Below are 543,818 nucleotides of genomic sequence, written 5' to 3'. Positions count from 1 at the left end.
TTCTTGAGGCTGCAGCGCGAACGAGGACGGCCACAGCCACTCGACCAGTTTGTCGCAGCTCCCGCTTGCGAGGCACAGTTTCCGGCAAAATGCGCCACGGGAGGCGCGCGTTCGTCCAACGGGACGCCATGTCGTGCTCGTCTGACACATACCGTAACGTAGATTTGGCGGGTTCCCCGAGCTGCCCTAGCTCCTCGTACTCGCAAAGTCCACATTGTTCATCGTCTACGGAGACCCCTCACAGATACTGCGCTACGGGGGGCAAACCCTGGGAACGTCGGGGGGATGGCTGCCCCTTCTACTTCCTTACTTGCGGCTTGCTGTTTCTAGCGGCACTGCCATCATGTGCAGGCCTCACCCAGCAACGGGCGCCCTTTCGCCGCGGTGAGCCTCTGCGGGGTGCTCAGGAGACGCCGTACCCGTCGCCGCGAAGCTGATGGAGATCTCGTTCACTTGGTTCTTCAGTTGTGTCTGCCATTGGGAGGCTGCACCACAAACACCATGGGGAGGGGGGGGATGGGGGAGGGGGAGGGCATTGAGCTTTAAGCGCGGCCTTATCGTTGCGGCATCTGCGGACCTTTCACTTGGTGACCTTCCGTTGTGGTGCGGCTGCAGCGCGAGCCTGCGTCGCTGGGCGATCAATATATCACGAACGAGGGACTCAGCCGTGGCCTCCCGGCCTAGTTTTTCTCGCTACACACCAGCGCCTGTACCTGGAGGGCACGCGCTGTATATCGAATGCACTGCGAGGGGGGGGAGGGGAGACGGGGGGGAGCAACAGACGGAGATGAAGCACTTTGCCTGGCGTTCCATCCGGGTTTTTCTCAAGCACTGTCCAGTAAGCTCTAGTGTTGTGTGCCCAATGACACAGAATGATTGTACTTTTCCGATATTTTCCTCCTTGCAGCCGCCACTTTTTGCTGTGCTGGTGCCCCTTTATTCAGTGGAGGCGTCGGCCGCTTCTTTCGGCGACCTTTTCCTTTCTCCTGAGCCGGCATTTAATATTCTTCTGAGCACACGATGGAACGACCAGGCGACGGCGCTGGTGCAAGCAGAGCTTGTCGGGTACAAGTATAGCCTCACAGCTCCTCGGCCTCTCCGCGTAAGTCTAGCACTTCCATTTCGGGGAAGATGCTGAGCGCTCGAGGAACCTGCTTTCATCGACCATGCCTAGCATTCAGTGCACTCGCCGTTGCACGCAACCAATGCCCGAAAGGATGCCTATACGTGCAAGGAAGGCAGTCTTGTTAGAAAGACATGCAGCTGTTGCCTGTCTCCTTTTTCTTGACCGGTGGCAGAGACAGCGTCTGATGCCTGCTTGCTGTGTTCCCTGACTGTGCTGACAGACCCCGAACGCAATATTTGCAGGTATGTGTAGTTCCAACGAGCGAGTCCTTTGCCCCATCGACCGCTAGCCCCTCGGAACGATTGCTTGCTGAGACTGACTCGGTGCACCGTTTCCCACGGCTGTCGCATCTCTCTTTCCATTGTGTGACGCATTTGAACTGCCCCTTTGCTGTGAGATAACGCGTGTTCCACTTTAGGGCGCGGTGACCGCACGTGACATGTGACGAGACACCGCGGCCGACCGTCGGGAACTCCGCGAGCGGGAAGGCCGTGCTGAAAGCTTTTCCTGCACACTGGGATGTGTGTGGGGGTCTTGCACATCTATTGATTGTTTCAGGCGCCGTCGTCGAGGAATTTCCGAAGCAGGCGTGCCAAACCCTGGTTGGGGAGCTGCGGTCCGCCTACGCTCTGGCGCCGCGGGCGAGGGAGAATTTCGCAGCAGTGCGCGGGACAGAAGGTGCCAAAGCGTTGCAGCGGTTGTTTGAAGTCGTGGCTTGCACCAGAGAAGCAGTGCCTTTGATGGATCAGCCGCGTATCAACGACCTTCGTGTCCTTTTGGCCAAAGAGCTGAGGTACCTAGTGAAACACGCCAGCCAAGCGTGGTCGGACAAGCTGACGGGTTACTATGAGGCCGAGGCGGCAGCCCGCCAGGCACTGGCTGGGAAGTTCATGGAGACTATGAAGACCATGAAAGAAGACTATGAACTCAGGGTCCTCGTTCGCGCCGCAGAGACGTCGGACGTTGGCATTCAGAAGATCTTTCTAGTCGACGTGCTGAGAGATTTTCCAACGGTCCTCCTTGAGGAAGACTTCTTCTCGCCGAAGCTGCAGAATTTCTTTTCCAGTATCCTCCAGTACCCGCGCTCTCATGTGACCATGGACCGGCCGGCCATCGAGGCGGTACTTCAGACGCACATGCAGACACGGTCGGCGAGCGGCGAGTCGCTGACGAATGACCTGTTCAAGCACATCAACGATCCAGACCACTACTTCCATCCCGGCGCCAAAGCGCTCTTCGTCGACGTCCTCGCCCTTGTCTGGAACTACTACTACGAGCACAGTCAGGGCATGCTTCAGCTTCTCTGCGATAGGAAAGATGATGCCTTCGCCTTCCTTGCGGGACAAATTCTTCGCCTGCCGGAGGTGGCTCAGTCGGAACCAGTGGGTGTTCGGGTGGACATATCCGGCAGGACTGAGGTTACAGACAACCGGAAGTCGTTTTCGCTGGATGCCTTCGGCTTCGGCACCCTGATGCACTTGGCTAGTTGGCAGAAGGTAAAGAAGTATGGTAACCTGGCAGTCATTCAGGGCACATGCCGCTTTGCCTTCGTCGCAAAGCCGAGAGCTGAATCGGCAGAGCCGGTCGACGCTGAGGACTCAGCGATCCTTTGCACCAAATACGACGCTACGTTTCAGCCGCCCGCCTCAGGGATTTTCTCCGGACAGTTTTATCGAACTACGAGGTCGTTCTCGCCTGCGTTGTACCGCCACCTAAAGACCTGGGAAAAGCTTGGAACACCAGGAGAAGGTACGTGCAGGTACCACGCGGTGACGCGGGCGCCTTCCTGAATGCAGAGACGCTTCGGGCGAAGTGCCATATCCAGCGCGATCGCAGCCCGGCAGCGGGCGGCCGCGACTCCCAACAGCAACGTTTGCATCCCTCCACGCTCATGCTGAAAAGTCGTCGTGCATTTGGCTGTCCCGTGTCTCTCATTGTGCGTCTGTCACTCGCAGCCATAGAAATCCGCCACCTAACAGCGGCTATGGCAAGGAAGCTTCGTCAAATGGTGGAGGGTCCAGGAAGCGAACTGCAGGCAACCTGGGATTTCGATTTGCTTTTCGGTAGGCAGGGACGATCCACCCTGGCGTTGGGGGGCGTCAGCTCTGCTGCAGCTCTGGCGGCCTCGCACGTGACCCTCTGGAGTGGGCAGGAGCACGAACTTCCACTAAATTCTGGGCTCTCACCTCTAGTCAGGAAGGTGTACACGCGATTCACTACTCTCTAGCCTGCAACACTCTGTAGGTGGGGGGAAATCTATGTGTCTTCCAGATCATGTGGCGTAACTTTTGTTTCGGGTTTATGTGCAGGTCTGCAACCGGGAGAGGCGCTAAGCACCGTGAGGGCTTCAGTGGAACGTAAGTCCGTGGTGCTCGATCGTGCGAGGACACGGTAAAGCGCGCAATCAGAAGCAGGCGCCTGAGGATAGGGTCCGGAGGCCGTTCTTAGTTATTTGCGTTTCTGGGCTCAATGGTTTCCAGTTGTGTTTGCCGCCGGCCTGCCGCTAGTCCCAGGAAGTTCAAGACTCCATGCGCGTCATCTTTGTGCGTGTGCCTGTTCTTGGTTCGCCCCTTGTGCATCTTCAGAGAGCTTCGACAACATGTTCTACAGTGCGACATCGTCGTTGAGGCCACTCCTGAATATGGAGCTCGCCCGTCTTGTCGCAAGACAAAGCGCCGGCAGACAGGAAGACCAAACTCTCACTCCGGACGTGAAGAGTATTAGAGACTCCCTGCGGGTTAAACTGGCTCTCGAACGTGTAGAGGCCGCCAAACAGTTTTCTGAAAAGCTGAAGGCGATCGAAGAAGATCCAAATAAAGACGTCTTGTCTTTCCGGATTCAGCACAGGCTCATCGATACAATCCTCTCCAGCCCCTTCTTCTACTCGCACGACGTGCTAAACGCGATTGAACTCATCAGCAGCATACCGGAACTGAGCGACGTGCACCTTGCTTTGCAAATCAGTGTTCGCGGACTTGTCGCTTTGCACCGCCTGCTTCAGCGGTCGCCGCTGTTGGCTCTCAATAACTCGGTTGCGAAGGGCCTGAAGCTCTACAAACCCGCGGGAAGCCAGGATTCCCTTCGTCACTCGTTCATTTCTCGTCTGAACATCGTGATGCGGCTCGCGTGGCAGTTCCACTCCCGCAGCTTTGACAACCAAGTCGACCTGCTTTCTCGAAATGGATTGCGGATGCTCCGGCAGGAACTGTCGAAAGCGGCCTTGGTTCGGACAGAGCGCTTGACTCCGACGCGAGGGCTGTATGCACTTGCAGACCTCCCGCGAACGTTTGATTCTTGCGGGTTTACCACAGCTTTGATCCTCGTCGCCATCGCAGAGGCCCGCTCCGTGCCGGTCGAGTACCTGGACGAAGCCGGGCGATATTTCTCCGTGACTTGCACGGCCTGTGTGAATGCGCGGGAGAGCTACGTCGCCACCAGCACGGGCCTCGTGCGCGTCCCGTCCGGGATTCCTTTGGCGAGCCTAGCCCTGCCCTCGATTCGTGCCAATCACCACTTCGCCGGCTTGAAAATTTGGGAAGCTCCGAGAGCCAGTCTAGTGGGTGAGTCACCCGGATGACGACCGGCCGTTCGTATCTCCGCCAGCGCTGGGCGCGTGTCTCCGTGAGCGCGTCCAGTGTTCCAGGAGGTGCTACCACAATGTGCCGTGCACACGACTCTGCGACTGTTGCGCCTCGATCGCCGCTCGATTACCTAGCCGTGTGAGGGGTGCCCCTTGCAGACACTGCAGGCGAAATGTGTGCTTTTTCCTCGATTCTTCCCCAGCGCCCCGCGTGCCACGCGCTCACCAGGTCCGCCGAATTCTCGGGCGTCTCCAGTCTTTCTTCGGTAAGCTCCTAGGAGTCGCGAACGCTTGTCGTTCCACAATACCCTAGCATTGGCATCGGGACAGCCTTTGAAGGCCACCGTCAGAGTCGCAGGGGTCTGGTTCTCGTGTTCGGGGTTCCAAGTTCACGTTCGTTCTACCTCTCCAGCGGCGAGTGGTCAGAACAAACACAAAACACACACGCTCGTCTTTGTACTGTATCATGTTGCTTGCGTTTCGGCCTTACCGAGGGATGGAGAAGCCCGCGCACCGGAGGCTTTCAGTGTGCTAGCCATGTTCACACTCGCGACTTCCCCTTCACACACATGCTTTCTAGTGTCTTACGTCCATCCACTCGACGGGCGCCCAGCCCCAACCGGCTTTGTTAGCATGCTGATGGTTAGTGATGAAAATATAATACCTCATGCTTCTCGCGCCCCTGCGCTACGGGGGTCGACGAGCTCGTTCGATGTTGCACAGCCTTTCGGCTGACACGTAGATGCACGCTGTGTCTGTCTATACTACACAGGTATCGGACGGCCTTGCTCATGATCTCAACCCACTCCCAGTGTACGTGCCTTTCATGCTGCTTGCTGTGCTCAGGGAAAAAGCAGAAGCGTAGGTGGAATACCAGTTGGACCATCTGTCACTTGCGGACTCCAGTCTAACGGCAGTTTAGGGTTTAGGGTTGCTAGCGCTCGAGCCTGCGTCATACCTAGTGACGGGCTGCGGTGGCAGGAGTCGCCGGAAACTGCCTGTCATATGACTATGTCAGATCGTACACGCCACTCTGATGATCCTCCTAAACTGCTGGCGTTCTCCATCTACGCCTTCCTTAGAGGGCTAGGCGGTCAACCTTGTCTGCTCGCGCGAGCTCGGCGGCTCCTGGACACTACGTGAATGCAAAACACTTTTGTGCGGGCGTGTTTTGCACAGACACCGAGCGGCGTGTTTCTCATCTCAACGCGGCGGTAACGGAGGCGGTTATCACACACGCAAAGTTGCCAGTCGAGATGAGCATATGCACGCCGATGTCGCGGGCTTTCCCCGGGTGCCTCGTCCAGCCCGTTTTATCCTGTGATCCAGGAAACCAAGTGTGCATAGAGAAAGCCAACGCGATTACCGCCGATTTCGATGACTTGTTCGACAGACTATGGCTTGAAGTCAGCAGTGCGCGCTTCGAGGCCGACAGTCTTCGCGCTGAGACACACTGGCGCATGCTGAGACCGGTCGTCCTCAATCTCCTTCGTGCAAACAGTGAGTTCGAACCCTGCTTCCATTAACCGGGCGACAGCCAGGTCTCTCGTGCCAGAGCAGCGATTATAGGTCCTTCGATCAGAGGCTGCGCATCGACCTTGGCACGCTGCGGATACACGCTGACTCACTTGTACGGGTCCAACCATGCGTGTTATACAGTTTTGATACGCTGGACTAGTCCGGGGGCGCGTCACAGGATGCGGCGCCCAGGAGGCATGAGCTGAGATGGCTTGGCGCAAGACGCCAAGCCAGTCTACTTTCTTGGCAGACAAACACGTGATTTCTGGTGTAGCACGACGTGTAGACCCGTAGCTTACATCCAGCCGTCGCCTCCAGGCGGTGGCTGCGTGGTAAAAGGACATCGACAAAAACTCACCTTTTTCTACTCATCTCAGGCCCTAAGCTCACACGTGAGGAGTACGAGCTGATGACTACATCGAATCTCCATTTCGCCCAATCGGTGGCGGGTCGCGATGCCGCGCGAATGCTCTGGCTACGTCTGATTCTAAGGCGGCCAGAAAAGCTGAATCAGGAGGACTTTTCCCGCCTGATCCTGGCTTTCGAGGAATTTGGCAACGGGGCACCGGTTCCCACCCAAGCGATCCAAGAGATTGCCACCTTCTACAAAAACGAAATCGCTGCAGCCGGAGACAGCACGCAACTGGGTAAGCACATCAGCTCTCTCAGGAGTGGATTCTTCGGTAGCAGAAACCTACTTCTCTGCGGGATGACTTGCTGGTGCGCGATCTGGCAATCAAGGACCTGAGCCTGACGTGATTGAGCCTTCGTTTGCTGGTCTCGATTCAGGCGTAGGATCCCTGCACCATCTGCTCTTGTGCAACGAGAGCCTAGCATGCAGCTGATGGCGACTTGCAGGATAGCGGACGTGCGACGCGACTTGCGTGGTGAAGTGCGCACTACTCTTAAGCCAGAACCCGTCATGTGTATGTGATCTACCTCAGGCGATCACGCAGAGGCAGCACTTGAAGCAGCTGCAGCCAAAGCCTGCAAAGAGTTCGCTTCGCTGGGGATCTGTAAGCCATCTATCGGAAACTCTGCGCACCACAAACGTTCGTAGGATTCCGATTGTCGAACGCAGCCTGCATCAGGGATTCCTGGTTGACTTAGACGAATCGCTCGTGCTAACCTGCATTCTAGGGTGTTCAAGCTATCACTACCGAGAATGTGGTTGGGGAGGCAGCACCACTTGTGGAACACTCAGAAAAGGCACGGGCTTCCAAAACATGTAGACAAACCCATGTTGATCGACGGGCGGCCAGCCGTGGGACCATGCCTCGTGGCTTCAACACGGGCCGTTTGAATCATATGAAACTGGCGCTCTCGACGAGACGGTGTTGCTCACCTGGCTTCTCTGAAGTACCGCGTCGGCAGCTGGTCATGTGCAAGCACTAGCTCCTCCCCCTGTTTTTTTTTCGCAGACGACGCGACGGACAAGCGCACAGTTAAGAAGGTGCTCCTGGATCTTTACTACCTCCGCAAAGAGTCGCTGTTTGAATTTTTGCTTGGCTCTTTGCCCGGCGTGGAGGAATTTCCTCAGTCGCTCCGCGCGAGCACGACGTCCTGCTTGCTGGAGGCTTGGAGAAATGAGCTCGAGTTTAACCGGATGATCAACGAGCTCGAGCAGCTTAGCGGCGTCTCTGCCTTTACTCCGCAATCCGTGCGAGAATGTTTCACAGCCGGCGCCTTGGCGGTTGAGGCTGAATTCCGCGAACAGCCGGCAGCCGCTGCTCCCTCTCTCCCTGCACAAGTGACAGGAGTGATGAGCAGCTCGTTTTTTCTGTTTTTAGTGTTCCACCGCTTCAAAACTGTCCTCGAGGCCCTCGAGGTGTTCCGCGCACTCCAGCGCCCGCGAGAAAAAGATCTCCTCGAGTTGCCCAACCTTCAGGCGCTCACAGAGAACATGCGGTCTCTTTCTAGCTCCCGATTCCGCGGCCTGATTCGCAGGACGCCCGGATTCTGCGAGTTCGCCTATGCCTTGGTCGCCGCGCGCACCAGGCGAGATCTTTACATTTTGGAGGCCCCTAGCCGACGGGGGTTCGGTGGAAGGCTACTCCGCATTGGCGCTCCTTCGACAGAGTTTTTCAAGACGCGCGCAAGCAGAAGCGTCAGCGTCATCTGTGCGCCGGCCTGTTTCGTCGTGTCGCGAGACAGCGGCGCCTCTGATGTTGTCAAAAGCGTAGCTGCAGGTCAGTCTCGCCGTCGAGCTCTACTTCCTCTGCGGTCGCGCTGTTCTCTTCTGGGCCCTGGGCGCCGCGTAGCGCTGTCTGTTTCCCCGTCTGCCATGCGTAGGGAGCGTCTGCTCTCTAATGTCCTTCATGAGTTTCTGCGCCAGCGAGTCTCGAGCGTACTGGGGTGGCGTGCGATAACTCTGAAATCGGCGCTGCGTCGCATGCTGGTGGGAGAGGGTTCCAGTATCCGAGGGGCTATCACATTTTGAACTTTCAACGAGTAGCAAGTTAGGCGCATCAACACTGTCATTCGTGGCTTTTTCTGTACGAGCTAAGCTCGCGTCCGCACTTTGTGTGATTTTATGCAGAGTCTCAGACAGTCATACGCGACCGCGCGGCCCTGCTCCGAGTGATTCTGAGTGGCGTCTTCCCGAAGCTCGACTTCTTTTCTCGAGTCTCCCGCAAGGAGCTCGATTCAGCAGGCAAGTTGTTGCCAGTCCAAAACACCGTTTTCATCCCAGCAGAGGACGCGCGCATCTGCAAGGAGGAAGCGAATCCGCTTCACACGATTTTCGTGGTAAACGAATTGTGCAAGCTCACCAAGATGACAAAGTCTTATTTCCTGGAAGCTCTGACGGTGACCCTAGGAATAGGAAAACTCAACCCGCTCACGTGGCTACGCTTTTGGCTCGCGGGCAACGACGTCGTGTTCGCCTTGGCGAAGGAGGCACTGCGGGAGAAGATAGACGACGGAGGCGCAAAGAGCCTGGAGACTTTCATCAAGGATCCAGAGTGGCGCCGCGGGGTGCCAGCGCTCTACGAAGAGGTCCTCCTGAAGCTCAACAACTCGCTGTCGAGCTTCAGAGAAGTCGCCATGCTTCTTCGGCGAATCAGGCCCGCAAGTAAGCATGTTGCACCTACCTCTCCCCTCTCAGTCGTGAAGGGTTGTAATCACCTGCAAAACACGCGCCGCTTGAGCTTCCACACGTATCCGCGTCGCTTGGCAGCCACACGCCGTGTCTGACTGTGGTTATTCTAGTTGTCCACAGAGGCACCTACGAAGTACCGCGGCAGCGAGGGCACCGTGAAAGACCTCCGTAGTGTGGCTGAATGAAACAGTTCTGACTGGCGACGCCGCACGCACGCGTGACTCTGGAAGAGTTGGAAGGCTCTTTTGCTTGGCGAGCTACGGGTGAAATCTCAGTTATTTGTCTTGTCTGCAGCGCGAGCTATGCGACGGATTGTCGAGTCCATTATGGGTTTTTTCCGGTCTTCACGAACGGAAAAAACGCCAGACGAAGGCGTCACGATTGTCAGGCGTAAGCGCGGGGAGGGGGCTTTCGATAGCGGGCGCTCTGCCAGAGATACTGTGCCCGCGGGGCCTCCCGGAAGAAAGGGATGTTGCGGGCGACCGGGGGGGCCTGTAGAAAGCCGGTGGGTTCAGGAATAGATGCAGAAGACCAGATGCTCAAATATGGAGAAGCACCGGTATTTACATGGAATAGATTTACAGTATCTCCGAACATCCTCCGTACAAAGCAGGCATTAAGAACATAAAGGTCATAGCTAGGCCATGTATCGTTATTATCACGCAAGTAGCCACGACTGTCATAGGGCATGTATGGCGGGACTAGCTCTTTTTCCCGTGAAAACGCGTGAGTCTTTCTCTTTAGCACCTTGCGTCCTCGACGTGCTCTCACTGTGCCGGCAGAGGCGAGGCCTTTCAAGATGGAGAAAGTGATCGACCGAGAAGCGGTTGAGAGCCTTCCAGACCTGTTTTTCTTGAAGAACTGGCTTTCCTTCTCCATCTGCATGGACAACGGCGAGGACGGCTTGGAGTTTTCCGGCACATATCGCCTTGCGACCGCCATCGGAACGAGCTTGAAGGCTGCTCAGCGATTTTCGACAGAAAGTTACCTGATGCACGGCCCTATTCGGGGCGAGCGAACTGTGACGGCCGCCTTTAACCGCATGGCTGTGGAGTACTTCATTGGCGTTGGAGGCGTTCACGACTCGGCCAAGACGTTGGTTGAGCACATGGTGACGGCAGTTCTTCACACCTGCGCGCGCGTGCAAAACACTGAAGAACTCGGTAGCTTTTGCGACTCTGCCCGGGCCTGCCGCGCGAGCCAGACCAAGAAAGGCCCAGGCCCTGCTGACGGTAAGCACCCGGAGCGCCTTACACTCAGAGTCGAGAGTCCCCGTACGGCGAGAGAGGGAGGCAGCGGGGGTGGGGAGGACGGTTAGAGGTGCAGACGCTGAGGTCGTTGCGGATCTCAACACATTCTCCAACGGAGATAGCTTCTAGCGGTTTCCCCCGTTTTTAAAACAACGCCGCGACAGTCGGCGCCCGCAGCGTCTCGGCGGCGCGCCTCGTGGCGCGGCCATAGGAGATGCAGTCCCGCTGCGGGCTCTTACCCGCTACCTGAGCAGGTCTCAAGTCGCCGCATCGCGCCGCGACTGGCGGTTTCATTCGCGGAGGCTTTGTGCGCGGATGCCTTGTCCCGCAGTCGAGTGTATCATGAAAGTGCTCCAAGACAGTTTCTCCTCGGACCGCGAGCCAGGCCGCCTCCAAGCTGTGCTGAATATCTTCAACAGCCTGTTCGAGGAGCTCGGTCACCGCGTGGTGATTTGGAGCCAGCCGCTGAACCACCTGTTTACGTACGAGACCAGAGTGAAGAGCGTCGCGGACTCGTTTCCCATTCAGCTGATTGTAGGCCGGGGCGGGCCCCCTGTGGCAGAGGGCGACCTACCGGGATGCGGCCTCTACGTCGTTTCGCCCGCGTTCTCGCTACAGAACCAGCTAACGATGGCCTCTCGACGAGAGCAAGGTACGCGTCTCGCCTGTCCCCGTGTCGGAGTACAGCCCGTTAGGCGGAACAAACGCGTGCTTGGCAGCGCAAGCTGGTCAGCTGAACCCCAGCTGGTGTGCTGTGGCAAATAGCAATGTCTGACCGGTCTGTCTGTTCCGGCAGGAGCCGCACCGGACCGCTCTGGTTCGCCTGTAATGAGTGAAACGCACTGCTTCGTACCGCGTGAGATGAGCTCTCCCAGTGCCGCAGTGAGATATGCGTCCACTGTAGCCACATGTCGGCGTGCGGAGCGTGCTTGTCCTTGTGTATTGCTCCACAGGAGCCAGCGCGCCGATCGAGAGCTACTCCGCCGGTAAGACCGACGGCCTTTCCAGTATGGTGGTGCGGTGCTGAGGGAGAGGCCATCGCGCGTCTATGTTGAAGGGACAGAGCCTTTGACTCTTCGGCTGCTCCGGCCTGCCCTCTCTACCAGGTCTGGTGAGAACGTGTCTGAGTGCTCGCGAAGCTCTCTCAGCCCATTTCGTAGCAGAGGAACCAGCTGCACCCTGGCGTTCTGGGGCAACAAATAGCGGACTCGGCGGATGTGTTTGCTCTCCGGAACACCTGCCAGTGCAGTATCTTTGTCCGTCTGCGCTGCGCTGCTCTCAGAGGCTATTGAGATCCTCGACCGCTTCCTGCGAAACCAGGAGGCTGCCGTTGAGGCGACGCGCTACGTGAACCAAGATTCCTTCGAGCCCCTGGGTTTCATCATCGACCGGATTGCCAACCACCCTGAACTCGACTCAGCTACTGTACTGCTGCCGGCGCAATTGCCAAAAGTGCTGGGGCCCAATCCAGAGAACGAAGAACTCATCATGCAGCAAAAAGAATTCATTGGTAAGGAATGTGTCGAACATGGGCAGTGTCTGCGGCGGACGACAAGAGGCTTGACTGGGAGCGGTGTCTGTGGAGCTACAGGGGCGTCTCGTTGCAGTGCGGCGTTCCGCCTGGGGTCTCATACTGTCCGCTGCTTCGGAGCAGGGGAGGATTTTAGGATTTATGTCCTGGCAACTGTTGTAGGGGGCCTCGGGGCCCTTCAACAGGTGACGACGCGCAATCGCGATAAGTGTTGACGGCATCTCACGAACGACATAAGACACCAACGCCGAACTCAAGCGTTGACTTGAACCTATCATCGCCAGGGGATGCCGCGACTTTTCAGCTTCAGCTGCGCCTCTGATTTGCTGGATGGCGCTACGCAGATGAGGTTCTCGGCGCACGGGCGGTCGACACGGAGATTCTCAAGAACTTGACCATGCGCCAAGCCATGCAAGCGTGCATGGACACAAGGAACAAATGCAAAGATGTGCACGACGAGCTCGAGAAGCGCGTGACCGCAGCACTGGACAGATGCCAGGAAAAAGGTGAGAGATGCCGAGGGAGATACCGTACAGTGTCCTTGTGTTCGTGGTGTGCGAATCTCTGCCTAGTACTCACCGCGCTCCGACGGTATTAAGCAGTGGCTTGTCTCTGCTTGAACTTGGTCGAAGTAACTTTGCCGTCGGAACCCGCGCCCGTACCCAGAGCTCTGATTCCTCGCCCCGCTACCAGGCATGAATGCGAAGACATCGAAACTCGAGTTACGACGAGGCCGAGCCTAGCCGGCGTAGGCCGGAGGTTTCACATCTTTCCAAGAACCTGTTCACCGCAGACTGCATGCACTTGACGGGACTTGGCATGCCAATTTGTTTGCTTGTTCCAGCCGACAAAAACTTGGCGGCAGGGCTGAAGCCAGGCCAACGTCGGAAGCTCTTGTCTACAATGGAAGAGATCAAGCGCGCCCTGCACAGTCACGAGTGCGGCGCCGCGTCGTGTTCGCTGACAAGCAAAGTTGAGGCCTCTTTTCGCGCCGTATCGAAGTTCTTCTCGCCCTCCGAATTCCGCGAGATGCACTCCCGCATTTTTGAGACGGTGACCCCGGTCGACAGAGACGCCCTCAGTGGCGAGGTCGCGCGCGCTCTCAAAAGTGAGTTCCACCGTTCGGCGGAGTCGTCCTGAACCCTGAGTCTTATCCAGCCGGCTGTGCCTTGCCAACGGGGTTGCAGCGCCGCTGGACTGCCGTCCCCGGCTCCAGTGGCGCTGCAACACAGACGAGCCGAACCGTTAGCACCGTTTCAGTTCCCAAGCTTTCTGTAGTTAGACTGTTCCGTTGTTGGCACTACGGGGGGATCTTCTGTCTAAAGGAAACCACTCACGTGGCTGTCCTGCACTGTGCCGGCTTCTTCGCGCCTGTCTTGCAGGCGTCACACCTACGCTGACGCTCCCGCAGTGGGCGACGGTTCTCGACAAGCTCAGCGAAGCCAACCGCATGCAAGCGACGGCGAAACAAATCAACCCCGAACTCGTTGGACACCTGATGCTCTTCAAACGCACATGCTTTGAGGTGGCTCAGCGACGCCTCAGGGACTCGCTCGCCGTTATCCAGATGACTGTGAAGAAGAACGGTGAGGCGAGGGGAGCTGGCTGAATCGCGCCTCCCTGGCGGGGTGTACCGTGCGAGCTTCAGGGGGCTTCACCGGCGGTCTTGTTGCAGTCACCGAGTTGCGCCTCAGGCCCTTGGCTCTCGGTGTGTACTGCTGGACTCTCAACGGCAAAAACGCGGGACGATGTCACGCTGCGGACAGTACCACGCGCCTCGACAGTTCACTGACTGCGAGGCACCTGCGGCAACGGAAGCTCGCGCATGAAATCAACTCATTCCGCTGTGCCTCTTCTTTTGTTCGAATTGCAGCGCCCTCGTGGGCATCCGAGATAGAGATTGAGTTTGAGCAGCGCGAGCGCTCTCGGAAACTGAGTAAGCAGCTCACCAGAGAGAGTTTAAGTGCCAAACACCCCTGACCTCGTAGGGCACCCTGTTTATTACTCCAGGCATATTTCAGGCGTCATAGGCTCTCTCCGGAGCCACAGCAACTGCATCAGGTCTGCGGGCGATTCCCGCCCAGCGAGCCTGCCGCGTTCCACTTTGCGACTTTGCATCGTCCGTTCCGCGACTGTAGCAGACGGAGACGACGTGTTGAGCATGTGCGGGTCGACAAGCTCGTCGCGCCTAGTTCTGCAGACTCGAGGTGGATTAAATCCCCCAGTGGCTTCCACTCGTGCGTTCCATGTGCCTTCCAGTTGTAGAATCCGTCCTCAATGAGTGCTGCTCAAAGGAAAAGTTTCTCCACAATGGCGCGACCGGATCTGCACGTAAGGCAACAATTCCTTGACACGGGTGTCCGTTCAGGTATCTGTATCGTCCTGCCTCCCTCTCTGTCGGCGTCTTGCTCAGCCTGCACCTTTGCAAGGGACACCAGACCACACGGATATTCTCGAAGAGGGGCAAATGAGGGTGGAGGCTATTCCCAGCGCAGTCTAGAGTCTTTCGTCTTCCGTGAACACGCACTGTTTCGCTTTTAGTGCACACTACGTCCGTAATCTTGTCATTTGTAGCATCACGGGGCAGATGCGGCACACGGCTCTGCTCGGAGTCACGTGGTGTATCTAGGGTGTGCTAGAGTTTGGATGTTTTTTTCCTGCAGACGCGTTTATGAAGGGCCTTCGGTCTCGTGGCCTCTCGGCAGAGTGGAACGAGTTGCTCTCACACCTCACGGACAACCACCTCAGCCACCTGACCTGGATGCAGCGCGCATGGAACATCGACATCAGGAAAATGGGAGGTAGGGCTGAGCTTCTCGCTGCCACACGTCGCAGGCTGATCCTTGGTTGTTTGCCGCTGCTGCTTACACTCTAGAAAGTCAGACTGACGAGATTCCTCGTCTTCCAACGGTGCATTCGGTCCACACAACGTTGGTCACCCCGCTGTGTAGGCTGCATGATCGCGTAGGACTGCGTAACCGTGGGAAGCCGCGCCCCAGCGGCAGGAGGTATCGCGTGCCAGGCCCGTGCTGGGGACCACATTTCATTCATTTCACTTCCGTTCGCGTGCTTGGTCTGCAGAAAACGAGCTTGGGATGACGCAGAGTTGCCAGGAACAGCGCTTCTGGAAAATCGGCGCCGCAGCATGCACAGGTGATGACGTGGATTCCACCGCAGCGGTTGCTTCCGCGGGGCTTCTGCGGGCACCCGCCCCTCTCCAAGTCGCACTAGCGAGCAGGTGCTGCGACCCCCGTCTCAGTCTGCGGCGAGCACCCTGCTAGACACCCCGCAGACTGACGAATGGACCGGATGTGGGACTCAGCGGCGGCGACTGACGCCTTTCGCCGCGCCTGTCTCCTGTCTGCGTTGCAGCTCTTTTCCTCAAGCGCATGGGAACGCGCGGCCTCAAGCTCGCCAGGTTCACTCCTGTCACCAAGAGCGCGCTCGAAGACAATAAGCAGACGTACGAGGAGTGGATGGACAGAGGCCGAAACGTGCTGCTTGCCGCGAGTAAGTCGGATGCGCATGCTGCTGGAGGCTGGCAGAACACGTTTACGAGTTTGTTGCTGTGCTAGCGAGCTGCCGAATCTTTGGCGCCGCCCCGGCCGGTGCACGGACTCCGCGCCTTAAGTGTGCGGTGGCATTTGTGATACAGAAAAGACCAGCAAAGAAACGATAAAGATCGACCAGTACGCAAACGCCGAAGCCAAGGTCTGGGTGCGCATTGCGGAGGCGCTGTATGTGCGGCCGAACGCGAGCTGGGCTTCAGTTCGCCAGTCGATCATCGCCAGCAGCGATCGCATCTACCTCAGCGTTCTGGGAAGAAAGAAGGCTCGCCGACTCTTCGGAGCAGTTCAAGGTAAGTGTTCGCTAGGCAGCATCCGGCCTCTGGTTGACGTGGGACGACATAAACGTCTGACCAGGCCCGCTCTGCCTCGAGAGCGTCACAGTGAGACAGCCCATCTCGCGTTATGCGCGTGTCTCCTGTAGGAGCCGCACCTTCGTGGCGAAGCACCATGCGGTACTGTGATTGTCCCTGCGTGAGTTCAGGGCTCCACCGAGCGGTCTCGTACGTTGAGGAGAAGCACTTCAACCAGTTCGGCGCATTTTTTGTCACGGGTATGCAAAAGATGCCTGGATAGCCGTCAGAGACGCATTGATTCTTGTCTGGTGTTCGTCTCACGATGCGGTGGAAGTTGTGCAAACTGGCAGACCCGCCAATCCTAAGGAAAGCGGCTGCGTGGGTCCAGGGCGTTATTGACGTTCCTTTTCCTGCCACGGGTGTGCGGCTCTGTGTACAGATGCCTTGATGCGTCACCTACGAGAACAGAACATCTTCGATGCCGGAAACAGCGCGATGACCATTGGCAACATCAAGCGAATCAGGACGTTTGTCGAGTGGAAGAAGAAGGTGCTGCTTCTCAAAGTGTCAACAGGTTCGTCAGGCAGCGCGTAGTCCTACCGAAATCAATCTGATCGCGCATATTGCGCGGCCGCGCCTCGACAGCCTGGAGCAGAGGATGTGCACTCCGCTGCCTGCGCGTCTGGCTGGTCAGGGTTGCTGAGGCGCAACCAGCTGCCACCATTATTCGCGGCTCCACACGTCGTGTGCGCTGTAGTGCGCTCTGAAGCTGACGCCAGCGCCGTTTGCAGCGTGCGATACAGGGGGGGGCGAAGCAGTTCACCAGGCACACGCAGAGGTGCTCACACGAGGAACTTAGATGCGCTTTTTTTTCAGAGATGATTCGGACGCCCATTCCCGTAACGCTGATCCAGGCGATGGCGCAGCACAAGCATCTCGTTCGGCAAGTCAAGTGGCTAGCAAAGAGCAAAATTGTGGCAAACGTGGTTCGGACTTCCTTGCTGTCGATGGTGCGTCTGGCGCTGGGCCCCGCACTCGCGCGGGTCATCAACGCGACGAATCCAGACCGGGCGATGACAACCTCCACCGAAGGCAAGAGTGAAGGGACGCCCGCGGTTCTCGCTGGCTTGCTGTCGATGAGCGTCCTGATGAACAATTACCTGGGAATGAATCTGCCTGCCCTCGTCCTTTTGCTCCCGCCGATTATCTCTTTTGTCAAGTCTTACTCGACCAAGAACTTGCTGGAGAGCATCATCGACAAAGTCGACCTGCCAGAGCTCGTCGCACACATCCTGGAGCCCTTCTTCCCACAGGTGGAGCAGGTCGTCGTGAAGTGCATCCGCGAGTATGTGACGGTTGAGTTCCTCGACGGCGTGATTCGGGAGCAGCTCAGCAGCCGATTCAAGCTGGAATCTTTGGCGTTGTCCTCGAAAATCAAGGATATCGCAGAGTACCTGGTCAACATCGTCAGGAGGCGAGTCCCCATCGTGCTGACCAAGCTCAAGCACTACTTCATCAGTCCGACGCTCCACTACGTGGCGCGCATCCTCAAAGAACTCGTGGTCTCGGTCGTGACCACAGGCGCAGACAACGTCGCGAATCTTCTGCTGCAGCGCCCTCACAAGCTGCACCCAGCGCATTTCCAGTATATCATTCGCTTGCCGTCGTTGACAGACTCCGTGGGGCTAAGGGACGTCTACGAGACGGTTCTCGCCGTCTTCCGCGACCGCACTCTCAGGGCCATCAATCCGACGATTCACATTCCCCCAGAGTTGACGGCTGGCCTTGCGCCTCTCGAAAAGATCATTGCGTTCGGTCTGTTCCCTCCGCTGCATCCGCTGAACCCCCTCGGCTTCCCCTCGCTGACCGAGAGAGCCTGGCAAACGCAGACGACCAACCACAGGCTGATATTCTATCCGACGCTGCAGACCGGCGTCACGGGTTTCCTCGGAGAACTTCGTCTCACCCTCACGCACAACCAGCGGGAGATTGCGCACGTGTTCCAAATCAAAGACGTGAAGGGCTTGAGCGCGGCCGAGCTGAAAAAGTCGATGGGGATGTTCACCAACCGGATGCTGACCTTTGAGTTCACCCGGCACAGCCGCGTGCCGCACGCCGCGGACGTGGTGGTTCGCAGCCCGAGCCGCGAAGTTCTCTGCACGCTGTCCGTCCGATTCGGGTCGCTCTTCGTCGACGCCATTCAGCAGGCGTCGCTGATCACACACTTGAACCAGAGCATCCCCGGGATCATCAAGCACCTGCAGAGCATAAGCTCTGAAGGCCTAGAGGACGTCTTGACTGAGCTGGCGCGACAGCTGCCAGGCATCGATCAACCGGATGTGTTACTCGCCGAGGCTGCGGGAATGGTGGAGCGGAAGCTGTACTCGAACTTACTGCAGTATGAATACCTTTCCGCCTCGGACTGGTTCTCGCTCGACTTCGGCATCTCGGTCTCGGTGCCCCGCGTGGACGACCCAGCAGCTGCCACTGGCCCTGCGTCTGTCGAACTGACTGTCTTGGTTGGAGAAACGGAGGTCGCGAAGAGCTTCTTGGTCTCCGTTTTTGATCACCAAGATCAGCTCGCGCAGCTCGACGACATTGTCAAAAGACGCTGTGGCGTGAAACAGTCGCTCACGCAGCGTCTCCTCAGTCGTCTTCGAGGCTCGGGCGCGGTGGAGAACACACCCAAGTGCATGAAGATTGCAAAGTTCAGCACAGACCATTCAGGTACGGCGCAGTGGAGCGTATCGCTCCGTACCTTACAGGGACCTCACGCCCGTGAGCGCCATTCCCTGTGGTACGGCCTCCGCTCGTGCGCGCCTGGCTCGTTCAGCGGGGTCAGCCCGACCTAGTCTGGTTTCCTCAAATACAGCCTTTCTCACGCGGGCACAGTCTGTACGTGGGATCCCTGACCCCTGGCGGATGCGACGCGCCTTTCGCGGTTTATGCGCACTCTCTGCACTCACTCACTTTGCGTCTGCACGATGGTTTCAGGTCGGTCGTGGCTGACGCTGAGGTGGAAGAACGGCAACGGCTACGCCAGCGAGCGTTTCGCCGTCACGCCCACGAACAATCCGGACATGAGTAAAACCGTCGAACAGCCGGCAGAGGTCAGTCAACTCTTTCGTGCACTGCACTGTCTCCTGCCAGTCACCTGTCAAAGAGACGAGAAACTCAAAGCGTCAGTGGCGTATGGCACGAGTGGAGTCACGCCGCAGGAAACGATCTTGGGCATGGTTGCCTGTTCGGCTAGGTAGCTCTCGCGCCGGCTTCCTCTACAGCCTGTCTCCACGCTGCAACCCGCGGCGAGAATGCTGATGTCTTGTGATGGAAATTTGCGCCTGTGCGTCTATTCCTCAGCGTCCGTTGTCAGACGAGAACCTGGAGGACCTCAGATCGCGGATCGCCTCGGCGAGCGCTCAGCGCGGGAAGAGCTACGAGCTCATTCACTGGGCGGTGTTCACCGTGCTGTTCAAGACAGCCGTCGTCAACGCCTCGTATCGGCGGCAGCGACGCGCTTTCCGTCGCGCGATGTCGGAGACAAACGACTCGGGCAAGCGGGTCTTTAGAGAGCGCGATTATCTGGATAGCGAAATCTTCCGGAAGCCCCAGGCGACGCTCGATCCCTCGTGGATGCTGCGCCTCGACGCACTGATCCACCAGCCAAAGTATCGCGAGCTCGTGACGATGTTTGGCGACAAGTTGCACGCGTACAAGGAAGCACTCGCTTTTGCCCTCTCCAGCATTCCCGTCACGGAGAGCGACTCAGTGCAGTCGGCGAGCGCCATGATTACAGCCGAGCGGCTTGGGCAACTCTGTCCGCTGGACAGGCCCGAGTCGGAGGAGAAAAAGTCGGCCTGCGAAAAGAACAACGGGATGTGGGGCTCTCTGTGGGTCACCGACCGTGGATCGTCTCTCCTGAACTTCATCGGGCAGAAGAAAATGAAGACGCCGGCGCTGTTCAAGTACTGGCCCGCGGGCGCGACGGACACGGTCGCCAAGTATGCGGTGGGCGACTTGGATGAGATCGAGATGTACTTGCACAGTCGCGCGGACGCGGTCACCGTCAAGCTCGTGTCCCCGACGGTTGTCAGTCAGCAGGTCTTCGTGCAGCTCTACGACAACTATCTCGCCGGAGAGGCCAGCGGCCGCGTCAAGGACGTGGGCGAGAAGTACCAGGTGCTCAAGTACGCCCACATCAACCAAATACGCCTCCTGCGCTGGTACATGTCGCTCGCGCGCGGTCAGCAGGAAGCCTCCGTGTCCGCGGTGCTGCGAAACGCCGGTCAGGCAATCATCAACGCCGTGGAGCCCACCTCGGTGATGACGGCGGAGGAGAAGTACACGTGGTCTAGCAAGCTCGAGGCTTACGCCGAGCAGGTCTACAGAGATTTGGAGATCTCCTTCGGGATGCGCGAGCTCTCAGTCACGCTGGGCACACCCACCTCGGGCGTCACCGAAGCCTCGCAGCCCCACTACATGGTTTACCTCACGACGCTTTTGCACAGGAACCCGTACGCCGACGGGGTGGGTTTCCAGTCTTCGCTGCAGGAGCCGACGATTCACCGCGGCTGCTCGGCCTCGCCGATAGACTGCCCAAGCCACGAGGTGCTCTGGAACCACGTCTACACGACGCTCTTGGTCATGGTTCAGCTCGCGCCTCACCCCGAAATACTGGAGTCTCTCCTTGCCGCCGGAGATCTGGATTTCTCGGGAAAGGATGACCCCACAGTAAGTGAGCTGGCGCCTGGTGGAAGCCTGAACCACCTCGGGAGTGTGCCGACCAGCAGGCGGGCAGACGCAGTTTGCCTCAACAGGTGATGCTGAAGGCTGACGCGCCCGAGCATTTCCGACGTGCTGACTCTGTACGTCTTTTCAGCAGCCGCTCACATTCAATCAAGCCATGAAGCTGCTCCAGTATGGCATGAGCATCATTGCAAGGTGGAAAGTCAGCCCCGAGGTCGAGCACTACTTTGAGGGAAAGGTGGACCTGCCTTGGATCAAACGCATGCTTTCGCTTTTCCAGGACGACGAGACTCTTCAGGCACTTGTAGTGTACACGCCACCCCTCTTCTTGAAATCAACTGTGCTCCAGAATCCTCGGGCAATTCTGCAAAAGGCCGCCTGGAACGCTCTGATTGCTCTTTGGGGCTTCAGCGGGGCCTTCGGTCGCTTCGCGGTACGCCCCATAGCCAGCTTGAAAACTGTGTTGTCTGCGTCCTTACCAGCCTCTCTTCTGCGCTTTGCTGCACCTCAAGGGTGGGACGTGTTTTTCGTTTTGGTTCAAATGTTCCTTCACCCAGCCTCTACAGGCGTCGCACGCGTTTCGAGCGGACTGCGCTGGGCTGACAGACCTTGTTTTCCCGAAAGAGCGCTGTCTGTGTTCGCCGCGTTGAGCGTCGAGCCCGTCAGTGCATCCGCAGCAGCGCTGTGTTTGATGTCAAGAGGAGTTCCACATTTTCACGTCCGCGCCTGGCGTTGGTCCTCGGCCACTGTGTTCCAGTGTCGCTGCGCCTGCGCAGACACGTGTAGTTTAGGGTCCGAGGCTCTTTCTCAGTTTTTCGCGTCCTGGCTCCTTTCCCCCGTATGCCCCCCTAGCGGTGAGCAAGCTCTCAGACTGACGCGAGTTCTTTCCTGCCTTGTGCGGCTTCGTTTGCAGCTGGAGGTTCGCAGTGGGTGGCAAAAACAGATCCAGGGCGGCGTATCGTACGGCTTGGCCATGTCTGATATGGATTCGCTTCAAATGCCTTTCCCCGTCCGCGAGTACCTCGAGACAGAGCTTCACGCGTTGTTTTTCGATCCAGAGAGACCGACGACCCCACTGTTGGTTCTGGAGGCTCCGGGCATGAAGGTGATCGACACAGCGCTGCTGGGCCTCGTTCCGGTGGCGCGCCGCACCGGCCGTCTGCCGATTTCGCATCCCCTGCTTCTAGACCTTTTGGTGCAAGTGCGGAGCTATCTGCATGCCATGCGCAACACGAACGGGGCGCTGTACGCGACAGAGAAGTTGGCGGACGCGACGGCTCGCACCCGCTTCCTCTCCATCATTCGCGAGGCGGCCCTGAAGGCGGCGTTCATGGAGCAGCTCCGACTGGCGCTGCCGCAGCGCTTCCTCTGGAAACGCAACCAGTTTTTCCACATTGACAACATGGCCAAGATCAACGAGGACTACGCAGCGAGTGGGGTGTTGCCTCCCGACTACAAATCGCGGCTCCTGGATCTCTTGCCAACTGTGTGCGACTCGATTGCGGCGTCTTCGTACGACGCGGCCCTCGACATCCTGGGCATCGACGTCGCGCCGATTGCGAACTTTCGGGAGGTCGTCGTGCATCTGCGCCAGGTGCTTCGAAACGCAGGGGTGGAGGTTCCGCAGCAGCTGCGTCACCACCCGATCGAGAACTTCATCACGACGGCCAACTGCGGACCCGTTCGGCAACTGCTCAAGTCCGAGAAAGTGGAGAAGGCCTGCGCGGAGTTGGACCAGGCCCGCGCGCAGGTGCTTGGCAAGGTCAGCTTCACCGCCGAGTTCAAGCAAAAAGTCGCGGAGGTTGAAGCCCGACTGGCTGAGCGCGTCACCTGCGGGGCTGATTCCGAGGACGGCGGGATGCTGCGGAAGTTCTGGGTGCGCCTGATGGAGGACGCCATGAAGAACGCCGGCGTTATCAACTACTGGGACTCGTTCCTCAGCGCCCCGGAGACCGCCTTCGATCACCCTGGAGTCGAAGCGCTGGGTGAGGGCGTCGTCGCCGCTACGCTGCACAGGCTTGCGCTGCATGAGCGTGCGGGGACTTTGACACCCAAGAAGGAGGCGGCAGTGTTCCCCACGATCTGCCAATTCATCTCCTACGTGCGTCGGACGACGCAAGCGAAGCCCACTGCGGACTTTTGCCGGCTGTTTCCAGACGGGCGCCCAGTGCTCACCCGGTTTTTCAAGCAAAGCCGACAGAACCAGGTCATGCGCATGGAGCTCACGAGCTTCTCCTTCACGCGAGGGCCCACTGTGCTGTGGATCGAGGACATTGGCGAGGTTGCAAAAGTCAGCAACACGCTCCATCCGCCTCGAAACGCGGCCGTGATCACAGCCTTCCGGATGCTTGGCGAAGCGATCTCCACATCGCGAACTCCACAGGTCGCGGACAACCCGTCGCTGCGCAAGCCGTCGGAGCTCGTGAAGAACCTGTCCGAAGTCACGGATCTCTTGCTGGACAAGTTCCGGAAGAAACACAGTACTATGAACAAGTGGAGCAAGCAAGTGGTGAATGCGATTTTGCGGGTCGTTGACGCCGCCATTGTGCACGCTCTCACTTCCGTCCGGCGCTTCGCGTCGTACTCCTCCAGACAGATCAAGTCTGCCCGCGAAGAGATCAAAGTGCAGCGCGACCTGGAGCGCCGTGTCAGCGCTGTGTCTCGCTACGGAGCGAACCGCAGACGCGAAGCAGTCGCAGACCCGCCACCGCCGGCGTCTGCCGTCGGCTTGTCGAATCCCGAGCCAGGACCCAGTCCGCCCGCGCTCATCCAGAGGGCCTTTGCCTCATCCGTTGCCTCGATTGCCTACCAAGTCGTCTCCAGCACGCTTCTGAAACTGCACCGAAATACCCCGCGGTTGATCTCTTCTGTGTTGGGGACGAGCATGAAAGACATTGCTGTGCTCCTGCGCGCCAAGCCGACAGTCTCTGGCTCAGTCAAGAGCATCGCAATGTCGACGTGCGTGAACATCTTTGACAACGTCGTACTGCCGATCCTCACCAAGCCCAACGTCTTGGCTCCCGAGACGCTGATTCGGAACTTGATTGCGCAGCTGACTCGGGGCATTCACTACGCCATCATGCCAAACATTGGAGCGGTTGAAGAGGAGTTCAGGCGAGCCAGGTCTCAGGACGGCATGCTGCCCCTGTCCACGTTCGTCCACGGCATCGTGCTCGCAGCTGTCACACAGCTTGAGACACTCATGCAAAACAATAAGTGGCAGACGGAAATGGTTCGCCTTGTCCAGGAGAACATTCGGACTCTGAACAGTTACTTCATCGACCTTGTCAAGCGATTTCGCCTGGCTGACGCCCTGTGCGGCATCACGGACCCCCTTCTCGACGCGATTGCAGACGTCGTCGAGAAAAACGCCGAAACGCTCGCCCATGTGCTATCCGATTTGATGCAGGTTGACGCGTTCGGCCTCTTAATCAAATTCGCTCAGGCTGAGCTGCTGAGAGAAATCCGTCTGATAGTGGACACCGGCGAAATATATGGTCTTTTCGAGCTTCTGTTCTCCACGGGCGTTGTGAACGTGTTAACTGACGCCGCTAAGGGAGGATACTACTTTTACAAAAGGGAACATTTGTAAGATTTGACACAACATTCTTGCTTTTTCACACAGACCGAGGCTGAGGTCCTTCGAGGTATGGTGTAATCGAACTCGTTGCATGACCCATTCAGGTTGCGTTTCCCGTCGGCGCGCACGCGTGTGAGATTAAGTACCTGTTTTCGGGCACTCCAGCAGGCCGGTCGGTGAAGCTTCTCACCCAGAGCCTGCTGCATTTTTTCCGTTGAAGAACTCTGTTACAACGCACGGTGATGAGTGACTCGTCGCTTAGCCTACGTGCCGCACATGTGGGCATTTCGTGCGTGTGCTGAGCGCGCTGTAAATAATCTCTTTCGTTGTGTGTTGGTCGCTTCCAGTGCTAGCTTCAACGTCAACAGTCCCGCTGGACCCCTGCATGAAATTCTGTGTCGCGGATCGTGGGACTTGCCTCTAAATGTGAATCATTTTTTTGGCTCGCTGCTGCCAGAAACGGAACGTAGTCTGCGCCGCAGTGCGCGAATCCAGACTTGCGACTGGAGAGTAGGATTCCGCGCAGTACTTCTCAAGGCTGTGCTTACCGCAGCGTCCTGCTCTGCAAGGCGCCTCGGATGGTCGTTACGCTACCGCACGCAGAAAGCTGTACAAGCACGAGCAAACCGGGTGGCTCCACGAAACGCACCCGGCGGAATGCCGTTATTCCACCTGATGAAACTGTCACCGGAGAGTTTAGGGTATACATAGCACTGAGCGTCGGGCTCCTTGAAACCGCCTCAGCCACTACACCACGCGCCATGAAAACATACACGTGACGTTCCCCTTTGCGAGACAACCACATCTATCAACACCTATGTTCATCTGAAGGAGCAGATAACGAACTATGCAGAAAACAAAAAGCTCGCTTTTCACTAAAGGCGACGACCCACCGATTCCCAGGACTGCTGGCTCCTTCCTTGTCTAGATAAAGCCACCACGTCGGCAACATCCGTCAGCAGAATAGCCTCTCCGCAGAGAGGCGTAGAACACCGCCGAGGGGTTCTGATCCATTTCTCAAGATCTACTCCTGCGCTCAATCAAGATCGCGCAGAGGCCAGAGCTACTGAGTGTCACGTTTGTATCGAACTGTATGCAGGCTCTGGGAACGCCGTTTCGGTATGCAGTGAGTGCTTTATGCACCGAGGCCTCACTGTCGCCTGTCAGGCGCTGGACCGCTCCGTTGGCGCATGATGCTTCAGGCTTCCACCGATGCCCCTGCCGCCAGTTCTGCCTTCGTTGGCGTCCGTGTGCCTTGCGTTCGGCGCATGCGCTGCCGCCATTTCTTTGAATTCGGTTCTGACTCGTGCGTTCCACCTTCCCATTGCGCCTGAGCGCCTCCTCTCTTCCACTTTTTGCCCGCCCCAGAGTCTAGTCAGCACGAGAACTCGGTAGACGATGCGCCTGAGACATTTCCTGCACGAAGAGCAAGCCTCTGGGATTTTGGCGAGTTGCGACTTGGAGCATGCTCCTCCTGTGCAAGTACGGAGCTGGGACGGACGAGTGCTAAGCCGTCATTGACTCCTCGCGGATCTGTTTTCCGGATTCGCTGTCGCATTTTCTCGGTGTCCCCACTTGCCAGGAGACCTCGGACTTTGTCTAGCTGAGTGTGAGCTTTCGCAATTCGCTCTTCGACCATCTGCAAAGCGTTGCCAGCCGTGAGCTGCTGGGTCCTGGCAGTTTCTATGTCAGTCATGAGATCTCGCAGGTCTCTCCACTGTTCCTTCAGCGAGGCCTCGAGCATCACGTGTTCGTCTCGCACCCTAGATTTCCGGTGGTCGTTCATCTTGCCTTGCGCCTCGACATCAAGATTCGCTTCTTCTATTGCGGACGCCCAGTACTGAGCGTCGCACAGCGGGTTCGCGTCTTATGCCTTTCGCTGCGAAGTCTCGCAGGGGGACGGTTGCGCGGCTTTGGGCTCCTCGTCTTCTGGCGCGTCGTGCACGCCCTCCATCACATACGAGAACGGGTCTGGCAACGCGTGGGCAGCGGCGTCGATCTCTCCTTCGAGGCGCTGCTCAGCGCGGGTGAGTTTGGCGTGCTTCATTTCGGCTTTCTCGATCCCCCGGCGTTCCCGCCGCAGCGCAGGATCCGATAGGTGTGCGTCGTTCGTCCTGCCTGCGAACGTGGGCGTGTACCCCGTCGCGTGGCGTGCAGACCCCACCAGAGGCCCGTCCAGCTGGTAATCCAGGCCGTCGATCTGGTTCTGCAGGTCCACAACTTTAGCAACTTCTGCGTCGACAGCGCGTTCGCAGGCGAGCGACTCCCCCACGAGTGCGTGCGCTCGGTGCTCCGCCGCGTCGGTCATCAGCCCAATCCGCCTCAGAGCGCGACCCGCGAGAAGCCGGAGAGCCACGGAAGCGACCGCCACCACCACGGACATGGAGAGCGTGGCGACCGCCTGCTCGCCGAGAGCGGCCTGTATTTCATCCAGAAAACGCGACACGGTCTCCAACGCCCGACTTTCGTGCCCCTGGGCCTCTAGCGGCGCTCTAGCGCCCGGCGGGGGGGACTCCCACGCAGCCGTAGGCCCGCCGCCTGCGACGTCAGTCCCGCCGTCGGCCGTGGGGAGCCGGCGGCAAGGACCAGCGGGAGGGACTGGCGGCTGTGGAGGAGTCGGCGGAGCTGCGGGGGCACTGGGCTTGGACAGAGCCTTGTCGCCACCGGCGGGAAGCGTCGAACTCAGGTCAGAGCTCCACAGGAGCGCGACTAGCGCCGTCGCGGTGGCGAGTGCGATGACGATGAGTTGGCGCCGCAGCAGGCGCGCGGCCTTTTCTTCCTCTCGAGGCATGGCGGGGCCGCGGACGCCCGCCTCCCGCCCCCCTCCTCCCGTGCCGTCGTAGCTGTGCGCCGCGTTCGGCCTCTGCTGCTTCGCGACCGGATGCGCCTCGCCTGCGGGCAGGTCGTTGTCGTCGGGAGGACCCCCGAGGTGGAAAAACTCCTGCCACACGGAAGACTCCTCTGACAGTGCGTCCGCGAGTGCCTTGAGCTGCGCAGCCTCGCTGCGCGTGGCGGGCAGCCGACTCGCCAGCAGACCCCGGCCTCGCGCGACGTACGCGCCGGCGCAGATAAGCAAGAGCACCACGATCGACCCGGAGACGAGGCCGCCGTAGGAGGCGCCGGCGACGGAGCGCCTTCCGCCGCGGTTCTCGCCGTTTCGCCTGGCTCTGCGCTCGCGGGTCTCCACCACCCCGTGCAGCCGGCTGTGGGCGCCGGCGTCCTCCTCGTCTTCCTCCTCGCCCTCGTGGAGCCACGAAAAGCGGGGGCCCGTCCCCTCCGCAGACCGCTTGTCGAGCTGCTGCACTCTCGACGCAGATCGCGCCGTCGGCCTTGCCACGGCGGCGAGGCTGCGCATGTCTGCCGAGTCGAGCGTCAGGTCGGTCTTCTCGCCGACCTCCGAGATCTCCACGCCACGCGACAGCAGGTCTTCCGGCGTCCGCCAGGGCAAGTCGCCCAACGAGCGTGACTGCAGTCCCGCGGCAGCAGCCAGCAGCAGGGACGGCGAAGGCGACGCAGTCCGCGACGGCGGAAACCCGTGCGCGGGCGCGGCAGCCCGCTCAGGAGGCGGAGAGACGGGAGGAGGCGCTGGCGACGGGCCGCCTGGAAGAGCAGGTGGAGCCGCCATCTTCTGCCTCGTGCGTCTCCGCTGACTGGGCGCGGCTCTCTCTGCGGCGCGGGCAGCTCGGGACGCGGGAAAGACGCTCACGACACACTAGCAAACATCTGAATGCCGGAAACCAGCGAGTTCAAGGTTCAAGGTTGAAGAGGACATGCACCACCCGCCACTCGACCTGCGACGACCTCGAGGCCGGAAGGTAGCGAGGAGAGGCGCAACGGTGTAGCAACGAAGACACCGGACGAGACAATCGCCACACGTGAACAGATGGGAACCCTCGAAGACAGGCCCGCTCGGCGTGTCGGCCTGTTCGCCGGGGAACGTGGCGGAGGCGGAAAGCTCGGGAGGGACGGACGGAGGGGTTGCGCCGGGTAGGCCCTTGGTGCGGAAAGGTCGAAAGAAACTGGAACGGAGGAGGCGCGCAGACGGCGAAAGATGTCCGCGGAAGCGGCTGTTGGCGGAGGACCCGCCGCGTCCTGTGTCAGCGTAACGGTTGCTTGATAAACGCAGAAGAAGAGGGACGCGCCGGAGACGGGCGCTGGACTTGGCGGTATTCCAGGAAATGTGTGAAGCAGTAGTGGATGCGCGCAAGCCCCGGCACAGCCACAACGCACGCGGGAGAAGACATAAAAACCGCCTGCAGACAGAGGAGAACCTCGATCCCGCGGCGCTTGGGGACCCTGGGGGGTGCCGGGGTCTCCTCGCAAGCCCTGAGGACGCACGCACACGTGGCCTTGCCTGGTTCTGCGCGACACTCCCGCGCCTTCACGTAGCTGCAAGACGTTGATCTCCTGCGAAAACGGAGTTTCTACGCCTGTACGGGCCTCGATTTCCGCAGGCGACCTACGCTAGGTGCGCGTGCGAGGGAGAGACCTTCCGGCGCTCTCAGCCGAGGGCGACAGAAAGCGCGCAGGTCACACAGATGTCGAGAGGTGTGTGCGAGTTAGTAAAACAGGCGCCTGGAACGTGCCGCTCCCAAGGGACAGTTTTCTCGTTCCTCTCCGTGCAAAAGCCCGAGAAGGTCTATTCCGCGGCCGCCACCTCGAAGGCGACTAGGCCGCGCGGCGCGTCTCTCGCCCCAGAGACAGGGATGCTCCGCAGAGAGGGGCTCCAGTCGCTTCCGCGACTACGAGAAGCGACAGCGAGTCGAAACTGGCTAAACGAAGACGCATCGGGGGGAACTACAGGCTTCTGGCGGATTCAGGAACGCGCTGCCACCCACAAACGGCGAAAACACCCAGAGCATCTCGCCACTCGCGCCTCCTCGCAGGCTGCTCGCCGCTGTGCCAGTCGTCGACGCAGGTTGCGTGGAACCCCAGGGGACAGGGCGCGGCCTCCAGTGCCGCAGTCTCTCCAGTCGCGCGGTTCGCATGCGCGAGCAGGCCTCGTTCCATCCTCAGAAATCGTTCGGCCGCTGCATGGGCGTTCACGTCCGCAGCTTGCCTCGAGTGCCGCAGGGACCGACGACCCTCGACTCCCTCTCGGCGACGATGCGCGAAAATACGCTTCGTTCCCTGCGTAGAATCCGCCGGTTGACGCGCGTCGTAACGTCTGCTGCGCCGGCACTTTCCCGGGCTACGGCGCGCTGGCACTGCCTGGTCGCGCGCGAGTGCATGCGCTGTGTGGACGAAATTCCATCGGCTACTTGGAAACCGAAAGTCATCGGCCGAGGGCGGATATCTGGCCGCCAGATCTCCAGAGGCCGAGCGTAGTCGCGCGTCGGCGTGTCTTTTCCCCGTTTTCGTCGACGTTTCTTCGCTCGCCCCTTCCGTTTCGTTCTCTGAGCCAGCTTCGCTGCGCGAAAAGAAGCGCTTCAGCGTCCTGTGCTTCACGTTCGACTCGAGATCGACGTCTCTCTCTACGGGTTGGCTACCTTTCTCCTCGGCGCCTGCGTGTCCTTGCTTCGCCTCTCAGTTTCCCTCCGCTCTTGGCGCTCGCCGCCACCGCGCGCCTGTCCCTTGGTGGGCGGGCGCCTTCTACCGCGCTCTCCTGTTTGTCTGCGGACTGCCCTTCCTCTCTTTTTCTCTCGCCGCGCGTTGCGTCTCCCGGGAGGCGTTTGCTGCCGCTGCTTCGCCTCGCCCGTCTGCGCGCCAGCCTCTCCGCGCGGCACTTGTCCTCTCCGCCCGGCACTTGTCCTCTCCGCCCGGCACTTGTCCTCTCCGCGCGGCACTTGTCCTCTCCGCGTGGCACTTGTCCTCTCCGCGCGGCACTTGTCCTCTCCGCGCGGCTCTTGTCCTCTCCTCCGCGTTCTTCTCGCGGGGTCTCCGGCCTTTCAGTCCCGTCTGCTCAGGGTTTAGGGTTCGACGGAGCTGTCTCTCCCGCTCTCGCGCCTCGCAAGCATGGCGAAGAACAAGCGAAGGGGCGGTCGCAGGCACAAGAAGAAGGACGAGGAGGGGCTTCTCGCGGCCGAGGGCGACGCCGAGCCGCAAGACGCTCAGGAGCTGGGCGAGGTCGACGGCGAGGCGGAAGAAGAAGAACCTGCTGAAGAGGAGGCGCGCGCGGGTGAGCCTCAGGCTGCACCCGAAGGTGGAGAGCGTCCCGGCGGTGAGGACGCCTTTTCCGCCTCCCGCGGCCGCCCTGCGCCGCGACTCTTCCAAGAGAGAAGACGCGAAGGCGAGGGCCTCCGCCGAGGCGGAAAAGGCGCGGTGGACGGATACCTCGAGTACCTCAGCCACGTCAAGGAAGTCATCGACTCCAAGGCCTTCAAGTCCCCAGAGGAGTGGGAGGCCTTCGTGGCGGCCACGGCGGAGGAAGTCGCGAGCAAGGTAAGCGGCGAGAAGGCGAGGAGAGACTCCCCGGGTTTCGAGGTCCTGCGGCAAAGGCGTCCGCGGGTTCGCCAGAGAAGCGGCTGGCCTCGCCTCCGCGCGGAGACGCGCAGGGTGCGGCCCACATCGAGCAACGAAGCGCGCCCGCTGTCGCTCTAGCGGACGGCGGGTCGGCAGCTCTTCTCCGCGCTGCGGGCGGCTTCTCTGGGGTGTGCTGCTCACGCAGGCCTCTCTGCGAGTTCGCCTTCGTGTTCGGTTCTCCTCGGCCGGGCTGCGGCGACTCGCTGCAAGACTTGCCGCCTCGCAACCGCGCGTCGGCCTGAGCACTGAAACGTCGTTTCTGGCCGAGTCCTTGGGGACTTCGTCGTCTGGGCTTCGTCGTCTGGGCTTGCGGCTGCGCTGTCGTTTCAGCTTCGGCGGCTCTGCGTGTGCTGGCTGCAGACTCCGCTGGTGCTGACCGACCAGCGCTGCAGCAAAATTATTGAGAAGATTCTCGGTCTCCTCGCGAGCTTTCTGCTGCCTGCGGCGGCGACGGGCGAAGAGAAGCGCCACCGCGAGCTTCGGGTCGTCGAGGCCTTTCTGCTTCTCCTGCGGAAAATCTCCGGAATGGCAGGTACGCGGGGGCGGAGGCGAGACGCGGGGCTAAAGAGGCAGTTGCTGCATGCAACACCTTGAACGTCCTTCCTGCTCCTGCGTCTTCCACTAGATTTTGAAGACAAGCAAATGCACGAGGTGCGTGGGGCGGCCAGGAGGAGCGCCTGCCAATTGCCTCTTGGAGCCCATGCTCTCGGATTTGCGTCTTCCGCGAGTTTGCGTTGTTTTTCTCGTGCTTCTGTTAGGTCAACTGGCAGTCCACGCGAACGGCTCGCACGTGCTGCAGACGCTCCTGGGCGGTCTTCCCTGCGTCATCGACGCCGAGCGCCGCCTCAAGCAAGAAGGTAAACTCTGCAGCATCTGCGTCGAGCTCGCGCGGCTTGCGTGCGGTGCGAAGCCCCGAGACTCGCGCTGGTCACTGGAGAGACAGGCAGAAGGTTGACGCACAGGCGCCGCATGCTACGAGAGAGAAGGAGAGAGAGAAATCGATGGGAACCACAGCGGAGCGCGCGCCTCGGACACTCACCTAGGGACGCTTCCTTGCCATTCTGATATAGCAAGAGGACTTCAGAGAGTTCCCAGCCAGCAATGTTCTCTCCGAAGATCCACATACTTCAAAGAAAATATATATGTGAGAAAGCGAAGCTAGGGTGGTGCACTGTGAAGACGCTCGTGCCCGCGCGGGTGGGTTTAGGCGCGGCTTTCAGTGTTTGTGTGCGTTCTCAGGCGACGAGGAGAAAGCTGCGCAATCTGTTGAGGATCTCAGTCTTTACTGTCTGCATTCTGTCGAGTAGGTGAATTCGAGAGCCTCGTGTTTCTCGCCGTTTCATCTACAGTTTTCTCAAGCAGTGACGAAGATGCAGCGGAGGCATGGCGGATTTCGTTGCATCAATGACCGGTTTTGCTCTTTGTGCCAATAAGGAGATTTCCCAAAGTCATCCGTACACAAGAGGCTCTGAAGTGACATAATGCGTGCATCACGCTGTCGGATCTTCGTAAAAACTTGTTATATTTACTCGCTGCCCTGCACGGCCTCCGTGGTTCGCCGGCGACTCCCGCTGCACTATTTGCATCTTTCGCTTCTTTTCCAAGTTGGAACGACGGCGCGCCTTTCGCTCAGGGCCTGCCCTTCGTGCCGCGCCCGTATGTAGTGCTTGCTCTCATCGCGGACTTCCCTCCTGTCGAATCTTGCGGTTTTCTTTCTGCTCGCTTCTTCTCTCTCTCCAACTGTGAGACGGCGGCGGGTTCGCCTGCGCGGCGTGCCTAGGGTCTAGGGTTTCGGTGTGAGTTTCTTGCTTTCAGGTCGGAGAACGGAGGCTGGGTGTCTCTGATGAGCCACAGCAGCGGCTCGCACGTCTTCCGCGCTGTCGTACGCGCGGCTGCGGGAATCTACTCCCTGCCCTCTGTCGAGGAGCTCGGTATGCACAGCGGGCCTTCAAAATCGGGAAATTCGAAACACAAGCGTCCTCATGGTGTTTCTAACGCACGGCGCAGCGGCTTGAGTGTGCGTAAGAAGCATCCCTCGTCGGTGTGTGAGCCTCAGGCGTGGGATCTGTGCACAGGCCGTTCAGCCTCTGCATTCCGCCGCCCCCGCGTCTCGAAAACTTTCTTTCTTCCACGCTTCCACTCCCCTCCCTGCGGGTGTCCAGTTTTGCGCTGGCGTCGCCCTTCCCGCGCTCGTCTCTCGCGTTTGCGGCTCCAGCGCGAGCCATGCTGCATTGTCGGTCTGATTTTCTGCCCTTTCTGCTTTTTTTCTCGGATTTGCAGGCCGTCGCAAGCCGCGGAAGACGCGCCACGAGTCCGTAGAGTCGCTGCCGGTTCTCGCGCTGGCCTCTGCGGAAGTCAAAGACACAAACTCTGCGCTCCTCTTCCCTGCCTCTCCGTCGCTGCAGGCGCTGCTGAAAATCATTTCCAAGGAAGTCTGCGCCGCTCTCTCCGCCGATCCCTATTCGCTCCTCTTCGATGCCTACGCGTCGCCCGCGCTGCAGCTCCTCCTGCAAGTCACAACCCAAGCACCGCAGCTGCAGAGTGTGTCTCTTCCGCGCACACACCAAACCCACACACAGATAAAATGGGTATCTATACTTGTATATAGATATACTGATGTATAAATACATATATATATATATATATATATATGTCCATATTGGTATCTATTCGACCCGCACGTAGCTACCTTCATATAGGAAGATGTGTCTGGCGGCCCCTTGACGTATCCACCTTTCGTCGGAGCCTGGGCGCTTCTCATTGTCTTCTGCTTCGCTCGCTGCCACGTTTTCCTGCTTCCCTGACGCCGTTTTTCTCCCTACCTCTATCTGCGCCGTATCCATTCACATCTCGAAGTACACGTGTGCGTATACTTATATATATATATATATATATATATATCTGTACGCCTATGCGCGTGGACACGCTAGCTGCATGAATGTACGCGTCGACTCGAATGTAGATGCAGAAGAAGTGAAGGGCGGAGTGCCGTGCTCACTGGCCCCGCACTGCACGACGTCCAGCGGCGTCTGCGTACTCGTGCTGGCTTCTGCGCGTTTTTTTTGTGTGTTTTATTACCAGAAGCGCGAAGGCGACTGCTCACTGCTATTTTCCGACTTGATGCGACAGAGGTAGGTGCTTCTGACTGCTTTAAATTTTTGTCTGCCGCTATGTCCAGTCCTCCTGACCGTCGTTCATGGACCGTTCTCCCCTCAACATTCTCAATTTCGTATTCGCTGCCGCATACCGCACGGTTCTAGTTTTGTTGTTTGCGGCGCTCCAACTCCCGCATACCTACCTGCTTGCGTAGAAGACGAATGTCCGTAGACACAAGACATGCTTCTGTTTTTCTTTTGTTCGAGCGCGTCGTATTCGCACAGCTACCGCCTCTACAGTCGCTGCACAGCCACTCGGCTATAAATAGGAATATCCACACATATATATACTTGTATTTGGACGGAATGTGCACGCGAACAAGTGTATGCTCGGCGAACCTGTGAGCTCACATAAAATATAAGTTTTTGGACTCTCAACGGTTTAGGGGTTTAAATCGTGCTGGAGCTGTCGTCGGCTGTGTTATGGTTTGTCCCATAGGAAGGAGCGCGTTCTCAGGAGAGTCGGCGCGCCGAGATGATTCAACTCGCAGGTAGGTGACGCGAGCCCTTGAGGAGCTGCGATAGGGCCTCGCGTTGTCCCCGCGACTTTATTCTGCGTTTTTCCCGCACAGAGCGTCTCTGTATCGGGCTCGAGCTCGCGTCGAAGTCACTCGCCTGACCTGCGCTCTGCGGTTTCTTCGGTTCATCCCTCTTTCAGACGGCCTCTCGCCCCGCTCTGTGGCTGCTCGTTTGCCATAGTTCCCCGATTCTTTTGGTGTTTTCCAGCCGCTCCAAGGCAGCAGTCGGTGCGCAGCGACACAACTGTAAATATGAGTATCTTCATATACACACATACGTCTGCGCTTGCCGCGCTGCGTCGCTGTATGCGAAGTTCGCCTCGCGTTTTTTATTTTTTGCAGATGCGCTGGTGGAGAGTCCGACCGGGAGCCGCGTGCTGGAGGTCGCTGCGCCGCTTCTCAGCCCAGAAGAGTTTCAGGTTTTCTTCTCAACCTGGGTGCTCAAGCGCGCTGACAGCCTCGCGCAAGGTGCGTCATACCGACGAGGCAAAGCTTAAAAAGAGGCGCAGCAAAGCGCGTCGTCGTCTGCTTTTCCGTACCGCGTCACAACTCGAATCTCAGATCGTACGGCTGGGTTAGTAGGAGAGGTCATGCGTATTGATAAGTCACCGGTTTTGGTTAGAAATACAGTTCAGCTCTGCATAATATGCTGAAGAGTCCTACTCAGGGCCCGCCGACCACGTCAGAGGCGTAGTCATCGAGGCGCTTCTGAGTGCCCTCGCTCCCCGCGCGCCCCAGGACGCGCCTCGCAAGCAGCGAGTCCCGCGTCTGTCATCTTCATCGAGTGGAACAGCAGACGCCTGCTCCTGATCGCGTTGCCTTTTCCACGTCGTGCCTGCGTTCGCGCGGAGTTCCTGTGTTTTTCGGGGCGCACTTCGCGTGCTGTTGGCCGCCATGTCTGTCTTTCTCTTGCCTCTCGTTTGGTGTGCCTCTCTGCCGGTTGCGGGTCTTTCTGCCTTCTGCTTCCTTTTTTCTCAACCGCCGCTGGGGCTCGACCCGACGGCTGCAGGGAGCGGCGTCCGCGTTTGCTCCTGACGCCGTCTTTCCCCCTTTTGTCCGCAATTCCGCAGGCCGCTTTGGCAACTTCGTGCTGCAGAAGCTCCTCGCGTCGCCCCTTCTGCAGGCGGTCCACGTGCGCCAGCTCGTCAGCGGTACGTCCAGTCGCCGCTTGACAGAAGAAAAACTACAACGCAAGTCGCATCTCGAGGCCGTGCGTTTTTCTGGGGTCCGCTTCGTGGAACTCAGCCTCACACACTTCCACCCACTCGGGCAGAGGAAGAAGTTCTGTAGGGCCCTAAAAAAACCACCGTGGAGAGCCGCGCGAAGAGCGGCTTCGTTCCAACCGGGGGCTCTGCCGTTGACCACAACGCTGTGCGCGTTGCGGGCGTCTTTTCCCTGTTCTTCGTTTCCTCCCTGCTGGGCGTCGCGTCCCCATCCGCGGGGCGCCTCGTGAAGCGCCTGGGGTCTCCTCTCTGATCGCCAAATGCCAAGCCTCGCGCGCCTCAGCCTGCCTCAGCTTGCCTTTCTTTAGACGCTAGCTGCTGTCTCTGCCCTGTCTGTGTGTGCATCTGCGTCTCGCCGGCGGTGTGGTGTGTCTGCGCAGCGCTAGACTTCCAAGGTTGCCTGGGCGCCGGAACGCCCGCAGTCCTTTGGCGCCTCTCAGAGGCCTGTCGCCGCGTGCGAGACTGCCAGAGCGCGTTCACGAAGCGGCTGTTCGCGGCGCTGCGCCTCGCGCAGAATCCGCAGCATATTTCGTTCGCCTGGTTCGCGCTTCTGGCGCTCAGGCCCCCCGAGGACCTCCCGGCTTCGTTCTGTCCATTCGCGAAGGCCGCCGCAGATGCCGGACAGCACACCGGCGCCGAAGGGCGCGCAGACATCTCCCACGAGGACGACGCCGACGAGGGCGAGGCGGCGGAGAAGAAGCAGCCGTCGCTGCGGCACTTGACCGAGATGCTAACCCCCACCGGCGTGTCCATTCTCCTCAATCTGCTGCGCTTCGAGCCGGCCGCCATTCAGCCGCTCGTCGCGGGATTCAAGAAATTTCTCAAAATCCTGAAAAAGACCACCGTCGCCGTCAGACAGTGGCGCGGCAAGGACCTGCCGCCGCTCTGGGAGCAACGGTGAGAGGCTTTCCAGCGGGCACTTGCTTGCCTCTACAGCGCGAGGAGACCGCCAGTGAACTGGGGCCTGCTGCGGAGCGTTTGGCCTTTCCTGCAGGTGTGTGGGGTCTTTGCTGAGCGCCGGCGACCCCAGAGGTGCTTTACGCCGTTCCACGGCCTCGGCACATCTGCTTGCTGCGCTAAAATCGCCACATGCACCGCCGTGTGTCTCTGTCGCCCCGTCAGGCCGGTGCTGCTGCGTCTGGCGTGCGACGCGCAAGGCTCGCGGCTGCTGGAGGGCGTGGCGCGGACGGTGACACGTCGCGCTGCTGCGAAGGAGACAGGCGCTTCGAAGCGCAGTGCCGAGGAGACTGGCGACGCCGAGAAATCCGATCTCTTCCCGCCGCAAGCAATCCAGCAGCTCCTGCGGGCGTTCAGCGGCAGCTACGCGCCTGCCGCGCTCCACGCGACTGGCGGCTTCGTCGTGACGACTTTCTACGATATCGCAACCGTGAGGAGGGAAAACTGGGAGATTGCAGCACGCGAAAGCGGAAGAAAGACAGCCAATCCCGCGCCGGGATGATGCACTGAGACGCGTCGCTGGCTGCGCGCTGTGCTTCTGGGATCGCGCAGCGCAGAGAAAATCGCGGCAGACGACACAGCGAACGGGCTGCGCAAGCTCCGACATGGGCAGAGCGAACTAGCGCAGACCGGAGAAGGGCGCGGCTTCCTCGCGAAGAGAGGGAAGACGGCGAGAGAGGACCTGAAGCAAGAGAACAGGTGTGTGGTGTCTGCGAGGCCTGCTCTGCGCATGCGCAGGTTGACATGAAGCGACGCATCGTGAAGGAGCTCCTGGAGGTTGAGGACGAACTGCGAGAGAAGAACTACACGGCCTACGTCAAGTGTGAAATTTACAAATTCAAACGGGATGAAGACAGCTGGGCAATGCGGCAGGAAAAGAAGAGCAAGACACGAGTAGGGGTCGTCCTGAGGCGCGTGACGCAGTCAACGGTTCGCGTCCGTCGCGGCGGAGCCTCGAAGTGCCTCGGCATCTGCGTCCCGCTGTCGGCACTGTCGTTTGCCTGTTTGGCCTTCCAGATCTGAGAAGCAAACACTCGCCGCTGCCTCTGTTTTGAGGCAGGGAAACAGAACGCCGCGTTGGCCGCGCGCGAGCCTTGGGAAGAGAAGACTTTTCCTTCTTTTTTCGTCATGTGTTTCCCCGTGCTTTCGCTGGTCGATGCAAAGTGGAAGGCGGCCTGTGTGTGATTTTCAGCGCCTGCGTCTGGAGCGCCTTTCTCGCTTTTTGCAGGAAATCTTCAAGGATCTCTTGGCAGAAGACGAAGAGGCCGCAGCCGCGCAGACGAACCTGACTGCGGAGGAAGAGGAGGAAAAGCAGAAGGAAAAAAAAAGACAGGAAAAACTCGCCGCTGCAGACCACGCTGCATGGGCGTTCATCGAAGTACGCAAAGCGAAAATAAAATCACGCAACCCGCATTGCTATCATCTATCTCTCTCTATTTATCGGTATCTATCTATATCTATCAATCTATCTGTGTATCTATATCTGGATTTACCCCGGTCTCTGTGTAGCGCGTGCGGGGACCCCAGCATGTGAGAAGGGACTTACGCATGAGACACGACTGCAGCTGGGGAAAGCGAACAACGCAGAGTCGGGGATCGTGATGAACGTGCGACAGTAGTACACGAGTATATATATATATATATATATATATATATATATATATATATATATATATATATATATATATATATATATATATATGCTGGACAGAAGCCGCCGGTACACTGGCGGGCTCGTGCGTTTCGCGACGATATATCTCGGTGAAGGATTCTGCGGTCATTTTTTTTCATTTCACAGGGCGACTCGGTCGCGAAGCAGCTCCTGGGCACAGGCAACGGCAAGAAGGAGAAGCGCGAGAAGAAGAAGGGGAAGCGGGCTTCTGGAGCGGGCAGCGACGATGAATCCGGCCTCCTCGCGGAAGGAGGCGTCGCAGACGAGTAGGGATTCTTTTTTTATTTCAGCGGCCTCAGTATTCGAGGGAGCGCAGCTGCTGCGCGCAATGCCTATACACATGTATCTGCATGCTTATGGTCACGTGCGTGCCATGCAAAACTGCATGCGTATCCGCTGCCGAGTCACATATATCTGCACAGCCTGCCGGGATATGCGGCGAAGCGCCTGCGGGCTCTACAAGGGCGCATGCAGTTGCCGCGGCGTTTTCTGTGTTCGTTCAGGGCAACGCAAGCGATCGATGAGCTCTTCGGCGGAAGCGGTGAGCGCGTTTCGCATGTAGACGGCTAGCTCTGACTGTGTCCTGACGGCCGCTACTCGACGGCCGCCTCTCTGCGTTGGTCACGGGGCGCAGTGCCTCTCCTCTACTACATTTTTTTAACGAATAAATACATACCTAAAATGCACATATATATACACATATATCTGCGTTTTTTAAGGAAATATGTACCTATGTGTACACATACGTGCATGTATACACTCGATTCCGCGTCCGCACAACCTGTGTGAGGTATTCCAAGCTAGTGCAGACCTGTATATTTCTTTATATAATTAGTGATACATACATAGATGGAGAGAGGTAAGCATATGGATAGATATGCCGCGCGTCTCTGGAGATCCACGTCGGCATGAAATTGCCCTGAACGTTAGCTTTATGTACGTAGCGCGCTGCGTTGTACCAGGTGGATTTTTGCGCTCGCTTTTCTGCACTTCTTCGAGACTGTCCCTTCTTTCTGCACGTCTGCCCAAATTTTGCTCGTGTTGCACAGAGCGTAGCACGAAGAAGAGACACCAGAGCGCGCGGAAGAAAGCAGACAGCGCCGTCGAGGAAAGCAGCGAGGCTGCGCCAGACGCCGCGGAGGGTGCCCCGCGGAGAGAGAAGAAGCGAGACGAAAAGGGAGACGCAGAAGAGAGCGGAGAAGCCGCGCAAGCCGACAAGGCGCTTGAAGCGGCTTTGTTCTTCATCGAGGGCACCCGCAAGGACCTCAGCAAGAGGCAGCTGGCGAAGCGGAGAAAATTGGAGGTAAGTAGGAATGTCCTCATCCAACTGTGAAGTGATATGTTTCCTCCTTTCTCCTCTCGACTCGTCACTGTCATCTCGTGATTTTTGTCGCTTTTCTTTTCTTTTCAGGCCTCAAAGCTCGCTACTGCCTGCGCCTCTCTGCCTGTCCACTAACGGCCCTCTTGCGACAGGGTCCTGTGCTTCTCTCGTTTGCCTTTGCTACCCTTCTCTCTTCTCTGCACATCGCCGCGTGCCGGCAGACTTTATGTTCCATCACACGCGTCGCTTTCCGTTTTCTCGTGGCTTCGCGTTTCTTTTCTCAGTCGAGGCGTCGCTGTGCGTTGCACTCCCGCGCCTTTGTCCCTGTATGTTTTCTAGTTTTTTCTGCATCTCGCCTCCGGCTGGAGTGCTGTCCGCCGGGTGCTCGTTTTTGTTTCGCTCGAACTCATGAACTGCTGCCTAGCTCTGGGATCAAAATGCAACTTTCACCGGTGTCTGGACACCTGGCGGTCTCGGGCGGCTTCCGCCACGGTGAAGGCGTTCGCTCTCCGTGCGGCAGTTAGCACTGTGTGAGCACGCGCCAAGGCAGCAAAAGAATACGACAGTCAGTGCAGCAGAAAGCCGAAAAAGCGCCTAGCCTGAATTCCTTGCATACGCCTACGCTGCTCCCTCCCGGGGTAGCCTCTGCAGAGGGATCTCGTGTAGGAAGCATATCGCAGAGCAAGAAGAACGACAGAGAAGAACCCGACACAGACGCACCAGAGCGCGAAACGAGGATGCGGCGACCGACCAGCCAGATAGCGAAAGGGGACAGACATGCAGAGTCAGCAGAGAAGAGTGAACGCCGACAGAGAGAACGAAGAAAAGGGGAGGAAACAGGAACACGACATTGGAGAAAAGGAAAGGACGCGCGGAGAGGGAAGAAAAGCGAGGGGGAGGTGGAAAGGAAACGCAGTCAGGCAATCCGAGACGAAAGAGAAAGAGGAGCGGCGGGTTTTCGCACGAAGCTGGGCGCGGAAAGCAGCGAGGCAGCGAATGGAGGCAAGGAAATGCAAGTTTGAAAAAGCAGTTGAAGGCGAATAGCGGTCAGGCTTTCATAAGAATGGACCTCCAACTCAAAATACATTCGCAGCTCTCTCTCTCTCTAACGCCGCCAAAATGAAGCCAGATGTCCGTCATTCCGCAGAGGGCGCGAGGAAAACGAAGACGCAGGTTCCTCTCTTTTAGCTCCGCTTTCCGCTCTGCCCTCAGCTCTCCGCACCTTTCAGCCGTTTCGGCGGCACCGGGCTTCCGCAGTCTTCTCTTCACGCTCGGTTTTCTTCTGTCTGCCTCGTTATTACTGAATCCGCGACGGGAAGCAGTGCCTGGTGTCTGCAAGCGCGCCGGCGGGGAAGTGCGGGCGCGCTTTGCGAGGCAAAGGACAGACAGAAGCCTCGACGCGCGCCTGAAACCTCCTCTCCCCGACGAAACGCTAAGGCGTCTGACGCGCCTCGCGCGCTGGCTTCAGCAGCGCTCAAAGACACGATACAGCGCCGGCAGCGAGGCGACCACGCGCACCGTTCCGTCTTCAAAAAACCTGCAGGCAACAATAAAAACATCAGACAAGAACACAGCCGCTAGGAAGGTGTGAAGAAGCGGCGCGATCCGGAGCCGCGCCTCACACAGTTGTGAACAGGCGGAGGACAGAATAGAAAGAACGGCACCTGGAGAGACGCGCCACTGGCGACAGCAGGCTACGCGGAAAGACGCTGCGAAGGAGCAAAAGTCTGGCGAGCCCGCGGGTCGAGATGCACTCGCGCAGCGTTACGCTCTCTACGCTTCTTCGCTTTCCCGCGCACAAGCATGGCGCGCAGATTCCGGCTTGAGGGGAAAGCAACAAAATCCGAGAGCGCACGGGGAGCTAGGGTTCAGTGTGAAGTTTGTCAGACTCGCGCTCGGCGCCCTCTTGCCGAGCTCAGACTGCAGCTTTAAAAACGAGACAACTTACTTCCGCGGCACCGCGCACTTCCAGTAGCCGCGGAGCGCAGGCACGAAGTGACTTGCGAAGGCGTCGCGGACTTCCGCGCGGACGGCCAGCGCCGAAGAAGAGGAGGAAGAGGAGGCAGAAGAGGAGGGAGGAGGCACAGAGGAGAAGAATCGCGCGAGCGCTCGGGCGGCGTCGCGCAGGCACGAGGCCTCTTCGCTCCAGTCGACCTGAGCGCGCCACCCAGCCGCGCAGCCGGAAAGCGAAACGTTTGCAGGGAGCACCGAAATGCGAACCCGACAGAGAAGCGAGCCACAACAAACACACGTATTCCTCCAAACACGCAGGCGAGTGTCTAGGTAGAAAGATAAATCTGTAATTTTTTTCCAATTTTTTGCAAATATTACCCGGTCTCCGTACGCGAGGAGATGGATGCACTCGTGATCACCTGTATATGTTTTTAGATCAAAACATACGAATTTCTAGATCCTGATTACCACACCGTAGAAAAACGACCCCTGTGTGCACGGACAAAGGCGCCAAGCAGTAATCCACTACATTCGTTCTCCTCTACCGAGGAGAGAGGCAGGCCGCAGATGAGCTCACGTCAAGCGCCAGCTGCAGCAGCAGCTCGGGCAGGTGCTGGAAGGGGAAGTAGGATCCACAGGCGAGCGGCATAGTTTTTAGATACCAACGCGTCTTCGCGTCGGGTTCGAGCTCTGACGCGCTCTGCGGCGCGTCGCCCGTCTTTCGCCTCTTTGTCTTTTCTTCTCGGTCGTCATCGGGCGGCTCCGCCACGATGCCCACGCTGAAGTAGTCGCACAGCAGCAGGCGATGCCTGTGGAGGCGCGCGAAGGCCCGATCGACGGTCTCTTTCTCCGACTCAGAGGGCGAGCGAGCCGCGGAGGCAGAGGCAGAGGAGGCCGCGGCAGCTTGGTCTTCCCCCGCGCGCGCGCCCTCGATTGCACTTCTCATTTTCTCTCTTCGGCGCAGCGCCGCACGCAGCACCTTCTCCACGTCGAGAGCAGGACTCAGAAGGAGCGGCGGCAGGCGTCCGAGCCGCAGGAGAATCGACTGGAAGAGAAATTCTGAAAAGGCAACGCAATCAGCGCTACCGCTGCACCGTGTTGGACAGAATCGAGGAAGATTTGATCCTGCAGATGTTTTAAGAGACGTAGCGCAGCTCGGAGTCTAACCGTCGGATTCTCGTATTCGAAGATAATCTATCTCAAAAAGTGTGTCAAATTGCGCAGTCTCGTTTTCTGCGAGTCTCTCAAAGGCCCGACAGCCCGAGACAGGCGAGCGCGGCTCAGATGAAACGACGCGAAGCTGCCTGCCCTGCCTCTATCGCGCTCGCTCGTCTCTGCGTTGTAGCGTGGCTTGCATTTTAAAACTCCTTGACTTAAACTGAGGCGTTGAGTAGGTACAAAGTATACAAGAATTCATTACGCATTTGCGCATCGAAGTTGAGGCTATCAGTTATATACTTTAGGCGCCTACTTCCCGGACAAACTCTGACTAGGTAAACCAACCTGAGACCACAAAAGTATACGTGTGGTAAGATTGAGCGTGGACTACGAATCCCTTCGCAGAGTTTCCCGTTCCGTGGAGGCGGCTGCGTCTCTCTTCACCTGAGTGTCTGCTCGCCCCGCGGCTTCTTCCCCCGCCGCCGTTTCGCGTCGCTGGGCTGCCCACCGCCCAGACTGCACTTACCGCTCATCACGCGCTGGAGGTCAACCAAGAGGAGAAGTTCCTTGTGCTGAAGGAGGGCGTGTGTGTCGCTGACAGGTCCGACAAGAGAGGTCTGCGGCATCCAGGCGCCGCAGCCTGTGCGCGCGTGTCTCGCGTTTTCAGAGCGCCCCGAATTCGCTCTCTGCCGCGCGTCCGCCGGCGGCCCAGGCGCCTCGCCGCGGCGCTGACTCGCGCGAAGCAGCGCCTGAACAGAAGAGAGCATGAAGGCGTCGCTGGGGAACGCGCGCAGAACAACCTGATCCAGGGCGGGACGCGATTGAAAAAACGAAGTGCCTGACCTCGTCAAACGGCTGCACAAAGAAGCGGAAGACGCAGAAGAAGACGAAGAAGAGGAAGACGAAGAAGAGGAAGACGAAGGCGTGGCCTCGTCGCGGACCTCGCCCTCCGTCGCGGCAGCAGCGGCGCTCTCCTCAACGCCGCCCTCAGCCAGCGCCTCACGCGCTGTCGCAGACGAAGAGAGCGACGAAGAAGACAGAGAGGCCGCAGACGCAGCGGAAGAAGAGAGGGCCTTTGGCTGAATGGACGTGGAGCGTCCCGTGGCGATGAACGACTCCAGGCTCGTCTGGCGGAAGTCGGTGCGCACGCGCGTCGGCTTCAGTGCAGGTTTCTTCGCGGCCGCAGACGAGCTCTGTGACGGCAGGGGAGGACGCGAAGAGGAAGGGCTGACGCCGACTTCAGGCTTGGCTAGCACCTGCGCACTCCGCGTCTCCGCGCCCCCGTCAGCAGTCGCTGCGGGCGCCTCGCCTTCGCCCTCGCCCTGCGCCGGAGCGCCTCCGTACTTCGGAAGCGAACAGCCAGACGACGCACAGCAAGAAGAGAAAGAAGAAGACGAGTGAGAAGAATAATGAGAACAACAAGAGGACGAAGAGGACGTCGAGAGACAAGAGGAGGAGGAGGAGGAGGAGGAAAGCGCATCGCTGTCTGGCGACGTCCATGGCAAAACGAGCAGCCGCTGCGAAAGTCCCGAAATGGAGAGAGAGGACGCCGACGAGGACGAGGAAGAAGACGACGAGGCCGCAGAGAGGAGAGATTGCTCCTTAATCGACAAGCACCGCTGCGTCACGTCGAAGGTCTGCAGAGACGTCTGAGATCCCAGCATGTCCTGAAGGCACGCAGAAAAACCGTCAACATGCGAAGAGAGAGAAACCATCTGTTAGGTCGTTACAGAATGCAACTCAGCCTCACACACAGGCGAGAGCCGCAATCGGCTCAGAAGCACGACTCCTTCAGCGTGCCACGGGGATATGAATTTACCAAAAGAGGCGTGAGTCTCCGCAGCAGGGCGCGCACATGAGAAGGAAGTACCGAAGGCCTTGCGTCGCCACGCATGCGCGTCGCGCAGCTGAACTCTCCCGGCAGGCAGGAGGATATAAGACGACGGAGCAACACGCGGTTCCATACCGTATCTAGATATACATATGAGAATATATATATAGTTAGAAAGAAATGGAGCGCCGCTAAGGGTGCCAAGCGATGCGAGCAAACGACTGAGCGCGGCATGAGTGAGGGAAAGGCTTACGCGAAAATGGGTGCAGATGCGGGCAACGATGAAGTCCTCGTAGAGCAGCTGCACGCGCTGCTTCGTGGGGTGAACGTTTACGTCGACTAGCCACGCAGGGAGAGAGAGAGACAGGTAGATCCACGCCTTCAGACCGCGCGGCAGGAGCTCCTGATAGACGCTTTCCACGCCCTTTCTGCAGCGCGAAGCAGACACAGAGGCGCGGACACCAGTCCACACACGACAAGACATGCAAGGAATGCATCACAAACTCTTCATGACGCTCACGAAGCCGCCAAGGGTATTAAACGGCAGCAGCCGGTGAAGCGGAGCGCCCGCCGAGCTAACCAGTGACCCTTCGACGCCCGCGTGACGGCGGCAGATCTCACGAAGAAGAGCGGTAAAAGGGAAGGAGACACGTGTGCAGAGAAGCGACGCAGGGGAAGACACAGAGACACAGGCGGAGAAGGGCACACGCGCAGAGAAAAAAACCAACGCTCAACAGACGACAGAAACAAACAGCGACAAGCGTGAGCCCGTCAGCAGCGTTGGGAGACCCCATGGAGAGTAGGAGGGCGCACACAGTCGCGGCGAGAAGGAGCACACAGGTGTGGAGAAGCGGCAGAAAGAAGAGACAGCATACTTGAGAGATGGCGAGTCGACCAGCCGGTCGTTGATGAAGAGAATGAAGGTCCCTGGAGGCCTCACGCCTGCGGAAATTCGGATGGCGTACCCCCAGACCTTAACGATGCATGCCTTTCTGCCTTTTCTCTCGACATTGCGCTTTTCAGGCTCGGCCTCTCTTGCGGCGTCTTCTTCTGCCTCGCTGCTGCTTGCGGCGTCCCCCGGCGCGCCATCCGCCGCTTCGGATTCGATGCCTCCCTCATGCTTCGCCGCGCCCTCGCGCCGGCTGTTCGCTGCGTCGGCTGCGCCTGCAGCTTGCGGCGGCGCGAAGCGCCAGGCGGCTTGCGGCAGCGCGAAGGAGAAGTCTACCTTGACAACGTGCTTGCTCACCGAGGATCCGAAGGCGCGCTCAATCACCGCCAGCGCCCGCCCAGCCGCGCGGCTTTCGCGCTTCATATGCGCGAGCTCGCCTTCGTCCAGCGCACGCTCTTCTTCCTCCTCTCCTCCCTCCGCTTGACTTTCCCCCTTCTTCTCGTTCTTCCCGCCTTCGCCTGCAGAGGCGCCCTTAGCCTGGCGCAAAGCCTCGACCGGGGGCCGAGGCCATCCGGCGGTCGCGAGGTCAGCCTGCGTCTTGTCTTGTCGCTTGCAGGTGAACTTCACATGCGGGTTATCCAGCGCGTAGCGCGTGCAGAGTTCGAGGCACTTGGCATATTCCTCCTGAGGCCCGCCAAGCATCTTCCGCCGCTCAGGCAACGCGTGGAAAAGCTGCGACACCCGCAGCGTCGTGCCGCGACTGCGCGCCGCGACCGCCACCCCCGCCGGAAGCGCCTGCGCCGCAGCCGCCCGACAGCCCAACGAGCCGGTCTGCGAAGCAGCCTGCGGAGCGGCCTGCGAGAGGGGCAGGGCGGGGGTTACGCACTCTCCTTTGTCGTAGGCGCAGCGGTAGCCGTGCGGCAGCGAGGCGACGCGGGTGAGCACGTCGACGTGCCCAACGACGGAGAGGCTCGCGAGCGCCTCGCCGCGGAATCCAAAGGTCTGCATGGAACGTAGGTCCGCGAGGGAACGCAGTTTGCTGGTGGTGAAGCGCCGGCAGAGAATCGGCAGGTCTTCGGGGAAGATCCCAGAGCCGTCGTCGCTGACGGCGAGCGTCTTGAAGCCGCCTTGGTGCACCGTGACGGAGATGGAGGAGCTGCGCGCGTCGAGGCAGTTCTCCAGGAGCTCCTTCAGCGCCGACGACGGCCGCAGAACCACCTCGCCCGCCGCGATTCGCTGCACGACTGCGGGATCCAAGCGCCGGATGCGACGAGGAGCCCCCGACGCAGCAGCAGCAGCAGCAGGCGAAGGCGCCACGAGGGGCGCGCAGGCAGAGGCGACCGGCGAGTCAACCGCAGGCGCGGCCTGCAGCAGGGGGGGCGGCGCCTCCATGGCGCTCACGGGCGCCGGAGGAACGGACTTTGAGGCGGAGGAGAACGCTGGGAAGGAATGAAGAGGAAAGAAGAGAAAAGACGACGCAGAGGCGACGAAGAACACTCTGGTGGGCGCGGAAGGGACAGAGGGAAGGAAGGGCGGAGGGGCGAGGGACACGCGAAAGTGCGCAGCGGAAAGGCAAAGGGAGACGTTTGACAGGACAGACGCGAGCGCTAAAAGGAGCGGTGAGTGACTGCCGCGGCGTCGAAGTTGAGATCAACTGGACGCGACTGACGCCGCTGCAGAACAGAGGAGAGACAGCGGACGGCAGCAGATCAGAACGCGGATTCCAAGCGAGCAGATCCTTGCATTTTCAAGAGGGGACCTGACGGAGATGAGACATACGACATGTCGGGGCAAGACATGGCCGGAATCGAAGCAACTAGCCTACGTTTCTGTTCGGGCTGGCGCAGCGCGTGTGCATCTGACTCGTCAAGCGATTGTATAGCGACACAAATCCTACCAGGCTCCTTCTCACCGTGGTCTCCGCCATTCACACTTTTTTGCTTCGGCGATCCGGGGCCTTTTTGCTGTTCTTTAGCGCGGAAAGCATGTCTCGGCGGTCCTTGTCGCGGGCGCGGCAAAGCAGGCCTGCATGCGCGGGCATGGTTCATCGTGTTGGGTCCAGGAGTGCTGTTCTCCGGCCGGCGTCGTTCTTGACCGGTTTCCCACGGAAGGAAGGAACGCCATCGCCTTTGGGCTTGGAAAACGCGAAAGGGAGGGACCAGAAACGAGTTTTTTCGCTAAGCTTTGTTCTTGCGCGTGCATGCAAAGGTTGCGTTCGGGTGTAGCTACAGCGTGGAGCGACCGATCTTCACGCGAGCGGCCTTCAACTTGTTTGGCTCGCCCGCTGGCGGTGTCTCAATCCGTCTTCAATTGCTTAGCGGATAGCGCCCAGAGACTTTCCCGTGCTTCCGAGCATTGCGGATCCTTCGCACGATGCTGCCATCGGCATGCGTATTCCTTCGATGTGCGTGTGCACGCAGCAATCGACACATTCGTAGGGCTATCGGTAGCTAAGGATGATAGGTACGATACATAAGTAGATCACAAAGGTGTTTAAACTGCGTCGGAGTCGCACAGGCTCGCCTCTGCGTTCTAACTTGTATGCATGAATACGGGGGACTGTAGCTTTGCCAGCCCGGCCTACAGGGGGAAGACGCTTCACGCACATACGCGCAGTTATGTATGCTTACATATATATATCAATATATCGAACACTTCATATGTATATGAATATATCGAGCCATCAGGTTAATATGCTTTGGAGGCGAGAGACGAGAAAGGCAGGTGGAATGCGCAGGGGCGGGAGATGTGTCGGGCGGTGCCCTTCACGCGTGCTGGTGGTGGTGAAAAGCGCTAACTACCCACCTTAGACTCATGCATCCCGCGGGGCAAAAAGGAGGTTCTCTCTGCGTTTTCTATGTCCTATTCTTCTCGTTGGAAGCAAGTGTCATGTCTCGCGTTTTCTGCATCGTCAGAAAACAAAGCTGAAGCTGCAGCCTTGCTCGCCCTCCGAGCCGCTGACAGACAACACGCTAGTCGCAAGTGCGAGCTCCGTCGTCTTTTTAGAATACATTCATGTTTATGCATATTTTACAATGACAGATGCAGCCACGAAGAGGCATTCGTACACCAGCCCGCATTTGCAGAGTCGCGTAGATCTCGGATTTTCAGCGTTTGTGTGCAGAGGACAGCTTTGGCTGTATAAGCGCGACTACGAGGATAAACACATGTGCGCAAATATCATGTGTGCGCACAAATATGGAACTCCTGATATATGTGTGCATATATTCTCATGCATGTCCACACGGATATTTAGACATGTAAACACACACGTGCTACTCTCAATACATATGCACTTTTATATTTATACATGCAAGTTTCTGTGGACATACAGTAGAATGCATATGCATACCCCTGAACCGGGGAATGGACAGGCCGAGAACCAAATTTCCCCGCGCCTCCTTGCTTCAGCCTTCAGAGACAGCTTTACCTCCCGACTGACGCGAAATCCCCTGCGTGAGCCGATGCAGACAACGGAGAGCGGCAATGGGGCTGGAACAGAGAGGCCGCCACCGCAGCAGAATAAAACGCATCCGACAGATGCCAAAAACCACAGAAGGACGTCGACGAGACGACAAGCAGGCGACAAGAAGACAACCGAACACCGGCGCGGAGCGCGGACAAGCGAGAGAAGGGCGGCGGACCAAAGAAGCAGCAGCCCGCGAGTGGCTAGAAGAAGCAGTCTGCCGCTCGACACGCGGCCGGGGAGAGAAAGGAAGCGACACACCGGCAGCACCGAGGTTGGCTGACTCCGCTTGGAGATTCGCCTCAGTGCGTCGCCTGTCACTGCTGGCGACAGCCTTCTTCGAGTTCTTTGGAGTCGCTCGCGACCGGTGAGCGTTGTGTGCGTGTATCTGCACGCTGCGTCTCGCGTTTCTGCGGCGCGGCTGCCGCGGCTGCTGCCGCAGCTGCGGAGTCCGCCGCTTCGCCCTCAACGCTTTCGAGGAAGGCGAGAAGCTCCTGAGTGTTCAAAGCTCCCGCCAACAACTTTGTCAGCGGCTGCTCCAGAAGTTGCTTCAAGTCCCCCCCGCCCTCGTCCCCGCCGGCGCGGGTGTCGAGGGCCTCCACGAAGGCCAGAAACTCCTCCATCATTTTGCTGTCTTCTTCACCTTCGCCGCCCGCAGCTGCGTCGACTCCCTTGTCTCCATTCTTCGCTTTTCTGTCCACGTCATCCTCGCGTCTTCGCTGTCCTTCTGTCCCTTCCCCTCTCGCGCCTCGACGGACCTCGCCTTCCGGCGATGTGCCGTCGGCTTCTGCGGCCGCGCGGCTCGCCTCTCCGCAGCTCAGTCGCTCGCGCGCCTGTGGCGGGAAGGAAAAGACCCCGGCTCCTGAAGCGGAGGCCGAAGGGGGTGCACACGCTGACGCCAGAGACGAAGAGGAAGAAGAAGAAGAAGCTCGGCACGACGACGACGCTGAGGAGGCAGACGCGGCCGAGGAGGCGGACGAGTCGGAGGGAGGGTTGCCCTGCTTGCTCTCCGCCTCGTGAGCGAGTTTCTGCTCTGTCCTCTCTCGGCGCTCAGGTTCGGTCTCCTTTCTCGCGTTTTTTTCATCCTTGACGGCCTCGCCCTCGTCTCTGCAGCGGCTTTGTGAAACCAACTCTCGCGGCGCACCTTCCACATCGCTCGCTGAGCCCTGGCCGTTTGTCGCCAGCTTCTCCCTCTCCTCAGAAGGTTTTCGAAAGCTATCCTTCTGTGTGTTCCGCGGCGTTTCGCGCTTGAGCGAGGCCGCATCCAGCGGCGCCTCTCCGTCTGCGCGTCCAAGCTTCGCGGCGCCGCGAGGGCCGTTTGCAGGCGGCTCTTCTGGAGCCGCTTTCGCTGAGGCCTCGCTCTTTGGCTCCGGTTCGGGTCCGAGGCTCAGCCTCGCCATCACCTCCTCCGGCGGCTCGCCGTAGGCGTCGAGCTCGCTGAGCAGCACTTGCACGTGACCCAGCTTCCCCAGCAGCGGCAGAGACTGCGCGACAGACGCGAGCGAAAACGCAGACGCCGACGGAGTGTCCCGCGAGGCGGAAGGGACTGGCGAGCTCGAAGCGGCCGCGACAGGAACCACAGAGGACGAGGAGGCCGCGGGGAACGGGAGCATGCCCTGACCAGTCGAGGCGTGTGGGGGTCGATGGCAACCGGCGCCATTTGCTTCCTTTGCCTCTCCATCTGGCACGTGAGAGCCCGCCTCTCCGCTGTCTTCTGCCTCTCTCCCCTGCGACGCTCGTTCTTCCTTCGGCTCAGCGCCTAACTGCCGCGAATCTTTCTCGCGGCTCTCCTGTGGTGCACACAGCGCCACGAGCTGTCGATACACCTGAATCTGTCGCACGTAGCGCATGCGATCTTCTTCCTCGAGTCTGCTTCCCTCGCGCTCGAGCCAAGGCTCGAACACTTGAAGCAAGAGCCAGAAGGGCTCGCCGATGGCGAGAAACAGGAGATCTGCGCTGCCGCCTTCTTCGCCTCGTCCGCCCAGGAGTCCTGCCAGCCAGTCGTCTTCACCGGGCTCTGTCTGGTCTCCTTTCTCCGCGTCCTTGCCTGCTGCATGCGCCGCGCTGTCCTCTCTGCGCCTCTCTCCGGCGGGCCTCTCTGGTTTTTGCTCCCAAGGGAAAAGGAACTTCCTCCAGCCTGTGTTCTTCGCGTCCGTTCCTTCCGCTCCGCCCCTTCCAGGCTCCTCTTCGCGTACGTCCTTCGCGTGCGCGTCTCCCTCGCCTTTCTGCTTACCTTCGAGGAGGCGCAAAGCAGCTTCGAGAAGCGCGGACATCTCCGCGAATTCGTCCTTTCCGTCTGGCGGCCGCTCAGAAGACGCTGTCCGCGCGGCCGCCGAGCGCGTCTGCGGCGCTGCGCAAGGCTCCTCTCCCCGTCCTCCTCCGGTCCCGCCGCCTCTTGCCCCCCGCTGGCTCGCAGGAAGACGAGGAGTCTTCGCGCCCTCGGGCGCCGAAGCCGGAAGGGACAGCGAGGCCGCGTGGGCGGCGAGCCCAGCGAGGCAGGACAACAGCGAATCGACAGACGCTTCTGAAGAGCCAAGGGCGCGCAATGCGCTCTTCGCCGCCGCCGCGGCCGCCGGCGAAGTGCAGGCAGACGCGGAGGACGTGAGCGGACACCCGTGCGGCGCCGGGAGAGAAGAGGCGTCTGTGCAAGAGGAGAAAACTGCCGGCGAAGAGGAAGAAGAGGAGAGGGCAGAAGCAAGAGCAGAAGAAAGCGCAGATGACGAAAGCGGCGGCAGAGGGAGAGGAGGGGGCGCGGAGCCGAGAGGACTGCAGGGCGAGTTCGGCGGCGTCGTCGGGTAGCACCCAGCTTCAGGGAAGGCGACCTTTTCGGCGCCTTCAGACGCGTTTTCGTCCTCCCCCTGGTGCGCGTCCGCTGACAAGAGCGACGCCCACGCGGGGCCGCGAAGGCGCTCCAAGGAAGGCCTCTCTGCACACGAACTTGACTGGCACGAACGTGCGTCGGTCTCCGGTGTACTTCCAGAGAGCGCACTCGACACAGAAGCCGAGGAGAAGGGGGGCGAGACGCGCGCGGCAGGTAACAGCACCGCCGCAGACGCAGCAGAAAGGCTGGAAGAAGCGAGAATGGTAGACGGGGACGCGGCGGAGGCCGTGGAGCGTGAAGGGCCTGAGAAAGCGCTCGACTGAGAGTCTTCGAAGAACCCCGCTTCCGCGACAAGCGCCTCAATCGAAGCTGCGAGGGCGGACGAAAGCGGAAGGAAAGACGGCGTCGCAGGCGTGTTCGCGTCTTCGAAGTCACAGGGGTGCTTTGCTGCGCGGCTTGAGGCCTCTGCAAGCGCCGCAGCCCCGTTCCCGCGTCCTTCTGCACCTCTTCCGCCCTCGACTGCGTCTGCCGCAGGCGCCACGCCTGTGTCCCTCCGTAGCCTCGCGTTCGTCTCCTCCCGGTCGCGCAGCACCTGCGACACTTTCGCCGTGGAGGATGCGGCGGAGACGGCAGAAAATGAGAGCGCCCCTGCCCGCGGCGCGTGACGCTCTTCGGAGTCCTGCGCCGCGCTGGGTGTCTGTCTGGTGCGGGTCGACGGAGGCACAGGAGGAGGCGGAGGCGCGCGCTGCGGCGGCTCAGGCTTCGAGTCGAGGCTCCCTGGGTCGCTCGTGGCGGGCGGCCTGCGGAGTGAAGCGGACACGACGGAGGAGAAGGAGAAGGCCTGATCAAAATCTGCAAGCGTGTCCGCGATGAGGTCGTCTAGCGAACACCAGCCCTCGAAGGCGTTTTCCTTCTCGCCCACGAGGCCCTGTGCGCTGCGCGCCGGCTGCGCAAACGACGAGGGAGCAAACGCTGCAGAGGAGCTCATCGTGGACGCGCGGACGGCAGTAAGTCGAAACGGCGAAGCCCGGAGGACAGGGCCGCTGGTTTAGATTCAGAGAGATCGACGCGCGGCGAAAGGCTCGCAGCAGGAAGCGATCCAGAGAGAGGTCTCCCGGCGCTTGAGAGAATATCGGGGAAGATAGAGTCAGCGCAGGGGAGAGCGGCGAACATAGAGTTGGAGATGAGCAGATACGGAAGAGCATGTGACGGCAAACCCGCAGGTGTCAAGGAGGCCAGCACAAGAGGCACCGCGGAAACGGAGTAAAGACAACGCGAGTCGAGAGGCACAGACTTGACTGTGGGAAAGGGCCGCTGAGGGGTCCAGTCGCGGCAGACTGAGCACACCTGCCTCGACACAAAGTCTGACAGGGCGCGGCTGCAGAGAAGAGCGTCACAAGAGTGAGTCAAGGCGTAATGGCGTATTCTGTCGCACACCGTGAACAGGAAGCGCACATAATTTTCACAAATGGGTGGTGCATCGACACGCCTGTCGCCAGCCGACGGCAAGGCGACCGCCGCTGCAGCAGAGAGGTGGAGGCCGCAGAAGGGTGGAAACGAAGAGAGGAAAAGACCAAAGCAAAGAGTGGAGGCGCAGGGGTGGCGGAGGCTGCAGAGCGCCGCACAAAACCCGCGGGCGAGGTGCGAGCGCCGAGCCAGTCGCAACGCTGAGCCGCCTCCTGAAGGCGAGATCCAGAATTGGAAAGCAAGAAAGCAGAGAGCGAATTCCCAGACGAGGTGCCGTTAAACCCCGCACAGCGCAGAGACAGCCTGGAAAAAACGCCAGAGAACCACCAGACTTCCGCGGTTGATTCGGCGCGACGAGCGAAGCGCCCTCAAAGTCTCGCTTCGAGTTCGGCTAGAACGCGTTCGCCGCGAGGAAAGGAACAAAACAAAACTGAAGGCTCTGAGACGCACACTGCGTGCGGCCATCGACCTCGACGCCGCGGTCGTGCAGGAGAAGCGTGTGGGAAATCGGTTTTCCCGCGGAAGCTTCGAGGCTCGACGCACGAGACGAGAGCCAAAAAACGCGAGTGACCTTTCCCTCCTCTCCGCGCAGCGCGCAAAGGGAGCGGTGTCTCGCGACCCCCCCCCTCCCCGCAAGAGCGAAAAAAAGACGCTCCCCACCCACCGGGTCAATGGGCGCTTCTCGAGTGTTTGAGGAAGAAAGGCGAGGGGAAAACGGCGGCAAAATGTGGCAAAAGCGAAGCAAAACACGCGCGACGGGCGGCGCGCGACATCGCTCGACTGCGACACCTGTGGGATTGGCGCGAAGTGACCTCAGAGAAAATGTCTCCTGACTTCCCACCCAACGCAGCTGCGACGCACACAACTGAGAAATACGAAAAATGTCGATGGGTTCCGAACAGATTCGCGCCTCGCCTTCCTCCCGCCAACTCTTAGAAGGAGCCGCGAGAGAGCTCGGCTTTCTCGCGGCGTCTTCAAAACGCTGCACGCGGAGTAACGCCGAGGGAAGTCGCGGCGAAGCTGACTGACTCTGGGTTTAGGGTAAAGGCTGCGCTTTGTAAAAACCTACCAAAGAATAGAAGTCACAGCAGACTGTCCGTTCGCGCGGAGCTGTGGACGCGCTTTCAGGGCGAAACGGCATTTGCTTCACTCGTCTTTTCCGCACACGGAGGCTGCGACAGAGGCCGTCCTAGACCCTAAACCGTAAAATCAGCGAGCGTAGATTGTGTCCTTTGCAGTCGGCGCTCGCCTGTTTGTGTGGTCTGTTTGTCAGCACCATTTTTTCTTGTTCTGTTCATGTCAGTCATGTTAAGTGCGTTACACAGTCAAGATGATAGCTGTTGTGGGCACACAACCAACTGAACACGATGTAGTAATATAACAAAGCTAATCAGGGTCACGTTGTACCATTCTTGGCATGAAAATGTGTGGTTATATGGAGCGCGGATCCTTTCTATCTGAAAACATAGACTTTGCGTGAAAGCAGAGTCTTCCCGTGGCGCGCCTCAAACGATACGGAGAGTCTATATCTCGGAGTTTGCCCTGTTGCCGTTCTGGCTCGCGGATAAAAAGGCAAACGCTTTTTTTCGGTGCGCGTCGTCCGGTCATCCAACGGCAGACACTTTTTGAATCTTCTTGAAGGCTCAGCAACTGACACGCAGCTTCAATCCAGTCGAGGCACGCCTTTCGCGGGAGAGGAAGGCTTCCGCACGCGCCGGGGACTCGGTAGTCCGCGAATATGCAACCTACCTACTCGGTGTGTATCTGTTTGACAACGCATCTACAGCGCCAACGAGAAGCTGATATGCCTCGTATGCATGCATAGGCCGTTTTTCCTCACGACGCGCGTCTACGGTTATATCTCGATAGTCGACGAAGTTCGCAGCGTGCCCTACGGCGCCGCCGGCTGCACTGCATGTGGGAAAGGCGGGGAGGGGGGACTCCGCTTCAGGGTTTCTCAGTGCACGGACGACATAGCTCCTGATGCATGCATGCGTCCGCATACGCATATCTATTACGCGCTTGCAGGCCTCGCTTGCTGAGGGGACGAGGGCGAGGTGGAAAAAAGCCTGCCACGCAGATCTGTCTCGTTCGCCTCGTTGATGCAGAAGTCATCTGATCACAACAGAAGCCAAGCTTCGATTATCCTTACGAAAAGGGGAGCCCTCTCAAATGCAGAAGGTATGGCTCAATCGGTGCTGCACCTCTCCACAATCGATTAGCTCGCAAACTCATACCAAGCGGCTGGCGCAGACATGCGCCTTCCGGCGGACATTGAAGACTTTCTGATGAAGCAGGCCAGCAGTTGTCCCAACATGGAGGCGGCAGGTCCTTCCCGAAGCCAACCGAGCAAATTCGACGCATGCAGACAGATGACCTGCAGAGCTCGTAGAACGTGACAGGATTTAATCCAACCTACCCACTTCCGGAAGTGCAAGTAAATGATGCCGAGAGAACTGCGCATATTCAGATGCATTCTCAGTCGTCACAGTTGGACGAGGTTAGCGATGTGGCTGTCCCGCTCCTTAGGCAAGTACAGACAGGTCCTCATGCACATGCACTAATGTGACATATTTTATGAATCTATGGAGAGAAAAAGTGGACGATAGAGACAGCTGCTACCTAGCGATTTCAGCGCCAGCGTCCCGTGATTGGCGGGATCTGCGCATCGACTCCATCGAGCGAAGATGGTAAGAAAACAGGTCTAGAGGGAGTCTGCTGAGAGCGGCAAGCTGCGAGACTCGCAGTGGCGCGCGGAAAATGAAGTGAGGCCGAAAAATCGGGGCTTCTCGTGTCCGTAGACGGATGTCGACTTTGCGGGCGCCAAGTGTGCAGGATCGCATACAGATACAAACACATACACGCATACATACAGAAATACAAAGATACCTACCTATACATCCGTATACACAGACATATATATATATATATATATATATATGCTCACACATGCGTCCACGAATACCGGATAGCTGTAAGCCTCGGCATGCCTGGGGCAGCCCCTGCTTTGGTCTGCGTGTCTTGGGTTGACGAAAACTACTTGCTGAAATCCTGTGCAGTGTGGTGTCGTTAGTGTCTCCGCGAAGTGATGCACATCGTGCCGTCCGAGAGGGTTCCTTACACGGGATTCTGTAGGTCGATGCAGAGAAGCATTTGAAGGCAAGCGGCAAGATAAATGTGCTTCAGACACGCAAGAGAGACATACTTCTCCAGAGACACCACCGTGTCCTACGCGGCCTCGCAAGGTAGCCGTTGTGCCTGCATATCGACAACTAAGGAGCAGTTAAGGCGATGATAACTGGTTTGGGGATCTTCACCTTGCGCGCGGACAGAGTCCATGCAGGGAAGTCCTGGATTCACAGGCAGAAAGGCCAGAAGTGCTCTTGTTCGTCCACGGCGCCTTCCGTGCTGTGTCGCGTCTTCGCGCATGCAGCCCTCCAGGCCGCTCGGTGTCGCTGGTGTGCGGCGCAGATTGAAAACCCTGGGCCTGCGGCGAGCGCTCGATTTCCTCAAGCCTCCGTTTGCGAGGCGAAGGTTTCTCCGCCGCCACATTTGCGCATCGCCGGAGGGCAGTCGTGGCGACTTTTTTGCACGCGAGCTCCCCTTTACATCGACGCGGTCACGCTGCGCAAGCCCGAGCCGCAGGGCATGTCGGCCGCCCAGAGTCATTGGCAGGCAGCATGCGCGAGGAAATACGCGCATCTGTGCATGTCTTGCCTGTGTAGTGGGTTCTTTAGGCATCGCCAGCCTAAACAAGTGGAGTCGGTTTCGTCTCCTCCGAGCCGCGCTCCTGGCAGCTGCTCCCTCTCCTTTCGCCGGCCGAAGTCGTTTGGCGTCTGTGCGCATGCGCCGGCAGCAGGCCTCAAGGAGACGGCGCACTGCGTTGCGTGCGCTCTCTAACGAGTTTCGGGAGGCGCTGCGTCCGGTGCGTCGTCTTTCCATTGCAGAAGCGCGGCACCTTCGCCGAGCATCGCTTTCCTCCGCTTTTACTCTGCATGCGACTCTCCCGACGGTGGCCCGTTTTGCCGCGCGCGCGCCGGGCGGAGCGGCGTAGATGAGGCGCGCGCAGAGGAACAGAGAGCGGTTTTCCATCGAGGCAAGAAAACCGCGCAGGAGAGAATGGGAGCGCCGATAGCCTTCACGAGGATAATGCAGAAAGGACATGCAAAGGCGGCTTTCTGCTAGTCCGGAACTCCGCCGGCGGCCTCGACAGTCTCGCCTGCGCGCTCCTCCCCTCTTCTTCGCTCTTCCTCTCTTTCCTCGCAGTTCGTGAAGAGGACGCTTCTTCGTCGTCTTTTGCGGATCTTCAGGCCGATGAGGCGTCTCTCTCGGGTTCGCGTGTGTGCGCGCCTCGTGAGAAAACCCAATATTCAACTCTGGCGGGGAGAGTCTGAATGATCTCTCGACCGCGGTCTTTGACTCGTCGCCACGCTGAGACTTCCCCGTATCCTCCAGCCGCGCGTCTGAGGCCACGCCGGTAGTCTCGTTTCTCTCTTTTGTTGTATGCTTCCCCTTCGCCTGCCTCGATGGCATTCTCTCCTTCCGCGTCGTGCTCGCTTCGTTCGTCATCTGGTTCCCTCGCTCTCCGCGCGCCTCGCGGAGGAGGCAGAGCCGTTCTTTCGCTTTTGCCTGCCTCTGCATGCGGAGGCGTCCCCTCGGCCGGTGTCTCTGCATTTCGCGGCGGCACGTCGTCTTCCCTGACTTTTCGCCCTCTCTCACAGTCGACTGTCGACTCACTGCTGCTCTCCCCCTCTTTTCTGCGGAAAACGTGCAAATGTCGTCTCTCTTCACTTCGCCCGTCGCCTCGCTGCAGTCTATTACCTACACACACGCTCAAGGGGCCTCCGCTGAAGCTGCTCGCGCGTAGGGTTTGCGAGTGTCTCTGGGGCAGTCCTTGGTCTTCGTCTTTCGGTCTCCTGTGTCTGCTGCTTCTTCTCCAGTCCGTCCTGCACACTTCTCCTTCTCTGCGCCGTCCAGGGCACTTTCTCGCTTCTTCTGTGGCGTCGACTACTCAGTTTGCTCCGTCAGCGTCGCCACCCCTGTCGACTCTATCTCCGCGGCCTTTCTTCTCTGCTGTCTCCTTCCTCCTTCCGCCTCTCTGCCTCGGAGTGTCGCGGCTCTCTTCGCCTCTCTTCTTCGCTTCTTCTGCCGGTCCTGCGCTCTCTCTGCTCGCCACCCTCGCGCCGGCCGCCGCAGCCGGTGTCTCGCTTTCTCCCGTATCGGGATCCCCTTCGACCTTGCGGCGACCTCGCTCAGATCTGTCTTCTCTGGCGTCGCCATCCGCCGCGCCTTCTTGTCCTGAGGCGGTGCCCTTCTCATCCTCGCGCCCTCCTCACGCGGCGGCCGTCGCCTCCTCTCTTCCGCGCCTCTCTGCTGGGTTATCTTCGCGCGTCGGGGAGTCATCTGGTGCGTCCTGGCGTCGCTGGCGAGCTCCCGTCGCGTCTGCAGGCGCCCGCCACCTTCTGGGCGGTCTCCGTTGCCTCACCTTCGCAGCGCCGCTTGCTTTTCAGCAGCCTCCGCAGCCAGGCAGGCGACTCTGGGACTCCGCAGGGCACACGTGGGAGTCTCTCTCCGCCTCTCGAGAGGGACCAATCCGCTCGCAGGGGCAGGGCGCAGAGGCCTGGCAACGCGCGCTGATTCCCAGGCATCTGCCGCCGCTACTCTTCTTGCAGACGACATGGCCGCAATTAGCGTCTCTGGCGACTTCGCGCGTTGTTTCTGCGCCGTCTGTCTTCCTTTCTTCCTCCTCTCCCTGCGAGGACCTGCGGCGCGCGCCTGCGTCTCTCTTTTCTTCTTGTCGCCAGCGCGCCTCTCCCCGAGTCTCTCCGCCCCCGAGCGCCGGAGAGATCGCTGGCGCCTGCGGCGAGGACCCGCGCGGGCGGTCGGCAGCGCCGCTCTTCGCGTCCTTCTTCAGCGCCTTCTTCTCCTCGGTCAAGGAAAAGGCAGCGCAGCGCGCGGCGGAGGGCGACGAGGCGCGTGAAGCAGCGAAGCCAGGAGCCGCGGAGCGCGAGGCGGGGAGGGCGAACTCAGCAGCAGAGAGTGAAAGAGGCGCGCGCGCGATAGACGCGGAAGACAGCTGGAGCTTCACGCAGGCGCAGAGGAAAGGAGAGCGACCTGAGGGCTCCCCTGGCGCGAGCGCGAACGGCGAAGCGAGCCGCGAGCCTCCTGCACAAACAGCAGCAGAGCGAAAAGGCGAAGAAAGCGAAGAGTCGCCTCAGCACCCCGCAGGGGATGAGCGCAAGACGCGAAGGAGACCGTGGAACTACGGGCGTCCCTGGTCCGACGAAATTCGCAAAAAAATTGCAGAGAGGTAAAGTTTCTGGCGCCTCGCCTCTGTCTCCTTCACTCAGCCTGTGGAACACGCCTTCCTTTCACACAGCGACCCCACGCTCAGGAGACAGCTCTCCTCGCCCGCAGGCGTCTCACAACTTCTGGTTTGTTCTGCGGTGAAGCTGGGCTGAGAGATGGCCACGGGTGACGCCTTCGCTGCAGACGAAGCTGCGTCTGCTTTTCTTCTTTCGCGTTGCTGAATTGGCTGTCTCTTTGCCTGCTCTGCTGCTGCTGTCTCTGCAGGACGCGGGACGCCATGCAGCGCCTCAAGGCGGAGAAGGACGCGCAGAAGAAACCGGGCGAAGAAAGCCAGGCTCCCAGCTCAGCCTCTTCGGGCGTCCGCGTAAGACAAAAAATGTAAAAACACCCGAAAAAACCGAAAAACCCTCTCGCGGGGAAACGCGAAGCTGCCGGTCGTCCGCGCGTCTGTCTTCTGGTTGAGGGAAGCGGTAGAGAGGAAGGAGAAGCGCCGTGAGGGAAGCGAAGGGCAACGGGGTTCTCCAGCGCGGCCCACTGCGGCAGGAAGACTTCTTGAACGCACTGAAAAGATGCAGCGACGCGCACAGAGGATGCTCGCCCTCGATAGAGAAAAGAGAGTGAAGGCCGGGATGTGACAAAGGGGGAGGACGCAGAGACGGGAGCGGCGTTAAGATGATCCCTTCTGTGCGGAAGAGGCATCTCATACAGGCGGACTTGTGACGGCGGCAATCTCTGAGCGACTCGGACTGCGAAACGGCGCACATCGAGCTAACATTTTTGCCGTGAAACTGAAGTCCACTTCTGCTGGGGTTGTATATTTTGTACTTCTTGCGGCAGAAGTTTATCTCAGGCAGGTTTGATAAGCCAAAGTTTAACCTGATTCACCATTTTGTACCTGCGCTGTGTGGGCCTGGTGACTTGAACGAATATTCTTGTTCATGGGGCCTCTTCGTCCAAGTAGATGCCATAGAGAACGTGCGACAACTCAGTCAAACCCGGAAGTTGTTTGTAGCAACGTGACAGCCCTCTCGTAACTGGAGTAATTTCATGGTTTTAGTGAGTTGTTTTCTCTTTTCAGGCGTCGCTGTCTCCTACGGCCAGGCAGAAGCTCTCCGAGCGCCTGCGAGCCCGCTGGAGAGATCCCGAGGCGCGCCTGAAGCTCCTTCAGCTGGGAAGACAAGTGAGTAACATGGAGCTCGTCTGCGCGTTGCGCGTGTGTGCAGAATCGCGCGTGTCTGTCGGGGAGGGGCTTTCCCGCCTGTATCAACATATGCGCAGGCCGTGCCGCCTTCGAAGATCTCCGGATGGAAGGGTCCAACCGGTCACGCGCACAGAGTCTTCGGGCGTGGGCCCGCAACTACTTATTTATTCAGTGACGCACGCGGTCGAAAGTGCATGCCGTTGCGCACATGTGTAGTCGCGCATGCATGCACGATGTCTGGACAGCGGGCTAGCAGTGGCACGCGTCTCTCCACTTCTGCCGCAGCGCGCGCAAAAGGAGGAGGACGCGAGAAAGGAAGGGATGCGCCAAGAGAGCCCAAGGTGCCGCAGCGTGGGTTGCTGGCTGGGACAGCCTCTGGACGCTGCGTAGGCGACGCTGCGAGAGCCGAAGGAGGGAGTGCCCTAGCCTCAAAAAGCAATCCAGTGAACACTGAGACAACTACGTAGACTTGTGTGCACGTCTGCAGACACATCTCCGCTTTACCACACCGTGAAAAGAGCGTGCGGAGGCCGGTATGCATGTATATAGTTCTTTGCAGATATATATGTATATATATATATATATATATATATATATGTATGTACTTATGTATGTATGTACGTATGTATGTATGCACGTATGTATGTATGCACGTATGAATGTATTTACACGTACGTGCATGTATCTATGAGGCTGTGCAGCGTTCAGAACTGGGGAATGAGGGCGAAGCGCGGCTATCGAGACGTCCTCTGTTTTCCGCGTTTTTGTCATTCAGAGACGGCAGTCTGCGGCCACGCGCGCGGCTATCGCGCAGAGCGTGCGGAGACGATGGAGGGAGGACTCTGCGTACGCAGAGAGAGTCCGCCAGGCGCAGGCGAAGGTACTCAGAAGCACACGCTTATCTCTTGCCTCCGGCTCCCACGATTCTCTGAATGCAGCGAAGAGAGACCTGAGCGCACAGCCTCTTGAAACACGCGCGCGCACGCTGCCAACGCGTGCTTTGTTATCTTCTGGCGAGGCACTGCCTTCTATGTTGTCATGTTAACCAAATGCGTTCATCGGCATTCGTATTTCGTTGACACACTGGTAACATACATACTGACAAACGACCGGTGTTGGTGGCGACCGTGTCTGCAGCGCCGCTCTGCGGCGCGCAGGCGAGGCGGAGTCGCGCGCCCCCGCCCTGGTTCCGCGCATGCCGCACACGGGCAGAACGCAGCAAACGTTACACAGACCTAGAAAGGTTCCATCGACGCGTGTGAGGGGACTCAAAGCCTACGCGCACCTGCACTAAACCCTCAAGGGTGAGGGGAGGCGCGGAAGCTGAGGGGCGCGCCTGCCTCGCGTTTGCGTCGTGGCGTTTCTGAGACGGGAGAGAAGCCTGAAGCTCGCTTTGGTGTGCGTGTGCGCAGGTGAACGCCAGCGGAGAAAAGCGGAAGAAGATTTCTGACACGCTGAAGCGCCTCGTGAGTGACCTTGACGCCTGCCGCGCCCGCTTGCGCAGTCCACGTCTTCCGACGCAGTGGCGTACTCAGCGGCGTCCGCCAAGCGATGCCGGCGTCTGTCCCGCGCGGCTGCGTGTGCGACTGTTGTCCATGCTGCTTTCTCCCTCGCACCTCAGCTGAGTTCGTGAGGGCGCAGGCGCCCGCCAGAGCCTGCAGCGTGTGCCCGCAGTCGTCTGTCGCGTTCTTGCGGGAAGCCCCGGGCTTCTGCAGGCGACGGAGAGGCGCTGAGGCTGCGGAGACGCGAGTTGATTATCCGCAGCGAACTGCGACGACGCAGTCCAGCGGGCACCATCGTTGCCGTGTGCAACATGAAGCGCGCGGTAGCAAGCGTATCCGTCCGCTGCTGCCACGTCGAGGCGTGCATCTGCAGAGTCAAGATTAGCATGTTTGTCTTTCCCTAACCCTGCCTGCGATTGGCACAAATACACACACTCCGGCATATGCGTATCATCTGTGGCAGATTCGCCTTTTTGCTATGCATCAAGTGTGGGGACAGAGGATGTTACGTGTGCGTGGTCTGTGGGAATCTCCACTCTTTTGCACACGAAGTAGGCCCGGTGCTCGGTGCGCTGTTCAGAGGATTTCTGTCTTGGCATGTTTGTTGAATTTTTTGTTTTTGCGCTTTAGTGGAAGGACGAAGCTTTCCGCCAGCGCATGAAAACTACTCGGCGACCCTACACCGAGGAGCGCCGCCGGGCTCTGAGCGCCAAGATCACGTAAGCGCAGACTTCTGCTCTCCACTCTGTCTTCTCGCGCCCGCGTTCTCTCTCCTGTTGCTCCCTTGTGTCTCTGCCGCCTTTCCATCGTCGCATCCTGCTTTCCTCATGCATCCATTTTTGCTCGTATTTTTCTGTTCTCGTTTCCTTTTTCCAATTCGCCCTGCGCGCGTAGATTCGATTCGAGCTCGTGATGCGGTCTTGCTTCGTTCCTACCTGCGTCTGCGACTGTCCTTTCGTCTGTGCCATTGCTTCTCGCAAGTAAGGTCTTCTCTGTCTCTCTCTGTGGCGTTATTGTGTCCCACAGTGTAAGCGACTCTCCGAAGAGACCTGGTGCGCTCGCTTGGTTCGTGCCCGTTCAGTTTCGTTTATTTTCCTTTTCCTGTTTATTCCGTTTTTTTAGCGCCATGTGGGCAGACCACGGCGAGTACCGCAGTCGCACGATAGACGCCATTCGCTCGCGGTTCGATCGCCTGAGAGAGGAAGAAGGCCTTGCCTCTTCACGAAAGGCGCGAGGCAGCCGGAGCCCGACGCAGGGAGCCTTTTCGCGTCTCGCGTCTCGCCACGCGTCGGTAAGCAGCGTCATGCGCCGGCGATTTCTCAATGCTCGCGCGCCCCCCGCCCTTCACGTCTCTCCTTTCCATGCGCGAGCCTCGCATTCCCCATTGCGTCGCCTCGCTTTCGTCGATGTGTCGTTTGTATGCCCCTGCTTGCCTCAGCTGAATTCGCCCTCTTCTCTGCTCAGGCGCGGTAGCCCTTTCTATGTGCTTTACCCGCCTGATGTATCGCCCTTGACTTCTGCACCCGCCGCTCGGTTCTCGCTCGCTGTCCGCCCTCGCTGTCACTGCTGCGCCCTCTTCCCTGTTGCATGTTTCCGTCAGTTTCTCATCGTCGTTGTGGGCACTGGCGCCGGTGCTTCTTTTTTTGTGTGGGACCCTGTGGCTCGTTTTTCTTCGTGCTTTCCTCATTCTTTCCGCTGCTTTCTTGGGGGATGCGTGCAGAGCGGGTCGCGGGCGCCAGATCTGCTCAGCCTCTTGGGTGTTAAACAGGTGAGTTGCAGCCGCTAGCCAGCGCGAGCCGTATTTCCGCACCCCCTGGCGAGCGTCCACCAAGAGCTCTTTGGAGATAAAGATATAGGAATAGATATTAGCTTAGATAGATTAGATATAGAAGAGTAGCCAGATGATACAGATAGATAAATATACACATACATCGCTAGATAGATACAGAGAGAGGAAGACGACAGAAAGGTAAATTAATGTAGGGGTAGATAGTTAGAGAGACACGAATAATGCAAAAGGCGTACCTTTTGTAAAGCAGTGGACAGGGAAATAGAACTAAATAGGACAAAGGGGTGACGTTTCGACACCAGGCCGCTTGCGTCACCTCTCGCTGTGTTTTTATCTATCGTTGCCGAGGGAGGCGAAGCTCGTGTCGCTTTGGCATTTGCGGCGTAGATCGGTCGTCAAAAAAAATCTTTTATTTTTTTTGCTATTTCCTCACTGAACCATGCTTCGAGCAGTGTTGCGTGTCTCCGCCTGAACACTGCACCCAGAGGAAACTTTTTCCCTTGCAGCCCCCTCACTCTCAGCGCCAAGAGTTCTGGCAACGCATGTACCAAAAATTGTTGAGTGAAGAGACCGAAGGTGAAAGAGACGCGGCTGTGGACGAAGAAAACGGAGCAAGGCGAGGAAGCGAAATGCGGGAGGCCCATCTTTTAGAGATGTCGTGTTAGTTTCGTTTTGCCTCAAGGCACCTTCAGACGGTTCTCTCGGGAAACTAGACTCCCGTTGACGTAAGAATTTGAGATCATGTGCGGAAGCTATGATCCTGCGCCGCGCCAATCAACGTGTCGGAACCTGGTTTGGCTTTTGTCGTATGTTCATGTGATTTTGCGACTCGCACTACATTCACAGATGACGTTAGAGCGTCGTTAGAAATCCGTGAGTTGGGAGTCACTGCCGGCGGGTGAAACGCCTCCGCTTTGGGCATGCTCGCATATGAAGGGCAGTGCCACTTGCAATAGTAATCTGTCTTCATGGGTATATAATAGGACTTTTCTTGCGCATCATGCGGGATGTGGGAAACCCTGGTGTTAAAATGATCAGTAGATTTCATCCCGCTGCGCCCCGATCACACATGCGACCCCACTGCCAAAGCATTTCACCTGAGCAGGATCACCGACGCATCTCCTCTTGCTGTGCGCGATGTCTTACGAGGTTTTGTAGTGCAAATGCACGAAAGTTTGTTGTTTTTCCCTCCTAATTTTTGTCGCTATAAGAAGCAGCGCGCCGAGGGGGCTGCTGCCCTCTGGAAGTGTCTTACCCAATCTCTCTCCACACTGCTTTCATTAACACAGGCGGGGATCGCAGTATATATGTAGGTGGGCATGCGGAGTAGAGTACGTGTCTCGTTGTAATTGCGTGAACGGCAATCCGACGAGAGCGACGTTGCCCTGCGTGGGAACCACTCACCTGTCAGCCGAGCAGGGTACCACAATTGCCAGCCGCGTAAGGTGCCTTCGCCTTCTGTGCGATGCTAGGAGGTCTCTTTGAAAAAAATTGACTAATTCCCCAGTGATATTCTTGAAAGTCCCGTCAAAAACCGCTGGAACACGGGTAAACGAGCCTCTTCCTTAGCCCATGGTGTGCGCGACGCACATCTGGCATGTTCTCAACGGGCCCCGCCAGAATCCGCGGCCTTGCCATGTGAAGCGGCTAGCACGTCGCGACACGGTGGGAAAAACAAACCAACAAGCTAAAGGGAAACAGAATGCTGCATCAATATACATAGTGTCATCCATCGCGTTGGAGAATCTCTGCGATGCTAGTGTGACAGGACTCAGCGTTTTTCGCCTTCAGTTTAGACGTAGTGAGCATTTCCTGTCCACGCTAGGCGGCATGGAAAGCAGAGGCTCAACGGCGCTTTGTGCCTTAAAAACGCTATCATTTTCGCAGCTGCGCTGAGATACTTCACTGACAGCACACCCAGCGGTAACCTTACGTGTTCGCAGATATAGCTTTTTAGGACGCGTGAGCTGCCCATGTGAAGTGTAGGAAGAGGCATACCTGCACTCCCCGATTGAAGGCCATCCTCTGCAGTCGAAGATGCTGGTCCTGAGTTCTCCACTTGCATACGAGGAGTCTCGCTCTGCCACCAATACTCTGCGCACCCTCGCCAACGGAAACGTCTGCCGTAGTACGCTAAGACGTCTCTGCGCGGTTGGAGCAACGCTCCATCCCGGTTTCGTCCGTGCTGACAGTTCAGGATGACCAACAAGACAAAGCGAAACGTCCTAAGCAGAATGGAAAACGGAGAGAAGAACGGCATCCCATCACTTCCCAGTTTCCCAGGCAAACACAGGCCCCAGAACCGCCGCAAGACTATGTGCGCGGTGCTGTCTTCCCGCAGCGCAGCGGGGCCCTTGCCGCTCTCGGGCTCTTGGGGTGTTTCCATTTGGTGAAACGGCATCAGAGTGGCTGTCTTCGGCTAAGACGACCTCTTTCTCGAATCCAGACTCATTTTTGCTCTGTCTGGAGAGCACCCACATCCGGACGGCACATACCAGGCCGTGTGAGTAGGCAGAGTGGATAAATCCGCGCTGGGTCTCCCACGACGAAGACGGGAGTGCACCTCAAAAGCGACATCTGTCCAACAGTCACTCCAAGCTGGAATTTTGCCAAAGAAGTGTGTGTCACTGCAGAAAGACGCTGCAGTTGGCAGTTTCAGGGGCTGCTTCGTGGTACGCCGGTAGAAAGACTCTCACTGGAGAGGCGACGACAGCTTGGGAAGCGCACCCCTGACACGCGCCGTCGTGTTTTCGCTCCGTTTTCGTGCTGTTGGGGGGGGTTCCTGCTGACTCAGCCGCCAATGCGTGCCTCTGCTTGGCGAAGCAGCTGAACGGCCACTTGGAGGCGACAAACGGCCGTTTTTCTAGATACGACTCCGCTTCGTTCCTTCCCCGAGTCCGCGGCACATTTAGGCGTGCAGCCAGCAAGGATGGCCGTTTTGTGTGCCTCACGACGAGGCGCTGCGAGCGGCGCAAACTGCGTCCGGCGTGGGAGAGCGGAGGTCAGTGGGGGTACGAGTGTGCGGGGCGTGACCGTCTTTTTTTGGCGGCTTGGATTTCTCGGGGTTGTTGGAGGCTGCAGTGGGAATGGACACGTGGGCATGGCCTAGGGCGTACATGCGTAGCGTTCCTTCCTTGTTTTTCCTGCTTTTTCTGTCTCTCCTCGTAGAGGAGGCAGCGACGTTGCGTCGCTTGCTTCTTCCTGTTTTTTTCCCCGCGCGTTCGGCTTCTTCATTGCTTTTGCGTCTTCCTTTTCGACGAAGTTCTCGCCGGCCCCCTTCCCTCTGTGTCGTAGTTGCGGTGGCGGTGCCTGCTTCCCTTCACAGGAAACAACGTGTGGCTGCCACGCACCTGTCGTGCTCGGTCGAGCGGGAATTTCGGCTCTAGTAGTTATGGAGACAAGTCTCTGGTACGTTTTCGACCGTCTTCTTGCCGACGACTGGTTCCCAATGGCAAGGAAGTCGTCCTTCACCTTGCGGATCGTGGAGCGGGCGGCTTGAGCACCTCCTCTTCTCGCGTGCCCTTCTCTCAGTCCACTCCCCAGCTTCAGGCGCGACCACGTCTGACGAACAAATTTTTTCGGGGTGAAAGAATGTAAACTTTTGCCCACCTCGGCTCTAGTTCCGCATCTTTTATGTTGTGTTTCTCCCACTTCGTTTTTCTGTCGACACCACTCAACCGTCGTTCGCTTTTTCTTCTGTCGGTCTTTGCCGTGAGACTCGTCGCGTATTGCTCGATTGACGTCTTAAGGTGGAGCCCCCCCCCTCAAACTTTTCGAGTTTGCATTTGTCCGTTTTGTCCCATCGGGGTCTTGTATAAAGAAAATGCTGGACGTTGGACATCGACGTTAGCGCTGTTTCGAAGGGATTTCCCTCGTTTTCTAGGTTGCCTTGCCTCGGTAGTTTTGAAGGCTCGCCGACTGGCGCCGCGGACAAGGGTTGCCCTTTTCCAGCTGTCGCCCCCGCACACTTTACAACGCGTTCATTTCCGTGTAATTTATCTTTTTGGCCGCGCGCGTGTTTTCGTCCGTGTCGAGAACGCCAAGTCTGGAATGAAAGGTTGCACATCCAACTGTCCATACGGGCGGATGTATTCCTGTGGATCTGCGTTCGCGTCCTCTCCTCCACTTTCCCGAATTTGTGCTTTAATCGGGATGGCGGTTCTGGGAACTCTCTCCGCAGAAGCGGCGGACGCAGCGCGTCATCCCGCATCCAATTCCGAACACCGTCTTCGTCGTTTGTAGGTTTCTGCGTAGAACGCGACTAGTCTTGTGCGTGCTGTGTGAAAACGCTGGTTCGCAGTTGTCGAGCGTGACATTCGTGAACCAGCCAGTCCTCTGTTTGAGTTGCGTTGTGTTTGTGTCTGTGTGGTCGCTCGACGTGTGCTGTGCGTGTGTGTATCTTTCGGATGTTTTCTCTACGAAAACGAAGCGTAGGCCCCCTCGGTCTCTTTCGGTTCAATTTTCGGCGCTGGACAGTTTTTCTTCCATTTGTTTCAACACGAGTGGAGGTCTGTGTTCGTTCCCACTGCAGGCACGCGTTATCCAAGATGTGCAGGTGAAGGTCGCTGTTCCTCCGCGGAAGTCTTCCGAGAGGCACAAGGGTGTTTGTGCTCAGTAGAAAATTCAAGTCATAGTCTGCACATTTGAGGGTCTTCTCACTTCGTGGATTTTCTTCTAGGTTGTGGTTACCGCGCGACGACGCAGTCTGCCTAGTTGAGGTTTCTGGTGGCGCGTCTGTGCTGCGGCTGCAGCCTTTTGTGGCTCTCAGTCGTCTGTGTATATTCTCTCGTCTAGTGTGTTGTGTCGTCTGTTTCGTGTGGGTGCTGTGTGCGTTTCTGACACCACCCGTTCCGGTTCTTCGGGGAGTCTTTCTCTTTGTCCCCTTTTGACAGTTGTGTTTTCGATTCGCCAAAATGGTGTCTTTCTCGTGCTGTCTGGCGGCCAACCCGGTCGCCGCGATGGTCGCGTCGGGTTGCTGGGGACGATGTGTAGGCAAGGAGAAGGCGACCTCGCGCGAGCGATCGCGTCACCAGGGGAGGGCGCTGCACCACTGCACATGCTCCCGGCGGTCTGGTAGTGCAGGCGTCGCGCTGCAGAGTGCCTCCTCGTCGGTGGGTGTCGAAAGCTGCGGCGCGGACGCGGAAGCCAGGGAGAAGGGGGGGCTGGCGCTGGGCGCCGGACGCTCGGGCGCGTCGTCGCCGCTGTCCGACTGCGGGCGCAGATCTACGTTCGTTGAGATCGTGCCGCTGTGTGACCCCGAAGAGGGCGGCGAGCAGCTCGACGCGTCCTCTCTCGCGCGCGGAAGCGACGGAGACTCGCAAGTGGGGCGGACAGCGGGAGGCGTCGACGAGCGCGACGCGGAGAAAAAGCGACGCAGACGCAAGAAGGGCCTTCACCACATCGCCGGGGCCCGCAGCTTGTGCCCGACTTGCGGAGGACTCATGCCGCTGGAAGGTGAAACGATGGTCCTGGTGCCGCCTGAGGCTGAGGAGGGCAGCGACATCAGCAGTGAAAGTTCGGCGATGGATCCGCGGCCCAAGACCTGCCGGGAGCGCACCAGGGATCAGCTCGAGTACATCAACCCGGTGAACATTTTCCGCTTCGCCGGTCGCGTGCGTCGCCACGTGGGCACGCCGTTCTTTCTTCTGCTTCTCTCGGTCTTTGGAGGCATCCGCGGAATCTTGTACGGACTCACGCATCGCTCGCTGCTGCCCTATCTGAAGAGCGTAGGACAGGACGCAGGGACTTACCAGGGCATCGACGCGCTCGGGACGGTCATCTGGGGCATGATGGGTGTCGTGGGCACGATTAGCGACTCCGTTCCACTGGGCGGCTACCACAAGCGGTACTACATGTTAATCGCGAACGTCGTTGGAGTCTGTGGCGTGAGTTTGCTCGCGTTTGTCCCCGCCAATGTCGTGTCGACGAACGTCTGGATCGTTGGTTTAGGCGTGTTCCTGGTGTGTTCGCAAATGAGTACGCTCGTGCTCATGTGTTCGGGCAAGTACAGCGAACTGATGGAGCAGAATCGTGAAGTGAAGGGAGACATTGTGACTTTTGTGTTTATGTGCTGGATGATTGGCAACCTCATTGGCACGTCGATCGTGGGACCTATCTCCGACGCAGTCGGGACGCAGTCGCTCTACTACCTCGCTTTGCCTGTCGCCGCCCAGTCGTTCATTCCCATCTTCTTGGGTTTCCTGCCCGAAGCGAAGGTGCCTTTCCAGATTCTGACGACGAAGCTGTGGAACCACAAGTGGTTCCTCTTCCTGGCGATTGCGATTGGCGTCAGCGCGACGGGTGTCGTCATCATCACCATCGCGTTCCCTGGAGAGAGTTTAGTCATGATTCCGTACTGTTGCCTTGTTTCCGTATTGTTGATTGTCCTCTGCTTGGTCTGTCTCCCTCCGGAACTGGCCAAGTGTAACTTGTATCTCTTCCTGTGGGGTCTTGTCAACGTGTCGATTTCGGGCGCACTCGATTTCTTCTACACAGCCAGTCCGACGTGTATCCCCGACGGGCCGCACTTTGACTACACCTACTACGCGACATACATCTCAGTTGTTGGGACACTAGCGAACTGGGCTGGCATTTGGGTGTTTCACTCGTTCCTTGCGGACTGGACATTCCGCCACGTGTTTTGGTTGTCGATCGCGGTGCGAGCGGCCGCGTCGCTCTTTGATTACATCCTCGTCCTCCGCCTCAACGTCTACGTCGGCATCCCGGACAAATTCATGTACCTCTTTGGAGACGCCATCATCCTGAACCTCGTCAACACACTAAACCACATGCCCGGCTACATCCTCACCTCTCGACTCTGCCCCAAGGGCATGGAGAGCACGGCCTACGCCGTGATGGATGGAATGTCGCACATGGGTTGGAACTTTTCGAAGCAGTTTGGTATCTTCGCCACCAGCGTTGCCAACATCTCCACCGGCGAGCACATGCCCGGCGGCTGCGACTTCCGGAACCTCGGCAACTTGACTCTCATCACCCAGGTCGCACTGCCGCTCTTCGCGATTCCGCTATCCTTCCTCCTCCTCCCGAACTCGCCAATGTCTTCTCGCATCCAGCACGACTTTGGGCTCTTCGATGAAAAGGAAGAAAAGGAACTCGAGCTCGAAGACATCAGCGAGGGCAGCACCAAATGCGGCGTGATCAAAAGGTGGAACAGCACCAACACCAGCGTCGGCGAGACTGTGAACTCGCTGCCGGGTTTATGTACACCAGGTGCGACGAGCGCATGTGCAAGTGAGAACGGCGACGGGGATTGCCAGGACCTCGACGGCGAAGTGTTTGTCAACTTGCCCAGTGAACGCTGGGCGGAGGCAGACGACGTCGAAATGCCTCGCACGCGGCGCGGCTCTGCCCACGACAGGCGAGTGCGCGTGGCGCCCATGGAAAGCGAAGATGTCGATCTCAGTGGCGAGTCAGATGTCGAGTCCGTCGGCTGGGGCGCCGCGGCGGATGCCGCCGCGCCTCCGACAAATGCGACGCCGGGACTTCTTTCGCCCCTCCCTACTGCGCGTCCGGCTGGGAGTCCCTCTGCAAGCTGCGACGACGCGAAGTCGCTGTCTGAGAGCGAAAAGTATGGGCCTGCTTCCAGTTCCCAGGAGAGTGTCCTCGAAGTCTTCCACCCTGAGACAACGACAGAGCGCGATTCGCCGCGAACAAACCTCAGCACGCCGGAGCACTGCGCGCAGCTGTCCTTCGATGCTGGTGAAGAACGAGCGGTGGGGGTAGTGCCTGCGGCTCCAGGGCGCGGTGCCGGCTGCGTCCTGGTCAAGGAGGAGATTCTGGATTTCGCCTGCGATCCGGAGTTGCAGCGCCTTCAAAAATAGAGCACCGAGTGCCAGGAATCGATCCAGATGCATATGATCTAACGCGGGAGGAGGGCGCGTGGGCGCACGGACAGAAGAAGAGGGAGCGGGGGGGATTCAGCAGTGAAGGGGGGACGGGCACACACTCATAGCTTGAGTTGCCAGGTGAGCATATTAGGCAGGAGTAGATTCGTCACCGAGTGGAGGGGTAAATCAGTGCGGGAGTTGCATGGTAACGTGCAGGTCGCCACTCGAAGTCTTGGGCGGCTGCCAGAAAGATTTTTCGCCTCTTCTGGGGTGTGTCTGGCCTGTAGGGATAGGGAATGGAGGGGACGGGTCACTAGGCATATGCGTCAAGCACGCAGCGACGCTGTCGCATGCGCACCAACAAGTTCGGTCAAATGCACACGCGAAACGTGCGCTGGAGGACATCTGGCACTTTAGAGTGGAGCGACGAGATCTGAAAAGAGAAAATCTAGTGCTTGTGTTTGTTTCTCGGCAGAAGGCCGGAGTCGCGGTGTAGTAGCATCCGTCGCAGCTTCGTCCGTTGCCAGTGTATGGTGCTCTGTATTTTTACTTGTTAGAGGTTGGGTAAAGCGTTCACCCATCTAGAGATTCTTTGAAACTGTCACCGGGCGTTGTGCCGACGCAAAAGAGAAGGGTAGGGGTCACCACTGCAGTCGAAAGCTCCGAGGGTGGACTATCGGGGACCATGTGTGAAGGAGCACGGTGCAAAATTTTCAGCAATGAAGATATGCCAAGAGAAAGCTTCATCGTTTCATCTTTTGGAGAGGTGCGCCCGGATAGAGTGTGTGTGTGTGTGGGGGGGGGGGGGGGGGGGGGGGGAACAGGAATAGAAGAAGGCGTGACATCCTTTTCCTTGTACGGTAAGTCCGGGCTGAGGGCGAGGGAGGATGGGCGAACGACACAACCGTTTCGACGCGAGATCATTGTACCATATTCAATAAATACATTTTCCTGTTTCCCGTGTTTTTAGCCTTGTTTCGGGACGACGGTCTGCAGTGCGTGCGGTGTTGTGGTCTGTGTATCACTTCCGGGGCTTTTTTTATGAATTCTCCTGGGTACGACGAGCACTGCTCTGGCATTCGCATGTACGAATCTGTATCAGCTCATTCCCCCAACTCGTCATCCTTTATCGCGAGGTAGTTTGCAAACGACCATCCTGCGCCTCCACATTTACAAACTTGCAGTGGCTCACAATTGTCGGTTTCACCCTCCAGAGGGTTTTTTTTTAATCGAATGCCGCTTGCCGCGCACGTCGTCATCAGGCGGCCACCACGAAGTCTAGTCAGCGATGACAAATCGACAAGACTCCTCTGTAGCTTTCAGAGTGTGGGGCCATGGGACAAGGTTGCTGAGTCCGCGCAGGCGATGTCACAGTCTTACGCGCAACTCTCTGCTCTAGGTGCTCTTGTGAGTTTCGTGATGGCGCTTCCCACACGGAGCTGGATGCTGCTACAGCAACAGCGCAGCTGTCGTGGGTCAGCGTTCGAAAGCGCCTTCAGGGGAGCAGTTAAACCTGTAGAGATTTCTGTCCCGGTACTCTTTCCGTCCCCACGGTACAACGGCGAGTAGGTCATTTCTTGATTGCGGTGGAAACACAACACGCACGCCATACACAGTACATACTGTAGAGTAGCCCGTTTCGATGTACGGTTATTCGTGTAGTATGAGCTCGAATCGGGTACACAAAGATGTGGGTGGTCTGAGAATACGGCAGATGAGTCCAGGTATGAGATAAAGATAAGTACTGTATCAGCATGCACAAGAAACCGGCAAACAAAGGCGACAGAACCGCGGGAGCGCTGTCACCTACGTGCCAATAGGCGTACAGCCGCGTCTCACGCTCGCGATCTGCGAGCACTTCAAGTCCGCTCAGCGTCCGTCTCGCGTGTACTTTGAAGGAGGACCCGCGGGGTCCTCTGTTGCACGCGGAAGCGAGAGCAGACACAGGCGCTTCCGTATAGGCGGCGCCGTGTCCCTCCCGTTTGCAACTCACTCAGAGCTCCGAGATTTGCCAGCGATGGGATCTCGCTCTTCCATGACAATAGCCGAAATGTATAGATTATCTGAAAAGCTACATCCGAACCCGACGGACATGCTGCACCCTCCACCCCGGATGACATCGCAGTTCGACGAGTGTGCACGGCGACGGCGGCCTGGGCTATACACCGCACAGGTGTTCACACACAGTTTTTGATAAGGTGCAACCTTCATGGAAGCTGCAGATGAACGGTTCGCACCACTTCAGCGAACAGGAAGCTGCCCAGTCCGCAGCAACGTGCTTCCGACCAAGTGGCTCAAGCCACGTCGGGGCAAGCAGTTGCGAGAAAGCTGCGCGGTTCTAGCGGTATTTGCTGCAGCCGCAACGGTGTACCCTCCTGCGGGAGCTGTCCGCTGGGGCGTGCAGCAGCAGGGCCGGCGTAGACGGACTGCAGGTTCCCGAGTGTCTGCGACCGAATCCTCTATTTTCCCCTCACCAGGAACTTTTTCGGGTCAACTTTGGCTGCCGCGGGCTTGCTTTTGCGCTGAAGAAGAATATTTCTCCCTGCAGACCCACGCGCCCGTAACACCGCCGGGCTCCCCCTGGCAACTTGACGCCTGCGTCATCGAGCAGGACACTACCGGCAAACTTCTCAAGAGCTAAGGCCGATTTTGATCCATCCTAGTGGATAAAAGCCTTGCTCACCGCGTCGCTCGTAGCCGCGTCTACTTTTACGCGCTCCCTTTTGAAAACTCCAGCCCACCGCCACCCCGTCCAGGGTTTCCAGACGCTCCACTGCGGGGCAGGGACTAGAGCCGTAAATCTCAACCCTGCACTAAGTCGCCTTGGAAAGAGACGGATCGTTTGTCTCCTGAGACGAGAAGTAAACAAGCAAATCTCAGAACTGCGGTTCCAGTTTCTATCAAGGAGTCGCCTGTTCTTGAGCGACTCCTCGTGAGGGGTCCGCGCCTCGACATCGTCGAATCTGCACAGAGTTTGACCCGTGAACTTGCCCTGAATTTTTTTTTCAGATAGTCACACTCCAAGCAAAATGGGACAGAGAATGCTCCAACGCATGTGGTTCATCTTCTTGGTTGGCGGCGCACTGTCAGGCGCCGAGTCGGTAGCAGGCAAGACGACAACCAGGGCAACTCCCGACTACACTGTTAGCATTCCGAAGGAGGGTCTGAAGGCCGATGTTGAAAGAGTCTTCTGGCTCGCGCCGTCGAAGGTGCTCCGCGTGGACGACTTTTCCACCTCCAACGTGTTCATGCCTCAGGCCGGCGGAGCGACAAGCCCGACGCCTTCAGAGGATGCGATCAACGATGTCGCCTATCCGTTTCACAGCGGTGCATGTGACTTCACAAAAACCATTTCATACACACAAATATTCCCCAAATATACCGGGAAACTATGGACTATCTTGCGGGACGCTGGCGCCACATCGGGACAGGGGACGAGCTACGTGTTCACGAATCCTCCTGCCGGCAAACTCCGCGGGTTGGCTGGTTTTTGCGTGAGGATCATAGGGCCCAGATCTGTCCTCGAGCAGGTGAATACCAGTAGCGTTGCACCAGAGCTACAGTCTGGTGCTTCCGGCACTGTTCACGATTCTCAGGACAGCAAGGCCGCTTCCCTGGTGACGGTCGCTGAGTTCCCTTCTACGGAGCAGGAAGGGGTCCGCCATCGCGAGGAGCCCCGAAACCCGAAAGGCCCGGTCGTGGCCGAAGAGCACACTGTGTCTACGGCGGCCGCCATCGCCCCTGCGAAATCCTCCGTCGAACCCGCATCGACGGAGGCTGCACAGGAAGAAGCACCGCAGGATGCACAAGACAGGGCTGCGGGGGGCGTCGTCAGCAACGCGCAGGCATCTGAACCTGGGGTTTCACAGGACGAGGACAGCAAGGAGCTAAGGGGGCCGGCTGGTCTTGGCCCCGCGGCACCGCTGGAGCAGCCTGACAGAAACCTCGAGCTTCCCGCTGCGTCGCCGGGTGCTGCTCCGCAACTTGATGCAGGTCTTCGTGCCTCTTCCGAAGCAGGCAAGGCGACTGCAGTCAGTCTCACACCAACGAAGTTTACAGTATCATCAGGAGAACACGACGCTCATAGTGCGGCGGACCGCGACGGCCAGTCCGACCGACAGGGTACAGTCAGTGAAGCTGATGAAGCACCGCGCGAGCCCGCCGCCGCAGGAAGGCTCTCACGGCGCAGAACCAGGAAGGATGTGTATATGACTATCGTTGTGGTCTCCGCTGCCCGGGTGCTCTCCACCGGAGCGGCTGCAGTCGGTGCTTCTCTAGTAGCCATTGCCGCTGTGCTCACGCCGGCCTGCTGAACAGATGCGACGGCTGCAGCGCGTATTGCCGCACGCTCGCCTGCCAGGAGGGCCGTGCAGAAAAAGAGCTGCTTGAGAGCGACCACGCAGTGGATCGCCACCGAATGGAGGGGTGCCAAAGTGATAGGTACTTGCTGAGACCGATTTTTCCACTCGTGCATTTGTCCGTGGCGGGGTCCACCATTGTACGACCTACTCTCGGAAGGCTTGTATTTGCGATGACTTGCGCCTGACGTGACGGCATCTGAAAGGAGTGAACAGCTGTAAGCGATGAACCGAAACACCGAGGCTGTGTAACGACTTTGAGAAGCCACGCGGCTAACTGAGCCGCCCGCATCAGGCTCTAGCACCGCAGTTCTCACGTAAAAGCGCGCCGCTCAAGCATGTCTGATACACGCGCACAGCAGCTCAGGCACATCACCGGTTGCACACTTTTCACGTTTCAGAGCAGGCGCCGCCCGGGAAAGACGAGGACCGACGCGTCCTTTTGCGCCCTCGCGTGGTACCGCGAAGACTTACGGGGCTCTTCCACAACGCGGGTCAGGCACCGAAAATCCATACCCCGGCGCTCGGCGTCTAGGAGGTTGAGCGTATACAGGTGTAACTATATTAGCTGCACCGGGAAGCACGCCCCTCACTTCGTGCCCACGGGCCTGGCAAGCGTAGGACCTTCACTCCGTACGCTACCAGCACTGCACGCACATAGCCTGTATCAGAATTACGGTCGCACCCGACCGCACATCCTCATGCATTTCCCTGAAGCATTGTCGAGGCTACTCAATGCTCACCAAGTTCTCAACTAACGGAGCTCCAGCAATCACGTCATGGGCGACTCAGGGCATGCCGGCCCCGAATTGAATCCTTCCCTACTACACAACGCCAACCGCTAGAGAGTGTCTGCGGAAAACATGTAACTCCGTCCTTGAACGCAGACGAGAGTTCATCGTATCTACGGTGTCTGCTAAGCTGTTTAGGAAAGACAGGGTATTGTGTATGGGTTGCAGAGGTGCTCAGAGTCGAAGTACGAGAGCACCACCGTTTTATCGCTCAGACCCAGGCATCAAAACATGCAGACGCAACCAGTCCGGCAGTACCATCAGCGTCCTCCCACCATCGTGCCGTCCGAAACAAACCACAACTGAATCTCGTAGGAAACCTGCAACAAACAAGGAAGCCTGTGAGCTGTACAGATCGCGAAAGCGATAACTCTAACATTCTGGCCAACGTGTTACCCCGGGATACCTCGAATGAGCGTGGGAAAAGACCCAACCAAAGGACAGGACAAGCCGGCAGTCACAGCAAGTAGCTGCAGTATACAACGTAGTGCGTTCTTCGCTCGGCTACATAAACAGATACAGCTCGGGGTTTAGCGCATGCACATTCGCACCGCACCTCCGGTCGGACCAGCGGGGCATGACCCTGGAAGCAGTGCTCTTTCTTTCCAGCAGAGGCCATCGCTGAATTGTCCGATATAACTATTGAGTCCACTGAAGATCAGAAGAACGCCTGGAAAGGCTTTCCGTGCGTCACTGCATGTGAGACTCATCATCCTCCTCTCATGGCTGCTGCCGCATGCAGATGACTCAGGTACAGAGACTGCCTCAGGACTGATTGTAATCGTAACGGTCCCGCGCCCGTCTCCATCCTGATTTCCGTCTCTACTCTAGTGGTGGGTGATTGCTCGTATTGCGGCTGAGGAACCGGAGATTTCTCCTTCTGTCTGCTGTCGGCCCGAACCGGCAGGTGCTCTGCCCCGAGGTATCCTCCCGGCACTGTAGCCTCGTGTTTTTTCGGTTCTTACCGGGTCGACATACTCGCAACTCGTTCATCTTTAGTCTGTTTCTGGGCTCAACATCCTCCTCCTTCTCTCTTAGGCATGGCCTTTGCCCTCCAAGAGAGTCATCACTTCTGTCCTGCATGACTGAGAAAAACCGTTTCCGTGGTCAGAGGAGCGGGTGAGGGGGGATGTTGCCTTTGACTGATTTCCCATCCACCTGAAAATGAACAGGCGTGCAGCCGCTCTTGCGCTTCGAGGATGCAGCGCCACAGCGTGCACGCTCACCAGTCGAAAGTTGTCGGGTCCTGCAGTAGCCCAGACTGCCACACGCGGTCGCGGCCCTGCGTTGCTTCCGCCAGTTCACCTGCGAGGCGGCATTTCTTCTGAGGAGGAAAACCCGCGAAGAAAAAGATGGGTATTTTGCATGGAGCCGTCTACCTCTCCCGCATGCGTCTCAGGCCGGCCGCATGTTTTCACGGACCCGGCGGAGGGCCGAACTCGACACCTCGGAACCCTTCCACCATCACCGAGCGTGAAGGAACGAAGAAAATGGGACCTCACTCATCCCCGATATGCTTCGCGGGCCTGTAGTACAAGTCGCCGTGTTGCGTCTACAGCAGGTCTACGCCACGTTTCGTTGCTTCAGTCTTCGCCGCGGCCTGTATCCCTGACTCCGTGGCTGGCGGCTCCTGAGAGCTTTTCATCCTGGAGTATCCCGCAAGTCTCTTTCTGCAGAGGGTGTGCTACCTTCTACGGATGCAGCTGGCTTGCGGTGCCTCGTGGAGAGCGCCCGTGCGTCTCGCGCGCAAGACAAGAGCGAACAGAGAGGCCACCTGCTGAGAGGCCGACAGCGTCGAGACCGCCTCCGTGCTCACCGGCGGCTCTGTCGGGAATTCACTCTTCGCTGATCGGTCGAACCGGCCCTTTCGCAGAGCGTCTGTTCCTCAGCAGGGCTGCAGTCGCGACAGAACAAGGCAGGCGCGCGTTCGCGCATCGCTCTTGGCAAACAAACAAAAGGCTACGCTCGTACAAAGCAAAGAGAAAAAAGCGATACCTGCGACGCGGCGAAACGCTCCTTCGAATCAGCTAGGACTGCGCGTCCGGTGGTGTTCGTCCGTGTCGGTGTCGATTCCAATACAGTGACGCACATCGACAGGGCTGCCCCTGATAGCCTTTGTTTCCCCTCGGGTCAAGCAGACAGGCCCTCTCGGTCGACTTTGACCTGCCCAGCAGACTCGCGCAGGTGCATCTGCGTTTTCCACTCTCGAGAAGACTGCCTTTCTACGTGTTGTTTTCTTTTTTTAACCTTCATTGTAACTCCGTGATCCAGGCTACGGCACGCGTTAGAGCCTGGGCCATCCGTTCCTCGAGCATTCCCGCGGTTTCAGTGTTATGAGAAGGCGGGTACGAAAGCCGGCATCGTTGGCACGCAGCCTCCCATTAACTGAGGATGATCTCCTTCTTGCACACTCACCTGCATGCTTAAACGCAGAGGCACACCCGTTGCAGGGGGCACGGCTGCACTGTTGATTCGTGCGACTGCAGAATGCTATAGCGATATCGCGAGCAGCTGTAGGAGGAAGCACTGCCGCGCCCGTCGGCTTACGCCGGATTGCAGGTGGTCGAAGCAGCGGTGGTTCCCACTGATACGAAAATCTGAATTGCAGCCGATTTCCGGCGAACTCGACGAGTTCCCGACCTGACACTTCAGCTCGTTACCCACATGCAGATCAACATCGCGCAGGCACGCCATTGGGACTGACACGCTGCCATGCACTACACCTTGTGAACCGCCGAGAATCTGACCCTTTATATTTAACACAGTTCGCCGGAGGGGCATGACGTGAGGCAGAACGGTGGCTCCTCAAACGAATGCAACATAGAGTACGTCGACGATCAACGCTTGTCACAGATGCTTCACAGTCAAGCGCGAAGGCACACCGTGGCAACGCAACGCTCCACTCCACAGGCTCTAGACCAAAGCGCGCGGAGGACCTCGTCAGAAACTAGTCAATCACAAAATATATCACAGTTTTTCCTTCGGGCGACAGAAACGCTGAGCGGCCTACAATGGAGCCGTGACTGGGTGCAAACAGCCCGTAGGCTATTCGCGCTTGACTCAGACCGCTCCCGCAGGAGAGCCTTTCCTACAAATAATCCGTTAGCCACCGCTCACAAGAACGTGAGGAGGAACGAATGCACGACTCAAGCAGATGGTTAATCAAGACGGCTTTTAATGTGTGATACTGTCTTGCGCCCACTGTACGGTGAGCATCCGATTTGCGTTACCTGTGTGGTGTTGCACGAGGGAGTACAGTGAATGCCACACCACGCTGGCAGCTGGTGTACCCCTTTTGCCGACTTCATCGATGCAATTGTACCTATTGTATCTACTAGAAAACCACAATGACGTGTGTTCGCCCGATGCACGCTTGCGGAATCTTTGACGGACGAGCAACGCGCCAGCAAGGTTCCGATCCAAGAGGGATCCTGCCTCGTGCGCCAACCTCACATCATGTGCAGGCCTCTCACCACAGCCACTGAATAGCACCAATACTGACCAGAATTCCTCGGTGGAGGCACGAAGACTTACTCTACTTTACCATGTGCGTCGACGACAGAATTGACCAGTATGTGCCGTCCTGAGCACCCCAATGAGTCCACTGAGTGCTATCTTGCGATTTCTCAGTCTCTGGAGCGGAGGGGGTCGACAAGTCAAGCCACTCAGTGCCATCCATCCAACGGCGAAGGAAAGCGCGTAAACGCTCACGGAAACCACATGTGGTGAAGATACATCACCCTACGAGCGTGCCAAAATATCATGGGGCTTCTGAACCCACCCCTCTGGTCACCGAATCACTAGCAACTATCAGAGAGCCAAAGGAACCGGAGACGTAGGAGAGGCACACTAACTACACCTGTTGTGCGGTGGGCGACAGCTAGGACCCTCGCACTTTTTGTGGAAACGTTCCCCCCGCTGCGGTTGAACAACCTCAAATCTACGTGCGGACGCCCAGAACCCCCACCTCTCCCAGTGCCTCGGAGACCCGTGCGGGGTATTTGTGAAAAAATAGAGAAGATCGCCTGTCCACTCGCTGAGGCCAAAGAGGAGACAAATGACAGAAGAAACATGGGTAAACAAGTGCTTGAGTGAGCTATGGAACTATTATAGACACACCTCTCTCCTGTCTGACAAGGCGAGACTGGGTACACATGTATAATCTTCACGCTTGCCTCCGAAAAAAACAGTCCGTGAGGTCAGTGACCTGTATGCGGAACCGAGACCTACCCCGCTAAATTGTCTTCAGACGGCTCCGCGGGCCTTCCGGTTTTGTCGGCAGGAGAACCAATGCGCATAACTGACGGACTGCTCACACTGATTCGGATCGAATACCACTTTCGGAGGTGGACAGCACCAGGTGCAAAGTTAACGTGCCGACGAAGAAGTTCAGACCTAGTTTACTATGAGATCAGTGAAAGGCTGACGAACGGCATGGAATCGGAACTACACACTGTAGATCGAGCTCTGCGGGCGCCAAGCGGTATGCCAAACGAGGAAGGCAAGAAGCCGCTTCTCCTGGATAGTGGAAGACTTCGCATTTGATTTGGCATGCTCATTTATTGAGGCCATCAAAGATTTCTGCTACTCCGTATTTTCTAGACTGCGACGAGATTTTTCTCTGACGCCTCTACGCAAGAATTCCTTTTCTTCACAGAACGCCGCAAACGACTTGCAACAGCAGGTAAGCCACCCGGACCATCATGCACCACCGACTGGGCGGATGAGCAGACTGAAAGATGTGACAGCCCAACGAAGGAGATAACTGGCCGCAACAAAGGAGAAGTTAGTAACATGCAGGCGACAAGTCACCTCCATAAACCAGGTTGAAAGTTTGTCAGTTTCTGCTTTGCAAATATTCGCGGCGTACATGCCACCTCATCCACACCGCATTACAGACACTGACCATCGATTGCCAACGCCGAGACTCTGCCAGTTTCACACTCCGTCCTTTCATCCTTGTGGCCTTCCTCGCCCGTGAAAACTGGCGACGGCGTGGCGGTCAAGAGCCGCACACCGCCTGCGGACTGACCGCGCTGTCTGGCGAACCCCCCATCCGCGGGGCGGTGAGCTGCTGGCAACGTCCTCCTCGACGCGCCCGACTGCTAGCGGCTCCCTCCTTCACTGCGCACCAGACTAGCCGGAAACCGTTCTCTCATTGTGAGGAGATTCACGACTGATGTTTTCTGGCGTCAACTCTTGAGCGACACCTCCAAATTGCCTGCTTGCGGCCACTAGACACTCCAGCGGCGAATCGTATACAAAATGAGGCCGACGACGCGCGTCCCACTCGCCCTGTTCGTCAACGCGGCGCTGCAGTGGTGCATGGCGTCCGCCGCAGAGGAACCCCATGCCAAGCCCGATTTCACCATCACAATCGCGAAGGAAGGGTTGGAGACCGACATCGAGCGAGTGGTCTGGCTCGGACCGGGGAAGGTGCTTCGCGTTGAGGACGGGACCAACGCCGCGATTTTCTTGCCACAGGCGAAGGAGGGTACCTCTCCATCTCCCGAGCCGCAGGCTCTTAACAGTGTGGCTTACGTATTTGAGGACGGGAAGTGCAATTTCGAGAAAACCGTAGAGTACAAGAAGCTTTTCTCGGGTTACGAGTTACCGTTATGGCTTCGGAGTCCCGCCGCACCGCAGCCGGCAGAAGGGGTCGCTGCAGGTGTTGCCGCTTACACGTTTACGAACCCTCCTGCAGAGAAGTTGGTCGAGCCGGTGAGTTTTTGCGTGAGATTCAAGACGTCGTCACCCGATTCGGCCTCCACAAAGCAATCAAGGAGCAATTTGCCACCAGAGACTAGGAAGCCTGGAAACGACAGCTCGCAACGAGCCGATGATAGTCTCGATCAAGATGCTGCTAAAGGGACAGACGACGAGGTTGAAGCGCAAGATGGCGTGAACAACACGGAACTGAGCAACAGGTTGACTACACCGATGCCTTCGGCACATGGCATGCCTCAGGGTACCCCAGTCATCGAAGTTCAAGGCCCAAGTGGGGTACAGGGCGAGGAGGCGTCCCCAGAAAACGAGACTCATCGTCCGGCAGCGCCTGCCCTGGGGGGTCTGAAGGACCCCGCTGCCGCCGACGATGACAAAGAGGGACCAACTGGTGATGTGGGTATCCACGGCGGTGCTGGCAAAGTGGAGATAAGCGACAAGAACTCAGGCAACCTGCCTGTAGACCCGCCCATCGAGAGAGACACTTCCAAGATCCCCTCAGACAAGGAATCTAACGCAGTCGCCGGTGGTGTTGTTGGACAGGAGGGTCCGCCTCAGCCTCCATCAGCCGATGAAACCGACGAGAAGGCAAAGGCCGAGAAGGAGGAAGAAAGCCCACCCGAGAGTAAGAAACAAGACCAACTTTCTACTCCCACGCAGTCTGGCGAGCGCGAGCCTTCAAGCGCAGAACCCACGAGTGGCGTCGCCAGCGGAGATCCCGCTAGCGCTTCGGTGTCCCAGGGCATAAAAGGAGAAAGTGGCGAGAAGGCCGGTCCACAAGAGGTCGGTAGAGAAGGCGATCTGAAGGGGCGCTTGAGGCGACTCGCAACGCCGGCGGAAACGAAAGAGAAGTACCTGACCATCGTGGTGCACTCGGGAGCTCGGCACGTCGCAGCCGGAACAGTTGCACTGGTTGTCTCTGTTTTTGCTATGCTTGGCGCGTTTTTGTAAAGCGTCTGATGCAATTCAGAAGGATCAAACCGAGGGAAGGTCACAGAGCTCTTCGGATACCACTGATATTATTTCTTTAGCCGGCATTTTGTATATGAATGGATTGCTTGTTCGTGGCGTTGCGGCGCGATGCCACCTCTTTTCCCGGCAAGCCGAGAAGACCTGATGGCGCAGATATAGTGCTGCCTGAAGGTCAGTCGCCTGTCTGAGAGTTGAGTAACTTGCTACGTTGCTCTGGTATGCTGCTGCCAGCGTATTCGTGCATTTTAAAAGTGTCGGAGGTTGTCAGAGCCAGTCCAGCAGAAACTGTGATGCCTGCAGGGCGCGCCTAAGAGTTGTGTGTGCCGTCTCGATGCGTGATTCGCTTCTGCGAATTCATCTCTTCTACGAACTAGCGCTCGACTTGGTTTGTCGGGCACCCTGGATTATCGGGGGAGTGAATCTTTTGCGCCCTGACCATCTGAATAGATCCGAACACGCTTTGCCTCTGATGGGACAGATCTCCAGCCACCCTTCGAAGGGCAGCTACAGAATGCTAGCTAGTGCGTTGCTCACATGGAGACTGTGACCAAGGAGACATGGTAGTGCGACTCGTCAGTCAGCCGTCCGGGAGTGTCGATGACTACATGTTTTGTGCGTTGCTGCAAATATGTGAACTCTATGGTAGGCACAATCTGGGAGACGGTAGTTTGCACACGGAGAGAGTGGGTCGGTTCACACAACTGGGCTACCCCCGGGGTTCGCGGTCCTAGAGGCGACCCTTGTGCACGGCCTCCTCTCGCCGGCGCGCCCCGTCCGATGCAGTACACGAGAGATTGCAGAATCGATGCGACAGCTCTAGTTCTTCAGTCAGGAAAAAAAGACTGCGACCCTTGTCTGCCCCCTCTATTCTTGCCGCTCTCCAAACTCACATCGCAGAGAGAAGCTGTCCCATGCGTTCTGATGCTCCCTCACATGCGCTGGAGGATTCGCTCGCGCAGAGCGCCTGCGGGCTACGCAACCCCGGGAACCCGTCCGCCCGCAGAGGAGCGTGGCGCGACGCAAATTGAGGGCGGACAGGAAGCCGGGCACGAAGACAGGCAGGAACACTTGCAGTGGAAAACCTGCTCGCAGCGGGAGACGGATGACCTTTACATGAGTCTCTCTTTTGTAGGCGCAAACCTGTCACTTGTGTTGCGCAGAAGTTGTTAGGACTGCTCCGTATTCACTCGTCGCAATGGCACAGGCGGCGCTGCGGGCGCTGTCGATTGCTCTTCTTGCGGGGTCGTCATGGCAGTGCGACGCAACCCGCACCAATGAAGCAGCTGAAAGCCCGGATTATTCGGTCGCCATCGCAAAGGAGGGTTTGGAGGTGGACGTCGAGAAGGCGTTTTGGCTTGGACCCGAGAAGGTTCTTCGCGTGGACGATGGGACCGGTGCAGCCATCTTCATGCCGCAGCTGGACGAGGGCGCCGCCGATGTTCCGACGGAGCAGGCTATGAACAGCGTGGCGTATGTGTTTGAGGACGGGAAGTGTAATTTCAAGAAGACTGTTGAGTACAAGAAACTTTTTTCGGGTTACGAGCTCCCGTTGTGGGTTCGCAACCCCGCTGCACCGCTGGCCGAATGGGGAGCTGCAGACGTTGCGACCTACACGTTTACGAACCCTCCTTCCGAGAAGTTGACTGAGCCAGTCAGTTTCTGTGTGCGGTTTAAGGTGAAAGCGACTTCTGGGGACGCATCCACACCGTCGACACCGGGGAAGGAATCATTGCCTAAGGAAGAGCAGGCTAATGACGGAGCACTACAAGAAAATCGCGGACGCCCCGATGCTGCTGGTGACCCTGTGGGCGCGCAGCTTTCGGGTCCAGGCGCGCCTGAGCAGGATAGTGGTGCGACCGACGGGAATGAGGAAGACTTGGGTAACGCAACTAAGGATGACCATAGAGTGACGCCCCCGCGTGATGACATAGTGTCTTCGAGATCACCTGCGCCGGCGCCTCGCCAGGAAGGGCCCGGAGTTCCTTCATTACCTGTCCAGATTCCCCCTACAAGGGACGAGGACGCCAGCCTGGAAGAAAACCAGGCAACAGTTGTCAAGCCCCAGGACGTGGAGCAGGACTCGCTGAAGTCGGAGACTCAAGGTCCGTCGCAGCTCGAAGACCAGAAGATCGGGGAGCACAATGAGATTCGAGATCCCACAAACATCAATGGGGTCGAAACAGAAACGCCTCTCGGTGCCAAGGACACTCTGAATACTCCTCAAAGGGAGGAACCTGAACAAGAGAGTTCCAAAAGGCAAAAGGACACTTTACCCCAAACGGAAGGGGGCGGCGTCAGCGCGCTACCACAGGCGCACGACCTCGGAAACGCAGTAGTTGGAGGCAAAGATCTACTGGCCTTGAAGGGCGAACAAGCGAACCAAGCTGATGGTGAGTCACCAGCAGTCATCAGCAATGCCGACGGACCACAGAAGGTCGTTGGCGTGCATATGAGGACACGCCTGAGGCGGCTCTCAGCAAAGCCTGAGACTACTGAGAGATACCTGACAGTTGTGGTGCACGCCGGTGCGTGGAGCCTCGCAGGACGCGGCGTCGTGCTCGCAGCTTCTCTCCTTACTCTCGCGACCGCATTACTGTCGATGTTATAGTATCCGAAAAACGCAGTGGGGGAGTCTCTCGTGTGACGCAAGGCAAAATCTCTTGATGCGGGTGGCGTCTCACGGAGATTCGACGAAGGAAGGGTCGAGGCGTTTGCCGGGGGGCAGGGCAGCTTCTGCTGCTGTGCGGCGCGCGCGCACTCCCAAGGCTCCAGCGCCATATGTGATGCACTCGGCGTAACTAGCGGATGCCTGGGCGAGTCGAGTTTGCGAGGGACAGGGGATTGAGTCACACGTTCGTGCTGGCTACCTCGCGGGCTCAGAGTGTTCTGGGGACAACCGAAAACAGGTGAGAGAGCGGCGGTAGCAGCGGACGAGACGCGAGCCTCATGCGTGCCGGGGGCCCTCTCGATGAGAGGATTTGGGCAATGGTCCGTCGCTGCCACGTTGCCACTGCCCTCAAACGCGCCCGCTGACGGTCCAGTGTGCGGCTTGAGCGCCCAGAGGGGCAGGGTAGCACGCGTGAAACCGTGCTGATTACCAGATGCATGCGTTGTGCCCTGTGTCACAACGCATGCATCTCCCCAGATGCTAAACTGTATCCGCATCGTCCTAAAATACAGTGGCCCCGCGTCAGGACGACCCGCGAAGAGGCGCAGTGCATCAATCGCTGCTTTGCGCACTGACCACGCCGTGCTGTGGCTAGCTTCTGTCGCACGGCATCTGCATCAGCGATGGTCCAAATCGTTGAGAAAACACGTAGCGAGACTGCAGGACAGAAGAGCATGCCAGGTCTTTCGTGAGTCGACCTCCGGACATCGAATGCCTACTGCTCTTGCGCTCAAGCCTTGGCGTTCTTTGGGCTCTTTTCTGGCAGTGGAGGCTGACCCAGACGGTTGACTGCCTTAGGCACAAGTGACGTGGAACGGAGTTATTGTCTCATGCTAACATCTTGAGGGCGCTGCAACATCCACCTGGAATTTGGTAGGTACGAGGTGCACCACACCTTTGTTAGCGACCTGGCCGCGCACCATGAAGTGTCCATCGAGGTTGCTGTGAATATCTGACACTGGCATATTACCCCAGCTGTTGTTTGGTGAATAGTGGCCTAGTGTCCAAGGCCGACTGGCTAGGGGTCTGACCTCGATGTGCTCCAGAGGTCCTAGCTTTTGACGAGACATTTCGGGCGTGCACCCTGCCCCATTTGCTTGCCCCTCTGAGTATCGCAGCTGGAAAAGCGGGTTTTCTGCAGAAGCGCAAACGAGCCGCCACCAAAGGCTTCGCCCCCGAGAGACCAGCGGGAATCAATGCCTGGCAGACTGAAAAGTGCCGTGGTGTTCAAGGTGTCAGCTCCGAGCACGGCGAAGCTGGAAGGTCGGAAGAGGTCTTGCATCTCTCGTGTTTCTAGTTTCAAAGCGTTGGTGGAGCAGTTCGCCGTTTGAAGTTACACCCAAAGGAGATACCACGAAAGTCGTGCTCCGCTGAACCTGTGTCGGGGTGAGAGAAAATGCTTTGCCTTGTGATGCTCGTTGAATAAGCGACCTCGGATTCAGTCGCCTCTACAGCTGCAGCACTCATCTCTCGTGTAGTCCTGCTGCGGTTGGTAAATATTCACGCACAGTGCATCTGAGTGCGGGCGTAAATTGAAGCCCAGTAGCGCGGCGGCCAAGTCGCAACTTCCGCTCCGTTTGCCGCATTACACAGGGAGCGCGGGTTTCTCACTCCGGGGGGTTTTCGATTGGCTCCCTGTTCCCCGGCTATTACTTTGGTGCTTTTTAACGCCAGCGGAATGTCCTCAGCAAAAACAGCCAACAACTGGAACCAGACCGCAGCTCAGCTCGCAGTATTACACCAGCTCACCTAAGGGGTACATCACTGTTAGCAATAGCTCACCATTGACTGGCGTACTTTGTGTGGGGTTGATGGCGTCTCGCTGGCTGGATGTGCCTTGTCAGACGTAATCTAGTGGCTGGCGATAGATCCGTAACACAGTGATCTCCACACAGTTGGACCCCGTAGTATGGTTCAGCTGGGGATACAACGTATCCGGCTTAAAGCGATTTTCGTATTGCACTTACCTCACCTTTTCCAAGATGCCTTCTAGTTATATTGCACATCCAAACAGACTTGCCTGTGGGGGTACTCAGGCCATCCCACGCGGGGACGACATTTTGTTCGAGTCCCAGAGGGTCGAGACGCGCACGGTACACAGCCTCCGGCGCATACAGGGGACAGCCGGGCGGGGGGAGCCGCCGGGGGACGGCGCTCGCTGAGTCACTGGCATACACGGATTCGTTGTGTGGCGCGCCCCCGATCTAGCGATCGTGCGCTTGCACGACGGATCGTGCTCCCAGTCCACGTGCACGCCCCCAAGCGGTGAACCTCGACGTGTCGCCAAGTGTTTAACTGCCCGACTGCGCCTCCTCTTTGCACACGTAACCGGACAAGGCAGTCTTTTTCTCTCTGCGATAACGTCTCCTCGATGGAGCCGTTGATCCTCCACGCGCTTTCGGCTGTCTGCGCGGCGGGCGCCGCCCTGCAGAGCACTTGTACGCTGGCAGCGGAACTAAAACCCGATTTTACAGGCACAATTCCCAGAGAAGGCGTGAACACAGAAGCCCAGAAAGTTGTCTGGCTTGGAGCGTCGAGGACCCTTCTCGTTGAGGACTGGGCTGGCCCAATTTTCTTGCCGCAGCTGGACGGGGGTTCCCCACCGGACCCTTCACTCGAGCAGATGAACAGCGTGGCGTACGTAATCGAAAACGGCGCCTGCGATTTCAGCAAGACTGTGGAGTACAAGAAGTTATTGCCTGACTACCAGGCACCGCTTTGGGTTCGCACCTCATACGGGCAGTCCGGAGAGGTCGTGGAGTCGCATGCGTCAGCAATTGCGAACTAGACGTTTACAAACCCTCCGGCTGGAACGTTGAGCGGCGCGGTTAGTTTCTGTGTGAGGTTTATGCTAAGCCGCGAAGATCCCGAATTGCCACAAAAGCCGCCTGGCGCACCAAACGGACCGCTGCCGGGCAGCAACGGGGAGAAACGGAGTACCGACCAGGGAGAAGACGGTCCGGTGATACTGGAAGCCGGCGTCGGAACGCCGACCCCCCCACCAGTATCGCCGCCGTCCGCCTCAAGCGAAAATCTGCAATCGTCGGGCGGCGGGAGCGGCAGTGGAGGTGGAAGCGGTTCTTCCAATGAAGGCGAGCCGCCACGCGATCAAGCAAGCCAAGAAGGAGGACAGAAGAAGGACAACGAAGACGCTGACCTTGAAGTGCAAAGCCACAATAACCACGATGCAACACCGCCACAACTTGAAACAGCGGAACCCGGGCTCGGCAAGGAAACCGACGTCACCCAAGAGAAAGATTCTAGCGGAAAACACCCCGAGCTACAGCAACCGACTCTCTCACCAGCCAGCGACCCTGAAGAGACCGAAAAGGTTCATGCAGCTGCGCAGCCTTCTGTAAGCATTGCCGAGTCGCAGCGCACACGCCTCAGGAGGCTGTCCGCACCTGAGAAATCCCTAGCCAATATCTAACAATCGTCGTGCATTCCGCTGGATGGCATGTTTTCGTGGGTGCAGCCACTGTTTGGGCTTCTCTTCTCGCCGTCGTCACCGCTACTCTGTCGACACTCTAGGTTCGAAACCCCGCATCGAACCGCCACTTAGACGTGAAGTTCGTGCATGGGAGGCGCAGGAATGATGTCGTTTACATGGGAAGACACAGTCCAGGACGAGTGTGGCGATACTTGTGTGCGTTATGTTGTGCTCGCCATTTATGCTGAACAGAAGGATCTGCGTTTTCAAAGGCAAGTTTCAAACATCAAATCCGTAGTTTGCGACTCAGTCCGCGTGAATCCGGCGAATTCAGCTTCTTGCCACGATGCAAGCTTCAGTTAGCGATGCGAGCCTCAATGCGGCGCAGAGTGGACCTTGGCGCCCTCTACCGCATGGCCTTATGAAGGTCGCCAGCAGGAGTGAGGACATCAAAGGGCACATGAGCGAATAACGGAGCTCAGCAATGCGTAACGAGCAAGGCCCCATAAAGATGGTTGAGAGAACCCAGAGTGACTCTCTGGCACTGCCTTGTCGCAAGGCAAGGAGGCCGACCGTTCTCGCATTTCCCAGGCTGCGAAAACAGCGTCTGAAGGCTCCTCAAATGCTTGCGTCGCGTTAGACTCGCTGGAGAACCAGATGATTTCCAGCGCACTATCGGAACACCGAGCACTCGCAGCTGTTGTGTGGAGTCCCGTTTTAACCCGCAGCTTTCTGCTGCATCGGAGGAAGCGAGGCCTGCTCGAACAGACAGCGTCCAAAGCGAAGAGATAGACAGCACAACCGTGTCGAGCACCAGAACATGCTGCAGGACTCCTAGCCATGCAAAAGCAGCTGCCTAAAAGAATTGATGGCCGCATACACGTTTTTGACGCGCGTAAAAGTGCAGGAAGGTGCATTGTTTGGCGGATCTGCGCGAGCGCGAGACTCTCCCGCCATTTTCGGTGTCCGTGTGTTCGCTTGAAGGTTCTACTGTCAGGAGTAGGGCTCCAGTTGACGTGTGAGCATTGCAGTTACTCGTTGAGGTATACCAGGGGAATAAATACTATCGCACCGAGGCTGCTTGATTGGTGAAAGCCGCACCGCCCAACCTGCCGAGTGTCGTCGTGCGACGGCGCTTCGAGACCCTGGATGCTCGATTCATAGCCAGCGAATGCTGGTCTCCAGTGACCGCTTCTCTTCTTTGTCACTCAGAGGGCATGCCGTATGCTCCCCCAGCATCCGGTTGTGCGGGGGGCGGCGATCGACGCCGGCAACACTTGCCACGGCAATTGCGAAGGCGGGCGACCATGCCTAGCAGCAGAGGCACGGGGGCGCTCTGAGTCCATCTACGTGTCAACCAGAATGACTGGTAGGGTTTCCTCCACTCGTGTACAAAAACGCTAAACTCCGTCTGGCGCGCGTCTGAGCTGGCTGTGCCGCCCAGTGTCGAGGCGGCGGCGGCGACCGCGCGGGTCATTTAGCCCGTCCGTCCCGCGCGTACCCAGCCCAGCGGCGGGCTTCCACAGCCGGCGACGCCCTCGCGTCAGCTGAATGGCTGGCAGCACTGAAAGAAAGGCTGGATTGACATTTCATTGTTGACGGAAAACTGGGTCAGGGATTGTTTCGCACGGCTGCGTGCTGAGATCGCTCAGCGATCCACGAGAAAGCAGTTCCACAATTCCATGTAGGTCACACCATGGCGTCCGCGTTGCTGCGAGCGTTAACGTCCACGCTCCTGGTGGGCGCGGTTTTGTTTGAGTGCGTCGCGTCCGATCGCGGAGAGACGACGTCTGCGCCAGAGTCGATCATCACCATTCCCAAAGACGGCATTTACGCCGACGAGCAGAAAATCGTTTGGCTCGGTCCGTCCGCTGCCTTGCGTATCGTCGACTCGACTAATGCGGCCGTTTTCAAGCCTCAAGCGAACGGGGAGTCCTCAACAGCGCCGTCATCCGAGTCGATGAATCGTGTGGCGTATGTGTTTGAGAACGATGCGTGCGACTTTACGAAAACAGTGGAATACAAGCAATTGTTTTCTGGATATCAGGGACCATTCTGGGTTCGGAGCCCGCAGGCGACTGTCACGGATGGCGACGGGTCGTCGCCTCTACTTGCCAACTACACGTTTACCAGCCCCGCTGTGGATGTTGTGGGGGAGTAGCTAGTTTCTGCATCAGATTTATGTTCAAGAGCCCTGGTTCAACAAACGCGGAACCGCCAGGACAGGGAAGCGGTGCGCCCGGTGTGCCGCCCGACCACGGCGATGAGAGCGAGGGCGGGACCGGCGGAGGAAAAGAAGATGACAGCGAACTGCACCCGCCCAGTCCAGAGCTTCAGGCAGACCCAACACAACAGCCGCCCCCCAGTATACAAGACAGTCAGAGCTCCGTTGGCAGTACGAACAGGGATGGTAGTAACGGTGCAGGCAGCAGTGCTGGTGGGAGAGGATCTTCCGGTAGTACGGACCAGGAAGTTCCGAAGAAGGAGGAGGAAGACAGTGGACCTGTCTCACAGGAGAGCAGTCATGAAAATGATGTGCTCAAGCCTCTACCAGAGCCTAATCCGGTACCCTTGCCGGGCGTCGCGAAACCCGAACGGGGTCTCGACAACGGACACGCAGGCGAGCACACAGCAGCTGAGAATACTAACAGCAAGCTCCCCACCGCTGAAGGCTCTAATCTCGAATCCCCACAGGGCGCGGGGGGCTTGGGCGAGAGCCAACAGGCTGAAGAAGCGAAGGGACTTGCGCAATCACCTGATGGCAGTCTGCCCGGCGCGCCGCATGCAAGGCTGAGAAGGCTCTCTGAACCGAAGGAAACACCCGCCCATTACTTGACTGTCATAGTGCACTTTGATGGGCGGAGCGTCTCGCGAGGGATGGCCGCGCTCTCATCTGTTTTCTTTGTCGGTGCCACCGTGCTGCTCTCAGCATTCTAGAGGCTGCTGATGCGGCACACTGCGTCGTCGTCAAGAAATTCCCGCACCCCTGAATTCCCTCGGTACTCCAATCGGTGGCTCATCTCTGGTCTGTGTGCTTGGCGGGCTGCCTCGGTCTGTTGTTTTGTATCCAGTGTCTGTGCCGAATATGAGCGAGCTCGTAGTCCAGAATAAATTGCCCGCTCAAACGAACGCCGTGTTTCTTGAGTCAGTAAAGCAGCGGCCCGTTCAGTCGCCTCTTCCGGCCGAAAGATGGTCACTTCGGTTATAGCTGCTGCCGCGCCTTTTTCCAACTCTCGCTGGTCCGGATCTGGTGGAGACGGAGAACGCAATGGCAGACTAGCATCAAAGCACCGCGTCCATGATTAACGCCGACAGGACCTACTTATGCAGCAGTTCGGCTGCGGCGCTACCGAGCTAGAGGATTGACGCCCCTTGTCCTTCCCGGACCGTGAACACACGTCATTGCCGCGGAAGGTACACTAACATCAGCTCAGCCAAACGTTTTGCGGCAAGAGGTCTTCCAGGATAGATCTATGGAAAAAACTTGCGACGCGCCGAAAAATACGCGCACTAGACTCTTTAAGGCCGGTGACTGACCTGTGCGTGCGTGGAGCTGGCGTGCGTATGACAGCTCTACTGTAACTATCACTGCTGCTACCACAGAATAGCAACTGTGTCGGCAACCTAGAACGCAGTCGTCAAAAATGATGTATCCGGAGGCGCCGCGGGCCGCACCAGAACGTGCGGTTCCACAAAGCATGTGTTTGCAGATACCACTTGACTGTGTTGATAGCTGTGACGGCAGACCACAATCGCCCAGACGTTCCACAGGCGCTCGCGTCCACGTCCACTGGCGATGTGGAAACCCTTTCGAAACCTAAACGTTCGCTACCTCTGCAGTAGCATGGAGCGGCGGTTTCGGCTGATAGGTGTTGAACAGAGCTGTGCTCAATAAAAAAATTGCAGCAAGTGTCTATAATATGTTCCCCTGGTATGGTACGCTTAACCTATACGCCTGCAGGAGCTGGTAGATCAACTGTATGATGAACACCAGCAGTGCAGTTATGGACGGTTGGAGCGGGATTCTGCACGCGTCCAGTGAAAATAGCAAGAGTCCGGTCCCGCAAGTGTCACTGGTTGCGTTTTTGTCTGAAACGAGGGGCAGGACCAGACTAAGTACCTGAGTTATGACGCGGGTGACCGATGCCGCCCCCTTCACTCCTTAACACAGAGGAAAAGAGCGCATTACGTTCCACTGGGTGAGGATTTCGGAAAAGTGTTCAAAGACGGCGGTGAAGCTAGGTTTCGGCCGCGCTGTCTTGTTACCCCGCCCCCGAGCACTGCGGCCGCAGCACGGAGCTTCATTTTGATGACAAGCAGTGGTCGCTCGCTTGTCTCGTCTGCATGCCTTGGCTGAACGAATTTAGTTCACCGTCGAAGTCGGAAGATGCGAGTAGAGAAACATCAGCCGTGTTATACAAATACAAGAGTGCTTCCACGGACTACCACCATGGTGGCGGCCCTGATTCGGGCGTTTTCCTGGGCGCTCGCGGTCAGCGTCGTTCTTTACTGCACCGCGGCAGAGGCGGGAGAGCCGGCAGCCGAGCCAGACTTCATCTTCACCATTCCCAAAGGAGGAATGGAGGCGGAAGAGCAGAAAGTCGTTTGGCTGGGGCCCTCGAAGGCCTTGCGCGTCGTCGACTCCACCGATGCCGCCGTTTTTTTGCCACAGCCTGGGAACAGCCCCTCGGCAGCGCCTTCGTCCGAGCAGATGAATGCCGTCGCATATGTGTTTGCGAACGGTGCGTGTGACTTCACCAAGCAGGTGGAGTACAAAGAGTTATTTCCTGAGTATAATAAGCCCGTGTGGGATCGCTCCCCACCTGCGGAGGCCACGGTTGAGGGTGATTCGTCGCCTTCATTGGGCGCCAATTACACCTTCACAAGTCCACCTGCAGAAGCTTTGGGCAAAGTTGCCAGTTTTTGTGTGAGATTCATGGTGGAGAAACCTGTAAAGTCTGAAGCGGGGACGCAAGAAGGGCAAGAAGGACCGAACCGAAACTCTGGTGGACCGCCCCCTGGAACCAGCGAAGAGGGGGGGACCTAGACATCGGAGGCAACCATCCTCGCTCGCAAAAGCCGGATTTGAGGTCTCCTGAAAACCCTCCGAGTCAGCAACTGGCCTCCTCGGCCAGCGATCAAACGTCTAACAGCACAATGAACGGGAGTGAGCAAGACGGTGGGGGGGCTGTGAATGGTGGGACGGGATCGAGGGGACTACAGGGTCAGGACCCGTATCACCCGAAGGAAGAGGAAGAGGAAGAGCGTGGATCACCCGAAACTAACCGACCAGAAGCCCAGCCTCCAGTTCACGCCGTTCCTCCTGCTCCAACGCCCCTCCTGGTGAACGTCGGATCCGACGGACGCAATCCCAACGAGACAAGCTCCCACAAAGAGGCGACGAGTGCTACATCGAAGGTGCCTGGCGAAGACAAAACAAGTACCGCTCCAAGCAGAGCCCCGGAAAACCTGCGGGATCCCTCTGGTGCAGACGAAAAGAACCAAACCGCCCCACCTCTTGATGGTTCTCCAGTCAATGGGCAACACACACGATTGAGGAGGCTCTCTGAGGCCAACGAAACAGTACATCAATACCTGACACTTGTCGTGCACTCTGGTGGATGGAGCGTTTCGAAAGGAATGGCGACAGTCTCAGCTTCTCTCCTTGCCGTTGCCGCCGCTGTAGTGTTGGCATTCTAGCTGCCGATGCCATAATGAACCCGCGCGTCAGCGCGTCCCACCTGCGCGATGGGAGCCGTAGTGATGGCAGCAGATACACTGAGCGCGTTGGCGCCTGCGCGGCTTACCCCCTTTGTGAAAAATGTGTTTGCTTTTCGTAGTTTGAGCTGTGAATGACTGGACAAGCTTAAGGTTAGTCGGCACTGCCTTTTTTTCTCTTCATCGAATATATGTACACGCAGCACGCATGCAAGTACGTTAGACGTTTCTCCTACCAGTGGAACCGCCGGCGCCTGCTTCCACACGTCCTAACAGTTTCCGGCCTGCACAAGAGTCTGAGTGGCGCCGACAGGATAGTATTCAAGAATGATCATCTTTTATGTGCCAGTAGACGATACCGCAGTGTGGAAATCGCGAGCAGCCCGAGGGGCACTGCAGCGGTCCATGTACGCGACTCGAGCCCCTGACCTACAGCATCCGAGTAAAGACGGCAGCTTGTCCGCGCATCAGCATCGACCGACAAGGGTTCCCTAGCTGAGTAACCGAGAAGCTTGCTGAATTCAGGAGTATGTTTTTCTTTCTTCCTTCTCGCTCGAGCAGCCACACAGTTGGCATGCAGGAATGACGAAAAAAAGGCTCTTGACGGCTTTTGAACATGAATTTTTCCAAGAACTGACCGGAAGACCCATGCTGTCGTGGGTGCCGGATATTGAGTGCAACACAGCAGAGTGTGATTTGGCGCCTGTTTGGGGGAATTTAGGTTACCGACGCGTGGAATCTGCGTTCACACCCGGCTCAGTCAGTGACGCGGACTGCCGAGCTTGCCCAGCCGATGCTGCCGAGGCCGACGCAGCTGAAGCCAATGAATACGCCCACGCTATCTCTGCAACGCGTCCAGGAGGTGTAGCAATTCCGGAGAATTGGTCGCCACGCGAGTCTGAATGTACTTTCAAGCGCCAGTTGCTGTAGCATGTGAAACAGCAAGCAGCAGCTATCTTGCGTCTACTTCAAAGGTTGTGACACAATCAACAAGGCAGAATGCAACGAGCAAATTATAACACAGGGAGCTCCGCCCGTTCCACAGATCGGCGCCGCCACCATCCCCCGCCACGTGTGGGCTGGCTAGAGGTGCGCGACCGGGTAGGCCTCTCAAATTGACTCGGCGGGTAACGACCCGCATCTCTCCCCCGTGCTGTCCCTCGAGCAATGCCAGAGTAGCGGCGGTCTCTTACGTCCAGGGCTCGCGGACTTTCCATTCTAAAAAGGCCCAAGAATTTTTGTGTGGTTTACGCGGTCCATCGGAAAACATGGCCTCAGCGCGCATCTTCATCTTGACGTTGTGCTTGCTAGACCTGGCGGCACGGTGCGTGCCAGGGCTGTGCCAAGGAGAATCTGCAGAGTATCAGGATGCGTTAGACTATCCCCATGTTGATGCGGATCAGGCGAGTCAGCACTTGGCCCCTGAAGAGGATGTGGACGAGGAAAATGACAACCCTGGTGTTGTGGAAAAGGGTGGTTTGGTTAGGACGCATTCAGTGGGGTCCCGGTCGACAGAGAACGGTGGCCTGCTGTCGAAGATTTCCAAGTCTCTCTACGGTGCTACCGGTTCTTTCGCTGTGTCAGCTGCGGTTTTGCCGGAGTTGACAGAAGGGCAAATTAATGGCGTGGAGCCTGTGTCGTTATATGACAATGTTAGAACCGTTGTGGGTCTCGGTGCGCTAGCGGCAATGCTTTCTTTTCTCGCTGTCAGTGCGTATAAGACGGGGAAACACTTTTTGAGGAGACGGCATCGGAAGAGCGCCGCTGCCGCGGGCGTCTCTATTCTGGGGGAAGAGGAGACAAACGGTCCTACTCGAGACGATCACTGATTGCAGGACGCGATGCCGAGCAGTAGGTGCTCACCCCCGTTTGGCCGAATACAGCATCGGTAATTGCGAGTAGCCGATGTACGGGAATCTGTATGTTTGGCACAGAGGCGATTTTAGGCGGGAACAGCGAAAATGGGGCCAACTCGAGCATGCGTGGTTGTGCGTGGAAACATCAGTCTTCGTTACATGAGCAGTGTCGGGAGTGCCGGGGAACAAAGATCACGCGGCAGCCTCGTGAACGTATCCTTCATTGCCTTCCCGTAGGTTGGTATCCGACTCATGACGTGTGCGAAGAATACATGCGTCTGAACGCTGCTTCCATATTTTCAAATCATGCCAGGGAGCAAGGTCATTTTTACCGAACTGACAAGCAGAGCATACGAATTACTTCGAGTGTGAAGAGACTCGATTTCAGTCGAACACTTGAATTCTCGACAGCAAAACCTCACCTCACAGAGCGGCCTCGTCTTTGTATCTGAATGCTGAACATACTTGTGAAAGTGAAAAGCTGCCTGACATCTGGAGGAATTGCTTTGGTTGTTCGCCCACCATGCAGGTGTCCGTTAGGATACTGCAAAAAAGCGAACATGACACTCTGGCCACTGGGAGCTGCGCAGCTGGGAAGCCAGACTATTGACTTGTAGCTGGTGGAGGGTGCTGAGCGTGGAATCGTGTTCTGCTGGTCGCAGTCAACTGAGATGTGTTTCTCAACTGAACTTCTGAGCTGATGTCTCACTCTCAGAACTCGGTCGCGCCCTGCAGTTACCGGATGCACCAACAATGTGTCATATATCTCGCCCTACGTTCCATTATCGCCACGATCAAATGCGAGCTCCCTCACTTCGTTGCACGCAAATAAAGGACTACAGTCAACGGTTGCTGCGAAAAAACTATCGCGGTATGAATATCTATACAGTGTTCATATTCGTCTCTACACAGTCCTGAATGCGTTGAACCGCGGCCTGTCCGGTTACGAGCCTTGCCGTCCACACTCCTGGTGGGTGCGGTTCTTCGCTCGTCAGTGTCCGATGCAGGAAAGTCGATGATTGAGCCAGAGAACATCATCACCATTCCGGACAAGTGACGAGCAGGAAGTCGTTTAGCTCGGCTCATCCAAACTCCTGCGTGTTGTCGACTCGACCAATGCAGCCATTTTCATGCCGCAAATTGAATCCCGAGCCCTCAGCAGAGCCTTCGCTGGACCAGGTTAACAGTGTGGCGTAGGTGTTTGAAAACAAGACTTGCGACGTCGGCAAGACTGTGGAATACAAGCAATTATTCCCGGAGAATGGGCAATATGTCCGACTTGATGAACGCCGTGGCGTATATGATTGAGAACAGACCATGCGACTCCATAGAGACCGTGGAGTACAAAGAGTTATTTCCTAATCATAATAAGCCGCTGTATATCCAGGAGGATATTACTATCAATATCATGGTGGCATGGTCCGGGACACCTGTACATTCCTCTGAAGTCAGTCGGCACCTCATTTCCCCATCGCTGTCGGGGCCGCCGGCGGTTGGTCATGCCCCAGAGGCCTCTAGTAGGCTAGTGATAGCCCTAAAATGTTGTGGATACACGGTACTCGCCAACAGGAAGATGAAGCCGATTCAAATGGACCTCTTCGCCTGTTGGTGTGAGTCCAGAGTGTGACGTGATACTTGACTTTTATGCTTTAGGTGATGGACCTTGTGGCGCTGGGAGCGCATTTCCCACCCCACGCAAGCCCAAAGATTTACATGCCACCAGAGAGTCAAGAGACACGCCTAAGCAAGCCCTTTGCGAGAGCGAGCATTCGCTCATACACCTGGACGGTGCGGTGGTACAATGCTTAGACACAATTGGACGCAGGGTTCTCAGAAACGTGGTTCTGCAGATGTCTGGCAACCGTACAGAAATTGCCAGACAGGTTTCAGGTCATGGATTCCTTGCTCAGCCTGTCACGGCCTTTTTAGATTGGATGTTTTCAGCGGTCAACTCATTTCGCTACCACATTGCGGGCAAGCGGCGCGTAGGGGGGTAAGACTCATGCGCGAAGGTGCGACGCCCGTTAAACATACGCTGAGAGCCTGCGAGGCCGTACACATATAGAGATTGCACGTGATCCCAAAAGCGTCAGATCGGTTGGCAAAGTGGTAGCTCACCCATTGGTGTGTTTTATTGACGCCTGTGTGACGTGAGTCGGTGTGCGACAGCTATACCAGTGTGCAACCGTGGATAAGCCTCGCATCGACCGCAGAATTGCGGCTTGCCTGGCCTCTCCCTGACCAAGTAGCGGAAGTTTCCGACCTCAAGGCTCGCAGCGCACCCTCATCGTACTGCATGCGGATACGGCACCCGAGATGCGGCGTCACCGCGGAAAACGAAATGACGGCGAGCCTCTACAGTTACTCCTCGACTGCTGTCTGTACGAGTGCTCTTGTACAAAACAATGGCGCCCGCCCTTGTGCAAGTGTTATCGTCCATCATCTTGGTGGGCGCAGTTCTTCTCTGCTCCGCGACTGAACCAGGAGAGCCGACAACTGAGCCAGAGTCAATCCTCACTATCCCGGAAAAAGGTCTGGAAGCTGACGAACAGAAAACTGTTTGGCTCGGCCCCTCCAAATCTCTCCGCGTTGTTGACTCGACCAATGCAGCCGTTTTCATGCCACACCTGGAGGAGGCCCACCTGCCCCTTCCTTATGCGGACCAGATGAACAGCGTTGCGTATGTGTTTGAGAACGGTGCCTGCGACTTTAACACGGTTGTAGAGTACAAGAAGCTGTTTCCTGAGTATGCGAAGCCGTTGTGGGTTCGCAATCCGCCTGTGATGGCGGCTGCTGCCGAGGAGGCGTCACCCTTACCGGTAACGAATTACACATTTACCAATCCACCCGCGGAGTTGCTGCGTGGACTTGTTAGTTTCTGCGTAAGGTTCGTCATCAGGCGCCCATCGCAGTCGCAGGGAGGCTCTTCAAGCGAGTCACACACGACAGCAGGCAACGAGCCTTCAGGCGGTGATGAGGGACGCGGAGCCGATGGTGGCGTACAAGATGGTGCCACAGACCCTCAGGGACTTACTGATGAGCCTTCAAAGTATCAAAAGCCAGAGATTGGGTCGACTGGTAGCGAGACGCAGAACCCACAAGCAGGGGTGGGTGCTGGCGGAATTGGTTCAGGCGAAGGCGGTGCGCCGGGCGGACCCGGTCTAGCCATCGGAAAAGCCGAAGATACTGACGAACTGAGTGAGCAGAAGGTTCCAAACACCCCTGCGCTGCAGACGCCTAACCATTCAACAATTCCATCTCAACCTTCGGCTAGCCCCGTCATCCTTGCTGGGCCTTCACCTACAATGGAGGAACAGGGGAACGTAGGTGAAAGCAAGCAAGAGGCTGACGACGGTGCCAGTCCATCTGGCGTCGTACCTTCGAATATCAAGTACGAGGTCCCAACAGGTCATCAAAGTGAGGAAAAGAACCATCCGGGAAATGCCAGTGTATCTGAGGGGTCGACCGTATCCGGGCCTGAAGCAATTGAAGCACGTCCAGAGAGGGCATCTGCCCAACGACTCGAGAGAGGCGAGGCCGGTGCACCACAAGCGCGCCTGAGGCGGCTTTCGGCGCCGACTGAAGCGCCTGAAAGATACTTTACCATCATTATTCATTCCGATGCGTTGAGCACTTCAGGCAGACAGGCAGCTGCGTCTGCGTTCCTCATAGCAGCTGCTGCTGCGTGGCTTCTTGCGATGCTCTAACTGTGCGGAGCATGTCTCTCTAGCAAAGCTTCCCTGATGCCCCCTCAATTAGCCTCAGAGTACTGGTTGCTTGTGTGTGTCGACTTGCTGAGGCTATCGACGCGATAAGTGGTAGGGTGTATTGGTCGATGGGTCGCGAAGTGCTGTCGCTTTGTCGTATCAACAGCACGCAGTCAGTAGCTTCGACCCGTAAGCGTGACTTGCTATCACACCTTGTGACAGCTCATCTACAGGCATTCATTTGATGTTCATTGCTGTTCGAGTTCAGCGCAAAGACGCGTTCCCCCGTCTCACGCTGTCTCGGCACCGACGGTTACAAACAATACAGTTCAATGAATGTGGGCGTTGATAATTACAAGCCGAGCGTCTGCGATAAACTACAGGTGTTGCCACTTCCTCTGGCTGGATCTACGGCGTTGCTCGGATAGTCGGGGTACTGGGGCCGCATTGGCGAAATTTGGCATGGTAGCCTTCTGATAGACGTCCGGGCGGTCGCACAGCCTCCACAGAGATTGAACTGTACTTTAGTTAGAGGGCTGTCCTCTTCGGACAATGGGGAACAGGGGATCCGTTTAACCGCTTTGGCCAGCAAGTGGTAAACCTGAGGTTATTTGCAAGATGCACTGAGTTTCGAGCGACAGACGTGAAGACCTACCGCTGGTTGAGAGAAAACTGGGTTTCGGATATTAGGGATTCACCCGTGCTGAGTTACCAAACTGTATATACAGATAATATATATATATATATATACCTGACCTACAATCAACGCCGAAACAGATGCCAGCGCCTTTCCGTCACTGCGGCGCCGCGTACAACAGCGGCGAAGTGGTTGCAGCCGAATGTGCGCTTCTCGAATACACCATCTGTTACATGAATTAATAGTCTTTTTGCAGTAGGGGGGAGCCACGACAGGGCCGATGTGTGCCTGTGGCCCTTGGCTCTGTGGCATGAGACCACAGCAACAGTCGTCCACCGTAGGTTCACGTCTGTCACGCATCCGCGGCTCCCTTTGCCGAAGTCAGGAAGTTCATGCCAACCAGCGACGCCGTTCGTCGATTCTGGGAGTGCTGACACATCAGGTGTCGTCGCCGCCGCCCTTTGAGAACGCTAAGCTGAGAACGCTCTCGCTACGAATCTACGGGGGCCGACGCACCGAAAGAGTGTCGAAAGATCGCGGAACATGGCAAACACGCAGTGCCGACTGGCGAGTATCAGACGGACGCATGCTACGTAAACGAGCAATGCAGTATTGATCGAAAGTAACCGTTAGGCGAGCCCGCTCGCCCCTCCTCGGTGCTGCTGATAGTGGCGTGCATCTCGGCGTTCACTGGCACCGTTGCTGCCATACGTGAAAAATGAACACTCAGCACATCTGTACCCCTCTGAAAGGCCTTAACTCGTACAGCGCACGAAAGATAGAATTGCCCCCTCTACCTGCGGGCTCTCCGCCTCTTCCACTGCTTCGGTCAGAGACTGTGCCTTTCTAACTTCCTGTGTCCCATAATGGACGATCGTCAACATACCGTCAACATACCCGGCGTCGCCACGCAGCTCGTCCGCCCCGACCTCCGGGCAGGGGCTAGCTCAGAGAGTTCCCTCACCTCAACGACTCGCACCGCACCCTCCGTCCACTGCAAGGGGGCACAACACTCGAGCCGCGGATTCAACGCCAAAAAGATATTGATGGCGAGTCACTCTGTGTATATTCGATGTGTGCTCCGCCCAGTCTCGAAAGCACTGAACAATGGCGCCGCTGCGAGCCTTGTCGTCCGCGCTCTTGTTTGGCGCGGTTCTCCATTGCTCCGCGACCGACACCGGAGAGCCGACGGTGGAGCCAGAGTCGATCATCACCATCCCGGAAAAAGGACTCCAAGTGGACGAGCATAAAATTGTCTGGCTCGGACCGTCAAAGTCCCTGCGAGTCGTTGATTCCACCAATGCAGCAGTGTTTATGCCGCAGTCCACTGTATCGCCCTCGGTGGAGCCTTCGTCCGAACATATGAACGCCGTGGCGTATATGTTTGAGAACGGTGCATGTGATTTTACCAAGACCGTGGAGTACAAAAAGTTATTTTCTGACTATGGGAAGGCGTTATGGGATCGCAGCCCGCCTTCAAAGGAGGCGACCGCGGAGGAGGTCTCGCACTCACCGGTTGCGAACTACACCTTCACAAATCCTCCCGCGGAGGTGTTGCGCGAACTTGTTAGTTTCTGTGTGAGGTTCGTAGTTACGCCTGGCTCGAGCTCGAGCTCGGGTTCGTCCGAAAAGCCTGATGAGGAGCTTAGGCCGCCATCAAGCGGAGTTCCTGGCGATAGTGTCGAACAGGGGAACGGTGTACCCGGAGAACCAGCATCTCCTGGCGGCCCCAATGATGAATCTCCGGAGAACAAGGAGGAATCGGAGAACCCGCATAAGCCACCGAATCCTGGAGTGTCTGGTGAAGTAGGGGAAAACAACACGGAAGATGGGGAGCATCATGCAACTGCCCCAGCGGCGACAACAGCCGCGCCGCCAGGCGACAGAGCCGAAGTTTCACCACCGAAGCTGCCACCCCAACTCCCTCCGAAAGAACCTCTCCCCCAGCACATGGATAATGGAGCAAAGGGAGATGGTGCCGTCGGCGTCGCTGGACCAGGCGCCCTTGGAGGCCAGCCGATCGTTGGCGAACAGGACTCGCAGGTATCCAGCCCAGTCGGCCGTCCTCGTGAGGGCGGCGCAGTCGATCAAGCAGCGGCCGAGAGGGTGCCTGTGAGAAATCCTCTCGACGACGAAGGCAAAAACGGCGCGCGCTTGAGGGCTCTCTCAGAGACTGCTGAGAAAGCGGAAAAATACCTGACCGTCGTTGTACACTCTGCGTCCTTAAGCGTTTCAAGTTGGAGTGCCGGCGGCCTGCTGTTGATTGCTGCTGTGCTTTTCCTGACATACTAGTCGCAAGCGATGTGCAGGAGGACCGAGTCGGGTGAGCGCGTGCACCGCCCACAGGAAGGGCCTCTCGTGCTACCCGCCGATTTTTTTGTTCGAGAAATAGGGTCCTTTGCAGTTCCTACTGGGGCTGCGTGAGTACATGCGTGGCCGTACCACCCCAGCCGACCCTTTTGCGCGTGTGAAGTATCGCTGTTTTGCATCATCGACGATAAGCTGACGAAGCGCGGCACGGATGTCACTCCGCACTCAGGTGCAAGCCATGGGAGACAAATGAGTTACTACGTCGAAGTGAATATTGATGGATGGGAGCTCTCGCAGTGACCGAATTATGCCTGTACTCACGCTGCTTCCGCCACATTTCTGACGGTCCGACGTAAGAGTGTCACGCTTCAGTGATGGGCATGAAGTGTCAGGCGCGTGATGCTGTTCTAGGTGCTTGGCCGCTTCTATCCTGAGAGATAAGCTCCCTCTACCGGAGCCCTAATGTGTCTCTGCGTTCTACGACACACCTGTCGCAGCTCTCGATCGCCGCGAAAAAGCACTAACTCTCACCCCCTCACGTTAGCACTGTCGCGCATCCAAGACTGGAGCGCGACCGCACGCATCCAGGATCCAATAGTAATATTGATCTGTTGATGCAGTCAACGCGATCTTGCTGAAAGCATGAATCTCGGGACAGGTGCGCACCTGAAGATAACTGACTGTATGGTTCTTCTGCGTGAGAGACTGCTCCTTTTCGTCACTGGTAGTGTCTCCCCGCTTCGAAGGTTCCCACTCCTGACCTTCATGATTACAGAAAAAATCCTCAAACAGGAAGTACATGCCTCATTGCTCGAATCGGAGACCATGCTCCCGTGTCTCACGTACCAGGAGGCGTAGCTGCGTAGGAACGGGCCGAGCTGGCGAACAGCCGCGCTGCCCACAGATGGTCTCTTGTGCTATCTGCGTTTTTTTAGATCACAAGATAGAATCTTTCGTAAGCCTTGCTGGGGCTACGTGGGAGCCTCAGTGGTTTGATTAGCGCTACCCACCATTCTGCAGAAAAAGATCCGCGATAGTGTCTCTGCCTCATGTCGGTGTCATTTGAATCGTAGACTAGACTTGTGTCATCAACGGTAAGCTGAAGAAGCGCAGCTGGGAAGGAGTGCCGCACTGAGATGCAGGCCATCGGTGACTGTGTTGAGTTGCAACGTCAAACTGAAGAATCGTAGGATTAGCACTGTGGCAGTGGTTCCATAAGGCCACCTGTCACACCTCTTCAGCCACATTTCCCGCGGTCGGGACAGACGTGTAGTGTCAGGTTGCAGTGGCGGGAGGCAAGTGTTCTAGATGCTTGGCAGCTCCTATCCTAAGACATATGCCCTTCCAATCGCACGTTGCTCAGACTTTACAATTTACCTGTCACCCTTCTTTGTTGTCGGGAACAAGCGGTAGGCCGGATCTCCTCACTGTGCCGCTGTCGAGGAAAGGCGCGCATGCAGCACCTCGACCGAGACTGCAGGCATCCATAATCAAATACCAAAATGGACGCAGTAGATGCATTCGCGCGCAAATCCAGAGTTAGCGTGTAAGCGTTTACCGTGAGGTAGCTGATCCTGTGGTTCTTCTGTGTCAGCCACAGCTCCTTCTCATCACTGGTCGAGTTTACCCGGGTAAAGCCTTCCTGTTCCACAACTTTCATGCTTTCAGCCACTGTTCTTGAATAGGAATGACCCGGATCATCGCTCCGAGAAAGATTCATGCTCCCTTATTTCATGTCCGAGAGAGCAGCTACGCTATGAACGAATCGACAGCGGCCGGCGGCGGTGACCCGGCACGCCGGTCGATGCAGCACCGGGCGGGACTTCACGGTACGCGTGCAGGCAGTGGAGAATTAACGGCAAGGCAGAGAGGAGCGAGTCATGTCGTCTTTTCGGGCGGATACTTGCTGTGAGGTTTCTCTCATGTCTGGGCCTGAAACCGCACGCTAAGGTTATACGCTCCACCGCCAGCCGTACTACAGCATGTGTGAGACCATACACGAACCAGACTCCGCCTCCACTGAGGCGGAGGCAACACAGACAAACACAGTATTGTCGACAGTATTATCGCACCCTCTCACAGCAAGTGCTTCCATCTCCTCTCCGGACTCAGACGAAGCACATCCTGCATGATGAGCGGCTCAAGTGTGCGTGCGCTTCAATTCTTGCGTCTCCGCGGCGTCGCCGGCGCGACCCCGTGCCCTCTCCCACAAGCCAGGACGATATCGCGGAGGCCTCACCTCAAGGCCCGGCAACGCTCCCTTCTTCCAATGCATGCAAAGAACGACAGGCAAGTGACTGTCGCGGCGAAAAACTTCTCCGAGCTCCACATTTCTATCTTCTGCGCATGTGCTGCCCCGTCCTATCCCGAGCTCATTGAGCAATGGCGCCCGTCCTCTTGCGCGCTTTGTCGTCCACTCTCTTGGCAGGTGCAGTCCTGCATTGTGCCGCGGCCGATGCAGGAGAACCGAAGGTCGAGCCGGAGACAATCATCACCATTCCGGGAAAAGGCCTGGACGCTGACGAACAGAAAATTGTTTGGCTCGGGCCTTCTAAATCTCTGCGAGTGGTTGACGCCACCAATGCAGCCGTTTTCTTGCCGCAGGTGAAGGGGGAGGCCCAGGAGGAGGATTCTTCCTCGAACGCGGGCGAGATGAACAAAGTGGCGTATCTCTTTCAGAACGGTGCATGCGACTTCAGCAAGACCGTGGAGTACAAGTCGTTATTCCCTCAGTCTCAGGAGCCGTTGTGGGTTCGGACCGCGCAGGAGCAGCCTACCGATGCCGGCGATCCGCTACCTTCATCTGTGGCGAATTACACATTTATCAATCCTCCCGCAAAAGAGTTGAACGGGGTTTCCAGTTTTTGTGTGAGGTTCATGGTGAAGCGCCCTCTGCAGTCGCATTCGGCTCCGTCAGCAGCACCTGACACCACACTTGGCGACATGGATCATAGCAGCAGCGAAAGCCACAGTGATCGTGGTGTGGGCGCCGGGCACGTTCCGTCCGAGCCTCCAAAAGAGCAGGAGCCAGAGCTCGAGCTGACTGGCGATGAGAGTCCGCAGGGTCAAGCAGAAGAGTCTGGAAATAGCGGCGGCTCCTCTCCAATTCTACCGGCTGATTCAAGGGCTGCCGCCCGACCGCAGACCGACAAGGCCGAGCAGGAAAATGAGGAGATACCCCAAGTTCCGCAGGTGGAGAATTCTGGACCATCCGGCTCTAAAATTGAGAACTCAACCCCCAGCAAGACTCACCCTGAGAACTCTGCTCAAAAAGGAGACAAGGAGGAGCCAAGTAGTAACAATAAAGGGGACGTCCCTAGGCACGTCCTTCCAGGCTCCGATCCTGCGAACATTCAGAAGTCCGAAGGCGATGCACACCACGACAGTGCTGCCGAGCTTGAAGTGAGTGCACCGAAGGATCCAGAAGAGAAGGACAAAATCCATGAGCCAGATGTGCAGGACCCCAGTAGGGGAGCGAGCGCAGGAAAGCAAGCACGCCTGCGAAGACTTTCAGAGCCCACAGTGTCACAGAACAAGTACCTGACCATCATCGTGCACTCCGCTGCAGGGAGCGCTGTCGGACGAGTAGGAGCTGCATCCGCTGCCCTGCTAGCTGCAACCGCGTGGCTGCTGCCGATGTTCTAGCCGCGTGAAATTTTCGAGTGCAGAGGGTGTTTCTCCGGCAGGCACGGGCGAGGCCTCCGTGCGGAAGTAGTTTTGTGACGGTCTGCTTGACTGTTCGGCCTCCTGTCTGCCTCCTGGCAATCGCCAAGTTGTTGCATGATGCCCAAGTATTCCGCATTGCAAACATGTCTCCGTATGCTGTTGCTTTGGAATCGTTGCTCTCCGATCGCATCTTGCGGCTGGCTCATGGCGTCGGCATGATCCTGGTATGCGCCTTGCATTCCGTCGATGACGACTTATCCCACCGCGAACCAGACCTTCTCTTAAGCGAGCTCCATTATTCCATGCAAGACATCTTCTGCTGCTCAGTAACGCCGTCGCCGATGAGAACCCCTCAGCATGCAAGAACTTGCTTCTGCTTGCGGCCGAACAAATACATGTGTGCAGTACGCGGGTGCCAAAGGTATCTGAAATGCATGGCAACAGAATGGGGCTATGTGCAAAAGGTGCCAGAGCTACGCATTGATATCTTGGTTCGGTTGCCTAAATGTCAGATTGACTGTGTCACGATGTGTACCCGACAGATGCCACATCATGCTAATATCTGCATAGCATGAGGGTTGTATCCAGCGACACAGTCACTTCGCCGAGCTGATGCGCTTGGGCGCCTCCGATTCGCACGTGGTGGAAGACAGGTGTTAGGTTTGAGTCGTCTTCGATGGTCGCGGGGCTCGAATTGTCAGGGAACTTACTTGCACTGAGTCACTGTTTTATTCTTGTTGCTGCCGCAACCATCGTGCCACAGATGCTGACGTCTTCCCCCCTTTGTTACGCTGCCACGACAGACTGGTTGTCGTGGTGCCGCGTCGAGCAAGGGAGCGTCAGAAGATGCAAGAGCCACTGTGGTATTCATTTAGTGTTGGTTATGTGTTGCTGACCGTACAGAAAACTACATGAGCCACAACGCCGCAGATGTGTGCACTCTTCCTGTAGCCAGTGCGACGCTAATATTCAGGAATAGCAGGTTTCAGTCGCTAGACTCTCCTCAATCGAAGCGCATCGTCCTGAATTGATTGCTCGCACTCTCAGTTTTCTATCAGGAGCAATAAAGGACATCGCTTGTAGAAGACCGGACTCACCCGGAGTCACGGTCGCCGGACAACAAGATAATAGGAATATGCAGGAAGTACGTGTGCATGCAAATGGCTTGCTGCGTGGCAGGTCGCGTGTCTCGCTTCACTCGCTGAAGTCATGCTATCCTGGCACATCTATCTGCGACTGTTGTTGGAGCACGTAACACATGAACTCTCCTCCCGCATACGATCTCGTCGGGATTCCATGACACAAACGGGAGGTCAACAGGGGCGACGTCCTGTTGAACCGTTGTAGCACCAGTTCTTTCTCAGAATTGGCGCTTGAAGCCCCCGCCACACACGCTGTCGTTGTCCAGTCGTGCAAAACCGAATGACTCTCATGCGGCAGGCATTCACCCGCGTGCCTCGCCCGCCCCATCCGTCGAGCAAGCCGAAACTAGCGGCGCCATTGCGCCGCAAGACCGCGCAACGTCCCTTATTCCACTGCACGCATACATGACGCCTCCAGATGCTGAGATACGGTAAACAAGGATTCCGTCCGCATATACTTTTCCTGCCTAAACTGTGCTCCTCAGGACCCCAAGGAACAATGGCGCCCGGATTGCAGCGAGCATTGTCCTCCACACTCCTTTTGGGTGCAATCCTGCAATGCGCCGCGACCGACGCGGGCGAACCGGCGGTTCAGCTGGAGGCCACAATGACAATTCCGAAGGACGGACTAGAGGCTCATGAGCAGAAAGTCGTTTGGCTCGGACCGTTAAAAGCCCTGCGTGTGGTCGATTCGAGCAATGCCGCCGTGTTTATGCCGCAGTCGATTGACGAACCTTTGATTGAGCCTTCGTCCGAGCATATGAATGCCATCGCATACGCGTTTGAGAACGGTGCGTGCGATTTCGGTAAAACCGTAAAGTACCAGGAGTTGTTTCCTGCGTACGAGAAGCCGCTGTGGGTTCGCACCACGCCTGCGAAGTCTGGAGCCATCGAAGGGGAGTCGCCTGCACCGGTCGCCAACTACACGTTCACAAGCCCTCCTGCTGAGGTACTGAGCGGGGTTTCTAGTTTTTGTGTGAGGTTTAGGGTGAAATCTGGTGACCAAGGAGAGACCGAGTCTGATAAGGGAACGCCTCCCGCAGAATCTGTGGAGGAAAACGCGCAAGGGGTTGACCAGGGTGGCGTCGGCGGCCTTGCTGGTGCGCCGGCTCGGAAAGATGAACCAGAGAAGCAGCAGGAGGACGCCTTTAAAAACCCTGTGCTGAATGGTCCCGAATCTAAGAGGCCTAAGAAGGTGGACGCAGTCAATCCCAAGCCTCAGCTCCTGCCATCTCCTGCTCCTCCTCAGCAAGCAGGTGAGGAACCCGACCACACTGTTGAAGGCGGCGCCGTTGGTAACGGCCTGGTCGACGCACAGGCTTCAAGCGCCCTGGCAACTAAAGACAACGAACAAGCGCAAGCCGTTGCGGGATCTCATGAGACAGTCCAGAGCGGGCAAGAAACTCCCAAGCAAAACCCGCAAGAAGACGCAGACCAATTGAGCAGCGGAAAGGACGGCGGGAAGCAAGCGCGCCTTCGAAGACTTTCAGCGCCCGCGGTGTCACAGGATAAATATCTCACTATCATCGTGCACTCCGCTGCATGGGGCACAGTATCAAGAGTGGCCGCCACATCAGCGGCTGTTATGGCTGCTGCCGCGTCCCTGCTTCCGGTGTTCTAGCTGCGCGGGTCTTTAAGTCTATGTGTTTTCTCCGCTACCTCTACGGGAGCCTCAGGGTAGCGCGAGTTGTGTGTCCGTCTGCTGAGCTGTTTGCCACTCTGCATGCCTCCTGACATTGGACGAGGAGTTGCTGTGGCTCGCGTTTTGCATCTCCGCTGACTGCTTGCGCGACCTGCTCGTCGATACCGTGGCTTGCCAACCGCATCCTGCGACTGGCACATGGCCTCGGCAGGAACTCGAGGGGGTGCCTTTTCCTTTCGGTTAGACACAGTACAACTCGAACACGAGCGAGCCGCTCTGTTGCGCGATTTTGATCGCGGTTGAGGATTAGCTGGTGAATACCATCTTCGTCATTACTCAGCGAGAGCCCCGGAGTATGCAACCGCTTGCCTATGCGCTTGGTCGGGCAACATGTTTTTCTCGTGTATACCAGCGCCGAACGCATCTGAATTAGGCTACCACGGCGCGACTGCTTCGCACTAGTGTGTTCGTATGCTTATATTATGGTGGAGTTTGGAAGGTTGTATCTTTGGCAGAGTTCAAGTCAGCGTCGTACATATGCACACACTAAAAGCTTCGTAAGAGGCTCGAACCGCCGCACAGATGAGTGTCGGGATTTCATATCAGCTTCCGCTGATGTTCGAGTTCTAGCTTGGCTGGCCTTCGGCACACGCCAAGCTTGTGTAGCGGTGCTGGAGGACGATGACCCGTCGTCTGTGATGTCGGGTTCCGCCATCAGAGGATCAGCTCTCGTTCGTGCATCCAGGTCACTCCGCACGTGCGGGCGAAAATTGAACTCACAGCTGACATGTTGGTTGCGTCGAATGCCTTGATCCGAGCTGTGCGTCTGCGTCAAAGTTGCCGTCCTGCGTTGTGGACTCTCCTACGCTTCCGCAACTTCGGCCTAAGAAGGCGCCCTCTCAAATTCCGGTTTGCACTCATGCACGACTGTCAAAATCGCCCGGCGTCGCCCGCGCGCCGCCAGGCGATTTTGACACTCGCCTCGAGGCCTCGCAGCGCTACCTCTGTCCACACCTGCGAGTCGAGACCTGAGATGTTTCAACGCGAAGAAAGATTTGAGGGCGATTGTATCTAACTCCTGCAGGATTTCTCCTATTCGCAATCTTTCATGAACAATGGCGCCGCACTTGTTGCGAGCCTTGTCGTCGACTCTCTTGGTCGGTGCGGCTCTTCACTGCGCCGCGACTGATGCAGGAGAGCCGACGGTTGACCCACAGAACATTTTCACGATCCCCGAGAAAGGGCTAGAAGCTGACGAACAGAAAGAAGTCTGGCTCGGGCCTTCAAAGGCATTGCGCGTCGTCGACAACACCCGTGCGGCGGTGCTTTTCCCACAGCAGGGGGACAACCCCTTGCCAGCGCCCTCGCCGGAGCAGATGAGCGCCGTCGCGTATGTGTTTGAGAACGGTGTGTGCGACTTCGAGAAGACTGTAGAGTACAAAAAGTTGTTTCCTGGGCATGAGAAGCCGCTGTGGGTCCGCACCGCGCCTGCCGCGGCTGCAGGTGCTGAGGAGGCATCTCCTGCGCCGGCTGCGAATTACACGTTTACGAATCCCTCTGCGGAGGTGTTGGGGGGCGAAGGGGCTAGTTTCTGCGTGAGGTTTAGGGTGCAGCGACCACTGCAGCCTCAGCCGCCCACACAGGCCCCAGGCGACACGTCGCTCGGTGGTGATAACGGCAAAGGCGGTAAGGACCGTTCTGGTCCGAAGGACCTAGTCGAGTCGTCTCCGCAGGAACAGGCGCCGCTGCCTTCGCAGAATGGCACGCCGCTACCGGGTGCCGGTGCGGGCATTAGTGTTGGAGGTGCTGCTCCCCAGGGCGACCAGTCGATTGAGACAGGCGTCCCTGACGCGCCGCTGCGTCTGAGCGGTGACCTGGAGAATGGGGATGAGGAGGATCCCGTGAAGAGTCTTCTGGTGAAAGATCCCGCACTGGAGAATGCGCATTTGGGGGAATACCAGCCTCAGCCGCAACCTCCTCCTCATCCTTTGGCAAAGGGTAACAACGATCACGGCGAAGCCCTTGGAGACGGCGTGTCCGCCGCTCCTGACCCTTCGAGAGTTCAGCAGACCGACGGCAATGAGCGGGTGGAGAATGCTGACGGACCTCAGGCCGATGCCCAGAACCGCCCAGCATCCGCGGAGCCAGACCTGCAAGCAGGCGCAGACCAGTTGAATAGCGGAGGGACCGAAGAAAAGCAAGCACGCCTGCGAATACTTTCAGCGCCCACAGAGTCACAGGACAAGTACCTGACCATCGTCGTGCACTCGGCTGCACGGCGCGCGGCAGGAGGAAGCGTAGCGGCCGCGGCCCTTCTCGCTGCTGCCGCCTGTCTGCTGTGGATGTCTTAGCCGTGAAACTTGCGATGTAGTCTGTGTTTACTCCGACACTTTCGGCGGAGGCTCATTTTGGTAGTTGCTTTGTGCCAGCCCGCTGGGCTGATTGCCTTTCTGCATGCCTCCTCTCATTGGTCTGGGCGTTGCACGAAGCTCGTGTGTTAAGCTCTTCGGGTATTCTCTCAGGAGCCGTTGCTCGAAATGGTTGCTCGCCAGTCAAAACGTCTTGCGACCGGCGTATGGCATCGGCGTGAACCTGACCTTCACCTTCCGGTCTGTCAAACATAATGAATATATGGACGGGTTGTCGTATGAGAGCTCCATGGCTCATGCAACACCGATTTTGCGGGGAAATAACAGCGCCACTGAGAACCAACACGGGCCCCACAGCCTGTCTGTGGCGGTAGCAAAAATATGTGTCTGGGATACGTCAGTGACGCAGAGATCTGAAATGCCTTGCGAGATGCAATATCCGACAGACGTCATGTCAGCTGCACAGCTGCGTAGCATAATCGCTGTGTTCAGTGATACACTCACTCCTCGCCGCGACGATGCGTTTCGGAGCAAGTGACGAACCCCCTTTGGCAGCCGGTTATGGGCTTTACCTTCTGCGACACGAGCCAAGCTCGTGTCCGGTCTCAAAGAATAAATGTTTGCGGTCTGTGAGGTTGGTTTCCGCCACCGCGGAGCAGCTGTCTCTCGAGGTTTCAGGTCACTCTGCAAGCGAGGGCGGCCGCTGCTGAAATGGGGAATAAACAAGCACTGGGAAGCTCTACCCACAGCAACATGGGTCCACCGATTCTGCAGAGTCCGACACAGCCAGTCTCAGTGTCGCTGGAGAACAGCGGCTCAGCAACGCACCTGATGGTAAACCCTTCCTGCAGCTGGGGGGGGAGGCGACACGCACCGAAAGACGCTGGAAGATTCGCGAACATGGCGTAAACCAGTGTACTTCCGACAGACGAGTTTACAGCGGACTCAAGTGATACATGACAGAATGCGTGGTAAGTTGGCAACGGAACTGCAGCGAAGCCGTCCGTGACCCTCATATCGGCGCTTCTGAGAGGAGCCTGGATGTTTGTGGTCATCCGCCATCGCTGATGCCGCGTCTGAAAATGAACTCTCAGTGCGCCGGTTTCCGCTTTCGAAGGCCTTGACTCGAACTGTGAACAGAAACGAACTTGCCTTGGTGAACTGTGGGCTGTCGAACTCTTCTGCAGCTAGGCTCCGAGACGGCGCCGCCCTAGGTTCCGTGTGCAGTCATGCACGACTGTCGAAATCGCCAGCCGTCGCCCGCGCGCCGCCTCGCCCCGTCCCTCGGGCATGGACTAACTAGCAAGGTCCCTCGACTCAGGGACTCTCAGCGCTCCCTCAGTCCACTGCATCAAAGTGCTGCTCCTAAAGTGCGCTAAAAGAGGCAAACGAATTGAAAAAAGCGTCTCTATATTGCTGTTCGAGTTCTGTTTCTCACAATCCCAACAGCACTGAACAATGGCACCCCTTTTGCAGCCAGCCATGTCGTCCGCGCTCCTGCTGGGAGCGTTCCTTCAGTGCGCCGCCACAGATGCAGGGGGTGGACTGTCGGTCGATCCGGAGACAATCATCACCATTCCGGAAAAGGGACTGGAAGCGGACGATCAGAAAATTGTCTGGCTGGGGCCGTCCCAGGCACTGCGCATCGTCGACTCCTCGAACGCAGCCATATTTCTACCCCAGCACTCTACTGAGAATCCTTCGCCGACGCCTTCATCTGAGCAAATGAACGCCGTCGCGTATCCGTTTGAGAACGGAGCGTGCGACTTCAAAACGGTTGTGGAGTACAAAAAGTTATTTCCTGCGTATGAGGAGCCGTTGTGGGTCCGCAACCCGGCTTCGGCGCAGATGGCTGCTGGGGAAGGCTCTCCTGCGCCGGCGGCGAATTACACGTTTACGAATCCTCCCGCCGATGCATTGAACGGGGCAACGAGTTTTTGCGTGATGTTCAAGTCGCCTGTAAAGGCGGAGACAAGCCAGCCTGGAGAAACTGGGCCGTCGGGCGAGTCAGCGCACGACAATAGAGGGCCAGAGGCTCCCAAGAAGCAGAATGAAGTCGAGGACGGTCTCGCCCTCGAGCAGAGCGACGGCGGAAGTCCGCAGATTACGCCCCTGGTGGGCGCGTCTCCCAGCGGGCGTGGCGCTCCGGGTCCTCAGCCGGGGAGAAGCGGTGCGGGTGTGAACTCCGAGGACATTTCGTCGAATGTGACACATCCCTCTTTTGATCTCGAAGTAAAGGAAGAAGAAAAGGGCAAAGCGCGCATCCTCGACACATCGGAGCAGAGATTACCCGTCAGGGTGCCGCTTTCACCTCAGAATCCGCCCGTTCTCGTGACCCCGGCCGAGTCTCCTCTCAAAGGACAAGAAGAGCAAACAGACGTACAGAACCTCGACCAAATGATCGCTTCAGGCGCCGAACTACCCGGCTCTGCCTCCCCGATTTTCAACAATGCGGCCTCAGGAAGCCAGAATAAAGAACTAACCGCCGGCGTCACAACGCATCACGTCTCTGCCATCGGTGCTTCCAGCGACCTTGGAGTCTCGAAGGCAGAGTCGACGAACGAGGGGACAGCGGCAAAGGCTCTCGAAACGACCCAGACGCCAAAGCCAGCCGCGCGCCTGAGTAGGCTCTCAGGTACGACTGAAGCAACAGAGAGAGTCTTGGTGCTTATCGTGCACTCTTCTGACTGGAGCACTGCAGGCGGACTGGCAGCCCCGTCAGTGTCCTTCCTTGCTGCTGCCGCGTGGCTACTCCCGATCCTCTACCCTGGTACTGAGGGTAGTTCCTCAATTGCTGACTAGAGAAGACTATTTCACAAATCGTCAGGGTGACGGCGACTATGCGCTGACCGGGTGACGCAGGATATGATATCCCATGTTGTCTGTGTTAACGGAGGAGCTTCGTCGCCTTCCCGTATTTCGTGGACATTCTGTCTCAGAGATGATCACTCCAAGTACGATGGTACTGATCAGACTAGCGTCTGATTAGCAGTTTTCTCACGCTGCCAAGATGAGTGGGAACAGGAATCCATGTTTGTTACCACGCAAACCCCAACTCCATTCTGGATGCCTGGCTTCCTAACGCACCCTCTGGCTGACTCATAAAGTCTGCCTCCGCGTGAGTACCATGCTTGTGGTGAAGCGCCACGTCCTACGTGAGGCGTGATCCAGTTTTTTGTGTGAGAGGCAGCTGATTAGATACAAACACAATTTATAGTGAGGTCAAGGCTCACGGCTCAGCAGGTAAGAGACCCCGAGCATGCAAGCGGAGGTGCTTGCCTCCGGCGGGCGCAGCCTATTTCTGGCATAGGGTAATACCGGAGGGTCTGCAAGCGCTGTGCAGCTTGAAGTTTCGTTGGAAGGAGTAAGGAAGCGAGAGCAGACTAGCTGATTGTTCGATTATCGGGGAATACCTTGATAGGAGTTGTCGAGCTACTTGGGCACCTGAACTGGCTGAGTCGTGACTGCACGAGAAACCGGGGTCTTACTGCTGCCAACACGGCAATGGTAGGGATCCTGTCGCTGAGCCAGCGGCATGGGTTGCATTTTCTCGCGTTCGCGAGTGGCTCGCAGCAGGCATTGAATGAGACTACAGGGTACTGGAGCGTCAAATTAAAGCACCATATGCTCCACAGCTGACTGTGCACGGAGAGGGAGCTGCGCTACCCCAATCGTGTGCGGACAGATGCGCTTTACCTGCCTTCCAGGCTGGCGAGGGCTGCGCGCTTTTACTATCGGCGTTTTGCGCTATAGCTTCCCAAAAATAGACTACCATCTGACACGTGCTCACAATACAAAGCCTTCAAACAAACAAAATCCAACTGGCCAGGAAGCAACTGTGGATGCTCACACACTGGTGAGTAGTCCGCCCGAAAAAACTCGTCTCTGAGCTCGAGTTCATTGGGTGTGCAAAGGCGGGGGCGGCGTGGATCGATTCCCGTCGCCTCGCGCGCCGCCTCGCCCGTCCTTGTGGCGAGGGCTGACGACTCGCGACAGTCCCTCGCCTCCGGCGGCGCAGCGCTCCCTCAGACCACAGCATGCGGCGCAGGACCCGCGATGCGGTTACATCGCGAAGAAGAAATTGACAGCGGTTGTCTCAGTTCCTATTCGAGTCAGTTTTCACAGTCCCGACTGCACTGAGCAATGGCGCCGATCACCTTACGAGTCTTGTCGTCCACGCTTTTGGTCGGCGCAGTTCTTCACTGTTCCGCTTCCGAGCCAGGGGAGCCGACTGTCGAGCCAGAGTCGATCATCAACATCCCGGAAAAAGGACTCGCAGCGGACGAACAGAAAAGTGTTTGGCTCAAACCGTCCAACTCGCTGCGAGTTGTCGACTCGAGCAATGCAGCCGTGTTCTTGCCGCAGCCAGGTCAAGAGCCTTCTGCAGAGCCTTCGCCGGAGCAGATGAGCGCCGTCGCGTATGTGTTTGAGAACGGTGTGTGCGACTTCGAGAAGACTGTAGAGTACAAAAAGTTGTTTCCTGGGCATGAGAAGCCGCTGTGGGTCCGCACCGCGCCTGCCGCGGCTGCAGGTGCTGAGGAGGCATCTCCTGCGCCGGCTGCGAATTACACGTTTACGAATCCCTCTGCGGAGGTGTTGGGGGGCGAAGGGGCTAGTTTCTGCGTGAGGTTTAGGGTGCAGCGACCATTGCAGCCTCAGCCGCCCATACCGGAAAACGACGACGGCCCGACCGGCGATAAGGGGGAACCTGGAGAGGGCGACCCTCTCCCAGAAGCGCTTCCCGAGAGACCTCCGGCGCTACCGCCGCCTGTGCCGGGTGACGCGGTGGTGCCCGGTATTGGAGTAGGAGCACGTGATATGAAAGTTGACCCAGCGCAGGAGCAGAAGGAGCCTCTCAAGCAGGCTGCTGGACTCAGTCCCGAATCTGCAAAGCATGAGGTTGTGAAACCGGTTGAAGACAATTCTCCGAACGAGCCTCTGCCTCGTATGGAGACAAGTGGGAATTTCGATAACACCGTTCAAGTCGGCAGGCTTGCCGCTGCCCCGTCCCTTCCTGATTCTTCAACACTCCAGCCTACTGAAGACCACGAAGTTGTGGAAAGTGTTGCTGGGTCGCAAGCGAGCGTCCAGAGTGGGCATGATTCCAAGAAACCAGACCTCCAAGTAAAGTTAGATAAACTGAACAGCGGACTGACTGGCGGGAAACAAGCGCGCCTGCGAAGACTCTCAGAGCCGACCGAATCACAAGACAAATACCTGACCATCGTCGTGCACTCCACTGCATGGCGCGCTGCAGGAAGTGTGGCGGCTGCGTCCGCGGCTCTTCTCACTGTTGCCGCCTGGCTGCTGCTGATGTTTTAGGCGAAGCGGTAGTTAGGTGACGACTCGCTTGGCTGCTTGCTCCTGCGCATGTCTCCTGACATTTTCGGGGCTGCTGCATGGAGCTTTATGTCTTGAGCTCCTCAAACATGTCCTCAAGACGGGCTGGTGTTCGAAATCGTGTGGTCGCCAATCGCATCTTGCGGCTGGTTCATGCCATCGACATGAACTCGAGGTGACCTTCCAGTCCGTAATCACAGAGAACTCTACGACAAGTGAGCCCTTTTGCAGTGGAATGAGGAACGAGACAAAAACACAGAGCTGGCCGTCGTGGTTTCATGTCACTCCGCAAGCATGGGCGCCGGATACTGATACACAGCCTCGCAGAGCTCTAGCGGGAGCAAAACCGAGCAGCAATTTTGAAGGATCCGACGCAGCCGGTCTCCGCGTCGCCTGAGAACATCCACCCAACAACACACTTGACCGTAAACCCTTCCTGCAGCTGGTGGGGGTGGCGAGCCGCACCGAGGGAGGCTGGAAGCTTCACGCAAATGGAATAAAGGCAGTGTTCCTGACAGAGATATATCAAAATAAAGCCAGAGATAGAACCAACAAATGCATGATATTGGAAAAACAACCGCTATGCCGGACCGCTCGTCGGTACCACGATACTGGTGAGAGTCATTACATGGCGGCATTTGTCCGCCGCCGTTGCTGACGCATCTCACAAATAAACCACTCAGCACACCTTTATTCCCTTGGGAAGGCATTATTTAGACTAGCGCATGAAAGCCGAAATTGCGTTCTTGAGATGCGGCATGTTCAACGCTTCTGCCGCTTGGGTCTGAAACGGCGCTTTCTCATTTTCCTGTGCAATAATGGACGACCGTCAAAATCGCCAGGCGTCGCCCGCGCAGCTTCCTCGTGCCTCCAAGAGGAACTAGCAAAGTCTCTCTCCTCAGGTCTGGCAACGCTGCCTCAGTCCACTGCATGAGCGTTTGAAATAGGATACCGCACACTGTGAACAAGAAATTCACGGCAGTCATCCCGTATTTCTCATCGATTTCTGCACCGCCCCAATCCCGAATACAATGAACAATGGCGCCGGTCCTGCTGCGAGCCTTGTCGTCCTCTCTCTTGGTCGGCGCGGTTCTAAACTGCCACGCGACCGATGCAGGGGGTGGACTGTCGGTCGATCCGGAGACAATCATCACCATTCCGGAAAAGGGACTGGAAGCGGACGATCAGAAAATTGTCTGGCTGGGGCCGTCCCAGGCACTACGCATCGTCGACTCCTCGAACGCAGCCATATTTCTACCCCAGCACTCTACTGAGAATCCTTCGCCGACGCCTTCATCTGAGCAAATGAACGCCGTCGCGTATCCGTTTGAGAACGGAGCGTGCGACTTCAAAACGGTTGTGGAGTACAAAAAGTTATTTCCTGCGTATGAGGAGCCACTGTGGGTCCGCAACCCGGCTTCGGCGCAGATGGCTGCTGGGGAAGGCTCTCCTGCGCCGGCGGCGAATTACACGTTTACGAATCCTCCCGCCGATGCATTGAACGGGGCAACGAGTTTTTGCGTGAGGTTCGTGTTTAAGCCGCCCAAACATCACGAAGCGGGTCGACCTGCAGGAACTGGTCCTGCATCAGATGAATCAACTGCAGGCCACGGCAACCGAAGCGTTCGCAAGGGGGAGGGCGACAAAGATGTCGATACTGGTCCGAGACACCCCGGCAGCGCAAGTCAGCAGAATCAGTCCCGGGCAGTTTTGCCTGGTAAGGCAAGAAGAGCGGTTTCTCACGGGGAAGGCGTAGGTGCGAGTGTGGAGTCGGGAATCGGTTCGTCGGGTGTGCCGAAACCCCTCCCTGAGCCCGCAGAGAAGGAAGAAGACCCCGGGAAGGCAGACGGCGAGCACAACACAGTTGCGCAGACAGCACCAGCTCCTCCAGCACCTCCGTCCCTCATTCCGTCCGTCGTGGGGAACGCTGAAGAGTCCCTACGCAGGGACCAAGGTGAGAAAAACCAGGCAGAGAGTCTCGATCCTGCGGGCGTGCCAGACGGCAAACTGCCCGGTCCGCCCTCCCCGACCCTCAGCAATCCGGTATCAGGAAAGCAGGATAGCGAACATGCCAACGGGCTGGCAGCTGCCCACGGCTCTGGCGGCCTGGCCTCCAACGATCCCGTTGGCTCCAGGGCAGAGCAGGACGCGCAGGACGAAGAGGAAAGGGCGAAAAAGGTCGAGGCCCCCGATACCCGAAAGCGAGCCGCGCGCCTGAGGAGGCTCTCGGAAGCGACTACCGCAAACGAGAAATACCTGACCATTATAGTGCACTCTTCTGCGTGGAGTGTTGCAGGCAGACTGGCAGCCGCTTCGATTTTTGCCACTGCCGCTTGGCTACTGACAACGCTGTAGCCTCGCTGCAATGGCGCTTCAGTGACTTCTAACTGGTGATGGCGGTTGCTCCAAAATTCGAGTGTGGTAGCGATCATGCGCCGGGCGGGTGATGCAGGTTAGGAGCTTCGGCGCTGCCGGAGCTGCTCGATCATGTGTAAGGTGTCAAGCATGGGCTGTTGATTGCGCAGGTGCAAGGTGATGAGAGCACTGAGGCTGCTAGCCCCAGCTGGCTAAGACTCGCATGGCTGCCAAAACCGTGCGGCAGTTGCGGAGTTCTCACGTCTTGGGTCAACACGCACTCCGCATCGTTGCTGCGCCCGCGTAGCCTGCTGTCCACACTCTGCGAGTGGTTCGTGGAACAGGCTTTCGCCTTTGATTCATCCTTTGCGTCGAGGTCAAAGAACTATGGGAGGTGAATACCAGGGTGTGGCGCGAATTTTTGTAGCGTCGTGCAAGAATTGTATGTGCGTTTCGCGGATACAAGCCCCATTGCATGCAGGAGCTTTTCGCTCTCACTGAATGGAGTACCAATAAACTGCACGCACGCATGAGTCGCGGAAAGCCGGCAAAAGCTTGGAATCATGAGGTGCGACCGGCGAAAACCCGATTGATGTGTTGATTGTCCGCCGACTTTATCCTGATGGACTGTGGCGTGCCGGACGGTCGACAGGGGTTTGACCTCACAGGCACACAGTTTACACACCGATTCCAGCCAGTGAGTCGTCTCGCCGAGCGCAAGGTTTCCGAGGGTGACAGAGGAAATGGAGCGCTTGGCTGGAGTTATTAGCAGGCTGCATGCGACATGCGCAATTGATCTAGGAGCTTGGGATCGCGTATACGGACTACTGACCGATACGTAGGAACCAGGGAGGGCACTCGTTCGGAGTCGCCCACATATAGCTACCGCTGCCACGCTGGTCACGAACAAAAGTGGGGTGTGTGTTGTCGCGCTCCGGCCCCCGCAGAGAAGCAGCCGCCACGAATACGTTTCGATCTTTCGGTGCAATGCTTTTTATGCATGCACTCTTAGCTGTTCGCGACACGAGCTAACAACTTGCCGCCGCGGGCCTGTATAAGACAAAGCTGGGTGTCAGGTTGCTGGAGGGAACCGCACGCTGAGATGCCTTCGCGGTTGCCTCATGCATGTCACCGTGCTGCACCCGGCGCCGCTGTGAAGCCACCGACGCAGAGACAATCAGCTCACAGGCGCGCATACCGAGAAGTCGCCTGCCGAAAAAAAAAACGAGCTCGCATATTCAGAAATTGAATGGTGGAATCTCGAGCTCTGCGGGACGGTTATTTCGGGAAAAGTCGCCCTTACGCGCAAGGGCAGTTCAAGTTTACCCCTGGTTGGAGGCTGGGATTGAGCCGCCCCGTCCCCTCGGGTGAAGACTGACTCGCAACGGTGCCTCGCCTCAAGGCGTCACAGTGCTCCCTCAGACCACCGCATGCGAGCGCGAGATTCCAGACGCCACCGAATCACGGCGAAGCAATGGGCGGTCATCATATCTGCATCATGCCCACATTCAGCTCCGCTCAATCGCGAATCAACAATGGCGCCCGTCCTGTTGCAAGCCTTGTCGTCCTCTCTCTTGGTCGGCGCGGCGCTTCACTGCTCCGCGACCGGAGCAGGAGAGACGACAGCCGAGCCAGAGTCTATCATCACCATCCCGGAAGACGGAGTGGATGTTGACGAACAGACAGTCGTTTGGCTGGGGCCCTCGAAAGCCTTTCGCGTCGTCGACTCCACAAATGCAGCTATTTTTATGCCGCAGTTGACTGAAGCGCCTTCCGCAGAGCCTTCGTCTGAGCAGATGAACAGCGTGGCGTATGTGTTTGAGAACGGTGGGTGCGATTTCACAAAAACCGTAGAGTACAAAAAGTTATTTCCTGATTATCAGAAGCCGTTGTGGGTTCGTGACCCGGCTGTGAAGCCTTTGGACGGCGAGGAAGAGTCGCCGGCACCGGCTGCGAATTACACGTTTACGAATCCTCCTGCAGACGTGGTTGGCGATGGGGCCAGTTTCTGTGTGAGGTTCATGATGAAGCGCACTCCGCAGTCTCCGCCTGTGCAGCCAGAAGGCTCACATGTGGGAACTGAGCACGACGACAAGCAAGATGCCAACTTCAATGACACTTCCAAGGTCCCCGTCGAGGCTGCTCCTACGCTGAAGGCTGGCGCTGAGAGCCCGAGTCGCCCTGGAGGAACGAACAGTTTTCAAGAGTCAGACAATCATGCGCATGAGATAAGACAAAGCCCGTCTGTTCAAGACGAAGATCAAGTCGTCAATAGAGGCCCTGACGGTGGCTCAACGCCAGGTTCCAAAGGGGATTTGGAAGAAGACCGAAAAGAGCATTCTCCCTCAGCCCTGCCGCAGGCAGGACCGGCACCGCTCAAAGAACTTGCGCCAGAATCAGAAGTGAAAGGTCCTCCAATTCTGCCAAGTCCTGACCATCAAAAAATCAACAGTGCAAGCGAAAGCGTCTCGAGCTCGATAAGTCCTAAGGGTCAGGGCGCAGGCGCGGCGGGCCCCGGAAAACTGCAGCCCGGTGTTCAAGAGACGGCCGCTGAAGTGCCCAATGGAGGAGTCAAGAAGGACGAAGAAGGTGCGGCAGCATCCTCATCAAGTGTAGCGCTTGCTGGCAATCAGCTACACCAGCCGCAGGCACGCTTAAGACGGCTTTCAGGGGCGGCTCAGACGGCAGACAAATACCTCACCATCGTCGTGCATTCTGCTGCCTGGAGTGTTGCTGGCGGACTTGTAGCTTCTCTCCTAGCTTTGACTGCCTCGCTGCTCACTGTTTTCTAAACGGCGGAGCTCATCGATGCCGAGCGCACTCTGTGATCCCGCCTTCCTGCCGACTTCCTGTCGACCGCCCATGACGGAGCTGCACTTTGTACTGGTAGAGCTTGCCCCTGCTCAGACTGTCTTGCCAAGTCGGGTCGCTGTGGAAGCGGTGTGCTAATCAAACCTAAAGCGGTGCAGCAGATGCGTACCGACAACGTGAACTGGGTGAGGTAGTGTTCTGGTCAGCTGCCCAGTTTCCGGGGGAACAATCTAGTCTACGACGCGATTTACGGGGCCGGTATTGGTTCAGAGGAAACAGAATTTTTTCAGCATGTTGCTGTAGGAGCTACAGCTGGAGGCACGACCTCAGTAGCCTCCGCAGCCTGCACGGAATATAGCTTTCAGCGTCGCCGTATGTATGTTGATACGGAACGTGACTCTACGTACCGTAGGAAGCTCTGCTCCGGATAGCATGTTACGTTGGCTTGCCCGGGGCAGTACAAAAGGTTTACGGAATGGAGGCAGCGTGTATGCAGAAGCCAGGCATGTCAATGTGTCTGTGACAGTCGCTACGCGGAACGCTGGCTTTCGGGGGATCTTGCCCAACGTCGACGGAGAATTGCGCAGTGACGCTCCCTGGAATGGCGACTCAGAAGTCCTCCTTAGGAGGAACCTGCCCCTAAACTGCTTTTGCGGATTGATGATGCTCCACCACCACCATGGAATGCAGGGAAAGCACTGCTAGCCGCATGGAATGCACGACAGGATTGCATTTTCATTCAAGAGGTGAGAAGCGTTCAACGCACAGCCCGACTGTCGCGTTGAACGCTTATCAGCTCTTGGCGGTGCAGATGAGCCCGTACGTCACCAAATGGAAAGTAGTGTCGCAGTAAGTAACCGATCAATGCCGACGTTGTTGAGAATTATCGCGAGTACGCTGCATCTTGGGCCGCTCCGCAGTCGGCCGCAAGGGACGGGCGAGAACTTCCGTGTGAAAGATGAGGGCGTATGCCATCTCACGTGCACTACAAAACAGGGCGCCTGTTTCACAGCCCGTATATCACGTGAATAAGTGGAAGTCGTGAACCGTTCTGCTTCGATGCATGAAAGCAGCTGCGGATGCGCCTGCAGCGGCAACGAAAGGTGCATTGCAGCAGAGAGTTGGTAGCTCGGAACGGATCGCCACCTAGGATGGTGGGTTACGCCCCCGTGCAGTTTCCAGCGGGACCGGAGCAGACTGCCACAGAAAGCCAGCTGCAGCGGAGGCAGGCTCTTGTGCACCCTTTCTTTCCGCGAACCCGCAGCACTTGGAAGCTCGCTGCATGTGGCGGGCATCTTTCCGGAAAGCTACCCGAAGGTTTGCATGGACAGTGTAGCCACACATCCTTGACTACACCCCAGCAGCTTGTCGTCTGGTGGCTCAGGTGTGCGCTGGAGCACAATGACGGAGGTATCGGATCCTCTTTCTGCAGCCACACACTGGGCGCGTCAGAGTCACCAAAGTCTTGGGCGTCTTTGATGAGACGGGAAGAGTGTGATTCTCTTCTGCCATACTCATCAACGGTGGCAATCCGGTAGGGGTGAACCGCTGGTCATGCTGATTGGGTTGCAGGAGGAGCCCGACCCTCGGTCGATCCGCCGCTGGCCACGCTCCGGCGGCGTCCCTCCTGACTATTCTCAGCTAGCGAGCCGCGCGCTTTCTGAGTTCGGGGGGGCTCGCCCTCCTGGCCCCATACCTGGTCTGCACAAGTTTCTCTGTATCAGTGTGGAACGAGAGCGACGGAGGACGTGTGTACGGACGGAGTCTTTTGCAGGGATTGCCGAGTGCGGAAATAGCCTCCAACACGTCTCCTGCTACGCTGTGAGGATGACGTTAACCTCTCGCGCGCCTGTGGCGCTTGCGCTGTTGCTCAATGGTGTCGTAAGCGGCACGGTGTTCTGCGCCGTGTCGGCCGCGGAAGAACCCGCCGCGAAGCCCTCTGTCGACATCACCATTCCTGAAGGAGGACTGGATGCTGATGAACACAGAGATGTCTGGCTCAGCCCATCCCAAGCCCTTGTGGTGCACGATTTGAGTCGCCATGCCGTATTTTCGCCTCAGTCGAACGGGGGATCCTCTGTTTATCCATCCGCCGACGCCATGAATGCCGTGGCGTATATTTTCAAACACGGCGTGTGCGACACATCCAAAACTGTTGAATACAAAACTCTTTTTCCAGGTGCCACGAGCCACCTTTGGGTTCGGACTGCAGAGGATGCGTATGCTGACGCGTCCTCATCTCGAGCGGGGGTCACGTATACCTTCACGAATCCTGCTCCGCACAAGCTGAGCGGACCCGTGTCGTTTTGTGTGAGGTTTGCAGTGAGGTCGCTGTCCCCGGTGAATCCCGAGGCAACCGGAGGAACAGGTGGTGCATCCCAGCAAAGTGGCAGTAGATACGACGAAAACTCTCATGCGAAAAGCCGCGAGCCCTCACCCGGGTCCAATGGAACTTTAGACGGGTCCGATAACCGCTCCGTGTTGCCTGGTGCCTCGAGCTCCCAAGTACCTGAACAAACAGTGGGCCCTGCTGGAAAGCAGAACGAACAGCTCGACAGCTATCCCCCACAAGGAGAAGAACATGCCCTGTCCCTAGAGGAAGCCCGCTCGAAAGGCATGCAAGCCACTGAGGCGCAAGAGGAGGCAAGCCAGACGTCTGACTCAGGACCCACGAGTGTGGCAACAGAGGTACCAGCACCTTCCACGACGGCGCAAACACCAGCACCTTCCACGACGGCGAAGACACCAGCACCTTCCACGACGGCGCAAACACCAGCACCTTCCACGACGGCGCAAACACCAGCACCTTCCACGACGGCGAAGACACCAGCGCCTTCCACGACGGCGAAGACACCAGCACCGTCCACGACGGCGAAGACACCAGCACCTTCCACGACGGCGCAGACACCAGCACCTTCCACGACGGCGAAGACACCAGCACCTTCCACGACGGCGAAGACACCAGCACCTTCCACGACGGCGAAGACACCAGCACCTTCCACGACGGCGAAGACACCAGCACCTTCCACGACGGCGCAGACACCAGCACCTTCCACGACGGCGAAGACACCAGCACCTTCCACGACGGCGAAGACACCAGCACCTTCCACGACGGCGAAGACACCAGCACCTTCCACGACGGCGAAGACACCAGCACCTTCCACGACGGCGAAGACACCAGCACCTTCCACGACGGCGAAGACACCAGCACCTTCCACGACGGCGAAGACACCAGCACCTTCCACGACGGCGAAGACACCAGCACCTTCCACGACGGCGCAAACACCAGCACCTTCCACGACGGCGCAAACACCAGCACCTTCCACGACGGCGAAGACACCAGCACCTTCCACGACGGCGAAGACACCAGCACCTTCCACGACGGCGCAGACACCAGCACCTTCCACGACGGCGCAGACACCAGCACCTTCCACGACAGCGCAGACACCAGCACCTTCCACGACGGCGCAGACACCAGCTCCCGTCTTACCAAGGAGGTTAGGATCCGAACAAGGGCAACACGGGGAGAGTGCTGGGGACGGCGAAGTGAATGGGCGTCTTAAAAGACTGGAAGACGACCAGAAGTCTCGTAGCCGCACAAGTCAGCCTTCACCAGGAGACGACAGCCCTGCTTCCTTCCTCCAAGCACACCTGAGAAGGCTTTCTGTGCCCCCCGATCCGAGAGTGAAGTACTTGACAGTCGTCGTGCACGCAGGTACCTGGAGAATTGCCGGCGGGATCGTCGTTCCTTTTCTGGCTGGGGCAGCTGCGCTGCTCTCGCCATTCTAACCTCCGAGAAAGGCTCTCCCCCTCCGGACTGATGTAGAACCATCGAGAGCGCAGGCATATCACTCGCAGGATGTTTACTGGCGAACGCAAAAAACGCTTAGCTTTCTGTGGGATATCTGAATCATCGCAGTCTCCACTGCACGATTGTGTCCTCATATAACCAGTCTCCCCGCCGATGACGAAGTCTCTCTCGCAACCGTGTCGCGGCCGTGAGTGCGGTATTGCAGGTTTGTGACTGGCGTCGCCGAGGAAGGCGAATTTGCACGTAGATGCCTTGAGCAGACCGACGTTGTCGCCTACAGAAAGCCGAGTGTCCGTGGGACTGATACGAGTGTCTTTTGCGGATACGGATAGATGTATGACTGGGGCGTGACCATTTCGGCGGGCGGACCCTCGCTTCGGTTTCCCTCGTTTCTGGCACATGCCTTCTGCCTGGGAGGCGGCACGTAGAAGGGGGGCACCTGGTAATCAAGCAACTCGCGAAAGCGTTGCCGACAGGAGATGAACTCTCCGTTCGAGTTATGTGGTGTAGTGCGGCTGTAACTGTCGGAAGCTGATAATTGTGATTTTTTCACGTGATTCGGCTAGAACTCAGTAAATATTTCCACAGAGTCGTACAGGTCAACCAGACTTGAACCCCTGGTCTACGATCACTCTCACGTAGCTCTCAGGCTCCGCCTGGTCCAGCGTTTCTGACTTGTTATGGATCGGCTGAACGGTAGCTAGCGTCACACTCTACAACCAACGAAGTAAATCCTTCACGAAAGTTGCCTTTTCTGTTAGCGTCTGTACGCTTCGGTGCATGCTGGCCCAAACCAGCAGGCAAGTCTTCAAGTCTTGCAGGATGCATACTGTGCCGGACCATGTTGAGTAGTCCTGTATCTCATAACCGGAGTCATCTTCAATATTCTGCTCCAACGCTAGTCTAAGTCTTTATATACCTTGAACCTACGATTGTGCGGAACGGTAATGACGGATGGTAAACATTTATCTTGCATAATTGGTTTAATTTCCTTAGAAACGCTTGTGCTTGAGCGCTGCTGTGGATGACGTGGCGTAGGCAAGCGCGCTGAGTGCTTGTAATCGCACACACGGTTGCGAGGAGATGCTCTGAGCCGCTCAAAATGAGACATCGCCGGAATTTCGCATTCATGTGGAAATCCAGCTGGGAACAAACTGCGCACTGAGAGGCTTCTGTCGGAGCTTTGTGAGCTTGTAGTCGTTAGTTGTCTTCCCTAGAGATACTCAAGCCGCTGTGCGACTGGATGGATCGTGACAGTTGTAACTCCTTCTTTCACAAAACGCTCACACGAGAGCAACATCAGAGGTACGGAGACCGTGTCTAATCCACCTCTGCGGCCGGTTGCGCACCCAGCGCACTCTGGCGGCAGGCTGCCTGTTAACCCTCAGCGTGGAGTGTTTGTTAAAGGCGTTTTGCCTGCGTTGACAGCCCATCTCCTATTGTCCGTCTGGTATTCTATTCGCTACACACCTCGTGAGTCAGCATAAGTCTGACCATCGGCGTGACAGTCTGACCGCCACCACCTTCTAGACTGTCTTTTCATCGAATCCGTCTGAACATAATTCCGGCTCAATTCTGGCTTTCGGCGCCCGGCTGCGTGTGTTTAACGTGATGTTCGGCTATTCTGAAGTCTATTCTCTAGGTGTCACCGCCGACGGGTTGGCTTCCTCTCAACCACAGAACGAACGTCACCAGCTTTGACAATAATCCTTCCAAAACCCCCTGCTGTATCGCCTTTCCAGCGAACAAATGCAGCATTTCGGGGCCGCAGTAGAGACGGCAGTACGTAGCCTGCATCATGCCCATGAATGAATGGGGGTTTTCCCTCAAGAGATCGCCCAAGTCTCCGCGCGTCTCTGCGATGGCCTTGGTGTGGGTTACCCACGCCATGACGTTGCTGTCTCGAACGACTTGGTTGAAGAGTGCAGCTCCCTCGTCAAGTTTCTCATTTACCCAAAAAGCGGCATCGTGTGCACTCGGCGACACTCCCGCTCGCCCGCCCGACAAGGGCGCAAACGACGACGGGCCGTAGACCCAAATGCGCTCTTCACTCGTGGTGCATTGGCTCGGTTCGCGATCTGGAGTGTCATTCCTTCCTGCGCTCGTTTTGTCGTCTGCAGGCTCCTCATGAGTTGCCAGGCCGCCGCTTGGAGGGCGTTCGCTGTCCTCGGGTGACCGTCCGTCCTCTTCTCCAGTCCGTTCTTCCCTAGGGCGCCGCCGAGATGCACAACGAGGCCAAAACGAAGGCGGCGGCGCAAACTGAGAAAATCGCACCTTCTCCCGCACGCCCTCTCTAGCGTCGCCGTAGAATTCCTCTCTGAACACTCTGCTGAAGACGCGCGGCCCGAGACCGCCGAACGCAAGTCTCAACGCCTCGTCTGTCCCCCAGCGGTCCAACAGCTCACTCTGTCGCTCCAGTACTCTCTTCAAAAACGAGCTTCTTGGGTTCACAGATTTGACAAACGCGTCGCTAACGCTGCAGAACGGGAGGTCTGCGTGACCCTCCTCCGCTGTGCCTTGCGGCGCCGCCTGCGCCTCGGTGCCCGCCGCCGCTGCCGCTGTCTGCTGCGCTGGCGAATTCTCACAGAAAAACACCTGCGAGGGAAGATGCGACGCTTGCTGTAGGGAAACTACATCCAGATCAATCAGCGTGCCGCCTTCTTTGAAGAGCGCGGCAGTTTTGAGCAGATCAATCAGCGCAGAGGCTCTCGCGCGACGGAAAAAACCGAAATACTCGCTCACCGTCGCCCACATGTTCAGCTCCAGCTTTTCAAGGTCGTGGCGAGCCAGAGGCGTGTCTGCAAATGACGCGGGGAAAAGAGGCAGAAACAGAGAGATGAAAGCAGCGCGAAAGCTGCGGCAGAGGCGGCGCAGCGGTATCATTCGCGCCCGATCCACAACACGAAGGAACCCCTGATGAGATATCCATGGATCTACCTAGCTGCCAGTGCGCGTGCGTGCGCACGGAATGGAGAGAACACCTGCAACAGGTAAAAAGCACCTCGCTTTTCGCGCTAATTAATCAAGCACTGAGAGATCAGTGATCTAGCGAGTGCTGCGAAGAGGCCAACGCAGAACTTGCGGGCAGCGAAAAGGAAACAGTTGCATGCCACAAGGCGAGACGAAATTCTTCGCTCACATGACAAAGTACAAAGTACAACCACGTCTACATGGAGAAATAAGAATACTATAAACTCTTACATATATAAATATAAGCGCGGGTGCTCACGCAGCTGCCTCGCGTCCCGAACTCAAAAGGGCAGCGGAGCAAAGAAAGACAGAGAGGCGGCGGCGCGTGACAAGAGGCGAGAAAGGGGAATCCCATTTTGCGAGGAAACGCGAATGAACGGGTTGAACATGCAAGGGACCAGACCTCTGAAACCAAGGCCTAGAGTCCTCATTGTCGCCGCGGCAGTGATTCGCGCCGGCTGCGTATGTTCGCTTCCCTACCTTGGAAGTAGGCGCGGAGGTCGATGTGTTGAATGTACTGAAGATCGAAGCCCTGTCGCCAGAAGAGCTGCAGCTGCGAGAGGTGGAGTGCGCGCGCTCGCCGGGATTCTTGTTCTTTGCTTTCTTCTCGCTTTCGCCGCAGCCAGTGCCGCACCAACCCAATCCACTCCCGTTTCCGAGGCGCCTCATCTGCAGGCCCGGAGCCCTCCTCTGCGCCCTCCCGGTGGCTGGCCGCCGCGGCCTGCGTCTCCGCCTCCGCCTCGCCCGCGGCTCCCTGAAAGCTTTTGAGCGCCACCCTCAGCGCCTTTATCTCTTTCGCGGGCGCCGGCAAGAGAACGTGGAGGCGAACCGTCACTCGAGGCATGGCGGCGAACAAGCTATCCAGCGTCCACAACGCGCGACCAGGCAGCGCGTTCGAGCTTCCCCAGAACGCGTGGTACACCAGGCCCCGCCCCGCCTCTCGCGTCTGCGTCTCCGCCGCCGCGTCTGGGCGCCTCGTCTCCTCCGCCTCCTCCGTCTGCGAAGCCGAATCGGACGGAGTCCCGTCAGGTTCGGAGGCGAGCGCCGGCGGATCGAAGGGGGAAGACGGCGACGCAAGCCGCCCGCCGTCCTCCGCAGCGCCGGGGGGCCCGTGGAGATGCGCGAGCGAGAACGGGTAGACCTTCAGCCGGGAACAACCACTGTAAAGCGAAAGCGACGGCGAGCAAGGCGTCGCGGCATTCTCCCCCCAGGCACTGCGGAGCTTCGCCTGCAGAGGCGACGCCTCTCCGCCGGAGCGGTCTGGGGGTTTCTCGGCGATCTCCCTGGCTGACTCTGCAGGCGCAGATTCGGTCGCTTCGAGCGCCACAGGGTCGGCGAAGGCGGACAGGAGGCCGAGAACCCTCACGCCGTAATGCGGGTCATACGTCGAGCAGAGCTGCTCCTTTAAGAGGGCTCGGGGTAAGGCGTCCCCATTCCACTCTTCTGCGCCAGGATCCGCCGAGGCCTTTGTCTCTCTGGCCTCCTTTTTGCCATCGAGCTCCTCGGCAGCTCCTGCATTCGGGGCTCTGCTTGGGTCCCCGGGGAGAGCGGGTCTCTCCGGGGTCGGGGGCTTCGGGCTCGCGGGGTGTATATACACCCCAGCCAGGGGAATGACGGCGCCTGTCTGCAGCGACCTGCGCCAGCTGGACAGCCGCACAGACACGAATCCCATGGGGTCGCCGGTCGCGCGCTCGAGCAGCCAGGGCGCTTTAATCTTCTCAAGAGCTGCGAGACGTGCATCGCGCAGCTGCTGCATGTAGAGGCGCAGCGAGCGGCCCCGGACGTCACCATTCTCGCGCTCGTCGCGCGTGGCTTTCCTTTGAAGAAAGGTATTTGCAAAGAAGGGCGACGCCAGCAGATGCGAAGAGACGGCTTCAGCCCCAGGCGCCCTCGTCAGGTCCTCCGGCAAGTACTGCGGATGCCTGTACGGCCAACGCGGGTCCCGTTTCATCATTGGAGCCGCGGCAGCGGAGGGAGAAAGCGACGGCGGCGCCACAGGCGCAGAGAGCGAAACCTCAGGGGAGGTCTGCGAGACCGGCAGCAGGGAAATGCATCGGAATGGCGAGTCAGCGGCATCGCCCTCTGCTTGGGTTCGCATCCCTGTGCCGCCGCTGGCAGGCCCGACGGCCTCTTCCGCCCCGCCTTCAGCTTCTCCCTCAGTCTCTCTCTGGGCGGCCTCGAAGGCGCTTGTCATTTCGCGCTCGGAGGAAGTAAGCAGAAAGAGGAGGCGCGGCGAGGAAAGAAACGCGAACGTCTGCGTGGAGAGCGGCGGAAACAGCATCTCGGCTACCTCGCGGAGGGACGGAATGCGCGCGGGCAGCACGCCCGCCATGTCCCCGACCGCTTCTTCGCCCTCGACGTCGTCGCCCTCCTTCCCCTGTCGGGACCTCCAACTCCCCGCGGATGCCGAGTGAGCGAAGAGAGAATGGAGCGAGGAGGCCGGCGCCAGCCCCAGTGCCTCGTCGAGCTCGTGCGCCGCGTGGAAGACGGATATCTCTGGAAGCGGCGAAGTTCCCAACACGCGGTTCACCAGCGCAGATAGCACCATCACGTGAAGCGTCAGCGCAACGACAATGCACACAGCGAGAAAAGCCAGAAAACGCCGCGGCGACAATCGCTCCACGCCCGCGACCCCCCCTGCTTCCTCCTCAGCGCTCGCCTCCAGGTCGCCGGCAGCAGCACGCGCCGGGCGATGCGCCACCGAGGCAGGAACGATGCGCGCAGCCATGCTGAAGGAGGCGCGCGATCAAGGCGGAGGGGGGGAGACGCAAGAAGAGGCAAGATGACGCAAGTGAGTGCGAATATGGAGAAGGAAGAAAGCGAAGCTTCCAGAGAGGGCGGCACGCCGCGCAACGGGCAGCGCGTCCACGGTAGATCACCGTCCGGTGTAACACGTGAGCCGACTTAGGAACACCTGGAGACTTGCAAAAAGATTTCTTGAAAACCTAAAATTCACCGACAGCGAGCGAGGCGGAGACGAGACGGAAAGGAGGGAAAGAGCCTCAGACCAAGGGCGGCAAAGGCACAGTCGACGAGCCAACGCTCACGAAAAAGGAAAAGAGAGTCTTGGGTCCAACAGGGGAAGAAACTAGCGAAGCGAATGAGGCGACGGAGGCCATGGATCTTCTCAGAAGCGGGAGTGAAAAAAAAGCCAAACTTGCAGTCCCGCGAGTCACGCAGCATGCCGAAAAACGAGCCTCGAGGCAATTCAGCCGTGCAGCAAAGCCCCGATTAGCGAGCCTGCGCAGACGGGATGAGACTGAATCATGACAAACCTCCCCTCGCGCAGCCCGGAAGTCGACAGCGTAGACGGGAAGGAAACTTCAAAAAGAAGAGACCAGTGGGAAGCAGAGAAGGCGATGCGCAGGCGAAGGCTGCGCACGCTGTCATGAAAGGATACAAGAAGCCTACCGTGTCCTCAGCGGCTAGTCAAAGTCCCGCGCAGAGACGGAAGGGTTTACCAGATCGCGAGACTGGAGACAGGCAGATCCTGTCGCAGAGCATGGAAATAAATCTTCAGCAATCCGATTCAAGTCTTCTAACAGCAGCCTGGAGCTCCACAAGCGAAGTAGCGCCTCTACGCATGCAGCTGTTCGATGACTCTAGCCTCTCTACAGGCATCAGGTGCTCCCTCGACGCATATGTCTCTGTGCATCGAGCCCGCCTATCAGCAAGCCTCGTCTGCACATCTAGCTCTTCGATGTCTGTTCCCGCACTCATACACCCTTGCAAATTTACCCATATGCGCTTGCCTCGAGATTTCTTCAGATATCGGCTGAGAGACTTCGCATCTCGCAGCCTATCTGGCGTGCGTTGACGGTGAGTCTGCCAACTGAACGATTGAGGAATAAATGGCGACGCCCCAGAGAACGCCCGCTCGCTGAAAGATGGAGACGGCGAGGAGGAATGAGAGGATAGACACTGTCAGATACGTGGAGTAAAGAAGCCAGACACTACGACGGGCGGCCTTGAGCGAGCACACGGTGCAAGCGAGGAAGGCGCGCAGCGCGAGAGAGGACTCCCGATCTTCAAACGGAGACTCGAAGACGCATTTCCACTCTGTGTGGCCGCCAGAGAAAAGATTTCATCTTCTCCAAATCCCCTCGGGGAGAAAACCTCCAGAAAAAAGGCACGAATTCGGAGAAAGGAGTCCGCGCGGCGCTAGGCGGCGTTGACCTTCCAGCGCCAGTTTGAGTCGCGGGAGCATGTCTTCACCGCACAGAGGTTTTTGAGAGCGGGAAAAGGAGGAGTCACCCTGAAGCCTCGAGCCCCTCTGTCAGGCAAGGATTCCAGCAGTGTATCACCCGGTTTTCTCCCTCTCTCTCTCGTGTGAAAAAAAGTTTTTTTCTCGGCTTCGGGCTGGCTAGCGTCACCGCGCTGCGCGGGGCCCGCGAGGCAAAGCAGGCGCGCGCGGACGAGCCTTGCACTTCTTTCAAAAAAAGACTCCTCTCCGATCTGAATGGGATCTGCGCCCATGAGGCATCGCCAGAGGAGGCTTGAATGGCTACAGCGGACAGAAGACAGAGCCCGTCGAACGAGGAGAGAGAAGCAAGCGACGAGACAGGAAACGACTTTGCACGGTATGTAGAAAAGAGAAACTGGAGGGGTGGAAAGACAGCTAGTGCACCGCGCTTCCTTCTGGCATGTGCTAGAAAATGGCAGCCTTGCCACGAAGCAAAGCATTTCTTCTTGAGCCTTTTTTCTTCTGTTCCTCTCATTTTCTCGCAGGGGCTGCGTTGCCGTTCGTGCATGGGCTTCTTTCGTTTCCTCCCTCATCCGCGTGCGCGACTCAGTTCTTGCGCCGTCTCCCACCCCCCTCTTCTCTCCCTTTTCTCCCCCTTCAGTGCGTGTGCATCATCATGTGGCAGCCACTTAACTGAACGAAGAATGAATTTGCCGCCAGGCGGTGAGTCTCTTCCTCGCAGTGGAGAGGCGCAGCCTGTACGGCTAGCGGAGAGCGGCTGGTTTCATTTATTCATATATATATACATACGTATACCTACATGTATACATATATATACATCTATACAGGCATATATGCCTAACTGAGAATGAGTGGGATTGCTAAGCGCGTCGCAAGGCGGAGCGACACAAGCCGCTCGGCGTATGCTGCCAGCCAGCTGATTACGTACACACTCGCATACGCACGCAGGCAGGCTTGGCGACGAATCCTTCGCAGAGGCGGCGCCCGCGACGCTGATTTTCTGCTTCAGCGTAGCTTCGCCGAGACTGACGCGCACGCAGACCTGACACGTAAGTCAAGGGGCTTGGCGCGGCGCTCGATCGCGAACCCGAAGCGCACACTAAGTAAAACGCACAGGCAGCGTCGCAACGAAAGGGACGTGCTTGCTGCGCGATTCTGCGGACTCTGGAAACCGAAAGGACCACCAACGTCGCAACAGAAGCGGGGGGCGCACAGCGGTCCGCCGCGTCGCTCTACGGGAAGTCCGCGAGCGAGCAACTTCCGCGCAGGCTGACGGCAGCCCTCTGCGTCGGCTGCATAGAAATCCTAGATAACTTGGTTGTCAGCGTCTCATGACCGGAGCTTTCTTCAGGATTCTAGGAACTACAGTGCTTCGTTTTTCTGAGTTGAGTCTGGTACATGTCTAGGGTTAGACTCACGCGTGTCTCGCTTCTCGCCAACACCGGAGCTACTCAGTCAATGGGTTGAAAACAATGTCTTTTCCTGCCGCAACGCAGGAGCCAGTGACCAACTCGTCCACACGTTCCTGGCTTCAGGACTTGGATGCACACGCCGGCGAACCTCGGCGCGGGGCTTTTGTTTCGCTCTCTCTTAGATCGACTATAATTTCTGGAAATTGCAGGCCTCTCTGGGACCGAACCAGAAACTACGCCGTTCTCAGAAGCGCGCTCTATCATTCCCAATTTTAGAATAATTTTATAAGAGGCAGTGCTTGTGTAACAAAAAGAACTAGACACGAACGGAGACCTCCCTGTGCATTTCCGCGCTCGGACTTTCCGTCCTAGCCGCGCACTCAGGGAGCTGGAAGAAAGTGTGCCTGCAGCGCACCGCGAGCAGATTGTGAGGTTTCTAGGTATCGCCGCGCGTCTGTGTGTTTGGAGGAAGATCTGCATGCCTGGAAAACCCCCTAGTGCGGAAACCGGAGTCAGAGAATGCCTTAAGCGACGCAGCGAAGCTGAAAGGGCAGCTTTCCTTCCAAGCTGCGCCACAACCCCAGCCAATCGCGCATAGCACCCGCGCCGCCTAGCTCCGCCGGTCGCGGCAGCTCGCGGAGGCTTTCCTAGAACTCCAAGTCGCGCGAAAAATGAAGCACACATTGACAAACGGATTAACGCACAGCGCACACGTTTGACGGGCAAGTGCTCCATGCAGGACGATACCCTTTAGTCAGACACACCGTGTACAAATGGTGAAAAGAACGCGCGTCTCGTTAAAAAGCTCAAAACCCGCTTTGCTTCTCGCAGGATCGTGCGGACATACAGAGGGCGGCCTGATAATTGCTCACGCGCACATTCAGACGCCTCCTGTAACGTGACTGAGAAACCGTCTGCGAACTCTACAGTTGTAGAGATACCCGTCGCGCCGGGTAAAGAAGTCACACTTTACGGCGACTGCATGCACCACTCAGGCGATTCGCTAGCACCCACGGAAACCCTAGCTGCCTGCGCGTAGCGCTGCGCCAGGCAGGTGTCGCGCTCACTCATCCTCTGCATCGCTGCGCTCTCCGCAGGCGAAGTCCGAAGCTGCCTGGCGCTTCAGAGCCACGAGAGGACAGCTTTGATTTTGTCCAAGACCACATCGGAGATCCACTGCTTCTGCTCATCGCCGACAAAGATCCTCAGCATCTCCTCTCCGCAGTAGACCGCACAGAAGGTGGACTGGAGGACGCTCATGACCGAGTTCGGCTCAGCGGCGAGCGAGGCGATGAAGCCCGCCGGCCGGCGCGCGAGAAGCGTCTTGGCGAACAAATGAAGTCCGTAGAAGTGCCCGCTCTGCGCGACCTTCTTCAGCTCCGCGAACCCCTCCTCACGCCCCTGGTCCGTCCAGAAGAGGTCGCTCTCCAGCGCCGGAAACCGCCCCCCGGCCCCCGGCGCCGGCAGCAGCGGCTCGAAGGAGAGAGGCCCGTAGAGCCACAGCGGGCGCACTAGAGGCCCTAGGTCTTCCTCGCGCGCGTCCTCGCCCTCGTCGTCGCCGCTGGCATTTTCGCCTATTTTTCCCGATTCCCCCCCCCCTTCCGCCGTGCGCCGACCTCGCGGGGGTGGCGGCGGCGCCGAGTTGGCGAAGCGCAAGACGTACCAGTGACTCTCGTGAGGCGCGGCAGGCTGCTGCTGCGCGCCGCCGCCGAGGTCTCGGGAGGCGTTCGCGGCCGCCGCGGCAGACGCGTCGCGCGCCTCCTCCACCTCGCGCTCCCAGGCGACCCCTGCGGCGCCCGCAGCCACCCAACGGCTGTAGAGGACGGAGCGGAAGGCGAGAGGGCCCAGCAAGCCCCAGGCGCGCATGGCGAGTTGACCCACTGACGCGTGTGCGAGCTTCTTCGCGATGAAGTGCAAGATGTCGCGGATGAACAGGTGGCGCTTCTCGCCCGTCTTGACCACGGAGTTATTCGGCGCACAGGATCGGAAGACCGTAAAGCCCCGCCGGTCGCGGAACTGCCGCCCCGCCCGCTGCGCCGCCGCCGACGCCCCCCGGATCTCCGCATCGCCCTCCTTGTTCCCTTTGTCCTCTGTGTCCCCCCGTCGCCTTCGGCGCGCCTCCTCCCTCTCCCGTTCCTCCGTTCGCTCGAAGCTCGGATTTTCGCAGACGAGGAATGCTGGCAGCTCGGAGAAGCCGCGCAGCGTCACGAAGTCCATGTCCAGGTAGAGCCCGCCCTCCTTGAAGAGAAAGAGTGCGCGCATAATGTCCGCCGTCGTCGCCTGCCGCGCATGCCGCAGGATTCCAAACAACGCGCTGTGGTTCGCCAGCGAAGCGACGCGCAGCGACGCCCCATACGGCGCCAACGGCGTGTCTGCAAAAGGCCAACGCACACAGAGGGGAGACACGAAAATGTCTCGCAGGCGAGAGCGGACGCACAGACGCACACGCATGCACGCGGAGGGCGGAGGGGTGCTCGTTCCAAGACCGGACGCCTTCCAACTGAGTACATCCGTAAGAGACGAGACGCACGAAAAAAGAGAAAAAATGGTGTGCAGTCAGTGAGTTTGACGGAGGAAGAATCCGATGATCGCGTGACGTCGAAGTCTCGCGTAGGACTCCGGGCGCGGCGAACAGCCAGGCAACTGACGCCCCAGGCAGAAGGGTGCCCTACGCAGGGTGGGGATCCCTCACACATGTCTCGTTCAGCCTAAGAGAGAATTTGAAGCCGGATGTGCGTCTCGAGGTTGGAGCGCTGCTGGCGAGAGGGACGCCGTCGCGTGTGCAAGTCATCTTACCTCGAATGTAACTCTTGAGCGACACGTGTTGCACGTACTGCAGGTCGAATCCGCGTCGCCAAAAGAGCTGCAGCTGCGCGAGATGAAGTGCGCGCGCATCCTCCACTCGCCGGCGCATGCGATCTCTCCGTCGTCGGCTCCAGGCCGCGAAGAAAGCGAACCAGCCGTCCGGCTCCCGGTCGCGTTGCGGGGTCCTGTCCGCGCCGGGCGCGTCATCAACGAGGAGACTCTCTTCGTCCTCTGGCGCGGTGGGCAGCAGAACGTGCACGCGGAGGGTGCTCGCGGGAGACGCCGCAAAGAAGCTGTCGATCGCCCACAGCTCCTTTGCCGTCAGCGGCTCGGCGCCGCCCCAATACATGTGCGCCAGCTCGCGCGTCCCCTGGGCCCGTCTGGCCTCCTCCTCAGCCTGCGGAGATCCCGCCGGAAGCGAGGCGAAGGCGTCCGCGACGCGCAGCGATGAGCAGCCGTCATACAGCGAGGGGTGCTTCTGGCAAGCCTCGCGCCTCGCCTCCGCTGCCGTCATGCCTCCAAAAAACGCGGGGGGGTCGTGAGCAGGCCCCGGAAGCGCGGCGGTCGCTTCTGGCTGCCCCGCAGGCTCCGCGACCGCGCGCAAAAGCGAGACGAAGCGCACGCCGTAGCCGCGATCGTAGCTGACGCACAGATGCCGCGACAAGTCTGCCGCGGTTGAGGGCGACGTCGCGCCGCGACGCAGAGACAACTCGCGTTTCTCGGCGACGGCCGCTCTCCAGCTTGGAAGAAACAACGAGAGGCTGGGATAGACTCCACGCGCGCGAGGCGGCATGTCGGTCTCCGCCGTGTGCTCGCCGCCCTTTCCGCCGGAGGGCCTCTCCGCCCGAAGCGCCGCGCGCTCCTGCAGCCACGGCGCCGTCGCCTGCAGCAGCTGCGCGACCCGCTCGCGCGCCTTCCCACTTATGCGTCGCCACGGGTCGTCAGCTTCCTTCTGAAGAGAGCCTGGGGCGTCCGCCGCCGCGCCCTCCTCCAGGGCGGACAGGAGCGCCTCAGGCAGCGCAAAGGCGTCCGCCGACGGGGCGGCGGCCGCGGAGGGCGCTGGAAAGGGCAACAGCTCGACGCACGCCAGCGGCGAGGAGACTCCGCTGTCTCCCTCGGTCGCCTCTCGCGCCGCCTCCGGCGCGTCTCCGCCGGCATCCTCGGTGAGGAACGACGACGCGGCCGCCGCAGTGTCCGCGTCCAGCGAGAGAGACGATCGCAGAGGAGAAGGCTCCGCCACGGCGGGGGAGAAAGCGGCTGCGTCGCGGGCGAGAAGAAACAGCAAAGGCGAGCTGATGTGGCGGAAGTCCTCGACCGAGACGCGCGGCAGGGAAGCGGAGAGCGCGGAAATGGCGCTGAGCGGCGTCTCCGCGTCCGCCGCGTTCCATGCACCTTCCTCCGCGGCGGGGAAGAAGAGCGAGACAGGGGAGAAGAAAAAGGAGAGGCCGCCGTCGGCTGCAGGCCCCGGGAGCCGCAAGGAGAGAAGAGAAGACAAGAAGAGGGACGCAAAGGTGTACGCGACGACGAAAAAGACGACAAGCAGAACGAGGAAGCGAGTGGCGCTCGCGCGTCTCCGCTTTCGCAGGTCTGCGCGGAGGTAGTCGCTGCGGCCGCGGCGGGGGTCGCCGTCTCGCCTCTCAGAGAGCCGCGCTGCGCGCGCGCGCCAGGCGCCCAGCACCCGCCGCGGCGCGAAGGAGAAAAGAGAGAAGGGCATCGCAAACAGGCCCCCGAAAAGGCCTCTGCGCCGCTCCGCCTCCGCGCCCGCCTGCAAATCGCTGGAAAGCCTGCGAACGCCGCCAAGAGGCGACACCAGCCCGCGGCGCTCTTCGTCTTCAGTGCGCCAACCTCGGCGAAGAGAGGAGATCCCTGCGGTCGGCGCGCGGGGAGGCGACAGCCAGTCTCCTGAGCCGTCGAGGGACTCCCCCCCAGAAGGCAACTTCCGCCGAGAGGCAGTCGAGGCGGAAGCGCGACCTTCTTCCATCATCGTTCCGCGAGCCTTTGAGACACGGCGCGGGGCTTCGAGGAGTCAACTCTCAAAATTCTGAGAGGCATTCGCGCCGCAGCAGATCGAATCCGCGGCGGGAAGAATTCCTTTCGAAAATCCAGTGCGCAGCGTGCGAGGAGACGCGCAGAGAATCGAAGAGGAACCAGAGAGAGACACACAGAACACAACGGATACAGAGACACCGAAGAAGCGAGCAAAGGGGCCAAAGAGACGGCAGCTTGGAAGAAGAGGCAGGAAAGAAAAAGGTCACGAATCACAGAGGACGAAAGACGAAGGCGAATTTTTTCGCGTAGAGCGCGTCTTCTGTCCTGCGAGCTCGCCTTGTTCTCTCACCAGCCTCCCTGCAGAGCGCTCGCTCTCTCCATCTCTCTGCGCTCCTCAGGACCTCCCTCCGTCCTTCTCTCCTTCTTCCGCTGTCTTCCTTGCATCGCATTTTCCCTCGCTCCTCTCCCTCGACTGCCTCGAAGCGCTGCGGAGTGGCGGAGGGGGGTTGGGCACGCCCCCCTGAGACTTTTGGGGACTATGAGGCTGGAGTTCAGGCACCGACCTCCGCCGTCTCTTTCTGTCCTTCGCTTCGTAGTTGCCTTCCTCGGCATGCGCGCCGTCGCTCGTCTCTCCCTCTCCTCTGCCGAGCGGCTCTCGCGCCGCCGCGGCGGGCTCAGCTGCTTCTTTCTCCGTCGAGTGTCTCCGCCCCAGCGCGTGAGGCACTCCCCAGAGGGCTGCCGGCGAATCCTCTTCGCGTGCTCACGAGTGAGAAGGCGCGCGGCCGAGGCAGGGCGCCGCGCGGAGAACAAGCTGCTGCAGAGGGCGACGCGAGAAGCGCCGCAGAGAGAGAAAGGCGCACGCAGGAGAGAGAGAGAAAGAGAAGGATGCGGCGGACAGCGGATGCTGAAAGAAGCGCGAAGGAAGAACATAAGGCTGAAACAGGCGACGCCAGGGACACAGCCTCTGGATGGCGGAAGAGACGGCGCGGCAGAAGAGGCAAACGAGAGAGACGCTCCGCGCTTCACAGGGAGAGAGAAAACGAGTGGAGGGCTGGAAATGCAGAAGGGCGCGTAGGTGTGGGCGCAGCAGACACCCTGCCGGCGCTCTGCGCGATCTAAAAACGAATCTTTGCAGGCGCCTTCGCTGCGAAATTGGGATGAAGCTAAAGATTCGTTTTCGAATAATTGAAGAGATCGCGGCGCCACGAGAGCGCACAAGTGGTCTGTGGCAGTGCACTTCAGCCTTGCCTTTTCATCTCGCCTGCGAAAATCTCAGAAGCAAGCGGCGAAACGAAGGAAACGCAACACGAGATGACAGAAAAGAGCAGTGAACTTCGAGCGGTGAGCGGCTGCGCTCCTTGCAATTTCGTCGAGTCGCAGAGAGACAGACAAGTGACCTGCAGCCTCTCAAAGCTCTTTTTTCGGTTTTTCCGCGGTCGGGACATTCAGTTCGCTTCGCGAAGCGGGACGGGATGATCGCTTGTCTCGTTGGAGGGTGAGAAGAAGCTGGGCAGCCTCGCCGACAGCGGGTTTTTCCGCAACAAAGATGTGCGCCGCTTTGCGGAGGAAAGCTGCGATTTGCAGGCCGTCGCAGTTCAGATATGAGAACAGAGAAGATTTCGTCGATGGCAACGCCTTGAGAGGGAAGAAGCACGGCGCAGCAGCAGACGCGACAAGAAGGAAAGAGGCTCGCTTTTCGCGTGTCTTCTTCCCGCCTCGCCTCTCGAAACTTTCGCGCAGGGGGGTACAGGCGAACGAGGAGAAAAAGAGAAAAACGCGCAGACCTGAAGGCTGCGTGGAGACACATCTTTGAGAAGCGGCGCCGACTTGCCTCTCGAGGCTGCGTTTTTGTTTTTCTCGCTTTTTCTGTCTCTGAAGCCGCTCTCGAGCTCAATGTTGCTGAAGAGAACAGCGGCCTATTCATGGAGAAAAGCCTCTCCCTCCTCTCTCGCCTTGGGTTTCGACCTTTCGCGCCCATTTTTTCCTAAAAACAACAGTTTTTTCTCGTGTTCGCCCCCCCCTCCCCCCCGAGGAGCAGGCGATCTAACTCCCAGAACCGCCTGCCTGCGGAGCCTCGTCCTTCCTCTATTCTTCGCTGGTGACGTCGTCGCTTGGTTACTGTCGTTCTGAGCGAAGGCCGCAGTTTCCATAGAAGCTCGCCTCAGGGCGGCTTCTCTGAGCATTTTTCTGGAACTTCCTTTGTTTGGTTGCGCGTTTTTGCTCCTGCGTTTCTCTTTCTCTGTCGTCTTGTTCCTATGCGTTTTGCGGGGTTCTTCACCTCGCCGCCGTCTCGCATCACTGTAGCGGAGCCGATCTAGTCTCGCAATCAACCCTTCTTTTTCGTCTCCTCTGTCTTTCTCTCGCTTATCTGCGGAGAGCTTTGCGTGTTGGGTTGAAAGGCTGTCTCCAGAAGGGAGTCCGCAGGCCCAGCGGCCGCGGCGACGCTCCACGGAGACATTTCGCCACGAGAGCGAGGAAGAAAAAGGCGTTTTATGCAGGCGGCGCTGTCTCTCAGGCGCCGCGCATCCTCTGAAAAAGAAAAACAGATCTTCTCGATGACGGTGAAATGATGGAGAGACATCCTCCGTGGCGTGGCAACTCCCCTCTTTGATGCAAGCTTAATCGTCTATGCGTCTTCAGCCGACTCGTCTTCCCTCTACTTTCGCTGTCTGTCCTTACTCGATCCGGTTCGTTTGGTTCTCCCTTTGTCTGCCCGTAGTCGATTTGTCTTCTGTCTACCTCTATCTATATGTGTGTTTCCAACCGATTCGTCTTCCCCTACTGTGTCTGTGTATCTGGTTGCAACTGATCCGCGTTCTCCGTAGTATTTTCTGTTCGTTTTCAGTCTGACTCTCTTCTCTCCTCTGCGCGCTTCGTTTTTCCCCGGTCTCGGGATCTTTCGCGCGCATCGACCTCGTCGGGTGCGCCCTGCTCCCCGTTGCCTCCCGATTTTTTCTCTTGTTTCCTCTCTCTCGACTGTTCAAGATGCACGTGAATCCGCGAGTGTTCCGCGGCTTCTCCACGCTGCGGAACAGGCTGCACCAGGGGCAGTCTCTGCACAAGCGCTCGCTGTGCTTCGCGCTCTTCGCGAAGCTGTCGACTCTCGTCTTCGGCCACGGCGCGCAGTCCCGTCGGCGCTGCGGGCTGCTTCTTCTCCTGGTCGGCGCGCTCGGCGCCGCATGCATCACCTTCCTGCTGCACTCGTACTACCTCGCTCGCATTCACGAGTTGGAGCAGGCGCTCGCCGCGGCGGCGCCCAAGTTCGACGCAGGCCTGCCGCCGCAGCCGGCTGCCGGCGACGCGACCGAGACGAAGGACGCGCCGCGCGAGAGACACGCCGCGCTGCCCTCCTGGGCTCGCAGAGGCAAAATAAACGCGGGTCAGACGCACTCGCTTTTCAGGGTGGCTTCATATGTTTCTATTTCAGTTTACTAGTCTCGTGACGCGTTGCGTGTCGCGGCCAGTTCAAGCCGAGGTTACGTGAGGGAGAGAGGCGAACGGGCAGAGGGAGTGAGGGGACTGCACAGAGAAGTAGCGGCCCGGAGACGCGGCAGACGCAAAGAGGAAGCCTTGTGGCTAGGTTGCGAGTGGAGGGTATTTGGAGTATTCATCGAGGACTGAGTAGCCTGGCGGCGGCGTCCGCTGCAGCGCTCGGGTTCGCGGGTGTTGACTGGAACACGCGCGCTTTTCTGGCCGCGTCTTCGCCTGTCGCTCAGTCGCTCGACTCGCTTTCTGTTTCTTGCGCCTGCCTCCCCTGCTGCGTTCGCGTGTTCTGCTCGCTCAGTCTCTGGCGGCGTGTGGGATGCGACGGCGGCGCTGTCGCTCTTCGATCTGAAGGAACTGCTCCGCGAGAGCCGAGAGGCTGCGAGCGAAACCAGTCGAGCGCCCGTCGAGAAGAAGAGTCACGCGAAGGACGCGGAGAAGCACCTCCACACCCACGGGGTCGGTGTCGTCCTGCTGCTCCACAGTACCCAGGTCATCGCTCCAGGCGCGGCACGTACCCTCCAGGTACCCTGCTCCTCGCTGGAAGGAACTTACAAGCGTGAATAGATGTATATAAATGAGAAGTACAGCTGGCTGGATAGGTTGAAGTTTAGTTCGGGAGTCGGCGACTAAACTCTATCATTCAGTTCGCGTTATAGAGCTCTGGATCGCGGAGAATCGATGCAGAGCCGCGAAACTGGCTGTTTGGCTGTGCAAATCCGCTTCGGGGAAACGAAGAGAAAACGGTCTTCGAGGGATGGATGAAGCCTGTGCGAAGCGAGCACTTATAGAGATTTGAAAGAACAGAATGACCTGCCTGTTGTGTTTGTGTCGTCGCAGAGTCTCCTCTCGCTTCGGAACGCTTTCTCTGGGAAGAAACTGTTTCCCGTCATCATCTCTCAGGTATGTTTTCTTGTTTGTCGTCTTTTCACACGTGCCCTCGCATTCGTCGTTTTTCTTCATGTTCTTCCTCTTCTCACGGTCGTATTCTTCGTCGATCTGAGTCTTTTTCGTCTCGTCTTTTTTATTCTCTGGCGTGGCTCTCATTTCCCCTTAGACTCCTATGCGATTTTGCTGCCGGTGTCTGCGTGTCGCGCTGCCCATTTTTTTTAACGCACACCCTTCTTCTTTTCTTCCTTTAGTCGTCCAACCGCCGGCGGTGTCCCCGCCTCTTCTCTTCGGTCTTTTCCCTTCGCGGATCTTCTCCTCTCTCGCGTCGCTTGACTGGCGTGCCCGCTTGGCGCTTCGCGCTGCGTCCTCTGCTGAAGAGTTCTCTCCTACTCCCCTCTGTGTGGTTTGTCCTCCTGTTTGTATAATTCGCCTTCCATCTCCCCCTTTTTTTCTTCAGGCAGGCTCCAGCGTCTGGCAGGCAAGTGCCGTCGCGCCTTTCCGCGTGGGCTCCTCCGGCGCGTACCACATGCAGCACAACGTGAAGAAGCTGCCGCTCTCTCTGAGCCCGCCGAAGCATCTTTCGGATGGAAACAAAGAGGAAAGCGGCGCGGCTGCCTCGCCTTCGTCGTCTCAAAGGTGCGTTTTGCGTGCGGCGATGCGAGCCGGTTTTCGCTGTCCTGCGAGAGACGAGTTTTGCGCTCTCAGCGGGGAGACTGCGCTGGGGCTCAGCCTGAACGACGCGGACCGAGACTGAGCTGCGCTACGAGACGAAACTGTCGCACGTAAACGTGTAGAGATACTGTTTCACGTATACTGATACATACATATATATATGTATATATATGTATGTTTGTGTATGTAACCCCTGTAGAGATACCCTTCCGCACGTACATGCACTTAGATTCGTATACATATATATGCAGCTATAGTTCCATGCGGGTTGTTGCTTCACAGCCTGAGCAAAAATGGCAGACAGCACATGCAGGCGTATCTCCGCGTAAGCCTTTTTCTTTTGTGAAGTTCTCTCTCCTTAAGTGCTTGATGGAGAGTATGCTGCAAGGCAGAGCTGAATTTTTTGTTTTTAGGCAAGAAATGGAAAGCGAACATCTGCTCTGGTCTGCGAAGCAAGTCTTCGAGAAGCTCGGGTTGCCCTTCGCGTTGTTCCTCGAAGCCGATCTCGAGGTGAGTTCTCAACGAGAACTGCGTGTCGTCTTGTCGTCTAGCGTGCGCGGGTCCTTTTTCTTGATCTGTCTTTATGTTGTCTTTTTTTTTTAGTTTTCGCCTGACCTTTTCGGCTTTCTCGAGAAAGCGGTGGAGCGCCTGGTGGACGATCCCGCGACGGGCTGCGCGTCGCCCTTTTCTTTCTTCAGGTGGGCAGAGAGAGAAATCGAATCAGTGAATACTTTGATAGCTCGAAGGAAAATGGTCAAACAAATGAATCAGATTCACAGGTGCCCTCTCTTCACTTGGTCGTTTCATGGCGCGGACTCGAGCCTTCCAGGCTCCCTCTCAGGAGCCTTTGCACTCCCCCTGAGCTTTGCAGGCGGTGCTGTGCGTTTCTTAACTCTTTTTTCTCTTTTTCTCTGTCTGCAGCGCGCCCTCCCCTGGCGCTCTCCTTTCGGCGGAGCTGCGGACGCGACTCTGGCGCTCGACTTCGCTGCCTGCCTTCGGTCTTCTTCTCTCGCGGCAAGCCTGGAGTGCTGCTTTTTCCGTGCTGAGTCGGCAGGCGGACGCAGAGGGCGACGGCGAGGCTCCGGCAGAGAGAAAGCCGGAGGAAACAGCTGCTGCAGCGGTGAGCATTCGATTCTGTCGCGCCCTCTTAACTTGGTCTGTGGCTCTGCGAAAGAGGAATTCACGCGTATGTGAAGGTCTCTGCCTTCACGTGGGTGCGGTACGACGGCGGAGGCGACTGTTTAGCCTCGTGGTGGCACCGATCATCTCCGCCCTATCTTCTGCATGGTTGTGGAAGTTTTCCGATGTGTTTCATCGTTCTGCTGCCTCCTTCTGGCTGACAGACACGCCTCGCAGCAACCGCATTCCTCCCACATATGTATATATCCTATATATATATTTATTTGTGTATGCACTTACACAGGAAATAGGCCAGAGAGGGGGGAGGATATGGTTTGGTCGACACAGGTTGCGTTACGTACGCGAGTTCTCTCCCTTTTATCGCTTTTTCGTAAGCGAGTTCTCTCTCGTTTTATCGCTTTTCCCTTGCAGAAGCGCGCAGGTGTGTGTCGGCGGTTGCGAGTGCGTACAAGATTTCTTTTTCTTTCCATTTGCGCCTCGGATGTCTTTTTTTTCTTCTCAGCCGCTGTCCTGTCTCGTGCCTGTCCTCTCTCGCTGCCGCAAGAGCTCCGACGCCATGGGGCTGCCAGCTGACTGGAAGTAAGAAGGCATTTCGAACACGAAAAATTAGCCAAAATGATCTTTTGGCTGGAGCGCGTAGAGTTGAGGCTGCTTCAGTATGAGACTCAGAAGGCGAATGCCTGGCAGCTGTTCTATTCCCTCGCCGTCCGCTAAGAGATGCGACGCACGATTCGACACCCGTTCGTCGCGGGCTCAGGCCGCGACCTGGATGTTGCGACATGCGTTTTTGTGCAAGTCTTGTGTCTGCTTCATGGGCATGTGCGGACTCCGCGCAGCGCGAAAAGGCGTTATTCGCCTGCCTCTCTGTCTCTTCAGGCCGTTTTTGGCGGGTCAGCAAATCAACGAGGAGTTCGTCGAGTGGGTCGACGCCGCGGGAGAGAAAGCAGCAGCGCCCGAGGGCCTTTCTGCGGCCTTGATCTCTGCGCTGAATCTCGCGGCGTTTGAGAAGGAGCTTGAGGTAGGTGTCTGCGTCAAACACTCTTCCTGAAGCCAGCCGCGGCTTCCTGCTGTCCGCGGCGTTGCGTCGTGTGTGTCTGAACTTGGTCTTGTCGAATTCGGCCTCGCACACACCGGTGTGTCTCGTTTATCTGTGTCTCGCGGGTCTTCTGCGCTTCCGTGTGTCACCAGTCTCTCCTTTTTGTCTCAAGCTTTTCGCTCTTACCTGCCTCGCTCCTGCTGTGTCGGTGGCATGTGTGTCTCTTCCTTGCTGGAACCTTCTTCTTTCGTTATTTTTCACTCGCTCGTTTTCGCGTGTTTTCTTCTCGGTGCAGGCTACGCTGGACAAGGCAAAGCCCATCACTGCCCGCGAGGCGAAGGCTCTGCAGCTCGTCTCTTCTTCCTCGTCCCCTTCTCTATATCGCATGTTTTATTCCTCCGCAGCTGAGCTTCAAGAGGCGCTCGTGACGCTCTCAGGCGTCAAGTTGCCGTCTTTGGCTGAATTCCCGCGGCACCCGCTGGCCGCGAAGGCAGCAGATGCACAGGAGCAAATGCCGGATGCTTACAAGTACGTGTTTTCTGTTTTTCGGTTTTTCCCCTCCGCCGCGCCTCTTTTTTGTTTCCCTTTCTGCTGTTCGGTATCTCACCTCGCTGTGTGGCTGGCCTTCTGGCGTTCATTCGTCTCAACTTGCGAGGGTCTGTCCCTTCTGTGAGTCCTCCATCTTGAGTGAGTTCGATGCATCGTAGTTCCTTGCCGTGATCCTCACTAGTGGGTCCCGGATGCCTTCCTTTCCGTCGTTCCTCTGGTCGCTGCGCCCTCGGGGATTGCCTGCCTTCGAGCCCACAGTGGTTTTCCTCATGTGCACGTACAGGAGACCTTAAGGTTCGCCGTACAGGTATAAATGCATATTCATATACAGGCCGGCATGTATTTTTGAGCTACTTCTTTTTTCGTTTTCAGGGGCGTTCTGTACGTGGAGCTCCCCGGCGCGCAGGTGTATCTCCACGGGACGTGGCCTGAGCGGCTTGCAGGTCGCGTGTAGAAAACTAGAAAGTCTTTCGCTGCGCCGAGCTAGCACGGATAGGAGATCTCAAAAAGTCTGGCAGAGAGGACTCCGCTCGCCTGCTAGAAAAGAAGATAGACTCAGCGTTCCGCGCTTTGTCAGCGCAGCTGCCCTTGTCGTATCCCACTCAGTCTATGTCGTTTTTTGAAGTCTCTTGCTTGTCCGCGAAGTCCGTGTTCGCCGTCCGGGCTGTCGCGTTTGCTCCCTTTCTCTCTGCAACTTTGTGTCGGCGTTGTCTCATATACTCTGAAACCTGCTTGTCTTCCTCATCCGGCACGTTGCAAGCTTCTGATCGGCACCTCTCCACTGTGCGGTCAGTTCGCGTGCCGTCGCAGTCGTGTCTTAGGGCTAGACCTCTATTTTTCCGGCTCCTGCCTCGAAGCAGAGCAGCCCGAGGCCCTAGCGCAGGTAGTCGAACGCTGAATTTAGACCCGAACGGGAGGCAACTGCGTGCTGCGCCACTTCCAAGAGGGGAGAAGCTTAAGGAGCGATCTACATGCACTCACCAGACACTGGCAGCAACCCTTCACCTGACTATCGGAATAATGGCGTATCAAGGCATGCGGCAACTGAGGGGAACTGTGTAGTGATCATCCCTAGTTCTCGCTTTCAGGCGTCATGTAGTAGTTTGCCGCTGCTGCGCGTGATGAAATAGGCTTGCGTCAGGCGCTGCTGCAACGGCCGGCATTCGTCAAAGAGCAGCTTGTCTATTTCCGAAGCTCGTGCTCATCGGAAGGGGCGAATACTTGCAAATCCCCCCCCCCCCCTTGCGGCTAAAACGTAACTCTCCACCCTGACTTCGCCTAGTCTCCGGCAGCTGAAGGAGTGCTTGAGTCGTCCGTCGGAGTTGTGAAGCAAAAGACCCTCGGGACAACTTTAGAAATATCGACTAGCTGATATCTGGCGGGCTCCTCTGAGGCGCTTCCCCTCTGCGACGAGCTCTGCAGCGCGCGTTTCCGCTTGACAAGTTCGCCCGAAACAGGCAGACAGCCACATCGGGAACGTCTGGAATGTGAAGATTGCTATGGAAAAGGAATGTTCATGTGTCAAATTGTGGTAAAGTCTTAGAACTAAAAAACGTGGAAGCACTGCGAGGGAGCGCGTCGGAAGCATGCGCCATGCAAAGCCACGTGACACTCGCATCGCTGGTGCTCGCCAGAAAAAAATGTTTTCACAAAATGGACAGCCCCCAGAAGGGATTCACCTCTCGAGTCTTCTGGCCGCATCACGCGAACAGATCCTCGATAGTTGCTCCGCGGAAACACCGCGAATCCGCAAGAGGGCTATAGGCCCGCCTTCAGTATCTAGGTAGTGTGCGCCGCGACTGGCTTGCGGCATTCCGCCCCCCTGGCTTCTTTCGGGGATGTTTTGGAGCGCCGCTGGCGATGGGCGCGCGGCGCAGAATCCATTAGTTTACATAGGCTTGTCCGGAGGCGAGTCTGAACTTGGAGGTGATGAGCGGCTTCAGGGCCTGTTCCTGCTCCTTCTTGGCGTCCTTCTCGGCGTCAGCTTCCGCCTTCGCGGGTTCCTCGGCGGTCGGGGGTCTGTCGACTTTGGCCACGTATTCGCTGGCCTCGTAGTAGTTGTAGTGGACGTTAATGCCCGGCGCGTAGTTGTATCCAGGGTGGAAGTCGCCCATCGGCACCGGCTTGGTCATGTGTCCGTACATGGCAGGCTGCGGCAGATACATGCTTTGCGATACCACTGAAGCCTGTGGCTGCGCGCCTGCAGACGCCTGTCGGCTGCACTCCTCCTCGTACGCCTGCTGCATATGCTCGTACTGCTGGCGCAGCTGTTCCTGCGTCGGCGCCCCCGCCGCGCCTTGGGTGGCCTGCTGCGCGTAGGCCTGCGCGTCCTGTCCGTAGTAGCCGTGCGGACATGCGGGCTGCCCAGCGTACTGCTGGGAAACGCCCTGCGCGGCGGACTGAGCCCAGGCAGCCTGCTGGTCGGCTGCTGCGTACTGGGAAGGCGGGCAGACGGGAGCCGACATCGTGGACGCAGAGGGAAGACTCGATTTTGAAAGAAACCGGCGCCAGCGCTGGCAGAAACAGGAGGTCGCGCAACAGAGAATCGAAGCAGACAGGCGCGTCTTTCCAAGCGAGAAAGAGGCCCGTCACCGGTTCGTTCAGAACAGAAGACGTGCGGAGGAAACCCGTGACTCCGTGAGACGGCTCATTCACTGTCGTCACCCGAGAAGAAATTCGCGCTTGGGACGGCGCGCGGTCATGACAAGACACCAAAACAACCAGGATTGGACAGAGTAGCGCGGACGCGCAGATGTGAGGACGGAAACAAGTTCACGACACTAGAAACGTCAGGACTTTCAAAGTTGCGTGTTTCAGCTGTGTTTGTCCCCGTTTTATCGTCAATGGCAACAAATTGCTGGTTCGTTTGGAATGCGCATTATGCACCGGATACGCTAGACGTCTTGGTCGTTGGAGTCGGTACAGTTTCTTCGGACAGATTGAAACGGTGCTAAGGAACGAGCTGCTAGTAGCAAGTGTCCTCAGAAGAAAAACTCTTGTGAAAAATCGTAGGAACGAACTCAAGGAATCCTCAGCCAGCGCGCCCCCTCTCCTCTTAGGCAGCGGCTGGCTCGACAAGCGGCGCGGCGGCTGGCTCCACCTCCGCTGGTCACTCGATGAGGAAGCATTGAGAAATGTGAGCAGGAGTCGGCGAAAATTGCTGTCGCCTGTACCCCCAGCGAATGCAGAGCTTTACAAGAAAGATGTGAGTGGTCGACGCGAAAACGCCTCGTTCTGTATAGCAGAGCAGGCGTCTGGTCCTGTTTGTGTTTCGTAAGTTTGGATCCCGTCCACCTGTGCCCAGTCTTCGGGTACAGCCGCGCGGCAACCAGACGGGGCGTCTGGGGGACGGGATCGTGACCAGCTGAAGGAAAGAACGACGGTATAGCCGTCAAGCGACGGTTTGCACTGTGAGCAGTGGCCTGAACTAGTCAGTGAATGGTTTTTAAAGAACCACGGAATAGTCCTTGACACACCGCCGCAGCGTCCTTGTCGCTGCGCGACTCGCTTAACCGCCATGGGAGTTTGAGGCGTGAGGACAGTACGGGCATGTCAGGCATTCCATGCGTCGGGACGATGTTGAAACTTTGGCTTGCGGTCACGTTTAAGTCGGAATGCGCTTGCCAGAGCTCCGGGACTGACGAGTTGGCGTCCTCAAGAAACAGCGCGACAGCTCCCACCTTTCCACTTTCAACCTCCGTTCGACAGGGAGGCAGCGAAGGCAGTGTGGGTTGTCCTGTCCAAATTGGTCTCGCTGTCCAGCAGGCTTGGTTTTAATCTCTGTAGTTTTGTTCGTGAGGCCGGTTGCGGTCAGGGATCTATAATGTAACGGTGAAGCCGGTACGCCAGCAGGTCCTCGCGGTCGCCCGGCGATGAGAGATCTTTTCTGCTGTATTTGGCCATGGTACGGTTGTGAGCACAGGCTGCTGTCGGATTGACAGGGGCTTCAAATGTTTGTGTGAAGGTCTGTAGGTAGTATGGCAAGCTGCATCCAACACTGCCAAATACCCGCGATTTCGCGGCGCTTGCAGTCGCCTCTAGACCGCAAGTGAAACGACACAACTACTCATTTCACGTTCGTCAGAAAACCAAACCTCCACAGAATTGGGCCGCACGGCTGCTAGATGAGGCTGGCGCTACCGTAAGAAGGCTGAGTCTAGCGGCACCCAGCTAAACCGCTCTTGCTATGTAACAAAACCTAACCACTGGTCAAACGTTGGTCAAAGAAATCCACTGCCAAAGAGGGTGGATCTGGAACTGCTGGACGAGGCTGGCTTTGCTCACAGTAGGATGGCGAAGCCGAACGGCATCCCTGTATGTGCCCAGGAAGGAAGAGATGTAATCGAAAAACGTCGACCATGACGTCTGCCACTGCCATCGTGCAGAGCGATTCGAGAAATCCGGTATTCTTATAATTCGCTTGATCGCCTCCTTGGAGATTCTCCATACTTGTGCCTAACAGGCAATGAAGTATTGTGTTCCCTATCATATGCGACACCGTTCCCTAACTTCTGCCACCCATCATATGTGGTGAGCCATCCACGGGGGAAGGAATCTCAACCGCATCCCTACCAGCGATGAGGCGTGTTTCGGCGACGGCACGCCCCCCTTCTGCCAACTGGAAACCGCCCCTGCTGCGGACAATTACTGGCTGATGTAGATTTTTCCGCGTCCCATAGAAACAGCATGCTGCTTAGTGCTGGTTGTATGGATTGTCCATCATTATGAGAAACAATTCTTGACATCCGGTAGCCCCGTTGTGGAGGCACGCTTTTCGTTTAGTGGCGAACCTGAGAAAGTGCCCGGATGATATGATTGTGATGTTCTTCTCGCTCTTTTTCGAGCCCCCACCCTGATACAGACACATGAGGACTTCCCAGAAAGGTCATCGATGCGGCTAAGAACCATCCGTTCGCAGCGGAACTGTTTTTCATTGAATCCTCCTACCCAATCGACTCAGATGCTGCACCTTGATGACATTAGGAGGGTGACGGCATGGGTGGCTACCTGTGCGCAGAGAACCTAGGAAATTCGCTCTCTAAAAAACGAATGGGGGGGATAGTGCGGCCACAAAACGGACCACAGAATGACTTTCTGTCGATTTCTGAAGATCAAACTGTTTCGAAAGTCCACGGATTCCTTCCAGCAGCGTGGGTTCAATTTTGCCAGCTTCCGAACTTGGTGGGAATGCGCCCGAAACGCGCCAGCGCCGACACGAGGGCAGAGAAATGGTTGCTGCTGGTTGCGATGAGACGAAAAATAATACTCTAATCCGTCAGAAATATCCATAGAGATGCGCGTACGGAGACTGCCCTTTCGCCCTGGTGCCGTTGCCATAGCTATGATGTACGGCGCAGTACCAAATGAACCCTCCTACAGGAAGTTCGAAGACGACCATATTCAAATTCATTTTCGCGTACCGGCCTTGTCAGTCCAGCAACAGTGATCGGAAACGTTGAGTCCACCCACAGCAACTGGCTGCCCTCAGGACGATAAAGATTACAGCGCGGCTGTCTTCGCATCATCTCGGCTATCCTCAGCATAAAACTCTGGTACGACAAACTCCTCTGGCAGTACGCACCCTTAGATCATTGAACGGATGCATACGGCGCGACATAAACGATCTGTGCGAAGCGTCCCCCGTGGGAAAGCAATCCGAATCGTGATGCTGTCTAGTAGTAGCTAGAAAACATGCTTACAAATATGGATTCCTGTCTCCCTATCAGCCTAAACTGACCTGTTTCATGTAAAGTACGCCACGAAGCAGCATCGGCGAAACAGAGACGCTCGACGGCGTCCTGCACTGCGCTGTATGGACTTTCGTCGACAAATCGCTCAACAGGGACCAGCTTCAGTCGATTCTAGCGCCATACAGATATTTCGACGAAATGGATATCTGGTTCCCTGATGTGAGTAGCACTGGACTCGCCGTCTCACGCAGTTCATACGTACGCAGCCCCTGCCCGCTAGGCGTGATCCCCCAAAATCAATACATGCACAGTGGCGGCTACTTTCAGGCAGAAACCGATATAATACACACAATACCAGAAACCCACTGACTCGAGGATGGTTGCCTCGTCACACTATTTGGTGTCTGCTGGCGCTGGTGAATGAAATATAACTCCCATGTCGGCGTTCCGACGTCCGTGTCTTGCGCATCAAACGGACGCATGCCGCAACACCTGTTTGGTAACGAGCTTCGCTCGCAGGGTGCGCCGTCTCGTGTTTTTTCCCTCTGTAAAGCCCGATTCTTCACATATGGAAGACAGAGAAGCATTGAAAAACGAAATACTTGCCTTGAGACTCCGGGACCTTGTCTTTTCCGCGTGACTTGCTCCTCGCGGTGCTGCGCCCGCCTGAGGTTCTTCTGTCTCGTCAGCGCGATCCGATGCATGCAGTGGACGAGCCCGACACGGTTATCCATTAACTTCCTCTTCACGTTGTTTCTCACTACCTTGTCCATTCCTTGACAGATCACTTGCTTGGTACAACAACGCCTGCTTCTTCCTGTTCTGCTTCCACTGAGCGCATTGGTAACTTCTCTGTTTTTTGTCTCTACCCTGCGCCTTGCGCCGCCGCCTCGACCTCCACGAAACGCTTTGCGCGGCACATCCGTCTCGTTCCTTGTCCACCGGCACTATTTTTCCGCGTCGTTTTCGTTGTACGCTGCAAAGTCCGTGCGTTTCACTCACGCAAGAGCGGCTTCTTGTCCGACTGCTTCCCTTTACTGTCCAAGCCTGCCACGAACCGCTGGCTTCGCTCAAGACTTGCGCATGCACAGACATGCTCTGTGGCGCCGTCAACCAATCGGTCTCCGCACTCCTTTCCGTTCTTTTTTTACTCACCCGCGTCACACCCCCTACAGATCCGCATGTCTGCGTATCCGTTTAAAACTGTAGCGGCGACCTTGATGTTTCAGCCGGTGTATGTACACGGCGTCCGAGCTACGCACAGGGAACCAGGCGTCGCCCTTTGGCGTTCTTTCTCGTCGTCGGTCTCTCTATGCGTTTCCGTCCCTGCTTCTTGTCTTCGTCGTCCTGCAGATGTCTGCCCCGGGGTCGCTGCATCACGCGTAGCCAGCCGCGCTCCTTTCTGTCTTCGGTTTGTGGCGCCTCGCAGGCGACGAGGCGACCACAGAGTCGCCGTCTTTTCGTTTGGGCAGCTGCTGGAGCGTTAAAACTTGTCACCCTCGCTACCCTCTCGCCTTGTCTTCCAGCTCACGATTAAGGTGCTAAACTCTTTTCTAACTCCAGTTTTTTCCATATCCTGCTCTGTGCGCGTCTATCCAGGGCTCCTGTCTCTCCTCCTTTTCTCTTACTATTGTCTGCCTCCTGCATGCGGGCTTGCTCGTCTTCCCGTTGCTGTGGCCCCACCGTCCGCTCCTGCGACGTGCCTAATCTCCGAACGATCTCGCCTCGCCCTCGCAGCCTGTTCTTCTGCGCCAGCCTCACGAGGCGGCCGCGCTAAGGGCGATCCGTGTAGCGGGACGGCTGGATTTGCGAGACGCTTTTTCTCTTTTTGTTTGAAAAGAAAATGGCTTCCATTCCGCCTCCTCCTGCGCCACCGCCGCCGCACCACGCGGTCGTGCCGCGCTCGCCAGCCGGTCCGCAATTCTTTGTGGATCAGAAACGAGTAATAAACAAGAAAAAAGCAAGAACGAACCTGCAAACTTGCGTTCTGCGGCCCTAGGCCGGCCTTGCAGCATTCGCCACTGGTGCAGACTTCGCGGCCGCTGCGCGTCTCCTCTGTTGCGATAGGACTTCAGGCAGCGCGTGAAGAAGTCTGAGTCGGTAGTCTTTCTTCCCCGCGTTCTCTGCGTATCTCTCTCCGTATATATGTATGTATATCTCCCTATGGCTGTGCGCGTATGTATACAGTTATATATACCCGTAAATATATGTATATAAATGTATGTATATATATTGCGTGGTGCTTCTGCCTGCGAGCCATTTTGCGTTTAGGGAGAGCTCTACGAGCTGCGGCAGGTGCTGCGGGCGTTGCCGACAGAGCGGGACGTGGTGAAGCAGCGCGAAGCTTTGAAGAAGCTCATCGCGTACATGACAGTCGGTCTCGACGTGAGCCGGCTCTTCGCAGACGTCGTGATGCTCGCCTCCACGCCGGACCTCGTTCAAAAGAAAATGATCTACCAGTACCTCACCAACTACGCAGGTAGCTGCCCGCATCACGCGGAACTGGCATCAGCACAGAGGGGCGCCTGCTTATATTCAATCGAAAACATGTATATTTCTATGCATTTTAAAAATTCCTGTCTCGGAGAGGCGGGGCAATTCGCATGCAGCGGCAAGCAGGACGCCTTGGAAGGCCACGGCGCTCGCGCTCTCACCGGCGTCTTTCCCAGCGGGCGCAAACGCCTGCTTTCTTCGAAGGGTTATTGGATTCTTGTATATATATATATACGTGTACGCGCATGCGTGTGCGACAGGCAAAGTGTGAAGAAGATGTGCGTGACTCTTCTCCGCGGTTCCGTCTGCACTTCATCTCGCCCGCAGCCTCGTGTGGTGCCTGCTGGTCGCAGATCCACGCTCCTGTGAATATAGCCACATATACATATAGACGTATGTATATATATATATATTTATGTACATGCATGCATATATCTATTTATATGTATAGTCTGTATGAAGATTGGTGCGTCTCGCGCGTGTTCCTGGCGGCTCACTCGCGTGGCGCGTTGTCTTTTGTTCTCTTTTTTCGCAGACACGAATCCGTCGCTTTCGCTGCTGGCCATTAACACCTTCCAGAAGGACTGCAACGACGAGGATCCTCGCCTACGCGGACTGGCGATCCGCAGCCTCTGCTCGCTGAGGTAAGCGAAGCAGCTCAGCACACTTGGCGGCAGGGCTCGCGCGGTAGCGCGTAGGAGGGCGACACTGCGGAGTCTTCGGCGTTGTTAGCTCCGTCAAAGTGCTTCGTTCAAATCTGGTAGAAAGAGGAAGCGTGGCTCTGAGGGGAGGCGGTTGCATGCGAGCATGCGTTATACGCCGCGCACGATGAAAGGGAAGGGACAGAGAAGACGAGAAGATGCCGGTGGAGCCGTCAAAGCGGACACCTGGCGAATCGACGAGAGGCACGCAGCAGGACAACCTGCCTTGAATGCAGAAAACTTTCTGGAGCGCTGGCAGCACGCTTTGGGGGATGCCTGCGAGAACTAGCGACTGCATCGCGACGGTTATGTGACGAAAGTGAGTCTCTGCTGTTTTTTTTTCAGGTTGAGTTGCATGCTCGAGTACATTGAGCCGGCGGCGAGAAAGGGCATGAGTGATCGCAGCCCTTACGTGCGACGAGCGGCTGTTATGGGTAAGTTGCCCAAACAGTGGACGTTCGCGTGTTTCCCAGTCCCTTTTTTGCATCTTCTCTCTCTGTCTTTTCTCGTCTTTTCTCCTCGCCCACCTGCCCTCCTGGGGTGCGTTTCTGTCCTGCTTGGGTTCTGTGGCAGGCATCTGCCCAGACGTGAATCCTTGTCCTTTTTCTGCAGTCCGCGTTATCTCTCCTCGTTCCACTTGCGTCGCGCGCTCGCGTCTTCGTTTTTTTCTCAGCACTCCTTAAGGCCTGCAAGCTGCTGCAGGAGATTATGCCGACAGACGAGGAGGGCGCGCGCCAGCGCATCGAAGACATTCGCCAACGACTCTACGATGCGCTACTCGACGAGGACTCTCAGGTACGCGAGGAGTTTTTCGTTGGCTGAGACGCGATTTCGAGGCCTCGCACTTTTTTCTTTGTCACTATATATACACACATGCGAGCATAGACGGATTCGAGGCGAAAGGCCGGCGGGTCGCGGGCGCGAGTGCCCACCTGGCTCGATACGCAGGTCTATTTCAAATCAACCGCGTGAGACGTCGTCTTCGCTCTTGCGCCGGTCTAGTGACTCTCGGTTGGGGGGAGCCTTTTTTTGTTCAGGTCGCCATCAACGCGATATGCGCGCTGAACGAAATCGAGGCGGAAACAGGCGGGATGTGCGTGACGAAGAAAATTGCGACGCACTTTTTGAACAGGTTCGTTGAAAGACCGGAGGAACACGCGCAAGGCCATCGCTGCAAACCTATACAACGGGCGCAGACTCGAAATCCACATCTGGTGCACACATATATATACAAATGTGGTATACACATAAATACTCATATATATCTACCTACGTATCTATATCCATCTGTCTATCTATATCTATCTATATATGTCTATATCTATCTATCTATATATGTCTATATATCTATATATACATTTAGATTATGTATTTGGTGTGGGGATATCGGTTTTATCGCATTCCTAGCAACTTTTCTCAGGCATGTGCGTACGTAAAAAACGTCCGCGTCCGTAGAGGACTGAGGCGACCCGCGCCTCTTCGGAGGCTGCACGCGCGCTCTCGGTACAGGGGGAAGAGATTTCGAAGCGAGCAGCAGCCGGCCGCATCATCCGTCCCCTGTGGAGAGTTTCGCGTTATTTTTTCAGGATCAAGCGCTTCTCGGAGTGGGGCGTCTGCACCATTCTGAACTTGGTGGCGACATACCAGCCTGAGAGCGAGGAGGAGGCCTTCGACATCATGAACATCCTCGATGACAAGCTGAAGAGCTCCTCGGCTGCAGTCGTACTGGTGAGTCAGAACTTTGAAGGGGGAGAAGAAGAAGCCGCACAGTCGCTCTGTGTCGCCCACGTCGAGGGAAGCAGGGACACTGCGGTCTAGGAGGCTGAGGGCGGGCGCCGCGGGGCCAGCCGGTTCAAAAAATAAATCCGAGAAAGGGGAAAAACAGCGGGAAGATGGAAATGCCGAGCGGGCTCGGTTGTCGTTGAGAGAGCGCCTTCGCGAAGTTGAAAGCGAGCGCAGACTTTTGCGCGCCGTGCACTCTTTGGAGGACGATCCTGCGCGAGACACATACCCGCTGAAGACGTTTTTTCTTTTTGAAAGCGAACGATTTGATTCTGACGCCTCGCTTGCGGTGTTCGCCGCTGTCTGCAGGCGTGCTCCAACTGCTTTCTCGAGCTGACGCGCGGAAACGAAGATCTTCGGCGGCAGGTCTACTGCAGACTGAAACCTCCGCTGCTGACGCTTGTGACGACGGGCTACCCAGAGATCGCGTACACAATCCTCAGGCACATCCTGCTTATCGTGCAAACTGGTGAGTATCGCGCGAAACACAAAGAAACACACGTCTGCTTGGATCAGTGGGCGGCGAGCTGCATCTCTCAGGCCGTCGCCTTCCGCCTCGAGAGACTCGAACCGGGAAGGAAACTTCTTCTTGGGGCGAAGCGCCTCATGCCGGATGAGCCGCGCAGCGTGTGAGCCGGCGTTCCTCTCTTTCGTCTGATGCGCTTCCTCGCGGTCTCGAGGTCTCAGCGCTTCTGCTGTCCTGTTTGAGCTGTCTCCTCCGCTTTTCCTCTCTTGATATCTCTGTGGACATTTGTATATATAGGTGCAGCATCAAAGCACCGCGGATTAGCCGCTCCACTCGCGCAGGCGCCTTTCTCTCCGTCTATCTCTCCATCCGTCTATCCATCCACCAACCCATATTCATAACTGTCAATATATGTAGACAGATATCTGCAGACGGTACAATTACGAAGAGTTGCATATAAATATATATATATTCACTCCAGAACTTTCTCCCCGTCTTCGGCCTCGCTGGCCTGAGTCCTGTGTGAGATGTAAAATCAGTGTAACTTGCGAACTCTTCGTCTTTTGAGCATCTCTGTCTTTGCGCAAAGGGCTTTAAAAAGCCTTTTGCGTGCAGCGTCGTCGCACCTTGCCTCTGTTTTTCTTCTTTTTAGGCGGTCCAGGTGCAGTGGAGGCCTTCGAGGGCGAGCTGCGGCAGTTTTTCTGTCGGTACAGTGACCCTTCCTACTTGAAGAGCACGAAGCTGCAGACGCTCGTTGCAATCGTCACAGAGGTGAGCTCTCGAAAAACACTTGGGACATGCATCCGCGGCTGTTTCTGGTGAGTGTTCGAGCAGCAAAGAGCTTGGGGTTCGAACCCGCGCCCCGGTTTTTCACCGCGTGTATTCTTGATCTTTAATTTCTTCTGGGAATTGCCGCGGCTCTTTTTCAGAAAGCCTCTTCAAGAAGCAGTTGCATGGAGCGTCCTCCATGTGCGGCACATGCATGCGAGAACATGGCACAACCGGCCTCTACACAGCAAGTCTATGTATATATATATATATATATATGTATTCAGCATATATGTATGTCTTATCATATATATCTATATCTATATTTTCGTCTACGTATATGTGGCGATTCGTGTGTCTCGTGTGCGGCTTTCGTGCGTATCCGTGAGGTTATTCTTTAACGAAGAAAAGGCTTAGCAGCAGGCTCGAGCGGCGTCTCCCTGCACACGGGTGGGAGGACTTCAGGTTTTCAGAGTTCTTTTTATTTTTAGCGCAACTGCATGGACGCCATAGCGGAGCTGCGGGAGTACGTCTGCGACGCCGACGCGGAGATCGCTCGGCAAAGCATCGCGGCCCTGGGACTGATTGCTTGCAAGATCCCGAGCGCAGCTGAAGACGTGGTAACTCTAGTGAGTGTTTGTCGGGTTTTCATCATCAGCTGCAGCTCCGAGACGCGCGCTTTGCCAGAAAACACTGCGTTGTGATGCTGTTTTTCAGGAGGGGAGGGGGGGGGGGGGGCGGGATGGGCAAGCACGCGAGCCGGCCTCTCTCTCTCTTTGTCTCTCTCTTTGTCTGTTGTCTCTTCTTTTTTCCCCTGTGTGGGCGATTCAACGAAGTTACACGTGTGTCTTTTGCGACCTCTGCACTCTGGTGCCTACTCCGTTTTGAGATGTGTCTCTTCTTTTTCACTGTCTACTCATTTTTCGCGCTTCTGTTTCGCTTGCAGCTTTTTACCTTTCTCTCTGCGAGTTCATTTTCTTCTCGGGCGCTGTAGTCCCTATGCCTCCTGCGTCTGGGTTTTTCTGCGTTGTTTCCAGCTGCTCTCCTTCGTGGACATGGAAGTTGCAGACTTCCTCATGTCCGCGACGTTCGTCGTGCTTCGCGATATCCTCCGCAAGTACCCCATGGTGAGATAAAATCGCATCTCATCTTTCTTCTCTTTTTTTCCTCGGCTCTCTCCACGCGGGTCGGCTCTCCTGCTGAGCTTCGCAACCAACTCGCACGAGAGGAATGACCTCTGGCTCTTTTTTTTCACTCGCTGTGAAAACGGCGCCTTTTTCGCGTTAGCCTCATCGTGCAAGAGATGGTTTTTGTGTTTTCAGATGATTTGTCGCGTGGTCGAGGCGATCCGAATGCATGCGCTGAGGCTGGCGGACGGAGAAGGCGTCGCCGCAGTGGTATGGATGATCGGTGAGTCTCTGTCTCAGTTTTTTAGCGGAATTCCTCTTCTCTCGTTGTTTTTTCCCGAGATCCAATATAGATTATCTGATGCCAATAGACTCAAAGAGTAAATATACGTCTTGAAAATATACCCTAATGAATTCAAAACGTATTCCCTTTAAACTAGACAATAATCGCATTCCATTCGTTAGCTGTTGACCCAACTTCGAAAGCACTGTTCGCGCTTCCAGTCATGCCCTGGGAGAAAGAAGAAAAAACTGATTCTATCGAGAGGGAGGGGCTGAGCGCGTTCGGATGGAGGACTCGATTCGGCGCCTTTGTGGGAGTTCAGGGTTCGGTTTCTCGATTCTGCTCGCGAACCCGTGCGCTACCTATTGGCACGCCGTTTTGGAATAAAAGGGCCTTCTCCACGCGCGCAAAGAGTGCCGGTCTGATTGTCTGGAAGGACTCTGATGTTCCGTCTGAGGCTCGACGCTTTCGACTTTTCTTTTTTGCAGGCGAGTTTGGCAAGGAGATCGAAGACGCTCCGTACATCCTCGAAGACATCGTCACCCGCTTTGGAGAGGAGCCACCTGTTGTTCGGTGAGGAAAAAAAAATCCGTTTCCCGCATTTGCCGTGCACTCGCAGTCATTTCTCCTTGCTCCGCGTTCTGCGCCTCCCGCTTCCGTTGCATCGCAGTCGCTGTCCTTCGCACGCGTTTGACTGCTTTTTGCGGGCTTATTCATGCGTGGCGCCTGCGCCTGGGTTCCGCATCGCGCCTCGTTCTTCTCGTTCTCTGCATGCCTCTGCTGGTTCTGTGTCCTCGGCTCTGCGCTTTTTTCTTCTTCAGTCTCGAGCTTTTGACGGCCGCAACTAAATGCTTCTTTCAATACCCTGGAGAGATGCAACCCGTCCTCGGCAAACTCCTCGAACAGGTGAATTTCTTCTCACTCCTTGTTTCTCTGCTTTGCTTTTCTCTCTCTCTTACGTTATCTCTGCCCTGGCTGTCGCCGAGCCGTGCCTCTACTCTCTCAGTTTCTTTCCGTAAAATACGCCTTCGCGCGACGCTGCAGTTCGGTATTCATGTTTCTTCTGGTGTCGCCGACGGAGTGGCGGCAGTCGATGCTGCGTCTGTGCATGGAAATAGACCGCCGGAACGTTTTTGCTTTCCGCTCTGTCACTGCGTAGGCGTCGTCAGGCGCGCTGAGCGCCGATACATCTTCTTCCGGCTTTTTTCTTTTGTCTCTTATCTGATACGTGCAGTGCGTCTTCTTGCATTTTTTCGTGAAACGTCGCACACATAATATGCATATATATATGCATATTTTTGTATATGCTCGTATGTATTTGTATATACGTATCTTTATATACGTATATTCATGAATACAGGTATACGCAGATGCATAGGAAAAAAAGCGAACAGACACGAGCCCTGCATGCGTGCGGCCACATGTGAGGATTTTGGCTCGTTTCTTCCATTTTTGAGGATGTTTAAGGTGCTCGAATTCGTGTTTCCAGGCGATCAACGACGCATCTCACCCCGACGTTCATGACAGGGCTCTTTTCTACTACCGTTTCCTCCAGGCGAGCCTGCCGGTGAGTAGTTTCCGCGTCTTTCTTCTCTTCTAGAGAGTCTGCCTTTCTGCTTTGCGCGTACTAAACATGATGCGTTAAACCTCGTATTCTGTCAGTTTCGTTCCGTTTTCGATGTTTTTTTCACTTTTTTTGAGGTAGTTTGTGGTATGTATTTGGCTGGGAAGAAATATCTGGCGCCTCTCTTCTTCCTCCGGCAGTCTTTGCCCCTGCGCTTCATCACCATCCTCTTTTCTTCAGCTGCTTCTCCTTCACTGCCCCGCCGGAGTCTCTCTGTGGTTGTGCCACGTGGGCGCAGGACGCCAAGCGCATCATCTCCACGCCGCTGCCTCCGCTGGAGGAAATCGAAGTGAGTGAACGCACAGTCCAGTTTTTTCGGCGCCGTCGCGCCTCTCTCCAGGGCAGTCGCTGCGTTCTGCGTTTGGGTGATGCCGGGTTTGACGTGGCGTCACGCTCGGTGCCCATGCGCGCGCTCCGTCCGCCCTTCGTTTACTGCATTTCCCACGGGGCGTTAGAACAACCTACCAAGTTCTTTCTCTCGAGCTTTTTCGCCGAACGCTTACGCAACCGCATGCAGTCGCACTTAGCTTTTAGGCAGTTGCGGCGGGAGGGCGACATCCGACCTTCGCAGGCGCATTTAGTTAGACGCACACGTCGATCGAGCTTTGAAAAGAGGGTTACAGACTGCGTCAGGCGCTCGGCGAGGACGTGCCTGTGCGTCTTCACGAATGCGCCACAAGACGTGAAAGAAGACAGCTGTCACGCGAGAGCCCTGCGTTGCTCGCTACGCGCGGCGCTGTTGTCCCCTTGCATTCGGCCTCGCCTTCGATGCGTTTGTTCCTGTGTTTTTCGCCTTCGCTGCATCCAGTCGTCCGCAGAGCGCGATCTCGCCGAGCGACTGATGGAGGAGTTCAACTCGCTGTCGGTAATGTATCGGCTTCCGAGCGCGTCGTTCCTCTGCGTGGCGCCGATTCCCTTCGGCGGACGCTTCTCGCCTGGCCGCGCCTCGCCGTCACCGCCTGCTGCCGGCGGCGCTGCGTCACTCGAAAACAGAGACTTCCTCCCCCCAGCCGCGGACGAGAGAGAGGCAAGCGAGAGCGACTCGCTGTTTGAGATCCGCGACGACGAGGCGCGAGCAGAGAGGCGCACGGCGCCCGCGAAAAGGGAGTACGCCGGGGTGACCCTCGTGAAATCTAGCCGCGCAGATCTTCTGCTTCTCGAAACCGAAGAAGCCACGGAGGCGCGCGCCAGGGAAGACAGCCCAGAAGAAGGTACGCTGAAGGGAGAAGACGCGCTTAAGTGGCACAAGGGAAACAAAAAAGATTTTGAAACCGTGATGTGACAGGGAGAGAAGAAACTTTCTTTCGGGGGGGGGTCGCGGCCTGGAAATGAAGGCAGCTGTGTGATCGGGTTTGTGACGTACGTTTCGTTTTTGCCAAGTCGCGTTCGCCACCGGGCTTCTCGGCCCGGCTGTTGCGTTATTTTATGTTGTCTTTCGGTGTTTGCTTCTTTTTCTCGCCCTCACGCGATTTCGCGTCCCTCTCTGTCTCTGAATTTTTTTCAGAATTCAACGGCAGACCCGCCCTGCTGCCCGCCGCCTCCTCTTCCTCCTCCTCGGCTGTGCCTGTGGTCGCGGATGGGCTCACGTGAGCGGCGTGCAGAGCAAAAATAGCGGAAACAGGAGATTCCGTCTTCCCGTGGAGAAAGCTGTCTGAAAGAGTCTAGGCAGAGGAGGGCGCAGCGTCTGAGCAAGTTGGGAGGCTGTTTGGGATCAAGCGTTTTGGACGTCAGGATGCGGCCGTAGCTGAACACGAAGAGGTGTCGGAAAGACGAAAACTCCATCCTTCGTCGCACCTAGCGCGTGCCTCATTCTTTCTGTCGCGTGAGCTTCCTGCTCATCTTCTCTCGAGTGTCGTGAGCGTGAGCGGCGCGCTTTTTGAGGGTTGGTACCATAGGCCGCGCATGGTTTTCGCGGGAGGGGCGAGAGAGTGTTTTCGAGATTTCGGATTTCTTCTTTTTTTTCACAGACTCCTTCCGTCGGTCTCAGTCGAGTCGGCGACCTTTCAGCACCTCTGGGAGAGCTCTGGCGAGGACCAAACGCTGAGCGAAGTGCATGCAGTTCAGCACCTTGCCGCGTTTCTCGCGTCCTTCGGAGAAGACTTTGAGGCACTGGGCGAGGCCTTCGAAGCTTCTGCGGCGCGATCCTGCATCTTCACAATGGTAGGACGCGAGTGAACTGCTCAGTCGATCTTTTGGACTCACTGCACATCGGGCAACACGCGTGCCCACTCGCCTGCATCTCTGCTTCGCGCAAAGAGAAAGAGGGAGTGAGAGAGAGGAGCAGAGACGACGGAGGCAACGAGAGTAGGGCGCCCAAGCCATTGCAGCGAGGGAGAGGAAGAGCGGCGCAGCAGCGGCTCGGCTGTGTCTGCAGCGGACGGCTACAAAAACCGCGGCGAGTTCGCGGTCCCATGCCATCACGTGTATACGGACATTTGTATATATATATATATATATTTGTATGGAGTATTCCTACGATGTGTACGTATTCCTCTCGAGAGAGCTAAATTAAGGATGCTGGATTTTCGATTTTCCGGGGAAGCTTTCTCTGCAGCGTGCCTGCGTGGAGGCGGCGATGGAAATGTGGAAATGTGCAATTATCATCGTGCGTGAAAGTCGGTCCGATTCTTTTCGATTTCTTTCTGCTTCTCCTGCAGGCCTCTGGCGTCTTGGGTGATGTCCTTAAAATGTTCTTCTACGGCAAGGATGAGGACAGGTGCGATTTCTTCCAGAGAGTGCAGACGGAGATTTCCACATCCAGCTTTGTGATTTTTTCTTCTATCCTCGGGTCCGTGTCCCTTTTGGTTCTCGCGTTTCGCCTTCTTTCGCCGGCGTGCGGTTTCTCGTTTTCTGCGGAGTCTCTGCCTCCCCGCTGCGTTTTTCGCGGCGCTGCGACATCCTCCGCGTTTCGGTTTCTTCTCTCCGCCTGCATGCAGCGTTCTGTACCTCTGCGAGATGCAGCTGACGCTCGCGGCGCACCTCGAGCTCAGCCTCACAGTCAAGGCGGTGTCCCAGGAGACCTCCCGCGCGCCGCTTCCGGCGTCGCTCGGGGAGTCGCGCCGCGCGGCGTTCGCGCGGCTGCTGCGAGAGGCCCTCGCGCCGCAAGAGACTGCGCCGCCGGGGAGCCTCAGCCTGATGTAGAGGCGAGGTGAAGCGAGTCCGCGTGGCGGGGGAGGGAGGGAGGGAAAAGGCAGACGGAGAGACAGAGGGTGGCGTGGACGCGAGCAAAGAAGGCAGAACACAGGCCCAAGGCGAGGCGCATCGGGAGGGAGAGGAGCGGAACGAGAAGGAGAGAGAGAAAGACGGAAAGGGAGACGCCTGTTTTTGCGCGCGTGGGGACTGGAGAGAATAACGGGGGACATCGAGAGCTTGCTGTCGAGAGGAGAGGCGTCCGCGGGGTTTTCCGCGTTTGCTTTTCTTTTCTTGTGCTCTCCCTTCGATCTGGGCGCGCGTTTGCGGTTTCGTTGCGTCTTTTGCCGTCTCACTGGGAAATCGTCATCTTTCCGGCGTCTTCTCTGCTCGCCAATTGCCGGCGCCAGATTTGAGGAAGCGTTTTCTTCTGAAACGATCCTTGGAAAGCAAACCCCTTTGAAAAGTTGCCAAGGCCCCAGACGCGTAGCAGGCTGCACATGGGCACAATTTGAGAACGAAACTCTGTTCACATGCGAATATATTTCGGTAGAATTCTAAAGATGCCCTTCTAGGCGCGCAGCGGGGTGACGCAGAGCTCTCCTGCACTCTCCAGATCGCAGCTTCAAACGACTGCGCAACTGCACGGCGCCAACGAATCCGTCGCGACTGCGAAGAAAATTCGAACCCTACTCGCACGGCTCACGTGGCTCAGAAGCATCTTCAGGGCGACCGCGCGCTTTATATTTGGGCAAAACTGTACACGCTGTCTGTATGTATACAGGATTTTGTGCAGAACTGAACGCACATTCATATATACGTGAACAGAGCTCTATTTCGGTACGCAGAGATGCGCTGAAGTGTGGGTGAGTCATTGCAAGGATAAACGCGCGCATTTGAACTCTTTACAGCCACGACATAGGGACCTCCCTCAGCTACCTCGAGCGAACAAAGGTTTTTTCAGTGTTTTAGTTTAGCAAGCACATATATGTTTATATATTTATATGCGGCTGCACATACACACTCATGAATATATATATTTACATATATATATATATATATATATATATATATATATATATATATATATATATATATGTGCTGTAATACTTGCTTTGGGCGGGGCATGCGCAGGCCCTCTCCAGTCTGATGGTTCAAGGCCTCGGAACGTTTTTTCAAAGCGCGGAGGCCGCAGGCGACCGCTGCGCCGCGCGAGATAGTGCCTGCTTGGAAGAACTCTTTCATCCAGAAATCGAGCGCTGAGTGGCTCAGCGCCTGTGAGAGTGGACTCGTGCATTGGGAACGCGCTAGAGCCCTCCTAAGGAAGAAAGCGTCTGCGCGTCTGTGCGACATGTTTGCCGCAGATTCGTCATCGAAGAAAGCTTGGGAGTTTGCCAATTCTGCGTCTGGCAACGCTACACATCCTGAGATGTTTTAACGTCGTGTTAAGTTTTTCTAGAGAGGCGGGAGATGAACAGTAGCGTTTCGAGACAAGCGTTAGCCTTGAGGAGCCAGTTTGCTTTCTGCGCGAGATCACGCGTCCAGCCCAGGCTGCGTTTTCGCAGCTGGATTTCTCCGGATTTTTCGCGATTTTCGTGCATTCAATGTCGCTCTCGAGGCCTCGACGCAGCGGGCGCAGCGTTCCGACTGGCGACCTGACGACTGTCCCTCGCTGACCCTCGCGCACGTCGAGAGGCATTTCGCGTGCTTTGATGGCTCGGGCGCCGCGGCGGGAGTGCATGAGGTTGTTTACTTCATGTTTTCGTAGTTCTTCTGCATCATTTTCGCAATGGTGTGGAGCTGCATGTTGGTTGTTCCTTCGTAGATCGTTCCTATCTTGCTGTCGCGATAGAGCTTCTCCACGCCGAAATCCTTCGTGAAGCCGTTTCCGCCCAGAAAATCGACTGCGGCGCTCGCGACCTGCTGCGCGACCTGCGAGGTCTTCAGCTTTGCCATCGCCGCCTCCTTCGCAAACGGAACGCCAGCCTCCCGCAGAAGCGCCGCGTTGTAAGTTAGCAGATGCGCGGCCTCGATCTCCGTCGCGAGCTGAAGCAAAAAACACAAAGCAGGCGCCAGGAAGCGCGAGAAGGCAACGATGCGGGGGAAGAAACGACGCGCAGCCTCAACCGCAGAGAACGCACACGCAACTACGAGACGCCCTGCCCTGGCTTCAGCCGCCAGCTCGGTGTGTTTGAATTGACAGGTAGAGTTGCCTCTGCGTGCAGCGAAAAGAACATAGTTTTGATGCCCCAAGAATCCTTCAAAGGGACGCGTTTTGCTGAGAGAGTTAAAAAGGCGTTTGAACGGAGCCCAACACGTACGTCGACGTCCCAGAGGATGAACCACTCCGCAGTTCGCAGCGAAAAAGCGACAAAAACAACGAAGCTGGAGACGAGCAAACATGGGGAGAGTGAGGCAGTGAAGCAAACTGTTGCGGCTCGAGGCAGTACACACCTGAGCGAATTGAAAGCGAACGCCTTGGAAATCGGCGACCCGCTGACCGAACTGCCGGCGGTCGTTGATGTACTGCATCGCTCTGTCAAGGGCTCCTTTGGCAAGCCCAAGCATCTGCGCCGCGATGCCTAAAAATTATGTAAAAATAAGAAAAAGCTTCAGAATGTTTAAAAAGAAAGACAGAGCGGGGCTTCACGTCTCCCAGAACGACCAGGGAGGGTTTCGGAATCGTTGTTCAGCTGAGGACTCCAACGGCGCCACGGCATGAGCACGACGAGGCGAGGGATGCGGAGTTGACCGATGTCCCGGCGCGCGTTAGCTTCATAAGTGGTCTATTTGAAATTTGAAGGCGAGCGCCAGTATCCCGCCGACAGATGCCAGAGTAAGTCCGTTCTCTAGATTTTTATTTTTGGCTTTTTTAGGAAGATTCAAGTTCTCACCGATGCGGCCTTCATTCAGAAGCCTCATCGCGACTTTGTAGCCTTCGCCGACCTCGCCCAAGACGCAGCTGTCGGGTACCTAAGCGCAAGAAAAAACGAGGAAAAATTAAATAAATACTCGTGTGCAAATGCTCAAAAGGTATGTACGCATATTGCCATATATGCGTCTGCAATCCGCCCCTACGTACATACTAGCACATATATATATATATATATATATATATATACATATATATATATATATATATATATATATATATATATAGTGTATAAGCGTACATGTGTGAGTCTTTGCCTTCGCATCTACAGATGCCCGCACAGGTAGAAGAGTTAGATCACTTAGACAGACGCAGATAAGGATGCACAAATGTAAGGTCGCCAGCAGACTGACGATGTTGCAGAGCAGAAGGCGCACACAGGTCTTCAGTCAGTCAGCGAGGCACAAAACTTGCCAGAAAAGACATCGAACCGCGCCTCACCTGGACGTCGTTGAGCACGACTTCGCAGGTGGAGGACGCCTTGATGCCGAGTTTGTCCAGAGGTCTACCAACCTTCAGCCCCGGCGTGCCGGCGTCCACGAGAAAGGCCGTGATGCCTCTGTACCCCTGAAATCAGACACCGCCCACTCTCCCATTCTGACTTAAACTGAAGCATACAATATGAATATTTATATCCTTTTCTGTTTGTATTTTTATGCATGTACGTGGGTGTGTGGTAGGCGGGTACATCAAGCGCGCAGCTAGGCGCATCTACAAATCGACAATGTGGGCGCTGTGGAGTGGCTTGACTAGCGTTCCTTCTGCAGACCTAAATTGGAGTGGAGCGGCTCAAACTTTTTGTGCGGGAAACTTTGACTGAGCTGCTCATCCGCGCCCAGGAGGAGAATACCTCGAACAGACATTCGCACGCGCAGGCGACTATCTATCAATCTGTTTATCTATCTATTTATCTATATCTATATATATGCATACATGCATATGCATGCATATACAGGCGGGTGCACGCACAGAGAGAGAGGAGAAGCCTCAGAAAGATGGTAAATATCTGACGAATCCAGCGAGGCGTCGTGGACGCTCCGCCACTCTGCCCTTTAACAGGATCTCGGGGGTCACCCTCTCGCTCGCCTTCCAACTCAGCCAGGTGCTACGTGCGCTCTGCTGATACCTCCACGTTGGCAACTCTATCCTAAACCCTAGGCCCTAAACAGACCTATCGATCTGCCTATTTCTATTGCTATTTGTCTGTCTGCCCGTCTATCGACATACGTATCCATTCAACTACGTATCTAACTCTCTCTCTCTCTCTCTCTCTCTCTATATATATATATATATATATATGTATTTAAGGATCTATTTCAGGGTGTGCACGCGTAGAGAGAGTGGAGGACTAGGCGAATCGGGAGGTCTACAGGCGGGGACTTGACGGACTTCATTGAGGTCGTAGCTGGCGAAGATGAGGAAGAGACCGGCCTCTCGCGCGGTGGAAATCCACTGCTTCGTCCCCTGCAGCACCCAGGCGTCTCCATTCTCCGACCGACGTGCCGTAGCCTTCAAGGCGAAGGCGTCGCTGCCGCTCTCGCTCTCACTCAAACAAAACGACCCGAGCGTGTCTGCAGCAGGCACACCAAGTGAGGAGTTCTCACATAGATGCTGGCAGACTGCGAGCGAAAAAAGAGAGGAAGCGCGAGACGGCATGCATATATACATATATATCGGAAAGCGTGAATGCAGTCTGAGAGCGGAAAAACTCGCAAGACATCGAATTAACGCGCTGCAACGGTTTTTGCGCAGCGCCAAGCGAAACAGAGAAGTCGACCGGTAGATGAGGATGCATATACCCCCATATATGTGGATCTATATTCATATATATATATATATATATTTTATATGTGTGTATAGTTACGTGCGTGTGTTTATCGATTGTGCGGTTGAAGCCACACCCCTTGCAACCTGACAGGGAGACTCGCAGAGGCGCAGACAGGAGGAGCTGTGTTTCAGCATGCGTGATGATGGAATTTTGTGTTTCGTATGAAGCCTCACTCGACGCGAGCTGCGGCAGATACTTGGCTTTCTGTTCATCCGTGCCGTAGAGCATGAGCGCGCGGTTGATCAACGTGTTCTGAGAAGAAGTCAAAAGCAAAACGGCGGAGATGGACTCTCCAGCTGAACGCGGAACGCAAGGCTCCGCCTCTCCTCACTCCGAATTGATATCGCTTTTGTCGCCCGCAGAGAAGCGCCCTATCCACACTTGCGCGCACGCGTATCCATAAGCATAGAGGCGCAAATGACGGTTAAGCATGCAAGTCAAACTCGCTATGGAATGTATCATCAAAGCGAAGCAGACTGTTTGAGTTCACCTATGGCTATATGGCCTAGTACGTACGCGTTTCCTCTCTACATATATAGATATATAGAGTGATATAGATATATGGAGTGATATATAGATGTATGGGTGCTTGTGTGCAGAAGCCTGCTGTGACAGTTAAAAAGAGGGAAAGGGAAACTCGTAGCAAGTACGCATCTGTCGGAGCGAGACGGGCGCGGCTCGCCTGCAGGCGTCTCGTTTTGAGTAACCGAGACAGAGAGAGAAGTCCAGTTGAAGAAAACGGGCCTACGTGGATGTCCACTAGAGTTCCCACGGCGGGGTCGACTCTCGAAATCTCCTCCATGACGACGAGCGAGTTGAAGAACGGCATGCCGCTGCCGCCGTATTTCTGGTCCACTTCGAGAGACAAGTAACCTGCAGCGACGCACCACGCCTTCCGGCCCCGCGCAACCCCTGAACCCTAGACCTAAAGGGCGCAAGCGCATGCGCTTGCGAAGCTAGGCGGAGGTGCGTCTGCCAGGAGGTCCCTGGCACACCGATGCACGCGGGGTGCCTTAATGAATCTCAGTGTCAGTATATCTATCTATTGATGCATATATCTATCAATATCTATCCGTATATAGCGTGTAGGCGGCGTTCCGACGTGTAGAGAGGCCGCCAGCGCTGCTTGCCTCCTGCCACCGCGAATAGCCAGTCTTCTTGTTTTCGTACCCCGCATTCGAGACATGCACATCTAGATACACGCATCTATATACACGTGCACCTAATATACATGTGCGGGAAACTGCCTTCTTGCAAGGGGCTCTGCAGATCTCGACATCGCGGCAGTTTGCCTGTAAACTGTAGAGTACCTTTCATCCGTTAAGCGCGAGGCGCGTGGCAGCCACCCCTGCGAGAGCGAGCCGCGCACCGCAGAAGCCGCGAGTCACGGAAAGAGAACCCACCTTGTTTAAAGAGGCTCTTGATAATATCGGGATCGATTGTGCCTGCTTCGTCCATGGCCTGAACTTTTGGTCGGATCTCCTGGGGAGAGGAAATACTTTGGCAGCGAACCGTAGTCGCTAAACCAGAAAGAGAACTAAGGCCCTTTCCTCCACGCAGCGATACTTCCCGCACATGAACAAGCCTCCAAAACTCCCCACGTACACCGAGATAGATACACATATATATATATATATATAGACATACGCAGTTGTATACATATTAACATATATATATGCGCACTCGTTGTTTGAAAGGCTAAGGCGTGTTGATGATTAGGCGGAAGACTGCGGCGCAGAGAGAGCGAGAGAGAGTGGAGTCACGGAGGCACTGCGGTGCTGTAGGCCATTTCGAAACTCAGGCACTTCTGCAGATATATTACGAAAACAAAGCATATATAGACATATTCTTGCGTCTATGCGCAAGTGAGAGGCATCCGCGCGTTTGGCGTTTTGTTTTTCTCCGGCTGCAGGTAGAACCCATCTCTTTTTCGCGTACTTCTTCGGCGAAGCGCCTGACAGCTTCTCGCAGGGTCGCAACGTCTGCGCAGGAGACAAAAAGGCGAAACGCAAGCGTCGAAACGAGGCGCGCGTGCATGCGTCGGCAACGCGTTTCTCTTGGGGATGTCGCCTACCTTCGGCGGGGAGCGTGAGCGGCTTCAAATTGGTTCTGACTTCCGCCTCAACGTCCTCATCTTCGGACATGTCTTCTTCGGCGTCGTTGAGAACCTCCATGTCTTTCGCGGCAGCCCACATCTGCGCGCCGAGCGACTTGTCGTCGGCATTTTCACTCATTTCCTCCGAAGCGACAGCGGACGAAAACCAGCGCGAGAGATCCACGGAGAGCAGTCCCCCCGTGCGCTCCTCTCGCTTCACCAGCTCACGGGCACCGAGCCTGCAGGAGTCTGCGCCGAGAAGCAGGGGTCTGATGCGAGGAAAGGGCCAGAAGATACCAGCCATAAGTGAAAAGACGGGAAGAAAAAGAGCTCAGGACCTATACACCACCAGGCGGAAATCGAAAACCCAGTCAAAGGCAAGAGCGGCAGCCATACTGACAGGCGTCTGTCGGTGCATACATATATATATATATATATATATATATATATATATATATATATATATATATATATATATGAATATAGGGCAGCGTATGTAAAACTCCGCTCGGATATACATGTATATACATATATATGCATGTTTCGACACGGTGAGTATCCTGTGGCGAGATTTTCTGTGCACTCAATCTGTCAAGCGCGGTTGTTTCGCGATGAAGAGGAAACATCGTCCTCTCTCCTTCCACAGCGTTCCCCTCTCGCAATCTCTTTTTCTGCAGCCCTTCCGTACCGCTGCCCGCGCATGGGGCCTACCGACTTTCCGCAGTCTGCGCAGCTCCCTGCGAAGCCCGAGTGAGCAGTGACGAAGAGCGAATGAGCTCTTCCCGGCGAAGCGGGATAGAGCTGAAAGAGCGGGAGAGCCGCTTGGATATGTGGAGACTCGCGGGCCGCATTTCGGGAGAATTCAGAAAGTGTCCCTCCAAAAAAGGCTTCTTGTCTGCGTAGGTCTCTGCTCCTTCCCTCTGGATTTCCACCGTGAATCAGGGGCACACACGCGCACACGAAAAGCACCGCGTGAAGGCGCCGGTGCTTCAGATACGATGGAAGGAGGCTCTCGTTTAGAGGCGCATCAGGCACAGTCGTCGTCTCCTCTAGTGAAGAAAAACAACAGAAAATTGAGGAGGGAGGAGAGCGAGAAATACCAAGAAACTCGAAGAAGAACTAAACTGTTTTGCCGGGGCAGCCAACAGGGCCTCCTGGGAAGGAGGTCGCACAGGTACACTGGAGGCGGAAACTGACGCCTTTTCCTCAGACGAGACCGAAAACAACACAAAGCCGTCCCTGACACACACCCTGTCAGGTGATCGTACACTCGGACTGACACGCGAGAGGTGTACATACACCCCGGCGGCTTGACTTCGCGCAGCCCCTTCCATCGCCGTTACGTGGTCTCAACATCGATACATATCGATACAGATCGACACAAAACACACGACAGAGACTGCCGCTCTGATGCAAACAGAACGAACGAAACAGAAGCAGACGCATGAACGAAGCCGAGTCTTTTGTAGCCATATCTCTCGGTGCCCTCAGTTGTTTCCTGGTCGTTTCGAGATGGCAGCTTACGGATCAATTTGGCTCACTTTTTCGGCTTACCAGACCAGGCCGATCTCGATCACGATCCTCGCTGATCTGATCTGCTGGCCGGGCGAGCGCATGCAGAGCGAGCGCGAAAAGAGGGCGAGCTGCGCATCTAGCATTTTTAAAGGGAAAAAGAGCAGCGGAGAGACTGCTGTCTCCATCCTTGTCTTTTTTTTCTCCTCCTTTTCCTCTTTCACTAACACGCGCAGAAAGGGAAGACACAGGAGGAGGGAACAAAGAAGGCGGCGGTTTCCCCTCTCTCCTCGTCGAGTTCTTCTCTTCACTTCCTGTCTGGTAGGCGAGAGGTTGGAGGAGCGACGAGATAAGGACGACCGCCTTGTCGCTTTTCTTTGAAATTTTCTCTTGTCGCACTTTGTTCGCTCGATTGACTTTGGGCAGCTGTGGCTGCGTCACGGAAAACCACGGTCTGCCAGGGAGGCAGCGAAACCTTGAGTCTCCTGTCTGCACAACAAAGCGCTTCTCGCCTCGTTGAAGCCCTTTTGCTGCTTTTCTCTTTTTCCCGCGGTCTCATAGCAGAAGGGGCGACAGTGTTTGCACCGCCACCTTCGAACATCTTCCGCATGTTTCTTCCGGTTTTCTTTCGGTTCAGTCCCGTTTGACTCGATTTGACGTTCGCCGCAGATTCCTGACATCACAGATGTGATGCTGCAGAGATCGCATTGAATCCGCCCCAGCGGCCTCTTCTCTTCTCTCCAACTCAAACAGAAACGATTGCAATCGGAGGATTTCCATTCTCCTCGTTTTCTCCTCCTCTCCGGCCCCCCTTTTTCTCGCCTTCTTCGCTTCACGGTCATCTTCTGCCTGCTTGCCTCACTCTTTCAGCTTTACTGTCTCCGTTGTTTGTCGCCCACGCTCCCTTTCGCGCCCTGTGAGCACCTGTCTGTTTCGTTATTTTTAGAACTTTTTCTTTTCTTCCGCTACAGGCGTGCGATCGTTCCCACGTTTTCAACCCTTTGTCGCGCGTTGGAGTCGCCCGTCCGTCTGTGTTTGAAGCTTTTTGCAGTTCCGAGGGCCCGTCTCCCTTGATCTTTTCTTCAAGAGTTTGGCATCATTTTCTCTCTGGTGTTTTCTTCTCACCCATGTCGCTGTTGAGGCGCGCCGCCTGTGCGGCGTTCGAGTTGCCTCAGAGGGCTCAGCCGCTGAAGGCGAAGAAGCCGGCCATCAAGAAGAGTGTGAAGAAGTGAGCTTTCTTAACACTCTGGTGATATCTTCAGAGGATTGGTCTGAGCCACCCTCTTTTGGCCGAGGCTGCACACAAGATACACACACTCACACACACGCGGAACTTCTCTCTCTGCTTGTCCTTGTCTCCAGTCTTCAGTTGGACTTCTGTCTCGAAGCGCTCGTCTCTGGCCTCGCCACTGGTTGTTCTTCTCTCTTCTGAGTTCGTCCGGACTCTCTCTTCTCGTATTCGTGAGGCTTCGCGTTCTCTGCGTCTTATTGCTTCTCCTCTGTCGCTGTCGCCCTCGCTCGCTGTTTTCCACAGGGACGGCGGCGGCCTGCCGAAGCACCTGACGCGGTATCTGCCCTTCGTGCCTTCCACTCTGGTTCACGAAACGACGAGTTTCCTCCACGATGCCAGCAAGCTGCGCTCTCTTCTCTCGCTCATTTTCTCTCCCTGCAAACCCGAGGCGACTGCCGCCGACGTGCTTGCCCCCCCGCGGACCGCTTGGCTTTCCAACGAGAGAAAGAAAGATATCACGCCGTTCGCGATGTACGCGAAATTCTGCAAAACTCACGAAGGCGAGGCGGAAATTACGCATATAGGGTGTTGTACCTTCACTTTGTGTATCTTACGATATGCGCTTCCCAGCGCGTGTCTGAGTTTAGCGAAGGCTCAATGAGGAAAGGCAAAGATGAAGACGCGTCAGTTTGTTAGTGTCTCGCGGCTTGCTGCAGTTCACTCCCTACATTTCCAGATTATTTGAGGTCCCTTTGACCTGCGTGTATGCGAAGGCTTCGCGAGGCGCCTTCTGTATCGTTCCGCCGAGTCTTCTCGCACGGTCTTCTCCTCCGCGGCTGTCGGTTTTCTGGCTTTTCGTTTTTCGTTATCTGCGTTGGGCTTCGCTTTCTTGCTCGTTTTTTTTGCCCCGCACTCTCTCGCTGTACTCTCTGTGTGGACGCGTTCTTCTTATGTGTCGCCGGTGTGTATGTGTCTGGATTTCGGGTTTTCAGCACCACACAGATTTTTACCGTCGGCACGAGAGCGCCGCCGCGGCGTCGATGTGGCAGGCGATCGAAGCGCTTCCTGCGGATCTGTACGAGGAGGCGATTCAGTCGGTCACCTTTGCGCCGCCGTACGTGAACGAGCCGCCTCCACCAGACCCTCAAGATATTCGCACGTTTCCTGGAAAAGACGACGCAGGAAACGGAGGTGGCACGCGGGGAGCGTCAACAGGCCGCAGTGGAGCGACAGCCGCCGCACGAGCCGCCAATGCCGCCGGCGCGAGTGAGGGAGAGGACGGGAGTGCGCAGGCGGCGGAAAAGGACTTCTTCGTGGAGCGTTTCGCCTTCCCCAGGGCGCTCATGTTCCATGAAATGTACGGACAACAGATCTTCCAGTCCCTGACGCAGCTCGAACGGAGGAAACTGCAGGTAAGCAAGAACCTGTTTTATGCGTTCACGGCCAAAGGGGCGACGGAAAAGTCTCGAACACAGACGCGCACATCCTTGCTGTACCAGCGAACGTGCGCTTTCTCAGCCACAGCGTTGCTTCGCCGTCGAGTTGCAATCGCCGATGGGCGGGCTGGAGCTGCCCTGTTTTTTCTCCGAGTGGTTTCGTATCTTGGGGCCGTTCTGAACTCAGGAAACGTGTGAATTAGTTGGTGTTGGTCTCTGTGCGACTCTGCCTGCAGGTCTTCATGAATTTAATGCACGTAAGGTATCCGCACGCGGAGCTGAAACGTGACAAACCGGCGCTCTTCTGGCTTCCAGAGAGACAGGTGCTCAGCCGACAGCGCGAGGGGGCGTACAAGAGGAAAGCCGCCAAGTAGCGATGACTTTCAGACTAGCAAACTTAGACCGGAAGCAAGTCCCGCGCCGAAAACCCCGGTGTACATCCACCTAGTGGACTGGACCAGGAGAGGGGAAACAGCAACTGAGGGGGAGTGGTTTGTTCGTCTCATGTTTCAGAGGCAACAGAGAGTCGGTTCCTTATTATTTTGTATCGGTCCTCTTTAGCTGTTCCTCCTTCGGTCAGGCGGGGTACATACTCCCCGCGACGCGCATGTGGAGAGATTGCAACCTTCATTTGAATTCTGAGAAGGCGGTAACTCAGCTCGTCGGTATCGCCACGCAGGCGGTCGCGCGAGTAGCCTGTAGCGATCACGCTTCCGGTTGCAGACAGTGAGCGATACGAGATGAACTCCGACTACTGAATGCAGCGGCGCCAAGTCTTTTGCACCAACTCTTAGTATGCGAGGGGGATGACGGGCTTGCGATGATGAGAATCGCTGCAGTTGTGGAGCTTCCATTTGAAAATCCACGAGAAGCGGGGCTCATGCGATGCATGCCGCAGTGTCTAGCGATCAAAGTAAAACTCCGGCCCCTGCAGATACGCGCAGTGTTTTCTGCGACTGTCATGCGGCGTGCGTTGCCGCCAACACACAACGCTGCTCCCAGCACAGTGCGGCTGAGGACAGCGCGTTCTACTGAGTTTCAGCAATAGTTCTTTAGAATCGAGGACGACGTCCGTGGAGAGGCCCGTCTATTCGAGCTTCCCTAGACGGCGTTTGCCGGTTGCTTGGTGGTGAACGTGCGTATCTACCGCAACAGGCGATCAACCCTAAACCCGAAGATTCGGCAGACGTTCGTGTATTCGTAGCCCACGCCCGCGTGACGTAACCTAGTTGTTCCCGCTCTCAAGCTTGTCCATTTCCCACAAAAGATGTTGAACGCTACCAAATACATAAAATGTTCCAGAAGCATATCAGAGCGCCAAAGTGTTGCCTGTAATTATTTGGGAACGAAACCGACCCTGCCACGGCAGATACGAAACGGCCGGGAGTCGCGCTTCTCTGACTTTTCCTCTATGGTGAAGTTTCTGCTCTCCAGACGAACTCCCTTTGTCACGGAAGGGCTCGCCCTACGCGAATGCACAACCAAGCAAACAACGAGTGTGCTAGTCTATTTTCGCGGTAGTACGACGGGGTAGAAGTCCGGAAACTTGTGTGCGAGTCCAAGCTCGCCCCCGCGAGCATAAAACTCAACTGCGCGCTGACGCTTGCCGCCCCGATATCATTTAGGAACTTGGGCGCTGAGGCGGAGAGCCAGCAACGGTGTCTAAGCAGGGGACGGGGGGGCTTCTCCGTTATCCAGACTGACAATCTCTGCAGTTCGAAAAGCAGAGATCTGACCAATCGCTCGACACAGTGACGTCACCCACCATTCTAGATGCATCGCCGAGTCGCTCCCTTCCCTCTAAAGTTTTCTGCTCCCTGCAGCTGAGTTTTGTCATCCCGTCAAGCACTAGAGTCCGACTACAGTCTCTCAGGCGGAAACCCTGTCAGTGTGGTGTTGGTGGTGAGAGCAACGCCAGCCTGTCCTGCGTAGTTGTGTCTGTCGCCCAGCGGCGGCATTCCCCGAGGAGGGATGGCGGCGGGCGCTTCGCGCGCGCTTCCCCAGCGCGACGGAAAGCCTCCCCCTTTCACCCCTTGAGTAACCGTGACGATAAAATATTTGAAACTGTAGAGATGACCGAGGTGTCTTTCGGCGTGAGACTTTGCACACGACCTCTGCGTGTCGCCCAGCGGCGCGCGTTTTATTTCGTTCCCCGGAGGTCGCAAACTCGCCGCCTCGCCTTCGTAGCCGGGTATTTCCCCCCCTCCCGAGCCGGCAGCTTCGGGTCAGTTGAGCAGAAACCCCTCCAAAACGTCGGGAACGGCCGCCGCGGCGACGGCGAGGTCAGTAGGCACCGGGATCCGATGCATGTGCCGCCACTCGCTGTACGGCATCGAAAAATACCGCACCGCCAACGGCGTCAAGTCTGCGGGCGCTCGGAAGACCGTGACAGCTACCACGTTCACCGCGTCGCCGAAATAAGGGACCTGATCGCCGAAAACGAGACACGCAGATGCCTCAAATGCGCACACGTCACAGTTCAACGCGAACACACAACCAGCTAATTCACAACCGCAGAAAGACTTCCCCCCGGCGACACGGCAACGCACCTTTAGAGAGAGCAATTATGAGGGCGTCACACACACGCACCCACCGTCCCAGTGCATGCCGATTTGCCCACGGAGGCAGAGCCACGCACACAGACTAGGCTAACCGTATTCGGTAGAGAGAAAGAAAAGAAAAAAGAATGGCGCGCAAAGCGGAAGGAAACGGCTAGTCGGCCCCTTCCTGCTCCCCAGTGCATGCCGCGGAGAACTCTCCGCTCGGCTCAGGCCAAAAGAGCAAAGCCACTGAGAGAAAACCGAGAAGACCGCAGGGACTTACTCTGGCGAAGAGCGGAAGAAGCGCCGCGAGCACTAGCAGCGGGACGACGAGCCTCCACGCAGGGTCGTTCATCGCCTTCTTGAGGAAGCACGACTCAGGCAACCAAGGCTCGATCGCCGCCCAGCCGCTGCGCGCGGAAACAGCAAAACACGGAGGCATTCGCTTCTCCATCACGCGCGAGAAACCGACCAGAGTTGCTGGTCTCCTAGAACCCAGCAGCTCTCAGCACGGATAGGCATTCGCTTCTTCATCGCGCGCGAGAAACCGACCAGAGCTGCTGGTCTCCTAGAACCCAGGAGCTCTCAGCACATAAAATCAGCTGAGCTTCCATACTTGCGCAGATCTCATCTCCGGCTGCGCACTCAGAGCGACGCAAACGGAGGTCAACCTCAGAGTCAGAGCGCTCCGTGGCAGTCTAGGAAGGACACCATCTCGCACTCGACTTGCGTACTACAGATCTGCATTGCGGAGGAGTCAAACGCACTCAGAACGAACCCCGCGCGCTTTCTGCCTCACGCGGCCCGCGTGGCTGATTCGCAGCTGCCGCATGCGTTGTGGCGCCAACAAGCAAGGGTGCTCGCTCCTCAGCGTTAGCCGCGGGACTTCGAGACTCAATCGCGCGCCCACGAAGGGGCGACTGCGCCTCTTAAACAGGCACGTCATCGGCAGACGCAAAAAACCTGAGCCTAGCTCGCCATAGACCCTTCGCGTGCTGAAGGCCTACTGCCGCCCACGACCCATGCATGCCGGAAGAAAACGTGGGAAAACTCATCGGCGCAAGAACGCCAACGAACACTGGAGTACCTGAAGAGGCAAGATCTACACTCGCGGGCGCGCGACGCTCCAACGGACTTGCAGAGATTGAGAGAAAAAAAGACACAGGTACGTCGCCGCTGCTACGCAGAGCTGCTGCGATAACGCCGCAAATCTGATGCTTACTCGAGCGGAGGAAGAGGAATAATGTTGATGATGAAGCTCATGGCCTGAAAGTAGACCAAGCTGCAGACCAAGCAGAAAAACGCAAACGCGCGCCGCGTGCGTTTGCACTTCGGAAGGACAGTTTCCAACTCTGCTGCCGTAGCTTGCCATTCACCCCTGCGCGTCCCTCGCCACGTGCGCCTCCCTTTTCTATCAAACTCGGCATTCTGAGTGCAAACTCAGTGATGGACTGGCTTTTTGAGAAGCCGCATGAGACTCGGGAGACAGGCCTTTGAGTCTCAAACAATTTTCTGAAAGTCTTGAATCCACGCACCAAGCAAGGCCCATGTGAAGTACCGTGTAGTAGTGCGTCGCAGCCAAGAGCGTCAGCTGCAGCAAGGCGGAGAAGAAGAAGCCGCAGAGGAAGTTCGCGAGCGGGCCGGCTGCGAGACAGCACCCGCACACCGCAAGCACACGAGAGCTGAGCCTGGTGAAAAAACCTTCCAAGTCGACTTCCATCACCGCCGCGGCGAGACAGAGGAAATACGCAGGTCCGGACTGCGACTGGCGCACGCCGCTGAGGGACTTGCACTCTTTACCGCGACAGGCCCCACGTCGCACACGAGGAGACCTTGACAGAAATGGCAGAGCAGGCACGCAAAAACAAACGAGGCCCGATAGACGCGCCCATCACACACGGCTACGAGAGGCAAGAGCTCCAGCCTCGCATGCACGCGTATATTCACGTGACAGAGATATGGATCCTGCGCGAGCGGAGATGCAAACGCAGCGCCCGGTCGACTACGCAGAGAAGTCGCCTCGGCATAACTCTGGCGACGCGGAGACTCCCACGCGCGAGAAGACCTCGTGAACTGTCTCGAAGAAAAGACCTGGGGCGTCCCGGTCGCCGCCGGGTCCCACTACCGCGACGCTTTCAGAAAAGAATCGGCTCTCCCCGCCCCAGGCCCTCAGGAGTTTTAGTTTTCTACTGTCTCTCTGCTTACCCAGCGCCGTCAGGGACTTCCATGACGGTCCGCGCAGACTTCCGTCCTGAGAAAACCGCAGTGAAACCCAGCTGAGCAAGAATAAAAATCACACCTCCTGATACTGGCTGACTCGCTTGAACCCTCTGAAGGCAACGCCGCACTCCCTCCCGCCCCCCTCCCCCCCCTAGCGCGTGACTCAGCGAGAGACTGGGAGCTCCTCCGGGACACCGTTTCGCCCATGCAACGGAGAGTTCGCGTCGCTCACCTGAATCGTGACAGCAGCCCCAGGCAGCGCCACGCTCCCAACGAGAAGAAAGAGCAGGGGGAGGCCCAGAGAGAAGAGTGGTGAGGAGTACCTCAGGTAGTCCAGCGTGAGGTAGCCCTGCGAAAAGGTCACACAGACAGAGCGGCAAGCGAAACAAAAGAAATACAAATATACGTATCGGTGTATAAATATCCATAACTGTATGACCGTGACGCGAGTCCCGTCCTCTGTAGATGTGTGCGTGTTAGAAATCAACTCCAAACGCACCACGTGGCGGGTATACCAAGCGATCGGCGTGTCGCCTGCAAGGCTCCCGACGGAATGAGGAGCCTGTCCCAGCTCGCTGGAGAGCAAAGAGCCACACAGGCGCCAGCGTCGCGTCTATCCCTTCCCGATTCGTGGAGTATACCGGCTGCGACACCACACCGGACTGCTGCGGCAGCCACTTCTTCCGCACGCAGCATCTGCCGCTCGCTTCCTCTCGCCCTACCGAGTAAACAACTGAAGTGTCGCCTCCCTTGAACGCGGCCGCCGCATGCGCGAACTCGTGGAGCGCCACGGAGAGAATGTAACCCGTGATGACGAAGAATGTGAGGAGAAGCTGAAGGCATGCGGACAAAGCGGGAAACGCCGCCGAAGCGCGCGGGATGCGGCTCTTGTGTTGCCGTCAGCAAGCAAACCTGTGGCGGATCGCCAGAGGGGGCTACAAGCCCCCCGACGCTCGGAGAAAACTGTCTCATTTAAGTATTCTGGCGTATGTCTCCTGCACCCTCATGGCAACAGAAGCTCCCTCCCATGAAAAGTAAAAAAAACGAGGTGCTCCAGTCCGGAAGGGCATTCAAACGCAGGGCACAGACAAGCGTGCAGCGGTTCGAAGGTGCAGAGGGCAGCGCGACGGGATCGCTCCCGCGCCGGCAAAAAAAGGTGCCGCTCGAGGGCTCGGTGCAGAGCCCCGATACCGTTCTAGATGCAATATATGGATTCCTGTTCCCACTCATCTCTTAGCGAGAGAAAACTACAACTCAGGCGCTAGCCTCATCAGCAATATCGTCCTCGGTTGATAATCTCTCAGACAGCGCCAAGAACATAACCGATTTGGAATGACCTAAATGTAGCGGGATATTGAAATCACGCACTTTTCGCTGGCTTAAGCAGTCCAGCGGTGTGATGGTGTGCTGCAGCCGTCGAGAACTTGGGTTCCTGCTCAGACTCCTCGCGATGTCGTTGGGAGAGGTTTCCCCGACGTAGACGGGCAGCGAGTCACCATTGGACTTACAGGCTGCCAGTAGAAGTGTGATGCGACGCCCAAGCCTATGGTCGCGAAGATCGTCAGCCAGAAGACTGGAGCGAGGCCCAGAATCGGCGGCACCCACCAGCCCGTGTAGGCGCCCTCGGGGCGAGACGCCGCCGCGTCAGGGAAGCAGCAACACGGCCGGATGAAGGCTCTCCGGAGACAGCGGAGGACGCCGCCTTCCCGTGGAGACGCGGAGTAACTGCCCTCGTGGAGACTGCGGCCAGACGCCTGCAAGCGGCTGGCGTCGGCAAGCGCGGCAGACGCTCGCAGGGGGCGACCCAGCTCGGGATCGGCGCCTTCGCGGATGATCCTGCAGATGTGAGACAGTGAGCACACAAAACACACCGCGGAAGATGGCCTGGTACGCACGCGGGCATCCGTGGACAGACGCGTTTTCAGGAGGGCGGGGGAGGGGGGGCACGGGCTCGCCCGGAGACACGCGGCGGTGACCCTCTGGCGAAACCGAGGGCATGCGTCAATCGAGGACTCTGACCTGCGTCGCGGCACTAGCGCAGAAGCCCCTTGGCGTCCACAAGTTAGCGTCCGCGAGACAAGTCAGCTCCCTCTCCGAAACACTGAAAAACTGATTCTCACACTCGCGCCCGCCCTCTCGGCGCTGCCTGGCTCCGCGGCTGCGTGGAGGTCACCTCGAACCCAAAAAGGCATCGCCCTCCATGCTAGACCGCACCGTCGCTCCAGTCAGCCTCCCAGTGATAAGAGGCAAAAAAAGCGGCAAACTGAACTGCTCAGCGGGAGGGGCTGAGGGGCGAAGCCAGACGACCATATGCGGTTGCCGGCTGCGACGCAGCTCACTCAAGAACGTTTTGATCGCGACCATGGCGGCAACACGCGAATGAGACGCCCGCCAATGCGATGAAACGCCACTCACATTCCGCTCGCGTCGATGCGCACAGCGCCCGACATGCTCGACAACCGGATATTCTCGAAGTAGGGCAGAAACGAAGGTCCTCTGCCAGAAGCCCTCCAGTGGTCTGAGTCCCGCGGACGAAAAACTGGGGGCCGCCGCTGCGTTGACTGTCGCAAACGAAATCATCAGGCAGTGAAGTGTCGCTTCATTTTGTTTGCCACATCCTTCGGCGCAGACCGAGCGAGGCGCCCTGTGCTCGAGCGTGATTTTGGTTACTGGAAGCGGTGTCTGCTGGAGGATTCCCCTAAGGCTGCTTTGCTGTAGAGCTGAATAGGCTGCCGCTAGCAGCGAGAATTCACGGCCAAGAAAGATTGCCTAGTGCCCGCCAAAAGACATATATGTAACCGCCCACAGGGGCAGAAACTCTCCCTCACACCGCGCGGTGAATGCGCAGGACGCGCGGCGTTCTGTCAGTCAGGATGAGCAACGCCTCAGGAAGGAAAACCCGCAGCCATCGATGTTGAAAGACCTCTAAACTGTCGGCTGCAAATGGCTCTGTTCGTTACACTCGTGGTCATCACAGGCGGCGTCGCTCAGGCGACAGTCACAAAGCCAAGATGTGACGTCTCGTAAACTGGCGGTCGACCGCCTGAAGAGGCACCGCACGTGGCGACCTTGCTCGTCCGCACTCTCGCACAGTGAAAGCTGGACGAACTGCAGAAACGCAACCGAGTTTTTTGCGCGAGCTCTGTAGTAGAGTAGAAATACGGCAAGAACATCAGCGACTGAATGCCCGGGTGGCACGGTTTCAAAGCATGCCGAATGCGAATGCATGTCACTCAGCTAACGAGGGTGCTACGTGAGGATACGCATTTGCTCATAGGCACTGGCAGCTCCGCCCGCAGAAAAATACGATGATATGGGTTTCCATAGGTCTTTCGAAGTGGAAAAGGGTTTTGTACAGCCACATCGAAGTGTCTCTTTTCATGTTACCTGAGTTTGCCACCGCTTATGAACCACTGGGACAAGCCGGCAGCCTGCAGGATTATCGCCACGCGCAGCCATGCCTTCGCTGGCTTTCGAGAATCAAGACACACCTCTCGACGGCTTCGAGAAATCACCACGTGAAAGAAATATTAAGTTGGGGAGACGCCCTCTTACTTCTTAAGCATGCGCGCGTAGGCATATTGACGACCGTACTTACTCCTTGACGCCGACTCGCCTCCAGGCTGGGAGCCGTACTTCATCGGCAAGGTTCTAGCGGTCACGGTAGGCTTCGAACTCGCCAGTTCCTCCCGACGGTGTGCCCAGGCGAATTTCACATACCATATTATGCCCACTGAGTCTCACCAAATTAGCTCTCCCGCGAGTTCACCGCAATTGAGGTTCTGTACGTATGGTAGTGCTAGCATTCTGCGCTTCATCGCCGTCATACGCCTTCGTAGATTGGAGCGCGCTCGCGTTGCTGCGAAAAACCTGATTAAAAACTATGACAGCTTTCTCAATGATGGAACGGGATGGATGCCGCCAAAGTGTCGCCGTCCTCTATCCCGCTCCATAAATGCGCTGCTACTCCTCGATGACAACAGCTGTGGGCAACCGTTTGCCACTATGCCTCCTGTGGCCTCAACAACTAAGGACGCAGGAACACACGCGAATGTGTGGTTGTTCGGTGCCCTGAGTGCTGCACGCTCTACAGGTGGATACAATAGAGCGGTATTTGCAGGGGTGCCTGCTCTATTCTTACCATTGCCGCCAGCTCGAAGTCATGATTCTATAGACACGGACGAGCTGAATATAGCTCTCATCTAGTAGCCGACACAGTCTTCGTCCAGGTACGAGAGTACCCTCCCTTGCTAGCACCTGAAAGTGGGGGATCGAAAAGGCCTCAGTGTACCGCCCTGGAAGAATGCCGGCTGATGACACATCAACATATGTGGATTGCCCTGGCACTCACGCAGATTGTTTTACTTGACGGCAAAAAGAGAGGGTACGACGCGCGATTATCCAAGCGGCGTTTGGGACTCTGACGCTTTGTCTGCGTCCGGGGGCGAGACAAAAACCTTTTTGTTGAGCATCCCATCGTGGTGTGTGAAGGCGCGTGTTTCAGTCCACATTACTGACAAATAGTTTCCCTTTTTGGGCAAGTGCGGTCTCTGCCAGTCTCCCAGTGCGAAGCCAAACCGCTGGCCCTTGACCATATTGAGGTACTGCCGAACTCGTCAGCACCCCCCGAGAGAAGAACAACATGGTTGACACTCTCTATATGCTGCTGAATAGTTAATGTTTCCAGGATGAACGACCATTATATGCACGCCAGTAGCGCGTCGCATGGCTCTCCTCATGCAACAGATCCTGGCAGCGAGAACCACGACGAGTCCGCATGAGCAGGAGTTGTTATTCTTGACTCGAATTGTACGTGGCATTTTTCATCTGCTAAAGCTTCCATGCGTTTGCTCGATAATGCTACATTTGTGTCTAAAAAGCTGGTGGCATCTCGTACGGTTATTTTGACTCCTCCAGCAACGTGCCTGTGGCGGTGCCCACGGCCGCCCGTCCTGCCGGCTAGAGGCGAGTCGGGTCTATCACCATAGTTCCCTCCACAGTGCGAAGGACGTGTGCTTCAGAAATTCTAGTAATCGTCCGCATCAGCGTGAAACTCGCTATGGGTTCCTCACTCGGGATGGCGGCTTTGGCTGCCATCTTTGTGACTGCTTTGCTATCCCTGCATGGTAAGACCAGACGCTGACCGGTAGTAATTCAGTTTTTCTGACTACCCTTCCCGAACACTGTTGCGGGCACAGACAGCTTTTGTGTGTGCGTGTTGCTGGCCAGGTCCGCTCCACTGGATAGCCTCGAAGGCCACAGAGGGTGGATTCAACGCAGAGGACATTCCGCAGGCCTTCTCTGACATTCAAGTCAGAGATCTTGACGGTGTTCTACACACGATGGGCGAATACAAAGGAAAGGTGAAACAGTGGAAATTCCAGTAAAAGGTTGTTTTCAGCCGCTGGTTCCATGAAAGTCATGATCAATGTGTCCGCACACGAGCGAAGTTTCGCTACGTATGGCCACAGGCTCTGCTGATCAGCAGGATGGGCAGCGTCCGCCCACGGGGATTGACTGCTCGTGGGGCAGGCGCCTCCTAGCCTTGTGTGTATGCGGAGAGGTTCTGGAAGCTACAAGAGGGATATTCGCGTAAACCTGCCCAGTCAGGCTTAGCGCTAGAGGCCGAGTGTTCGTCCACGCGACAGTGTGTCTGTCTGGCGGGGATTCGCGAGGACGTCGCGTGTACGCGGTTGTGACTGGAAGCAAGAGCCGTGCATGTGTGTCATAACACAGGTAAAACTCGTCACCAATGTCGCGTCCTTATGAGGATTAACTAACCGGCACTATCTAGACTTCGTGGAGCTCTACACGAAGTACAAGGACCAAGGATTCGAGGTATGCTGAGGGGGGGCAGCGTGAGTCGGCCCCGACTATTGACATGGCTGCTTATTTTAATTGCCGTGAGTGACCTATTTCAAAAATATGTGTGGTCTATCCTGACGTGGTCTCCGCTCTATCACCGGGACTCCCAACAGCGGGAATTTGGAAGCTTTGCCATTCCCACACTGGCGGCCTCCAGTTGCCACAGGCACGGCTGCTTCGGCATTGCGCTTTCTGTTGGGTTCTTCTAGATTTTGGCTTTTCCCTGTCGGCAATTCCGTCGCCAAGAGTTCGAAACAAATGAGGAAATAAAGCAGTTTGTGGCCAAGTACGGGGTGACCTTTCCAATGTTCGAGGTTATCGAGGTGAACGGCCCCCGGACCCACCCTGTTTTTCTGTACAGCAAATGGCACAGCACAGAGGTACGGCCGAAACGGATGGAGGAAGAGCAAACAGAAAGCAGCGACTCTCACCTCAGTTGCCTCGTCCGTCTAAAATTGTCGTCGCCACCATTTGGGGGTCGTTCTGGATTATGCATCCGTGTGTTTACTTCGGTGTTGAGGGCTCGCCCGCACGTACCTTGGAACTTCTACACGTATCGCCTTGAACGCAACCTTGAATCGATGTGAGGCGAGGTGCGTGTGGTATATGGGGGAAATTTTGTGTGTTGCGCGTTCAGCTGTGGAAGGACGGCGTGCTGCAGGATATAGCGTGGAATTTCGGGAAATTCCTGCTAGACAAAGAAGATCGGGTGTTTAAATACTATGACCCATGGACTCGACCGATGAGCCTTGAAGAAGACATCAAGAAGCTCCTGGCCGATGCAGTAACGGGAAAAAGACGTGGAAGCGACGGAGTGCTGATAGTCTCTTAAACGACGGGCATATCGGGCACTGCTATTATCACGTGCCACCTTTCACTGGTGCGGCTGTTGTCGCACTTTAGAAGCGGTGTTATATACCTGCTCAGAAATAGTGCGACATCGGAGTTTGATGTGTGCATGTACACTGGGATGGGGATGTGAGTGGAAGTAAGTCTGTAAGCAGATCACGGCCTATATGTGTATGCCTACCCTTCCGCGGTTTAAAACCCAGCGAGCATCATTATGGGCAAGGCCACAGAGTTGGGTACGATGGCTGGCGTTCGACACCAACAGAAGCGGTGAGTAAGGACGGGTGACAAGCTGCAGCCAGTTCCGAGACACTTTGCAGTATTCCGGCAACTGTGGCGGGTGGGTGTTAGCGAGTGACGCAGAGAACGGAAATTCGATAATATCGAAGGCATCTCTGTTGATAGAATGCTATGCCGCTCTCTACTTTTGTCGATGACAACAAATGAACTCTCAGCCTCCAGTGCGTGTGATTCGGCATGAACTTAAGAGGGAAAGGAAATGCCTCGCGCCATAAGCGTCTCGCTTGCCTTCCTATGGAGGCTCCTCAGAACACAGCACACCTGTCCTTAAATCGGCCCCTCAGCAACGACGAGCCACCCCGACGTCGAATGAGTCACGCACGTGCTCTTGCTCGAGAACACACACAGTGGATAAACAGAAAGCCGAACTATGGACGAATACATTCGTTTATATCATCACGCATACTATCCTCCTTGAAAGCACGCCAGCGAAAGTTCACCAGGTCACAGGCAGATAGCTGAACAATACCCGTAATCAGGCTATAGGCGACAATGGAAGCTGTTTCATCCTCTTCACCGCTTTCCGGATACAACTCCGATCACATTCGCGATGCCGCCGATGTTTTGCGGAGCAGTGTCGTGCAGCGTCGTCTTCTTGCATAGGGCCAGACGGGTGGTACTGTCTTACGACCAGTGCGTCTGATCTTCCTGATTCACAGCTGGAGGCTCCTTGTGGATCTTCCCATCTGGGCCACGTATGTTTCCTTTGAGCTCACCTCTCAACAATTTCTTGATGTCTTCGACCATCTGAAGAGGGTTGACCTCGGGTGCATAATATTTGTACACTCTGTTATCTCGGTCGAGCAAAAATTTTCCGAAGTTCCACGATATATCGCCCAGATCGCCGTCCCGGTAGAGCTGTAGGGGCAAAAGCAACAGAGATGAACAAGCAGCAGAATACAACATGAGCAATGCCACCGCATTTGTGGAACGACCCGCCAGCCGATGAGCGTGACACCGCGCTAGTGCTTCAGCACGAAGCAATCTGAATAAATTTTTGCCGTACCTCTTCGCTGTTCCATTTGCAATAGCGGAATACTGGATGAGTCTCTGGCCCATTCACTATGGTCTTTTCGAAAACGGGGAAGGCGACGTTGTAGTTAGCGAGAAATGCCTTGATATCTTCATGACGATCGTACTCTTGACCTTTGAATTGCTGGCACGGAAATCCCAGTATCTGCAAGGAGGTGTGCACACGAAAAGATGTTTTACTCCTATTGCGCGCAGCCATCTAGGCTGGATGTGTGTGCTTCACAGTATCTGCATCGCTGAACTGCGTGGTAAGCGTGGTCAGGAACTGTCCAACTACTGGATAACATATCAATGCTGTCCCGATGTGGAGGCACATTTCGTTAGGCGTTGGTGCGCAACACCACTGCACGCGAGGGAGGGCTCAAAGTTCCAACTGCGGCACACACTTTCACCCTCTTGAGCATCCTCAGATAATGCGAAGCGGAGTGAGTACGAGAATGCTTAATCTGGAATATTCATGCATATGCCCAGTATGGAAGTGTTAATATCCATAATTGACCTGGATGGTGACTTCGGTGACTATTTGCAACCGCCGAAGTATTAGTAAGGCCACGCAGAAATACGACCGCTGACCTCTCGACACAATAGTGCCGCCCGCGTTGACCTTGAGGACTTACCTCGAACCCCTGCGGCAAGAATCTATCATAGAGCTGTCGCATCTCATCGTAGTTCGTCCTTGTAGTGGTGCACAACGAAGCAACATTCGTAACGAGCTTGACCTGATGGTAGCCGCAGCAATCACCCGACAGAGGTAGGCCAACGAACCATCAGCGTCTATATCATTGACGGGGTCACGAGTTTGGCTAGTGCCGAAAAGTATGCTTTCGTCCCCCTCTCTTCGAAATGTAAAAAAACGCGCTCCGGTCCACAGAATTAGGCAGAGCGCGTGTGTGTGACGACGGTCATAACAAATTAAACTCGACCCCTCACACGATTTACCCCATAAACAGTCATTCGGGAGCTCTCGCGCCGGATGAAACCGTGCTGGAGGCTCAAGGGGTGTGCAACCGCTGCACACCGGATTCGAGCAACGTGTTCCGTCCCAAAAATGCGATATTGAACACCGGCCCCGTGGGATGAACAGAGACTAAAAATACAACCTCCCTCTGGATATAGGGGGAGTACATCACCCACAGCTCCGCCTCCTACGGGTACTAAAGTCGCGTATGGAGACCAGTAATTACAGCCCGTCGCGCATCAAGGAACTGTACGGGATTTAGCGACTCTTACTCTAGAAAAACATGAAAGGCGTCTCCATAGAGTCACCACGTGAACGGTAGACTATAACGCTTACAAGCACTTTAATTCTGATGCATCGCACGCCGTCGACGAACAGTGGAAAGTACCTTGCCGTCGAATTCGTCCATCATATGGTCAACCCCGTCCAGATCCCAAGCTCGTATGTGATTGAAGCTAGGAGGAATATAGTCTGGGCCGAAGTTAGGGATAAGTTCCGGGGTGCTGCCAATAGTTCCTCGATCTTGGCCTTGGAAATCCCTGACAACGACCTTGACAACTCGCTCGTTTGTGTCTCCCAGAGCCTTTTCTTCTACAACGTCAACTTGGCGGACGACGGGGTTGAGGTCGGTGATCTCGTCCGAACGCTCCAAGGCAGCAACCTCGCTGCCTGCTGGAACAGGAGCTCGGGGTTCGGCAAGAGTATTAGAGGTTTCCATCGCTGCGGTTGACCTACACAAAATCCAGCCAAGAGATGTGAGTTAAAATGCGGTGTCTGTCACAAAAGTAAGTGAAGCATGCGAGCGCCCAGTTTGCAGCGGGACTGACATACACTGGCCGCCAAGATGGTATAAGCACTGCAACACTAGCGAGTTGTATATTAACACAAGAGTTCTGACACACGGTCAAAAGCAAGTCTGACTAGCGCTGCGCGCGGTGATCATCGATTCTAGATTGGCGAATGTGCGGGGAAATGCAGCTTTCTTACCAATTCAAACAGTGTTGGTTTTTCAGAAGAATGACTGAGAATGCTGGTGAAGTAACAGAAATGCATTAAATAAGGGTTGTGGCGTTGCAGGACTGAACAGAGAGAAAAAATGCTTGTGTCCGTGTTCGCGATATGGTGATTCCTTTACAGGCAGCCGGAGTCTGCGCGAGTTGGCTCGACTCGACTGTTCCGGTGTGGCGGGGCTAGTCGCCTACCCAGAAACTCCGCGGGGCTGGGGAAGCCGTTCTTTGACAGCCAGAGAGATTCACAGAGGATGCAGTTATTCTCCGGGGCCGAAGCACTAGCATGTTCTCGTGAAACACCAACCGGCAATGCGTGCAGGAGAGAGGGTCATGCGTTAGGTCACCAGCCTCGCACATGTCGATCTAGGCTATGAGCGTGGGCGACAATGCGTGCGTATCGGCGTGGTTCAACGCCAGGCTGAAGAAGAGTCTTTTCTGGGTCTCCGTCATCCCGTGAGAGCGGAGATGCGGCTGGGCGCGGCAGATACGGGACAATCTACCATACTCGCGTCTTCGGAACCTGAGATTTTGCAGCGCCCTTGCATTGCTTCCTGCGGTTTTTTAACTGCTTGCGACTTGGAAGCATCCACAGTTGCAACATCACAGCCACATCTGAGCATTTTTCATCATGCGTCTCGAACGTATCATTGGGCAGGACGACTACCAGCTCATTGCCGTCGAGGCGTCCGGGACGGCGGGGTTCACGTTCACGCATTGCGGGCAGCAGCCGTGGAAGGAGGGTAGCTATACGTGTCTTTCTGCAAAGGCACGAGGATAAATGTACTGGCGTTTTAGTGCGGCGTGGCTGATATGCATCCTGGTTCGGAAACCGGACCACGTTTTTTGTCAAGACTGTCAAGTTGCGTTGCCGCGCCGCCAGAGCATTCACGATGATCCCGACATCGGCAGCCGACGCGGATACGCCGCCAGCACGGCTCCAGGGTAGGTACAGTCCTCTGCTTGCTCCAAGCCGGGGCGGAAGCACTGTGGACCTCCCACCCACGCCTCAGCTCGATTTACGCATCGAGAGTGGAGTCCTCCATGAGCTGCCACCGCCTCCGGGCTTCACGCTGACCGCGCGGACACCACCGGTCGAAGTGGAGGATGATACTACGCCATTACGTGGACCGGATTTCACTCCGAGCCACGGAGAAACCACAGGTGCACCCACTCCCAAGCTTGGGCCCGCTTCAGCTTTTGAGGTCTCCATGGAGAGCGACAGACAACCTGTATCACTCGCGGAGCATCCAGTCGAAAAGCAAAAACCCCTCGCAATTTGGCTCGTGCTGCTTTCAGTTCTCTTTTATCTTACCCTTGGAGTAGTTATAATCTTTTGTATTTCCTTCACGCACCTCATTTTTGGAGGAATTTTCATTTCAGCCGGACTTCTTATAGGGACCTTTGGCATTACAGGTCTGGTAACGCGGTCGAGGACGGCCCTGGGGATGTACGTCTTTCTGGGTCTATGCTTATTCGTGTTCATGGCTGTCTCCTGGGTTCTTCACGTCACGTTGCTGAGCGACTACATTCGGGTTCATAGGTCAATTGATGTTTGGTTGGCGCGGGAAAGAGAGTGGAAACACACGGGAAGGAAGGAGGATGCTCCGTTTTTCATCGTGGATCCCTACGAACTCACCAATAACCAACCGCCTGTGCCAGATTCTGCTCTTGCGGCGGAGGCAGCCACCGCAGCGGGGCAGCGAACCGCTACAGCGGAAACACCAAAGATCGCGCTCCTGGAGAGGGTAACTAACCTTGAAGGCGATCACCGGTCCGAGCGAGCGCGGCAGCTGGTTACACAACCTGGAGACCTCAAAGGAGAAGAAGCGCATGAGAAGCCCTCGAAAAACATCTTGCCGGTAGTCGCCCGGCTTGAGGCGAAGCGGCCGCAGCAGGCAGCAAGTGACGACCTGGCGCTCTCCAGGCACCTGCGACGGCTCGAGAGGCAGTTATTGTTGGAACGCATCTGGCAAACGAAAAACGAGGAGGCCGACGCGCTGAACGCGCTGCTCAACGACGGTTTCTCTAGAAAGGCATACCGTTTGCCGCCTCCACTGCACGGGTACGGTGGTCGACGGAAACCTTCGACTTCCCCAGGAAACCCAGAGTTACACAGCGATCTTGTCTTCGATGTGCAAGAGTCCCCGGATCTCCTGCGGCTTCGTCTGCCCGGGACTGAAAACGGCCTTCCACAAGTCGGCCCGGCTCACAGCGTCATCATGAAAGGAAGCGAGGCCCCCTACATCGGGTTTCCCGCGCTGGAGGATATCTCTGCAAACGCCACTGCTCTGCGGTCGGGAAGTCACACGCAGTTTTCTGGGATATCTGCCCCTTTGCTCAAGAGTCTCGCCATTGGTGAGTTCGGCCGAAAGCCCGTTCCCCAGGAGTGCGTCGAAGGGTTCAGCAGAGATCCTCAGTTCCTGGACAAGGTCGGTCACGCCATTACGGCCCTTGCGTTTCAGGGGCTGTTGTGCGCCTTCGCCTCGCAAGATTTCTTGAATTTCCGCAGGTGGCCCTACGACTGCGAGAGGAAGTGCGGGTTTATCCTGCTGGGAACAGGCAGACCGTACAAGAGGGGCGACGCTGTGACTGCCAACGCAGTGCATCTCTACATGCTGCGCTTGGCTGGCATGGACAGCAACGTCCATGCCGCGTGCGAGGCGTCTGCCCTGCGGACGGGATGTGCAGTTGTCGCAGATAATTACATCGTTATTGCAATGATCTTGCTCGCCATTTGGCTCGCGGTGGGGGTGTGCGGCTGCTGCGTCATGATTCCGGTCGCTTTGTCCAGGAACTACCAGATCTACCGCGTCTATAAGGCGCGGACGCTGATGCTGCTACACAGCCGCCGCAGTGCAGTCTGACACCGCCGTTTGGGTTGTTTTTTGTTGGCCCACCGCATGGATCGCAGTCCAGCATGCATGTTGCGAGGAACGCATCTGTCGGGATTGCGAAACTCGCGACTTCCGTGTGAACGCCATCTACAAAGCAGCTGTCTTCATTGAAGAGTGCCTACAACAAGCTCTGAGTGTCCTCCAGATTTCCCCAGGCGATCGCGAGAGACGATAGTCGACGAGTGAACGACTGCGCTGTGTGGAAAACACCGCGCGAGACCTAGCCGTTAGCAGAGACTTTTCGTAGATCGACATCACGAGGCTTGCGGCGCCTCGGAGATTCGTGTGCGCATCATCTGACGAGAAAGGCGAGAGAGAAACGTAGACAGCGCGAACCGCGAAGTTCCGCCCACTCACTGAGAGCCGAGGTTTCCACACGAGACCGCGATGTGCGCTGTGAAATTCCGGCCTGCCTCTTCACAGTTCCCGCACGAGGACGGAGAAACAACGAACCCAGAAAAAGACAGTTTCATTCGCTCGTCGGTGCTCACACAGTCCAGATGCAGTCACCAACACAAACGTGGATGTCTGCCAGGACGCGCATCTGCCCCCGACGTTTATACACGCTGAACTCCTGTCCAGTCACCTGACCGAAGCTCTCAAAGTTGTGATTCGAGTCGACTGTCATCTTTCTGGAGATATTGAGACTGTGGCGAAAAAAGAAAAATCGAAACGGCGGGGCCCCGTGACCGCTGAGACTGCCCCCTTTGTCGCGAAACCCATAGAGTGAAACACGAGGCCGTTTCGCAAGGTACCCGAGCCTGCGCTCCTTACAGCGACTTGAGCTGGCCGTCTTCGTCGCGCTTCATCCCCTTCACTTCGCCGGCGATTAGTTTGCGGATATCCTCCTCGAGCTGGAGAGGCTTGGTGCGCGGGCCGTAGTACTGGTACACGCCGTTCTCGCGATCCAACAGGAACTTGCCGTAATTCCAGCCGATGTCACTGAGTTTCGCCTCCTTGCTGCACTTCATGGGCGTGTAAAACTGGACACAGGAAACGCCACACGCAGCGACACTCACCCCTCAAACTCCGGGGCCAAGAAACTGAGCGAAGGCCCACGGTATGGCAAGACACACCGCACATATATATACATATACACATTTTTATAGAACCATAGAGTCAAGTATGCATGGACGCATTTGCGTGGTTCCTCTACCGATCTGTCGAACCATGGCGGGCTGCGAACTATTTCTTCCGGTAGACAGACGCAGGAGCAGTACCGCAGGTGTCTCCCCCCAGTGGAAAACCTCATTTGGGGCCTGGAGGCCAGGAGCTTGTGCCGCGTCTGCCTCGCGGAGATGAAGGCTCGCTGAGAGGCCCGCGAAGACAGGTGCGAACTACGGCCTTCTTTTCTGTCCTCAAATGCTCACTCCAGCGGGGACCAGCGTGTGGTGTTTGCGTCACGGACTCGCAACTAGCGTCGCAAGTTGTCCCATCGAGAAAAGGAGGCGCCCGACTCGCTGCGGAAGTCCGGTGTCCCATCAAAGCTAAAGTGGCAGACGGCGCGTGCGGTAGACTCGCGTCGCCTTCTCTCAAAGACGCAGAGTGTCTATATTTCAGCAGGAGACGTCTCAGGCAGACACGCAAGGCACGCGACCGCCCCCTAGAGCGGCAGGATCTGAGTGCAGCGCGAAGGACGCGCGAGAGGCTTACCGCATCGCAGTTCCATTTGCAGTAAAGGACCGCTGGGTTGGTTCCAGGCCCGTTGACGTCTGAGGTGGCGAAGACCGGAAACGGAATCTTCACGCGCTCGCAGAATGCCTTCGTGTCGTCCAGCGACTCGAACTCCTGACCAGCAAACTGCCGGCAGGGGAAGGCGAGAATCTGCGCAGGCAACAGACGGGGGAAGGGCACGAAACGATCGACAGCGCCTTCGTGAGCAGGTGTCTCAGGAGGGCAGAACGTAGAGTCGCAGAGGGAACAGACGCGAAAGGCAGAGGGGGAGGGTGGGGCAGGACGGAAAGAGGTTCAGGTCGCCTCTCCGGTCTCACCTCAAAGTTTTCAGAGCCGAATTTCTCGCGCAGCGCGAAGAGCTCTTTGTTGTGGCCCTTTGTTAGGCCGCAGTTGGACGCGACGTTGATGACGAGCTTCACCTGAGAGTCGAAACAAGTCGCGCGGCTCATTTACACGTGCCCGCCACGCAAAGGGACAAAACTTCTACAGATACTTGAGCAGAGGCACCGATGCGATCCAGACACACAGGTGCGCGCGCCGCCGCCACGGCGCTCCCAATAAGGGTCGCTCGACAGACAGGAACGGCGACGGCGTGTAGGAAGAGAGAAACAAAAAAGGGCGAGGGATGCCTCCGGGGACAGACAGAGATCTGATCCACTCACGACCACGACCTGCGCAGAAGGCCACGGGCAACGACGGCAGACGACTCTAAAAACCCTAACCCACTGTAGGTCTCACCTTGCCATCCCACTCCCCAAGCGTGCGCTCGGCTCCATAAATATCTGTGACCTTGACGGCGCTGAAGGACGACGGGATCGCGCTCGGCGCGAAGACCGGCTTGCTGCCTCCGATGCCCATCCTGCAAAGAAAAACAGGCATCTCTGTCCATGAATCCGGAGGCTGTCGTCCAGCGACCAATCTTCCACATAGTTTTTTGAGGCACATCTTCCCCGCCGGCGCCACCAGGCTCGACGCGCGAGACTGAGAAGCGCCGACGTGAGCAGTTTTTCAAAGATGCAGTTGCGAGATGGAGAGGCAAAAGGCCTCCACACGCACGATGCGCCGCCTCTCGAGACTCTAGGTCGTCGCGTTCGAGAGACCTACACAGACGCGGAGACAGAGCCGCCGCGGGCTCACAGAGAACGGCCTCGACTTGCACTTCTGCTGGCATGAACCTCGATTCAAGCGTGCGAGCATGAGATCGGGAGTATTCTCCGAATGCACGCTTCCTCAACACAGGAAACCAACCGCACGCAGATACACATACTTATATATTAAGACGCCTTTGTATACTACATATTCTTGAGGGGGGGAGCGGTGAAGACTTCGAGTGCAATAAAGCGAGAGAGCCGAATCCGAGTCTACACGCGCTATGACGCGCCCAGCAAAATAAAAAGGACGCGCGCAACTTTGAGGTTGCGTCTCCGAGGAAAACAGAACGATTCTCTCCTTTCTCGCACTGCAAGCTCGTACATGAGAAGCCGGCTGATTGACATAGTGCCTCTTGAAGAAGAATCCGCACATAGACTTCGGTTTTTGGCGAGAAATTTGACTACGCCGTCCTGAAGGACATGCGGAAGACGAAGCCCTAGCCGCGCAAGTTCGCTCTCGACAATCTCGTACACCCGCGGATGCGACAGATCACTCTCCAGTCTTCGGGCACGCATGTATCCATACATATACGCAAACGCTGATGGAGGACGAACTGAGGAGCCGAGGCAGGGCAGAGACATCGCGGCAGAGAGAGAGAGAAATGTGGGCAGATACACAGTACATCGTGCGTTACCGAGAAAGACCGCTGTGTCGTTCCGGAGAGCGCAAAGGAGAAATGGACGCGCACCGGCAGGGGCGCTGAGGTCGGCGAAGTAACAAAATAAACAACTAGAGCGAGAATCCAGGAGTCCTGACCTACTGGTGTCGCGCCGATCAAATGGGGCCATATCTCGCTGAAAAGCGCCACCTGGCTTTACCTGAAGAGTGAAGCGAAGCTGCGGGGGATTGCAAGTGCGCCGTGCGAAGTGGCTATGCCGTGATTGAGGCTCGGCTGGAGAGCCAAGAAACGAGACGGAGAGGAAGATGGGAAAGACAGGGCCAGCGCTCGGAGAGTCGTAGCGAGAAGGATCGAAAACAGAGGAGCCATCACCACATTCACGAATTTAGGCGAAGAAAACGTCCGGCTGCAAACAGGACCGCGTGGCTTCTTGGCTCGGTGCTGCTAGCCGTTTCCGCCCAAAAAGGGAGGTGTATGTACACCCAAAACGGCGGAGAGGTATCGGGGCCCGAAGTTCGGATTCGCGAGTTTTGCTCGTAGAACACGCCACCGAGCAAGTCACCTCCGACCTCCAGTGTGCAGAATTCACTGCGCTTCTCACAGCGAGACCACAGGCGCGAAAAAGAAAGCAAGGTTTCCTGAGAACTCTGTCCGCCCTCGCGAATGTATCCGTGCCAGATCACGGAGAACAGTTGAAACAGGGTATGCAATGGGCAAGAAAAGAAGGCATGCGGCACGCTGCAGCCGGGTCAACGGATCTGTTCGAATCCGCGGTCTCTCCACTTTTCTCCAAAAACAGCTCTCTGTAAATCGAATCGAAAGACTGTGAGTGAGGCTTCCTAAAAAGTACTCAAGCTTGCGCGAGAACGCAGCAATCCCCTTCCCGAGCAGCTCTACGCGTGCGTGTGCAGCAGCTCCGCTCTGCTGCATGCGGCAAGTTGCGTTTTGTCTCCTCAGTCGTTTTCCTTGTCTCTCACTTTCTTTGTGTTTCCTTCCCCTCCTCTCCTTCACTTTCCTTGGTTCGTCAGCCTTTTTGCCGTCTTCTTCTTGCTGGCACCACGTTTTTCTCGCCTCGCCTGTCCTTCGGGACTCACGGCCCCGCCGCTCTCTCGTCTCGTCTCCAAGCGGCACTACCTTCCACAGTTTCGTTCTTCTTTGGCGCCTCAGCTATTCTCTTCTTTTCAGTGTCACTCTGACGAGTGTCTCTTTCCTCACTTCGACGTCGTCTTCCTTCTCCAATTTTGTCTGTACAGGCGCTTCGCCCTTTGAGCGATTCTCTGAGGCGGCATGATGGTTTTTCCGCGCAGCGACCGCCGTCTCCTCTTTGCTTTGTTCTAGAATCTGACCTTCTTCTTCTTTCCAAGCCCGTCTCCCGGCGCGATGGCGTCGGCGCTCTCCTCGCTCGTTGCCTCAGGCGGGCGCGCGAGGCTGCGGGTGGGCATTCTCTCTGCGCAGGGCGCGCTGCCCACTGCGACTTGTTTTCCCGCTGGAACTCTGCATCGAGGATCTCTCGAGCATGACGCGCGCCTCGCAGACGCTGTGCGGGCGCCGCAGCTGACGTTTGCTGACGCAAAGCTTGATTGTGGCGCGTCGTGCTGTGGCGTCTTTGCACAACCTCCTCTCCCTACTGCCCCCGCCTCGTCGGCAGCAGCCTCTTCAGATCGCGTCTTCAGAGACCACACAAGGGACAGTCCCACGGCCTGGACCGCCTGCATGCGCCTGGAGCGCCGCGGAGTCCGCTTGCTTCGGCGCGCGCGGCTGCGGGAGGGAAACAGGCGAGGCGCCGAGAGCCGCGCAGCTCCTCCTGAAGAGCTGAGAGCCCGGGCGCGGCGTGCGCTGCAGGACTCGCAGGCGTCTGCAACCGCTGCTGCGTCTCCGTCTGGCGAGATCGAGGGAGCTTCGCCCGCCGGGCTGCGCCAGTGGGAGGAGCCTTTTTTTGACTCAGCTTCGCCGCGAAGTGTCTCTCTTCGGTCGGGAGAGGACGTTGGGGAAGAGGAGGGGGGGGGCGTGGCCGGCGAGCTGAGGGTCGCAAAGGAGGGCTTCCCGCCGGCGCCTTTGCCTCCAGAGCTGCCGTTTGAGGGGCGGATTCCCTTTTCCTGCCTGGAGGACGCGCCGAAGGAGGCGCGTCAGGCGGCTTCGCGCGGCGCCGGGGGGCCGGGCTCGGCTGCCCAGGCGGCGGCCGCGTCTGCTGAGGCGCTGGACGCGTGCGTGCTTTCTCAGTTCTCGGCATTGCATCGGGCGCTTCTGGTGCCGCTGCTGAAGGGTGGAGGGATCGTCACGCCGACAGACATTCAGGAGCGCTGCATCCCCACGCTGCTGGCAGGTCGGTCCTCGCTCCTCGTCGCGCCGACGGGCAGCGGCAAGACGCTCGCGTGGGCCCTCCCGCTGCTGCACCGCCTCCTGGCGACCGACTCAGAGCGCCTCGCGCCCCATCCGCAGCAGCCACGGCTAGTCGTTTTAGTCCCCTCGCGCGAGCTCGCGCTGCAAGTCTTGACGCAGCTGCGTCAGTTCTCCGCGGCCGTGACCTCCGGCGCCTGCACGGCTGGGCAGTCCTACGTGAAGGAGGTCCGCATGCTGCGCTCCGGGGTCGACGTCGTCGTCGCGACCCCCGCGCGCCTCCTGCTGCATCTGCACAAGAAAAACGTCAACATGCGCCGCGTGCAGGCCCTCGTCGTCGAGGAAGCCGACACGCTCTGCGACGCCTTCTACGAACAGGAGCTCTGTGCCCTCCTCGGCAACCACTTCCCACGACTCCGCGCGCCCGCGCTCGACCCGGGGGGCGCGGGCCTCCAGACCCCCGGGGTCGCAGGGGGCACGGGTCTCAAGACCCCCGGGAGCCCCGCGAGCCGCGCGCGTCAGAATCTGCTTGAAATGCGCGACGCACCGCGTGGCGGCCTCGCCGGCGAGCCGGCGACGCCCGAGGCCGCGTCGCGGGCGAACGAGCTGCAGATGGTTTTCGTCGCAGCGACGAAAACCGGCGCGCTCGGCAGGTTCCTCAAACACCAGCTCGGCCGCGTCCACATCTCGAGTGTATGTACACCCGACGCACACCTTGCGGCCGCCGGCGTGCAGCAAGTTTTCGTCTCGCTCCACGGCCAAGACCGCATGTCGCGGCTCCTCGAGGTGTTGGAGGAAAACGTGGGCGGGACGCAGGACGCGAAAACCATGATCTTTTGCAATACTGTCAACACCTGCAGGTGAGGCGCGGGCGGCGCCAGACCCGAGCTCGTGAAAGTTCGAGTCAAGCGCCTTCAGAAAGCTGCGTCTGCACGAGTTGCTGCAGCGACCGGTTGGCTCTGCGATTTGCGCTTGAGAGCCACAAGGCGCGCAGCGTAGAACCGGACTTCTGTGTAGCTTTGTTTCTGGAGTTACAGCTCGATTGCGGCCTCGCTAACTTCTCTGAGAGATGCCTCTGTGGGCTGAGCTTGGTGGGGGCCCGCGTGTAAGGCTGCGCGACGGCACGCTCTTCGGTCGGAGCGCCTTGCCCGCGAATCTGAGGAGTGAGCAAGGGTTTTTTCACTTCGGCTCCTGCTTTGTTGATCTCGCGACCCGGTCTCGCGCGCGGGTGCTTGGTTTCCACTTCATCGCTTGGCCCTTATCTCGTGGCGGCGTCTGTCTTTCGCTTCTCAGGGCGGTCGACCTCACGCTTTTGGAGAAGGGCTACCGCGTCTCTTGCCTGCACGGACTTATGCCTTTCAAGCTTCGCAAGGCGAGGTGAGGAAGCGCGACAGAGCAGCCGAGTCCAGAACACAACTGTGGAGTCTGTCGGTTTGCTTGCTGCGGAGTTCCAATGGAAACACGTCTTCTTTTTCCAGTGTGGGGTGGGTCGTGTGGCACAGGCTTCATGCTCACGAGCCAGCCCGTCTGCCTGTTGGGGTGCTCTGTCTCAATTTTGTAAGAGACCTTGTCTGCGTCTGCGTTAAGCAAATCTAAGGGCATGTCATGCGGAGTCTTCACCGAATCATTCGCCAGTTAGCTCTGCACTGTGTAGAAAGCTTGCGGGTATTCATCTGCCCGCGCCACCCGACGCAGTGGGCCGAGGAGACGTCTCTTCTCCGCTACCGTCCTTCATCCAGAAGGCGTTGGGCGCGTGGGACTGAATGCGCCGTTTTGTCCGTGTTCCCCGGTGTGGGCGCACGCTGTTTTGTGAGTCGAAATCTGATCTGGTTCACTGCTCCGGCACCGCGAGCCGGCGTGGTGTTGCGCTGCGCAGTCAGTCGACTTGCCTGTTTGCGGGTTGACCCTGCGCGTCGCAGCTTTCAGAAGCTGAAGAAGGGCGAGACCAACATCCTAGTCTGCACAAACGTCGCCTCGCGCGGCCTCGATGTCGAGGGCGTCCAACACGTGATTCACTTTGACTTTCCGCAGACGCTCGCGGACTACTTGCACCGCAGTGGTCGCACGGCGCGAGGTGGGGAGACTGGCCGCGTGACGCTTCTCTTCTCGAAACGCAATCTGCCGCTCATCCAACAAATTCAAAACGCAAGTCGAGCCGCCACATCGCCCGCAGAGCTGCGGTAAGAGACGCCTCAGCTGCTGTCCCTGTGGAGTCTGTGTCCCTGTGGAGTCTCAAACCCCTTCCCCCCCCTCCCGAGGCAGCGTGCGGTGCGGAACCCACCGCTGTCTGCGTCGGCCGAAGGAGCTCTCCAAGCCCACAGCCAGTGTTTCTTCTCCGTATAGACATCTCTTCGTGCAGGAAGGCTGTGCAGTCTCTGTCTCGCGTGCAGCGTTGTGAATAGAGTCCGTGTGTTTATCGTCTGTGTGCGATGTGCGTAAGGTCCCAGTGCCTCTGGAGGTCGCGTCAGCGGCTCCTGGTGATGCGTCTCTGCATCTGTGCCGGCGAGGGAGGTGTGGAGTCTCTCGAGGCTTTAGCCGGAGTCCGTCGAGGGGCTGTGCCGGACACTCAGCCCTCTTTGCATGTGACGCGTAGTGGCCTGCATGTGGACTATGTTTATCATATATATATTTATTGCTTCTCCGGCTCGCCCTGTCACGTGTTCTTTACAGACATGCCACACCCCGCATCCGCCGCATTCTGCGGCTCGAAGAGCGCTGGAAGGAGCTCCTTGACATGCGGTAAGAGTGAGAAACGCGACGCGGCTCCGAGGGCCTCCAGGAGGAGGCGCTTGTGTGTCTCACGCAGGAGCAGAGGATCGGTCTCTCTCGCAGGCGCTGCAGACCGAGCTTTTCCCGCCTCCTCCGGCTGGGCAAGCCTGCATGCGTTTGAAGAGAGGCTAGGCTCCTCTTGAGAGACGCAGGGACTCTTCAAGGGACTTGCGAGGGCCGATTGCGTGTGCGGCGTTGGGATGCAGCACGCGATGCCGAGTTGCAGTTCGCGTCCTTTTTGTGGGACTGTTTCCCTGAAGAAGGGTCTTTAGAGCGGACATTTTTTCATGTTTGCGTCTCCTCTCTGCCGGCTGTCTCGCCTGCGGTGGTGTCTGTGCGTCAGTAATCCGAAGCGGAAGATCGGCGGCCGCAAGAAACTCGGTCTGCCGCCGAATCGAAACACCGTCGGCCCGAAGGCGAAGTGGGCGATCAAGAAGTTGTACTTCAGGTCAGCATCCGCGCGAGACAAGCGACGACAGGCGCGGTAGTTCCCTTCCGACGCGCTCAAAACTCTGGCAGAGCTCCCCCTGACGGCCTGAGCGACTGCCTTGCAATCCTTGCTCTCCAGGGCGGAGGCGGCCGCGCGCAGAGTATCAGCGGCAGTTCAACTCTCGCTGAGCTGTGAGGCACTGAGCCGCCACCGCGTGTGAGGGCCTCCAAGCGACTGTGGGGAGTAGTATCTGTGGCATGCGCGCTTGCCTGAGTTTCGTGTTGGGGGAGAGACTCGAGGCCGGCGGCGCCGAAGCGCGGGTTGCCTCGATGGCGTTTCTATAGCGCGCTCTGGGGTCGTCTGCCACACACAACGTTGTTTCCTCAAGAGCTGCTCACGCATATCTATCTTGTTTTCTTCGTGTATTCCTCTGCTTTGCCCTCTCGCCTGCCTGATGAAGGGCAGACGCCGCGCTGAACGTGGAAGCCTCGTCGTCAACCTCTTCACCAGATGAGAGATCCAACGGGGCTGTGCAGCTCTGAAGGTTAATTCCCTGTTTAGCGTTTAGGGTTGGGCGCTCGCGTGTGTTTTGCATGCTGTGCGGATGTGCAGGATGAAGGCTAGGGGCCATCTGCAGTTCCTGCGCTCGCGTGGCGTTCTTGGCAAGAAAGAGCTGCTTCCGAGGTGGGAATTTGTCTCTTTTTTTCGCGGCAGACCCGCGTCGCCGGCCGCGTGGACTTCCGCAGCCACTGCCGCGCAGAGGCGCGCAGATTAGTGTTGGAAGGCCTCTCAAAGGCGCATCAGTTGCAGCCGCTTGGGGCCGCTCGCAACTGGCGCCGCGGGAGAGTGAGGGCGGGGTTCTGTCAAGCTGTGGGGGTCAGGGCAAGCCCGGTTGAGAGCTCTGCGTGCGGCGTGTGTCTTCAGGCATCCGCGAGCGTCTGTGGAGCGCTCTGACGCACAGCAGGCGATGAAGATGATTCGAGGAGACGACGGGCTCCTGCAGGTGCTCCCCGTGCGGAGATCCAAGTCCTTCATGCTCCGCGAAGCCCAGAAGAGAGAGGTGAGAAGAGCGGGCGCGGACCCCCGCAGCAACCGGCACAGTGCGAAACCTGTTTTCCACAATTCCACTCGATACTTTTCGGCAGACGCGTGTCCCTGTCATGGCGATGAAGCTAGTCACGCGTGGCGCAGCCATGGATTCAGTGTGTTTTGTGCATACTTCGGGTCAACCAAGGTGCTCACGCGGCAGGACGCAAACGTCCTCTCCTCTGTCGGCGCCCGCCGCATCGGGACCAGGCCTGTTTCCGCGGCTGTGCGCTGGACTTCATCTGAGGCGGCAGCCGCTATTTGCGTGGAGGTCTTCCAGGGGTTGAGTTGAGCGGCAATCTAGCGCACGGAGCAGTTATCAAGTCAGTCACTGCTGTCTCGGCGACCGAGTTCTAGCTATGGTCACGCGGGTTTTCATCGAGGCCAGCGGTGCGCTGGCAGAATCTATCGCCGCCTTTGGCTACCGCTTCTGATGTGACATTCGTCTTCAGGAAGGGCACTACGAGAGTCCGGAGACAACATCGACGATAGAAGGCGGGAAAACGTTCGAGTCCCAACGAGCAGCCAAGCCCGCGAAACACAGTCGCAGAACGTATTTCTAGGGAGAATGTCTTCTCCGCTTCGGCACAGCGTGCGGCTGGATACAAGTGAGTAGTCCACCGTCGTGTAATTTTGTCTGACGCCACGCGAGCCAACACTGTGCTGTACCGACACGTCGTGCCGCGTATGCATCAGACTCGCATCTGAGGCGGTTCGCCCAACGTGTTCACTCCCCTGTCAAAAGCCAAGCGAAATGCAACGTGAGTCCTGCCGTCTTTTTCAGCGACAGCGAGTCCACCACGGCTCGAAGCAGCGGCCAGAGCTCGACGTGGACGGGCATGCCACGCCGAGAGGCCTTCACAGGTCTCCGCTCTCCACACGATTGCAGCGCACGCTGAAGCACTGGAATACCGCAAAGTTTTCCATTCTTTTTCGCCGCAGCGGCGTAATTTGACTGCCCGCACAGACAGAGGCTACGACAGTCGTGTGTGAATTCGAAGTACGTGCCTGAGTGAGACTGCTTCCAGGCAGATCGGCCCTGGGCGGTTCGCATGCATCGAGAGGCTAGTTTGTTTCGCGAGGCCGGGCTGAAACAGGGGTCTCTTCGTGGACAGAAAAAGAGTGCAGTCTCCATTATCGCGTCGCAAAAGGGTGTGTTTCAACATCCTCAGGGGCAGCCAGAGTCGCTCCGAAGGCTGCAGGTCAGTTCACGCGAGTGTCAAGGAGGTCGTTAATCAGCTGGGTCAAAACAACTAACAGACACGCTAGCCCGCGTGCCCATATACACATTTCACCCAGCCAGCTCCGCTGCGTTGCTCCTGCTCCAGCAAGACTTCAGCGAACTCGCGGCGTCTGCGGAATCTTATCACTCGAAAAGGGCGGAAGAGTTTCGAGTTCTGTCCCGTGCCTCACGGCTAGTCACTGAAGGGGTCCCGCGACCCGCCGTCCTCGGTCACTGTGAGAATCATCCAGTTGTTCTCTGCTTCTGGGGGGCGGCAACAGCACAGGGCAATTTTGAGTTCGAAGCCGATTGGGATAAAACTAGTAGCGACGAGGCTCCGAGGACCCCCACACGTGCCTTACGGCGCACACATACCTTGCTGTTTCGAGTCAATGTCTGATGTCGTTCTTCCGAGTGACTCGGCAATCAGATTCTGAGTTTTGTTCGTCCTCAGGTAGGACTTGCAGTAGACCTGAAAAAAAGCGCGAAAGCCGTCGACGCCATCGCCTGACGGGCTTCCCGCGGCGCTGAACCTCCTCTGCGGAGCGCCGCAAAAGAAACCTAAACCGAAAAGGACTGCCGACAAGCACGCTGTCGGCTATCGCGAATCGGTTTACTGCGCGGCGACCCCGTTACTCCAGGGATGCCTGCAGAGTTCTTTACCTCGTACTCGACTCCGAAATCATTAATATATTTCATCCTGGGCGAGGAGGCGAGCATCTGACCCGTTCGCGCGTGTTTGATGACAACTGGCGCGTTTGCTGGGACGGGGCTGCCTTCGGTTTCAAATCGAATGCGCGGGTCGACGTGGAAAATCTGGTGGGAGGCAACAAGATGAAAAGCGTCGCAAACTCGTGCTGCTAACAAAACATCCAACAGGAAGCCGTCGCGGAGCTGTCGAAGGCAGTCGGGGTTGGAGACACATTTCGCAGAGCGAAAGAGGGCAGCCAGTCGCGCCGTGTGGGCGTGCCTTCCCGCGGCTGGTTGTCTTGCGGAGCTCAATCGTGATTCGACTCGAACCATATCCCATGTAAGTTGCTCTCCGTCTGGAGCCAAGTCCGCGCAACGCTTTCTAGATTCCACTGAGACCATCTGGCGACTTGCGTGGAATGGTGAAAGCCATCCTCAGAGCGCGGCCATCTGCTCGCAGACCCAGTGGCGCCTCTGCCCCGCGCGGGGTGACTGACCTTCCATTCTGCGTTTGCTGACGGGGCCGGACAGAACAGAACTTGCTGGAAGTTCGAGATCTTGGCAGAAGCAGTAGGCGATATGAGTTCACTGTGCAGGAATCTCTGCATGGGACATCAAGACGCCAAACCCCACAGGCCGAGACGGGGAGGCTCTACCAGGCAAAAAAGCGACTGTTCAATCGACCGAGGCACGCATTTGTGCAACGTGAGTGACAAGGGGAGCACAATGCGGTGTGCCTGTCCTCGCGGGAGTGCCTTGCCGCAAGCAGTCGTCTGAGCTCACGTCGCTGCCTTCGCCATTGACAGGGCAGGTTTCGGAGAGCTGAGGATCCATTTTGATAGAGACAGGTTGCCCGAAATGTACGATCGTCTGGGATCCGAAATTATCATCCTGTCTCGGTCTGAGGAAAGAAACGAAATACCGCAGAGGGGTCGCGAATTGCCACGTCTCAGAGCCTCTCGACAACGAGACCCCCGGGTATGCAGGCAGTGCGCGGTGCGGTCTAGTGAATGAAGTCATTTCAATACCCGCACCGGACGTGGCTTCCTCGAGACGGCAGCCCCTGGCGTGCCGCCGACAAACTCAATATTTTCTGCGCGGGCGACGCCCCACGAGACAGGTGTATCGCCGAGGCGGTGCTGCCTGCTGCCTTTTGCTGGTAGCGGGGCCACACCCCTCCCTGCAATGATATTCATGAAAAAAGCCCAGTATCATGCTGGAGGTAAAGCTCTGACAGTCTTGTCTGCGTACGCGTAAAGTACGGCGAGGTTTCGTGGGCGGAGGAGCTTATCCTGCCAGCTCTGCAGGCTTGAGTGGCATGGAGTGTTTCGGATGTCGTACCTACATAGCTGAAACACGTTCCTGACGCAGGATTGGGGGCAGGGCCCAGTTGCACATGCGAAAGATAGTCCAGCAACCTTCTCCGTTGTATCTCCGGCATCGGTACACAAGAAGCATCCAGTTTTTTCGTTGATGATCATCGCCCGTTGTCCGAAGTGGAGATAACCGTCTTTGGGCTTTCCAAGGCTTGCTGGCTGAAGACTGGTGCTAAGTTTCTTGGACTTTTTGATTGCTAGTAGTTCGCCTGAACCTCCGTATTCACCAGCAGATAATAAAATATAAGAGCAGGAAAAAATTCGGCCCATGAAGCACGCTTGTATTCTTGTGTCTCACATTCGGCGTGTCTGGCAGCCCGAAAGATATTCCTACTAAATGGTTCTATGAAAGCTGATAACGAAACTGCCACATACGGAAGATTCCTTCCGACAGCAGAAGTAGTGTTTGCTCCTGGCTGTTCTAGCGCGAGACGGGAGGATGTTTTCAACGGCTCACGTTTGATCCGGAGTGACACCTTTATGCGTATTGATTTAATATCAAACAAGCAGGAACCTAGCAGTTTTAAGGCTCCTCATCGATTGCTACGTGTGCCTAATCACAGAAAGCTACATTTTTCGTGTCATCAGTGCTCCGTGTTATGTAGCATTGAGCTCTTCTCGAATCGAAGCTGCTTAAATTCGTGATTCGCCTGCCTTTTACTCAACTCTATTAGTCAGACTTCACGGGCGTCTATTCGTGTCCTTCGGGGTATGTCCCTCCGTCTGTGACCTGCGTACCAAAAGTGTACAGCGAAACTGAACCTGATTCCTACCAGCTTTCTTTTTCTCTTGGAAGTGTTTGCGGGCTTCGTCAAAGGCAGAAGCTTCTTCACTCCAGTTTCCAAGTCTGAGAGCAGAAATAATGTCAAAACATTCAGGGTCCGCAATGTTTCTATACCCGAATTGAGGTGATACTGCAGCTGCGTGCATTTTAACGGGCACCTCGTCTTTTCGCATCAGCGGAAAATAGCGGGTCGTAGAAATGTAAAAGATCGCACTTGCCCATGTCTCAATGAATGTGACGTGGCCTCCAAGCCCACGGGACAACGAGCCCCGCTTTGGAGGGTCAGCAGTCAAGTAAAGAGGAGTGATTGTACGGCATTGCGTATGGTACTGACCGAAAGATTCGCTAGGTTCAGGCGCCGCACAAGCATGCATGGGGGGGTTGATCTGGAACTATCCACACAACGCATAACGAAGGAGGGAGGCTGAGAGCTCAACATCTTCTCCGTTTCTTCGCAGTTGTGACTGGTGTAGAAATTTACCGGCACTTGAAGCCCAAAGGAAGTCGGATGGCTGGAAGCCGCTGATCCATTTTAACGAGAGGGGCCGCTTTGTAGAACCAGTCGCGGTGCCAAACAATGGAGCTCACGCTGATGCCATTTGTAAAGTAACGCTGGCACTCGAGTTTATCTAGTATCCCCTGTCCGCGTCACCTGTCATATCGATAATCGCTACCCGGCGAGCGGACATATGCCGACAGCTTCAGACGCGGCGGCCTGTATACAGTGGATAGCGCGGAGGTTTTCCGGTGGTGCGGTCCGCGACGAAACCCCCGGTCACTAATCCCATCGACTGGTGACGACTCAGTCTCGCACAAGAAAGCGGCAAACTAAAAGCCTGGTGACGGGGCAGCAGGCTCCGCCCTCGCTGGCGCCCTGCTGGGCTGGGCTGCGAGTTTGCACTGCAACTTCGCGAGAAGTACTCTACGCGTACCGAAGCCTGAACTGGATCAGAATCTGATGCATTCAAGACTCTGTGTTTTCGCTGGACTGGGCGCAGGCGCAATTCCCTTTGCTGTAGCACAGCATCCGTCCCGTATGGCTCTGATAGGCCATGAACCAGGTACGGCCGCGAGGGTCGGCGAACATCCCAGTAACACATCACAGTGCAGTTATATCGAGAAAGGCCTGTTTCCCGAAAGCGTCCCATTAGGACGTGTACAGTCATACGGAGCACCAACACTTTGTCACTACTTCTTCGGACGGCGCATGTGCGATATAGAAGCTGTAGAGGCAAAACGAGTTTTTACAAAGAACCCCACATCTCTACAGAACCCACCTGGGAATGGCGGAGAGACCAAGCCGGCTACCAACGCACGCATGCGTTGCATTTTTTCTGTCTCCGGTTCGAAATATACGCTGCCCCTGCGGAACAGGATAGTTGCGACCAGATATTCCATCGATATTCAAGCAAACAGGGGCGACGTGTTTATAATATCGCTTAAGCGTAGTCTCTCGCGACGGTCGAAGCGTAGTAGGCCCTGAATAATCCTCTGCACTTCGGGGAGAATGGGTCGGCCCCAGACATCTTGGCCTCGGCGCAGGAAGCTGGAGGTGCTGGTATCCTCGCTAAGCTGTTGGATGTAGTTCGTGATATCCTTAGACTTGCTGAAGTGCTTGGATGAAAGCCCGAAAGGATACACACCTGTCCACAACTTGTACAAGGTCATGCCCAAAGCCCATAAGTCTGCCTCCTGCTTAACTTGGGCAAAAACCGGCCGCCGGCCATCCCAAGCCTTCAGCAAAGTCCTGGCGTCCGCCGGATCTGTCAGCTTAGGTGTGTAAACAATAGCTTCCTTGCTATTGTTCAGAACACTGAGGCCAAAATCGCCCAGGTACACGTTGCCTTGCCCATCGAGCAAAAAGTTCGAATCTTTGAGATCTCTATGGACGAGACCCTTGGCATGCAAATTGTAGACAACTTCTATCATTTGCCTTGACAGCAGCAACCTGCATGGGTTGGACAAATAGGAGCAGGCCGACATAAGGTCAGCGAGACTGCAATACAGCTTCTTATAAAGAACCACAAAGCTGCATGCAGCACCCCAACTGCCCACATAAAATAGATCAGGAAGCCCCCGTATTCGCCCGCAGTGAAGAGGCACAGCAAACCCATCCTGAAGATACAGTTCTTCCGCCGTAGACGTTCGAAGAAGCGTGCAAATCCGCATCTCCATGTGCCTCGTTACAGCGAGTGCGTTCATAATGTTCCTATAAGTATCATGCATGAAATTGCTGTCCAGGAAAAGCAATTTGACGGCGTACACCTCGTGCCGCCCACGCCGAGAAGCCGACGCCTCAAAAACGATTCCATTTCCGCCTAATCCCAAATATCCTCCCCGGATCATGTGCAGCGGTTGGCAGTCCTTGTCAAGAAGGTCTACTGTGAAAAGATTGCCTTTCGGGAGCAGACTATCAACGATACCGGCCGCAGCAGCAGCCTCTCTGTCTCTGTGGTACACGTTTGTCTCCACGTCAACGGAGCGGAGCGCCTCGATTATATCACAACGAGCGCGGTGCTCGTCTAAATAAACGTGATGTAAACTGCTGTCCCTCAAGACGCATGTATGCCGGCTACAAAACGGCGTTCGTCGTAGATACCTGCGAAGCCTAGAAAAGACTTCGGCGTTCATGCATCGCAGCCTGGTACGGGCAGGGGCTCTTCCGTGTGCACCCGAGTTTATTTGTGAGGCGGTATCCGGGTGCGGGTCATTCTGCATCTCACGGAGAGTCGATGATGACGCCTCCGTGTCCATAGTGAGTACATTCGCTGGCTGAGGTGGCAGTGTAGAGGTAGTGTAGAGTCCCTCTGTCGACGGCTCCGGGAAGCCTAAAATGAACTGGTTACCAACCAGTTCGCCCGTGCCCCAACGCTGGGCAAAGAAACTATACTACTGAAGATGAACAGGAGGCGTGTAGCCCCCAGCCGAACGATGTAACCCAACAAACAACATCGCATCCTATTTATCACGATGCAGCTAGCGGAACACCAGGGACCAGATCGTGACACGAAGGTTGTTGTCGGTTTTCTGACGCACGAACGGTTCATTTCCGCTCCGTGCGCAGGCATCCACCAATCAAAGAAGCTACGAATGCGTCCCGTGACAAGAGCGGGAACGAGTTCATTCATCAACAGACAGCACACCTCTAGGCGCTCGAAGGGCTGCAGGGTTGACAATGCACAACAGTTGATGAACTCAACACACAACGAAAAAGCCGACAAGCGATTCCTTTTGTTGTCGCAATTTGAAGTCGCACCAGCTGCGAGATAATTCTACTTACAGTTATGCGACGCGGCAATGGTTTTCGCTATCGAGCACTTATCCGGGGGTCTTCAAGCACCATGAACCGTACTGCTGTAAAATGATACGTTTTTGGCATTTGATACCGCTGAATGGCTTCAGGATGCGTCACTGGCGTTGATGAGAGTGTTTTCATTCACGAGGCGCTGGAACTTACAAATATGTTCTACTCCACAGAAGACCAGGCGCGATTCCTAGTCGCTAACTGACCAACCTACGCGTCGGATGCAGGCACATGCCCGATGTATGGGCGCATTCCTGCTTTCTTCCTTGGCACCAGAAGGAATGGATCCGGAGTGCTCTCCTCAGAGCGCTTGGTTTTACATGGCACGCGCTGATTTTGGCCGTCGGTGTCACGGGCATCGAAGTGCGTGGAGTTTACAAGCCCTCGCAGCACGGCTCAGGCGGCAGAAAGTGCTTGCATTCTGAGTCAGCGGCAAACCGTAAGCTTTCTGGAGCAGGTAATTCTTGCGAGAACAGAGATAAAACTGTCCGCCATGTCGGGCGTTGTACGGCCGCATGGTGATCTGGGAACAGCGCGCGGCTTGCTACAGGTTTTGCATGACTTCGTTGTCTTCTTCGTATTCAGCACATCTGTTTGAGGCAGTACCTGGATTTAGTGGGCAGTGTCAATCAACACTGAGGAATTCGGGATTCGGCAACGCCGATGCCTCTGCATCGAAAATGTTGCAGCGCACCAATGGCAGCGTAAAAGCTCACCGATGTACACCATTGCGCGCTTTCTAGGAAAATAGTGTTGGGGGCCAGCCTGCATCATCAAAGAAGGGCAGCCTGTTGCATGGGCTCTGGAGTTAAATGTAATGGTTGTGTCTGCCACAAGTCTGTCTCTTGAGCCCACACTTGCCCCGAATTTTGGCGGCAGCCAGGCATCCGCACACCGACCGCAGCATTCATAGGGATGACCTGTCTCTCTCCCATACCTCTGTCACTAGAAGTTTGCTCATGCGATTTTGTCGAACCATTTCAGCGTAACAGTTCCAGATCGGTGTTATTCTCAAGCACCTGAGTCGCCGTCTGGCAGCGTACTCACGTAAGAGTGCCCGTACCCCAGTAACTGAGGCATACGGGGGTTCATCCCTTGCCCGTTTGGGTGCTTCTTAGTCTATGAAGAAAATAGATGTACTGGTCGGTACCGGTTGGATTCACACCTGTGGCTTACGATGAGGGCGTGTTCCTCGCTATAAATGTGGTGCCGCGTTTTGTAAGCGTGGATGAAATTCCCATCGGGAGCAAAAACGTATATTCCGAGTGCGATAGATGCAACTCTCATCCGCTTCGCTGTTGTGGTCCCTCCACTCCAAGTACGATGCTGCTGATTAGACTACTTTGAATCGATTCTCACGCCAGGGGATGGACATAGCTTCTCCACTGGCACCGCATACAGGTCCCCCGGCATCGCAGGCAGAGCACCGTGGGGGGATGACAGTCTGTTACTCTGCAGATCGCGTTGAACAACATTCAAGTTTGAGCGAGCAGATTCATTCCTCGTCACGCATGTAAAAAGGTCCCTACACCAGAAGAAGGGCAGTCTCTGGGAAGACACCGTGCATGTTCCCCGGTCGGGCCACCCGATTGCTGCGACGGAATACCCGGCTATCCATCCTCGTGGTTCGATATGACGCAGAGCAGCACCCTTAGCGGCCCTTGCACTTATTGACACAGCGCCCTGAGGAGAGGCGATACAGTCAACTAAAAACGCCCTGTGCCGTCTAGTGTTGCTGCGGGACAGGGATCTCAAACGACACACACGGCTGAAGACAAAGAGACTGTGTGACGACTTGATGCAAGAGGAATGAGTTGCTCTGCTAGATATATGTATATCTAAACACAAAGAGCCACCAGGTTTCGGGAGTAGCACTGGGTTGCAATCGAGCACACAATGGAAAAGGTTTCGGACAGGCCGCAGAGCGCTGGCGAAGGGTGTGGCACCAGATCTAGAAAAACAAATTAAGCACTCACATATATACCGAGTCCTTCTGAACTACACTACAGCTGGAAGGAGGCAGCATTGCTGAGCGGCTGGTTCTCCTGCAGGGGCCCATTGGGCGTTCCCACAGTGCTGTTGCTGTTGCCGTTCTTCTGGATCAGAGATCTGTCCAGCGAGCCCCTCGCCGCCGGTTCAGTCGTCCACCTCACCATGCCTCGATACGCATTCGTGAAGGGAGGAGGGCGGCCGTAGGGACTTCCCTCGCCCCCGGTGCGCACACAGTCATTGGCGCATTTGTTGGAGTCCCAGACCCTGCAGGACATACACCGCAAGCTGGAAGAAAAGCAGTGCCTAACGCTGCGTCGGTCTGCGAGGACCTGGTGGGGTGTTGAGAAAGAATGCAAAGCGCTTCGCAGCCTTGTCTTGACGAGAGGCTGGAACGCTTTGCGTTCTGCAGAGAAGGCAACTGTAGCGCGAGTTATTCGCACCTGACACCGGCAGGGGCATTCGCACACGCCTAGATACAGCTAATTGTGCAGCTGGTTGATTGTCCTCTGCGCGTCGGGACGGAATTCACACACAGAAGGGCATTCTCTCCCAGGTCTCGACGCCTCCGCTCCTCCCTCAGACCGCTCCAGTGACGGGGGCGCTGAGATGTGTCTCGGGAAATCGCAAAATTTAGTCTTTTTCGAACGGATCCGACGCGAGACTTACCACGTGATGAGCGCCAGGACCACTGAGCCGCTGGCGAGGACCCAGAGCGAGATTGCCACGACAGTGTCGAACTGCCACCAGACCAAACCCGCGAGTCCGGAAGTAATGCTCAGCGCGAAGAGGCCGCAGTTTACGAATATCGTGAAGCACGTCTGTAGGCAGGACAAGGCATCCAGATTCAGTTGCATGGGCACAGACAATGCTCATTGGAGTCCCTTCCTACATACATCGGGCTGCTGGCAGCGTCGCACAGAGCGTTTTCAGAGAGACGGTGGCACCCTCACTGCAGTGAAGGTTGCCGGAAAGAAAGCTGGCGCCTTGAATGCCACACATTTCGCAGGCAGGTCCGAAGTCTCACCTGAGTGGTGCTGCATGTGACCACGGTGACGAAGAGCCAGAACCACAACAGGAGAACAGCGGCACATCGCAGGATCCACGTCACCCGATTCGAGGCATGTGTCTGCGACACGTGCTCTGCGACTAGCGCTTCTGGGTTGTAGTCTCCTTCGGCGAAGATGGCGGCCGTGCGATTCTGTACACAACACAAGATCCGCCATCCGTGCCAGACTTGAATCAGCAAAAAGCTGCTTTCCCGCCCCCTCCGCCCCCCCATCCGGGCCCGGTTGCGGTCGCAACCCTGTCGACGGCCCTCCTGTTCGCCTGGCGATGGAGACGCACCTGTAGCGCGGGAGAGGGAAACTCTTGAATGTATCGTTCGGAGCCAAGGAAGCCCACCGTCTGGAGTCCGATGAGGCTGACGTGCGTCGCAGTGCTGCCCCAGAAGGTGACGCGGATATCGCCGATTTGCGGGTGATCTGGGTCGCCCGTGTAGAGTGCATTGTTTCTGACTTGGGTGTTCTTGTAGTCGACGTGAGTGGGAGGGCGAGAATCCGACGGCTGGTAGTAGCCGTCATCCACCAGAGGAAGAAGTTGCTTCTTCGTGAATCTCGTGAGCAGGTGGGCTGGGAGTCCGAACCCGCCAGCTTTCAAAGTCGTGGAAAACTGGTGACACAGACGCAGCAGCACGGAGAGCCACATGCCTTCAGCCATCGGCAGCAAGGATACCCTCGCGGTGATCTACCCCGAGACAGAGCATGCGACGTTTCCGTAGTTATATCTAGACATTCTCACTGAACAAAATTCAGTAGACCCGGAAGGCTGGCGGCGGTCCTGCCTGCCTCAAACAGAGGCGATTAACTACTCTGCGCGGGAGCTCTCGGCATGCGTCACAGACTAGTTCTACTACTCAGGCCGCAGCTGGAGGAGCCTGCAACGTGCGCCACATTCACAGTGTCGCGACTACGGAAAGATTTAACCAGTCCTAAACCGAGACCGTTTGAACGCGAACTCAGACTTGCAAGCCCCCTCCGAAAGCAGATTCTATCTTCCTCCCGCAGGGGAGTGCACTTACCACGCGGCCTCTCCCTGGCACCACGGGGAAGAAATCGGGGTTGCGGCCGCCCTGGATGACCATGCTCGGGATCTGAGAAAAGTCAATCTGGGCGCAAGAGAACACAGCTCCGACACGCGAATGCATCTCAGATGACACTTCAGAGGAAAGCAGAATGAACAGTGAGTGCTTCCGATGTGGATACCGGCGAACGCAGACCAGGGTGCAGGTCTCCAGAAAAGGAGGCGCCTTCAGGAGATCGGTGTCCAAGTTGCTCGCCCGCGGAGGCGGCTGTCGCAGTGAAACCCGGGCGTCAGCGTCCGCAAAACGCGAACAGAAGATGAGTTTAGGGACTGCAGATGCGTCTTTCCCGAGTAGTTTGACAGGATTCGAACCGCCTCCGTTTGCCATGTGAAAGTCTGTTACGTGAATCCGGTATGGCGCACCTTTCAAAACAAAGTGTAGAGCCACCGTGTGGAATGCTGACGCGCACTCGTGCAGGGGTCGCACCCACCCGCCCCCACCAGTCCCTCGCTCGCGTCGGAGAAGAGAAGCGCCGCTTACCCAGTGGTCTACCCATGCGCCTTCGATGGAGGGCCCGAGCGTCCCAACCTTCTGGACGTTTTGGTACATTTCCGCCCTGGTCTCGAAGAAGACGCCTGTGAATTTGGCGATGTTGGGGGAGAAGGCCGAGGGCGGCAAGAAGGAGTCCAATTCAGTCAGCGGACAGTCAATGTGCACCAACTTCCGGTCGTTCACGGGGAGCGGCGAGCAGGGCGAAGGGACGTAGCCATGCAGCAACGGCTGCAGCGCCAGCATCTCTCCCGCGTAATGGTGCTCGCCGTAGAGCGTCAAGCCCAGCGCCCCGGCCGCGAAAATGAACAAGCACCACCAAATGACCCCGTACAGCCGCCACCAGCGACAGCCGCACTCATCGCGGTCCGACTCGCAGCAGCAGAGATTCGCCATCTCCCTTAATTGGACGGAAAAACGAGGCAGCTCGAAGACAACAAACCAGAAAAACAAGCGCGGGAGCCTCTGGTGTTATAAATGGCGAAGCGAGGGGGGGAGTTGCTTTGGTCTTGCGCGTTGGTAGAAGCTCGAAGGATAAGCCTTGAAAGTTTTCAGCTCGAGCGGCGGACGCGCGTTGTTTACAGATGCCGTAGAAACGTCCGAAAAAAGTCAGAGTTGTGCGTCAGACCAAACCAGCGAGAGGACAGCAGCATTGGTAATCAGCACAAGACGAACGCATGCAATTCTGCTGAGGCTAAGCCGCGTAAGTGCAGGACAGCAAAGGCAAACTGAGAGAGCACGGCTACGCGATTTACGTCGAGGAACCGAATGGAGACAGGAGTGGGCAGATATCCGCCAGTGCACGCCCTTGGAGGGCCCAGCCGTGACAGCCTTGTAAGGGTTGAGGGAGTTGCGCAGATGTCGAGAACGTTGCCTCTCAGATCGTGGGCAGATGTTTTACTGTTCAAAAGGGAAACCAGTGCAAAAGCGAAAAAGTCGTATGAGCTGCCGTGGAAGCCTAGCGAGCAGTCAGCCGCAACAACGGACGCAGTGTGTCTTGTGACAGCAGCCCCATAACAGCGGAGCCTTCGAGTCGCGGACGGCGCTCGGAAACAGGTCTCTTGACAAAAATGCCGGAGTTGTTTTTTGTTTTTCTAGCAGGACAGTAACCCAACACTCTTCTGGTCCTGGGCGGCGACGCGAGCCGACCACACAGCATCAACAAATGACCCGGTTGGCAGAGTGCAGTCAAGGTTACATCCAACGAAAGTCGGCATCCCTCTCGCGCAAACCGGCGGAATTTCCTGGTAGGCAGTGTTCGCGAGGAGGATCAGCAAACACAGAAAATGGTGCAACATCCCAGGGAGCGAAAAAAACACCTCTGATGGAAAAATTTAAAGCGCGCAACGGCAGGACACGCGAAGCGACGGTGAATGTCTGCGGCTGCCTACAGCCGCTCGCATCACAGACAGAGGCATAACGGAGGGTCGTTCAGCCCTCAGTGACCCTCACACACGCCGTGCCAGAAGAAAAGCACCAAAACAACGTACACAGTAATTTCAAGGGCAGCAGCCTAACGTGGTGATGGGAACCGCAGCATGGCAACGCGAACAGTCGCCTTAGCTGCCCGTTGAGTCGTGTCCTGGTCCTGTGTAGCGGTCGAAACGCCACTTCCGCGCAGCTAGCGGTGCCACCTTTTATCGATACTCTGCACAGATACGGTTGCGTGCCTCTGTTCCTCATATCACTTAATTGCATCACTGTTGCAACTTGACTTTTGCGTAGAGTTCTAAGTCTGCTTGTGAAAGACGCTTCCGTTGGGTTTCTGGATCCCCTTTTTTCCTTCACTAAGAAGACACTTGCCGATACGAATCCGTCTTTGCATGCCGATTAGGGCCGAGTTGGGTGAGGTAGAATTGGTCTCGCACACTGGAAAGACCACCCATGAGACCGTTTACTGTTCTTCCTCAGCCTTTCGGGGCAACAGTCCAAAGGTGAAACGCTGCTAACTATGTCGTGGGTTCATGCAACCAGGAGGGGTTAGCACCTCATTTCCAACCACGTACGGGCACGCGCTCCACGGTGCCAACACAGGGTCGACAGGGAGCAACTCTTCACCGCGCACTATCCAGAAGAGATCCGAGGCAGACACCTTCTTCAGTTTGCGGATGACGACGGTTTTATTTTATTCGTCAATGTAGTAACTAGCGGCAGGCTATGTGTGCTGACACCCCAAAGCAACAGCGTCCAATGGGCAACGCAGCAGCAACAGCATGACACGCGGATCGGTTCCGCTCCGTGCGGAACATATCGTTGCACGGACAGGACTAACAGCGTTCTCCCTTTGTAGTTGTGTCTTGGCTGGAATGGCTTGCTGGCTATCCCGCCTGGCTGATTCCGCCTCCCCGCGTTGTACTGCCTCGGTACAGCCGTCGACTGGTTCGCTAGTCTATTCTTCGCGCACTGATGGTTGAGGGCAGTTTCTCAAGTGAAAGAATAGACTGCTTTGCCAGGATAGCCGCCATGCTTTTTCCCTTACCCATTGTTGCCGCGCGCTTTTCGCAGCCGTAGCTTGATGTTGCCGAAGGGTTCCCGTGGAGAGGGCGTCGCTCACTTCCGGTGATTCATCGGGGGACGTTTACTCGCTAGCACTACGGCTGCTTGGATGCCCTAGGAACTCTGTTTGTACAGCTCTTTGCCGGAACAGTAGTAAGCCCTAGCCGAAGACGCTGATTCGTCTATTCACTCGCACAGCATGATATTGGACCTCACCAAGGGTTAACTTCACGAGCACGTAGTTGAAGGGGAAGTCTGTGTGAACTTCACAACAGCAGTCGGTCTAAGTCGTGTTGATCTTCTGTATTCTAGGAACTATAATGTGTTTGTTATTCGATTTGAGTTATACAGTTCTGGGTTACCAAATTTAACGGTTTGCTCCTGAGAGTAACCGTACAAGCTGTAAACAGAGGACTCCTTAACTTAAACTGAGGAGCCGGTAGGTACAAACCAACCGTACAAGGAATTATTATGTCCATCTGTGCATCTAAGGTGAGACTATCGGCTAAATATTTTTGACGCTAGCTTCCCGGCTGAACGCGCGACTGAAGTAGTTGACACTCCATGGAGCCGAGACGCCTGGCTATTCCAGCATGGCCACTGTATCAAAGCATATGATAGAGAGGGCTGAATGAGAGGAGGCAGGAGGGTTGGGGTGCCAGGGATTCGCGGCCTAGTTGCCGGTGAACAAGCGCTGAACGCTCTCTTGCATTCCGGAAAAAGTAAAATGCATCATCAGGCTCCTCTGCAGAAGGTAGACAATGAGAAAATGAGCATGACCGGGACTTATTTGCCACCAGAAAAAACCGAAGATCCAGAACTGATTTCGGAGCAATTGACTACGGCTTGGAAACTTACCACCGCTGTAGCAAGTATCGGCTCGCCTTCCTAAGCTCTAAAGATCTTATTGAGACTCACTCGAGGTCCGCCTCGGAATACAGATGACGGTCCCTGCTGCGTGGCTGTTCCTGCAGTGTGTGAGATAAAATTAACTACTGCCGCCAAATGGCGAGAGTCACGTGGTATGAGAAAGACACTAGGGAGGTCTGCCCAATTTTTTCAACGCTCTATTTCCTCCAACAGGCGAATCATCTACGGAATGGTCATTGCATTGTGCGCATGCCCCTCTCCGACTGTAGCCGTGCCTTCATGCGGTATCGCTGAGACATTTTATCTGTACATATATATATATATATATATATATATATATATGGAGGGGGGCCGGAGGGGGGTCGTATTGTTCTTTAGTCGATAGCCGACTCGGAAACTCGTACCGCTGTCTGACATAGAGAAGCATGCAAACCTGGGAAATATTGCGTGGCTGACCAGTCATATTACTAGCACTACACATCCGACTCAAATCGTATGCCCTTTCCCCTTACGGGTTGCGGATCCACCACATGATGTACCAGATTACCCACTTTTCCAACAGGTACAGCTAGCGGCCCCGGCAAGGGCTGTCCCAAGGGGTCATATACGAGACCATAAATGCCAGCCACTTTACACGAGCTCCCGTGTTGGCTGAAATGCATGAATTAAGTCTCCGTTTAGTGGCTGTGGCAATTGCGCACACCTTTGGGAACAGCACAAACTTCAGTGTGCAGCAGCTGCGGAAAGCCTGGAGTCTTCCGAACATCCCCTGTGCCAAGCCGTCGTCCCACTCCTGTCACGCTCCTCCTGGTTGAGAAATCTTTTCCACCTTAGACATATTGTATGAGCCACGGGAGGTCGCTCACACTGAATTCGGGACTGGCCATTCCACTGCAGTCACACGTGAAGAACTAACACGTCTGCGCAAGGCCGCCGGTTCATGCCGCCCACCCCCCCCCCGTCCGCCACCCAACCCCCCCAAGCCGCAGGTGTGCTGGTCGGCGGAAGGTCCACCGCCACTTCACAGCCTGTTGATATGGTATACAACAGTTTATTGTAGTTTGTGACTCGCCGTCTCACAGCTTGCCATTGTGCGGAGTGGTCGGCGCAGCTGCTGAACGTCCAGAATCTCGAGGAAACACTCCAGAAACTCTGAGAGTCAGTCCGGTTTTCGCAGACTGTGGGCCAGCTCTGCAGAGCCATCCGCGCCCACCGTGCCCCCGTGTGGCTGCCACACGTCTCCCAAAGCGACGATCGTGCCTGCGCGCTCGTGGCTCGTCCGGCGGCGGTCCCACAATCGGGAAGAACAACTTCAGCAGCGACGGCCGCACAGAAATTAATCCTGTGCCAGTTTTTCCTATGTTGCTCCAAAGCGGGCTTCGGTCAAGCAGTCACATCTGTTGACACCAGCCCTGGTGAGTCGGTCGCCAGTTGTCGATCATCCGGTTGGCTGGCAGCATGGCCGTCGAATGCCAACTTCCTCCGCTTTATGCAACGATGCTAACAGCTGAAGGACGGTAACACCAGCGTTCTGTAAGGGCGACCGTGGAGATTTTTTTCCGCAGGCGTACATTTCGGTAGGAGGGCGGCCGTCTTCCAGCCTCGTTTCCTTCACGGCTTTAACGCCCCCACTCTGCGTTCCAGTCGCATCAGAACGATCCGTCACATCAGCGCTCCTGCCTTCGTGCGCTGCTTCACGCAACGTGCCAGGCCCAGTCGCACGTCCTGTGTCTAGAGGCCTCGCGGAAGGATCAACTTCTCAAGCGGAGTTCCGTTGTTGGTCGCGAGAGCCTGCTAGAAGCGGGGAGATCGCGAACTACAGCTGTGGCCGCCGGAATTGAATCGCAGTTTCTGAAATGGCGTGTCTTTCCTTGCAGAGCCCGCGGTTTTGTGTACCCAGCGTGCGGTAGTCCGCGTGACGGGTTGTGTGGCTCCTGTGTCGAAGGTGGGTATGTCGAGTGTCTGGCGGTTTCGCTTCATCGTGTTCACTGTGCGCGTGGATACGTCGGCATGTTTGCTGCCGTGCATGGAAAATTACAGCACAACTGTTTCAGCAGGTGCCATAGTTGACGACCTTGGCGCTTTGCAGCTGCCGAGCGCTACTCACATGCTCGCGGCGCACAGACAGCCTTTTTTTTGTCGTGTTACCTTGTTCGGCGCATAGTCGGTGCAGTACTGTGGTTTCGTCAATCCCGACTTGGAGAAACAGTGGTTAGCTGAATGTCTATCTACTCTGCGGCTGTGGAGGTGGACGAGTGCATTTTGCTCTAGATTCGCTTCGCCGTCCATTCCACATATGCATGCACGCCGGCACTCGCCGCTGGAACAGGCACTGGTGACAGCGAGGTGATTCCCTTGTCGGAATCCCCCTGTATTCTTGGCCACGAGACGTCTCGTTGCTAACCAACTCAGAAGAGGTCTGGTGCGTTAGATCCACACAGAACGGCAGCAGAAGAACCGATCGCAGGGACAGGCGCTTCACGCCGAGTCCCGGGCCAACCTGGCGTACCTGAAGAGTTTCTTCGCAAGCAAGGTCACCAGAAGTGAAGGAGATGTTGCCAGCTGTGGGTATGGCGTCGCGGCCCTCTGTGAGTGCGTCTAGTGACGCAGCGTGTCCGTCTCGTTCCGAGCCGCTTTTGTTTACCACTTCGAAGGTAGTTGGAGCGCCCCGCTCTGTCCGTGAGGGAGCAGGTGGCAGCCGCCGCGCCTCTGCTGAGGACAAGCGTCAGAGTTCACGGCAGCCATGGGGAGAAAAGCCGCATAGGGATCGAGGGCGAAGCTCAGCAAGGGAAGATTACGAACCAGGTCACCAGCCTGTGTCAGAAGCGGGGTCGCTTCACATTCCCGAGGGGTTTTCGAGGTCCACTCAGCTAATGAAACTGAGGAACGGTCATTACCGCCGTATTTGTCGTACAGATCGCAACGGCAATGACAGTGCTCCGTGCGCGAGTGAAAAGACGGCTCGCGCCATGGCGCCACTCGGAGATTGTACCTGCTGTGGGGTAGAAGATCCTTCGCAGCCAAGTCACCGCGAAAGAATCTGCGTGAACTGTGTGAGACTAGAGGCCAAGCTGAGGGATATGGGGGATCGCAGAGAAGCATCCTCTTGCAAGAAACGCGCCGAAGAGGACCTAGACATGATCAGTCGCTTGAGGACAAAGGTCGAGGAGCTGCAGGATGCTCTTCGGACGGCAGATAATCGGATCACAACACAGCGCCAGGTTGAGCAGGAACAACTGCATACCATCTGGGAGCTGAAACGGAAACTGAGTGAGACTGCCAAACACCAGTGCGAGAACACGGAGGTTAGCAAGCGTGAGCACGCGAACCATGAGGTTGACAATCGTCAGCACGTGAATAGTGAAATTGCGCTGCAGGCCCCCACAATGGAAGACGTGGGTATACAGACCAAAAAGGTGGGAGTCGCCATCTTGAGGTGCCCTCAACTCAGAGACGGCATCTTTGTTCAAGTTTTGATCGGCGAGGAACGCAAAGTCATGGCTCTCAGGGTTGACTATCAAGTGCGTCTGCTCGTACTAGCTAGGCGAGCTCTCTTGAAGTTCATTCCTGTGCTTGCGCTCGTTCGCATTGTGACAGCCCCTAAAGACGTGCGCCGGTTGCTGGCTGACGAGGGAGTGCACAGAAAAAACGTGACAGACGAAGAACTCACTCGCGTTGCCGCTTTGTTTGTCACGACAGCCAAAACGGCTCTGCCTCTGATGATTTTGCTGTCAACGGGGAAGCTCAGGGACCGCCTTGTTTTGCATTTAACTCAGTTGCGGTTCTCAGCGGAGCTGGAACGTGGTCACGTCTCAGGCAAGACTTTCCAGGGCGATCATCTGAAGGATGGCTGGCTGGACTTATCCAGACAAAAGAAACATCAAGCAGACGAAGATATCAATAAACGGAACTAGGCGGCAATGAAGAGTGATTCCTCTCCTCCACACCCGTTCGGGAGATCCCCGTCTTTGTGAGGCGGTGACGTGACGTGCGCGCAAGTTGTCCTTGTTGCTTTCCATGAGGGGAGATAGTCACTGTCGTTCGGACACCGGTGCGTCCGGGAATAGAAATTGGTCGTCGAATAAAGAACAACGAGGGACTTCTTTGTATGAGGGCTGCCTGTGTGCAAGTGGCGAATGCTGCCCTGCTCCATTCGCTTGGTGGTGGATTTGCAGATGTCGCTGAACATTGTCCTGCGTTACGCGCAACGGGCGACGAACGTTGCTCTTCAAACAGTGGCTGGTTTCATGACAGCAAACTCTTTGGGAAGCCGATTCATGATCGCACATTAGCATCATGAACATGGATAGATAAAGCTGCAAAGCTCGTAGTAAGGCTCACTGAGCTGCCGATGCACCAAACCTTCAGTTTTCCCGCTACAGAACTGGACAGAGTAGTGTGGTGGATAAGCGACGGTGTCTATTACTCGTCAGTCGATAGATCTGTAAACTGTCTTGTCAATTCATGACCTCTTCGATGAAGCAGGCTCCCGAGGTAGACTGTTGAGGCGTCGTGTAAGAGGGAAGTAATAGGCAATAAGGACCAGAGGCGCTTTTGTTTCATGTCGGTAGCACTTGGCGAATGTGCTGTGCAACGGCGGAGACCAGAAGCAGAAATATCAAGCAATATGCACGTAAGTGCAGGGTCAATGGCACCGAATTTGGCCGTTTCCGTTTTAAGGCAAGTAAACATGTCTGTCTCATCATACCATCATATAGTGTACCATTCTCGCATCGTACGCCGGGCTCCGGTTTGGTTCGTTCCGGTTCTCCTTCACCCTACGCCGTAGCACGGTTAGCGTCTGTTTGTAAGCCTACAGTATCGACAGTCATCGCTGTTTTTTCAAGTACAGTAATTGTGCACCACGCCGGTGACGGGTGGTGATGAAGGACCTTGACTAATGATGTGCCGACCTAGAGAGACGGGAGTTGGCGGAAAGGGGTGAATAAAGGAGCCAAAGGAAGCCACTGCAAGAGCAGAGACATTGTCAGTACGGTGGCGTGTGGGGTCAGACCCACGGTAGGTCCTGTCCTACAGCAAACGGAAATTTGTGTCTGCGAGGCGAATTGATATTCAGCCGCACCACCACATTAGCCGCCGTCTAGCGTGAGGCATTCCTGGAATCCTTCAGAATTAGACATGTGGATCAGACTGCGGCAACCTATTGCAGTGGGAAGACGTCCTCGGCAGTGACCCGCATCTGCCCTTTCTCGTAGGGTCAAGAGAGCGTCACCCCTTTCCGCCCACTCCCGTCTCTCTAGGTCGGCACATCATTAGTCAAGGTCCTTCATCACCACCCGTCACCGGCGTGGTGCACAATTACTCTGTGTTCGAAGTGCAGTTGTCTGTCGTCGATCTCTTGCAACACATCTACCCGACCTTACAGCTCTGCTGTCTCAGTTGGAGCGTAAAACGGTCGATGCTGTGTTTCGCCAACGGGAGATATGTGCCATTATTTTAGGAACAAGGTGCAGTCACGCATCAGGGCCGAGAGTTATCACTGTGATTGCGCGACTGGATTGTCGAGGTTATTTTTGTCGATTAGGCTGGAAGTGGGTGCATCAGGATCCAGTGATGCCGTTCTTGGTTGCCCCGAGAGAGAAATAAGGTGCGTCAACGAGCGACCTAGAAGACGTCCGCGTCAGAAACTTTCAAGTTGGTGGACTGCTCCTTTTTCACATCTTGAGTCTACCCTTCGTAGTAAATGCCCGTTTGAACTCCCGGTCAGAACCTTCTCCACATAGTGAGCTGCTGAGATTTGCATCTGTCAATCAGTTAGTTCTCCTCGAAAGCGATCTTGCCGTCTGGACGGGAGACTGGTTGCCACAGCCAGAAAACACCGACGCTTACAAGACCGCCCGCCTCCCGCCTTCTCCGCACTAGAAAGTAATTCCGCTTCCCGCAGGACCTCCGGTACCGACGTCGATGCAGTGCAAAATTTTTGAGGGAAGCCCCGTCCTCCCAGTTGCTCGCATGCCAGCTCAATTTCCCGGTCGCTAACCGCAGGTGTCTTCTTTTTGAATTCAGGAAGTCGTCGCGATTTCTGAGTGCTCTTCTGCCGAATACAGTCAGCCGTGGCACGAACGCGCCTAGCATCTACATGTTCCCCACACAGTACGACGCGCCCGCCGTTTATAAGCCGCCGTTTGCGGTGAGATTTGTGTGGTCGCCGGCTGCAGTGGACATGGGGCGCTGCTGTTTGCTCCCGTAGACGACTTCCGGATGAACTCCCTCGATTCTTGTCCTGCGTAAAAAACACGACCTGTCGTCGGTTCATCTCAAAATTGGAAGGTTTTCTTCGTGGCGAACCACGGCGCTTCTTTTCCTTCCATAGCCGGGAAACCGCCTTCCGCGAGAGGTCTGAATCACTGTCTGCCCGTGACACCATGAAGGGTAAGCATCGCGTCGGGGCGCTTGGGGTATAGGAGGGAAATTTCTTGGTCGTGAATCAGCGGAAACCAATTATTCTGTTTGTTGCTTTGTTTGCATCTATGTGTTTTCGCCTCCTGTTTTGCTGGCGTGGCGTTGCCGTCTCGCCTTCGCGCCCGCCGTTCTGGCATCGCGAGGGAGGTAGCAGAGGGGCAACATGCATGCCCAACCGAAGTTATTTTGCGGGCGATGGATGACGTGGGATTTTTTTACTGAGCTTCCCTACGATGAGCCAACTCCGCAGGCATTTACAAGTAACATATTGAGGCAAGATATCAATTCCAAGTATAAGAGAGAATCCGTCCCCGGCGAACTGTGTGCCTCCATTCCGACTTCTGTGGGCAGCGGCGCGGCCGTTTGTCCGCACTGGGTACTACAAGCTGTTTACCTTGTCTCCCGGCGAATAGGTGCCCTCGAGGCCATTCTCTCCTAGAAGCGAGCTGTATTGGCGGGCGGCTTCTAGAGAATCTCGGAAGAGTCGCCAAGGACGCCGCGCCGACCCTGTGCTGTCGATGCTGTCTGCAGGAACTACCCGTAAGGCACAGAACAAATCCCTGCAGCCTGTCTGCCGGGATTACACCATCCACCTTCACAAGCTGATTCATGGCATCCAGTTCAAGAAGAGGGCACCCCGAGCGCTCCGCGAAATCCGTCGCTTCGCTCAGAAGACCATGCACACCAAGGTAGGCTCAAACGCGATTTCCCAAGCATATTTTGTTTTGACAGCCGGGGTCAGTTCATGCAAGAAATATGGCTGAAAGCGGTTGTTGGCTGTGCTACTGAGAAATATAACTGATTTCGTCGTACAATTAGTGAACTCTCGGACAGATCATAGTACGCAGCGAGCGAACTACATGCATGCAACTGGCTCTACTTTGTGGGCGAGTTCGTGCGTGTTATACATGCACTTTTCGTCACGGACCCGATCTGTAGAGGGACGACACTGTGTTCGTGAGGTGTGTACTTTCCTGTACTTGAACGTCTTGCATATGACGGAGTAGTGAATTTTCATGCCGAAACTATTGTCGGAGCGGCAGGCCATGAAGTAAGCCGATGTCCCTCGCGGGTCTGATTTCACCTGAAGTGGCATAGAATGTCTCTGTTTGCTTTTCAGGATGTCCGTATCGACACCAAATTGAACAAGTTCATCTGGTCGGGCGGCATCAGGAACGTGCCTCGCCGTGTGCGCGTCAGAATCGCCCGCCGACGCAACGAGGACGAGGACAGCAAGGAGAAATTCTACACGCTGGTTCAACACGTCCCTGTTGCATCCTTCAGCAACCTGAAGACGGAGTATGTTAACGAGGAGTAGAGGTCACGGGGAAGTGATGTTGTATGTCATTGATGTGGTAGACTCTCAAGTTCTTCATCTGCTGCTAGGGTCCGCGCTCTTGTTTCTACCTTCAGCGTGTGGAACTTAACTCCTTCTCGACGGTTGCACCTGGTTAAACCTATTTTCTTAGAGGCACAAGGCGACGAATAGTCGTGCGACTGGTCGCTTAGAGCGGACCAGGTGCTGCTGACAGCCCCGCTGTTTTTGGCCGCTCAGGCCGTTTACTCGACCGGGCAGACTGGATACTTCAGTTTTTTCAGCGGGGCGGAGTTCTAGAAGACCGCGCTAGCGTCAGCTTCGCAGTAACCTGTGCTCAGCAACGCAGCTTTCCGCCTCCGCACTGTGGGATTGCCCGTATTTCGAGTGCGGCTTTTCGAGTCCACGCGATGGTGCACCTGCAGACACGGATATCAGAGACGGCAGTTTTAGATTATCCGGTCGAAAGCAAACGCAGCTGGACTTTTGTGGTTGGCCGCGAGCTTTATTTCGAGGAGTGCCAGGGAAGTGGGTCTGACTGTAGAACTAGTGAACGGCACGGATGAGGAATTGAGAATTACTCAAATTCGTGCAACCAGCAGACATGGCAGCACCCTCGTCGTGGTACGAACTGCATTTGATTCTCTTTATTCATGTTTCCCTTCCTCACTTACGGGGCGGTATAAGCCTCACTCTAGTTAGTGCTGCACAATCAACAAGCATGCACTTCAAGCACGGAATTTGTTAGTGGAGGATAAATTGGTTTATAAAGCAGCATTCGACTACATTTCGTGTCGACATCCTAGGGTTTTGCACTTTGACGCAAACAAGAATATAACGCCAGGCTTTTTTTTGATTCCACAGCACCATTGTGGGCTCATACCTTGGAGGAGTCCCGTGTAGTTGCTGTGAATACGGGTATCATCACCACACCACGCTGTATTGTCAGCACATGTGCGGAAAAACGAAGCCACGGCTGTCGGTTAGCCATCCTTTAAGAATACGTTTGGTTTACATAATTCACTAGGTGTTTGCCAGGGAATGCCCTCTTAAGAAATGGGATAAGCATCTTTATTGCGAGGCGTGCGATCAAGATGGATGGTTAGTGAGCTGTGTCGAGGGCGGACTGTAGGGACCAATATTGCCCCGTGCGGAAGTCGTCACACGTCAATGTCAAAGTGGAGGCGGCTCGGCTTCTCTTTTAAGAACCACGCAATTTTGCCATCTAAAGAAGCAGTTATGTGTTAGATTCAAGACATCAGATCCATGAATTCTGGACCAGCTTCTCGCCCTGCCACCTGACTCAAGAAACCCCGCAGCTGGCTGGCATTTCCGCTGACATATTTATCAGTTGAACTGACACAAATCTCCCATGCGAGCCAAGAGATATGTACGACAGAGGACCAGAGACATCAGCTCTCTACCAAGTCGGAGAGAGACGAGCTCGTGTGTGCAGATGTGGGTCGAGCGTCGTCTTGTTTCAGTGCGCGCAGCTTCTCTAATCTGAACAACAAGATTTCTCTCCACGTCTCTTGGGGTAGTCCGGGGGCATCTTCGAGGAACAGTTGAAGCAATTCTCGCCGTCCATGGACAGGCGCCAATGTCAACTCCGAGATTGCGGCTTGAGCGGCGGCTCCGCTGCGTTGAGGAAGTTTCGAGAAGTTCGAAAAGGCGGAAGAGACCTCGTAACTGCGTCTGTCTTCGTCCTTTCGTGTGTTTTTTGCGTCGATCACCGCCTCAACGGCTTCCGCGAGGGCATAGTCGTATGCATCCCAGTGCCCCGCGTCAGCGGGTTCCCTCGTGTGCGCTGTCACAGGTGGCCTCACAGCTTCGTTGGAGTGGTTGTGCAATTTGATGGCAGCTGCCTCCGCCAACACGGTGGGAGACGGTCTACTTGAATAATCGAGGCTTCGCTGCAGTCGAAGGGGGCGCTCTGACAAAGCAGGTAAGAGCGTTCCTGCTCCCGACTTCGCCCTTCCTCTTGGCGGGGGTCGCGAACCATATCCAGATGGCACCGAGGCGAGGATTCCCGCTGCCAATCTTTTGTCCAAAAGCGACGTTGAGGTGGCATCGGCTGAGACCGAGCAATGACACAGACACCTACGTAACATTCTCTAGCGCAAAAACCGGTTTCCTCATCAAATGCGATCAAGTGAGCTCCCCTCTATGCAATGCTGTGTGGAGGAGAGGTCTCAGGGAAGGGAATGATGGCACATGTAGGAAACCTGGCCCTCGACGAACGTGTGTTTGCGCTCTTCTGCTCTCACCTTCTAAGCTGTGCTGTGCGACAGTCACCACCAATGCAATGGTGACCGCAGACGAAGTCATTTGACCAGAGATTCTCATCGCTTTCTGGTCTCTGCCACGTTCAAAAAACACTCAAGCAGTGGATATCTCGAGGCAGCCTTCGTCAAATGGTTTGTCTGAATCGAAACTCCGGGGACCACCTTGTCTTCTGCGTTATGTCCGCCTCGAAATACGCGACGATTCACAATGCCTTAGAGTTCTTGAAGCATGCCAAGCGAGAGGCACATGATATGAGAGCGGTTCGAGACAACGGTAAAACGATCAGCCCTGATTTCGACCAAGACTGGACGTTAACAAAGTATGAGGTGATAAAATACAAATGGAAATGCGCCAAAATCAGTCAAAAGTGTCTACCGTGATTATTCGGCATTTAAGCCAATCAATATAGGCACTCCAGCGATGTGCGTGGTACTGCGCCGGATTTAACAATACACATAACGTATTAATGTTACGATAATATCAATAAGGGGCGCGAAAGGGTTGTATGAATTATTGTTACCTGAGGTTCATCGCCAAAAAACTACATTTAAATGTTGTTTCGAGAACTCGCAGACACCTCTCGTGCTTAACCGGTTTTCACACGTTGCAACCTCACACAGTAAAGACCGAGGACTAGACTACGGATGTCCGTTGCTCGAGCGCATTTTTGGCATTAGCTTCAAAAGGCTTCGTCACGCTGGAGAGGCCCGACTCTTCAGCTCGTTTCATGTCAGTGGATACATGCGCCAGAGGCTCTGGTAATGCATGGCTCTAGGCCGGCCGTGACAGAGTGACGACGTTGACGAAGACCCTTCTTGTGTCCGTCTACCTGGCGCGACAAAGAGTGGGTATCGCATTTTGCCTCCTCTGGCAGCGGACTGGTATGCCACGCTAACGCAAGGGCACTGAGTTTGAATACGATAATTGGTTCAGCACGTTCGACGCTGTTCCCCTGTCATATATGTAGTTTCATGCTGTCGCGGCCCACTTACTTATCGACAAGCGGACGGGTTTCGACTACAAAAATGACAGCAAGTGCCAACCCTGCTCATGCGTCCATGCCTGCGTTGCGCTCCGGGTGACTCGGAATTCGGCAGTTACACTGCCTCCCGATCTGAGTCCGCGTGCAGTGGACCCAACACGAGCCGGCGGATATATCCTGTGTCTTTGCGAAAACAAAGTAAAAACTTGGGTGGTCCAAGTGCTTCTTAGTGAAACGCGGCCTGGTAAAGGTGAACTGCCACCGCCACAGAAGACCTGAGGCGTGCAGTCCTGATTGCGCGCAAAAAAAGTCTGCTGCTGTACTCTATTATAGGACCGGGTGAAGACTCTCACAACTGCGCCGTGTCCGCTGCCAGCCATTTTGTGTGCTGTGTGTGCCCAACTAGGGAAGACGAGCACACACTGTGCTACGCTCTTCTCCGGGAGACACTAGCTGCGATGACCGATGCAGACGCCCTAGGACCGGTGGTGTCCGCTCTCGCCGTCTCAAACGATCCTTTCCTCGATTCGTCTGACGGGCTGCAACTTTTCTCGCTTCACACATTAGAGTTATAGCGCGGTCAGTCCAGTTTTTCGCGCGACAAGAGCCAGCCATGGGATGTCGACAGCCTCTTCTCTGCGGACTAGATTTCTCTACTCCACGCGACAAGACACCCGCAAGACGAAACAAACGCTCGCAACAGAATGAAGTTTGTCTCATTCTTCCTCACATACTATCCTCGACAAAACAGCGGCGAGGGAACCAGCCACGTAGATGGCAGTAGTGGTGCCGCACACGACTGCCTCCGCCTTGACTGGTTACATCCTCCCCTCTCGATAGCTCTCTCGGCGCTTTCGTTTCTTCCTTCCTTCCGATGGCGAGGAAGAGAACACAGTGACAGAAAACTCTCGGTCGGCACATGACGGAAAGGACCGCGTTTACCAGGGTTCGCCCACAGCAACACCAGCGCGGCCGCCACCCCACTCGCCCTCGGCGGCGCCAGCGGGCTGCTCCCACTCGCCGGCAGCGCCAGCCGCGGGGCCCGTCCAGTCGGCACCAGCCTGCTTCCACTCGGCAGCAGCGGCGTCCGCACCCCACTGAGTGGTGTCCTGGAAAAAGCACACAAAAAACACCACGGTGAACTAAATCGCTCGGATAGCCTCACAAGCGCCCACGATGAGACCCACTGCGCGAGGATTCGCGAGGAGCTTGTACATCAGACACTCGCGACACGAGGCGAATGCAGGCTCAACACAACTAAGTTGATGACTCCATTAGTACTGCCTCGAGTTTTCTGCGAGTTATACATGCACGTTACGCGCGACAAAAAGGGCTCCTCTCATGAAAACGCCACACCGTGCGCAGGCGATACACAGACACACAGTCATGCGTAGACTTACTGCCTGAGCCGCATGGGGAGCGAGCTCCTCGTCCTCGAGTCTCTCCTTCCGCTCGAACTCCTCCGGGTCTCTCCAGAAGAACATGTCGACCATGACATCCCACGGCACGTTTCTCGACGGCAGCTCGCCACGCAGATAGAGGACCTCACGCGCGAGGAGCCAGTACATGAGCGCAATGGACTCCTTGCCCTGAAGCACATGTGCAAAGACACTCAAACGTCGGCTTGCCCCTGAGTCGACGCCGCCCCAAAAAGACGTGGGAAAAACCGGATTTGGGTCCCCCAACCACAGCCAACTTCACCGGACCGACGATGGGCGGCTTCGCCCCCCGCGCCCGACGCGCTTGTCAGGGATGCGAACGGTTCAGAGACCGAGGTCACGCGATCGAAACTTGGATTTCTCTCTGGGGCATCACGCCTCCTCAAAGCCTGGAGGTGCGAAAACGCGCGCGCAGACGGATTGTCACGCAGTCCCGCAAACTTTTTTTGCACACTCACGCAGGAAACTGCAGCACAGTTCGCCGAAGTCCAGCACCAGGCGTCGCACACTTTTTAACGGCCGCTTCGGGCTCGAGAGGCACACTGGGGCGTACCTTGTTGTTGCAGGGGATGCAGATGTCGACGTGGTCCAGGGGCGAGTCCGTGTCGCAGAGAGCGATGACGGGAACGTTGGCGTACGCACTCTCGCGGACGGCCTGGGCGTCAGTGCGAGGGTCGGTGACGATGAGAAGTCTCGGCTCCATGAACTTCTGGGTGATCTGGTTAGTCAGCATACCGGGAGTCCAGCGACCAGCGATGGCCTGTGCGCCGACGTACTGCGAGAACTTAAGGACCGCGCGGCTACCGTAGGGGCGGGCGCTGATAACGAGGACGTCCGCGGGGTTTTCGATCGCGACAATCACCCGGGCGGCCATGAGGATCTTCTCCCACGTCTTCGCCAAGTTGATCAGGTGGATGCCCTCGCTGGTCGACTTGAAGACGTACGGGCGCATCTTGTGCTCGACGTTCTTCGTGCCGATGTGGGCCTGAGACAACTCATAGCCAGCAGACAACGTGACATGCAACCAGACCAACCCCCCAGATCTGAAAAGCCGGCAGTCCATGCGGACCTCTCCTCTGACCAGACACTGCTCTGCGCCTGCCTTCAAGAGGCACTGGAAAGACAAACCCGGCGCCGCGAAATCTACCGCCAGCGAAACACCGGTCCCCCCTTCCCGCCGCTGATGCAGACAGGCCGGGAGTAAGAGGGTAGGATCGCTGCGAAGGACACCTCCGTCAGACGGGGTATCCTCGCATGCTGGCATACGTGAGAAACGCGAAACCTTGTCCGTTAAAATTGACATTCACGCTCCTTCTGCTGCATGTCCAGCCGCCCACCCGTGAACGAGCTCCCCATCAACTGCTACACGGCGGCCGCGCGACGGAAAGACTCTCCCCGTGAAGCGAAAGGCGAAAGAGAGCAGCCAAAGGCACCCAAGCGACACTAACGTCGCGGCGTAACACAGCCAGACACGAAACAAAAGTCGCATCCGCCGGAGGCTAATCTGAGAAGCCGGCTCAGTTGCCCCGTCTCCCGCTCGCGTCCCCCGAGAGGGGCCGTTTCCAAACTGTTGCCACTCCGCCCACGCACGCACACAGAATGCGCCCAGTTTCGTGATGCATCATACTACTCCCGCCCGATTCCCCGTTTGAAACCTGTCTCCGTCGCCGTGAACGTTGCCGCAGTTCGAATGACCCGCGCAAAGTGCGGGAGATTTGTCGGAAACCGCGCACGTGTGAGGGACGTTCTCGCAGGTTGCTCGACAGAGGGGAACAATGGTGCAACGAAACCCACTTTGCAGATAAGCATCTTGGCGATGCTGTCCTCCTGAAGAGAGAGCTTGGGCTGTTTGTCGGCCGCCATCTTGTCAAATACGGAAGCGAAGAAGAAAAGAAGTAATCCGGGGAGCTGCGAAGGCGGGCGTGGGGCGACGAAAAGGCGACAGGACGAACGGGGGGCGTAGACGATCCTAGAGCGCTCGAAACCCAAACCTCCCCACAGAAAAGGAATGAGAGACACGAAAGAGAAGCAAAGAAACGCAACAAGCACAGATATCTCCCTTCACGACGACGGGAGACCCGAAAAGGAGCAAACGGCCGTGACTCTGCCGCGAAGGGGCGACGGATCGCCGCCACACCACACCGGGCAACATGCAATCCCCCTACGGATTCCGTTTTCCCTTCTTGTACGCCCCATTTATTTCTAGGGGCCGAGGCGCCCTTTGCAGCGCTGCCCCATACAGAATGCATGCAGAGTCACGGGTCGGCTAATCGAGTGAAGTACTGGGGTACTCTCCCCGGCGTGTGTGTCTCCGTCTCAATTCACGCGCGATTCTGGCAATAACAGACTGTAATCTGCGTCGTTGAGCAAGTGACGCGACAGGAAGTTGCATTCATAAAGCGAGGACAACCCGCACTGCGGGACTCTTTCTCGAGAGTTAGCGCATCGCAGCGCCAACTGCAACGAAGAAGCTCGAATACCGGGTCCTATCCTCGCCGCTTCCGTGGCGCTGTTTCACGTAAACGCCCGGGGAATTTCATCTTATGCTGATGGGAAGAAATCCTCTTTGACAGCTCCGTTGAGAGCGTTTTATTTCAATTTTTTCGTAAGGCGTTGTTGCCATGTAGCGTCGTCGCCGCACTTTTTCTGTGGATTGGGCACCCTTGCTCGTGGCAGTCGAAGCAGCCGTTTCCTCTGCAGAGTCGGCGCGGGTTGGCGCGCCTGAGCAGACTCCCTTCACAATGACGAACATGGCACCTTCGTCCTCTCGCGGCCGTGTGCGGTGTCTCGACTCGAGAACCGGCGTCTTCCGCAGTGTTGCAGGGCTTTTTCTGATCCTGGCTTTTGGCTATTGCATGCCTTCTCCCTGCGGTGCGGCAGCACTTCCTGAGTCAACAGAAGCGCCCGCAGCCACGATGCTCGATGACATTCTCTACCAAGTCGCCTACCCCGAGGACCCCGTGCCTCTCGTCAAGGCTGTGGGAAAGGCTGCCGTGGCGCGGGGCGCTCCACATATGGTGCCTGTCACATCGTGCGAGGTGTCGGTGATTCCCCTCGCTGCAGGTTTGTTCGAAGCGCTTACGTCTCCAGGTGTTGCCAGGGAGGAACTCTCGGCGGCCGGTGAAAGACCTCTGGGATACTGCCAGGTACATGTGACCGTGGCATTTGACCTCGGAGAGAAGGCGGAAGAAGACGTGGAACGGATTGGACGCCTGATTCTCCAAGGCCGAGCTCGCCCCCTGCTGGGCGGCAACGGTAATGCAGACGGCGAGGTGAACAGCAGCATTCGAGACCTGTGCAAAAAGACGCTCCACTCGCTACCCATTGTACGCTTTTGTGACGACAGCGCCCGAGCAGGAAACCTTGCAGCGCGTTTTTACGCGTTCGTTTTCGGTGAAGAACCGCAAGGACTGCCAAACAGAGCCCACCTTGAACTCGAAGGCATTCTCTCAGGCGAAGGGCCTGAGAACGTGTATCTTATGATCGATTCATCGTCGTGGAAGGCGTCTGAGGAGTAAATGGATGCACCGCTCAGATGACAGATTCGACGCCCGATGCTTTGTTGACTGGCCGTGTGCTAGGAGAGAGGGATACCTCCACCGTTTTATCCGTTGGAGGAGAGCTTTTGTGGACGATGACTCGCCATTCGCCATCTTCATTGACTGAAAATAAGTAAAATGTGAACACGGTTTGCTCTGGCGACACAGTGAAGGCGTACTCCATGCATTGGTGCCCAAGCTTGTTTTTTTTCCACCGTTGTTTGAAACCTACAGTAGCGGTCGCGCCCACACTTGGCATCTCGCCCCCGCACATGTATGCATGATGATGCTCAGCATTTTTGATAATTCCGGTATAAGACGTGAAACTTTCATGGTACGGGATGTGTTCCTTGACCGCGACGTTCGCCAAGCTTTATCGTGCGCGTGGCACAAGCCCTGACTTCTCAAGGCATAGGCCAATAACTGTGTGCCATGGCGCTGGTTCACCCGTTATGTATATCTAGTGACCGGCTCTTACAAAATATTGTTTGTGACGTTTCTGGTCACACCCGCGTTTATAGGTGTCACAGGCGTGAAACCTGACGAAGTTACGGTGACCACAAGAGGGTGTGAATGTCTCAAACCTTGCCTCGTCCTAGGAAGTCACGCGTTACTGCGATTTGAAATGCAGGTTCGTTCAAACTGTAGGATTTCTCGTGAGGGCATCATCGCCTTGCCGCTGTCCGTTCTCGTCGCCACGGGCTTTTTCTTTGGCAAGAATTGCTTCAGCCGCACTGCCTTTCCTGGTTGGCCGTGTCATTTCCTCCCGAACGCCTAGGCCTGCTCAGAATTTTGGTTATGCAGACAAACGGAGTTAATTTCCTAAACTGTTTAGGCCATCGCCTTCCCGTGCACAGCTAACTGGTTGAGCCCCCTCGACACACTCAACAGCTCAGTAGCGTATGCTGCTCCGTCTTCCTCACGGAAGTAAAATTGTCGGTATATTACATTGTCATTTTGCGGGCCGCGCGGGAGCCGCGGAACTTCAGCCAGTGGAGTTTGCCGCTCCACTGCCACGTTTCGCGGTCCGTAAGGCGAGGTCACAACCACAGAACGATTGCGCACCACGCAAAATACAAGATCTCACTGCTAACGAATAGATGCTGACAACCGCAAAATGCCGCTTTGTCGTTTGGTCAGATGCCCAGACTGGTGCGACGTTTCGTCATTGTGGCCTTTCAGTTGCCGCTACGCGCGATCTTGGAACATCTCTGCTACCTCTGACCGAGCGTATTACGATATACACGGCGACATTTTGAAGAACGAGTGACAGCCCTGCCCCCGAGAGGCAACTACCGTGCAACGCAACAGCGCTCTGTTGACAAGCGCAGTCGGCGTTCATTGCACTGGTGTCATACCCATACGCTGATGCCGCGACCCGGCAACCACAAGTGCCTGCTTTGTACGGAGGATGTTGTAACATCTTTGTACCGATATAGATTGGTGGTTCGGAAGTCGTTTTCCCAATAACGCAAGAAGCAAGATGTTGCACAACCTTCATTACATCGACAGGGAATGACGACGGTCTCAAACTACATGCACAAGCTACAACGTACTGACCGAGCTGAGAGGTTCCTCTGCCCAAGAGCGTTTATATCCTAGCGATGAAACTCGACTGTATGTTCCCCACCGTTCTGCGATCCGGCGAAGGAGTAGTAGAGCCAGCGCGCTCACGAATCGTGGCTGACGTGGAAGACACGAGGCAAGCGGAATGCGTCTGCAGCTCGACTGCATATTCGCTTTTATACAGCAGTGAGAACGGAAGACCCAGATCGATTTCAAAACGAAGTAGATTACCGCCAGTCCGAATGGCAGACGCTACCTTGATTCCGGCAGATGTTAGGCACTACAGGGAGGACGAAGTCCTGCTGCAGACCGCAGAATACATTCATATCCTTTTGTTCATGGAAGCTGCTTCCGGTAATTCGGCGTGTCTCCCCTTAAAACGGCGCATGCAGGCGATCCGCCGAAACGCGGCTTTGCCGTCTTGGAATCCCTACTCTACGCGTCCGGCCTGGGCGTGCTGCAGCGACTGCTGGATTTCAACGTGATGACTTCCCTCCCCTGCATCTGTTCGTAATCACGAGGGTTCTGATGCACCGCCTCCGGATTCTTCCACAGAATACGCGGTGCACACGACGAACACTTGAGTGCTTTGTTCTGCCACAAAGTGCGGGAGTGCTAACCCGTCGGTGGTCTACGGCGCATGCGCCTGCAGAGCCGAAAGAAACGCGATATTCACTATGCATCGGAGCACCTTTCGCTGCGACCTTGTGAAGCGCTCTTCTTGCTTTAGTGTGAGGTCTTCTCCTGAGGCGATAGTGCGTGCCACCGGCACACCGCCTTTTGCTGTGGAGAATTCGTATTCAGAGGGGGGGCCTCCTGCTCATAAGCCGGTGCGTCTGTTCGCAAGTATTCCCGAGACACGGGCGTCTGTGAGCTCAGCCCGTATGGTCCACAGACCAGCCTTGATGTCAAGGAAGTTTGCGGCCGCGAGAGAATGGAAAGTGTTCCTGAGAGGGGACAACCGAACGGTTTTTCAGGAAAACAGCAGTAACTTCGCTGCCTGAACAAAACGATACAATAAATATCTACCACTCCAAAAGTATATCAAAGCGCTCCAAGCCGGCGGAGACCACAAAAGTCTTGATACCATGTAGGTTTCTCTTGCAAAGTCGATAGTCGTTCTTTGACAGGAAAGTCTGCACCAATCGTAGGCACGAGCCTCCTTCCCTGCGGGAGCATAGGTCACTGTCCCGGCGACAGGATTTACGGTAACCTTTCGTTTGGTACTGTTCCGCAATTTGCAGTCAACTGAGTGATCTGTGAAGTCCCGTTCCTGCAAATGCACACCTGGAATTAGTAAAAGACGTCTAAAAGAGACAGGAGGGAGTCGTGCAACCCTGCCTTGCGGCGTTTTCTGACGGAGACAGTCAATACGACGTGTGAGCCATTGGCATCCATTGGCATCGGGAGTCCAGCACGCAGCGCTCGCATTGTCCCCAGCTGGCAGCAAATCGATCATGAATCGCCTGTTGGAGATTCATCCCGAGGAGAAAGGCATCGTGGTTTCCAAGACGAAGCTGATCGTCGTCAATGGAGGTGCCTGCGACTTCTACACCATCAGTCTGGGCGAACGCATCGAGACACCAGTGGTGATCTCGATTCGTGCCACCTTTGGCGAAGTTGCAGTGACGCCAGACACCCTTCAGATTAAGCCGGAAGACTACGACCAGCCCAGACGGATTGTCGTCGTCGGGTGCGTGTTCCATCGAAAACTCTGACATGAACACACTCATGCTCTACAGATGCACACCATGAAGGCTAGCCATTCAACAATTTGACCTCCAGAGACTCTTCCGTGACACCACCCACATATCTCGTGGCGGTCAACACAACTCGCGCTTCGGTGCACGGAGTCATCGCTAAACATTCGCTTCCAACGGGGTAGCTTGTTTGTGACGTTTTCAGCACGTTGCAAATATCAGCGTTTGCACGCGTCGAAGGACTTCAACAGAATTTCTACAGCTGCTTCGACAGTTCTTCCGAAGTCCACGTCGCATGACCTGCATGCCGTCACATCTGGCGGATTTTGAGGAAAGCTCCGCTGAGGAAAGCTCCCCTGAGGAAAGCTCCGCTGAGGGAAACTCTACGTTACAGTCGCGATGCTTCTCGGAGTTCGTGCGTGTGAGAAAGGGCAGGCTGTTTTCTCACGTTTACTCGATGGCATGTAGCCGCCGCACGAACAGCAGATGCATTTGCTCGGCGTCGTTTTGTTGTGCGAACAGCGGGAAGAATCGAGATGTTGCGGACTCCACTGGGGAGGACAGCAGCAAGACAGAACTCCTCCACTACGTGACGAGCCGGACGCCGGCCTACGACGGGTTTGCGTTCCGCCTAACCGTCATCCTAGTTCCAACCAGCGGCGCGATTTTGAGGTCGTTTGGCACGAATCTGCATTTCCAGCTGGCCCACGAAAACACAAACAAGAAAAGTCAGACGAACCCGCAAAAAGTGAGACGAACTTCTCCCCACTGTGGCCGCTGCGTCCCTGCCACGCTTGCTTCTCTCCACGACTCCAGAGACTCGAAAACACCGAGCAGGACACCTGGGCCTCAAATTGGCGGTTGGCGATGGCAGCAAACCCTAAACGCTCTACCCACATGCTCAGCCTGCCCATGACGGTTTTCGAGTGCAGCGCCCGCTATCTCTTACGGTTGGTCTGACTCGCGCGCAACGTGTGTGTGACTGGCGCTCTATCGTGACTCTTAATAAAGCCCCAGGCTCCATGCAACACCCCTGTTTCATGAAAAGAAATTGCAGTGCAGGCTGGCTTCTCCACGGACGGCGGTCCTGAGGGTCGCGGTGAGGCAGTACAATCTCCAGTTTTTTTTTTGCCTTTATTCAACACTAGAGTCCTTCTCCTCGTTCAAACCAGCGGCACTGCGCGTCCCGAGGCTGCCGGTGCTCCCTTGCTTCCTCTAACTTGAAAGCTGTGGAATCCGCTCCTCTCGCTTCTTGGGCGAGGCATGTGTGGAGCGCACGCGGCCTCGCCTTGAGCCGGCTGGCTGAACTGCTCTCGCTTCGCGTGTGCGACGCTGCGCGTCTGCAGATCTGCGGTCTTCCGGCGAAAACGACCGTCCCACAGATCTCGAGTGGGGCCCGCCACACGTGTGCTGTCCTGCAAGATGGCACGCTGTATGGCTGGGGCGACGGCAGCGCAGGCCAGCTGGCGCTGCCGCTCACCCCTGCGGGCGCGGCGCGCGGCGGCGAGACTCGAACAGTCTGGAGACTTTCTGCGAGCGGCCGCAGCGCGAGCGTCCAGACGGCGGGGCGAGCCTCGGCGCTGGCGGTCACAAGGACAGGCAGTCTGGCGCCCGTCCTCGGGGGGCGAAGCGACGCAGGCGACCCTTCTTCGCCGCGAAAAGCTCAGGCCCTCGGCGCAGGGCTTGCCCCCGGCTCGCCTCGCGGGCGCGCGGGAGCAAGCGGCCTCGTCCTCGTACCGACGCCGCGAATCATCTCCGCTCTGGAGGGCGAATTCGTTGTGCAGGTAAACGCGAAAGGGCGCGAAACAGGCAAAGAGGGGTATCGGATGGTGTTCCTTCTGCCTGGGGAAGATGCGCGCACGCTGCTCCCGGCATATGAGGAGGCGCGAAGCCGCACGCACGCGCTGCGGACGCAAAACAGACACTGAAAACTCACCCGTGAGGCAACGCCGCCCGTATGCGCCTCGGGGCTTTGCAAACAAAACTGCTGTTCGCCTGCACATGCCCAGGCTTATAAAGCTGCCGGCACAAGCGTGGCGCCCTCATCTCCCCCCCGCCTTGTTTGCATTCGACGCCCCACTGCTTCTCATCTCTGCATTGACTTCTGTCTCACCAGGTCGGCTGCGGAGAGGCGCACACGCTGATTTTGACCTCGCAAGGCAACATGTACGCGTTTGGCGCCGCGCGTAAGCATCGACGCCGCCGAGGCAGCGAGTGTGCATGGCTTTCAAGCCACGTCCTCCGTGCCTCCCCTGGGGGCGGCAGCGTCGCAGACTCCACACGTCTGGAATCGTAACTCGCAGTCACGGGCCTTCACACGAGCTCCGAGATGTCGGGGCTGTCTCTGATAGCGAAATGCAAACGCTCCTCAGGCAGGGGGGGGTGGTGTGTCGCCTGCGAGGCTGCGCGTAGCCTCACGCAGCGGCAGGTCGGTGCTGGAGAAAAGCCTTATTGAGCCTCTCGGTGTTCGTGTGTCGACGTCTTCCCTAGGCAGCCGTGCCTCTGGGCTTCGCTTCGGAGACGCAGATCCGGCCTCAGTGCCAGTTTCATAACTCCCCACTGGAGCAGCACAGCCCCCTCCACAGAAACCCCCAGCGCTGTGGTGGGGGGGACTTTGACGAGTTGAGATCTACGCACTCATCCGCTGCTGCGTGTGCCGCAGTCCGTGCCTCCCCCCCGATGTCACTTCACGCAGGGCGAATTGCACGTTTCGTGGCGCCAAACACACTGCTGCGTCGGAAGTCGACGCGCGCCGCCTTCGGCACACGAGCTATCGACTCCATGCTCGCTCTCGTCCGCGTTTTTGTCTTTTCTGGGACGGTCGCTGAGCAGAGAACGGGCGACTCGGCATTCCGCGGCCTGCGGACCTGCTTGACTCGCCTCGCGGAAAGCAAGGCGCCGCCGCACTCCTCAGCTTCCGCTGCAAAGGCGGGCTGCTCGCGAACTACTCCGTGCCGCAGCTCATCACCGGAGTCCCCAAAGTCCGCGTCATCAGCGTCGGCGCCGCCTTCAGCGCCTGCATAGGTCAGCGGGAGACCCCGATCCTGCCGCAGAGAGACCTTGGCTGCTCGAACTCCCCGCGAGGCGCGCGATCGCGAGGCGTGCGATATCGAGGCGCTGTGTATCGTGTGCTGTAGCGGGTCCGCACCGCCCGACTCTCCTGCCTGAGTCGCCACCTTAGGCGGGGAGGCGCGCATGCGCGACCTGACGGCCGACACGCCTCACCTGTGGGAAATCCAAGAATAAGCGCTCACTATAAAGCGCCCCTCGAGCAAACGCATACTCACATTACGGCATTTCGAGAGCTCTCACCGTTCCACGTCGTCGCCTGGTGCGTTCCCTCCCTCCCTGCCGCGAGCTGATAGACTGCCTGCCCGCGCTGTCTCTTGCTTGAGCCGCCGCCGTCTGGCGAGCAGACCCCGCTGTGCGCGCCAGCCATGGATGTTCGTCCTCGCGTCCGCATCTCGTGGAGACATGTGTGTCCGCAGACGAGCGAGACTGTCTCTACACGTGGGGCTCGAACGCGGCCGGTCAGCTGGGCCACGGGCACACCGAGGACGTCTGGCAGCCGAAGAAAGTTGAATTTGTCAGAACGCCGCTTCTGCAGGTGCGAGGCCTCCCGCGGCGCCCTGAGTGCTGCCGGAGACGGAGGGACTGTCGGTTTTGTGGACAGCCCTCCTGAGACCAGACATACTCCCGTCGCCTCATCGCCCGACTCGGCGAGAGGGAGGGTAGCGGGAGAGGCCCATAAATACGCGGGATTGCGCTGTAGCCTCCTTATCCTTTTATGGACGAAAAAGCTCGCAGTCAGCGGTTGTAAACAGGAAATATTCGAAGAGGCCGCATCAGAAGGGAGCGGCACTTGTGCGTACTGCGCGCTGTGTGCCCCGGACGCTCGCCAGACGCTCGCGGAGGAGGCGGCACGTTTCCTACGCCCCTACACTTTTCTTCTTGAACAGATACAGATATCTTTGACGCAAGTCGCGTCGCCGTTTCTCTCGACCAACTGCGTCTCAGGCGAGCTGCGGAAAAAACCACCTCCTCCTTCTGACCTACGACGGCCACGTGTACGCGACTGGCGAGGGCGGCGAGGGGCGCCTGGGCCTCGGAGACACCCACAGCCGCCGTGCCTTTGAGCGGTGAGACAGATAAGGTGAAGATGCAGGCCGTGTTTTCTCTCCCCGATGAAGTCTACACACACCTGCCGGCACGCTTCCGCCGCAGAAGCCGTGGTCAGGCTCTTGGTCGCCTCAGTGCCATCTCGTAGATCGTTCAGGCCTCGGCGTGTCGCGCCACGCCTCGAATCAGAGAGACTCCTGAATGGAACCTTTCGGCACTTGCCGCTTACCCTTCGTCACTGCGACGCCTATCGGGCAGGCACAGGCGGCCCCAAGTCGTGGAGACTCCTCTGGAGCGATTTGAGGAGAAAAATCCCTTCGGTCACAGTGCCCTCATTCCAGCAGCGCTGCGCTTCGCACTTTAGCAAGTGTTCACGCATGCGTCCAGATCGTTTAGATCTAGTCGCGCCTCGGCTTTATTGCCCGTTGTCTGCGTGCGTCGCTTTTTCTCTCTCGCGCGGCCCTGGGCTCTTCTCTGCGTCTCCTTCGTCTCCTTGCTCTGCTCCTCGCTCTCCTCTCCTCCCTCTGCGTCCAGCGTCCCTCCTCGTGTCCCCGTTTCTCGGACTTTGGCACCTTTCTTCCTCATATGATACCCTCGGCCTTCTGCTGCTCGCCTCTCCTGCTTTGCTTGACTGCCCGTCTTGAGCGCCCTCTAGCGCTTGCTCGCTACCGCGAGTGTTGCCTGTGCATGGTCTCTAATCGCCTCGCCCTTTTTCTTCCTCCCGCTTTCCCGCCCCCTCTGCGCACTCGCAGGATTAAAGCCCTGCCGCCTGCACGGTACATCTGCGCGGGCGGCAGCCACTCGGCGGCCCTCGACTCGGCGCTGCGCGTGTGGATGTGGGGAAGCAACTGCTGCGGGCAGCTCGGCTTGGCAGACTGGCAACCCTCCGCGGCCTTCACGGCAGCCTCGGTGGTCGCCGACGCGGCGAGGGTCCACGGGAAGGCCGCGGGCGCCGGCGCGGACACGACGCCTGCACTTGCCAAGGGTCGCGCGCCGGGGGCCAGCGCCGCGGCGCAACGCAGCAGCGCGGGAGGCGAGAGCCGAAACTCCTTCTATCCAGAGGAGGCGAACCGCTCAGAGGGGGCGGCAAAGCGCCTCGCGCACGCCCATGCAGGGGCGGCACCTGGCGCTGCCGGGAGGCGATCGGACGCGGCGAAGGCCGGGCACTGTGAGAGCTGGCGACGCCGCGGAGAGTCGCGGGAGTCCATCCTCACAGCCTACTCGCTCTCGGAGGGGTACGAAAGCGTCTCCGTGAAGCCGCAGGTGCGCACCAGCGTTAGCTAGAGACATACACGCCGCCGATCCTCCTGTGGATCGCGGCGGAAAGCCTCAAAAGAACTGACAGCACACACAAAAACGGAGCGTGCCGCAGGCTGAAGCTGCGGAGTTGGGCGGCCCAGAGACACGGCAACCCTAACTCGTAGCGCCCTCAAACACACTTCGAGCGGAGACATGCCAGTCGCGATAGCTTAAAACAAAAGTTCTAGAACCTTGGCTGTGGTGCGGTCTGCTGGCCTCTATCGGGCCTCGAACAACTTGAGAAGCCCTGCCGGGCTCGCGTCAACGCGGGGGCAGATATTGCGCTTCACGTTCATTCCTGCAACAGAAGACGCTCCCTTGGTACGCAAGTCTCGCGCGCGAGAAAATTGTGCACGCTTTCCCTCCTGCTGTCTCCGCCACCGACTCGCCAGAAGGCCTCCGTGACCATCCCATCTTCCCTTCCCCCCCGCCCTCCTCCCGTGCATTCGTCGTCTCTCGTCGCGCTTGCCTTTCTCGCCGCAGATCGTGGAGTTTCTGCGCGGGAAGCAGGTCGTGGGCATCGCGTTGGGCTCCCTCTACTCGATTGCTGTGACGCTGCGCGGCTTCGTGTACGCCTGGGGGAGCCACGAGCTGGGGCAGCTCGGCCTTCCTGACAGACTCGATAACCAAGTGAGACGCGAGCAGGCCGCTCGCTCCGCTCCGCGTCTCCGCGCAAATGCTTCCCCAGCTTCAGGATAGACTCATCGAGAAAAGCCGAGTCTTGCTCCCTTTCTACAATATACATATGCATGTTTGTACACGTGTAGTAGTATATATCAATACTTGAAGCATATACATACATTTAATATAAGCGCCTTGGGAGACAGGAGGAGCATTACTCCGCTGGAGTGGGAGACGACAAGGCTCACGGGTCACTGTGCCACCTTCGGCTCTCGCGTGTCCCATAAACATGCAAGGAAGACTGTTGCAGGCAGACTTGTCGCCATGAGCGCCTTTTCTCCGCCCCTCGACACACTCGTCTGTCAGTGCGGCTCATGGACGTTTCTTAACTACGTCAAACACGCTGAGTTGCGTCACACGGAAAGGGCGCAGCATTCTCACGAGGCAAATCGTCTTCTCGCGAATTCGTCCACGAAGGCAGGCGACATCGGATGCCTCCTCCGCGGAGCCTCGTCCCTCGTGGGTGTCCTCCTCCTGTGTCTGTGTAGTATCTTCTTCCCTCCTTTGCCTCGGTTTTCTCTCGTTTGTCTGCAGCCCCTGCCGGTCCTGGTGCCCGCGTTCCTGTTTTCACCGGCGGTGCAGGTGTTTGCGAGTCCGTGCAGCAACTGCAGCTTTGTGGCCTCCGCGTCAGACGTTCTGAATCCGTTTCTCTCAGTCTCGGTGTCGAACTCGCCGCTAGGGGGGGGGCCATGCACACCCGTGTCGGCCGCGAGCCAGCGCCGGAGTCCCTCGCCCTTTCCACTGCGTTCGAGTTCTGCGGAGAGCCGCGCTTTCCACGCCTCCTCCTCTTTTCGTTCTCTCTCTGCAAAGTCTGATGCGCGTGAAGAAGGCCACGGAGGAGGCAGCGGCCTCGGAGAACCCCCCGAAACTGCTTTCTTCTCGTCCTCGCGAAGCTACACAGCGTCGCTCGCTTCTGCGTCTCCCTGCTCCGCCTCGATGCGCCGCGGAGTACGTACACCCGGAGAGAGCCCTCCTTCCGCACTTGCGAGTTCGCTTTCCCCCGGCAACGCGGCCTCAGCCTCCTCTTTCTCCTCCTTCTCCCCTCCGCCGCCTGGGGCGTCTCGGCGGGGCGGGAAGCGAAAGGGCGACGAGGCCGAGGCGAGGCCAGGGGCGTTGGAGAGACAGCGGAGACCAAGTCCGCGCTCGCCACGAGGCGGCAGTCTTCGCCGCAAGCCCGCGTCCCGCTCGCTGTCGCCGAGTGCGCGAGCGGAGGCCTCTCGCAGCGCCTCGCCACCGCCAGGCCGGAGAGGGCGGCAAGCCGAAGGCGACGGAGGCGTGCCGGTGGGGAAGTCACGCGGCGCAATGGCGAGGCGCGGGAACGGAGACCGCAGGGCGGCGAGCGGCGGCCGCACGCCGCCTCCTTTCCCGCCCTCGCCTCGTCTCGGGCGCGGGCGCGGGTCGGCAGGTCGCCAAACCACCTCCGAGAGCGCCGAGGAGAGTGCGACTGAGAAGGGCGAGAGACAGAGCGAGGGCGTTGCGGCCGCGGGGGGGGCTAGGAGCATCCCGTGCGCCCGGTACTCGCGGCTGCCCTCCGCCCGCAGGCCGAGAGAGAGGGGCGGCAGGGGGCGGGGCGGCCGCGAGGCGCCGGAAGAGAACGCGAGCGCCGGCGAAGAGGCGGATTTCCTGTCCGCAGACTCCGAGAGCGGCGCGGGCGACGCCGAGGTGGGGAAGAGCGGCCGCGAGGGAGCCAGAAGGAAGCGCGCCCCGAAGATAAAAAAGAGGACGCGACGCGAGGAGGAGGCCGCGGCCGCCTCGCTGCGAATCGCAGAAAATAGACGCGTCGGGCACGCCAGCTGCACCGGCGGGTCACTGGCGCCAAAAAACGCGCAACTCACGTGAGGATGCATAGCGACATCGGCGGCGCATCGTGGAGCGGACACCGATACACAGCAAGAAAGAGGAGAGAGAGAGAATTCAGCAGCGCGTTCAGAAGGCCAGCAGCTAGAAAACAAGGAATACCGCCACGCACCTGCAGCACCCCCGCCGAGGGCACACGATAGAGCGCACACACAAGACACACCTACAGATGCGCAGAGTTTTCTGCCGCACGTCGCCAGGTCTGGACACACAAGCACTACTGCGCCGGTGTTCGTACCCATCCCCCGGTGCACGCAAGAGACTACACAGAAGAGGTCTCGGCTGAGTAAAGCGTAGAAGGAACGCACAGAAGGCTCCATTTGAGGGGGGGAGAGATTCCTGTTTCTACTTTTATAAGCGGCGCGCCTCAGGACGAGACACACGAGAGCAACGAAGCCCTAAGTGACACACGCACGCGCGACGACGACGAACTGAAGCACAGCTCCAGTCACACACTTCTCCCTCTGGAATGGGACTCGCCTCTGCTTCTCATGCGCGACGATTTCAAGTCAATCACTGGAATATACTTCCTAAGCCTCTCTCCCTCTCAGTTGCCAGTGTTGTCAACATCTGATTTGAGAGGCAGCAGGCTCTGTCTGCGCATCACGCGTACCCACGAATGAACTCACATGCGTGGAACCACCTGAGGCGGCTCTGTTGTCTCTCTGTCTGCGGCGCTTCTTTGCAGCCTCAGCGACCAGTAAGTTCCCAGAAGTAATCATCTCTTCGCTCGCCCCTCGCGCTGTTTGCTCTCTGCACGCGTTCGATCTCGCTTCCCAGGCTCGGGTGTTAATGCGCCCTCAGAACTCGAATCCGCCTCTCTCACTCGACGTAAAGGCTGCCCTTCCTCATGTGCAGCTCCTCTTGCGAATCCGCACCTTTTCTGGTCGGCCGCGCGCCCAGCCGGGAGAGGCCTCTGTCGCCATTCGACTGCCGGGCGCCTCCTCTTGTGTTTAGCGCGTCCGGACTCCTCGCTTGCGTCGCGGGGTTTCTCGCTTGTTCCGGATTGATTCTTGGCGAACGGGCGTCTAAAGAGGCCTTCGCGCCCTCGACTCCATCGCCCCCTCGTCTGTGGGTGGACTAAGCAGGTTCGGGAGCTGGTACGGGCGCCTCGTAGAACGAGAAGACGAAGAGCGCCGCGCGGCGGATCTCCGCTACCGCCTGCGGAGAGGCGAGGAGCGAATGAAAATGTTTAGAAAACAAGCGGCGGCTCGCCGCGAGCAGTCACTGCCAGGGCCTTCTTCCTTCGTGTCGCCCGCCGGATCGCCCGCTGCCGCGGCGCACCCCTCGTCTGCGTGTTCCCTGGCGTCGTCGTTCTCTTCTGCGTTTCCGCCGAAAGACGAAGCGCAGATTATGAAACCGCCGTGAGCGAAAAAAGGATCAAGCTCGAACTGGCGCGCGAGGGAAACAGCTGACGCGTGAGGCGTGTATGAAACCATGCAGGCGCAGCGCGAAGTCTATCCATGAAGCTATGCATTTTTTCAGGAATACCTTCCTCCGCTACGCAAAAATATAATTTCGCAGTTGGAGCCAATGGCACTCTTTTCGTGTCACGATTGTTTTATGTCTGGTATATCCCCACCCTCTCGTCAGCGTGAAAGAAACCCGCCCTCTCTCCTTCTACCTCCCGCTACTGAATACGAAAGCCTATCATCCACTGCCTAAACCCAGACACACCCACATATGCATACATATAGATATATATTTTTGTGTGTAGGTACATATGCTGGATTCTAGCAAGCTCTGAAATTCTTCCTTTGTGGGATGACGTATGTTTGAGCAGCGGGAACGACTCAGAGGAACTCGAGACTCCTGCCTCTGCGCCGATGATGCTCTCTTTGCCGCGCTCGCCGCGCAGATCAGTCGAGCGGGGGCCTGAAGGTGAGTTAGGCTTTCGACCGCGGCACTAGTAGATATCGAAACCCGAGACTCAAAAATTTCACTGGAGTCTCAACGCCTCACACCCCACTGGGTTGTCGCCTGGGTTCGCTCGTCTGTCACGCTTTGTACTCTATATAGGAGCGCCTCCCTCGCGTCTCGCGAAGCAAAACCGGAGGGATTCACTCGCAGAAATCGGCTCCATGTGCCGCGGGGCCAAGGCGTCTGTACAGCGCGGAGACAGGCCCGAGCAGACACAGCGATTCTGCACGCTTTTCTCCGCCGCCTGCCGTAAACGCCCTGTGACGGGGTTTCAGCTTCTAGAGCCTGTTTGGACCTCTGGCGAAGACCCTGCTGGCGGCGAAAACGCGCAGGACGTCTGCGTCGATCTCGCGTCCATCGACTTCCTGGCACCCGCCTACTGGCCAGTGCGTGGAGAGGCGCAGCTGGAAGCAGAAGCACATGCTCTCGCTTCTGATGCCACACAGAACCAGGAGTGTTGACAAAGACACCTCTTCCACCCACGCCTGCGAATGGGTTCTACGATATGACATACACATCCACATATATACATATACTTACACGGATGCAGGCGAACATATATATATGAATGTATGTGTACCCTTATCGACACATGTATATATGAATACCGGATGGCGCACGAGCGTCATAGCAGTAGGAGAACCCGGACAGCGTCTCGCTTCTTCTGTAGGGCAGACGAATGTGGGATGCAGGCAGGAAACCGCTTACGCACACACGCATACAGACACATTTACTTGCTTATATCTTATACGCACAATGGAATCTGCGTCACCGTTTGTGCGCACATGAACTATGGACTGTGTGCCACTGTAAAGTGTGTACTGTTTCTTGTCACGGCGTTTTTTTTTCTTTGAAAGGAAGCACTGGAGACGGCGGCCGCAGCCGCTTGCCTGCCTCTTTCCACGCGCGAAGCGGCGCGTGCGCGTGCCCTCGAACCGAGCGCCTGGGGCGCCTTGGCGCATGCCGAAAAGCAGAGGAAGAAGACACCTCTGACTTTCGCGTCCGCAACGACACAAGACCTGGCGTTCCTTCTCCCCTGGAAAGGATGGAGCTCTGCGACGGGAGAGGTGCGTATAGACGGCCGACAGCTCGCGAGCAGGCGCGAACTAGAGATTTGAGGCTGGCGGTCTGTTGGAGTTCAAGTGCCTGTTTGCCGCAGTGTGGAAAGTCAAGACGAAGTAGGGGGTAGCCAACAACTCAGCATCACAGGTTTAGCTTCGGTACGTACCGCATCTGGGGAAACGGTGAAACCCCTGCAGGCAGGCGATTGTCCAAGTGATAAGGAAGCACCCTCACTGGGCAAAAGGGCGTCTACAAATCCACATACTGGCATCTACTTGTCTACATATAAGTGCGTTTGCAGCAGTTTATCTACTTCTATATCTCTCTCCATGCTGCTTGATTGGCGCGCGCCTCCATTTCAAATCTGTTTAGACCAGATTCTCTCCCCAACGTCGCAATGTTCTCCTTTTCTTGCTGTCAATTTCTCTTTGCCCTGCCGCTTTTCAGGTCGTTCCCATGCACTCGAACGCCTCTTTGCTTCGGTGCGTATTTAGGCCGAGCGAAACGTCTGCGCGCTTGTATAGCTGACGTCCTGTCGCCTCACGCAGTTTCGCTCTCTCCTCTTCATTAGTACCCCGAGAGAGACAGAGAGACCGGCCACTGCCTACATGCGTATCACTTTGGAGTCGTGGACCTGAAGCAGACACATGCGTCTGCAGGCCTGAGCAGCAGCGGCGGACAACGCACTTCCGCGCAGGCTGGAGGATCAAACGCACGTCTCCAAACTCAGCGGCTCAGCTGGCGCGTGCGCAGCATCTGTCGGAGTTAAGGGGCGAACAGAAAACGAGACGCAGCGATTCCGCTGGGCTCTGCCGCAAGGCAGCTGTGATTCACTTCCGCTTGTAGAAGGGCATTTCGGACGTGCAGAAGCAGCGACAGCTGAGACAGCGTGAGGAGCTTGAGTCCAGGTCGGGCTGAGTGCCCTCGAAGAAACGAACCAGAAAGGCCATTTCCCCCCGCATCTATGCATAGTGAGTCTACAAGCACCTGAACACGCCTCTGTCGTCCGCTGAACGTACACTGGCCTGGAGGCATTTATGGAAACTCTTGCAGTTCATACCAGTCATGTTTTTGGTGTTGCCCCGATGAAGCGGCGCAGGACTCGACAGGCGTCACTCTGTCCCTCTTGCCTTAGGAAAGCGAAGAACCGCGATGCGTTTTTTTGAGTTCGTTGACCCCGCAGTCGCAGCGGGTCTAGGAAGTGTATATAATACACGCATAATTATCTTTAAATGTATATTGCCTGTCTGCCGACTCGCGAAAAGATCTTTGATGTCGAAAACCTCGTTTCGAAAGCCTGTCTGGCGCTCCGGAGAAACCGCCCTTCCCTCTCACACAACACAGACGCAGACACACCCCCCCGGAAGGCACAGGCGGGCTGCGCCAGAATCGCAGAGAAAACAGAGCGGCAGCCTTCACTTCACAGTGCTTCGTAACGCACCGTGCGCCGACTCCCGCTGCAGTTCGCCGCCGCTTGCGGGAACGACCTTTTCTCTCGGTTTCCGTCTCTAACACGCCGTCAATCTTTATCAGCCGGATTTCTCCTGGTACTCGACTTCGGCGCTCCCTCCCTCTCCCCGTTGCAGCGGAATTCAGGTGTATTCCGCGCGCATGAAGCAGCCTAGTGCTGAGGAGTTTCTCAGATCTACCACGAATCCCACACGGGTCGTTCGTTTGAGCAAAGAGCGTCATGTGGTGAGGCGGGACTATCCCGCGCGCAAGAGGAAGTCGCCTGGAGGCGAGTTTGAGTAGACGAAAAAGCTGACTCGCAGCCCACAAAGCCTACACTTCTGTTTCCACTAGCCGAGATGGCTCCTGTCGCCGCATCGTGTTCAAACCGCGTCCACGAGAGTCACTTTCGACGCTGCACGCCGCGCAGAACAGATCTGAATGGATGCATCCTGCCGACTCGAGGCGTTCTAGTAGCTTTGGCTTTCGAAAAACGTTGACAGTTGTTGAGTCTGCTTGATGCGCCGAGAAAGTGCAGCCAGACATGGCGCAAACAGACGGAGATACAGAAGAAAGGAGGCGAAACAAAACAACCGCGGGGGGAGGGGAGGGGACTGAGGGCGAGTATTTGAAAAGGAAAACAAAACTGACGCGAACCGCTGTCGAAAACAGAGAGAAGAGACGCACAGCGCAAAGTGCAAAGAAATACTCCAAGAAATAAGAATATCAGACGAAGAAACGAGAAATATGCAGTCGAAAAAACATTCTCTCGAGTGTTTGCGCCGACATGGCGGGCTCCAGTGAATTCGAGATCGCCGCTCCTCTGTGTCTTTTTTCTTCCGCACACCGTTCCTCTCGTCCACAGACCGCCCTCGCATCCATTCTCAACTCTGTGTTGATGAGAGAAGACAAGATAGGTTATAGGTCGGGATAGCACAGAGAGACACGCGCGCAGCCGCCGAGACGAAACTCGCTCTCGAAGTCCCCTCTAGAAGGACAGAGAGAAAAGACAGAGCAAACTAGACTAGACGAGGCAGCACGAGATCGGAAACTTCCTCTCTCTTAGCAAATAACTACAGAGACAGACATATATATATATGCATACATGTATATATATATGCACGTATATATATATATATATATATATATACGTACATATGCATACATATATGTACGCATATACGCATATATATGTACATATATGCATATATATATGTACACATATATGTGTATATGCGCGTGGATTCTTCGGCGCGGGAAGGCCGAGCGGGCTCCGAGATGAGTAGATAGAGACGACGATGGATTGCGAGAGCACCGTTTGCTGTTTCTCGAGGCGTGTGGCGGTATTTTGGCCTTTTCTTTATTTTTTGAGTGGTTTGAGTCCGAGTTGCGCCCGCAGAGTGTCCCACTCTTGGACGGAAAGGGAGTCATCTTTGCCCTTCTTTCTGTCATCGGTCTTCGATCCGTAGCTGAAGGCAGGCCCCTTGGCTCTGTCTCTCTCTCTCTCGGTGTCTCCCTCTCTTTTCGGCTTCTTCTCGTCGCGCTCGCTCCGCGCACCGCCCGCCGCCTCGTGGCCTCGCTGCCGCCGTCTTCGCCCTTCGTCGTCGTAGTCGCGCGGCTCGTCTTTCCTATCGAGTTTGCCCTGCCTCGCCCGCTGGTCCTCGTCCTCCTCTTCGCGGCCTCTGCCTCCGCCGCCTCTGTGTCGCCTCCGGTCTGCGTCGAACTCGTCATACTGCCGCCGCGACCGCGCGTAGTTGTCCCCGTGTCGATCTGCCTCTTCTTGGTCTTTTCTGTCTCTGCGGCGTCGGTCTCCGTCTTCATCTCGCCGTCTCCGCCGCCGTTCTTCTTCTTCGTCCTCGCGGCGCCACCGCTCTCTGCGGCGGTGGCGGTCGTCTTCTTCCTCCTCGTCGCGCCGTCGCCTCCGTCGCTCCACCTCTTCTTCTTCCTCGCGTCTCCGCCGTCGCCTGCGCTCATCGTCGTCGCCTCTGCGCTCGTCTTTCTCTCTCTTGATCACCGGGGTCGGACTGCGGCTGCCTCCGCGGCCGCGGCCGCGCGCCCGGTCCTCGGCGTACCGGCTCGTGGGGCGGTCTCCCGCCGCATGCGTGTTGCCGAGCCTCTCGCGTTCTTCGTCTTCTCGTTCCTCGCGCTTCTTTGCCCTCTCTCTGTCTCTCTCATCGCGCGAGCGCTCGTTCTTCTCCTTCTTCTCCCGCCACCAGCCGTCCGCTTCCTCCTTCTTCTCCGGCTCGGCGCGGTCGCCGCCGTTCTCGATTTCGAGCTCGCGGACCTGCTGCATGAGCAGCTGCTCCTGCTCCTGCTGCTGGTGGCGCATGCGTTGCTGCAGCACGTGTCGCTGGAGCTTCTTTTGCTCTTCGCGCAGCTTCTCCTTCTGCAGCAGCCAGAGCTGCTGGTCGCGCTCCGAGAGCGTCTTCCCCGAGGGCGCGACGCCGGCTGAGGCGTAGACCTCCACGTCGTGCTCTAGCGCAGTCAGGCGCGTCGGCGGGAGCTCGCCTTCGTTCTCAAGGACTTCGCGCTTCGGCAGCGCGGGAAGATCCACGTCGAGAAAGTTAGTGTTGCGCAGACAGCTGTCAACGAACTCGTCCATGCACATCAGTGTGTAGCGGCCGTCGGGCTGCCGCATGCGCAGCTTGCGGTAGTCCGCGAGCAGCGGCTCGAGGTGCGTGTAGACCTCGTGCGCCCGCCCCACGAGGCGGAAGTAGAAGGCGCCGACTGCGCGCAAGTACTTGAACTGCTCCTGCTTGATGAACTCGAGCACCACCTCCTCTTCCGGTTGAATCTGCAGCAACTTCAGCACCAAACAGAGAAACGGTGCAGGCTGCCGCTTGCCGCCATACGTCCCCCCCACGTAAGTCAGCGCCACGCAGGGGTCCAGGACCGTCTCCGCCGTGAGCGCGAAGCACTGCTCCTTCCAGTACGCACTCTCGTAGATCTTCCGCCGCACGATGCGAGACATCAGCGTCTGCGGATTGCAGCCGTGAACCTGCCGCGCCAGCGGGTCCGTGCGATTCGCCATCTTGGAAACGCGCGCCTTTAAGAGAAAAATATCGGAGGGACGGAGAAGAAGACTCGGCGCGACCCGGACAGACTGCGGAAGAAGCGAAACAGGAAAGCGAAGCAAAACGGTGCTGCCAGAGACAACCAGGGAGGGCAAACCTCAGAGAGAGGAAGAAAGAGGCAGAGAGCAAGGGAGAGAGAGTGCGGAAACCAAAGGACAGGGGACCAGACAGAAGGAGAAGAGATGCGAGTCAGCGCGAGTCGCGGATACAGCGTAGACGGCAGGGGACCGGCTGCGAGTCAGCAAAGGCGATGGAAGGCGCCGCTAAATCCATAGAATCCAGAAGAGGCGACCAGCCGAGACGGAACCAGCGACAGTCAGAGAAGAGGAGGAAGAGGCGGTCACAGACGACCACGAAGCCGCTGCCTGCGAAAGGTTCACCGCGCAGCAAAGGAGACAAAGGGTTCTGCGCAGAAGAACGAAGAGAGACGCAAGTCGGCATGAAACCTGACGCGAATTCGCAGGCAAGGAAGGGGGGTAACCGCCCGAAGAAGTCAAAGAAGGAAAAGAAAAGATCCGCGTCAGAAAGCGCAGCCCGAGAGGACGAAGAAGAGCCGAAATCGGCACTCGCGAGGGACGAACGCCCTCTGGTTGTCACTCTGCCGCCTCTTCCATCCCAACTGTGAAAGGAAAAACTGCGAAAAACGCCATGAAAAGAGAAAATAAAATTGCATGAGAAGACCTTCTGCTGTGTCCCCTCACTGCGACAACAGGCGCCGAGGGGTGAAAACCGGAGACCCGCGCCTCGCGCACTAGAGAACGAAAAAGGCGAAAAGTCCGCAGAGTCGATTCTCTTCTCGCGAAGAGTCTCCTCCAAGAAAGAAGAAAACACCTGCTTGCTCTGGCGGGCGCTAGTCTCAGAAGCAAGCAAGGAAGAGCAGGACACGGCATGCAGTCGGGCTGCCTTTTCTTCCTCGCTTGAGCGGCGACCTGTTAGCGGACGCATCCGCGGAAAGACAAGCATTTTCTCAGCAGCCAAACGAGCTGAAAACGGGAAAAAGCCGCTTTCCCACCACACACACCGCCTTCTTTGTTTCATTTGTCCCTCGGAGGCGAGCGAGCCTGCTTTCTCGCATCAAAGCCCCCTGAAAAAACGCATGTATCTGTTCTTGGCAAGCCTCAACAGGTTCTTACACGTCTTGAGGCGGGCGAACGCGCGCCGCGCGTGGGTCTTCCTCTGATGTATGTACACCCGATTTCCCGCTCGCGGAGACGCAGAAAACCCGGATTTTCGCAGAGACACGTCTCGGGTCCCTGCTCTTGTCAATGCGCGACAAAAAACGCTTCATTTGTCTTTTTCTCTGGTCAATACACCCAGCGCTGTGCGCCTTTGCTTCGCCCCCGCGGAAGGCGGCTCAAAGACAAGAAACAAAACACGCGTTCCTCGCGACCCCAGGAAGGAGTGAGAGAGAGAGGAGAGAAAGGACTCTTGAAAGGAAGCTGAAGGCGCGTGAAAGCACCTACTGAGAGGGAACGCAACTAAAGGCGGGCTCAAGATGCGCAGCGACAAAGCCTGTGATGAAGAGAGAAAGCGCCTCAGGAGGAGATCCAAGAGGCGACCTGAACGCACACAGCGAACGCGGAATATACACTGTGCGCAGCAGTGGAAGAAAGGCGAAGTTGGAAGAGAACGCGACATTCCCAGGAGGCTGCAACAAGCTCGAGAAGAGACGCGTGTGACGCAAAACACCCAAGAGAGAAGAGAGAGAAGAGAGGCGCGATTGAGATGACGGCAGGAACGTGAAGAGGGGGCAAGCCACGTGGAGGCGCAGAGAGCAAGGCAGCGATTCCGGGACGCTCCTCTTTTGGAAGGGCCAGAGGCGCGCACCGTTTTCAACTTCTTCCTCGACTCCTCTCGACGATAGCTGCGCGGATGGGACCCTTCTGCTTGCATTTGTGTCTCTCCTGACGCTCGCGCTGACCTTCTCTGTTGAGAGAAAGTGTCTTCCAGCCTCATGGCGGTGGAAGCGCTGGGCGTGGCGCTGCCCTCGCGCGTCGAGGAGGCGCGGCGCCTGTTCGTCTCCCTGGTCCTTCCCCAGCACCCCGGTTCCTTCCGTCCTTCGCTTTCTTCTGGTCCTCTGGTTCGGGCTCCTCTCGCTCGCGACATCGCCTCGCTTTCCTCCGCGTCTTCCGCGCTTGATCCGCAAGGGATGCTCGAGCGCCTCCAGCGCACGCTCTCGGCGTGCCTCAGGGCGGTAGAGGAAGATGCTGCAGACCTCTCCGAAGCGACTCGATTCGCGGTCTTCCAGGTGCTCTTCGGCGGCGCGGAGGAGAGCGCAGCAGAGGCAACTGAGGAGGATATAGACGCGGTAAAACGCAAGGAGGGCAGGGCGCCTCTGTGGCGACACAAACCTTCAAGCGACAGCCTGGAAAACGGCGGGCTACTCGGCGTTGTCAGTGCGACGGCGCTCCAACAGGAACCCCCCCTGTTTCCAACGCTGAAAAGAAAGGCCCTCGAGCTCTGTCAGCGCGTCGTCGCTACCTTCGGTGGGGTGTACATACACCTCAGCGCCGTCGCCCGCATCCAAGTCAGGACTGCGAAAATGAAATCCGACGTCGCTGCAAGTGATTATAAATATTTATATATATATATATATATATACATTACAGATATATATTTCGTTTATGTGTCTGTGATTGCCTTGATTTTGTGAGTGCAAGTGTGGCGGTCTCTGTGAGCGTTCTTAAATCTGCGTGTGTGCCTTCGTCACACGGGACGCGTCTCTGTGTGTATACCTCTGAGCGTGCACGAGCCCCTTTGTTCGTGTACACTAGTTCTTTTCAAATGATTTAGTAAACAGACTATGTGAAAAACATATCATAGGTGGACGCTGGATGACCAGTCCCTTCGTGTGCGAGACTGTTTTTCTCTCGTCTTCGCAGCGTTCCTGCCTGCATCTCTTCCGCGTAGATCCGTCCCAGCACGCGAAGCGAGAGGCCCTCGTGCTTCTGAAGGACGCGCTGTTTGCTGCGGTCGTCGCTCGCGCTTCAGCGCCCTCTCCGGTTCCTCCCTCCGCCTCCTCGGCTTCTTATCCGGTTTCGTTTTCTACGACTCCCAACCCCGACGGCGGCGGCCTGCTCCTGCCTGCGCAGCCTCGAAAGGGTAGCAGCCTCAGCAGCGAATCCGCGCGGCATCCGGCGGCCCGCGAGGCGCTGCGAGAACAAGACGATGACGACGAGGAGGCCGACAACACCGACGAAAGCGGAGATCTGCCTCGGGGAAGAGAGCGCGCTGCAAGGGAGATCGAAGCGCAGATTGACTTGTCAGTGCTGCTGGAGCACGTCGCGGCCGATCTTCTAGAAAGAAGGAAGATTCTCGGCGCATCCACGAGAGGCGCTGCTCTTCTTCTCCTTGGTGAGACGTCTAAAACTGGCATGGGCTCTTCGCTTCGATTTCCAGCTGCGCATCTGATTTTCTTGTGTTGCGATTCTGCGCTGCATGACGCCGTCGCTCCGTCTTTTGCCTGTTGCTTGGCCTTCGCTGGCGCTGCCGACATCAGAAGCGGAACTTCATAGCGTGAATCTCGACACGATTTCGCCATTTCGAGTTTCTTTAGCCTCGTTTCTGCTCTTCGCGGTCTGCTCTGCCTCGGTCGCTTCATTCTCCTCGTTGCACATGTTTCCCGCGTTTTTCCTCTGTGCGCGTAGGCGTCCTGTCCTACCTGTTTCCATCCTTTTTCAGCCGCCATCCGACGCGGAGGACGGAGATCCTTCGTCTGCTTGTCCACGCGCTGCAGCAGCGGGAGGGGGCAGCCGCCGAGGGCGCTCCGGCGGCACAGAAACTTGAGGAATCGCCTCTACAGGCGTCCCTCGAGGCGCTGCGTTTCTTCCTCAAGAGACATGCCACCGCCTTCTTCTCGCTTGCGCGCCCGCTTCGGCTCTCCCTCTACGCTGCCCTTGTGGTGCTGGTCACTCCAGCGTCGCGCCTCGCGGGCGATCCGCTCCACGACGCGAGAGAGGCGGACCGCGGCTCTGCAGGGAAGAGGCAAAGGGTGCAGGCGCCAGCCCCGTCTGCGACAGGCGAGAGTGAGTTCCTGGGAGGGCACGGAGAGACGCGACGGACCCAAAACCCGCCTTGCCCTCTGCCTCGCGTGTTGGCCTCTCAGCCGCGCGGGGCCGAAGCCGTGAGTATGCGGCTGCAGCTCGCGGCGCTGCGGCTGCTTCAGGCGCACGCGGCGCTGTTCGCTGAAAGCCTGGCGACCGACGTCTCCTTGGGCGAGGCCTCGCGAGAGCGTCTTTTCGCCGAGGAGGTCGGGGAGAAGCTGCGGAAGAAAACAAACTCCGCGCGCGAAGGCGACCCGCTGGCGCTTGATGTACGCCCGCCTGAGCCTCTCCCACGCCTCACGCTTGCAGACTCAGATGTGCCTCTCTCCTTCGGCGCGGCAGATGAGGACGACGACGCGTTCGGCGAACAGGCCCCAGGGAGGAGCTTCAGCGTCGTGGAGAGTCTGCTGTCCGTTGCAACAGAGAGCGGAAATCCTCGCCTGCGCGCAGTCGGCGCCGCAGCCCTGGAGGCGGTTGTGAAGGTCCTCCTTCTCTTCGCCTTCCGCCCCTACGCGTTCGCCACGCTCTTCGCGCGCCAGACTGGGCTCGGTCTCGCGGCCGCGTCTCCGCCGCGCAAGAGGCAGGCGAAACTCGAGCGAGTAGAGCGCGCGACGCGCGAAGAGCATGGGGTGGAGGAGGAGGGAGAGGAATCGGACCCGTTTTTAGCCTTCGCCGGCCTCTCAGAGGGCGACCGCGACGCGTGCCGACGACGCATGCAGAGGCTCCTTCACAGCGTGTTCAGAAGGCTCGTGTTCGAGTCTCGCGCGTTCCTTCTCAGCTTCAACAGATTCGCCAGCCTCGCCCTCGACCAAGAGGAAACGGCAGACACGCTCAAACGCTGCAGCGTTTTCGGGCGCCTCCTCGTTCTCCTCTTGCAGCCCTCTCTGTCGTCATCTTTCCATCTCGCCGCTTCTTCACGTTCGTCTGAACTCCGCTCTCCGCCTCGCTTCCCTGGGACCCCAAGCAGCCTCTCTGCGTCTCCCTCGGGGCTGCCTCCGTCTCACTCTGTTTTTTCTGATCTTTCTGCTTGTTCTTCTTCTTCGTCATCGCTTGTGTTCCGGCCTTGGTACCTGTGCGGCGTGAGCGACGCGTCCGCAGTTTCTGTCGGGTTCGAGGGCGCCCGATGTCTTCTGCACGTCTCACGTGCGCTTCTCGGAGCAGTCGACCTGCCTCCCTCAGCCGCCCCGGGCGAGGGCGTGCCCTCCGCGCCGGCGCGGCCGCGGCCGCCTGCGAGGAGACCGAGGCTCTCTCTGGTGCTTTCGGGGCTGCTGGCCAAGCACGCGCCTCCGCTGGTGCTCGCGGCGGCCCGGCTTATATGCGGATTCCTTCTTCCGCTCCTCGAGGCGCGACGGAACGGTCCCCCTGAGGGGCAGCCCGCGAGTGGAGGCGACGGCGCTAGTCAGGCGAGAGGCGTCAAGCGACCGCGGGAGAGCCGCGGAGGCGGAGACGCAGGAGGGGTGAGGGACTCGGCGAGGCGCAGAGAGCGGCAAGTGCTGAGGGCAGTGCAGCGCCAGTGGAGCTTGCTGGGCGACGCGGCACGGCGTCTCGTGCGCCTCTTCCTCGACACTGACGCGCTGTACGTCTACTCGTTTCAGAAGAAAGTGAACATCGCCAGCGCCTTTGGAATGGCATGTGGAGCGCTTGCGGCGGGCCGCAGCCTGGAGGCGGCGCGGCTCGAAGCCGAGCGTAGCCGCGGCTTCCAAAGCCTCGCGGGCGAAGAGCGCCCAGCGGCGCGGAGAGCCGAGGCGGCAGCAGTGGCGAAGATGCAGGAGGCCAGCGACACGCGAGAGCGGCGCCCGGAGTCTGAAGACGATGAGGAGGACGAAGACGACGAGGCCGGCTGGGATGAGCCCGGCGAGGGCGGCGAGGGGGACGCGGGCCTCTCTGCTGGCGAGTTGCTCGACGTGGCTGTCGAGGAGACTGTCCTTCTGGCTGTTCAGATGGGCGACGGCGCCGGAGGCGCAGAGGGGGCAGACCTGGCGCCGGGCGCCGCCTCGTACTCCCGCGCCTTGCCTGTTGCTGCGAAGGCGCCTGGAGGAGGGGCGGAAGTGCCTGAGGCAGGCGCGCGCGCGAGCGCCGAGGACCTCGAGGCGCTAGACGCGCTGGAGCCTGCCGAGAGAGACACACTGGCCATGGGAGAGCTGTGGAGGCTTGCGCTGACTGCTCTGCAGGCCGCGGAAGACCGGGTAGTCCCCTCCGCCGCGCCGCGGCTGGCGCCCGTCGACAGACAGCGCGAGGGAGGGATCGCAGACGACGAGGAGGGAGAGGCAAGTCCCGAGGGGGGGCGTTCGTTGTGGCTGCCGCGCGCGACGAGCGCGGAGAGCCGATTCGAGAGAGAAGCAGAAGATGCGCCACGCGCCATAGACGCGGAGCAGCGAATCTTCGAGGCTGCGCAGGCCGTCGGGGCTCAGCGGCTGACTCGATCTCCGAACGAGGACGAGGCCGTCGTTTTTTTCGCGGCGTTCTCTCCGCTTTTCTGCTTTGCCGACGCCTTCTCGCTATCGAGGCAGGTTGCGGACGCGCTCCTGCGTTCTTCTCTAGGTTTGTTTCGCCTCGCACTCGGCGCGACGAGCTCGTTGAATCACGCGCGCGAGAGGCTGCTTCAGCGCCTGAGCCGCGCAGTCGCCTTTTCCGCGTCTGACCTAGCCGTCAGAGAAGAGGGGGGAAACGAGGATGCCGATCGGTCGCTCCTTCCCTGGCGTTCTTCTTTCCATTCTTCATCCGCCTCTTCTTCTCTTCAGGTCGACTCCCCGACGGGCGTCCGCAGCTCGTCGCGCGTCTCTGCACTCGAAGAAGGCGCTCCTGGGGAGTCGCGCGGCGCCGCCTCGGGCGCGAAGGCCGACGGCGAGCGAGAAGGCGGCGACAGGGACGGGGGAAAGGCGGCGGCGGGAGGAAGCGAAGAGAACGCGACGCGCCTAGCGAGCCTAGAAGGCGTCGCAGAGACGGTTTTTGAAGCAGCTGTCGCGGAGCAGCAAAGCGCCGCTATTGAAGAGACTCACAGGCGGCTCGCGACCCTCCTAGAGACGACGTTCGCCCACGAGGGAGCTCTGCTTCCTTTGCTACTGACCTGGTGGGTCCCCCCGAGTGTTTCTGAGAGTGCAAAGAAGTCTAGCTGTGGATAGAGACACCCTTGTTTGGGCAACCCTAAACCCTAAAAAATTGAACAGTCAGCGTTTTCACCCTCCGGTTCGTTTTTGTGGGCCTGTGCGCCTAGTAGCGTTTCTCGGCGCATCGAAGGTGTTAGCAAAAGCCCTTTGTCTCGGTTTTCTCTGTTTGCATGCACTTCTTAATCGTCCGGGCTGTGTAGGTGTGCGTTGAGTCTCTCGCGCAAGCATCGTTTCGAGGAAATACAAACATCCATGCCTTAATCCCGTGAGTGAAAGTGCGCTTTCGCGCGTCCATCTGTACGTCGTGAGTCAAAACTCCGTTTCGGCGTCCCACACTCGACCCACGTAAGCAGGTGATCACACGTCGTTGGTGTGCAGCTAAACACATGTTTGCAGGGGTCTCGCGCTCTCTGCCTGTTTCATCTGCTCATCCGACTCTACTCGACCGCTGCTCACATCTAGCGCCTTGTGCTTCGACTTGACCCTGTCAGCGCCTGTCTCTCTCAGTTTCCCACGCGCCTCTTCGCATACTTCTCCCTGCCTCCATTTATTGATGTTCCCCCTTTCACCGTGTTCTTCTGCTATCTCGCTTCGACTCTATCAGGAATTCTCTGTCTTTTCCGCAGAGTCGTCTGCGCGGGTCTCTGAAACTGTTTCGAGCGCTGCGTTGGGCTCGTGTGCCTTCAGGGTCGAGGCCTTCGCCTCCTCGGCATCTGCGGCGCTTGCCGCGGGTGACAGGTTGTCGTCTTTTTCTCCGCTTTCTGCGCCATGTTTCCTCTTGGCGCTGCGGCCTTTCCTTCTCGGCTGGACGAAGGCTGAGGCGGACTTCTCCGCGTCACTACTTAGTCTCCAGCACCGAGCGTCGAAAGGCTCGTCTTCTGCTTTCTCAACTCCCTCGTCTGCGGTGCCCGCGGCTTCTCCGGAGCCCATTTCGTTCTCTTCTTTCTCGTCTTCCGCTTCGTTCGCTGTCGCGGCTTCTTCACCCTCCACCTGTCTGTCAGCCTCCGCAGGCCGCGTGCTGCGCACTCTGGAGGCTGTGCGGCGGAGCTTGGCTCTGTTTTGGTTCGAGCTGAGTGGTGCATGCGTAGAGGAAGACACGATGCGTGCGCTGGGCTCCGAGACATCCAAGGGCGATGGACCTGCGGGCAGTTTTTCTGCGTCGCGCGCGGATTCGACGTCTGCGCTGTCTGCCGCTCTGCAACTGCTGCTCGCGGCGCCCGCGGCGACGCTCGTTCAGGAGCGCCGCACGCTGGTGCCTCTGCTGCTGCGCCGTGCCCTCGCCGAGGGCCTCATCGACCTCCACCTCGCTGAACTAGCTGTGACGCTTCTTGAGAAAGTTGGCGACGCGGTGCGGGGGGCGGCGGCGGAGCTGCAGAGGGCGGAAGACGCCGCGCTCTCGCCTTTGTATTCCTCTGCGCCTAGCGCGTCGTTTGTCGACTCTCTCTCGTCTTCTGTTTCTGTTTCCTCTTCGCTTTGTGGTTGTCCTTCTTCTTCTGTCTCTCTGTCTTCGTTTTCCTCTCCTTCTTCTTCGTCGGCTTCTGCCGCTTCTTTGTCGCCTTCTTGTCTGGCGGCCCTGTCTCTCGCGCCTTCTCCGTGGGTGGGTGTGCGCATTTCGTCCTCCGATTTGCTTTCTTCGCTGGACAGCCTGACCGCCTCTCTGCTTCCGCTGCTCAAGCCCTACGTCGTTGCCGCCGCGGATCTCACGGGCGTGGGCGCGAGCGCAGGCGAGAGCGACGACGCGCTAGACGCGTTGCTGAGTTCGTTCTCCGCCGCTGAGCTTCGTCGCGCGAAACAGAGGTACCAAACCTGCGCCGGTTGCGCCTCGAGTTCTACGGGCACGGATGCGTCTTCTCGCCTTAGCGAGCTGGCGGAGGGAGGGCGACGAGGAGCTTTCGCGCGCGCGGCTCACTCTGCGAGTCCACAGGTGCTTCTGGGGCTGCGCATTTTGAGGGTTTTGGGCGCGGGCGTGTCGCGGCTCGCGCAGCTGGATCGCAGCGAAAAGCCGGATGCAGAAAGCGAGAAGGGAGAGCAGCCGACGAGTCTTCGCGCGTCCCTCGCGCTAGTTCAGACCGAGACGCCGGCGCGCTTCGCGCTCTGGTTCGCGGAGATTCGTCGCGGTCTTCTCGAAGTGCCCCTGCAGGTCTACGCTTCCTCTCTCCCCCGTTCGTCTCCGTCCGCAGCGGCCTTTTCGCGAGCGCCCACGGGGCCGGCGTCCACGCAGGACGCGCGGGAGAGCTTCTCGCTGGCGACGCTGCGCCTCGAGGCCCTCCTGTCTGGTGTGAGGAGAGCCGCCCTCACCGCCACAGACCGCCAGCACCGCGCGAGCGCCTGCGAGCTGATTTTCGTCTTCCTTTCGTATCTGCGCGGACAGGCGGCTCGCTCCCTCGCCTCGTTGCGCGAGGAGGAAAGGCGAGGACGCGAGAGGACGCTCCGCGCCGAAAAGAGCGGCCGCTGCGAGTCGATCGACGCACTCCGCCAGCAGCAGAAGATGTGTCGGCAGCTGGTCGCGGCGGTGTATGAACACCTCCTCGTCCCCGTCGTGCTTCCGCTCTGCAGCGAAACGCGGAACGACCCCGTTCCGAGGAGCCTTCTGCTGCCTCTGCTGACGCAGATTCTGGCAGAAGTCGCAGACGAAAGCTGTGCGTACGGGAGCGAAGAACTCGGCACGGACGAGCGAGTACGTCGCCTGCCTTCAAACGCGTCTCTTGCGTCCCGTTTCCGTCTACTCAGGTCGCGATGGCAGAGTCTCCACGCACCCTTGCGTCGTCGCTCTCGTGCGCGCGCCCAGCTGTATCTGCAACTGCGCTTATGCCCGTAAAACTACTTTTTTGTTTCCAGTCATTCAGTGGGAAACACCTCCCGCGAGTAGACGCCTCTCTGCGTTCCTCGTGCCGCGTATGAGGCTCCTTGTCGCCTTCGAGCGCGATTTTCGTCTGTCCTCCCGCGCTCGAGTGTCTCACGGTGCCAGCCTCTCATGAGGCGCTGGCCCTGCTTCTGCATTCGCTCAGTCTGGATTTTCTTGCCGATTCGGTGAGTCTTTCTGTTTCCGTTTCGCAGCTGGTCGCCCTTCAGGACGTCCTTTTCTCAGCCGTGACGTCTCCCGCGTCGTCGCCTCCGCTTCGCGCTCTGGCGGCTTCTGCCTTTGCGTCGCTTCTTCTTCACGTCCTCCACGTCGCCTTTTCTATCTGCTCTTTTCTCTTGGCGCTCTTGCCCGCCCCTCGTTCCTCCTCTTTGCCATTTCCAGCTGCTCCTTCGCGTGTCGCGCCGTCTTTTTCGGCTTCGCCTGCGAGGCTCGTGCCGTTTGCCGACGCAGCCGCGGCGCTCGAGACGGACGAGGAGGCGGCGCGGCTCGCCGCCCGCGCGTCAGCCTCACAGGCTGTCTGCGAAGCGCTTCTGCAGCGGATGCAGCTGGCGCTGCTCCTTCCGTCAGCGAGTGCGCGCTTGGGGGCGGCCGCGATCCTCTCGCACCTCCTGCCGCTCTTTCACTTCCCGTTTGCAGCGAGTGATTCGCGCGATGACGTCCCGCACCTCGACCTCTTCTCCGACTTCTTTGTGCGCCGCCTGCCTGATCTCCTCCTCGCGCTGCTCGCCTCCTTATCCGAGAGCCGTCGGCGCGCGCTGAGGGAAGGCGGCGGCGAGGGCGCGAGGCGGTCGCCTGCGACGCGCGCCGCAGCAGAGACGCCGACTCACGCCGCGGCGGACTCTCAGGCGCGAGGCCGAGTGCAAGAAGAGCGCAAAGAGGAGAGCGAACAAGCCGCGCGCGAGGCTCAGACTGGACGCGCAGACGCGCCGAGGAGAGAGGAGGCGCGCGAAGGAAGCGATGTGCCGGCGCAGGGAAGAGACGGGGAGAGAGCGGACGCGGCAGCCGCTGACTCGGGCGCGGCGAGCACGAGAAGCAGACAGGCGCGCGCAGAGGGAGGCGACGCCGTGTCAAGTTCGCGCGAGCTGCGAAGCGAGAGGGGAATTCAAAGGGCTATCGAGCGCGCCGTGGCCCCCGTGGCAGAGTGCGTCGCTGCCGCGACCACGAATCCGCGGACGCTCCACGCCTTGCTGGCGCGGCGGCGAAGGGAGGCGGCCGACGGCGGAAGCAGAGACGCAGATCACGAGGAGGCGAAGAGACTGGAAGGCGAAGGAGACGGCAAGACCGAGCGCCGCGCAGGAGGAGTGGGAAGAAGCCGCGAGGACGAGAGCGATGAGCTGACGCAGGTCGCTGGAGCAGGCGCAGAAAAACTGTTGCAGTTCGCGAACGCGCTGTGGCCATACGCAGTGTACGTACACCGCAACCATCGAGCACTCCGCGGTCGTTCCTGCCACACTCTGGGCACGTTGGCGCAAGTCATGCTTTGTGGAACTCCCCGTGACCTCTAGTCCCAACTCCGATGATACATGAACTTAGGATCAGGAACGCATCTGTCTGCACATGCTTAGGCAGCGCTTCCTCGGGCTTCTGGCGAAGGATGGTCTACGCGCGAAGCGGCAGCGAGAAAGTTCACTCAGAAGTGACAAGGTAGGGGGCTATTTCTGGTCGCTCACTCTCGGCTTTCGTGTGAAGCGCACTGTACCTTCTTGTGTTGCTTTTTGTCATTTCCTTGCTCTCAGGGGCGAGTCTTCTTCTGCGTGCGCGTCGATCGCGCGGCGAACCCTCTCGCGGCTTTCTGCCTTTTTTCAGACCGATGCGTTCGTTGAACGCCTTTCTTCTTCGACGCCTGCTTCGGCAGCATCTGCCCCGCGTGCTGCGTCTCCGCGAGCACCTTTTCAGGGCTCGCCGCTGCCTGGAGGCTCATGCGGAGAAGACGTTGCGGCGAAGGCGCGCGTCAATGAGGCGCTGAGGCGCGCGGCCCTGGCGGCACTTGAGCGCGCGGCTGGGGCGAGCTTAAACACCGGAGAGGAATTAGAAAACTCCGTGGATGGAGCAGAGCCCGAGGCCTGCCTGCAACCGCTTACGGCGTCTGCCCCTCCCCAGCTATTCCCCGGAGCGACGCCTGGCTCTTCGTCTGGCTCGTCTTCTTCTTTTTCTTCTTCGTCTTCTCTCTCTTCTTCTTTTTCATGTCCTTCTTCTTCGTCCGCTTCTTCCGCTTCTTCTCGCATTTCGTTTTCGGGACTCTGGCGTGTGTTGCGGGCATTCGGCGCGCTAATGGACGCGGGCGCGTGGCTGCTCGCCTCAGGCTTGATTTCGCCTCTCGACCTGACTCAGCGGCAGATCGGGACGCTTCTACTTGGCTGCATGCGCGTGTGCCTCACCTCATCGCCAACCGATTCGTCGGCCGCTCCCTCGTCGCCTTCCTCGTCTTCGGCGTCCGCGATTGCAAACGTCTCCCCGCCGCTGTCTCCCTTTTCTGCCTCACCGCCTTCTTCTGCTGCTGGTTCGCTCGCACTGTCCGGTCTCGACTTCCCCGAGTCATCGCCGCTGTCCGCTTCGATTTCAGATCATTCTGATGCTGCTGGGGCGAGCTTCGAGCAGGCAGCGCCGCTGTTCGCGGCGAGCTGGCGGGCCTCGGGGGCTGTCGCAGCCTGTGGCACGGACGCCATCTCCCCCACAGAGACGCATATGCTCATTCGCCTCCGCGGCGAGCTCTTCAGCGCCGCCCTCAGAACAGCGCGGCTCCTGCTGCAGGCCTCAGCTGAATACGCGTTTCGCACGCCCAGGCATTCGGAGCTTCCTCCATCCGCCGCGTCGCCTTCGTCCGCGCTGAGTCGCTCCGCGGATCCGGCGGGCGTTTGCGACAGAGATCACGTCACTTCGCTTGCCGCACACCAGCGGAGAAAGCTGCCGTGGGGTGCGGCTCCCCAGACAGGCGACACAAGCGCACGAGAAGACGAGAAGTTGGACAAAAGTGAGAAAAAAGAAGGGCGCGGAGGCAGAGACCAGGAAACGATTAGCGAGGGAGAGGGCGGCGACGGAGAGGGGGAAGAAACAACACCGAAGGTACCGAAGAACAAAGAAGGAGGAAGGCCGTTAAAACGACTTGAAGCTGAAGTGTCGAGGGAGGGATGCGTGCTGTTCCCGGAGGGAGAGGAGGAAGAAATGCATCTCTTCGCGACCTTGTTCAGCGCCATCCTCGCCCCGAGGAGGCTGCTGGCGCTTCCGGCGCAAGGCGCTCTGCGGCAGGCGCTGCTGACGGATGCCCTGGCGCTTCGCATGCAGATTCTCGTCTTTAACAGCGACGCACGGAGGAGTCGCGGAGGGCGCGGCACCAGCGGCGAAGCGACTCCAACGCGCGATCAAGGAAGCCGGAAAGACGCGGATAGCGCAGACGCCGCGAAGGCACCGATCCACTTCGAGCCGGAGCGCGGCGGGTTTGGCTGCGCGGCGAGCACCGACTGGGCGGAGAGACGCGGTCGCGGTGAGACGCGCGCAGAAACCGCGGCGGCGATGGCGGCAAGCGCTGCAGACGAGAACGACGAATGGGGACGTGCTTACAGCGCAGAGCGTGAGCGAGAGGCCCTTACTCAATGGCTGGTCTGTCACTCGGAGTTTGACTTGGTTCGCTTGCAGAGCACAAGCCCCGAAAACTTCGTGGAGCGCTTCCTCCTCGCGCTCTCTCATTCGCCCGCCTCTGCGCGCCCTTCGCATGCCTCGGCCGCCCTGCACCCGGGCTCGTACCTCGGCGCCTCTGAAGCGCTGGCGACGTGTACCGCGTGGATTGACGGCCTCGAGGCGCTGGTGGCCGAAGGCCTTCCGTACTTCGCGGCTTGCACGCAGCGCGCCACGGTCTGCCCGCCGTTGCCGGTCGGAGGAGCGAGTCGATCTGCGGCGCGCGAGACGAGCTCCGCGACGATTCAGCGCGCGTCAGGAGCCTCCCTGCCTTGGGCCGTCGAGCGCGCGCTGACGCTCGCTGAGGCTGTCGCGGAGTCGCTGGCGGCGGGCATCGCTGGCGGGCGGCGGGGACGGCGCGCGGGCGTGTGGGCGCCTGCGGAGGAAGTGGTGTGCGGCGAGGCCGTCCGCGCGCTCCTGCTTCGCCTTCTTCTCTTGCTGCTCAGCTCGCCTGCGCGCGCGAGTGCGCGTGGAAGGAACAGCCCATCCGGTGCGCGACCTCGACCGTCGCACGCAGGCCAAGGCGACGGCCGTGACCCTTTCCCTTCACAGGAGGCGGGGGAGATCAGCAGCGACGCAGACCTACGTGAGGGATGCGCCGCGCGAGAGGCGCAGCGGAGAGGCCTGAGGCTTCTCGAGTCTGAAATGCACGACGCTGTGAGTTCGCGGATAGGCCGGTGTCTCTTTCTCAGCATGGCGACGCTGCCCGCGAGCGCCATCCTCAACCTCTTTTCGCTCGCCGCGCCACGACTGCTCGCTTGCGAGGAGACGCGAGCGCGGAGAAGTCGCGCGCCTGCAGAAGGCGAGGCGCCGCAAGAGGACTTCGCAGACAGGCCGCAGGAGGAGGCGCAGCACACGGCAGCCGACACACGAGAGATGCAGGAGAAGGGCCTGGAGGGCGAGGAGATTCTAAGGCGGCTCGCAGGGACAGCCCCGGGAGACCGGGAAAGCCGCGAGGGAGTTTGGACCTCAGGTCAAGTTTCCACCTCCCACGGGCGGCTTTTCCTCGCGCTGCTGGCGACGCACGCGCGCAGCGTGTTTGCCTGCTGCTGCGCAGAACGGCCTTCGCATCCTCCGCAGGCGTCTCCGTCAGCCAGCGCGGAGACGAACCAATCCCTCGACAACCGACGCGAGGCGATCCCGTCGCGCGCGGCGTCCAGCGCTCAGGCGCGTTTCGACGCGCCCGCGCTTTGCACTCGCGAGTATTCCTCTTCTGTTTCTTCCGCGCCATCTTGCTCTGCTTCGGCCTTCTCGCCGCTGCTGGCGCGTCGCTTCTTCGCCGCTCTGCGGCGCCTCGTGCGCGGGGTTCGCAGGTCTGGGGCCCTCCCCTGCGCGACTCTAAGTGAAGCCAGACAGGCGCCTACGGCAGCAAAGACAGGCAATGGAAGCCGCGACGAAGTCAAGGCACCCGCCGGAGGAAGCAGCGGAGAGCGCGGGCAACGCGCCGAGGGACGCGCGGCGTCTTCCGCCAGCGAAAAAGAGGCTGCATCCGACATTGCAGCAGCGGCTGAAGACGCCGCCAACGAAGTGGCGAGCGATGAAGATCTCCTCGCGCGGGCGGTGCTGACTGGACTAGGAACGCTGCACGCGTGTCAAGCCCGGAGAGAGGGAACGCGCCATGCCGCGGAGAGACGTCATCTCTCTCTTCGGGAGGAGCTCGAGGAACGGCGAAAGGCCGCAGGTGCGCCGAGAAGCCGGAGGGCGGAGGCCGCTGTCGCGCCCGGGACCCCAGCCGGTGTAGCGCCTGCCCATCTCACCGTCTCCCCACCCTCCTCGCTTTCCTCTCTCCACGGGTGTCTGGCACTCCCGCTGGGGCGGCTGCTTCACACCGTGGGCTCCTGGCCTGCCCTTCTCGCGCTTCTGCCGGAGTCGCCTGCGCTCGACGCCGTCTTCGCCTTCGCACTCGCGGCCCTTGGGCCTTCAGCGGCAGAGTGTCTCTCTCCCGCGTCGCACGGGACGCGGCCGTCGTCGGGCGCCTCTGCGCCAGCCTCTGCGGCGCCCGCTGTGGGCTCGCGCCTCCCGCATTCCCTCGCCGAGGCGCCTGCGTGCGCGCTGCCGTTCTCAGGTCGCGCGGCAGTGCTCACGGGCGCGACTGGCCTTCTGTTGAAGGCTGAGTTGCTGCGTGCGCTGTGCCTCCGCACGGAGCAGAGAGTCACAGACCAAGCGCCTGCCGCGGGGCGCAACGGAGCCTCGCCGCCGTTGGCGAAGCAGTCACTCGCCCCTTCGCCTGTGCCAGAGGCGGCTTCACTGCCTTCGCATGCCGCCTCCCGTCCTGAAGCGCTGGAGCCTAAACGAGGGATAGGAAGCCCGCAGCTCGGCTCAGAGGCGGAGGCGAGAGCGCCGGAGACCTTGGACGCGGGGAGGCAGCGGCTCTCCGCTTGCGTGGCGCAGCTTCTGCGGCACGTCGACGTTTCCATGGCCGCGCGCTTTCCGCTGTCTTCCCGTGACTTCACCGAAGTCGCCCAGGCCTCTACGGGCCTCGCCGCCCTCCAGTGCCTCTCGCCGGTCTCTGCGCTCTTTCGGGTTGTTGAGGAAAATCTAAAACTCCGCCGAGACGCGACGCAGGGCGGCAAGGCGCCGCGCGGCGCCGCGGAGCCCTCTGCAACTGACGCGGCGCGTGCGGCGGCGACGGAGGACTTTTTTTACTTCCTGTTCCTTCTCCGCAGCATCATGGAGACGCTGCTCGACAGCGTCGCCTTTCTGCGGTCCTGGGCACCGGCCGTCGACCGCGAGACAGATGCGCATGTTCTGTTTTTTGAAACCGATTGTTCCAACCCCAAGGGCCTGGGAGTCGTTCAGCTTCTACAGCGGCTGTTTGCGGCGTTCCGCGAAGAAGGCCATCTGCTTCAGGCGTCGTTTTTCCTCTTTTTGAAGCGTCTCGTCCGGGTTGCTGCAGCAGCGCCTCTCCGCGTGCGCGCGCCGATTCTCCTTCTCTCCGTGGAGACCTTCTGCGCCTCTTCTGCGGCGGCGCCTGCTCTTCGCGCCTCGCCCGCCTCTTCATCGGCAGCCAAAGCCTCTGCGGAGGACTCTCGCCCGCGCGGGCAGCCGGATATCTGTCCTTTGCCGCGAGACGAGGGCGACAGGGGCTTGCGCGTCGCCGTCATGGAGCGCCTCTGCCTCCCCCTTTTGGTTCGCGAGAGAAATCGCAGCTTTCTCGTGTCCCTCTGGAAGACGCTGTGGGCGCCGCTCTCCGCGCTGCTCAGTCTTGCGAGCATCCAGGCGGCGCTCGCCGGCGCACGCGACCTCGACAGCGCGCTCGCGGCGCTTTCAGCCGCAGGCCGAGGCGCCGCGTCTACCTGCCTCCTCCGGCAGGCCGTGGCGCGCGCAAGACACCGGGGGAGCAGAGGCGGGAGCAGAACGAGAGAGGAAGGCCGAAGCGACGATGCGGAGACTGCCAAACGCGTCGGGCTCTCGCTAGCAGTTGGATGGTTGGTCGAACGCGCCGCCGTGGCCCTGGGCGTCTTCGAAGTCCTGCTGTGCGTCACGCCGGCGGCTGTCCTGCGGACGACGGTGGCACCCGCGCTCTTCGCCGCCTCGACCCGGGACGGTGCTGGGGCCGGCGGCGATGGCGCGACTGCCGCAGCTGTGCTGAGTCGCGCACTCCTTTCGGCAGCGAACGCCGCCAAGTCGTTCCTTTCGTCTCAGGCGGCCTTCGTCGTCCCTGTGGCTTCTGTGGCGTCGTCGGCGCCGCCGCGGCTTCCGCCGCTCCACGCGCCTGCGCTGGAACGGCAGATCTGGCGGCTGCGCATGCGGGGCTGGAGCTGTTTGTCTGCGGTCCTTTGCAGCACGCAGTCGCGCGTGCGTCTCTTTGCTGCCTTTCTCTTCGAGGCTGCGCAGTGGCCGCTGCTCCTCAGGTCCACCGCCTTCGAGCGCGCCGCCGGCGGCGACCTCGCGTCGCTGCTTGAGCGACGCGCGCCGGCGGACGTCCTCGCGGGCGGGCGCGGGAGCGGCCCTCGCGGCGCAGCGCCTGCGGCCGCGAGGGAGGAAAGAGCAGCGGCTGCGGAGGGCGAGCGGAGCGGCGCCGCCTCGACTGGGGTCGGCGGCATCCCGCGGGCCCGCTACTCGCTGGCTGTGGAAGACGAGGACTACGTGGGCGAGCTCGAGAGAGACGGCGCGATCGCCAGCCAGACAGTCGCAGACGAGCGATCAGAGGGACAAACGAGATGGCGAAGAGAGCGGCAGTTCCTCCCAGACGAATGTCTCTCGGAGCCTGCAGGCCCCAGCCTCCTGGACGTCGCGGCCGCGACGGCAGCTGCGGCGGCGTCGTTGCCGAGCTCGCAGCTCCTCGCGTCCTCCGACGTCGCGCCGCGCCGTGCGCTGGAGTCGAGAAGGCCTCCGCTCGCTGCAGCCGCGAGCAACCTGCTGCTTCTCTACAGCCAGCGGCGCGCCCTGGCGTCTGTCGCAAGCTCCCTCGCTTTGCAGAGCTTCGCGTCGCTCCGCGCCGAGAGACGCGCCGCGCACGCCGGCGCAGGCGCAGGCGAGCGAGGAGATTCCGAGCGAGTTTCCTTCGTCTTAGCAGCTGCGGAGGACGGCAGGCGGACTCCGGCTTCAATGTCGGCCCCGAGCGCCTTCGCAGCCTTTTCGCAGGTTGCCTCGAGGCTCGCGGCCGCGGCGGGCGACAGTGCGGCGGCGCAGTTTGCACAGCGCCTGAGCGAACTCGCGAGGCAGCACGAAGGGGGCGAGGTCGACAGCGACGGCGCCAGGCCGGGGTGCTGCCTGCGAGCGGAGGACGGTGAGAGGAACGCAGCGGACGAAACGAAGGTGATAGATGAGTGCGTGTTTCGAGTCCTAGCCGGCTATAAGCTGGTCGCCGCGCAAGCAGAGGACAGCCAGCCAGTGCTGGGCGTCGAGCGAGTAAGCGAGACTCAACTCCAGGGGCGACGGGTTCCTTGACAGCAGCCGCGCTCGAGGCGCTTCGGCCTCCTGGCTGGCTGACGGGCCTCTTGCATGCGACTGGGGTGTTGTTAGCTCCGTGTCGAGGCGCTCTAGCGCCACAGCTTGGGGCGCGACAAGCGTGGCATGACTTCCTCGTGTTTTGGCTGGTGTATGTGGATTTCAGGAGCTCCTCGAGGACGACTTCATCAACCGCTGCCCTCTGCTGCCTCTGCTGCTGCGTCTCCTTGACGTCCTCCTTCTGCGCTTCCCGCCTGCGTACCCTGGGGAGCCGACTGCGTCTCTCCGCGACCCTTCCTCTCCGGCAGCGGCCGCGGCGGCCTCTGAAGAGGCGCGCGCGCCTTCTGGCGACCTGCTGTCTCTTCTGCATCTCTTCATCGACGCAACAGACGAGGCGCGTGCGCCGAGTGAGTGCGCGTGGGGCCTGCGCCTGCTCGTGCTGAGGCTCCTTCAGCTGCGCGGCGGGGCTCTGAGGCCGCTCGCCCTGACCAAGACAAAGGAGAGAAAAAGCCTCACCGAGTTCGTCCTCGAAACCTGCCTCGACTGCCGCTTCGCCGTAAAAGGAGTGCTCCACTACTTGCTCAGGTGAGAGGACGGGGGGGGACGGGGAGGCGGACGCGAGGCTCGGGAGGTTGACTCACACGGGCCTCGCGTGCGTGAGATAGAGACCCGGTGGAGCCAGAGTTCAAAGTCATTCAGCTGGACAGGAACAGCGCATCTGCTTGCACGCGGGTCTAGAGTGTTGTGTACAGGTGTGTAGGCAGAGGCACGAGACAGTTGAGAGAGGAGCTGAAGATGGCTGCAGAGCGCACGCGAGTGGGAGGGAGCTTCGCGCCGCGCGGCCAGAAGAGGAGGACAGTTGTGCGTAAATGCCGAGATCGGGAGAGGAGAAGTGCCTTCTTGCCGTGCGTGTCCGTGTCCGCAGAGATGCCTGCGTTTTGCTGATTCGGTGGCTGCCGGCGCCTCTCGCCAGCCTGCCGCGCGACGAGGAGACGCGGTGTATGTACGCCGCAGCCCAAGCGTTCGCGGCCCGCACTACGCTGGGCGACACAGTCATTTTTTCGCGATTCCTCGAAATGCTCACGCGCGTCGTCACTCACCCCAATCGATTCTGGCAGCAGTACGTGTTCACAGGTCACGCCAAATCGCAGTGATACATATATGCGTATAAATATCAAGAGATATGTATATATACATGTATTTAGTTCATGCCCCCGAGAGCACCCTTCCGCTTCGAATACTCCCCAGGCCGGGTATCGATTGACGCCAGCGGATGCTTGCGTCCGCAGCCACATCTCGCCGTCCCTCTCCGAATATTTGCATCGCTCTCGCCCTATCGATTTATATATAATATAAGAATATGTATACGTGTATACAGCCGCCTCTCAGTCACTCTGTCATTCTTTTTAGATACAAACGCGGGGCACGCCTGCGTAGTTGCAGCCCTCGTCGGTAGCGACTGTTTCGGAACAGCCTCCGCATGCACTGGAATCGACTGGTTTCCATTTGCGCGGCACTAATTCTAATGTGCAACGATACGAGCATTTGCATGCGCTTCTTATTCATATGCCCGTTAGGTCGTCTACGTATCCATGCATATTTACCTGTTGCCTGCCTAGGCTGCAAGTTGGTGCGACGCTGTGGTGTGTGTCGCAGAGTTAACTTGAAGCTGTTCGCGCTTCTGTTTTCACGGTTCAACGCGTTGCTTTCACTGAGGGCCGCGGGTTCTTCTCGCTCACCCGAAACTCCAGGAGACCTTGCGTCGCCCTGCCTCACGTTTCCCGGCCTGCGGCTCACTCGCTTTCTGCTGTACGTCCACCCCGAGGTCGTTGCATACACCGCCGCCTTCCGCCGCACGGGTTTTGGCCTCGCAGGGCTCTTTCTGGCTTCTGCGGAGGGCCAGCAGGCCTACAGACATCTCGTCACGAGGTAAGTGCGCCAAGTTTCGAGAAGGAAGACCGACGAAAGAAGAGAGCAATACAGTTTCCTCACAGCGAAAGCGTAAAGAACATATGCATATATATATATATATATGTACACAGATAGACCCCTGTCCGTGGAACAAGGGGTGTGCGACACACTCCGTACTCGAGGTTGTATCAGTGCGCGCAGCACTGCTGTGGATCGCTTAATTGTTTTCTTCAAATGCGCAGTTCACCTTCTACTGGTAGTTCCAGAGGTGCATCCGATTCCAAGCTGCGGAGCTGGCGCACATGTTGCTGGCTCGTGTCCAGTCTCGCCCGACAGTCTTCTTTTTCAGTTTGTCTGTGACTGCACCCTCATATCGCATGGGCATGCCTCGGGCGTTGTGTGCTTTTTCCTTTACGCAGCTCGAGGAGTTTCCTCTTCGCGTTGGTTGAGGGCTTCGACTTCCCGACGCTGCCGGTGGCGCTGCAGGCCGCTGAGCTCGCAGTCGCGCTTTTGGTGCCGCTGCCGGCCGCCGCGCCCGCTTCTCTCCCGTCTGCGGAGGCGTCCTTCGCGGGGGGCGACCTTGCACGCCTCCGCGAGGCGCAGCGGCTTCAGGGGCAGCAGGTGCTCCTTCTGCGCCAGGTCTTCCTGAAGGTCGCGCAGCTGCTTGTGCGCGAGAAGGCCGCGCTTCAGGGCGAGCGCGTGCTCGTCGCGGGCGTGCCGCGATCTGAGGCCTCACCAGCAGCTCCGTCGGCGGCGTCTCCGGCGACTCTTCGCACGCAGGGGGCAGAGTCGGCGGAGAGGGCGGCGTACCGCTACGTGTACGACGGGCGCCTCTTCCCGATCTTGCGTTGTTTCCTCTCGGCGTTTCCTTTCCTCTTCGTGGGGCCGCCGAGCGCCTCGCGGTCGCCCTCGCCGCGGCGGCTGTTTGACGCACTCGTGCAGCTCCTCCTCCTCGCGCAGGAGCCGGCCGCGGAGCGGGACAGAGTCTGCGCGCGGCGGGAAGCGACGGCTCGGTTGCACAAGCAAATCGACATCCTCGGCGTCCTGCAGGCGACGCTGAGCGCGCCGCTTTCGCGCGAGAGTGCCTCAACCGAGGCGGCCGACCTGCTTGCCGGCGAGGAAGGCGTACTGCCTGCCGCAGCGGCGGCCTCCTCAAAGGAAGCGGAAGAGCTGAAGGCGCTGTGTGTGCGCGTCGCGCGGCGAATCCAAGCGGAGGCTGAGGCGCAGACGAAGGGCGGTCGCCCGGGCGAGGGAGGCCGGCGCGAGGGCGAAGGCGGCGCGAGCGCGGCTCTCGAGGGAAGAAGAGACAGCGCCGCGGGGCACGGCGACCGCAAAGGGCGAGGAGGAGCCGAGAGTGGCGGTGCGACCAGCCAGACGCCTGAAGGCGGAGCGAACGACGACGAATGGACAGATCCTGAGAAAGTCGTCGCGTACCTGGCCGCCTGGCAGGACCAGCAGAGGGAGGCGGCGATGCGAGAGCTGAATCCGCTGTGGCCTGCGTTCTTCGCGCACAGCTCGGAGTGCGAGTAAGTCAAACCCGCTTGCTCGCGCCGTCCGACAGGCGCAGGACTTGACGAAGGCTTCTCAGATCCTCTTTTCAGTTGAGATGAGGAGGCCTGAGAAGTATTCGCCTGGGACATAACGGAAGCCAAGCGTGCGCTGCCTTACTCCCCTCCCTACCTTACTCCCCTCCCCCCTCCCTGGCGGAGGACGTGGCGACTCGACAGCTCGCATCGTTGGTAGCCTCAGTTTGACCTGTTTGAGTACTTCTTTTATTTCATCCATGATGCGATGCTCCATAGCGATGTTTCCTATTGGGCCTGCGCAAGCACCTGTGTCTTGCTGCACTTCTTGTGTGCGGTATCGCACCCTGCTTGTCGCGCGTTCGAGGCCTTTCTGTTGTGAAGCTTGTTCGTTTTCTCTGTGTTCCAGAGTTGAGACCTTCGCGCCTCTGCACGCGGCGGCTGCGTCGTTCATCCGCTCACTTCTACCCTTCTTTCGAGAGGGCGAAGACGAGGAGGCGTTCGGTGCATGCCTCTCGGCGATGGCGGCCGCCGCGGACGCGATTGCGAAGAGCATTTTCGCGGCACCTCCGGGGCTGGCATCGTCCACGACCTCCTCCTCCGCCGCGGCGGCGGCGTCGCGCTTCCTCCTGCTGCACTACGACATCTGCGCGTGGCTGCATGACAACAGAGAGGTGAGACGCCGAGCGCCGCCCACGAATGTGTCATGAGACATTTTTACAGAGACTCTATCAGAAATGAACGACAAAAGAATAGAGTTGGGGGCGGGAATCCGACGTCGCTGTGGTGGCGTGGGGCGTAGGATTCAAACTGGTTCTTTAACGACATCGATTGGTTTTAGGAGGCCGCTTCACTGTGGTCTCCAGGCCCGTTGCGCAGCATGCGCCCGCTCATACGAACCCGGAGACACACACAGTTGGTAGCTTAGCTCTGTAGATTGATCACAAACGATTTGTCGGCTCGCGCATAGCCCTGCACGCCGCGACCCACTAGAAGAAAAGCGAACTCACACCGGCGGAGACATGCATCAGAGAAAAGGCACTCAGACGGCAAGGAGAATACAAGGCAGAACGAGGTGGAGGGCGGGCGAGTGCGGGGGGCAATGCGGAGGGAGGAGAGCCAGACGCGAGCTCAATCGCTTACCGCACGATCTCTCGGGTTGTCACTGCCGGCGGTGTCTACCGGATCTTTTTCTGATTTTTTTTTTTTAGGGCTACGCAGACAGTGCCTACGTTCGCGATGTGCTCTTCCGGCATGTGCCGCTTCCAGCGCTGCAGCGGCGCCAGCGAAAGTTTCTCTTCTTCACGCGGCGCCGCACTCCGCTTCTGCCGCCTTCGCCCCTGGCGCGCGTCGCCGAGCTGCTGCAGATCTCGTTCCCCCCCGCCGCCGGGACCTCGCTCGTGCGCCTCCTCGCGGACGCCGTGGCGACCGCGCACATGCAGGGGGAAGAAGGCGACGAAGGAGGCAAAGAAAGACGCGCGTCCGCACCGCCGCCGCTCTCGGCTGGGCGGGCACAGGCAGTCGAGAGCGACGCTGGGCTGAGCTTTCCGTTCCGCGACTCGCTGCGCGCGCTCGACCAGTCTGCGACCGTGCGAAGAAGCGACGGAGGCCCCGGAGACGGGGCGCTGGCAGTTCGAAGGGAGAGCGCGACTCGCGGCGGATCTTCGGTGCCCATTCCGCGTCTCCCCGTTCTCCTGCCCGCTACCTCCTCCGCGTCGCTGGCGGTCCTTGCAGACTCTGCGGCGCCGACGAGTCGCCTCGCAGACGAAGCGCAGAGAAGCGTCCACACGCTCCGCCTGCTAGAGAGCTTCCAGGCAGCGGCGGAGGTGCAGCGGAGAGTGCCCGCGCTGAAACCGGGCCTTCAATCCTGCGCCGCGAGGAGTTCACAACGAGTGGTGCGCCGTCGCCGCGCAACCGAGGAGCTGATGACTTTGCTCTCGGCTCTCCCCAGGCTCTGCAGGCACCCAGCGTCGCTCGTCGCCACTCCTTCGCTGTTTCCTTCGTCTCCCCAGCCTCCAGCAAAGGCCTCCGCGGCTGCCGGCGCAGAAAGCCCCCCCAGCCTGGATGGCGCAGGTCGCAAAGAGGAAGAGGCCGAGGGACTCCGAGGCGCGAGCGGACGGCCAGTCTCGCTGCGGGATGGAGAGCGCTCAGGCGAGCGCGCGGCGCCGGTGGCTAGGCGCGCGCTGAGTCGACTGCTGGCAGCTTCCCTGAATCCTTCCCAGGGGCCTCTCGCCGAGTTCTTCCAAGACCAGGACTCCGACGGGAATCCACTCGCGCCGCTGCTGCCTCCGCGTGAGTGGCGGCCGGGGACGCCGTCGAAGAACTCTCTCGGCTCCGCGACTCCGAGAGGGCGGGAAGCCCGTCCACTCAGCGCGCCGCAGTTTGCGGCGCCTTTCGCGTCTTTGGTTTCTCGGGGAGGCCCCCGTGGCTCGTTGAGGTCGGTTGGCGCGACCCTGCCGCCGTCGGTGGAGTCGGCCGCCGCGCCACTCGCCTCCATCCGCCTCCCTGGCGAGCTTCTGGCTGGCGCGCGCCCGGCGCAGCCTGCCGCCTCTGCGGTCGCCTCCGCCACGGACTCGACGGCCTTCGCGGCGTCAGCTGGGCTCCCGGCGAGCCGCTTTGGAGGCGGGTCGGTCGCGAAGGCTGCCGCAATCGCCCAGCACTCCCGCGTCTCGCTCCGCCTGCGTCGCCTCCTCGAGAGGCGAGAAGCCCGGCGGCGCGGCGCTGGCGTCGCGCCGGCGCTTCTGCTGCCTTCCATACTTGCGCGGAATCGCCGAACGGAGGGCGCCCCGATGCGCGGCGTCCACGGGGACGAGGTAGCTTCAAGCGCTCAAGACGAGCGCGTCGCTGTCGTGTCGGTGGAAGATGTCCTGAGCAGCATCGCCCAGCTGTGCCGGCTCGACGCCGCCTTCGCGTTTGAGTTCGTTCGGCACGCCCTCCAGGGCCTCTACCAAGCTGCGGCCTCCGCGTGCACTCCGTGTGGCTTCCGCGCGTCGCCTGCGCGTGCCTTGGCTCTGCTTGCTGCCGGCTTCGTCTCGTGGTCGCCTCGGCAGGAGCTCGAGGCCTTCGAGGCCAGCGTCGCAGCCGCGCTGGGGCGTCTGGGCGAGGCGCAGGGGCAGGAGGGAGAGGCGCCCGTCGCTGCACTGCTACTTCAGATCTCGAGCGTGCTGCGGCCTTCTGCGCTTCGCCGCGTCTCGCCTGCGGCGGTATTCGCAGCCGCGACGGCAACCGCGGGCAAGCGCACAGGCCGCGAGCTCGATATTCTCAGTGGCGGCCGGCTGCTGCTGACTCGCGCGTTCGCCTCGCGCCTGCAGCGGACGGTGGAAGACGTCTTAGGGACTAAAGATCCCTTCGCTGTCTTGGAAGAGGTCGCGGCGGAGGCTGCTGCAGGAGCGAGCGGAGACGGGCGGGCGAAGTGTCTCGTTTACGCGGAGGCGCGACGGCGCATCAGCGACTCGGGAGGGTCGCTGGTGCTGATGTATTGCCTTGCGCGCCGCCTGGCAGACGCTCACGGCGGGCGAGGCGCAGACGAGTGCAGACACGAAGCGAGCGCGCTGCTCACATTTCTCCTCGAAGAAGATATCTTCGGGCGCGCCACGCGGCGGGCGTTTCTGCTCTTGAGAGACGGAAAGCTGCAGGAAGGCGAGGCGCTCGTCCGCAGTCTTCTCGCGGTTCCTGAGCGCAGGCTGCTGCGGAGAAAAAGCGGCAAGGCGCCAGGCCGCACCGCGCGCGCGGAAGCCGCAGAAAACGACGCTGAACTGGGCACCACAGAAGAGCGAAGGCGAATTCGAGCGCCCGGCGGGGGCGCGGCGGAGGGAGGGAACGTGTCGGTTGCAGCGGAAAGCGACGAGGAAGGCGAGAATGGGGAAGAAGAGGAGACGCAAGCGGAGTGGCTGCTCAGAGACGTCCACGTGCACGCTCTTCAAAGTCTCGCCAGGCAAGCCGCGAGAAGGAGCGACTGCGGAGGAAACACGAAAGTGTCTTCCGTAGCCGGACCGGGGTTGGGTTCTGCCTCTGTGTAAAGCGGGCATTTCCAAGCGTCTACGTAGAATAATCCTTGACGCGCGCGCTGGCGGCGTTTTCCGAAGGAGTTAGAGGCGCGCGGCCTTTATTTGACGTGGATCGAGCTGCACAGCGCCCGCGCCTTTCGCTGTCGGCGCGGAATCGCCGCGCCGCGGGTCCTTCGCATTGCATCATGCCGTGAGGGCTGGTAGTCGAATGTAAGTCTCTCCACGGCTGCTTGGCTGACCCCTGTTGTTTTCTTGCTCTGGTCGCTTCATAGGTGGGATGACCTCGTCGGTCTGTGCACCGCGCCCGCGGCGGCGAGCCTGGCGCAAGGCGCGCGCGAGCCCGCTTCGGAGCGCGAATCCCCCGCCAGCGCAGAAGAAAGAGAAATCTCAGGTCACGACGCGGAAGAAGGAGAGTTGTCGGGTCGCGACGCAGTTCAGATGCTGCTCTTGGGCGAGGCGGCGCCTGTGCGCGCGGCTCTGTTCCTATCCCTCCGCGGCGATTGCGAGGCGTCTCGCTGCCTAGACCGCCTTTCCAAGTAAGTGGTTCAAAGCCCGCTCGCTGAAGTCTGAAGGAACCTGTGAAGCGCCGAAAGGGCTATGCTGCGACGGCGTTGCTGAGGCGTGTTTTGTGACGGGTGCTTCCTCAGACACACAGAGAGAAGCTTTCGACGCGTCGGAGTGGACGCACACGCCGGCACCGATAGGTCGCTTATCTTCCATTGAGTTCTCGAGTCTCAGAGAAGTATCGCAGCACATGCTTCCTGAATGTCGTGTTGGCCTGGAGAAGTGGAAAGCTAGAAGGCCGCCCGAAGAGAATATAGAGTGCCGGCACTGTGCGTGTGGCACGCAGCCGCGACATCGGAGCGAAATATGTCTTCTTTGTTCACTTCCTAATTTTGTCCTCTTCCGTCAGTTCTCGTTCTCGGTGCGAGTGGCGCCTGCCGTCGGGGCGTGGACGCGTGGGTGCGTTTTTATCCGAATCTGGCAGCGACGTTGCAGAGGGGATTGGTCGCGGGCGGCGCGCCGTGAGCCTCTCGGCCTGTGTGCCGTTCATGTGCGGGGATGTCTCGCGTTGCGATTTCTCCTTCAGCCTCCTGCAGGACGCGGGAGACGCTGGAGAGGAGCAAGATGCGACGTTGGAGGCGCCTTCCGCGTTCTCCGCTGCCCTGGCGCTCCGCCGGTCTCCGCGTTTACTCCTGCTGCTCTCGCTGCACTCGCTGCAGGCGCGCAGCAGCATCCCGCCCGCATGTCTACTCTGTCTCACCGAGCTGTTGCCCGCGGCGTTGCTTCAGATCCTCGCCGAGGCGCTGCCGGCCGCCTCGTCGTTTTCCCTCTCCTCCTTCGCATCCTCGCTGTCTCTGCTGTCTCTCGCCTGCGACGCGGAGCGGCTGCTGGCGTGTCTCGCGTCTCCCGCGCCCGCGCCGGAGGACGTCCTTCTTCCACAGCTGCAGTCTCTCCTTCGCCGCGTGAGCCCAGCGGCCTGCTCGGCCGCGCTGCTGCCGGCCCTCGCCTTCACTTGTTCGCATATTTTTTCTGCGTCCCTGTCGCCCTCAGCCTCGAAAAGCCCCGCCTGCGACCCGCCTGGAGGCGCGGCCTTTGCGCTCTCTGCGCCTGACCTTCTCGACCAAGCCCTCGCGGCGTTCGCCGCAGTCAAGGCGCTTAAGCGCAGAGCCGGTGCTTCTGAAAGGCGTTCGCCAAACGCGGTGGGCGGCGACCGCGGACGCTTAGTGGGGAAGTCTGAGAAATACGAGGCGACGCATCACGCCTCTCGCCGCAGGCCGCCGAAGCGCGAGGTGGGCGCGGGATCGAGAGGCCATCCCAGCGAGGACGTCGCCCGGTCTTCTGCTTTCTTCTCCTCTTTTCTCGGGTTCATTGACGCCTGCGAAGCGACTGCGCTCGCGCGGGGGCTGCTCGCCCAGGGAGCTGCAGACGCAGGCAGCGCGTTCATGAAACTCAGCCTGGAGCTGCAGCGCGAGCGGCTCGAGGGCCTCGAGGTCATCGAAGCGGCAGCGCAGGCGACAGGTGCGGCCTCGCCGGCGCCCGCAGACGGCTGGAGGCTGGTGAAAGCCACGAGGGAGTGGGAAGATCCTCTGGCCTTTCAGACGATCATCGAGCTGAAGCTGCGCGAGGTCGAGCGCACCGGCAACCTTAAGAAACTTGCGCACATCATCGGCCTCTGCAGCGCCGACCTCGAGGCCGCCCAGCCCCGCAGCGTCAACGGCGACTTCCTTTCCTTCTTACTCTCCAGACGACAGCGGCGCCTGGTCGCAGACGCGCGCAGGTTTGCCGTCCACAAGCTGCTTCTCCGCGCGCGAGAAGTCGCGCTGCAACTCAAGGGCGAAGGCGCCCGCGAGGCTGAGGGAGACGCAGCGGGGATGCGCAGGCAACTCGCTCCGAGTGTATGGACGCCGCTGTGGAACGAGGCCGTCAGACTCCGCGCCCGCGCGGTGGGCGATGATGCCGGCGAGACGCTGGAAGAGGAGGAATCTCGTAGGCACAGCGATCGTGCCGACAAGCGAAAAGAGGGCGGGAGGGACATCTTCGGCAGAGGCGAGGCGACTAGACGCCGAGGGCGGCGGTTTGAAGCAGACTCGCATGTTGGAGAGCCGCGGCAAGTGCGGGCGGATCCAAGCGAACTTCTTCTCCAACACGCGCGCGTGTTGGAGGCGCACTGGGAGGTCGCACGCGTCGCGCAGCGGCTGCTACGCCTGCGTGAGGAAGCCGCGGAGGGCCGCACCCGCGCGCGAAAAGATGACCGACTTGACGACGCAGCTGAAACGCACGAAGAGGCAGCGCTCTGGCGGCACGTGGAGGAGAACTTTTGCGTTTCTGTGCTGAAGCTCTTGGGGGAGGACGACTCCGCCTCGCCGTTCGCTGAAAAGGCACAAGACGCGTTTCCTGCGGTGTTGCTGCTTCTTGCCAGGGCCTCGCAGCTGGACGGATCTACTTCGCCGCAGCCGCCTCGCTCAGATGCGTCTTCGCCTTCCTCGCGGCTGCCTGCAGAGAGGCAGAGAGGCGACGAAGGCGTCTGGGTAGGGGACGAGGGAAGTCGCGGCGATGCACAGCGATTCGGGGGAGCGCGGGGCTTGCGTCGGCCGTCTCAGTCGACGGAGAGACGCTTGGAGCCGTTTTTCGAGACATGCAGAGTTTTTTATCAGAGCATCCCGTGCTGGCGACTCCTTCCGCTCCTCGAACCTGCGCTCTCCTTCCTCGCGACCGACGCCCGCGGCAGACTGAGGCGTCTCCTCTTCCCTCTGCTTCTCCAGGCTGCGCAGGCATATCCGCAGACGCTCGCGTACCCGCTGAGAGTAAGTCCACGCGCTCAAGAGCCAAGAGCGCTGCCTGACACACCGTCCCCCTCTGTTGCGGGGCCGTGAAAGATTTGCTTGACGGCGGTGTGCCGCCAGCGCAGACGCACGTCTATCCTTCTCTCGACCCACGAGACGCCAGGGGCAAGCCGCATGACGGTGTCCTCGAAACCGGGTAAAATGCGGCGGCGCGTCGTTTCCTTGTTCGCTACCTCTCTTGCTGGCATTGTCTGGTATCGGCGTGGTTTTCTGCAGGTTGACCATTAGACAGATTATCGCGAGTGTCCTGGTTTTATGCACCTTGGTGATCACTGCACAATTTGATTTGTGGAACGCGTTGCCTTTGTTCCTCGCCGCGGCCGTCTCGCTTCCGCATTCTTGTCGCTGCTTTAGTCAGTTGAGGGGTTCCTTTGTTCGCCCCTGCGCCCTGTGCATCCGTCACGCTCCTCTCCTGTCTCCCGCGTCCTCGTCGCCCAGGTTGCGGCCGCCGCGCATCGGCTGCGCTGCGGCTCCAAACCGGGCGCTTCAACGGCTCTCTCGGCTTTTTCGGGGTCGCCGCCGCTCGCTCCGCCCCCTTCTAAAGGCCCTCTGGCGTCTGCCACGAGCACCTCGCCTGAGTTTGTCTCCGCGCGGGATGCGGAGGCAGACGAAGGCGGCGCGGCTCTGGCGCGACTTCTCGCGGAGGCGGAGAGACGGGCGCCGGCCGCGCCTCGCTTCGCCGCCGCGGTTGACCTCCTGCAGTCGCCTGAGCAGCGCGCCGAGCTGAAGCTGCTGCTGCCGCTTCTCGCACTCATTCAGCGAGAGGCTGCCAGGCTGCGCGCCTCCTGTGCGCGGCGCCTGCGCGGCGCGCGCGAGAAGGCGAGCGAGGAGAGGAGAGGGCGGGAGCAGAAGCGACCGTCTGGCGAGCGAGACGAGGCGCAAAAAGCGGAACCAACAGACGCCGCGAAGGAAAGAGAAGAAAACGATCTTCTGCTCAAGGAGGTACGTGCGCCAGAGACAGAACGCGACACCAAAGAAGTGTGCAGCAAGAGACACATGTGTGAAGAAAGGCTTTGCATCTTTGCAGCGGTGGAGGTACAGGGGAGAGGGGCCGTAGACGAGTGTGGAGACCTAACGCGGTGAGGCGGGATCGGATGTCGGTTTTTGCGCATGTGCGTGCCTCTATCCTCCCGTCCGCGCAACTCTGTTCCCCGTTTCCTTTTCTTCTGTACCGCTGCCAGGCCGCCTGAACTCTGCGGTGCCGGAGGATTTCTTTTTCTTCTGCATTTGACATGATTGTTCGCGAGGGGGGTGCCGCTGCCGACTTCCGGCCGGCGGATGGGGTGCGACATCGCGTCTGCAAGGTGTTTCGTTTTCTTCGTTTTTTTCCAGCTCATGCAGCGTGGCAGCGTCTCGCCGACGGGTCGCGCGGAACTCCGTAGGCTATGGCGAGACGCTGTGGACTCCGCTGTCGTGGGCTCGCATCACGCGTTGCTCGGCGACCGCGTCGGCGCGCGAAACGCGATCTTCGCCTCGAAAATGCAGGCGGTGAGAGTCCGGAGAGCGCCAGTCCCTTCTCCCGCCTTGACGGAGGATGAGCAGAAGGGTTTCAGATACTCACTGCTAAGGAGCGCGCCTACTCCCTCCGTATACGTGCGTATGCATATAGACTGATGAACCAGCCGAAGGCCCTACGCAAATGGATGCATACACGTTTGTATATATACCTATATATATATATATATGTGTCTGTCCCGCCCATGCAACAACCAGTTGACGGCCAGAATAGGCACACGATGTGTGTGTAAATCAACATATATATATGGTTTGAGGAGAGTGTCTGCTGCGATGTTTGTGTGTTTGAAGGCGGCGTTGCGGCTGCTGAAGCTCCCTCCAGAGCGCGTCTCAAGCTCGCCGCTTTCGTTTCTTCGAAAGACAACCGCACGCCTGGACGTGCTTTCGCTGCAGCAGCTGCTTCATTTCCTGTCGGGCATTCACGGGGCTACGCGCGACGCTGCGGCGGCCGTTGAGGCGTTTAAGGCTACACGCGATCGAAGGAGTCGGCGCGGCTGCGCCGCTCGACACGCGGCGCGGCTGGCGGACTGCTGCAGTTGGCTCGCAGAGTGCGTCGCATCTGAAACGAAGGAGCGTCTCGGCACGCCGCGGCGGCTGCGCCGGCGCGCGGTGGAGGCCAGAGGCTCCGCGGTACCCCGCAGGCAGCCACGGGCCTCCACCGCGCGCCTGCGCACCTAGTCAGGAGAGACGTCCCTTCTTGACGTCCTCGCATCGGCGCATATCTGTATCCGTACGCCGAGTTTCGGAAACGGCATTGAGCGCCTTGCAGCATCGCGTGGTGCAGCGGGAGCGCGCGCTGTCCATGGTTGAGGGTTTAGGAAGGCCGGCGCAGATTTCGATCCTTTGATGCTGATTCGCGTGTTCTGTGTTGCTGTTTCGGCGCGCGTATCCTTGCAGGTTCGGCGGGAACGCGTTCGCCCTCGAGGACGCGGCCTTCGCTTCGCCTTCTGGGCGACCGTCTTCTCTGCCGTTCTTCGACTCCCTGGCGCCTTCTCCTCTCTCTGCTTCTCGCTCTGCGTGGAGTTTTTTTTCGGCGTCTGCTGCGGGTGGCGCCGCGTCTCCTCGCTTTTCTTTGGAGGTGCCTGGGCAGTTCGTGGACGGACCCACAGGCGCTAGGCTGTCTCCTGGGGCCGCCGTCGGCGTCATCAGCTTCCTGCCCGAGGTGAGGTGCGCAGTTCCAGGCGCAGCCGGAGTCGGGCAAGCGCCGTTCAAGCCGTTGAAGAATCGAAAAGGAGAGGCGGACGGAAGGCGCCTCCCACTCGATAGTGCAGGCGTGTGTCAGGCTGGAAACGGAGGCTGTGTAAAGCCGCCGCACGCGCCGTCGCAGGTGTGGAGCTTGCGAGTGACTGTGTAGCGAGGGCGCGTCTCAGGCCTTCGCTCGCGGCTCGCCTGCTCGCTCAGAAGGCTTGTCTGTGAGTCGCTCTGCGCAGGCGCTTTTCACCGCGCTGCAGGCCTGGCGCGAGTCTGTCCTCGTACGTGAGTGCCGACGCTTCGCCCTTTCAAGCGCCCATCGAGTGCCTGTAGTGGGGCCGTCGAAAGACCGCTACGGTGGCGACTCTCGCAGTCGTCGCTGGTTCTGGGCGTCCCATCACTTTCTTCGGCGTGCGTCGTGCCGGAGGGTGCCGCTGGTGACAGCGGTGGCCTCGCTCTTGAACTCTGATTTTCTGCGTTTTTTTTCCTTTTTCAGATTTTCGTCTTCCCGTCCAAGCAACGGCCCTGCCGGCTGGACATCCTCAGCAGCGACGGCCGCGTGCGCGCGTTCCTCTGCAAAGGCGGCGAGGACCTCCGACTCGATATGCGCATCCAGTCGCTGCTTCGCTCGCTCAAGCGTTTCGTAAGAACTCGGGGCTACCGGGTCTTCACGGCGGATCAGGGGAAGCGCGACGACGACGCTGCAGTCGCCGAAGGGCCGGCGCGTTCTAGGGCTCGGGCTCGATGGACTGAAGAGACAGGGCCTGCAGCGCCTCGCGGATCGCTTCGCGGACTCACACCAACGAAACGCGTAGCCCGGGGAGCGCAGCGTGAGGGTTGACCCGCCTTCCGAGGCGCTGAAACAGAAAATTGATTGACCGCTGGGGCAGAGCGTAGAGCCCTTCCACGTCTCTGCAGACGTCCCTGGACAAGCTGACGCATTGAGCTGCTGCCTAGTATGCCTTCACAGCGGAGCGGCTGCTTCATTAGCCAGTTGAGATTGTTCGCGTGCTGCACATCGCTTCGCTGCTGTCGTTTCCCCCGCCTCTTGTTTCGCAGTCGACCGCCGCGGCCGGTCCGCCGCCAGCGGACGCTACCTCGTGGCGTCCAGCTGCTTCAACGGACGCGCTGCGTCCGCCCGCTCCTTCGCTCGGTTCTTCTGCTTCGTCTTCCTCGTCGCTGGCGCTGCCTTTTTTCGACTCGTCGCTCTCTTCGTTTTCGGGTTCTCCGCTCTCTTCGCCGTTTGCGCGGCTGCGTACCTACACTGTCGTCGCGCTCTCGACCTCGCACGGGTTGATCGAGTGGGTGCGGCACACGCGGCCGCTGCGGAAGGTGATTGAAGCCTTTTCTGCGTCGTTTCTTTCCGCCGAAGAAAATAGGGCGGAGCAAGCTCGCATGCCGGATTCCGCTGCTTATCTGCAGACGACTGCCGCGTCGCGCCGCTTCGGCGCGTTCCTTGAGGCGTTGGCGCTGCGCGCGGCGGCTGAGCGAAGAGGACGCCAAGACGCCGAAGCAGATCGCAAGAGAGAGGCGACGACCGCGGGCGGCGCCGGTGGCAAGGCGGCTGCGCGCGACCGTCGACTGCGGCCTGCGCGCGGGCCTCCCTTCTCTTCTGTCGCGACAATTTGGGCTGAAGTCTACAGGCAACCGGCCGCCGTCGTGGAGCCTGTGTTCCTCGATTGCGTGCGTCTCTCAGAGGGCCTCGGGGCCGTGCCCGCCTCTGCGGCTGCCTCGCCAGGCGATGGAGGTCCGCCCGGAGACGCGGTCGGCAGCTCGCGCGGCGCACCGGAGGGGGGCGGGGCGGCAGAGTTCTGCGCCGACGCGCTGGTGCCTCCCGGCCGAGCCCTGGCTGCCTGCTTCGCGCAGCTCGCGGCCTCCCCCAGCGAACTGTTCGGCTTGCGCAGCGCCTTTGCAGCCGGACTGGCGGCAGGCGCAGCCGTGGGGTACGTCCTCGGCGTTGGCGACAGGCACCTTGACAACTGGCTGCTGGACTGCAGCAGCGGAGAGGTGAGACGGCGCGCGGGGGAGGAGGGGGGAGGGGGGTGGGCGGCCGCATGGCTTTCTGTGCACATCTATCCTGAATAGTCTGGTACTGGAATGGTATTCGGTCTGTATGCTTCGCTGCACGCCCAGCCTAGTCGGGCGCGTCCAAGCAGGCAGCTGTAGATCCTCATCCGCGTCGGCGCATGCAGACGCGGGCGTGCCTCCTCCCGCGCGTCCTCCTCCCGCGCGTCCCCCTCCCTTGCGGGGCAGACGGCCAGGCTTGTGTCTGCTGGAGGATGGAATGGCTTCCCTCTCCGCATGTGTCGCGCGTGGCTCGCAAGTCCTCTCTGCCGAGCCTCGCGGTATGCGGCTGCGCGGGCACTGCGTTTTGCGAGCAGGTGGTGCAGATCGACTTCGGCTACTCCTTCGACTCGGCGCTCTGCTCTCTGCCGGTGCCGGACATCGTCCCCTTCCGCCTCACGCCCGCGCTGCTGCACGCGGTCGCGCCTCCGTTTGCCGTCTCCTATCTCTTTAACTTCTTCTCCTCGGCGACTCCGGCGGCGACGGCGAGCGCTGGCCTCGCGGGCCGCAGCAGCTTGCCGGGCTCCACGCCCGGGCTCGGAAAGGCGGGCAAGCGCGCAGAGGCGACGGCGCGTCCGCAGGCGAGTCCGGAGGAGGACCTCAACCGTTGCATGCGCGGGGCGAGCGGCGAGTTCCGCACCTGTCTGGTTCAGGCTTTGAAAGAGATTCGGACAGCGACGTTCGCCGTGGAGGCGCTCGCCGAAGTCCTCATCCGAGATCCGCTTCTCGAATGGCTTCAGGTGAGGCGGCCCCACCGCGCCACGCGCCTGTGAGACGCCGAGAGAGGAAAAAAATGTGCGCGCCCCTCCGCTTGCAACGCGCGCCCACGCTCAGAGAAGGGGAGGCTGAGCTGCGGGCGACGGGCCGCATGTCTCGATTGCTGTGCCCAAGTTGCAATTCGGATTTCTGCAGGTCGCACTCCTCTATGCCATGCGCACATCTATCTTTCTCGGTTTCTCTCTCTCTGCAGATAAATGTTTAGATATCTGCACTGGGTGTGCCCGGGGGGGCTGCCTCAGTGACACAAGCGCACATACATTTATTTGTACACGTACGAATATGTTTAGGAATGTCTAGCTGTAGACAGGCACCTTCGTTGAGACTGAAGCGTCGCCACAAGCGTGGAGGCGCCAGGCAGGCGATGGCTTGTCTGTTCGAAGCTTCAGACGATGCACAAGGATCACACGTACCCCGACGCCGCTGCTCCAGTCGAGGCACATATCGCGGACAACGGAGCAGCGCAGGAGTGGACTATCTCCCTCTTCTGTGTGCCTCTCTGTTCAGGAGGCTGAAGCAAAGTCGGCGGAAGTACGAAGGGAGCAGGCGCCGCGTATGCGACGACAGCGACGCTTGCCGCGGGCTGAAGCGCCTGCAGAGGCGTTCGCGGGCCGAATGGCGGACGCTGAGACGAAGACGAGAAAAAAAAAGGCAAAGCGAGGGCCGCAGTCACCCAGACAGGCGGCTTCCAGTCCTCGAGGTGACGCAGGGAATGCGAAAAACGCGGACGACCTCGGAACGCTGTTAGACCGTTTTTCCCGTTCGGCATCTTCTGCAGAGACGGCACGCGCGTTTGCTGAGATGACAGGCAATGCGGAGACTGAGCGAACCGGCAGGCGCACGCGGAAGGCGCGTGCAAAGAGCTCGCGAAACGCAGAAGAGGGAGGGGAAGACAGGCCACTCCTGACGAGCCGCGGAAGCGATGGAGATGCGCGCAAGAAGGGCGACTCCGACGCCCACGCAGAAGGCACAGGCAACGCCGCTCCTGCCGCAGAAGAGAACGCGGATGCGGCGACGGAAATCGAGTCTGATGACGATTCTGCGAGTCCTCAAGGTACCCTCGAGCTCGCGTCGCATGCCGCCGACGCAGTCGCGCAGTTTTGCAGGGAGCGCGAGCGAGCCAAGGAAGGCGGCGGGGAGAGACCGAGTGACGGCCAGACACAGACAGACGACGCTGGCGACGACACAGGCAGTGATGCGGAGGTGGAAGGCGAGGAGACTCAGGGGCGAGGAGAGCAGGTTTCTGAGGGAGCAGTGGACGATGACGCAGAGACAGGCTCCTCCGAAGAGGAGCCCGAGGAAGGCGACCACCGAGGCAGGGGGGAAGCCGCGGCGCTTCAGCGAGTCGTGGTGATGCGAAGAAAGATCCGAGGCGAGCACCCTTGTCTGATTCTTCGCGATCTTCTTCGAAATCATGTTCAGGTGAGAAGGAAGGCGAAGCTGTGCAGTGGCTAAGCTGCTCGAATTTGAGCAATTTCGAGTCTGGATCCTCCTCGAGGGTGCTTGGAGCCCCTCGCATCCGCCGAGAGCCGCCGCCGACGTCTCCGGCTCGCGTGCGATGCCAGCTGCCTTCAGTTTGTTGACTCACTCTCCTTGGCGCAACTTCTCTCCCTGCCGTTTCCCGACAGCGTATATTGTCGCGGTGTCGCGGAGCCAACCTTTACTATCTCGCTTTCGGACTGCGCGCGTTCATGTGCTGATCGCCACCCTGAACGACCAGGCAAATATGGGTTTCGTGGCTTCTTTCGCCTCACACGGGTCTGCGCACCTGTCTCCTCATGTCGGCTTCTGTGTCGCCTCAAGCGCATGCTGTTTTCTATGCAGGCCTACGTGCGACAGAGCGTCGCGGACCCTGGCTCGCCGCTCGCAGGGATTCTCTCGGGTGCGCAGCCTCTCCGGCCTCGATTTTTTCTTCTCTCAGAGCAGGAGCGGAGACTATTCGCCCGCGGAGGGGCGTCCACGCGAGCGGCAAGTCGAGCAGCCAACTCAGGACGCGGCGCGCCTCGAGACCGGGCTCCCAGCGACTCCGAAGCGGACGAGGAGCGAGAAAAAACTCCCGCCAGCGGTGGAGGGCTGCCGTCGCGCTTGACGCCGGAGGAGCAAGCGCTGTGTCTGTTAGACATCGCTGTCGACCCCAATGTCCTCGGGAGGGCCTGGCGCGGCGCGCTTGCCTTCATCTGAGAATTTAGGCTGCGAAGATGTGGTGCTTCGGTTCGTGGAAGGAGCAGTTCAGCGAAGGCGATTGCCCTTTCCCCTGACCGTCGCAACACTCTCCAGGAGCTCTGCGTGTGACCCGCGCAGCATGCGAGGGCGCATAGAGCCGCGAGACTCGGCTTGTCAAGATTCGGGGAAACCAAGGCAGGATGAAAGTCTCAAGAGTGGGCGTCTTCCATGCAGCTCTACAAGGTTGTCCCTCTCTCTCGACTTCATTGGCTCTTCGTGTCGTGTGTAGCGTGAAAATGAGAATGTACGCTTATACATATATATATATATATATATATATAGGCTCCTACTGACGTCCGCGGAACACAGCTATGTCTTTCTATGAATATATATATCTACATACGTACATAGTATGCCGGTTGCGCCCTGCCACTCTGCGTAGATTCATATGGGAGCGGCTGCGCGGGAGACTGGGAAATCGCGTTACACAGTGTGATCTTTTGAGCGGCTTCGCGGAAAGCTGTGCCGGCGAAGTGTTTAAAATGCGCTCGAGACGTTTGGCGCTGTGAAATCGAACTGTAAAGTTCTTTAAAAAAGCAGATGTACAGTTAGCTCGCAAAAACCCGAGACACGACAGAAAATGAAGAAGACAGTACCCAGTGCAGAATCACGAAATACCTACATGCCACTCCCGCAGCGCAGGGGCAAGGTCCCAGCTCGAGAACTGTCTCAGAGCAAACTGAGGCTTGAGACGAATTCAGGTACAGACAAGAGATGTTCATTAAAGACTGCGTAACTGCCGCAGAACCAGGGAGGCCCTCAGATTACATTGGCGAGGTGCTGACTCGCTTGCGAAAGAGGCGAAGGCAGGAAGACGAAGCAGTACTAGATGATTCCAGGTGGATTCTTCGGTCAGTGCCGCAAACTGAAACGTCTTTCTCAAAGCCAAACTGCGCGAGTCCCCCCGCGAGACGTAGAGGATTGAAGAAGACAGCAGACGACTAGGAAGAGAGAAGACATCAGAGAGGGAGAGAGAGCTGGCGCCTCCGTTAAGACAGGTTGAAACGTCGCTGTCTTATCGATCAGAAATGTTCTGTCGACCGCTGTGTGCCGCTTGCCACCGCTTCGCTTCTCGCTCCTCTTCTTGCCTTCTCTCCAGCTGCAGCGCTTTCTTGACGATGCTTCGCATCGTCGTTTCAACGTAGGGATTCATGCCTCCGTATGCGCGCCTATACAGAACGGCACACAAAACACAACTCCACAATGAGCAGATACATCCAAATGTCTGCATAGTACTCGCAAACACCTGCGTGCATCAGGGTTCGTGAGCCGACGCTCACCTTTGAGACTTTAATCCCTTCACAGCTAGATACACATATTCTTTGGAACCAGAAGTATTCATATACACGCACGCATATACACATATTCTGTGGAACCAGAAGTATTCATATACACGCACGCTCTGTTTGGACAAAAAGGTAGCTAGCATCCGCTTCAAAGATGCTAGTCCGGTTTAGGCGTTGCTGCACAGCAGACAGACCCAATGCTGCAATGCGCAGTGCGGAATGAGGATCTCTTGCAGAAAAGCGGTTGCGTACCTTGTAACGACCAGCGCGGCTGCTTGTCGCTTGGACTCGAAAGACAGCGACCCCATCTGAAGCTGGAGTTGCATGTCTTCCTCCTTTTGGAGTTCGTAGATGTCCTCTGCGCACTCCGAGCCCGGGGCACACCAGTGCCGCCTCAGTTCCTTCAGCTCCTCAAGTTGCCGGCTCCTCACTTCTTCGAGTTGTTTGCGAGACAGTGGAGGCGCAGACGAAGACGCCGAAGCGGAGGGGGCAGGCACGTGTGGGTCAAGCGAGGCAGGCGGAGCGGCGGAGGCAGCTGACTCTTCTTTCTTGGGATGCTTCTTGTCGCCCTGCGATCTCTGCAACTCGTAGAACTGTTTCTGCTGTTGCTGAAGCAGCCGCAGCTGCTGCTGGTGGAAGGCGCGAGCTGAAAGGGCAGCTCCTCCTTGCGGAGATGCGTTGGGCCGCGAAGAGGCAGCAGCTGAAGAAGTCTTGTCCTGCATGAACCGCAGACGACGAATATTCTCAGAGAGGACCTTACCGCCCTTGCCGTCGCCGCTCTGACCGCCCGAAGTGGACGGCTCCGCGTTCTTTAACAGGCTCTTCATGGTTTCAGACACACAGGGTACTGGAAGATGGAAAATGGTGTAGACGAACCAGTGGAGAGTGCAGGCTCGGAGAGCGGAGAAAATTCAGTCGCACGCGGTGGTTGGAGAGTACCAGCCAGCGGCACGTGAAGGTGCTGGAACAAGTTTAGAAAATCTTTTTCCATCAGGAAAGCTCCGAGACAGAGGCTCCTTCGAAAAAACTCGTAAGCGTACGTATGTCCAAAAGTCTGCTTGCTGAGACAACCTGGAAAGCGTGCTCTGAAAAATCTGTGTCATGCATGCATGCATGCTTTCACTGCGAAAGTCAGGGCGAATCCTGGCAGGAAAAGAGCGTCGTGCGCACGACTCCTGGAGAATTGTGCAACAAAAGACACAAAGGCAAAGCTGAATGAGAATCCATTAGATTTTTATTTGAATTTAGCCGTGGAGGGCTGGCACCAACCCTCGACGGCCGTCATGCATGTGTTCGCTCAGCTCAGCTGCAATCGATGGTTGGTCGCCATCGAAATTGCCGCAGACCGGAAACGGCAAGGGTTGAAGAACCACCGCGATGAGTGACAGTGAAAATGAAGGAGAGCCGACTGGGAAATGAGTATTTCCAAACCATTGGACACATACTGAATGCACCAATGTCACTCAGTTTCGCAGCTAGCATTGTATTCCGGCGCCAGGAGGCTCGAGGGGGGTCCCATATACCAAGCTCGAGGCACACGGAGTTGATGTCCGTTTCAAGACGCCTTTTTTTTTACTTGCATGCGCATCTGTGAATGAGACTAGAACAAGAGAGCATTCTCCTTCATTACCGTAGCACCTGTACGCACCGAATGCACTGTAGACCTACGAATGAGCTCGCAATAGCCCGCTTCATGTAGCCATGAGTATTCAACAGTCAGTTTCGCAGCTAGCATTGTATTCCGGCGCCAGGAGGCTCGAGGGGGGTCCCATATACCAGGCTCGAGGCACACGGAGCTGATGTGCAGTCTTCCCAAAGCAGTACTTCTCAGATGCCGACATACGCGCATGCCGCCCCCGATTCCTGCTTTGAGGCCGAACCGTCTGTCTCAAATTTGAAATCCCACTATAGGAAAGCAGCGTATAACACGGTCCGGGGTGTCTCAGCATGCCTCACACGCTACACATCCTTGCCGGAAAACTACGTGATCGCGTTGCTTGGAAGGGCGTGATGATGTCGAAGTGCATGCTATCGTCTAGCGTGTTGGCGCCTTTTACGCGTGTGGCTAAAGCGCGCATTCGCCGTTGCATGTTGAGCCGAACTGTAAATCGTGCCGATATAGACTTTGGCAAACCGGCTTCATGCGACACTGCACCCGGGTGACGTTCATATTTTTGTTTTCGCGATGTCCGCTTTTCCACCAGAAAAATAGAGGTCCAGCATCTGGCGTACAATCTGCCCATTCATAACGTACAGCCATTGCCAGCTCTCTGCGAATGCCAGAATGGCTAGGGTTGCTCTCGCTACCGTGCCTGCGTGTTTCTCTGGAGCAGTCCGCGTGCCAGACTGCCGGAACGTAAGCAGGACTAGTTTCGCTTTCGTAGTCTGTCTTCACGACGATTGGCAGCTGCGTTACGTTTGTCCTGTTATCCGCCGTACGATCTGCAAACGCCTTCCTGAGGCTACTATCGACACAGAACAGTACGCCCCGGCAGCACGCATCACGCCGCCATTGGCGAGACTCCTCGACGCGTACCTGCGGTACAAGGCGTTAGCGTTGGGATCCACACTCCCTCGCATTGCGCTGCCCCAGTGAGCAATGTCCTTCACTTCTCGCCGTTTTTTCCGAAAAAAGCACTGGACCCCCCGGGAGCAGGGGCGCTAGCGCCCCCGAAACAGCAAATGCCGATTCAAGACGCGCCATGACCTCGGACAACAGTCGAAGACATGCCGCGTGGCGGCCCCACCGGGGTGGTATGGCGCAAACAAATATGCTTGAGAAATGGTGTCGAGTCGTTACGTCGGTTTGAGCTCGCCCACGTCATATGTTAGGGCCGGTCAACTGGCTCACGGCATCGCTTCAGTCAGCGCAACGTTAAAAAAGTCGTTAGAAGACCAACAGATAACGCCGCAACGTAAGGGGGGATGGCCGTATCAGTCCGGACCCCAGATTCAACGTAAAGCGTGTACGTGTCGTGGGTGTTTGTGTTGTGCACAACGATGCAGAATCGGCATACGCGCAGGCGATGCTCCTCCTTCCGCGGGGCACGGAACAGAAGCGACACAGAATCGTCATCATAGTGCTGCACATTCCAGAACTGGTAGCCTGGTGCGGTTCGGAAAAGGGCATAGTAGTACACCGGGCGTGTTTCGCCGCACCCGCCTACCGCGTCAACTGCATAGGCCTGATGCAAGAGGTCTGCAGGCGTGAACGACAAAAACTTTGCTGTCTTCGGGCGAGTCACCAGCAGTAATGAATCAGTAGGTCGGAGAGAAAAGCTGTACACATGATTTGTTTGCGATGCGGGCGGCAGAACCAACTGGAAGGTTCTGTGCGGATGGTCGTCCTCGCTGAGCACCGCCACGCTTGAGCGGAGCGAGTTCTGCTGTCCATCGCGTTCCGTTATATCGGCTGAGCTGTTCACAGCTGTGCCGCCGCTGAGCACGCACGCTACGACGCATAGTATGCACAAAACCCGTGTCTGCCTTCCCGGCTCGAGGAATGGCCTGCTGTCGCGGCGGCGCCAGTGTGTCCTGAGGAGCGACAAAAAAATAGGCGCAGAGAGAGGTGACAAAGATGTCGCATGACTACTTCGAGCGAATGCCCACATGTCCATTGCAGAATCAGGCAAAACTGAAATAATCTTAGTGTAGTATCGGACGGGTGGACGGAGAACTGAGACATCGTCACACGTGCGAAAGATTCTAACGAACGCAGAGGTCAAAGCGACCTCATCATGCCCCCACGAGGACCGCCCCGATTGGTTAACCCGTTTCAGGGAGAGTTCTGCGTGTCGTGTAAGGAGTTCGAGGACACGTATTCAAATATATGCAAACGCTCCTTTATCGCTTGCATGCTGTGTGAGACACTCTGAGCGAGGCGCTAGTTTTCGGGCCAGCCAGCTGGCAACCGTGTGGCTCGCCACGCTAGATGAGACGGAGTGAAAGGACGGTAGCGAGAAATTCTAGATTGATCGCAGTGTGAAGCCTACATGCACCAACAATAAAATCGCTTCCCTGATGCTGGTTTCCTGGTTGGTTCACGACGACGCACCGCCGAACTGGCACGCCGTCCGACATTCGACACCTGCGTGCGCACGCGAACATCTGTCGAGCGCCTACTACTTGCCAGATTCACGACATTTTCTCTGTACCGGAAGGTGTCTGGCTTCACGGGAATCGTATGGTCCATAACATTGCAAGGACGGTACACTATAGCGCTTCCCCTGCTATGCAGCGTCAAGAGTGTGAGCAGCGTCTGCAGCGAGCCTTTCCGCCCTTTCGTATGCAAGGACAGTGCACTTCTCGGGGCAGTGACTGTAACAGCTAGTGCGACAGCTGACACCGAGACAGTTCGCGATTCGAGCTGCTCCAACCACTGCAATCCTAAGGAAATCGCCTCTGCCACCCCTAAGTGGGGATGGAGCGCCATCGTCGTGGCAAGCACGCAGGGACAGCAGCTCGAGCGGGCTGTCCGTCGATCGGGGAGACCCGGGAGGATCGCCTGCCGAGCGAACACAGGAGCTAAATCTCAGCCAGTAGCCTGGGAAGCCGAGTGAAGGGTCAAAACAGCCTCCGACTGTATGAGGGACAGCGTGACAGTTGCGGTCTGAACATCCACAGGTTACGGATACGCCCAGCATTACCACTACGCTGCCGGGCGTGGAATTCATCAGCCTTACCGGATGCCATGTGCATCGCTCACATTGCCCCCCGCGCACGATGCTCTACGTACGTTTTCAGTCTCTTTCGGTACCGAATGCCTACTGATTCGAAAGCTGCCCCTGACAAATGACTGCATAGTAAACAAACGTACTCATTACATCTGCTCCCCACCGCCACGTTTGGATATGCCGACTGCCGCCCCTTCCATCGGCAACGCTGCTCGACGATTTCCCGGCGCGCACCACGTGGTACAGCGGCGTCATGACCGCGTGCTACTGTCCTAAACTTGCCATGCTTCCTTTCGGTTTCTGCACCCTTAAAACTCGAGAGATCCGAACTAATAGTCACGTCGCGCTCCCTCAGCGCTTCAGGACTCAGGCACGACCTTCGCGACGAAACGTGGCACCCTCTCAGAACGACAGCCCAGGGGGTGGGGCTGCGTTCGAATTCCCTCATTTCCCGATTTCCATCTCCGTTTGCAGCCGTAGCCTGCTCCGGTGTTTACCACACAAAAGGCGGCCCCTCATCAGGCCTGGGTGCACTCTGAAAACTCGGGAAGCTATTGTACATTCATAAATCCAAATTTTCAACGAAGTGTCTGAACCATCCGTCCAAGCTGACGCGCATCCGGCAAAGCGGGTCCTTCGAGTCGCCTGCAGGTGCGTCAGTAACCGAGAAGCCACATTCAGCAGCGGCCGGCACCAGCCATAGAGGCATAGGATCTGTTTCGAGATCTTTGGAGGCAATGCGGCCCGTCTTCCGTTTCTCGCTGCACAAAGTAGCAAGGAATGCCTTGATCAAATGTGTGCCGATCGTCCGCCTGCGGTGTGCTCGCGCGATGAACACACGACGGAGTCGCCAAGCAGTCGACTCCGCTTCACTGCTTGCCGGCGTTTCGCGGGATGCATCTGCGTCTGCCCACACATAGCCAACGAGGCTTTCTTCATTTTCCTGTGAAATATGTGCGCTTGCCGTCGGAAGCGCGGTACTGCGAAACGTGCCTAGGCGCCACTTGAACAAGCCAAGCGCCCACGTGTTGTCCGCGGACTGCCGCGAGAGCGTGGCCTCATCCATCCAAGCGTATGCTGGCGCGGCATCACCGTTGACTGTCTCTGAGCCTCCGTTTGTTGCATCGTTCTTTCGAGCAAGGCGCGCGTCGGCTTTCTCCACTTCGTGAATGGCCGCCAAGTCCGACACCGTAAGGCGACGAAGATGGAAGCCGAGCGAAGAGAGCAGGAGGAAGGACGGGAAACATCGGTACTTGGCGTCCACGCAGTGGCGGTCCCACGGCGCGTTAAAGGGCTGTGGAAGAAGGTCGTTCCTGCTGCACACACAACACCCCCCACGACCCGCAAAAAACGTCGACTTTTTGGAACGAGACTCGACAGTATACGTAAGAGTGAAGTATGGGACTCTGTCCCCAAGCAGCTGCGACGATGCCGCAATGCGGCTGGCGCTCCTACACCATACATTCGCCTTTCCAGCGGCCGCTCAAGCTAACACCAGGCATTTGGTAGCACCCGTGGACACGGGCAGGAGGCACGGTGACTCCGCACACACGAGCCTGCCACCGTCCTTTCTCACTACCACCGAGCCGGCAACAGCTGACAGTGGCTTGATGCCGTCGACGCGGCTCTACTCCCTGAAACGATGCTGAAACCCACACGCCGCGGCTACTTGCTTGTTGAGCAGCGGCGGCTTGGCCTATATGCATCCCCCAAGCCGCGTCTAGTTGCAAAGCTCGTCCGCTCACCATCCAGGGACGAGGACAACATTATCGACGATTGTCGTCAGCGGATTGCCGCGAACAGCCACCGTCATGCAATACCGGCCCGCGTCCGACAGACACATGTCCGCGGAGCTATCATACGCAGCAGACGACGGCGACAGACCGCTAGCTGCGGTCGCGTTCTGAGGCCCCCCTGCGTCGCTGTGCACGTCTGCCGCATCTCCTGCGTCTTCCAGTCGTTGTCGCTTCTCGAGCCGGCCCGTTGCCGCCTCCATGTCGCGGAATTCGCTCAGGGTCTTGGCTGCTCCGCCCGTGTGTCTGAACACCACGGGCTCCGCGTCTTCGAAGCGATCGAGTGTCGCGTAGTACAGATGCAGCTTCTCCTTCTGAGAGAAGTCGTTCGCGGCCTGCAGCAGCTTGCCGACGTTGCGCTCGCCTTTCTGGAAAACGTCTTCAAGCTGCAGGGTCATAGCGCAACTCCGTCCAAGCACCACCAGATCTTTGTGGAGCCGCTCGGCGTTCGTACAGCGCGCTGGCCAGAGCCTGCCAACGCGACCTAGCTGCTCGCACCCGCTGGCATTCCTCAAGCCCCACAGCTAGGCGAGTTCTGCTCGTCAATGCGCATGCGATATCGGATGCGCCAGTGGATGCCACCGCTGTCCATCCAGGAAAAGAGCTCAGCTGTGCGACCCAGAAAAAGACCGACGAAGCGCGAGCTCCGCGGGGGGACGCCCATCGTCGGATCTACGTGACGGCTGTTGCAGCATGGAGACCCTCTTTTCATCAAGCATTCCGTTCTCGTCTGTCTGGCGCTGCGCCTCTCACGCCCTCTCGCAGGGCGTCAGGCCCTCGCGCGCCCTCCACGCTGGCTTTCGCTGCGCGACTTACATGTTTCAGAAGGCGGAAGGTCTTCTGTGTGTGTGCGCGCTCTTCTGGCGACAGGCGGTTGTTGCGGCTCGCCGTAGACATTCCATCTGGGTCGCGCCAGGTGCTGTGCGCGAGGAGGCGGGTGTCGAGACCGAGTCCGCACAAGAGGCGTTTGATGCACGCCACCTGCTGAAAATCCTTCAACCCAAAGTGCGCGTAGGTTGGACGAATCAACGTAAACAGCTGCGACACTACCGTGCCGATGCCTGGCACCAAGCACCCGCAGACAGCAAACACCTGCCGCATGAACTCGCTACACCTCAAGCGAGTCGTGCTGTGCGCCTGTCTACTGCCACGCAGTGCGTATATGTATAGAAATACATGCGTGCGCATGCATGCATACGTGAATATATGCGAGACAGACATGAGCCCAGGCGTACTGCAGACTGAGACAGACGGTCAACACGCGCGGACATCTGGCGACCCACGGAGTGATCCGGCAGACGCAGGTGGCGCTGGGGAGGATGGAAGAGGTGAAAATCGCAAAAAGGCAATCACAGGGAGAGAGAACATGAGGGAGTTCTCTAGTGCACATGGGACGCTGGCACAGACCAGGGCAATGACGTCTTAGGCAGCTGCTGGCGAGCGAACGAGAATGCTCGCCGGCGTGCCAGCGGCCAGGGCATGCTGCCAACGTGTGCAGCCGAACTTGGGAGCTCACGTGCGCATTCCTGTCTGCGTTGTAGGTGAGCAGCCAACACTGAAAGGGCGTAGGCACATCTTCACCGCCAGCGGCAAACCTGAAGGCGGTAGTCGTCAAAAGCGAATTTCACATTGAAACATGGCGTGTCACTCTGAGTTCATAGCAACTGGGCACAGCGCGAAGGCGTTCAATGCCCTTCAGCCGTTAGCTGGTGTCTTACCTTTGAAAAACCCTGGGCGTCTTCGGCCTTCTCCCTCGACTCGCTCCACGTCCTCAAAGTCCACGCGCATTCTGAAGAGTCTCTGGGGCGGCTTCCAGGCAGCCTCGCCGCCGTTCTGCGCGGGCGACTCGGGCGCCATCTCGGATTTTTCGTCCTGCTTTGCGCCGACGGGCGGCGCAACTGAAGGGTCCTTGCACAGCGCGGGCTGGACGGAGAACGTGTCTTTCACGTCGAGAGGATAGAGGCTGGCGGGGGAGGGAATGAAGACAAGGTCGACGGCGGCTTTGGCAAGGACGCGCATGTCGTCGTCGATGGAGGCGGGGTACGTGTAAAAGTCCGTCGGCGACTGGAACTGCAGCGGATTCAGGAAAACGGACACCCAGACTTCGTCGCCCAAGCAGGCCGCCGAGCGGATGATCGACAGATGGCCGTCGTGGAGGCCGCCCATAGTCGGCACCACGGAGATCCGCCGGCGGCGCGAAAGGCAGGCGGCGGGAAGCCGTTCGAAGGCGGAGGCGCACTGACACGCCGGGGCTGAAGAGGAGACGCCACCACTGGGCTCTGCTGCGACTCCGCCGGGAGGGGGGTCGCGCGCCGCAGAGGCCTTGCACGTTTCGCAGGACAGCGACAGCGGGAAGCGCGGCCGCGACTGCCGGTACGCGAGAAGCTCGCGCGGAGAGTGCACCACTAGGATTTCCTTTTTCGAGGAGTCGCCAGACAGGGACGACGGGGGAAAGGCGCCAAACGGGAAGAAGGGGCTCGAGGAGGGAAGAAAGGACGACGCGAAGGCCGGGAACACCTCGCTCCCGAGCTGCGCGAAGGAGTCGTGTGCCGCCATCTTCGTGGACAGAAGACGCGAAAACGTTCTACCGAGAAGTCGAGGAACTCTGGTGGGAAGGGCCGAAGAGGGACGCGAGACACGCGCTCGCCCGCGGAGACATATCACAGGAAACCAGAGCAGCTACAGGCAACTCAAAAACTGAAAAAACGCCGTGCGACGCAATGTGCAGGCGGGGGAGGACACACACACACGAGACACGCAAGAGAAAATACCCCACCTCCAAAGACGCACAGTCTGCGTGCCACTCACAAGCGGAAAATAAGACCAGGTGCGAGACATGCCGGGCAAGAGACGGACGGCCTGCAGTCCTGGCGCGAGAGGAGGCGTCATGAGACGGCCGTTTCCTTGCTCAACTTTGCGCAGACCAAACCCGGATTCTTCACCGGTGACCTCTGGAAATCGTCCGTGTGTGCTTCTGATCGACCCAGGCGATAGACGCAAGTTCGTTGCTTAAATAGGTCAATCACCCTACTTCGACTGTAGATCCAAGGCAGTCGAGTAGCCTCTCCCTTGAGCGAGTCCGTCTGCGTCCCCACGATCCGTGTCAGCGTTTAGAGTGTGCGTCAGCAGAATCAACCGCACGTTTTTCTACGCAAACACACGTGCTGGCATTCGTGTCGAAATAATACACGCCTCCATTTAAGTAATTTATCTGCGTTCACCCGCAACTCGTTACTGCAGATTCAATTTTCCGCCCTTCTCTACGCGACAGGCCTCGCCGACCAGCGCTACCGCACACGTCCGCCATTGAGAGGCTTCAGCCTTCTCCAGGATTCGCTTCTCTTAGCTTCCACAGCGTCTACAAACAGGAAATAGGGTTCCAGTCTCGCCACGTATTTGTGACCACATGCCAGATTCGGCAAAATGCCGTCGTGCATGCCTGCGCGATGTCAGTCATAATTTCTCAATATGGCGCCAGTCTAAGAGACGTGGTCGGAAGTCGCGGCCTACGAATTCCGCTAATGGCGAAAGAATGCCGCCAGGCGCCCCTGCGGATGTCCCAGAAGCGAAAAGATTAACGCCGTCTCTCCGTGAAGGCAAATCTCGGCAGCGTCTACTCCCCCCCGCGTTGTTGTGACAGCACAGGAATCATTTCCTCAGTGCCACGGACAGCCCAGAGATCAAACTGGAACTGCTTGCGAACTCGACCCTCTTCGTTGAACTGCCATACGATGCTCATTAACACTTGGGAACAAGCGCACTACGGCGACCGGGACAGAATGCGAAGTCTCCTGCTGGAAGGCCGCTTCGCCGCAGGCCCCTTCGTTCAATTGAGTTTAGAGTAACTCGCACTCTCGTGAACCTCATGCGCGTTGCGTAGCGGACAGTTTCCATATACGGATGGAGCAGCAGCGTGCAAATCTGGGGTGTCTAGTCACGCGAAGCTCTTGCTTCGGCATTTCGAGCGCCGCATCCTGGCTGCTGTGTGGAGGCGCAGCAGGGCAAATTATCGAATGAAACGCGACCATAGCCCACGAGAGCGAAAGAAAAAACATCGATTTCGCTACCCATCCGAAGCGCACCCGTGCTAAAAAAGGAAATCCGACGGAATGCAGACTGCCCTCGCTTCTTCGTTTGTTCAAATGTGCTTGGCTTGCTCAATATATGCGAACGTGGCTCACTCAAACGCAGCGTGCCGCTTGCGCGCCGCCCGCACGTTGGAAACAGGGAACAGCTTTCAGAGCAGACACACGCAACAAATTTAGCTCGCTTCGCATATCTTGCGACAGCTTCTCAAGAGGCCTCATGCCTTCGAGTGAAGAGTCTCCGACTTGTGCAACTCGTCGCTGACGAGACAGCCGCGGGATACCGAAACAAACATGCTGCAGACAGTGATTGTCGGAGCTGGCATAAGCTTCGCGCATCGGCGGCGCACACTGGGCTGCGCTGGAGCTCCTTTGTCTTCGCAAAAGCGAACTCACAGCGTGGAAACGCGCGAGTAAATTGAACGATCGTGCATCTGTCGCCCAGCTGGTTGAGCCGGTCACAGTTCAGGCTACATCAGACTCTTCCACAGGCCCTTCTGCGTTTGGTGACGCTTTCGTCTGTCTCTCTCGCTCGGGGTGCGTGTGCGCAAGCCCTTCGCCGAGCGCCCTCCGTCGTGCCTCAGGCTTCGCGCGTCTTCCACTCGCGTGTGTGAGGTGCATTTATGCTCCAGGCGTGCCTTCGCGCGCGGCGCCGTTGAGGCCTTCCGCGGCGATCTCCTGAACCTGCGTGTAGACCTCACCGAAGCGTTTTTGCACGCTGGTGGGGACTTGCTTCCTGAAGAGGTCGACTTTGCCTTTCTCGATCGACGCAAAGATCGCGCCGGGCGCGCCGTCGAGCTCCGCCAGCACGTCGCCGTACGGACTCACCACGATGCTGTGTCCGTAGGCAGGATACTCGCCCTCGCCGGAGACTGCCGGCGCAGACGGCGAGCACCCGACGACGTAGACCTGGTTGTCGAGTGCGCGCCCGCGAAGCAGCAGCGACCAGTGCGGCGGCCCTATGGAAAAGAGACACGCCGCCACCGCCCAGCCTCCCTTTTAAGTTGCACAGACGAGCCGCCGCCGCCGCGACAATCCCGCATGCGCACGGATGATGTCGGGGGAGAGGAAGACATGCGCAGAAACGAGACTCCCCATTCCACATCCACGCACAGCGCATCAAACGAACACACGAGAGAACTGGGATCCGGTAATCAAAAGCTTCAAACTCTCAAGCCGCAGCCCAACATACACCTACACGCAGACAAACGGCAAACCGTCGCGTACCCAATGCCGCCGCAACGACATCGATGCACCTCCACTGAAACTGCGGAAAACCTGGCATAGAGAACAACAGTCGAGACGCCTGCGCGCCGGCGGAACTCGGGGCTTGCCGAGTGTCTTTCGCTCTCCTCTCCTCACCTGTGGTCTGATTGAAGGCTCCAGGGTAGCAGAGTAGCTTGCACTGCCGCTGCTGCGTGAGCGCCAGGGCCATTTCAGAGAAGCGCAAGTCGTAGCATATTCCGACGCCGACGTTGCCGAAGGAAGGCAGCGAAAACGACGTCAGCGAGTTCCCTACCGACGCACAGATACACATGGCACACATACTACCATGCTGGAGGTATCGCTTCGCGCAGTCAGAAGCCAACTCACAAGGCATCTGTATCTATCTATGTATCTGCGTAGGCATCTCTCCATCTATCTATCTGTCTGCCTATCTATCTCTCTGTCTGTATCCACTTATATATGTATGTATAAATTTGTTTTCACGCAAGAGGAAGGCGACGAAGTTCTCTCCTCGAGTATAGGGCACAACCGCGCGAGGATACACGAAACATGTAACAAAGTGCTTGTCTTACTCCCGTCTTTCCGCATGCATTGTAGACTGTCTACGTATCTGGCACACGAGCGGGACGATGGTAGGCACCAGGCCGTTGCTTCTTCACAATCGCAGGGCGCTGCTGGCGCCACACGGCTGCGGCCGCGTAGATTGCAGTCGCAGCTTCCGTCTTTGGCGACTTTCGATCGTGCCTCGGCGCGCAGCTCACCTGAACTCAGGGTGTCGCTCTCACGGAAGATTATTCCCTGCGGCGCAGACGCATGCAACAGAGAATCAAAAAACTGGTCGGCGGCGAGAGAAAATAACAAAAGTGACTCGAGACAAGGGCGATTCACTGCAGATTTGCATGCCGTGATCGACTGGAAAAATGCATGCCTGTTGCCGTGCTCCCTATGTCCCCCTAAACCCTAAACCCCTCTGCACACAGGCATCCGAACAGGTGCGTTATATATATATATATATATATATATATATATATATATATATATTGTACAGTTGCGCGTATCTGTAGGGATCGATGTCTCTCGCAGGGCGATGGCAGCGCGACTGCAGGGCGATGGCAGCGTGACTGCAAGGCGCGCGCATTTGCGCCTGTCTTTTGTGGCGGTTTTCGATTTGCTTTTACCTTTCCGTTGGGGTCGTCGGACTTGAGAATGCTGATGTCGAAGAGGTGCATTTTTCGGTGTTTGGCGATGAAGGCGCCGTCGCAATCAAAGACGCAGCACGTGTTATACAGGGCGACTTTTTCTTCCGCCTCGCCGCCGTCGCGCCCCTCCAGCGGGCGCTTCTTGGTGGCGCTGCGCTCGACGATGGAGCCGCCGACGACGTAGACACGCAGCCTCTTCGCCAAGTCCCGCATGAAGGCGAACGAGGGAGACGCCGTGAGCGCCGCCTCGCCTCCGCCCTCCGTGGCTCCGACGCCGGCGCCGGCCTCTTCGGGATCCTGCGGTGAAGGGGAGAGGGGGACGTCGGGGATGTGCTCGGCGTACGCGCCGAAGCACGAGTTGTGGTAGGGCGCGTTCCAGATCTCAGGGAGGACGAGGAGTTCAAATGGCGCGGCGCGCACGCCTTCCGCCGCGGAGAACGCCGGCGAGGCGAGCAGCGCGTCGAGAATGGCCTTGTAGGACGTCGGGACTGCGGCCGCGGAGAAGGTCTCGGGTTCGAAGGTCGTCGTGAAGGCACTCGAGTCCTTCTCGCCGCGCTGGCGCAGAGCGGTCACCGCGCCAACGAGCGCCTCGCGCACCCGCTGCATCTGCTGCTGCTTTCGCTGCAAAACGGCGAGAGGATCCACGACCGCGCTGCTTGAGGCAGCGCGTGAGGAGGGCAACGCCACGCCCGAGTCGCGGCGAAGCAGCGCCGGCAGCTGCAGCACGCAGACGCGAATCGGCGACATGATGGAGAACGTAGGAAGGACAGAAGGAGGACGAGAAATCTGACGCTGCGAGACAGAAGAGCGCCGCCGCGCACACCAGACTGCCGATTCGACAGACACGCGCACTGCGTCAAGGCAAAGAAAGCTCGCTTCAAGAGGCGAGGCACACGAAACTTGCAGGCCGCTTCTCCTCTCGTGGATGGCGCGGCGATGGCGTGTGCGCGGGCACGCGAGGCAAATTACCTGAGCCGGAAACGCGTTTCTGGGCGGAAACAGCCTGTTTTGAAGGAACTTTCAAAAAACAGCAACTCAAATCGCGATGTTCACATTTAAAGCGTGCCGCCCGCCTCAGCCGCGCTTCTCCCGTTTTCGTTCAGTGTCTCCAGACGGATCGCGCGCGGGAGCGCTAGCGCGCGAGAAGTAGGCAGAAGTCCTGCGAACCAAAATCGCAGTTTTTGCGAGTGCGCCGAGTTTCGTGTTTAGTTTTCACAAGATAGATGGTCCCGCGTGCTTCGTTTTGTTCAGTTCCGCAAGCCTTTCAACCTCGGGTTCACTCTGTCTCCGCCTCACGTCTGGAACCTCACGAGCCTGAGCGTTTTTGACGCATGGGTGACGTCGTAAAGTCGCTAAGAATCGTGAGGCGGACAAGGCGAGCCACGTTTTGTTGTTTTCCATCTTTTCCGATCCTGACAGGATGATGGTGGACGGAGAAGACCGGAAATCCGGATTCCGCTCGAACGTCCAGCGTCGGTCTGTTACCGCGCTCTGTCTGTGTTGTCAAGGAGCTTTTCTGTATAAGCGTGCGGCCCTTGTTGCTGAACCTCGCTTGGCAGCTGTTACACGCTTCGTCTTCCCGTGGAGTTCTTTCTGCCTTCGGCTCCTGTGCTGAGGTCTCCGCGCCTCCAGTCCGCCATCTTCCCACGGCACTGGGGGTCGATCGCCTTGTTGTCTTTACTCTTCTTCCGTGCCAATTTCGGCCCATTCTGGCTCTGCGCTTGCTTTCTCGTCACTCCTCGGCGATTCCCGACGCTCTCGCGGCTTCCTCCTCGTCCTCTCTTCTCTGCAAGGCTCCGCTTTGTGCAGCTTCCCGCCGCAGGGCCTGGGAGGCCTCCACCTCACGTCTCCTGAGCAGGTCCCAGACTTCTTATATTTTTCGATTTCGAGTCTCGTCTCGCTCTGAGTGCTTCCGCGGCAGCCTCTGCTCTTCCGTCCTCTCCTGTATTTCTGGTTTCTCCTCGCTACGTGTGGGACCTCGGCTGCTCCAGGCCCGTGCGTCGAGAACCCATCGCGGAGCCCGCGCCTCCGCTCGATACGCCAGGCCGTGTGCAGGCTCCTCCGAGCGCACAGACGCGTTGTTTGGATCGTCTGAATCGTGGCGCGCGCCTACCGCCGCAGATGTGCGCAGAGAGCGCCGGCTTGGCCTCCAGACCCTAGTCTCGCGTGCCTGCGCCGCCGCGGCGCCATGGAGGCCGATGTGAACTCCCGCGAACGCCCGGGGGCGTCTGCGTCTTCCTCTTCTGCGGGCTCTCCTGCGCCTCGCCGGCAGCCACTTCCGCTGTTCATTCCGCGAGGTCGTCGCTCCGCAGGGTTGGGGGACGCCGCCGAGGACGAGGAGAGCGCGGTGCGGCATGTCGAGGAGCCTCTCGAGTTCCTTCAGCGTGAGCACGCGCGCCGGCGCCGCGACCCGCTCAGGAGCGACGCCAGGCGCGACCAGCTGCGAAGCGGCCGAGGGAGTCTGATGTACGCCGATCGCCTGGAGGAGGAAGAGGAGAGCGAGGCGTTGAGGCAGCGCGCGTGGGAAGCGGAGGTCTCGCGACGGCTGCAGGGCAGAGCGAACGTCGTCCTCCCGGACTCGCAGTACCCTTCCATGGTCCGCCTCGAGCAGGCTCAGCGGCTCTACAGTCTCTTCTCCGCAAGCGCACCGCGACACAGCGGCCGCACAGCCGCCAGCGCAGACGACGAGGGCGGGTCAGGGGACGGCACAGACTCTGCAGAGCCCAGCGCGGAGGAGGAAAGGCAGGCCGGAGGCGGCAGCGAGAGCGACGCGCCCTCGTCTCCGGCCTCGCTGCGAGGAGCCGCGCCCGCGGTCCGAAGGGACAGCGCGCTGGCGAAGCCTCGCGGCGCGCCTGCTCAGCGACATGCGCGGTGCGAGGGTGGCGACGAGGGCGAGGGCGAGGGAAGGCTGAACGGGGGGCGACGCAAGGACGAGGCGGAGGAATGCAAGTCAGGGAGCGGGTCGGGTCGTGCGGGCTTAGTGAAGGCGCAGAGAAAGGGGAATAGGGATCGGCGTGGACGCACAACTCAGGTGGAGGGCGCGGCGGAGGAGGCGCCCGCGGCGGCACAGGACTTTGTCCTCACAGCTTCGCGGCGAATCTCGTATGGCGCAGGGACTGTCGCCGCGCGAGCGACGTTGAATCGACTGTGGCAGGCGCATCACCAGAAGAGCATAAAACAGCATCAGCTTCTCCTCGCTGAGCAGCAGAAGAACGTGAAAAAAGCGGAGGAGAGGAAGGCCGCGCTTCTCTTGGCGCTGCCCTCGATCCCGCCGGCCAGCTACGCCCACCTCCTCGGCGCCGTCGAGCACAGCCTCGAAGAGGAGAAACTGATTCAGGTGGAATTGGAAACCGAGCTGCTGCAGGCCATCGACGAGGCGACAGGCGTGTACCGACAGCTGCGCAAAAACGTGCTCAAACTCGTGAGCAGTGCGGAGGACAAAGAGAGAGACGAAGACGCCGCGGCGAGCCAAGAGAAGCGAGCCACGCCGGGCACCGCAGAAGGCTTTCCTGACGCAGATAAAGACGGCGTACCAGAAGGGGGCGAGACATGTGGAGGCGAAGGCGCGGCTGAGACGTCTGACAGGGCGGAGTCCCAAAGAGAAAGGTGGAGGAAACGAGAGGCAGGCCGACAGAGGAAACGGTGTGCGCAGCACGTCCTCGCCCTGCTCTCGAGCATCCTGGGAGACCTGCAGAGATACAGGTAACCGAAAAGCGACCTTCTTCTCACATCAACTGCGAAAGTAAACAGAGAAGAAGAAAGTCAAAATGAGGGTGAGGCAAGACTTGCCCTTGAGGCCGTGAAAACTCTTTCTCAGCCTCGCGCAGCGCCTCTTGCCTTCATCCCTCTAGTTTCGCTCTCGGTTGTAGCTTTGCTGTGTCGTGTCTGTGCCTCGTCTTGGCTCGCAGTTGTCCGCGACGCCTCTGACTTCCTGCAGTGTGACTTTTCTCTCTCGTTCTCTCGGTGCGGCCCGCGGCTGCCGCTGGGTGTTTTCAGTTTGGTAGCGGTCTGAGTTGATTGATGTTTCCTCCACTCAGCGCTAGCTTGCTGCGGTGAATCCAGAAGCACCTGATTGGATTGTCGGAGGTCTTCCCGCACTACGACTTGTTCGTGTTTTAGAAAGGCATGTATACCATTTTAAGTCCACCCCTGTGTGTGTTTCCTGGCTTTTGCTCACTTTTCTATCGAACGCCTCCTCGCTGACCAGCCTCAACTCTTTCGCCTCGCTGCTTCGCCCGCAGTCTCTCTCTTTACGCCTTGATTTTGTGACCCTATGTGGCATCGTGCAGGGAGCAGCTCGACCCTCCGGTTTGCTTGCCTTCTTCGCCCGCGGGTGCAACGGCCGGCCAGCTCTCGGCGTCGCTGACGCAGGTGCGCCTGGCAAGCGCGCGGGACGCGCCGGCGGAGGGCAGTGGGTACGCGGCCTCGGTCGCGGAGCTGCTTCTGGGCGACTGTCTCTCTCCGTCGCTGCGGCAGGCCTTTTTCTGCTACCTCGAGGGCCTTGCGCACTTCCCCCACGACGGGCTCGTCTTCAATCAAATGGCGATGCTCTGTACAAAACTGCAGCAAGCTGAACAACGCCGGCGGGAGCAGCGCTCTGCCCTCGTCGGCGCCGACCGCGGGCGCCCCGCCGCCGCGACCGAAGAGACACGCCTCCAAGACGCCATGGAGGGCAGCTGCGTCGTCGCGGTGCAGGCTCTCGCCGCGGTGTACTGGTGCCTGCGGGCGCTTCTATGGTAAGCGAGAGGCACTGGAGCGTAGGCGAGAGAAACCGAAACCCCAGAGAGAAGTAGCGAGCACTCTGAGGCCTCAGAGAGGAAGGTGGTCAGCCAGCGAGCGGCACACACGCTCGCGCGGCGAGACGGCTGAAGAGAAAGGGCGAAGAGGACAAACACGCCGAGGCCGGATCGCTTGAGATGCAGGGCGAAACAAAGAAGAGAATCTCCGGTCTACGGTTCGAGGACAGAGGATAGAGGCGTCTGTTGCTATACCCGCAGCCCTGTCTGACTCACGGCGTCGCCCTCGCGCGCGAGTGTCTCGAGGCGCTGCGTAGTCTGCGACAGCCGCGACCTGCGTAATCCGCGTCACGCCAAAACGCGGCCCTTGATCTGCAGTGACCGGCAGCGGCGCCGTGGGGAGACGCGCGTAAGAGGTGGATGCATCGACCAGCGCACGTGGCGATGCGCCAGTCTTTTTGTGTGTGCGTTCTCCCCTCAGCGCCTTTCCGCTCCGCATGGGCGACGGGCTCAGCGTCCTCCTCCAGCGGCTCGCAACGCAGGACGAGGAGCACGTCAAGAAGCTCGCGCCTGCGGCCGGTGCCTGCACGGCTGGCGTTTCTGCGGGCGTCGCGTCTGCGTCTTTGGGCTCCGCCGCCCCTGCGTCCGCCGCCTCCGCGGAGGCCGTCGGCCGCCGCGGCGTCTGGGGAGCGAAGGCGCAAGTGCGCGAGCATCGACAGGCGGCGATCGCCGTCACGCGCAACCCGCTGGCGGTCTTTGTGTCTCTGTATTTTCGCGTACTGCATCTGCTGCACTGTCGCGGCGACTTTGCGCACTTCCACCTGCACGCGAGCGAGTGCCTCGCCGCGCTGAGTCATCTCCACGGCGTGTGGACGCCGCACACGGCGCAGCACGAGGCCTTCTTCCTCTTCGTCGTCCTCTCCCCGCTCATCTGCGCTCTTGACGCGGCGCGCGGCTGCAAGCGGATTCAGGCCCTTGTCGCTCACGCGCTGGCGACGACTCGCAGCGGCCGGCAGGAGCGCGGAGACGAGGGTGGGCGAGTCGTCGCCGAGCAGGACGTTCCCGAGAGTGGCGCGTGCGAGTCGAGGGGCGAAGGGAAGGAGCGCCGCGAGGGTGCGGAGGACGCGGCAAACGCGTCGGTCACGATCCGCCTGTACGGAGAAGTCCCGTCCTCGCTGCGGCACGTCGACAGACTCGAAGCAGTCGTCGCTGCCGTGGTGGCGAAGCAGACACAGAGCTCGCGCGAGGCGCAAGAGATCGCGGCGGAGGCGGCGTCGCCTCGAGCCGAAGGCGGCGAGACGAGAGATGCGACAGCCGCGCCCTTGAGAGACTGCGAGGCCGCAGCGGGCGCAGGCCCTGCGGACGCGGAGACAGAGAGGGACGACGCAGACAGCGCCTGCGTGCTGCTCGCTCTGCAGTTCGGGTGCGAGCTCGCGACGGCGCTCGCCACGCAGGCCATCGAGTTGATTCGCCAGTTGAAGGCGACGAAGCGCTCGGAAGAAAACTGGCAGCAGCATGCGGGCGCGACCCCGCCCACGTGTGCGCAAGGAGCTCCGCCGCGGCCGCGCGCTCCGCTGCCAACCCGGCAGGCGTCGCCCGACGGCCTCGCGGCGCAGCTCTCGGCGGTCCTTGCCCCCATTTGTGTCTTTGTTGTCTTCCTTCGCTCTCATTCTGGTAGGGAGCTTTCTCGCTTGATCTATGCATATGCATATGCATATGCATACATATATATATATATATATATATATGAGTGTACGTAGTTTTGTGTCGCAGCGTGGGTGTGTTGACGACACTCTGGAGACACGTGCGCTGTGGCGTGTGTCTGCACGTGGCCGTTAAGCTCTGAGTTGCCGATCGCATGTTGCATCTGTCTGCGGCGGAAGCTTTCATTTTTTTAGGCGCGAGTGCCAGCGAGTCAGCTGTCTCTGTCACCTTGCTGGTTCGTTTCTCTCTTCTCTGTCGGCTGTTTTGTCAAGTTTTGACGTGGACATTGCCACCCTGTGCAATGCAGTGATCCTCGTCGGTGTTTTAGTGAACTCGGGAGTTCTTGCGGGCAATCTTTGATTGTTTTTCAGAAATATTTTTCTCCGAGTCGTTCGCCGCGGTTGGCGCGTTGCGCCGGCAAGTTGCGACGGCGGCTGTGTTGCTGTTTCCGCCGCTTCTGGAGAAGGAGAAGGCTGAGCAGAGAGACCGATCGATTCTGGAGCTTGTGCAGCAGAAGCTCCCCGAGGATTTTCTTCTTCTCGGACTGCTGGACGCCCCACTGACGCTTCCTCCGGAGGCGCCGTATGACACCCGCGCGACTTCGCAGTCTCCGCGGGCACGCGGCGAGCAGAGCGCGAGCGCCGAGGACACGGCAGCCGCGCGACGCGACGCCGAGCGAAAGAACGGAGAGGAAGAAAGGGCGGAAGCAGAAGTCGCCGCCGGGGACTCGCCAGAGACAGAAAAATCTGGCGACGAGGACGAGGGAAGCAGCGAGGAAGTTCTGCTGCTGAACAAACCAATTCTGCTGCTGTCAAGTCCGGCGCGCCGTCGCGAGCGAGGGTCGCTTCGCAGGCCCTCGCAAGCCGCTTCGTCTGCGGAATCGTCTTCTGATTTCGATGCCGGCAACGCGAGGCCGAGCCGCGAGCAGGCGCGCGCCGCTGGAGAGAGCGACGGGGCCGCGCAGCAGGTCGGCGCGGTGGAAGGAAGTGCGCGCGGGGATGCAGAGACAGCAGGCCGCACGGAGCCAGACCGAGACGCACGCGACGCATCGCGCGCAGCGTCTCCCCAGTCTCCGCTGCGTCTGCCGCGTCGTCGGCGCTTTCCATCGCCGCCTGTGTTGTGCTCAGTCGACGCCGAGGAGCGTGCCACCTCCTCTTTCCAGGCCCGCTGCGCGCGGCTCTGGTCGCTCTGCGTCGACACGCCCGAATTCCAGGATATGTTCCGCTTCGCCCTCCAGGTCGCCCTGCACAACCGCGAGAAGCTCTTCCTGCTTCAGCTGCAAAAGGAGCGGGAGCGGCAGCTGCGTGCGCGCCTCAACGGCCGGACTCCGGTTGCCGCTGACCTGGCCCGCGCCAAAGACGAAGAGCCAAGGCCTCAAGAGACCTCCCCCAGGGAGAAGGCGAGAGGGGTGGGGGAGCAGGACGCCAACGAGGGCGGTGCTTCGCGCGCGGCCGCGGCGCGCATCACGACTGCAGATCTGCTGGCGCAGGTCAATCGCGCGTGGATTCAGAAGACCGGGCGGGCTGCCGCGGCGAGGAGGTTGGAAGATGCGCAGCCTGGTAGCGAAGACCGACAAAGGCGCGCCAGTGTGGGCCGCGACACCCGCAGCGACGGAGGCGAGAGAGGCGAGGCAGAGGAGGCGGAGGAGCCGCGCGAGGGCGGCGACGCCGTGGCCGCGACGGATGCTATTTATTATGGCTTTGATCCGCGGGACTTTGTCGAGGACTCCGCCGACGAGAAAGAAGAAGAGGAGGCCTTCGTGCCGTCCTACCTCGCGTCGCGCCGCCACCGGCGGAGGCGCCCCCAGCTGCGGCGGAGGGACGCGGCGGAGGCCTCCGAAGAGGCCTCAGGCTTGGAGGCGCAGAAGTCCGCGTCGTCATCGCCTGCGCCCGCGTCCCCGAGCGCGGCGTCGCCTCCGCGTGCCGCGCCCGAAAAGGCGCAGGTTTCCAGCCCGCCGCCGCGGACTGCGTTTTCGGCAGCGCGGGCTGTCATCTACGAGGAGATGAAGCGGCAGTTCGAAGAGTGCGCGTACGCGCGAGGTCTGCTGACCACACGCGCGTCTCCTCTCTCCAGCCACGCGCACGCGCGCAACGCCGAAGACGACGTACTCAGCCGCGCCACGCCGACCTGCACCACGCCGTCCTGTGAAAACGCCGCTGAGGAGGCCTCTACCTCGCCCTGTCCGGCCGTCGCCTCGCTGTTTCCGCCGCTCGCCGGTGTGCTGCCGCTCGCGTCGCTGCCAGCCCCGGCGCGCGGCGACGCGAAGCCCGCACGACCGCGAGGCGAAGGGCGCGAGCGCCGCGACGTCGGCGGCTCGAGAAAGGCCTTCGTCGGTTCACATGCGGCGCCTTCCGCGGCGTTCAACTGCCATCTGGGCGCACTGGACGCTGCACGAGGCGCGCGGAGACCGCGACGCAGAGCTGGCAGCGGCGCGGAGGCAGCCTTCACGTCGCGCGCCCCGCACGGACTCGCGGCCTCGCCGTCGGAGCGCGAGAGCGAGGGGGAAGGGACTGCGAGTGAGGACGCTGGAGTTGGCTTGCGAGATGCTGGACACGAGGGCGACGAGGCGCGCGCTGCGGGCGGGCTTCGGGAGCCGGAGAAGCGCGGGACACTTCGAGGTAGCGACCTGCGGCCGCAGGACGGCTCTGCAGGCCTATCCGCCATGCGCCGAAGCGTAAGCAGAGCCGCAGAAGGCAGCGAAAACACATGGCGGGTCGGGGATGTATGGTCCCTGATTCGTGCCTGCTCCGCCGCGACGAGCGGGAAGGCGTGTCTCTATGTGGCTCGTGCTCGCGACGTTTTGCGGCTGAGGGAAGTCTGCTTCTTTTGTCGGGGTGTGTTTTCACGCGGGAGCCGGTCGCGTGACGCGCGCCTCCCGTGTCTCGCCCGCGTCCCACTATTCTGCAGCTCTCCCATGCAAGCTGAGCGCCCTCGTCGACCTCGTCCCTCTGCAGGCAGTGCATGTGCGTGTAGATGCAGCGACGTGAGTGTGTGGGGGTTTCTGGTGTGTGTGGCGAGGCGCTGAAGACCTGAGGCCGCAGCCGGCTGCGTGTGCCTTCAGGAGCGCGCACGCGAAGGGCCTTCGCAGGGCGCGTCACTGGCGTTTGCGTCGCCGCTCGCGCCGCCGTCGCCGAGCGAGGGAGTGGGGAAGTTGATTGTTGTGGACGGCAGCAACGTGGCGATGCGACACGGCGGCGGGCGCACGGGAGGCTTGACTAAGGCCTTCTCGACTAAGGGCATTCAGCAGGCAGTCGACTACTACAAGCGCCGGGGGTACACGGTCCGCGTCTTTCTCCCCGACTACGTGCTCAGCTACGGGGCAGTCGGCGAGGCGAAACGCATGCAGAAGATGACCTTCCCTGTCAAGGAGCAACTCACGACGCGTATTCCAGACTCTCTCGACGCCTTGCACCAGCTGATGCGCGCAGGCCTCGTCGTGAACACGCCCTCGCAGGACTACGACGATTCCTACGCGATCATGGTACGCTGCGCAAACACGACAACGCGGAAGCTTCTTCAGAAGGCGGGAGGAAGTCGAAAAAAGAAGAGGTGATTTCTTGTAGAATCGCCCGCAGTCGAGAGGCGGCCACTTCGCCTGCAGGTCCGGCAGGCGCACGCGGAGGAGGACAGCCAGCGAATCTTGTGTTACTTGTCTCTAGGGTTTAGGTGTGAACCGATGGCGCCGTACAGCTGCCTATTTCAGGCGTCGCAGCACGGAGGGCAGACGGCGCTGAGGGCGAAGCGAGAAATGGGGGGCGTGCAGGACTGGGCTGGAGGCTCGATAAGCCGCAGAGAGCTCTACGCTGGGCGAGAAGATGCGCAAGGACCTGGGGCTGCGGCGGAGAGACAGAGAGTTGGGGGAGGACTGCCGCGAGACACGCATGCAGTGGCTGGACAGACGCGAGCCCTGAATCGACACAGAGGGAGGAAGCCAGCAGAGAGCGCGAGGCGCACATCAGAGATGCAGGAAGGGAGAGAGAGACTCAGAGGAAACGTGCATGCGTAGATTCCGTCCACGGGGCGAGCGACACATCGAAAAGAGTAGACAGTGGGGCCACACGAGGACTCGAGGCGAAAGCGTAGACATCCGCCAGAGAGGAAGTCTCGTCACCGAAACGACGAGGATGGATGGCCCACACGCAGGCAGAGTCCTTGCTTGGACTTGCGTCTTCAGGTCGTCACGCGCGCCGAGAATCTATTCGTGCTGTGGCGCTGTTTTGTTTTTCTTTTCAGTACGCGATGAAGCACGACGGGTGTATCGTCACGAATGACCTCTACCGCGATTTCATCACCAAGAGTGAGGCTCCGCATTCGATTCGGAGGTGGATGAGGTTGCACCTGATTTCGTTCGTGTTCATCGAAGACGAATTCATCCCGAACCCCGACTTCCGCTGGCCGCCGCCGCCTTCGCCCTCTTCGCGGCCGCAGCCCGCGTAGAGGCAGACACTGTCGTCTCTCCTCCTTTCTCCTGAAGTCATCCTCTTGCTTCCGCTTGCTCGCTGCTGTCGCGCGCCTCGGCCGTGCCTCCTTCTGCGTTGTCGTCGCAGCGTCTCCGTTTCGTTTCTTCCTTCCCTCCTGTGCTCTTCGAGCTCTCTGCACTGCTAGGACTCCGGAGAGCGGCCTCCACCGGGGCGCGGCACACTCGCCCCTCGTGTGTTTTGTCCGGTGGGAGCCAAAGCGAAACCCCGACGCCCCTTACACGATCCGTGTTTATGCGCAGCGAACCTGTCGCATCCGCTAGAGGTCTCCTCCTGCAGACTGCGCGGGAGTGCGACAGGCCGGCTGCGTCTGCGCCGACGCCGAAGCGGCTCTCTTGGCCCGCGCGCTGGTCTTTCTGCCGCCCAAGCTCTCTGGAACGTGGGGGCGCACATTCGTTTCGCGCGACCGCCGACACGCTCTGTAGCTTCTTCTCACGCGTTTCTGGGATTCGGGAGACACACTGACCACGAACCTCGCGTAGGCAGTGCCGAAGCAGACTCTGCCGGCGTGCGGTGGAATGGGTTGCGGCGACACCAGCGGACTATCCAGTATAAGTAGTCATGGGAGAAGCCAGGCGCTCTTCTGTTGTCCGGAGGGACGCACACAAAGAGCTTGAAGTGGCGTGTTCGCTGCCGCGCGCCTCCGGCAGAAACGCAACACCTCGCTCACGCGCTGCCCTAGTTCACACGCTGCATGCACAAGGGCCGCTACCTGCAAGGCCTGTGCACGCAGTGTGGCTGTCTCTGAGTAGTAGAAACGCGTTGTCAGTCCGTTTTTTCCCCCAGAGATCGCGGTGGGAAGAGAAGAGAAACAGCACGACGCAGTGGTCGCCGCTGTGAAGCACCCTGGCTCAGCGCCAGTCTTCCTCCCTTGTCCTCGAAACCTCAGCGATCTGTGTGGTGCCTGCGTGTGTCTGGTTCATGCTGCGCCCGCCGTCGTCATGCAAAGCCCATCCTGCAAGGGAAAGAGCTGCGAGACAGTCCGCTGCGGCGTCTCTTCTCGAGCGGAAGACGTGTGCGGAGGAGTGTAGACTCTCAGCGTGCCCGTTTCTATCGCTCTCCCTGCCGAAGAGAAGTCTCTGCGAACACGACCAGGCGACCGAGGCCTCCGCATTTCAACGCTCATATACACGGCACAACTATATATATTTATATATATATATATATACATACATTTCAGGCATGCATACAGATTGCTCCGGAGGCTGCGCGTCGGCCCATGTTAGCCGAGGAGTTGCTCAGCGACCGGTATCTTTCGCTGCTGCGCGTCTCCGCACGCATCAGGCTCTTCTCCCTGTTGCCTGCAGGTGTGTTTGCCATGTTCTACAAGAAGGCGGGGCTGCTTCGCTCGATACGTAGTCATCTACACGCTCTCCGTGACGCCATGTTCTCAGATGTTCGCAGGCGTCCCAGGACTTGCCCTTTTCTGAGACGCATGAGACTGCGAGTCATCACACGAGAATCCGCCATGATTCCTCCGTGTATCCATCTCATGTGTTGCCTGCAAGTTCTTCGCTAACCGAAAGCGCGCGGAGTGGAATTTCAGAGACGGGTCTCGTTGGCGGGCCTGGCGCCAGCGATATCTCTGCGGTCTGCTCCTCTGTATCCGGGATCCTTTCGATACACTAGCTGCACGCTTCGCTGCCTCTGTGTTTTACGGATTCGAGGTCCCACATGGACTTGCCTCCACGTGTAGGGGTTCCCCAGGCTTGCAACGGTGTGTCTCGCGCCCGGCTGTCTTTCGCGGGAATCGATTCTACACAGGTTGCAGCCGCATGTGCTTTCTGTGTGTTAGAAGACGCGCGCATGCGCGAGGCTCTCTCTTCGTATTCCGGGGACGCGACCGGTGTGGCGTTCTGCTCCGTCTCCGTCCCGTTATCAGCTCCTTTCTTTGTTGCCGCTGCGGAGAGGCCCTCTATTTACCCTGCGATTCGAGGACTTTCCTCTCTTCTTCCGCAGTGCCGACTTTGCGCGTGTGTTGTCGCTCCCCCGCCACTTCCGCTCGCGCAAACACGTGCTGCTGATCCGCGCCATCGCCGTTTTCCCACTGTTGATTGTCTTGCGGGATTGCCTCGAAGTTGCCCACATCTCTTTTTTTTGAATCAGAGAGAAGCGCCCCTCTGCTGCTACGCAACCAACTTTCCACGTCGACTCCAGCGGAGTGGAGGCCTCTCACACACGCCAGAGTAGATGCACTCACCGGCGTATCGACTAGTCAACAGCGACTGAGGCGTTTTCCTGTGGCGGCAAAGGCGGTGGATGTCTTTTCAGACCGCGTCGGCCTTGGGAGACTTGCCTTCTGCGCTATCTCAAAGCAGAAGGACACCGATTTCCACTCCGGAAACGCCAGGGGGCATGCGCTCTCGCCGCTCGGACCGGTCTTCTGTCGTTTTCATTCGTCGTCCGCGCAACCTTCTGCCGCACAGTCGAAAGGCCTTCGCCTTGTCTAGGACCTCGTGTCCGCTTCTCCGTGCCCCTCGGCTTTGGCGCCCCTTTTTTTCTGAAAGTTCATTCCACCTCTCGTCTCGCGCTGCTGTGTCGCTGCGCTTCATCCGGTGCGACCCGAGCCGGCGCCACCTTCTGTCCGATCCCAGATAGATAAGCCTGAGGCTGAGGCTTGTTTTCTTTTGCCTTCTTGACACCATGCCCCAGCCGGCTCCACTCTCTTCGTCGGGCCTGCGCAGCTCCAACTGGAGTTCGTCGGCACCGTCTGTTTCCCACATTCGGCGAGGCGCCGTGATGTATCCCCCCGCCTCGCCTCTGCCTCTTCCTCTCCCTTTCTCCTCGCCGCTCGGCGTGACCTCCGCCGAACCCGGCCTTCATAACTCTTCAGTCTCAGCCTGCGCTTCTTCCTCGTATCCCTCGCCGGGGTTCGCGCCCAACGGGCTCGTCCCGACGCAGGCGTCTCCGTCGCGCGCCGCCCAGGGGACAGCCCGGGAGCGGCCGCTGGGCGCGAGCTGCCTCACAAGCGGCGCAGACGCGAGCAGAACTGTCGCAGCTGCCGGCGCTATGCTGCAGTACGCCGCGGCGCAGTGGGAGCTGCGCGCCTCGCAGGGCGAGGTGCTTGTCGCTGCGCTCCAGGTGAGGAAACCGATTCGATATTTTTGGAATTTGTGGCTATGCGGAGACCCGCCAAATTAGACTAGCAAAGGAGCCGCAGCGTTACTCATTCGCTGTCAATTAACGACGCTAACCGAAGTAGATGCTCAGCACCCTTTAATTCAGAGGAAAATACAGTAAAATTCAAACACCCCAAAAACACGTGTTTGTGTCCGCATAAAACGCAGAGGGCCTACTCCAAGGAGAATAGTGGAGTGTTCCTTCTTCGACGGCCTTTCCTCACTCCCTTCGTGTTTAGCCGCTGAGTCTTCTGTTGTCTCGTCGCCCAACATCTCCCCCTACAGCACGCCAACCTCACTTCGCACCTGTGTAGCGCACGAGCTGCACTCTTCCCTTCTCGGTGTGTGTTAAGAGTGAAAAACTCTTTGCGCGCGGCAGTTGCATGGCATGCGCGTCCTCTTTCTTACGCTGCGGCTGCAGAGTGCGCTGGAGAAGGAAGCAACGACGCGCGCGCGCGTGGAGGAGCTCGAGGCGGAGCTCGCTGCGCAGGAGCGGCGGACGCAGGTGGAGGAACACCGGAGAGAAGAAGAGAAAGAGGCGCAGCGAGAGAAGGACGCACTCGCGGCGCAAGTCGCAGACCTCAAGGAGAAGCTCCGCGCCGCCTCACAGGACGCTAAAGACCGGCAGATGGTGAGCGAGAAAAAAAAACACCGCAGGGCCTTCTAAGGCTCGTCCACGCCCCTCACTCGCAAACCAAGGATGTATTTCTGTGCATGAGGATAGAAGGGAGGTGAGTCTGCGCACGCAGGAGTGCGTCTTGTTTCTCTGCCGGCGCCTCCGCGGGCGAGTAGGAGTTTCGCGCTGGTAGCTGGTTTCCTCTTTTCGTTTCACTTCGCCGTCTAAAGGAAAGATCGGTTGGCTTTGTTGGCTGTTTTCCCCGCGCAGAAGGTCGAGGAGGAGCTCGCAGTCCTGCGCGGCGAACTGCGGCGCAGAGAAGAAGAACTCTCTGAACAGATGCTGCAGCTCGAAAAAATCCACCTGACAAATCAGGGACTCGAGCAGCAAGTAAGGCGCGTTGCGAGTAGGTTTCGCGTGCATGTCTCAGTTTTCACAGAAATTCACACCGATGCGTCTTGCGCACGAGTCTGGCAGTGTCTGGACAGCGGGGCGGGGGGGGGCGGGGGGTTGGAAAGGGGGGTTGTGGGAGTGCGGCTACGGAGAGGCATTTTTGTGAGCGTGAGGCTTTTTCTTTTTCAGGTCAGCGAGCTGCTTTCATATCTCGAAGACGCGTCCTCGTCTCAGGAGGCGGAGGCGAGCGAGTCGCGGGCGCCGACAGGCGCTTCTGAAGGCGCGAAGGAGCCGGGCGGAGACTTTGTCGCCTCGGCCTCTGTTGAAGCGAAGGTGGCGACGCAGCTCGCCAGGATGCGGTCGCTGCTCGAGGAGACAGAGCGAAGGGAGAAGGCGATGCGCGAGGAGAAGCAGGCACTCGAACGCGCGCTGGAGGAAGAGCGGCAGCAGAAGAACGCACTGGAAGACGCGCAAGAGGCGCAGACTCAGGTCCAGGAGACGGAGCGAGCCTCGCGCGAAGCGGTGGAGGCGGAGCTCAGCGAGGCCAAGCGACGTTTGGATGCTGCCGAGAAGAAGCTTGAGGAAGCGAAAACGCATGCGCTGCACAGCGAGGAAGAGGCCCGCGCCCACCGCGAAACCGCAGACAAGCAGCTGGTTGCGGCGGAGGAAAAGATAAAGTCGCTAGAAGCCGAGGTGGCGCAGAATGCGAAAGCGATGCAGGAGACTGCGCGCGAACGGAGCGGCGTGGAGGAGGAAAGGGAGAAGGAACGGCGAGAGAAGGAAGATATCATCGCCGCCCTACAGGCGCAGCTGCGCGACGAGAAGCGTGCGCGAGAGAGGGAGACGCAGCGCCACGAAGACGCCGAGAGAGAAGAGCGCACGAAGCTCGAGACGCTAATCGCCGATCTGGCGGCTGCCAAGGCAGCGCTGCAAGGCGCGAACGACGCACTGCAGAAGAAGCAGCTCGAGATAGAAGCGGCGGCACATGAGGCGCAAGCCAGTCGAGACCGCTTGAGGCGCGAGCTCGCGGAGGCTCGCCAGGCGCGTGAGGAGGCCCTCGAAGCGAGTGCGAAGGCACTCAGCGAGCGCGAAGAGGCGTGGCGGAAAGAGGCTCAAGACGAGAAGGAGCGGATGGAGCGCGCCTTTAAGGAAGGCCTCGACGAGAAGGAGGCGACTCAGGCGGCGGCGTGCGCGGCGCTGCGCAGCGAGATCGAGGCTATGAAGGAGTCGCACGCGACGGAGACGCAGAAACTCAAACTCGACTTGCAGCAGACCGTGGAGGCGCACAATGGCGAGAAGCTGCAGCTGCAAGAGGGCCTCGCGGAGGCGAACGCCCGCCTCAGCGAGCGCGCCGAGGAACTCTGCGCGCTCCAGGGCACGCTGGAAGAGGCTCGCGCGCAGCTCTCTGCGGCTCAGAAGGACCTGGAGGCTGAGCGAGGAGACAGTGAGAGCGACCAGCGCGCGATGGCGGAAAGCAGCCGCGAGCCTGCCGCCGCGCGGCTCGAGGCGGAGTTGCAGCAGAGGGCGAAGGAGCTGGAGGAGAGCGCGCAGAGGCGAGAGAGAGAAGCGAAGGAGAGAGATGACGAACGGCAAGCGTCCCTGCAGACTCTGGCGCAGCTAAAACAGGAGCATGCTGAGGAGCTGCTAAGGAGCAGAGCAGACCGCGCGCGAGCCATGGAGGCCGCGCAAAAGGCTTTTCGGCAAGTAGAGGCCGATCTCAGGGTCCGACTAAGTGCGGCGGAAAGCGAGCTGGTTGACGTCAAGCAGAGACACAAGGAGCTGCAGACGCGCTTCGCGGGGGAGCAGCCTGTGCTGTTGGACTTACAGCTGAAGGTCAATGTGCAGCGCGAGGAGCTGGCGAAGCTTTCGCGCGAGGCCGCGGAAGCTGAGAAGCAGAGCAAGGCACGCGAAGAAGCCCTGCGGCTCACCCTCGAAGACCTGCGTGCGCGGTACGAGCAGCTGGAGCGCAGCGTGGAGGCGCTGCAACAAGAGAACGCGAAGGAGGGCGTGGTGTGCAGGGCCGCGCAGCTGCGAGTCAACATGCTGCACAGCCAGCTCCTGCAGCTGGAGCGCGTGAAGCGCGAGCTCGAGCGGCTGGTCGCCTCTGAAGCCGCGAGAGGCGAGGGCGAGGAGGAAGACATAGATCTCGAGTTCGCAGACGCGCACGAAGAACTCGACGCCGAGCTCCGCGACGCATCGGCGCAGGACGTGGAGGAGACTGCGACCGCGCGCGGCGAGGCAGACGACGGGGCGGCCTTTCCGGCCGCCCCGTCGTCTGCCTCGCCTCGAAAAGAAGAGGAGGGCCTGCAAGCCGTCGGCGCGCGCCGGCGTGCAGTCGGTAGGGGGCGACGGAGGAAAACGGTGAGTGCAAGCGACCACGAAGACCTCGCGGAGAGGAGCGACGAGCGACGGCACGAGCCGCAGGCAGACGAGACGAGGCCTGAGGACGCGGCGGCGGCGCCTGCGTCAGACACAGAGGATCGCGCGCCTCATGACGGCGAGCAGCAGGAGCCGCAACTGCATGCGCGTGCCTCCGACGACGGGGAGAGCCAGCAGGGAGAGCCCCTCGGTGCAGCATCGACCACCGGACTGGGCAACCGGCGCTCGCGCTCCTCCTCGCCTCTTCGAAACGCGCGTCCAGTCAAGCGACAGAAAGCGGCAGTGAGCAGCGAAGCAGATGGCGCTGCGAGCCCGGTTCTGGCGTCGAAGGGCGTTCCGCCTTCGCTGCTCCAGGAAGCCGAGGCTGGCGCGCGGGCTGAGACTGCAGACGCCCCGAGTGACGCAGCCGACGAGGCGGAGCCGCTGCGACGGGGCAGGCGCGCGGCGAGGCGAGAGCGAAGCAAAGGCGCCAGAGAAGCCGAGCCGCATGCCCCCGGTGAAGCTCAGGACTCTCACGGAGGTACGCGTGTGCCAGACAGTATCGAGTGCAGGCGCTAGACGTTTCGCGACCTCCCGACGAGCACACGCAACTCCGAGCGGCGACGTATTCGCAGAAACTGAGATGCACGTGGGCGGGGGGCGGCCGCAGCGGGCGCTGGGACGATGCGCTCGTCGCGACGCCTGCGCGTTAGGGACGGCCTCTGCTACTGAGCCGAACTCGCAAATGCGTCTCTGCCGTCTTGCTCGCGTTTGTGCGTCTTTTTCGCATTCGCGTGTCTTTTGTGCATCGCCGAGCTGCCTATCCGTTGCCAAGCAGGTGTCTGGATCCCTGGCAGTTTACACATTTTCTTTGCTCCGCAGTGTGGCGGTCTTCTTCTGCATGCATAGTGCCCATATATATATATATATATATATATATATGCAAGCACTCATACATATATATATATATATACATTCGTGAGGTCAGTTTGGTTCCTTGTTGCGTTGTATGGTTTCGGTTGTGCAGAGTCAGGCGCCCAGTCTGCGGCGTCGGAGGGCGAGGGGGGAGACTCTGCAAGTCACGCGCCTTCGCCTCGGGAGCGGCTCACCCTGCGGCCGTCGCAAAGCGCTTCACCGGCGTCGGCGTCTGCGGGCGCTTCGGCGGCGGAAGGCTCGGGGGTAGCGCGAAGCGCGCGACGCCGTCATGCAGCACGGTAAGGCAAGCGATCGGCGTCGCTGACGCCTTTCTCCCTCAGAAAGGTAGTCACAGTGCTGCTAGGGCCCCGGGAACAGCTGCTATGACCCTGAGTGAGGGGGCGAATCCGAGGGCCCGGACATGTCCGGGTGGCTTCGAGGCTACAGCAGATCTGTGGAGTCGTGTGACACATGCGAACGACAAGTTTATGTGTTGCGCTTGCTTCCTTTCGAGCTCTGCTTCTGCTTACCTGTGCTCCGGTATGGCAAGACGCCCTCCCTCTCTCCGCTTCGTCGTCTGTCCACAGCGGCTCGCAGGATATGCCTGCGTCTTCTCCGTCGCCGTTGGCGTCGGGCGCGAGTTCGCCGCCTCTGGCGCTGTATCTGACTCTGGCGGATGACGTCCCCTCTTCGGCGCAGGCGCCCTCGCAGCGCGTCTCCGCTGCTCATGGCGGAGACGAGGCCGCAGAAGGCGAGAAGGCGGCCGAGGAGCTTCATGCTGCCGGCGCGAGCCGCGAGATGAGCAGCGGAGGCGAAGGAGAGCCCCAAGCGAGAGCGAGCGAGTCGCGGGGAAGAGGAAGAAGAAGGAGGGTGGCGCCAGAGCACAAAGAAGAAGGCAAACGCGAAAAAGACGTGACTCCGCGGGAGGCAAAGCGAGGCAGCCGCAGCGGCCGAGGCAGGAGACAAGCCGTCGCTGTGTCGGATGACGGCGAGTAGAGAGAGACACAGGAAGAGGCCAGTGCTGGTTGAGCGCGGAAAAGAAAGAAGACAAGCGGGAAGAGGAGGCAGCAAATCCGTTGACCACATCCGGCAGCGGACGGCGGCACTGTGCGTATCCTAGTCTGCTCGCAGGCGTCCAGGCGGGCCCGCTGGTTCCGATGTATATGCAGTCATGCATATACATCGGTGGGGCATTCAGGGCTTTGCTGCCCCGTGCATAATCGGTGGCCCTTTTTTTGCCTTGTGCACGCCTTTAAAGGCCACGTCTTTTCGTTTTCCCCTTCTCTCCGGTGTGCCCCTGTTCTTCCACATCTTCTCTTCTGGCGGTGGTGTCCTCCTTCCAATCTCTGTTCCTTCGCCGCGTCGAGCTCGCGAAGCGTCATCTTGTCTGAGTTGCGGAGGCGCGTCTTCCACGAATCGGCACGTGGCCAGCGGGAGATATCGTGGCTTCGTTGCTGTGCACGATCACCTGCCGCCTTCAAATCTTCTTCTTAGCGCTGCCTCGTGAGCATTTGGCGACCCCTCGTGGTCTGCTTGTAGGCGGCGACGCGTGCGCGGTGCCGTCGCTGGCGAGTCTCATTTTTAGCTCTTTCTGAGGTGGATTCCTTGTTTGCTTCCACGTAGATCTGTCTCGTCGCTCCTGCCACGCCGGGGTTGCGTTGCAGAGTCATTTGGCTCTTGTCAGTCCTGGCGGGCGTATTGTCTTCTGCTCGATTCCTGCATCGAACTTGCTTTCTGTTGCTCGCATTCGTTCACTCGTGTCTGGTGTGGTCTGCTTCCTTCCCCGGTGACTCTTCTCTCGCACTTTGAGGCAGAAGCCAGACCCGACTCCACCCACGAGCTCGACGCGAGCTGCGCACATCACTGCACATCACTGCTTCTAGGCTTTCTGTACTCCTCTGTGGCACATCCTAACAGCTATTCCGTCTCCAACGAATACTCTTTGGACTGAGGAATGGAGGGCAGCGAACCAGTCCGGCCTGCGGCGCATGAGGGGGCCCAGTCCCTCTTAACGGTTATGCAGGCTTTTCGCCTGTGCCGTCCCGTACAGCGAGTGGGACACGCTTATCTCGCGAGCGCCCCTCGTCTTCACGCTCGAACGTGTGAGGTGCATGAACTCGCAGACGGGAAGACGCCTTGTGTTTCCCCGTCGAGGCATGCACACTCGTGCAAAGCTTTGTGCGTAGCGCACTCGGTTCTACGTGGCCACGGCTGTGGAGGGACGCAGGAAAAACGGGAGTTTCTTCGAAACGACGCGAAAACAAGAGGGATGCACGTGATATCTCACCGCGCACTAGACCGGAGATTTCGTCAGTTTGTCACACTCGAGCAATGCAGACACGTAGCCGCTTGCGAGTGCGTCGCCCTACCCCCGCCTGGAGTAGTCAGTCGGCTTTAGCCCTCTTTCGCGAAAGGACATGCCGGCGCTGTTTTCGAAGCACCCAAGGCAGCGGCCGAGGTTTACCGGGCTAACTTGCGATAGCGGGAACTAGCCTGGCAGCCGTAGCCAAGGGCAGACGTGCCGCGGCCGCCGCCGAACCCTGACTTATCCTAGCTAAGGGACCCTTCGAACTTCAGGCGACAATTCGACCCCAGACAGGAGGCCAGCAAAGGGCAGATAACTCGTAGGAGGGCAACTGTATTCGAGTTATCACGCCCCACGTCGAGGCCACACAGGTCAAAGCGCAGCATCAAACGCCTCTGCACTGGAATTTGGTCATAGGCGTTCTAGGACTCGCCGTAGCAACCAGCAAACACCTTGTCACCACCCGCACATCGTCTCCGATGAGGTTTCAGAGAGAACGATCGTGCTGAAGGCGAAGACTGCATCGATGCACTGCACGCCACAGAACGCGCGGAGACGCCAAGAATGCTGACAAAGGGGTGCATAAACAGGATGTTTGGGGATGCCTCTGAATGTTCTAGAGACGGGTACTGTTCAGTCACGACGCAGTAGGGGTCAGGTTGAGGACCTCAAGCGTTTTGGTCTTCAGACCCATGATCACCTTCGTCGATTGACGGGAACCAGCTGTCAGCCACCTCAGGTAGCAGTCGTGCAGCGTGCTCGAAACGTAGAAAGCCAGATATCAAGTCTTTCACCTTTTGTGGCATCACGAGTCGTCCGTTGCATTTGTTGAACTTAAGAGTCTTTCGGTTTCGTATCGCTTCAGCGATGCGGCGGATCGTTTTGGCTGTTGTAGCACTACCAGAGGACTCCAGTCCCCATCGTAGCCTGTTATACCACATTTCGAACAATACCGTGCCTAGGGCCCAGGCGTCCGGTGACTGGGAGGCGAAAATCGGGGGAGGTTCTTGTGTTGAGGCTTGCAGCCGCGAGCGGGAGACATCCTGTCTTCTGTTCCGGTCCGCCTCACACAGGGCTGTTGCTGCGTCGGGGTCCGTACAGACTGACGGGCCAGCGCGTCTGCCTGGTTCTCGGACTTTCAAGGCTGTATCAAAGTCGGAGAGGGAAACGACCCCGTCCGAACCCACAAGAAAGATATCCGGTCTAATGTCGCGGTGGACAAGACCATACTTGTGCACGCCGGCTACAGCCTGCCCTGTCGCGTGAGTGATGTAAAACAGGGCATGAAAAGAGAGGTGACCCATTTGACAGAGGTGAACAATGTGCAGAAAATCGCAAGATAGCAGGGGATCGAAGGTGGCCAAATTTGAGGCATGCTTCGTTACACGCACGGGGAATGTCTCGGGCAAATCTAGTAATCTGCGGCCGAGTAACGGGGTAGCCAATCTGTTCTCCTGGAGCTGGCCGTCGGAGGCTCTGCGAAAGAACTGCTCTATTTCCATGCCTTTTTGGAAGGCTTTCTTCCGTCGATTCTTCATATGAGCATCGGGTGCACCCGCTGGACTGGAGGTCATCAACAGCTTCGTGGCTTATGGCCTCCCAATATGCAGGGGGGAACACTGCGAATACAGCCCCGAAGCTGCCTGAACCGAGGTTGTACCCCCTCCGCAGTTCGAGTAGACGCGCATCAGTTCCGCATAAGATGCTGTCACGTGGAAGTAGCTTGACGTGAAGGAGACGCTCCCGTTCTAACTGATTTTCTATTTTCTCCGCAACGTCGTCATTGGTGTAGAGATATCGTTGTCGCTGGTCCGACCATGCTGTCGCAGCTGCAGCAACTTCACGGCGGCCAGGCTAGATATCTAGAGACCCGCCATGGTGGGCCGCGGCACGGAATGTCCTCAAACGCTTTAGCAGGAACGATAATTCCACAATATACTGGTGCATCGGGATATCTTGTCCCCGCCTTGTTGTGCTCCAGTGGCTTCCGCGAAAACCCTGTGACAGTCAACGATGACCGCTATCTGCAGCGAAGGAGCTCCGGGAAGAGCCGGTGCGATTCAGGCGCGCCCGGGCGTCTCCTCGAGGAGCAAAACACTTTGTCAGTTCCACCGTTTTTGACAGTAGGCAAAGGAGGTCATTAAAAAACGGAAAATAGAGCAAGCCATGACAACATGATCGCATATCAGGTCCGGTTTTACTTCGGTCCGCCCGCCCGAGTCGCTGTAGTTGAACGTCTACGTGTATAACTATAGAAGAGAACTTGCTCATCGTGGAATTTGCATAATGGTCAGCCGGGCGACGGCCGCAGAGTGTTTGACAAGGCAGGCAGCGGATGACGCGCTTGAATGAGAGAAAGCGCATTGTAGGACCCCCGTGAGTTCCGCAAGTCCCCCGTGACAACCGCTAGCGCCGCGTACGACTCACGAAAAACGTTGATTTCAGCCTACGGAGCAGGTCGCGAGCCCGCGCTCTCATGCACACCACCCAAAACTGGAAAGGGAAGGATGACTCACATTTGAAGGCTGCAGATTCCACAGCACAGGTAATGCCGTTTATCTGAAGCCGTTCCTGCTTGGCTCGTGGGTTCTCGGGGTTTGCGACGTAGATGCTACAGCATTGTCATCTGTATGTAAGGCACCCCAGTTAGCTACCACACAAGATTGAAATCCCCGTTAGAGATCACACGGGCGACACCCATGCGCCGGGTGGAAACTGCGCATTCTTGAGCCGCGCGTAAGCAGGCTCTGACTTCACCTGTTTACATGAAGTCTCCGACGGCCAGACAGGAAATACCATTAAAACCTAAGCCCAGGCAAACCAAGTTGCTGAGACTGAGCGGATGGCAGAGCACGGAAGATGAGGTATCCGCAGAGTAGCGACGCCAGATACACAGCAGACACTGTGTCCATCCAGCTTTGCCAGCCATCTCTTGATGGCTGTCAATCCTAGTATCCTGCGAATAGCATGTGAACACGCGAGTGCAGCTTTTGTGCATTCCGAGAATGTGCCGTTATTTTCGCCATGCTTGTACTGCCCTGCTCACGTGCTCGTTTCCGTCGTCATTCCACTACACGCAGCCCTGATAGTAACAGGCAAGGTGCAGATTGTTTGGTGGCTTGAAGAGGTGTGACAGCTAGCTGTGGATAAATTGCACTACGCTCTTCCTGCGCATGATGGCTACAACGGTTTCAGACACCGCGAGAAGAATACCATCGTTGCATATACACGTGTACCGCGTAACAACCTCAGCAATAGACAACTGTGATCTGGTTGTTTGGGGAAAACCTCCCAACCTAATGAATTGATATGTGCTAAAAACACAGTCAGGACGAAATCGAAACAGGGTAGTTGATGGTGGTCGAAGAAGTGACTTGCAGCGTCGATGGTTGCCCGTTCCGGGACTGTTCAAGTTGAATTGTCGAGCTATGTCCGCCTCATGGCATCTACTTAGAGACACGCACCGGCTGGAATGCGTCATTCCAGTTTCCCCCGTACACTGCGACGTCTGTGGGTGGCACTTGCTGTGCATCCCATTATCATGGTGTGTCGCATGAGAATCAAGTGTTTGACGCCTCTTCGTTCACTCCCGCGATTCGTTTGAGCCATCTCAAATCTGCTAATTCCCCAGCGTTCCGCACAGACGGCTTCATAATCCAAGAAGCGCGCGTCCAAAACCTCTGCGGCCCCAGAGAGTTGGCGATGTCAAAACGTATCACTCGGAGGGACGCTAAATGAAAGTCACAACGATAATGAAGTAGAGAAGATGCGCTGTGTCAAAAAACGAACGGTGAGGAGATGGAAGAGGAGTAGAAGGTAACGAAGGCAATGGGAGGGAAGCCATGCTCCAGCATTACCCGACGAACTGAGCAGGGAAGGGCGATCAGAGACAGAGACATGGAGTGAACTGTCAGCCACACTGTGCATTGCAGAGGCAACGGTGACAAGCTACAACATACAGTCAGTTCACACAGGTCAGTTTTATGTGATCATGTGGTAAGAGCCGTGTATACCGACTTCCCGCTGAGCAACCTACTACCGGTCATCATTCCCCAAGCAACGTCTGCGGCGTAGCTGACTGCCCGACAACGTTTATGACTGTGCCATGTACACGACACAGGTCGTGTCGATGCCAACTAAGCGTGGAAAAGGAGAATGAAAGACGATGTAAACCGCGGGGCACAAGGAGGCGTATTAGCTGCCACTGGACACGCTCATGGCTTGCAACCAGATGAGCGGAAACGCAGTCTGGTGTCCAATATTATACTGCAGATCTTCCAGGAGAAAAAAGGCTTTGCGATGCGCTGTACCGTTTTGAGTTCAAATGCGTTGACTTGTAGCACAGTGACTCTCGCCCTGTGTCAAACGGAAACAGTGTTCACTTTCTGGCAGTAAACGGAATATTTGCTCGAATCGCAAAAACTGACGGATCAGGTCCTTGACACTCCGAGGCATGTCTTCTCGCGAGCTACACTTGTTAAACTTGAGCGGTTCTTGTTGGCGTTTAGCAGTGGCGATTCTCTGTAGTTTTTCTGACGTTGTAGCATTCTTCAACAAGCCCAGATCCCATGGAAGGTCATTGCACCAGAAGCGAAATATTGTGAGACCGAGCGCCCAAGCGTCCATAGTCTTTGTCGCGACGAGAGGTGGTTTTTCTCTCGTACCATTGTCGTCCGGAAGTTCATCGGGATTCTCATTTTTACGCTCCACCTCCCAAAGGGTAGCAGCTGAGTCCGGATCTGTATAAAGTGCGGGCCCTGCAGGCCGCACTGCTTCCCCGACTTCTGTGATGAAGTCGAGGTCAGAGAGGAATACATCTCCATAGCGGTCAACGAGGAAATTGTTAAGCTTAATATCACGATGAACAAATCCGTATTTGTGGAGACTCGCAACCGCATTCACCATCGACTGGGTGATATGAACTCTAGCTTGAACAGATAGGGAGCCGGTGCGACTATGATCGATGAGTTGCGAGATGTCGCAGGCCATCAAGGGTGAAAATATCACTAGATTCGAGACGTACTTTTGCTTATTAACGGCGGACAACGGTAAGAAGTCTAGAATTTCTCCCCCGAATAGCGGGGCGGCTAACTTTTCGTGCCGGAGAAGTGATTCAGACTTGCCTTGGAAAACCTTGAAAACCTCCAAATTCTTCCTCAGCAATGATGCCAGATGGGCATGTATGTATGCTTCGGAGCCACCTTCCCTGATGGACGCTAAAAATACCTTCATGGCGTATGGTGTAGCTTGATCAACGGGGTAGACGGCAAATACCGCTCCGGAAGCGCCGCACCCAAGGAAAGGCCCCCTTCTAACTATCAGAGGCTCTGGTGGCATCTCCGCTTGGTTGCCCTGCTGGGGCAGCAATCGAATGCGTAGAAGCTGACCCAACTTCATCAATTCGCCAATTCTGCTTGCGATGTGGCTTGGGTGGAACGTGGACCTGCGCCTCTGCTCAAAGCAAGCGGAAGCTGCCCTTGCAGCTTCCGCGCGACCAGCACTGACGTCTATGAGTCCCTCCTCGTGTGACCGAGCAGTGAATCTCCTCACAATTCTAGAGATGAACGACGGCGCCGCCGTATCAGCAGCTGCTGGCGAATTCTGTGCTGATCCCTCCCTACGCCTCCGCGTTCGATGTGCTGCAGGAGATTTCTGTGCCTTCGTCTGATGGTAGTCTTCCGGCAGCGAGGGCGGTGGAATAACGAAGCTGTTAGCACGAACGCGTAGGATTGCCGTCGAGGAAAGAGGACTTTCGCTCATGGGCAAGCACAGCAGACACACGATGAGCGAGAAAAAAGAGCAAGAGGTCCAGCGTGCCATTATGTCATCGGGAGCAACACCGTGAAGGTAGACTGAAGATTACGCGTGAAATCGCAAGTGAATGAATTAGTTAGAGCCGGGACACCATGGTTGATGAACGGCAATATATGTCTTGTTGTGCTCTCCTTCGACGCTAGTTAGAGAATAAAAAGAACGCCACGAAGAGGTTGTCATGTCTCGTGTCTTCCTCGTGGCTATTCATAGCTAGTTGGTGAGGATCGCAATGCGTGGAGGTATTATGTTTGTACGCCTTGTCCAACCGTCGTTCTTTAGGAGGGACTGGCACAAGCCATTCGAGTCACCTTGATATTTCAACTGCCGTGACCGCTGCTGAAAGCGATTCTCAGCGAGGTTGATTGTGATGCCGTGGGGTGCTTGCCGTCGGCTCTCACTCCAGATCGGGACCGTTTTGAGACACCGTCGGGAGTCGGTACGTGGTCCTGGCTGGCGGTAGAGGTGGTCGTGAGCGCGCCGTGCGCTTGCTGCGCCGTATGATAAACCGGAGTTGAATGCCCCTCGGTTTTCTCCCATGTGATTGGTATTCAAGACGTCTAGGACACCCTTCCGCGCGAGCGGTGGTTATATCATACACACCGGTGTTTCCGGCGTTCCGAGCAAATATGTTTGCGCAAATGCGATAAGCCAATATGCTGCAACACAGTGCATAGAGCCGGTACTCTACCGCAGGCGTGTCGCCATGGTTCGCAGTGTCTACGATGGTCTCTTACGAACGTGAGTTTTCTTTTTACTGCTTTCGTGTCATACCACATGCTCATATTTGCGCGCCGCCATCGCGCAGATCGCGGATCGCCTCGTTGCACATGGAACACTACTTGGCTTCTTCGTCTCCCTCAATCCCTCGAAATCTCTGCGTTTTACGCTAGAGCCTCGGTCGATGCTAGAGCCTCGGTCGATGCTAAGGATACTGGTGGGCTCAAGCCAGCTATATACAAAGTTCGTTTGCCTAAATGTTCGGTGACGTAAAAAAGCTTGCAAAGACCTGAGGCTTTCCAGTGCCGCCTCAGCTTGTCTGCCTCTAGAGGGCACTGCAGATTAAGTGGACTCGAAACGCTGTGCGGAAACGACAACGAATTCCGCAGGCGGTGATACACGCAGCCGAAGAGTTTTTGAGATCCACATAGATATCGGGGGTGAAGAGGCGAAGGAACACGACCCCAGAAGTAAAACAGACCCTAGATGAGATGAAGGTTACAGCAGAGGCTTCATTAGGACACGCAGCAAGGCCGGGTACGCCAGACGCTACCAGTGCTTCTAGAACCAACATCACTTCGTAATTTGTCCCTGGGCTGATAACGATGTGTCAGATTCACGGGCATACTGAACACCAATACACGGAGGCGCCCGGGACAGGCATCAAAAGACGGATGAAAAATACTGCAGACGCAGGCAGAGGCATATGTGGTTCGAGAGAAACCGCGAGGGCCTTACGATTTTCTGCTTCCTTTATACAGGAACACACCGCCCGGAAGACCGCCCCGCACAGTGGTATAACCGCGGGAAAGCAGGGCAGCTGGGGCCGCTTCCGGCGTCATCTACTTCTGCGCACGCGAATGATTTATGAAGGCGCGCAAACGGCTCATATTTTATGGCACGCACGAGATGGCATCGTTGGCTCACACAAATTATGAGGTGGGAAGGCGCATACGGAAGCCGGCTGTGCAGATGCTCTGGGGAGCAATTAGAAGAGGCAAACGCGAGCGAGTCTCCCTCCTTTCTTCTTCGCTTGAAGCAGTAGTAGTCAAATTGACATCGTACCAGAACCAGAGACTACTATTAAGATAGTCCGCACGTCTTGATTGATTACACCACGTATACTCCACCCAAGAGGGTTTTTCGCCTGCTTGGGTTACCTGCTTCAGCTTCTCCGGTCATTCCACTGGATGTGGTCTCCATTCGTGCGTGCTTGTTAGAAAGTGGTAGCAGCACTACCCACAGGCCTCCGCTGTCGAGCTCCCTCTTCCCATTTTATACTGGACATTCATCAGCTTCTGTCCCATAATATGGTGCATCTTCCCCGCTCTCTCCACCACCTTCAACACATCCGCAGGCTGAGACTCCGTCTTCTAGACAGAGCGACAGGGTCAGCTGCCTCGCGAAAAGACACTCTTTCCCTCCAGTATCCTTCTTCACGTCTTCTGCTTCCAGTTCAGTGTTCGTGAATCCATGGTCTTCCATCTCCGCCAGCACATAATACCACTCCTGACTCCATGCTTCCGCCTCCCATCCACGTCCCACCGCTGCCTACGCCAACCTCCCCTTCCTGGGCCTCCATCGCACACCACTCCGTATGTGGTGATGTCGGACAAAATATTGGCCTAACGCATCCCCCGCGTCTCTCATCGCCGACACATCTCGAGCCGATCTAGCCGCAATAATGGACACAGGCCGCACAAACTGAGTGGTGGAGCCCACACAGCGAACACGGTTCACCCGTCTCAACGAATGGCAGAACAGAAGTCACCGTGATCCAAGGAAGAGCAACCACCCCCACACGCGCAGGACGACGCGTGCCCATTCAGGACTTCATCCGTCTTGTCGCGGAGCAGGCAGGCGAACCATAGGACGGGGCATCGCGGTCCCATGATTCGCTCAAGGCAGCGTGCCCCACCGAGGCGCATCTGTCAACAAGAAATACATATAATGCCACATGCAGCGGTGGGCAGAATGCCGAGTATGACAGCTAAAACCGTCACACAACGGGGCGTCCGCATCAAACATGGAAAAACCGGTACAGGTGCTTCATGAGAACAGCAGGGACGTCGTTGGTACCTGCGGCAGGGAGAAGGATACACGGTACTACACGTGACTCGAGCGCAGCTCGTCAGTATCGTCGACGCGCGCCCCCTGGTGACAATTTGGAAAAATTCTCCAGCGAGCAGGGTGATTCCACGTACGTGCCGCCCGGCTGCAAGCCCATCGCAGCCGAGTATGACTGTCACCGGCAACTAATGTCTCTGTGTGGTGCAACTCCACAGAGTGACGCCGGATTCGCAGGTGGCGCAACACGCCGTCACACTGTTCAACCAATATACGCACAACGTCGTGGCGTGATGTAATCCAGCCTGGAAGCCTCGGTGTTATTCGACATACTGCCATTGTGCTAGTCCATATGCGGGAGCAGCCACTGCTCAGGGGAATGTGGGGACTTCGTCTTGCTGGAAGTCATCGGGAGGAGGGCACGCCCGGCCTCAAACAGTCGCCTCTCCAATAGAAGAGAACAACCGTAGTGCGGCCTCAGGTAGAACACGGAATAACTGGTGGAAATTCAAGAAGCCTGTGATCAGCTGTCGCACGTTGGTGGGAACCGGCCTGTCTCGTCTGCAGTCTATGAAGGCGACTTGCTCGCCACGCTCCTTTACCCGGGCGAGGCGTTTCAACCGTTTCGAATTGGTAGCGTAACATGCCGCGTCTAGTCGCCATGGCAGCACGCCACACCACAACTTGTACAGAGTCACTCCCAGCGACCACGCGTCTACGTATTTACTTGCGAACAAAGGCGGTACCTCCACCCTCGCTGTCCACATGCCAGCCGCAAAGTACTCGTTTCGTTGGACCGCTCTCCAGGAAACTGCCGCTGCATCAGGGTCTGTATAAACAGCAGGTGTCAGACGTCTGAACGGCTCCCACTCTCTCACAACGGTGTCGAGATCTGCAAGAAACACTTCACCCGCTTGGCTAACGAGAAAATTTTCCATCTTTACATCACCGTGGATCAAGCCGTATTCATGCAGATTTGCCACCGCGGCTACCATCCCGTGAGTGAGGTGCAGCCGACCATCATCAGAAAGAACGCCAAGGTGTTGCGAGTAAACCACGCCATGGATGTCTGCTGCCATGAGGGGATAGAAAAAGACCACGTTCGAGCAGCACCGGTCCTCAGCCACAAGGAAAGCTTCAGGCGCGTCTGTGATGCGTCCGCCAAAGAGAGGGGGCGCCAGTCGTTCTTCTCGAAGGCGATCTCTGGGTATACCTCGAAAGAAACTAATGACATTCGTAATACGTGTCGTCTCCCTTCTAACGTGCAATCGTGTCGCTGCATCACGGGTCTGGAATGTACAGCGCGCCAGCAAAATCTTCATCGCGTATTTCGCGCTTCCATCTAATGTGGCGACTGCGAATACTGCGCCGTATGTACCTGCTCCAAGAAACCCTCCTTTCTGGATCTTGAGCACCCCTGCTGGTGCCACACCCCTATACCGCTGTTCCATAAACATTCTCACCTGCAATACGGGTCGCGTGCCTAGAACCGTGTCTATCGCGGTGGCAATGTGGGATACCGGATACGTGAGCTGCATGATACGTTGAAACTGAGCCTGCGCGCGGCCCGCCACCTCCGCAGCTCCTCTGTCAATTCTCAAAGAAGGTTCACGACGTATACCCGCGACGAGGTGGCGCAGGCGTCGAAAAAAGAAGGAAGTCTTCTTTATGCCATGGGGGAGCACTGGTCGTCGCCTTGGCGCGTCCGCCCCTCTGAAGTCTGCAGTACTGCTCGAAGGTTTTACAGGCTCTCGAGCAGCGGGCAACGCGAGTGGCCACAACGCGCGAGGGCCCACGTCGACAGGATCGTCCGCCGTCCTTCTCACAGCATCCGCTTGGGCGTCTGACATCAGGCCAGACGACGCGAAAGACGCGAGTATGATTGTAAAGCAATATACTCGTAAACACACCATAGTGGAGGCATTCCGGACTCACTCTGCGAACAGGCGTCATGGCACCATAGCCACGAAATGAACCGCAGTGAGAGACGGACTACTAGTCTTGCCCCGGTCTCTACAGGAACGATAACGGGACGCACATGCGTAGCACGCCCTACGCGAGTCAAATTACTACCCCATCCACCACATTTCAGCGGCAGCCACCGTTGAGCACCACCGCATCCTTGAGAGCCATACTGACGTCGCTGTCTAATTCCTACCCTATCTCGTCGATTTGCGGATACGCCTCTGCGAAGAGTTGATCCGGAGCCTTTGGAGGCGCCATTCTCTAATGGCGAGTCTTTCGCCCCTACCCACCCAACAATCGCACGCATGGGTTCACCGCAGACAGCTGACCGCATCCGCGGTCGTGGTGGGAATCAGCCGCTGCTTCTATCATCGGCACACAGTGTCGCGAGCACTGCCACGTGCTACGTAGCCGGTGTCTCTCTGAACCGCGATCCGTAGTGTCCATAAACAACGCGTGCAAAACGATATGCCGACCGTACCGCTGACGGTGGTCGGCAGCGCTGGTGGTGCACTGCTCGCCACCGACCAGGGTACCAAGACAGCAACAGCCACACGCTGTCTCGCCGCGAACAAGCCACCAATTCCAAGGGATGTGTCTGTCCATGGATGCACACTGGAGCATGTCTCAGGGGCACACGCTATCACCAACTGAGTTGCCGGTGGCTTGTCTGTGGCCACACTGGCCTCTGCGCGACTGGACGATGGACGACGCGGGCGGTCGCTCGTCTCGTCCCGCGGGATGCCGAGCCACAGCCATACTGGCGACAACGGCAGGCCCCGCTAGCACTGGTACTCGGCGCAGGCCCGTATTCTCTCTCATGCTCACACAGCAACGATTAATTCGCTAAATGCACGCGTGTCCTTAACTACTAAGGCATTCTGGTGCCTCGCTGCATGTCCAGCCGGGCGTTGTGCAAGCCCGACCTGTCCTGTGCCGTAAACCTCCCGCGCCCTGTAGTCGAGGGAGTCGAGACCCGAGTCAGCTCGACCCTCATGCGTTACGGCACAACGAGCAGCTGGACACATGCGAGGGCCTGGAACATTATCTCGAGAGTCTACGCTGAAACCACTGCCATGCGCAAGGGTCAAGCAAAGAGAGTCGCCATCGCTCTTGGTGGAATCCCGACAGCGGGCCGCGGCTCGAGAGATCCCGTACCGGATAGGTGTCAAGGTGGCGTGCGGTGATACCTCTCAGGTACGGGATCTCACAGGCAGGAACCTCAGCCTGCGCTGCACGAGAGCACGACAGGAGAGGAGCTGCGGCTCAGTCGCGAGCCAACCGTAGTGTCGTTGACGTGAGACCAAAAGTCGTGCTAGCGTTTCGGACCAGTGTGTGCCCCTTCCAGTGCCGCTTCTTGCGCACACAGTACACACAGTCAGGTGCTCTACAGCCAACGCAGAGCCGGCAAATACCCCCAGAGGTCTAGCTTATTCTAGGGCGACGGAGCGGCTTCACCACACATGCGCATCTTACTCCCCTGTTCCGGTCAATATATCCTCTGAGCACCAATTTCAGCTTTCACAAGCCGCGAGAAGTGTTCAGCTTGTTTCGAGCCAGGGTACCGCCTCTCGCGAACGTGAGAAAGACCTGTTGCGTGGCGGTCGCTTTGTTCGCACACGACTCGCGTCCAGCAAGTTGCTCTCACTCAGGACCCTGCGATTCCTGAAACCGTGGGCTCGACAGGCGGAGCGCCGAGCGTCCGTAAGTGAGGCTGAACAGCGGCGAACAAGGCGAATGCGGAAGAGGAAAGCCGGGCGCCCTGCTGTGGCCAGCGGCATGGGCGAAGCAGCCGCCCTCGACCAGTGCTTGATTCCTCAACCTCGCCGGATTGGAGCGCTAAGGCGCACAGGCCTCAGTTGGGCAGGCGCCCATCAGGGTTGCCCCTCCCATCGACGCGGTACTCGCATTTAAGGAGTTGGAGTCGTCACACACACGCTCACCCTGACAAGACCGACGCGACAGCCTCACGACTGACCCACACGCGATGCAACTCTGACAAGAAACGTACAACACGTAAAATACCTCCCCACAGCATACGCTAGTTTCGCAGAGGCACCGCCCCAGCCTAGCAATAACAGGATTCTCCGCTCAGCAAGAGTTTCTGAAGAAACACAGCCACTGAAGTGAAATCTGGCAATCAAGAGGGCAGGTGAGTGCCTGTGCCCATATAGTCCACCACTTCCATGCTGACGCGCGTTCTGCGAATAGCATCGCTTGCGGGTGTGTGTACCTTATGTGCGGTCTTCATTACCGCATTCAATAGTTTGCGACATGTCACGATCTGCTCGAACCCAGGACGCAGTCGCCCTTGACATGCGGTGCATAGCTCTGGTCGCTCTTGCAGCCTACCAGAAGCACTACCGCCCCGCGCCAGCCTAAGGGTACGGCCCTTGCTCTCTGGAGGCTTCTTCACTGCTGTTTGGTCTTCCACGCGTCACCCTCGTCTCGCCTCGTTGCCAAGTGAGGTGTTGCAGGTGCCCCTCCAATCAAAGTTCTGAGTGCGCCAGTTCCGCTTCTCCACTCCCATGCAGCTCGGTTGCTAGTGTTCGTCGCTTCTTTTCCCTCGAGCCATCCCATCCCCCCTGTCGCACGCCATGCTGCACCAGACACGTGGGTGTGCTAGTGTCTGCCTGTTGCCCTGCGGGTCCTGGCTGATCCGGCTTGGAGCAGGGAGCTTGCCGTCGCACGGTGAACGAAACAATAAACCCGCAGAGCATCAGAGGGCATGCAAGTAGCACAGCCGGCCAAACCATCCATGCAACTACCATCTCCCACCACGAAGCCGGGTCTGCCACGAGGGCCGGCGTTTGAGTCTCTAGTACGGAGAAGTCCTGGAAAACCCCCGCTGAAAGCCCATGACGTGACAAGGCAAAGTCTCTGACTTGGGCTTCACCGTCCTTCAAGTGGGCGCGAGCTGTCGACGGAGACGATGGAAATCGCTGTCGGGTCGCGAGCGCTACCGCGCCGGAACTCGCGTCCACAATTCGGACTTCGAGGTCGATGGACACAACTGATGACAGCGTAGAGCAGCAACAGCAGAGGCACTCGAGGTGCTGAAGCGCCGCGCGGCACGGTCGCTGGAACGAGGAAAGGTGACATGGTCGCGACACATGCAACGGAGCGATGATGACACCACGCACGCGTGGCTAAGCAGCCAAACGTCCGATTGGGGACAGGCGATGGTTGAGGATCTGCGTCCACACATGACTGTAGACGAGAGGAGGCTGCTCGCAACGAGCGATGACAAGGGATCCAACGCTAGTTCCTCAGATGCGAAGTGCATGTCCGGTTCGCCGTGTTTCTTTATAAATTTCGCGCTTGGAAATGTGAGCTCTGCACATTCAATTTCTATATAGTTGGTGTCTTGGTCTTTCTCGAGAAGCGTTATCCCGGCTTTCGCAGTGTCCTCCTCTACCTTCGACGGCTACGTGTCAACGTCAAAATGCTCTCCGACTGTATCGAAGTTCCCTCTACTACAATTCCACGCGGGGCAACCTATGTATCAGGCGCGTAGCGGCGTGCGCGAGTCGTCAGCCTGCATATTTCCTGACGCAGTCCGAGAGGGGCCGTGAGCCTCTACGTTGCCGCACGGCGCGGCTCAGGTGCATCGCCCCTGCCGCAGAGTCCCCCGGAGGGGAGTCGACGGCAAACGAGCCTGTGAAGTGGAGTGCGGAGCAGTGGATCGGTGCTCAGCCCATACACGACCAACCCGTGGAGCCACCAAGTAACGCTGAGGCATCCTGTGATCTGCGGCCTGGCCCTGTGCACACCGGTGTATACACCCACTCACACTGCTGTGGGGCCATATCAATGATGCATCTCTTTGTTCCTCCTCCGGTATGTGATGCTGGCTGCCGCTTCAAAGGTAGGTCGCCCGTCAAGTTTGGATGTGTCTGAGCTCTCAAGTCCCGTGAAGTTGCAGCCTCCTATCCGCCGTGCCACCTGCACGGAAAGAACGGCGCTTCCTCTAACGGGGCTTCCTGCGGTAGTCGCTACCTATCTGAAGACTGCGAGTGTACGTACCCGGACCTTTGCCGCGGAGTATATCTGCACTGGACGGGATTTCTTCACCTCGTTCGTTGAGGTAGCGGAAGTTGATGACCCCGAAATTCCGCTGTACAAACACGTCACTCGGCTCCCTTCGGTGCTTGCTGTAGTATGGAAGGAGGGCGCGCTCGATGAGAAATCGCTTCCAAAAGGAGTCGCCTGCCGTGTGAGTCATGCCGCTGCTTGTGACCTCCAGGACATTCGTCTGAGGCAAGTTACAGACAGGACAGCGACACACCAGCAAACGGCAGCATTCATGCCCTGGCCATCTGATCTGGAACTAGGCGCCAGTCGACCCACTATCGTGCGTGTGGTCGCTTCTCCCGCAGCCTCATAAACAAACATTTGAACGGGCACACCAGACGCACACGGGGCGACTTCGACGCCCTCATGGACTGGTGGCGCATTCATGTATACCTGGGTGTGTAAAGTGACTCGCAACGATACGTCGGTATGATTGGCTACCATGCGGAGTCCACAACGTCGGTATGCGCACGGATGCTGAATATACATTAGAAAAAGCAGGTAGGCCTGCAGATACAGCTGGTTGGCTCGTCCGTCAACCGGCTCATCCCCTCCTGGGCTCAGCGGCTGCAGCGCTGGCTGAACACTCGCGTACATTGTCTCCGGATATCTCGCCAAAGTGTACGTCGCCAGAGAGGAGAACGAGGCCGGCGGGCCGGCTCCGCCGCAGCAGACTGAAGAGCCTTTCACGGGCGCGGGGAAAATGACCCCAGCTCTCCACCAGTGGAAGAGTCGTCGTCACCTGAACAGAGCGTCGGAGCGTGTCTTACTGGAATGGGCAGTTCGTGAGCTACACGCTTTGGCACCGTGCGTATTCGCACATCAGAAAAAACTCGCCACCTCGTGTGTATACGTCCAAGGTGTGCGCGTGGCTCAGCGACAGGTACTTGCCTACGCATAGGCAACGAGCTGTAGAACACACGAAGTCTTTCGTCCTGCGGAACAACGGCAACGTGGTACGTCGACCTCTTCGCCACGCTTGCGACAGACGGATACCGCTGGAAACGGCATCGTATCCGGAACCGCAATTGATGGCGCCCACACTCGAGTACGGCAAGTGTTTAAGTCTGTCTTCGTCCGGCCCTTCGGTCCCACCTGGATCGAAGAGACGAGAATGTGCACAGACGCCGTCGAGTTCGTTAGCTGCTTCTCGAGCCACTGCCACTGCGCCTCGCCAAGTAAGTCGCCATCGTAGCTTCCGCCCAGCCTGGAACAGAAAATGTAAAAAGCACATACAGCGAATCCACGCGGGCCTCAAAGTGGAGTGCATGTCCGCGGAAGGCGATGCAGAGCCTTCCGCTCGTTGGTGCGTCCGCTTTTCTTTTCAGTGCACACCGCATTCGCCAGCTGGCCTCTCCATCGCGGCAAAAGCACTGAATAAGATAAACGAGGCATTTCCCTTCCTGCTTTGGCACTGCGTCAAGCTCCGTTTCCGCGCTGGCGTACATGATCTCTGGCACATGGCCGCTGCCATCACTCTCGTGTTGACAGTCATTCAATGCGACTCACTTGGAGCCAAGATCAGCACGGGCATCTGAAGCCAGCACGAGACGACATCACGGTTCTTTCCACATCCCTTCAAACAACGCAGAGTCCGCTGCGTCCGGCTGCGGCAGCATGTCTGCGAGTGGTGGTGCAAGCCCTCAGCAGGATGCCCGGTCTCTCTCTGCTGCACAATCCGCCTGGTGCGAGCGCCAGACCACCGGCGTCCGCTGACCGGGCTTCCGGTGGTCAGCAGCCACAGAAAACCACAGGGACTCACGCAAAGAGATGACAGAGCGTCCTTGTGGTCGCAGCCACTAAAGAAAACAAGCTCGAGTTCGCGATCATGCCTGTGAAAAAGACACCGCAAAGCAGGGGAACACGGACTCTTTGGTGTTCACGCCAGCGGCGTGAGCTGCCTCACGCAGCGGACGCGAACGTCACGGGAACAGGCGCCGTCGCTCGCCTAGCCGTAGTCCACTTCATGGCATTAAAACGGAGAGGAGGAACTAGAGAAAACACTGTCAACCGCACTGCTACGCAAGGCGTACAGGGGAGACAGGACGCGAAATGCGGACCCGAGGGTAAAACAAAAGGAACAGAGAGGTCGATGGACCTTGACGCGGCAGAAGCAAGTGTTACGCTTACCAGAACCGCGCAGAGGGCTCCATACAAACCAGTTCAGGGTAATGCTGAGTTACAGCAGTGGATAACAAGCAAGAAGCCGTTCGAAGAAAGGCTCCTCAGCGTGGGCGTCACCTACCTGCGCTGGGGATGAAGTGGTTATCCCGTTCGTGGCGCGTGTCGAGCAAGATGAGCTTAACTTCCGTCCCTTCTACAAAACGCGGGTTTGTCGCCCTCGCTCTCGGTCTCCCATCTCTCTGTGTCTCTGTCGCTGCCGTCGAGTCGTTCTCTTCTGCTTCCCTCCACGCGTCCTCTCTCTCCGTGGTTTGTTCACGTGCGCCCGCTTCTGTTTCTTCGTTCCGTGCATCACTCTCGCCTGTCTGTTGCTCTGTCTGTCTCAGCGGAGCGTGGTCACTCGCCGAGCCCGTAGTCACTGGTACACCGAAGACGTGGGACGAGTAAACGCCCTGTCGACCCCTGCGTCGAGGGGAGTGCGGAGGAACGTCCACGAAATCGAGGAATGCTTCTCGAAGGGCTTCGCGATTTTTTTGGTACTTGCCTCCATCGTTCATGCCTACACACAGAAACCTCGCAGAGCAGGGCGCGCGGGCTTCCAAAGCCCTGGCGCGTGCTCGCACTGTCTGTGCGCGCACCCCCCGGCTCCGCAAGTCCACAAAACGGCAAGATACGGCCGGCTACCAACCGGTCAGATGTCTCCTGGAAGACGCACCCTTCGCCGGTGCTGAAGACGCGAAACAGAATCGTGTCAAACTGGCGCTGAAGACCCGCGCATGCGCACCTCACCCCCCCCCTTGCCCTACAGTGCTTGCGCACACAGCGGCGTTCAGTGGCTTCCCTGATTGGCTGGCGAGCCCGACCGTGAGCCGCACGCGCAAGAAGATTCCACCAGAACTAACCGTAGTCGTGGTCATCCCAGGTGCCGTCTAGAAACGGGACGGAGCGGCGAAATGCTTCGTAGGCAGGCACGCGCTTCACCTGATCCAGCGCCTCGCGAACGGAGGCGACGTCGTGGGCGCCTACAGGGGCAAAGCCACAGTCCACGCGGAGAGGAAAGCAGCAAGAGGCGCAGATGAACGGAGGCGAGCCGGCAGCGAAGTGAGCGCAGATGCGGGAAACGACAGCCAGCGAAGTCAGTCCAGAGCTGAATAGCCACAGGAGCGAACGCCGAAGCCTGCGGGTGTGAAAGGACGGAGATCTATTCTTCTAGGCAGAGACACCGAGGCGCGACGAGGGCGTGGCGGCGCCCGCAGCGGGGCGCTCAGCCGGGAAACGGGGACGATCGATACAGCTTAGACACACGCGCGGCTCCGAAGAGACCCCGCAGACCAGGCCGCCGGAAGGGAGCAGTAACACTGACAGCAAGAGGGAAACGGCGAGAAGGGCACAACGGGGAGAAAAGATACAGAGCTGCAAGCGTGTGCACCTTACGCGAGTATCCGGCATCTCCCATCCAGATCCAAGCCGTCGGGTCTTGCTCTTTGACGCGGTCCCACACTTGGTTCTCCATCGCTCTGAGCTCTCGGCGTATTTCTTCCTCTGCTGCGACGCGCCGATCCTCCGAGAGGAACAGAGAAGACAGAGGAGACAGCAGCGTCTTCCTCTGCTCATGCGTCATGTAGCACGACCCGAACGCGAGCCGGTGCAAGGGAAACGCCTGGACGCTGTCGGGCTCCGACAGGGGCCGGCGCGCACACGAGGAGACAGGCGCAGGCGAGGAGACAGGCTGGGCGTCCGCCTCAGGGACTCTGCCAACATCTCCAGGTCGAGCTAGGGCGGTGGCAAAAAGCTGCGCAGCGCTCGGCGAACCAGCCAGGAAAGGATGCAGGGGAGAAAAGCCGCTCACGACTAGGGAGACCAGCAGTGAAAAGAAACGCATCAGGCGCCGCCGCAAAGCCACGTTCCTTCTGCACAAGGCACGTCGCTGAGCCCCTTGCATGAGATCAAGGAACAAAGCTCGCGCCCGGCAACGCGCCGGAGCGCCCCGCAAGTCAGCTCCCATCTTGAGGCCGCAGTCGCAGGCGTCGCAAGTGGAGCCAAGACTCGTCAAGTGCAGTCTGACGCCCTCAGAAATGGACACGCATTGCTACGGGGTGTAGTGGCCTGAGACAGGAGAGTGCAAAGGAGCACGTGGGACGGGCGGGCGGAGACAGAGAAGGCGAGAAAACGGACAGGACACTTGAAAGGCAGCACAGAGCTGTCGAATCGAGGCGAACTACGTTTTGAGAATGCAGCCGTCGCGTAACTCTGCGGGCGAGAGCGCGAGGGAGAACGGGCTAGACTGGAGCAAGGAAGCGGCTCAGGACGGCAAAGAGCGAGCCCAGCGGCAAATAGGGAAACTCGAGGGTGAGGAGGGAAGCAAGACGTGGAAGAAACGTGAGTGGTTTCAAGAGCGGCGGCACGAGCCCTCTTGACCGACGTGAGTTGGTGCGGAGAATTGGAGAGATTCAACGACGCCGAAATGCGGCGAGGAATGACGCAGGGGAACGACAAGTTGCGAGAAAGGAACCTCACTCATTCTTGTGTATGTCTGCGGTATCTGCCTCCTACTGGAGCCTTGCGAGTACGCGGCGGACAGGAGGAACCGAGCCGCGAAGACGGTTAGAGGGAGATCTACACGACTTTTCCCCACTTCCTTCGGTTATATTAGCGGTGCTGGGCAAATTCAGAGAAAGGAAGAACGGTTGCACGGCGGAGACTCTCCTAGAGCATCCGCGCGGGCACACATTCTTCTTGCTGCATTCTCCAGGGCTCACTCACGACAGCACCGCAATAGCGGAAGGACGGAATCGCACGGGGAAGGCGGCTTCAGTGCGACATCTCTGACCGAAATATTCTCCTTAACGTCTGCGAAAAACTCGAGAAGAAGCAAACGCTGTCGCGGGAAAAAAAGTGCGAGGGCGGGTCGCCTGGTTGGAACTCGCAACTCGCGCGGCGCGGGAGCTGACGCATCATTCGTCCGAAAAATGACTTTGCGGCTACACAAAGAGCCCACTTCAAATCAAGTTAACGGGAAGTTCACACTGCTTGATCCAGCGGAGAGACCTCTGTCTCTGTTGAAAGAAGAGTGACGCAAGCATGTGGCAAGTCGCGGCTGGAAGCGCACACAAGACAAGGCAACGCGAGAGACACGCGTCGCCTGAGCGTGATGGACGAGGGATGGAGCCGCGGACGCAGCACTCAGGAAGAAAAGACAGTAGCTCTCCTGACGGTAAACCGCGGGGAGACGTCGAACTAGAGATATCCTTGCCTGCTGAAAAAGGAAGCGACCACAGGATATCTTGAAGTGGCCTGATTTCCCAGCTGGCAGCCACATGCTCCCGCTAGTCTCAGTGAGAGAGCGAGCTGCTCCTCGCCAGGCTTCGGACGGCTCGGGCGCCATCAACCGTCTTCAACGCTTCGCCGGCATCAGGCGCTGTCTCGTCCAGAGTTGTCTCAAGGAACACCGCCTTGCAGGGTCTCTCTTCTGCAGTCCTGTCGTCTACCAGCTTTTTGCCGTCGCCTGCCAGTCGTAGTGCTGCCGCGAGTCTGGAAGCCGATCTCCAGGAAGGCGTGTGCTACTAGGGGCTGGGAGGACGGGCAGCGCGCAGGTGTCTCACAGCTCAGAAACGCTTCGCTAGCGGATTGCGCCAGGCCTGCCAAGGAAGGAGGCTGGTGTGGCGAATCAGTTCAGGCACATCGCCCGAGTGCCAGCTAGTCGGACGCTCCTGCCGCTTTCTTTTGCCTGTGTGCGTGGGCACTCCGAGGTCTGAGCCTCTCCTGCTGGGGCCAAGCCAGCTCTGCAAACGATGCTCCATCACGGCGGTCCCATTCGCCGACCATGCCTAAAGCGAATGATGTAATGACATGAGACACTCAGGAGGCGCTCTTGAGGAGACGCCGACATGGCCGCAGTACAAGTTGTCCCTCCAGTTAGCGAGGTTGTCTTCAGCTCGGCGCACCGAGAGTCATGTCACGGGCTTCTATAGTAACTAGGCGGCAACAGACTTGTACGAGACAGGGAAGCAACAGCTGGACCGAGCACTTCTCGGATCAGGGTTGAAGGATGGCGTCTTCTTGATTATCAGTGCGAAGGCTATTCCGTAAGGACTCGCTTGTTTCATGGTACATGAGTGCTCAGTGAGGAAGGAGCCCGGGGCTGCGAGGCTCGCGCTCCTCAGAACCCTAAACCCTAGACTGGCGTATCCATTTCCAATTGGTCGCCCGCAGGGCGAGACAGGATTGCCGCAAACAGTCAATTGTGTCTCCAGTGGGCGTTGCACCGGCGCGGTCCTATCGGGGTATCAGCTAAGTGAATAAAAAACAACCATCCTCGTATGCCTGGGGTGGGGAGTCCGCGGGCTCGTAGACAGGAAGTGGGCCTCTCACCAGGTTCGGCATTTCCCGAAAGCGAGCCCGTTCTGCGTGTATCCTCGCGGCCATACACAAAGGAGGAGTGACACCTGTTTACGCTGGGTGTGACCATGGCCTGACTCGCGGGTCCTCCGACGACCGACACTGTCTTCATAACGTCGGCTGCTTCGTCACAAAGATCGCCATGAGGCTATCACCAGGAGCCAAGCAGAACCCGCCACAGCTGGATTCTACGGAAGATGGAACGTATCGATCCTTTCAATACGCGTCCCAGTTCTCGCAGAGCTCAACAACGTAGTGATGTGACGCGTGAGGCAGTGCGAGGTGGCTCAGCGATCACTACAAATACAGCTGTCGTACCAGCACATATGGTGCAGCTACATGGCGCTATCCTCACTCGTGTAGGTCTTCGCACACATGAATCAGCTCGAGACTTGTGCAAGCAATGGCTGAGCTTGGCGAAAGTCCGTGTGGTGCGGCGAGCAACCGATCGGTGCTTTGAACGATCGTGTACGGAGGTCGGGACCAGAATAGATAGAGCCCGTCTGAAACCTCGTTGGGCTTCACCGTACGCCAACGTCTTCGTTCAGAGGTCTATGTGACGAAGGCAAAGCTGGAAAAACAATGGATTCGCAACGGAAGTCATCGCACAACCGAACCTCTCTGCGCCGCTTTTTCAAGTCCACATGCTTCTCTCCTTCGCGTGCGTCAAAGGCAACGGCGATCGCTTGCCGCTCGCCGCAGAAACATCTGCTACGACGGCTGTCCAGCCCTCGGCTTGAGGGGCGCTCTTAATGGCGTAAAGGAGTGAAACTCCTACAAATGCAATTCGAAGAAGAAACTGGAGTCTGTGGGGGCGTCTGCCTCCTCTGCTTTGTCTCCACCGTCGTCCTCCTTTGGATACTCTTCCTCCACACGCAGAAAAGACGTCCCATTCCTCTCCTCTCTGTCTGCTGCCTTCACGGAGCTCCCCATGTCTCTCTCGCCTGAAGCGTCACACCCTGATTCTTGCTCAGCACTTCCCTGTAGGGCCTTTTTCGCGGGTCCTGTGTCGCGTCGGTTCCTTGCCCTGCTGTTCAACTGCGCACTCTCCTGTTGCCGCGCGCCTTGCGGCTCGCTACTCTGTCGACCTCCCTGGACTGCGGGTGGTTTCTCACTGGTCGCGCGCACGTGTACTGCCTTGGGTTCGTCTCCTCCGTTGGCGCTGGCGGCTTCATCTGCGTCGTCTGGTTCCTCTTCGGAAGCCTCGTAGATCGCTCTTTCTTCGTCTGCATCGTCTTCCTCCCCTCCCTCAGTCGCCCCTTCTTCGCCCGCTGCAGACTCGCGTGTGAGTCGCGCTTCCACTTGAGTGGTCAGAGCCCCGAGCGCCAGGGCGACTCTGTCTTCTGCGTTGCCTTTGTCTCTCTCTGCCGCGCGCGAGGAGTCTTCCTGCACGTCCTCCTCCTCCTTGTCCTCATATGCAGTCAGAAAGCGGAGGCGGCTGGGGCTCCACCGAGAGCAGTCAGTGTAGCAGCAGTACGGAGCCTGTGCGGCGGCTTCTTCTTCCTCGCTTGTGCTAAGGAATTCGACTGCACAGTCCTCGTCTTCGCTACCTTCCGTCCCATCTCCGCATCTGTCTTGTCCCCCTTCGTCGGCGCATCCAGTCTCGCGGCGTGGATCCTTCGTTCTTTGGGTTTCGCGCCCCGCGGGCTCGAGCTCGCGGGTCACTCGTCCCGGCTGGTCCGGCGGCCGGGCGTCGGGCCTCGGGGCACACGGCGCGCCTCGCTTCCTCTCTCTGCGAGGAACCCAAGTGGCGAGAAGCGTCTCCGCTGAATCCTCCTCCGTGAGGCCCGCTTGGCAGTCAGGTGACTCCGTTCGCGCCAGCAGGCGCTGCGCACAAGCCCGAAAGAGAGAAAAGCTCTTCTCCTGGAGAACCCTGGAGAGCGCCGTCTCAGGTCGCGCTAGACACGCAGCGGCCACCGCAATCACTCTTAGCCGAAACAGAGCCAGCGACTGGCTGAGCGACGCCTCTGCGTCCTCCTCGCGGAGACCCGTCGCGGGCAGCTCAGCCAGGATCTGTGCGCAGTGCAAGGTGACGGCAGAGCCCACGACCCGCCAGGCAGACGCGAGGCGCTGCTGAGCGGCGATAAACACGGTGCCCAGATCACACGCTCTTCGGCTAGAGGTCGCGGGCCTCCCGGCCTCTGCCCGGCCTCCCTGACCGGGCGGGGATGCGGAAGCATGGCACCGTGTCTCTGCGTCTGTGCTCTCAGAAGCGGCGTTGCAACTGCGTCCGCTCTCTCCGCTCAGTGTTTGTCGGCCTTCGAAACCGAGACACGAGGCAGCACCGTCCTCGTCATCGTCCTTCTGCTCTGCCTCTCCAGGGCACGAGGCGACGGGCAACGCGCTGCCGCGCCTGCCCGTGCTGCCCGAGAACATGCATTCGGCTTCCTCGTCCTCGAGGGCGAAAGAGTGGTGATGCACATAATGGTGGAGGACCGCCATAACGCCAAGAGAAGAGATTCCTGTCGAAAGATCCCTCAAATATGCAGATGAAGACGAAGGAGAAGTCGAAGCAGAGGAGGAGGCACAGGGTAGCTGTGGTATTGTAGACGGCGTAGTAAATGCCCCAGTCAAGAGCGGCAACCAGGACAGCAAGTTTCGACTCATTTGAATGTAGCTACACCGCCCACACTCTGCGACAGTCTGGCCTCCGTTTCCGGTCCCTCCCTGGCACATTCGCGAGTGGGAACGATCTCTGGAGCCGAAGCAGTGCGGCTGTGTATCTCTTCGTGGTGGCATGCGGCTGGTCGTCGTTGCTGGAGTGCACCTGAGAGGTTGCGGGGCTCGAGGCCATCCCCGCGAGTCGTCAACTGCGTCTTCGTCTGCATCCAACGAGTCATTTGTCAGCCTTTCCGTCGCTGGTTCACCATCACCGGATGTGATCCGGGACCGGAGTGAAGCGTCACGGCCCTCTCGCGCTTGCTTTTCTGGCGCTGCTGCGTGAGAGGAGGAAGCCTGGAGCAGTCGACGCCAGAGCCGCGCTCGGCGCACCGCCGCTTGGACGCGCCGAAGCAGATCGCCTCCACTGGCTGAGACCCCGAAAGGAACGTCTTCATCCGACGATGACGCCCTCCGCCGTTTCCGCGAGGGGGTGCTCGTCCGCGCAGGCGATGGGGCATGGCCGCTAGGAGACAGGGCAACGAACGCCGCGAGTGGCAACGGCAGTGTCGAGGACGAAGAGTCCAGTGAGGAGGGACTGTCCGCCGGGGGAGAGCGGGGCTCGAGGTTCCTCGACACCGCGCTGCCGCTGCCTGGACCTTTCTCCAGTTCCCATGAAGACCGGTTCGGCGAAAAGCCGGGGCTGGCCGCTGTAGACCGGGTTTCTGCGGCACTTTGGGGATCGGAGGCAAAACAGCGGGGGTCCATGTGAAGCAGAAGAAGAAAGAGCCGCGACAAGCAGTCGACGGCGAAAGCCGGAGACAGGAGAAGGAGGAGCTGGAGAAAGAAGGCCTGGAGAATCGGGTGAGAGGTTGCATCAAAGTTTGCCATGAGGCCCTCTACACAACAGGAAATAGACACCTCTTCGTCGACATCCGCTTCAAAGACCTGCTGCTGAAGCAGTGTGCGCACGCCCCAGCCTGCTCGGCCGATGCCGCCCGCCTGACTCCACTCGAGCAGTTCCGTTTCGTGGAGTTTCCGGGTCTTCCGAAGGGCCTTCTTTCCTCGCTGGGGGCCTCCGCGACCGCCCGCCGCGGCACACAGCGAACTCGCAGCTGTCCGCTCGAGCCTCTGGACCAGCTCACGAGCCATTCTGCGGGGAGTGCGCACACCTCGATTTGCAGCGTGAACTGCCGCCAGAGCGAGGGGGGCGGGTTCTTCCTGCCGATTCCCCGAGCAGAGAAAGTGCTCCAGCGAAGGCGCGCTCCTGCGCGCGGCTTCGTTTGCCTGCCGCAGCAGCGCGGGCAGCGGCCTGCTGTCTCGGATGAGCGCCGCTGCTGCCGTCACCCAGCAGGAGACGAGGTAGCCTGCAGCGCCACTGTGCGGCGCGTCGGTCTCCGCGGAGACGCCCAGAAGGCAATTCAGGCGCTCCAGTTGAGGCGCCCACCACAGCCGCAGAAGATGGTCTAGAGCAGCCAGGGCGCCTTCGCGAAGAAGCGAGAGCGCAGGAAGACTCTGGTGCGTCGCATCGTGGCGCATCTGCACCAGTTCCTGGTGCAGGCCGAGCTCGGCTGCCACCGATGCCACCGAGCGTGTCACGGACCGAGGCGCAGCGGAATCGACGAGGCGGTTCACTGCGCGTACGATGCTCATGGCGTACGCCAGGCGAAGCGCCGGACTAGAGAGCAACGCCTCGGAGCACAGCGAGGAGGCAGAGAAGGACGAGGAGACAGGGCAGAAGAGACGCTCGGAAGGCGACGGGCAACTGGGCGCGGAGGCGCACGCATGCGCTGTTGGCGGCGAGGGACCCGGAAGAAAGACAGGGTCCCTAAGGAGCACGTCGAGGAGAAGGCCAGTTGTCTCTACTGGCACTGGCAGGCGTCGGTCGCGCAGCCTCCACACCGCAATCTGCAAGGCAGCTTCTCCCCACCCGCGCCGCACAGACGTCAGAATGTCTGCTACTGGCTCTCCACTCACGCCGCCAGCACTCTGTTTGAAGTCCTCGCCTTCTTCCCCCGCAGATCGCTCGGCCACAGGCGCGTCAAACTTCGTCAGGGCGAGCCGCGGTTGGATGCCGCTTCTGTGTGCAGCGACTCCGTCGCTCTCCAGCGGGTTCACTAGGAGCTCAGCGACTGCGCGGAGCTGGCGCCAGTCTTTCCAGCACGCGGTTCGATTCCGCGTGCCCTTTCTCGTCCCTCCGTTTTCGCTTGCCATGAAATCGGCGACGCAGGCGCCCGTTTGACTCCACAGCTTCCTCCATCTCTCCAGGAGAGACGCTGGAGCCTCCGCCGGCTTCTCGGCATCCTTCTCCGTTTTCTCGGCTTCCCGTCTCTCCTGCGCGGCCTTCTTCGCCCTTGCCGCTGCGACAACCGCTCTCCGACACTTCACGCCATTTCGGGCACCGCGGCTCGCGGAGCCTTTTTTGGTCTGCGCTGGCGAAGGATTCTCAACTTTGTCCGACGACGCAGCCGACAACGAACTCCCGAGTGACCTTGGAGGCGCACTGGCGTCCTTCGAATCCATACTCGCTGTCCGCCCGCGCGCTGCGGCTCTCTCTGCTTTCTTGGCGAACGTCATTGGAAAGAACGGCAGGAGCCGCTAACGCGAGTCAGTGACGCAAGCCGGAACGAGCAAATCGGAAGATGCAGGCTCAGATGCGGCGACCCAACGCCGGGCGGCGGAAATCCTCCCATATGCGCTGAACATGAGGACAACGCAGGAGCAGCAAGGTCAACGCCGCTCAGAAGGGTTTATATCTGAGTCAGTGAGGAGAAGATCCTGGAAACTCTAAGGCTCTGACCCCGGATGAGTCAAGCCCCGTGTGGCATGCATCGATGGATACGGCAGTTACCAGAACTGCATGCGGCAGAATTGTGTTCAAGCAGCGAGACGACTTGAGAATCGGCGTAACACAAATGTAATGTCATAATGCTATCCACAATCCTCCATGCAGACTTTCCTTTAGGAGGGGAAATTGTGTGGTCGGCACTGTCTGCTGTGGCCAGTTGCTGCACCCTTCAAAGGCTCGAAGCTCAGACAAGTCACACGCATGTATTTTTGTTCCGGAACGGGCTGGGTGGGAAGGGTATCGAACGCGCACCGCTCTCAAGGCATTTTCGTTTTACTTGCAAAATATCTTGTGATTCTGGTTTTGATTGCGCCGTCTTTCTGTGCTGCGTGTGCTCGACTCAGGGACAGCAAGGAATACGGCACAGCAGATGTGTCGTTTCTGCAGGCCTCCATCCCCTCAGTACGACGAATTACGATCCATCTGCGGCATCTGCCGGCATCAAAAACTTTGAAAGAGTTTCTGCTATTCAATTATTAACACAACACCAACCTAACTCTTTCATGCGCCGAACGCACCTCAGTGTGCATGTCGCACATAAAGTGTGCCGGACCAGCGCTCTCCTAGACACACTGCGTAGAACACTACGGCATTGGACGGTTGTTGTGAATGTGTCTCGCTCTTTTCGTTGCGGAGATTTTTCCGGTAGTGACTAAGTTCGACGCGCTGCGGGGCCGACGGTGGCCTCCCGTCACTTTAAGGGCGCATAGGCCGTCACCGCTGTGGCATTCCAGGCTGGATACCATCTGTGGACTGCGGTTCCCTCTCTGCGCGTTAGCAGGATCACACGAGGAGTTCGACCCAGTCAGAGTCGGAGATAAGCTTGCTAGCGCGATAGGGCAGCCTGACGTGCTCCATCCTTCGTGAAGATTTGCATACGCGCGAGACGCCGAGCCGGCAGGGAGAGCGCCTAAGAACGCACAGGACTCTAGCACGCGATTTGTAGCGGTTGTGAGGGCAGAAGGGTTGGCAGCAGGGTATCGCCGGCGCGGAGTCTGACGAAGCCTCGTCAATGTTCGATGCGGGCGACGAAGATGAGTATATCGCCCTCGCACACAGCTCTGCCAGGCATCGTAGATGATGCAGTCCGCAGCATTCTCGTATTAGTGGCTCTGCTGCCACTGGCGTAAGCGCGCCTACCATGAGCTACGCATGCCATTGTGCGCCGCTCCTAGGTGCGCGCGCGGTAACTGTTGTCATCCGACACCGGCAAGTTGTAGTATTTCTTTTTCAGCTCCTGAGCCGCAGATCAACCGCGATGCAGAGACGGAAGCCCTCATACCTTCGACGGCGGGCGCACTGCTTGTAGTAGCAATGTCCTGTCGTACAATAACAGCAGGCACTTCAATTTAACTCGATGTCGATCAGCGTCCAATACTAGAACCCGTCAACAGGCGGTTCCAGAGCGTGCCATGTCTCTTCTGTATGAGAGGTCTGCCGCTATTGGTCAGAGGGCCCCGTGGCGGCTCTGGAGGAGGAGCGACAGCTGTAGGCTGTGTGCAGAGATTGTTGTCTGGGAATAACGCCAGCTTGACTTGCTGATATATGCCGAACAATGATTTGCAGGCAGAAAAGAGACAGTCGCTTCACCTGAGAAGAGAGGCCTTTGGTGATTCCCGTGTGAACCTGTACTTATCCTGGCGCCTAGTTTCAGGGCCCGTGACTGACACTGCATGCCACGAGGGCATACCGAGAAAGGCAGGCCGATAGTTACACGCCAGTCTCTGTAGCTAGATACTACGTATCTTCACATGCTTCAGTGGTTACCGCCAGGCTGCAACTTGCACCGCCGCCGCGTCCATATTCTGTTTTTTGCTTTTTCCATTTGCTAAGCCGTTGTGCAATTGTCCCGTTGGCCGGGATCCACCATCTATCCTTTCGTCGGATGTCCTATATCCTGGGCGATGGTGATGATAGCCGGCCCCGCAGTGTGCAGCGTCGGTGCCCCAGAACCCACAGTGTAGGTGTCCCGCAAGCCGCCGATGACATCGATACTGTTACCGTGAATACTTTTCGAACCCGGCGTCGCTAGAGCGCGCGTGCATCGGTTGCCGCGACTCGAATGGTGTTCGCGCGCCGCATAGGCTCGTGGAGAAAGGAGATGAGCATTCGTTGGAACATTTGGTGAAAATATTGTGCGCAGTTATGCAATATTTCGTGCAGGTGGAGCCTTGGTGACGATCGATGCAGTCTGTTACATGGAAGGGCAATTTGAAGCTTGCGGAGCTATTGGTACTCCTCTCCACATTTTAGAAGCGACCCCTCTCACTGCCAGAGCAGCACTACGGAGAAAGTCCAGAAACGCCTCGCTAATTTGATGCAGATTTGCCACGGGCTACGCGTATCATCGTTACGCTGAACAATCACAAGGAACCGCCGAGACGCCCTTTCGTTTTGGCACACAGGGGCACGAACGCTTGCTTGCTCATCCTCGAAAGTCACCTCGCGCCACAGGCAGGACTCGCAGTCTCCGACTTTGCCAGTCTACTAGTGTGGCTAGATCCTCTTCTTCGCATTTGCGCTTGCGGCATGTCACTTTAGTTTACGGAATCAATCGACATTTAGTGATACTTCGTGGGCTTAGTGCGCCAGAAGGACTTTCACCGTCCGCTGTCGCGTCTGGCACACTCGTGCGCCGTTTGGTATGGCGCGCGGACGACGATTTGTGTTTATGCTTGGCTTTCGCACCTGCCGCTTTTCCACGGTCTGCCTATGCGGTGACTCAAAACGTCAGACACAGAAAGTCCTTCGTCCGTAGGCTTAATGCCATGATTCGTGTCCCGTCGGCTAAGAGAGGAAACTCTGCACATTTCAGAGGTTGCCTCGAAACCGCGCACTGAAAAGCGCACCTTCTTCCGACACTTTCGCGGTGAAGCGTATGTCCTCAGTTCCAGCAAGGGCCGAACGAAACGCCAGGAGACGGAAAAAATATTCTCCGAATGGACTGCGCTAGCAGGGTGCAACGAGCCGGACGGCGGAACCATGGAAGCTCCCTTGCACTCTGCATCTGCGGAGGGCAGCGTGTCCCCCCTTGAAGCAGCTGCTTGCGTAGACGAGCAGGAAGCGAGGCCCGCCAGGTGCTACGCCTCGAGGGAGTACTGGCGGAGGAGATTCGAGAAGCCAGAGGGTTTTTTCGAGTGGTACGCAGGATGGAATGAGCTGCGATCCGTCCTTCTTGAGAGAGTGCTGCCGCTGGCTAGCCAGCAGCAGCGGTGCGTGCGAGACAGCCGCGAGACATGCGTAGGCGAGTCGCCTGTCCCAGTCCAACGCACTGCCGCAGCGCACTTTTGCCGTCCTCAGCCCTGTCGTCAGAGGGAGAGCGACTGCGGCGCTGATCCCGTTTCACACGGATGCGGGGTTCAGGAGCCGTCCAGGAGGTCAGAGGGCTCTTCCGCTGCGGCAACCCCCTGCCCAGAGACAGGCCCGAACCGCAGGCAGACAGAGGTCTCCATGACTATCGTGCCCGCCACAGAGCCGCGTGGCGGCGCTCATGCCCCACAGCGGAAGGGACACGATTTTTTATACTGGACGAAAGAGGCGCGCTGCGCCGGTCGAGCGCCGGATTCTGTGCAGCAGCGACGCCCCGCAGGGACAGGCGAGAACGTGGATTCGTCAGGCGCTGCGCCGCCGCCGCTGCTGGGGACTACAGGAACCGTCTGGCGGCCGGCCTTGACTGTGATGGTAAGAGGCCCTTCGTTAGTTAAGTTCAACTCTTCGAGCTCTTGGTGTGACACTCTCGTGCGGCTACTATTGTCCTTCTTCCGCGTTCGACAGCTGATGTCTTCCTCCGTCCTGGAGTCTGGTATGTCCACGGTTCGTCGGCCTGCGCAAGCGCGGGAGGCCCTCCAGGTTGGCTTCAGGACTCGGCTCTCGGTTTGCCTCCTGTCGAGTCTGTCCGCAGCTCGGATGTGGGACCTCGCGTCTCGGGCTGGACTTAGAAGCGCGCGGCGGCTTCCCATTCGTTCTCAACATTGACTTTTGCAGACGGCCTCTCGAACAGCTCCGTCGTTGTGCGGCATCCGCCTCGGTGGAGCCGCAAAACAGTTGCATGCGCCTGCACGGACGTCAACCTTCCAGCGTGCGTGCATTTTCTGGCGGGTTCTGTCTTCAATCGTCGTCTCGCGAGCGGATTCGTGCGGAAGGCAGCTCCTCGCGGTCAGCTGACGACTTGTCTCGCGAGCCCGTCGAGGTCACTGGAGGAGCTGCCGCGACAAACGAGACATCGCTTTCACTCTCGTATGGCTGCACCTTCGAAGGCGAAAGCCAGGCGAGAAGCCGGAAGGGCGGCGGTCAGCTGTGGTTAGAGGCAGACGCCCGTGCTTTGCCCCTCCGAACCGGCAGCGTAGACCTCGTCATTGACAAAGGTGAGAGCCGGGAGAACAGGACTTCCTAGGGGCGGCAGCGGGGACCGACGAGGTCGGAAATACGGTTCAGAACTGCGAAAAAAGCGGGGGGCTGGAGCCGGGGCTTCTCCCAGGCGCGCGGCCCGAGTGCACGGTTTGCGTACAGCCAAGGTGGGCGCGCAGCGGCAATGGTCTCAGGTCTTTGATTGGTGGACGCGATAGGCGGGAGGAGAAGTTGACTCCTCCCCTTTTTCTCTGTGCGCGTGCGGCCTCCAGGGCTTCTAGACGCCGTTTCGAGCCGAGCTCGAGCGGAGCGTCTCGACACTCCTGCCGCTCGGCGTCGCGTGCTACAAGTCCTTCAAGAAACTGGCCGTATCCTCGGCCCCACAGGGTGCCTTCTTCTCGTTACACATTCGTCTGCTACAACTCAGGCGCCGGACGCGGCGTCGCGAGCTCGCTGGGCCTCCAGCTCTCTGTCTTGTGCGCTCTGCACTCTGTACGGACTATCGCAGGCCGCTCCAGAGGACGCTTGCGAAGCGGCGGAAACGGGAGGCGAGGGAGGCGCGCGTAGCTTTCGCTCAACAGGCATGGACGCGAAGGGGGGTCAGGGGCTGGGAGGCCCGATGGGCGGTCGCGTCGAGTGTGGGAATAAAGCCCCGGACACTGCTGTTGAAGCCGGCAGCGGAGTGCAGACGGGAACGGAGGCCGCTAGCGTCGCCACTGCCCAGTGTCGCTGTGGGCACTACTGGGAAATCCTTCGCGAAGACCGCGTGGCGCTCAGTCCGACCGTCGCGGCGGCAAACATCCTGAACGTCGCTCGTGCAAATCAGCTCGAGAAAGAGACGAGATCATTTCGAGTCGGCAACAGCAGGAAAGGACCTGCGGCGGAAAGAGCACCCAGCGACACGACGGCCGGTCCCAAGGACCGGGAGGAAGCTGGACACGATGGCGACGAGCCGGGGCAAGGACCGGAAACGGCAATCCGTGTACGTCTGACGTGACATCTGTTTACGATTTCCGTCGCGAGAGAAGCAGTATAACCACACCACTCTTCCATCGCCGTCGTCCAAATGCCACTCCCGTCCCTCTGCAGAAACCGGAATTACGCGTAGGGAGCAGTGATGTGGGTCGCCGGAGGACAATCGAGCACGGCACATCCGTCTGGGCTTCGGTTCCACCTGAACTACTACACACTCCGGGATTTCGGCACCGCGTTTTCCGCGATCCGTGTTAGCTCTCTGCAAAATGTACCGAAACTATCTACGTCTTTCAGGCGTGTCTCCCTTTTTGTGTGTCTCTGTGCACTCTAGGACTGGTTAGCACTCCAAATGGCGCGAAAGTTCTTTCAGGTCGCCAAAGGTAAGTCTTCGCATCCGTCAAGATCCCTTCGGTCACACATACTGTCGCCGCAGCGTCTCTGCTGCGGCGTGGTCGTCCGAGCCCATTCTAGGAAGGACGAATGGGCTCGGCGTTTTGCTTGACCGTGATGCGATACTGTGCCATGCAAGGCAACTCGTGAAGGCACGTCTCCAGGGGATCAGCTGGTGCTGTGAGTCGGCGTCATGTCACGTGGGAAATGCATCTGTAGCCGACCAAATCATCAGGCTGAGCGCCTGACCCATGCCACGGAAATGGAATGCCAGCCGTGTGCGGTGTTGCCTTCCGCAGCGCGCATGGCGGCTTCAAGGCTGGCACGGAATGAAAACGCGTGGCTGCTAACAAGCAAAGACAGCTGTCACGACACTCTCGCATGCACGGCCCAGTCTGAGGAAAGCATGAGAGCTGCAACAAACAACTGGTGCAGGGAGGCACGGAGCGATCTTGACGGCGACGCGAGCGCACAAACCCAGGTACTGAGGGGCGAAGAGAGCCAGGAAACGAGCGTCTCTAACCAGAGCGCAGAGATGGAAGCCTGTGCACCGTCGAAGGTGGCTTGTCACGCCGGCGATGCCCAAAGCAAAACAAATGTGGCAGCCCGAATGGACGGCCTACACTCTACATTAGATCGAGGTAGAACTGAAGCACATGCACAGCGGGCTTGGGCTGCGACTGCCGAGGCGAGCAGCGGCTTCGTATCCCATGGAAGACGGCAAGATGCATGTCCGTTCTGCACCTGCGTCTTCGCTGTCACGCTGCGAAAGAGATGCATCGCCCCTATCACAGCACGCGATGTCCCCCCTGTGAGCGCTTGGCAGAAGCTCCCCAACAGGCGATGTGGGCGAAACCCACTGCACACTGTCTCTGTCTGACTAGCCATTGTCCCGCCACGTCACGTCCCCCCTGTCTACACTTTTGACCATTTGTGAAAGAGGATCTTTTGCGTTAAGCTCGCAACCTTGGCTGAGAGTGACAACCTTTCGAGACACCTTGTTTCCGACCGCCATAGCACTCCTCTCACTATGTGGTCAGCTGGAGCTGCGACATGAGTTCGGCCCACCTCTGTTCCGTATCATGGCGTGAGCGGAAAAGCTGATCACCGCAGCAGCGCCAGAACTACTGGAGGGGGAACCGGCGGAACACTCATCTGCAGTCTTCCGTAGCACGCCTATGCTGACGAGCGGTGAAGGAATAGCTGCCGCGTCACAGAGAACTCTACTTACATCATTTGACGCGACAGGTGGCGCCCTGGTGCCAGGGTCTGGCAATAGCTGCATGCACCGACAATGCTGCAACACCTATGAACGCAACCTTTTCGTAGGTAGGCTTTCGAAACTATCGGCAACGTGCTCACGCCGGCCGGAATGCCCTCCCTAGCATCTTTCACGAGCTAGCGACAGGGGGCCGCTGAGAGTAGCGCTGCGTTTTCCTTTCCTGTTTGTCGAGGACGCGCGCCCCCGTGCGGATTCGATGACTGCAAGGAACAACGCCATAGTGTCTAGCTGGCAGTGCCCGTAACCCGCCTGAAAGGCAGATACTATGTCATGGCGCTCGTGGGTCGATCAGCGGCGATGGTACTGTGCAACAGCGGCCTCACACTATCCTCTGAAGACGGCCAAGCATAGGACAACATTTTCGCTAAAGGTCGGACCTAGAAAAACCCCTTTGCGAGTCGGAGGGTTGTTGGGGGTTCTTAGCATGGAGCTTTCTAGAACAGTCTCGGGCGGGACGTGACGGTCGACCGTGTCGCTCTCCGCCAGTGCGTCGACAGAGTGGTTCTTTGTGCGAATGTGCCTTCGAAAGCACCCAGGAGCCTCCTGCTGGGCAAGGAATCTCCACGTGGCTGCGCGCCACAGAGGTCGCGGTGTGTCAAAACGTGTCTGATACCGGCGGAGCGCCTCTGTTGCCAGGTCCGTTTTTCATCAGAACGAAAAGTAACGTGTTTAGTTATGCCGATTTGCTGGTAGAACCTCCGTGCGAGGTGGCAGGCCTTCAGCACGTTGGGCGACGCGCCCGAGGCAACAGCTCGCCTGAAGAGAAGCGGGTCAACGGACTGTAGCCCTCAACAGTGTGGCGTTGCAACACGGTTGGCACTAGACAGCAAATGAAGGCGTCAACCCGCACGCAGAACGAATGGTTGCTCCCAGTCCGTTTTCACGCAAAGGTGTTTCTTTTGCTCGCTCGACGCGTTCTCTCGTAAGTGCGAAGCCCTACGTGCCACGACGGTGGCAGGGTCTAGCTGGCTCCATGCTGGGGCGACTGGCGATTGCTGAAGGTGTGGGATGTACATCGGTGATTACAAATATTTTCTCTTACAGCGTGGGGGGGTTGTTTCTGTCTGAATGGCCGTGTGACTTGTGCACCGTAGCAGCAAGTGCCCGCCTCAGTCCTCCCGCATGTTCCCTCGCTCGCCACGCTGCAAAAAGGTCAGGCATGCCGGCAAGAGGAGAGCGCGACCGCGTCTGCGAGGACTCTAGCAGGCCCGTATCAGTCACCACCAACAAGATCGCGGAGGCTGTATGGGCAGCCAGAGCCGAGAAAAACTGTGCTGCGTCCCACCCTTTGTGTCCCAGGTGAATCTGTTGCATAATCTCCGTCGGTAAACGGAATCTGCACAATACCTTAGGTCTCCGCTACTGTTCGTGCCTCAGTCCGCGCTCCCAGCCATGTGCTCGCCGTCGATTGCGCGTCGCATCAATCGGCTTGGCGAGGCACGAAGGCGCTCCCTTAGTTTTCCTTATTTCACTTGGACTTTCCTTTGTTAGACTGTTTCGGGAGTGAGTCTCGTCATTTCCCCTTGTAGCTTTTTTTTCGTCGCAGTACGTTCAATTTTTGCGGAGCTTGGTCACACATGAGTCAGGCGACGCGGGCTCTCCCCTTCACAGTTTGCTCCCTCGCCTTTCGATTTTTGTTGACGTTCTGAGCAGAGAGCGGAAACCTGTGTTTTTGTTCTGTGTGAGTCTGAATACATCTCGTGAGCTCTGTTTTGCGGTGTCGCTGTTTCTGTGCCGTCTCATTCGAGGGATGCTCCTGCTGGCTGGATGAAGCATGCAGAGGACTTCACTGGAACTGTCTTCTGCCCCGAAGTCAACTGGAACCGTGAAGTCGTTCTGGGACTTACCGGAGCTTCGCCTCCGGCGCAACCTATCATCCCTACTTTCTAGGCGGGCTGCATCTGGTAGAAAAGCCTTTCTCTACACTACACGCCAAACAGGCTGCGGCAGTCGTGCAGAATGGCCGTCTCCTCCGCATTGCGAAGCTAGGTTACCGGTTCGCGGTAGCAGCGACAGTCGATCGGGAGGCATTTGCTGTGAGCTGCGTGCCACGAGGCATCGGAGAACACGTGTCGCTTAGGTGCGACGGGGCGGTTTCTGTGTCTTGTCAGTTTGAGTCTGGGCGCTCCTTGGACCTCGAAAAGAAAGAGGCTTCTGCACAAGCTCTTGTGAAGGCGCTGCGGCAAGTCTGATTTGTTTCCATATTTCAGAAGAGTCGCGGCCTTTTCCTCGCTCGCTGTGGATTTGGTCTGGAGCACAGTACGTGTCCGACTCTCCCTCAGCCGTTTCTGGGCATCTCTTGTCTTCGCCGCCACGCTTCTAAACCATGGCTTACGGACAGAAAAAGAAGCGGCGCCAAGCCGAGGAGATTCCGGAGCAGACGTCGTCGATGTGGTATCTGCTTTGTATCTGCGTCATTGCAGCGGCGGGCATATCTGTAGGGGCGATGATTCTGAGCACCTGGCGGAATGCAGCACCCATTCAGTATCGATACGTGTTCCGCAGCAAGGAGAAAACGCTGTCCGTCAGTGAGACATCTTACGGGCTCTACAACATCGTGTATGATGGCGGTAGTGCGTACATCACGTGGACGCAGCGCGTGGCTGACGTCACGACGAGAGGAAAAGTGGCTATTCAAATCGGTCAGCAGTCTACGCAGTCGAACGCGCAGTTCCAGGCGTGGGCGACCCAGTGTCCGCCTCAGTGTCAGGACGCCATCAGCACGCGAATGTCCTGCTACAAGCGAATTAGCACCATTTCCACGATTCTGTTGGGCGCGCTGTCCGTGGGCGGAGCCCTCGGGCTGATTGGAGTCGGGTGGTTTTTTATTTTTGGGAAACTTGCGTACCTCCAAATGGGCTGTTGGTTCTTAGCTGGAGCTGTGTGCTACGGTTGTCTGGGGTACTGGATTTGGGAGACGGACACCTGTTGGCGAATGATTATTGCGGGGCAGCAGATCCCCTACCCTGCAGTCGGCTTGCCGTGGTACCTCACGCTTATTAGCAGCGGGTTGTACGTCGTCGCTGGCATAGGGGCCTTCTTCGCAGAGACGATTGACTCTTACAACGAGAAGAAGCTGAAGCAACAGGCGCAGATGCGGCTCATGATGGAGGCGGGTGACGCATTCGACAACTTCATGCCGCCGGGGATGGCTCCAGGCATGGGCGCACCAGGCATGATGGGGGGTCCGAGACCCCCGGGCATGATGATGGGCCCGGGCATGGCCATGATGGGGGCACCGGGTATACGGGGGCCTAGAGGCCCCGGGCCAATGATGGGCGCTGGCATGGGAATGATGCCTGGCATGGGGGCAGGAATGATGGGGGCTCCGGGCATGCCGATGGCGGCTGGGTTCGGTCCACGTCCAAGCATGGGCGCCCGACCAAGCTTCGGGCCACGCGCGAGTTTTGGAGGCCCCAGATTTAGGTGAAGGTAGAATCCGGGATGATGGAGACCCTGCGGTCTCGGTGTGATGAATCCCTACGGCGTGGGATCGATATGCAGATGCATACGTGCAGGGAAGAGAGCTGCGTGTAGACGCTCGAGAGACACTGAGCGTTCAAGTTGCTTGGTCGAGGAAGATGCAGTCATGATCGATAGCTTTCATGCACTGGCAGGAGGAACGGTTCGCTTCGAGAGTGAGCCGCCGCGCACCAGTTCTCGCCAACAACACATAAGGAAAGGCGTTTTCGCGACGAACGACGTTTCGTCTCCAAGCCTGACCACAAAACCCGAGGGATCCACAGTTTTGTTTGCCGAGCATGCTCCGAGCCGTGAATCCTGTTGCAAACAGGTCGTATAAAAGACATCTGCACGGGACTTTCAAAGAGAGCCCCCTGCCTCCTGTACTCGCGATGTGTCGCACAACAATTTCAGTTCTTCGTCCCTCTTCTTTTTCTATTTCCACTTTATAGTCTTCCGCTTGTATCTTGTTTTGCATGAGCACTGGTTGCGATGCAGTCATGTCGCCCTTGGCAAGGGGATGTCCCAGTCGTCTTTCTCTTTAGAAACGAAGTGAGACGCTACTTTTTTGCTTTTACATTAATATCCGTGGCTTTTCTCGCGTTGCCTCGGCGCGCGTCCAGTTTGGAGTCGAGGGAAGCGATTGTAGAAGAGAACACGCAGGAAACACCAGTTTCTTCGTTTGGTGCCTCATGCAACGTAGTTCGCACGCGGAGGAACCTGTCAAAGGAGGGGAATGTACACCTAAGTTTCAAAATATCCACGCTTCCAAATCCTCCACGTTTCCACGTTCTCAATATTGAGGCAACGTGAGCTGAAGATTCTGTTTGTTCGCCGATGCATCTGGAAGCATTAACAGACATAAGGTTTAGGGGGGCTGTCTCTCATGCGAGCTGCCTGTGACAGCCTCTGGTCTAGATTTGTATACAAGCTGTACGAATATCATGACATTCACTTTGGTAGTCGCCTTCTTGATGTTAGTCTGTACGGAATACACGGATCGGATTCTTGTTAGCTCCTCTTCTTCGGACGGTAGTGGCAGCAGCTGAACTGCTCGTAGACGAGGCGGGGACGTGCGGCAGGGCGCATATAGAACTACGAAGGATGGTGCTCAATCTCAAGGCAGGGTGTGTTGTTGTAAATTCTTAGCTGGTTGCTGTCTCAGAAAGTCCCTTAAAAGCTTTTTTTCTCTGTTTTCGCCTCGTAACGCATTTGCAGGCCGCGCTGTGTCTCATAAAACGTCCAGGTACCTGGAAGTCTAGCAACACGCGACAACGATGTAGAAACTATTCTGTGTCCAAGGGGACCACTGCATGGCAGAAATCGTGGAGCCATTGACGACGGATACTACAGACAATACAACTCTCCTGTCTTTAGGACCATATTTAGCACCTCGGTTACTCGGTGAATACATAACCGGAGGTATCTAGATACTATAATGTCTTTGCTTATTCGATTGGAGCCGTACAGTTCTGAATCGCGTGACATGTGTACAGAAACAATAGCCCGGCATAATTTGATACCAACAATGCGTAACCAGTCTCCTCTTAGAATCAGAACGCCTGCAGCCCGAAGCTGCCTCCATCTGACTGTATCCCGCAGAACGGTAGTCCCATCAGAGTTGTTGTCATCGCCTCACCATGTACACAATCGTGGTCTGCATCACGCTCTCCGCAACTATTGGATGTGCGTGACCATCTGCGGTGCTCCAGCGGCTGCCTCACGTCGACGTTTCCTCTGACAGGCAACACAGGGAGTCTCGTGGCTCTTTTGTCGGGTGGTTTGTGGATCACAGCGCGCAGCACCTGAGGACACATCGAAATCACCGACAGTGGCGGTCCTGGACGGCGAAACACAGTGGCGGTCCTGGACGGCAAGACGGCCGAGTACTGTTTTGGTCTGCAGCCTGCGCTGGGTCCGGGATGCCCGTTACTCCCTCGTAACGAATCTACGACAGTGACACGCAAATGGTAGTTTTCGCGTCAAACGACTCACAAACAATCGGTCGATGCAGCTGTTGAGCCTCTCGACGGCCCGCGTCATACACGCAGATGTGATTCTGATGTGGTCGCCAAAGTATAGTGCCTCCCCTCCCAGATCATGTATAGTCGCTCAGAAAATGGGTCATGGATCAGCACACAGACGCATCCACCACGAGGATGTTCTTGCTGCTGGAGTTTTATCAGCTCTGCTGTGTCTCGCCGAAGGCGTGGGGCCGCGGAGCAGGCCGCCGCCCTCCGCGCGGCGCATGCAACGGGGCCAGAAGCGATGCCGCACACAACCAACCCTCCGGGCAGGGCAGCTCAAGGCTCCGCATGTGGCTAGTTGGACGGCGAGGAACGCCGGAACACGAGAAATCCGCAAAAACGTGCACACCAGAGCGCGGCATAAACGTCCACTTTGCGGCGTCCAGCCTTGTGTGGGACTCTAGCGTCGTGGGGCCGAGCGGGTTTTGAGACTCCGCACGCTTCTGCACGCTTTCATCACGACATGTTGCCCTTGCTCGCGCATAACTGGGCAGCAAGCAACTCAGTAGTGGCACGACAGACACACGCAAATCCATCCACTTCCGCCAGTGTGTATTCCGTCTTTCCTCTTGCTCAGCCGTTTTTTGCGCCTGCCGAGGACGACAAGGTCGTCTTGCGCTTCTGTCGCCCGTGCCCAGGTCGAGGTCCTGTGTCTCCGTGCCTGCGTGCCTCCGGGTTGTCTGTTGTCCTTCCTCAACCAGGAGGGGTGAGGTTGTCAGCTACTGGCATCATATTCGATTTTCTCGCCCACAGAGGCGAGGATAAGAGCATATTCGAATCCGCGCGGCTTATCGCGAGTAGCCGTACAGCAAACTGCGGCTTCCAGGCAGTGACTCGTTCACAGGCGCCGCATTCGGACATCAGTTGCATTCCGTGGCAGCGTTGCAGCTTTGTCGGACGACGCTCCGCTGCGCACGCGCAGCTCACGGAGTTCCGCGGCCCAGCCCAACGCTGTCAGTCCAACTGGGGTCTTGGTTGGACAATGTATCCTCCACTAAGTACTAGCTTGATGGTGTTAAATCCAGAGGCAACTGATTGGATTATCGGAGGTCTTGCAGTACTAGGAATTAGTAGTATTTTAAGTTCTATTAACCCCGAAGCCGTGCTTCGGCCGCCTGCACCAGCCTCTTATTTCGGTCGCCACTCTGTGAGGGGCTTGGGGGATGTAGCGGCCTGCAGAGATTCTCTTCATCTCTCTCCAAACCATCCCGCCACGGGGTGATGCCTCCTTTCGCTTGGGTCCTGAGGCTCTGTGTGTTGCCACGTGCGTGTGGAACCTCGCCTTCTCCCTCGTTCCCTCAAAACGCTCACGCAGGCCGGCTTCCTCCCGTCCCGCGTAGAGGAGCACTGCAAGCGCGTGAGGATGTAAAGTTTTTCGAGACCGGTGTGCATCTGGATAAGACGAACGCTCGACTGCGCCTTAATGGCAAGGCGCACCGAGTCTCCTGCAGACTCCTTCTGGTTTGATCGGAGGGCAGCGCGAGTAGGAAAGAGGGCGAGCGCGAGCTGGGGGGCCGAGGCCGCGCCCCAGCAGGAGTCAAGAGGCTGGTCTGGCGGTAGCAGGAGGGTGGTAGGGGCGAAGACGAGACGCGCCTGCGAGTGGCGGTTGGGATACCTGGCAAGTTAAACAGCGAGCCGGCCCTAGAGGCTCGGGGTGGTGCCCAGGCGGAAGACAACTGGCTCCCTGACGTCGCTGGCTCTCCTCTTTTCGACTAAGGGACGCCACCATGGGAGGACTTGCGGACAGAGAACGGGGCGAGGGCGACGATCAGACAGACGGAGATTCTGCTCGGCCTGTTGCTCCTTCGCTGGGATTCCAGGGCGGCGCACTCGGCGTCTCCGCCGGTGGAGATAAGGTCCCTTCGGCGCCTTCGCGGCGCCCCAGCAGCCCCCAAGGGCCGTGTGCGTCTCCGTCGCTCTACCAGTCCGCTCCATCCTTCTTTCCTGCCTCTTCTTTTCCGGAATCTGCCGCTGACGACCCGTTTGACTCTGCCTCCCCTTCATGTGGCTCCCCGCAGGCCAGTCTGCGGTCCCCCTTCTCCTCGACAGCTCCTGGGTCGCGCACATCTCGCCCGATTTCGTCTCAGGCGTCGACTGTTGCGTTACCTCACTGCTTGTCGCCCTCATCGTCCCCGCAGAAGCCCCCCGAGGGAGCCCGGGGTGGCGCAGTCCCTGGCTTTCTCGTCGAGGCGACGGGCTACAGATATTTGCTCGGGGGCATTCTGGTTTACCACGACGAGTGTGAGACAGTTCCTCGCCAGCCTAAGCATGGGTAAGTCAAGCCTTCACCGCAACGCACAAAGGCTTCAACCTCGAAGGCTCCTCAGGAACTGGCAGGTGGATGCAGGCACTCCTCTCTGTGGTGAGCCTTGTTAAGTACGCGTCTGGCTAGGGGCCTGCTGATTTTTGGGTTGATCGGGGCCCGCTATGCAGAATCGCATGCATCTCCGCAGGTCGCCCGCACGGAACCCTAAATCCTACAGTGATGGAAAGCGTTGTATGGTGCAGCTGCGCGCTTACCGACTTCGTCTTTTTTTGTGTCCCCCAGCTCTGCGCCTGAAGTTGTCACCCCGCCCCTGCCGGCCGCGGCCCGGCATGTCTCCCAGCGTGGCGTGCCATTCCATGCGCGTTCGTCTCCTCCGGCGCAGCTCACGTGCCACGAAAGCAGCGCGGGTTCAGTTCCTTCAGCAGGAGCTGGCGCCCGTCTCGCGACGAGCGAGAAACAGGACGAATGCCCTCCGTCGCGGTTGAGGGGCGCAGGATGGGGGCGGCCAGGTGGCGGCTGCTGCTGCTGCCGCGGCTGTCTCTGGGGGGCGTCAAGGAACGGCTCCCGTTCGGCAGGGCGTCACCCCGCGGCACTTGACCTCTCTTTGCCGGCTTCGGGCTCGCCATGGCCACGCGTGGCTGGGATCGGAGACGCGTCGCCGTCCCCTGAACGGGCCGCAGTCTCTCCGCACGCTGGTGGGGCGATTGCCCCGGTCAAGGCTCCCGATAGGGAGACTGCTGGTGCACCACGAGGCGACGGAGGAGACGCTCTGGAACCCTCGGGTACTCTGTCTAGCGTCGTCGATGAGGGTCGAGAGCACGATCTACCGAGACGCCCCAGCGGTCCGGACGCCCCTGAGGCGGACCCGCCAGCCATCGCGACGGATGGACTGCCCCTTCACGGTTCACCTGGCTTTCACTTCTCCCGGAAGAGGGCGAGATCGCCCTCCTCCTGCCTCTGCTGTGCCAACGCAGCACTCTTCGCCTCCCGCTACGGACGGCAGGCGCCCTCTGTCCCTTGGGGCCTGGCGGCGGCGCTGTCGCGGACCGGGGCCATGGGCTCCAGTGCAGACTCGAAACGTTCGCACAGGGCTGCTGAGCCCGCCCCGCCCAAAGCACGGAGCGCGAGGCCAGGATGGAGCTGCTGCGTCTGCTGCTACGCCGGCAGCGCCACACGCGACTACCTAAACGTTCTGCCTGCGTACGCGCGGCCGCAGACCCTGGACGAGCTTCCGCTGAGTCTGCCCCGGCACGCAGAACCGTGGCGAGCGTCTCACGTCCTCCAGCTGGACTACGCGTGCGCTGGCAGGGTTCACACCAGCGCACCGCTGACAGGGGTGCCTACACCTCCAGAGACGAGAAGCAGGGACGTGGTGAGTGCAACCGAAAAGCCTACCATCTCGTGCTCGTCAGAGCCGCCGCGCCGGCCGTCTCGCCTCCACAGCTCACGCAGAGGAGATGAGCGGGGGGGGGGGGGGTGGGAGGGGGCAGGGGCGGGAGAAGGGGTGCGGCACATCAGAGACAGGCCCTCTGTCTGGGAACAGGACACGCCTTCTTCGGTCTTTGGGATCCCGTATCGGGCGCGCTGCTGCATGTCTGAGCTGCTCGGGAGGCAGGGTAAGGTGGTGAGTGAATACATTCGAGAACCTAGGCCGGCCGCTATACCAGCTGCTATCTTAGAGGTTTCACTGCTGCACGGGGGAGGCGTCCGGGAACACTCGACCACTGGGGCATGCCGCATCGTGCGGAGAAGGGGAGCAGAGCTAATCCGCGCTCGCCCGCTTGCAGTGAGGCCGCAGGCGCCACGTGTGGATGTGTGAGTAGTGTCGATTGATGGGCCTGCAGGCGTCAGCTGGGGTGCTTGCTTGGTTGCGTGTCGCAGGTGACAGTGCCGCCGGATGCCCTCGTGTTTGATTCGCGGTTCGAGAGCGGTAAGAAACTTGCTGCCAGGCTGCGGCCGCGCAGCGTGCCGAGCGCCGGGCGCAAGGCACCTGCTGTCTCGTTGGCGAGGGATGCTCAACGACGAGCTGTGCACCGTGACGCGCTTGCCACTCGTCATCTTGTCTCGCCGGCTGGGGCCTGAGTCTCCGCCGCCCATGCCCAGCCGACCGGCCTTTTTGGATGTTTCCTTGGCTCGCTTCTGGCCCGTTACGCTTCCGGGCCTGCACTGCAGCGGACACTTGAGCGCCGAGTGTGTCCGCTATCGGGCTCCGCTGGTGCGTTGCATGCCTGAGGCTCCGATTTTCCTGCTTGCTATTTGGGTCCCTTAGCCGAGAGGTAGATTACCCTTCTCCGGGCGCAGTCCGCGTCTCTCTCCCTTCACACCGTCCCGCGCGCTGCTAGTTCCCTGGGCTGCGGCGCTGTTCGCGCGCCATGCACGCGCACTCCCTCCGAATAGCTCCTTGGCGTCGCATCGGCCGGACGCTCTCCAGTTGTCTTTTCATGTCGCGCTGCTCGCGCAGGGAACCTGAAGCTCGCCGTGCAGAACGCACATCAGAAGGCGGAGTACCTGCTGCTGCTCAGACCGGATGCGAACGCAGGAGCTGTGAAGACCTCTTGGTTTTTCTTCTCGGTCTCGATGCAGGCGCACCACAACGCCGCCCTCCCCTTCACAGCCACGTGCGTGCGGTCGAGGGGCGGGCGCGGCGCCCCAGCGCTGATAGAAATTCTAATCCATCGCACCTAATTAGTATATGCCATGTCACGTAGGAGGGCGAAGAGAGGACCCAGGGCGACACGATGGTCCGTCGCGCACGTGCTGCACGGGTTTGCAACTTTTAGGCTGAACACGCTGAAGTCTGAGAAGTCTTTTTGCTGACGTGGAGTGTGACCCGGCGTCGACTGTACGCAGGCGCGAGGCTGCATCTGCAGTTTTAAGCAGAGAGGCGTTCGTGGCTATTGCGCCTTGCTGCAGGGCGCACCGTGCGGTATGTGCATGCCCACGGGTCGCTGAATCGCTGTATGTGGCGCTGCATGTCGCTTGATTCTGGCGCAGCTTTAAAATCGCGAACCTCGTCAAGTCGGACTCGCTCTTCGCGCACGGGATGCGTCCGCTGACGTTCTCCGTCGCCGAGCAGCGAGACAACGGCGCAGCGGTCTGGAGGCGGCTAGGGGAGAACGTAAAGTACTATCGCAACTGGTACCTGAAAGGCACCGACATCGCTGGGGCCGGAATCCGCTCGTCGCTCTCGGCGGCGGTTCCCTTTGCGTCTTATCTCCAGTGTGCGGGGGCACCGCCTGCGCTGACTGCGTCTACGGGACGACGTGGAAGCCCGTCGCCTGGCTCCCTCGCTCCTGGCGTCGGCGCGGGCCTTCTCCAGCGTTCGGGCTCGGTCGGAGTCGGAGTCGCTCCGTCGACTCCGACTCCGGAAGCAGGAGGCCCCGGAGCAGGCCGAGGCCCATCCGAGACAGGAGCAGCCACTCACGGCGGTGCGGGCACCAGATTCAGCACGCTGGAGTTCACGTTCACCTTCAAACGCCCAAACGACACGGTGTACTTCGCCTCGGGTTGTCTGTACACCTACTCGCATCTCCTCGACGTCCTTCAGTGCATCCAAAGCCAGCCGGCCGCGGCGCGGGTACGCCGCCACTGCGCACATCGGTTGCACGCCGGTCTGCTTCGCGGGTTCCGCCTCCTGACGCGTCTTCAGCCTCTCAACCACCGTGTCTCGCCGAGGTGCCTGCTTGTCAACGGCGTGGGGATTCCTCGTGTGTGCTCAGTTGTGCGTTCAGGACGCGCTCTGCACGACGCCGGGCGGTCTCACGTGCCCCGTTCTCTGCATCACGAATCCCCTTCCAGATTCCCTCTCGGGATCGAGTATTCGCTTCTCGCCTCCGGCGCCGTCCCTTGGGCGGCGGCGCGACGGTCGGCTGAGTCCCTCTCGACTTTGGCGCGCTGCTTCAGAGTGCGGGCCGGGACGCTCTGGTGCGCAGACGAGTGCAGCTGCCACGCGACAGCGCCCGCCGGGGCGTCAGCGGTGGCGCGCGCTCGACGGAGACCCTCGGTCGCTTTGCTTCGATGGCCGCAAACAGGGCTTGGACTATCACGTCGCGGCTTCGCTGCTTCATCGGGGGTGCTCCCCGCGGGCGCGGCGGTCGCGTGCGTCGTTGTCTGTGCGCGCGGAAGACCCCGTTGAAGCGGCGCCGCGCAGAGGCACAGCGGATGGAGTTGAGCAGGCCAACACGTGCCCATTCCTACACCTGCAGGCACACGGAGATGTAGACGGCAGCGAGCCCCGGCTCGCTCTCGCTACGCCTGCGCCGGACAGCCGTCGGTCGCTCTTGGACGCGCTGTCTCCTTCGCCGCCCGCAGACTACCCATGGGAGCGCGCGCGCGAGGCGCCGCTTTCGCCTCGCTCCGCTCTGTCCTCTCCTCTCGGGCGCCCCCTGAAACTCAGTGAAAGATGCTCTCTCTGTTCTCTGCGGTTCGACGCCGCCCCATCGGAGGCGGGCTGCGCTGGCCAAGCGTCTCGAAGGGGAGGCGACAGGAGAGCCGGGGCGACGGGGGAGCCTGGAGCCCAACTGCAGTGGGAAAGGCCCAGTCCGACGGGTCTCGGGTCGCGAGCAACGGAGAGGGATGCGAGCGAGCCGGAGGCGAATTGGAGCCCGTCAGCCTCGGAGGCGCGCGGGTGTGGATGCGCGGGCGGGACGGCGCTAGAGCGTGAATCCACAGCCGAGGACGCAGAAGAGGCAGAGGCCGCGGGAGGGGATCAGGAGGCACCGACCGGGGGTATTTGTCTTGGGTACCGAGAAAACGAGCCGGAGCCCAGGCAGGGCCAAGCGAGCGAAAAGCGCCTGGCGGCAGAAGCGCCAGACACGAGAGTCCCGCAACGCTTGCGTGCCGCACACACACCGCGGAAGGAAGCCAACCCGGAGGCGGGCATCTCGGCACTACCGGGCGAGCAAGGCAGGTGTCACTCTCCTTTTTCATCGTTTGCTTCTCCTGGACGCGCAGCGAGCTTTTCGTGTTCAGCGGCGCTCAGCCCGACGCGGGCCTCCTGCATGCGCTCATCGTCCTCCTCCCCCCGGGGCAGTCCAGCGGGGGTGCCTCAGGCTTCGTCCCTTTCCACGACCCGCGAGCCAGCGGGTGCGGGGTCCCTTCGGGCCTCACTGTCGTCGCCCCCCGCCTGCGCTGTGCGTCTCTGGTCTCCACGCGCGGAGTGCGCGAGCGTTGTCTGCGGCTCTCGCGAGCGCCCAGCCACCGAATCGCGGGCTCCGCCTCCGCCTTCCCTTCCTTCTTCGCGCTCACGGTTGGCCTCGTGCCTGCCGTGTGCGTCTCTTCGGGGTCGCGCCTCGTCTTTGTGTTCGTCCGCTCCCGCGTCGTATCGTCTCCGGTCCTCCGCTCCTGTCTCATCGTCGTTTCTTCCCTCTTCGCCATCCTCGACCCGCGTGCATCCGTCTCCTCCGGCGCCCGCCGCACGCGCGCAGGCAGCTGCCGAGGCTTCGTCTCCGCGGCCTCGCCGCGCGCCGCTCCCCCGCGAGGTGCCCCTGTGCGCGTCGTGCCGGCGGCCGCTGGTGGCGCCGTGGTGCCGACCGGTCCTCTTCGTCTCCGCCCGCGTGCATCCGGGCGAGAGCGGCGCGAGCTGGGTGCTGCAGGGCTTGTTGTCGTTTCTGCTGGGGCCGGAGCCGCGAGCCGCGGCGCTCCGCGAGCACTTTCGAGTCTTTGTCGTCCCCATGCTGAACCCCGACGGCGTAGTCGCCGGCAACAGCCGCTGCGCGCTGAGCGGCCAGGACCTGAACCGCGTGTGGCGGGAGCCGGACGCGCGGACGCATCCTGCGATCTTCTGCGCGAAGGCGCTGCTTCACCAGGCGCAGCTCGACAGTCGCGCACTCCTCTTCCTAGACCTGCACTCGCACTCGACCAAGCTCGACGTCTTCATGTCAGTGCGCACCAGCTGCACGCCGCGACCCCCGGTTCGGGCGACGCATAGTCACGAAACACGCGGACACGCGCCGCGCTCTCGCGCGTCTCCCGTCACTTTCCATTCTGAGTTGCCTTCAGGTGAACTCGACGCGCCCCAGGCTGCCGGCCGACTCACGACAAAGCGAACGCAAGCGAGAGGGGGCCGCTCCGTGGCCTCTCCGTTGAGCCTCGAGGAGTCTTCTCGCCGCTTTTTTTCTCGTTCTTCGCAGGTACTGCAACGCGGAGGAGCAGCCCGTGGAGCCTTCGGCGGGCGCCCCAGGGCGTCTGACAAGCGGCCTCTTGCCTGCGCTCCTCGAAAGCCGCTGTCCGTGGTTCTGTCGGTCAGGTGCGTCGCGCGAGGGGTCGGTGCTTCGGTCGCGACACACGCGCAGCGGGCATTCAGCCTCCGTTGCCTGAGTGACGCACCATGCGCTTCACAAGTAATTCACGTCAGTAGAAGGATGAAACACGAGTTGTGCCCTGGGTGGACGCCCTACACAGCTGCATCTTCGCGTGCCTGCGAGCTGAGGGTCGCGCCTTGCCTGCCGCGCCTCTTCGTAGTGTAGCGACCTCCGGCGCATCTTGTTCACACGCGTGAGTACTAGCGACAGTAGACGCCGGAGGCCTGAGTCACCTGCGTTACAAACTCGTGTCCCTGTGGAAAGAGGCTTGGTCGCACATCCACCCATATCTGCTGATATGCGGGGGCATATCACTTTCGCATCGGGGTGCTCGCCTCCGGATCTGAGGAGGCCTTCGCGTACCAGGCGCCACCGTCAACACGAACTCATACACAGTCACGCGCTGGTGTGTGTGCCTCGCGTCTCTCCACAGAGTCTTCGTTCCGGATGGAGAGGTCGAAAGAGGGCGCGGGGCGAGTGGTTTGCGGGCGGGAGCTTGGCATCGTGTGTAGCTACACCTTGGAGGCGTCAGTCTTCGGCCCCGCACTTTCAACTACATGGCCTCTGGCTCCGAACTCGCCTGCGTCAGGCGATTGCTGGTCGGCGAGCGACGGCTTTTCTTCTGTGAGGCCTGGACTCTCTCGCGAGCAGATTTCTCGCAATGCTTTCGCTGCGTTTCCCTCGTCCTCGGCGTCGGCCGCAGGGGCGGCGGGCGTGCCGTCAACGGCCGCGGAGTCTCTCAGGCCCAGGGGGCAGTCGACATCCCCGCCGTCATCTCAACCTCTTTCCGCAGTTCCCGGGTCTTCAGAGACTCTCCAGGCCTCGTCCGCTGAGCTCTCCGGTGCTGAGGGACGTCTCGGCACAGCGGCCTTCTCCGCTGCCTTGACGGACCCGGCGGGCGTTGGGCCTTGTCCCTCAGTCAGCCGGGCGTCTCGCGGGAGGCGAAGCGCCTCAGATGAAGCGGCGGCTGGCGCAGCCGCTGGAGCGCCTTCCGTGTCCTCGTCTCCGGCGTCGGCGTCGACCGCATCCTCGGCGGGCGCGTCGCGTCTGGACCCCGGATCCCGCGAGAAGCGGGCGAGCAGTGGAGGCCCGAAGGCCGCGCGGCGCCGACGAGCTGGTCGAGGGGCGTCGCTGCTGCCGCCAGCCACACTAAGCGAGAGTGACGCTTCGCCGACGCAAGAGCGGAAACCCCGTCCCACCGGCGCGGCGAGCGGCGAGGGCGGTGCAGGACCGCGGCCGCCGCGTAGAACCCGCGGAAGAGAGGAAGGGAAGAGAGTCAGGCGGAGGAGCGCGGCGTCGAGCGCTGGCGGCGGCCTCGATGTTCCATCCGCCGGTACCGAATCCAGGGGCGAGCAGCGGCTAGCCTCCGAGTCGGACTGCGAGGGACGAGATGGCCGGCGAAACGCGCCTGCGGCAGCTGGACTGTCTCCAGGGATAGTGGAGGAACCTGAAGAGTCGGCGGCGGGACAGCGGGCCCCTTGTTTCTCCGGGCGGCGGCGCGACGCCCATAGTGCCGCGAGAGCGGGTGTCGCGCGCGGGCCTCAGGTGGCTCATTTCGTTGCGACAGTCGCGCGACGAGAACGAACTCCCAAATCCCCTTCTCGAGAGGCGCCCGGCGCCGCGTCGCGCTCGAGGGCCCCTGCGGGCGACAGAATCGCGGCGCGAGACAGAACGAATGAGAGCATGGACCGCGGCCTCGGCGCCGGAGCCGACCTCGGGGCAAGGCAGCCGCCACCCGCATCCAGTGGCGGAGCTTCCTGGTTCACAGCAGCAGGCTGTGCCCCCGCTGTTTCTAGCGTACATACGCCTGGCAGCGAACTGCCTGGAGGAGGAAGCGGAGGCGTCAGTGGGTCGCCAGCAGGTGTGTCTGGCGTGGGAAGTCGCGCCGCAACGCGCCATTTTGAGCCAAACGATCTGCAGCTGACGGGCTACCTGTTGGGCCTGTCGCTGTACGACTGTTTCACTGTGATTGAGCAGGAGGCACCGCAGCTGCTTCTGCCTCCGCCGCCTCAGGAGGCGCGAGGGGCCGCGGTCGACGCCGCGACGCAGACGTCCCTTGTCTCCTCCGACGAGGCCACGGAAGGCGGAAAGACGTCGAGGGAACGCGAGGCGCAGAGGCGGAAGAAGCTCGTGCGAGCACCGGGCACGTCTGCCGGTGGCGAGCAAGAGGCGGCAGCCCAGCTGGCGGGCGGGTCAGGTGAAGACGCTGAACATGATCTAAACCGCGAGCAGCCGCAGGCGGAAGGAGCGTGCGTAAAAGCGTTGCATGCCCAGAGAGAAGGCCGCACGAGCGCGGACCTGGAAAGCGAAGCTCCGCGGCCTGCGGATGCCGAGGCTCAGGAGGCGCCTGAACAGGCGGAAGCCGGGGCCTCTCAAGACAAGATAAAGGAATGCCCAGAGTCTGAGAGGACAGCGATGTCGCTGGCTGCCCTTTCATTCGATGCAGACAAAGGCGGTGGCTCGGGATCCGTCTCCTCCACTCGGGGCGACGACGACACCGGCGTGATCGGCGGAACTCTCAAACCGGCGCGCACGCGTTCACTGAATCCGTGGCGAGCTGCGCCTGAGCGTGTGGAAAAGCTCGCGTCCTTCGCCAGCCAACCGACTGCGCAGCCCTTTTCTTCTCCTGCCCCCTCGTCCCTTCCTTCGGCGCCTGCGCCTGTCTCGTCCGCCATCCTCTCGGCTCTGCGCTTCCTCCATGATCAACCGCTGGGGGGGGTGCCGGTCTCCGCCGCGACCGACGGCTTGTTCGCGGCGTCTCCTAGGCCGCTGTCTGCCCCGCAGGACGCCTACCTCACAGGCGGAGGCGTGTCGCGGCATCCAAGCACGTTTGCTCGCTCAGACTCGCGTTTACTTGTTTCTGGCTGCAGCGGAAAGCGCCGCGAAGGCATGCGGGCTGGCGGCAAAAGAAGCTGCGAAGCGCGAGGGGCGCCGGGGCCCCAGAGCTGGCAGCCGGAGGGCGACGCGACGCAGGACTGTTTGCCTGTGTCGCGGTCGGTAAAGCGAAGACCGGCATCCTCCGGCGTCGCGGCGAGTGTCCCCAAGGTCGCACGAAAGAGGCACGAAGCTTCACAACCGGCCGCAGCGGGGCGCGCCGCCGCTGGCGCCGCTGGGGCCCCGCTCGGCTACATGGAGGCGGGCGGAGCCTCGACAGAGGCTTCCATGCCTTGTTCTGCGCAGCGAAGCGGCCGTCGAATTTCGTCTGCTAACCGAGGAGGCGAAATGCAGAAAGCCCGCAAACGCAACGGCGCGCTTCGCTCCTCGTTGCACGCGTTGGATAGCTTGACAGCGGCCGTCGCGAGTCTCTTCTCTCCAAGCGGGTATGGGAGCGCGGGGGCCTTGCCAGAGACCGCTTCGGCGGCGGCGAGCGCCTCCTTCTATGCTCAAGCCTCCGCGAGTACGCAGACCCACAGCGCCGGCACTCTCTCCTGTGCGGTGAAGCATTTGGACAGACAACAGCCTGAGGCTGGTTCATGGGGGCGGGCTGAGGACATCCAAGGCCTCCCGCAGGAACGCCACGCGCTGGTGCCCTCGAAGAGGCAAGCGACCGGGACGAAGGAGGCGCTGCTAGCCAGCCGCCACCGGATGGGACATACGGCTGTCTCGCCGCATCTGCGTCTCCTTCTCGAGCAGTCGTCGCAGGCTCCCGCAGCCCTTTGTCGAGAAGACGGCAGCCATGGCGATGCAGCGCCTGTACGCGGCACGCGAGTCGAGGCAGCGAGTTGCCCTGGCGAGGGCGAAGCCGTGGTCGCATATCGCTCGGCGTCGCGCAGCGTGGAGGATGGGGTGCCGCCAGACGAGACATCGCCCGGAGCGCGATTCAGGTTTCCGTCGAGCAGCTCTGTGCCAGGAGTCCATAGAGGGAGACGCGTCAGTTTGGGGGACGGCGCCTTCGAGTTTTGGCAGCCTGCACCCTCCAACGCCGCCTTCTCTGCCTTCTCAGACAGCGGCGCTGATGCCTCTCCAGGCCTGGCGGGACGCGCCGGGGGTTTTGGCGGAGACGGGTCTGGTCGGGCCTCCTCCACCCGGCACACAGGGAGCGTGTCTCCCGTGGTCTCCGCAGGCTGCGTCTCTGCGTCGCCGTCGCTCTCCATCTTCCGCTCTTCCGGATCCTTCTCCGCGTTGTCCCCTGCGTCGCTGATTCGCTCGCCACCTGCTGCGGGCGGTCGCACGCGAGGCACCAAAGGGAAGCACGTGAGGGGAGACCGCGCTGCAGCAGGGAGAGGCGAAGAGCTCTCTTGGCCTCCTGTCGGCACTACACTCGCTTTCTCATCGAACAGTAGGTGCTCCAGCACCGTGGAGCCTAGCCAGCAAAAACGCGGAAAATGCCATCAGACTATGCGCTCCAGAGAGAGCTCGTCTCTCTCCCTCTCGGGATCGCCCCTCGCCCGACGGCCCTCTAGCCAACGGTCCCCTCCGACCGCAGTCGGAGGGGACACTTTGGGGCTCCAGGCCGGAAGGACTCCAAGATGGTCAGAGTCACCCGCGACGCAAAACAGCGTGGCTCGCGAGTACGGAGCACGGGATGCAGGCGACTGTGTTGGGCTTCCGTTCGTCGCACTGCGGCGCGACGGGAGTGGAAAGCAAGTGACGGACGACGCAGGACTGTTTTTCGCTACTGGGAAGGGGATCTTCGAAGCGCCGAAGCCACCCTGCGTTCTGGCGAAGGCCGTTTCGGCTCCTTCCAGCTTCAGTGCGGGCCTGAAACAGAAGGAGGAAGCTGCCGCAAGCGGCCACAAAACGCGGGACGAAGCGCCCCTGGACTACCACGCTTGGATGACCAAGTCGGCGTCCGTTGGTAGAGATCAGAAATTCGGCAGAGGGCGACGATGCGTGGGCTTGACGCGGGAGCTGGCGAAGAAAGGAGAAGCGGGCAGGCGGAGGCCCCCGGTGGCTCGAAGCGCGCCAGCAGACCACGTGAAAGAAGTAAAACGGCGGACGCCTTCTTCCGCTTCCGCAAGTCTCGCTGCGCACTCAGAAAGGTGCACACGAGAGCAAAGGAATCAGGTTCATCCAGAAGAGACAAGTCGAGGACATTCCGATCCGTGTCCCAGAGCATCACTCTTCTCTGTCGCTGACTGACGACGAGGGACGGGAAGGCGACCTCGCCGTGCCAAGGCTGAACGCGAAGTTGAAAAACGCAGTCTGCAGCGGGCGGTAGCACCGCGGGAGTCACACTGCGACGGTGAGAGCAAGCGGAGATCTGAGAAGGCAGAGGAAAGGCGAAAAGAGAATAATGACACAGGAGAAACAGAAGGGAAGGGGGAACTAGAGATAGGGACGCGGAGGAAGCCAGAAGCGCTGGACGAAGACGGGGAGGAAATAGAGAAGGAAGGCGCGGGGGGAAGACGAAAAGAAGCGCGGGAGGACTAAAGAAAGCGCGGAAGGGACGAAGAAAAAAACGGTCAGAGACCAAGAAACGGTACACCAGACAGAGCTAGAGGAAGGCGATAAAGGCAGTGCGCGAGTGAGGAGAAGAGAGGTAAAGGCACGTGAGACAAGCAAACTAGAGAGAAAAGATGCGTGGCGGAAGTGTTTGAGTGAACGTTCTTAGGGGGGAAGTAACGTCGCTGCCGATGTCCTGGTCGGTCGTTCTCCACAGTTGGTAGCGACGCGTGTCTGTATCGGTCTAATTCTTCGTTAAGCTTCTAACCCTGAGTGAACTGTTTCCGTGAGGTCTACACGTGTCTCGTTTTCGTCTGTGTTCGTTCTTTCGCCTCAAGCCGATTTCTGTCGCGTTCGGTTGCCGAGTCCACACCCGAAACAATGTAGCGCATGCGCGCCAAACGTTCACGCGGCGTTTCCGAGCGAGGACGGCTGAGGGGCTCGATTTCTTTCGGCGAAATTCTCCGAGCTCTCGTAGTCCCCTAGCAGACCCGCGACCCGCAGTCCATGTCGCGTAACAACATAATTTAAAAGTGCAGTCTGCATCGAAAAACAGCGATCTGTTTACCTCACTTCAAAAAGAGAGAAATAGCGGCCAAGACCAGAAAAACTGAAATACAAGCGCAAAGCACGCACGTAGAGACAACGAGCACATCGTTACGACAGTGCCTGTAGACAACCCTACCCATATATATATATATATATATATATATATATATATATATATATATATATATGCACACATCATCAATGTACCTGTATATATATATATATATATGCATATGACTGGCACGGGGTTAGTCCCGGCAAATAGATGTGTTTATTTTCGTATGGAAGCAGCGAGGTTTCTGAGGGAGAAAGTCTCTTCTTCAGGCACCTGTCTCCTCTCCCGGCTTCCCGCCCCTTCGTGTCCTGACGGCCGTTCGGTTCGCGTCGACGCCGGTTCTTCCCAAATAATCCTCTCCTCTCGCCGTCGACTCGCCTCCGCGAGCTCCTCTTCGCCCGTCCAGCGTCTGAGCCCCCGGAGCGCCCCTGTGGGCACCGAGAGGGACGCCTGCATTAGGATTCGGTCGAGTGCGCTCGCCTTTATCGCTCGCGGAAGCGCCTCGCCCGTCCTTCCTGCCTCCGCGCCTCCTCGGGCATGTAGCGCCTCGGCTCGCGCCCCGCGGGCCTTCGAGTAGGCGCCGGCCTCTTTGTCGCCGCGCCGCGCGCCGCGCAGCGCCGCAGGTGTCTCCTCGGCGGAGACCAACAGCAGCTCCGACCGCGCCGCGCGCACCGTCTCTCTCAGGGCCGCGACGCGGGCGAGGCCCGCGTGGGAGGCGAGCTTCGCGCGGCGCACGCTCGCCGCCGCCGCTTCGTCGTCTCGCGAGTCGCGCAGCTGCTGCGCGAACGCGTGCGCGAGGAACGCCTCTGTGCCGGCGCGAGGATTCTCTTCCGGCGCGTCCGCGTCGAACGCCGCCCTCCTCGCGGCGGAGACGCCGCTTGCGGACAACCCGAGGAGCCCGTCAGAGGGTGGAGGCAGGAAGGAGACGCTCCGACCATCCCTCTCGCGCGAGGCCGCGAGAGTGAAGGGTCGTCCCTCCTTCCTCTCGCCGTCCTGATGCGAAGCAGCCAACAGCGACGCGTGACCCGCCCCTGTGAACGCCGCGCGGTGCAAGCGGTGGTCGGCGTCAGGGGATCTCACGAGGCCCTCGCGGAGACGATCTGCGTCGAGCTCTTGGGTCGCGTCGACCTGCTGCGTCTCGCCCCCGAGACTGCCGTTGTCGCCTTTCTCCTCGCCTCCGCCGAGATCCGAGAGCCTCAGGGGCCGGTCGCTGGACGAGCCCTGGAGCAAAAGCGACGCTCCGAGTCGCCCTCCCTGTGGAGCCTCTCGAATCTCGCCGCTCTCAGCGAACGTCTGCCGCCAGCTCCTCCCTACGCCGCGCTTCTCCTCCGCGCCGTCCCTCGCGTCTCCGTCACTCGGGGTCCTGAGGCCCGCGGGGACTTTGCAGTCGAGGGCGCCGGGCTCGTGCGCGTCGTCCTCGCCGAGGACGGAGCGTTCGCCCACGAGCGAGGCGAGCGAGAAGCGCCGCGAAGGCGGCAGAGACGGCAAGCTCTCAAGAAGCAGCGCGGGCAACAGGTCGCGAATCCGCGGAGACTGGAGCAAGGGCGCGCGACCCCGACCGGAGCGAGGTGACGACGCAAACGCCGCGCGAGCGCCCTGGGATCCACTCGGCGCCGATTCGCGGCGCAGAGGAGAGGACGCGACCCCCGCGCGCCCGTCCGCAGCAGTCGGCGAGCGTGGCAGCTCGCTGAGCTCAGCGCGGGCTTCCTTCGAGGCAGGCACCGCAGCTGCGCGCTCCGGAGTACCATCCCACCGCTGCAGAAAAGGACAACTCAGATCGAATAACCGAAGACATTACAGTTCCTAGAATACTGAAGATGACTCCGGTGATGAAATACAGACAACCAAGTTCTTTGTGACTGCAGGACACCATCTCCCCACTGACTGCCGCATCCTCAAAAAAGAGCGAAATCAAACTGGGCCGGGGAGAGGCGCGGCCGCCCACACAGAGCGGCGCCACGATGCCGCAGACGACGGCCCGCACCTGAGGCAGCCGCGCCGCAGCCTAACCCCCACGGCGCGGCCGAACTCGGGGTACGCCGCGATGCTCCAGGAGGCAGCTGGCGGCGCGAGAGGGACACGAACCAGAGGATGTTCGCAGCGAAAGCGAACAGGGCAAGCACTCAGAGATTTACGTCGACGAAAACCAGGAAAGACGCTGGGGCTCTAGAAGGGGGAAGCACTCGCCCCTAAAGGTTACATTTAATAAATGGGAGCCCTAGGCTTGTATAGACCAGTCTTTTCTGCGCACTGAAGATGGCTCCTGTTATGAGATACACACAACCGTCAATCTCCCTCGGAGGCCTACCTGAGACCGGCGTCTCTGTAGCTGAAGCAGAAGGCCTTTCTCGTCGACGTGCGGCAGCACCGCGCGGTGGAGGAGCTGCGCCAGCATGAGCTGAGCAAAGCGAAGCAGAAGCCGGAGATATCAGCAACGAAGAAACTTGTTTGGACAGCGTAACAGCGTAGAAGGTAAAGCTGGATTACTGAGGAAGGAAATGTGAAAATCCACAGACGGGACGCGCAGCGCGAGGCGGAAGAGACGCAGTAAATCGGGAGCTAAAATAATCTCAAACAAACTGCGACCATGCAGAGCGGAAGAGACTCCCCGCGTGGCAAAGCAGGAAACAAGAAAATGCAACGGCTTCACCACGATACAGCAGACCGGTTGAAGAGTCAAGAAACACAAGCGGAGAGGACGAAGGAAAGTTTTTCGCTTACAACTTGATTGCGTTGGTACTGCAGTGCCTCGAGCATCTGTGTGCCTTCGTTGATGCCTTCGTGGATCTGATGGAAAGAAGAAAACACCAAGCAGACGGCCAAAATCGGTGAAGGTCCAATAAAAAGAAAAGAGGAAATAGGGAATTGAAGGGTAGGATTTGCGGATGGGAACGACCAGCCACGGAGCGTAACAGCGGGTCTGCGGAGAAACAACTGGGAGGCCTCTTCTCTTCTTTCACCGACTTGTCTGTCGCTGCCTGTCTAAGCTCCTCTCTTATCGGGCCAGCTTCAAGTCATTCTCTTTCAGTCGAATGTCTCTTCTCCATCGCCTTTCGCTTTCCGTACCTGCACGCGAAGTTTCCGCAGGCGAATGCGTCTCTCCAGCGCCGCCTTGCGCTCTTCTTCTTCCTTGATTCGCTGCGCCTCTTCGTCGCACGCCAGCAACTCCTACGAAACAAAAAGACGCAAAGGCGCATAAAACAGTCGGTTGCTAAAGAAAAACGTACCTGCGCAGAAGTGTGTGCCCTACGCAGCAACAACGATGCGCTACTGTCTGTGTCTATGCGCGCGGAAGTCTTCAACCGTACATGAATACATACATAGTTACAGATATAGACGTGTATGTGGTAGCTACGTTGTAGTCGTACACGCACGATTCCGCACAAGATATAAATATATATTTGTATTCATGAACCCGAGCCCCATGTTGTTGTCGGGCGGTAGAGCTGCGTCTTACCTCTCCGAGTACTTCTGGCGGCCGCGGCTCTCCAGAGAGTTCGCCTTCTTCTCTCTTCTCGTTCTCTACCGACTCCGCCTTGAGAGTCTGCCTGACGCTCTCAGGAGCACTTCGACTCTCCTCTGAGCACTGTGGCCCCGCGCGCGTCTCCCCCTCAGGTTGGACATCTGCACAGCACACAGTGCCAGCAGACCGGTCTGCAATCTGCAATTTTGCCTTCGATTCGTGAACCACAGGTGCACTGCCGCGGACAGAAACAGGCACACACAGATGTGCGCGCTCTTTCTGCGAGAGGGTGAGCAACAAAAGGTCCTCCACGTGCAGCGAACGCTGCTCATGGCGAGCGGGGGCACATCGTGGACTGACATCCCACGCGTCGATGCAGAGAGTTCGCTGCGTGTCCGCTTTCGAGAAGGGCGAGGGCACAACGAAGCAGAAAGAGAGAGACGCACAGAAACACGCCTCACCCTCGGGAGTGGAAAGAGCGGCGACTCGAAGACGCAGCTTCTCCTCGAGGTCTGCAGCGCCGAGCTCCACCTGCAGCGGCGCCAGGAGCTGCCGGGCTGTGCAGAGGTCGCGCAGCTTGCTGAGAAAAGCCGCAGGAGAAGGGCGGAAAAACAACGAAGATGCAAGGGCTCTTCGCTGCAAGAGCACCGAAAAGCCAAGCGCCGAAGGCCCCAGAGAAAGCGCCCAGGGCAGAAAAGAACAAGACCAGGAACACGGACAAAAGCAGCGTGCGTGTGTGCAGCGGGGAGAAGGTCCGACAGTCTACAAGATCGAGAGCAAGCGCATGCAGACGTAGGCACACGCAGCCACACAAACATACAGTACAAAGACATCTATGCGGATATATATGTATGTTCATAGCAGCAGAGAAGGCATATAGAGTCGCTGGCGGGGTTCCGCCCGGGCAAGCGGATGGACGTCTGCGTAAAGAGAGGTCCACAGCTGAACGAAATCTGAAAACTCCCTTTTTCTGCCTTTTAACGCAGAATAGGCACGGATTCGCGCAAATGCCATATTTGCGCTTACTGATCTGCGATGAGCCGAATTCCGCACCAGAGGCGGCGATACGCGAGCGCCTGTCGCTGCGGAGCGAACGAAGCAAAGGAACACAAAACACGTCTTTCTTTTGTGGCGGTCCTACCCTTCGCCAAGAAAGTCCAGCTCCACAGCCATTTCGCCCACGCAACCCGGATACCCATATATATATCAACATATATATCACCATATAAATACATATCTTTATATATGTACATGTGTGTATATATCGGCAATCCACAGAGAACCTAGGGAGCAGACATGGTGTAGATCGATGACGACAGAGCCGCCCCAGCTAGGTCGTAGCTGCGACAACGGCAGGCGTCTGCTTCTGGGCTCAAGCGGCCCTGTGCGAGCTCCCTTCAAGGATCGAGGCGGGTTCCTCGAAACAAAAGCTGAGTCACAGAGGGACACGTAGTTGCCATTCATTGCGCTTACGACTTCCTGCAGATGCGCAGCTTCTTCCGCTTGCTGGGCGGCCTCCTGGGCGCGGCGCTCGGCGAGCAGCGCCGCTCCCTTTCGGTGAATCGACACCGCGAGGCTCTCGAGGCGCCGCCGCGCGTCGCGCAGACCGGCGCGCGCGACACGCTCCGCTGGAAACAGACGCACACGTCGCCGGCAGGAAGGTGAGGACGAGGCTGCGCACGCGCCGACGCACCGAAATCAGTCATCGAGGCTGAGCAGGAGTTAAAAAACGATAGCGGGAGTTAAGCGTACCTCGAGCCATGTGAATCGAGGTACATAAGGAGACGAGAGAGGCAGCTGTTCCATGCAAGAAAGCGGAACAAGAGAGCCGTAGTTGCTCCTCCATTACCCGAGGAGACAGCAGCCGCCAGGCGCTGCGCAGCCTAACGGCGAAATGCAGGCGTACGCGCTAGCGAAAAGAAGGCCTTGGCTCGCGCGCAGGCGACGAAGCCGGTCGCTCGCGAAAACCGGGGGGTGGGCAGAGACGAAACCTCAAGATAGCCAGAGACACGCGATCGCCTGAACTCACCGAAGCAGAGAAGTACGTCCTGGTGCGCGGCTGGGCTCTTCGCCGTCGCGGGGAACACGGAAACCAGCTTCTTCAACTCCTCATTTGTCGTGGCAGCCTCCGCTGCCTGCAGCGCGGAAGAGCAAAGTCGCACGAATCCAGGCTCCAAGACAGGCGCGGAAAGGCGCGACACGAGATACAACCGCATGGAAAGACCGGAGGCAAAGCACGCAGCAGATTCAGGGATTAGGATTTTAGAGCGAAGCGGAGCGACACATAGCGGCGGGAAAACGCGGAGGCGACGCGCCGAAACCGCGAAAGGCTGGAGAGAAAAAAAACCCGCGGTCGGACGCCTCTACGATCTAGAACGAAAGACTCTATGCGAGCTGTGCTCACCTGCAGGATCGGCTCAAAGATGTGTTTCATGACGGGGAGCTGCTTCACATCCACGACCCCGTTCTGTCCTCCAGTGGCCTGGTTTTCTCCTAGAGTCGTCCTCGCGCTAGCGGCGTCGGCGAGCGCGTCGCCGTCGCGCGCGTCCGGCGTCTCTGCGTCGCCTGCGAGGCGCAGCAGCGCAGCCGAGGGCGGAGACGCCGCGAGGGACGCGAGGCACGCCCTCAGCGCCGGAGGCGCCGTCAAAGGGCGATCCGATGCGGACAGCAGAGGCGCAGCGAGGAAGGAGAGGAAGTCGTTGACGCCTGCAGAAGGACAAATCGGTCGACAGCAACGGAATAGCCAAAAGCGCAGAATTGAAGAGCGAAGACCCGTAGGCACACGCACCGGGGGCAGAGCCTGCCGACGAGCCGCGAACGCCACAGTCCGTATCTCGCAGGGCACCGCTCTCCTGCAGATTTTCGGCTCAAATCGAAGTAGTGGCTGTCCGGCGTGGGTGAGTCGCCATTATACATACATACATACAAATATATACATACATATATAAACAGCCTGTGTATGCGAGGACGAATCTGTGTTTAAGTATGCGCGTCCTTCGTCTTCGGGCGTCCCTTCGCTTCTTACCAGCCTCTGCTTCGCGCTTGACGTCTTCCACGTCGTCTTCCGGCATCTGGGCCCGCGTGGCTTCTCGTTCTCGCTCTCTCGCGCGCGCTCGCTCGGCGGCGATGTCAAAGGGGCGGCAGCTCGGCGGGGCGGGAGGCAGAGCGAGGGCGAATGAGGAGGCCCCTGTGTTCACCGCCTCCATCACCGCCTCTACGTTCCTCTGGCGTCTTTTCTCCGCGTCGTCGCGCGTCTCAACGGCCGGCGGAAGGCCTGAGAGAGTCCCCGCAGACTCGCGAGGGAAGGCGGGCGAGCTGCCTTCGGCGGAGAAGGTCGGCAAGACAGGAGGCGGCGCGGAGACCTCCGATGCGAAAGGAGAGGGGTAAGAAGACTCCACAGGAAGGAACGTCGGCGTCATCAGCGCGCGGAGACGGTCACCTGAATGCAAATCGCCTGAAGATCCAAAAAGGCGACAGAAACCGGGAAGAAAGGCCAGTGTGCTCAGTGGGGGTCTGAGGGAGGGGGGGGGGAGGGGGCGGCCACGCCGGGGGGACCCGTACGGCTCTCTCGCACGTACATGCATCTATGCAAAAGAAACAACTACGCGCACCAATGTGTGATAGACATATATATATATATATGCACGATTTGAGCGTAACATAAAGATGCGACACTAGAGAAGACAGTGAACGACAGGCTCAAGCGCCGTCATCGTGTTCAGGTATTCCGCGTCTCCCAAGCGCGCAGGCCCGCGAGTCGTCCAAGTCCTGCCGTGGATGCTTCTCTAATGCCGCTGTATGGTACAGTCAAATCGTGCATACATAAATATATATGAATATATATCACGCTTTCGCTGCCCCCTCGTTCGATGTGAGCGGCTCTTCTTCACCCGTAGTTTTCCACGCCTCCTGCATACCTTCCTCCGGCGAGTGGCACAGTCGCGCCTCAGGTCCCCGCCCTGCCTCTCCAGCGGTCGCTTCCTCCAACAGTCTCGTCTGTGCGTCTCTGCTTTTCGTCGTAGGGCGCCGCGAGAGGTTCAGGCGTCGGGCCTTCGCCTCAGCCTCACCCTCCGACAAGCCCGCCGCCCGGAACATCGCGGCGTACAGGGCCTCGCAGCGCCGCGCGTGTCTGTCGCCTCCGTCGTCTGCGTCACGTCCGCCCTCGCTCCGCTGTCTCGCGTCCTCCGCCACCTCGGCGCGGAAGGCCGCCGCCGGAGCGCGGCTCTCGAGCCCCTCTTCATCCCCCTGGTTCGCCTCGCCTCCAAAAACGCGCTGCGTGGCTGCTGTGAGTGGTGACGAGACGAACGCGTCCGCGTGCGCCTTCATCCACGACGAGAAAGGCTCCCTTGGCGGCGTGCGGGCGGCTTCGCTGGCGCGTGCCCCCCGCGCCGCGCACAGCGGAACCTCGCCCTGAGGGCGGCGCAGCTGGTCGTCGCTCGCTGCGCGCGCAGAGCTTGGACGCGCGAGGGAACGCGCGACAGAGGAAGACGGCGCTGCGGACGGCAGGCGCGCCGTGCGCGCGCCCGCGAGACTGCTCGCGCGGCTCTCCGTCGGCGCCGTGGTGCTGCCCCCCGCGCTTACGCCCACGAAGAGGGGAAGCGAGGAAGCGCCCGGCCTCTCCATCGAGGTCTCGCTGGCTTTTCGCTCGCCTGGCGCCGGCGAGAGGAACGCGCGAGAGAGGCTTTGCTTGCCTGCCTCGGTCGACGGCACGGAGTGCCCTTCAGCGCCGCTCGAGGCGGAAGACCAAGAAGGAACGGACGCGGAAGACGCCTCCGAACTTTGCTGCCCCCCCACCCGATGTCGCCTGGGCGACGAGTACGTCAGCGCGGCTGTCTGGAGAGAAGACGCCAGAGAAGACTCAGGCGAGACGGCCCCCGACTCCGACTCCTTGCACCCATCCCTCGCGGCTAGGCTGTCGCGTTCGCTCGGAGCTTTCCCGTCACGTTGCTTCGCGTCGAGCCAGAAGAACGCAAAGGACGTGGGGTCGACTGGAGCCTTCGCGAAGAGCGCCTCCTGTCTGCGTCGTTCTTCCTCTTGGAGCATCTTCTCGCGCGCTTCTCTTTCGCGCCTCTCGCGCGCCTCGAGTTCGCGCCGCTCCTTCTCCGCCTCCGTCTGCGCGCGAACCTGTTCCTGAAGCACGGCTGCGCTGTCGGGCGTCACGGGGGTCTGCAGGTTCGTCCCTTCCGCCCCGTTCGAGAACGGCGAGCGGCGAGTGGCTCGCTCGCCCGCCCCCTCCAGCGCCCTCCCTTCCGCGTTGCCCTCGCGCCACTCTGCAGCCCCGCGCGCGGCGCTGCCGGGCTGGAGACCGGTGTGCAGCGAAGGCAGCCCGTAGGAGGAAGTGTGCGAAAAGATGGCGCGCGAAGTCGGGGGGAGTTCTTGTCCCTCTGCAAGCGGCGCCCGTCCCTCACCGCCTGCCCGCGCTGCACTGGCGCCAGAAGCCTGAACGAGGATTTTTGCGCCGGTCGCGTTGTTCCGCATCGCCGCAGGCGCGATGCGCCGAGGTCCAGAGGGCGAGGAGGGCTGGAAGGGCTGCAGGCGCGAGACGTCCGCCTCGCGCCTTCCGACCGCGGTCGTGGAGCCCTTACGCACGCCCCCGAGAGAGTGTCTCCGCGCCCGAACATCCGGCAGGCCCGTCGAGCTGGTGCTCTCGCCGCTCTCAGTCCGCGTGACCAGCACCTGTGCACGCGCCTCAGCCGGTTTCTGTGCGGCGCCTGAACGCAGTAAACACGAAAAAACAAGCAGGCAAAGTTTTCAGTCAAAGTTTTCAGTCGACTGGGTGAAACTTTGGATGGCGACAAAACTCTCTAGACGAACAAGCGGCGGCCTCTGTCTCCCCGCCCGCCGCTCCCGCGCCGACACCGTCGAAAGACAACTAACTGATCAGTTGTAGGGCTCTCTGTAGGCTGCACGAGAGACAACGATGCGAGATACGGGTTGCGAATGCAATTACTGTACGGCGAAAGCACGAAAAGCCAGTGCGTTCTGGGCAGCTCCTTCGCACAAGGGGGGCTGAGTACGCGTGCGCCTCTGGCCTCCTCTTTCGATTTCTGCTCGCTGCGATGCGCAGCTCCGCAGCGCGCGACCCGAGCTCTCGTGACGATTTTCACCCTTCAGGGGTCATGTACGGAACAGTCGCCGCCCTTTTTCGCGACCATCCCTCCCGTCCCCAAGCTTTCACGGCAGCCCGAAGCACGGCACGACGGGCGCATACCTGCGTAAAAGTCTGGCGATCTCCTTCTTGAGTATGTGTCGCGCGAAGACGCCGCGTCGGACGTGGTCGCGTCCCCAAGTGGCTGCCTGTCTCTAAATGTCTCGCGCCTGCCTGCTCTCTCTGCCTCCCTTCTGCGCGCCGCGTCCCGCCAGGCGCCCGCGCGGGCGCCCGACGCGCTGTCGGCGCGCCTGTCGTCCTTGGCGTACGCGCGTGTTCGCTCCTGCTGTCTTCTGCGCTCACTCAGCTCCGCTTTGCTCCTCGCGCGTCGCTCTCTGCGGTGCGTCCTCCCCTCCGGCGTGTTGACGCCATTCTCCGGGGGCGTCTCGTCTGCCTCGCTGTCGCGGTCGCGCCACCGTCGCTGAGTGCGTTCCTCCGCCGGCGTGTCCTCCCTCGTGAGCGCGTCGCCCCTCAGCTCTCGATCGCGGCCGCGAAGGCCCGCGGAAGATCCCCCCCGATGCGACGTCGAAGAAAAGGCACGCGTCTCCCCGCGACGCGGCGACGCGCCCTTCCTCGGCTCGGCGGAGCTCAAGGCGTCGGAGTCTTCAGGGCACAGCACCGGCACGCGGCTGCCAGGCCTTCGCGATCGCGCCTTCTTCTTTGCAGACAGAGAGGCGTGGAGCGGCTCGCCGCTGCTCGGCTTGAACGGATGCGAAAGCGGACGAAGCACGGCCGCGTCGCCGCGACGCGACGCAGGCGAGGCCGTCACAAACACAACTGGAGCCCCCGTGGAAAGCGACATTGGGGACGCCTCTGCGCCCGCCGGCCGCAAGCGAAGGAGCCGCGGACTTGCGTGGCCTGCCTCAGACGAAATCAGAATCGGGCTCGACGACCGCGCCTGCACGCACACGGCTCCAACAGAGACAGATTTCTCTGGATAACGCAAGAGCAGAGAGACGGACGCTCACGGCGCAGTACAGAGGGAAGAAGGGAGTCTGCAGCGACGGAGGTAGGATGGCACGCCGCAGGGGCGGAACGAGCAGAGCGCTTGCGCAGAGGAGGAAGGCCAAGCGAGAGAAGTAAGGAGAGGACGCAGGCCAGCAAGCGGATAGGCAGGAAGACAGGCGCTGGAAAGCTAGAGGAGAGCGAGGACGCCTAGACTGAGACTGGCGCGCGCCTCGCGGACCCTCGCAACATCGGAGAAACTCTATGGCGACCTAGTGAGTACGAAAGTATATAAACATATATACATATATATATACAGCGTGATGCGCGTGCTTTGCCCCTGCTTCTCTGCTCTAGTGTATGCTGCTTGTGTCAAGTCCCGGCCGCACGGAGAAAATGGTGCTGCGGCGCGGAAAGACTCTCGGAAAGCAGGTTTACCTCTACGATGCGCCGCGTCGTCGCGCGGTCGCCTCTGAAAACCGTGCCGCGTCGCCCGGCGCGATCCCTATCTCTTGGCGCTTCCTCAAGCGCCACATCGAGAGACGAATCCGCGTGCAGCGAGCCCCTCTTCGACCTTCGCCGGTCGTCCCCGTCTCTTCGCGGCAGTCTTCCGACCCTCGCGCTGTCTCTCTCGCTTTCTTGCCGGCGCCGCCGTCTGTCTCCCTGCCCGTCTCTGCGGGAGGTGAAACCCGCGTCGTCGTCTTCGCCGTCTTCGGGCCGCGAAGTGTTCCTCTCCGCGTCCATGCGAGAGCGCTTGCGCGACGGTTTTTTCGCGTGAGCTTCTTCTTCGCCTGCTCTTCGTCCGCCGTCAGGCTCGCCGTCCTCTCGCGTCCTCGGCGAGTCGCTGCGGCTGCGGGACGGTCGCCACTGCGGCTTCTCGCGGTCGCCGCCTCGCTCTCGGTCTCCTCGCACCGCCCCCTCGCAGGCGGAAGACACCGTCGCTGGTCTGACCTTTCGAGACGCTGCGCTCTTCTTCCCCTGCGCAGAGGACGCGCGAGACGGAGACAAGGCCCCCCGCGCGTCCTGCGGAAAGGCGCCGGCGCATCAGTGTGGCGCTCGGGAGAGTCCGTCTCGAGTCGCCTCACCGCCGTTTCCTCGCGTCGCGCTCTCTCGCGTTCCCGCTGCTGCTGGCGCTGAAGCCTCTTCTTCTCGAACGCCAGCAGGATCGGCGCAGGCTCAGGAAACGACGCCACCATCGCGCCGAGGCGTCAAGCAGAGTCGAACCCCCAGCCCACCAGGGCGACGAAGGGACGACAGGAGAGAACGAAGGGCGTCAGGGCCGAAAGGCCGTCCTTTCAGACGCAGAAAAGGCGGGAAACCAAGTGTACAAAGTGCTGAGAGATCACGAGGGAAAGCAGAAGCAGGTGTGAACAGATATCAACTGCGCGGACGTTCACCTGAATCGAAAACAGCACGCCGCAGCGAGAGACTCTAGGCTCCGTCGCTGAGGCCCTGTATGGCGACCAGGCGCCGGTGCGCAAGAGACGAGCGTGTGGTTCAGAGACGAGAAGACGAGGCGCCTCGATGGCCGGCGAAACAGGAAAGAGGTACCCGAGGCGGCGGGCATAGAGGAAGGCAAGTTCCTTTACGCACAGAGGCGGTGTCGCGACGCCAAAGTCCCGCTTCGCATGCGGGCGCGGAGCACCTCCGCCGGAAGAGAAGGCAACACGAGGCCGCCGCAGCGTGAGGGGGTTTTCGAGTGTGAGTTTATACTAGGAGAAGAAAGATGCGTGCGTGTAGAGGTGCGTGGAGCGGGAAACCAAGCTGCGAGTTCGATAGTCGCCCACAGTGCTCAAGAGAGTGAAGAAGTGACTGGCGGAAACGGGAATGCAGCTTCTTTCGCGCCGTCCTGAGGTCATTTGAAATGACGCCTCTCAAGGAAAGGGCCCCTGGACGACGAGAAACCGAGAAGACAGCCGGCCTGTGTCACGTCATCCCGCTTGAAGCCACTTCTCCGCCGCAACGGAGCGGAGATCTGCAAATGGATGCTTCGCAAAAGCGCCGCCTCGAGCGCGCTGTACGTAGCCGAGGAAAAGGACGGCAAGTTTACAGAAGAGAAAACGACGAGACCTCACGGCGGACTGCTGGAAAAAGCGAGACTCGATGCAGAGATAAGGGCCCAGGCCCTGCATGGACGCCGAAACACGCGGGCCGGATATCTTTTTAGGCGTCAAATGCGTGAATGTGCTTTATTCGGAAACTGCAGGACACGGAAAAGTGGACAGCTTTCTCTAGGCCAGCTAGGGGGGCAAAGGGGGGAACGGAAAGAGAAGACCATGGAGGCCACTCCACAGGACAGCTTCAGAGGGCCTCTATGCCTAGTCGAAAATCAAACGAAACCGAGGAGCAGAGAAAAAGCGAAACGGGAATGTGCTGCTAGAGAGTCACTCCGTTTCGCCCTCTGTTGAATGACAGAGTTTGTGTTTCGCACATGCCCGGCTGGTGAGAGAAGACGCAGGAACTTTCGCCAATCACTCTCTGGCGTCCCACCAAACACACTGCGCGTTTCAGCAGCTCTGGTCGCCGGCAAGGTTGCGATGTCCAGTCCGTCCGGAAAAACACATACCCAGTTCCTGGCTTTTCGTCTCTTGGCCGACGTGTTTCAAGTGATTGTAGTCTTAGAGAATTGCCCGTGGCAGGCGTCCGGTACACAGGCTTTTACCGGAGGCTTAGTCGGGAGTTTCCGTCCACTGCCACCACTGAATGACCCTCCATGCCCGCGGTGCGAAGTCACTGGGGGATGCATCGCTCGAGTCGGCGGTCAAAAGGAACGAGAAAGCTCCAGGCTATCTGGAGTTGTAGTTTTTCGATGTCCTCGCTCTGTGCATCTCGGTATCCGCGCGAATTCCGACGCCTGCATCTCATGGGGCGCCGTTGGACGATCGCTGAAACTTGACCGGCAACCGTGTCTGCCACAGTCACTCGCGGGAGTGTCCTGGGCGCCAGGCACCCGTTGCCTTTCTTGCGATTGCGTCGAAGGGGTCTCGTCGAAACGCCTCTACTTTGTTTGCGCTCATGCCGCTGCACAGTTAGAAAAGGGCACCGAGAAAGTGAACCGAAACCGCAAGGGTGATCACGTGGTGCCTCACATGTATGTCACGGAGCAAACGTGCCAACGCGGTGACGCAAGCCCCAGAAGTGCAGCATTCAACCTCAGTGACATCGTTTCTGAAGACAACACGTCAAGACACGCGAAAAAGTAGACTGCTAGTGCAGGATGTGAGCGCAGAAGCCGCTGTCCAAATGAAGCGTCTTGTCCATGTCAGCTCATTACGTGCTGGGGACCAAGTGCGGACTAGCGCCCAAAGGTCTGACGCGAAATCTCCGGCGGCTCCACATGCTGGTTCTAAAAGCGCACATAGTGTATCCTGCTGGGTAACTTGTACTACAGTTTCTTATTTATGCGAGCAAGCGAGAGATGGAAGGCGTTGTCACATATGCACACGAGAACTGGCGGGGCTCGGTGGCAGACTAAGCCCAAGCGTCGAGAATGACAGCGCAGTGCCGTCCATCAGCTTTGCCAGGCGGCCCAGCTGGTAGCGCTTACTGCAGAAAGCCTTCCGAAAGCCAAGACCGGCTCAGGGCCGGGCTCCACAACGGCTAACGGCAGCTACCAATTATGGCTGAGCCTCTCTGCAGGGCGTCTGAACAATGCAGATTTGCGCTTTTGAGGCTGCCATCTCCCCGTCGATGAGTGCTGGAGCACTAGGTAGTATGAGGCGGACATTCGCTCGGGCGCTGGTGACACGCTGGTTTCAGTTTTGATCGTGTGCCCAGCACAACAGCGGAGCTCGATACACTGAACCAGAACTCAGACTGTATAGTCGTAATCGTCGTAACAGGGTTGTGGACGAATGCCATGAGCCGAGTATCTGTTGAAGCGCATGTCCGCGAACGAAGGATCCCGGCATACTCGGGTGTTCCGGGGCTTCACCAGCGCGCGGAATGAGTCTTGCCCTACCGGATGCGTGATTTGCAGTATATTTTGCTTATCGTTCTGTTCTGGAAGAACAGAGCAGACAGTCTTGCCAGCCTTGTGCACAATGCCGCAAATCTCCGCTTGACGCTGGACGTTACTGCGCCACGTCTCCATGATTGATGTCCGCAGTGAGATACCGGGCACATGACTCGGGTGATTGAGCGCAGAAACTGTGTAGAACTATGCTTCCTGGAGTCGTCAACCTTCGTCTTCATTAGGACATTCTAGACGCTTACTACGATGGGTGACACCGCGATGGAGGCACTAATGAGAGCCCCGCCTGGATGACACACCGACATATGCCATTGACTTGGTGAATATCGAGCGAATGAGGTCTCGGCGGCCCATCTAATGCCGCTCCTAGGCAGCAAGAGCTGGGACCGCGCCAGCATGATCCGCACGCCGCGAGAGGTAGCACCGTCGAAGTTTGAGCCTGACAGCGCCTCGGATGTGATAGTTTCGAGGCCGTATAGACGCCACAGGACCGTGCTGCCGATTGGGCGACCGGCTCAGGTCCACGGGACGTGGCAAGGTGAGACACGGCACTCAAGTGTGTGTCTCATGCACGGAAATGATGACCCGTGAGTCGTCTGCTTATGCTGGCTTCTGTGCGAAATATGCGACTCTATCCTTGCGAGCCGCGAGACATCAAATCGTGCATCCGCCCCCTGAAGGAGCGGTGCGTGCTGCTGACGAAGGAGCCCAGAACTACAGAGATGCTCCCTTTGGCTCGACAGCCTTACTTGACGTTTGAGTGTAAGAATTGTTTAGGGGGGCATCCGTTCTTTCGGTGACGGGGGCACCTTGCACCGCGTCGGCGAGCGCTGTGTTTTGTGTCTGCGGCTTTCCGCCTCTCGCGCGGCTGCATCCACCTTCAAAATTCCGGTGCAACATCTTAGGCAGCATAACATTCGTAGACCCACTGCTTCCGTAGATGGCACCTGACCGTGGACGTTACCACGAATAAACATCCTGACATGTGGGCCTCGACTTCGCCAAACATGCAACCTGCGTACGCGAACCCTGGCCAGTTCACTTCTGTATACACACCAGTTCCTCTGTTCTGGTGTCACCTGCCGCTAAATTAGAACTCTCAAATTTAAACACGACTGGGCAGAGTTGTGCAGTTGCCCTGCCGCGTTGCGCCTCCAGTAAGCCGCACTGGCTGCGGACGGCGTATTTTAGCAGACAAGCGTAAAAAATAGTCTCTGCTCCCCTCTACGCGCGTTGCCAGGTGCCTCCAAGCGCCGTCAACTTAGCATTCTGCCTGTCTCCGCTTCACCTCAGCCACCGCGATGTAGAAAGATACCAGCGTCTGCGTGACGCTCGCCCACGCAGCGCTACATAACAGGAGCACGGCTTTGCAAGCGCAGACTTCTTCCTCCAAGACGCAAGCGATGCTTCAGCAATACACTTCGGCGTCTGCTGTCTCAAAAGGCAGTGCTGCCGGCCATTAGGTGCTGCGGCACTATATTGCTGGCGAGCACGCCTGTCCGCATACCGCGCTCCACACGGTACGACTTATACCGACTGACGCAACTGCGGAGGTGCGAAGGAGGGGGTAGAGGGGTCGGGAGTCGTGTAACCCGTTCTGCCGAGTCAGAGCCCGCTGCCTCGGATTCGAGAACACAAGGAACGCTACCCCCCAAGAAGCAGGTAAGCTGCGCTGGTCAACCCTCTGCGTGCGCAGAACGCGGGGTTGGCGCGCCGCGTCGCCACCGCGGATGGGCGAACAAGAAGCCGAGATTCGCCTATTCGCCACGGAAGCGAATGCTCACCCACAGCTCACCCCGGAACGATTTGCTATTGAGAGACCTTTTGCGATTTCTCAGGGCACGTCTCTCTGCCACGCGGTTCCAGCATGCGCGAACCTCACTAACACGCGTGGTGTTGCAGAATAAGTTGCCACAGAATCCACGCGCGATGTGACCCCAGGAGACATGTCCGCTTTGAGACTGGGCCCAAAAAAAGGAATTTCCTTTCGGTTGACAAGTCCTTCAAATCCCTGTCGAAAAACGACAACAACGAAGACAATTACCTGTTGACGCCCGAAGAGAGAAGACGACGCGGAGGGCGGGCGCGCAGAGAAGTCAGGATTGAAATTGAGAAATCCCGTTGAGCTGCTCTAGAGAGGAGACGCGGTTAGGCACATTACAAGGTAGCGGAACGGGAGGAGGACGTTGAGTGCGGAAAGCTAGTGGAGTTGCGGAAACGACCTGTTCAACATTGCGTGCTGTCTGTATACGAGCACGACACACAGAGGCCTATACACGTCCTACAAGCAGGCATAATATCGGACGTGCTAAGAGACGCGAAACGAAAGCCGCGAACGCTACATAATGGCAAGCTAGACAGCCTACAGAGTCGTCCTCACACACATGCGAGTCAAAACTCCCTACAGCCTATAGGAGGAGACACACGTCTTCGTTCTGTATCTGTAAGCTCCGGTCCTCTATTCGCACAAACTGCGTGCTGGTGTATACGCCACAGGCACTGCCTGAGCTTCTTCCTCCAGTCTCTTCTATACGTCTAGAAGTTTGTTCCCTATACGCGCGAGAGAAATGAGACGCGAAACGCTACAACGTGTCTCGACATTCCCCGTTACATACCATATAGAATAGTATACATACATCCTATTTCGCGTCACATGCAAGGTATATATATATATATATAGATATGTATGTAGAAATAGATCCGTTAACTTACATATATATTTTTGTATGTATTCATGCATATGTGTATATACGTGTACGTATCGTATGGGTATGGACTTCCTTGCCACCATGGCGCCGAGCAAAAAAGAAGATAAGAAAACGTGCACTCTAGATAAAGCGAAAATGGAGAAAAGGGAAGACTTGTGGCCTCTTGCCAACCGGATACAACCTCTTCTTTAGACAAGAACGGCGCACAGAGCAAAAACATGCCATGCCGTAGAGCGCTGCAGCACCTCGCGGCGACAGACTGCGGCAGCACCAGAGACGCGCGGGGAAACGGCGGAAAACGCAGCAGACGAGGCTTCTGTGCATAGGGCGAGCAAAGGAGGAAAAAAAGGGCGCGCAGATACGCTTGCAACGACCAGAGACAATCCGGAGCCATGCTTCCTGCGATTTACAAGTAAAGCTGTCTAGGCACGCTCGAACGAGAGACGAGTCCTTGTAAAGTGCGCATGCATTCATACGCCTGTATCCTCATTCCCTAGCATCTGCGTGTGCAGTGCGGAACGACTTGGGTTTGCCCGCAAGAAATCATTCACGCTTCTTCGCCGCCGCGAACAGTCGGCCGTGTTGACCGCCCGATTTGCCGCACCCTTGCAGGAGACCTCCCCCGCCGCATCGGAGACACGACGCCAAGCGACAGCCGCAGAGCCCAGCGACCGCGTGGGGCGGCGCGCTTCGAAGTCGTTCCCGCGTCGCGTCCTGTCGAACTGCCAGACCCACCGCTCCGTCGATCCCCGCTTCCTCGCCCGCAGATAATTTGCGACGCACCCCGCTCCCCCTCAGAGCGCCGCGCCCATCGCTTCACGCGAGACACGTGCTGCAGGCTCCTCCTGTTGAAGGAGACACCTGTCTCTTGGGGCGCAAACGACCACGCAGCCCACCCCAGCCAGCAGTCAGCTCCAGTCAGCTCGAGCCGCCGCGCTGTCTTCTCTGTCGCTTCGTGCGATCCTTTTCACTCGTTCCTCTTCGCCTCGTCCCGCCCTCATCCACACCGACGTTCAGACCAAGAGGAGCCGCGACGACTCAGCTCCGCCCGACGGAAGCCAGGGAGACAGTTCCCTCCTTAGTACGGGCTTCGACGTACGTTGGAGCGCCCCACAGCTCCGTAGTACGGCGCTGAACCACAAAGGAAAGCACAAAAACCCATAGTCGCTGACACGCCCTACCAGCTCACATGCAGAATACATATCGCAGAGGCACACACAACGGCGCCGGACGGCCCTCCCCCCTTAACCCCCTTCCCACGCACACAAGCTAGACAACGAAAGGGGGGACTCCACCTCAGATCTCGCAAACAGCTACAGCTGCTCATTTACGCAATACTGGAGTTCTCTACATCCACTTCGCCCGCTACACCCTGGCCGCGCAGCACCGAGTCACGTCTTCCTCATCACACTGCATAAATCCGTGATGCACATTGACAGGCGTAGCGCCGCTTCCCTTGCTCGCCTCCCCTCCTGCCTACATTGTCTGACGGGGCTGTAGCCGCTGGTGTAGCCTGGCGCCGCGCCGGCCGCGACGGCCGCCGCGGGGCTGGCAGTTGTTCGGGCTCCGTAGTACGCGGCGGCGCCTGCGCTTGCGGTCGCTGCCGCAGCTCCCGCTGTGGCCTCCTCGTCCCAGTAGCCCCTGGCAGCTGTGGCGGTTGCCGCGGCCGCGGTGGCGCCGGTGGCGTCGTACGGGACAGCCGCGGGGCTCGCGTAGTAACCCGTGGAACTCATGGGGTGCGGCGCGGCGACGACCGCGGTCGCGCCTCCCGGCGCCGCGCCGGCGGCCTGCGGGTGGTGGTGCATGACCGAGGCTGCTGGCACCGCCGCGGCTGCAGTGTGTGCGGCGACGCCGGTCGCAGGCGGTACGCTGTAGTACGGCGCCGTGGAGGCCGCGTAGCTGGCGGAGGCCGCCGGCAGAGACGACGAGTAGTACGCCATGCTCGCAGTCGCAGGGCTCACCGCGGCCGGCGCCACGGGCGGCGGCGGCCCGTAGTAGTACGCAGGCGGCGACCGCGGCGGCGGCGCGTAGTAGCTCGCGGGGGGCGGCACGTGGTGGGGCGGCTGGTGCGTCACCGCGTGAGCCGGCGGGTAGCGGGGCCCAGGGGGCAACAGACCCGGCGCCCGCGGAGACGACACCGGCATGTACCGACTCCGAGGCGGCGGAAGCGAAGCGCGCGACTCCGCTGCGCGGACTTCGCACTACAGGACGCAACCGCACACGCAACACAGACACCGATGAAGGAAACGAACCACACGACGTACAAGATGAGCTCCAGCTCTCTGCAACACACACAAGAAAAACGTGTAGCGTCACAGAGCGTGCACTCCCAAACAGATTGGAACCTCGAGACGAAAAAAGCTGTGTTCTGCGCGCGTCTGGACAGGCTGTTACGCGGGGATTGCCGCGGCCTCGTCTACGCCGCTACGCTTGAGGTAAAACCCTAGACATTCAAGGCGACCGCTGCACACGAAACCAAAGGGGCAAGCAGCAACAAACGGGCTTCTGTCGGGACTTACATTGTCCTTCTCTGTCAAGTTGTGGCGGCGCGACTTAAGGACCTCCTTGGCAGACTCCTCTGTTGCAAACACGACGAAACCGAAGCCGCGACTCTTTCCCGTCGTTGAATCGCGAATGATGCTCACCTGCGAACACAGGCACATGCACCCGACGTTTTACAGTCGCGTACACACATGCATATGCAAACACATACACATATTATACATGTGGCGCACTCGGCTTCGAAGAAGCTCTGGACTACGTCTCTGAGAAGGGGGCTCCGTTTCACTGCCCAAGCAAACAGAAAAAAGAGACACACTCGCGGATGCCACCGCGTCCTCTGACGCCCACTGGAGGCGCCGCCGGACTTTGGTTTCAGCTGACGCGCACCTGCCTGCCGCGCGCCGCCCGCCACCACTCCAGCGCCTGCTTACTTTGTCAACGGTTCCGAACTTGGAGAAATACTTCTCTACGTCGCCTGCAGAGAACATGAACACACTTCCGCGATGCCGGTCATGTGACATGCGCCAGGCAGCAGCTTCAGCAGGCGGCCCAGGCGACCCCCGACAGAGGCGACTGCGTCGGGAGGAAACTCTGGCGTTCTCGCCCTCAAGGAATTGAGCCTTTGCGCCGAGGCCAGCGGCCGCCGCCCGCTTGGCTCCGCGCACCCGCCGCGGCTGCAGACTCACTCTCTCCGAGACTGGGGTTGACGCCTCCAACAAAGATTTTCTTTTTCAGCGAAACGTTGCCGTCGTCGTGGAGGGCGCGGACTTCGACTTTCTTCGCGCCGATGACGTGCTGCGTGTTGAAGATCGCGTCCTTCGCGTCGTCGTTTGCCATTGTCACGAAGCAGAAGCCGCGGTTCCGCCCGGTCATCTTGTCCATCTTGAGCTCCACGACCTTCACCTTGCCGAAGCGCTCAAAGTACGAACGAATCTGCAGCTCAGTCGCCTGCGGATTCACCCCCCCCACGAAGAACTTCCTGCGCAGACGACACACCAGACACATATCCGCACTCTCGTCGCCAGGGCATGCCCTAAACACACGCAGAATCCATGAGATGGGAGCCAGCCACAAGCCGCTCCGCGGAGGAGGCACACGCAGCCTGTGAACCACACCCGACGCGCTGGAGACATGTGCGGCAGGGCCGCTTTCACCCTCGAGGACGAAGATGCACAGAATCCCGCACTCGGAGAGTCGCGAATGCGCAGATGTCCCGTTGTGTCGCCTCCAGGAGGGATGCGTGAACGATGGAGAGTTGCGACAGTGGAAGAAAGAGAGAGACGACCGCCGCCAGGAGGCTTGAAAGAGGGGGGACATCCACCTAGCGGAACAAGTGCAGCGCGCGGCGCATGCGCAGTCACGCAACGCAAAGACGACTTCATACACGGATTCGCAGCGGCCTCCACGGTATCGCAGCAGAATGAACATAACTTTTTTTGCCCGTTGCGGGGCGCGACGAGTATCTAGAACGCCAAGCCAGTGTGTGAGGCATGACGAGTGGACGGAGACAGTCGCACCTGCAGCGTTCGCCACAGCGGAGTGGGAAGAGACAGAAGGACCCCGGACGCTCAGAGACACACGCGCGTCAAGAAGGCGTCAGCGAGACGGATAGAGAGGCGAACAGAAAGAGAAAGCTGCGACCCCTCGCATCCCGCGCACAACGCAGAGACAGTCCGCAGCGTCTTCTTTGCTGCCACCTACAGGGGCACCTGCTGCAGGGTTTGCTTGGCTTACAGGGACTTGTCGGCTTCCTCTGCGTTCTCGCCGGCGGCGCTTTCCTCCTCTTTGACCTCCTCACCCTCGGCGGCCTCGGGGCGCTCTTCAGCTTCCTCCTGGACTTCCTCCTGTTTGGGCTCCGTAGGGGCGGCGTCAGCTTCGTTAACCCCGGCCTCTTCAGGCGCGGCGCCGTTCTCCTCCTCTCCTCTCCCTTCTTTCTTGCCGTTCTGCGCGTCCTCCTCTTCTTCAGCGTCGACGTACTCGCCTCTGCCTTCTTCCTGAGCAACAGCCGCCGGAAGTTTGTGGGCGGCGACCGAGGGGAGACCGACACCCATGGTGGGATCCTCCACGGCGTCTGCGAACTGGTCAACGGGCGAGAGTTCCTCGGCCTTGCCCTGGAAGGCTGGCTGTCCCTCCCCCACGAAAACTGGCTCCGGCGCCGCCGTCTCTGCCATCTCGAAGAAAAATAGTGAAAAAACGCGCGCGACACACACGCCAGCGACAACCAACGAGGCCGCAGGAGACTCGCGCGTCAGGGCGAGTGGAGACTATGCTACCAGGCGATGCGAAGACGAGGGCACGAAATCGACGCCCGGAAAGAACAGACGGGGAAAAACCGGCAAAAGCGAAAGCCTCGCAGAAAGAGAGAGAAGGAAGGAGAGAGCAAGCAGGGAGCGCCGGGCGCGGCGGGAAAGGGTCTGGAGAAAACGACCGAAAACGAAGGTGCCTCCTTCGGAGCGAAGAAAAGAAAAACTCAGCGACAAGCGGAGAGGTCTGCGACCGTTGGGGAATGCCGCACTCTTCGCGGTCACCAAGAAAACGCGGCAGCGACAGGATGTAGGAAAAAGGCGGAAGCGACGGCGATTGCACTCTGCGCCTGGAAGATGCGCCCGAGATCTCGTGGATCCGGAGCGAGAGGGCCGAAAAGGTGTGGCGCGAGGCACGCAAGTGGTGCAATCTGAGACTTTTTTCGAAAGACGGAGGCGAGAAAAAAACGGCAGGCGACCCGCGGGCACCGCGCGAGCACAAAACTCAGCGGAGCGCCGGGGGAAAAACGGACATTGGGGGAGGCACGGGCGACGGGATGCGTTCCTCCTCCCACGCGGTAAAGTGCGAGGAAATCTTCCTCCACACGCCTACAGTGTACAAACCAAATGCTTAACGGGAGAGGAGTTCGCGCTGCCTAGAATGACGCGTGTTTCAAGTTCTCCCTCTCCGCTCTCGCGCGATGCACATGCACATATATCCCAGGAAATTAGGGGACAGGGCAAAAAGGTGATCCGCCGCCGCTCGTGGAGAAAAAGCAGTTCAGTTTGCGATGTCGTCACGCCCCGTAAAAGAGAACGGAATCCGAACGTAAAATGACGTACTCGGCAAGCAGAGGACGCAGCCGCGGATCTCAACGCGCCTGTCCGCCTGCGCTTCGCGGCAGGAGTGCCGAGTTGCAGAACTCTCTGCGCTCTCCTACTCGACCGACGCAGTCACGGCGCGCGGCAAGTAGGCAGGCAGCGGCGCGCGTGGGGAGCACACGACGAATCTGCGACCAAACCTCAGAAAACGTCTACACACAGTGAGCCGCGTGCGCAGAGAAACTCGAAAAGGCCTGGCGGCGGGAAGACAGCGACAAAAACGACGCGTCGCACGCCGTGGCTGTGGGAGAGACTCTCCTCCATTAAGGAAAAAGCGCTGAAACTGCACACCTGCGCCTCCGCCTTCCCCCCCCCCCCCCCGGGGTCCGGGCTCTGGCACTCGTGGCGCGAGTGAGCGCGACCCTTCTCGCTGCTCTCCTCACGAGCGCCGCCGCTGAAACAGAGAACTGCGAAAAGCCTCCGCGGCGCTCCGCCATACACTGTCCTTGCGCGCCGTCACTTGGGTGTGTTTCTCGCCTCGCCGCAGCGATTCACAGGCGAACGCGACTCAACTTGCGGGACCTAGAGAGTCAGGGGGGCGCAGACTGCAGGTCGCGATCCGAGCGCAGACCCAACAGCAAGGACTGCCACAGAACAGGAGCAGGCGACGACGAGACAACCGCGCGTTGCAAAGTGGCGGACGCGCAATACCTTCTAGCCGCGCGACATTGCCCAAAAAGGAGCCGCTCACCGCCCAGCACACTCTCGGGTCTTGCCTTGCGCGCGTATATAAGCCGACCCCCCCGGCATTGCGGCCGCCTGGCGTGTGGTGTCTGCCGCACAGGCGCGGGCGGGCGAAAGGACGACGTGAAAAACGACTGCCATCGGAAGACGGCGCGCAGGAAAAGGCATTGAAAGATTGAGAGACGCTGCGCATCGCGCCGCCCGCGCAGACTCTCGAGCAGCGACCCGCCTCACGCTGTGGACTTGGTGCCTCGAGAGCCGGCACGCCTCTCCAAGCTCCGCCGCTTCGCTTTGCCTCTGTTATCGCACGCTGCATGATAATCGTCGCCAGCAGATCTGGGAAGGGAGCGGAAACGTCACTCCTGGCAACCTGGCGCTGACGACCTTGCCTCCGTTGCTTGCAAGGCTCATCAGCCCGTCCCTCCCTGTCGGCTACGGCCCTGAAGAAGGCCTTCCGGACCGTGAGAGCTCGAGTGGCGAACGGAACATTCGTCCGCAAATTCCCGACGTTCTCGTTCACCTGTGTTTCGCATTCCCTGGCGTCTGCGCGCCTCGGATCACAGCTGGCGCCTCACCCCCTCGAGGGCTCTCTTCTTGCGAAGCCATTGAGGGGCGCATGTGAAGTGGAAACTCCGCCCCTCTACAGAGCGTGCGAGTGGATACGTGGATGCGCCGCAGGAGAACTGTGCCTTCTGCAGAGTGTCTTTTTGTTTCTGCCTCTTCTGGGCGCCAGTCCCTCGGCCGCCGTGGAGAGAGCGCAGCGGCAGAATCGTTCGCAGTGTGTCTAGAAGCACTCTCTGGCGAGCGTGAGCGCGGCGCGGTAGTTGAGTTGGGTGCGCGGTCGACTTGGCGCTCGGGCGGCGCGTTGCGATGTCGCCGGCGAGAGACCCAGCTCTTTCCCGCGGGCAGCGTGGACTTTTCTTCGTTTTCGGTCTCCGAGTGGCGCACTAGACAGCGAGCTGCTGTGGTAAAACCCGCATTTTCAAGCTTCTGGGTTTGAGAGAAAAAGGCACGCGTGGCGGGGCCGAGTTCTGCGAACCTGGCGAAAAAGAGAGATTCGTCTGTGTGCATGTACCCCGATCCCAAAGTTTCTCCCGTTTTCTCTCCGCAGGGCGCCCTGCACAGATCTCTCTGCGCCTGGAAGCCGCCGTTTCCGCGCATCTGCCCAGAGTGACAGCCCCGCCGCGCCGTTCAAAGTCCCGCGTCTCAATTTCCGCGTTTCCACGCGCCGGCTGCCACCAGCCGCAGTCTGCGAGAAGGCGCTCGGCGTCGTCTGCGATAAAGACTTCGCTGTTCTTCCGTCCTCGAGCTGTCTGGCACTCGCCGCTGAGGTGTCTGCATCCGACCTCGATTCTCCCTCCGTTCGTGGCTCCCCAGAAAGTCACCACCCGCGGGAGGGTGATGACGAGAGGCCGATTCCCAGGCCCCGCTCGTCTCCGCCTCCAAAGAACCACAATCGGGCTCTTTCTGCGCTCCGCATTCATTCGATTTTTCCCTCCTCGTCGCCCCTTTCGGCGTCTCTCTCTTCCGCCCCCCACGCCGTGGCGGAGACTGCGAAACCTCGAACCTCTTCGCCGGCGCCTCCTCTCCGCGGCCTCCGCCGCGTCGTCTCGCCCGACGGCAACGCTCGAGCTGTCCTCCGTCTTGGCGCTTTGTAGGCGTGGGTTCGGTCTCCTGCAAGTCGCTAGCCGCTGCCTTCGTGCATGCAGAAGGGCTTGGTCTCCGACCGGAAACCAAACCGTTGCTGACGTTCTGTAGGGGCGTTCCGACTCCCTACCCCGCCAGCAGTGCTGTCCCCCCCCCCTCCCCCCTTCGCCCACTCTTCGCTGAGCCGCCGTTTTCGTTTAGTTGTCTAAGCGGGCGTCTTCGTTCCCAAGGCGTTGGCAGGCGTGTCTGTGAGAGAAGACGTATCGCTGCTTCCTCCACTTCTCCGCTGCCGCGAAAAAAACTCGCGGCGTGAGGCGTGCGCAGCAGGCACACGCGAGAGAGCGCCTGCCAACGAGGCGTTCGCGTGAAATCTCTCCACAGATACAATGGCGGGACCAGCAAAGGGGTGAGGCTTCCTCGCTTTCGTTCTGGGTCTTTTCTGCAACAGCGGTCGGCCCCAGGCGTGCCGCTTCTGCGTCGTCTAGGCCACCTGCGCGCGCTGGAGGACATGATTTTTCAGTCCACTCGGGTGGCGGTGTGCAGCAGTCATAGAACTTTTTTGTCTGTATCTGATAACTGGAGTCCCGTCCTGTCAGCCTGTCGGTCTCGCGCGGGGTTGCCTGCGAGATTCTATGCGTTTATGCGCATTTATATCCTTTTTTCTGGATTCGCATCATCCTCTGCTTGTCTCGCGCGTTCCTCCTCTCGAGCGTCTGCGTCTTCGCCTCGTCTGTCCGCACGGTAGTCCTTTTCTCGCCTCTCTGAACCTTGCTAGGCTCTTTCCGCTTTCTTCTCAGCTTCGTCTGTCTGCTTCGGTGCTGTCTCCCCGCTGCCTTCGTCTCGCCTCGTGTGGCGCGCTGCAGAGGGATGGGCCTTTGTCACTCGCTTTCTTTGGCTGTCACGTGCGCTCCGATATGCGGCTCATGTCTTCATTTTTCGTTCGCGCTGCAGGCTTCCTCTCTGTCGGATGCATCCTTCGTGCGACGTGTGTCTTGCTTGCTTTCTTGGGCGGCACTGTGAAGCGGTCTTATCCGCCTCCTGTCGGCTTCGGTCCACATCTCGCGTCGTGTCTCGCCTCGTCGGAGTCTTTAGGGCTCTAAAATTTTTCCGCCGCCGGGCTGGGCGGGCCTCTCCCCCCCGTCGCTTCCGCGCCGCCGAATCCTGTCTCTGTCGGTGTCTTTTCTCTTTCCTGTGTCGAGTAGCGCCCGCAAGGAGGACTGCGAGCCTCAGTTTTTCAAGCTCGCATGGCCGTCTAGCGAGAAAGTCACCGCGCTTGCCGCCAGCCTCTACAAGCAAATCGACCACGACCCTCCCGCCGCCCCTGGAAAGGATGTACGGCTTCGAGCTGGCAAGCATTAACAGATTATAGAAACGACAGTGACAGGCGTCTACTGGAATTTGTAGACAGGGTGGAACTGTGTAGACCACAGATGTTTCGTGGCTCCTATGTGGAGCGTTCGCGTGCCGCTTTTTCTTGGAAGACTCGCTTCTGCGCACCGCCTGTGGAAGCGAACGAGGAGAGGCCGGTCGCGGCGCTGTCGAGCTTCTTTTTTTTTCTTGATGAAGCCTCGGCGTCCATCATCGCCTAGCGGCTGTGTCTCTGGCGTGATGCGCATGCAACCACTCTTTGCTTGCATCTTTGTTTCCAGCTCTTCGAAGATGAACTTGACCTGTTTGAGTGCGCGGTCGCGGAGGAGGGCGAGACGCCAACTCGCCCGCCTGACTTCGTGCCTCGAGGCTCGGTAAGAGGCCGCGCATGCACCAGCAAGCCATGGATATTCGAAATACGTGTGAATAGTGCGGCCGAAAACGCCGAAGTGTGCCTTGCACGCTCGAATGCGCCGATCGCGACGAGGGGAAAAACGTCAAACACTGGGACGGCAGCCGTGCCCGGCTACCGTGCATGCATACGCACACGTATATGTATATACGTACTTTCACATATAAATACATGTGTGCATGCATGCATGTGGGCGTGTGTGAATCGAACGTACCTGCTTTACTGCGAGGTTCAGCGGGGCTCTAGCGTGTGAGGCGTTCGTTTTTTTCAGAAAATGCGCGCGATCCTGCGAGACGAGATCTACCGCGCGGTGCAGGATGCCTCGGAGTCGTCAGGGCGTGAGCGCGCCGCTGCGGCAGCCTCCAAACGCGTGTCCATTCAATTTGTCAACGAGGCAGACCAAGACCGACTTCGCGTCGATTTAGGTTCGTTTTTTTTCAGAACTTCCCCTTTCGAGACACGCGACGCGTGCGTAGCGGGCTGCCTCGCTGCCCCCCACGGCTGCGCCACTCTCCTCTTTCTTTCCTGTGCGCATGCGAATCTACCAGAGTTTATATGTATATTTGAATATATATATATATATGCATGCACAAGAGTCACGCCTCGTGGTACACCCGTTCCCCGGCATTCTCGTTAAAACGCGTTTGCAGACCGATAGGCGGATGAGCTTGCTTTGAAGGTTTCCAAGATATCCTTTCGCGGCTGGCGTTTGAATCCTGTGGTCGCCGTGGAATTCGTTTTGTCCCGCAGTCTCAGGTGCAGTCTCTTCTCACCTTCTCAGGGCTTGGTTTTCTTGGTTGGTTTGTCTCTCTGCGTGCGCAGGCCGGCGCGTGCAGTGGGGCGGTGTACAGGTCAAGGAGTTTGAGAAGCCGGACAAGGAGTGGGATGCGAAGACCGAGGCGAGTAAGTGTGCTCTTTGTAGCTTCCTGCGCTTCGTGGTGGTATCCAGAACTAGCAACTTCTCATCCTCGTGTGCGCCGACGCAGATAGAAAGCGCCGTCGGTTTGTATCGCGTTTTGATGTTGCGGTGGCCGCCTGTCTGTCTGCAGAAGTCAAGCAGCTGAAGTCTCAGTACAACGGCGCGGAGCTCGAAGTCGTGTATCGGTTGCTCGTGGATGAGTACATGATCGCCAAGCCGGTGATTCTCATCACACCGACCGGCAAGAAATTGCGCTCCTCTGTCTGCGTCAACCTGAACGTAAGCGCTACGCGCTCAAACGCGGGCGGGCGTCTGCCTGGGCGCGTCGCCCCATTGATCTCGTGTGCGTGCGTCGCGTTGTGTCGTCGACGTCTGCGAAGCGCGTCGTGCGTCAGTTTTCCTCTCTGCGCGGCGACCGTCGCTGCGCGCGTCTCCTGCCTTCCGCGCGTAGAGGTGCACGTTATCGAAGCTTTGCACATGCCAAACTTGATGCTCGAGGCCTGCACGCGTGTTGGCGACCCCTCTCTGCGCAGGGCGAGTCAAGGCGCCGCGCGTCGCTGTTTCTGTCTATGTCATAGCCGGAGTCACCTAGTATTCAAGGGACAGTCGTATCATGGTCGGTTCGATTTGGGTCAACACATAGGACCACCTGATGTACCGGCAGACAGTTACTGAAAGAGGCGGTGTTAAAACCCATCCGAAACGGACGGTTTATGGGAATTTCTGGTATCGACATGTCCACGGAAAATCGATAGCGAGGCGGTTTTGAGCGCGATGTATGTTCAGAAGCTGTTTGTCACGAAGGAGGTCAACGGACAGCAGGTGGTTGACGTCGCCGTCAAGATTCATGACATCGACAGAATCCAATTCGGCAAGTCGCCCGCCCTCGCGCGTCTGCAGGCGGATTCAAAGAACTCGAGCAGCGCCGTTCCGAACAACCAGTCTCTCTACATTGTTTTCAAAGCAAACGCGCGGCGAAGCAGCGCCACCGGCCTCCAGCCTGCGCCAGGTAAAGATGCACATGCATGCGAACATACATTTGTGGCGCTCACGTGTGTATCATTCACGCGGACTGTCCGTCCCTGTGCTTGTTGAAATCGATTGCTTTCGTGGGGCCTGGAGGCTGCACATCGGCGTCTGTCTTATCGCGTTCACTCACGCTCTCAGTCGCTTGCGAAGCGGCGTGTTCGTTCTTCATATCTATATCTACATCTAAATACTTATGTATATATAGATATATATATATATATATATGCAGTTTTGGATGTGTGTATCGTATGGCTTGAGCGCGCATGCATCGTCTTTGTGCAGACCTAGATGTGCCGTCATCCCGCGTGCGCAGGCGTCCGAATCTACTTTTGCAAGAGCGTGTTTGCGTGGAACTGCGAGGCGTCGCAGTCCCTGATGGCGCCTCGCGGCGTCGGGCTTCTTCAGCGCACATGGCACGAGCGAGATCGTGGATGTGCGCTCGGCGTGTTGCATTTCGTGTCTCTTGGTGCAGGCCAGAAGCTCCCGTCGACGCTGCCGGGCGCGAATTCGTTGCCGCAGCCGGTGACAGTGACGATTGTCTTCCCCAGCGAGGCGGAGCGAAACAGTTTCGCGCTGCTGCTTCGCACCTCCAAGCGGCTGGTCGCGGGGAGCGCGCTGGGTGACTGGGAAGACACCCTCGACGACTCGGACGAAGAGTGTGCGTCCGTGGCGGCGTGTGAGACAGTCGATGAGCTCTTCGTGGCGCCGCCGAAGCAAGGAGAAGAAGGCCAAACCGACAGAGCGCGCCTCGCGCACTGCATCTCGGCCTTCAGCAAGGGTATGAACGTGCAGAAGGTGAGTGCGGAAAATGCGAGACGGCCAAACGCGCAAACCGCGCGAGGGTTGCCCGCGAGACAGAAGGAGCAAAAACTGCTGCGCACAAGCGCGTTGTGGAGGAAACTGAGGCCAGATGAACGATCGTCGGGTTCAGGTTTACCCGCCGCGCGGTAGACAGGCTTCTCAGGAGCCTTCTGCGTGCGTGCCTTCGAGGGAAGACGCGCAGCTGTGCGAGCGTTCATGCGCGCGAGTCGCGTAAGCACAGGCCGGGCTGCGAGGGCGGGTCTCGCAGTCTGGGGACGCGTTCAGCTGCACAGAGGTGGTGTCAGTACTCAGAAAAGCAGATTTTCATGGCGCCGTCGCGGTGGCTCGCGGCTGCGAACGTCAATAGACAGAGAAACAGAGCACGAGTCCAGCCAGATTTGCGTCAAGGTGGCGGGCCGCACAGCGGGAAACGTGGCAGAGGGTTTTGGTGGGTGTCAGCTCGTCGCAGCCCTGAGACCCCGGTGTTCCCTGCATGCAGTGGTTTTTTTTCCCGAATTTTTTTCGTAGGCGACTTCCAAGGGCTCGTTGGTGGTGCGGAAGCTGTGTCTCTCGGGCGCCTCACTCCAGCTGCTATCGCTGAGATGCAACAAAGGCCAAATCGTCGGCGTCTTCGATGAGGTTCTGGTAGGGCATTTTGCAGCCAAGCGCCTCCCGCTTCATCATGTGTGTGTGTGTTTTTTGTTGCTGGTTGTCGAGTGCGATCCTTTTGCGTGGCCGTGTCCCAGACTTTTCACCCAGTGATGTATCGAGATCTCGCGAGAAAAGCGCAGAGTCGGGTACTCGTTGCTCGCCTGTTGCTTCTAGCGCATGTATGCGGTTGCGTGGTCGCGCTGCATATTATATATAAAGTTCTGTGTAGACAGTCATGGCGTACAGCGCATGTGTTTAGGCAGATCGATAGGCACGTAGCGGATGTAGCCAATCGCTGTCGCCATTGCGCTTGATTCGTCGAGCGATGGAGGCAGAGCCAGGGAGAGACTGACCGCCTTTGTTGCGCGGCATGCCTTAAGTTTGTGCACTGCGTTGTGCCGGTGGTCTGTGACTTGCTTCAGTCTGTTTCGCCGGGCCAAGACGACAGTGCATTTCGTGCCGCCGCGAAGAACCACCAACTGCCGCCAGCCTCTCGCTGCGCGGTCGTCAAGCTGAGCGACCATTCCTTTGCTTTAATTTTTCCGTAAGTCCGCGGCTGCACTCGGAAGTCGTATTTCTAGTGAACCTCGGCGTGGGAACGCTCGGCAGAAGGGGACGACAGCCCTACAGTTTGAGCGAGCGTGAAGACATCTCGGGTGTGCGGTTTTCTGGAACGGTTTGGCCGTGTCTGGTTTCTTAGAATGTGTGGCGGTCGCCTCTAGCTCGGTCTTCATCGATCTGGATGGTTCTTTTCTCTTCACGCGCGCGCACCAGTCCGTTCGAGGCGCTCATGCGTCGTCTGTCTGTGTGCACATCCGTCTGTGTGCTCGCCGATAGCCCTCCTTGCTGGGCGGTCCTTCTCGGCAACGCGCATGGAGCGAGCGGCCAGCCTGCCTGTCTGAATATGTAGCTCCGGGCATTTACACATGTGCGTAAACCAGTACACCTGTACTCACATGCTTATTTATACGCCTATACATATATATATATATATATATGGATGTATGTGGGTTTGCCGGCGTGAAGGAGCGCGAATGTTTAATTCTACGTTCTCAAAAAAACAAACAAGTACAACTACAACCATCTTTTTGCAATTGTATCTTTTGAACATGAAAATGATTTCTAACATTGTGTGTGGCATGTGTTGCATGTTTTGCAGGACGGAGAAGTCGCGAGACAACTTCGTGTTCATGATGAAGCACCTGGATGAGAGCGACGAGGTTCTGCGCTACATCGACGACGGGTCCACGGGAGAGCCGAGCCCTACGCGGGTATCGGGCAAAGCGTAGTCGATTTTCCGTAGGGGGAGCGCAAAGAATTCTCAGTTGCAGGTCGGAACGCCGCGGGGATGGGGAGGCGCCGTATGTTAGAAAAAATCCCGCGACTCCTCTGGCTCTCGAGCCATCAGAGTCGCGCTGGCTAGAGAGCTTTCGGCGGGCCGACTCGCCGACCTTCTTCCGCGCAGAGAGTCGAAGTGCGTGTCAGCGTTCACGTGTTGCCTCTCAGGAAAGAAAACTGAAGACAGTGAGGAGAGGTGCCGTGCGCAAGAGACGATGCGGAGCGAGGGCCGTAGAGAGAGTGCTGTGTCTGATTGTCGAGAACTGTAGAAGACGCGCGGCAGGTTCCGGTTTATCCGCGGAGGCGCGACGGGCTCTCGAGCTCAGTCTGTTTAGGCTCACATGTGGCTGTCTGGTGGACGGCTTAAGGCTCCGGGCCGAGCGCGCGTTTTGGGGCGTCGGGCAGCGGAGCTCGTGCGATGTCCGTTTTCGTTGTCTGCATTGTTGACGCCTCTGTGGAGCTGCGCCGCCCAGCGGAGACTGTCTTATGAAGAAGAAAGAGGTGCTTACAAGGGTCAAGCAGAGCTGTGCGTCGTTTTCCTCCACCCGATTTCCTTCGTTTAGTGATCGCAGAAAGACGCGCGCCCAGAGGGCGTCGGCGCTTGCTGAGGCGATGGCTGCCAGGTCGCGACTAGAGGGGGTTGGCTAGGCTACTCTTCTGTACGGCGTAGCATCCGCACATACCCATCACAAGCATTTGAATATATGTATATATTTTCTAACTATATGTAATTGTATAAATATATGGGACTATGTGTATGAGACAGAGGTGGGAAATACGCGATCCTGTACAAGGCACGCGGACTGCTTGCGCAGCTAGGGCGCACGGACTCTGTAGAGTCAGTTTCCCTGTAAACGGATCTTTTTTCATTTCGGCTCTCGCCGTCACGAAGGCGCGACACGAACGAATACGCTGCCCACACTAAGAGCGCGGGAGGTACGCAGACTGGAAGCGCGCTCCATTGCGCCACGTTCCAGTTTTGGTTTCGAGGTGGGCTGCGAGTCGTGATGCTGGAGATTTGAGAAAGCAGGTTTGGAGTGCAGTCTCAAACGAGCCACTCAAGGCCACGAAACTCTCGAATATTTCCAGGTTCCACGGGGGGGCGCGTCGCGGCGACGCTGTCTCCGCAGCGGATGGGCCCGCGCGTTTCATGTGCAATAGCAAGGATACTCTCGGGGCATCCTGACACACGCAGCCTATTTTCGAGTCTGGCTCCTTCGCCATTCGTTCTACAGGCACCGCCTCACAGTGCGGCTCTTGTGTTCACTTGTCTCTCCTCCCGTTTTGTTGAGACTCCCGTTGGAGCGTGAGTTCCCTGTAGTCTCTCTCTGGGGTCATCCTGTGGACTGGGGGGATCGGAGTCGCGACAAGAAGGTGAGAGCCGAAGATGGTATGAGAAGTGGACTCTACACCAGCCGCAAAGGCTGTGCCTTGTATCTGCTGTGTGTCTGCTTGCTCTTCGGCTTCGCTCGAGCGTTTTTCTGCGTGTGCTCGCTGCGCTGCTTGCATGGAGGCCGGTCCCGCGGTGACACAAAGGCTTCGCGCAGATGCTTGTCTCCCAGAGCTCCCGTCATACGAAAGTGTGCTGCACCGACACAGGGGTCTCACCAGATTCCCGACATATCTCCGCTGGGACCGGCGAAAGCCCGGTGAACGACATTCGGCGGCACCGACAGTTCCGAATGTGCCACGGGGGCCCAGTGGGAACCCTGCAGGGGTTAAAAAAAGAATTGGTTCAAAACCGAGCCACGCGGTCATCTCTTTGCTCGCTCACATTGCCTTCCTTTCCTGCTATTCCCATCACACAAAATCGCAAATAAATCACGAGAAGAACAGTATCTCCGCGGGCGGCCCCCACCCGTCTTCGCTCGCTGATTTCCCTGCCGGGCGCGGGTGTATGTGCAGCGCGTGCAGAGCACCATTCAGCTGCTTTTATCCCCCCTCTGGTGCTCTGTTCGACTAGCTATCTACTGTTTTGTTTCTATTCTGCCCAAAACGGAGTGTGTTTCACCTTTTCTCCGTTTTTGTCTTCCGATGCGCTTCGGCCCGGGTCAAACCCCACTCCGCGTCATCGAACTCGCCTGCGGTCGCGCCACCATTTGCGTTGGCCGCGGCTAGATGGGAGGAGCGCCGCTTTGCGCGTGACTTGGGAACGGCCTTTCGGGCGTTTTTGACATTCAGCGTTTACGTTTCCGCGATTTTCGGAGGTCGAAAGACGAACTGAGACGAGGGCCGCACGAGAGGCGGTTTTTATTTGGGTGGCGAAAACTTCCCTCGGCGTCAGCACCGGCAGCGAGCTCCTCTGTCGGTTCGCCGCACATGCGTCAGGTGATTTTGGTAAATCTCTGGGAGGTTGTCTCTCATCCTATGAATCCATTTCGAATATCGCGGAGATTCTGACCCTCCCACCGCTCTTCTCCGAGCGTTTAATCTTTATTTCCTTTCCGTCCGTGTTCCATCTGCTTCCATTTCCGTCTCCGGGGATCTGCAGAGTGTATACGCGTATGCGCATCTCGGTCACTTCCTCGGCGTTTTCTCTGGTTTCCGGTCACCGTTTCGTCCTTGGTGTTCCACAGCGTCATGACCTTTTCCGCATTAGTTTTTCGCGTGTGGAATAGACTTTTTCGCCCCACCTCATGAGCTTCGAATAGTGCCCGCCGCCCCTGTCGGAGTGCGCGCTCGATCACCTTCCCTCGCTCTGTCGTTTCCTCTCTCTCTCTTCTCAGCTGTCGCGTTTTTTCTCCCCTCTCGTCCGTTCAAATATCTCCTCACCTATGGGCCTTCAGGTTCTCCCTGAAATTTCGTCGTCTCTCGTTCCTCTGAAGCCTGGTCATCGCTTGGGGTTGACCTGTTCGCTCGGTTGTTTGCTCCCCCAGTCCCTCGCTTTCGTCTGCGTTGGCCTCCTGGTCACGCATTTGCTGCGCATTCCTTCATCGTTTCCTTCTCTTTGAAGCGGCTTCTGCGCCGTCTGTGCGTGCGTGCGTCCGAGTTCACTCTCGCGACCCCGCCGTCTCCGTGCATTGTCGTCGCGGCGCTGGGTGCCCGCAGTTTCCTTCGTCTTTTTTGAGCGCCATGGCAGACGGCGAGGAAGAAGTCGCGCTGCAGGAGGAGGCGTACGAGGAGGAGGCAGTTGAGGGAGGAGAGGGTGGCGAGGAAGTTGTGGAGGAAGAAGCGGGTGAAGAGGGAGAAGAAGTCAGCGGCGACGTCTCCGCGGAGACAGAGGAGGGCGGCGAGGCCACGGTGGCTGTCGGCGGCGACGGCGGCCTCGGCTACGACGAGGTACCTGACACAGGCGAAGTCGCAGAGATCGTCCTCATCACCACCTCGCTCGGTAGCATTCGCAGGCAATTCTTTGCGAGTCAGAGACTGAGAAACTTCCTCGACTGCAAAGGCGTCGTCTACATCATCATCGACTCTAACCGAGACACCAGCAGTGCGAAAAGTGAGTTAGCGCTGAAAACTGACTTCAAGCACGAAACGCAGGCGAGGCCCAAGCTGCGAAATCGGAGCCGAGGGGCTACGTCATAGGCTGCCCAGCTGTACATATGCGCGCCCCGATCGCGGAGGCTGTCCGTTCGTGCGAAATGGTGCAAATCTTTTCAGATGTAGTTCTGATCAGCGCAGCGGTGTCGGTTCTCGCTGGCGCACCGCCGTCGCATCTTGCCGTTCGTTGCGTCGTATCGCAGGGTCTCCGGTACCGCTGTGCAGTTTTCCAGTCAGGCTGAATTTGCAGCCAGCCGCGCCCGGTGCCTTCGCAGGTGCCGATAGAAGGCTTCTAAATCTTCTTCTGTTGATTCAGCAACCGGCGTGTGTCTCTTCCACTTTTTGTCAGATCTGAAGGACGTGGAGCTCTTCAAGGAGTGGAAGGCCAACCGCATCCTCAAGGCGACGCCTGAGACGGAAGACAGCGCCGATCCTGAGAGTGAGTTTCGCGTGTCTTCCCGTTTGTTTGCCGCGTCGTGCTCGCTCTTCCCTCACTCTGTTCCATCGCCTCAGCTTTCGCAGCTCATCTTCCAGCATGCGGCCCGCCCGCTTGCGTCGTGGTGTGCTGCGAAGTGTTTTCTTCTTTCTCCGGCTCCCCTCTGACGTACGTGGCTGAGTTGCGCAGTTCTTTCACTTTTCGCTTTTTTTTTCTCTACTTTTTGCAGTCATCATTCCGCAGGTCTTGGTGGACGGTGTGTTCGTTGGAGACGAGGTGGTGCTGCAGGACTTCGAAGAAGATGGAGACTTGGGTAGGAAACGCCGCAGACACGCGTCTTGCGACCCTTGCTCAGTTCTTTTCACGTTCTCCAGGACGAACAGTTGTTCGCGGCGGAACTCTCTGCACCTGTATTTGCAGGCGTTGTGCATGTGTCTACATATTGATGGCCGTGAGCAGAGGGACGCGGTGCTACGGGAGTCGCACTGTCGCAGAGCGCGAGTTCGCAAGCGCGAAACCTTCTTCACACTTGCTCTCCGTTTCTACCGGTTTCATCATATATTTATATGTATATATATGTATACGTGTATATATATCTATCGACATGTGTATGTGTATAATAGGAATAGATAGATCGATACGGATAGCGGCATATGGGGATTGTTGCGTGTGTGCGTGTGCATCGTTTCGTTCGGCTGCAGACTGGATTTTTTCGCGTGCGGCGTGCCCGGCGTGTCTTCACGAGAAGGCGCCGGACGCGCCTTCGTGTCCCTCCTGCGGCGTGCCGTTTCGCACGCTGATTCCTCCGCAGTACATCGCCGAAGGCCACTTGATTCAGATGCTGCAGGGCTGTCCGTACAACGACGAAGAAGCCACAGAGGAGAAGGAAAGGTGGGCGCCGTCGGGCGCCTTCGAGGGCGACGTGGACCTCGGCAACTTCGAGGACGAAGAGGGTGAGGCAGAGGCAGAGGAGTGAGCGGAGGCCTGCGCGGCGGCGGGGGCAGCCACGAGCGCGCCAGATGCGCAAAGAAGGAAAGCAGGCCGCGCGCGATGCCATGCGAAAGAGAGAATTGCGCGCGCGCAATGGCACGGCATCCGACTCGAGACGATGCGGGAAGGAGGAAGGAGAGACGCGAGCCGCCGCGCGAAATCGAGCGCGAGTCTCTCCGCGGCGCACGCGCGAGGCGCTTGCGGCACAGCCAGTCTCTTGCTTCGTCTCCGGCGCCGCGTGCGCCTGAAAATTTCGCACCGGGCTGCCACGCGAACGAAATGCGTGGAGGTACATGTCCGCGAAACGACGCAGACAGGCTCGGGCGATTTTCGTCCAGAAAACGGCCGCGCAAAACGGTAGATTGGCACTGCTGGAGGGAGAAAGCGGCAGTGCGTGGCGAGTGTGGAAAGAAAAGACACTTTTTCTGTTTCTCTCTGAGAGTTCTCTGTCTGAGGAGTCACGCGACGTAACACGTTCGCGTGGGCTGTGTGTGTTTGTCGCTCCGTCTCTAATCCACCCCCCCCCCCCTCCTCTCTCTCTGTGCACGAGACTGCGGGCGTCTGCCTCTGGGCCTTTTTCTCTTCTCTCCGCATGCGCTGCACAAGAAGGTTACAGGTTCAGGTTTCGTTTTCTTCTGCGCGGTGCGCTGCCTGCGAGGTGAGTCAGCTGCCGCGCAGACCGACTACGCGCTGACGCCGAGACGCTCTGCCTGCCTCGCGCGGCACATCTGCACAACGGAGACGCGTTCGCCTGTATATGTTTGTACGTGTCCTTGCCTGTGGAGGGGGCCTTCTTACAGAGCTGGAGCTCCGTGTTTCTGGTGAGGTTTGTCTATGGACACGAAGAAGAAACCTGGGCGCTCTGCGCATCCAGGGGTGAAAAAGAAGTCGAATTGTGCTTGTATTCTGGCTCCCTGCATTCTTTCTATTCAAAAGTACGATCTCACGCGCTCACTGAAGTTTCATACAACTCACACCGGCACCCCTATCGCAGCTTTTCTTCTTCTGGGTCTCGCGTGCCGGGGAGAGGTTCGCTCTGTCTCTCTGCCTTCCTTTCTCTGCACGACGCGGACGCCACTGTGTTTGCTCTTCTTCCAGATTCTTCGCCTTCGTTTCCTCGGCTACGCAGCATTTCTCTGTCGCCAGTCAGACTCCACAGTCTTCGCGGCCCTTCAACGCCCTCCCTACAATATATATATATATATAATATATATATATATAATATGTATATATGTATATATATATGAATACAAATACGTGTATCTGCGGCAGCTTCCCAATGAATAGCTGTACCGGTTACGGAGCTCATCGCAGGCATGGCTGATTGAATTCTACTTTAGGATCAGTTGGAATTAAAGCAAGTTGTTGTCTAAGCAGTAGAATAGACGTGCTAGTTTTTTAAAATCGTAGGTATATATCTGTATTTATTGAGGTAGCGACGCGCAGGAGTGTGTCTGTCGCTCCGCATGCAGGGATGCCAGTCTGCGTCAGCCTCAACGACGGCACACTCGGGTGCCTCGCATTCCTCAGTCCACAGAATTCAAACCACCGCCCACTCTTCTTTTGCAAGAGCTTCTCAGTCTGCACGCGCGGTGAGGGGTGCGCTTACGAAACGTCTGCAAACTGCTGTAGTTCAACGAAACAGACAGCTGTGTCTCGCCTGCCTCTCCCCTCCTCCTTTAGAAAAGCTTCACAAGCGCGCGATGGGGGCACGGCGCACTCTGCAGCCTCCGCCGCCGAACCCTGGCGCCATGCCTAGAAACAAAACGCAAACCTGTACTCAAGGCTGAAAAGAATTCTGTTTTTGAATCAGAAACACGCGCGGCGCGCCGGGCGAGGCGCTCTGCAACGATATCTCGTTATAAAATTTCTGGGAACGTCTCTTTGAAGGAAGTGCGGCGCGCGGCCTCAGCCGGCCTGAAAGTGCTTAAAGCGCATGTATGGCATGAGGGAGCTCTTCGTCACGAGGCCCTGGAGGCTGCCGTGGGACGTTAACAGACACAACCTGCATAGAGACAGAAAACAAAATACGCATTCAAAAAACCGCCGTCGCTCTCGTCGAAACCCAAAACAGACGAAGGGGCGAGAGTGCACGCGTGACCGCGTCAGAAGACGACAAAACGAAGTCGATGAAAAAATTCAACTTGTCCCTCCGCACACACAATACAGACTCCGCAGGATCTCCCTCTTCCCCTCTTCACCTACATATACATGTATAAATATATGCAACTACAAATATATATTTAAATACATATGTATATATATATATATGGCAGTGTGTGCACACGGGATGAAGACACTTGCCTGTCGTGTATCGATGCGAGCGCGACAGCGAGTGAGCATCCATTCACTGACATGCCTCCAGCCGTTTCACAGAACGCAGACAGCACACATGCGTGCCTATACGCCTGTAAATATGTCATTCTCTATTTTACATATATATATATATATATATATATATATGAAGGCGCATAAATCCTGTCGCCACAGGGGTTTGGCGCGGTGTCGCGTCGCCTACGAGCACTTGAGTTGCTTGAAGGTGCCGTAGACGTCGAGGAGCTGCGTCTCGGGAGGGAGTTGTAGCGGCTGCTTCTCGTCGAGAAGGCCCCACAGATCGAGGCGCACGTCGACGACTTCTACGTCTTCCTCTGCGCTCGCCTCCGCCTTTGCATCGCGCGCCAAAGGCTGCGGCGTGCCCCGCAGCCAACTCTGCGCGCTGGTCTCGTCCGCGCGCCCAAGCGACGGCAGGCGACAAAACACGCGCGCGGTGTCTCTCTCTCGCGCGTCTTCCGCCCCGTTGCGCGCCACAGCCGCAGCCGCGTCCGCTCTATCCTCAAACCCGCCGCTTCGCACGCCCTTCCTCGCCGCCCCCTCTGAATCGCGCGCCGGCGCGTCGCCGCCGCGCGCGGGGTTCACGGCGGACGCGGAGCTGTCTCCTTCTCTCTGCGCCTCGGCGCCCGGCGACAGGCACTCCGCTGGCGGGCCGCCCAGAGGCGAAGTGGAGGAGGCCGCGCGAGGCGGGGAGGAGGCGGCCTCCGAGTCTGAGCCCGGGGACGACGCCGTGGAGAGCGGAAGGAGCTCTACGCTCGTTTGGGCGGAGATGTCGCGCGGCGAGCCTCTCGGCGCGCGGAGAAGCGCGGAAAGCGACGCGAGCCACGGCACCGCCGCGCGCTTCGCTTTTCCGCCCTCGGCCTGCGGAGGCTCGCCAGCACTCTCCCTCTCCCGCGCTCCGCCTTTGAGGAGGCGAAGCGGCAGGCCTCTCGCCTCCTCGCTGCCTCTCTGCGCCCACCGGCTCCCTGTGCCGCGCGCCTCCTCCTCCTCTTCGTTTTCTTCGTCTTCGCGCTGCGCCGCGTCGTCCGCGTCTGTGGTTCGCAGCAGCGGCAGGTAGCGCTCCTGTTCGTCGCGGTGTCTGTACACCAGGTAGACCGTGCCGCGTCTCCGCTCGCCCGAGAAGCGGAAGGAGACGAAGGTATGCGCGTGGATGAAGCGGTGCTGCAGGCTCAGGAGCTCGTGCAGCGCCTGCCGCAGCCGATGCGAGCTGAGAAAGCCGACGACCAGGCGCGTCTCGGAGTCAGAAATGACTGGAAAGCCCTCAAACGGGTATCTGCACCCACAGAAGAGAGCGCGCAGCTCGCCGCGCACCCGTCTCATCGGGGTGAAGAAAGAGAAAAAAACCCGCCACATGCGAGCCTCTTTCCCCGGCGCCCGAGCGCTATTTGCACGAGGGCAGCGGATCCTCCAACAGACCCAAAACGACATCAACTGTGCGCTGGGGAATAAACATGTCGCACGGCCGCAAAAACAGATAGAAGAAGAGATACAGAGCTGTGTATGTGAATGTACATGACGTGATACGCGCCCAAGTGTTCGTGTCTTGACTGCAGACGAGGCTGTATGGCTCGCAGTGCATGCCATCTCTCAAAATCGAAAAAAAAAACGTACTTGGAAACGAGATGAAGGAGCTCGCCGAGTGTGCGGCGCTCGGAGACCGCGACACACACGACGTTGCGCTCCATCACTTCCTCTGCGCGTAGATTCGAAAACGAGACCTGAAAGAAAAAGAAAACGCGCTTGTCAAGAGACTCCAACACTCCATGAGAAGAAGCGCAGGCTGTCCCGCGAGAGAGGCAAGAAGAAACGAAAGGAAACGGAGAAAGAAGAAGAGTCACCGAGCATGAAACCGGTAAGGCAAGTACGCGCCCCATTCACGCGGGGATTAGGGAAAGCGACTCCAAGCCTCTGAGGCTAGGTGTCGAAGAAGGAAAACCATAGGAAGCGAAACCTTGTCCTACCCCCCCATGGATGCAGAGAGCAAGAGAGAGGAAGAAACGCGCAAACATTCTGCCGCGCGGCGCGAGGAAAGCGGCTCCAGTCTCCACGTCAAATTACAGGCGGCCTCGCTGCGCCCCGAGTGAGATTCCGGCGCCGCAGGTATCGGCGCGTGCTGTAGGACGATGATTGAGTTTCGCGGGGTGTTTGGCTTACCTCCTGCGTGTGAAACATGTAGGGGTATCCTTTGCAGACGATGAGGCCGTCGTAGAGCGAGTAGCCACAGATGGCGCTGCTGACGCCTTTGGCGACGCCGAGGGCGAGGAGGAAGGGGAGGCCGAAGGCGGAGGAGTTTGGCGAGCCGAGTGCCTGCGACGATATCTCCATCATGAGGATTACCAGCGACAGGTTCATCCGCGTGATGCCGCAGAGGAAGGAGACAGCGCCGACTAGCGCGTACCGACTCGGCGAGGGGCCGACAGGCATCCAGTTGTACGCCAGATTCAGTCGCAGAATCAACAAACCCATCAGACGCCCGTACACCGAGCCGATCTGCAGAAATCCAGCGACAGACGGACAGACACACTTACGACAAAGGCGTACAGAGCCACATCCATGCACCTGTTTTAGGCGTATGCCCGTTCAGTGTATGTATGTGTATATGCGGAAAATATATATATATATATATATATATATATATATATATGCAAATATATATGCGTGCATATACGCTTGTATGTAGACGGATGTGCGTGTGTCTGCATACAGGGAAGACCTCAAGGAGGCGGGTGCGGAGAGGCGACGCGTGCGGCGGAGACAAGGCGTAGAACCAAACTCTTTAACTCCCAAGGCGCAACGAATAGCCGCCCGCAAGGATCCACAGGAAAACCGATTAGAGACGCGTGCGGCGGTTCAGCGTTACGCCAAGAAGGATACTAGATACCACCTATATTGGTACAAAGACGCTACCATATTCTCCTTTCAAAGCATGCAATGAGACCTATGCGCGTGTGCATTCGTTGGACTGCGGCGCGCTGCCTTCCCCCCCTCTCTCTCCCTCCCTCTTCTCTCTCTCTCCTTCTGAGTCATGTGTCTCCTTCAGTCGCGCACCGCGCCACACGGCGCAACACTGGAGGAAAAAAGTCACTGCTCCCCCCGCCACGCTCTAAAGAGCTTCTGATGAAAATGCGGTTTCGGCTGGCCGCTTCTGCACACCGCCTGGCTGCCGATGCCTGTCTCGCTCGCTGCAGGGCCCTCCCAGCGAGCCTTTCTGTTGATTTTTGCCTTCTGGATTTCATTTTTTTGAGCCTACAATGAGCGCAGGGACGAAGATCCCGGCGGGCAGTGCGAGGCCGAAGGCGGCGACGGCCAGCGAGAACTTGACAAAGAGAAGAAGAAAGAGCTTTCCCAGCGTCTCGGAATCGATGCGGTACGCGGACGCCGGCGCCGCGAAATCTCCTGCAGAGGCGAGCGCAGAAGGGTTCGCGGCGGTTGCGCCGCCGAGGAAGGGCGGAGAAGCGGCGGAGGGGAGCGCGGCGGCGGAGTCGAGCGAAGAGAGAGGCGCATGCGCGGACGGCGCGACACACATGCCGAAGCGATCGGTGGAAGGGTGCGCAGACGAAGACGTCGTGCACCGAGAAAAGAGGTTTTCTGAAAAGAGAAAGGAAGCGACATTTCGCTGTGTTGTCTTTTGCTGCGCACACCATGAAATGGAGTGAGAACGAAAGGCATCAAACGCTTATCGAATGTGACGAGAGCCCTATATGCTTGGATACTCGGAAGCAGGTATATATAGGTAGATACAAAGATACAGATAGGTGGTCAGATAGATCAACATATATACAGATATAACCTGGACATAGGCATATCCACGCCTTTACGCACACATATTTGCCAGTAATTGTATAGAGACGCGAATACATGTATACATACACAGGCGTATTCGTATGCAGACAAATGAATACGCCCAGGTAGGTATGTAAAAGGAAAGTATATGTAATAGTATGAGGAAAGCTGCCTCCCCTGGCAGGAGAGGCGTGGAGCAACGCCAGAACCGAAGGCAAGCCTCAGCGAAGAGACCCAGCCGGCGGCCGCAAGCGCCCTCACCGTACTCCACGAACTCGACGCGGCTGCGAGGAGGCGAAATGGAGGACAGAGCGCGAGCGACGCCCCGCGCTTTTGAGCCGCGTCTTTGTTTCCTTTCTCACCGAGCAAGTCGTTGGAAGAGGCGCCTGCCATGGGAATCATGAAGTTGACCAACGCCGTCACGGCCGCGACGAGGACGCAGTCCGCGACAGGCCCTAGGGCCTGGAACATGGCTGTCAAGTCGTCGGCGACCGCCCTCAGGCTGCTGCGGGCCCTTGGCGTCGTGGCGCCCGCCTCCGCGGAGGCTCTCTCCCTCTCGGCCTCGGCCGTCTCTTCGCTCGCGCGCCCGCCGCCGCGTCTCTGTGCGCCGTCGCCCTCGCCCCCCGCGCCTGCGCCTCCTGGGCCTTCGGGTCGCGGGGGCTTTCTGCGGCGGCACTGGCTGGCTTTGAGGGCGAGGGAGATGAAGGCGGGGCCGAGGACGCCGCCAATCATTCCGAGGAGCGCAAAGGGCAGCAGCTCGATGGCCTCGAAGGTGTGGAAGAGGTCGACGCTGTCTTTGAGCCAGAGGCTGCTGTTGCCGTTCTTAGCGAACGGCGAGAAGAAGGCGAACCCGGCCGCGTAGAAGGTGCTGCGTGTGTCCTTCGGACTCAGCTGCGCGTTCAGGATCTCGAGCAGAATCGACGCCGAGACGCAGGCGCAGCAGCAGAGCCACAGCGCGGAGCCGGGCAAGTCGGAGGCCCCCATTTCCTCAAACGCAAACAAGACGCCGGCGATCGGACTGCCGAATGCGCAGCTCATCCCCGCCGCGCTCGCCGCCGCCAGCAGCGGCTTCTGCACATTCTCCTCGCGAGACTTGGACGACGCACGCGCCCGCCCCGCCGCCGAAAAGAACGCCGCGCAAGACGCCCCCCCGGAAACCGCCGTCGAAGCAGACGCAGACATGCCGCCCGCGCCGAGGAGAAGCGGCCGAGTCGGAGGCGGCGAAGAGGCGGCCGCTCCCCGCGGCGCGGGCGGCATGTCTGCGTCTGCGTCTCCGTCGGCTGCGTCTGCGCGAGGAGGCAGCGCGAGCGAGGCTTCAGCCTTCTTTGCGCGCGAAGAGCAGGAAGAGGAGGCAGCGGCGGAGGACGGCGAGAAGATCTTGAGAAGCAGCTGCGCCCAGCAGCAGGCCACGTGAACCATCGGTCCCTCCTTGCCCAGCACCAGGCCGCTTCCGACCGCCAGCGAGAGCCCCAGAATCTTCACGGCAAGGACCGACGCCTCCAGCACGTGCGGCAGGCTGCGGAAACCGTTCAGCAGCACCTTGACCTCCGCGATGCCTGCAGCCAGACGGAACGGACCCACACGACGCAGTCAAATGCAGCGCGGGGGCGGGCGGGGGGGAGGGGGGGGGGGAAACACGAGAGTTCCGACGCGAGAGGCGCGGCGGCCGCGGCTCGAAGGCCGATACATCCATGAAGCTGAGAAAGCTGAAACCCCAATCGAAAGACAGTCGAAAGTGCAGACCGCAGGCGGCACGGCACGCGCTCTCTTCGGCGAGATCCGGCTCGGTCTTTTCTTGCGAGAACGAAAGCGTGTTTCACAAAAAAGGAATGTGTGCCGAGAAATTTGCGTCTAAAATGTGTGTCTTCTTGCGAGGAGCCTGCGAGTCGACCGCGACAGTTCTCCGCTCGCGTACGCCAGGGCTTCGTCCTGCGCCCTTCTCCCCCCGCGGAAGGGCGGCAGGGAACGAGCGAGACGGCGAGTGCGCGTGCCGCGTCTCCTGTTTTCTGCGGCTGCCAAGCCCGAGCTCTCAACGCTCCTGCGTTGAGCGGCTGACGCTTTCTTCGCTGCTTCCTCGCTTACCTGAGCCCGCGGCTTTCGGCGCAAGCGCACAGACGAGCCAGGCTGCGGCAGCCACAGCCGCGACGGTCACGAACGCGAAGAAGAAAAAGTCAACGAAAAAGCGCGCAGCGGCTTCCACCCGGTGTCCCGCGACCCTCAAGGCTGTCTCGAGCGCTGAGCCGAACGAGGCGGCAGGCACCAGCGGCGACGACGCGCGAGGCGAAGACGAGAGAGTCGCCGGCTGGTGCGCGGGGGGGGAAGAAGGCGACCCCGAGGCGAGGCGGCGCGGGTAAGTCAGGGGAGCCGCAGGAGGCGCAGGCGCGCCGGCCGGCGGCGAATTGAGCGACGCTGAGGGAGGCTGCGCGGTTGAAGACGACAGGAAAGGAGGTGCAGAGGAAAGTGCAGAAGATGGAGGCGCCGAAGGAGAGGGGGGGTCCGTCTGCGGCTGGCTTCGAAAAGAGGAGCTCGCTCGATCGCCTGAAGTCGAGGCAGCGGCGAGAGGTTCTAGTGTGACGACTCCTGAGCCTGCAGAGCTCGGCGCCGATGAATTGGCAAGCGCGCCTTCTCGCGCTGCCCCCTGGAGCGGCTGAAGCAGCCCTTCGCTGCGCTCCTCCTGCGGCTCGAGAGAAGAAGCTTCTTCGCCTCCCTGAGAAGACGCCTCTGCCTCCTGCGGAGCGACAGACGCCGATGAAGGAACAGCTGACGAGACCGCAGACGCCGACATGACAGATGGAGCGGAAGGAGACGACGGGGACGAAGGCGGAGGCAGCGCCTGGCTAGAAGATTCGCGAGGAGACGGCGAACCGCCCGACGCATCCGAGACGCCGGCGGAAGGGAGAGACAGGATGCCTGGGCTCGCCGCCGGCGCAGACGCCTCATGAGACGAGGCCGAAGGTGCGCCCGACGCCGAAGATGCCGACGGTGAAGAGGTGACGGACGGAGGAGGAACAGGAGGAGGAGAAGGAGACGGAGAAGAAGGAGAAGACGCAGGGAACGGAGGGACAGAGGAAGTGACGGCTCCGTTCCCTGGTGCAGTCGCAGACGAAGCGGGAGCAGAGGCCGAAGGGAGGAGCGGAGAAGACGGGGGCGAAAGGGGGGAGGGTGAGGCAGAGGGAAGGAGCCCGATGAACGGCCCGCGGACTCGGTCGCCTTCGCCGTCGCCCGGCGAAAGCAGGCCGCCAGGTGACTCCGCCGCGCGGTCTCCCCCGAAGTCTCCGCTGGGGACGCTAATCGATGGAGACGCCACGGAAGGCGCAGCAGACGCAGGCGGCGCAGGAGGCGCAGGCGATGCAGGCGGCGCAGGAGGCGCAGGCAATGCAGGCGGAGCAGGAGGCGAAGGCGATGCAGGCGGCGCAGGCGGTGCAGGCGGCGCAGGCGGCGCAGGCGGTGCAGGCGGTGCAGGCGGTGGAGGCGGTGGAGGCGGTGGAGGCGGTGGAGGCGGTGCAGGCGGCGCAGGCGGTGCAGGCGGTGCAGGCGGCGCAGGCGAAGCGGTAGACAACGCGGCAGGGCCTGGAGAAAGAAGAGGCGGCGTAAGAGACGACGGTGGAAGGGCAAGGGAGAGCGGAACTCGCTCGGGCGGGGAGAGGGGCGCGGCAGGGCCGAAAACCACCGCGGCCCAGGATTGCCACGCTGGAGCCGAGAGAGGCCGCGGCGAACCCGCGGGCGAAGACGAGACGTTCGAAGGGACAGCCGCGGAGACAGGCGACCGCTCGGGTGCGTGTGCAGCGCCGTCTGAGGTATTCTGCCGCTCTAGCTGTGCGACCTGCGGAGCGGAGGCGGCGTCTGGCGGGGAGGACGCCGCCGCGTCGGGCGCCGCGGGGACGGAAGCCAGAGGCGGGCCTCTGATGTCCGCGAGCGCCTCCAGGCGCACGGGGGGAGACGGCTGGAGGGCGAGCGGCCTCGGAGGCAAACACGCATTGCCAGCGAAATCCACGTTGAACTCTGAGCCGCAGCAGAGTCTGGGAACACACAGAAGCACCACACACGCGGAGAAATCAGCTCACGCACCACCGCGAAACTCCCCCAGAAAACCAGCAACTATCTTGCTTCGACATGGAACCCACTGCGTTCTTGCAGCACGTCCAGCACAAATCATTCTCTTTTTAAGGAACTCGTGACACGCTCAGGCAGCTCAGGGTGGTCGCGGAACCCACTAGAGCACCGCCCCACGCAGAAAGCAACGCAGACAACGCGACTGGCGTGAAACTCAGCACAGAGAATAAGGGGCTACCGCACAGGCAGGCGCCGACGGAGAGTCGCGAGATGCGTCCGCGCAAGTCAACTCGCGAGTTAAGGCTCAGTGACTCGACACGCCTCTGGGCTCTCCGTGTATGTGCTGTTCTCCTCGCTCTCCCACGACTTTGTCTTCTTGAGTTTATATCTGCTCACTCGCCTACATGGCACGCAGCCGGAAATAAGATCTCCTCCCTCGCAAGAGTGCCACGGCCGCACGTAGCTGTTCCGCTCTGCTGGGCGTTTTCTGTTGCTGCTCACCTTCTGTCGAGCCAGAAGAAGTTTCGGCAGGAGCCATAGCGGAGATCGCCCACGAAGTTCGACGTGTGGTGAATGTAGAAGGCGGAGTAGCCGGTCAGGAGCCCGACGAGCGCGGCGAGGATCCAGACTTCGAGGACTTCGAAGGCTTGCCGTGTTTTTCCGTGCTCGCAAAGAAACCGCTTGAGCGGGTCGACGAGGAGACGAAGCAGCGCGAAGAGCCGGCGAAAAAGTAGAACGACAAGGCGCAGGAACACCGCAAGAACGAGAAGCACCGGCACCACGCACCAGGTGTACGTACACTGCAGCACACGCCGCAGCGCCCGGAAGGCCTTTCGGCACATCACACAGCACGGTGAACACGGCGCAGAGAAGAGAGACGCTCCCAAGCGCGAGGCAGTGGGACGCACAGACGTGGGAGAAGAGCCGGGAGAAGCTGAATACCGATGCGCGTGTGCCCGCGAAGCAGACGACGCCGGGCGACGGTCTGATGACGAGAAGAAAGGGAGGAGAGACGAGAAGGGAGCAGTGCGCGAGGCCGCGATAGAGGGAGCGGCGGACTCTCTCCTCGACGCATGGAGCAGCAGTCTTTCGAACGGCGCAGCTCCGGTGCCCCCTGCGTCGGGCGCGTGTCCGCTGCGCGAGAGAACGGACAAAGGAATATCGTGACTCCGCTCGGGGTCCTCGCGTCCCGACGACAGGGAGGACGGCGTCGAGAGGGGAGTGAACAAGGTGAACGGACGCAGAGAGTTGTCGCTCTCCCCGTCGCCGCCTGCGAACGAGAAGATCGACGGAGGAAAAAGAGATACGCGGGGTGAAGCGCCAGAGGCCGAGGGCGCTTCCACGCGAAGGCCTTCTGGCTCACGCAGCGGCTGAGCTGAGGAAGGCAAGCTAGCAAAGATCGGCGACAACGGCTCTGCGGACGCCGATGAAGCGAACGAAAGAGGAAACGGCGCTGCAGACGAAGAGGCGGAAGCAGCTGACGAAGACGCAGAGGCAGACGGAAGAGAAGACGAAGGAGACGGGGAATAGTGCGAAGTAAAGGAGGGAAATCGCGGAGGAGGGCGCGGCGCCGCGTGCTCCTCCTCACTGTCTTCCGAAAATGCGGTCGGGGGATACGGAATTTGATATCGCGTGGAGCTGTCTACGGCTCCTCGAAGCCGACTCAGGTCTGAAGAAGACGGCAAGCCACCTTCCTCCTCTCGCTTCTTGAAGCGTAGGCAGCGCACGCTGCTTCCCCTCTGCCGGCCTTCAGCCGGAGAACCCAGAGCCGGGTGTACGTACACCTCGCCTTCCTCCGCGTCCTCGCTCCCAGCGAGGAGCGAGGGAGTCCTGTCTCGTGGCTTTTTGCGGCCTAAAAATGACATCTTGCAGAGAGCAGACAGAGGAGCGAAAAAGTAGCTGCCGGGAGAGGCGCAAGAGAAGAGAAGCGACCGCGTAGTTTTCGGTCTCAGGCCGCCTCGCTCATGTCGCCTTCGTGGAGAGTGAGCAGCTAGAAAAAGGCGAAAATAGGGGAAAATCGAACGTAGAAACCCGTTACGACGGAAGCCGACTCAAGGCACTGGGAAATTTTACGCGGAGACAAGAGAAGAAAGGGAGACACGAAAGCGGAAGTCCCAGAGGACCCCGAAGGAGCACTGGCGAGAGAAGGCGGGAAGCCTCTTCTCGGAGCAACTCTGAGCCGCAAGGGGAGTGAGAGGAACGAACAGAAAGAGAGGAAAAGAGAAATCGAGAAAAACAGCTTCTTCTCGCACCTCGTGGCGAGCCCCCTCTTAGCATGTGGACCCAGGGATCAACCCTTGCAAGGTCGGTCAGGGTCTTGTGCGAGAGCCGATTCTGAAGGATGCGGACAAAAAAGACGTAATTTACCAAAGCTCGTTGATGCCGTCATTCAAAAGAAGCACGGTATCCTCTTCTCAGCTCCTCTGGTGACATGAATCGTGTCTTGAGGGCCTCTTTTGAAGCTGCATGAGGCAGACAGGGAAGCCGTGCAAGGCAGGAAGGGAGATAGACGAATCGACGACGACGGCACAGGCGAACTTCTCCTCACTGCCTCCTTGAGATCCATGAGGACTTTATCATTTACTAGCTGTTTTGTGTTTTTATGATACTCAGAGTGTCAACGCGAACCGGCGTTAGCGCGGGCGGCGTCGCGCCACGGGTCGGCCCTCGTTTTGCCATGTCTGCGTAGCGGAGCGGGGACAACTTTTCTCTCTCCGTTCTTTTCGCACATGCAGAGAGGCCTCGCGGCGAAGAAGGCTTCCGGAGGAAGAAAACAAAGGATTTTCTTCTCTAAGGCGTAGGGAATAGGTCGAACGACCCATGGAAAGCCAGTCAAGGCACTTGTGTGCCCGGGGAGAGAAACGTCCGCTGCGTGTTCCTTCCGGCCGTTTCGCCGTCTCACCCTTCGGCTTCCTCCTGCTCTGCGCTGTGATTACGTCCAGGATTTTCTCGTCTCCAGCCCTCCCTGTTTTTCCGTGGACTTTCACGTTTGCTTCGTCCCTCTGATCGTCTGTTTCCTGTTGAAGCGCGCCCATTTCGCGTCTCGCGCGTCTGTGCGGCCGGCTTCGAAGAGAGATCGTCGGCGACTTGCATCTCAAGTTTCGCCGTTCACGAGTCCCTTCCGCTCGCCTGAATCCCTGTATAGGTCAAGTCGCGAGAGGAACCGCGACGCTCTCCGCGGAAGGGTTCCGCATCACCTGATTTGTTGAGCTTTTTTCTTGCTGAGTCAGGAGTGGAGATGAAAGTGGCGATGGCGGCCGCGAAAGCTCTTCAAGAAGGCGCAGCCCCCTTCTCACAGAGTTGAGAAAAGCTGGCGCTTTCTGCTCGTCTTCTTCCTCGTGCTGAGCGTCTTCTCCTCCTCCCTTCACCCCGCCTTCTCTGCACGCATCTCATCGCTACGCACCTCGCCCACCTCGTGCTGGGAGCTTCCAGTCACTCGAAGCGTGCGCGTCGTCGACTGGGACCGCGCCGAAAGCCATCCTGCTCGCGACCGCCTTTCTACCGCCACAAAGAAACCCTTGCATCTGTGTGTGTAGAAAAAACGTATATATAAACCTAATATATATATGCAAATTATATATATTCATATTTAATCGATGCTGGTGTGTGTGTAGGGGCCTCGCTGCAGGCGTGTTTTGTTTTCGCGAGTCGTTTTTCGGTATCTTCGGCCGAAGCAGACTTTCTTCACCAAGATGGGCACGCCTGCGCCCTTCAAGATCTTCAAGGCAACGCCGCCGCCGGCCCCGCTGGGGCGGAAGCCGATTGGCTACCGAGGTGAGTCAGCGAGCCAACGAGCCCGCCGCCTCGCGCGACTCGGCCTTCTCACTGAGACGCCGACCGGCAGCCAGTTCGCCTCGCTCTCTCGCCTTTCGCGTCAGCTCTTGCCTCTCGACATCCTTGGGCAGTGGATGAGAAGCCTCGCGACTGGTTCAGGTTTGAAAGCTTTAGAATCTTCTCGCAGAGGCACCGCCTGAAACTCGTGGAGCCGCAAAGAATGAGAAGACTGACGTGGCGCGAGTCGCATTCCTCCCCGCGCGACCCAGAACAAGAGGCGCCTGGGAGACACTCTCGGAGGGCTGCGCGACTCTCTCGAGAGGGTTTTCTTTCTAGGGGAAAGTTTCGGTTCACTTCGCCGAATTTGAATCCGTCTGTCGGGCGGCCGCGTCTGTCTTCCTTGTCGCAGGCAACCATTGGCACAAGAAGGTTCTTTACGACCCAGTCTATCCGACAACCAAGGTGAGGGGTGGCTCCCTTCCTCTTCTCTTCTCTTTCTTCTATTCTCGTTGTGCCATCTTGTCCTGTCCCTGCGGTTCTCTGTCTGCGCGTCGGTGTCCTCTCTCCCTGTATCCGTCTTTCGTTCTGTCTGTTTCTCTTTCTCGCGTTCTCTCTCTGTCTCTCGTCCTCTCTCGTTCCCTCTTTCTGCCTTTCTCTTTCTCTCAGTCCCTTCTGTCACGTGTTCGTGCTTCACACTCTGCGTCACGCCGCTTTCCCGCGACCTCCTCCTCGCCGGCGCTCTCCCTTTTTTCTGCGGTTCTGAGCCACTGGGGTGCTTGCTTTGACCTTGCTGTTCTGTGCGCAGATCCCTGCGGCCCTGGTTCCGCGCTACCCGATCGACTGGCGCAACGGAGGGCGCGCGTTGCTGATCGCGGCGCTGTCGAAGCTGGAGGGCACTTCGTCGCTCCAGCGGCGGATTTTCCTGAGCGAGAATAGCCGGGAGAGCCAGACGCCTCAGGCGCCGCTGACGGCTTTTCAGAATGCAGGCGGGTCGGCCGCGGGCGGCGCCCCCTACCTCGTCTCTTCGCTGGGGCGGAAGCGGAGCGTCGCCGGGCGTGTCGTGGTGAGCCTCATGGGCCGCCACCGGCAAATCCTCGACTACCAATCCCGCGGCGGTTTCTGCTCGCCGAGATGCTTCGCGGAGTGTACGAAGGAACTCAAGCGCTGCCTCTGCGCCTGGCGCTGCAGCGGCTTCCACGAACACGTCGTGCAGATGGACGGCATGCTCGGCGACTACAAGGGCGAGGTGAAGACCGACAAGCCCCTCTTCTCCGTCCTCAGGCGACAAGCCAGAAAAAACAGGTGCAGACGCGACCTCCTCCCCGCCGCCGGGACGCCTCAGCGGGGAGGGAGCGCGCAGTCGCAGGAGCCGCCGCGGCTCGCTGGGATGTTGCACAGAGCGAGAGAGAGAGAAATACAAAGAGAGAGAGATGCCGTGCAGAGAGGCAGAGAGATAGATGTGTCTGGCTAGAGCGTGTTCTCGGGGCCACAGCGAGTCGTGTGGGACAGGGGAGAGCCGGGCAGTAGGAGCCTCAAGTGACACATCAACCCAGCCTGCGAACGCAGATTCACGGACTCGTGTGTTGGCCTTATCGCGTCAGAGCCGATGCCGGTTCTTTTTCTTCCGCTCTCGCGACTTGGCGCTCTGGCTCTTTGTCGCTGAGCTGCTGCGCTGACGCGGGTTTCCCAATGCGTTGTCGTCTGTCGCGCCTCGTCCGTTTGTTCGTTTCCGCCACCTCGCTGTGTCTGTTGCGCGGCGGATTCGCCTCGGGGGCCTGCTGCGTGTGCGGGGGCTGCTTCGCCTGTCGGCGCGAGGGCCTTCACGCGCACAGGTGGCTGTCTGTCGCGTGTCTTCAGCGAGCCGGCGGAGGGCGCGGTGTTTAACGCGGCGTCGGGCGCGTTCGAGTCCGCACGCCCCAAGCAGCACCCGGCCTTCGAGGCCTTCGACCGCCACGGGCCCGAAGGCCCTTCGCACAGGCCCGCGCCGCGCCTCGACCCGCCGCTGCCCTTCTACTCGGCGAGCCACGTGCCCAACGTTCCCCGGCCGCCGCCGCCGCAGCCGTACACTGGGCCGCTGGACGTCCGCGACGATGAACTCGAGCGGGAGTGCGACGACGAGGACAGCGACAGCGAGGAGAAGATCCGCGGACTCGCTCGCGGGGCAGCGGGGGCGAGGCGATAGTGGACGGACGCGCAGGATGAGCAGCTGGCCTTTTCTCGGCGTCTGGCTGGCTCCAACTCTGCTCAACCGAGTGACTGTGTGAACGCGTGCATCGTTGCCGCGTCGTCTTCTGTCTCTGTGTGCCGAATCTCTCTGTCGCACCTGAGTCTTGGCTTCTTTGCCCTCTGCGGTCTTCTCTCCCTGGTGTGCGCGGGTCGCTGTCGCGCCCTCTGCCGCCTTGTATCCAGTAAACCCTAAACCCTTATCATCGTGGATTTCGGCTGTGCCGCTCCCGTCTGCTTTCTCGCTCTAACCCCTACTTTTAGTTACAGAAACGCATATAGATACATACGTATTTATTGCTTGACAGCAGAACTGGACGTCTATTGCAAATACTGGTGCCGCTGACACGTATTCGCACATCTGAGCAAAAAATCTTTCTGCATTGCCCCGAGAGGGTGACAGCCGTGGCTGCGCAGAAGCCTCTCCCAGAGGTTCAGCGAGAAGAGACGCCTGCATGAAAACGCACGCACTCTAGACGCTGCGACGTGTGCGTGGTGATTGGGCGTGCGTCTCGCAAACACATCGAAAAATAATACAAAGGTCGCGGACCCCGGCGCCCTCTGTCTAGCTGTCCCTCTGGTCGGGGCTCGCTGACCGGTACGCCCTGCGCCTTGGGCCTTTTTTTTTGCAAAGGATGTGAAGAAACCCACCCCTCGGGCTGCGTGAGACTGCGCGGCAAGTTGTCTGCAAGCAGAGAGGAGTCCAACTCGCTCCCAACGTTGCTCAGGCTGACTAACTGCCTCTGCGTCGTGCGAACACACGTCTAGAACGCGCCTGCGCGCGTCGCCCGAGCTTCTGAGGCGGACGCGTCAGGGAGTGTGTGAAATGGTTTTCTGCCCTCCGCCGTCGCAATGATGCACGGAGGACGCGAGCGGTGCGCTCTCGGATGCCACACAGCTGTCTTCTCTCCACGACGCGTTTCTGCGCCGCCCAGGCTGGGCGGTCGCCGAGTCCGCGCACGAAGGGTTGTGCGCGTGTATAGAGAACTGGCGCGAGGAGGCCAACAGCAGAGACAGAACAAGAGTCGTCTATGCACCCACACCGACTCTGCAGGTCTACCGCAGCTTGGCGCACGCGCAACGAGACGAGCAAGGGGCGGAGACGGCTACATACACACACACCAGCAGCAGGGAAAACTGGGAAATCTCCCTCGAGTCCCTGCGAAAGGAGAGATGCACCAAGACGTAAGAGCAGCTGAAGGAGTCTCGAGGAGAAGCGCTGCCCTCGCGACACCACCGACAAACCCGGGCGCAAAACAAAACGAAAGAATTGTCTTTCATTTACACCCGCCAGTCACCCTCTGGACATGCTGCCACTTGAAGAAAAGCGAGACGGCGGGAGGCGTCGCCCAACCGACGCCTGTTGCCGAACTCTGTGGAACCCTAGCGAGAAATAGAGAGAAGATGCTGGCAGAAGCGCAGGCGACGCTTCCGCATCCAGCGTTACGTGGCGTTTCCACTGTGGAGACCGGAAAACTCGAACAAAAGGAAACGCGGGAGGAAAATGCCTGGCGCGAGTCTAAAGGGTATGCGACGGCCGGCGGCGCCTGCGAATGCCTTCGTCCACAGAATGTTCAGACTCAGCCGAGGACCTACAAAGGACACGAGAACGCAGCAGCGAAGAACAGAGCTCATCACCAAATGCGAGCCAAACGACGGAAGCGTGAGGCCCTGCTCTAATCGACCTGGAAACCTGTGCGGGGGAACAGGACACACAGACCTGCCCCCTAGGCTTATCACTCTTCGCTAATGCAGAGACGCCTGCGTAGCAGAGAGAACTGCCACAAAACGGAGCAGTGCATCGAGATAACTATGAGCTGTTGTTCTCTCGGCCTCCCCATCATCATCGACAAGTATGCAATTATATATATATATATATATATATATATATATATATATGTATATGTTTAAGCATATACATATGTATATGTGTCTACGCAGGCACAGAATGCATGCTGCCGGCCGTGCGCTCGCTTGACTACAGTATGTAACTATGTATCTACGCACAGGGCACAAGACACCATCTCGTCCTTCTCGTCCTACGCAGTCATACAGATATACATATATACATGGATATGCCATCGATACCCGGGCGACCTGCTTTGCAGGCATATATACTTATATATATATATATATATATGCTAGCTTCGCTGGCTTGCGTCTTCCAGCTGATTCTTGCGCAAATAAATAGACATACAGATATCTGATTGCATGGCTGCGCATGCGGACGCATAGTATGATGTACATTTGCTGTGGGGGGCTTCGCTGCGTACCCGCCTGATTCGTCGTTGCCGTTGACTTCCTCGGGCACCGCAGAGACCTCTCCCACTCGCAGAGCGTTGACGTCGAATCCGAAGTCGCTCCCTTTTCGCGAGACAAAAAGGCCGCTCGTGTCACGCGCGTCCTCCGCCGCAGACCGCTGCCTTCCGCCAGCCTCCGCCGCTTTTCCGCCTTTGGCGCCGGAGGAAGCCGGCGCGGCAGAAGAGGCGGCAGAGGAGGCCCGAAGCTTGAGCATGGAGAGGCGCCGCGAAATGGCGCTGATGTTCACGCTGTGTCGAGACTGCTGCGGCTGCGGCGGAGCAGAGGAAGCCGCAGACGACAGCGCGGAGGAGGAGGAAGAGGCATGCGAAGACGGCCACGCAGGACTCGGCACAGCTTCCCCCGCCGCCCGGCGCCGGTGCGCCGCCAAAGACGGGCCCAGCTCGGTGCCCACGGTCTGCTCTAGCTCGGAAGCTTGGCTGCAGCAAAACACGACACACGCGGCACACCACGGCAGATATACGGCACGCCCCCACTCCCAATCCCCCCCTCCCCCTTCCTATGGGCCAGAAACGGCCACAAATCCCACCGACCGGCACTGGCAGCTACCCGGCAAGGGGGACACCCCGCCTCTTCGCCACGCGGTGACGCCTCACGCCTTCGCTGCAGCCAATCCGTGCAGAGGGAATCGCGTCGAGTGACTGTCGGGGAAGGCGAACCCCGAACGCGCGGTGGAAGCAGAGAAAGCAGCTAGGGTGGAATCTAGGTGTGTGCGATCCGCGCGAGACGGCATGGCTGTCCGCCGACAGATCGGCCGCCGTGCGAGACCCCGATGCGGTCGGGAGAGACTCAAGGCGTAAAAAAACGATTCCCTGTGTGCGGAGAGCCTACATGCGTGAAAGACTGGGAGGCGGGCTAGGGGACGGCTCCGCGGGCGACTGGAAACCTGCGAGGGAAGGGAAGCTCTGGACTTGGCGCATGCCCGACGCGCCGCCAAACCTATTCTGGAGGACGCCAGGTGGAACACCTGCAGCGGAGAGCGTCGGGACCGAGCTCGGCGGACTCTCTTCATAGCCGCCGCCCAAGAGACAGAGGTCTTTCCCCACAGAGGACGAAGAGGCTACCGAGTCGTTCTCGCCGGCGACACTGGCGGCAGGCGAGAGATTCGAGACGCCTTTGTTCTGTGCAAAGAAGTCCGGGCAGCTGCCGCCAGCGCTCCCGAGCAAAGAAAGCGTGCGCCCTGCGGACTTCTGGAAGAAACTGCGACGCAGAGAGAGCCCAGAGGACGCGCTCTTGCCGGCTGCCCCTGACTGTCCCGAGCCGGACTGGGCAGGGGTACTGCCTTCCGCGCTCCGGTGCGAAGACGGCGGACTCGGCGTCCCCGACAACCCGCCCAGAGAAAGCGACGGGCCCGCACGCGACGGACTGGCCACGACCAGCAGTGGAACCGAAAAAGTGCTCGGTGGACGAGGCGATGACGTTTTCTCCTTCTCGTCTTCCGCCTCGTCGTCTTCGTCTTCCAGCTCGCCCCAGAAACCTCCCTCGCGCGTCACGCCGTGGCGCGTCGTTTCGTGTCCCTCGCGCTTCTTCTTCAAAAGTGACGCAGCTTTCGAGTGGAAGAAGTGCGGGACAGACGTTGAGGTGCGAAGGCTGCCCAGAGACTTCTGAGGACGCAGAGGACGGCCGCTTCCTGACTCCCCCGGCGCAACTGCCGGAGGGGATCCTGCGCCGTCGCCGTGGAAGAGGCCAGAGCCTGCCGAGTCGTGCTGGTGAATCGACCCTGCGCTGCTGTTGCGATGGCTGTCAACCGGCCCTACGGAGAGAAAAGCCTCCGCGCAAAATGGACGCGGGCCGACACCTGTCGCTGCCGGGGCGAAAAGAGGCGTAATCGAAGGTCCACAGGCTGGATAGCCCGGCGCCGCGTGCCCCGTCGAAGGATGGCGCACGTCTTCCGGTGTCTGCACAACGGCCCATCCCTGGGGGACGGGGCGCCGTGTTCTGTCTTCCCATGGGTTGGACGGGGCAGGGGGTCTGGGCGTCCTGCCCTGCATGGTGGAGAGGAGGCGCTCTGAAGACTCGCCCCGGCTGCTGGTTGGTTCCCGAGGATAGTTCCACGAGACCAGCGTGGATCCCCGAAGTAGAAAGCGCGCTAGAAAGCGCGCATAACAGCTAGGCCAGAGCGCTGCTTTGGTGTCGCCAAACTTGAAACGCTTGGCGGAAGACACGACCGTCGAAAGGGTAGAGACCGGAGGTGATCACCGCACAAACGGTGGCTCTCAGAACCAGCAGAAAGAGACCTTGAAGCTTATCCAAAGCACGTAGCCTCGAAAACTTTGAAGGGCGCGGCAAAGTGAAGTAGTGAACACTGGCCACGCAGTTGTGCTCCGCCTGCTCTGACAGAACGCAGGACCATTTTTCCCTGTGTCCCGCAAACGAGACGAGACCGCAAGATGAGACAGTAGACGTCCTGCTAGTGGATGCGAAGACGGACGCCCGGGGGCCTTCGAGCCGTGTATGGTCCTCCACGACAATCAAGCAAGCCAACGCATTCCGAGCGTTCTAGGGGGTACCATTTCGGCAGACAAAGGATCGACAGCTACACCAAGGTCGAAACTACCAGCTGTGAGAACCTGGCAATCACCGCAGGCGCGAAAAAATCTGTGTCGACGTGAAATCTCTCTAAACGGGCAGTACTTGGCAGAGAGATTGTCCACGTAGTCGGAGATCCTCGAGACACCATCGCTTTCTTGGAACTGCTAGGTCCCTGGTCTGCGGCGCGTGCATGCCTGAGTCCGGGCTGCTCCAAGAAGGCACCGCCAGGGACCGCATATTGCATGCGGCACCCCCGGACGTCCTTCGTGTGCCTGCGTAGTAGGATGCAGTCTAAACGATGCATATCTTTCGATGAATCCCACTATGGTTATCCTGCGCCTATTTACCGCACAGTGCCAATTTTGTTCTGCGGAACTGAGATGTTTACAGCCTATATGAATGCGGTATGCGGTGAAGTTATATACGGATGTGTGTGATGGAGGTCTATCGAGGAGCTAGCTTCGATGGGTCTGCGAGCGTCCCTTCCGTTCGTGCGAAGAGCGTTCCTCAAGACTGGGTAGCAGCTTGCTATTCGACGGACTGGAACTCGGTTTGTGTCCCATTGATATTTGTGACTGAAAAAGCCTGGCGAGGTCGCGGCACGACGCTGTACACTGGCTCTTTGCGTAGGTGAATGCTGACGACTCGGCGTTCTTATATGATCTGCAGATATGTTTGTCTAGCCGCACTCTACATGAAAATGCTCCACAGCTGGTCGTAAGAACTGTATTCCCCGAGTGTGCCGGAGCTGACCACCATAATGCTAGTGAAATAGCTCGATTCTGCACACGGCCGCAATGGGCAATCTTTAGGGCACCATTACCCATGCGTACTAGCGCTATTATCCCCCGAGAAGAAGTGCAAAAGAACACTGAGATGTCCTTGCCAAAAAAACGCAACCGACAGCTCCAACAACACTGCTGAATTGTTTCTTTCGATGATGAGTCTTACTAGTGTTCCTTTTGAATAGAATAGCCTATCCTGAGGACGGAAGCCACTCTGTGTGGCAAGAGAGTTCCTTCGTGACACGGGAGGCACCCTGATCGGCACTATCAGTTGTGGGTCGTTTTACGCCGCATTCGATACACTGGAATGCGGGATAGTGTCAAACTGCGAGCACGGCATCCGGTGTCCGTACCTTGCTTCAGCGCACTGCACCTACGGAGCATAAAACACAGGGTGCCAAAGCGGGGTGTGCTCGTGCGTTGCTGGTTCACGTCTCAAAAAGAGCAAAAACTACGTATCGCCACCCGGTTGATTCGGAATGGTACAGAGCCATCAATTCTCTTTGGTCGTCTGAGGGTGTCGAATGTTGGACGTGTACATACTTCCGTTGCGCCAAACAGTGGATGACAGCAACAGTAGAGCTAAGGATACCTCACGAACGACGCAGTCTTCGCAACGGAGAACAGAAAGGAGTTCCTACCTCACACTCCTACATCTGTGTTGGTTTTCTTAAGCCTCTAAGCAAGCGTGCACCCGCGTGGCGGAAGGGCCATTGCTGCGCTTCTCGACGCGGACCGCCGCCATCAAAGTAAATATGAATACTTCGACAAAATGGTGGAACCGACTAGCTGTTTGGCCGTTCTGACAATAACACGGTACAAAGCGCAGCTTCTTGAAATCATTGATGAAGCCGCCAGACTCCGGGAGTCCGAGAAGCGGAAAAAAGCGGAATGCGTAGAACTGCGCCGGCAAATCAGCCTGCTAAAATCTAACCTGAATGCTAGGGAGCTCGAGTTGGCGACCGTTGACCGCCCCACTGAGTGTGACAACACGGCCGAAAGCGCGCACGTCATTGCAAGAGAAAACGAGGAACTGAAGGTAATCTACAAAGAAATTTCGGTCGCTGTCACGAGGTAACTGGCGCATGTGATGGCCGCAGGCGCTCCGCGATAATCTTAAAAACCTTCTTGAGGCAACCCAGACCAGACTGAAAGAATGTGAAATGGAAAATTATTCTGTGAAGCAAGAATTGGAGGCACGCAAGAGCTTGACAGCCAAACGGGACAACGGTCTAGACTCCTCCAACAAACTTTTCGAGAAATTCATCCTAGTGCACGGCCAAGCTACAAAACAATTTGAGGAACTTGAGCGCGCGCTGCTCGGTATGCCGCCCCTAGTGTCATGCAGCTATTACGCCCAAAATCGACGCTCATTCCAGAGATGCACAATGAGAGAAATGACGTGCTGAACAAGCAAATTGAGATGCAAAATGAATTAACAGCACTAAAGGCAGCGATCACAGACCGCGAGGCAGAAGAGCGGAAATGCCAGGAACGCATTGAGTCCCTGAAAGAAAAACTTGTCGCGGTAAGATACTTGACGAAAACCTTTCTTGACGCACATGAAACAAACCGTTTAGTCGTCTGCCAGTGCGGAAGACCTCAGAGAGCAGCTACTTGTTGAGAAAGAACGACGAAAGGAACTGAACGACGATCTGAATCGAGCGTGCCAGCGGATTGCCGATCTCTCCGTAAGATTCCTCGCGTTCAGAAGTTAGGACGAAAAACTCTTGAAATGCTGGCGCGGAAAGGCATCCCGAGAGCAACTGGCTGAGGCTCTACGTGCTGCGTACCTAAAAAGGTAACTACTGGCATATATTAACTTCGTTTGGCTCGTTAACCCCGTCTCTGCAGCGATGCAGGTGCAACACTCTTGGTACGTCAGCCACAGACTACAAGGGAGCGTTGATCTACCTTTTTTTCTTCGCAGGGCCACTCCCCAGCGGCTTCAGTACTAGAGACACTGCGGCTGACAAAACTGCACTATTCCAGCCTCCGTGGGCATCATCCCGAGACAGACAGGCCTACCGTAGACGGCCTGCATGAGGCGTCACCACGAATCGCTCGAAAGCGGAACCGCAGTCCGTCTGTTACTCCCAGCAGTGCGTTTAAGTTGGCTAATATCAGAGAATGTATCTCGGAGCATGACGCTCACGTCACCGTGGGACCGCAGAAAGTGGGAGCCGCGACCCACACGCAGTATTTGAATCGCACGGCAGAGATATTGCCCGCTGTTCATACGAACACAGGGCTGGATAGTTGTCACCCCTCTCAGAAAGACATGGACCGCTCTCTATTCGCGACGCAGAGTATGACAGAAACACACGGATCAAACGAGCCTGCGGACGCGGACCGGAGCGTACCCGCAGCTCGGGAGGGCCCTCACTGCGTTGAGTCCGGTTGCACGCTCCTTAGAAGCCATTCACACAACGCCGAGGCAGCTGAACAAATATCAGGACCACATCCCGATATAGGCACCGAAGATGACAAACAAAGCAAACACGCAGGCACACCAAATGGCTTCCCTGCAAAACCAGCTGAACCGGGGAAAACGATATCGAGCACACTGCGAGAAGGTGATAGCACTATCGATCACAGGGACACAGGGGGGGGAGCTGAACATTCAACAGACGACGGTTTCCAGCCGCGTTCTACCCCGCCCGACCCCGTTGTCAACACAGGATTCCCCACCATGCCGCTTTCCCAGGCCCCACTGCCAAAAATCCTTGACAAAAGAGCGAACAGCCAGGATCCTGATCCTTCAGCAGCAAGTTTTTCGATCTTCCCGTCTACCCTTTCGAGTGCACCATATCCTTCCGAAAGTGCGAACCCCAATAAACCGATCACTCGGTTGACAACATACGTGCAAGACAATGCAGTCTTGCCCGCCTCCAACGACTGCACCGGAGCGACGTCGCCGGCTGCGGTAAGACTTCACAACAAAAAGGGCCTGCAACAGCTGACAACCGCCTTCTTTTACACAGGAACTGCCGTCGGGTCCCGACGATAGACTTCGAACGACACATCTCAGCACTTGTTCGCCAAAAACTGTGCTTGCAGTTCCAAACGAGATAGGCTTTCTGAAAAACCCGAACGAATCCGGGGGCACCCATGTTGTGATGTTGGACTGCGATGCCCTGCTGAGTGCGATCTGCCTCTAAGTCTTTAATATGCACACCTCCCAGTGCCGCGTACCCAAAACGCTTTAAATGAAACCGCCCGCAAAAACTTGTGTTGTCTACACAAAATACAGGAAAGTGGAAGACCCGAGAGCCCATTCATGCTCGCATGCGCCCGGACTGAACGGTAGTCGCGCGTCACCATGAACGAGAGCCCGTTTACAGCAGCACACTGTGCCGGGCAGCAGAAAGCGACCTTTTCCAAGCAACCCATAAAAGGCGCAGCTTGCAAGGGCAGACTCTCTCCACCCAACGAAAAAATCCTGCGTCTCCACGAGAAGACGAACCCACGCCAAATGAAAGAAACCAAGATGTTCTGAAATTCAGTAGTAGTAGGTACATCAGATCGACTTGTTCCCAGACAACTAGACTGTTTTGCCATGGATCGAATCGCGAGCCAAGCTCGACGCCACTGTTTACGCAACGTCAGCAATGAGAGCTGCACCCTTGCCTGAGCCGTCATCGGCGATGCAGTACGTGATGTTATTTGCCAATTCTCCCGCGAGCAGAGTTGTATAGTAGTCCACACATTCACGGTACCACCGGTTCTTGACGTACAACGCGCCGTCGATACCAACAGTGGCTCCGCTCTCCAGTCGCTGCACGACACAAGCGAAAAAATACAAGCACATTTGACGGTGAGGTTTTGTGATTCGACGCATACTGACAACTACAACCGAGAGACTGCCACTGAAGGCCTCTTCGGGATGCGCCGACCTACCCCTGATCTGGAGCACAGAGTAACTGCGAGCGTCGCAGCGAAGGCAGCTGAGCGATCGAAAACAAGCCGGCAGATCTCCCACATGCACTTGATGTCCTCGATATCCATAGTTGCGTCCCAGCACTCCTGCATCGCCTTGATGCTGGCAGCCTTGTCCTCGCTAAGGTCGTCGCGGATCAGCGACGCCACTTCACCGTGGATCGAGTGCCTGACACTGAAACCATACAGAGGACACAGCACACGGCCAATAGACAGAAGCTGCACAACACCTTCACCCATGCGTGTGCATAGTGGCGCCGAAACCTAGCCGCGACACCCGAGCTTACCTCGATTTCGCGGGTGCACGGTCCCCGAAGACTTTGACCGCGGCAACACGCACAATCTCGCCAATGTAGTAACCGGAGATCAGCTTCTCGAATTGCTGCTTGCCTCTGTTGTGTGTTTTGTCATCGACCTGAACACAATGCGAAAACAAGGCTCAACAGTCGCTGGAGGCGGAGCACCCAGTGACGTATTCTACCATCAGACGACAGGTCTTCTCCTAGGTTGAGTGATGCACAAAGCTCGGCGCGCCTACCTCGACGTCGATTTCGTTGCGAGGAAGCTCCTTGTTGAAGTTTCCTGCCTCCATGTTGACGATCGTGCCCGTGTAGCCGTAGTCGCCGGCCTCGGGCTCCACGTAGCAGGCATTGAAGCCAGTACCAACGATCATGCCAACACAGCACTCCGGAGCGCCTGGCTCTCTCTGGTATGCGCACGACACCAGTGTGCCAACCTGCGAATACGTGCAACAAACAGGAGCGTCACTATGTGCACGTCCTTGCACCTGAAAAGTACGTCTCTTCACCCTGCCTGTCGTTCGTAAGCCCCCCCAGCCCTGAAGTGTCGAGATCAACTGGGCCTCCTCTCCATTTCCTCACTTGAGCACTTACGGTGTCGTTGACAACGGCCTTGCAAACAGCGGGAACGTTCGCGCGCTCGAGCGCCTCCGCGAGCAACACAGCAACGTCCTTGCCTTCAACACGGTCCGGGTTCTCGCGACCCGTCTCGAATCCCTTCGTCCACTCAATGAGGAAGCTGGAGTTAAGCGCCTGAACCGCAAGGCAGCACGGAAACATTCCGCTCCAGTACACCACGGCTCCACACAAGCTCGCCGCGCACCTCGCCGACAGCCGCCTGAACCTCTGAATGTCACCTACTCGCCATCACATCCGCCGCGTTGTGCACGCAGGTCTACCTGACATGTCTGGACTTACGGCTTGTGCGCAAGGGAAGGAGAACGTGAACCCAACAGAGAGAAGCTTCTTCTCGTCTTCCGCCTTCTTCAGGTCACCGGAGCGCTCCATCAGCCCGCGGACGCATTTGGCGAACTGGTCAAACAACTCTTTGCCTCCGGCCTGCTTGTCCATGAAGCCCTTGGCGCACCGATGTTCGGCGCTTCGCAAGCTGCACAGACACGCGCGCGCCACGCGGAACTTGATACTGATTGAAATGTCTGCGGTGCAAGTGGCACACTGCGGCAGTACACAAACTGGAACCCCAGGTATTTTTCTGATTCTCTACTCACCAGACTTTGTCCTGCTCGACAGTCATTTTACCACCGCCGATCAGACAGCATCTGACGGCACGGCAAGTTGAGCCACCAAAATCGATCGCGTACGCCTCGCCAACTTCGGCTCCGGTGGGCAGATGCGAAACGCAACTGTCAAGCATCTTCATCGAGCACTCCTCCGGCACCCACTTGATGCCGTGCTTCTTGTGCATCGCTAGGCCCTGAGAATTCGCACCCGAAACCGTCAGTGAGCACACAAAAAAGTATATGCGAAGCCTCGCAAAGCACGCCTGTTATTCAGTGTTTTGACTTGTGAAGACTGAACTTCGGCTCCACCCGCATCACATCGGCCCCTGCTGGTCACTCAGAGCGACGTCTAGACAGTTTGACACCATGTCGAAGCCTCTGAAGGGAACTGAAAGACTGCGGCAGCCACTACAAGGCCATTAAAGGTGAAGGCAGACACTCCGAGTTGCAAAGGCGGTCCCCTGTTTTAGGGGTCGTGGTGTGGGAGTCCCCACATCCCCGCAGCTGACAGATCGATGGTCCGGGCTTCGGTACTGCTTGTGTCGCCTGACTAACCCGTTGGATCTCAGCGAGAAAACTCTGCTGCAGCTGCTGCAGAACCTCCTTCGTCGGAGTCATCATCTTTCTGACGGCCTGGGACCCCACAAACACACGGATTCAAGGGGCAACCATCGTGCCTGCCGGTGCTGGAGAAGCATAGTGCGATCACCACCGGGCGACACCTACTACTCTGAGCGCCTCGCGACGAACTCTCGTCGTGTTCCGGAGATATGTCGCAGCCCCCGCCGCTGCCCACTGGCTTCCAGTGAGGACGTTCTACAAAGGCGCCCTAGGAAGCGAAACGGGCCGGCGGGCGGACCTCCTCACAGCATCCCCTTTCTGCAGTTTGCGGAGGTAAATCACGACAGCACACTCGGGGGGGGGGGGGGGGGGGCTCTAGACGCTCCCCTGAAGCAGTGAATGCAGTCTCTGCGTACCTCGAGAGCCGCCTGCTGCTTAGCTTCATCGCCGGGTTGACGGGGCTGCATTCTGTCTGGGAGGACTAGGCAAGACGTGACGAAGGACGCACGATTCTGCTGCAGGCAGCGAAAATCGACAGACATACTCCACAGGACATGAGGAATCGGATCCTTGCACACCGCTACATACCCGTACGGCTGTATCACGGTCTGAAAGCGGGCGCCGGCACCGAATGGCGTTCGACAAAGGTGGAAAACCAACTTCACCCGCCCAAAAACTGTTGAGAAGCAAGAGCAAATACGGGATGCGACGCGTATGCCGACGGCGCGTCCGGACCTGCCGACGCCAGGCACGGCAGATTGCGCGGACCGGGTGGCGGCGCCTGACCAAAAGGAGGGTTTTGGCGAATTTACTGCATGGATTTTCACTTCAAAGTGCGCATGAGTAGAACTGTGGACACACAAGAGGAAGATACATAATCGGAGCGGCGAAGGCGCGCCGACGCACAGAGAACCCGACCTGCGAAAACCGCGCGCACCTGTACAGTTTGGTTGGAGGATAATAGGGGAGCTCCCTAAAGAGATCAGTTGAGAGATACGCCGCAAGGTAGCAGGAGGGTATAGTAGTCGCCGGCAATGAACCGTGCAAAAATTGGATATGAAGTTCCACGAGTTGTTTCCGGATTCCTACGGAAGTGATAGAACGGCGTTCGGCAGCTGCGTCGTCCTCTCTGTCGCAGCTCTTTACAGGCAGGGTGCGAACCCGTCCTCCTGGCGCGGCAAGACGCTCTCGAAAGCACTCGCCCTGCCCGCGCGCGTCCAAGAGGGGAGCACCCGCCGCCGCTCCCCCAAGCCAGATCAGCTTTCCCGTTGTTAAACCGCGCATGTGCAAGCGTGTGCCGCTGGCATTCCGCCCCTCCGCGAGGGCGAGCATAGCCTTGCGAAAGGATCTTGCGTCGACTCGGGCAGCGGAAGCGTGAACTCTTCCGCAAGGAGAAGGCATTTTCAACCCAAATGCATGCACACAGCGCTCGCGTCTCCGTGCAACCGGCCGGCCACAGCTGATTCCATCGGGACCTCGATGCTCCCGAGAGATCCAAAAGGGGTAAGTCCCGACAGAGGAGAAGGAGCAGCGGCCCAGGAACTGCCCAGCCGCTCTCCGTCGAGGCCCTCCGCAGAACATACTTGCAGAACTACTCGAACGAGAGACGCATAACGGACGGAGTGACCACTTGGGGATTGGCAGCGGAGGGATTAACCACGTAGGGATTGGCGTATCGGTAAGGGGACGAGCCTCCGCCCCACTCACAGCCCCGCCAAAGATTCGCCGCGAACGGCCGACGAGGCTGCTGGCTGCCGCATACGGGCACGATGCTGGAACTCGGGGGTTAAGTGTCCTCGAGCTAGCCCAAGGCGGTATGGACCGCTTTTTGCCACAAACGCTGGTGAAGAGCTGCCACGCGGCGAGAGCCGCCGCCCGAAGTGCCCTTTCTGATGCTGATACTTTTAATAGAGGACCTTGGAGGAAGGCACCACTGCGACCGGCAGCTCGAGCACACAGCAAACCCTCTCTCAGGAATCGCGAGTGCCACTCGTCAGCCAGCATTGCCATCTCCAGTGTGGTGGCCAACACGAGAATATTCCCGAACACGTGTTATAGAGCAGAAGGCGGGCTTGCCTCCCGTACAGGGTAGCACAGAAACGGAGTGACACAGCAGCTGCTGCCGAAACTGATATTGAGCCGCAGGCGAATTCCGCAGGTGAGGTGGGCTTCCAAGGCCTTTGTAGGTGTATCTGCGCATGAATGAGGCAGGTAGGTAAAACTCCACACAGGCAAGCGCCACACAGCGAAGCTTGGAGACCAAACAAGACCCCCAACTCTCTTGTTCCTAGATATACTATCTAAGAGTCCAGTGAAAAGATGTGTACAAAGTATATTGCATAGGGGCAAGGTACGGCATTTGCGGTCCTCTCGGTGCAGGAACTTTGTTCCGTACTTCAGTCCACCCACTGCAAGGAAGATTATAGCCTCTCCGATTGAGTACCGTTGAATGGTAATCAGGAACGGACTTCTGTGGACGCCCCTTCTGTAACGCCTCTGTCGCCGCATACTGTTTGCCTACGTCGGTTATACTTAAGAGGACAGCGCCGAACCCCCGCACACGCATGTTTCACGATTCGTCTACGGGGAGGCTTGCAGCCGGCGTTTCCAGCAAGACAGTTCTTTTATCTGACGAAGCGCAGGTCTGCCACGCTTCGCAGTCCCTATGGTTGAGTCAGATCTGGGTCTGCTCTTCGTTTGGAATGAATGGCCGGTTTCCACCCGGAAATACGATTTTTCCGGGTGCAACTGAGTAACTTTCGTTGCGGTGAGATACAGACGAACACAGCGTCCTCCGTCAATGGGTCTCTGCTGACAAGTATATTGCGAGAAAAACGCAGCTCTCGTCCTTCCAATCCTCGCCTCGCACAAGCTGTAGAGAGATGATGGAGATAAAATGATGCATGGACTGCCTCCCGTTCACCGTTCGAGAGGTTCACACGTCGAGGCACGAAGAGGTTTGCGTGTTCGTATGATACAAATTTCCTCGCATATCAAGAATTTCCCTCGACCCAGCAGAGACATCGTGTCCTGAGCAGTCCATGCTGAGAGTCTTGCTTCGTTTGCAGGTAGTTCGCTATGTTGGTCAGGAAGTGTTAGATACAGACACGTACCGGATGAGCACTGAAGTACATGTACAGTGGTAAATGAAACACCAGCGCTTGTTTGCATGTTGTGTGCCTGCCGCGGCGCTTATGGGTGTGCACATGCAAGGGCACCGGTCTCGTGCGCGAAATCACGCAAGATGTTCCTTCTTTGCTTTTTGGTTTTGCTGCTCAAAGCTGCAACACCAAGAAACGTATCAAAGGGTTCTTTAACTCAGCTCTGCTGCTTTTCGCACCGGCCCTCTTTTTCCCCCTCCCGTCTGTCTTCCGCAGCTTCCGCCCCCCCCTCCTGCTACCGCTTCAAGATGTGAGCATCGATGCGCCTTGTCTATTGGTATCCGACACGCGGATTTTTTTAAGAAACGACCAAGCCGACTTTTTTCTCCCCTTTTGTCGGCATGCTTTCTTGGTTCACCCCTCACATGAAGTGGCACTGGCTTCACCGTTGCTGTCGGAGCGCTGTCATGTGTCCTCCAGCCTTTCCAGGGGTGTTCCCCTGGTTTTTTTTCCCTCAGGAGAGACCAGCTCCTCTCCCTGGTCTTTGCCACAGAGTTGCTAATGTCGTTGGTTGACTTATCAGTCTTCACCGAAGTATACATGGTTCCTTCCCGCTTCTGTCGTGGACGGGTGTCGCTCGGGCATGCTCGAGCTCCAGCGACGTAGTGCCTTCATCACGCGGTGAGCGCCGCCTCTGCGCATTTCCTCTTTGGTTCCGCCGTGCGATTCTACGCAAGTTTTATGGCTCCCAGTGTTGGAGCAAGCACCTGTGTCTTCGGATCCCTTTAAGGTCCATGCTGTCTGTTTAGCGCGCGTTCTGCTTTCCAGACAGCGACGGGAGGCTGGCGACCACGCCTCTCCCGCCCGCGGGTTTCCGACCTCGAAACCGCGGAGACGCCAGCCGCTTTCCTATGTCGTCCTAGAGGCTATCAAGTTGCTTTCCAGGATCGCTTCGGCGGAGGACTGTTACCACCACAATCGTGCCCTGGTGCAACTTCTGTCTTCACTTCTCTTCTTTCGCAGCTCTTACCTTGGGGGTCCGCGACACTGTGCTAGCGCCAAACCGGAAAACAAGCCATGACGGCAGGTGCACCCGCGTTCGGGGTTCTTCCTCCCGCTCTCGACGGACCCTCCACAGACAGCTCCGAAACCTACATGGCCGACTCAAGTGTACATACACCGGCTGACTTTGCCGAGAGCTTGCTCGGCCAGGCGGCAGAGTTGAGTCCACACGAGCCGAGCGAAAATGTGACCTCCGGACGGGGGTTCGGCGGCAGCCTCGGGCAGCCGTCTACGGATCTGGTCAATGAGCACGCTCGGGAAGTTTCCCATGGAAACAAACTTTACGCGGAAGAGGGACATGAAAGCGGGGGTGCTGCCGCTATGGCGTGCGACTCCACAGGGAATAGGCCTTCACCGTCCGAAAAAGAAGGAGCAGAGGCAATCATCTACAGGCTTACGGTGCAGAGAATCGTTGGTACGTCTGGTAGATTGGTGCAGATCCCGTCGAGCGGATGTTTTTGTTTCTTCACTGGTTCGAAGCGGCGCACGAAGCGCGAGGAGCGTCCGATAGGCATCCAAACCCGCGTCGTTGCATGTAGACACACAAGGGCAACTGTGCAGCAGACTGTGCGGAAGTAGGGGGGAGGACAACATAAGGGAGGGAAGTGGCGCGGTCCACAGAGATCGTAGAACTGTTAGTGTACGGTATTCCGAATTCTTCAGAAGAGGGGGCATGCTGTGCATATCCGCGCGGATCTGCTTGGAGCGATGCCGTCGGAAGTCAACCTCACGGTTACGAAGCGAGCGGAGAGCAAGGAGCGGGTCGCGGATTTCCTCACGCTGCGTGCTGAACTGCCCAAGACATGTACGCATCCATACGATGCTTTTCTGAGAGGCCTGTTTCGGCGCGCCCCTGCAAATTGCCGTCGCCCTGCCCCTTCTCTTTGTCGCACCTGTATCCCTCGCGGTGATTTTTGCTGTTTTATTCGGCTTTTACAGACTTCATAAACATCTACTACTCTCTGAAGACCTCGGTGTCTGCGGCCTCGAGGTGCGCCCGCGAGAGAGACGCGAAAGACCCGGCCAAGTCTGCCGCGCGTGTCCCGTCGGATTCCTCGTCCGCGGCTTCTTCTCCAGAGAGCAGTCCGCGGCAAGCTGGCCTTCCGCCGCCGTCGGGCGGGCGCAGAGGCCTCCGGTGCGCCTGTCGCTGCGCGTGCTGTGCGGCGGAGGGCGCCGAATGCAGCCGCGCGCGCAGCGGAGGCGCTGGCGCGTCGCAGGCGTCCGCGGCCGCTACGCAGAAGGACCCGAAGACGCCCTGCGTAGACTTGCCGCAGGAAGGCCTCGACGTTCTGAAGGAGATTGCGCGAACCGGCCAGTGCCGCTATCCCTGGGCTCTCGTCAAGACGATGATGGCCGCCAAGATGGAACAGGTGCGGAACGCGCGGAGGGATACGCGAACGGGAGAGGAGAGGCAGAACACAGGGAAATCAGGAAGCCGCGCAGCTGTATGGAGCTCGCCACAGGAGTGTCGGCTTCCGAAAGTTGTTAAGGAATCAGAGGGCGGGTGCAGACCGGCGTAGGGGCGCGAATCGCCGGGCCCTGGTTTCAGGCTGATGACCGAAGTCTGCGGCTCCTCTGCGGTGTCTTCAGATGTTCACAGACATGGCCAAGAGCCGGATGAAGCGCCGCCTCGCGTTCGACTGGACGACGGCCAGGAACCTCTGCTGCTTCCAGGTCATGCAGTTCTTGAGGTAGGGACTCTATCGGAGAAAGAGGCGGAGAGTCGTAAAATTTTAGGCAAGAGAAACCAGAGGCCCGCCAGAGACGAGAAGTCGAGGGAGCTGCAGGAGGACACCTGGGTGACGAAGCCAAGGCTGAGCCCGGCACAGACAGAAAGAGACGAGGGCGACGGAAGACAAGGCGGAAGATATGGTCAGAGGGAGGGCGCACGTCGGGAGACAAGGAAGTCAACTGAAGCAGGAATTCGAGCCAGAAGGAGCGGTGCGACGGATAGAAAGAGCAAAGCAAATCTTAAGACCACTGCAGACCGCGGCGGTGCAGGGGGGCAAGGGTGGGGCGGGGGGGCAGAGGGGGGGCGAAGAGAGAGAGGGGAAAAGAGAGGCATGGGCTGATCGGAGAAGAGCGAGCGTCGAGATTTGAGGAGACAGCAGCGCCGTTTTCTGGATTTCCTTTTGTGCACAGGCCTCCTGTCACGGTACAGCGGCTTTGCGAGGTGCTCCTGCGACCGATGTATGCGGTCCCAGAAAAATTCTTCTTTGCCATGCGAAAGGTGAGGCGTGGTGTGTCTGTGTGGCGGCGTGAGAAGCCGCAGTGTGTCTCTTCTTGTTTCCGTGTATATCCACTCAACTTCATCTTTCCGCGTTGAGTTTCTACACACCCGTCTACACACATGCAGAGGCTTCGCTGCTCAAAAGTACGCATATATACAAGCACGTCTTCCAACCACCGTTTGCGAAGTGCTGTCTGTGCATGCGTGCGTCTCATTGTTTTCTATTCTTCTGCATGTATCTCGGGTTGGGATAGCTTTGAGGTCTTTCGCTGGAGGGTCTGTGTCGACAGAGCTGCTTCCGATCGTTGTTTCACGTCTGTCTCTCGCGTGCAACACGCGAGGCACGCCGCGACACCGCCGCTGGGAGAGTTGATGAGCTCGTTTTGTCTGGGTTTTCCTATCGCAGCTTCTCCTCGTACGCGGTTGCCTCTACGAGCCCCTGACGATTCCCGCCTTCGTTCAGCTGTCCTCGATTCCGGGTCTGCGCTTCGCAGAGAGTGTAGGTGCCTGCTTAAACTCATAGTCGTTCCGCGTTGCAAGTTGGCGTACGCAGGCCCCCCGACTGCGGCGCAATATCCAAATGCATACGTCTACACATGTATACATACATACAGATACGCATATTTGTGTCCAGGCAACCTTCACGTCTCACGCGCATGCGTCTGTTCCGCGTATATCTGGGCGTTGGTATTTCCTACACACAGCACCGTGCGGTCTGACGCGCCGCCTTCCGTGGGTAGGACCCAGCTGTGGGGGCGCCGATCTCTCAACACAATGACAAGATACTTTTCGCGTCTTCTTTTCCTGTGCGTCGTCGCGCCGCTGCTGTCGTCCTTTCGCGGGGATCCTGTCGTCTGCCGGCGTGCTCACGCCGCTTGCGTATGTTTCCTGTGTGGCTTCTCATGCATCCGCCGCAGAAGGTGTCTGAACTCTGCTCCGCGACGTTCTGGGTGAAGAATCCGCGCTCGGGGCTCTACGCGCGGCAAGCCTGTCCGGCGGCGACCGCGTCTCCAAGTTGGGCTCCAGGGGCCGCGCGGAGCCGCGGGAACAGCGGGGCAGAGGGCGCCGCGAGCGGCGAGGATCCTGAGGCGGACGAGCTGCTGAGGAGGCAGAGAGGAGAGGGTGCTCGCGGAGGCGAGACGGAGGAACCCAGCGCGCCGGCGTCGCAGGAATGCTGCACGGCGTGCTGCTGCTGCAGAGACTGGCTTAGGGATATCGACGACGGCGAGCCTCTTCCGCCGCCGTACAGCGCCTTTCTGCTGGCGCCGTCCGCGCCCTCGAGCTGCCTCGGGGCCGCCAGCGACGCAGGGGACGCGGACGGAGACACTCGCAGCGATGCGGGCGACGGCAACCGCCCTGCAGCCGCGAACGCGGGGAGCTCCGAGCAGAGGGAAGGTGGCGGAGGCGAGGCGGAAGACGAAACAGGAGGTGAGGGGCGCGACGCAGGCGCCGAAGGGAGCGGCGGAGAAACCTGTGACGAGGAAGCGATGGCGGATGCGGACGGCCAAACGGATTCGTGTGCTGCAGAAGAAAGTGGCGCCGCGTGCGCAGACCAGCTGCCCTCATGCTCTGTCTCTGCGCCAGCTGCAGAGGCTGCGTCGCCGGCAAGGGCGGAAGAAACAGGCCGGTCTTCGCTGGTCGATTCCCAAGGAGAGGAGGGGCAGGGACGAGATGAACTTACGAGACACGCGCGCAACGAGCTCGCGGCTGAGCCTGAGAAAGAAGATGGCGAACGAAATGCAAAAAACGTCGTGGAGACCTCCTCTCCACAGACGCGGACGGACGCACTGAAGAGTTGGGCGGCAGGCGAGAGCGCGGCGTCCTCTCCGTCTGAAGCGACGGACGGGGCAAGTGTACGTACACCCCACCCGTCGGAGTCGGGCGGCACGGGTGAGGACGCCGACCAAGATTCCTCGCATGCCTTTGCAGAGGGCGAAAATCTCTCACCGGAAATGGGGACTGCGCGAAACGGCCGGCCGTCTGCCGGTGCAGCGGACGCGCTCAGCCTCGCTGCGGAAGAACATGCGGAGTTGCTGGCGGGAGGTGCAGGGAGCAGGGCTTCTTTGAGTAAAGAAAAAGAGGCGAGCGCGCAGACGCAGAGCGAGTTGACGTGGACGAGGAGGAGAAAAGAAGCGCGAGAGGGCGACGAGGGAGGCGAGTGTCAGACCAAGAAACAAAAGTGTTAGGAAGCAGCGGGGCCCGGGGCTTTGCACGGAGAAGGGGCGGAGAGCGCGACAGCGGTCTGACCGAGACGCCAGAGAAAGAAATAATGCACCGAGGAGAAGACAGAAAGATAGCAGGAGCAGAGCTCAGAACAGACTGAGAAAAGGGCACTCGTATAAGTGAGAGAAGAATCTGCCAATTACGCAGGGTGGCGACGATATAGGTGGCTGCGAGATCTCCACCACGAGCTGAGGACACAGAAAGGGAGGCGACCACACAGAACGAAAGAAGACAGAGAAGGGCAGGGAAGGGCGAAATGAGGCGTTTCGTTTCAGGAGCCTGCCCTGGTTGAACTCTCTGCCTCGAGACACGCCTCACCCAGGCATACGTATGCAGACTTCATATTTCCATATAACCACGCAGCATGTGTAGATACATTAATATGAATATATGTATAAATATATATACATACATTACATGCATGTGTGCTCGAGGACATCTATTTTGCTGCGTATTTGGTGGCAACGGAGGGATGTGCGCAAGTGGTAAAGATGTAAAGATGTGTCCGCGCATGCTCAGCCGATTGTTTTGTGTAGGGCGAAAGGAGAAGGGGGGGGACCCCGCTTGTTCTAACTGTCTCGCCTGGAGGAGAGGCGAACCAGAGAGTTCGAGTTCGGAGGAAATTTAAGTTCTGCTCGACCTGTCGGAGCGCGCGGGTGCCATCGCCGTTCTCACTCAACGTGCACACTCTGTCCGCGGAAGCGATTCTCCGCTCTCTCATGCAAAGCTCATCTGCCTAGGTATCTGTCTACCGGCCAAATCGCGTATCTCGCAGAGACTATCGAATTTCTGCCTCCATCTATACCTGGCGCAAGTCGAAACTCTCTCTGTCCAGAGTCACGATGTGTAAACCTACACATATATATAAGCAGAGGCGTTTACTTAAACAGAGCGACTGCATAAAAAGTACCTACACATATGCGTACGCACCGGATTGAGGCGGAGCCTCAGCGTCTTGAATGAGCACGGACGTGTGCTGCTTAGATGATAATAAACATTTCAACTTTCGGATTGTTGCCTGTGTAGGGGGGGGGCGAGGGAGGGCAGGAAAGGTTTGGGGCGAGGAAACACACAACTAGCCGCTTGAGGAAGCCCAGTATCTAAGTAGAGGTTAACAGTTTTGCTGTTACCCTTTACTCTTTGACAAGTTATCGCTCCACTATTTCCACCGAAAACATGTGTTTTACATGAACGTCGCGCCGTTGGCGTGCGCGCAGAACAGGAAGGGGGATCTGCTTTTTTTGACTACCCAAAAATGGAAGTATGAATGGATGTACGCATGCTCAACCTATGGCCTCACGTCTCGGAGGACTCTCGATTCTCACATGCCCCGTCCTCGCTGTCGGAATTCCTTCTTGATACTGCCGGTAATGCGTCTCTCCGATCTGCGGATCTGTCTCACACACCTCTTGGGTTCCCGTTCCTTTTGGCCGCGACGCGACTCCCGGTATCGCGACCGCCACGCGTTGCACGAATCAATTCTTGTAGACTAGCGGTTTTTCATCGAGAGAACGTGGAGCATCCCGGCTGTCTATGGGATATTCGATGTAGAAAAAGACGAATTCGGAAGATGAGTCCCAGTACCAGCCAGCTTTGCTGTGTGGCCGTTCGAAACAGCTCTCGCCGGCCGGCAGTTTCTCGTGTTTCTCGGATCTGTTTTCCTAGCGGTGCATATCACGTGCTCAAAACAAGTCTAAAACGGGGCCTTCCGCCGGAGGCATAATGGCCTGAAGGCGCTCTTTCGGTGTTTGTTTCGGCGAGGAGGTTGCTGGGCCTCTCGGAGCGACTTCGCAGCCTTTATACCGCATTTGGTTTTCACGGCATTACAGACGGCTGGAAAACCGGGTTCACGCGTCTTCAGTGCTTTTCGTCGTGCCTTGATCTGCTGCACAAAGAGAAATTGACAACACTATACGCTTGTTCAGCCTCTTTGCATCTGTCGCCGCTTTCTAGATTGCGTGCGGCCACGTAGATTGACGAGGTTCATTTCTCTCTTCTTTCGCCCGGACTTTTCACTTCGACTGTCCTCTATTCTGCTTGCACTTTCTTCCTCCACTGGTTACCGGTGACAGCGCCTCCTTTGTTCTCGTCCCCAGTCTGCGTCCCCTTCTCGTTTTCCTGCGTTTCTTCGTCTCATTATTCCTCGCGCTCGTGAAGCCTTGGTGACTGTTTTTTTTCGTCTTGTGTGTTTGGCATTCGCTGTCGTTGCCGGTCTAAGCGCGGTTCCGCCTGCGCTTTCTCTTGACGGCGACCCCCTTCCGGTCTGATCTCGGTTCCTTCCTTCTCCTCTGCTCTACTGGACTGATCAGAGAAGCCGATGGACACTTCGCAAGTCCCTCCGCCGAAGCCCTGGGAGCGCAGAGCGCCTCGGGCGCACGCTGCGACTCCTAAGCTCGCGCAGACCTTCGAAGTCGACCGCTTGCGCGAGACCGACCCCGCTGCCCGCCCAGCCGCCGCGTCGTCTCTATCCCCTGTGCCTGCTCGTTCCCCTGGCACCCCAGCAGAAATGCTACATCTGCCGGCGGGAAACGACGACGGCCAGTCCGCTGTGGCGCCCCTCTCTTGTGCGCCTCCCGCAGCGCGAGAATATACAGCGACGGATTACAACAGAAGCTACACTAGAGGAGCAAACGTCGAACCCTATGCAAACAGCGCGTACAGCTGGAACACGGGGGGAAGCTATCCGTATCGCAGCGGAGACTTGTATGGAGGAAACAGTTATTACGCAAATGCAAGCGGGAGCTCGTACTACGGCAGCCACGGCGGTGTGGGGTTCGGGACCTCGGCGCCCCTCTACGCGTCGTACGCGCCATACAGAAACGGTACGAGCTGCGTGCACAATTAGTTCCTTCACACAGTCGTAACTTGCATCAAAGCTAGATTTCTTGCGTGCGCGGCTGCGCGTAGGGCGTGGAAGCGCGTCCCTTGGTAATACACGTGTCTCTACATTCATGCATCTTTATGGAGGTGTGTACTGCGGGAATAAAAAATCCCGCATCCACATGTGCAGATATATGCATGAGCGTAGCTCGGCGCTGCGTTGGTGATGACCCTGGCATGATAACCTTGGTCTTGTTCTTGCATGTTGCCCATTGCACCGCGTCTGCGTGGTTTCTTCTGTTCACAGGTTTGTCGCTTTCGCCGTACTCGTCTTCGCTGTATTTCCCTGGGGGGTCCTCTTCGGGCGCTGCGGGTGGGTCGTCCGCGCCGTTCTCGTATTCGTTCCTGCAGGACACTGCTGAGGGTTTGGGTCGCGTCTCGCTTCTCCTCGACCTGAACGGCTGTTTTTTAGACCGGCTCTGTGACCACAGCTCGAATCTCCTCGTTCGCCTCACGTCGCTCTCCGCGTCCTTCGCACAACTGCGTGCGTACCTCGCCTCGACTATGAAGCGCCAGTGTATCAAGGCTTGCGAGGCTGCGAGAGCTTTCAGAGACAAGCACCCCGCGCTTGCGCTCGCGGCCTCGTGTCCCGCCGCCGCGGCGTCCTCGAGCTCCTCGGCGTCCGCTGGATTCGCACCTGAGAAGCCGCCGGCCCTCCTCCCGAACGTCCTAGCGGGGTACATCATCACAGTTCTTCTGTCGGTGCGGTTCTCGGGGGAGGCTGCAGAGGCGAAGCGCCTCGCCCTTCTCAGCGCGCTGTTGCGCTACAACGTCATCGACTCGGCCATCCTTCGGCGAAAGAAAGTCGAGTGGAGCCGCCGGGAAGCACGTGCCTTTGAAACACGAAAACGGCTGGACGGCGACGGAGGACCCGCAGCCTCCGCGGAAGGAAGGGGACGCTTGAAACGGGTGCACCGCGCCGGGCTTCGTGGAGGCGAGGACGAACGGCCCGAAGTCGTCTGTTGCGACTCTTCAGTGAAACAGGCCAAGGAATCGCGGGGGCGGTTGAAAACTCGCTTGCGGGTTGCGGAGATGGAAAGAGAGCGAGGCAACGACAAAGCTGCAGACAGATCGAGAAGGCGAAAAGCCGAAACAGCCGCGTATGCCCTCCTCGAGCTGCCACACGGCGTGGCCTCAGACTCCGCGGACGACGCGTCCAGCACGCACGACGGTTCGGCTTCGGAGCCGCAGTGGTGGAACGAGGAGGAAGAGGAGGAGCGAAGCAGTGGCAAAGACGAAACGCCGACGCAAAACATCCCGAAAGGGAGAGGACGAGACGAGGGCACACGCGACGAGCGGGGAGCAGAGCAAAGACGCGAGCTGCAAAGAAGCCAGAGCGAAGCACAAGAGAAGCAAAGATCAGGCAGAGAGCTGCTAGAGAAAGAACCAAGCGAGAAAGATGTTGGAACGAGCAAAATTAAAGAAGGCCGGACCGAGGGAGTCGATGGAGGATGGCGGGGCAGTCTGCGCATAGAAGACGTACGAGGAGAGAGTAGCTCTCACGAAGAAGAGTGCATCGAAATAGAGAAAGAGGAGGCTCAAACTCGGGTTTGCTGGAGCGAACTTAGGCGCGCAGCTGTGGAATTGAGGTATGTATCCTGCGTAGGGGCACAGCGACAGGCAGAGAGAAGCGTGCGACTCAGAATGCTGCGCGCAAGACGCTGACATTTTCTTCTACGAATTCGTTCGCACAGACATGAGAATACGCTGAGTGCGGTTAAACGTGCACTTATCAAATAGTACGAGTATCTCATATGCTTCGAGCGTAAGCGTTTACAAACACACTTTGCTTAAGCTGTGCATCCAACACAATCATGTGTGCCCGCTGCTTGTGGAAAACATAAGAAGTTTTTCTTTTCTCCCTCTTGCTCGATAGTTTGTTAATAAGAACTATAGAATCGCAACACGTATATGCAAGATCCATATCAATATCCGTGCATCCCTCTGTACAGCGTGAAGCTTGTAAATCTGGATGAATGTTGACAAGCTGTTCATGAAGTAGGCCCGCGCGTACTTGTATGGAGAATGGATAGTCTTTTTCTGCTTTTTCGTCTTTCGCATTCCTGCAGGGTGTGCTGCATCGCCCTGGTGAGTTTTGTACTTTTTCTCGGTCGGAGATTCCGCATCCAGAGCCTCCTTTTTCCACGAGGCGGAATTCCACTCACCGTGCGGCTGCTGTTGCTCGGGGCACTCCTTGCCAGAGCCTTCGCCGGGAGGAAGACATTTTCTCTCTTGAGGGAGGAATGCGGCAGAAAAAAACTCAAAGAGGCTGTTCTGCGTTTCCTAAAGTCCCTCACTGGATAATGCCCCTCTTGCGGGAGCCTATACGTAGTCCTCTCTCCATCGAATGTTGTGCGCCCGCACGTGCGAGCGGAGAGGAAGGAAGGCGGAAACAGAGACAAAATCTTGAAGCGCCCTCCTGCTCGCTGCAAGGAAAACGCTTCAGGAAGGTTTCCGCATCCTCAACGCAATGCCGGCGCGTTAGACACGCGGCGAAATATTCAGTACATCAAGCTATTCGTAGCTACGTAAACACATGAAAGCAAGATATGCATGGATGCAGACACCTGCTTACTTGGGTATTTTGTTTTCTCTTGGTCTCGTCGGGCTCGGCTGTCTCAAGTTGGGTTCTCGCAGACGCCGATATATATATATTTATCTAGGTATCGATGCATTCGCTTACGGTTTTGCTCCCAGTGTTGACCGCCTAGTTTCCCTAGCGCAGGAGTCTGTGGCCATCTCGACTGCTCAAGCTTTGTTTCGGCAATCGGTTTTCCATCGCTGTGCGGCAAAAACGGGCTGATCTCCAAGTCGCGAAGAACGGGCTAAGGCTCTGATGGCAGCTCTTCGTTGAATATCTGAAATGTAGGCCGTGTCGGCTCTAGCGGAGAGAGTGTAGTGACTTCGGATATCCAGTCTCCGAGCCCACAGTGTTTCTGCTGCGTACTGAACAACCCATGGAGCTGTCGAGACACCCGTGCACTCGCATAGGCCAGCGTGTCTATGTGACATGAGCACGTAAATGTGTGCACAGGTCGCATTTGTCTCTGATCACTTCTGAATCCCTGCGTAGACGGAGAAACTCTCTGGTATTGCCCGAACGGAGGCGTCTGGGTCAAGCTTCCCGTCTGAAAGCAGGCAGCTTCTGACGTCCCCTGTTAAGCCGCTACACGTTGTAGACTATATAGATACGTATGTGAATGAGTATTCACTGAAGCAGCTACGCGAGCGCATGTTCGACAGACGTGTTTCTTCCCTTGCACAAGTCTGCCGGGGGGAAGCGTCTAGCCAGCGTGGGTCGGAGTGTAGAGCAAGGTGTGAAATCACCGACAGGACAGCCCTCGGAGAGACAGCTGCACAGCTTATTTATTTCACAGAGATAATTGGACGGATCATAGAGGGCATCACGCGACGCATTCACATGACCATGCAACGGATCAGCGGGGTCACATGCACATGGAAAGCCACAAAGAATCCGTCAAGCAACTCCGCACGATAGACACGTATACCACGAGATACACAGACATCGTATACATGACCATGAACATCGGGGAATCGAATCAAAGAGAACTGTGTTTGATACTTTGGATAGGCGGGAGTCAGAGGTGCACGACGTAGCATGTGGGCTCTTCCAAGAAGAAAATGTCTGTAGTTCACTTTCAAATCAGCCGTCGCCCATTCCATGCTCGGAGGGTACTGCAAAAGTACACGGAAATTCTTCTTTTCCACCCGTTTTCAGCAGTGTTCCGCAGTTCGTGTGCCGCCTTTGTTCCCATCTATCGAGCCTAAAGGGTCGAGTTCCGATACTATGGTAAGCCGGTTCGCTTGGAGACGCAACCGATTGATGCTACGACGCCCTGGGTTTCAGGTCACGATCTCTTCACATTGATGTGCGTGGAGTGGGAAACCGTCGCGACCTTAAGAGTCTAGCAATTGTTTTATAGGGAACTTACCCCTCTCGTTTAACCTGTTGCGTTTAACGATAGTCGGCTCGCGTCAGCCTCATAAATGTACAGTTGCGGGTACACGCAGGTTGTATATGCACGCCAGACGACACTCTAAGCTTCTTCCATACGCTGCAGCGCTATGTAAACTCCCCTTTCTTTCCATGATACGGTAATACTCCAGTTTTTTGTACGCCGGCCATTTGTAGACCAACGGACAGATCTGCGACTCTTTTGTGCCCTCGAATTCTGAAAACCCATTGTCCGATTCGAGGTGGTCACACCAGACGCCAAATTTGTTTGTTTTTATTCGTTAGACGACCTGTTTCTGAGACAAGGTGAGCGGTGCGGACTCCCAGCATCCCAGAGCGCACGAGAAATCGGACTGGCTGGGCCTTCTCATTCCCCTGTACCGAAGAAAGGGCACACGACGTTGACGGCGAGCCTGTACTGAGAAGAAACGACAGCTACAATGTCGGTTGTCTAGAAAGCTGAAGGTGTTGCGCTCACATTTGCCTACGAGACAAAGACGGGAGAAGCGATTGCTACTTCGAAAAAGCGAACGCTAAAAGCAGGCGAGCCTGTTTCGTCTCAGTCCCGCTATTGCGCACGGGAAAGGGAGAAACGACGATTATCTGCCGTCGAGTTTGGAATTTCGAGACCCCTGGGGATGAGTGATACACGAGAGGAGGTCAGTGCGTTCTGCGAGAGCAGGTAAACCGACCGTTTGAGGCGCGGCGCTCCCTTTCCCCTGTTTCGCGTGGGAGAGGACACTGAAGCAACGAGGGAGAAGCGAGAACTCCCGCAGTCTCATTCGTACGCTGCATCTAAGCTGAGAATGACACGCGACATCTGCGAAATTTCACAGGAGCGCGAGACTCGACCTGATGTTGAGCGGCCGCTGCCCTCTGTCGCGATGTCTTGCCGTGTTTTCGATGTTTTTCTGTTCGCAGATGTTTGTTTTCTCCACGCCATCCTCGCGCGTTGTTAACCTTTTTTTTTTGCGCCCTGCTTTGACTCTTTTCGTCTTGGCGGCCCGAATAGACCTGTGCAAAGTTGCGGTTCGCCAGCTCATACCTTCAGGCGGCCGCCGGCTGAGAATTTCAAGCGTTCGCGGAGGGGCGGAGAGTCTGCGGAAAACCCGCCGCGCGTTCTGTGACCTTGTCTCCGCGCTGGATGTCTTGAGGAGGAATCGCGCAGCGAACGCTTCTTAGTCTTCGTTTTTCGCAGCGAGGGAAAGTCTTTATTGGCAAAGCTTCAGGGCAAGACTACTTTGGAAAAATTCGTGAACATTTTTCGGGAGTTGCTGAGACCAACCACCTAGGGAGCGCTCGCTGAGGCACCGCGTCATGCAGACACCACAAAAAGGCAGCCGTAGCAAACTCGAGAAGTGACTCACTCTCTCGCGCTCTCTCGACGTGCGTCTTTTTCTTCGCTCTTTTTTTCTCAACGCGAACGTGCACTCTTCTCTTCTCCGTAAACTGTGCGTCCCTTGACTTTTTTCTGCTTCCCACACGAAAGCAAGTAGCTAGGTTCGTTGTCTTCTGCGCTAACGGGTCGCTGCATTTCTCGTTGCCCGGCTACCTGCCTTCTGATAATTTTCAAAAACATCGCTCGCTACATTCAACTCGCCAAAATGAGCTCCTCCACTACAGGCAGTTCTGGCACCGACCTGAGCTGGTTGCCTTGTGACGCAGAAGGTGAGGTTCCGGACAGCTTCCAGATGCAGACGCAGCTGCAGGACTCATCGTCGTTTTGAATTGCAGCCGGATGCCCTTCGCGCTGTTTTCCGTAGTCGCAGAATCCACGGAAATTGCCAGAGAAAGAAGCATTTTTTGTGCGGACGCCGTGCGACGCAGGGTCGTGGGATTTTTTGCGAGCCACACGCGTTGGGTTGTCTTCTCCATCGTCCTTCCGAGTCTCGCGAATCTGCGTCTCTCCTGTCGCCTGCATCGCAACTGCGCACATCTTTTCCTGTGCTTTCCGCGGACCCTGAGACGTGTTCCCAGTCAAGCCCTGAGTGTTTTTGGAGATTCGCGGCTCCTCGCCCTTTCTTCGCAGAGCAACTCGCCCTTGGATTCCGCATCGTATCGAACGCCTACAAGACGCGCGTCCACACACAGGAGGCCGAAATCCGCTCTCTGAAGGCGCAAGTGGCCGAAAAGAATGAACAAGTAAGCTGTGCAGCCAGTATCCGGCCTCTCCAGGACGAAGCAAAGAGATCCCAGTCACACGCGTGTTTGCACCACACTTAAAATCATCTATCGTGCGGCATGCAACAGACTGTACGTATGTAGTATGTCTGCTCTCACCGATCTGGATGCCGCGTGCCTCGAGGACATGTGCGTTTCCGTTTTCAGTTCGGAGCGCTGCAAAAGAAGCACAGCTCGCTCGAGGTGCAGCTTATCGAAGCGACGCAGCGCGGAAATCAACTCGCCGAAGAAAACAAGCAGCTCGTGGCCACGATCAAGAGGGTGAGAGGCTTTTCGCTCCACTCTCTCCGCGATTAAACATGTGCAGACTTTGAGTAGATATCTGTGCGTCAGTCTTGCCGGAAGCGAGTGACGGCGCACAAGAGCCTGTATCTACAAGTATGGACGCTTCGTGTTCCATCTGCGGACCGGTTTTTCAGTGTTTTCTGCACAGTCTTGCCTTATGTGGTTCGCCTGCTTAGATGGGCGTTGTGTTGCTTCCATACGAGTCCGTCTGTGCCATTAATGTGCGCGTCTTTCCGACGCTCTTGTCATTTTTCGCAGCTGCACAGAGACATTCTGCGCCTGGAGAGTTTGAAGAAGGCCGTGTTGAACTCGATTCAGGAAGACCACTCCGACGCCGACGAATCTTCGCACAAAGTGGGGAAACTGAGCCTTTTGAAAAAATCGAAAGGAAGCCAATCCGCGCCGTCTCCGCTGCAGATCAGCCGCGCGCGAAAGAAAGCGGTTCGCTGTCTGCAGACGCCTGCGTCGCTGAGCATGTCCAGTCATAACGAGCTGTGGCTCCTGTGGCTCCACTCCTCAGTCCAGTCCGGGCGTGGATGCCTTGTGAACACATTTCTAAGTGCACACGGATACACATTCATTTTTTGTCTGCGAGTGGAAGGGGGGGTAGTGTGAGCACGTGGCTCTCTTTCGAAGAGTCTACACGCAGAGACAAGGTAGCGCACATGAGATAGCCTTGTGGCACGTTGGCTGCTGTTTGCAGTACTACGCTCCTGAGGACATGCTCCAGACGGCCGCGCCTCGCACGATGTCAGGTAAGAGATACTCTCGGGACTTGAGAAGGCGCCGTTTCTTCTCTCCCCACGCCGCCATACGCACGTAGCCGAGTCCCTTCAGAAATTTTGCATTGTTTCACAAGATGATGTCGTGGTATTCGTGCAGCTGGTATGCGTTACCCATACTACACCTGTAGCACCACCTAGAGTAAACAGTAGGATAAAACTTAGAGGAGCCCATAGATCTACAGTTCTTGTAGTTGTATGGCTAGCCATATAGGTGCCTAACCAGTTGAAAATCCTAGCTTGGCACATACCTCTAGTACGACGGCCAGCGCGTGAAGACGCAATATCCACGATGCGTATTTGGTGAGCTGCTGTTTTCAGAGATCAACGGAGTGGATGACATGGGCAGTGCCTTCCTCAGCAAACTGAACTCGACCGATGCTCCCTTCCTCACGCCTTCCAGTCACCCCGCGGGCGCTGTGTAAGTGGAGAAGGGCGATTCTGGTCGTTTTCCGCTCGAGGGGCAGTTTCGCAACCTCTGCGCCGGTGCGGTGAACGCTGTGTATAACGCTGTGCCGACGTCTACGGCGCCTGTGAGAGGATGCATCCGTATGTCGATCGGTATGCATTTTTGTAAGCAAACATGATGTTTATGTAATAACAATGGATCCTGGTAACCAATACGTATCGTTCTGCGCACGAGAGTGTCTCTAAAGAGTCATGGTCGAGTGAGTCGAACCGCGTTTCTGTTCGTCGATCTGTCTCCTCGCAGGCTGACGCCGAATACTGCTGAGACGAAGCCAGTTGACGGAAAAGTCTTCTTCAGGTAAGAAACAGAAAGTGTTTTTATTCAACGGCGAAATGCCATTCTTGGGGCGTAAGGCATCTTGCACGTTTCTTGCGTCCTTCCGTGCCTCGTACACAGCTGGGTCTCGATGCGTAAAGCTGCGTGGATGCTTTCGATTTGCACAGCAGTGCCTATAGGATTTTTTTTTCGGTTCGGTTCTGTCGTTCCGGCTCGTGTAGAAACGCGCGGAGCCGCATGTCGTATGAGAACTTTAACCTCTTTCTCGCCAACATCAAGAAGCTGAACAGCCACCAACAAGACCGCGAAGAGACGCTACGAAACGCGCAGAGACTCTTTGGTGAGAATTTACAGAGGACGCAGAAAGCGAGGCGCATACTTATATATATATATATATATATACATACGTATATGTGCGGAAATATATAGGAACGCATGCTCGCGGCTTTATATCTCGGCAGCTATCGTCACGTGTCTCTAGATTTGAACAAAAGCACATTTGCACAGGCGTATGGTTACTAATCATTGTAACATGAAAGACGCTTTCAGATCCTGTAGGTCGCCTCTCGATATTATCAGGTAGATGCTCATGACAGCCCGACGCTTGTATGTGGCCGCCACGTCCTCACCTATATGCATGCATGTAGTTAGATATGGACTTAATTGGGTATCTTCTTTTTTTGCCGCAGGCGAAAACAACCGCGATCTGTATGAGGAGTTCAAGGTGATGATCAACCGCCACCCGTGAAGAAGCAAGGGGCCGAGAGAAAAACTTAGAAGTGTGGAGTTTTTCTCTGGGCGAGTCCACACAGTGCGCAAAGGGAAGTCGGAGGAACGTTTCTGACCTGTTCTCCCTCGCAGACAAACCCGGGCAAGCGCTAGACTCTTCCGCTAGGAAGCTGGAGAGTGCCTTGCCGGTTTTGACTGATGTAACAAGTGTGTTTGTGCTACGAATGCGATCATTATCTTCTCTAGAGAGAGGGAGCGTCTTCGCGCGCATGTAGTTGAAAAAGGAGAGATCGCTGTTTGCAGGAAGATCTCCTCCTGGTAGAGAGAGGGAGAGGGACAGCTGCGTCCCGCTTTTGTTGAACACGCGTTTTTGCACGCGGGCGCATTCAGCGCCAAAATTGGTTTTTTCAAGGGCGTTTTTCTGAAACTGCAAGAAAAAGCAAAATAGAGAGATGGGAAAGATCCTCGACTCGACCTTACTCAAGCGAGGCTTTGCGGAACCACAAGAGTCTTCGCGCGCGCCTCCAAATGTGCACTACTCTGTATATGCCGGTACAAATAGTAGATACGCCTGTCAGAGTATGCATGCCACGGTGACTGCGGCGATGGATATGTTCCTACGTGTGAGTATGCGTACATGTGCGCTTTCTCTATATACGAAGGGAAAGGCGGGAGAGGGAGTAGGCCCTTTTATTTGAATTTCGAGACAGATAGAGAGACAGCCTTGAGCACACCTTTCGTGCCTCGCTCCAAAAGGAAGGCGGAACGCGAAAGGCTGTCGTCACAGGTTGGTTTGTTGAGCGAAACATGTCCGTCTTGCCTCGTCTGCGTTCTTGTCGTTTCTTGTCTCCTCGCCAAGATGGAGTAGGTGGTCGCCGCGAAGGAGGCTCGCCATCTTGGAGAGTCGTGCAAGCTCTTTTTCGAAGCTCAGATCAAATCTCATATTCACAACTACGCATAATCATCTGTGTATGCACGTTACGAATACTTGCTGGTGTACGCGCGTATATAACTCGACTTTTGAAAGAAAAGACTATAACTCTTGTCATTCACCGTAGTTGTACCGGGAAACTGACTTTTCTGAATATTTCAGTCCTACCGACAGAAACCACATCGCGCGTGCTAGTCCTTATTTGACTACCCATGCACCAGGTTTGCGTACACCGAGGCGCCGCATCAGATCTCTGCGAAAAGCTGGTGAAAGTCGTGGGCGCCGCCAGGTGCGCGTGTGCCGATTCAGAGAGTTTCTCACAGCGAGAGCGCCGTAGACTCCGTCAGTCTCAGAAAAAACTCTCTTTCCAGCGAAGATGAAATGTTCTTGGCAGCCGTTGCCGCGCACCCTGCTAGTGCAGTGGGGTGAATGCACACCGCTCGCGTATCACGCAGCACCCCTAACATGTGTCGTTTTTTCTTGCAACACACACGCCGCTTTCACAAAACTCAACAGTGCGGGGACCACCTAAGGAAACTGACGCGACCGCACCGACAAGACCAGCTCTCCAGCGCCATGCAGATTAGGGTCTGTCAGGGGTGTCTATTTCCTATGGCTGCAGACTCATGATGGAAGCAGGGAGCAACTGGACGGATCAGAGAGGGAGCGAGCAACGATACATAAACGCAGCAGGGACGAAGCGACGAAGAAGCATAAGCGAGACAAACAGAGAGTCGTAAATGTGGGGGTCCCGCTTGATCGGGCTGCACGCGGGACAGAAACAAGTGGCAGTGGCGAGTCCAGGCCAAGAAAGAGGCAGAGTGTAGCAAAGAACACCTTTGCTGTTGAGGCCTCAGTGCCCGATTTCTGTTGTCCTGCTCTATCCGGAGTGTGGGCAAGGAAAATCTGACTCCCGTCCCCAAGGGTGCTTTCCTCAAGCTGCAACGCGGCACTATACATTCGCATAGGCAACTAAAAATTGAAACTACAGAACACCCGAGATTTATCGACGCATCTCAGGGAGGCGCCAAAAGTCGCGAGAGCCAAACGCCGCGAAACATACACGTCCTTCGCCTGTGCTTTGTTCTGGGCAGTTCAACTTCGCAGTTATGCTCAAGAAGCTGCGATCGTACGACACTTTCCCGTATCTGCGCTCTACAGTTGAATGCGTAGTCTTCGACTTGGGAATCCATTGCACCGCGATGACTATTACACGATCCTGACATCGCACTACTCCCACAAAACATACCGAAACCATATATCAACGTGTACATACACGTATATGTTACTAGATGACCTATAGTTTCGAATATGCTACGTAACTCCCATCCAAGTACACGTAAATATTTACGGGTAGGCATGGGAGGTACCATATCGTCCTACAGAGCATAGTGCTACACTGATTAGATGCTGCTGTAGAAGAACGCGGAAACAGCCGTTCGAGACCCTCCTCCCGCTCCGTGTACACTAATCTGTATACCTGCGTGGACAGAAACGCTACCCAGGGGAAATGCCCCGGCATGTTCCGCGTAAGAAAGCATATAGTCTTGTTTTTCATCACGCATCACCATCACTGCACGTATAAGTATTGATCGCCTCTGCGCTTTTCCTTCCGCGTGGATTCCTTGACGCTGTAGTATGAAAAGGGCGATCGCTGACATACAGAGTCTTCCTTCGTAACAAACGCGCTGAGACCTGGCGCCGAAGAATAGTTGCTCGCAGTTGCTGTTTGCAAAGAGATCAGCTGAAAAAGGATAGAGGGACGCCATTCGAGTGAAGAGCAGCTTTTCCGTTTTCTTTTTATGCGAAGAATAGAGGGATGCCATTCGAGTGAAAAGCAGTTCTTTCGTGCGGCAAAAACCAGTCACTTGCATGCAGGCCTCCCCTCGAACTGTTCCTCTCGTCTTTGGCTTCTGTTACTGTATCTTTAATAAACGGACTATCTTTTTTTCTTTTTGCTTCTCGCCGAAAAGCTCTCTCGGCAGCTCTGGCCCTCCCACGCTGGAGAGCCCCGTCTAGCTCCGTTGCGTCTTCTAATTTCTGCAAAAATCCAGGGAGACGGTTCGGGGGGCTTCTGCTTGTCACGAAATCGTCGTTTTTGTCTTGTGTCGCATTGATGGGTCCGTTTTTTTTCGCGGCAAGTTGCTCTGCAGTCGTTTTTATTGAGTTTTCCCTCTGTCGAGACACAACTCGTCCTTGTCTCCGTGGGTTTCCTCCCCTTGACGCAATCAGGCATTTTCGCCTGCTGCCAGTCTCGTAACCGATATCCACAACCCAGTGGGAGTCGTCTGCATTTTCCTCCTCCTCCCTGTCGGGCTGTCGGCGTGCCGCCTTCGCTCCTGCCTGCAGAGAGAGTGGGGACTAGCCTGCAAGTTTCCTTTTTCCTCCACTTCACCGTCTTCTTAGTCGCTTCCGTCGCCTCTTTCTGACCACCGGATTGCAAGCGTATGCTTCTGCAGTTTGCTGTTGTCCTCCTCCTCCGCACAGGGGAGCGCATTACACGAGGAAACCAAACCTCTCAAAGTCTGAATCTAGGGTTCAACCGCCTCCACGCCTTCTGACAGCCTCTCTTGTCCCCTCGCTTCTGTTTAGTTTCCTATCGCTCAGCTGAGACTTTCACTCCCCCTGGTGGTTGACGCCTACGTTCTCCGGCATCGCGCACTCGTTTACGTCTCCTTTCTCCTTCACTTTCTCCATCTTGACGTTGCTAGACTGAACCGTAGTATGCAAGAGAGTTGACCTGTTTTCGTCTTTCACCAGTTCTTCGCCTGTTTCCGAACAGTTTAGTTCTCGGTCTTCGCTCCGCTGCATTCTCTCCTTCCTACCCGTTTTCGGTTTTCCTTTCCGTCTGCGTTCCATTGTTTTTTTTAGCGCCTGCGCTACCCGGCCTGCTGGCTCGGAGTTTGCCTTGTGCGCCGTGTCTTTTGTCTTTTGTCGGTGAATCGAAGACACAGGCAAGGACAAAATGGATTATTTCTCCTCGTACGCAGATGACGAGGACGCGAGCGGATCGGCGCCGGAAGTGCAATCCGGAGGCGAGGCGAACGGCGTGTTGCTTGCCGAGGACTCGAAAGACACGCAGGCAGACGCTGAAAAAGATGGCGCACTCAGCCGCGAAGAGGCTCTGCGCGTGTCGCTTCTCCCCTCCATCGACTGCGCGCCACCTGTGAGCCTCTTAGCCTGCAAGGCGCAGTCACAGAGGCAGGCAGTCTTCCATCGGCCGGAAGATACTGTCATCATGTTCAACCCCAAGATCGAGGCGCTGAATGCGCCGCTGCAGGGTAAGTCCAGCGTTCCTTTCCTCCGTCCTCCTCTCGTTTTTCTGTGCCTTGACGCCCGCTGCGAGCTTTCTCACGCGTTGGTTTTCGAGGCTTGCCCGCATACCTTGTGCTTGTGTGGCTGCTGGAGCGTCCAGACGCTTTTCGTCATTTGCTCGAGCAGTGTATTCAAGATGCGAGTACGTAGATGTGTCAAAGAGCGACACTTTCAATTCAATGACCGTTCATCCGTGAAGCACGAGTTGAGTCAGCTGGATGCGGTGTTGTACTCGGCAGCGGGCCGCGCACGCGCCGTCTTCGGTTTCCATTTTTTTCTCGAGCTTTCTGCGTGGACTTCGGCGGCTCGTTTCAACTCCCTCTGCCGCGCCAGACCTGGGCGGGTGACGGGCTGCTAGAAGGGACTCGGTGCTTCCCCCTGCGCGTGTGTGTTTTCATTGCATGCTCGTCTTCTTTAGGCAGACAGGCGGTCACGAGGGGCAAGCCGTGTTTGTCTTGTGGGGCGCTTTTGCCGGCATCGATATACCCCGTGTGCTGTGGAATAGAGTGCGCTTCGTTCTTTCTTTGGTTCGCAGAGATCTGTTTGCGTGTGGATGAAGGAGGTCTTTGGGTGCGCTTGAAGTTGTTTCGCGATTGTGCGATGCGTTCGTGTTTTCCCAGGGCCGCTGACACCGCAGCAGGAGCGTTGCGGCGGCTGGACGGGGGTCTACAGACGGCGGATTGCCGGCGAAGTCGAGCGGGAACACGTGAACGTGGAGGCTTTCGACCGACAGTACTACGACTTCCAGTTCCACGGGCGCGCAGAAGATCCTTCGAACTTCTCGCGGGGCGACTTGCTCTGCTCAGTAGCCGCGAGCGCGCCGGGCGGCGGCTCCACCGTCCGCGAGGCTGTCGCCTACGACGGCCGCGGCTTCGTACCCGAGGGCGTGCCGCGCCGGCGGCGCAAGCGGCAGCGCCTGCGGAACGACGACGCGACCTCTGACGACTTCCAGGGCCCCTGGGCGCCCTTCGAGGCGTCGTCAGTCGCGGCGGCAGCGGCAGGCGACACGGCCGAGGCGGCGGCGGAAGGAGAAGAGGGCGCGGCGGTGGGCACAGGAGAGGCGAACGGGGAGAAGGCGTGCGGGGAGGCGGCCGCCGCTGGAGAGGCTGCGTCGTCGTCCGCTGGGGCGAAGAAGAACGAGGCAAGTGCGCCGACGGCGGACAGCGTGTTCCACGGCAGGTCCGAGAGGGACTACCAAGGGCGCTCCTGGGTGGATGCTCCGCCGACGACGAAGGATCTGCCGCCGGATGCGGCGTGCTTTCCGCCGAAGCGCGAGATCCACGCGTACGTGGGTCACACGGGAGGCGTGCAGGCGATTCGCTTTTTTCCGCGCAGTGGGCACCTGCTGCTGAGTGCGAGCATGGACAGCACGGTGAAGATCTGGGACGTGTTCAACCAGCGGAAACTGTTCCGTACGTACACCGCGCACCGGCAGGCAGTCCGTGACGTGCAGTGGGCGGAGGCAGGGGGCAAGTTTTACAGCTGCTCGTACGACAACACAGTCAAGCTCTGGGACACGGAAGTCGGCAAGGTGATTGGCACCTTCGGGAACGGCAAGACGCCGTACTGCGTGGCGGTGAATCCCAAGGATGATAACGTGTTTATCGTGGGCAGCGCAAACCGCCGCGCGATTCAGTTCGACGCGCGGACTGGCAACATTGAAGTCGAGTACGCGGAGCACATTGGCAGCGTCAACACCGTGACCTTTTGCGAGGAGGGTAAGCGCGTGGTCACCACTGCAGACGACAAGAAAATGTTCGTCTGGGAATACGGCATTCCCGTGGTGATCAAACACATCTCCGACCCCGACATGCACTCAATGCCCGCCGCCGCCAAGCACCCCAGCGATCGCTACCTCTGCTTCCAGTCGATGGACAATCAGATTTTGACCTATGACGCGTACGGGAAGTTCCGCATGAACCCGCGCAAGCGCTTCAAGGGCCACCTCTGCGCCGGATACGCGTGCCAGCCGGCCTTTTCGCCGGATGGAAAGTGGATCATCTCCGGCGACGGGAACGGGAAACTCTGGGTGTGGAACTGGAAAAACGGAAAGAACGTCCGCACGCTCCAGGCTCATGAACAAGTCTGCATCGACTGCCAGTGGCACCCCAACATGACCAGCCGCGTTGCCACCTGCGGATGGGACGGCCTCATCAAACTCTGGGACTAAACGCGCCGCGCACAAGCATGCTGACATATATTTACATATATATATTTATAGGCATCTATATACATCTATACATGTATATATGTATATATGCATATATACATGTGTATGCGTGTATGTATTTACGTATCGCTGTCCCGTCGGGGCGGGAGAGGCGTGGGTCGAGATGAGCAGGCGCAGCGCCTGGCGAGAGGGTTCGCGCGGAGTCGCGAGACGAGCTTGTATGCGGCGCTCATAAAACATATTTATAAATGCATGCGCATGAACTCCTATTCATGTGCATCCATTTATCTACACAGACTTGCAGATATCCACAGTGCGTGGTGGGAGGGGGGGAGAGTGGGAGGGGAGTGGCCTGCAGGGGGAGGCGCGCGGCGGAGGGCTGCGGAGGGGCGAACGGCGGCGGGACTGTATGAGACGTTCCCGTGTCGCGCGTTTTCTATGTTGACTTGAAGACACTGTACCGAACCTACAGAGCTTTTTTCTCAACCGAGAAACGCAGGCGAGCGAGGCGAGCTTGGTGATTTTCACCAAGGCGCGCTGGGGGGCTTGCTCCCCTAGCAGCTGTCTCTTGCGCTCTGCACAGTGACGCCTCTCCGAGAGGGCCGCCACACGGATAAACCTACCACGTATCCGCATGGCTGTGTCGGCGCAGGAGAAGTAGACTCACGCAGAAAGCCGCGGGACACGTGTCTGGGCATCCTCTTTTTTTTCTAGTAAACATGGGAAGCTAGATAATCCGAGGAGTGTGAATGACTTTCCAGGGCAGAGAGCCCGGCAACCGACGAAGTTTTGACAGTGTGGACGCCACGCGCCACGTACTCCGAGCCCATACGTCCACATAAAAATGTCTATATATATGTATATATTCACTGTATTCATATATATAAATATATGTACGCCAAATGAGCCATATACTTATATATATATATATATCGCGGTGTAGACCACGCAGACCGCCAACGCGATCTACATGGCCTTGGAAAACAGCATTTTCGCAGTGAACTTCGTCTCTGCGCAGCCACGCCCGTCAGCAAAGTTCCCTCTGCCTCGATGAGCCTCTGAAAGCCGCGATTGCCATGCCAACCTCCCACTGTAACTGCTGCAGACTGACGCCAAGCTAGCTGAGATGCAGGGTCGCGCGCCTGCATGCCCCACTATTTCGGTCTAAATGTATAGTGTTTAGTGATGTTTTTGTTGCGGTTGCTGGAGCAAAAACACCAAAGTTCAAGTGAACCACGACCTTGAAAAACTGGTGAGGTGCTCGTAAGGGCGCGGCGGCGGGCGGCGAGTGACGCTTTTTACCGGTTTTTGTTTCCTCCACACGACACGGAAAGTGGTATCAACGGAACCGAGGCACGTTTTCCACACTTTGGCTCGCTCGTGCGGACCGAACTTCTCTCACAAATGCGAAAAATACAAAACGCAGCACGCCTCCACACGCGTGCACCATACCACATCCCAGGTCTATAGACATACGTGAAGCAGGAGACACTCCACACACATCAACGCTTCAGTGGACGCAACACTGGCATTACAACCGGGGCCGAGGAGACCAGCTCTCGCGTTTCCAGGCAAAAATGCGAGATATCACGGAAAAACTTGAAAACAGCCAGACGCTCAACCGCGAGAGTGCCGCGGCGAAAACAACCAGAAACAAAGCACACCTTCGCGCACAGGAAAAAGAGACACTGGTGGAGATGCCTGCTGAGCAGAGAGAAATCTCCCCCGCGCCCTGCAACCTACAAAGAGACGCATGCGCCTGCGCACGCAGGAGCCCGCACGAATGCATGCATATGCAGGAATGCATATATATATGGACATGAATGCAAATATAGGTACACGTGTTGAAGTGCGGAGCGAAGAGAGCGACAGCGTTGACAGGCCAGCGTCCGGCGGAAGGCGACATCAGAGTCAATTTGAAAGATAACTGAGCCCTTTCACCCGTTGAAGCATCCACCGCCATTCACACACAGACCACACACACACACACACAAATGCTTGAATCGAAATGCCCCCGTCTGTGCCTTCCACTTTCCTTTGGGTTCGCGCCTCGCAAGTCTCTCTCTCCTTGACTGCCTGCATACGCGACACGTCCACGCCGACCCTGTCCCTGTATACGTTTGCGTTTCCTGTCCAAATGAATTCAAGCCTGGCGGCCGCCACGCCTGCTGAGAGATCCTCCGCCGATTTCTTCAAATTTCGAACGTACAGTACAAGTATATACATATATAAATATATATATATATATATACAGAGATGGATACAAGTGTGCGCGGGGACACGGCAAATACGGTGCCTCACCCAGGTCCATCTATACATCTACAGACACACCTGTAGCGGCGTCGGCGATTTGCGCACCCGCCATTCCGCCACATGCTTCAGGAGACTGCGACGAGTTTTTTCCTCCTCTTCGCTCTCCTGGTTCAGCGCACACCCCGTGCGAGCTCAGTACACTCCGCGAGGCGCCTGCCGGGGCCGAAACGAAAAAAAAAGGGCGACCATGCGCCCCCTCTATTCTCCCTCCTTCCTTTCTCCTCCCCTCTCTCTCGCGGGCGATACTTTAGCGAACCGCGTTCCCGCATAAGGTGTTTCTTGCCATAGATCCATGCGCGCCGTCCTCGACAGCCCGACTCCTCTGACCCACGAACCCTGCGTGGTGCACCCCATCCTCCGCTACGGCTGCTTCCATTAGAGTTCCTGCTGACCTCGCGTCCGCTTGTAGGGCACGCCGATGGCCTTGATGAGCTCCGCCGCGGGTGAGAAGAGCGGCGGCCCCGCCAGGTGCATGCCGCGGTGGCTGCCGGAACCGCGCCTTGCAATGACGACGGCTTTTTCTTCACCCTGGCTTTTCCGGTTCCTCCGCGGCCTGCGCGCACCCGCACTCCCAGGCGCGTCCGCGCTGCCGGACACGTCGTTGTCCGCTCCGCGGCCCTCGCAGGCGACGCGTCCCGCGAGCCTCTCCGCGGCTCTGCCGTTCTTCTTGGTGAGCTCTGGAAACTCCTCGCGCTCCAACGACACGGAGAAGGAGACCAAGTCGTCAAGCAGAGCCACGAGGCCGTGCGTGAGTTTCCGCTGCAGCCCGTCCAGGCCCCACACGACAAACAAACCGTCCGCCGCACGCGGCTCGCCCCCGGGCGCCAGGCGTGCCGCCCCAGACAGAGACACCTCAGCGGGGGACGGGTTCGCGCGCTCGAGCGCCTCTGCGGGTTCTTCTGAGCCTGAAAGCAGCTGCGTCGCCTGCGCGCGGCAGCTTCTGCGGGACTCCAGAAAACGCTGCAGCGTGCACGCCTCCGACCCCGTCAAATCAGCGACGCGGACCTCGGTCATGAATTTGAAGCCGAGGCCGCCCTGGGTCGCACACGCATCCTCTTCCTGACCGGTGGCGCGAAACATGAGAACACGCACAAATCCGCGAACCAACTCGCCTTTCTTCGCGCCCTCACCTGCGTCTACCCATTCCTCTTCGGCGTCCACCCCTTGCCCTTTATCCTCTTTCTCCGGCGACGGCTGCTGCGACTGCCCTGCAGCGGAGGGACTTTGCTCCGGACCGCTGCGGGCGTCGCCAAGCTCTGCGGAGCTGCTCTGAGGCACCTCGTCTGCGTCGTCGTCCCCCGCGGACGAGTTCCTCTCCGCCTTTGCGTCCCTAGAGGCCTCTCTCCAGTTCAGAGAGTCCCACGAGGCGAGCAGCTGCGCCTCCAGAGTCCCCAAGAAACCCTGAAGATACGCGCTGTCGGCGACGAGCGACCGCACGCTGCGGAACGAGGCGCGCACGCCGCGAAGGAGCTGGACGGACGGGCGCAGCTGACCCCGGCCGCGGCCCCCGCGCGAGGCATAGACGCCTCGTGCGAAGCAGTCTGCTCGCTCCTGGTCGCGCAAAATCTCTGCAATGAGATACTCCTCTTGGCTCCGCAGGTAGCGCAGCAGCGCCTGCTGCTCCTCCAGCGAACACGAGGGTGTCGAGCTTCCCTTGTCGTCTGCAGGGTTGCCGACCCCCGACGCCGCGGAGTCGCCTGAGGACAGCGGCGAGGCCGCGGTCGTGTGGCTGCTGCGTTCTCTCTCCTTGTCCTCATCCCGCGCCCGCGTGCCTCCCCCCAGTTTCTGCTCGCGAATGAGCACGAGGAGATGCCGCTGCTGGTTCCTGTTCTGCTTCAGCTTGTGCTGTTTGCGCCTCCTCTCCTGCTCTGCCTTCCGCGCCAAGCGGTTCACCCCGCGGCTCTCTTCCTCGTCGCCCTCCGCGCCACCCGCACCCCCGCCCGCCTCGGCCTCCTCGCTCTCCGCGGCTTCGTCGCGGTCGCCCTCGTGCGCGTGGGGTCTTCCCTTCTTTTTGCCCGCGCGCCGCCCCAGCAAAAGATCCTCCTTGCCTTTTCGGAACGCCTCGTAGGCCGCGGCGTTCATCTGCAGCAGCTGCCAGCAGGAGGTACGCGGCGGCTCGACGACGCTGCCAGGCCCTCCGCCGTCGGTGTCTGTCAAGTCTTCGCCGCTCTCATACATGCATCTGCGCAGCGCCGCGACGAGTAGCTGATGCGAAACCCATCTGCGCTGCTTGTGCTTTCCCGTTCGCTTCTTGCCCCCGCCCTCTCTCCGCGTTTTGCGCGCGCCACAGGAGAGCGACGCGGCCGCGGCAGACGTCGAAAAGGGCGCGAACGCGGGGAAGGCAGCCGCCGCGGCCGGCGCAGACTGCGTGACCACGCAAGCGGCCTCCCCCTCCGTCCCGCCGCCGGGGAGGCGAGGCGAGAGCGAGGCGGGCGCAGCGGCCTTCGAAAGCACACAGGGCGCAGACGACGGCTGCGCAGAGAGCCGATACGCAGCAAAGTGCGAGGAGAGAGAGGCGGAAGACGACGGCCGACGAAGCGAAGAGGACCCGTCGACGTCGTCGTACCAACTCACGCGACGCTGGAGGGAGGAACAAGCCGCGCCACTAGCCTCGTTCTCGCGACCCCCCTGCCCCGCAGCCTGCCGCGGAGGCGTGCATCCACCTGGTTTCTTCAGGTTGGAGAAGCACGGATAGCTCGCGCCGCCCGCCACGCGTGGGTCTTCTCCGTGCCCGGCTCTCGTCGAGAGTGTGCCCTCGTCTTCGCCCGACACATCTGGCTGCCTTGGCGCGGAATCTCCGTTCACGCGCCGCCGTTCCACGTCCTCCGCTGAAGAGAAGGAACTGAGCAAAGCGCGCGACGCGAGGGGACGCGCGGCTTCGCGCTCGCGCGACTCCTTCCGCATCGTGCTCCTGACAGAAAGGGACACTTCAGGAAGAGGAAAGATCGCCGGACGCAGGAGGGCTAGCACAGACGCGAACCCCGAGGAAGATTCCAGTTCCCCCGCTCGCCTCGCTTCCCTCCACAGATCTCTGCGTTCACCGATTATCTTCGCCGCGCGTTCCTCCGCGAAGCTGTCGCGAACACGGAATACGCGTTGGAAGGTCAAAGCCTTGCTCAGCCGCTGCCGGTGAACGAGGAGAAGGAGAAGAGTGAATGGAAGTCCAGAACGAGGAGGCACAGCTGCGAAGAAAGATTGAGAGCGTCGAGTGGCTTGTAAAAAAAATGGACGACGTGGGCACGTGCGGCCGCCGGTTCCTGAACTCCACGTCTAGAGAACCCGCCGCATTCCCGAGACTTGTCCGAAGACTCCTCGTCCGCCGCTCAACGTCTTCTGTTTCATCGGTGCGCCTCAGATGCCACCACTTCTCAGCACGTGGTGCGAAGTAATTCAAAGTAATTCAGCGAGTTGCTTCCGTACTGTCCACGCGGTGAAGGGATAAGCATACACACAGGAACACGCGGAGGGGTAATCGGTGCATTCGCCACATGCGGAATGGGGGTGAGAGAAACTTGGAGAAATTTCACTACCTAGCCAAATCGAGCAGAGATGGGAGCCTTGCCATCCTGGAGCAGTTGCTCGGGGTCTCTCCATCCCTGGCTCTCGTCTCGGACTTGTGCATTTTCGAGTGTGTGTTCACTATTCATGGATCTCGTTTCTCACGTTGAAGGAAGTATGCGAAAGCAGATAACCGGAGAAGAAAAGGGAACGGTAATGCAGCAAATTCGTTCTAGCGACTACAAGGAAGTGGGGAGGGCGCCCGATAAGGTTGTCAACAGGCCATGGCAACGCGGGTGCAGCCTTCCGTCGCCGCTGTACAGACGAGTTTTCACCTCTGAGTAACTCGATGCTCAGTCTAAATCTCTGAGGAACCAAAACGAGATCCTCATTCGAAGTCGTGTTCCAAGCGTTCCGCAAGACACGTCGTCTCGTCCCGCAGCGACCGACTTCAAACTGCAACGAATGGCGCTGTGGGTGTTTTCACTTGTGCGCGGTTCTCCTCCCCTCCTTGATTTCGGCGGGAAGGTGAGGAATGCAGCCGCGCGGGGTTAGAGAAAATGTTCGAAAAGGTGCCGGCATGGCGCCGCCACTCAGCGGAAGGTCTTTGCTTGAAAAGCCGTCGAGAGTCGCGATCCAGCGCCTGCTTCAAAAGGAATGCGGCCTGCCTCGCCTCCTCTTCTTCTCCCTCGCCATCCTTTGATGCGTGAGAAGCCACCAGACAAAAAGAAGGGAAAACTAGAGGTAAATCCACCTCGCGGGCGAGCGGGAGAGCACGGTCTTCGCCGTTTCCTGGGACAGAGGTCGTTGCCGGTGCGCCCGAAAACGCGATAAGAAGGTGAAGAATCAGAACGAGAGGAACATCTAAAGCACCACGGGGATAATGCGCGACATCAATTTTTTTTTGCTGTCTTTTCATTCAAATCAGTTGAAATTACACTCTGCGGAATGTAGGACACGCGCGCATGGCGGGTTGCCGCGTCGTACGAAACCAAAGCACAGCGGCGAGTCCACAGCCGCGCACACGCGTCAGGCACGTAATGCTATCCGACTGAGGTCGTGAAGATACCAGACAGTCGGGGAAGCATCAGACACGAATGGAAACTCGCGGAAAGCGGAAAACGCATTCGAAGGTGAATATGTGGAGCCAACGAGGCCAGTGTGGTGGGCACTAGCCAAGAAGAACCGTGATGCTGAATGTACACCCCACCCGCGAAAAGTCACCCAGCACTGCAGTTAGTGTCTGCGCAGAACTAGGGACACCTCACAGAAATAGAAGACAGCTCTCCTGATTCGCAGTACCTGAGCGGTGCCCCCTCGGCAGGAAACAACGGACGGCCTTGTCCCTCGCACGCTCTGTTGCTGTACACGGTTGCCAATGTACGAAAATCGAAAACGGACAATTAGCATACGTCTGCATTGATTTTCTTCTTAGGGCGAAGGAGCCTGTGGTGTATGTCTGCGGGTAAAAAGACATGTAATAACTAGTACATGGATTCCAACGCTGGATATACAGTCCGAAAACAGAAGTAGAGATATACATATGTTCCTGTGTATGTATACATTTGGCGAAGCCTTTTTTTCGGAACCGCGTATATGGGGTTCTAGCGCGGCCCGCTGCGTTTCGCACAAAATTCCCTCCAGTGACAAACTCGCACAGAAACCGCGTTTCTCCACCTCTATCAATTTCCCCCGCCGTCGCTCTCACGGTGTTGTGCCCTCGTGGTCGCTTTTACTTGATTTGGCAGAACACAAGCCAAAGCATACGTCTTACGTATGTGCACACGCACATGATAGTTCGAACAGAACTTTGTTTGACCGCCAGATGAATATTCCATTGCAACGTATAGATCTGTGATAGTGAACAGCGTGTATCAAACTTGCAGCTCAGATTCACCGCAGGCTGCAGGCGAGTTACTGCGGTATAGAAGCACGCACACCAGGCGTGGGATCAAAGACAGTAATTCAAAGCACATCCTTAAGGAAGCGGGTCCTCATCGAACGCCGTTCTTCGCTCAAACCACCGCCCTGCCCCCTGCGTCGCATTGCATCTACATCACATTTAGACCCTCGTGTAGCTGGCGTCCGCTCCTGTGCTCGATGCAATATATACTTATTGTGCCACCGGCGTTACAGCTTGACGGCGAGAGCCAGACCATGGCTCACGATCTGGGAACGCTTCTCCATTGGGCTGTGCCAAGGAAAAGAAGCCTGTGCTAGGATCTTATCATGAAAACCGAACCGAACTTGGACACCGAGACGTTCCTATTCCCCCTTGGTTTCCTCTCCTACGATTCCCCTTTTTCTTGCCTTGTTTTCGGTGCCTTTCTACCCGACGGCGGCGAGTCAAAACTGAGCCTTCAACGTGGGAACGCCGGCGAGGAATGACGAAGTTACGTTGTATCTCTCATCCGCTTTCTTTGACGAGTTTCCTTGAAGCACCTGCTTGACTTCCTTCAAGTCCTTCCAATCCGCGTCTGCGCATCGGGAGCAAGTTTAACACGCTTCGCCGATGGCGCTACAGCGTATCTAGCCGCGGACAAAGGCACGCTGCGAATTGGCATGCATGAAGAAACGCCTTCAGGCTTAATTCTCCCCGTCCTCCGATCGTTTTTCTCTGCAGTTTCGTCTCTGCCCCCGAGCCTGTGGAGAGAGCCTTGTTTTTTATAGCGAACTCTGGAAAAAATCTCCCCCCGTGCGGCGCGCGCGTGCCGTGGCATCGCTTCCGTTTCAGCGCCAGCCGGGGGTCAACTTCTCGTTTCGCGAACGGAAAAAGCCTTGCGCGAAAAGACAACGTGGACCGCATGTTACGATTGAACCCGTCGACCTCTCACTTGTTTCTTCAGGCCAGTTCTCCCCACTTGTGCGTTCAGGCCTTTCAAAAGCCTGGACACTGTTCAAAGCGACCTCGAGAGACGCGGCCTTCGCATGTCCGCGCCGGTACTTGCACTGTCACCGCTAAACCGTCTCTACTGCACGTCCCGTCGTCTTTATCTGTCTTGTCCATTTCTTTTTTACTTCTGAGCGCCTTCTCTGCGGCCCACTCATCTCGCTCCATTCCGTCTCGTCTCCCCCCTCTGGGCTCTGTTCCATCTGCCGTGACTCGAACTCGCCAACGTCAACCCTCCAGACAGCAGCTGGGCTGGGCCAACGAATCCGCTGACGTCCACTCTTTGGCTACATGATAACCCTGCATCAGGCGCTCATCCGCCTACCTCCATATAGTCTCACGGCCTGATATCTATCTGCATCGAACTCACCATATCCGTGTTTATATATCCCATATATATCTTATGTATATATGTGTATATACATATATATTTGCATATGCATGGACATGGTTGGACAGCATAATATATTATTGCTGCATCTAACAAAGGATTCATACTCAAGAATACATGCCCATTCATATCTAGCTGATGCACGCGGGCGTATCGGTATCTGTTTTATCGACGCACAATCACCGTTTCCAGCTGTGTGCGACCGGCCTGTATGTGAAGAGTTGGAGGTCGATTGTCTGTTTAGTTTCAGTGTGCATGTGTGCATTTAGTTTATGTACGCGTGTACGTACCTTCAAAAATATGGGAGTGTATAACTATACCTCTACAGCTGTGTCTACCTCACGGTTGTGTATTCTTTCTCTTCCGAAGTGAGACGTACCGAGCGGCGTTCAGCTCCTGCGAAGCTGTGTACTTTCCTCCCTCTTTTACTATTCCAGCCTCGAAAGGGTTTCAATTGTTCGGTCTCTCGCATGTGTAATTGATTACCTGCGCCTGCCTGCCACTCTGGGAAGAGCCGGCATCTGATTTACGGCTAGCCCTCAGGCCCTTCCGGGTTTTTGCCGCGAAAGCTGGATACCCTCCTTGTCTTTCTGTTCTCTTGTTTGACTCCATCTGTTTCCTTTTGTTTTTATTCCATGCTCTCTGCGTTGTGTTTTTCTCTTCCTGGACCGCCCCAGGGCTGGCGCTTCGATTCTCTTGCGCGTGACTGCTTCATTTCTCTCTCAGTGACGGTCTGGTGTCTTCGCCTTCATCCTTCTTGTGCCTTCGCGGACTCTCCCACTCTATTGCTCTCTCCTCGACGCTTGCCTGCACGGCCCTGTTTGGTCCGGGGTAGCTCTTCCGCTGCTCGGTCTGCGGTCCCTCGGTCGTGTCAGCGTTCTGCCTGCAAGTTTTCTTCCCTTCGGCTGCCGCCTCACATCCGTCGCTGTCTCGTCACGATGGCGTCTCCGTTCTCGGCCGCGTCTTCGCCGACCTCTCGTCGCGGCGACCGCCGCGAGACGTCCTTTTCGTCTGCGTTCGAGGCTTCTCCGCGTCCCGCTCTGAACTTTGCGCTCTCCGCCAGCGCGCTGTACGCAGCCTCGTCGCTCCGCGCGCGCTCGCTTCTGCCTCTCACCGCTTCTTCAGCCGGCGAGGGCGAAGCGGAGAGCTCGGCGCTCAGCGCGCGGGGCGAGGGCGACGGGCGAGAAGAGCACGGCGGCCGGCGAGGGCGCCGCGGCCGCAGCAGGCCGCCCGACGAGAGCGAAGACGCCCGCAGAGGCGGCGCCGAACGAGGCCGAGAGGCGCCGGACCCGCCTCCGTCTCTCCCTACAGAGGCCCCCGCCGCGCTGGCGCAGGCGCCGCTGCACAGCGTCGACCGCGCGTTCCTGCGCGTCCCTCTCGAGTGCGCCTTGCGCACGCTCAAGGCGAACTCGCGAAGTCTCTACAGAGACATGGGCGTCGTGCTCGCGTACGTTCTGAAGGGCAAAATGGCGAAGCAACTCACCACCGAGTCGCCAACGCTCGAGGACAAAATGAAGAAGCTCGACCTGCTCATCGAAAAACTGCGAAAAATTCGAGACAAGGTACCTCCAGGTGCACACGGCGCCCTGCGACACAGAGCCTGTCCAGCGCGTGGGCGAGATACGCATAGATATACAGGCAGGCGTACATTCCATGTACCATAGAGATACAAGCAGGCGCGTGCAGAAAGAAGGCCGGTTGCGTTCCCTTTTTGAGCTTGCGTCGCACAAAGTTTGTATAGAGGTGCGCATTCATTGCTGGCCGCCCCTGCCCGGGTGTATGTGTGTACTGTTTTAACGGGGACCGTGTGCGAATGCCGGCGCGTCTTGCGCAGTTCGGTCCGCCTGTGTTTGTCACGTATCTCTTCGTACGGCGTGGAAGAACCGTAATTTTGCCTTCTGCGGTCTCATGCAGGCACAGCGCGGCAGCGAGGAGTCCCGAGCCTTCTTGCTGCGCTGTCAGATGCGCGTGCGACGCTTGGCTGAGGAGCCGGACATCCAGCAAGTGCATGCAAAGGTAGAAAACGAAAATGAAGGGTCTCTGCTCGACAGTCTGGAGAGGAAGCGTCGCGGAAAACGAAACGGAGAGAAGGAAGGCACACAAATGTCGTGAGCCTTTCCGCGCGGAGAGAAAGCCAATAAACCTGCGGAACTGGGGGATAGACGAGAGGGTGACGCAGACTTCTCCCCCTACGCGTTTTACAGGCGATCTGTGGTCAGCTTGCATTGGCTTTTTTAGCACGAAGAAGACTGATTGGGTGCAGCATGCACAAGTAAAATGCAGTCCATGTTCGTCCAGATACTCACGTGGCAACTCGAGGGCTACGGACCTCCACGTTTCTTACGAATTTCGACACACTCGTTTCCCCCTTTTCTTTCATCTGGCATGCCGAGCGCTGCAGCGTGGGCGTTTTATCTTTTCGTTCAGCCGGATTTTTCATTTTCGCATTACGGAGACCGCGTCGCGTGGGTTATCCACGAGTATCTCGCGCGGTCTGGCATGACAGACACAGCGGCACTCCTGAAGCAAAAGCTCGGATTAGAGGTGAGGCGCGAAGCGGCAAACCGCGTTCTGCACTTGCATGTCTGTATCTCTGCCCAACCAGCATTCGCACCCGTGTGTACCTTCCCGTGCACACAAACATACATATCTGCATACATATATACATAGACTTATATATACATACATGTGTATATATATATGCTTATGCGTTGGCGCCTGAATGGATGGCGGGGAGAGGCACCGATCAGATGCCGTCTTGCTTGGTTTGTTCAGTTGTTTGCCGACGCGGAAGTCCACGAGGAGGTGCTCGATGTGCTGAGCGGGCTGCTGCGGCAGTCGACTGCAGAGGCGCTCGCATGGGTCAACGAACACCGCGCAAAGCTGAAAAAACTCGGAGTGAGTGCAGATACAACGAGGGTGCCAGCTGTTTAACGTTCTGCGTGCCCCGTTGGAAACAGCCCGCGTGGGCGGCGCGGCTCTCCATGTGCGTTACAGCTTCACAGAGACGAAACGCACACACGTAAATGCAAGCTCCTGCGTCGAGGAAGACACCTGTACATTTCGAAAATCAAACCGAACGCATATATCCAAATATATCTACCTTTATGTGCAGCTACTACGGGTGTGGGGGCGAGGGTGCGCCTTGATGAGCGTTTCAGTTGTGTAAGACGACACAGCTTCCACAAGAAATGGCGCTTTTTGCGCTGGTGCGCGTGTTTTTCGGTCTTGCCTCAAAGTCCCTCTTTGAGTCAGAGCTGCACGTCCAGCATGTGCTGGAGCTGCTGAAGAAAAAAGACGCAAAGACAGCCGTCGCGTACCTCAAAGCAAACGTTGGACCTGACGACCTCAGTAGGTTTCCGCAGACGGGAAAGTTCCGGGGCGTCCAGGAGGAAAGTGGAACACCGGCAGCGTACCGTCCTCGTGCTTCTGTGTGAGCCGCTCTGCATGCCTTTCGATGTGACGCTGTGCGCCGTCGAAGCGGCTCCTTCCTTCTCGTCCTCCGCGTTGTCTTCTGGACTCCTGGCTGCATGGCCTCCCCGCAAACCTTACGCGGAGGACCAGGGAGCAGAGAACGAATCGGCAAGCGTTTGCGTTCGTTGCGCGGCTGCGTGTCGTTACGGTTGCGAGGTGTTTCCGCTCCTGCGGCTGGCTTCAGGTCGCTGCGCAGATATCCGCAAGGTCGTTACGCTGACCGCGCTGCTCGAAGATCCTCCGCCTCAATACGCGGTAGGCTCCCTGGGATTCACCGAAAAACCTTGAAGCCGTCTCGATGTGCATGTGTTTCGGCTCGCTCTGTAGTCCTCCTTAGAGGCATGAGGCGTGTGATTAACGTTATGGAATCTCCAAGCACAGCATGGAGAATGTCACAGGGCATCACTGATGCCCCTTGGGGTGAGAGGCGGCGTTTGAAGAAGTGCGTCTTGGTTTAAGCAGCGATGGAGGGATACGCGAGTGGCGGGTGAAAAGTGTGTTCGACTCCGTGGGCGTATTTGCGCGAAGCCTTGCTGAGTTCTGCGTCCTTGACTGGTGGCGCTGCTGCCCGTGTCGCTCTCTCTCTCTTTCTCATGGGAGCAGTTTGTTTGATGTGTGCGCCGATTGCGGTCACTCGCGCACGCCCCCTCGAGTCGTGAATTATTTACGGGTTGTTCCTGCTTTCGTAAGCCTGTATCCTGTAGGTTGCCTAGCCTGTGCTGTTCTCGTATAGCCTCGTGCTGTGTCTCTCCTCCGCGAGCTGAGCAAGCTTTTCACGGCCTTGTCTTTTCTCGTTCCCTCTGTCTGTATGATGTGCACTGCGTTTGCTTTCTCAGGCCCTCTTTGGGATAGAGCGTTGGCACCGCCTCGCGTGTCTCTTTTTGCACACGAGCGCGCAGGTGTATGGCTTTTCTGTGAAGCCGACTTTGGTTGCCCTTCTCCAAGCAGGCTTCTCAGCTCTCAAGTCTTCGGTGTGCGAGGAGCAGAAGTCGGCGAGGTCAGCCTCCCTTTTTTTTGATTGCCTTCACTTTTGGCAGACACGGAAGGGAAAAATCCATGCACATGAAGATACACGTAGAGGCGCACGCAGATCGCTGCTGGACGATGAGGCCGGCTGCCGGTTCTTTGAGCGAAATACGTTCTGCTGTGTGTTTCCACTTCTCTGCGATTCCGTGGCTCCTGGCGGGTATGTCGCGTAAACGCAAGACTCACGCTTTGTGACGGCAGTGACAAACTGCTAGACGCTCCACACTAGCCGTGCCTTTCCCGTCTCACCTGTGAGCTCGCTGTCGTTCCTCAACTTCTGGTGGCGCGGGTTGTCGCCCTGGCTCCCACCATCCAGGTCGGAAGGGCGTGCTTGCGCCCGCTCGACCCTAAGACGCGGTCTCTGAGGATCTCATTCTCTGTGTTGAAGCGGAGTTTGTGTCTGGCATCGCTTGGCCGGCTGTAACGAAGTTGCAAATGCGGAGCCCGTTCTTTTCGCGCGCAGCTGCCCCGCGTGTCTGCCGGAGTGGACCGACTACGTACAGAAGGTTCTGACGCCGCACCGCGTCCAGAGCTTCCTCATCTGTCCTATCAGCGGAGAAGTTATGGTAGGCGGTTCACGCATCCATTCAAATGTGCATGCATGCGCACGCCTTTCGAATGCGCCTCAATGCACACCGGCAATATGTGCCTGCGTGCCAGGCCTGGACGCGTGAGTGTGTGCGCAGACGCCATGCTTCTCCACATGCATGCTCAGGTGTGCGACGAAGGATGTGCGGCCTAGTTGTGGAACGCACGCAAGGAGGCGCGTCCGTGTGTACGCCTAAAACCTGAATGCGTGGCTCCACACCTTACCCCACGCGTTCACATATATATTTACCTGTATATATTGGTATCTACCGCTCGTTATCTCTCGTTTTGCACCGGTTTTCTGCCCCTTTTTGGGCAGGGTCACCTGGCAGACACACGCGCGTCAGGGCCGTCGCACGCGCGCGACTTACCCTGCGTGTCAGGGTGCGGGCAGCGCGCGGCGGGAGCTCGCGGTGGCTGTTCGGTGGAAACGTTTTCCCGCTGTCAGAGGGAAACGCCTTCATCGTGTCCTACCTCCCTGGGTTCCACGGTGAGGCGTGCTTTGCTGCATGAAACTGCTTTCAATTCAGGATGCCGATAACCCTCCGCTTGCTAGCCCCGACGGGCACGTGTACTCGACCACAGCCATTCGCGCGCTCGCCGCTGCAGCGCCCGACGGCAAGACCGTCATCTGTCCCAAGACAAAACAAGCCTACCCCTTGGAACGATTTAGTCGAATATACGTCACCTAGAAGGCGCGGGGGCCTCTGCGTGTGCGCGCGCATGCCAACAAATATGTATATATATATATGTGTACATTTACCCCGACCGAGAACCAGGGGTGATGGTACACTACAACCCGTTTTTTTGCAGACCGGTAGCTGCAGCGTAGGGCTTTAGGGTGCATGCGTGGTCGATGAGTGCTGTGGCTGCTCGGTCGGGTTGAGTTTTCGCTTGCGTCGGAATCACCACGTGTGTATGCACATCATATACGTGGACGCATGTAGTTATGTAGCTGCGTCAGCGCGTGGCTCTCTGTGAACGCCGCGCGGCTTGAAGCGCTGTCTGGGCCTTGCAACCAAACAAAAGGATGTCTTGTTGGATTATTAGAAGACGCCTTATTCGCACATAGCCGCCTTTTACGTCTGGGCTGTTAAAGATAGCGGGTTGTCCAGTGCCATTCACGCGAAGCGCCATATGTTTTCTTGTGCGCACATATCTGCCATGGAGCCACGCATGGCCATGGTTGCCACGCTATTGAGCGCATCGTGCCACGTTTTTCCCCGAGCAATCGCAAAAGTTACTGATGGAATACGGCAAAATCTGCTGTTTTGTGTCTGGTCAGCACACCGTCCCTTCCTGGTAATTCTTACTCCATCGTTTTTGTGTAACTTCTGGAGAGCCGCCGTCCTCTGTCTTCCGCTGAGGTGGCTATCCGTAATTGACAGTGCGCATGTGCGTCCAGTTAAGTAACCGCCTTTCTGTCCAGCCCTTTCTCAGTGTAAGACCAATCCGTAAAGCACTTGATATCAACATAAGAGCGTCAGTTCCGCCGTGTCGATGAGATCTCTCACGAGAATCTGCAGATTGCTGCTTCACCGGCCCTCCTTTGTTTCACGATCTTAAACGGTGGCGGGACCTCGCGGGACTGGAAACACATGTGTATATCCATCGGCGTGTACGCATTTTTACATGAGAATAGGTATACTTGCACCAGCACCTCCATGTGTGTCGGTATCCACGCATCTAACAGGCCTTGCTTTCAGTCTGCAAAACTACAAGTAGAAGAGTTTTTATTTTTATTCCACCATCTGCGAAGTCTACTCACCTCCCGTTCGGTCGTCCGTGGGGAGCGGTGCAACTCAGTGTTAGTACATGGAACCCAGAAACGAGGAGGGAGCAAGGCCGCTAGATTGAGCGTTTTGCTATTGTATTGACGTGGGCATTTCGCTTGCTGTACAGTCTTCCACAGAGTGACGATGCGGTCTCGTTTCTCGAGTGGCAACTGTGTATGATTATGCGAACGATGGTCTACCAGTTTTGCTACTCCTATGTCTGCTGTATTAGTCCCTGCTCGTGAAGAAGGTACGGTGGCACGGAACCTTGGTGGAAAACGTTTTTATGACGAAGGTTTTGCAAACCGATAGGTTCTGCCACCCAAAGAAATCTACTCCAAGCGGTATCCACTAAAGGATTACCTCGATTCGTGTTGGCGAATGGTGTTCTACTACTAAATAAAACCTGGTTCCCGACGCGTAAAGGCCAACCCCCTCCGATGCTGGGGGAGCCGGGTGTTTTTTCAGAGCAACTGGTTCATCGCCATTTAGTCGACAGGCACGGTTCTCGTCTCGCAGTTGTAGTTCCTTTCTACGTACTGCTCAGGATCACAACGGGGCAGACAAAGACAAGCAGCATATCACACCTGCGCGATGTAGTGTGCCGCGTGCAGAGGCGCTACAAATCGTTTTCTCGGTGCAGCGTAGTCTTGTATGAAGACCGGCTCCTTAGCCCATTGACAGCCGGAGACCCGTGATTTCCAACGTGTTCAGCCAGTTTACGTACAGCGAGGCAAATGGGTAGCTCAGCGTAGAATGTAATGCCCGTCAAGCTTTCGATTTAGGAAACAGGATTCCCTCCGGAAGCGATTCGGTTGTGCGGCTTCTACGGGGTGCGCGTCTGTGCAGTTTGTTTTTTCCGCGCAGTTTGACCAGGCGTACTTTCAACCTCTTCACACGGGTTGTGCGGAGCCTGCTTGAGATTCAGTTGTCGAAATTTTCTGGTTCTTGCCGAGAGCCATAAATTTCCCGTTGGAAAGCCTGTGAACGTCTCTATACATTCAAACGAGAATGGCATCATTCCAACCGCGACGGCTTTGCGCGGTATCGAACAACATTCTGCCAGTTGGCACTGAAACCGCGTGGCGCGGAGGACAACGCGCATGCCGTCTCGAGGCGGGTGAAAAGCTACACGGGAGCGATTCGCAACCAAACGCTTTTGTTTTGTCTAGAAGGCGTGTCTCGTTTTTCCCTCTCCTGACCGCTGCCATTCCATCCTGAAACTGGTCTTAATCTGTTCTTTCAGAGGCCTGTGAGCCTGCGAAAGTGCCAGCCGACTCGATTTTGTGAACTCGCATGGCTGTACAGCCCGCCCTCTGTATCACGCGTACGGCCGCGGGTTCGTGCTGGAAGGGTCACAGTTTCGCGATTCTCTGGTGCAGGGTCTCATCGCTGATCACGCCTCTTCACAGAAAACTCCCATAAGCTTAGATTTTGCCGGTTTGGCGGCCATCAGCTCTAGAGGCGCATTCAGGTTGTGCCGCAAGGGTACGAAAGGGTCACCGCACATGCAAGCGCTCTGCGTTAGTCGAGTTGACAAGTTGTCGCGCACTCCCTCAAATTTTGCGTTTTTCGACTTTCTCACGTATGCATGCATAGTTGCTTCACCGATGGAATGATTCAAAATCCGCCGTTTCCAATGAGTTTTGTCGTCCTTCGGCTGGCGCTGCCGCATGCATGTGTCAAGCGTCGCCAGTGCGGAGCGGAGGGGGGTGGATTTCGCACGCGGCACTTTCTTAGAACCCGCCTTGTAAGTCTGTGTTTGTGTCTGCCGTGACTCCCCGGTTCCCTACGATACGTCCTGGTGAACGTGTCGACTGCGGATCGCTGCTCTTAGCCCTTTACCGCACGCCTCGTGCTGTGCAACGGTTTTCCCGGTCTGTCGCCAGCACCGTCCATCCCTGAGAGTCCCCCCTGATATCTCTTCCGTCTGCCTGGCAGTTGCCTGGATTCAGGCAGCGGCATTCGCTCAGTCTGCGTGCCATTCTCTCCCGGCTCTTTTTCCCGCCATCTGCTGAGGTGGGGACCTCGGCGTGCCTTTGCGTTGCTCGTCTGCGGCATCTTGCCTACCTCTCTTGCGTGTCATCATATCTGCCCGCACGTCGGCTCTCCACCGCGCCCCTTCTGCAATCGAAACCAGGGCGCCGTCTCTCCTTTCTTTCCGCTCTCGCTGATGCGTGGTTTTTGAGAGGCCCCTCCTGGAGTCAGCGGGACGCAGGCCGATTTCTGCCGAGGGGAAGGCAGCACGGGGGAAGGAAGAGCGCGGAAGGCGCGCGGATGCCTTGTGATTTCTTTCGCTGTCTTCTTGTTCTGGAGCAGGCGTCTCGGCGCTTGCGCGCGAAGAATCGCTCTGCTTTGCGTGCGCATTTGCTGTGACGCCGTCGCGGCATGCGAGAGGAGGGGAGTCGTCCATGCGTTCGCCTCCCCGAGCTGTCAGATAATTAAACTCAGTCGAAATGCTCTTTGCTCTCCATTCGGGCCGACTCTCCTTGGCAAAGGTGATGCTTTCGTTGTAGCGGAGCTGTGGGACGCCGATCTCGCGCACAGCACGCCTCTTGCAAAAGGTCGCGCGCACGCATCGAGCGCGCGGTGTAGAAACGCCGAGAAGCCGTCTCGCTCTCCGTAGGCGATAGTTCTATGTGCTTTGCGTCTGCGAAGAAGGTGTCTCCACTTCCGCTTCGTGGTGGTGTGCCTTACCTCTCTGCGGTCGCTCGCCGCATGCGTCCATACGCAAGCCGGTCCGTCCTCCTACAAATGGGTGTCTGTATTTCTTTAAGTCTCGACATGTGTACACGTATCTATCAATAGACATATATATGTCTTTTTATCTGGGTACAAGAGGAACACGTACTCCGGTCGCCTCTTCAGGTTCTATTTCTTCCCGGGCTGCGTTTCGCGCCGGTTTTTCCGACTGTCCCCGCACATCTCCAGCACGTCGATGTTTTCCCTTCGGTCTCTGTGGAGTTTTGATGCCGGCGCTGAACAAGGGGCGCACGTCGCTTCCCCCTCCGCGGAGCGGCCGAGTCCGGAGCCTTCACCGACGATGGATCCCGCGCAAGCTTTGGCCTTGAAGGAGAGAGGAAATCTCTGCTTCAAGAAAGGCATGTTTCAGTCCGCGGTCGAGCTGTATTCACAGGCCATCAAATGTGACTCAAGCTGCGCAGTGTACTACACGAATCGCGCACTGTGCTACAAGAAACTCGGGAAATGGACACTCGCTCTCGAAGACGCGAAAGAAGCTGCCAAGCTTCAGTACGACAACATCAAGGCGCACTTCCTCATGGGAGAAGCTCTCCTGCACCTAGGTGCGCAAATCGAGCTCTTCACGCTTGCGGAGAGCCAGCTGTGCGGCGTCCTGCGACTGGATATGCTCTTAGATACGTGCATCTATACATCTGCGTTTCTCGGCATATTTTGTTTATGTGAAAGTCAATGTGCACGCATATTTTACCTGCATCGTCTTCCTGGGACTGCTGACGAGGGGCCGTGTCCAGGCAGACACCCCGGCGTTGCAGTGCGTGGCTCCGCGAGATATTCATTTCTGCTGCCTTCGAGCTGAGCCGTCGTAACGCGCGTTCACCCTCGCTGTGCGCGCTCTACAGATCCAAATATCTTATTTCCACACGTGTCCCAAACGCTTGTGTGCTTTTTTGTCTTCTTGTGTGTTTCAGTTCACGCGTCTCGCCATCCGTGTAGCTCCAGCTGTTGGCACTTGACGACCCTAGGCTTGCATGTGACTGCGTGTGGTGCAGGCTCGATGGAGGAAGGTCTGCAGCAGCTGACAAAGGCACGATCTCTCGCGACAGCGGCGACAACGATCAGACAAGAGATTGAGGACGCGATTCACAAAGGTAAAGGGAACAGGCCTGGCGTCGGTGGATGTGCGGGTTAGGAACTCGTCCTCAACAAGCCGCACCGGCGCGGCATGCAGAGGAAATCTTGGCACAGCTGCACTCCGCGCTCGAGGTTCTCGTGTGCGAGGCGAAGGCATGCATGAATAAATGCGCATGTACGCTATGGGCATCTGTATCCTCGCACTGTATGTGGGCGATGCTTGTACTTACGAAGAGTCGGTACGTTGGAGCACGTGCGACTACGCTGTGGAGAGTCGATGTTGAAAGTGGAGACATACAGGGGTCAACCCTGGGCGCTTAGAGTTTCATTTGTGAGCAAGCATTGACAGCTCTTTTGCCAAAAGAGCTTATGAGGTTTGCTCCGTTCCGCCGCAACTCACGACTCCCGAGACGGTGTTGAAAGGACATAGCAGTGACGGCGCTGCAGCGAAGGGATGCCGGCTGACTTCCCCCTGGAAAATATATATCTCTGCGCTTGTCAGGCATCAACAATAACGCGTATAGGTGTATGTATGTATATGCAGGTGCTTAAATCTACGCGGGCTGCGTTGCTTTTACGTAGATGTGACGGGGAGAATTGTTTGAAGGTTTGGTCGACCGCGGATCTGCTTGCTTTTTTCGCACTGAAGAGAGAGCGATCTTAACACTGAAGCAAGCGGTGTGTGTATGTGCGTTTGCAGGAAACAAGATGCTGTTTCTTCGCAAAAAAGAAGAGCGGTCGAAAGAGCGCGCCGAACTCGCTTCATTCTTGCGGGTAGGCCCGGCCTTTCACTCGTTGTGCTCTGCATTAACCAGGATCTGCCGCACTGCGTGTGGGGGAAGTGAAGCAGAAGGCAGTTCTCCAGCTGCACCTTCGAGCATGTCAGCCGCCTCAGTTCTTTTGCTGAAAGTGGAAACGCTGCCGTTTTCTTACTGAGACGAGAGTAGAAGACGCGCATTTGAAAGCGGAGCTGTCGGATTAGTGGCGTGACGCTCCAAGGATTGGAGACTTTGAAGAACGACCCGCTGTGGCATTTCGCAACTTGAGACCATCATGGAGTACACGAAAGTACTCACGCTCCTCGGTGAATCACAAATGGGTAAATACATAGATGCTGTTACCCAGCATACAGTTCCGTGTGAATTACATAGGTGTATATATGTATATATTTCAGTATGCGTCAGACGGGAGTTGGACGAGGCTGGAGAGGCATCCTGTCCTTGCATACTCCGTATATCTATGTACACCAACCCTGTGAAGTGAAGTGCGATGCGGTCGGCAGCGTGAAGAAGTGTTTGCAAGGTGTTTTTGAGTTGTTTGTGGCAGACTTCGCTGGAGACGTTGTACGCCAGCGGCGCGCTGACGTACTCCGAGCTCCAGCAAAGAGTGGAGCAGCTGGACCGCGTCGTCGAGGAGGCGGAGGCGTCGACACAACCGTTCGAAGTCCCGAGCTGCCTTTCGTGCAGTATTTCCATGGTGCGTCGTCTCGCGCCGCCCTTTGTGTTTGCTGATAGGCCGAAGGCGTGCAGTTTTGCGTCTGTCGAGAGCGATTTGGGACTCCCGTCTCGGTGGAGACCGTCTGTCGATACACAGCTTCATGCGGATACGAATGCCTGCGCGAATGCTCTATTTTTGGTGCTCCCTCTCCTGAAGATGCATGCGCTCACGGCTAGCGCAGGTGATAGAGAGTGACAGCGTCTATGAACCGTCCGCCCGCAGGCGGCGGGACGAAACAAGTCGCTGTCTCCGGCGCACTGCGTTTCTCACGTATTCTCGTCGTGCCATGGCTGCGGTTGATGTGCTCCTATCCACAGAAATAACTGAGGATCCGCTAGTAGTCGTGCGGTTGATGCGTGGTGCGTGCCCTGTGTGGCTGCACGCTAAGATATCTTCTCGTACGTGGAGCACGTCCGCTGTTCCTGCAGGCGATCATGAACGATCCAGTGATCACCCCCAGCGGCATTACCTACGAGAAGAGTCTTTTACGGGAACACCTAAGGCACAACGGCCAATTCGATCCGATTACCAGGTTTGTGTGCTTTGTCTCTCAGTGACTGGTTAAGGCGATTGCGCACAGCTCTCGCTGTTGAAATGCATCTATAGGCGTCAAGAGCTGGGTACGTGCACGCGTGTTTCAATGTGTGTGGTGTTTGTCATGTGCAACCGTGTGCGTGAGCTCTTCGTGCGGTGCGACAGGCATCTGCATGGCCTCAAGATTCGTTCGTTTGCTGAGTGGGTTTTCGGCGTTTCCAGTGTGTGAAGACGCGCTGTCCCCGACATTTGTCGTTGCTGCTTTTTCGCATGTGAAGCAGATGCCTCGTTCCCGAGACGTATTTTACCTGGGATGAGTTTCCTTTTTCGTGTACAGGAAGCCTTGCCCGTCGGACTCGCTCGTCCCCAACTACGGTCTGAAGGAAGTGATAAGCTGGTTCCTTAAGAAGTGAGTGCTTTGCTTTTTGAGAACACACGCGCTCTCCACCACTCGCAGTTCGTCTGTGCAGCGCCAGATTGATAGCGTCGGGGGCCGCCCGCAGCCTGTGACAAAGCGTGCAGTTGTCATGAGCCATCGACGAGTAGTGCTCCCCCCCGATTCCGCGTGGCGGACGGAGCGTAGCCTGTCCTTTCGTGCGTTTTTGCGTGTGAACGTGCTTATTTTTAAGCTTGTGCATAGTTACGGCTCACTGATTGTATCTAGGAAACGTGAGTACCTCACCTAGTCAACACATTCCCGGTTGTTTGGGAACAGCATATTTGCGGGGTGGAAATTAATCCCACCCAAACGCGGTGCGTCGTTTGTATCCGTGTTATCCACATGTCACTGAAATATGCACACTAATCGTAGTACGCAAAACGTCCGATACTCCAGTGAGTTGCCTCTGGATTCACTACCACGAAGTTCTCCTTCAGTATTTTACGAACACGAATGTCTCTGTGTATTCGATTTGGTTACACGGTGCTGGATCGTGGATTCGCAGATCAGTACACTGCGTGTCTGACGGCGCTGGGGGGTGGTTTTGCCGGTGTTGCCTTCCTATCGTGGATGCCCCGTGCCGCTGGTTACAGGCATGTCCCGAGTGAGGTTGGGTATGGTTTTTACTAGTTCCATCGCCCAGTCTAGCGAGCTCCCCGGTGGAGCATTCGGTAGGCATCGGATTCGCTTCTCGCGTAGTGCGTCGGTGACTTTTTCCGGTGCTGTTCCGCTTATTTTGCAGGTACCCCTGGGCGTATGATTCTTGAGGTCCAGATTGACGTGCTCAGCAACTCGAAGAGAGACGTGCACCCTGCAGAGGGAACGTATTTACTATGTTCTAATGTCTTCTATGTGTGGCTGCCAGGGAGCGCGAAAGCCCATTATTTGTAATTTGGTATTCGGTGCAGCAACATGGGCTCCTGTCGTTATATTCCTAGCCATACATATGTATATATACATATGTGGTAGTGAGTTTTTGTTCATTGACAGCTTGACGTTATGCTGACCGGAAACCGCCTCAGCAAGCATATGCGCATGTATGTACGTGTCTGCTTTCCTGCGTAACTGATCATGCAAGAATGGGGATACGTTCTGCACAGCAGGGCCCGTCCATCTCAGTACCTTCGTTTTCATGTTAGGTATGGCCTAACGAAACTCTCATAGTCCCTTCACTGGAGGATGCTGAAACAATGAATTCTGCTGTAGAATGCACTGCGATCAATAAAAGGGTATGAGAAGGCTGTGGCTGCCTCGGCTATGCCGTCGCATACCCTCGTGTCGCCTGGATGCTCGCGCAGTACACGGCTGAAGCGGCGGCTGTACTCTGCGGGTCGTTTTATCATCCTATGTAGTATTATCTATGAGAAAACCTTCGCGGTCTCTCCTCAGTTCGAGGGAAGAGTATCACTGCTTTTCTCCAGATCTGACTGATGCGAAATGCAGACAAGACATATGCAGAGGTAGGGGGCCCTGCTTGCTGGAATTTTTTGCTCACCATGGGGACCAAGGTCATCCATCATATAACTTGCTTCTTTCTTAACTCGTGCCGTCAAGCGTAGGTGCTGTGTTGCCACGCACTTCAACGTTCTTCAATGAGCAACGGCACAGCTGCCGGGTCAGGGTTGACGTCGCAAATTTGCGTTCGGCGTTTTCCTTTCCCATAGAGGGGCGGGTGGTTCTAGTCGTAGTTACGAAGAAATAGTTGAGAATCGCTCTAGGTGGTGCCTTAGGATCATCGAGGAATCCGGTGCCCGCAGGCAATGAACTGAGAAGTCGCTATTTGAGACGAGCAATTTGCCACCTCCATTCAGCTTAGCAGCGGTTTCGCGCAGTGTGACTCGGCACACTACGAAAGCCCGACCGCAACGCACTCGCCAACGCGCCAGATAGAGGGCTAACTCTGCGGATCCCCGGAGCTTGCACAGGGCCAAAAGGGCGCAAACGACGCGTCCTTCGACTCTGCCGCGGCCCGTTGGGGAAGGAGCGGCATCGAACAACGACACCAGTTAAATAGGGGGGGATAGTGCTGGCTTCATACAAATACTCTGGCCTTTTGGATTCGTGCAACGATTTACATAAAGCTCCGTGCGCCTTGGTGATTCGACTGGTGCAGCGGCGGCGAATACTGGCGGTCGCAGTGCGCCGCAACCGAAGGAAGGGCAGTACAGCACAGATGTGGATCACGCCCAATCTCGAGTGTTTTCCTCCCTAGAGTTGTGAATCTGCGGGAATTCCGCAGACCCTCCACATTGTTTCTCCTGCAGAAAGAGGTAGCCACTAGCATTTGGCTGCGCGTTAGACTCTACATGAAAGGGCTGCCCTTCCTCCGCAATCTTTGGAAACGAGCTTCTCACAACCGACACGAACTGCATGCGCGGATGTGCCCCCGGTACCATGGTTCCGCTTGAGGAAATGCTGGCGCAGCACGGGAAGGAACACGACGCCGAATCCCTCTTTTATCCTCCTCTCGGTTGTAAAGATAGTTTATCTTGAAAAGAGCTGGACTGCATTTTATATTTCGTGTCCCAGCACGCTTCCTTCCGTTCTGTTGGCGATCAGTCGCAGGGGGCGTTTCTATAGTCGAGACATTTCGGGGCCTCTGTGAGCCGTCTGTGCTATTCCGTTTCTCTTCTTCCATTGAAAAGTGTCTTGGTCACAAAAGAGAGTACACCTTTTGGTGCCTTTTTCCGCACTATTTAGATCTGCGGCTTTCTCCGAAACCAGGAACCCCTTGCCGGTCAACATGCAGTCCGCAGAGGTTACGGCACTCGAATCGCCTGCCATCAAGGCGGCGCTGGAATGCTCGCCCTCTTTGCATCCTGCACGAAAGACCGTTGGCGCTCATCTGCCATACACAGGCCGAGAGACACACATTTTTTCTCGTGTTGGGTACCAGACTCCCCCTGGCTACCACTACAACTGCAACAACAGACCTTCAACAGCCCTAAGAATCCTCGGGGATAGCAGCTGGGGTCGTTTCTTCGTAAGTTTTTCTCGACAAGTGATGCGGGAGCGAAGAAAAAGAAACATCTGACGGTGTTTTGGTGATATAACGGTGATAGTCTGTGCGCACGCCGTTGCCACCGTAGGTTGGTTACAGTGTTACCCTATGGCGCGGAGGGCGAGTGTACCGGTGAGATGAGTCAACTCGTTCTTCTTAAACGCCATCAGCGCATGATACAGAGTGGATGGATCGCAGGACTTTTGATGACGTGGAGGTGCAAGGGGGATGTGGACTCAGGTGCACGGTACCTCGTTCCATAACTCGGCGCAGGCGCCACAGGTCACGCCGCCCGATGTTGCACGGTCAAAGGAAGGACAGTATCACGCATAAGATGTTTGAACGTTCACCAGGTCGCAAGATACATCTGCACAAGTGACTGGGTGCGTGCAAGGCAACTGTGAACGCTAGCAAAGAGGACAGGAAGGGGGGGAGAGCGGTTAGGGGTGAAGCGGGGGGGCTGGCTACTCGGTTTCCGATGGCAGGAAGAGAAACTTGTGTGCCCTTAGAGGGAATACCTGAGAGAGTTATTGTACCATCCACCCTTCCTGCCCGACGGCATGTGAGCCCGCGCGCCATCTGAGAAAGTGCATGGAAGCATCCGGATTTGCACGGCATGTTCTGTGGGCTGGCTGTGATATGTTTTCACCCGGGCTCCCCAAATCGAGGGGGCTTGTTAGGCGGGCTTGGGGTAGAGGAAGAACTTTTTTTTCTGGAGACGAAGAACAAATATTTCGTGAGATGTGTGATGGACATGTCGTGAAAGGCCACGTTAGCCTCTGCTACACATTTTCTTGAGTCGTGGTGGTGTGCTTTTGTCGGACTGGCTGTTGGCTATCAGAAAGCTCAGTTACCGCGTGAACACTATTCCGCGTCTTCCATTGTTCAGACGTCGATTTGTTTGATGTTCCTGTTGGATTTGCCGCTCAGTAGTGCTTGTGATGACGCGCAGTACGTAGAGAGAAACAGCCATGTTTCTCTGAGAGGGGGTTGCGCTCCATTTTATCTACCGGGCATCGAGGTTAAATTCACGAGAAGCGTTGCCTCTGGCGTGTCTGAAGTCTTATCGGTCGTCTAGTTCTGTCTTGTTATTGTTCTTGTCAGTTTGCGAAGCAAGCCGGCCTGAAGGTGGGTGGTTTGGCTTTCGCGTTCTTCCTCTGCTGGGGTCCTCTCGATCAGTGTTTCCTGAAGCTGCGTCCCAAGGTAAGCGCAGAAGAACACCGTAGCATTGCCTGTTTATCGTGTGTTGCGGAGCTGCAGCCTTCTGCGGTGACGATTCGTCGGGGTTGGTGTCATTTGCTTCAGGGGTGCTCCTCTGCATTAGCTGTGACAGCGGAGTTCGCTGCGTCTCTTTGTATTGGCTTCATCCGAAATGGGATATCGGGATATAAGAGACAAAGCATGGTATCACCGTGTTCTGTTCGCTCCCTGGGGTTATTGTCGCGCACCACCTGTATTGTCCCCCTATTTTCTTGCGGCTCACTCCCCTAGCGCACTCTATCAGATGAATCGTACGCAGCCTGGATCAAGTAATCGTGTGGAATCATACCAGTGTCCATTGTCGCCTTGGATGTGTTCGATGCTTGCAGCAACGCGAAAGGCGCGAGAAGATGGCGTCCGCATAAAGGTCGCGCTTGCGTCGGCAGACATCGTGCTAATAATACTCGCAACGCGTGTCCGCCAGTGAACGTCACAGGCTGAAAGTTGTTCGCTGAAGTCAATTCCTGCTACAATGCAAGGACCTGTTATCACTAGAAGTTTTCCAGGCGGGTCGTTTCTAGTTGACAGCGTTGCTTGTGATACGTCGATCCAGATAGAGCGTCCTCCAGCGGCACGAAATGGACGGGTTCCCTTGTATCAGTGCCGTAGAATACCGTAGTTGTGGGGCGTTCATCATTATGTACGGAGATCGTGTCTATGCACCTTAAAATGGTGTTCTGCGTACGTCCGCGTACACGTTGAGAAACTGCGGTGAGGACGCTGAATTGGGTGTAACTTTGGTGCAGTATTTATGTGGCAAAGGACTCACCACGCCCCGGCTGAAGAGAGGCGATCTACGGTTTTCCTTTCTTCAACTGTCTAGATGGAGTGGTGTCCCCCCACTTCTGTACTTGAATGCAATAGTGGCAGTAGATTTGGCACTGCATCACATCAGCAAGCCAGCCGGGACGTATTACTTTCCAGGAATCGCCAGCTGCACAGCACATGTGTCTGTCTAGGGGCGGCCAGATGGCACAACAACGAAGAGGGACGTGCGCCACAACGGATCCGCCCCCACCCCCCACCCCCCCCCCCCCTCCGAGGGCCACTGCGGAGTGTTCAGTGGTTCACCCCGCCTCCCACCTTAGGTGTGTGTGGTCTAATGTGTCATTCAAGGAGTGTAAAGGCATGAGCACGCTCACGCTCCGTTGATAACATTTCACCTAGTGGTGAGCATGAGAGTGAAAACACCGTCCCCTACCGCTTGCATGTTTAATATGTTAGAGTGGTACACGGGTGGGAGGCAAAGACGAAGCGATAAAAACGACGGCTTTTTTTCAGTCCGATTTTCGGAGCTATACGACGCAGAAACTCTTTACATTTTACGAGTGGGATGGCGGGGCCAGAAGGCCTGGGCGAGGACAGTCTTGCATTTTTCTTTGCTCGCGTCCTGCGGCTGTGAGTTGGGCACGTTACGTTGTTTCTAGGGGAGGAGCGCATGCGCCGTCACCTTTGCTTGTACTCGCGGTTCCCATGTTCCGAGAATATTACTACGTTTTTGCCGTAGTTCGGTAGTGAAGAGTGCCTGTTGAGAGCAAACAGGAAGTCACCTTTGCTTGGATGAAACACGCGTGGCGCCACAGTACAACTGCGGATGCTCGCGAGGTGTAGCCACCAGCAGGCGAAACACCAGTAACAGTTATCGTGCCCCCTTGGAAGCAACTTCAGTTGTAACAGAACTTCCCACGTGGCTACTTTGGCTTTGAAATTCCTCTACATGACTACCGTCAACGACATCATATAGCGCGTGCGCAGAGCTAAGGTTCCAATCGTCTTTCCGTCGCCCGCAGATTATGCATAGAACAAGACCCATTGAGGACCATTCGAAGTTGGAGAATGAAAGGCAGACTAGTGAATTCCCTCTACTAAAGTGGCCGCGAGTGTGCTTATTGGTATGACTCAAAAGCCAGGCTGAAGCGCCGGTCGGTGGCGCGGATCTGGTCAGACGCAATGGCCGCACAGGGATCACAGGAAGTGTAACCGCTGTATAGAGAACAGAACTCGATGTGACGGTTAGCCGCCGCAAGAAACGATCTTACACCAAACCACGTTCTCCCTTCTCTTGTCGACGGTTGAGCTGAGCTCCGTCGCTTTGTACGGGCCTGTCTGCGGCGACAGGCTGCGATGCGCAGTCGGACGGGGCGGCACTGTCTGCGTGCCATTTGAGGGTGTAAGCTGTATTATCATAATTTATCATGGAAAACTGACTGCATAACTTTGCTGCGTGTATCCCTGTACAGCGGTGGTCGGTTTGAGCCTTTCATTAAAGTGCAGTGCGGAAGACCAGGGATGCAGTTAGCTGATGAAGGGCCGTTTAGCATGTGATATTTGGCCACGCGAAGCTGCTTCCAGAAAAAAGACCACCAATTTAGGTACTTTCCACACGAGTCGACCGACAGAGGTCAAACTCTAGAGGAAACATGTTCTTCCCTTCTCCATTCAGCACCTGCTCCCCCGTGCTCCACGGCTCGGCCTGCGCTTTCGGCCGCTGGGTGAGCGCGGCGCGGACGACGAGGAACCTAGCAGGCAGGGTCAAAGCCCCCTCCGGATTCCCTGCAAGCTTTTCTTGCACTCTTGGGTCATTCCGTCTCAGCCAAAGAGCTGCGTTTCAATAAAGGCGATCATTGGCGGCCGGTATGTCGTTTCTTGATTGTCGCAATCTGCGGGGGAGCGCCGATGCCCCCGTAGACCGCCAACAGTGTGCTCAAACGCCAAGCTCATGTCGCATACACACCGAAAGTTGTTGAGATGGCGACGCATCCTGTGGAACAATCCTTGCTACTCTTCTAGGGTCACGCTAGAGTCAGAGAGTGGAGAAGCCAGCGTGTGAGTTTGCTGTTTTCCTTGTTGTTACCTCGATGGAACTGGCAGGTAGACGTCGAGCTGAACGGAGCTGTGCATGCACTTTCTCCGAGACGGCAAAGTTTTCACAGCAAGACGACGCCGTCTTGCGCATCGGCGCCAGAGAGGGGCGAAACTTTACAAGATATTTTCTAGTGGCGACAAAGTCAACGGACACGCTTCGTTGGACGAGAGCCTTTTCCATTTAAATTGTCAAGTAGTGTCGAGATGTTTGCATCGTAGATTTTTTTGGGACGAAGCCCGGGCTCGGAGAGAGTCGCCGCCCACGGGCGCACGAGATCATTGGTCAACGATGGCCTTGCAGAGACTAGCAAGATATGGCCCTAAGGTGCCCAGCCACCTGTCCGGTGGAGGCGACCGGGTCCGGCATTGTGGCAGCTTATTCAGGAATTGGGAGGCGCCACAGGTGCCACAGCCGCAGCCCTTTGCGGTTTGCTTGGGCTCTCCCGAAGGGACGCGGCTGCGGACGGCTTCTGCTGGGCTCCGGCATTTGCCGCAAGACATTCATCGACAGCAGACCGTAGAGGCATTCCGTCAGCGAAGTTTGAGGATGTTCTCCTCCGGCAACCTCCCTAGCGTGTTTACTTTACAGGAAATCAAGGAGGTGCCGATAACAACTTGCTTGATGACGAAGTGGGTGTTGGATAAGATAGGAGCAGACTCAGACACCCTTCAATGTTTTATTCCAGCGAATACGAAGAAATCGACAGATGCTCATTCAAGAAGCTTCTTTGAAGGGTGGATACAAGCTCGGATAGGTTTTGCATGTCGCCCATCTCAAGCACTACGAGATGCTTTCCGCCGGGCTTATGACGACCGCCTTCTTCGTTGGGGGCGCCTGCTGGAGGTCCTCGATTGCTTTGCAGGCGACATCGCGTACCACTATTGTACACCTGAAGAGGAGGGTTATTCTAAGCTGACGACTCTGATGGTAACAGCTTCTATCGAACACATGGAGTTCAGCGATGCGCCGGACGGTCATACGACGGAAGACCGAGTGGTCAGAGGCCTAAGCGTGGAGGAGGACCTGACGCTGATAGGCTGCGTGACACAAAGCGGTTCCTCTTCGGTTGGCATTAGGATTGAGATGCAGCAGGTGAGGCTTGTTAAACGTTTCGCAAGGGTCCCGATTGCAGGCTGTGGAGCCGGGCGAAGGTACTCGAGGGCACCTTGTTTTGCATGCGCTGCAGCATGTTTGGTGCAACTGGGAGACGGTCATGCGACTCACCGGTCGCAGTGGTATGCGGCGACTCTCAGAGAAACTACGCCATGCCTCTCTAAGGTGCGAGTGTAGTTCTCCTGTGCTTGCTATGCCACAGAACAACGAAGTGAAGGGAAGCGTTTCGTTCGTTATGGTTGCCGTCGACGCGACGGGCAAACCTGTCAAGAAGGTGCCTCGGCTTGATGACAGCAGTTGCAGTCCTGAGCTCCGGAGCCTTATCGCCAGCTCAGCAAGCGGATTCGTTGCCCGGAAGGCCAATGCAGGAAAGATGTTCTCTTTGGTCCCTCCCGAACCCGAGGAGTCTGTCTTCTTGCATGACGTGTGGAAAAAATCTCTAATCGGAAGGGAGAACATAGTGTGGATGCGGGACACGAAACTGGCATCAGCGGAGCTGATCCAGCCGGAGGCCTTATCCAGATACAACAGGGCGTTCGGTGGATTGGTCTCGCGGAAAGCACTGGAACTCTCGTTTTTGAATGCACAGTGCTTCCTGAAAACTGTCAGGCCCGTTCTAAAAGGTACGTTGCGCAGACACGGGATCACCGTAGGACCCGCTGAGATGGCCCGGGGTGTTTGATTCGGGGAGCTTAGCCAATTTGGTGTCTGTGTGCGTGTGTGCCATGTTGCGTTCCAGGAGTGGACGATATATTCTTTCTGCAGCCGCTTTTCGTCGGCGAAATGACAATGATGGTGTCTACTGTCGTCTGGTCCCAAGCAGACGAGGTGCAGATTCAGGTAACGTGCAACGACCGCCTACGATGCAGTGTAACTGGAGAGAGATGCAGCGTGTCAAGGGATGTATCCTGCTGCTTGCTGCCGCTGCGGTGGGCAGCACCCTCTGCACGTCAGCAGAAACAAGTATCAGCGTTCGTCTGCGGTGGCTACGTTCAGGTTGAAGCATTCCGCGTTGATCCCGTGTCAGGGGATAGGAAAAAAACCAACATCTTCCATTTCCGCTATGATACGGTGAGGCTTCCGTTTGCAAACGAGGAACTATCCATGGTGTCGTAAAAAATGACGCACCAAAGTCTAACAGTTTTTTCCTGAAGATGCGTGTCACGTTCCTGGTAGCTCATCGATGAAAAGGACACGTGGCGGCGTAAGATACCGCCAAAGGTGTTTCCCTCGGACTACGCGGACTACATTTCCTTCCTGGAAGCAAGGCGACGGTACTTTTTGAGAAGAGGGAAAAATGAACTTGAAGTGTGACGCTAGTGGGCTAGGCGTGGTGTGGCCCGTCGCGTCATGGCCACGAGGATCCTGGTCTATAGCAGAAAACGGTGGAAAGTGTCTACAAAAATGAATATCATCAGCTATTTTCCAATTGTATGGTAACGCTCTGGCCCTTTTTTCCCGCTATGCATGACCAGTACTTCATTCCTATCTTGTTAATCTCCAGCAATGATTTGTGTGGGGTGACGCAACAGTTTAGTTTATCCTGCGAGTCGTGGTCGCGCACTGCAGCCTTACGGCGTTTTGGTTTTGTGTGTTGTATCTGGGTTCATGTACAATACGATTAGCCACCGTACTGTTCTTGATATATCCGATCTGGTGTGTACAAGAAAGGATACTGCCATTGTAAATGCAGCAGCCATCGAAATCATCCGGCGTGGGAGCGTGCGCACCCTGACTGACTTCTGTACTGCTGAGCCCGTCTGGAGCCACTATTTGTGTGTATAAGCTGCCAGGCTAGTCCTGCATTTTTGGTTGAAGCGTGAACGAAGTCAATGCTTAGACGATAATCATGCGTCGAGAGACAAAGTATTCAGCCTTGGTGCGATAGAGCATGGCTTTCGCGCGGTGGCCGATGCTTCATTCCACCGGAGTTGCGTGTATCTACAGAGCTCTCATGGAAACGCGCAGACACTGTGGTGTTAGGCGACTCTTTCTCAACTTGCCGCTTGGGACGCGGACCGCAACAACACACTACGTATGTGTAGGCTGGAGTGTTCCGCGAGAGAGAAAGATGGCGTCCTTTAAACTTACATTGATGGTCACCGTTGCCACTCTTTCCAGTCTCGACACAGCTGCTGCTTTGAGAGGTCTCGAGGCTGGTGCTGGTGCTGCCAGAGGGCCGACTACTGTCCTACCAGTTTGCAGCGCTGTCAGTCTGGGCTCGTTACACATCGGTGAGGTGGCTGATAGCTGTTGAACTGTTGTTGCTGGGGGACACCGTCGTTGCTTCAGGAGACTCATGTTTGTCAGTGCGTGCCATTCCCTCCTCTCTTTCTGCAAGTCCCTTGGAGCAGACATGATGTGCTCACAGGAATGTGGAGGCGCATGCCGTAGCGCTGCGGCTCGCCCAGGGTTTAGATTGATTCCGGACAATGAGGCAAGGCGCTGCCAATGAAATTTGACAGTGCAGTTTTTTCACTAGCTTAATGACAGCAATCAGCGCCTTCCCAAGGTGATAGCGAGGATGCCAAATCTGTCTGACGGCAACGAATTTTCCAGAACTGCAGGATGCACAGGGAACGAAGCCAGGAGGGTCTGTTCCGTTGGTGTATCCAATCCCGGTGGTATGAGAGTTCGTCACGAAAGGGATACTCCGGAATACAACTAACTCGACCTCGGGTTGAAGGATACCCTCTGTGTGAAGAACTAGAAGCAGAGACGTGCGGCTCCGACTGCAACTGCTGGAGTACGTGCACTGATCATGCGTGCAACCCCGACTCCCTATCGGCGGGTATGTTTTTACCTTCCTCCATTGCTCCTTGTAAATCTTACATGAGCTGGTGCAGGTTTCTTTTTTGTTTCTGACGTAAGAACGAACAAATACTACGCATACAACGTAGTTCTCACATTGACTGCTTCAGCCGAAGACGTGAGCTTCTGACACAGCAACGTACACCTTCGCCGGCCCAGTTCGTGTCCCTTTCCTCCAGCGTAACACCTAGTGGCTGTCTAATTGGTTAGCGTTTAGACCAGCGTTCGACGTATGGGTAAGCGATAACGCACTGTCACTTCAGATCTACAGCGCTACCTTTGTAAAGCAGGCACAACAGGTGGGTGCTCGTGTCCTGAGACTGTCGTATTGGCGCATATAGAGTGACCTGATCTCAGGAGCAACTAGCGATTTCTGGATTGCTCTCTTCATCATCATACTGATTGTCGCTGCCGCGGGAGCTATATATTATTACTACAGATGACGGAATAAAGTGAACGAAGTGACGCGGAGATACAGGGCATCTGCGTTGCTTATTTGCAGCTCTGCCCCCACCAGCATGCAGAAGTTGAAAAGATGGAGCAGCCTATCACTCTGTACAACGCCGCGGCAGAAACAAAGAGCTCAAAATGCGTGCGTGGGATATGCGAATGTTAATATGGAAACGACACATCGGCGTGACTATCTGCTTTCGTGATGTACGCTGCTCATCAGCAGCAGCAGTTTCAGCTGTCTCGTCTACGCGACGTTGTAGCTGAGCCAAGCCGTCCAACACCTGAGCGTTAGCTCGAGTGAGGGTTTTGACTTCCTGAACCTTGCGAAGCTTACTACTCAGGCTCAGAAAGCGATGAAGAAAATATGGTACACGGGTCAACCAAACAGGCCAATAGTAGCCTTGCAGCGAGGTGGCCAACCTTAAAAAGGACTGCCCAAGACTCAAGCATTCTTACACCCCAACCGGAGCACACCAATTTCGTGCGGCACGCTTGGCTCTGTAGCTCTCTCGCTATCCCGGAAGCTACTAGAAAGGATGGCGGCTTCTGACAGAGAAGCCCTGAACCCATGTTTACCAGAATTTTCACCAATCAAGTCAAGTCACTCCCCTCCCGTGCACACCTACCCATTTAAGGATGTACACAGCTTGATAAAATTGAATCGGTCATCATGCAAGACAAGAGCACGTTGACGAAAAGATACAGATAAGTAACTCAAGGCACAGAGCGCATCGAGAAAAAGCTCTCAGCCCTAGTAGACGCAGGAAGCGAAGATCAAGTACGACGGCTGCGGCAAAAATAATTTAACCACGGCTATTTGCACTGGCGATATGTTTCGGAATACACTTCACTTGTGCCGCAGGAGACATATTCTGCAGTTCCAGCTGAGAGAAGGTGAACAATTCAGGAAGAGGTCCACCATTGGGGAGCCTGAAAAGCACACAGAACGCCGCAGCTACCAGGTTAGAGTTGACCGCAGTACGAGAAGATTGCTTCGTTGACACCTGCGTAGATGCGTCGACCTGGCAACGTGATACGACTTACCGAGTCGTTGGCAAACGTAGCTCATCAAAGAAATCATGAGATAAAGCTTCCAACGGAAGCAGTCTCTCGCCTGGCTCGTATCTCAAAAACTTGTTGAGCAGGTCGAGTGCTTGGTCCCAAGATGGATCATTGGTGTCACCAGCAGCAATATGTGATGCGAAGATCTGCTCAAAGAAGTGCCAAGAGCAGACGCAAAAGAAAAACACCATGTCTGCATTATGTATGATCATGGAGATCCACAGGTGCCTGACAGAAACCTCAAGCACGTCACTCGAACTGGAAACGGTCTGAGACTCACTGATTTCCACTCTCTTGGTTTGACATCTGGGAACCGAAATTCTGTGTAATTCGGATTCATCGTCGACATTTGACGCCTGCTTGGAGTGCCCAGAATCTGAATGATCTTGACTAGCTGGTCTACACTTGTTTCGCCAGCAAATAAGGGGCGGCCAAGCAGTAGCTCTCCGAGTACACAACCTGCATTAAGCCACACAAGACGTACAAAATACCGTTACAATGAAAGGCCTGCTTCTTCCATTCATGGATACCAAGTGCATCTGCAGCCCCATTGCGTGTTGCTCACCTATGGACCAAACGTCGATAGCCGTCGTGTACTCGCTGGCGCCCAGCATCAGTTCAGGCGCCCGGTAAAAACGAGAGCAGATGTATGAGACGCTTTGTTCGCCTGCATTACATGTGCACACATCGCATACGGCCGTCATCATGCGCGCTCACCAATGGCGTTGCACTGTTTCCATGCAACGCTACCTGCCATTTGTCGACTTACCAGGCACAAGCCGTTTTGCTGAACCGAAGTCACACAATTTAAGAACGTGTGTTCGAGAGTCCACCAACAGGTTCTGCGGCTTGATGTCGCGGTGGCAAATGCCCAGAGCATGGAGATAGCCCAACGCACGACACATCTGGTAGGTGTACAGCTTGGTCAAAATAAACGGGACCTGCTGGTTGGCCCGTAGGAACGACTTCATAACTCTGTACACTGTCTCCGGGATGTGCTCCATCACTACGTTCAGAAACCGATTATGGTCGTTTGTATCCCGGTCCCCCATCTCAGTATAAAAAAAGTCGATAAGCTTGACGACGTTGGGATGCTTGAGCTCCTTCATTATATCAAGCTCTCGGTTCTTGTACCGCGGATCCTGCAAAACACGCAAGCAGCGTAAGTCCCTGACGAATTCCCATGAGTTCAGCGATGACGGTGTGACAGCGATACAGTGTCTCCAGCCTGCAACCGACGCCGATACCAGTGCACGTACGCCATGCCTGCTCACCTGAAGTACTTTCTTGATAGCTACAACTTCGCCCGTATCGACACATCTCGCCTCTGTTACGACGCCGAACGAACCGTTGCCCAGTACCCGCCCTATATCGTAAGTCAGGGTCGGATGAGGATTGCCGGAGTGAACGCGGCTCTGTCGTTCCCCTTTCACAGCAGTCGTCCGCTGGCTGCCTCCTGCAGCTCGAGCGTTATTGCTCTTCTGAGCAGCTGCTGGGTCGTACTGTGGGTCTGGCATCGTCAATAGCGAGCTAGAACGGAAAGAAAGGGCGGCTATGACTTCCGCCTTCTGGACAGAGCGAGAGAATGTTAGAAACGTATTACCGCGTCCTCAGCAAAAAAGCGAGGCAGAAAAATCTCGCACATGGCAACGCTCTCTGTGACTTTGCAGGCGTTCTCACACGATTTTAGGGAAAAGGTTGCTACTGGAGCAAAAAGAAAAAAAATCGACACAACGAAAGAGGGCCACGTAGAACGAGATGGCGATTCTGTCACAGCTGGCGACAAAAAGCAAGGCCAGCTGGCTGGTCAGAATGCTTCCCTTCTCTTTTTGACAGCTGCCCTTTGCTCGTAGAAAAGAGAAAGCTGTGTTTTAGAGAATCGAATATGGCCTCGGAGTAAATTGAGTACAGAAAAAAGTACGCGAAGACACTTATCAGGGCTGGACAGACAATGAGGCGCTCGGGTGCTGACACGTTATGAGGCACATACAGACTCTTTACTGGTTGGCAACGTGACAAAACAAGACCATTTTTTTCACTCTCTGGAAATGAAGCAATGCGCCGCCAGCCGCTGCAAAATAAAGAAGTTACGGCTGCCACGCAACAGCACCGTGGGACCTTATGGCCCGAAGACCGCCCATCTCTCAACAAGCTCTCTCTGCTCACACGCTTCCGAAGAACGCCCCTAAACAAATGCAGAAGAGAAGGGTTAACGAATCAGATGAGCTTCTCGCGCTTGCAAAAAAAAGAGAGCGCTGAGCCAAGAGAAGGTGTCGAAGAAAACCTGTGTGAAGGAGGTTGGCAAATTGCTTTTTTCCCAACCGATGGGCGCTGAGTTGCCCAGCCAGCTAAAACTACGGCTTTTATCCCTTGTGACGAAGAAAAACCGCTTAAAAACACTCCACGATTACTTTTGGACACGCGACAAATTTTGCAAGAGAGTCCTGTGCACCCTGTTGTTATTCACTCGCTTTTCACCGCCAATCTTTCGAGGGTTTTTCATGCCCCGTGCAACAACTGTCAGCTGTTGTTGCAGCAACCCTCTCAGCCACAGAGCCGGAAAAAAGCCGCCGTCCCTACATAGCATCTCTCACGGAAAGAGCGGAGAGAGCTGAAAACGCACAGACATTCTCTGAGATGGATAAGCCACAACCTTCCAAATTTCTCGCAAAAGCGCAGCTGGAAACACAGAGAGACGATTTAACTTTGACAAGCTCTGGCACAGGTGTCGTCAGCCCTACGGACAGATGTGCGTGTGTTGCGAGCAGGAAGCCCGTACTCATACATACATACGCACAACACCACCAGGGCTCCCTGCATGTGGAAGCGCCGCTCATGGGCGTATACAGTGAGGTCCTGCCAGCTCTCACTCCAAGGCACCCATTTTAGCGCCTGGGGCGTGAAGCCAGCTGGAACAAAAAAGTCGACGAGGTAGCGTAGAGTCTGCGGGCTGGCGGTTGACTGTTTGCACTTCTAACACAGCGAACTTTCCCCCGAGTTTTTAATATTTTGTGCCATTTATGGCTGAAGATAGCAATTCGATGAAGGGAATTTCTCACCACGAATTCTAAACTGTCCGGGAACTCCAGTTTTCCTGTCAACAATATGTCGCCAGAGGCACCGAGAACACCTTCCGAGGCGTCGCGTTGTAAGATTCGGAGCGTATGGGTAAACAGCACGAGAGTAGTTCTTGCAACTTTCACAGACAAGAAGACAGAGGCGTAAGAAGGCCCATCTGCTACCATCTCAAAAAATTATGGGACACTGCCACTTGTGATAGTTATTTTTGCGTCCACGGGTCGTCCTTTTGCAGTGTTGGGATTCGAATCAGATGCGCGGAAACAATTGAACCAGGGGGGGGGGGGGGGGGGGGGCTGTTTCAGCTGGCTCAGAGACGCTGTGTGGAAAACACGTCGCGAGTTCCTACCATGTGGCGGCAACTTTATTCGCCCCTCAAACAATGAGCGATGACTACAACAAGTTGCTTGTTTTTTCATGAATCGGGGCCACAGTGTAATTATTTTCACATTTGCGCATAGGGGTTCCATTTTGGAAGCCTCCACAGGTGAGACACGGATCGGATTGTGTACACTCAAGGATAACATGGAAACGGGGCGGATGAGGAGGCATCGGGCATTGTTCAGCCGACGACGGCTGGTGTGTGCAGTAGGCTACAATCTCAGGCAGACTGCGGTGGCACCGACGCCTTCAAACTAATACATGATATTGGAGGGGAACTGCGGCGAAGAGAGCGCCACCCGGTCTTTTCCTGTGTGCAGTAGGCAAAGAGGTGTATCCAGTTGAAGGGTGGCCTCAACGGAACTCTACTCAAGAGCCGGCACTTGATGAGGACCCCGCGAGCGCAGAGATAACCTGCCACGTGCATCACGGGGGCAGAGAAGCATCTTCCACTTGGCGCGCCGTCTGGATGGTAACAACGCAGGGCTGCTTCCTGACTTCCGCAAATATCAGCTTTTTGTCGCGGCCTAGCGTCTGCGCAGGGAAAGCCATGGCTTCGGGAGAAATTTTCCCGTATATCGTATGATTTGAAAAGCATTTGCATCAGGCAACCGGTACATCCACAGGGTCGGGCTTACCCGTATTTCTCTCTCTTGGAATCCTTGAGCACAATGACTACCTATCAAAGCGATCAGTTAGGTTTATCACGAGTTGCGCTTTCTTCTCACTCGCTCTGAGATGAGGACACGGATGCAAGTGAGGTACATGAAAAGGCCTTGAAAGGGGGAACAGCAGCTGGCAGCTCAGCAAGTGCAGGGCGGAGGGCATCTTGCAAATGCCATACGAAGGTGATTGGCATTGATCACGGACTCCAAATAAAACCGGGGACCTTTGGTATGCCTCCGACAAAGGCGAGAGGGACTCCTCTGTGTATTCCCTCAATGGTGCCGCTCAAATCTCCTTGTAGAGGCAGAGGCTTTCCATTCTGCACCTGCGCGGTCAACACCCTCCTTGACGCTCATCCACTAGTTTGAAATGGTTTGTCTTCGCGTGCAGCCAGCGCAGTACACGTACGGGGCGCCTCCAACTGCTTGCCCCCATTTAAGCACATGCGAGAGCCTAAGAATGATGCATCGGATACCCGCTAGCGCCGGCACCGTGTATTCAAAAGCAGAAAACTGAGGTTTAGCCGAACTCGTTATTGAGTGGCTCTACCTGGAATCCCGAGTCAGTACCTACGACCGCCCCTGCCAAAGAAGTTATGCATGAATGCATACACATATGAATGCGATCAAATGAGTACCCTGGTGAATTGGTGAGCTTCCATTGCACAGCCTTTTTCCCCCGTGCCCCCGTGCAGTGGCATTCCCGCGGCTATCCTTCGGTTTCGAGCAAAACGCTTATTGGTCACTCGGCCCTTCATAACTGCGGCCTCCAACACTCCTTGCAAGTGAAACAGCAAGGTTGACACATTGTGCGCTTTTCATCCAGTTTCGATGTCAACGGTGGCCGCGTTCTCCCAGGAGTTGTCTCAAACCTAACCGCGTCCCCGGGATACTAACAGCGTTTGCCTCTGTACCCATCCAGCTTTGACTTCGTGAAAAGGGTTTCGGATGTAAGGTAGGAAGTCGTGAACACTTTATTCTTGAAGCATTGGAGTTTTCCCGTTGAACTATATCTTTTCCGTGACAAATACGAGGACTTGACTGTCCCTTTGTGTGTTATTTGTCAACATGTGTCAGTGAATGCCACACGCTTCTTGTCTGGAAGCAGTAAAAACAGGGAAAGGGTCGTGTGCTAGCGGCGTCTTCGCATTAGTAAGAAATAACCTCCTGTAGTCTGAGAACTACAGCTGGAACCGGTGCCGTGCCTCACCGCCTCCGACTTTCGGTGGAGGATGATCTTGATTATATGAATCTGTATGCTGAGGAAACTTTGTGTACCCCTCTTCCAGTTTTCCGCAGGTCTGGACTCTACTCCCTCTTGGGAAGATATCAGGGCTGAACTTCTGAGCGACTTGACAGCGGCCGTCACGGTTACACGTGATAAATTCACTTTTTCAAGGCAGAGATACGTATCTCTAGCTCGGCGTGCGGCACCAGGAGGAAGCATGGCATCGTCGACCTCTAGTAACCCAGCGGAGCACATGGCAGATGGTGGGAACACCGGTGGCGGCGGGTCGAACTCACCTACGCAAACACAGGAACTTGGATGTCCGACTCACCGGCAACTTAGTGAAGCACATGACAGTGTAGTCCGTCCCGTCAGTAACAACCCCGGCGAGGAGGTCCGAAGTCTCCGCCCTACACCATCTGTCCTGACCTCCGCAGCACAAGGAGTACAATTAGACTGTGCGAACGCCAGCTTGCCGACGGACGTCCTGCTCACCGAAAACCAGTATGCTTTGTACGCTGCGTATTATCAATGGTACTACCATGCGGCACAGGAAGCTCGCAACAGCTTGCTGTCTGATAACATGACTAACCGGACACAGCTGCAAGAGCATCCACCAGACTCGAAGCGTGACATCGTCAAGAAATGGATGAAGCGCCCTGCGCGCCAGCAGATTGACCAGAACGAAGCTAGCCGTTACTCTCACTGCGAAGGAGGCACCGAATATAATATCTGGTATGGAAAATATCTGACAGACAGATACAATAAGCCCAGTTACTTGGACCGCGAGACCGCGCCGTACAAGTGCAACCCGAAACGCGATGCTGGCTACACGAGGGCAAACACAGATGCATCGGGAGAGCACTTCTTTTGCATTTATTATGCAAAGGGTGGTTGTTGCTTAGGCAAAAACTGCCGTTTTCGCCACAGTGTGCCTACGGCAGACGATGAGGGCCATTTGGAATGGAGTTATGACATATTTGGGAGGGAGAGGTTCAGCACTCACAAAGATGATATGGATGGCGTGGGCAGCTTCAATCACGATTGCAAAACACTCTTCGTCGGCGGGTTCTGCATCGATTCCGAAATCCCTGACGGTCTCAAGAAGATGGAGAGTTTCCTTTTAAAAGAATTCAGTGCATGGGGAGACGTTACATGTATCCGAGTCATTCCCAAAAAGAACATTGCCTTCATCACGTACGCCTACCGAGTCCAAGCAGAGTTCGCAAAAGTGGCGATGGCCGATCAAAATCTGGGAAAACAAGCGCCACTTCTATTGGTGAAGTGGGCTCATCATGATGGAAATGCGAACAAGCGCAGGACTGACGAGGAAGAAGAGGCGAAACGAAAGAGGCAAAAAGAGTTAACTGAAATCGGGCCCAGCATGCCTTCGGCTGACGGCGTCCACCCGGGTGCGTTTCCCTTCCTCCCTGAGGGTTCGGCTTGTCGCGATGCTGCTGGAGATGCTGCCGCAGTCTCTGCTACACTCCAAGGCCACTACAATACATGGCAAGTGCTTTCAGCCGATGTGCCGGAGAAAGCTGACAGCATGAGTGCCAGATTCAGTCAGGCTGCTTATCTACATGGCTCTTTCCTTCAAGACTGGGCAGCTCTCTACGACGGATGCAGTGAGAAAGACGTAGACGCCGCCCCGCGTCCACTCGCAGAGCAGATGCCGAAGCCAAATGCTGAATCTTCTGGAGGGGGAGACCCCTCTGCCAGCCCTCTCATTAGTACGGACGAAGCGGAGGAAGCGCTGGGCCGAATGCAGCACATTCTCAATCGGATCGATGGACTTGATGCAACTGCCTTCGAGGTCCCGATGCACAGCCTGTCAGCGCCTGTTTACCCACAGATCAGTTGACTGGCTGCTTCAGTCTCTGTGCCATTGCATACTCGTACAGAACCGTTTGGACTGTGATATGATGCGTTGGACTCAACTCTTGTCAAGCGTCTTTCCTGGTTCACCGTGTTGCGCTTTTGCGCCGCGTTGTGGCTTCACATAATTTCTATTTCAGCGCACCCGACTGAGATTTCGACGTTCTTTCCTGCGCTACTCGCCAAATTTTTTCCGCACTCGAACGGTTGCTCGACAAGCAGCCTGAGGACCATTACACGTACCAGGAATGCCTTTCCTAATTGCCGGTGCATTCAACCAAAGCACTACCGTGAAAGAAGATGCTGCCAGAGCTCTCACCACGATTGTCACTACCTCTATTTTGAAGCCACTCCTGTTACCGACACTACAGGCTTGCAGTCGAGCCTCAGGATCCGGGAAAGAGGCATTTTTAGGCCTCTTGCCCTCTTTGCAATAAGGTTTTGCATCTAGTGCAAAACATGCAGGAGCCATGTCAGGTCCCGGCGACCTTCCAGATTCTACTGTATTTGGGGTCCATCATGTGATGCCATCTTCCGGCTGTCAACGGAATCCACTGTTCTCGAGCTGTCACCGTCGTTCCGCCACAGTGGACCATTGCCGCTACATGGATACGCTCACCACCGGACACCACAGCACGAAGAGCGGCAACTACATCAGCGCTTCTGGAAAACTATCGGCAATATTCGTGGCAGAGGCGCTCCGAGCCACAGCTGATGCGCTCGCCCGGTGCGCACTTTCGGCGGAATACCAGCGCCTTTCCTTGCGCGTCCTTCCACTCGGGCGCAGAACCAGTGAAGAGAGGGTGGGCCGGCTGTAATGCTTTTAGTCGGGGCAACCCTCAGTCTTGACGCTAAACCCAGCCACAAGACATCGCCCTTATTTTGGATTCTAACCCTTGGGGAAGTCTAGGCTCAAGTCCGCCACTGTCTAGTGTGCCGCCTGAAAGAAGCTACAGCACCTCCCTCAAGGCCCAAGAAGCACGCGACGTGTGAACAGGGAGGAGCATAAGCGTGCGGCACAGTATCACATGGTGAAGTTCTCGGACTCTTTAGAACACCCACTCCCACTGAGCTGAAGACACGAAATTCATGGTTCTAACACGCGACACACAGGAATTTGGGTGTGGTTGAGAGGGGCAAATGCTTGAGACGCTTTTGCACTCAGAAACTCCACACACCTTTATAGGCGACGGATCATGGGGCGTTTTCCGTGAAAAAGCCACTGGTGGAGACTGTACTATTGCTGGCTTGTGCGAGTGAGACCAGAGAGGTGCGCCACACTGCCTAACTTTCAGGAATTTAAGTATTTGTTAACGCACGCTAGCAGGTGGAGAAACGGCTTTTTTTCCGCCCCTTCCGAGAGATGTAGGGACCCCGGTCTGCGTACCACCGACTCTACTGCGTTCTTCGTCTTCTCTCCACGCACGCCTCAACAAACACATTCACTGATGAACTCCAACTGTTTTACTGTAGAGCTAGAGCAGTGCGGCACGCGTGCGAGAGGGGGCCAGTTTTTTGCCTGCATGGCAGTTGCACGCGTTTCGGGTTTTGCATGCATATGGCTGTCAATCCAAGTACGAGAAGGCACGCGCTGCGCGGATTCGTCTTTACAAAGGTCGTTCTTTTCTCGACGACTTGGCAGGCTCCTTAGGTTGCCTTCTTTGCTCAGCTCCGGTTCGCCTACATTGCTTTGTTCGTTGTTCCTGTGTGTAGTCTGTCTGTGCGGACGTGGTATAGAAGCTTTTATAGCGCATTGCTGTGTCCGTTGAATTCGTTGTGCCGTTTTAAACAGTTCTCTCCTGTCTCTCACTCCTCACTTTTCCGCACACACAGAAAGGAGGCACCCAAAGACAGTCTGTCAACAGTATCCGCTCTTCCAGCAACGGGTCTATATGTTCTTCGACCAGTGCGCGTATTGCTCTGGTGAACTTCCCTCGCGTCCCATCATCCAGTTGCGCTCTCTCTTCAGTTGACAACATCACCCGCGTCAATCCATTTTGCTCCATCCCATACCAATAATACTCGCTGTTCTCGCACGTCTGGGTGCCTCTGCTTTCGCTTTGATCTCTTCACGCGTTTGCTTTTTTTAGTAGAAGAGAGCTTGTGTGCTCAAGGGGGCGCGCTGCGCCGGCGCCATACATTCTGTCTGGCGTGCCGAGTGACGGCCTAAAAACCAAAGGGCCCTTTTTTCAGCGGGTCACTCATCTTCCGCGAGCACCATGGGGAAGGTACGTTCGAGCCACGCTGCCTTCAGGCACTGCTGCGCACCTCCGAACGAGGATCCTCAGCTTGGAGGACAGCGAAAGCATTTCGCTGGATTCAGGTTATCAACGACTTGATACATCCCAGGAGTATTCCTGTTGGCAGGAGAGACAGGCCGGACGGGGCTCTCGCGTACAGCTACTTCCGCACGGACCAAGATGTACCCACTGTCGTACTGTACCAACGGGGGGGCGGGGGGGTGGCGGGCTCGAGCGAACCGTTTGAAAGTTGTTTCGAAGCGACCGCATGCTCCCCGGAGAATCCGGGAAGACTTGGTTGCTCCAATGCCCGGAGTCGCACGGGAGATCGGAGGCTCGCTCATCACTGTAACCCCATTGACCGTAGATGTGTACGACACTTCGAAAAAGTATTGATCTAAGATTCCATGCGCAGATTTCACTGTCAGGGGGAGTCAGTCGTGTGCGCTTACCCTGCCTGTTGTGTCTGCTTCAGGACTATTACAAGATCCTGGGCGTCAGCAAGGATGCCTCGGACACAGACTTGAAGAAGGCGTATAGAAAGCTTGCTATGAAGTGGCACCCCGACAAGCACGCAGACGCAGACGCCAAGAAGAAGGCCGAGGCCCAGTTCAAAGATATTGCAGAAGCCTACGATGTGCTCTCCGATAAGGAAAAGAGACAAATCTATGATCAGTTTGGAGAGGAAGGCCTCAAGAGCGGCGGCTCTCCGAGTGGAGGTGGCGGACCGGGCGGGCCCCGCGCCAATTTCGTGTGTAAGGTGGAACTCTCCAGTCGCTTTGCCTGTATAGGAACTCGAATCAAGCGGTGGCGGATTGCTGAGGCGATGGAGAATGGGGTGCCGCTCTCCACGCCGCACCAGACGCGCGCGATAAGGCCGGGATGAAGAGCTGTGGAGGGCTCCCCTCTGCCAATTGTGGTAGCTTCCTAGTTTGACGTCTCCGCCGATAAACGGAGACGAGATCGTTTTTGACTCTCCGGATTCGAAGCTACCGCGCCTCTCTGCTCTTTGAGGCAGGGGTGTTTCGTTTTCGTCGCGGCTGCGAGTGTACCTTTGGTGTGTGGCGCGGTGTCTAGTTTCCTGCTGGGGAGTTGTGCAGTCTCCGCCGTAGCTCGTCGGTTCCAGTCTTTCCCCAGAAAGCCTGACGAGTCGGACTAGCAGGCGAAGCGCATATCCACGGCAGACTGCCGCAGAACTGGAGAGGCGCTGGACGGCGGCGTTGTGCATGTCTTGCTCGTCGCCTGTTTCTGTGTTGTTCTCAGACCGCGAGGTGGACCCGAGCGAACTCTTCTCCAGGTTCTTTGGCAGCGACCGCATGTTTTTCGGAGGCGACGATGATTTCGGTCCCTTCGGAGGCGTCGGCATGGGCGCACACGGCGCTGGATTTCCATTCCGCATGCACCACGCGGGCAGCAGCGGCAGTTTCGGCGCGCGCGGTGAGTGACTTCTCTCTTCCTCTCTTCGCTGTCGAATGCAGCTGTCGGGTGTGGAGCGCCACTGGAACACGCGTGTGTCTGCCCTCTGGCGACGGCGTGTGACAAGAGAGGCGCGGTCGTGCATGAGCGACGGCGTGAGAAGGAACCGCGTGTGAGGGAAAACGAGCCACACTCCGCAGACAGGCGCGTGGAACGCGAAAGCACATGCAGACGCAGGAATGCCCCTCCACTCAGTCGAGGTGTGCGCGCATCATGTCCGCAGGCCCGTCTAAACCCAAGACCTACGAGGTTGACCTCTCTCTGTCCCTGGAGGAGCTGTACACGTGAGTCTTCCCAGGGGAACCGTCGACTCGGTTCGTAGGTGGCACGCAGCCTAGGCCACGCGCCCCCCCTTCCTGCTGCTTATCTGAACTTTTCATTCGTAGCCAGCGCACTTGCGTTTAGTGTTTTTCTCGTGTCGCGTGCTTCACGTTACGTGTTCAACGGCGAGGCTCAACGACTGAGTTTTTGCCGGGTGTCTGCCGAGCCCGTCGGGATCGTCTCGCCCCTCTGCGTGGCCGGACGTGCAGAAGAAAGACGGTCGATCTGACGGGAAACTTTTGCGTAACGTCTGACGCTGGGCGACGTGCTCTGATTGTGGAATCTTGTGCACTGCTACACAGAGGAACCAAGAAGAAGCTGAAGATTACGCGAACGAGGTAAGCGTTTCCTCCATCAGCAGATGGCGTTTGAAAGGCCGCAGCTGCTGTGCGCTGCGCAACGCCCCTTGAGCCAAACCTCATTTGGATCAAATCGTAGCTCGGATCAACGCAGCCCCCCCTTGTTCCTGCGGAACCTGGGCTGTCTCCACTTTGTCGCCCAGCGGGGAGCCGAAGGTGCGCTTACCCATCGGCCTTCTTCCTGCTGTTTCTCTGTGCCGAGCGTGCGACTCCACACTGAGCGACTGCTGTCTTCCGCGTGCTTCGTGTCTTCTCAGGTACCGAGGCGGACAGATGTTGAAGGAGGACAACGTCTTGTCGATCGACGTGAAACCGGTGCGTCGCGTTAATGTGCTGGGAACAAAGCAGAGAAACGAGTATACCATAATTGAGCTGTGGCACGTCTGGTGGACTTCTCGCGCGTGCTCCCCCACACCTCGGTCGCCTCGCTCCTCTCTTTTCTGTCACGTACATCTTGCTTCCGAGCTCATGAGGCCCTCGACGCGCGGCGCAGGACTTGCGCGCGACGCCCGCGTCACCTGAAGACAACCTGTAAACAGACACCTGAGGACGAGCTGTAAATCGACAGCGTACTTCGTTCCGTACGCAAGCGCCTGGGCGTGTGAGTGTGTGGTGCGTTTTTCAGGGCTGGAAGGAGGGAACCAAGTAAGTCCACGACGACTGTATGAACGTCGTCGGCGAGCCCTCCGTGTGCAGGGCGCCCCATCACTGTCAAGGGTGCTCACAAATTTGAATCACACCGCTTCAAACTCTCTATAGAGCAAAAACCAATGCAGCAACGGATGCACTGTGAGAGAGAAGAAGAAACTAAGCTGCTCACGTCGCTGCCTCGGCAGACGCAATCTCGAGTGCCGACGCGTCGTTCCCCGGGAGAGAGGCTGGGGTGGGCGGTGCTTCCTCTCACTAAGAAAGCCAGCCCATTAGGGTGCAGATTTCCGTTTCTTGCGTGCGTAGCTCGCCCATCTGTTGCCTGCCGTCTTTTTGTCTCCGCTTTCTCCTCAGAATCACATTTGCTGGCGAAGGCGATCAAGACGGCCCGAACTCTCCTCCGGGCGACGTTGTTTTGTAAGCCATGCGCGTGCTGTCCTGCATGTGCTGAGGCTGATAACGTCGTTATGGAGTCACTGTTTTGCGCTGCTTCGGCGAGAGATCAACGCGGAAGCGTCTCTACACATTCGCCAGTCGAGCATCTGCACAGTAGAATCGTGCGCAGTGTTTGCCTTGAAAGACGTATGGACTGGGGTGAAGGCTGCCTGCGATGTACTTTTTTGGTGCGTCGTTTCAGCGTGGTCAAGACGAAGCCGAATGGCCGCTTCGTGCGGGATGGCAACCACCTCATCCACAAAGTCTCCATTCCGTTGGTGAAAGTAAGGCACGCTCAGGAGGAGGTCGTCGGGCTAGCCTAGTCTGTTAACAACTGCAGTGGTACAGTGCTAAGGTAGCCACCGGCAAAGTCGCAAGGATGAACTGCATACGGAGGGCTGCACCTGCTCGTGGCGTCGCAAGGGGAAAGCACAGACAGCTCGTTTTAGCTTGGCCGCCACTCCGGAACCACCCGTAGTCTGTGTCGCCTCAGCGGCATACCAATTTGCATTCGGCAGCGGACATGTGCGCAGAGAATGCTGGCTCACAGAGGCAATCCTTTTACGAAACCCGCTTTCTTCGTGTTTCCAGGCACTGACGGGCTTCACGGTGCCTATCGAGAGCCTTGACGGACGCTCCTTAAAGGTGAAAGTTGATACAATCGTCACTCCCAAGAGCCGAAAGATCGTGCCCAACGAAGGTGAGCTGTGCACGGGACGCTCCACTTAAGATGTCCACGAATAGATAGTTGAAAAAATGACGGCCTGTCATTCAGGACGGCGCCCTTCGCAGTTGGGCTCGTCAGCACGTGACCCAGCCACGGCCGCCGCGGGCGGGCACGACAGGGCCCTCTTTGCCTTCCTGTCTGAGCTCTGAAGAACGCCCATGCGACGGCGAGGCCGCTGCATGCGCCGCGGTGAAGTCTGGATGCCTCGGCGTACGCTGATGAGGAGTGGCCTCCATTTTTGAGTATCTGCCTCATACACACTCTGGGTCCGTCGCCGCGAGGATATCTGGCGTTGTGTTCTGTCTTGTATTGCTTGTTACGTAGGCATGCCGATTTCGAAGCGACCGGGCGAGAAGGGCGACCTCATTCTTGAGTTCGACATCCATTTTCCAAAGTATGCGTCTGGTATTTAGGCGTCTTGCTGCTTGCGCGTGATTGCTGAGCGCCGTTGCGAGGTCTACCTACACTAGCAGGTTGTGGCAGCGTCAGGCAGACTGCATTGCCTGCAACGTGTCGAGTTAGCCCGCAGGTGGCACGATCTTTCGTGCCTCTCTGCGGTAAGATGTGCAGAGGTGCTTCCGTTGCAGGTCGTTTTGGGGGACTGGGCTTTTGCTTTCTGATGAAGATAGCGCAGGGATCTCTTTGCACCCGCTTTTCAGACAGACGAGTCCTATGTGGCTGCAGTCGACAAGTGGAGCGGGGTTGGGATTCTACGTGCGTATGAACAACCCCATCTGTGTACATACAGACAACCTGTCGTTGTGTGCTGTCTGCAGGAATTTGACAGAGGACCAAAAGACAAAATTGAAAGACGTGCTGCCCAACGTTTAGAAACTGTGCAGCGCGGCGTATCCGGACGTTCGCTTTCGGTGCATGTATGCGTATTCCGGCTAGCGCATTCCGAATAAGTGATCACGCGAGACTGTGTATGCAGAAAGCGCATCCAGGTTCGTGATCACCCCGGAACATCCTTTGTCGACTGTCTCAAGTCTGCGGATGGAATGCCGACTGTGTCGGTTGGTCGCACGCACGCTGGGTTGGTGGTTTTGACGGCCGATAACAGTAGCACGAGGAAAACGATGAAATCGGCCTCTGGAAGAGCGAGACGGAAGACTGTTTCCACATGGGGCAGACCGCCCACCCGGGCGGGAAGGGGCGACGCGAGGAGACTCGGCATTTTGGTGGAAAAAGAACGAACTCCTCTCGCAATCTTCAGCACGCACGTCCCGTCCAGCCGTCCTCGTTCAACTGTGTCGCAGCTATGCGCTGTTTTCTCGCGAGTTTATGTGTGTGAGAACCTATTCGGGGCTTTAGAGGGGAAGTCAGGATTGGTGCGGCTGTGCATCGGGGAGCATTTCCAGACAGATAGTTCTGTCTAGTCAAAAGGGGAGGGGCCCAACTGAGAGCAACGAAGGACTGCTCGTGCTGCCTCCTAGAAGATCTTTCACAGGTATACTGCGGACCGTGATGAGCCCCTGCTGCACGCTGGCAGCTTCTGCTGTTGTGTGTCATATTTCCTAGACCGGTGTTCCGTGAGCCGCGGGTCACAAGCAGCTTCCTCAAACGCGCTGTGCTCATCCGAATGCTGTCGATTATTTTGGCTTACGTGGTATCTCGAGAGACTTCACTGGCAGCGATCGCCCGCCCTGCCCCCCTCTGCCGTGTGAGGCGAGACGCGATCACACGATGCGCCACAAGGGTGCCGATCCGCAGCGGACGAATGCTGGAACAAACAGTCGCACCAGCTGAGCAGGAACAGCCGTTGCCAGGTTGTGACATTGAGCCGGTGGCGACAGAAGGCTACCATCTACTCTAGTGCCCCTCTGGAAGGAAGTACAGGGAGTACAGTGCTCGGAGTTTCTAGGAGAAGGCTATACGGTGACTCGAAGCGCGAGCATATGGCAAAAGACCAAAACAATACGAAGCGCTGTCTGTATCCTTTACCACGATTCGTGGGAACAGACCGCAAGCGATCGGGCGCAGTGAACCTACATAGTGCTCATCGACCTCAGCAAATGGCGGACTTTCGAAACCGTCATTTGAGGTGAACTTTGTTCGTGCATACATCCACATCCAACTCCGTTTGCCCACAAGCTCGTAGTGAACGCTGCTCGGCTAGTTCACACGCACCGACTATCTTGTGCTTGAACTATGGGCGCTCGGCGAGCCACGAGCCTTCCGGTTCGCCGGAAGGCAGAAACACAGACGGACACACTCACGAACACAGGTGGCAAGTGGCTTCTGGTGCTATCGGCAACCGAAACACGGAATTCGCTTGCTTGAATGAAAGGACGAGCGTGCAGTTTCAAACTCATGTTACGACGGATCGCTTTCAGCTAGGTTGCACGAGCGCTCGAAAGCACAGTCTACCTGTCGAGCGGATAGTTTCGCGCACGAGGCCGCCACGTGTGCCGGAGGAGCTTCCGCTGAACACTGCAAGGCTCGTCGTAAATATTCACAAAACAGCTAGCTGCCAGCCAGATGCCCCTTTCTTTCCGTGTTGAGAATGCTCTTCCACGAAGGCTTTCCATGGCCTTCGGTCTTGCTTGGTGCTCTATGTGCCACATGGACCGCGCAACTAGGGACCACACGAGGTACATCATAGCGGACGCATCGTTTGACATGTAATTTTTTCCCCGCCAGCACGATGACAAAAAAAATCATCAGTGCCTCGGTTAAGAAGGTCCTGACCAAACTCCTTCCTCAGAAAAAGCTTCCCCAAGCGGAAATTCAGCCTCCTTTACAGGCACCAGATGCCTCAGTCGAAGAATCTCCCTTGAGCCCGACCGTCGCCGGACCTCCGAACGACATTGCAGGTTCGAAAGACTGCACGAGTGGACCTGGACATTCCCAATCGCGTGAGCATGCACCTGGTATAGATTCACCTCCAATGGATACAGAGTCCTCACCTTGTCCCTTGGAGACAAGTGAGGAACCCAAGTGTTTCAGTGGTGAACAGAGTTCCATGGACGCAAAGGACTTCGTGTCCGATCTGCCGGCGCAATCGATTCCTGTCTCGTCACAGAGAGAACGGGATCGAGAGCGCAGCGCGCGCCTGCAACTGGACCCCATTCTTCTTAGCTTCGCAGTGTACCCAGCCGTACTGACGTTTACTGACCGGGAGGAATCTATAGCGGACTCAGAGAGTCCTACAACAGATGCGCCTGAATCGCCGTATACTCTCTACGCCACCACCAGAGACTTGACATCCGGATCTGGTTTGAGCATACGACGCGCGAATCCGAGGGGGAATCCCCGCGGCTGCGGGGAACTTACTCACGAGATGGAAGTCTTCCAGTCAGATGACAGTGAAGGAGAAATACCTTGCCTGGAATACGACAGTTCCATAGGGAGCTTGCGGCAGTCGCCACATGCATTTGCATTCAGCGTGGGACCTATGGACGGGAGAGAGCGACTGCCGATGGCTTGCGCCAGTGGCCCAGCTTCCTTTTTCCAACGGAGTTCCAGGAACAATAATGCCGAGGCCAGCGGTACTGAAGGCTTTTACGAGAAGCGTGTTTTCCACGTGGAACCACACCACGGGAAACGGTGCATTATGTACATGGGCTACGGAGACGATAACAGCGCAGGCCACTAAACGACAGACGATCTTTTGTTGCTTCAAGAGCATGGGCACCCTGCCAACCACACCTGAAGGCGTCGAAAGGTTATTCAGAAACGTCTGCGTCTCTGCAACGGCGGCATGGGCGAATGCACGTAGAGCGCTCTCTCTCAGGTTCAAGCACCGCTGAGATTCGGCAGGAAGTGAGGCAGGGGATGTGTCAGGAACGATACGGAACAGGAGAAGCACTGCGAGTGGGCGCTTCATGTTTGTATTATCCCTGTCAATTTTTTCATGGACCACACACTGAAGCACAGCTCGAACACAGACCTCCAATTATTTTCTGCCCCCGTGAAGCTTCGCTCTCCTGTTGCTTTTTCCCCGGAGTCTCCATTTGCCATCGACAGTGCGGCGACAGTTACGTCTATCATGACGCAGGACCTGTCTGAGTTAGGAGGGAAAACTAGATATGAACGATCCTCCCTATCAGAGTCACGGGGGCATTACTTGTCGCTGCTATATTGCTAGGCTGCACCAAATGGACAGAAGGAACCGAAACAGAATGTGACTACAGCGCAGCACACCACGGAAAGACGCGTTTCTGACCCTGTCCTACAGTTAGCGTAGCCATCTTACACACAGTCGACACAGAATGCAGACACAAACGACCTACAAGGTATGCGCCAGATGGCCACTTCCTGATGCCAGTCAAGGCTGCACTCCATCGAATAGTGATGCTCGCGGCTTCAGTTAGTGGACTTAGGAATACAAACTGCCTCTGGTTCCCGTACTTCATGTTCTAAGCTGACGTAGAGTGCGAAATGAATAAAATACGGGATGCTGGAAAACTGTAGCATTCGAGGGGACCGTCGCACGGCCCTGTGCTGTGAAGGTGCGCGTTACGCTTACAAAGCCGCCTCTTGAGTTACAAACGGGAGCAGCTGTAGGAATACCGATAACAACAGCCAAGCCGCAGCAAGCGACGAAGCTACAAACCTGAAACCATGGTCACCCCCGTCTGCGCGACCTTCGACTGAAGACTTAAGCAGTGTATCCTTCACAGGGAATGCCTGGGCGCGCGAGTGTGTACGTAGTTAGAGCAGTCTTGATACGTAGTCCTAGCGTGCGTTTAGTACGTTGCCGTGGAGGGAACTAATAGAATGCGTGGAAACAAGCGAAAACCCAGGACGCTGGCTAGATCGCTGCGAACTGCTATAGGCTAGTGAGGTCGTCACAAGACAACTGGTCAAACGCCGAACAGGGCTGACACCGCCGGGCTAGAGCGCGGCGAAAAATCATAGTAGCCTTTTTGTCGTTCTGGCCGTAACCACAAGCGTGGCATTCACCAGCAAGTCATATTCTAAGTTCTCAAGGCCTACGCTCCGCCAGCCACGCCGTCTGCCACACGCCACGCTACCCTTGCGCCTTCGGAGTGTTGCACGTTTGCTGTTACGAATACATCCTAACGCACTCGGCTACAGATTCACTCTTGTAGCTTCACATTTCGCCTGCGACGAGCACAACCGGCCTCAAAACGAGCCCCAACGATGCGGGGAGTCCCTCCTCGGCACCTTGCTGCTTGTCCCTCGTGTCGTGTGCCTGTATTTGCTGCAGCATTTTGAGCGCCTCGCAACCCTCAGACGGATGTTTGGCGCTCCAGATATCCGCTACCTGTAATACGAAACGCAAGCTTTCCGTGTTGAAAAGGTCTTTTAGTCTCTTCATGCTCTTGTCGCCCCGCTTCTGGCTCGCTCGGTCGGCCTGCAGCTGCCCTTTCGAACATGTCGCAGAGTCTTTCATGGTGTCCAGAAACAAAGGGCGGACAAACGCACCGTACAACGCCGTCAACGAGAAGCGGAGCGCGAGCGTAGAGCGTCCGAGGAACGTCTCTTGCCTACCAGCTGTGTCCTCTATCGCCGGCAGCGATCCTGATGCAGCTCCTCTGTGTGAAGCCTGCAAAGGAGATGTCTCGCGCGCCATCCCCGTGGAATGTCTGTTCGTGCCCCCAGCGCGCAGCTCGTCTTCTCGGCGATTCTCGCTCTCCAGAATGAGAAACGCCGCCGCCTCTCGCCCCGCAGCCTGAACAAGGAGGCTGACGAGCAGTTTCTTCAGCCGCTTCCTCGCGTCTTCTTCGTTCTTCGAGTTTCGTTTGCTCTCGTTTTCGGGCGCTGCTCGCTCTGACGGCCTTTGCTCAGCACCTCTCGTCGCTTCCTCTTCAGTCATCGTACTGCCGGCCGGACCCTCCAGCGCCTCTTTCAAAATCGTCATGTTCAAAAGAAACGCCTCCACTGCGGGCGAGCACTGCCGCATCTCCTCGGGTGAACATCGCATCCCCGTCGCCGTGGCCTCCAGCACCTGGCAAAGGCCTTGCAGCACCGCGAGTCTACAGGCTCGACTTGGTCCGCACGCAGAGCTCTGTCGTGCCTCCGAAGACTCCGCCTCGCGTTGAAATTCCTCCTCTCTCGGCCGCCGCTGCACTCCCGCTGCCCAGCAGCCTACACAATTTGCCAGGAGCGTCCAGGCTTCGAGCTTTGAAAGGTTGCCGCCTGTCTCTGCCGAAGGAGCTAGATCCTCTCCTCCGCGTCCGCGCCACGTGGCAAGGTCAAGGAGACCGGCCCTCACGGTGTGCTCAGTTGCAGAGAAAGAGCGGACATCGTGATGCAGCGCCAGCCGAGCTCCAGCGGTGAAGGCGCCCTGCGCTGGACAACTACTGGCCTCCGCTCTGGAAGAAGGCTGAGAAGAAGGCGCGGAGCCCGCCGCAACCCGCGCGAGCAGAGAGGCCAAGCCACACAGGAGGCGATGCAATTCATCGTTGCTGCTGCGATGACCGTCGACTGCAGTAAAGAGCGAGGCCTGCTCGCGCGTGCCTACAGCCTCTGTCGAGCGCGTCGGCGACTGAATGGTTCCCTGCGCATCGAAAATGTAGGTGAGTCCCCACAGGAGCGTAGCCACAGAGACTTCTCGGGAGTCAGACGCAGAACTTTCGGTTTCCTGCGCAGCAGCCGCGGCTGAAACACCCAGCGACAGAGGAAGGAGAAAAACAGGTTGTGAAGGCAGGCGGCACAAATCCAACGTCAGCCTCATAGCTACTGCATGCAGATCGGCGCTTGACTCTGCCTCGACTCCGTCGCCTTCGTCACCCTTGCCCTCTTCGCAAACAGACGAATGACATGCGTCCGCTGGATCTCTTCTTCCCCGAAGACGCGTCGACGGCGAGTGCTGAGGCGGCGCCGCGCTCTCGCAGCTCTTTGTCGAACCGGCGGCGGACCCCGCGTGACCCTGTTTCCTCCCTGCTTCCGTCCCCAGCCTTCCCACGCGCGCGCAGAAGCGCTCCAGCTGCTCATAGTGCTGCGCCTCGAGGCGCGTGGTAGGCCAGCGACGCATGAGGCGCGCGAGTGCGAGAGCGGCGCCGTCGAAGCCAGTTGCCGTCGCGTGTCTTGCTCTCTGCGCCGCGGAGACCCACGAAGACCCGCTGGTCGGCGGCTCTGTCGCAAGGAACGCAGCGAGGACGGCAGAGGTCGCACTGATGCTGCAGAGGTCGCTGCTGTGAACGACCAGGACAGACCCCGGAGTCCTGGCGTGCTTTTCACCCCCTTCCGTGTCGGGCCCGTCGTCCCCACTCCCCTCGCGTTCGTCGTCCCATCGTGCATCCTCCTCCGCCAGCGCCGCTTCGCCTCCTTCAGCCTCTGCGAGGCGCGCGCGCCACAGTCCGACGCGGATCGCGTCCACGCAGGCAGCGAGAGGAAGCGCGTAGCGCGCTGCGGCTGTCGCACGCGCTCCCGAGCCACCTACCCGTGGAAATAAGAATCCCCCCCCCCGCTCGATTCGATGACCCCGTCCTGCGCAGGCGCGGTGGCGGCGGCATGCTCGTGGTCTATTGGCCTTACCACCCGCAGGGGTCTCGCGGGCTCCCGCGCTTCGCCTGTGAGCCGTGCGAGCGGCTCGTCGCGCCTTCCTCGCGGCACCGCTGCGACACACCCCCCCGATGCAGGACACGCCACCACGCAGTTGCAGTTTCCGAGCGTCGGCGGCAGGCCCTCTTTGGACAGATCCAGGATGGTGTGAATCCGCAGACGCCGGCGAACGCCGCGACTCATGGCGTGCAGCATGCTCCCTAGGAACACGCCCCGAAAAGGCGTCACCGCGACCGCGGGGGAGTCAGCCGGCAACTCTGGAGCGTGTGCGCGGCTCTGGTCTACACTCGGCAAATCAGGCAGCCGGAAGATCTCTCGCGGGTAACTCATCAGCGCAGCCGCAGCGGTGGCGTCCATCCTGGTCGCGGCAGCTTCCTCCTCGCCAGTACTCAGACACAGGAAAGGAAAGGAGTGCCAGAAGGCGGCAAAACCGCCTTCCAGCCAAAAGAGCCGCGGAGCTAGGGGGCCCTTCTGCACTCTCTGCCGTCCCAGACCGCCCTGCATTCCTTGCGCCTCGGGGGGAAGAGAGCGACGGTACGCCGCTTGCCTCTGCTCCACGAGACTCTCCAAATCACGTACGACCAGACGCAGTCGCTGCCTTTCCTCCGCGAGTCTGGCAGACAGCGCTGCCTCCCCACTTCTCTGCGTGTCCGCTTCCGTCTCCGTGGTGGTCGCACTGGCTAGCGCGGGTTCGCCTTCTGCGTGTGAGGCAGCCAAAGAAAACCTTTCATTCTCCTCGTGGGAGCAGGCATAGAAGACGATATTTTCTGGGAGCGAAGTCTTCAGAGCTTCGCTGCTGAGCTCCGCAGAATCCTGCGCCACAGCCTTCCGAACGTCCTCCAGAAACGCGTCCGCCTGAACAGCTCGCCGCACGTGGCGCGCGCGGTACAGCTCCTCTTTTCGCAAATCGACGACGACTACGGGATTCGGAATCGCTGCCTGAACCGTTCGTTGAGCCAGCGAGGCAGCATTCTGCTGCTGCGGCTCTCCAGCGACATTCGTGGGCGCCTCCTGCGAGGACGCGCTTGCGGGGGTCTGAAGGAGGTTGAAGAAGTCCGCTGGAGCGAGGCGCCGGAGGCCGGGAAAAAAACACGCAGGAGGAGGAGGCGTTTTGTGGAGGGGCTTCGCACTGGGGCTTGACTCTACGGAGGCAGCCGGGTCAGTGGAAGCGCCTTGATGCTGCTGCCGTCTCAGCGCCGCCTCCCGCCGAGCCTCCGCTAGCATCGCGTGGAAGTCAACAGCCGACGGAGCTGCCATTTTGCAGATGTCACTTCCGATAGAAACTCAGACAAACAAGCGTCACTCGGGGTCGTTCTAGCGCACATCGCGACGGGTGCGGGCTTGATTTCTCTCCTGGAATGAAAAACCGCTGCAAACCAGCAACCACGAAGGGGGAAGGCCCCCGGAGCGGCGGCGCAGACGAACAGCCGCCTATGTGAGTATGGGAATTTAGTCTGCTGAGGAATTGCCCCGCGTCCTCACAGTTGCTACCAAACACTTCTCCGATACTACAAGTTCGGTAGACTGGGAATACCTTTCAAAAACGCAAGGCTTAGGTGCGTTTGTTTGGTCAACAACGTCGACCTTGCAGTGTGGCTATTCGCGAAATCGCATGCGAAGGCAGGGAGGAAGAACCGGGAGAAGAACACAGAAAAACCATCAAGATTTTTCCATTCCACGAAAAAGTTCACGCGGCTACGGCACAATCACCCCTCGAAACGGCAAAAACCGCGCAAATGAGGCTCGAGGAAAAATCCCCAATGCGCTCGATTTACACGGCTGACGAGGGCGCACCCCAGGACCCCATCAAAAGCAAAGCATGCTGGTTTCCGTATTGCCCGTTGTAAGCATATTTTATCCGGTACAAGCACAGGTGAACTCATCGGTAGCATCGTTCAGAAAAACTCAGCTTGCAGAGACACACGTAACGCTGAAGCAGCAAACAGCAATCTACGTTCTATCGCGCACTCGTCTGATCGTAACACAGAGCCAGTTCCAGCCTTCGCAAAAAGGGGCATCGAGTAGAACAAGAACGAAAATGAAAAAAAATCGTTCGCGCTCATGTGCTGTTCCAAAGCAAGAAACAAGAGAGCCAACTGGGAACAGTGCCCTGTTCGCTTTCGCCTCTTGAACATGCCACGTGTCTCCCCTACTTTGCGACCCCCAGACAGGCACAGGAGCACATGCTGAATCGATTCGCAAGAGAGTCACTTACGGAAAGCTGGAGGCCCTGTGCATTACAACAGACGACAGACGTATCTGCACCGCTATGCATTCGATGACGACGCACAAACACCAGAGTAGGCCATCGTGGTTTTACGAGAGAAACCCGCGTTGTGATACCTGCGCGTCTCGGTGGAGCTGGCTGCCTTGCGCACGAACAGGCTGCTATGGTGCAGACATGGCGCGTGGTTCGTGCGTCCGCAAAGACGACGTTGAGGCACATCAGATTTTGCCGTCTACCTATACATACATAGAAAAAGGGACCTGCATGTGCGTCCCCTCTCTGTGCTGTGGCTCCGCCAAATCCTCCCCCCATCTGCCTTAAGGATGCGATTGACTTATCGCTGGCGAACAGGCGCACACGCACGAAGACCACAGTTTTCTGGCGCAGGCGCGACAGTGTCAGACGTGCGCTGCGCTCCTTGAAATAGCGTCTCCGCTAGAAGTAGAAATGGGGAACGAAAATACTTAGTGAGCGAGAAACTGGCTGCAGCATGATCGACATACGCCGCCCACTTTGAACTTTATAGGCTGGCTGCTTTTCGCGACAATACAGAACCGCGAACGAGGCTCATGCGCCATACGTATCCGTGTCCTAAGTATTTGAAGCAGAAACCAGAGAGAACCATGAGCTCTTTCTTCTGTCTTTGTCCGTCCGCTCCGCCTACGATGCATCTGCGCAGAGGCCGACAGCAGAAGTTTGCTGGCCCTGCCGAAAAGAGGAAGACGGCGAGACCCGCGCTGACTGCCTCCACATCACTAGACCGACGGACATTACGACAGATGACTCGATCGCCCTCAAGTTTCATGCCTTTCAACTACAGCACATGAGACGTAGCACAGCTCAGCACGCGCTTTCTTCTCGGTTCTCTCGTTATTTGCAAAGCTACCCGCCAAAACTTGAGCCCCTCCTCGACTGAGAAAAGGCACATTCGACAAGACCAAACTGCAGAACAACAACAGCGAAGGCGCCAGTCAGCTCCCGTCAACGGCGTGCAACTCTGCGAACGAGTGCATTCGGCCCTTCCAGTTTTATGATCTGACAGACATTTCACTGCCACCGAGACGCGCAGCGTCTCCAGTGTTGCACGATATATCGTTACTTCTTTTGCCTCGACGGGAAAGCCATGTTAGCGGTCTGCGAAGCTACAAAAATGCACGTGTTGCCGCCAATATCATCAAGTTAGACCCGAAACGACACACATTTCTCGGCGTTTCTGTGAGTTCTGTGAGACGACGCGAATCCTCGACTCCTCACGTCGTCTGCGATTTGGGTTCTTCCGTCCCCCTCTGTGGTCACTAGAGTTCACACCATTAAACAAAGAGACGAGGCGCCGCCTCCTACACACGTATGCACCTTTGCCAGAGAGAAGCTGTACGTTCACGAATCTCTCAGCACCCTCGTAGATTTACATTAAAGGACGTACGCCACTGTAACGGACCGGGGCACGCATGGCCCCACCGAACAGAAGGGTAGTAGACATTGTACAGAATCGATGATGGACTCTTGCAAAGACACGAGCTCGACAGACTAATCGACTTCTCTGCGAGGAATCGATAACCCCGAAACCGCGGAAATACAGTTCCGGATATCCCTCGGTGGTGCACCCGACAACGCGATGGAGAGCGACTCTCTCTCTTGCTCGTACAAAGTCATCGGACAATACGGGGACACGCAAACTGTCAGGACCCCTCCCTGCACGCCCAGGCAACTGATTCCTCCTGATCAACACGGATACATACACGTTGCTACGTATATGCAGATACACGTATGCAAAAGACTTTTACACAGCCTCGAGTTAGACAAAACGGACGAGGCAACTCCCGACTCTACGGACGTGTGCATGCATTCACCGCCATAACGCGCATCCTGCTCCCAACCCGGCGCACGCTCAGCTCTCTCCGCACTCACCGCCCTCTCCTCCACTCGCGAATCGCCGCTTTGCTGAGTTCCATAAAGTACCTTTCTTTGTTACTCCCCGGGCACAACGCGACACCGAAGAGGCGGGCTGCCGAAGGGGCGCAGACTCTAGCGCCTCGCTGGCCTCTGTCGTGTGAAAAGCAACCTCCAAAACAGGGAGCACACAGAGTGGCTATACCAGGCACAGCCGCCTTGTCGACGAATAAATCACTCACAGAGACATTCTACACTTGTCGACCGCGACAGCGCACGCACGTCCTTCACTATACGCGAACAGTCCCCCCGCGCAGAGCACAGATATGCTGCGACGTAGAAGTGCCTCCTCCTCTGATGTGCGCGAGATGCTTCCTGCGGAGAATACTTGCCGCAGAGGAAACCAAGGCCCCTAAAAACGCCACACAGGCACTCGCTTAGCGAAACGAGCAGAAGAAAGAGGCACAGCTGCTGATCGGTGGAAGCAAGAAACCGCCAGCCGAAAACTGAGGAAGGATCGGCGGAGAGAGTCCACAGAGGGCTGTCAAAAACAGAAAAAGCCGCAGATCTGCCAAGAACAGGAAAGAAAAGTGCTCCCCTGAAACGCACGATAACCCGCACACGCTTCTCTCACTCTGAGTCACGCCCCTTCAAGCTGTAAGAGAACATCTTTTGAGCACGCCTGAGCGGCCGAACTGAAGAGCCACGGCCCTCTTGCCAGATGCTTTTTACGACTGATGCAGCCAGCATCGGTGAAACAGCGCCACACAGTCAGCCTCTATTGATCGTCCGCTGTCCATTTTGTCCCCATACACGACTGCTCTCTCTTCAACCGTTTCTCGGGGCTCCTGGTTTTTCGTCCTCTGAACTCCTTCGTATTCTCATCCTCTTGCTCCGGCCGATGACCTGCGTTGCTAGATCGTTTTTCTCTGCGTTGACATTCTTCCCGCGGCGCCGGTTTTTGCGCCCTTCCAGACTGATACGCCTCTCCTTCGCTTGCTTCATCACGCTTTGCAACGCGAGCGTCACTTTGCTGCTGGACGTTCCTTTCTCTGCGTGTTTCCCCGCCGGCCCTAGGCCCAGGAGTCGTCGCCTGACCGCTTCGTCTCGCAGTTTTTCTCTGGCGTCTGAGCCGCAGCTTGGGCACTGCTTTCTTTCTCTGCGCCACGAGCGCCCCTGGCTTCCTCCTCTCCGTCCTCCACGCCTCGCGTCGAGAGCGGCGACCCAGCGGTCGTCGTGAAGTCGCTATCGGGGGACACGAAGCGCGAGGTATTGTTTGAGCTGCCATGGAGGCTCTGCCTCCCCAGCCGCGCCACAGCTTGGTCTTCGGGGGGCGCTGAGAGCCGCCTGAACGTCTCCTCGTCACCTACGACCGTGCTTCCCGTGCTCGTGGTTTTCCGCAGCTCTTCTCGACCTGACTTGCCGCCGCCGCCTCCTCCCTTGCCGCCTTCTTCCGCCTTGCCCTTCCTCTTCACTGGCCCGTCTGTCTCCTTCCAGCCAGTCCCCTTTCCTCTGGGAGAGGGCGATCCACTCGACGCGCGTCCGCGGTCGCCCTCGCGCGTGCGCCGCAGAGAGCGCCGGAAGCGCGCAAAGACGCTGGACGTCCGCTGCGACGCCACCGCTTCGCTGACCCCTCGAGCCCGCTCCTCGCCCTCTGCATCCTGACCGCGTCGCTTCCCGCCTCCGCCCGCCTTCTTCGCCCTCTTGCCGCCGTCGGACGGGCGCGCCGACGCGGCTGCCAGCTCGGGCGGCGGGTACGAGACCAGCAGGTGCTCATCACCGTTCACGCCCGCTGCGGTGTCCAGAGACTGCAGCGAACCTTCGTCGGTGCTGTGTCGCGCGCGATCGGCGCCTGCCTTCTCTCTCCATTGCACGTCGCCTCCGCGATGGAACAAGCGGAAATGCCGCTTCCGCGCGCCGCCCGTCGGAGTCTCGCCCTGGCGGCCCCCGAAGCGCGAGCCTCGCCGGGGCGCAGCCTCGTCCTCCGGGAACGGCGCCGTCGGGCCACTGCCTTCTTCTCTCCCTCTCTCCCGGTCTCCCGCAGACCTGGCGAACCGCGCGCGGAGGCCGCGGCGAGCGGAAGAAGAGGAGGCACTGCCGGCGGTGACGATCGCACTCCGAATGCGTGCAGCCCTCGACGAGGTCTCAGCGCCCTCCTTCCCGCCGGCGTTCGCGCCGCCCCCTGGGTCGCGCCGTCCGCCAGGGGTGCTCTCTGCCTCACCAGGCCACGCGCCGGCAATGGCTTGCGCTGAGCCGCACGAGGAGGCGCCTACTGGCGGGGTGCCGGCGGTCGCAGCCGCCGAGAGGCCTTCGGAAGTTTGAGAGCGGGAAGTGCAGGGAGCGACCTTGTCGGGCGAACTCAACGACGGACTCAGCGGCTCCTCTGCGCTAGGCAGCGCAACGTGGATCTCTGCTGCTGGCGCACGTTCGGCCGGCGCGCGGCGGCTGCGGAGAAACACAAGGCAGACACGCAAAGCCAAAGGCGTCGCTTCGCAGGGGGCAACGCTGAGGAAGCACCACGGCCGTCGCACTTCCCGCGCGAGAGCCCAGACGACGGCGCGCCACACAAAGACAGCGACGCAGAGACAGCGATGCAGAGACAGCGACGCAGGCAGTGGAGAGGGATGAAAGACGGCAAAGAAGACGCGGGACAAGCGACAAAGAGAAGAGCCAACACGACGGGTGAGTTCCCCTGGTGAAGACAGGAAGCGCCGACGCATCACCAAAGCTGCGCAGCTCCCTCCCGACCTCGGCGCACATGAAGAGGGGAAAAGTGGATTATTCGTGGTGGCGTCCCCCGGCAGACACGACGACGCTGACCCTGAAAACGCGTCGTGACACCCGCGGCGCCGTTTACGAGGCCATCAGCGAAAAGCAGAGCTTGCCAGGAAGCACACCCACAACGAACTGTGGGCTTGCGACGAGAAGTGCAACTCTAAACTCACAAGGTGTCGCCGGGCCAAGGCGCCCCCGGGTCTGGAGGTGGAAGGTCAGGCGGAGGTATCGGCGCCTTCGTGCGGTGAACGATATTCTTGCAGCACGTCGACCCCATGGTGAATTCTTCGCTGCGGAGTTACACGTCAAGACTCTCGGGAGCGGCGAAGCGAAACGGAGAAGAGAAAACGCGGAGAGTGCATGCAAAGGCTCCTCGCGCACGCCAGCGCCCACGAGCGCGCGCCTCGGGCAACCCCGAGGAACAAGAGGACCGGATGAGAGGAAAACCGTTGACAGGTCGCGTCCGCGCAGACAAGCGGAGAGGGGACGGACGAGCTGTTGCATACGTGCTCAGGGACGCGTCCTCCTATCGAGAGAGTACCCTGAATCGCGCGAGCGCCAAGCGAAGCAACGAGCGAACAGTGGACGCCAGCGAGATTGGAGAAAAACGGCAACGCGAATCCACGGCGGATCTCCGTGATCAAGAAAACGGAGCGCGTTGGAAAAGGCGTCCTCTCCTCGGCGCAAAAGAAAGCAGCGATGCGCCCTTTCCGGAGCGAGGGCGAGGGGGGTAGGCAGGACAGACAGGAGCCGCCGCGAACAGTGCAACGGGAAAAAAAGGGAAAACACGAAATGAAAGAAAAGAGTAGACACGGCGGTGGGGTCGGGGAGAGGAAATCACGCTTCCAACGGGGAAGAGCGAACGTTCACGGCTGGAACGATGGGGAGTTTCGCGACACGCACTCACGCTCAATTAGTCACTGCATCAAGAGTGACACGACTAACTACAGGCTGCCTGCAAGAAGGCGTGAACGACAGACGCCAACGCGTTGGCTTTGTAACGAAACGACAGAGCTCTTCAGTTCTGGCGCCGACATGAAAGGTGGGTAAAAAAATCCGGGAGACAGCTAGGGACCGGAGACGAGGATTGCACCGCCACAGAAGGCCGAAACGCGCACCGCACGCCAGTTCTGCCTCGCAGCGTGAGCCGACACACCAGCAAAAATGCAAACGCGTGAAACGGAAAGCGGGAATGAGGACAAACACCGGGGAGAGAGGCGCATGACAGCCCGTCCGCGGCGACCCTTTCAGAGAGGGTGGCAGGCGAGGAATCGAATCCGTGTTTCACCGCGGCATAGCGAGACCGCGATGAGACTGCAAGAGCCTGCAAAAACATCCGAAGAAAAACTCGGAAACAGACTCAATACGTCCCAAGTGAAAGGCTCTTTTCCAGGGTTCGCGCGCACGTCCAGAAAGCAGCAATGTCTCAAGCAGAACAGAGGCGCGTGCCAAGCATGTGCGTTGCCTTCTGTGACGGGTTCTCCCTCGCCCTTGGCGCGGATTTTTGCACGCGACGTTGACTTCGACGACAGACCCTGTAGGTTCCTCTGGGACATCCGTGACCCTTTAGTAGCTAGACAGTGCTGCTGCGCAAAAAACCTGCGCGAAAAGAGAAAAAATCGAGAAGAAACAACTCTTGGTCCGGACGCTTGCCATGGTACCCTGACGTGCCACGGGGGTTCAACGCGCGAGCAGGAGTTACCCGAACAGGACAGCGTCGACCGGTGACTGGTGAACGCGCCAACTGCGGCGGCGGGAGTGGCAAGGCAGTGAGTGTAAATGGCACAAACAGACAACCAAGATTCTGAGGGGGCGCAGATAAAGTCGGAGGGGATTGCTGTCCTATGCATTCGGGGCAAAAACACGCGAAAAACCAGCCGGATCTTGCCGGACGTGAGCACGGTTCACTGCCAGGCTTGCCACGCGGCCCCAGCCCGCGCATGTCTGTCACGCTTTTCTCATCCGCAGCGGCGCCGGAGCTGCCTTCCGCAAATACGGAAGCAGTCTAGCACCGTCCTCTGTTGTCTTCGCGCCGTCCGCGCGGTGAGTGCTTCCTTTTTTCCACGTTTCCATTCCATCTGCGTCCTTCAGAGCGCCGTGGTCGGGAAACCTGCGCCGCGCCAGGCGGGCACCGAGCGGCTTCGCCTCGGATATGTGCCGGCTGGCAGAGCTATCCCCCGAGCAGGATTCGTTGAAATCCAGTCCTCAAATGGTTCTCTTGATGGCAGCGGGCCGGAAACCCCAGAAGTAAACAAAGGAACACTGCACGCATAGGTTTCTCTGGTGTCGCTTCTATTTGCTGGCATCTGCTAAGTGCATTCCGCCCTCGCCTAGAGCTTCGCGGCAGCCGTCTGACACGCGGCCGCGATCGCATACTAGCCTTCGCATGCTCATAAGCGGGGTTTCTTGGACTTACAGCACCAATGACGCACATAATGTCACGCAGCCCTTCTGTTCGACGTCCAGTCTGGGTCTGGAAGGTACAATCGGCAGTACTACTTGGCATCAGCGCTGTGTCTCTCACCCGGCAACCAATGAAGGCACCACCGCGCGGCTCGAGCGGCCATGAACTGCGACGGACATAACGAACGAAAACACGACCGTGCCGCTGAAAGCCGAACTAGCTCGTTTTCCTGCTTGCTTTCCAGTTTCTACTAAAGAACGTAAGGTAGCAGGAGGCAGCCGGAGGAGGGGCGCGCTCCTCCGTGTGTAGGCTTTCACTACCTCGCGCGTAGGTCGAATACCAAACCGAAGAACGAAGGGAACAGATAATGGGTAATTCGCTGCGGTTAGACTACTGCGGCAAACGTGATCTGGCGTGATATTTTGATAAAGGATGTCGAGCTGGTAGAGCAACAGCCTGCAGCGGGCGGGGCGGGTTGGGGGGGGGGGGGGGGGGGGGGGGGGAGGGGTAGGGGGTAAACGGGTTTCTCCGAGCGAGCGCCACCGCGCGGGCGCAAGAGACCCGCGCGTGCAGGATTTTCAAATAAGTATCCCGGGCGGCAATCCGTCTCCTTGCGGCTTTTTTAGCGAAGACTCATAGGCGCAAGAACGCTCGAATACCGCAGGAGTAGAGTGTGGGATGCCGTCGTAGGCTGTTGACAGTTTGCCTCTCTAGCGCGTTGCCCGCACCCAATATACACCGCAGCGATCGTCGTCGCGTGGCTTGTGGCTGGAGCGCAGCGGAACTCGAGTTTGGGCGAAAGACTTGACTCAGGCGGATGGTGTCTTCTCCAGTCTTACTGGAAACAGTACCTCATTTGCCTTGTCTTTCCGCTGCAAAGTGCCGGCTCAGACGGGAAACGCCACGGGGTAAGAACCAGTGGGCGCGCCGTGCTTCGGCGCTTGAAAGCGTGTCGCACGCAAAGTTAGCGGGTGTAGGGGAAGCAACGAAATATGGGTATGTACAGGGGAATAAACTCGCAAGAAACGCCGGTCTACCAACCTCTTGTACGAGTTCTGCTCGCTTTTGCCCTGTTCTGTTTGCACGACCAAAGTCACGAGACGGTCAGGGGCGCGCCCCGCCACGATTCAGCCGCGATTCAATTCAAGGCTTGTTGACTGGGAGATTCTGCCGGCGATGCAACGGGCGTAACCGTGTCTTTTGCACTTTAATGTCAGCTTCGCCCACGTGTTCTCAGTGTCTGTTTGCTTGGCTTCTTTCTATCCTCTCATCTGTTCGTATGCGTTTTTCATTTTGTTCGGTCGCGGAACTCTCGTGTTTCCGCGCCGGGCGAACAGCTAGGATCGGAGTAGTATGCTCGCGATTGTCGTCTGTCTTTTTCCGTCTTAATTCTCTGCTTTTCCTGCGGATTTTTTCCCTTCGCTTTTTCGCCCCTCGTGTGTCATTGCATCGCAAGCTCTCTAGAGACCCCGACTATCCGCAGACTCTCCTTTTTCCCCCCCCCTTGCCGAGAGGCTAACTTTTGCCTGGGGTCACACGTTCCTGCTGCCTTCCGCGCGGCCGTCGCGCGTGCGCACCTACACTTCATATTTGCACAGAGCAAACGCAGGGCCTTTGCCTCGCTTTTTTTTGTGTTTTCTAGATCTTTAAGCACCCTCTGCACCAGGGGATTCCGATATCGCACGCTAAGTCGTCGCACCTCCTCACGAACGCAACTCGCACGTCTCCGGTCTCCTCCGGCGTGCTTTTCCGCGTCGGTTCTCTTCATTGAACCCCCTTGCTTCACCCGCCTTCACGTTGTTCGGATCGCACGCGTCCTTCAAACCACTGGCCTCTTCACCGTGTCCTGGCTCCCTCGTTTTTCTGGCTCAAATCTCTCTGGCGCTGGCCGTCTCTCGGCATCGTATTCTTTCGCAACATGGCGTCGTCAGGGTCTGCGGAGGCGAGTGAGGCCGCCCCTGCATTCCCGGATGCCCCTGGCGAGACCGGCGGAGCCACTTCGTCGGGCGTGCCGCCACCGAGCGCAGAGTTTCCGCCGCCCGCTCCCGGGCGAAAGGAGTCTGACGGCGAGAAGGAAGAAGAAGTCTTGGCCAAGATCCACGCAACGCGCGCGATGTGGCAGACCAAACTCGACGAGAAGATGGCGAAGAAGGAACAAGACGAATACGATGTAAGGCTGATAAGGCGGGCGAGCGAAGGTCTGTCTTCACGTCAGCCACTGCGGGGGAAACAAAAGCACGCGAGATGCATGTCGGCAGACTACGGATGCGACTCTTTGCTGTCCGATGTATGCTACCGCGGAAGCATGTGAAAGAGAGGATAGAGAGGCCGGGCCAGATGCGGCCTGGGGAAGCGGCCATGGCAGCGGTGCACCGGTCGCAACTCGATCGCTCAGTTTGAGCGACCAGTGACTGTTTCTTGCTTTCCAACAAACTGACGTGTTATCTCTCTGCGTGTATATTCGTGGACGTTGGCCTCACACGCATTCTTTCCGGTGGTGGTGGATTAGTCGCGTTTGGGGTCCGTCCTCGCGTCGTGAGCTTCTCGCTCGTTCGTTTAGGCTTGTTCAGTCGATTGCTTGCGAAGAAGCTCGTGTGTGTGCGACTGCAGGCGGAAGCTGTGGCTGCAAGGCGTCGCGAGGTCCTGAGCGAGCGCGAGACGCGCAAGCTCCTTCGCCACGAGGCGCGGAGCTCCGCCGCAGACGAGGACCCGACCTCGCTCAAAAGTGGCAGGCCCAGCGAAGCAGAGAGGACGTCCACACTCTCTTGGCGCAACAGCGAAAGAAATGGAATATCTCCCGAAGAGCGCCTCAGGAGACAAGAGGAAGGTACGCGAACGGGAAAACCCTAAACCGTAGAAGCTCGCGCTTTCGGGCCCTGTACGACAAAGACTTTACACGTGCTGCAGTGGCGCACACGCCTGCCCTCTTCTCCTCTGCGTAGTCGAGAGGCTCATCGAGCTAGTGGGAGAGTGGGACGCGAACATCGGTCGCTCGAGGGGCGAGGGGGGTGGGGAGCAGACGCGCGCAAGGAGAGGTATCTGGGGAGCGGCGCCTCGTAGCAGCCTGCAACCGCCGCCGAGACGGCCAGTGGTACGAGCCGCGTTTCCAGACTGCTTGATTACTTTTTGGTTCTCTTCTTGCCACTCATCCTGCGTAGCTTGCCCCCTGTTCTGGTTTTGACTCCTCAGAAGATCTTCTAGTCGCCCAGCGTCTTCAAGAAGAAGAGGCGCTGGCCGCTTCGGCCGCAGAAGCCGCGCTTCGCGGCGACGGCAAGTTGGAAGAGGGCGAGGAGAGACCCGAGGGCCATCAGGAGGAACTCGACAGAGACTTTCTCCTGGCGATGGAGCTTCAGGAGCAGGCGCAGCAAGAGGCGCAACAGGCGGTGAGAAGGAAACGGAGCATTTGGTGTAAAATACCAGCGTGTGTAACCTCTTTTGTCTGTGTGTGTGTAGTAAGCCGACCCTAACGCCTTGGCGTTACACGTGCAGGCAGTCGCTGCGTTTTGCGGTGCGCGTCTGACCTGCTTCGTTGGGCGTCACTTAGTGGACCTGTTTGCGTGAACTGCTGCGGGATTGTTTTTCTTTTTCTCAGGCTGACTTGCGTCTGGCGGGGCGTCTGCAGCGGGAGGAGGACGCGGCCGCAGCGCAGGCGGCGGCGGCGGCGCGGATGCGGTGCTCGTCTTTCCCCATGCCTTGCCCTGGAGGCGCGCCGGTGCCTGCTCACTTCTTCAACACCGTGAACGCCGTGCCGGCATACCGTACAACCGGAGGCGGGAGCAGCGTGTCGCAGCAAGCGGGCCTTCAGAGAGTTCAAACTGTCTCCTCGGCCGCGGCGCCGCGACACACGCAGAACCCTGCGATCGACGGAGAGAACGCGAGGAAGAAAAAGGGATTCTTCGCGAGGATTTTCGGGAGGAGAGACAAGTGAGTGCGGCGGGTCACAGGTGTGCAGACACGGCGTCCGCGTCTCTGTATCAGGTCGAGCTGTTCGCGCTCGCAGTCCGTACGCCTGTATCCCTGAACATGTATATTACGCATCTCTGGCGCGCACCGTGATATGCGCACATATCCGTGTCGGCGCCTCTGTCGGGCTGCTGGGGGGGGCGTGCCTGCAGAGGGAGCGGGGCGTCTGAGGTTTCTGTCAGCGTGAGAGGACGTCTCTCCTCCGTGATGGCGGAGTGCAGCTGTGGCGGGCGGTCGCCTCGTGACTGCTGCGGACTCTTTTTTCACTTCTCTTATTACGTATTGGTGCCTCGGATGCATGCGTCTAGACGCAAGTGTGTGCGCACGCGAAGGCAGGTAGCCGGCCGCTCAATGTGAACGAGCAGGCAGTTGCCCGCCGAAGGGAGAGGAAGATGGAGAGGGAACGCAGGCAGGAGGCGGCGGAGGAAAGAGATTTGGGGACGGTGTCGGGCTCCGGGGTGAAGAGACCAACCGGGCCACACTGACGTCGGGAATTTCACAGAGAAAGAAAGAAGAACGATAAGCCGAGAAAGAAAGAAGAACGATAAACCGTTTCGCCCGCACTGGCGGCGTCCGCGCGCCCGCCCCCCCAAGAGCTCGTTGTTTCACGTCCTGTATGTACAAAACCGAACACTGCTTTGTCACGTCTATTTTTCAGCGCTTGGTTCCCCGTGAATGAGCATGTTTGTGAGTCTGCACTGTGGCATCCCCCCGTGACGACTTGTGAGCTTGCGTGTCCTTGAGCCGCGCTGTGGTTTTTCCACCAAGTGTATGCGTATCCGTGCGTGTGTTGTGCTCTCTGTTGTAGAAGAGGGTCCTAGGCGTCGAGGGAGGGGCGAGGAGGCGAGGGGGGTCGCTGCGGGCAAGGCCCTTCATATGTTCCGTTGCGGGTGTTTGTCTGCATGCGTATTGGATACACATGCCTTTGTTGTAGTACTCGCGTTGAATCAGTGCGTTCATCTGCCCTCATGTTGCTTCTTGGCATGTGAGGTCTTTTTCCTCGACTCGGAATCGTCGTTTTCCCGATCGCCTCATGTTATCACCAGACACAAAGTGAAACCGCGCACCTCGAAAACAACTGTAACCTCTTGAAGTCCACGCCTTCGCCTGGCGCATTCTTCTTTTGCTTTTTTTCCTAGAGACACGGCGTGTGCAATTTGCTGGGGTCTCACCGTGCCTCATCTGCTAGCGGTTGCGCGCGACGCTCGATGTCCTTGCACGCAGCCTTCTTGGGGTTTCCCGAGCCACCGCCTCCTTCACGCAGTAGATGAATGAGTTGGCTTTGAGAGTATCGGAGTGTTTTGATGCGCCTCTAGTGTGCAGAGCTGTTTCGCAGGAAAGCCGAGGCAGCTGAATCGGCAACACAACCCCCACAGCGGGCTGTTTTCTCTCATCTCGCCTCTACCGCGCTATGACGGCGCGAGCTGTGTGGGTATGCGTTGCAGGTCCGCGGAGTCAGGCAAGACATCCTCTTCGTCTTCCGCGCCTCGTCCTCACTTTTTGCAAGAAGGGCCTGAAAATCCGCCTATCCGCCCCGACCTCGTTGCCTGCTGCGCGCCGCACGCGGAGCCACAGGTAATTCCCGTCGCTGCGGCGTACCGGCCTCAGGGGCCTCCCACCGTCGTGCCGCAGAGCCTCGAGCTCGTCGACGTGAGGCGCGAGGGCGAAGGATTCAGCGGACAGGCCAGCGGACAGGCCAGCGGACAGGCGCAGGGAGGGAGCCACCAGAGACAGGTGGTTCAGGTAGTCCAGACGGTGGAGCCTGAAAGAGACCGCCCAGGGCCTCCCCCGCGGGGGGCGCCGGTGAAGGGCAGAGAGAAGGCCGAGGGCGCCCCAAAGAAGTGAGGAGACTCGGGGTTGCGCGCAGTCGCAGAAGCTGAGGTGGCGGAAGGCGGATTAGGAACATGGAGGAGGACTGGGGCAGCGGAAGGCGCTTGGGCAGCACGGACGAGAGAACAAGGGACGCCCTGCTGCGGGGCGACTGATCGTGCGGGGCGAGGCGGTGGCGCGTGCGGGGCGAGGCGGTGGCGCATGCGGCGCTGAGGGAGGGCGCAGAGGAGACTCGGCAGGAGAGCGAGGTTTTCCCTTTAAGAAGGTAGAGTATGGTAGAGAAACGGCAGAGGGTGGAAGTGCATCATTAGGCACAGGAGAGGACGGCACCGAGGCCGGTTGTCGCCGTGTCATCTAGGTGGCGGCACCGGGAGGGACAGCGCAGAGTTCAACACAGCGGGAGGACTGACGGAATCGCGATGATACACCCGTGTAGCGGGACACGAAGTCGAGGGAGGCGTGGGCGCCAGGAGGATGCCTGAAGAGACAGAAAGATCGAGAAGTCCTCGCGCGGGGAAAAGACGACTCTGAAAAAATAGGTTATCACTCCCAGAGACTCAGGGGGTCTATTCGATGGTCTTTCCCCAGAGCCATGGCTGGGGGCCTCATATGAAATTGTCCGACCTCCGGCGCTCTGTGCCTCTTCTTAGCTTTAGGGGGTCGGTGTGCATGCGCTTGTCGGCGCTTGATCACTGGCCTCGAGGATGACAGACCTCAAAGCAACTCGCAGCTTCAGGGGTGTCTTCGAGTCCGCGGCTCTTTGCCGGATGGCGTGTCGCATGGTGAGGGATGGATTCCCCGCGCGCGGCTGTATCCCGAAAGTAGAAATGGGAACGAGGTTGCGCAGTCGAGATACTGTCAGCAGGGCGACTGTAGAATGCCGCCGGGGATTTTACAAGTGGGTGTCTGGCAGAAGCGTAGCAAAGAGCTAGCGACGCTCAGTGGGTGGTTTCTCTCGGTCTTCCATTGCAAACGGACGAAATGCTCGTGCGCCTTTGCGTAGCGCGACAACTATCCTGTGTTGCTGTTGAAGCCGCCTCCATGAGCGCGGTACTCA

The 543,818-nt window shown here is 57.9% G+C and overlaps 89 protein-coding genes across 89 annotated transcripts; 56 read left to right on the top strand and 33 right to left on the bottom strand.

Moving 5' to 3' along the window:
* Positions 1-862: 862 nt before the first annotated feature.
* BESB_049440 (uncharacterized protein) lies at positions 863-24,305 on the top strand (the record flags this gene model as incomplete). Its single annotated transcript, XM_029363395.1, has 33 exons — positions 863-1,102; positions 1,347-1,368; positions 1,685-2,875; positions 3,082-3,270; positions 3,436-3,483; positions 3,712-4,686; positions 4,910-4,972; positions 5,886-6,206; positions 6,602-6,871; positions 7,169-7,240; positions 7,646-8,413; positions 8,764-9,297; positions 9,619-9,714; positions 10,107-10,556; positions 10,906-11,226; positions 11,528-11,560; positions 11,857-12,084; positions 12,450-12,611; positions 12,950-13,213; positions 13,488-13,691; positions 13,979-14,041; positions 14,365-14,436; positions 14,769-14,906; positions 15,187-15,258; positions 15,478-15,615; positions 15,761-15,964; positions 16,156-16,224; positions 16,407-16,541; positions 16,844-18,694; positions 18,962-19,077; positions 19,328-20,698; positions 20,847-21,146; positions 21,627-24,305. The coding sequence occupies 33 exons, from the start codon at positions 863-865 to the stop codon at positions 24,303-24,305; spliced, it is 13,659 nt and encodes a 4,552-aa protein (XP_029220761.1).
* A 1,855-nt stretch (positions 24,306-26,160) lies between these two features.
* On the bottom strand, positions 26,161-27,918 carry BESB_049430 (uncharacterized protein; the record flags this gene model as incomplete). The annotated part of the gene is made up of 1 exon (XM_029363394.1): positions 26,161-27,918. One exon carries the CDS (start codon positions 27,916-27,918, stop codon positions 26,161-26,163), a length of 1,758 nt encoding a protein of 585 aa, XP_029220760.1.
* Positions 27,919-30,248: 2,330 nt separating this feature from the next.
* BESB_049420 (uncharacterized protein) lies at positions 30,249-39,736 on the top strand (the record flags this gene model as incomplete). Its single annotated transcript, XM_029363393.1, has 19 exons — positions 30,249-30,674; positions 31,116-31,287; positions 31,514-31,612; positions 31,995-32,058; positions 32,571-32,686; positions 33,036-33,296; positions 33,837-33,886; positions 34,368-34,401; positions 34,771-34,896; positions 35,499-35,579; positions 36,032-36,258; positions 36,316-36,548; positions 36,774-37,038; positions 37,347-37,502; positions 37,837-37,986; positions 38,407-38,546; positions 38,784-38,821; positions 39,330-39,583; positions 39,692-39,736. 19 exons carry the CDS (start codon positions 30,249-30,251, stop codon positions 39,734-39,736), a joined length of 2,937 nt encoding a protein of 978 aa, XP_029220759.1.
* A 1,329-nt stretch (positions 39,737-41,065) lies between these two features.
* Positions 41,066-46,824, bottom strand: BESB_049410 (uncharacterized protein; the record flags this gene model as incomplete). Its single annotated transcript, XM_029363392.1, has 6 exons — positions 41,066-41,138; positions 41,550-41,755; positions 42,132-42,613; positions 43,239-44,379; positions 44,797-44,971; positions 45,419-46,824. The coding sequence occupies 6 exons, from the start codon at positions 46,822-46,824 to the stop codon at positions 41,066-41,068; spliced, it is 3,483 nt and encodes a 1,160-aa protein (XP_029220758.1).
* Positions 46,825-49,215: 2,391 nt separating this feature from the next.
* On the bottom strand, positions 49,216-52,707 carry BESB_049400 (uncharacterized protein; the record flags this gene model as incomplete). The annotated part of the gene is made up of 1 exon (XM_029363391.1): positions 49,216-52,707. One exon carries the CDS (start codon positions 52,705-52,707, stop codon positions 49,216-49,218), a length of 3,492 nt encoding a protein of 1,163 aa, XP_029220757.1.
* Positions 52,708-57,712: 5,005 nt separating this feature from the next.
* Positions 57,713-64,652, top strand: BESB_049390 (uncharacterized protein; the record flags this gene model as incomplete). The annotated part of the gene is made up of 9 exons (XM_029363390.1): positions 57,713-59,496; positions 59,760-59,859; positions 60,574-60,675; positions 61,472-61,576; positions 62,109-62,162; positions 62,829-62,917; positions 63,321-63,489; positions 63,919-63,966; positions 64,494-64,652. 9 exons carry the CDS (start codon positions 57,713-57,715, stop codon positions 64,650-64,652), a joined length of 2,610 nt encoding a protein of 869 aa, XP_029220756.1.
* A 4,248-nt stretch (positions 64,653-68,900) lies between these two features.
* On the top strand, positions 68,901-71,828 carry BESB_049380 (BT1 family protein; the record flags this gene model as incomplete). Its single annotated transcript, XM_029363389.1, has 1 exon — positions 68,901-71,828. The coding sequence occupies one exon, from the start codon at positions 68,901-68,903 to the stop codon at positions 71,826-71,828; it is 2,928 nt and encodes a 975-aa protein (XP_029220755.1).
* Positions 71,829-74,863: 3,035 nt separating this feature from the next.
* BESB_049370 (Toxoplasma gondii family A protein) lies at positions 74,864-76,147 on the top strand (the record flags this gene model as incomplete). The annotated part of the gene is made up of 1 exon (XM_029363388.1): positions 74,864-76,147. One exon carries the CDS (start codon positions 74,864-74,866, stop codon positions 76,145-76,147), a length of 1,284 nt encoding a protein of 427 aa, XP_029220754.1.
* Positions 76,148-82,248: 6,101 nt separating this feature from the next.
* Positions 82,249-83,658, top strand: BESB_049360 (Toxoplasma gondii family A protein; the record flags this gene model as incomplete). The annotated part of the gene is made up of 1 exon (XM_029363387.1): positions 82,249-83,658. One exon carries the CDS (start codon positions 82,249-82,251, stop codon positions 83,656-83,658), a length of 1,410 nt encoding a protein of 469 aa, XP_029220753.1.
* Positions 83,659-84,874: 1,216 nt separating this feature from the next.
* On the top strand, positions 84,875-86,287 carry BESB_049350 (Toxoplasma gondii family A protein; the record flags this gene model as incomplete). The annotated part of the gene is made up of 1 exon (XM_029363386.1): positions 84,875-86,287. One exon carries the CDS (start codon positions 84,875-84,877, stop codon positions 86,285-86,287), a length of 1,413 nt encoding a protein of 470 aa, XP_029220752.1.
* A 2,431-nt stretch (positions 86,288-88,718) lies between these two features.
* Positions 88,719-89,135, top strand: BESB_049340 (Toxoplasma gondii family A protein; the record flags this gene model as incomplete). The annotated part of the gene is made up of 1 exon (XM_029363385.1): positions 88,719-89,135. One exon carries the CDS (start codon positions 88,719-88,721, stop codon positions 89,133-89,135), a length of 417 nt encoding a protein of 138 aa, XP_029220751.1.
* Positions 89,136-89,195: 60 nt separating this feature from the next.
* BESB_049330 (uncharacterized protein) lies at positions 89,196-91,938 on the top strand (the record flags this gene model as incomplete). The annotated part of the gene is made up of 3 exons (XM_029363384.1): positions 89,196-89,702; positions 90,990-91,146; positions 91,430-91,938. The coding sequence occupies 3 exons, from the start codon at positions 89,196-89,198 to the stop codon at positions 91,936-91,938; spliced, it is 1,173 nt and encodes a 390-aa protein (XP_029220750.1).
* A 20-nt stretch (positions 91,939-91,958) lies between these two features.
* BESB_049320 (Toxoplasma gondii family A protein) lies at positions 91,959-92,714 on the top strand (the record flags this gene model as incomplete). Its single annotated transcript, XM_029363383.1, has 1 exon — positions 91,959-92,714. One exon carries the CDS (start codon positions 91,959-91,961, stop codon positions 92,712-92,714), a length of 756 nt encoding a protein of 251 aa, XP_029220749.1.
* Positions 92,715-94,227: 1,513 nt separating this feature from the next.
* Positions 94,228-94,824, top strand: BESB_049310 (Toxoplasma gondii family A protein; the record flags this gene model as incomplete). Its single annotated transcript, XM_029363382.1, has 1 exon — positions 94,228-94,824. The coding sequence occupies one exon, from the start codon at positions 94,228-94,230 to the stop codon at positions 94,822-94,824; it is 597 nt and encodes a 198-aa protein (XP_029220748.1).
* Positions 94,825-94,934: 110 nt separating this feature from the next.
* BESB_049300 (Toxoplasma gondii family A protein) lies at positions 94,935-95,477 on the top strand (the record flags this gene model as incomplete). Its single annotated transcript, XM_029363381.1, has 1 exon — positions 94,935-95,477. The coding sequence occupies one exon, from the start codon at positions 94,935-94,937 to the stop codon at positions 95,475-95,477; it is 543 nt and encodes a 180-aa protein (XP_029220747.1).
* Positions 95,478-96,763: 1,286 nt separating this feature from the next.
* BESB_049290 (dense granule protein GRA7) lies at positions 96,764-97,324 on the top strand (the record flags this gene model as incomplete). The annotated part of the gene is made up of 1 exon (XM_029363380.1): positions 96,764-97,324. The coding sequence occupies one exon, from the start codon at positions 96,764-96,766 to the stop codon at positions 97,322-97,324; it is 561 nt and encodes a 186-aa protein (XP_029220746.1).
* Positions 97,325-99,756: 2,432 nt separating this feature from the next.
* Positions 99,757-101,058, top strand: BESB_049280 (Toxoplasma gondii family A protein; the record flags this gene model as incomplete). Its single annotated transcript, XM_029363379.1, has 1 exon — positions 99,757-101,058. The coding sequence occupies one exon, from the start codon at positions 99,757-99,759 to the stop codon at positions 101,056-101,058; it is 1,302 nt and encodes a 433-aa protein (XP_029220745.1).
* A 1,744-nt stretch (positions 101,059-102,802) lies between these two features.
* On the top strand, positions 102,803-103,987 carry BESB_049270 (Toxoplasma gondii family A protein; the record flags this gene model as incomplete). Its single annotated transcript, XM_029363378.1, has 1 exon — positions 102,803-103,987. One exon carries the CDS (start codon positions 102,803-102,805, stop codon positions 103,985-103,987), a length of 1,185 nt encoding a protein of 394 aa, XP_029220744.1.
* A 2,400-nt stretch (positions 103,988-106,387) lies between these two features.
* Positions 106,388-107,650, top strand: BESB_049260 (Toxoplasma gondii family A protein; the record flags this gene model as incomplete). The annotated part of the gene is made up of 1 exon (XM_029363377.1): positions 106,388-107,650. One exon carries the CDS (start codon positions 106,388-106,390, stop codon positions 107,648-107,650), a length of 1,263 nt encoding a protein of 420 aa, XP_029220743.1.
* A 1,662-nt stretch (positions 107,651-109,312) lies between these two features.
* BESB_049250 (Toxoplasma gondii family A protein) lies at positions 109,313-110,434 on the top strand (the record flags this gene model as incomplete). The annotated part of the gene is made up of 1 exon (XM_029363376.1): positions 109,313-110,434. The coding sequence occupies one exon, from the start codon at positions 109,313-109,315 to the stop codon at positions 110,432-110,434; it is 1,122 nt and encodes a 373-aa protein (XP_029220742.1).
* A 1,136-nt stretch (positions 110,435-111,570) lies between these two features.
* On the top strand, positions 111,571-112,806 carry BESB_049240 (Toxoplasma gondii family A protein; the record flags this gene model as incomplete). Its single annotated transcript, XM_029363375.1, has 1 exon — positions 111,571-112,806. One exon carries the CDS (start codon positions 111,571-111,573, stop codon positions 112,804-112,806), a length of 1,236 nt encoding a protein of 411 aa, XP_029220741.1.
* Positions 112,807-114,282: 1,476 nt separating this feature from the next.
* Positions 114,283-115,626, top strand: BESB_049230 (Toxoplasma gondii family A protein; the record flags this gene model as incomplete). The annotated part of the gene is made up of 1 exon (XM_029363374.1): positions 114,283-115,626. One exon carries the CDS (start codon positions 114,283-114,285, stop codon positions 115,624-115,626), a length of 1,344 nt encoding a protein of 447 aa, XP_029220740.1.
* Positions 115,627-116,967: 1,341 nt separating this feature from the next.
* On the top strand, positions 116,968-118,146 carry BESB_049220 (Toxoplasma gondii family A protein; the record flags this gene model as incomplete). The annotated part of the gene is made up of 1 exon (XM_029363373.1): positions 116,968-118,146. One exon carries the CDS (start codon positions 116,968-116,970, stop codon positions 118,144-118,146), a length of 1,179 nt encoding a protein of 392 aa, XP_029220739.1.
* Positions 118,147-119,202: 1,056 nt separating this feature from the next.
* On the top strand, positions 119,203-120,519 carry BESB_049210 (Toxoplasma gondii family A protein; the record flags this gene model as incomplete). Its single annotated transcript, XM_029363372.1, has 1 exon — positions 119,203-120,519. The coding sequence occupies one exon, from the start codon at positions 119,203-119,205 to the stop codon at positions 120,517-120,519; it is 1,317 nt and encodes a 438-aa protein (XP_029220738.1).
* A 1,535-nt stretch (positions 120,520-122,054) lies between these two features.
* Positions 122,055-123,311, top strand: BESB_049200 (Toxoplasma gondii family A protein; the record flags this gene model as incomplete). The annotated part of the gene is made up of 1 exon (XM_029363371.1): positions 122,055-123,311. One exon carries the CDS (start codon positions 122,055-122,057, stop codon positions 123,309-123,311), a length of 1,257 nt encoding a protein of 418 aa, XP_029220737.1.
* A 1,833-nt stretch (positions 123,312-125,144) lies between these two features.
* BESB_049190 (uncharacterized protein) lies at positions 125,145-127,177 on the bottom strand (the record flags this gene model as incomplete). Its single annotated transcript, XM_029363370.1, has 4 exons — positions 125,145-125,305; positions 125,768-125,839; positions 125,992-126,757; positions 127,121-127,177. The coding sequence occupies 4 exons, from the start codon at positions 127,175-127,177 to the stop codon at positions 125,145-125,147; spliced, it is 1,056 nt and encodes a 351-aa protein (XP_029220736.1).
* Positions 127,178-128,779: 1,602 nt separating this feature from the next.
* Positions 128,780-132,839, bottom strand: BESB_049180 (uncharacterized protein; the record flags this gene model as incomplete). The annotated part of the gene is made up of 2 exons (XM_029363369.1): positions 128,780-129,939; positions 130,592-132,839. 2 exons carry the CDS (start codon positions 132,837-132,839, stop codon positions 128,780-128,782), a joined length of 3,408 nt encoding a protein of 1,135 aa, XP_029220735.1.
* Positions 132,840-136,849: 4,010 nt separating this feature from the next.
* On the bottom strand, positions 136,850-140,516 carry BESB_049170 (uncharacterized protein; the record flags this gene model as incomplete). Its single annotated transcript, XM_029363368.1, has 2 exons — positions 136,850-138,099; positions 138,524-140,516. The coding sequence occupies 2 exons, from the start codon at positions 140,514-140,516 to the stop codon at positions 136,850-136,852; spliced, it is 3,243 nt and encodes a 1,080-aa protein (XP_029220734.1).
* Positions 140,517-141,059: 543 nt separating this feature from the next.
* BESB_049160 (uncharacterized protein) lies at positions 141,060-141,596 on the top strand (the record flags this gene model as incomplete). The annotated part of the gene is made up of 1 exon (XM_029363367.1): positions 141,060-141,596. One exon carries the CDS (start codon positions 141,060-141,062, stop codon positions 141,594-141,596), a length of 537 nt encoding a protein of 178 aa, XP_029220733.1.
* Positions 141,597-143,506: 1,910 nt separating this feature from the next.
* Positions 143,507-148,746, top strand: BESB_049150 (Alpha-1,3-mannosyl-glycoprotein 2-beta-N-acetylglucosaminyltransferase; the record flags this gene model as incomplete). Its single annotated transcript, XM_029363366.1, has 11 exons — positions 143,507-143,900; positions 144,306-144,529; positions 144,845-144,907; positions 145,353-145,513; positions 145,981-146,077; positions 146,171-146,265; positions 146,489-146,687; positions 147,210-147,286; positions 147,584-147,725; positions 148,039-148,271; positions 148,665-148,746. The coding sequence occupies 11 exons, from the start codon at positions 143,507-143,509 to the stop codon at positions 148,744-148,746; spliced, it is 1,767 nt and encodes a 588-aa protein (XP_029220732.1).
* Positions 148,747-150,175: 1,429 nt separating this feature from the next.
* On the bottom strand, positions 150,176-150,757 carry BESB_049140 (uncharacterized protein; the record flags this gene model as incomplete). Its single annotated transcript, XM_029363365.1, has 1 exon — positions 150,176-150,757. One exon carries the CDS (start codon positions 150,755-150,757, stop codon positions 150,176-150,178), a length of 582 nt encoding a protein of 193 aa, XP_029220731.1.
* A 5,068-nt stretch (positions 150,758-155,825) lies between these two features.
* On the top strand, positions 155,826-166,367 carry BESB_049130 (HEAT repeat-containing protein; the record flags this gene model as incomplete). Its single annotated transcript, XM_029363364.1, has 21 exons — positions 155,826-155,924; positions 156,254-156,461; positions 157,011-157,119; positions 157,522-157,610; positions 157,850-157,971; positions 158,214-158,308; positions 158,763-158,904; positions 159,268-159,427; positions 160,077-160,195; positions 160,684-160,821; positions 161,230-161,319; positions 161,515-161,602; positions 162,091-162,175; positions 162,424-162,508; positions 163,092-163,169; positions 163,465-163,515; positions 164,035-164,437; positions 164,731-164,812; positions 165,194-165,386; positions 165,884-165,942; positions 166,163-166,367. The coding sequence occupies 21 exons, from the start codon at positions 155,826-155,828 to the stop codon at positions 166,365-166,367; spliced, it is 2,700 nt and encodes an 899-aa protein (XP_029220730.1).
* Positions 166,368-168,104: 1,737 nt separating this feature from the next.
* BESB_049120 (short-chain-acyl-CoA dehydrogenase) lies at positions 168,105-174,061 on the bottom strand (the record flags this gene model as incomplete). The annotated part of the gene is made up of 11 exons (XM_029363363.1): positions 168,105-168,401; positions 168,810-168,937; positions 169,250-169,328; positions 169,729-169,854; positions 170,677-170,858; positions 171,289-171,367; positions 171,864-171,988; positions 172,519-172,597; positions 173,054-173,097; positions 173,190-173,479; positions 173,922-174,061. 11 exons carry the CDS (start codon positions 174,059-174,061, stop codon positions 168,105-168,107), a joined length of 1,569 nt encoding a protein of 522 aa, XP_029220729.1.
* A 1,788-nt stretch (positions 174,062-175,849) lies between these two features.
* Positions 175,850-177,763, top strand: BESB_049110 (uncharacterized protein; the record flags this gene model as incomplete). The annotated part of the gene is made up of 4 exons (XM_029363362.1): positions 175,850-175,950; positions 176,257-176,416; positions 176,946-177,365; positions 177,626-177,763. The coding sequence occupies 4 exons, from the start codon at positions 175,850-175,852 to the stop codon at positions 177,761-177,763; spliced, it is 819 nt and encodes a 272-aa protein (XP_029220728.1).
* Positions 177,764-179,614: 1,851 nt separating this feature from the next.
* Positions 179,615-184,513, bottom strand: BESB_049100 (peptidase, M50 family protein; the record flags this gene model as incomplete). Its single annotated transcript, XM_029363361.1, has 9 exons — positions 179,615-179,815; positions 180,213-180,339; positions 181,152-181,211; positions 181,465-181,573; positions 182,135-182,180; positions 182,382-182,498; positions 182,872-182,982; positions 183,658-183,985; positions 184,323-184,513. The coding sequence occupies 9 exons, from the start codon at positions 184,511-184,513 to the stop codon at positions 179,615-179,617; spliced, it is 1,290 nt and encodes a 429-aa protein (XP_029220727.1).
* A 2,695-nt stretch (positions 184,514-187,208) lies between these two features.
* Positions 187,209-188,846, top strand: BESB_049090 (thioredoxin-dependent peroxidase TPX1/2; the record flags this gene model as incomplete). Its single annotated transcript, XM_029363360.1, has 4 exons — positions 187,209-187,275; positions 187,379-187,512; positions 188,224-188,394; positions 188,652-188,846. The coding sequence occupies 4 exons, from the start codon at positions 187,209-187,211 to the stop codon at positions 188,844-188,846; spliced, it is 567 nt and encodes a 188-aa protein (XP_029220726.1).
* Positions 188,847-189,787: 941 nt separating this feature from the next.
* On the bottom strand, positions 189,788-191,871 carry BESB_049080 (peroxiredoxin PRX2; the record flags this gene model as incomplete). Its single annotated transcript, XM_029363359.1, has 4 exons — positions 189,788-190,021; positions 190,170-190,340; positions 190,813-190,914; positions 191,542-191,871. 4 exons carry the CDS (start codon positions 191,869-191,871, stop codon positions 189,788-189,790), a joined length of 837 nt encoding a protein of 278 aa, XP_029220725.1.
* Positions 191,872-193,053: 1,182 nt separating this feature from the next.
* Positions 193,054-195,027, top strand: BESB_049070 (uncharacterized protein; the record flags this gene model as incomplete). Its single annotated transcript, XM_029363358.1, has 1 exon — positions 193,054-195,027. One exon carries the CDS (start codon positions 193,054-193,056, stop codon positions 195,025-195,027), a length of 1,974 nt encoding a protein of 657 aa, XP_029220724.1.
* Positions 195,028-195,827: 800 nt separating this feature from the next.
* Positions 195,828-197,589, bottom strand: BESB_049060 (thioredoxin-dependent peroxidase TPX1/2; the record flags this gene model as incomplete). Its single annotated transcript, XM_029363357.1, has 4 exons — positions 195,828-196,040; positions 196,711-196,881; positions 197,049-197,150; positions 197,470-197,589. 4 exons carry the CDS (start codon positions 197,587-197,589, stop codon positions 195,828-195,830), a joined length of 606 nt encoding a protein of 201 aa, XP_029220723.1.
* Positions 197,590-199,882: 2,293 nt separating this feature from the next.
* Positions 199,883-205,687, top strand: BESB_049050 (DEAD/DEAH box helicase domain-containing protein; the record flags this gene model as incomplete). The annotated part of the gene is made up of 8 exons (XM_029363356.1): positions 199,883-201,699; positions 202,133-202,216; positions 202,759-203,019; positions 203,510-203,578; positions 203,952-204,056; positions 204,651-204,722; positions 204,963-205,098; positions 205,577-205,687. The coding sequence occupies 8 exons, from the start codon at positions 199,883-199,885 to the stop codon at positions 205,685-205,687; spliced, it is 2,655 nt and encodes an 884-aa protein (XP_029220722.1).
* An 852-nt stretch (positions 205,688-206,539) lies between these two features.
* Positions 206,540-208,682, bottom strand: BESB_049040 (EF hand family protein; the record flags this gene model as incomplete). The annotated part of the gene is made up of 6 exons (XM_029363355.1): positions 206,540-206,610; positions 206,722-206,818; positions 207,010-207,162; positions 207,534-207,638; positions 207,820-207,937; positions 208,378-208,682. 6 exons carry the CDS (start codon positions 208,680-208,682, stop codon positions 206,540-206,542), a joined length of 849 nt encoding a protein of 282 aa, XP_029220721.1.
* A 1,918-nt stretch (positions 208,683-210,600) lies between these two features.
* BESB_049030 (rhoptry kinase family protein ROP41) lies at positions 210,601-211,542 on the bottom strand (the record flags this gene model as incomplete). Its single annotated transcript, XM_029363354.1, has 1 exon — positions 210,601-211,542. The coding sequence occupies one exon, from the start codon at positions 211,540-211,542 to the stop codon at positions 210,601-210,603; it is 942 nt and encodes a 313-aa protein (XP_029220720.1).
* Positions 211,543-214,503: 2,961 nt separating this feature from the next.
* On the bottom strand, positions 214,504-217,517 carry BESB_049020 (uncharacterized protein; the record flags this gene model as incomplete). The annotated part of the gene is made up of 6 exons (XM_029363353.1): positions 214,504-214,756; positions 215,159-215,310; positions 215,517-215,690; positions 215,837-216,160; positions 216,570-216,656; positions 217,113-217,517. 6 exons carry the CDS (start codon positions 217,515-217,517, stop codon positions 214,504-214,506), a joined length of 1,395 nt encoding a protein of 464 aa, XP_029220719.1.
* Positions 217,518-223,057: 5,540 nt separating this feature from the next.
* On the top strand, positions 223,058-224,401 carry BESB_049010 (uncharacterized protein; the record flags this gene model as incomplete). The annotated part of the gene is made up of 1 exon (XM_029363352.1): positions 223,058-224,401. One exon carries the CDS (start codon positions 223,058-223,060, stop codon positions 224,399-224,401), a length of 1,344 nt encoding a protein of 447 aa, XP_029220718.1.
* A 3,027-nt stretch (positions 224,402-227,428) lies between these two features.
* Positions 227,429-228,228, top strand: BESB_049000 (ribosomal protein RPL31; the record flags this gene model as incomplete). The annotated part of the gene is made up of 2 exons (XM_029363351.1): positions 227,429-227,599; positions 228,031-228,228. 2 exons carry the CDS (start codon positions 227,429-227,431, stop codon positions 228,226-228,228), a joined length of 369 nt encoding a protein of 122 aa, XP_029220717.1.
* Positions 228,229-229,637: 1,409 nt separating this feature from the next.
* BESB_048990 (uncharacterized protein) lies at positions 229,638-230,553 on the bottom strand (the record flags this gene model as incomplete). The annotated part of the gene is made up of 2 exons (XM_029363350.1): positions 229,638-230,299; positions 230,493-230,553. The coding sequence occupies 2 exons, from the start codon at positions 230,551-230,553 to the stop codon at positions 229,638-229,640; spliced, it is 723 nt and encodes a 240-aa protein (XP_029220716.1).
* Positions 230,554-232,431: 1,878 nt separating this feature from the next.
* BESB_048980 (ribosomal protein RPSA) lies at positions 232,432-234,795 on the bottom strand (the record flags this gene model as incomplete). Its single annotated transcript, XM_029363349.1, has 4 exons — positions 232,432-232,602; positions 232,894-233,082; positions 233,486-233,917; positions 234,727-234,795. The coding sequence occupies 4 exons, from the start codon at positions 234,793-234,795 to the stop codon at positions 232,432-232,434; spliced, it is 861 nt and encodes a 286-aa protein (XP_029220715.1).
* Positions 234,796-235,673: 878 nt separating this feature from the next.
* BESB_048970 (uncharacterized protein) lies at positions 235,674-236,450 on the top strand (the record flags this gene model as incomplete). The annotated part of the gene is made up of 1 exon (XM_029363348.1): positions 235,674-236,450. One exon carries the CDS (start codon positions 235,674-235,676, stop codon positions 236,448-236,450), a length of 777 nt encoding a protein of 258 aa, XP_029220714.1.
* A 3,044-nt stretch (positions 236,451-239,494) lies between these two features.
* BESB_048960 (uncharacterized protein) lies at positions 239,495-250,074 on the top strand (the record flags this gene model as incomplete). Its single annotated transcript, XM_029363347.1, has 13 exons — positions 239,495-239,730; positions 240,260-240,485; positions 241,854-241,923; positions 242,570-242,761; positions 243,226-243,344; positions 243,755-243,876; positions 244,609-245,119; positions 245,639-245,785; positions 246,371-247,671; positions 248,382-248,393; positions 248,782-249,057; positions 249,477-249,574; positions 249,713-250,074. The coding sequence occupies 13 exons, from the start codon at positions 239,495-239,497 to the stop codon at positions 250,072-250,074; spliced, it is 3,672 nt and encodes a 1,223-aa protein (XP_029220713.1).
* Positions 250,075-253,484: 3,410 nt separating this feature from the next.
* On the bottom strand, positions 253,485-255,155 carry BESB_048950 (putative pre-mRNA splicing factor; the record flags this gene model as incomplete). Its single annotated transcript, XM_029363346.1, has 1 exon — positions 253,485-255,155. The coding sequence occupies one exon, from the start codon at positions 255,153-255,155 to the stop codon at positions 253,485-253,487; it is 1,671 nt and encodes a 556-aa protein (XP_029220712.1).
* Positions 255,156-257,152: 1,997 nt separating this feature from the next.
* On the top strand, positions 257,153-292,292 carry BESB_048940 (uncharacterized protein; the record flags this gene model as incomplete). The annotated part of the gene is made up of 24 exons (XM_029363345.1): positions 257,153-257,684; positions 258,109-258,552; positions 258,846-262,311; positions 263,036-263,698; positions 263,771-265,025; positions 265,406-266,616; positions 266,948-273,737; positions 273,943-274,361; positions 274,702-274,896; positions 275,433-275,705; positions 276,107-277,213; positions 277,620-277,884; positions 278,422-281,225; positions 281,490-281,753; positions 282,308-284,525; positions 285,003-285,506; positions 285,897-286,052; positions 286,371-286,627; positions 286,977-287,241; positions 287,767-287,913; positions 288,330-289,277; positions 289,652-290,074; positions 290,619-291,533; positions 291,936-292,292. The coding sequence occupies 24 exons, from the start codon at positions 257,153-257,155 to the stop codon at positions 292,290-292,292; spliced, it is 25,878 nt and encodes an 8,625-aa protein (XP_029220711.1).
* Positions 292,293-293,349: 1,057 nt separating this feature from the next.
* BESB_048930 (uncharacterized protein) lies at positions 293,350-294,447 on the bottom strand (the record flags this gene model as incomplete). Its single annotated transcript, XM_029363344.1, has 2 exons — positions 293,350-293,503; positions 293,873-294,447. 2 exons carry the CDS (start codon positions 294,445-294,447, stop codon positions 293,350-293,352), a joined length of 729 nt encoding a protein of 242 aa, XP_029220710.1.
* Positions 294,448-298,855: 4,408 nt separating this feature from the next.
* Positions 298,856-302,642, bottom strand: BESB_048920 (pantoate-beta-alanine ligase; the record flags this gene model as incomplete). Its single annotated transcript, XM_029363343.1, has 4 exons — positions 298,856-299,609; positions 300,039-300,472; positions 300,903-301,147; positions 301,805-302,642. The coding sequence occupies 4 exons, from the start codon at positions 302,640-302,642 to the stop codon at positions 298,856-298,858; spliced, it is 2,271 nt and encodes a 756-aa protein (XP_029220709.1).
* Positions 302,643-304,792: 2,150 nt separating this feature from the next.
* BESB_048910 (hydrolase, carbon-nitrogen family protein) lies at positions 304,793-307,344 on the bottom strand (the record flags this gene model as incomplete). Its single annotated transcript, XM_029363342.1, has 4 exons — positions 304,793-305,130; positions 305,534-305,686; positions 306,160-306,196; positions 306,577-307,344. 4 exons carry the CDS (start codon positions 307,342-307,344, stop codon positions 304,793-304,795), a joined length of 1,296 nt encoding a protein of 431 aa, XP_029220708.1.
* A 1,441-nt stretch (positions 307,345-308,785) lies between these two features.
* Positions 308,786-317,474, top strand: BESB_048900 (uncharacterized protein; the record flags this gene model as incomplete). The annotated part of the gene is made up of 6 exons (XM_029363341.1): positions 308,786-310,299; positions 310,887-311,333; positions 311,815-313,007; positions 313,409-315,711; positions 316,099-316,518; positions 317,271-317,474. 6 exons carry the CDS (start codon positions 308,786-308,788, stop codon positions 317,472-317,474), a joined length of 6,081 nt encoding a protein of 2,026 aa, XP_029220707.1.
* Positions 317,475-320,158: 2,684 nt separating this feature from the next.
* Positions 320,159-325,912, top strand: BESB_048890 (uncharacterized protein; the record flags this gene model as incomplete). Its single annotated transcript, XM_029363340.1, has 6 exons — positions 320,159-320,596; positions 321,056-321,265; positions 321,521-321,640; positions 321,833-324,542; positions 325,029-325,215; positions 325,504-325,912. The coding sequence occupies 6 exons, from the start codon at positions 320,159-320,161 to the stop codon at positions 325,910-325,912; spliced, it is 4,074 nt and encodes a 1,357-aa protein (XP_029220706.1).
* A 5,629-nt stretch (positions 325,913-331,541) lies between these two features.
* Positions 331,542-333,041, bottom strand: BESB_048880 (rhoptry kinase family protein ROP32; the record flags this gene model as incomplete). The annotated part of the gene is made up of 1 exon (XM_029363339.1): positions 331,542-333,041. One exon carries the CDS (start codon positions 333,039-333,041, stop codon positions 331,542-331,544), a length of 1,500 nt encoding a protein of 499 aa, XP_029220705.1.
* A 3,209-nt stretch (positions 333,042-336,250) lies between these two features.
* Positions 336,251-337,669, bottom strand: BESB_048870 (rhoptry kinase family protein ROP32; the record flags this gene model as incomplete). Its single annotated transcript, XM_029363338.1, has 1 exon — positions 336,251-337,669. One exon carries the CDS (start codon positions 337,667-337,669, stop codon positions 336,251-336,253), a length of 1,419 nt encoding a protein of 472 aa, XP_029220704.1.
* A 2,604-nt stretch (positions 337,670-340,273) lies between these two features.
* Positions 340,274-345,984, bottom strand: BESB_048860 (phosphodiesterase/alkaline phosphatase D family protein; the record flags this gene model as incomplete). The annotated part of the gene is made up of 8 exons (XM_029363337.1): positions 340,274-340,797; positions 341,811-342,039; positions 342,454-342,600; positions 342,954-343,065; positions 343,621-343,690; positions 344,104-344,538; positions 344,882-345,001; positions 345,414-345,984. 8 exons carry the CDS (start codon positions 345,982-345,984, stop codon positions 340,274-340,276), a joined length of 2,208 nt encoding a protein of 735 aa, XP_029220703.1.
* Positions 345,985-349,151: 3,167 nt separating this feature from the next.
* On the bottom strand, positions 349,152-353,552 carry BESB_048850 (uncharacterized protein; the record flags this gene model as incomplete). The annotated part of the gene is made up of 1 exon (XM_029363336.1): positions 349,152-353,552. One exon carries the CDS (start codon positions 353,550-353,552, stop codon positions 349,152-349,154), a length of 4,401 nt encoding a protein of 1,466 aa, XP_029220702.1.
* Positions 353,553-356,805: 3,253 nt separating this feature from the next.
* On the top strand, positions 356,806-359,167 carry BESB_048840 (uncharacterized protein; the record flags this gene model as incomplete). The annotated part of the gene is made up of 3 exons (XM_029363335.1): positions 356,806-357,504; positions 357,725-358,187; positions 358,443-359,167. The coding sequence occupies 3 exons, from the start codon at positions 356,806-356,808 to the stop codon at positions 359,165-359,167; spliced, it is 1,887 nt and encodes a 628-aa protein (XP_029220701.1).
* A 3,976-nt stretch (positions 359,168-363,143) lies between these two features.
* BESB_048830 (uncharacterized protein) lies at positions 363,144-364,247 on the top strand (the record flags this gene model as incomplete). Its single annotated transcript, XM_029363334.1, has 1 exon — positions 363,144-364,247. The coding sequence occupies one exon, from the start codon at positions 363,144-363,146 to the stop codon at positions 364,245-364,247; it is 1,104 nt and encodes a 367-aa protein (XP_029220700.1).
* Positions 364,248-368,033: 3,786 nt separating this feature from the next.
* BESB_048820 (uncharacterized protein) lies at positions 368,034-379,956 on the top strand (the record flags this gene model as incomplete). Its single annotated transcript, XM_029363333.1, has 8 exons — positions 368,034-368,578; positions 368,855-370,196; positions 370,454-370,502; positions 371,034-371,190; positions 371,567-372,149; positions 372,304-374,450; positions 374,704-374,819; positions 375,308-379,956. 8 exons carry the CDS (start codon positions 368,034-368,036, stop codon positions 379,954-379,956), a joined length of 9,588 nt encoding a protein of 3,195 aa, XP_029220699.1.
* A 1,123-nt stretch (positions 379,957-381,079) lies between these two features.
* Positions 381,080-392,615, bottom strand: BESB_048810 (uncharacterized protein; the record flags this gene model as incomplete). Its single annotated transcript, XM_029363332.1, has 15 exons — positions 381,080-382,618; positions 383,172-383,261; positions 383,585-383,650; positions 383,930-384,031; positions 384,321-384,429; positions 384,781-384,906; positions 385,353-385,408; positions 385,800-385,954; positions 386,356-386,461; positions 386,731-387,032; positions 387,352-387,780; positions 388,244-390,037; positions 390,538-391,372; positions 391,858-392,442; positions 392,505-392,615. 15 exons carry the CDS (start codon positions 392,613-392,615, stop codon positions 381,080-381,082), a joined length of 6,405 nt encoding a protein of 2,134 aa, XP_029220698.1.
* A 6,563-nt stretch (positions 392,616-399,178) lies between these two features.
* On the bottom strand, positions 399,179-402,773 carry BESB_048800 (RNA recognition motif-containing protein; the record flags this gene model as incomplete). Its single annotated transcript, XM_029363331.1, has 6 exons — positions 399,179-399,231; positions 399,581-400,301; positions 400,620-400,745; positions 401,034-401,077; positions 401,289-401,581; positions 402,337-402,773. 6 exons carry the CDS (start codon positions 402,771-402,773, stop codon positions 399,179-399,181), a joined length of 1,674 nt encoding a protein of 557 aa, XP_029220697.1.
* A 3,671-nt stretch (positions 402,774-406,444) lies between these two features.
* On the top strand, positions 406,445-412,527 carry BESB_048790 (uncharacterized protein; the record flags this gene model as incomplete). Its single annotated transcript, XM_029363330.1, has 11 exons — positions 406,445-406,464; positions 407,261-407,390; positions 407,708-407,800; positions 408,110-408,263; positions 408,661-408,741; positions 408,888-409,036; positions 409,544-409,766; positions 410,259-410,581; positions 411,116-411,232; positions 411,661-411,782; positions 412,398-412,527. 11 exons carry the CDS (start codon positions 406,445-406,447, stop codon positions 412,525-412,527), a joined length of 1,542 nt encoding a protein of 513 aa, XP_029220696.1.
* A 3,121-nt stretch (positions 412,528-415,648) lies between these two features.
* On the top strand, positions 415,649-417,471 carry BESB_048780 (uncharacterized protein; the record flags this gene model as incomplete). The annotated part of the gene is made up of 4 exons (XM_029363329.1): positions 415,649-416,018; positions 416,409-416,498; positions 416,725-416,808; positions 417,197-417,471. The coding sequence occupies 4 exons, from the start codon at positions 415,649-415,651 to the stop codon at positions 417,469-417,471; spliced, it is 819 nt and encodes a 272-aa protein (XP_029220695.1).
* Positions 417,472-419,999: 2,528 nt separating this feature from the next.
* BESB_048770 (chloride transporter, chloride channel (ClC) family protein) lies at positions 420,000-429,517 on the bottom strand (the record flags this gene model as incomplete). The annotated part of the gene is made up of 7 exons (XM_029363328.1): positions 420,000-421,089; positions 421,428-421,534; positions 421,971-422,306; positions 423,067-423,404; positions 423,962-425,155; positions 425,682-427,618; positions 428,154-429,517. The coding sequence occupies 7 exons, from the start codon at positions 429,515-429,517 to the stop codon at positions 420,000-420,002; spliced, it is 6,366 nt and encodes a 2,121-aa protein (XP_029220694.1).
* Positions 429,518-431,344: 1,827 nt separating this feature from the next.
* Positions 431,345-433,608, top strand: BESB_048760 (uncharacterized protein; the record flags this gene model as incomplete). Its single annotated transcript, XM_029363327.1, has 4 exons — positions 431,345-431,426; positions 431,836-431,888; positions 432,232-432,728; positions 433,284-433,608. The coding sequence occupies 4 exons, from the start codon at positions 431,345-431,347 to the stop codon at positions 433,606-433,608; spliced, it is 957 nt and encodes a 318-aa protein (XP_029220693.1).
* A 1,560-nt stretch (positions 433,609-435,168) lies between these two features.
* BESB_048750 (uncharacterized protein) lies at positions 435,169-437,959 on the bottom strand (the record flags this gene model as incomplete). Its single annotated transcript, XM_029363326.1, has 3 exons — positions 435,169-435,241; positions 435,923-436,387; positions 436,800-437,959. The coding sequence occupies 3 exons, from the start codon at positions 437,957-437,959 to the stop codon at positions 435,169-435,171; spliced, it is 1,698 nt and encodes a 565-aa protein (XP_029220692.1).
* Positions 437,960-440,057: 2,098 nt separating this feature from the next.
* Positions 440,058-441,090, top strand: BESB_048740 (uncharacterized protein; the record flags this gene model as incomplete). Its single annotated transcript, XM_029363325.1, has 5 exons — positions 440,058-440,324; positions 440,386-440,608; positions 440,665-440,813; positions 440,866-440,976; positions 441,037-441,090. 5 exons carry the CDS (start codon positions 440,058-440,060, stop codon positions 441,088-441,090), a joined length of 804 nt encoding a protein of 267 aa, XP_029220691.1.
* Positions 441,091-442,880: 1,790 nt separating this feature from the next.
* On the bottom strand, positions 442,881-445,792 carry BESB_048730 (hexokinase; the record flags this gene model as incomplete). Its single annotated transcript, XM_029363324.1, has 9 exons — positions 442,881-443,063; positions 443,186-443,399; positions 443,512-443,639; positions 443,763-443,960; positions 444,118-444,276; positions 444,442-444,631; positions 444,753-444,958; positions 445,320-445,397; positions 445,742-445,792. 9 exons carry the CDS (start codon positions 445,790-445,792, stop codon positions 442,881-442,883), a joined length of 1,407 nt encoding a protein of 468 aa, XP_029220690.1.
* Positions 445,793-449,503: 3,711 nt separating this feature from the next.
* BESB_048720 (uncharacterized protein) lies at positions 449,504-453,904 on the top strand (the record flags this gene model as incomplete). Its single annotated transcript, XM_029363323.1, has 6 exons — positions 449,504-449,903; positions 450,428-450,858; positions 451,079-451,179; positions 451,631-451,718; positions 452,125-452,217; positions 452,636-453,904. The coding sequence occupies 6 exons, from the start codon at positions 449,504-449,506 to the stop codon at positions 453,902-453,904; spliced, it is 2,382 nt and encodes a 793-aa protein (XP_029220689.1).
* A 2,354-nt stretch (positions 453,905-456,258) lies between these two features.
* Positions 456,259-458,561, top strand: BESB_048710 (uncharacterized protein; the record flags this gene model as incomplete). Its single annotated transcript, XM_029363322.1, has 3 exons — positions 456,259-456,763; positions 457,069-458,410; positions 458,516-458,561. The coding sequence occupies 3 exons, from the start codon at positions 456,259-456,261 to the stop codon at positions 458,559-458,561; spliced, it is 1,893 nt and encodes a 630-aa protein (XP_029220688.1).
* Positions 458,562-462,401: 3,840 nt separating this feature from the next.
* On the top strand, positions 462,402-465,538 carry BESB_048700 (uncharacterized protein; the record flags this gene model as incomplete). The annotated part of the gene is made up of 9 exons (XM_029363321.1): positions 462,402-462,465; positions 462,827-462,946; positions 463,133-463,239; positions 463,522-463,617; positions 463,967-464,018; positions 464,367-464,466; positions 464,758-464,811; positions 465,012-465,130; positions 465,480-465,538. 9 exons carry the CDS (start codon positions 462,402-462,404, stop codon positions 465,536-465,538), a joined length of 771 nt encoding a protein of 256 aa, XP_029220687.1.
* Positions 465,539-469,415: 3,877 nt separating this feature from the next.
* On the top strand, positions 469,416-471,935 carry BESB_048690 (G-protein beta WD-40 repeat containing protein; the record flags this gene model as incomplete). The annotated part of the gene is made up of 2 exons (XM_029363320.1): positions 469,416-469,731; positions 470,386-471,935. The coding sequence occupies 2 exons, from the start codon at positions 469,416-469,418 to the stop codon at positions 471,933-471,935; spliced, it is 1,866 nt and encodes a 621-aa protein (XP_029220686.1).
* Positions 471,936-474,623: 2,688 nt separating this feature from the next.
* BESB_048680 (uncharacterized protein) lies at positions 474,624-477,152 on the bottom strand (the record flags this gene model as incomplete). The annotated part of the gene is made up of 1 exon (XM_029363319.1): positions 474,624-477,152. One exon carries the CDS (start codon positions 477,150-477,152, stop codon positions 474,624-474,626), a length of 2,529 nt encoding a protein of 842 aa, XP_029220685.1.
* Positions 477,153-481,965: 4,813 nt separating this feature from the next.
* On the top strand, positions 481,966-486,807 carry BESB_048670 (uncharacterized protein; the record flags this gene model as incomplete). The annotated part of the gene is made up of 9 exons (XM_029363318.1): positions 481,966-482,589; positions 482,942-483,043; positions 483,455-483,571; positions 483,803-483,925; positions 484,267-484,378; positions 484,686-484,756; positions 485,338-485,498; positions 485,991-486,093; positions 486,646-486,807. The coding sequence occupies 9 exons, from the start codon at positions 481,966-481,968 to the stop codon at positions 486,805-486,807; spliced, it is 1,575 nt and encodes a 524-aa protein (XP_029220684.1).
* A 4,126-nt stretch (positions 486,808-490,933) lies between these two features.
* Positions 490,934-494,961, top strand: BESB_048660 (tetratricopeptide repeat (TPR)-/ U-box domain-containing protein; the record flags this gene model as incomplete). The annotated part of the gene is made up of 7 exons (XM_029363317.1): positions 490,934-491,195; positions 491,643-491,741; positions 492,425-492,498; positions 493,051-493,200; positions 493,650-493,753; positions 494,093-494,164; positions 494,937-494,961. The coding sequence occupies 7 exons, from the start codon at positions 490,934-490,936 to the stop codon at positions 494,959-494,961; spliced, it is 786 nt and encodes a 261-aa protein (XP_029220683.1).
* Positions 494,962-496,937: 1,976 nt separating this feature from the next.
* Positions 496,938-498,820, top strand: BESB_048650 (uncharacterized protein; the record flags this gene model as incomplete). Its single annotated transcript, XM_029363316.1, has 3 exons — positions 496,938-497,177; positions 498,300-498,398; positions 498,785-498,820. 3 exons carry the CDS (start codon positions 496,938-496,940, stop codon positions 498,818-498,820), a joined length of 375 nt encoding a protein of 124 aa, XP_029220682.1.
* Positions 498,821-501,609: 2,789 nt separating this feature from the next.
* On the top strand, positions 501,610-503,748 carry BESB_048640 (uncharacterized protein; the record flags this gene model as incomplete). Its single annotated transcript, XM_029363315.1, has 5 exons — positions 501,610-502,413; positions 502,637-503,057; positions 503,174-503,274; positions 503,431-503,505; positions 503,611-503,748. The coding sequence occupies 5 exons, from the start codon at positions 501,610-501,612 to the stop codon at positions 503,746-503,748; spliced, it is 1,539 nt and encodes a 512-aa protein (XP_029220681.1).
* A 757-nt stretch (positions 503,749-504,505) lies between these two features.
* Positions 504,506-506,248, top strand: BESB_048630 (uncharacterized protein; the record flags this gene model as incomplete). The annotated part of the gene is made up of 6 exons (XM_029363314.1): positions 504,506-504,668; positions 504,789-504,795; positions 504,994-505,058; positions 505,121-505,291; positions 505,509-505,544; positions 506,040-506,248. The coding sequence occupies 6 exons, from the start codon at positions 504,506-504,508 to the stop codon at positions 506,246-506,248; spliced, it is 651 nt and encodes a 216-aa protein (XP_029220680.1).
* Positions 506,249-506,501: 253 nt separating this feature from the next.
* BESB_048620 (putative cell-cycle-associated protein kinase GSK) lies at positions 506,502-508,277 on the bottom strand (the record flags this gene model as incomplete). The annotated part of the gene is made up of 6 exons (XM_029363313.1): positions 506,502-506,628; positions 506,743-506,906; positions 507,041-507,219; positions 507,326-507,427; positions 507,530-507,902; positions 508,035-508,277. The coding sequence occupies 6 exons, from the start codon at positions 508,275-508,277 to the stop codon at positions 506,502-506,504; spliced, it is 1,188 nt and encodes a 395-aa protein (XP_029220679.1).
* Positions 508,278-512,329: 4,052 nt separating this feature from the next.
* Positions 512,330-513,976, top strand: BESB_048610 (uncharacterized protein; the record flags this gene model as incomplete). The annotated part of the gene is made up of 1 exon (XM_029363312.1): positions 512,330-513,976. The coding sequence occupies one exon, from the start codon at positions 512,330-512,332 to the stop codon at positions 513,974-513,976; it is 1,647 nt and encodes a 548-aa protein (XP_029220678.1).
* A 2,621-nt stretch (positions 513,977-516,597) lies between these two features.
* On the top strand, positions 516,598-521,027 carry BESB_048600 (putative heat shock protein 40; the record flags this gene model as incomplete). Its single annotated transcript, XM_029363311.1, has 11 exons — positions 516,598-516,985; positions 517,494-517,667; positions 517,930-517,990; positions 518,330-518,365; positions 518,644-518,701; positions 519,012-519,031; positions 519,389-519,451; positions 519,672-519,753; positions 520,061-520,169; positions 520,521-520,590; positions 520,973-521,027. The coding sequence occupies 11 exons, from the start codon at positions 516,598-516,600 to the stop codon at positions 521,025-521,027; spliced, it is 1,116 nt and encodes a 371-aa protein (XP_029220677.1).
* Positions 521,028-522,843: 1,816 nt separating this feature from the next.
* Positions 522,844-523,794, top strand: BESB_048590 (uncharacterized protein; the record flags this gene model as incomplete). Its single annotated transcript, XM_029363310.1, has 1 exon — positions 522,844-523,794. One exon carries the CDS (start codon positions 522,844-522,846, stop codon positions 523,792-523,794), a length of 951 nt encoding a protein of 316 aa, XP_029220676.1.
* A 1,461-nt stretch (positions 523,795-525,255) lies between these two features.
* BESB_048580 (uncharacterized protein) lies at positions 525,256-528,929 on the bottom strand (the record flags this gene model as incomplete). Its single annotated transcript, XM_029363309.1, has 2 exons — positions 525,256-527,442; positions 527,646-528,929. The coding sequence occupies 2 exons, from the start codon at positions 528,927-528,929 to the stop codon at positions 525,256-525,258; spliced, it is 3,471 nt and encodes a 1,156-aa protein (XP_029220675.1).
* Positions 528,930-532,862: 3,933 nt separating this feature from the next.
* Positions 532,863-534,841, bottom strand: BESB_048570 (uncharacterized protein; the record flags this gene model as incomplete). Its single annotated transcript, XM_029363308.1, has 2 exons — positions 532,863-534,234; positions 534,735-534,841. 2 exons carry the CDS (start codon positions 534,839-534,841, stop codon positions 532,863-532,865), a joined length of 1,479 nt encoding a protein of 492 aa, XP_029220674.1.
* Positions 534,842-538,886: 4,045 nt separating this feature from the next.
* BESB_048560 (uncharacterized protein) lies at positions 538,887-542,776 on the top strand (the record flags this gene model as incomplete). Its single annotated transcript, XM_029363307.1, has 5 exons — positions 538,887-539,138; positions 539,579-539,795; positions 540,158-540,351; positions 540,561-540,892; positions 542,377-542,776. The coding sequence occupies 5 exons, from the start codon at positions 538,887-538,889 to the stop codon at positions 542,774-542,776; spliced, it is 1,395 nt and encodes a 464-aa protein (XP_029220673.1).
* Between the last annotated feature and the right edge of the window lie 1,042 nt (positions 542,777-543,818).

Source organism: Besnoitia besnoiti, chromosome III (assembly GCF_002563875.1).
Source record: "Besnoitia besnoiti strain Bb-Ger1 chromosome III, whole genome shotgun sequence".
Taxonomy (NCBI): Eukaryota; Apicomplexa; class Conoidasida; order Eucoccidiorida; family Sarcocystidae; genus Besnoitia; species Besnoitia besnoiti.
Note: the sequence above shows the minus strand (reverse complement) of the source record. Positions and strands in the feature narration are given on the sequence as shown.